Source organism: Neolamprologus multifasciatus, chromosome 10 (assembly GCF_963576455.1).
Source record: "Neolamprologus multifasciatus chromosome 10, fNeoMul1.2, whole genome shotgun sequence".
NCBI classification, from domain to species: domain Eukaryota; kingdom Metazoa; phylum Chordata; class Actinopteri; order Cichliformes; family Cichlidae; genus Neolamprologus; species Neolamprologus multifasciatus.
In genome coordinates, this window is record NC_140448.1 from 718,499 (window position 1) to 1,295,214 (window position 576,716).

Here is a 576,716-nt window from a genome sequence, read left to right on the forward strand (position 1 = left end):
TTCGCTGAGGTTGGGTTAGGCCAGCTCGAGCTCCGATGCAAGACAAACTGGCAGTGCATCAGACCCTGTCTGCTGAGGACATGTTGCTAATTGAATTCCCCCTGGTCATTTGGTCCTTGCAAGTGAGCAAGAAGAAAAACAAAAAACTGCTGTCTTATCTGCTCGGGCCATGTGGAGAAGTGGTGAAATGCCACTCCTATTGGTAGCAAGACAAGGAACAAGAGGGAAACAAAAGAAATTTAATCCACAGGGAAGACAGCAAGAAAAGAGGGGCTTAGGCCCGTTCGGCTGCTTCAGCTGCTTTCAAAGCAACACACCACCCACTGACTCTTACACTTCCTGTCTCTGGGAGGGTCGGCTCTAGGAGAGTAGAACTAAGGCAGTATTTGTGCTTCTGTAGCTGACTCTAGAATGCATCTCAGCCTCTGCTTTTTTTGTTTTGTTTTTAGAAGCGTTTCCAACAAGTGATGATGTAGCTTTTCTAAAAGATTTGTGTGAAACTTAAAAAAAAAAACCCCACAAAACCCCAAACAAACTGTAATTTGTTATTTGTTAAATTATGTTTTTATTTTAACACTATAACATTGAACAGAAATAACTGATGAATCATATACCAATATTGTTTTATTGGCTAGTTTTCTATTTTTGAAACATTACAGGATAAAATTAAAATTTACATCAGGTAATCACTGGCAATCAGACAGTCATTTGAAGTGACACAACAGGTATTAACCTAATTTTAAACTAACAATGGCCACACTGTAAAAACAATAAGTTAATCTAATGAGAAGTGTGGCAGTTACTGCAGTCATTTCAGCCTTTCTTGGGCTAATAGAGAGACTGTGAACAAGTAGGACATTGTTAGGGGGTCACCCCAGGGGATTGCATGAATAAGAGCACTCACCCAGTTGATCTGAATGTGTGTGATCTCACGCCTCTTTCACTCCCATCTTTGTTACTTTCAAAAGGGGTATGTCATAATGGGTCAGTGGACACACACACCCATCTACATGTGTGTGTGTTTGGAGGGTCTAGTTGGGGGGTGAGGGTAGGAACAAGCTTCTCCTTCTGTTTTTTAGTGATAGAATATACAAACCTGGACCCCAGGTGTGCAGGGTTTGTAGTTTTGAATAACCCCGGCTCTTCTCCACATGCACTCACACTCTTAAACAAGGGAGTAGTCCTCCTCTCTGATACTTTTACCCCTATAACCTCCGATAAGTCATTTCTCGTTCTGCAGCTTTTGTGAGTATTATTCAAATGACCAAAAACAAAAGACTTATGTATGTTTATATTGTTATTTACTTATTTACTATGACCTGCAGTCAGTGTTGGGACTAACGGGTTATTAAGTAACGCGTTACAGTAACTGCGTTATTATTGTGGTAACGCGCACGGTAACTAGTTATTATGCCAAAACCAGGAACGTGTTACTCGTTACTGGGATTTAGATAGGCTCGTTATTCGTTACTTCGTGTGGTGGCTATCGCGGAGCTTCCACAGATTCAATAACATTAGCAAGTGGTGGAAGCCAGCAGGTGGATGAAGGAAAAGGGAGGCAAGAGGAGAGACCCGAAGCGGCCGCTGGTCCGAGAGTGTCAGGTGAACTGAACTTCAGGTAAGAAGTTATAACCTGCAGTCCATCTGGGTCAGATATGAACCAAGTTTAGGTGGAGTTTAATTTCGTAATGCTGACTTTTTCGTACTGTGTGCTAGCTAGCATGACGGAGTTTCTATACAGCTGGGTGGGTGAGCTGAAAAGGAACACAGTTTGTCCTGGACTGAAGAGGAAACCAGCGGATGTCGCGGTAAACAACAGCAGCACTTTTAAGCTTGATCAGCTGTTGTTAGAATTTATTTAATATTAATTAAGTATCAGCTGATGTTTGCTGGAGCCACAGCTGTAAACCTGCTGGTCATGATATCGGTTTGAATATGTGGTGAGAGGGAAACATGAAGATGAAACCAGGAGATGACAGCTGGTAACTGTGCAGGGGCGGGTCTAGCAAAGTGTTGCCAGGGTTCCATGTAGGGCATTAAAAGGGAAAGGGGGGCACAAGAAAATACTTTTCTTATTCTCATTTAAAATGTCTCACTTTTAAAAAAATAATTATCTGAGTCTTACAACAAACGATTGATAGATTGATGCATATATACCATCAGAACAGTGTACATCACTGTCACAACAGTGTTTATTTTCATTCAAAGCCTTTATGATTTTTCCTATAATGGTGGGCCGGTCTCTAGTCAAAATGCCCAGGACGATTTTTTTTGTCAAAGTCCAGCTCTGTATGCAGCTCATCTGCAGTCTGGTGTTGCCTACATCTTCATATTCAGAAGGCAGAATTTCCGAGTTCTGAGTACAATCGAAAGCACCACGACTGCAATTTTCGTGCTGGATGTAAAAAGCGCACGTGGCGCTGTGACGTCGGCTAGAATCATGGCGGCAGGGGGTTTCTCTCGTGGAAATATGCACATTATTTTTTCCTTTCTGTTGGTAGGTGGCACAGTGCACTTGTGGCAGGATAGTGCTAACATGTAAGCAAGCTAGAAGACTGGCATCCTTGCTGGTATTGCAATTAGGGAAGCAACACATTAACAAGAGGAATTCTGAGTAAAACCAAAGTTGCTTTCCCTAGTAACTAGTTACTTTGAAAGTAACGAGTAACTTGAAGTAACTGAGTTACTTTTGATAGAAGTAACTAGTAATGTAACTAAGTTACTAATTTAAAGTAACTGCATATATATATATATATATATATATATATATATATATATATATATATATATATATATATATATTGTAATACAATGCATTATATTTGGATATTATATTGTAACATATTACATTATATTGTAATATTATTCGTAAGTAGGTTATATTTAGTATATTTACTAAATATAACCTACTTACGAATAATACTGCGATGTTATTATGTAACTAGGACTCGCCAGTTACTAGTTACTAGTAATTGTGGCTAGTAACTAGCGAGCCCTAGTGGCATATATATGTATGTATGTGTATGTATGTGTATATATATATATATATATATGGGTTTTCTCTCTTTCAGGGCCTTCACCTTCCAGTATAAAGCACCTAGAGGCACTGTACTTATTCGGTATTTTATAAATACAACAGAATTAAACTGAGAATTCACTCCCCAGCATTGCTAATGATTGGACTCACGTAGTCCAATACAATGTATGTACTCTATTTATTTTTATATATTCTTGGTTTTACTTGTTCATTTCATTAGCTGTGTCCATATCTTACTTCTGTCGTACTTCTGTTTAAAAAAAATCCTATTGTTCTCAGCAATGATGGTTTGCATTTCAAAATATATAATTATTGTACCCTTAGATATCTTGAATCTCTCCCCTGGTTGCCACCTTTGTCAGGCAGGGGTATAATGACAATAAGTGAACAAATGCAGCACTTGGAGAGACAATTGCAGAGGCCAGTAGTCAGTAATTAAGCAGTTCATAAGGCAATCCTATTAATTATCCCCTTCACTGGTTGCTGCATTCTCTGGATGTCCTGATTACATGCTTATTGACTCTGAATCCTATGAAGGTTCCTTGCGCCACTTCCTAATGGATTCTAAAAGAGGAGTCATTTACAAATGGCTTTATTAGGCAGAGGGCCCACACGGACCTTTAAAATGTTACTTGAAAATGCAATTTCACCTGACGTTTGCAGGAAGCTTTCATGCACTTAAACAGAGGTCATGCAAACAGCGATGTAATTAGTACTCTACCTTTTACAGAATTTGCTTCAGTTGAAAAGCCTTGCACACCTTTTCTCCACTATTCAGGGTTAATCATTCATTTTCTGGGGAAAATTGCCAGGCTTATGAAATACAAAATGTCATTCTGGCTGGCCATCGCATGAGGCTCCTTCTTAGAGTGGATTGGTTAGACATACATGGGGAAAGCAGAATGCTTTGTGTTAACCTACTGTAGAAGAGGGCAGGGTTTAGATTTTCCTCAGTGGGGAGAATTGAAGCGATCAAGCAACATTTTAAAGGTGACAGATTTCGTTTACCATATTTTCTGATTTATATACGAGGCTATGAAAACAATTCTGACATCGAAACAAATACAAATATAAATGTTAGAAACAAAGAAGTTGTTTTTAACGTTATAACGTTAATATATCCTCTTCATAATCCATAGGTTATCTATAAATTAATATTTTTATGGATTAAATGCTCCTAGGTCAAAATAGTACCACATCATCTGTGCCTCTAGCACAGCAAATGTAAACTTTTAGTAAATATCTAGTGACATGGAAGAACCTCTTAAATGTGAGAAAATCCTGAAATTTGTCAGCTTTTCAGCATGGGATCAAAGCCCATCCCAGCTCACATCGAGCCTCACAGCATGACTGTAAATGCAGATAAGGAAGAAATGGAAAATGGAGGCCAAATTGACCCTTTCACAGCATGTTAAGTCAGTTTGTATGGGTACCTGGAGTGGCTGCCCCCCCCCCCCCCCATCAATAAAATAATTTAAGAACACATTATACTCCTTTAAAAGGGCCCATTTGTCAGACCAGGTGACCCTTAAAAGACCCTGCGGATTAGAGACGCACTGCATCAGGTACTTTTAATTCAACCACAATCAATATGACTTTAGGCTGCTGTTGTGTTCAGAGTGAATATTAAAAAAGGGTATTTCAGTTAAAATGTCTCCTGTGCATAAAGTCAATAAAAATGGATGGGGGGCAGGCAGAGGTGTAAATCATACACGATGTGCTGCAGGTCTACATGTAATTTGCAGAATCTGCATGGGTTTTCTTAAAAAGAGAGGAAATGATCATAAAATGTAGTATGAATAATGTCAGCAAGGAACAAAATGACAGCTGTTTCCACGATAAAATGCCAGTCTGTTGGGAAATAACCCTCTCAACCCAACAACTTTCTTTACACTCCTACTAGTACATTCTTTTTTTAGACCATACAACATTTAACACATCAGCATCAGCTATAATTTTGCCCACTGCTTTTCTTTACATTACAGTATTGACTTAGTAAATATTAAATAAGGATCTATGCCGTCTCCTAGGAGTTTATATGTAAATATAAACCAATAATACTAGAAGTTATCTGTTTCTAATATCTCGTAAATATCCTATTAATAATAACTGCTCTATGTGCTATTTATTTTAGGAGTGAATAAAAGTATAGAAAACATATGAAAAAATTACCATAGTTATCTAGAAATTTACAGTTCTTATTGGAAATTATGACTAAAATATTTGAGAACTAATCTGATTGCCATGGAGACAATTACTCAAGTAATACACTTATTTTTTTAAAAAGAAGAGTGGGTGCATTGTGCAACTAGGCCTGAATAATTCTGACTACTATTATAATACAGTGTTTTCAATCCCAGAGTAAACAGACAGATTACATTACACCAGCAGTTATATTGGAATCTCACATTGAATATCAGGTGTTAACTTAAGAACAAAATGCTAGACAGGAATGCTTCCTGCTCTCTTTGTATTCTCAAAAACTTGTAATACTTGACCCTAATTGGACAAAACTTCCAATATCAGTACCCTTGACAATGGCACATGTGGACATACTGAATTATAATTTAAACATTTCCATCAAATAATGATACAAAATCATCTCAAACTATAAATGGCAAGTTATTTTACTTGTAAATATGCTGCAAAATATATTTGCATTTGTTCTGTTCCAGACTGTTTGTTTGGAATGAAACAACTTAATTTCGCTGTCTGAATTTAAGTGAAAAAAATTGTCATGAACACTGCTGCCTATCTGTCTTGAAGTCACCCTTTTCTCTGTCTGTTTGTCAGCAAGTGGAGGCTTGCGGTAGCTGAGTGAAAGCAGTGATTTGGCATGTTAGTGAGTGTGTTGGGGCTAATCAGATAGAGGGGCCACTGTAATGGACAGAATCTGGGCAGAATCACAGCTAGACCTGCTGCGGTAGGGAGCGGATAATGCAACTAATTTCTCCACTGTCTCAGGCACCGCACAGAAGGAAATGGGGTCAACAAAGGTGCGCTGCCACCAAATGAACAGCTGTTGCCTTTCTCAGTGTAGAGCTGCCGAAAAAGAGAATCTTAGCATCCCCCCACCCCCAGCTGGTTTTTCTCTAAATGCAGAAGAATGTATGTACAAATTAGGGGCAGGACCTGTGCATATTACTTTCATTCTTCATCTCAGAATCCTGCCTATCAAAGATGGTATACTGTGGGAACACTCAGTGCAGCTGTGTGATGAAATGTGCATAGGGTTACTCATAGATTCTTTTATTGGCTAGGACTTGTGAGTTTGTTGTGATGGAGAAACAATTGGCTATTATAAAGATGCCTCTTGTAGGGAACTAAGATGGCTGTGTGTACAACGAAAAGGCTTGTGGTAGCTGTATGGGTCTATCTATCTATCTATCTATCTATCTATCTATCTATCTATCTATCTATCTATCTATCTATCTATCTATCTATCTATCTATCTATCTTCCTTAATATATATATATATTAAGGAAGATATTAAGGTCCAATTGTTAGGTGCTCTGAGACTTTGTTGTCTCATTTCTCAGTGATTGAACTTTTCCAATTCAAACCACAAAGAACAGATGTAGGACTTCATTTCATCAGCAGCTTTCATTTCATCAGTGCCATATGCACTGAAAAATATGGACCTCAGTATTCATTGAGATCTGGACATATTCTGTCATGTAGTTCTAACTGTGCTTCAGTTACTAATAATAACTATTTATTTAAATGAGAAAATAATATGTAAAAATATTTGTTTTTGGAACCTCTTAACACTCAGCTACACAACTGCCATTTAAATAGGTCCTTAGGTTGAAAGGCAATTTTAAGTTAAAACCTAGGAAAAGTGGATATTTTGGAGGACTATATCGAGGGAAGAAACAGTGGGAGGGAGGGAGAAAGGGGAAATCAGGTGTTTAAAGGTGGAAAGGAAGCAAGGCTAGAAGCACTGGAGATAGAGTAGAAGTAAACTTGAAGGAAGGGAAAATGTGTAGTGTTGCGCAGGTGAAGAGAATGTCAGACATTATCATGAGTTTGAAGTTGGATATTAAAGGGATGGTGTTGAATGTTGTCAGTGTATTTGCTCCACTGGTTGCATTTCAGAAGAGAAAGAGGAATGCTGGAGTAAGTTTGATGGAGTGGTAGAGAGTGTCCTTTGAGTGAGCAGACTTCAGTGAGATGTTGGGTAGGTAGGGTGGTGGATTGTGTGAATAAGATGGGGATGGCAGTGGTAAACAAATAATTCAAGAAGAGGAAATAACGTAGGAAAACTATAAGAGTGGAGGAAAATTCATACAGGTGATTACATCTTAAGCTAAAGGTGAAAGCTAAAAGAAATCACAGAGTGCAAGGTGGTGTCACAGGAGAATGTAGCCTTAGCAGCATTAGACAGAAGTCAGTAGGATGACTTTTACTGTAGGGTCTTTATTTTACAATACAAAGTACCTTAAGGCAGTTGTTGTGATTGGGCACCAAATAAATAAAACTGAATTGAATTTAACTTGGGAAATAAAGAAGCAAGTGAAATTAGAGCCAAGGAGTAAATGATGGCAGTTGACGACAGAAGAATATTGCACAAAATTCAGGGAGAAATTAAGACACACCAAAAAGTTACCAGATGATTGGAAAATTACAGCTGTATTGTTGAGGGAAACTCCCAACAACAGCAAGGTGTTGGTTGTACTATCTGTATAAAGGAAAGAAGACAAGAAAACAAGTGACAACAATTAGGGCGTTCAAGAAAGTTTTCAAAGGAATAGGTTAGTAATGAAAAACTAGGATAGTCATGGAAATGAAGAAAGTAGACAAGAGTACTGGGAGGCTAGGTTTACAGCAGAGAGAGGTGCCATATGCAAATGAAAATGCTTAAAGTGAGTTATATGGGAGTCACTGCACCTAGTCCTCCGATTACCACAGCTTGCCATCACCACTGTGTGAATGTGTATGTGAATGGGTGAATGACTGAATGTAGTGTAAAGCGCTTTGGGGTCCTTAGGAACTAAGTAAAGCGCTATACAAATGCAGGCCATTTACGATTTACCACTGGGACCACTGTTACCTTCACCCTCCACATATTCTCTTATCTGAGCCCTTGGTACTTCTCTAGCTTCTCGTGTTCCTTCTTGCTGATGTTGCTGTCATTGGAACCACTACATCTATCTTCCTTTGCTTGTCTACCACCACTATATCCGGCTGGTTAGCCACCACCATTTAGTCAGTCTGTATCTGGAAGTCCCACAGGATCTTAGCTTGGTCATTCTCCACCACCCTTGGGGGCATGTCCCATTTTGGTCTTGGGGCTTCAAGGTCATATTTGACACAGATGTTCCTGTACACTATGCCGGCCACATGGTTATGGTGTTCCATGTATGCCCTGCCTGCTAGCATCTTGCACCCTGCTGTTATGTGCTGGATTGTCTCAGGGGCATCTTTACACAGCCTGCACTTGGGGTCTTGCCAGACCCCAGCCTCTATGGATCTTATGCTCAGAGCTTGTTCCTGTGCTGCCATGATTAGTCCTTCTGTGCTGTCTTTCAGTCCAGCCACTGGTAGTCTTCTGGATGTCAGCCATTTCCTCTATCTGCCGGTATTACATACCATGCAAGAGCTTGTCCTTCCATAATGATTCATCCTCTTGCTCCTCTTTCTTGGGTTTCTGCTGCCAGAGGTATTAATTGAGCACCCGGTTGGTCATGGCCATCTTCCTAATGTACTCATGGATGTACATTGTCTCATCCTGGATTATGGTGCTGACACTCACCAGTCCCCATCCTCCTTCCTTCCGCTTAGCATACAGCCTCAGGGTGCTGGACTTGGGGTGAAACCCTCCATGTATGGTCAGGAGCTTCCTTGTCTTGATGTCAGTGGCCTCTATCTCCTCCTTTGGCCAGCTTATTATCCCAGCAGGGTACCTGATCACGGGCAGGGCGTAGGTGTTATAAGATCTGATAGCCCAGATCTTGTTCTTACCATTCAGCTGACTCCTCAGGACCTGCCTGACCCTCTGCAGGTACTTGCACCTTCCCTCTCCGGTCTCTTCATGGTTCCAACTTGCCTGTGAGATCCCCAGGTACTTGTAACTGTCAATGTCTGCAGTGTTGCCTTCTGGTACTTTGATCCCCCAAGTTCAGACTCCCTTCCCTGTCTTTGTTACCATCTGACTACATTTCTCCAATCTGAATGACATTCCAATGTCGTTGCTGTATATCCTAGTGGTGTGGCTCAGTGAATTGATGTCTCATTCACTCTTACTATACAGCTTGATGTCATCCATGGCTCTCAGCCAGTCTTGTCAATGATCTCACTGAGTAGGTTCAGGCCTATGCAGAACATTAGTGGGGACAGAGAATCTCCTTGGTAGATCCCACACTTGTGCTATGGGCTTGAAGTTCTACAGAAGCTATATAAAGTGCTAGTGGTTGTGAGTGGTGGTTCAGTCCATGTTATTATTGTGTGTATGAAGGTACAGTTGTCCATTGTGTGTGTAGGTGGTTGTGTGTGTGTGTGTGTATGTTCAGTCCATGTGTTAACGTGAGTCAGATGTCAGGAGGCAGAGTTCAGGAGTCTGACAGCTGTGGGGAAGAAGCTGTTCCAGTACCTGGTGGTCTTAATCCGGAGGCTCTTGTAGCACCTCCCAGAGGGCAGGTGGGTGAAGAGTCCATGTGATGGGGGACTGGGGTCTTTGATGATTTTCCCAGCCCTTTTCAGACACCGCTTCCTGTAGATGTCCTTTATGGCAGGAAGTGGTGCTCCGGCGATGTGCTGGGCAGTTTTCACGACGCTCTGCAACGCCTTCCGGTCAGAGGCAGAGCAGTTCACTGTCGATCACTGTTGGCCTCTCTAGGTTTTTATTATCATTCATTTTAAAGCTCAATTTTTAAAACCTTACAATATAACGACAGCCCCGCCCATGCAGCAGTATATTAATGACTAACCTGGTATTGTGGATGGATTGTCTCAATTGTTCTCCTGACTGAAGTTTGGTGCGTTTACAGCATCCTGCCATGCGATTGCATTTGTCCATAACCATAGGGAACCCTCACGTTAACTTTTATCAAGTGAAAAAAAGTTAGCAATCATCCTTCAGCTTCACTGTGTTTATATTATGCTAACATAGCTGTGTCGCTAGTGATCACATAGCACGTTCATTATATACCAGCTAGCCAAACTTCAGTAACCCTACAAAAACATCACTGCTGTTTACTTTCCTGTCTTCATTTACAGTGGCTTGCAAAAGTATTCGGCCCCTTGAACTTTTCCACATTTTGTCACATTACAGCCACAAACATAAATCAGTTTTATTGGAATTCCACGTGAAAGACCAACACAAAGTGGTGTACACATGAGAGGTGGAACGAAAATCATACATGATTCCAAACATTTTTTACAAATAAATAACTGAAAAGTGGGGTGTGTGTAATTATTCAGCCCCCTGAGTCAATACTTTGTAGAACCACCTTTTGCTGCAATTACAGCTGCCAGTCTTTTAGGTTATGTCTCTACCAGCTTTGCACATCTAGAGACTGAAATACTTGCCCATTCTTCTTTGCAAAACAGCTCCAGCTCAGTCAGATTAGATGGACAGTGTTTGTGAACGGCAGTTTTCAGATCTTGCCACAGATTCTCGATTGGAAATAGATCTGGACTTTGACTGGGCCATTCTAACACATGGATATGTTTTGTTGTAAACCATTCCATTGTTGCCCTGGCTTTATGTTTAGGGTTGTTGTCCTGCTGGAAGGTGAACCTCCGCCCCAGTCTCAAGTCTTTTGCAGACTCCAAGAGGTTTTCTTCCAAGATTGCCCTGTATTTGGCTCCATCCATCTTCCCATCAACTCTGACCAGCTTCCCTGTCCCTGCTGAAGAGAAGCACCCCCAGAGCATGATGCTGCCACCACCATATTTGACAGTGGGGATGGTGTGTTCAGAGCGATGTGCAGTGTTAGTTTTCTGCCACACATAGTGTTTTGCATTTTGGCCAAAAAGTTCCATTTTGGTCTCATCTGACCAGAGCACCTTCTTCCACATGTTTGCTGTGTCCCCCACATGGCTTGTGGCAAACTGCAAACGGGACTTCTTATGGCTTTTTTCTTGCCACTCCTCCATAAAGGCCAACTTTGTGCAGTGCACGACTAATACCCTAAGACCCTCACCTGTCTGGTGTGTTCTTTGGACTTCATGGTGTTGTTGCTCCCAATATTCTCTTAGACAACCTCTGGGGCCGTCACAGAGCAGCTGTATTTGTACTGACATTAGATTACACACAGGTGCACTCTATTTAGTCATTAGCACTCATCAGGCAATGTCTATGGGCAACTGACTGCACTCAGACCAAAGAGGGCTGAATAATTACACACACCCCACTTTTCACTTATTTATTTGTAAAAAATGTTTGGAATCATGTATGATTTTCGAACACTATTAGAAGCCGGGAAATCACTAGAGCTGAGAATATACAGGAATGAACCGGGGCTGCACTGACGAGTGTCATACAATGATCCAGCGAAACACTAAGCCATCGCCTTAAGTCGTAGCTGGGGTTGTCAGGATAACAAGCAGCAGATGAAAGATTGCTTGCATGTGAGTGGGCCAGAGGTGGGAACCCACAATGAGTTCCACCCAGGTGGAGAGGAGTGGGGGAGTGAGAGAGAAAAAGCAAGACAAAAACTATAACAATGTGATCTCGAATTAGATTGCTAGGGAGACAAGGGGAAACATGACAAATACAGGTTCTCTGGGTAGGCAGTTTGGAGTGGACAGAGGAAGAGTATTTCACAACTCAATGTGACACTGGTAAGTAGGTCATTTGTCTGATATGAACTAGATGGAGTTAAAAATCACAATAATGTTATAACTCATGCTCCTAAATAGGAGTAGAGCTTTAAGTTGAGTTCAAAGTAACCTTTAGATTGGTGTTTTTAGGATTTGTTGATCTTTGAAAATGAAGTTTAACAGCTATAGTTAAACTGGCAAACTGTGCACCGCTGGATAAAACATGTTGTGGCAGGGGTGTGGTCTTTAGCACCATACGCCACAGTCACTGCATCTGGGTTGAAAACACATGTGTATGATCATGTGAGTGTTTACAGCCAATTTAATGATATTCCAGTATAGAACCTCAGAGATATACAGCAAGAGATGTTGCAACTGTTTAAAAACTTGAAACTTTGTAGAAAAATCTTTGCAAATCTTTGCAAAAAAACGCTTGGCAAAATCTTTGCTTCCTTTTTTAATTCTTCTCTTCCAATATCAACACTTACGTGGCAGTATTGTCTTCTATCCCATATGGAAAAGAAATAGAAAAAACTTATAAAAGACTTGCATAAGATGTGGCCTACTTCATAAAGTGAATATATAATATAATAATATATAATATATAATATAAGGATTTACTCATGAAAGTGGCCACTTCCTCTTTCTCTTTCTTTTATATATTGTTTTAGTAAGTATCCAAAACATACAAGTTTCATTTATATAACTTTTCAAGGGATCTTATATCTGTTTTCACTCTTGTATGCTTTTCATACAAGTTTCACACAAGACAGATACAAACTTTATAAGATTTATATATATCTTTTCCATATGGGATGCCTGGCAATCAGGAGAATACTGCAGCAGCTTCCTGTGCAATAATGGCAGCATAAACACAAGTAGCAAACACAACTGAACAGAATCTTAGCAGTGAGACAGTGGAAAAGCAAGATAGAACATAATGCACATGCAATGAGGGATTACCAAAATAAAACAGGAAGTAACAAACACTGAGACCAGGACTAAGACATATGAACTTGACAGGACTAACCAGGGACACAACTAGGGAGACCAAAACATAAGTAAACATGGAGATGAGATGAATTCCACAGGGGTAGCAAAGGACAAAACACAGGTACAGACTGGACACAGAAAGGAATGCCCATCTAACGAGGAACCAAGGATAAAAGGCAAAAATAGCAAACTCAGAAGCACTAGGAAATAATACCATACTAAGAACACTAAATATAAGGCTTAAATTTAAACCACATCTCAAAACCAAAAGAATACATTATGAGCTCACAGAAAACTCAAAACATCCGAAAAACTCTGGGTCAGTGACCCAGGGACCATGACACAACTACAGCACAAGCAAGAGTGGCCCACTGACTGATTGTACTACATACGCCATACATTGCCTTTTTCTGGCAACAGAGCTCATTGCAGGCAGACTGACGGTACCTGGAGTGGAGTGGACAGGGAACACGCTTTCTCTGCTCAACTATCAATTCTGCTTAGAACTGGCTGTCAGACAGGAGGATTGCACAGGAGCATGTCTGAACTCGGTGAAAACTACTTTCCACCCTCTATCTGACCGGGATCGTGTATGTAGATGAACACATTTATGGGTATATAAAACTGGCTTAAATATGCAGCAAAGCAGACACTCTCATGTGCATGATGGCTTCTTTGTGTGCTGGGCTGTTGAATTTATGCGCAAGGAATGTAATTGTGTGAGTGGCAATGAATATCTGCTCTTAAGGTAAGTGTAAATCTTTGGTCGTGATTATGTTTTGTCTCTCGTGCAACTTTTGACATGTACACTACTGGTCAAAAGTTTTGGAACAACCAAATTTTTCCTGTTTTTTTATTGGAAATTATGCAGTTTAAGAAGAATTGAAGTAAAAAAAAAATGGAATCAATTTATAGACCAAAATGTATTCTAAATGTTTGACTCAAAGTATACACCTTTGGCAGATTTAACAGCTGAAAACACCCATGGCATTCTTTCTACAATAGAATCAAATATTCTTTAGAGAGTTCTTCCCATATCTGTTGCAGAAGTTCCCATAAATGTGCAGAACTTGTAGGTTGCTTTTCTTTCACTCTTCTGTCTAGTTCTGGCATAGCTTGGACTTATGTAGGATAAAACCCTGAACAACTAGGTGCATACCAGAGGGTATTGCATGGCACTGCAGAATGCTGTGGTAGCGGTTTTAGTTCAGGGTGCCTTTGAACAATCACCCTCCCTGGATCCAGCAAAACAGCCCCAGACCATCACACTTCCTCCTCGATGTTTGAGAGTTGATGCCATGCGCTGTGGAACATCCTTTCACCTACTCGACAGCGTACAAAGATCCTGCATGATGAACCAAAGATTTTAAATTCTGATTCATCAGTTCATAATACCTTCTTCTAGTGTTCAGTAGTCCAATGGTGGTTCAAGGTTCAAGGTTCTTTATTTGTCACATGCATAGTTATACAAGTATAACACACAGTGAAATGTAACCTGACACGCTCCTCAACATGTGCAAAAATGGGGGGGGAGTGCAACATTGTCACCGATGTTTACAAGTGATCTGCTGTCGTATACTATAAGACGAGAGGATTTTGGGATGTAAACCAGAGCATAATAAGTAAAAAACAAGAAAAGTGGATAGTCGGAGTGGGGCGGTCAGGAAGGCGTCTGGACGTGGCCGCGCATCTTGAATGTTTCTTGAAACACCATCTTGGTGGTGTTTCATGGCCATCTTGGTGGTGTTTCATGGCCCAGGCAAGCCTCAGGAAAGCCTCTTTGTCTTATTCTGAAGTCTTAGCAATGGCTTTCTTGCTGCAACCCGTCCTGTCAGACCTGCAGGTCGGAGTCTTCTCTTCAAACTGAGACTTGATTATTATGACCACGATTAAGTTGTTGTCGTCCTGTGAGACGCCTATCACGCAAGCTGTTAACTCTCAGAAACTTGTCCTCTGATTCAGTTGTGGCTTTGGGTTTGCCAGACCTCTTCCTGTCAGAGTTTGCCTCAGTTTCTGAGTGCCTTTTGATGGTGAAGGAAGCTGTAGTTACTGACATCTTGACTTCCTTTGCAGTTTTTTTTTTTTGGGGGGGGGGGGGTTTAAAAAACCTTAGGTTCACATATGGTTTGTGGGTCCAATATAAAAAATTGATGTGAGCTAACGGATAAGCATATATGCTTTGAAATGCTAATTTAAAAAAAAAAAATCTAACAGCCACTTGTGTTTAGTAAGATGCAACACTTGATTCATTACAAGTAGTCTTATAGAACCTAGTTTTCCCGCTGCTATCCTGCAGAAGATCAATGCTCCTTTTATTGATATTGATTTGCATAAAGTCGCTGCAGTTGGAATGTTTGAATTCAGTTTACAGGTAAAGCAAAATTTGAAGGAATTTCATCCTGATCTATAAAATGCGTTATATGATGATTTCCCACAACACTGAAAGTATGATTACAAGTTTGCATTGTGACTTTCTTTTCAGTGAGTTGAATGAGCTAGTTTTTGTGCACTGATGGGTCCTGGTTCCCGCTTCTGGTTTCCACACACCTGCTGAGGACCTCGTCAGAGCCACTTCATAAGCAAGTGGCTGGGCTCGAGTCTTTACTGGAATGTTGTATTGTGTAGTATTGAGCCTATAAGGAGACTTGGACTGTCACAACTCTTTGGTCTTTTGGAAATTGTTTATTCACTGTAAATAAATGCAGTGTTCTCTAATTCTGAGTGAATGAATTAACAAATTTCCCAGAGGAACCTACCCGAGGGATTAACAAAGTTTTATCTAATCTATCTAATCTAATCGAATAGAGCTTGAAAAATGTTTTCCAGTACTGTGCATCTTAGACAGGTTCATCCAACCCTTTTGAAAATTTAAAAATCTCTCCACTAAGAAAAGCAAGTTAACATGGCAAGAATGAATTAATCATTTACCTGGATCTTCACACATCAAATCCCAGAACTCTCAGAGAAACTAGCAGCTCTGCCAGTGAAAGAAAGAGAGAGCAGAAGGAAAAAGTGAGATTGAAATGCACATGCCATCTACGGCTGAGATGCATTAAACCTTCCCCATCAGGAGAAGTAATGGATTAAAGGCCACTGTTGCTCTGCAGTTTGCCAGTCAATGTTCTTTTACTCTCCCCCAACCTGAGTCCCCTCCCTGCTCTGTTCCCTTCCCGCTGGAAGAAGTTGATTTGCCATCAATTGCCATCTTGGCTGGCGCCATTAATGCACGCCCACAAAAGGATGACACACTGCATTATCACCTCACTCCCTTTCAAATTAGAGCTGAGCGATGCATCGGCGCAGCTTGTGACTGGTTAACACTATCAGCTATTTGTAGGGATTGTTCCCTAATATGCAGCGTCTAAAGATTTCATCAGGCATTTGATGACGGAAATAAACCACTGCCCACAGGGAAATTGGTCTGATTAATTGAATTATGCGTTGGAGGGGAGTCGATACAGGCAGCAAACACATGGGAATGAGTAGAAAGCTGTCTGTCATGGGCCAGAAAGGAGTTGATCAGACAAGAAGCCTTGGCAAGTGGCAAGCTCACTTTGAGTAGGGCTCGAGTTATTTGTGTGTCCGCTGAAAAAGCCAGAGATTAAAACCTGTGCTGCTAACTGTGGTTGTACACAGCCTGCCTCCACTTTAAATGCCCGTGACCATATGGGTCCTGTTGGATACAGGTCATTTTATGTCATCCATCTCACAGAAAAAGCCCCAAGTCTTACCATGAAGGGGAAGAACAGCACTGAAATGCCATTTTTTCTGCTTTTGTGCTATTACTCTTAGACAGTTTTGTGCCTTCATATTTAGACTGGCCCCCCTCAGGACTGTTAAGTGCTCTCTTAGGCTGCCCTAATGTACCTCTAAACCACCACTGAAACCATAGATGACCATTACTACTCTTGTCTGTGCTTCATGGCACAACGACATTTTTTTGTTGTTGCATGAATTCAAGCTTTTAAGGAGGAGACAGACAGGATGCCATGGTTTGACAACTGGGCCTATTCAGGTTAATCACCTTCTAATCCTCCTTGGATATGTAAAAATACAGAAAATACTTTGAAATCAACATTATACATCTTTTTCACCAATCAGCTGCAAAAATATTTCCCAAACTCAAAAGTGCTGTGGCCATCTTAAAAGCCACAAATCCCATGGAACCAAGCCAGTCTTAAATCTGAACTTGAATCATAATACAAGAGCAAGCCTTTCCTTGAAAATGTTATTCCATAAGCATTAACAACACAGGGTGTTGGCTTTAAATTGCTAAAGTGTTAAGGTCAATGTGTGACCCACCTGCCACTGGGACAAACTTCAATTCAAGAGCAGTAAATGTAGGTCAGAGTAATGAGTAATAGCATAAACTAACCATCTTCTATTGTCGGTTTTAAATGACTTTTTATGTAAATAAATAATTTTAATAAATATGTAATTGTATACACTTGTGAGCAAAGGTGGCAAGTACTCGCTCAACTTCTTCATTCAAGTAAAAGTGAAAAAGTACAGGCTCTCGAATGTACTCAAGGAAAGAAAGTAAAAATTAGCTCACTGGAGGACGTTTCTACCAGCCATTTTTGTGCTAACTGAACCTTGTGCTATATTAGTGAAAATAAGTGAGAATACAAACTTCATTAAAATTAAAATGTAAACTGAAGTAAACACACTCAGCTTGAATCAGTTAACTAGAAAATGAGCAGAGAAAAAGAAGGAAAATAGCTCTGGAATCGTGTACGTAGATGAACACATTTATGGGACTGTAAAAGTAGCTTAAATATGCAGCAGATACCCTAAAATCCCTCTTAAGTACACCAATCAAGTACTTTGTTAATTTCTACCTCTGCTTGTGAGTAATTTCAAACTGTTATTACTGCACCAACCTGCAGTGCCTTTGTAACCTCATAGGGCCCACCAGCCTACAATTTGGAACCACTGTAATGGGGGGACTGGCACCATTGTCACTTTGCTTTACACCCCAAAGGCCTGTTTTTGCACACTGTAACTGAGCAGGCACATCTTCTGCTTTGCTGTAGCCTAGTATATCACTATAGGCCATCTGCTAGCTATAAGAAGAAGCTATCTTGGTATTATTATTAGCTATTAGTAGAGATATCATGTTAGAGGCAAAAATACCAAAGAGGACATTGAAAGAGAAAGCTAATAGAAATAAAGCCATGGAGCAAGCAACTGGTCAACAATATTTGCTGTGATTTGTCTTATGACTAATAGGAAAATAACAACAGAGTGTACTTGTCTGGCAATGTTTTTGTTGTTGTTGTTGTTGTTGTTGTTGTTTTAAAGAGTGTGACGTGGAATTTAATGTTAGTGTTTTAGAGTGTTAGCGTGTTTGTTTTTTTGGCTTTGCTAAATGCCTTATTTCTCTAGGTTGTGCTGAAGTTAATAATTCAACTAACTCATCATATGAGTAGTTTTTTTCTGTCGTTTACCTTTATTTGGTGATCCTTCTTAATATATTAGCATTTTTGTATTGAATTCCTATATTCACTGACTGCTATATGTGCACCTGCTATATGTAAGACTGGCAGTACCATTGTCCGCTCACTGTTAAATTTGTGTGAGTGTGTATACTCTTGGACTTCATAGTATGAGTGCTGATCTTGATGATAAAATGCAATTACAAAAACTTGGAATACATTTCACTAGTAGCCAGTATTTATTGCAAGATCAAAAAACGGGGTTTAAAGAATATACTGTATCAAGCTCAGGATAGTGCATCTTAGTGTATCTTCTATAAATATTTAGTGCCCTCTGGTGTATAAGCACTGAAACTGGAACAAGTCAAAAGTACATTTAGTGAAAACCTGTAATGATAAACAGAATATATTCATCATAATTTGATTTACCTCAAATGCATTCAAAAAACCCTGTCCGGCCATGTCCCTCTGAAATGAAAGTGTTATGTTTTTAAACCATTCCTTTTGAGGGTATGAACCTAACTAGAATGCACAATTAGGGTTTGTGATTCATATCTTCAAGCTCTCATAACATCATTAAGAGAGTGGATTTAGTTTAAAGACTGTTCCCCTGTATAGGTGCCAAGTACTAAAAAGACAGGATTATCCAACCTTTTTATTGATGGATTATCTTCGTTATTTCTGTGTTATTTGATGTGATGAAATAATGATTCTTTAAAAGAAATAGCAGAGACATTTCAAACCACATTGCAAACACATGTATTACACACATACAATACATGTTAAAAGAACAGACGGACCAATTAGGCAGCTAGTTTAAAAGCAGTGGGATAAGATACCTGTGCAATGTTTCTCCTTCAAATCCACTTAGTCAAGGCTTCTCTACAGTGATCTGATTTACTGCAGATCCGGCTGAAACCAGAGTCCAACGTTCATGTCTGGAAATAACCAGTTCTTTCACCCATTAACCCCTAACTATCCACAACACACAGACATTAAAGCAAATTTTCTCATCACAAAAATTATTTGCTGAGGTAAAAGTGTTTGCGCATGTTGTGTGGTTTCATATGCGTGATGTGAAATGAAGACTAAAATCCTCCAAGGAGCCCAGACCGCATTATTATGAGACTTGTTGTCAGATTCTTACAACCAATATAATAACATGACTGCAAGTTAATCATATTTCTTTTCTCAGATTTCATCTGCCATCCTATGATGACTTGGTGTTGCCTGCCAGAGAGTTATCGGACCTGAAAGAACAGCCTTAGTTTTTTGCTTGAAATTGTTTTTTTTAACCCACACATCAAATAAAAACAAAAACAAAATAAAAATCACAAACAGCAAACTCAACCCCCAGAGACACTACCTTTAAGCTTTTTGTAGTGTGTTCCTCAAACACATTGAATAAATCCCTTTTCCACTATCAGTTTAATAATGAGATTATATCACATGGAAAGTGGGCTGAGAAAAACAGCAGGGCTGAGTCAGGATGCGAGAGATTATAGAAGGATAGTGTAAATCAGGAAAGGGCAGGGTTCTGAAATCAAATGGCAAGTTGCTGCTCTGCTACAATAAAATAACACAATTTGGCTATTTGTTTGTTGTTGTTTCGAGGTTGTTTTCGTTAAAAAACAAACAAAAAACAAAACAAAAACGGGATGAAGTACAGATAGAAGGTTCTACAATCTACAAATTACTTCAAATTTTCACTTAAGGGTAGCAAGTGCACTACATTTCCCCACTCAAATAAACAACGTCTGACATTGTGAGCTGTTGTCCAGGCTGTAGACGTGTTGAACAGTCACAAAAATCAGCAGTTCATTAAGCTCTCTAAGATCAAGGTATTGTATGCGAGACCAGTAACCCATCAGAATTTTGGCCTTGATCAGTTCCCAGTGCCATTTTGTGCTAGGCGGCCGTAGCAGTCTCAGGTAACGCTGTGATCAGGGGTGCACTGTGACAAAAAAAAAAAGAAACAAAAGGTTTTTTAAAAAAAATAATTCGGCTCTAGCATTTTTGATCTGGGTGGCCCACTGTAATGGGTCAAAACAGCATAGACGGCCAGTTAAAAATGTGCACAATGCAAAAAAAAGAAATTGAGTAATTAGTCACGTAATCGCTTTTTTTCCTGTTTAAAAGATGCATTAATTGTTATTGTTGCTAGTTGTTGGTGCTTTGTTTGGGGTGGTACATGTTTGTGCTAACCTCCTGGAGCTGCCAGAGTTTGTTATTACTGATACTTCTGCTGATGGTGCAGCAGCCACCTGGACTGCTAATATGTCAGTTAATTTGACACATTTTGCTGCATCTGTTTCTAGTTTCCTTTTGTTTTTCTCTCTTAGCTTTTCAGCTACACCGTTTTGCTTTTGCTCGTCCGTCTTTTTCAACCACTTCTTCCACACTAAACTCTGTTCTACAAGGTGCATGAGTGCAAGGAGAAGGTAGGGAAGGGGCAGTAATGAAAATAAGCGAATGGGCTGCTATCAGTCCTTGCAGGGCAAGCGGCCCTTCAAGAGGGCCTGTATAATTATCAAGAAGGAAAAAAAATTATATTGGCCCACTGGTCCAGCCCAGGATGTGATGATTTTCTGCACATATCTATGAAAAACAAAACAAACAAACCAATTCTAGATACTTTTAATAAAGGCTCTGAGCCATTCAGCAATAAAGTTTTGCCTCACTGTTTAAATAGGTGGACATAGCACATATGCCTTAAGCACTGCCCATCTGGTTCAGTCAGCAGTCTTTTACATGAATTTAATAGATTTAACTTCTATGCTGAAATAATGTTTAGAGATTTCAGTCTGTAAACATTAGTAATATATTTTAACAAAGTAAACATTGCTTAAACATTAAAATATGCTCAAGTGCAACAAAACTAACGTAAAGAGACTACCAGCAGCTGAAGATCTAATGCCTTTTCTCACATTACTGAAATGAGTGTTTATACATAGGAACTTTAATATTTACATGTAAAACATGAAAACAAATTCCTCACATTCCCAATACACACCATAAACATTTCAATAAGCTCATTATCTACAACGTTTAACTGGAAAATGTGTGTTTTATAAGGTATAATAGTCATTTAAAAAATAAAATCACTGACAGTGCTTACTTTGCAAAGCAATCACAGTAAACATTGAGCTAAGACGGTGTGCTGTGAACAAGAAAATTGAACTACGGTGTGGTGTTGTGGATAGACTTACAAGTTCAATCTACAGGGCATATGTAGCTCAACAACGACACCCTGTGATGTATTCAAGTACTACCTCACATGCACCCTTCCTTTTGTTTAAAGACTGTAACACCATCAATTAAACAAAATAAAACCTACACCACCTATTGACCAGATGTGCTATGATTATTCATATGGTCACTGTTCAATAAATGAAGTGTACTTAAAGTAGTGTAATGAAATAAAGTGTACCTCCTGTTAAGGTAGCTGTGCTATGCTACATGCATCTTGCTGCCCCTCTTGGTTTGATCCTCTGCCACAGCTGCCAAGGACAATTTCTCTGCAAGTTCCTTCTTGGAGCACTGGGTCTGTGAGGTGAGTGGGTGCTCCTAGAAGTTTCATGCCCCATCTTTCACTCCCTTTCCCTATGTCCACTTTCTCAACACAGTACATTTGTCGTGTCAGGTAAAACTTGCCCCACATCTACATCATCCACTTCCCTGTCCTTGTTCATGTCCCATCACTGTGTGGCTGATTGTTGTGTGAGGTGTGTTCACACCGAACGCGATAGACGCGAGCGAAAACGCCCCAAACGCCCCTAATTTGACGCATGCACATTCGCACCTCGACGCGTGTCCAACACAAATCAATCGTGCCTCAAAATTGCATATTTTGCCACGCGTGAACCGGAAATGTGGGAGGGATGTGGGAGGAAGTTGTGCCAGGCGGTATCTTTGCTTGATGTCAGCTGTCGAGCTAGCGTTTGAAGAGAGAGTCTCCCTTCTCTATTTACTGTGGAGAGCAGAGCAGCGGCGTTAAGGACGTCCTCGCCGTACCTGGGTCCATCAGGTCCTCCAGACGCGTGAGCAGTTTGGTGAGTTTCACCACTTGCTCCAGGAGCTGCGCCTGGATGACGGCCGATTTCAGCGATATCACCGTCTTTCACTCGCCCAGTTTGAGGACCTGCTGTCCCGCATCGGTCCCAGCATTGCCTGCCTAGACACCAACTACAGGCGCTCAATCCCTTCTGCAGAGCGCCTGTCCGTCTGCCTGAGGTTAGTAAAAGTGTTTAATACGGTAGTCCTTTATTGATACCTGTGCTAATATATGCTAAACCATTAGTTTATACACTGCTAACATGGATGTGGTATGCTATCAATGAATGAAGTCGGTGTTTACTGATAGCAAACTGTGGTATGGAGACGACTGTTTATAATATTTCTAGTGATACTCGAAAGGTCTCATTAAGTCCCGATTTAATTCAATTTATGCTGTTATCAGCGTTTGCATTGATAGCATGGCTGTGGTGTCATATCAGTGTATGCTCTCGGTGTTTGCTGATATCAAACTGTGGTATGAGGACCACTGTGGGTTAATCTTTGTAGTGATACTCACTCCTTTTTTTATTTAGACCTGGCTTAATTCAGGTATAGTTAAATATATTTGTATATAATCCCTGCAGCTGTCAGACTCTATAACAGGGGTCACCAGCCTTTCTTAAAAATAAGAGCTAGATAAAACTGTGATCAGTTTGGTTCATCTTTAGTTATATGGTTCTATCTAGATAAGCTATGTCTTATCACAGATTCATTTTTCAAAAATATTAATGATTTAAGCAAGGAAAGGGCTACATGTCAGCATACAACTCTTTATTTGTATTAATGTCTTACTTCTTTCCTACCTGATTGACATGTCTAGGAATTATGAGTGATTGGCACACTATAGTTGTAAAAGTTGCTACCAATCAAAATATGATATGCTAAAGTTAAAACAAAACACAACTGACTGTTTTATATTATATCTAATATATATTATGTAATTATCCTTATAATTACAAAATGTTTTATGTACGATTTATGTTTCGTAATTTAAATCTGACATCACAAAAGTATTTTGGAATTTGAATCATGTATTTTGTAACTGCAGTACACATAATACTAATTTTGAACAATTTTGTCCAGGTTCCTTGCCACCGGGGACTCCTTTAGGACCATCGTGTTCAGTTTCAGAGTCGGTGTGTCAGATCACCCCCCAGGTAGCGACGGCCATCTGGGACTGTCTAGTGGACGACTTCATGGCTGTGCCTTCACCTGGAGACTGACAGTCCATCACAGAGGGATTCCAGGAGCGCTGGAACTTCCCTCCCTGCTGTGGAGCTCTGGATGGGAAGCACGTCCAGACAAAGGCACCCCATATATCATATAGGCAGTGTTGGGAAGGTTACTTTTAAAATGTATTCCATTACAGATTACAGAATACATGCCCCAAAATGTATTCTGTAACGTATTCCGTTACGTTACTCAATGAGAGTAACGTATTCTGAATACTTTGGATTACTTAATATATTATCATGCTGTTTACAACTACATGAATGTACTATTGCTGTGATTTATTACTGTTACTGAAGGTCCGCGGCTCCGAACCGTAGTAAAGGGACCTCTGGCTAATACGGTGGGTTCTGTGTCGGCTCGTAGCCGAAAACTAGCTTTACTTTGTTGTCTGGGTCAACTTTGCTAGCGAGAGAGAGAGAGAGGCGTTGAAAGGCTGCTCCAACAGAACTTATTGTTTCAGAGGAAAACACGAACACGGTGTACAGTCGAGTCTTAATAGCTTACTTACAGCTGGGCTCGTCTGGCTCTCTTCTTGGCTGCAGTGGTTATTATTATATTTACATGCTTCCAGCTCCCGTTTCTGCTCGATGACAGCTCGTACTTTTCCTTTTTCTCCCTCCCTCGCTCACAGACACATAATGTGTATGGCAGTCCATTCTCCCTGCAGCACGGACTACACTGCCCATGATGCTACATTCTTTAGAGCTATACCTGTAGCATTCTGCCTATTAGCTTAGCACAACAACAACAGGCGCTCTCTCACCCAGGAAACACGCAGAGAGCGAGCGTCACCCTGTAACCATGGCAACCGTAACGCTGCCACCTGGAACAACAGAACGTAGCTGTCAAACAAAACCCAAACAGTCCTGACCCGCCACAATATGAAACAGGGAAGTACCGCCGTGTAATCCATTTATTTCAACAAAGTAACTGTATTCTAAATACCACCTTTTTAAACGGTAACTGTAACGGAATACAGTTACTCATATTTTGTATTTTAAATGCGTAACGGCGGTACATGTATTCCGTTACTCCCCAACACTGCATATAGGAGACACACACATTGATAAGCACTAAATATTTATTCCATTTCTTTTTTTGTTGTGCCCAAATTTATGCACCTGCTTAATTTTGTTTAAACAATTATTGCACACTTTTTGTAAATCCAGTAAACTTCTTTTCACTTCTCAAGTATCACTGTGTGTGTCTCCTATATGATATATGTAACTGACATTTTTTTATTGTAACAACCAACAAGTTATACAGGAAAATAATGGCTATTAACAATGTTGCCCAAACTTTTGCATCCCACTGTATTAGTATATTTTGTCATTAGTATAATATGAAATAAATTCTACATGTGTCAAGTCGTGTGCCAACATTTGCTGTGTAGTAGAACTGAGACATTAGTCATTATAAAAAATTATTTGAAATAATATTAAAATTCTCAAACATAAAAACATTAAACATAAATATATAAAATATAAGTATTTACAGAGAGACCGGAATAAAAAGGACCCAGCTGCTCTCCAGAGCAGGAACAAGGCTGAGGAGGAAATGCTCCATTGGAGACTGGCGTGGCCTCTTCAGAGACTCCAGGATGGCCAGCTCCACCGCCGATGGACCGTCCTGGGACCCGTCCCTCATCTGCCTCAGAGCTGTCCTCCTCTCTGGGCCTGTAAAACAGCACAAAACACAAAGAAATGAGAAGGCTGCTACTAGATTTTAATTTCAACATTGAAAAAAAAGAAAAAAAAAGGGATATAATCAGATTGGTTGTAGATATTTAGTAAAGGCAATCACAAGGGTATCCCACCGAGTAAAAAGCTATCAGTACTTGCTGTACATACCTGTGGGTGCAGCAGGAGGAGCTCAGGGACTGGGCAGCCAGGAGAAGCAACAGGCGATGCTCTGCTGCAGAATCAGTTGGTTCTATCAAGACAGTATTAAATGTTAACAGGTTGAAAACAATAATCATAGAGAAAGTATATACAGTGGTCCCTCCTTTATTGCAGCAGGGGTTCTCAGAATAACTAGCCCCTCGCCACGCACTTTATACACTTTTTCCCCCACACACATGAACATTAGTCACAGTTCTCACAAGTTGATTCTCAAAGTACAAACCTTTGTAGATTGCAAAACGTAAAAGTATTATTATGGCGCGTTTTGTCTTCATCTTTCGTGCCACTGTCGTGCGCCTTTTTCCCTCGCGGTGCAGGTGTCTATTTCCGAATGAAGCTCATAGTTATGGGTGTTTTTGTGCTGTTTTTTCTATTGGACGTGATGGTTATCAAAACCAAACATGATAAATTTGGCAAGCGCAGGAGACACAGCACGGAGGAGATTTGTCAATCAGGCTGCAGAATGCAATGCTGTACTGTGCAATAAAAAAAATCTGCGAAAAAGCGAAGCAGTGACGGATGAACAGCGGGACCACTGTGTGCTGTTTATTAATAAACAAAATATATTCCTATATGACAACATGCATAAAAACAGAACGGTATTTGTACATCAGTGGGAAAATAGCGGTGGCTTGCTAGCTTTTGTGCTGCTTCCCCGGGTCAGTGAAAACTTTCAAAAGAGAAATGAATAAACTTACCAGGTTGCCCGATCTCTTCACATATCTTCCTCCAAGCTCGGTCCTTTATGTTCCTGTCTCGGTACAGAAAGCAGCTGGTGTGGTACAGCTTCAAGTTGTTTGCTACGGCGTTGATTAGCATTTCCTATGTGAGTGAAGTTGGCCCCCCCACCTTATTCAAATCCAACAAAACTGGTGTCAAACGTTTGTGCTACGTTTGTGCTGGTTTGTGCTGCTAAAATTGTCGTTTGTGCTGCCTCTGTTTTAAAGATATTAATGAAAATACAAACGTCAAAAGGTCAACCAGCCCCCCACATCACCCAAATCAAACAAAAGTTGATGTCACAGGTTTGTGCTATGTTTGTGCTGTTTTTTGCTGCAAAAAATTTTGTTTGTGGCACTATTTATTTTAAATAGATATTAAATAGCTATTTTAAAGATATTAATAATATTCCATCCATCCATCCATTTGCTTTCGCTTATCCTTTTAAGGGTTGCAGGGCATCTATTCCAGCTGTCATAGGGCAAGAGGCAGGGTACATCCTGGACAGGTTGCCAGTCTGTCACAGGGCCAACACACAGGGACAGACAACCATTCGCACTCACATTCACACCTATGGGCAATTCAGATTAACCAATTAACCTATCACCACAAGCTGCATGTCTTTGGAGAGAACCCGGAGAGAACCCACACAAACACAGGAAGACCCTGGCGTGGTGGTGGAATTGAACTCAGGACCTTCTTGCTGTACAGCAATAGTGCTAACCACCATGCTGCCGTAATAATAACATTAAATAACATTTATGAAGAAATTTAAAGGGGCATGCCAGTAGGTGCGTATCAGTTTATAATTAGATATGGTGTTTTGATCCAATAAGCTGGTTGTGGATCACTGACTACCATGTTTCTTAACATTACCTTACTCCATCTAGTGTGCTACCAGCAGGGTATATGCTAAAATACTAATGGTTGTTAAAACATTAACCTAATAATATGTGAACTGTAGCTTTTAGGTCAAATGCTAATATTAACAAAAGTGCTGTCATTTGTATGTGGGCTGTCATGAGCAAGTTGTATAAAATTAACATACACAGGAGTGCACTTCAGTGATTCAGCAAATCTGAGCTCAAAGGCTCCAAACAGCCTGCAGAACTGTGAATCTTTGGTAACTGTCAATGTTACCTGAAAGGGCTGACCTATATTTTTTGCAAGAGTCAAACTTCTGTAGCCATGGTCACAAAGGGCTAATAAATGAGTGTGCTATTAAACACGTGTGGGATTGACACAGACACAGATTTATCTCAACACAGCCTGGATTTATCTACAAGTATTTTGATGATGAGCTATGAACATTGACTACATTCATTTTTATACCGATCAAATGAATTTTGAACTAGATCTTGTTAAGGATAAACTGGTACAACTCTGCCAAAAAAAACAAACATAGTGACCTGTGTTTGGTTTGTGATCACCAGGGGGTGCTATCATACACATTCTTCTTCTGAGAGAAAAAAACAAGAGTTGAAGAAAACATGTGCTAGCTATCTTATTTGCATTTTTAAGCTAGATTCCATGAGCAACAGCAATCATCAACACTTCAATTCACTACGTCAAAACAGTGTATCAAAGTAAGTAATTTTATGTCCACTTAAAGATGTAGAATTAAAGTTATAACCAAATTATAGCAGTAATATATCACATTTTTAATTTTTGCTTGACAGATGCCAAAGAAATCAGTGGTGGACAAAATTGCAGTATTTGAAGTCCTCCGTGCTTCTAAAGAAGCAGTCATAAAAAATGGAAAAGTTTCAACTCCAAGTAATGACATATGGCAAAATCTATGCAAACAACTTGGTGAAAAGATGACACCAAAAGCTCTTTACACTTTTGTTAAATTAAACAGACACAATGTATGGGCTGCTCTGGATTACAGTGATGAAGAGAGACTGACTGACACAGACAGCAGTGACAATGATAATGATTTTGAACAAAGCAGCTCTCCTTTTCAAAACAAACACTGCAAGACTTTCAATGTGGAGCTCCCATTTCAACAGTGGATACAAATGATTCCACATAAAGTCACATACAAAAAGAATACACAATTTTGAAGCCAGGTACATGGACTCATGTTGTAAACCAGGGAATCTGGAAAGAGGTTAAAAGTTCATGCACCATTACTTTTAAAGAGCCAAGGTGTACCCCAGAACTGTATCTTGTTTTATTAAACTCAGAGGCTTTGCAAAGAGTGTAGTGGCCAGCTGTACCTTACATGTGAAAAGGAACGTGAAAATCACTGCCCAATGGTGCTGAAGTGTGTAATGGCAAACACGGATGAATCCATGCACAATGGCTTTTCTAATAGAGCCATGTCTGGAGGTCTGAGGGCACAAGTAACAAAAGAACTTTGTGAAGGCAGACTGCAGCCCCATGTGTGGAGAGCATCAGAGGCAGCAAAGCTGATGGACTTTGGTGATCCAGAGCCAAGCCATCTACCAAATTTGACAACTCTGCGCAAAGCCAAACACGAACAAAATCAACTAGAAGTTGCTCATAAAAACCCAATACTGTCTCTCCACTCATTAAAATACAGTTCCCCTCACAGTGGAAGCATTTGGGACATTGGATTAGACAAGTTCTTCTGTCACTACTGGAGTCAAACTCAAATGCTGATGTACAAGACTGAAAAGCACCCCATAGTCGCCTTTGATGCGACTGGCTCAGTTGTAAAAAAGCTTCTCAGGCCTAATGGTTTGTCTGGAAATAGCTTCCTGTATCAAGGTGTGTTAACAGGAAGGGACAACTCTCACGTCCCAGTGGTGCAAATGTTGTCAGAGAGACATGATGTCCAGGCAATCACAAGAGGGTTATCGGAATAGATTTATGCTGGAGCACCTATCCCAAAGGAGGCCATCTGTGATTTCTCCTTAGCTTTACTTGGTGCTTTAGTTAAGGCTTTAACACATCATTCAGATTTGAAGAGCTACATTAATGAATGCTTTGGTGTCTTGCTTCGGAAAAAATCCTACAAACTACCACCATGTTTCATCAGAGTGGATGTGACGCACTTCATCAAAATGATTTGCCAGTGGGACTGTTTGAGAAAAAAGCCGGGTGAGGGATTTCTACGTACGATCAATGGCACAACTTGTCAAGTCCCAATCCTTGGAAGAAGCAAAGGTCCTAATACGCAGCATTGCTATTGTGGCATTAAGTGAGACAGAAGGCTGTGACAGTTTTGGAAACCCCATTATGTCAGAAGTGTCCAAATCAAATCTGAAAAGAAAAATTGCAGATGAGACTATGTCTGTTTCTGATGACAAGGAAGAAGAAGACATTAGATTGGATCCATGCACAGAAATAAACACTGACTTAAGGCAGTGGGTGGCAGATATTTGTGAGGGGAGCAGGTGCCATGCTGAAGTTCATGGTGATCGAAACAATATGCACTATCTACCTGAGCTCGTCCCACACCTAATTAGATTGGGAGTTTACCTACCACTCTGGACTGGAGTAATGGTTCCCCTATTTCAGAGCGAAAAGATCACTGCAACTTCAGCTAATGTTTAAACAGAGTTCAAGAACATTAAACATGGTCTGTTCAATCTCCCTATAAGGATAGATAAATTCATTGCACATCATCTTGGTTTTATTGAAGGGAACATGCGGATCTGTTCTGCAAAACAAATACGAAAAAAGCAGAGGTTGCCAGACAGGATGGTACAGTGAAGCATCAGGATCCACACAAAGCCTCTGTGGAGCAGGAAGTGGATGATAACCCCTCTCAGGAGCCCAAAATTGACACAGACATGGACATTGAAGAAACAGCAGCTTTGGAAAACTGGAGAGGCCTTGCAGTTCCACCAAAGAAGAGGAAATTGACCTCATACCTCTCCCCTTGTCCTGAATGGCTCCACTCAGATCCAGCTGTGAAAAAGAAAAAAGTAAAGCTAGGGCTGTTAAAAAATGGAAATAATCAACAACCAGTAAAACTTGGCAAAGGACAATACTGTGTCATGAACACCTGTGCCTTTGATGCCTTCTGTCAAAGTCTGTGCTGCGCTTACTGTGACAGTCTTACTGCTCAAAACACGTTGAATAGTTCAGAGGAGAATAAAGTATTCCAGCTTGTGAAATCCCTTGCTTCAAAGGGTGTCACTCAACATGCCTGTTCACTGAGGGCAGAGGTGCTGAGCTCAATATTCTGCCCTGTTCAGTTGAAGACTGGTGTTCATCGTGTTGATGCACAGTGCCATGTGTCCACAGTAATTCAAAAAACAATGACGGAAAATCCAAGTGTTCACTTCACAAGACAGTGTTCCTCCCAGTACTGCAAACGTTACACACCAAACACAAGGCAAATACCTTTTGTTTCCATTGATCTGTCAGTCCTCTCAGCTTCTGGCACAGCTCACCTTCAGCCTGCTGTTGAACAAGGGCTCAACCTTCCAGCATCGCCATGTCTAAGACCAATCGAAAGTCCTGATGCATCTCCAACAGCATTTAAAACAGATTCATCAGGAAAGCAACTTTGCACAGGGACTGTTTGTCACAGTTTCACCCTGAGAGAGCTTGTATGGATTGACACAGACCTTGGAAAATGCTCTACAGAAACTCTGGAGCACAGTTTTCACAGTCCAAAAAGGTTTTTGCTTACTGAATTCCCATCCACTCTGCTACTTCAAGGAGAGAAATTCACACTGAAAGCAGTCATTACATTTCAGAAGGGCCCAACACCAGAAGCACTCGGGCATTATATGACATTCTGTAACAGGACGCCGTACATCTGGGAGATGTATGATGACCTAAGAAAGGATGTAACCATAGCATCTGAAAACACCAGCGTATGTCCGCACGCTGTGCTCTACACAAAGGAATGATGGCAAGATTTCATGAAAGAAAGTCCTTTTCTAGTTTGTGAGTTAGATGATGGAAAAAGCTGTTATTTTTCAGTTATTGTATTAGACTTGTGAGGCTCAGACAGTTTCATGTATTTACCTTTTCTAACAGGAAACGTATATACTACATTGTTCTCGTAGTTTTGTATTTTGTTACCAGCAAATAAAGTTTTTTCTCCAACAGAATGCATTAATTATTTTAAATGCTATATTTAACCTAGTTTTTAAATAAGTTATAGCAGTTTGATTACTAGGTTTAAGAGTGTGATCATAAGAAAAAAATATCCAATGCTGGTTAATATCTCTCAATTTTTTTACAGTAAAGAAAGTGGCTGGTTGAGCTTTAGAAACTTTTGGTAATATCTTTAAAATGAAAGCGGCACAAACGACAATTTTAGCAGCACAAACATAGCACAAACCTGTGACATCAACTTTTGTTTGATTTGGGTGATGTGGGGGGCTGGTTGACCTTTTGACGTTTGCATTTTCATTAATATCTTTAAAACAGAGGCAGCACAAACGACAATTTTAGCAGCACAAACCAGCACAAACGTAGCACAAACTTTTGACACCAGTTTTGTTCGATTCCATTAATGTGGGGGGGCTGATTGACCTCTGATGACCTCTAGAAATTTTTATTAATATCTTTAAAATGAAAGCGGCACAAACGAAAATTTTTGCAGCACAAACCAGCACAAACGTAGCACAAACGTTTGACATCAATTTTGTTCGATTCCATTAATGTGGGGGGGCTGGTTGACCTTTTGACCATTATATTTTCATTAATATCTTTAAAACAGAGGCAGCACAAACGACAATTTTAGCAGCACAAACCAGCACAAACGTAGCACAGTTGATGGACACCAGTTTTGTTTGATTCCATTAATGTGGGGGGGCTGGTTGACCTCTGATGACCTCTAGAAATTTTCTTGAATATCTTTTAAATGATAGTGGCACAAACGAAAATTTTTGCAACACAAACCAGCACAAACCAGCACAAACGTAGCACAAACGTTTGATACCACTTTTGTTGGATTTGAAGAAGGGGGGGGGGGGGGGGCAACTTCCCTCACATGCCTTTTCCTCCATATTGAATGAAGAATGAAGGGCTTTGGCTGGATCTGCCCCTTTGACCTAGGTCACAGCCACGTCACCAGGCTCCTTGTCGCGGCGCGATTTGACGCTGGAGTTCTGATTTTTCCAACTCGAGCGGTAGACGCAACACAAAAACTGACGCGCGTGGTTTTATTCGCATCGCGAGCCAAACACGCCAGACGTGGTACACTGACGCCAGTTTCACGTGTTTTCGCAAGGCAAATCTGCTTCCGAATTTTTGCGGGACCCGCAATCGCATGTCATCGCGGTTTTTCCATTGACTTTACATGTAAACATGACGCTCTGGCCGCCTCTATTGCATTCGGTGTGAACACACCAGAAACTTTTTCTGGTCAAACCTGCTTGTTTCATGAAGATGTTCTTGCTTTGAAGGAATGTTCCACAGTTTTGTTTTGTTTTTTTGTTTTTTTACAGTGCTGTTACTGCAGTGTTTATAGGTTTGTTTCCCCACAGGTGGTTTTCCTGATGCTTTGGTATGGTAACTACACATGTGTTTCCTATGACCAGGGCCATGGTTGTGGTAACAGCAGAGCGGGATGGTGATTATGGTAATTTTTGCACAATATGTCATTTTTGTTTAAAAGTCTTAACAGGTTACTATGTAACTTTTTCTGGTAGAGGGTCTGCCATATGCTTGTTTCATGAAGATGGTTCTTGCTTTGCGGGAATGTTCCACAGTTTTATAGCATTTTGATTGAATTATGTAATTGTTGTGCAAGTTGTTGTGTAAGTTGGAAAAATGCATCCAATTGTTGTCAATTGTTTTATTGATGATGGCTGCAAAATAAATTTCCCAAAAGTAATATTTTCCTCACTAGTCTTTTCTCAAGATGTATTTTTGCATGTTTAGGTGTAGGCATAGCAGTAAGAAGTTTGCAGGTTTATGATTTATACTTTTACATTAAAACATAAAAATACAGCATAGTAATAGATTTTATGTATAATATACAGAGCAGCTCCATTTAAAATGCAGTTTCACAGTTGTTTTACCAGTTCAAATTAGTTTTTTGTTTGATATTTCCCTGTTAATTTTACAGTTTATGGATGCACAATAAGCAATTATTACATGTAAAAAATACAGGAAATATTCTATGAATATACAACAATTGTTGTGTGAAATTGACTTGGTTTTTTTTGTAGAATTAACAGTTGTGAGTTTCATTCACTGTAAATCAGTTTACATATTTTGTATGTAAATATTTTGTATGTATTTTGTATGTAAAGCTATCTACTGTGCTGCTGTACTTTTTATAGGAAGTCCCTGGTAACCCCAGCTGCCAGCATTTTCCTGTAAAAACAGCACTTTTTTTTTTTACAGTGTGCATGTTCTACAGAATCTGTCAACATCTTTCTTCAGACCTAGCCAGAAAAAATGCTGAAGAAGGCGGTCATAGGTTTTACTGATTCTTAAATGACCTGACCACAGGTGTTCATGCGCAAGCTGCAATATGCCCCCATGGTATCCCTTACGAATAAGTACTTGGTGTACCATCCCTCAACCTTCATTGACACCCTCCTGCTGTAAAGCAGATCTCGAGACCCATTTCCTCAGCAGTAACCCATCCTCAAGATAAAACTTGTGTGACTTGCGACCTGGTAAGGACGTTAACAGAAAACACATCAGGGTGGGATTTCAACATCTCATCCTCCTCTGGAATGCAGCTAGGTTTATCCACCACTTCAGGAACAGGGAGCACCTTGTACCCAGCAATATCATTTCCCATTATGAACTTAACACCCTGAATATGAAATTAGTTTCTCAACGCAACATTGAAGAAACTAGAGGCTAACTTCGATTGTACGTGAACATGATATAATGGTGCTGGGATGTAATAGGCCATCCCAGTCCCTCACATTACAGGATGACTCAGCTGTGTTTCCTCATTATTTGTGTATTTAAGTCCTCTGTTTCCCTCTGTCCGTTGTTGCGATCTCCCTTATTCCTGGGTGTGTTTCCATCTGTTATTTTAGGTTTCAGTATTCCCAGTTTAGGTTACTTTTGAATTTCCTTGACATTCCAGCAATAAAGCTGTGCTCTTTTGTCCTGCCTGACGAGTCTGCATTTGGGTCCAATCCTTGCTGCCTCACACAATTTATGACATGAACACTTGGATTGGATTGCATTAGACTGTACCGGTGATGGATAGAAGACATGGAGCACATACTAGATCTGTTTGCTGTTGCAAAATAGTCTGCATTCGAAATATTTAAAATTTTAAATATCTTACCTTAATGTTTTAATACAACACTGTAGTTTTTGCTTGTCTTATTCTTATTAATACTCTTCTTCCTTTCCCCCCCTCTCTTTAGTCCTTTTTTCTTCCCTAGTTTATCCTAATATGATAAGCCGACTGATTACATAGCACTTAAGCACCCAAAGCACTTCATACAACATGTCTCATTCACACACTCATCCATACAAACACTTTTTTCTGACATTCATATGCCAATAAACAGGGAACTCAGGGTTCAGTATCTTGCCCAAGGACACTGTGGCAGGCAGACTGGAGAAACCAGTGTTTGAACCTGCACTTATTAGATAGCCTGCTCTACTGATATTGAGCCATCTCAATATCAGTTGGTGTTTTGTAAAAGAATATACCTGCAAGACAACAGTGGAAACTATATACAGTGGGGCAAAAAAGTATTTAGTCAGCCACCGATTGTGCAAGTTCCCCCACTTAAAATGATGACAGAGGTCAGTAATTTGCACCAGAGGTACACTTCAACTGTGAGAGACAGAATGTGAAAAAAAAATCCATGAATTCACATGGTAGGATTTGTAAAGAATTTATTCGTAAATCAGGGTGGAAAATAAGTATTTGGTCAATAACAAAAATACAACTCAATACTTTGTAACATAACCTTTGTTGGCAATAACAGAGGTCAAACGTTTACTATAGGTCTTTACCAGGTTTGCACACACAGTAGCTGGTATTTTGGCCCATTCCTCCATGCAGATCTTCTCAAGAGCAGTGATGTTTTGGGGCTGTCGCCGAGCAACACGGACTTTCAACTCCCGCCACAGATTTTCTATGGGGTTGAGGTCTGGAGACTGGCTAGGCCACTCCAGGACTTTCAAATGCTTCTTACGGAGCCACTCCTTTGTTGCCCGGGCGGTGTGTTTTGGATCATTGTCATGTTGGAAGACCCAGCCTCGTTTCATCTTCAAAGTTCTCACTGATGGAAGGAGGTTTTGGCTCAAAATCTCACGATACTTGGCCCCATTCATTCTGTCCTTAACACGGATCAGTCGTCCTGTCCCCTTGGCAGAAAAACAGCCCCATAGCATGATGTTTCCACCCCCATGCTTCACAGTAGGTATGGTGTTCTTGGGATGCAACTCAGTATTCTTCTTCCTCCAAACACGACGAGTTGAGTTTATACCAAAAAGTTCTACTTTGGTTTCATCTGACCACATGACATTCTCCCAATCCTCTGCTGTATCATCCATGTGCTCTCTGGCAAACTTCAGACGGGCCTGGACATGCACTGGCTTCAGCAGCGGAACACGTCTGGCACTGCGGGATTTGATTCCCTGCCGTTGTAGTGTGTTATTGATGGTGACCTTTGTTACTTTGGTCCCAGCTCTCTGCAGGTCATTCACCAGGTCCCCCCGTGTGGTTCTGGGATCTTTGCTCACCGTTCTCATGATCATTTTGACCCCACGGGATGAGATCTTGCGTGGAGCCCCAGATCGAGGGAGATTATCAGTGGTCTTGTATGTCTTCCATTTTCTGATGATTGCTCCCACAGTTGATTTTTTCACACCAAGCTGCTTGCCTATTGTAGATTCACTCTTCCCAGTCTGGTGCAGGTCTACAATTCTTTTCCTGGTGTCCTTCGAAAGCTCTTTGGTCTTGGCCATGGCGGAGTTTGGAGTCTGACTGGTTGAGGCTGTGGACAGGTGTCTTTTATACAGATGATGAGGTCAAACAGGTGCCATTCATACAGGTAACGAGTGGGGGACAGAAAAGCTTCTTACAGAAGACGTTACAGGTCTGTGAGAGCCAGGGATTTTCCTTGTTTGAGGTGACCAAATACTTATTTTCCACCCTGATTTACGAATAAATTCTTTACAAATCCTACCATGTGAATTCATGGATTTTTTTTTCACATTCTGTCTCTCACAGTTGAAGTGTACCTCTGGTGCAAATTACTGACCTCTGTCATCATTTTAAGTGGGGGAACTTGCACAATCGGTGGCTGACTAAATACTTTTTTGCCCCACTGTATATATATACATACATATATATATATCGTGAGAGAGAGATAGATCTACAGACAGGCCCTGGCCAGATGGTGGATTTGATCTCAGGCCCTTCTGGCTGTGAGGCAATAGTGCCAACCACTGTTCTTGCTGGCAGATGCTTTGTTTGATGCATCTTATTATGTTGTTATGTAATGCTGTTATTTTATTTCTGTCTTCTTTCATTTATGTATGGATGACTATTATTTACCTATTTTAGGTAGTTGAGTTATTACTTTAGGTAATCCAAGGCTTACAGACCAAAATAACTCCAAGTTGGCTCTAAAAAGGGTGGAAAAATGCTCTCAAGAGTCTTGGGCTGAATGTATTTCACCTCCACTATCACCAGATGATGTTAAATACTTTTGACACACAATTTGTAATTGAAAGAGTAAAGACAGTAAAATTTTGGAGGGCACAGAGGAAAGTAGAAAGTAGTAACAGGAAAAAAACATCATAAAGATCATGCATAGATTGTAAAACATGACAAAACCTTTCCTTAAGTGCACATATTGGCACAAAAGTCACACATACTGTCCTTTGACTGCTGATGTGTGCAGACGATCATATTATTTAGACAAACCCTGGTCAGAGGTGCTGTTCCATGATGAGGCAGCGGAGGGTGCACAACTCAAATATTTGACAATAGTGCTGTCCGTTATCTCATTCCTGTGAACTCAGTGACAGCAAATAATTTTCCCTGTAATGATATGCAGAAAATAATTTCTAAAGAACCTGAGTCATGAACCACTATATCAAATTTCTTTTCACTAAACTAGCTGACCTGTTTTCCCCTGTTATTAGTCCTAGCCACCAATTCCTATTAGCAGTGTTACAGCCAAAATTGATTGGTATTTGAAAATGTTCATAATTTACTCAATGTTTGCTAGAGTCAGACTTCTGGCTGAACTGAATTTTTATACTTAATTTAAAAAACAGTAGTCAAAGGAGTAACAATTTTCTACTTGTGGTTTTTAGCAATAGTTCTTCAAGCTTACTGGTGATCTTTGGGTGTGTGTGTGTGGGGGGGGGGGGGGGGGAGGTCCATTTGTTGAGCTGCTTAATGCTGACATATGTATCATTCACACATTACAAAAGGCCTCAATAACTCAAGGGTTTGCAAAAAACTGAAATGCTCTAAGCTATTGTGCCTGAATTGCATCTAGGTTATAAAATCTAAAACACATCTCCACAGTGACACCTAGTGGATACTTTTGCTTCTGTCACATCTTGAAAATGATGTTCTGTGAAATAATGAAACAGAGAACAATAACGAAAAGTGCAACACAATTTTAAGCAATGCTACATATTACAGCAAACTATCAATAATTACGATTCATTCAGCAAATACAGTTTTCCCACTGTTGTGTTACATAGCTGATAGTGTTTCAGCTACTTAGTTTTTGGATCTGAATGTCACTGTAATATGCAAGTTATTGTGGGTACCCAACATGCGTTATCTAACACAGAAATTGCAATTCAAACAGGCAATTTATTTTGGTTTGCACACTCTGGCTTGTAAAGCTTAGTATTTCATTTCTTTCTAGCAAGAGTTTATTTATGTATTTATTTTATTTTTTGGACCTCATAGAACCTGATGTCAATTTCTTTCTTCACATTATTTCCTTCCATTTACTTTAATGATATAGGTAAATATTAAACTATAAATAAATGCCTTGCTTATACAACTGTTTTATTAGAAGGCTCAGTCTGCTGGCACTTTGTGTTATACTTCGAAGACCGCAAAGGCCAGAAGAGAGCAGCTTTTAAATGGGATGGTCTAGCCTACAAAGCACTGTTTAGGCAACTGTTGCTTTGATTTGGCGCTATGCAAATAAAATTGAATCAAACTGAATTTAATTGAATTGACTCATCCTGGGAAAGTGGGAACTGTGATGTTTGGAATTTCCTATGCTGTGGCTGTCAGTAAAGCCAACTGAGGTGTGCTACATGACTCCAGGCCAGAAGAAGTTGTTGTTTGAGTGATAATGAAGTGTTCTGTAAAAGCCCTGTGTCATTCCTGGTATACACAATGTCAGATGCAACCCTGGTGAGGAGACGAGACCATGCCTGTTCACTAAGCAGTTTAAGAAGACATTTTTTTTTAAAATAAGAGTTAAAAGCAGAACAATGCATTGTATCAGATCAGTTTGGACTAAATGCCCGCTGTGCCCGCTGAGAGCACAAAATGGATTTGTCGAGAGTTCCTTTAGTTTATGCTGATGTTAAAGTAGGCTCACCACATCATACTCTGAGTTTTTAAGCTTGACACTGGAGCCATTGCTAACATTATCCTGTTATCAAGAAATGAAAAACAGTCTGTCCATCCTCTCCCTGGTCTTCCTCTCCCTGCTCTTCCACGTTCTGTCTTCTCTGATAAGGTCTAGCAGCTCATCATCCCTGTCTCTTTTCCTCTTTCTCTCTATTGTGGGTGGCTGACACTCTTCCTCATCGCTTCTGTTTTGGTCACCCACTGCTCTGCTTTGCCCTGGAGTGTCCTCAGGGAGAGAGGAAGTTAGGACAAAAGGAGGAAAAATAAATAAATAAATAATACTGCCACTATATGATGCCATACTTGGTTTCAACTAGAACTTCTAAAGAACGACTTTGACAATGTTGTGTTGTAGAAACATATATTAGGAAAATAGGAAAATAATCCCAAGCTGGAGAACTGAATGTGTGTTGCGTAACACACTGTTGATGATGTCTGTGTGCCATTATCTTTGTCCCAGTTGCCAGAATTCAGTTCAATTCAATTCAATTCAATTCAATTTTATTTATATAATGCCAAATCACAACAACAGTCACCTCAAGGTGCTTTATATTGTAAGGTAGACCCTACAATAATACATACATAAAGAGAGAGCCCAGAGTCAAGTGTTGCAGTGCTGTCCTTTCTACATGGGCATATCACACCACATGCGCCATAGACTCTCAGAACAGCAACAGTTACAATAAAACACATACATACTTTGTATTTCTTTTTAAGTTATCCCATTTCTTTCTGGCCTCCAAGGGAGCGACTTTCCCCTGCAGGCCCATCTTCTCCACAAATGTCCTCATCACACAAAAGAAATAAGAGAAGAGAGAAAACCATAGCCACTATGTTAATCCCTAAATCTCAGTTTTCACAGCAGAACACAAGAGGAATACTGTCTGGACATCACAGGTTCTGTAGAGCATGGGGGTTAATAAAACCGTACTCATATCAATATGTAAATATTGATTTATTCTTGTATCTTCATGCCACGTGGCAGAATTCTTCACCCCAGTGAAGAGGTGATAATTTTCTCCTGTCGTTTTAATAAACTGAGCTGTTTGGTCTTTGGTCCCTAAAACATATCACAAAAAGGTTAAATCGCAAAAATCAAAATTGGCTGTAAGTAAAGGAGCAATACATGAAAAACATGCAGGACCCACCATACAAGCTAGTTTACGATTATTTTAAGTAAAAAAAAGAAACATATCTATTGTGATACCCAAAGCTTAACAATGCAACCGCTATAAAAATTCTACTTTTGTACCACCAGATTTTCATATACTTACAACTGAAAGTGTTTTACTCTCCGGCATTGACCACCATCGTTATAAAAAAAACCCTCGGGTATGACCCGCAATGAATCTTGGGATATGGTAGGACACGAAGGATACACCTGACCCATCGTTCAAATTCGGGGGAAATGAAGGACGCATTTGTCGCCACATTTGGAGGACTCTTCAAATTTGGACAGCCTTTGTCGCGCCGCTGTGACGCCATTGCTTACAAATATGGCAAGTTCAACGACTATCTCATGCCAAGAAGAAACCTGATTCACAAGCGGGCATGCTTCTATAAGCGCAGTCAGTCGCCCTATGAGGGAGCAGAGGCATATATAAGGGCTCTGTCTGACTGCTGAGAACTGTGAGTTTCCAAAGGAGAATGACTGAAACACTAAGAGGACTTGAAGGAACTGAAGTGTACATGGATGACATCCTTGTTCATGGGGAAATGAGGAGATCCATCATCAGCGGCTTAAGAAAGTGCTCAAAGTGATCCAAGCTGCAGGCCTTGAACTGACTAAAGCTAAATGCAAACTCAGGCAGAGAAGGATTTGGTTCCTGTGAAACATGTTTGATGAGAACGGTATGCATGGGACACTGGAAACCTTTAGTATGTCGTTCCAGGAGGCTGGGAGATGCTGAAACAAGAGACACCAAAATAGAAAAAGAATGGTTAGCCACTGTTTGAGCATCTGAACATTTAAAAAAAATACTTGTTGGGACTTGGCAGCTTTAAGCTTATTACAGACCACAAACTCCTTGTACCTTTAATAAACTGTAAAGATTTAAATAATGTTATGGTGAGATGCCAGAGACTGCTTATGAGACTAATGCATTTCAATGCTGAAGCAGTGTATGCACCTGGTAAAATACTGCTTATAACTGATGCTTTTTCCAGAGTGAACAATACCATGCACCACAGATAACACATCAAGTGAAGATGTTGCTGTTCATGTTAAGTCTGTCTTGAGACAGGTTCCTGCTTCATCACAGTGGACTCAGACTAAGCTTCAGGTGGTGATACAGTACATCCGGGTGGCCAGGTTATGTAAAACAGGTCCCTGAGATGATTAGAAACTTCTATCTGAGATAGATGGACAGTCGTATTGTTATTCCCACTGGGTTAGGGAAGGAAATGATAGACAGGATCCATGAAGGTCACCAAGGACTTCTGAAGTCAAGGGAGAGAGCTAGTCATTCTCTATGGTAGCCACGAATATCACAGGATATTGGCTCAAAAGTAACCCAAAGTCAGTTTTGCAGAGAAAACAGGAAAGGAACCACTAATTCAATTCAATTTTATTTATATAGCGCCAAATCCCAACAGCAGTCGCCTCAAGGTGCTTTATATTGTACAGTAGATCGTACAATAATAGATACAGAGAAAAATCCAATAATCATATGGCCCCCTATGAGCAAGCACTTTGGCGACAGTGGGAAGGAAAAACTCCCTTTTAACAGGAAGAAACCTCCAGCAGAACCAGGCTCAGGGAGGGGCGGGGCCATCTGCTGCAACCGGTTGGGGTGAGAGAAGGAAGACAGGATAAAGACATGCTGTGGAAGAGAGACAGAGATTAATAACAGATACGATTCAATGCAGAGAGGTCTGTTAACTCATAGTGAGTGAGAAAGGTGACTGGAAAGGAAAAACTCAATCCATCATGGGAATCCCCCATAGACCACACCTCGGCCACAGCTATATAAAGACAAAAACAATTATTTATTCTATAAAAGATTCCACTGGGAACATTACTCATGACCCACAACAAATAAATAAATCTTTTAAAGACTTTTATGAAGCTTTATACTTATCACAGATTAATCCTTCTGACACTAACACAGAGGGGGACCAGACAGGGCTGCCCACTTGGCTAGCTGTAGCTCAGGTGATAAAGCAGGTCACCTACTAATCGGAAGGTCGATGATTCAATCCCTGTCTGCTCCAGTCTGCATGCCAAAAGTCCTTTAGCAAGATACTAACTCCAAGCTGCTCTCTGATGCATCCATCAGAGTGTGAATACATGTGAATGTTACATAGAAAGAACTTCTATAGAAAGAGCATAGAAAAAAGGGATTGTGTGAGTGACACAAGCTGTGTAAAGCGCTTTGTGTGCTCAGAGTAGAAAAGCTCTATGTAACAACCAGTCCTTTGCCATCTTCCCCCTCACTTTTTGTTAATTTTATAATAAAACTACTACAGTCAGGTAGCATTAGATATCTAGGTATAGATTTTTCTAGCTAAGTCTTTACTTATACCATGTTAACAAGCACCCATTTGGAACACCCAGATATTTTTCAGAAAAACAAAGATGGTACATTTTGCATCATGGAATGAGAAAGGGCTAAAGAAAATCTAGAACATGTTATCCAAGATAGAAAGTTTATTTCATTTGTAGAACTTCTATCAAAATATGGAATAAGCAACACATTTCTTGAATATCAGCAACTGAAATTCATCACACAGGAAAAGTTCAATCCCAATCAACTGAATCTGTTAATACCTACTTTTTCAGTTACCGTATGTTCATATTTCTTACAGGTGCAACAGTTGGCAATACATTTTTTTTCCTGACTGTCATGCCTTGTCATACTGTATATCGCATATAATGTAATAACTAAAATAATACAAATACAAATTAAGAAAGCATATAAATCCTAAACAAGAGGAGCCTATATTTATAGAGCTTATCTTGGAAAAGCAAAATGTGTTCATCTAAATGCAATCTAAATGCACAATAGTGCATATGATCTAAATCAGGGGTGGGCAATTCCAGGCCCCGAGGGCCGGTGTCCTGCAGGTTTTCGATCTCACCTTGGGTCAACACACCTGAATCACATGATTAGTTCATTACCAGGCCTCTGGAGAACTGCAGGAGCTAATTTAGCCATTTAAATCAGCTGTGTTGGTTCAAGGACACATCTAAAACCTGCAGGGACACCAGCCCTCGAGGCCTGGAGTTGCCCACCCCTGATCTAAATGCTCAATAGTGCATTTAGATCATAATTCCAACTGCCAGACAGATTAATTAAGATTAATAGTCACTAGTCTGTTGTTTCCTTCCTTGAATTCATAGTCAAAACTTTAAATTCTGGAATTACTGTGGTGTGACCTCTTTATCTCTCAGATATAGAAAAAACAGCTTGTGTTTGTACTGAGCCACTCCCTCTAAAATATTGTCCATTAAATCAAATGAAAATAATTCACTTGTATGGAAAGGTTTTAAGGAGTTTAACAGATAAGAACCTTTTACCTGAAATACATAATGAAGAGATGGATTACTTTCAGTTTCTGTAAAATGGCCATTGCACATGTCTTTCGTCCGCAGAATGATCTTTGGATTAGGATGTACACATCCTGGACAGGGAGGAATGCTGGTTGTTCATCAATGGTCATGGTAATTTGCCTATTTACAATCAAGAAACTCAAGCCCAGTGTTTGTCAGTGGTGTTAGTTTTAGTCACTGTGCAACAGTACTGTTTATAAGGTTGGGGAAACCTACAGTCAGCTGAAACTGATGAAGTCACTTAGATGAGTGACGAAACGTTTCTCCCACTGAAAATGCTACATCCAGATGAACAGAATCAACTTTTTGGGATCACAACGGCATTAGCTGAATAACTTTCCGTAAGTTTCCGGTAAAAAAATCTTACCTTACCTCCTTAGTTAAGGTTGAAAAACATCAGGGGAGTTCATGATGACAAAAAGCCCTCTCACATTACTATAACATTTGTTTCTTTTTATTTTTGTGACCTTAACATTTAAAAAGGTGATAATTACCTGAAAGAAATTTCTCTTTTTTATAAGTTTAATAAAAAATTTGATACCCAAGTTGTCTCACTCCTGATATATAGTGACATATATATGACATTATACTGACATATTGTGTTCTGCAACTACAACTAACCTGGGGTGGTTTGGATGCCACTGTTCTTTACGCCAAAGTGTTCTTTGACGTACTTCTCAGCAGCAAACATGTAGGCACTATATTACGGCTCACCCACACCTTTTCCTGAGCTTTGCTTCCTTATAAGGTGCCGTCCTGTGCCACATTCTCATCAACATTCACCTGAAGAACAAACATTTACAGTAATCCTGATTTTATCCTGCAAAAAGACTGAGGTCAGCAAAATTCATACAACACAAATACGCAAGGTCCAACAATCTTCATGAATAAAGAATACCAGGTAGATACAAGTATATTTTTTACTAGATATAACATTATTGTTTATTATTCATTTAAATATTTCCAAACAAATTTTGGAGATGCTGAACATATGGTCCTTTGTTAGTAGAGGCAATGTCTAAAAATTGGACTGATTCTTCCATCAAAGAACTGCAGAGTGCAGAGTGTACCTGTGCTATTATGCAGCAGCCATTGAAATACTAAGGTTTCAGAGAATTTTTTGCATAAAAGCCAGACTGGGAGTCTTTTTAGAGTATTTTGTAAACCAACTCTCAAATGGCCTCACAGTTGCGTGTTGAGGGTGAGGCCGTTTGTTGTATAAAGTGTTTGAGTGCTCAGAAAGTAGAAAAGCTGTAAAGAACAAGTCCATTTACTATTTACCATTTGCCACACAGGGTCCGCCAAAAACCCTCAACATAAATCTGGCACTCCAGTCACAGTCAAACTAAGTTTAGCAGGGAAATGGAAAAGGCTGTCTGGGACACTGGATGTATATGGTCTGAGCCCATATATTAACAGAGTGCTTCTTGCTCCCATTGATCCATCTAGAGAGTGAATGCTCAAAGCTGCCCTGGCAAGCATAAAAAAGCAAGTAAAGTAGACTAAAGTAATTAGAGAAAAATATATTTAAAATTAGTGCAAGTTTACTAACTCTATATGTATGACTATATCCCTCTGTTCTTACAGTCCACTTCACAGGAAGTTCCAGTGAAAATCTGAGCTCCTTTTAGACAGACCTGAAAAAACGGTGATGTGGTCAGTCCAGTAATCTGACTTAAGTAAGATACCTTGGGCACATATATAATTCAATCACATCTCCTGACCAGCTTCGTTTTAATGGTACTGAAGTGTGTGCTTTGAACTTTGTTCCCATGCCTGAATACAAATATTGGCATTTACGATAAAACAAAGTCACCTAATTATAAAAAAATGGTGCTGTTAAAGCATGGACACAACAAAGATAGGTGGGTAAATTCAATTCAAGCAGAAAAACAGACAGAAATTGAGTTTTGTTTTTCAGTTTTTTAAAACTGAGGAGAGGAAATGTTTAGTGTTAACCTCTACCTGGTGATTAGTATTAAGAGTATTAAGTCACTAATCAATTACAGTATTTCCCAGAGTCTGGCAGTCCTTGAATTATATAAATGTTACTGTAGGTTTCTATCCTACTCTCAGGTTTGAGAGCTGTGCCAAAAATTCAATTTTATTTATGCACCAAATCACAATAACAGTCGCCTCAAGGTGCTTTATATTGTAAGGTAGACCATACAATAATACATACAGACAAGAACCCAACAATCATATGTTAGGTTCAGCTTTAGTTAAGGTTACAAATGATCTTCTTATGGCCTCTGACAGTGGACTCATCTCTGTGCTTGTCCTGCTAGATCTTAGTACAGCGTTCGATACTGTTGACCATAATATTCTATTAGCGTGATTAGAGTGCGCTGTAGGTATTACAGGTACTGCGCTGCAGTGGTTTGTATCATATTATAATAGACTCCAATTTGTTTGTGCATGTAAATGGAGAGTAGTCTTCACACACTAAGGTCAATTATGGTGTTCCACAGGGTTCAGTGCTAGGACCAATTCTGTTTACATTATACATGCTTCCCTTAGGCAGTATCATTAGAAGACATAGTATTTTTACATTTTCACTGCTATGCTGATGACACCCAGCTCTATCTATCCATGAAGCCAGATAACACACACTAATTAGTTAAACTGCAGGAATGTCTTCTTTTTTTTTTACGTTATTTTTATTGAAAGTTTTATAATTTTGACAATCATCCACATAAAAAAACAAACAAACAAAAAAACACGAAAAACATAATACACACTGACAATAACATATTGGCACAGTGAAACCCTCAGATCTGCCCGGTCTGGGGGAGCTCCCCTCCACCTCTTTTCAGGTCCCATGTCTTCAGGTTTTGTGCTACTGTCAAAGTCCACGTAGCACTTTACAGTCCACCCCTGGTGATGTTTGGAAGGGTATTTCCAGTCTATTTTATGAGGTGCCTTCTAAAAGCAGTGGCCACGTCCTCAGCAGGCTTTTGGGATGGAAAGTCCACCACATTCCTTAGGCAGTTGCAATGTTATATATCTAACTGTCTGTTTTTGAGAAGTCCTGTCTGGTCTTCATCAATAATTTCTGGTATTATGTTTTTAAGCCTCTCTGCTATTATTGAGGTGAATAATCTATAATCCATATTCAAAATTGAAATTGGTCGATATGAACCATTCCCTTTTGTGCTTGCCCAACTTTGGGATTACTGAAATACTGTAATTGCCTGTCTCCAGGATGCTGGTGAGTCCCCTCCCTCCAACACATAGTCAAAACATTTTAATAATAGCGGTGATAATAAGTCTCTAAAGGTTTTATAATATTCTGATGTAAATCCGTCCATACCCGGCATCTTATTTGTTTTTGTTTTTGTTTTTGTTTTTGCGATGGCTTTATCCAGTTCTTGTTTAGTAATTTGTTGCATAAGTCTTTTGTTTTGTTCTTGTCCAATATTAGGTAGGTCCAGAGAATGCAAAAATTTCTGAATGTTTAGAAGGTCAGCCCCTTGTGTCTGTGAATATAATTTTTTATAATAGTTTTCAAATGTATTTTGTATTTCTTTAGCAGTATAACACATTTTTTGGGTCTCTTCATCTTTTATACTATAAATTCCTCTTTCTTCTTCCCGTTTTTTATTTCTCCAGGCCAATAATTTCTTTGGCCTAGGGCCATAATCATAGTACTTTTGCTTAACAAATTTAGCTTTTATTTCTTCTTGTCTGTCATATAATTTTAATTTTTAATCTCCGCTTTGTTAAATTTATCTCTTCCAGTGTTTGAGAGTCTTTAACAGTGGCGTGTTTAGTCTCTAAGTTCTTTAATGTGAGTAGTAACTCATTAATTTGCATTTGTTTCTCTTTCTTTTTATACGAGGACCACATGATCAATTTTCCTTTTATTACTGCTTTTGATGCATCCCATGTAACACTTGGGGACACCTCTTGATTATCATTTAGTTCACAGTAGTTTTTATACTCATCATAAAAACTACTGTATCATTTAACAAGTTCGTATTCAACTTCCAGCTAGTCTGCTTTATTTCAGTCTCCAGATGTATAGACAGGTAAACACCTGCATGGTCTGATTTATCTTTTACTCCTAGGTTACATCTGAGAATTCTATGTCTATCAGTGTTAAACAAAAAAATAATCTAACTTGGAGTATACTTTATGGGGGAATGAGAAAAACATATAGCTCCTTTCCTTGGGATGTAGCTCCCTCCAGACATCTATCATATTTCCTTCTACAAGAAGCTTTTTTACTGTTTTTTGTCTCCCGAGTTGTCCTTTTAGTTTTGTTGTTGGAATCTAAGTGGGGCTGTAGTTGTATATTCCATATATTTCCTTGGTGTGTTCCGCGATCAGATTAAATAATTTCTTAATAAATTCCTGATCATTGCCTGGTGGCCTGTAAACATTTAACAGAGTCACTGGTTTATGATCAATTTGACCCACTACCATAACATATCGTCCTTTTCTATCCCCTATTTGTTGAATTAGTTGGAAATTTATTTTATTTGCAATCAGTATTCCAACACTCTTGCACACTTCTGTCTATATGATGAGTAGTATATATGTTTCAACCCCAAGCGTTTTAAATGCTCATGTTCCACATTGTTTAAATGGGTCTCCTGCCAAAATACTATATCTTGCCTTTCCCTTCTCATTTTAGTTGCTATCTTTTTCCTCTTAATGGGGTTTTGAAGACCATTAACATTCAATGATATTATCCTGTATTCTCTTAAAATAACATCTATAAGATAAACTCTCCCCACCCCGAGCGATCAGCCCTGAAAAAAACGACCTGTGCCTTGAAAAACAACAATTGAACTTACAAACTGAACATGACTTCCAAATAAGAAGCGAAAAAACTAACTTCTAAATCAGCAAGGGGGATTCTCCATGCGGAGGGCCCCTCGAGGGAGTATGGTGTCCGCTCCGGTTCCATCACAGCTCCCAGTAGGTGGCGACAGTGCGCTTCACTCATCTCAGTTCGGTGGTCCTTTGCTAAAATTCTATCAAACCACAGCTGTCTACAGATAAATTAGCAGGATAACTATCTTACCATACTTGTTGAACTATATAGCAATAACATCTGTCTTTAATTCTTCATAAAGTTTTTCCTTGACCCTATTTAACACCCTTAAACGGAGTGTTTACTCACAGGTGCCTCTTAACTAGTTTAGTCTTTCAGATGAGATGAGTGATGAAATTTCTTGAGTCTTTCCCGCACCCATTTGACATCCACAGCTCTTCTCTGTCCATCCGCTGACCTTCCACGAGTTGCCCTCTAGCCTTGCTTGAGCCCTGTCCGTCCCCTGAGCTGGCTGGCGGCTGGGGGATTTCAGCAATCCTTTCTTCTGAAGATCTAGCTTTGCTGATGACACGCTCTCATAAATATTCGGACCGTCATTGTGGAAGACCCGGAGCCTCGCTGGAGCTGGTGTCTGAAATCGGATGCCTTTTTCTTTTAACATTTTCCCCTAGCGGGATGTATTCCTTTTGTTTCTGGATGATTTCTGCCGGGTAGTCGTGATCCACATAAATCCAATGTCCGTCTATGCGTATATCCTTCTTCATCCATGCTTTTTTCAACACTTGCTCTTTGATGCTATATTCGAGGAAGCAAACAATCATGGATCTAGGAGGTGCATGCGAGGGAGGCCTCTGACCGAGTGATCTGTGGCAGCCTTGTATCCCCAACTCCACGTTCTGCAAATCTAGTTCAGTTTTGAAGAGCTTCTCCACATATTCTGTCGGGTTATCAGGTTCCTGGCCCTCTGGTTTTCCAAATATGCAAAGGTTGTTCCTCCGAGACCGAGCTTCCAAGTTAGCTTAGCCAGCATGCGTTGTTGTTCCTCTACGATTTGAAGAAGTACCTCCCTAGCACTCACGCTCCACTCTTCCACCTCCCCCAATCTTCTACTCTCGTCTCCATGTTTTTAAGGTTGGCCCCTACCTCATCCAGCTTCTTATTCATCTCCTCTTTCAAGCTCCCAAATTCTTGCTTCATGTCGCCTCTCACTGTCTCCCAAGCATCGCTGAAGTGTCTTTTCATATCCGTGTGACTTGTCATGATTTCCTCTCAGATAGCCTCCATGCTAGCTTGGAGGGCAGTCATCGTGGTCTGGGTGTCTTCAGTCCCGTCTCCTGTCGCCATTTCCTCGCTCTCTTCATCAGTTTTCCTTTCTGTGGTTTTTGTCTTTTTAGTTTTATATTTCCCCATAAATATTTATCAAAACATGATGTTATCTGTGTTGGAAAAATGGGGAAATACTGGACCATTGTTAAGAGCACCCAACTACGCTTCCACTCACTCTGCCGCCATACCCGGAAGTACCAACTGCAGGAATGTCTTAAAGACATAAAGACCTAGATGGCCACTAACCTTCTGCTTCTTAATTCAGATCAAACTGAGGTTATTGTATTTGGCCCTGAAAATCTTAGAAATATGGCATCTAACCAGATTCTTACTCTGGATGGCATTACCTTGGCCTCCAGTAACACTGTGAGGAACCTTGGAGTCATTTTTGACCAGGATATGTCCTTCAATGTACATATTAAACAAATATGTAAGACTGCTTTCTTCCATTTGCGCAACATCTCTAAAATTAGAAATATCCTGTCTCAGAGTGATGCTGAAAAACTAGTTCATGCATTTATTACTTCCAGGCTGGGCTACTGCAATTCATTATTATCAGGATGTCCTAAAACCTCCCCAAAAAGCCTTCAGTTAATCCAAAATGCTGCAGCAAGAGTACTGACGGGGACTAGAAAGAGAGAGCATATTTCTCCTGTATTGGCTTCCCTTCATTGGCTTCCTGTTAAATCCAGAATTTAATTGAAAATCCTGCTCCTCACATACAAGGTTTTAAATAATCAGGCCCCATCTTATCTTAATGACCTTGTAATACCATATCACCCTATTAGAGCACTTCGCTCTCACACTGCAGGCTTACTTGTTGTTCCTAGAGTATTTAAAAGTAGAATGAGAGGGAGAGCCTTGTTTTCAGGCCCCTCTTCTGTGGAACCAGCTTCCAGTTTGGATTCAGGAGACAGACACTATCTCTACTTTCAAGATTAGGCTTAAAACTTTCCTTTTTGCTAAAGCATATAGTTAGGGCTGGACCAGGTGACCCTGAATCCTCCCTTAGTTATGCTGCAATAGACGTTGGCTGCCGGGGGATTCCCATGATGGATTGAGTTTTTCATTTCCAGTCACCTTTCTCACTCACTATGTATTAACAGACCTCTCTGCATTGAATCATATCTGTTATTAATCTCTGTCTCTCTTCCACAGCATGTCTTTTATCCTGTCTTCCTTCTCTCACCCCAACCGGTCGCAGCAGATGGCCGCCCCTCCCTGAGCCTGGTTCTGCCAGAGGTTTCTTCCTGTTAAAAGGGAGTTTTTCCTTCCCACTGTCGCCAAAGTGCTTGCTCATAGGGGGTCATATGATTGTTGGGTTTTTCTCTGTACAACTTCTTGGTTAAAGCCTGCAAATATTTGAGTTAATGTATTCATTTTGTATAGATGTATTTTTTCTCATTTCATATATTTTTTGAAGTGGGCTTGTCTGTTTTGAACATTGGTTTTGCAAGAAACAATGTTAATATAAAAGTGGAATTGCTATGTGCAGTTTATTGTAACTAAAGTAAAATATGTTTCTAATAATAAAATGTATGTACCAATGTACATTGTAAGTAGAATGAAGGTAAAATAAGAATTTAGAACAGCTTAAATTGAAATAAGTTGATCACTAAATATCACCTTAATCTTTTCATTAAAATCCATTTGTTTCATCTTAATTACGAATTCAGAGGAAAAAGTAAATCATGGTAGTTGAAGAGTGAAAGTTGAGTTGAAGAAAAACTGCCCACATAGCAAAATTGGTATGGCCCACACAATGTGCTTACACATGGTCTACATACCGCAAAGAATGACGGCCCTTTGGTGGCCCACACATGGCATCATTGCCAGACCTGGCCCATATCTAGTTGACATACACCCTGCTATGACATGACACCAGTCAGTCAGAAGTGACAGCTTGATGCCAGATCCGGGCCAGACCTGTTTTCTATGAGCCTGGGCCACATAACCCAAACCACAATTGAGCCAGATATGGCATGCCATCACATAGACAGTGCCATGTGCCAGGCCTGGCCCATATCTGGATGACATACGTGTTATCATGCCAGAAGTCAACCAGCAGTGCCAGCTTGATACCAGATCCGGGCCAGACCTGTTTGCTATGTGGGTGAGTTAGTTAACTAAAAACATCTCTGTGGATTTACTCAGTAGTGGGAATTACTTAAAAACATCAATGAAAATTGTTACCTTAATGTTTTAAAGTTGAGCCAGTGTTTGTTTTATTGGAGCGAATAGCTAATCAGGATATTTATGTGAAATCTGTGGTTACTATTAATCATTTTACTAGTAAGTTAGTTAACTACTAACTTAATTAGCCACGATAGAGTTTAATATTTCCACCATACTGTTTAAATAGTTAACCAGTTCAATTCAATTCAATTCAATTCAATTTTATTTATATAGCGCCAAATCACAACAAATGTCGCCTCAAGGCGCTTCATAGATACAGAGAAAAGCCCAACAATCATATGACCCCCTATGAGCAAGCACTTTGGCGACAGTGGGAAGGAAAAAACTCCCTTTTAACAGGAAGAAACCTCCGGCAGAACCAGGCTCAGGGAGGGGCGGCCATCTGCTGCGACCGGTTGGGGTGAGAGAAGGAAGACAGGATAAAAGACATGCTGTGGAAGAGAGACAGAGATTAATAACAGATATGATTCAATGCAGAGAGGTCTATTAACACATAGTGAGTGAGAAAGGTGACTGGAAAGGAAAAACTCAATGCATCATGGGAATCCCCCGGCAGCCTACATCTATTGCAGCATAACTAAGGGAGGATTCAGGGTCACCTGGTCCAGCCCTAACTATATGCTTTAGCAAAAAGGAAAGTTTTAAGCCTAATCTTAAAAGTAGAGATAGTGTCTGTCTCCTGAATCCAAACTGGAAGCTGGTTCCATAGAAGAGGGGCCTGAAAACTGAAGGCTCTCCCTCCCATTCTACTTTTAAATACTCTAGGAACAACAAGTAGGCCTGCAGAGCGAGAGCGAAGTGCTCTAATAGGGTAATATGGTACTACAAAGTCATTAAGATAAGATGGGGCCTGATTATTTAAGACCTTGTATGTGAGGAGCAGGATTTTGAATTCAATTCTGGATTTAACAGGAAGCCAATGAAGGGAAGCCAAAACAGGAGAAATATGCTCTCTCTTTCTAGTCCCTGTCAGTACTCTTGCTGCAGCATTTTGGATTAACTGAAGGCTTTTCAGTTTTTTTTTTTTTTTTTTTTTTTTTTTTTTTTTTTTTTTTTTTTCCGCCTGTCCCATTTGGTTCTTTAGCCGTCAGAATTGTTGTCTGAAGACCAACAAGGATACCCAATGGATTTATTTTGCCAAATGGATCATCATGGCATTGCCGTATTGGTCCATTTGATCGACCTTTGTTTTTATTATTTATTTTATTTTCAGTTGTTACAGACGGGACAGACATGAGTGAGGGATAGGAAAGGGAGAAAGAAAGAGGAAGGAAAAGAAAAACAGAAGGGGAGAGGGACAGTGAGAAAGGGGGGAAGAAAAAATATCTCCGGGATCACCTGTTGAGAGAAAAAGAATAGAAAACAAGCAAAAAAAAAAACAAAACAATGCAACATACTATACACAACACCATCGCATTAATCTAGCTAAGTGAAAACAGCAGTAAATACTAAATATTGAATGTTGTTGTGCAGCACGCAGGACAGACAGCGCACAATGTGCTTTGAAGTAGCAGCCAAGAAAGGTGTGATTTAAGTCTACGAATAGTGAACACCCATGTGCACACCTGTGTGGATCGGCGCGCTTGTATTCAAATGGTTTCCCCATGTAATGGTCTGCTAGAGGATGTAGAGAGCCATAGCCCCGTCCCCCAGGGCATGAAGCAGGCATGGAGGAGATCCAGGCCCCAGACATCCAGAGGCCCCAGAGTGCAAGAGCCCAAGGAGGACCACCGGAGGGGCATCCGTGCCACCTTCATGGGAAGGGCTGAGGATCCCCAGATGAGGGGTCACCCAGTAGCCACCGGGCAGAAGCTAGAGGGGGCTGCACCGGCGTGCCCGCCGGCTCTGCCGGCAGCCAGCTGTGCCAGAGTGAACCGAGCCACAGGCACAGAGGCCGGAGGCCCGAGGGCCCCCCGCGCCCCGGAAGAGGCCTGACCGAGCAGCAGGCGCCAGGCCCCGCCAAGTAGTCACCGGGAGTGAGCTGGTACATACCTGAGCGCCCAGCCCCGGACACCAAGAACCACCAACGCACCGACCCCTGAGGGCATCAGTCACCGGCAGGGAGTGTGGTGAGGGGAGATAGGCCTCCACACTTTGGAGGGCCTTGGAGTTCCCAGAGAGGTGAAGTCTAAGACCCGACCTGACATATAGACACAGACAAACAGGCACACACAGACACAGACATGCATTCCCACCCTCATGCACACATATACAAACACTCAGCACTCACCCAACGCAGGAATAAACGTAAATGGACATGTACACACAATCACACTCCCCAAACATACTCTATATCCCGGGTCCAGGTATCCTCACCCCCAGAGATGGAAACGGCACCCAGACCCAAGAGATGTTACCCTTCCCTCCAGGGTGGAGGCAAGCAGACCGCCCCAGGCTCCGCAGCAGCAGGGAGGCCAATCGGACAGCCAGCATCTCTTCCCAGCCCCCCCGCCCCGATGGCTAGCAGAGAACAGGGGTGTGTTAAGACCCCATACCTCCCTCCTCCCGCTCAAGTGTAGTGTTGCTGCGTGTTGCTCTAAAGTGTATTTAAAACAAGGGAGAGCATGGTGCTGCTGCCAGAGAGCAGCAGGTGTTAGCACGGCCCCTCCCGAGAACCCTCAATGTCTACATGGATTTAAAATTGAGAGGTGGGCACCGGCGCCAGAGGCAGGTTTGAATACACAGACCGTCTACTGGACGCCGTTAACGTGCCCACCCTCAAGGCCCTATATATATATATATGTGTGTGTTATGAGAGTGTAAGTAATGTGGATGTCTAAGTTGTGAGATAAAATTGAGGCACAGGTGGCCAGAAGAGGACAGAGGGGGGGGGAATGTCTCCCCTGCACCCTGGTGACACACCCGCACCCCAAAGCCCTACCTGTGTGGGTGGGTGTGGTGGAGCGTGAAGAGGGAGGCAGACGGGGATGGGGAGGAAAAGAAGGGAGGGGAGGGTGTCCCTCCCTAGGGCCAGCTCCCCCGCTGACCCCAATATGCACCCCCGTCCTCTGGTATCCACCAAGGCAAGGGAGCCCAGGCCCATCCAGACCGGGGCCTACGGCAGCAACACCGCCAAGCCCCACAGGACCCGGGGCAGCCCACTCTACCCCACCGCAGAGGAAACTGTACCCACCCCAACATTCAATCATCTCCCAGACTACACAAGACACAGACACCCAGGTTAAGTTTATTCTCCACCTCTCCTATGTCTCTCCCCCACCTGCAGAGTGGACTCCTGCAAAGATGGAACAACCTCCCTGCCAGTTCAAGAGCCCCCCGGTTAGGCCGATGCACAAGAGGCCCCCTGCGCCAGGGCTGAGCCCCCGTGCACCCACCCGCCCACAACCTCGGCGACACACCGACGAGGACCGAAGCCCCCAAGGCCCAGCCAGAGCCCCAGCACGGAGGCGAAGCACCCCCGAACCCCAAACCCCCACGCCCGCCCCGGATCCACTCAGGGGCAGCCAGGCCACCAGGCCAGTAACCTACGTCCGCCAGCACAGACCATCCTCCAGCCCCGCTGCACGCGGCCACGAGGAGAACAACCTCTGAGAGCGACCAGAGCCACTAACCAGGTTATGAACACAACCCCCGGGTTAAGCCCTCCAGGGATAACGTCTCTAGGGGTCCTCCAGGTGCCCTAAGCCCATCCCAACCTCCACATCAACCACAATAGCCAAGGCGGGACCAAACCACGACCCCCCACCCCCGCTAGGTGATGGAGCCGATCAAAGGAGCCCAGAGGGATTGATCTAATGTGGTGGCAGAGGCTATATCGAGACTAATGTGATCTATTAGATAGTTTCTGTATTGGCTAGAATTAAGATTATTTTTATTTTTCCAGTTCATGAGGACCATTTTCTTGGCGATGCATAGGGCAATAAAAACCATGTGGACTGTATTAATTTCTGTAGTGACATCATCCAAATTTCCCAACAAGCATACTAAAGGGGAGGTTGGAATTTTACATTTCAGACACTTTGATAAGTCCTCACATATCTCGTGCCAAAACTTCTGCACTGGTGGACAGAACCAAAGAGCGTGGATGTAACTGTCTGGTGTATTGCCTTGACAGTGTGAGCAGTTGTTGGCGGATGTAAAGCCCATCTTGAACATTCGATGACCTGTATAGTGCACTCTATGCAGTATTTTGTATTGTATTAATTGCAGATTGGGATTTTTAATAAATTTAAAGGTTTTTAAGCAAATCTGAGACCAGACGTTTTGGTCTAAGCTGACTGATAAATCTGCTTCCCACTTTGCAATAGGAAGGGATATTGATTCATCTATTTTAGAAAGTGTTCTGTATATTTTAGATAATAGTTTGGGGGATTTAAGAGTAAGAAATTGAACCACACTTGGTGGTGTTTGTAATTCAACTTGACTGAGGTTAAATTTCTTTTTTACTATGGATTTAATTTGTTGATATTCTAAAAATCTTTTCTTGTTGATCCCATATTGTGTAACTAGTCTGTCAAATGGAATAAATTCTGTTCCCTCTAATATATGTTCTAAGTATTTAATTCCTTTACAACTCCATTCTGGGAAATTAATCATATTTTTGTTTTGTAATATGTCAGGGTTATTCCAGATAGGTGTACGTTTGCATGGGATTAATGAAGACTCCGTTATTTTTAGAAACTCCCACCATGCTGACAGAGAAAAGCTGATGTTGATGCTTTTAAAGCATTCATGTCTTTTGATGTTTGAGCTAATAAATGGTAGGTCTGAAATCTCTAGATCATTGCATAGTGCCTGTTCAACATCTAGCCAGGGCTCATCTAAGAGGGTACATTTTAACCATTCTGAGATGAACTGAAGCCTGTTGGCTAAGAAGTATTGGTGAAAATTAGGCAGATCTAGTCCTCCTCTATCCTTGGTTCTTTGTAGCGTTTTTAAGCTGATGCGCGGGGGTTTATCTTTCCAAAGGAATTTAGAAATATGTGAATCCAGAGATCTGAACCAATCTTGTGATGGTTTGTTAGGGATCATTAAAAATAAGTAATTTATTTTTGGCAAGATCATCATTTTTATAGTGGCGACCCTTCCCATGAGTGATATGGGTAGAGATTTCCATCTAGTCAGATCGCCTTCTACTTTCTTTAGAAGTGGGATGTGGTTTAATTTAATTAAGTCTGAAAGCTTAGGAGAAACAATAATACCTAAATATTTAATATTTCCAGATTGTAGTGGGGCAGAAGATGAATTGTGGAAGGAGCAGTTAATGGGAAGAACTGTAGATTTTGGCCAGTTAATTGAATAGTCTGAAACTCTTGAAAACCAGTTTATTAGAGTAATTACCTCAGAGAGGTTGATTTGTGAGTTTTGCAGAAAAAGCAACACATCATCTGCATAGAGACTGATTTTATGTTCTACGTTATTACATTTTATGCCCTTAATTGTTGTAGCCTGTCTAAGTGCTGCTGCTAGAGGTTCGATAAAAATTGCAAAAAGTGAAGGGGAGAGTGGGCATCCCTGTCTGGTGCCCCTCAGGAGACAAAAGCTGGAGGATGTCTGGTCATTTGTTCTGATACGAGCTGTTGGGGAATTGTATAATATTCTTATCCAATTTATGAAAGAGTTTCCAAAACCAAATTTGTGTAAAGTTGCAAATAAAAATTTCCAGTTAACTCTGTCAAATGCTTTTTCTGCATCTAGAGATAATATTATGGTTTCAATGTTTTTATTGTATGAGTAGTCTATTAAATTAAGAAATCTACGAGTATTTGTTGAGGAGTGCCGACCTTTTATGAAACCAGTTTGGTCAGGATGAATTAAGAGGGGGGTTATTTTCTCTAATCTCTTTGAGAGAGCTTTGCAGATTATTTTAAGGTCTACATTTATAAGGGATATTGGACGATAACTTGAGGGAAATAAAGGGTCTTTTCCTGGTTTTAGCAGGAGACTAATGTTAGCAGAATTCATATTTGGTGGTAGTCTGCCATTTTTCTTGATTTCCTGCAACATTCCATGGAATACTGGTGCCAAAATTGTCCAGAATTCTTTGTAGAATTCTGCAGGAAAGCCGTCTGGACCTGGAGCTTTATTAATGGGCATACTTATCAGGGCTTCCTGGAGTTCACCTGGCGTCAGTGGCGAATCCAGTGCCATTGCTTGACTGTCTAGTAATTTTGGAAGAGTTACGTTGTCAAGAAACAAATCAATTTCATTTTTAGACGGGTTTATTTGTGGTGAATATAAAGTTTCATAGAAATCCCTAAAAATCTTGTTTATTCTTCCAGGGTCATATATTGTGTTCCCTGATAAATCTTTAGTGGCACATATAGTTGTTTTTTCTTTATTTATTTTTAACTGGTTTGCTAGAAATCGACCTGGTTTGTTACTGTGTTCAAAATTCTGCAAGCGAAGTCTTTGTACAAGGAATTGTGTTTTTCTATTAATAATTTCATTTAATTCTAGTTTTGTTTTGCATATTTTGTTCATTATTTCTTGATCTTGGTGGAACGCGTAGGCTTCTTCTAAGGATTTGATGGTTTTTTCTAATTCCTGAATATTTTTGTTTTCTTCTTTCTTTTTGTGTGATGAGAAAGAAATTATTTTACCTCTCATCACAGCTTTTCCTGCTTCCCATAGAACAGAAGCAGATGTTCCGGGAGTGTCATTAAAGTCTAAATATGAAGTCCATTCCTTTTTAAAATATTTAATAAAGTCTTCATCTTTAAGTAGTGATGTGTTAAATCTCCAGTTTTTACTTGGCGTAGTATTATTCTTGTGTATTAGTGTTAAAGATACAGGAGCATGATCGCTGACAGCTATAGGGTGAATCTCAGTGTCTGAAATGTCACTCAGCAGTGAGCTGCTGACCAAAAAATAATCCAGACGAGAGTAGGAGTGATGAACATGTGAGAAGAAAGTATATTCCTTACTGTTGGGGTGAAGGGAGCGCCATGCATCGCAAAGGCCATAGTCGCTCATATACTGTTTGATTATATTTGTGGATTGCCAATTGCGCTGAGTTCCTGTTGTGTTGAGCCTATCCATTTCTTCATTTAGTCCAAGGTTGAGGTCGCCTCCAAGAATGAGTGTGCAATCAAGGTGTTCAGAGAGTGCACTAAAAAATCCGTGGAAGAATGAGGGTTCATCAACATTTGGACCATATATACTTACAATACATAGTTTTTTGTTCAATATTGATAGTTTAATAATTAGAAATCTACCCTCTGGATCCATAACTGTATCAAGTACTGTAAAATTAACATTTTTATGTATTAAAATTGCTACTCCTCTTTGTCTAGAATTATAACAAGCTGCAAACACATTAGGAAACTCAGGTGTTTTAAGTTCGTTTAAACCTGTAACAGGTCTGTGAGTTTCTTGTAATAAAACAACATCTGCCTGTAGTTTTTTAAGCTGGTTAAATATCTTTAACCTCTTTCCTCTGGTGCCAGCCCCATTTACATTCCATGTGACAAACCTCAGCATGCCCATAATTGTGTGTGTATGTCTAATGATGTAAGCTGGGTGTTCCGTTTAGACGGGTGGAGAAAATGTGGAAACATCACTTGTTTGTAAATAGAAAGAGAAAAAAGTGTGGTGATAGGCTCCATAAGTCTGACTATGTGTGTGACTATTCACTAATATGAACAAGCGTGGCTTGCGTATGTGTCCTGTAAGTCTGTGCTTGCTGTGAGGCTGTTGTAAATGTGCTGCCGTTGAGCGTGTGTGTTTGCGTGATCGTGGTGCGAATATATGGAGAAATAGAGGGTGTTGTTTGTAGGTGAGTGGGGAAGTAGGTGATCACAGCAGTGAAAGACAAGAGAAAGAAAGAAACCACATAAAGTGTGAGCGACAACAAAAAAAAGAAAAGAAACGGAAACATTCCAATTAAAGTAATGACGGAGGGTGACGGTGTTATATCTGCTATGACATCATACTGATATTACTAGGTTCAACCCATGTTAAAGGAGAAAGTGTGAATGAATAAGAAAAGAGTGTAGCGGGTTCTTATCTGGAGTGCAGTCAATATAACCACGGTGTGGTGCCGGGGTCGCGGTAGAGCTGTCCGTCCACGTAGAGCCGGTCCACGGCGATGACAGCGCGGGAGCCTTTCTGCATGAAGCTACGTCGGACTGGGAACAGGACCTTGCGTCGTTCCAGGATCTCTTTGGGGAACTGGTCGTTCACGCTGAAGTCCGTTCCTTTCAGTTCCCTGCCGCGACTCTTCACCTGTTCCTTCTGTTTAAATTGACCAAATTTGGCCACAACAGGACGTGGTCTCCCGGTCCGCGACCTCACGCCCCCCAAGCGATGCACTCTGTCGAAGGCGATGTTCTTTACGGTGTCCTCCGGCAGCTTCAGGTGGATTTTAATGAAGCTTTTCACCGTTGCCTCCGCGTCCTCTCCGGTAGATTCTGGAATACCAGAAAAAACAAGATTGTCTCTCATGCTACGGGCTTGTAGATCGATAACGGACTCTTTTATTTTTTTATTTTCAGTGTTTAGCTGGGTCACGTTATCGGCGAGAGATTTGACCGACTCCCGTAGCGTGGCATTTTCAGCGGCAAGCGTTTCCACCTGCTGCTGGCTGAATTCCAGGGATTCTCTCAGAGATTTAAATTCCCGGTGTAGAATCTCCACCAGGGACAGCCTCGCATCGAAACTGGACAATCGCTTGTCGATTGACTCCAGGATATCTGCGATGTCTTTGCCGGCAGGCGATGTTGTGCCGGGGGAGTCTGCCGGACGACATCTCTTCGATGACGGCGTCTCGGTTTTGGCCGGGGAAGATGCACTCTGGGCCTTCTTCATTACTAAATCTTGGAAGCAGCGTTCGATGTATTCTTGGAGAGCGTCTAAACTCTCCCCGTTGTCCTCCAGGGTGTTAGAGATGATAAGACAGATGTTGTTAGTTATATGACAGTTGGTTAGTTTATTTGGCAGTACTGAAGCTTAAGGAAACTTTGTTAAACTCTACGCTACCATTCGCTTTGTTTTTTCCGCCAAATCTCCGGCGTCTGACGTCACCTACAACATGGGTCGCTTACCTTACCCGTCGCTTACCTTACCCGTCACTCTAGATGTCTTTTTGGGGAGGTTTTAGGACATCCTGATAATAATGAATTGCAGTAGCCCAGCCTGGAAGTAATAAATGCATGAACTAGTTTTTCAGCATCACTCTGAGACAGGATATTTCTAATTTTAGAGATGTTGCGCAAATGGAAGAACGCAGTCTTACATATTTGTTTAATATGTGTGTTGAAGGACATATCCTGGTCAAAAATGACTCCAAGGTTCCTCACAGTGTTACTGGAGGCCAAGGTAATGCCATCCAGAGTAAGAATCTGGTTAGATACCATATTTCTAAGCTTTTCAGCGCCGAGTACAATGACCTCAGTTTTATCTGAGTTAAGAAGCAGAAAGTTAGTGGCCATCCAAGTCTTTATGTCTTTAAGACATTCCTGCAGTTTAACTAATTGGTGTGTGTTATCTGGCTTCATGGACAGATAGAGCTGGGTGTCATCTGCATAGCAGTGAAAATGTATGCTATGTCTTCTAATGATGCTGCCTAGGGGAAGCGTGTATAATGTAAACAGAATTGGTCCTAGCACTGAACCCTGTGGAACTCCATAATTAACCTCAGTGTGAGAAGAGGACTCTCCATTTACATGCACAAATTGGAGTCTATTAGATAGATATGATACAAACCACTGCAGTGCAATACCTGTAATACCTACAGCATGTTCTAATCGCTCTAATAGGATATTATGGTCAACAGTATCGAATGCTGCACTAAGGTCAAGAAGGACAAGCACAGAGATGAGTCCACTGTCAGAGGCCATAAGAAGATCATTTGTAACCTTCACTAAAGCTGTTTCTGTGCTGTGATGAGCTCTGAAACCTGACTGAAACTCTTCAAATAAACCATTCCTCTGCAGATGATCTGTTAGCTGTTTGACAACTACTCTTTCAAGGATTTTTGATATGAAAGGAAGGTTGGAGATTGGCCTATAATTAGCTAAGACTGCTGGGTCTAGAGATGGCTTTTTGAGTTAAGGTTTAACGGCAGCCACCTTGAAGGCCTGTGGTACATAGCCGATTATTAGAGATAGGTTGATCATATATAAGATCGAAGAATTAATCAATGGCAGGACTTCTTTGAGCAGTTTTGTAGGAATGGGGTCTAAAAGACACGTTGATGGTTTGGAGGAAGTAATTATTGAAGTTAACTCAGAAAGATCGATTGGAGAAAAAGAGTCTAACTTAACATCAATGGTACTAAGAGTAGCTGTAGATAATATTACATCTGTGGGATGATTATTGGTAATTTTTTCTCTAATGATAAAAATTTTATTTGTGAAGAAGTTCATGAAGTCATCACTAGTTAACGTTAAAGGGATGGTTGGCTCAAAAGAGCTCTGACTTTTTGTCAGCCTGGCTACAGTGCTGAAGAGAAACCTGGGGTTGTTCTTATTTTCTTCAATCAGTGATGAGTAGTAAGCTGTTCTGGCTTTGCGGAGGGCTTTCTTATAAAGCAGCAAACTATTTCTCCAGGCTAAATGATGATCCTCTAAATTTGTGACACGCCATTTCCTCTCCAGATTACGAGTCATCTGCTTTAGGGTACGTGTTTGAGAATTATACCACGGGGTCAGGTACTTCTGATTAGAGACCTTAGTTTTCACTGGAGCTACAGTATCCAGAGTCGTACGTAGTGAGGAGGTGAAATTATTAACAAGATAATCGACATCTGTTGGGGTAGCGTTCAGATAGCTGCTCTGCTCTGTGTTGGTACAGGGCATTGACGATGATAACAGTGGCTGGATTATATTCTTAAACTTAGTTACAGCGCTTTCAGAAAGACATCTACTTTGATAAAGTCCACTCTCCACTGCTGCGTAATCAATTATTGTAAATGTAAATGTTATCAAGAAATGATCAGACAGGAGAGGGTTTTCAGGAAACACTGTTAAATGTTCAGTTTCTATGCCATATGTTAGAACAAGATCTAGAGTGTGATTAAAGTGGTGGGTGGGTTCTTTTACATTTTGAGAGAAACCAATTGAGTCTAACAACAGATTAAATGCCATGTTGAGGCTGTCATTTTTAGCATCTACATGGATGTTAAAATCACCCACAATAATTATTTTATCTGAGCTCAGAACTAAATCAGATATAAAGTCTGAGAAATCAGACAGAAACTCTGTGTAAGGCCCAGGTGGACGATAGATGATAACAAGTAAGACTGGTTTCTGAGTTTCACAGCTGGGGTGGACAATGTTAAGCATCAGGCTTTCAAATGAATTAAAAGTCTGTCTTGGTCTTTCATTAATTAATAGACTGGTGTGAAAAATTGCTGCCACACCGCCCCCTCGACCTGTGCTTCGAGATTTCTGGTAGTTAGAATGACTCGGGGGTGTTGATTCATTTAAACTAACATAATCATCCTGCTGCAACCAGGTTTCTGTAAGGCAGAGTAAATCAATTTGTTGATCAATTATTAAGTCATGTACTAACAGAGACTTGGAGGAGAGAGACCTAATATTTAATAATCCACATTTCACTGTTTTACTCTTTGGTTCAGATGTGGATACTGTATTATTCTTTCTTTGTAAATGTTTAAGTTGTTTGTTGCTGGTTTTTAGTTTGTTTTTTGTCTTTTTGGAAGCAGACACAGTCTCTATGGAGATGGGTTTTTGGGGGGGTAGCAGGAGGAGAGAAGCTGCAGAGAGGCGTGTAAGACTGCAACTCTGCTTCCTGGTCCCAACTCTGGATAGTCATATTTTGAGGGGTTTAATAAATTTGTCGATATTTCTAGAAATGAGAGCTGCTCCATCCAAAGTGGGATGGATGCCATCTCTCCTAACAAGACCACATCATTTCTGGGACACCACTCAGACAGCCAGCAATTTAAGGAGAACATGCGGCTAAACATGTCACTCCTGGTCTGATTGGGGAGGGGACCAGAGAAAACTACAGAGTCCGACATTGTTTTGGCAAAGTTGCACACCGATTCAATATTGATTTTAGTGACCTCCGATTGGCGTAACCGGGTGTCATTACTGCCGACGTGAATTATGATTTTACTAAATTTACATTTACCCTTAGCCAGCAGTTTTAAATTTCCTTCAATGTCGCCTGCTCTGGCCCCTGGAAGACAATTGACTATGGTTGCCGGTGTCTCTAGCTTCACATGTCTGAGAACAGAATCACCAATTACCAGAGTTTGACCCCCAGCGGGTGTGTCACCGAGTGGGGAAAACGGTTAGACAAATGAACGGGTTGGTGGTGTACCTGGGGCTTCTGTTTAGGACTACGCTTCTTCCTCACCGTTACCCAGCGTCTTTCCCCAGCTGCTTGGGATCTGCCGGGGAACAGCTAGTGGGGCCTACGCTATCTTCAGCTGCACCAGCTACAGGGGCCTGGCTAGCTAAGGGTGAGAGGAGGGTGCAAAGCCGAGTCTCCAGTTCAGTAATCCTGGCCTCCAGAGCTGCAAATATGCTACATTTGTTACAGATATCATTACTGCTAAAGGAGGCCGTGGAGTAACTAAACATCTGACACAATGAGCAAGAAAGTGCAGAAGGGACAGGTGAAGTAGCCATGGTGCTAACGGGTCGGCTACGAGCTAAGCTAGCGAAACAGTACAGAGACAGTGAGTGAATACTATAAATTAGGTAGTGAGTACACAGAAAGTGTGCTTCGGATGAAGCACATGAAGATTATACTGTGAAAAAAAAGAATGTATTTAAAAGTTGTTAATTAAACTGCTAAGCAAATAAGCTACTCAGAAACACCACTGTGTTTGAGCAGGAACAGGAAGCGATACTATACCACAGAGCGAGCGAGCGAACACCAAGTGACAGCGCCACTGTCACTTGGTGACAGGTTTCAGTGTTTAGATTAGGAACCAGTTTACTACAATATAATGTTTGCACCGTAACTTTAAGCTAGCGCCACAAAATCAAAGCACCTGACATCATCTAAGTACATTTCAAAGCTGTTATATAGCTAATTATATAAAAAAAAAAAAGTTGCCTGGGAACCACTTGCAGCCCACGTCACCCTACTAGTGACAGGAAGATGGTGCCTGTGCTCGGCTTGACTTCTACCTGTCTGCGTTGTATTGTAGCTATTTTATGCTATTATATCAGCCCATTTAATATATAGAGCTATGCTGCTGTGATTTATGACAGTTCTTCTCTGCTCCACATCAAAGAGTCTATGGAACACCTTTATGATGACTGGGACAGTTATAAGAAAACTTTCCCCCCACCATTTGTGTGCTCTTCTTCCTCACCGGATTACTTCTTGCTACTTATAAAACGTGCCTCCGGCAATCCGAAAAAGAAATCGAGGAAAAGAGGCTGTAGGGCAGACATCCAGGTACATTAGACGAGCCTCCAGATCAGAGATTTACCGACCGGTCTGGAGGTGTCCCCGGTTTTTGCTGCCAGTTACCCTTCCGGATTTAGTTGGAAACGCATACTCGCACCCACAACAACCTGGATCCTTCTCGTCCGATGCTCTGGAATCTGTTGATTACTTGATTACCGTGGCGCTGCTGGACACCACACAATCAGACAAGGTGTTTGCTTTCAGTTCCACTTCAACAAGCTGATGTGAAACCTGTGCTGCCAGCATTTAGTTGGATTGTGCTTTTGAACACCCGCTCCATCACCAACAAATCCTTCTCCCTGAATGAATCTACAGAGCTGCTGTCTGGAATTCCTCGGGGCTCTGTGCTGGGACCTATTCAGTTTTTAATATACCTTTCTCCTTTAGGCCAGATAGTTTGGCAGTTTCCTGATGTATCTTATCATCTTTTTGCTGATATTCAGCTATACTACTCATTTAAGACTTCTGAAGTTCATAGGCTTTCTGCTCTGATTGACTGTTTAACAAACATTAAACAATGGTTGAAAAACAATTGCTTACAGCTAAACCCAGACAAAACTGAAACTTTGATTATTGCACCAGACAGTGCAATGTGTGATATTAAACAGCAACTGGGTGATTTAGGTTCCTCACAGAACCATAACCTTAGAAATCTAGGTGTTATTTGTGATGAAGCTTTTTCTTCAGGAGGGAAATTTAAATCAAATAGTAAGAACATGCTTTTTTCACTTGAGGAACATTTCAAAACTTAGATCTATTGTGTCAACAAATGAACTTGAGATGATAATCCATGCTTTTGTCTCTACAAGACTTGACTACTGTAATAGTCTGTTTACTTGTCTAAACAAGAAAGGGATAGCTCATCTACAGGTTATTCAAAACTCTGCAACGAGGCTACTGACCCACTCAAAAAAGGTAGCTCATATGACTCCTGTTTTAAAGTCGCTACACAGGCTACCAGTTAGATTTAGGTTCTATTTTAAAATTCTAGTTTTAACCTTTAGAACACTCCAGGGACAGACCCCTCCCTATGTTCCTGATTAGATTCGTATACATACCTCTTCTCGTAACCTGAGGTCATCGAATCATACCTTTTACTGGTCCCCCACACTGGTTTCAGAATTCGAGGGGACCGATCTTTCCAAGCTGTTGCACCCAGACTGTGTAATGCACTTCCTCTATTTCTGAGGTGTTTGGACTTGGTGGAGACCTTCAAAAAGAAGCTAAATACATTTTTATTTCAAAAAGCTTTTAATTAGACCAGGGGTTTTATGATGTATTTATGACTGTATTGTATTTTGTTACCTTTCTCATGAAGCACTTTGTGACATATGTCTGTTAAAAGCATTAAACTTTACTTACTTATTTACTTGCGGCGCATATATCGACATAAAGAACTATAATGAAATTTGGCTTTTGAAGTTACTTTTTTGTTACGGAGGATTTGTTTGTTGTTGAGTGCAATGTTAAAATAAGTTATTTAAGAAGCTAAAGATGATTACATATGAAGGCAATATAAGCAGAGCATGCAAACATGCTGAGGGACTGGCTGTGTTAGTTCAGTGAGAGAGTCAAAAACTAATGTGTACGCTCATGTCTGCATTTTTATTTTGTTAAATACAAACAAAATGATAGCAGAAGTGCTGCCACGTGTCTGGCCAGAAAGAGAGTACCAATGTGTTTATTTGGTAGTTCAACAAAAGGCTTCCGATAGTTAAGAGTGAGAAAAAAAATGTGCTTATACAATATTTGGAAAAAAAAGAAAGAAAAAAAAAACCACAACAGATTTTTTTACACTGTAAACCTACAGTAATATTGTGCTTAACTAAAAATATTAAGTAGCCTAAACTCAGTTTTTATCAACTTGTTATTAACACTCAGTTTAGGTTCAGCTGAGTTCAACTCAATTTATTTGAGTTGGCTTAAATGAGAAAAGTAAGGTGGAAATTTTGCTTGTTGTCATTCAAAAAACGTTCATACCCACAATTCAGTAATCTGTGGCATCTGATTATGACTATAATAGTAGTCATAATAGTATTTCTCTTATTAAAAATTGTACTGAGATACAACTTTAGGTGAAAGTCAAAGCTAAATTTAAGATATGGAAAAACCAGATTAGTGGCCTGTTAAATGTTTATAATCTAGGTTGGCTGTATAGTTGAAATTAAAGTATTTTAGGTTGTCCTTCAAAAAAGGTTCATACCCACAATTCAATAATCAGAAACATTTTAGGTTAACCTAGGTTAAATATAAACATAACACATGTTTTATCTGGTCATTGTGCTTATTTAAGTATATTAAAATGTTATTTATTGGAAGTTTTTGAGAAGCATGTAATGATGTCATTTAATTTAGGTGGTCTTGTTTTTTAAACAGATATCTCAAATTGTTGTGCCCATTCTCTCTGAAGGTGGCAGTCTCACGCATTCAGACATACAGATATCATTACTGCTAAAGGAGGCCGTGGAGTAACTAAACATCTGACACAATGAGCAAGAAAGTGCAGAAGGGACAGGTGAAGTAGCCATGGTGCTAACGGGTCGGCTACGAGCTAAGCTAGCGAAACAGTACAGAGACAGTGAGTGAATACTATAAATTAGGTAGTGAGTACACAGAAAGTGTGCTTCGGATGAAGCACGTGAAGATTATACTGTGAAAAAAAGAATGTATTTAAAAGTTGTTAATTAAACTGCTAAGCAAATAAGCTACTCAGAAACACCACTGTGTTTGAGCAGGAACAGGAAGCGATACTATACCACAGAGCGAGCGAGCGAACACCAAGTGACAGCGCCACTGTCACTGAGGCTGTAGCTCAGGTGGCAGAGCGGATCAGCCACTAACCAGAAGGTCGGTGGTTCAATCCCAGGCTGCTCCAGTCTGCATGCCAAATATCCTTGGGCAAGATACTAACCCCATGTTGCTCTCCGATGCATCCATCGGAGTGTGAATGTGTATGAATGTTAGATACTTACTACTAGCACTTAAGCTTAGAAGTGCTTGTGTGAATGGGTGTGATTGGGTGAATGAATTAGCTGTATAAAGCGCTTTGAGTGCTCGGACAGAGTAGAAAAGCGCTATATAAGAACAAGTCCATTTACCATTTACCATACTAATAGATAGTGTTCTTAAATAAGTACTATATCAGCTAGTCTAATTTGGCTGAATGTGACGCACATTAACTTTCTGTGTCGTATGCAATAATGGTTGTACGGTAATCAGAATAAAATCAGCTTCTAAAACATTTGCTGGTTTTTCTTCCTCTCCCTCCTTTTTACTATTTCAGAGGTTTTCTGAGTTTATAAACTGTCATTAAGACCGCTAAAGGAGATTTCATTGAGGCTCTGGACTTCTCATTTCATTGTAAGTACAATTAAAAATGAATTTGTTAACATCTAAAGTCCAAAGAGAAGACATTTAGAATGAAAAGTTAGTGGCCACTTTTAAAAATGCATAGTCTTTTTAAAAATAGGCCTTTATGGCATTATTGTGTGTCAAGCAGCGTCCAGGGGCGGGACCCTGGTGGACCAATGCCCAGTTCAACATCACTTCTCTAGCAGGTAGGGAGCCTGATCTAGTGCATGACGTTGAGAAATACTTACTTCAATTCATAGCTTATGCTCTTAGCTTGCTGGCAGTACGTTGGGGTTTTCACCAAAGGATGGAAAATGGATGAGTCAATTGATAGATGGTTTTATCATTTGTTTGTCTCACATTTACAGTATTTTTTGGCAACAGTGTAACAATGTAGATTGATTGTCTATCTTGAGGTATACTCTACAGTGAATACAAAATACAATTCTTTAAGAAGAACAAATATAACTTAGTGTTCTAAAGAATATGATTGTTTCCTTGTTGGAGGGCTGAGCCCTCCTCATAGATTGTGTGCTGGTTATTGTACTTCCAGCCCACATCCACTGCCACTGTACTTAAGGGAAGGTGGAACAATATTAACCTCTTAAGCCCCAACGCCCCCTGATACGGGGGCAAAAAGCAGGAGATCAGGTAGGCTTGGGGCTTAAGAGGTTAAAGAGTTTCTTCAGGCAATTGCATTTGAATCACCTTGATAGGACACTGGACTGGTAAACAAACCTTACTTAAAATTTTACAACATGCAGCTTTTGTGCTTGAATGCAAAACAGATGTGTTGTTTGAGCTAGAAGCTGCACTTGTGGCTTAACAATAAATAAAATTTATATTGATCATAGCAGTTTACACCAGTGGATAAACATTTAATATTGCTCACTCCGAAAAAATCAGGTTATTCTTAGTACTGTGCATTCAAAATCAATACGTTGTCCTACGTAGTCATCTTAAGTAAGCTGTACCTAGTTATATATACATTGAAAGACATTACTCCAAGATTCCTTACTATTATGATTCTGGTCTTCTCAATTGTGTCCCCATCTTCTGTCTGGTCTCTTTGCATTTGCTGCATTTTATTCCTGATCCCTGTGTTTAGGATTTCCTGTTCATTACTATGCCCTTCTATTGTTTAGAATTGTTTGTAATAAAACAATAAAAAAAATTATTCATAATTTTATTATCATTGCCTTTTCTCCACCAAAACAAAGCATTCTGGGTCTACACTCTGTTCGCAAATACACCTGTTTTTCTGAAAGAAGGATGCGGCCACGGCAAGAACTCCACAGACTCGAGCGTTCTGTCTGAGGAAATCTACTCAGCTTAAGGATTACTCCCAGCGTATCATCCACACCAAAGATAATCAAAGGAGACTTCTGCAACTGGCATTTTCCTGTGAGTTTATTTCCTACATGCCCTGGCTGTACACATTCCCTAACACTGCTTTGCTAGCTAACTCCGCGGTTTCTTCTTAGAGAAAATCTGCAATATGAACTGTTCAACGTGGTCAGCCCAGTCAAAGAATGTTATTCATTCCCTCTCCTAAAATTCATTGCCATATCACCTCTCCTCCAGTCTGTCAGCTCACCAGCTTCACTGCCTCATGAATCAGCTCCCAACTCCTGATCACCGTCGTCACATCAAGCTCCTTGGAGGAGAAAATCAAGTACCTGGAGGTGGAACTGGCAGCTCCAGTCTGCCACTGACAGTGTTTCTCAGTCTGCCCTGACAGTCTTTGCCATCCAGCCCAATCTGCCAAGAGCTATATATGCCAGCCCAGTCTATGTTACTCCTCAGCCTCAGTCTGCTACAGAGCACCATCCCCACCCCTGAAAACTGTCAATCGATCTGGGACCACTCAGTGTATGCCCTGGTCATCAGAAGGTCCAGTCATCAGAGAAGATGGCTAAGTACCCTCCACTGCCCTGCTCGTCGGGGGAGATGGCTGAGCACCAATGTTCCCTCTAAGCTGCGCACGTGCGCAATTGCGCACTGCTGGCACGGTCTCTGCGCACAGAAAATCTGCGTTGCGCACAAAAAAAATCTAACCTGAATTGAAATTAAAATTAATACTTCAACAATCCTGTTTTGCAGTGTTAGTCAGTGAGTGACTGGCTGCTCCCATTTGGGATTAGAACGATGCCACATTATCCCACAGTTCAGCCAATAATGCGTATATACGCAGCCAATCAACGTCATTGACAGGCTATGACAGCGTCCTTATGTGCCAACACCGGTGTTTTAGCTGGCGTGGCTGATGTGGAGTGAAGCCACGTTAATGACAACGTGTACAACCATTGGAGATTTGAGCAGGACAGACGGAACAATTGACGGAAAAAGTGTGGACTTTATACCAGTTTTTAAATTGTGTTGATAGGCCACGTAAAACCAGAGTTGTACTAAAAAAAATATGCAATGTTTGGTTTTCTTCCTGAATACTATCGTTGTTTATATTTACTGCGGGAAGAAACGGTAAAAACGGCGTTTTATAAGAAAAAAGGCTCGAAAGTACTCTCCGCCTGAGAGCAGAAACAACCTCCACCCCCCTCTTCCTTTCCTATTCGTCCAAAAAAGTACCATGTCGACCAATCAAAAAACGATATGGCAACGTGGCATCTAGTTGTTAAGAAACAGGGTGAATTTTTAGGAGTGACAGCTGTGTTTTGAGATGTGAGAGATTTGAGACGTTTAGCGCAAATCTTGTGTGGTTAGTGTGTAGTGTAGTCAATAGTTTTGTTGTGTGTGTCAGAACAATGAGGCGACTACTGAATGTTACACATGTTACAGGAGTGATACATCTCCTGTTGTCTGGCCTGCAGGTATCAGGCTGTTGTTCTCCTTTATCTCATAGTGGACAGAAATCATTTTTGGAGTGGCACAAATAATTTGTGTGGCATCAAATTTGATGCAGAACACCTGATTGTTCTGTAAATAGTTTGAAATGTGTATTTAAAAATGCCTTAATGCATTTAAAAAAAGAAGCTGCAAAAAACTTTGTTGTTTGACAAACTCAGTTACTTTTTTTGAAGAAGTAACTATATAATTAATTGCCCAACATCATTATATGATCATTATATACTGTATTTTGCAGACAGAGAGTTACAGGACTATCTCCCAGACCACAGACTCATACTCATAATACAAGACAGAGCTTTATTTTAAAAAAAAGGGAAAAAAAGAAAGAAAGTTGTGTTTTCAAAATTGGAGTTCAAGTTATTTTTACTTCCAATAGTGTTAACACACTACACAGGTCAATGACTTTTTAAAAATTTTCATTGTAAGTGGGCTAAAGCAATTAATTAAAAGTAGTCTAACATAAATGTAAATGCTGTAATTTGATTATTTTAATAAACCATGTAACTTGGATGGATTAGATGCCGGCGTCACCACAGTGCACACGTCTGATGTCGCTCACAGTGGTCCAAGGGACCGCTCAGGGAGTTTGTGTGTTCGCTCAGACACGTGAAAAATTAGAGGGAACATTGCTGAGCACCCACCCGATCCAGAGGGTCCCATTTAGAGCTCATAGAGTGGTCTGACTCATCTCTGAGTCAGACCACTCCATGCTGCCTAAGCTTGAGCCCACAATGTCTGCATCTGCCACTGGTGTCTCTTTTGACAGTACAGACCTTCTGCCTGCCTTTCAGATGAAATCTATCACCATCATTGCCCATCTGCCCTTGTTGCTCTGTGTTTCGCCCAGGTTTATCCACTGCACTAATCTCCCCCTGTGAACGTATGGTCTGTATCTTCCTTTGTTCTTTGCTGTGTCCTCCTGTAGTAGACATTCCTATAGTATACGTAATTGTGTGTCATCTGGCTTCATGGAAGGATAGAGCTAGATATCATCTAGCATAGCAAAGTATGTTAAATGTATGGTATGCCTTCTGATAATACTCCCAAAGGAAAGCATCTATAATGTAAATAGAATTGGTACCAGCAGAGAACCCCATGGAAATCCATATTTACAGTGGCTTGCAAAAGTATTCGGCCCCCTAGAACTTTTCCACATTTTGTCACATTACAGCCACAAACATGAATCAATTTTATTGGAATTCCACGTGAAAGACCAATGAAAAGTGGTGTACACGTGAGAAGTGGAAGGAAAATCATACATGTTTCCAAACATTTTTTACAAATAAATAACTGCAAAGTGGGGTGTGCGTAATTATTCAGCCCCCTGAGTCAATACCACCTTTTGCTGCAATTACAGCTGCCAGTCTTTTAGGGTATGTCTCTACCAGCTTTGCACATCTAGAGACTGAAATCCTTGCCCATTCTTCTTTGTAAAACAGCTCCAGCTCAGTCAGATTAGATGGACAGCGTTTGTGAACGGCAGTTTTCAGATCTTGCCACAGTTTCTCGATTGGATTTAGATCTGGACTTTGACTGGGCCATTCTAACACATGGACAGAGGTGGGTAGTAACGAGTTACATTTACTCCGTTACATTTACTTGAGTACTTTTTTGAAAAAAATGTACTTTTAAAGTACCTTTTTTGCACGATACTTTTTACTTTTACTTGAGTACATTTGTGAAGAGGAAACGGTACTTTTACTCTGCTACATTTGCAAAATTTGACTTGTTACTTTTTGAAAAATAATTAGCTTAACACATTAGATAACACGCCGCCAGTGGAGTTTCCGGTAACTTTTTTACCAATCAGATGTGGCCATGCAGTCATATGACCAGTTTGAACCTGTGGCGAGCAGAGCGGCCCAAGCGTTTCAAAGTAGCGAACACACGGAAAGAAGAAAACATGGCAGAGCCAGTCGTTTCCGCTAGAGCTGAAGAGGATGAACACCCTTGGCCTCACATACGAAGAATGTTTCGCTTAAAAGCAGTACAAAAGAACAGCTATGTCTTCAGTGTCGGTGTCTTCAGTGAGAGCCAAAACAACAACTTTTCAGCGTGAAAAAACTCAGCTTGTGTAACCTGAGGAAATGGTAAGTTTTCTCTAAATATCTTTTTAGCTGTGGTTAGCTGGATGTCAGTCTTATGTTACAGCAGCGGTGTCCAGCTCGAGCTGCGAGTCATATTTTCAGCGCTACGTTGTAGTGAGATAAGTTTGTGGGTTTTTTGTGCAGCTTCAGCTGTCTTTTTAACTGCTCGCTGGTTAGATAGCGTGAGCTATAAGCTAACAGCTAGCATGGTTAATGACGCTGGAGTTCCACACACATGTAAACAGCTCGTCTCTACTGCATTAACTGTTAAAACAGAAGGCAATACTGCGGGTGACAGGGTTTATTATGTGAAACAGCAGCTTGTTTAGTTTAAACAGTCTGCATTAAGCTGGGCAAACACTGTGCAATTTTTTTCAGTTGCGTTACAATTGAATCTCAGGGGTTAGAAGTTCATAGGTCACGATGCAGGGTCTCACACTATACGGCCTGATGCTCTGATGCGACCTGAGTGCTCAAACTGTGCGTCCATAACATGAAGCATATCATACAAAATCTGTCTCTCCCTCTCTCTGTTTTTCACTCACTCACATAGACACACACACACCACCACCGTCAACTTTGCTAAATTACTAATGAAAAACATTGACCAGGCAGCTGTGATTGAGTAGCAATGTCCATCCAACTCTTTTCATGGTTGTTGTAGTTGTGATAATTTTGTGTGGCCACATTGAAAAGCCTCGGATACGTAAGCGTAGAGCTGCCACACAGGAAAAAGAAAAATAGAAAAGTGAACATAGAACATATTGTTCTAACAATATACCTTTCATGTTTGAACAATATAATAACAATATAATATCACGCTATTACAATATACAGAATTATCACGTTCGGACAATATAAATATTATATAGGCTACATCACAGCTCCAGTCACGCTTCCACCACCGTCTTTCTCGTCTTTTCCCAGAGTAACAGCCTAACAGGAGGATCTATTGGCTAGTACCGCTTAGCCTTGCATGCATTCTTATTTTAAACTTAATCTGTAATTCATTGCAAACTGTTTGTGCGGGATATGAATGACAAGATTTTGTTTTTCTACAAGAGTTAGTAAAAAACATCTCCAGTGTGATCAAATGTTCTTGCCAAACATCCACAGCTTTGCAGTGTATACAGCACTATAATGACCAGACCTAATTTTTTTGAAAACCATACATCTTTCCACAGGTCTCAACCTCATCAGACATCACCTAGACTCAGAGCTGGATGAGGCCAGCACAAACAGCAGCCTAACCGACTAAGGTGATGAAGCCAGAAGCAGGGGAGCTGGAGAGGTACCTTTTATGTCCATTCACTGGAGGTGTGGATATATTGCATGGCGTTCCTCACATCAAGAAGCTGTTGATCAAAATCAATACAGCTCTTCCTGCATCTGGAGCTTGTGAAGGACTTCTCAGTCATGCAGGACTCCTGTTCACTGCTAAACAGTTACAGCTTCACAGAAAGAACCTTGAGAGCAAACTGCTGCTGAAGCTTAACCATCACTTCACTGAGTCAAGAAATGGCACATTTTTGCTAAATATGCAGAAATAAATGCACACCCATACAATTTATGGTAAACTGAGCTGCCTTGTATGTACATACGTTGAAGATGCCTCGTTCTGTTTTCTCTGAGGCTGTTGTGCCATTTAGAGAAAAAATGAAATTAAAGTTTACAGCATATCTTGTCACTGGAAATTGTTTGCACTGTTTATATATTTATATTATTTACTGTAGGTATTGGTGAAAAAGCTTGTTTGAAAAATGTTGTGAAAATCTGAAATCTGCTGGAAGGTGAACCTCCGCCCCAGTCTCAAGTCTTTTGCAAGAGGTTTTCTTCCAAGATTGGTAAATGGTAAATGGACTGGTTCTTATATAGCTCTTTTCTACTCTGTCCGAGCACTCAAAGCGCTTTATACAGCTAATTCATTCACCCAATCACACCCATTCACACAAGCACTTCTAAGCTTAAGTGCTAAGTATCTAACATTCATACACATTCACACTCCGATGGATGCATCGGAGAGCAACATGGGGTTAGTATCTTGCCCAAGGATATTTGGCATGCAGACTGGAGCAGCCTGGGATTGAACCACCGACCTTCTGGTTAGTGGCTGATCCGCTCTGCCACCTGAGCTACAGCCACCCCAGATTGCCCTGTATTTGGCTCCATCCATCTTCCCATCAACTCTGACCAGCTTCCCTGTCCTGCTGAAGAGAAGCACCCCCAGAGCATGATGCTGCCACCACCATATTTGACAGTGGGGATGGTGTGTTCAGAGTGATGTGCAGTGTTAGTTTTCTGCCACACATAGCATTTTGCATTTTGGCCAAAAAGTTCCATTTTGGTCTCATCTGACCAGAGCACCTTCTTCCACATGTTTGCTGTGTCCCCCACATGGCTTGTGGCAAACTGCAAACGGGACTTCTTCTGATTTTCTGTTAACAATGGCTTTCTTCTTGCCACTCTTCCGTAAAGGCCAACTTTGTGCAGTGCACGACTAATAGTTGTCCTATGGACAGATTCCCCCACCTGTGTGTGAATGTGTGTGTGAATGGGTGGATGACTGGATGTGTAAAGTGCTTTGGGGTCCTTAGGGACTAGTAAAGCGCTATACAAATACAGGCCATTTACCATTTACCACCTGAGCTGTAGATCTCTGCAGCTCGTCCAGAGTCACCATGGGCCTCTTGGCTGCATTTCTGATCAGCGCTCTCCTTGTTCTGCTGTGAGTTTAGGTAGACGGCCTTGTCTTGGTAGGTTTACAGTTGTGCCATACTCCTTCCATTTCTGAATGATCGCTTGAACAGTGCTCCGTGAGATGTTCAAGGCTTGGGAAATCTTTTTGTAGCCTAAGCCTGCTTTAAATTTCTCAACAACTTTATCCCTGACCTGTCAGGTGTGTTCTTTGGACTTCATGGTGTTGTTGCTCCCAATATTCTCTTAGACAACCTCTGAGGCCGTCACAGAGCAGCTGTATTTGTACTGACATTAGATTACACACAGGTGCTCTCTATTTAGTCATTAGCACTCATCAGGCAATGTCTATGGGCAACTGACTGCACTCAGACCAAAGGGGGCTGAATAATTACGCACACCCCACTTTTCAGTTATTTATTTGTAAAAAAATGTTTGGAATCATGTATGATTTTCGTTCCACTTCTCACGTGTACATCACTTTGTATTGGTCTTTCACGTGGAATTCCAATAAAATTGGTTCATGTTTGTGGCTGTAATGTGACAAAATGCGGAAAGTTCAAGGGGACCGAATACTTTTGCAAGCCACTGTAACTTAATAGTACTAGAACATTCATAAAAACTTCTGTCATATTTGCTTAGGAGGACTCAATAAAAAGCAATTCACTCTGAATTTCTCCAGAGGGAGCCAGGTTCCAAATGAGAATAGAATGGAGGACAGCCAGGTGAGTATTCCAGGTGAGTCCTTGTACTTGAGTTTGCAGAAATCTTGGAATGGAACTGGAGGTAACACTGAACTCAGCAGCAGCAGACAGGAAAGTGAGCAGAAATTCAAGCTGTCGAAATGCACACACATTTAAAATCAGAGCAAAAATGTAAGATGACAGGAAATGGGGATGCAGATTACTAACTAGGAGAGCTGACTGAAGACTACCTAGATTGCAATGATTCAAAGCAGGTGCGAGAAGAACAGACCCACAGAGAGTACTCTGCCAGAGACGGAGCAACAAGTCAAAATGAAAAAAAAAATGAAAGAAAAAATTGACCAAAATGGTTGTGATTCATTTTGTTCCAGGTTCTCATCATTTTGTGAATATACAGCTACAAGAACCTTTTCTACATGCTGCTCCATAGACGAAACCTCCAAAGTCCCATAGGAAGTCAACTGCAAGACTAGAATCACAACTCTGTATTCCTTTGCATTCACTTAAATGAATGCTGCTATCAAGTTAAAAAAAATATTTATAACAAATAATTTTAGTAAAATGTCCCAAATTAATTCAACATTAGTCCTGTAGGCAGCACAGCATAAGATTCCCATTGTTTCTTCACAGCAAAAAGGGTTTGAATCCCTCAGCTGGGGCTGTTCCAGGTAAAGTTTGTACGTTCTGCAGTTACCTGCAGTGTTCTTCTTGGGTACTCTGGCTTCCTCCCCCATTTCAACCACGTGCAAAATTGAATCTAACTGTGGAGCATTGCTTGCTATAAAAATGTAAAGAACTGGACTTAAAAATGTTATATCTACATGATATATTTCACTTTGTCATATCTGATGTTGGGCTTAACTCGGTTATGCAGAATGGAGTGACCTTTGCTGCACTTTAGGCATTTTAGTAAGAAAACAAAATGCAAATTCAATACAGTGGTGGATTATGTAAGTCACAAAATAACTTTGAGTGTCCTAGTGAACTATTTCTCTTCGATATAAGGCAGAAAATCATTGAAAAGTACACAGTGGTCTCTGGCTCCTGAAGATAGCTTCAACTAACATTGATTGTATATGCGTTTTCAGTTACAACAGATTATGTAACAGTTAGGCTCTACAATATTGCCACAGTTATGTAATCTGTTAAGTGCTTAAATATAGAACAACTCAATTTTCTGAGTTGACAGGTGTAAGAGATGAGTATAACTAATATAAAACATATTTATAGGACTTAAATGCAACCCTTTGTGAAATAGCTACTAACAGTTTATGTTTAGTTTAGATCACTGTACCGTATGACCACTGTTGGTTTTTCCCTTCCACTATGAGCAATCATAAAGACTAATTTTCTTCAAAAAACAAAACCCAACCAAGCAAACAAACAAACAAACAAAAAAAAAACAGAATGCAAAACTATGTATTCTTAAATACAGCAATCTAAAGAGTACAGAAAAGGAGTTGGTTGTGAAAAGATAAAGGTTTTATACAGCAAGCATTCACTGTCAGAGATAAAAGGAGAAAGGGTCATGTTAGCATAAGATGATGAGGTGTGGTGTTACTCTAAGAAAACACCTTTAACTTTTGACTCACTCTATTTACAGGTGTCAAAGGAACTTGTCGTTTTGGTTTCAGTCATTTTTTAATTGAGACATAAACTTAATTTGGGCTTAAAGGTTTTAGATTAGTTACTGAGTAATGAAAGCAATGCTTATTTTCTGTGTAAGGAGACAAATGCATGATTCTGCATAACCTGTTAAAAAAACATTGTCCTTGAAAGCTGAGTTCAAAAATTTGCAAAAACAAAAGCACCCCCGTGAAAAAAAAAATTGTGCTTGTGCACTGACACTACTCTCCAATTTGCTTTTAATGTAATTTTTAAAACCTTTTTGGCATGCAGAGGTGCACAGGAAACTACATTGTTTAATTTATTTCTTTCATGTTCAGTCCTAAATGAAGTGCTTCGCTGCAGTAATATGCAGTAATAGCATACAGACTCTTGAACGCCGATTTTGAACATCTCTGAGGTCAAGAATCAGCTAGACCAGAACAGATAACCCTAAGTGTGCGATCCCTTCTCTGCATCATTTATTTTTGAGAAATGATCACAGAACTAACTAGACAAATTAAAGTTCTAGTCGACATGTTAGGGATCTAAAACCAAGTCTGATATGAATATTGCTCACGATTAAATGTTTGTTTAAGGGTGCATATATTACTCTACCTGTTGCAAATAATACAGATAATACATTTGATACTGGGCACCAATGAAAAAATATACACTGAAAAAACTAAAATGAAGACAGCGGGTATTTCACAGACGTTGTTGTTTCTCTTCGTTCTTTCATTTTCAGAAATATTGCGGGAAAAAACAGTAAATAAGTAATCAGTAAAATTTGGCTGTGGTAATGGCTACTTAAAACCAGAACCTTTAAATGACTTACTCAAGGGCCCAGCTTGAAGCTATCGACATACAACCTGACTACAACAGGAAGCATGTTGATGACTGCTTCAGTTTAAAAGCACCAGACCCGCCACCTCCCTATTTGTGCGCTTAAACACGTACACGCAATCGGATGTGGTTTCTGTTGTTACTGCTAGCTTCCCGTTAGCACCGCTGCCAATAACCAGTGGAAGGAGGAGGGACTCTGTGGACCGCTGCGTTGGCGGATGCTTTACAGTCAGACGGGGAGACTGAGGACTTGGAGACAAAACACTTTTCTGGATTTTGAAGGACTTGTTGGTTAATTACCTCAGACGACAGCACAAGCATAGAAAAAGATCGATAAATATGGTGAATCCTGTGTTCTGGGCTATGCTGGTCTGCATGACCGTCCTGCTGATTGAGCAAGGTAAGTGATAGATTTTTTTCATTCTTGACGCACTTGTTATCGCTATCTTGGAGTCCGTTTGTACCGGATAGTTTGTTAATGTATTAAGTGCCCTATTCATGGCGGTGTCTGCTCCTGCGTTTGACTCCTTAATGCTTGCAATCTCGGCTCAGCAGCTTAAATTAAGCGATTACTGAAGCGCCGTTGAGCTTTCTTGGTGGTAGTGACTAGACTCTGTAAGTGTTCCAGGGGTTACTCTGAACGTGTCTTTACAGCTGCATCCCCTTTTCTTGCGTAAAAGTTCGTCATGCCAAGGTAATTCTGAGCAGTAGTTGGGCTCTGTCTGTATGTATATATATATATGCACCTAACAGTAAAGGAAAAAAAAAATCATGATCTTTTCTGAAGGCTGGGTTTCAGTCACACAGCTCTTTATTTTTATGCATCCGCAAATCGCAATTTAGCGCTCGTGGCTCCTGGGGATGTGGATCATTTTGACGCATGTCAGATCATGGCAAAGGTGAGGTTCTGGCTGCAAAGTATTAATGGCCAGTGATTAGGTATTAGTTCTTAATCCACATTGACTGTGTTGTCCGGTCATGCAAGTTAAGCCATGTATTCTCTGCGCAGGCAAAGGGGCTTCGGTGTTGGAAGGTAGAGCAGTGAAGCAGCTCAGGCTTTCCCATCGTGTTTCCACCTGACATGAATGATTCAGACCAGTAACTGAATTGTACATAGACAGAGGTGTGTTTAAAAGATACAAATAAAAGGTACCTCAGTAAAATAAAGTCTGCTTTTATCAGTGCTCATTCCCAATAAACATGTTACGTCTTTCCTTTTGTTAGTGTTTGAGCTCCATTATCAGTTTAAATTGAGGATGGGACTGGGACACACATACAGTGGGGAAAAGTAAATATCCAACCACTTTGCTAAGTAAATAAAGATGCTATTCACATGAAATTTTCACCATATGTTGGTAACAACCATCCAATCCACACATGGAAATGGAAAAGGGCCTGGTTCTTTTCTGCTCTGATTACTCAAAGCACCTTATACAATTTGCCTAATTCGCCCATTCTTGCAAGCACTTTTTTCTATGCTTTTTCTATCTAACGTCCACACACATTTATACTCTGATGGATTTAAAAGCAACTTGGAGAAATCATCTTGCTCAATGATATTTGGTATGCAGACTGCAGCAGCCAGGGATCGAACCACCAACCTTACAATTAGTAGATGACCAAGAAATCAAACAATTGCTGTCCATAAATTAGGTAATGTGTAATAATGAGAACTGACACAGGGAAAAAGTACTGAACACGATTACTGAAATGTGTTTAATGCTTTGTACGAAAGCCTTTGTTGGTGATGGTAGCTTCAAGTTGCCTCTTGTATGGAAAAACTAGTGGCATGCATTGGTCAGTTGTGAATTTGACCCATTTTCCATGCAGTCTTCTAAACCTGAAGGTTCTGTGGGCCCCCTCGGTGAGCACTGATGTTTTGTTCTTTACATGGATTTTCAATTGGATTCAGGTCAAATGACTGGCTGGGCCATTTGATCAGCTTTATAATATTTCTTTGAAACACATTGAGAGTTTCCTTGGGACTGTGTTTGGGGTCATTCTTGTGCTGAAACATCTTCATCATCCTGGTAGATGGCAGCAGATTTTTATCAAGAATGTCTCAGTACATTTTTCCATTCATCCCCCCTTCAATTGTATGAAGCATGCCAGTGCTGTTTGCTGAAAAACAGACCCACACTCTGATTTTTCCACCCCCAAACTTCACTTATGTTTTTTTTCTTCTGCTTCATACTAAGGCACATTGAAAAATTAAAGAAACAAGTATAAAGTAAAGAAACAAAATTACGCAGAATAGTCCTCTTTAAAGTATTTATGTTATTGCTTGTGCTTGTGAATGTTAAGTGGACATTAAATAGTTAAAACTGTGTCGCTGAAGTGTAATTGTAGGTGTACAGTGCATTTCCATCTGTGAACATCATCACGACTGTTCATTTATGAGTGAAATAATGTTGGCCTGTATGCAAAGGAATACAAAAAGAACCATGCAGGCAAAGAGGAAAGAAGGTAGCTCCGCTCCTGTAGTCTTTCCTAGTCTGTAACTGATAGAGATGACGATGTAAGAAGCGCTTTGGCTGAGGCTGCAGCCTCTGTGGTGCAAAGCAGTGTACATATGGATGGCAGTCGACATGAATGAGTGCCTGAAGAGGTTCTCTATGCACCTGTAGGGGATGAGCTGCAGACCAAAATTGCTATGAGGCTGTGTCAGCTCTCTGTAGAGAGGGTGTCCACACTTTCCTTCAGTTTAGTCCCCTGTTGACATGTTTTGTGCTATAGTTCTTTAATCTTCTCTTTCCATTTTCTCTAGCAGTAATTTCCTGGAGACAGCTGACATCATGCACAGTACATCAGTCTCTTGTTGTCCTTTAGTTTTCTCATGTGCAGCAGGAAAATGTGGGAATATGTCAAGGTCAGCTTCACAGAACTCTCACATAAATGCAGTCTTACATAATTTTGTGTTGTTTAATATGGTTGCTACAAGCAGTTGGATGGACTCGACATGGTGAAATGGACTCGTGCTTGACAGTCAAATCACATAAAATAAATTTGAGTCACATGAAGTAAAGTACTCATATGAAGAATATAAAGGAATGGATGAATTGAACCATGCAGGTCTGTGCATTCTGTGAAGTGAGGCAGTAGTTCATCTGCTACTGAACCTTCTGTTTCTGTCAGTGGACTGAATTTATTATACTTTTAGAATATTTCCATAAAATGAGGGAGGATCTGAAGCCCAACAAACATTAGAAAGGTTGGTGGAAAGTAGTCAAATTCAAAGTTGCAAAAAAGAAAAGGCAAGCAATGAAAGTAAGAAAAAAACAAAACAAAACACAATATGTCATCTGAGTATCACACTGCTCCCAAAGAGGCAGCATGTTTTTTTCTTACACAGAAAATAAGACCATTGCTTTCTGGAGTAATAATCCAGCTTAAGATAAACACTAATGTTGCAGCCTTATTGTCTAAGTGGACTGCCTCCCTCCCTCCATCTCTGTATGTGGCTGGGAAAACACAGTGCTGTCTGTGTTGCCAGGATTCAACAGAAACTCTTGTGGAGTTTTTTTTTTCTTGCGGGGGGGTTGAGACACTTGTAGGCCTGTGTATTGTTTCTTTTTCCTTTCTCCATCAGGCCGTGTCAGCCAAAGGCGAGAATTGTGTCCTGTCAGATCAACAGTTGTTCTAGGATGACCAGCTGAGAAAGCGGAGATGGATAGGGGTGGTGGCACAGGGGTCACGGTGTGCCTGGTTTTTTTGGTGGATTTTTTTGTTTCTTTTTTTTGGGAGGAGGGGGGGTGCTTTTGTTAAAAACTTTAATAATTGTTGACAGGTAGAGTGAGGGTTTTTTTTTCCTCTTGCAGGGCTACAGCTACTCGGAATCTCAAGGCAAAAAAGACAGAGCTTTGCGGTGCACAGTGGACTTGTCCACATACAGCCTTGTAGCAGCATATATATGGACAGAACCGATGACTGACAAAGTCAGGTAGATGTCACCACCCGTTTACAGTGCTGTAATATCAAAATAAATGAATGGAATAGAATTGGCCATGAGATGTTGTTGAAGCCAGGGGGTTTCTCTCCCTTGGAAAACTAGACGATTAACATTGAAATCCAGAACATGAGATATTTTGATAATCCTTTAAACCACCTTTAAACCACGCTGCCTGAACCTGCATCTACTTTTACTAGTCCAAGACCTGCACTGGTATTAACCTGTTTGATATGATATGAGTATTTAAGAAATGTAGTTTGAATGAATGGCAAGTGAATGTCTTTAACTTCAACTCCAAAAATGCAGTTTGGTCATAACCTTGAACTGTGCTATTGAGTAAATAGTCCATTAATTCACAGGGCCTCATTTGTGCTAATGCGTGACCATTCAGATAAGTTGCTATTACCATGGCAACGAAGATGACTGGAAGATGATTGGAAAGTTTTGACATTGGTTATCTGTTTCACAGAATAAAGGAAATACAGATGCTTCTACTTGTATAGCTGTAGAAATTATACATTTTTACACTCCTGCACACTTGTTTCTGTCTTTTTTTTCCAGTTTAATTATGCCCAAAATGTATGTATGTATACCTCTCATGTAATTGTTTGAACAAATCCGAACAGAACAGATTTATAGTTTTGTTGATCGACAGTTTGGTGTTTTCTAAAAAAATAACATTGGCTAAAAGGTTACTGGACACCAACATACATCTGTTTACTTTGTTATTTTAATACAACTGATTAGGGAACACCTTATAATTGCACCATATTTGCAGGGGTGCACATAAGTGGTCCGCAGGTATGCATTCGCTGTCAAAATAGAAGACGCGCACCAGATAAGAAGTTGCAACGCGCGTTTGTGTACATATAAAAGGCACTGTTTTTGTCCGCTAGAGTGGGATTTTCCAATTTTCCCGGCATATTCTGCATCACATCTCTGTGCGTTCATCATTTGTTTGAAGCCAGCTCACCTCCTGCAACCACTTTTCCGAGAATACGTGCTTCTTCTGCGGTTCGGACTCCTTCTGACATTTCTTTGGAGGTGGAGGAACGCCAAAGTAATTGCTTAAAGGAGCTCCTTGACATCTTTAAGAGTTCTAAACAAATGTCTGTCCTCCTCCGGAAAATCTTACGTACGCAAACGCGCATTGCAACTTCTTATCTGGTGCGTGTCTTTTATTTTGACAGCAAATGCGCACCTGCGGACCACTTATGTGTACCCCTGCATATTTGGTTAATGACATTTTTTTAATTATAAAAATTGATGTTGGATATTTTTATATGACAGGATTGTGATGAGATGGTTAATACTCCCAAAGGCCCTTTAAGGAGTTCTCAGGCATATAGAGAGTTTTTAAGTTATTCCTTTCAACAGCTCTGTGGACCTCGGGAGCAGTGTGCTCATCACGAGAAGCACTGAGTTTGCCTGGTTTTCTGTCTCTGTATTAACCCTGTGTCAGAATGACGACCTATCCAGGGTGTGCCACACTTCTCAGCCTATGGTAGCTGGGATAGGCGCCAGCTCCCCACCCCAGACAGTGATAAGGATAAGCAGAAGATAATTGATGGATATATGATGGAAACATATTGACTACCAAAGAAAAATAAGAAAATAAGGAATGGACTAATTTCTTCTGAAACTTTGCTTTAGGAGGAATCTACACTATACTGTACTATGCTGTGTTTCTTACAGATGAACTTTACCTAAGTATGTAACCCAGGCTTATTAATGGCAAGTAATTTAAGTCTTTTGTTTTAGATGTTTCTATTTATTTGGGCACATATTCACTGTACTTGTGGGTAGTTGCTGCTAACCACTGGCTTGCTAGCCAGTTGGGCGAGTTCCTATTATCATGCATCTACCTCTCCAGAGTCTCTTGTCCTGTGGTTGGTCAGACATCGATTCCACTGTCTCCAGATGAAGGTCCTGGTCGTAGTTCTCCTGAAGGGGTCCAGTGGGTGCTAGAGGCACTCTAGCTCACAAGGGGGCAACAAGTACATTCTATGTATTTTTCTGAATATTTTCCTAATTTAAGCACTTTGAGTGCTCAGATAGAGCAGAGAAGCGCTATATAAGAACCAGTCCAGTCCATCGAATTTTCTATTTTGTCCTTATTTGTCTTCTCTGTCCCCTTCTATGTCCTCCTATTAATTTAGGTCATTGAACTAGGGATGTGTCCGAGTAGTTGATGACATGATTATTTTCACTAGTCGAACCAAATGCACAGTCATTTAATCTAATTGTTAGCATTTTAATTGACACCCAATACTGGTAAACTGTTGTGTCCTAGATGTTATGCAGCCATCTGCCACCAAATGGAACATAGTTACTGAGACCTCCAAAAGTTGATTCTGTTCATCTGGACGTAGCGTTTTGTGGGAGAAACAGTGACTTATAAACAGTACATTTGCATAATGACTGAAACCAGCCCACTGAAAGAACAATGGGCTTGGAGGTCAGTTCCTTAATCTTAATTATGCAAATTCTTATGACCATTGATCAACAACCACTGACCAAAACCCACTGATCAATGGCCAAGAGTACCATTCACAGAGAGTTGGGGAATGGCTGCAATCACAGCATTGTAAGATGGCGAAAGATGTACCCTTAGACCCCCTCCTTGATTCAGAGATGGTCTTTCCCTTTTCACGTAAATGGCCTCCTTGACTCTGCGCTCAAACCAGCGTTCCTCCCTGTCCAAGATGTGTACATCCTCATCATTGAAAGAGTGTCCACTGGCCTGTAGGTGTAAATAGACTGCAGAGTACACTATGTTACTCTGTTTGTGTCGGGGGACCCGATCCTTGGGGTGAAACAATTTTTGGCGCAGCGTGTTTTCGGGTTTAAAAGCCACAGAAACCTGGTGTTTAGAAAAAATGGTTCTCAACTGCTCCGATACTCCTGACACATATGGAATCACTACAGGTTTTCACTTAGGCAGCGGTTGTCCTTCTCTCCTGGATTGGCTGTAGCTTTCTTTTGGCACCTTCCCAGCTTGGACAAAATGGTACACGTCAGCTTTTAGATGTCCCCCAAACGTCCAGCTGGGATAACCACATTTACTCAGGGCCTTCTCGATGTGCTGTTCTTCTGCCTCCCTGGCTGCTGTGTCTGTGGGGGATGGTGTTCGCTCTGTGTTGTAGCGTCCTAATGACACCTAGTTTGTGCTCCAGTGGATGATGAGAGTCAAACCTTAAATACTGATCCGTATGCATAGGTTTATGGTACACGTTAGCTTTTAGATGTCCCCCATTACTGATGGAAATCTCACAGTCTAAAAAGGCTAACCTGCCGCTTTTCATATCCTCCCTGGTGAATTTGATGTGTTGGTCCACCGAGTAAATGTGATCCGTGAAATGTGGTACGTCCTGAGATTTGATTTTCACCCAGGTGTCATCCACATATCTGAACCAATGGCTTGGTGGTGTTCCAGGGTAGGATAGCAAAGCCCTCTTTTCCACTTCTTCCATGTACAAATTGGCCACGATGGGTGAAACTGTTGAGCCCATGGCACACCCATGTTTCTGCCTGTAGAACCGTCTCTTGTATGTGAAGTAGGTGGAATGAAAACACAGCTCCAAAAGCAAACGCACTTGGTCAATGCTGAGAGTGGTCCTGTTGCTGAGGTTGGGGTCATCATGTAATCTCTTACGGACTACCTCCAACGCTTCCGGGAGTGGGATGCATGCATTCTGAGTGCAGCTTGGTCCAGCCTCTGGTAGGACTTCTTAATGCCAGTCACTTCCCCTATCTGCTGGTGGTACATATCATACAGGGGCCTATCCTTCCATGATGGTTCCTCCTCTGTCTTGGGTTTCTGGTGCCTGAGGTATTCACTGAGCATGCGGTTGGTCGGGGCCATCTTCCTGATGTATTCGTGGATGTTTGTTGTCTAATCCTGGACTCTGGTACTGACACTTACCAGTCTATGGTAAATGGTAAATGAACTGATTCTTATATAGCGCTTTTCTACTCTCCCAGAGTACTCAAAACGATCTATACAACATGCCACATTCACCCAGTCGCACCCATTCTCACAAGCACTTTCCCTATACTTAGTGCTTTCTAAGTACATTCCCACACATTCACACTCTGATGGATGCATCGTAGAACAACTTGGAGTTAGTATCTTGCCCAAGGATACTTGATATGCAGACTGGAGGAGCTAGGGATCTAACCACCAACCTTCCAATCAGTAGGTGACCTGCTCTACCTCCTGAGCTACAGCCTCCTTCCTTCTGCTTAGCATACAGGCTAAGGATGCTGATGCTGATCCCTCGGTGCATGGTTGTAACTGTCCTCAATACCTGCAATGTTGTCCTCTGCAATTCGCTCAGTTCAGACTACCTTCCCCCTCTTTATTATCATCTGACTACACTTCTCCAATCCAAACGACATTCCAATGTCGTCGCTATATATCTTGTATATCAAATCTCAGATTAGGTTTTTTTTTTTGTTATCAAAAAAATAAAGAGTGTAAAATCAAAATAATATAAATAAAATAGAATGCATTGATAAATTATATACTTGACTGGACATGGTACAAGATAACATTAAATCTTGAAATTGCTTTTTTGGAAATTTGGTTATTAAAAAGTGTATCCTTATTTGATTTGGATGACAGCAAAAAGTTACATAGCCTCGCAACTTATTTATAAACAGGATTAAGTATGAATCTTCCTTTCTTCTGTAACAAGTATGTGACTGTTTCAGGACTTCTTTACAGGCTAATTTTCTGCAAAGCTCCTTGCATTATGTTAAACTTCACAAGCTTATTAAATTTTATTAAAGCTTATGTTCCCTGCCTTATAATTAATGCCTAACGCTTGAGTGGCAGTGTTAATAGTATTTTAAATGGTCAATACAAAATGAATGTTTCTCATTAATCAAAATCCCATTGCTCTGACTCCTGCTAAGTCATTTTCTTAGCTTCATAGCTTTCATTCTATTCAATTCAATTTACTTTTATTAATGCAGCGCCAAATTACACAAACAGTCAGTTTAAGGTGCTTTATATTATATATTGTACAATAATACAGACAGAGAAAAACCCAACAATCATATGACCCCCTATGAGCAAGCACTTTGGCAACAGTGGGAAGGAAAACTCCCTTTTAACAGGAAGAAACCTCCAGCAGAACCAGGCTCAGGAGGGGCTGCCATGTGCCGCGACCGTTTGGGGTGAGAAAAGGAGAGAGAAGACAGGATAAAAGACATCCTGTGGAAGAGAGCCAGATATTACAAGTATGATAACAAGTATGATTCAGTGCAGAGAGGTCTATTATTATATGTTCCTCCCAGGTCAGTTCCAAAACACGCCGTGCCAAAAATTGGTCAACCCCAAGGATTGGGTCCCCCGACACAAAAAGAGAAACATAGTGTACACTGTTAAGTGCCAGGAGGATTGACGGGATTTATACATCGGGGAAACCAAACAAACTCTGGCGAAGCAGATGGCACAACACAGAAGAGCTACCTCGTCAGGCCAGGACTCTGCATTTGTAACTCTTCAAATGGTTTGGAGGAAGTAATTATGGAAGTTAACTCAGAAAGATCAATTGGAGAAAAGACAAAATGAATATCAACGGTACTGAAAGTAGCTCTAGATAATGTTATATCTGTGAAATGATTATGGGTAATTTTTTCTCTAATGGTTAAAATTTTATTTGTGAAGAAGTTCATGAAGTCAGTTACTAGTTAATGTTAAAGGAATGGTTGGGTCAACAGTGCTCTGACTTTTTGTCAGCCTGGCTACAGTGCTGAAGAGAAACCTAGGGTTGTTCTTATTTTCTTAAATCAGTCCTGAATAGTAAGTTCTAGCTTTGCGGAGGGCTTTTTTATTAGCAGCAAACTATTACTCCAGGCTAAATGTTGATCTTCTAAATTTGTCATGCACCATTTCCTCTCCAGCTTACAAGTTATCTGCTTTAAGGTGCACGTTTGAGAGTTATACCAGGACGTCAAGTACTTCTGGTTTGAGGCCCTTTTTTCACAGGAGATTTGTTTTCCCGTTCTGAATAAGTAAAAGATGGATTATACTGCTGTCCTTATAACTCAGGGTGTTCTTCTAGAGAGAGAATGAGCTTCAATGTTCAATGCCATGCTAATAAAAAGGGTGCCTGGTCACGTTCTATATTTCCAGGGATCAATTAAAATAGTCATAAAAACTCCAACAGAATATAAGTGAATATAACATCTTTAATTGTGAATGTAATTAAAATTACATACTCTTTAAAGATGATTTTCTTCAATGCAAAAATAAATACATTTTCATAATACAGTAATATCATGTAAAATAAGCTATACAAGCAACCTAAACTAAGGCACAAAATAAAATGGCCTTTACAGTCTTATTTCAATGGGGTTTTTTTTGTTGTTGTTACCTCCTACTAATGTAAAAACCCACTCATTCACTAGCACACTTTAACATTCAAGCACATGCACACACATTCTGTCTCACATACACACACGCACAAAGTCTACCTCAGCTAGGACATAATACTGTCAGAACTCTTTTTTGGGATGTATGTGAGAGGGAATGTGTGTGCGTGTGCTTGCACGTTAAAGTGTGCTAGTGAATGAATGAGTGAGTGTGTCTTAAAGTAATGTGGTGGCTTGAATCTAGAAAATTGAGCATATCACCTTTCTCGCTACTGACTTTTGTTCAGTGCTTTGATGCAATGTTTCCTGCATCAGAAAACAAACATTCTGGTGGTGTGTGTGTGTATATATATATATATATATATATATATATATATATATATATATATATATATATATATATATATATATATATATATATATATATATACATATATATATATATTTAACATACACACACATATATGTATATACATACACACACATATATGTGTGTGTATGTATATATATATATATGTATATGTGTGTATATACACTACACTAAACAAAAGTGCTCCTGACACAAAATTCTTTGAAATGCATTCCTTACAAATTTGTGTTTACTTAAAATTTGTGTGAAAGAAAGAGATTCAACTCTCTTCCTTATTACCTCCTTGGCTGCCCTTTCACCCTCTGTTTGGATCACGCCCTGTTGCAGTGCTTTTGGATTGAAGTAGGAAAACAGTAGGAAAATGCCATTTATTCATCCATCCTCTTTTGCTTATCCTTAGCAGGGTGGCAGATCCCAGCAATAGAGTGAAAGGCAGGGAACACCCTGGACAACTCGCCAGTCTATCGCACGGCTAACACAGAGAGACAGGCAACCATTCACACTCACATGTATGAGCAATTTAAGCATGTGGAGAACATGCAAAATCCCCACCGAAAGACCCCTGTCAGATGTGGGAGTCTAACTTAGTTGGTGTGAGGCAACTATACCAACCACTGCACCACCGTGCTGATGCAAAATCTATTTTGAGCTTTCTCAGACTTCAACAGTATAGCCTTCAGCTGTTTATAAAGCCAAGTATTGGTAATGCCCTATGGAAAGGTGGACACCGCTCAGCATGTCCCTTTTTATTTTTTTTTACTGTTTCAGTGACCAATCTTGTTACTGTATAACTATATTGGTTAAAGCTTTGACTGTCTCATAATACCTTGTACTGTTTGTGCTAATGTTTTTCTATCAACAACTGTCAGCTGAAACCCATTCAGAAAGGCACATAGTCTGATCATAAATGGAGCAATGCTTTTTGTGCCACTTTTCCCCTGCTTATGTATGCAGGCCCCTGCAGAGCAGAAATGGTGGACAAGTTCATTGGTATGTACATGGTGTTCTAAAAAAGCATGGCAAGCCCACACTGGGATTATCAATAGGCTGAAATATCATCTTGGAACCAAAATGTTAAAATAACATCTAAATGGAGAAATTCTGGGAAGTGTGAAACTGAAATGAATCACTGCTGTCTCACAGAATTTTCTGTAGTGTCTCTTTGAAAATACTGACACATGGTATCTTTTCTTCCAGATGGTGGGCCTCTTATAAGTTGTTTTTTTTATCCACCACAAAGATTCTTTTCCCTTGAAAAAGACTAAGATAATTTTACATTGCAAAAATATCCTAATGCACTTTTTAAAAAAAATAAACCTCCAGTTTGTTTACTTGGACTCATTGTCAAATGACTGAAGCAGATAATTCAAATCAGGAAAAACAGCAATAAAGTCGGTGTTGTATAAAATCTGCAGTTATTCTGCCTTCAGCATTTGTATGTAGCCAGCTTCCCAGAAAATTTTTTATATTCAACTTTAGGGCTGCCACGATTAGTCGACTAGTCACGATTACGTCGACTATCAAAATTGTCGACGACTGATTTAATAGTCGACGCGTCGTTTGAAGCTTTGTAAGATCACAAAAGACGCAGGAATAAGTAGTAGGATTTAAGAGTGTAATAACGGACTGAAACAGAAGATGGCAGCACTGCATGTACAAGGATGCCAGCTGCCGTTAAACCCCGAAGAAGAAGTAGCTCTGTCCCAGAATTCATAGCGCAGCCCAGCTCAGTTTCCAACAATGACGGCACCTAGTTAGTTATTATTACTTATATTACTCCTATTATTCTTTCTGGGTCACAAAATAAACGTTTAACATATCATTTTCAGGCAAGAATGTAACTGTGTAAAGCTCAAATATCTGCTCAGTTTATCAAGATACCACATATTTTCAAAAGCGCTCTGACGTTTTCGGAGACATCTGTTACCCACTAGCTCGATAGCTAGCCAGGGGCAAGGCTCACTAGAGCCCGTGAGAACACCGGACTCCCGGCAAATCGTTTTCAAACCCACCACCGTCTTTCGCTACTCAGGTTAAACATATATAAGTCACTTTGATAACTTAAAAATGTTATTGTTTGGCTTTTTTTTAGTATTATATTTGTTCCTGAGTAAATCGGTTTGGCTGAGATTAAAGTTATAGTTTTTACACAGCTGAATAAACATCAAGCAGACAACTGATTATCAGAAGTGTGAGATGCTCGAGAATATACTCCGGTGTTTATTAAACTTCACCGAAACAATCTCCAAATTTCATTAAAATTTAATAAACTATCATCTTGTCTTTATTTTTAGTTAGCACATACCTTAAACACTTAAAGCTGTAAGCTAATGATAGTCATATAAGAGCAGACACATGCTGGTGCAATAAGCTGTACGTTTTACGTCCAATGGATGCATGATCTGATTAGTCGACTAATCGCAAAAATAATCGGTGACTAGTCGACTATCAAAATAATCGTTTGTGGCAGCCCTATTCAACTTGAAATATTCAGTGTATCACAGTGTGATCTGTAAAAAATTACTAGATTTAGAAGACAAGAGGTTGTGTTTGTGTGTGTGTGGTAGGTAGATGGAGAGATCGATGGGGCCAGTGTCTGTGACATTCAATAGTCAATATTGGTGTACACCAACTATACAACACTCCAAACACGCTAAATGTCACAAATCTCAAAACTCACTATCGATATCACTGTTTTTCATCACTGTCACCATTTCCCTCTTCCTAAGCAACCAAATGCTATGTCTTACCAAACAATTTTCTGACCGGGATAATAGAAAAGTGTTTTGTTTTTTTCGTCCTGCAACAAACATAATGACAGTATTCAAAAAACGGTAATCCCGCAAGGCTGCATCTTAAATCTTTTAAATTGGTCATGTGATTTTGAGATGCCTGCGACTTCTGTCAACTTAAAAAGATCTTTGGCTAAACACACAGTACATTTCTGCACTTCTTCTTACAATAAACAGTAATAGAAGCTTTTAGGTATGTATATGTGGCACTCCCAGTTTCTTCTATGTTTTGGACGGATGGTCTGATATCCTCGTGTCGGTGTTGTTCCCACATCATCATAATACATGTTGTTCCAGGTTCAACATTGCAAGTGACCAATCACATTGTTGTGACGTCATACTTTTGCAAGCCAAGCGATTTATTCATTTATGACATTCCAATGTTTTTTTCCAAAGTAGCAAAAGTATAACCATTTTAAAATATCACAAGAAATATTGGAAGCTAAAATAGAATAGAATAGAGGAGAATAGCTCTTTATTGTCATTGTTACAAAAACAATGAAAGGCAGTTTGGCATCTCTCCATGTGTGTGAAGTACACAATAGCATAAGTATTTACACAATAACACAGACAAATTTACATTTACACAAGTTATACATAAGCAGTTTAGTTTTGCTATATGAAGATACTATATTTCTTTATGATTACTGACATACTAAACTGTCTTTTTTTTTCTTTTGCACTGTCCATTCAATGAACACATTTTCTAGAATCCACAATCTTTACTCGTAGCAACAAGCACTAAGCCTTAGAATTAGGGATGCACCGATACCGATACTGGTATCGGGTATCGGGACCGATGCTGTAAAATGTGGTATCGGTTAACTCGTAAAAGTTAACCGATACCACGAACCGATACTAACTTATTTCATTAATCAGAGGGTGGATTGTCATTTTTGTTATAGTTTTTTAGATTGGCCACTAGGGGGACATCCCACGCTAAACAGGCACAGGGTTAGACGAGTGAGACTGGCGGCTCCAGATAAAAAAAGAAACTGGAGGCTGCTGTAGCTAGGCTAAACAAAATGTCAGCAGTGTGGACTGGAACAGCCAACTTTAACTCGGGTTTTGGAAAAGCGATGAAAAATGTCAAGAGAAAATCCACGGGCAGTTAAAATAACAGAGGCTCTGACTCATTTTATTGCTCTGGATGACCAGCCAATGCCGGTCGTGGAAAACATAGGATTGCACCGTCTTCTCAGCATACTCGAGCTGCGATATGAAATTTCCAGCCGCCCACACATCAGGGAGATAATGGTGCCAAAACTTTCTAAAGAGGTAAAGACAAGCAGTGTGTGCGATGACAGTCCTTGGTTTAACGGCACAGTGGACTGATGATCCACGGGCAGATGGGGAGTTCGTTCGTCAATGCCAAATACTTTCGTTATTTTGTTTGTTTGTTTATAATATGGACACTCTGCAATAATTTAAAAGTTTATTTTATTCTCAAACCTAATTTGTATTTATTTTATTCCAAACAGAAGTGATTATTTATTATTCTGAAAGCTCGAGACAGTGCCAATAGTTCAGTGATATTTTGTTAAATTACAATGTGGAGACTCCGCAATAATTTAACAGAAGTGCTTATTATTCACTTGAAATTTTTTTGTGGTCATTTTTATTAAGATATTATTTATTATCGGCAGAGAATAAAATAAAACCTGTCTTCCAATTCATTGCATTTGTGTGTGTGTGTGTGTGTGTGGTAGAAGTATCGGTTTTTGTACTCGGTATCGGCAAGTACTCAGAGCCAAGTATCGGTATCGTATCGGTTTGAAAAAATTGGTATCGTTGCATCCCTACTTAGAATATAATGGCCTGTTAAACAATCTTACATTTAATAGAATATCCTCAGGTATAATATGCTTGATTGTGAAAAGAACATCTTTTATTGTTTGAATTAAATAAAATTACACTATCTTCAATATACACACAACAATTATCTTCCAGCTTATCGAATTCAGGGGTCTGGAGCCTATCCTAGCTGCCATAGGATGGGAGGCAGGGTACACCCCAGACAGGTCACCAGTCAGTTCCAGGGTTATGGCAGAGAAATGGAAACCATTTACACCTGTGGGTGTAAATTTAAAGTTAGTATTTACTCTAACCCCACTTATGCTGGGTTTACACTGTGCAATTTTTTCAGTCGCGTTATTCAACTTCTGCTCAAACTGTACGATTGACTCGCAGGGGTTAGAAGTTTGTAGGTCACGATGCAGGGTCTCACACTATACGGCCCGATGCTCTGATGCGACCTGAGTGCTCACACTGTGCATCCATAAAATGAAGGTTATAACAGAAATTCTGTCGCTCGCTCTCCCTTTCTGTCTTTCACTCACACAGACACGCACTCCACCACCATCAACTTTGCTAAATTGCTAATGAAAAACATTGATCAGGCACATGTGATTGAGCAGCACTGTAAATGCACTGTTGTGGTTGTGATAATTTTGTGAGGCCACATCGAAAAGGCTTGGATGAGCTTGCTATAGTTCTACAAGTTGTGCGTCCATCGCTTGTGTCCAGATCACACGCTGCCGTGCTGCGCCGTCTTTTTCGCTGACATTTGTGTTTGCGCGTGCGCAGTGTGAGAAGCTGCGGTGACACCCTCACGACGGTCGCGAGGATTTCAAATAGGTTTGATTAACACCTCACGACTAGCTCCCGATCATCAATCGCTTGGTCGTGAGGTGTTAATCGCTTCTCGTTACCCCACGTATACTACACGATGCACGACGCACGATGAAGGCCAAAATCGGGCCGATCGCCAAAACGGTCGCACAACTCAAAAATCGGCTCAAAATGGGCCAAAAATCGCACAGTGTAAGCCCAGCATAACAGGATGTCTTTGGACTGTGGGAGGAAGCTGGAGTACCCGGAGACGAACCACACAGACATGGAAAGAACATGCAAACTCCACACAGAATGACTTCCTAGATTGTTAATGACCTCCTTTCTGCCTAGTTTCCTTTTAAATATAATTTACTTACCAAAGAACACACACAAATATGTGCTTCGCACATAGAGAAAGAGACCCCCTTCAGCTTGACAAAAGGCACAGAAGTCTCTTCTTCTATGTCTTTCTTTGTGAGTTGTGTTATCTTGCCTTTACAGTAGCTCCTGTAATGCTGCTTGTAAAAATTAATGGGGCATATATGAATGTATGGTTTTGTTAGGTTTCTGTGTAAGCAATGTGAGGTTGAGGTGTTTACATGTTTACATTATAAGCAAGTTAGTTAGAAGTTAAATTCCTCACAAACTCCCTAAACGAAACATGAAGGAGGCTTATGATAAGTGGCTCTCCTGCCTACATACTCATGTGCATCACTACATCATTTTGGCTTTCATGCAAAGTCCTACACAGAAGCTATGCAAGGGTAAATCTATATCACTAGAATCACATTTAAAGCTTGGTAAGTCATATTCTCAAGATGTGATGAGCCCCTCCAGCAAAGTCATTGAATGTTATTGCTGATGCTGGATGCTTTCATAGTGAATTTATGAATTTATGTCACAGGCTTCCATTAAGGGGATAAGGAGAAGTGGCTCTAGTGTGGTGCTTGGAAACCTCCTCTTTGTCTGTGTCTTGACTCAAGCTGGAGGTGGAGGCTTGGCTGTCGTATTTTCTCTCCTCCTCTGTGCCTCCTCCTCCTCCCAGACAGAAAATTGCTGTATTAGATAAGAAGCAGTGGACCCACCATATGTAAAGCTATTTAAAGTCTCACATTCCCACCTCTTTCATGTCAACTTGGTATCCATAGTTGTTTGTAAAATTTGTTTTATTTTTTTAACACCCCCTATATGACCCTATATTGCAATATGACTTTGTAGTGTTAGCAGCTTTATACTAGTCAAAGATATGTCTTTTAGCCTGAATGTAGTTTCTTCATACAGGTTTTTCACTCATACAGAGTGTTTAAGCTCTGTTTAAGCTGAATGTGTTAAAGAGAAATTGAACACTGAATGCTAATCTTTATTTCCACTTATTAGTGTTGTGATCATTGTAGTGAAATGGATAATTGATCGTTTTTATATACCTGCAGATATACACAAATATAAAAAAGACGCTGCAGACTGTTCAAACAGCAAAACCATTAAACATTTCAGAAAATGCCACACAGCGTCATACTATTATGCTAAAGCAACATAGTCAACAGCAAAGATTCTAACTAGAGCAAAGGTGGGAAATCAGACAAAGTCATTCAATAACATGGGAGACCTCTGTTTTTCTATAACAAAATAGAAAATTTGTTAATTGAAATAATGGCATTTCAAAAAATGTTTTCCTTAACCTTCAATAAGCAACTTTCCTTTCTACTGACCGCGCTAACAGTCGTGCTCAGTAGTTTCTAGTTTACATTACGAGACTAACATTAGTGTAGCTGTTTCACTAGTGGACAATGGACTCACCTGGTGTGTATATTATTGTGGGCAGTTTTAATCAGGCACACTTACAGTGTCTTCTTGCCTAGAGTCTACCAGCATGTAAACTGTACCAGAGGGGGAACACTTTGGATTGGGTTTATATAAACAAAAAACATCCAGAGCCATAGAATTCAATTTCAAATTTTGCTAAACTCTGATGTTCAAAGAAAATTAAAGGATTCGGATAAAAAAAAAAATAGCACTATATTTGTCCAGGGTTACACCTTAAACAAAGACACAGGTTTACTTTACAGCAATAAGGTGTCTCTGTAGGTTTTGTTTAGTAAGCAATTAATTTTTTTAATGACTATCATTCACATACAGTATAAAATTATTTTCCCAAAACATGAACCCATCTCTGAGCTTTTAAAACGAGACAGTCATGTCTTGTTTCCTTCATAATTTAGCTGAAGTTGCAAGCTGTTCTGCACAGTGTGCCTTTGCCTTGGTTGGTTTACCAAAGTGAAGAAGAATATTGACTGAAATCCCTTCCATCAAAAATACAATCTCTTTTTATTATCTTCAAAAGCCCCTTAATATAGTTCTTGCTCACAAGGTTGACAAGCAGCTCACTGCACAAGGGTGGATTAGGTGGACAAATGGAAAACTGAGTTGTGGAACTTTGGACTTGAAAAACAGAGAAAGAATGGAGGGGGAAAAACTGTCTACCATTGAGGTGTCAATGAACCTTTACTTGTTTACCCTAATGCTTACGGAGTTCAATCTGCATAGAGACGTGAAGAGCTGAAGGGGCACAGTTGCTACTTCCTCCTGATAGGCTTACTGAAATTGATTACTGGCATCTCTATGCAAAAGACACAGTCAACAGCAACAGTAGCTTTAGCAGTCCCTAAATTATCTCAAGTCACCCAACATACACAAACAAAAGCATATCCCCAAGCTCGATTAAGGTCATGGATCTGTGTGTGTTTGTTTAGGGAAAAAATAATTTAATTCTGAGAAAGCTTCAGTAGGATATTTATCATGTTATTTTCACAAATTCTACCTCTTCCCACCGATAGCTCCTTTGCAGATTCTTTTACAGTTGTAGGCAGACATTTTGGAACCATCAGCAAACTGGTTAACAGTTGTTAAAATTTAAATCATCCCTCACTATTGGCAGGCACCAGACAATAGATTTACCCTGATGGTGTACATGTTATTGCCAGTGATTTAATCATCCAAACTTAGTCTGTCCTGCCTAGATTCTACCAGCATGTAAGATGTGCAGGAGGGGGATCATGTTTAGACAAACAGAAAGCATGAATGCAGAGCCACACAACTTCCCACACCTAGCCCAATCTGGCCACTTTTCTCTACTCATCTCCTCTGCATACAGACCCCTCAGAAGAAGCACAGGTCTTCTGACCAAGACCATCACAACTCGGCCCGAGGGCAGTCATTAACTGCAGGACTGTTTCTCCCACACTTAGTGGTATGTCTTTGACAATGAAAAATTGACTGTTCACATAGAGGCTGCTCTGTCTTACATCAACTTCTGTGTGGGAAACGTAACAGTGGAAAAACACATTTGTGTGCTCCCCAACCAAGCCCTGGATGACTAGCCATGTCAAAACACTCCCCAGAGCCACCAATTCTGCCTTCAGGTCAGGCAATAAGGAACTATATAGTGCTGATAAAGCTGATTAGAAGAGTTGGACCAGGAAAGCAAAATGGGACCACAAAGAAAATGATAATAGCAGGTGTGGCACAGAATCCAGCATATCACCAATTTCAGGGGTTTGACCTGCTGCCACTCTCAGGGAGAGTCTACAAGCCCATCCAAACCAGGACTAACAGACTCAGGAATAGTTTCCTTCCAGGAAGGGACTCCCTTTTTAATAGTGCTGCTAACAGGGAGCTCCTTCTAATTTTGTTGAACATCAAATGTTCAACAAAAGGATTCTGATTCTATAGGTAAGCACATAAGTAATTTTACTCAGTTAACAGTTTAACAGTTGACTGAGCATTTAGTCAATCAAGTCTTATATGCTTGATGAGTCATATTTAAGTTGTACATGAACTATAGGACACGCAGTATCATCAAACAAAAAAAAAGAAGAAACAACAAAGGTAAAAAAAAGACACAAAAAGACTTATATTTTGAAGTAGTGAACCACTTCAGTATGGAGGGGATAATCTAACTGCTCCGCCAGAACCCCACTTAATTCAACCCTAAAACAACACTTAGGATTGTATATTCTTTGCATTTGGTCCATTTAGACTTAATCTTTAACCCAAGTTCATCAGTTACCTACATTCTCAGTATCTATTTTGGCAAAGGACATGTTTTATATGTCTGTGTAGGTTCCCAGTCATCCAGGTCATGGTATTCTAAGGATCTTGGAGAGAAAAGCATAACTGAATTCTGTGAAGAGAAGACAGTGGCTGTTTCTCCTTTGAGAACCAGAGATCTGGCATTATTGTATTCCAAGATCGACTCCGTGAAGCTCCAGCTCCTATTTAAAATTTTCTGTATGTTGGTGGGTATTTTTTCCTTCTGAGCCCCTGTATGCCATATATATAGACATTGTTATGCACAAGTAAGATTTCGGGTCTGTAAGTTTCATCTGCAAAATCTCCTGGGTCTGGAGTGACTGATTGAGTGTTTCTTTAAAGTCCAAACTTCTCTCTTTCATGTAAGCTATGTGGCGCTCAGCCTCCCCCACCCTGTCATTTGTCGTCTTCAGAACGGTTATTATGTGACCTAGCTTCTGTTGGAATTTCACTCTGATGTTGGCCGCTTCCTTTCTCAAATCGTCTTTGATATTGTCTTAAAAGTTACCCAGCTTACACTTTATCTCTGTAGCCATTTGCTTTATGCCTCCGTGTATGACAGCACTGCTATCTTCTATGACAGCAATTGCCAAGCTAGGCTCATGGCTACCATTGCAGACATCTTGCTTCGCAGCAACCGTCCCTTCGGTCAGTCTTTTTTCAGTTTTCTCTATTTTTTTCTAACAATTTTCCCATCCCAAGTTTCTTATACATCCATTAGCTTCAGTTCCTTCCCAGAAGTCCCATTTTCCCCTTATTACATAGCAAACCGTACAGTTAAATTAATTTGGATAATGACACAGTTTTTGTAATGCTTCCTCTGTATACTACCACAGTGAATTTTAAATCAAATGGTCAACAAGTGATTGACTTGGAGCTTTTAATTCAAGAGGTTTAACTAAAGACTTTCATTAACTGTATAGCCACTACAGCCATTTTTATTCTTAGCTACCCCACCCCCATGCTTTGTTCTTACCTTCATTCTACACTCAGTATACAGTAAATCTGGCACATGTTATGCCAGGGTTCTTGAGTTTTGAAGGGTTTTAACTAACCATGGAAATAATTCTGTGATCATCCGATTCACTTTTGTGTTATAATTTGTTGCACACTTTTTTGATACCTTGAGAAACAAACATTGTTGAGCCCAACACTGCATAACTGAAAAGTAATAACTAGGTTATATTTGATGAAATTTTCCTGCCAGATGGATAATAGTATTACTGTCACATCTGCTGTCCAACCCAAATGAATACATGACAGTCAATACAGTATACCAGTTGTATTCATAGAAAAACAATGGCTACTTTCAATGTCAGAACTAATGTGTTTATCACAGCAATAGCAATAAGAAATAAAGTGAAGCAAGTGAGGATTGCACATATGTTTTTCTCATAATTTCAGGACTCTGCATTTCTGTTTCATACTGCCTCTCACAGGGCGCCCAACCTGGTTATACTAAGAAAAATAAAGCTGCCTTTTTAATGCTGCCTTTAGAGGGGAAAAGGAGTTTGATGAGAAAAAAGTGATGCAGCAATGATAAAAGTGAAAATAGAATAGTGCAGGATGAGAGAGAGCTGAACTTACCTGCTGTTTTTTATTGGCTCTTCTTCCCAATACCATGAAGTGACCAAGGCTCAGATTTGGGCTGCCAACCAAAAGGTGGATATCAGCTTTCCTTTGAGCCTTCCCGCCTCTTTTCCCAAACCAGACTTCACACACACTGCTTTTATCAACTTAGTTTGAGTGTGCAGTCTATGTGAGATGCTTTCATGCAGTGCTAAATTCCTTTATGGAGGTTATGCCACTGGCATTAATTGTCTGTTAGTTCAAACCACAAAAAATTGGCCCACACAATATGAAAATCAAAAGTATTCACATAAACATTTGCATTAAAAAAAAGTTATATTATATTAAATTAAAATAAAAAGTTACCTAAATTCTGCAATTTTAGTCATTGTGATTTGAAAACGTATTGAAATTGCAGAAGAGACAAATATTTACAAGTGAATAACTAGATGCAGGTAGGATGAGTAACCAGATTTTTTTTATTTGCAACCTGACTTGGATTAAGTCTTTTCATACTTCATAATTCTATGATACAAACAGAGGTTTGTGCTTCCTACACACGTTTCACTCTCTGTATTTATATTTGAAGCTCATGTCCCCAGTGAATTCCACTGAAAAAAATTGCTCTTTACCATTAATTACTGTAGGCCAATGTTTTGCCGCGCTCTATAATTACAATTCAGAAAACAATTACATGTCAATCAGGCACCACGATTACCTATCGTCAATCCAGCCTTCCCTGTCATAATTTCATATTTTGCTTAATGAACACTCTGAGGATTCATAAAGACAAAAGAGGCTCTCTCTTATAGTGCATTTCCTAGCCATCAAAAACTCTGCTTGTTCCTTTGATAAATGCTGGGTAGAGGTAAACTTTCTAGTTTGACAGTGTGCCATTAAGCCATCCACAGACCACTATTGCAGATGCTGGATGATTAATGTCTTCTCTTTCTCCCCATTTAACCCTTTACTAATAAACCTATAAACCTGAATTAACAACCCTGTACTTCTATTAACGAGAGCTCCAAACACCGCCGCTTTCCATATGAACACAACACAACCCATACAACAGTTAAAGTATCTTTATTTAAACTAGTTGAACTTTGGATAATACTTTAAGATTTGAAGTATAACATATGTTGCCAACTCTGTGGTTTTAACATTAAACTACAAGACAGAATACCTCCATGGAATCCCCCAAACTCAAATGAGTCCACACAGAAAAAAAACTACATTGTAAATTGTTATGACAGAGAAATGAGTAGAATCAGTTGATAAGATAATATATAACTTTGTCCCCCAGTCCAGAGATATGCAGTTAGTGGGGTTAGGTTAACTGGTGAATCTAAATTGCCCATTGGTGTGAATGTTAGCGTGAATAGTTATTTCTCTCTGTGTTAGCCCTGCGTCAAGTTGGCAACCTGTTCAGGGTTAGGGATGGGTATTGATAAGATTTTCACGATTCTGATTCCATTTTCGATTCTGTTTAACGATTTGATTCTTTATCGATTCTCTTATCGATTCTTTTTTAAAAAAAAGGAGAACACTAAGAACTTTGTTTTATATCTTCTCTTTGAACAAGATAGAAATTTAGGAGTAACATGGCCTTACAAACCAAACAGTGAGATCTTAAGAGATCCACAGCCTACGGCTCTTCAATGGGGTGTCACAAGGTCCCCAGAAAAAAAAATGTAAATGTAAAATAATAAAATAAATATTCTTCTGTAGCAATAACAAAGTATAACATTGTAAACGACCACGGCAGACCCAGGTGCAAATTCATGCTCTGCAGCATACTTTATTGGCACTTTCACAGTTGCTGTTCACAATGCTCCCAGAGCTGCAGCTCTCCCGCTGCCCGCTCAACATTATCACCACAACAACCCCCAAACACAGCACCCATTACAATATTTAAGTCGGCGGGGCGTGATTGCAGGTGCGTCTGCCTTCCCTGCACGGCACCGCAGGCCACGCCCCACCACATACCCCCATCGCCCGACTGAGGCCGGGGAGCCATCCGGCCAAACCTACTCCCCCCACCGCGAGCGGGAGAGGGGATCAGCCCGGACCGTCGGCGCCCCTCAGACTTGCGCCCCGCCGCCCTCAGACTTGGCGGGGCCGTCACACAGCTCGCCCTCCGGCCGAGCAGGCTCCCTTGGTACGGGGACCTCGGGCTCCTCCTCCGCCGCCGCTCCCGGCTGAAGCAGCCCCTCACGCGGCACCTCCTCCGCCGCCACTCCCGGCTGGAGCAGCTCCTCCACCTTCTCATCCTCCTCACCGGGCAGGCGCGGACCTTCGCGCGCCTCCTCGAACTCCGGCTTGTGCGCTCTCCCGGCGCTGACCTCCGGCTCGCGCGCTCTCCCCGTGCTGACCTCCGGCTCGCGCGCTCTCCCCGCGCTGACCTCCGGCTCGGGCTGGGCAGGTGGGTGAGCTGGTGGTGGGCCCAGCTGTTGCTCCACGTCCCTCCTCCGGGGAGCAGGAATGGGCGCAGGCCCCTGCCGGGCACAAGCCTCTCCCACCCGCGGAGTGGGGATGGGTGCAGCAGCAGGCTGGTCCCTGGCTGGTTGCAACCTGGGGGCCGGCACGGGCGCCTGCACAGATCTCCTCCACCCCATCGCAGTTGGGTAGCGCCCCTGGGGGTGCCGGCGGTGTCGGGCAGGACCGGATCAGCGCCGCCAGGTACTCCATCCTCTGCAGGTGACGATCAGTCTGGTCCTGCAGCTCTTCCCGCTGGCGGCGCCACACCGCCGCCTGCTCCTGCTGCGTGGCCGCCAACTCGGCCACCATTTGCACCAGCTCCTCCCTCTGCTGGCCCAGTCCTGGGTCTGCCGTGCCTCCCTTCCTGGGTTTCGGCACCACTGTAAACGACCACGGCAGACCCAGGTGCAAATTCATGCTCTGCAGCATACTTTATTGGCACTTTCACAGTTGCTGTTCACAATGCTCCCAGAGCTGCAGCTCTCCCGCTGCCCGCTCAACATTATCACCACAACAACCCCCAAACACAGCACCCATTACAATATTTAAGTTGGCGGGGCGTGATTGCAGATGCCGTGCAGGTGCGTCCGCCTTCCCTGCACGGCACCGCAGGCCACGCCCCACCACAAACATAAATTATTCTGTAGCAATTACACAAGAATATCCAGTAATGTCCCTGCCTACAATTAAACACATTCACTTACCGAAATTCGGGGGCATCTGCTGTGGCAAATGGGTGCAAGCCTTTGACCACAAACTTAGTCACTGCTCGGTGACATTCGTCTATCCTGGCCTGAAAGGAGACGCTAACGGTAGACTGTAGCAAGAACTGCCAGCATCTGAGCCAGACTCTGTCTGTCTCTCTCATCATGGTCACCTAAATGCACAGTAATGGCAGGTTTTGTAATAAGGCAGATCGCGCTAACATAATATGCACTGTTAGTTGATTATTTACCTGCCACGTTAACAGGAGAGGACGTGCAAACGTTACCGCTGCTGCTGGGTTGAGATTCACGAGTCCGGAGCGGAATTAAAAACACGACATACATTTAATTAAGGTTCGCGTGTTTTGTGAGCAAATGCTTTTGCATATTCGTAGTGTTTCCTCCCTTAAATGAAATATCTACTTTGCAAGTATTGCAAGTTGCCCTGTTGTCATCCGTTCTCGTAAAGTATAACCAAACTTTTGAGCGTTTGAGCCGCCATGTTTCCTGCCAGGTAAATGACGCTCCGCAACGTGGTGACGTCATTCTGGGCGACTGGAATCAATAAGGGAATCGTTTGCAAAAATGCCAAACAATTCCAAGGAATTCTCAACAAGAACCGGGTTTCGATACCCATCCCTATTCAGGGTGTGCTCTGCCTCTCGCCCTATAGCTGGGTGCGCTTACTGTTAATGATAACCAGAAGAGAATTGATGAAAATCGTATATAGCATAGTATAGGTAACAGTTTGCATATACACAAAATTGCTTTCTTTTATAAGAAAATTGGGAACAAGGTGTTATCATGTTATATAGGGATACTGCATGTGTTGAATGTCGCGCCATGCATAAAATTGGTTTTCATTTCACAGAAGTAGGTTATATCTTTAAGTAACCCTGCTCAAAAAAGCACTCTATAAGGTCTCTTTTGCTTCATTGTGCTATCACAGCTCTTTGATCTCTGGTTTTAAGACCTGAGGTTTTTAAAGCATCCTACTCTGCTGTCACAACTAGTGCGATAAACACAGTTACAAAAATAAAGGCAAAGATCAAAACAGCATTGAGTTTTACCAAGTTGTTTTCAGTGCGGAACAGCAGCAAACCCTTAGTAGCAGAGGTTTTGTGTGGTATTGTGACATGCAGCATTTTATTATGGAAATATGTTAAGTCTGTATTACTAACTAATGATAAAGCTAATTTGATTCAGGCCAAGGTCAAGGCTAAGCTAGTTTCTTAATTGATCAGCTCATTGTTGGTATGCTGACTACAGGTAAATAATGCTGAGCTGCATGACCATTTAGTTATTTTCATTAGGAATGTGGTGATTTGAATATATCTAATTTCATTTTGTTTTGTTTTTCCATTTCTTGTCATTTGTATTCATAAGTTTGCTTATTCTACCATCAGATATGCATATTAGTATGTGCAAGCTGTCAAAATAAGAAAGTATTATTATAAAGAAAGGATCACTTTAGAGGGTAAAGGAGAAAGTCCTGATTTTAAAAGCAAAGTTTACCTGCCAGTCCACTAATTACAAAATACTGTAAACCATAAAAAACTGTTTTATTTGTTTGTTTTTTTTGGAAAACACCTTTAATAGACGTCCTTTGCAGATTTGTGCATCTTTTTGGCATGCTTGCTTCAAATATGTTTACATTCTTTTTATGTCTGGTAAAAGAAATTGTGTCCCTGACAACTGTGTTATGTGGCTTCCCCATACACCTTCCAGTTTATTTAGATTTTAGTGTAACAGAGGAAGCAGTCAGATTCTCCGCAGTCGCATTGGTTGGAAGAGCCTCTATATCGACTGCCAGCCAGAAAGATATAAAACCACTACAGACCAAACCAGTTGGCAGTTTGAACCACTGTAAATGTGAAAATCTGTCTACTGTAATGGCCAGTATTCAATCAAATATACTCTAACCAAAACCTCTAGGAGCTCCATTGTCATTGTACTGCCTGTGGTGTTTCATGTTCTTACTGTCCACAGTCATCTGTAGGTGTTGAGGACGGCTGGACTTTAAGGAATAGAGTAAGGAGGAGCTAATTTTCCAGTCTTGTCAATCTGTCCGAAGTATTGTCAAAAGGACTTTAATATACAGCACTTGGAGAAGCCTTCATCACTGTGCAATCAAACCTTTAGTGAAAGCCTGCTGGTTAGGCAGTAGTTAGGAGATACTGTCAGTTCTCTCTTTTGTTGCCAACAGCGAAAGAGGTAAACGAGCAAACTTGTGGAGGTATTGTAGTAGAACATACCTTTAAATGTGTGTAAAAACTGCACTTCAAAGGGTGTGATTTTTACGTGAATTTACTCATTTCGGCTTTAAACTGATCAAGTCATATGGAGAAAGCTGTTCAAATATTGTCCATTAATATTAAGTAATATAATATAATATTAATCCCTCCTGGAATTAAATAGAAAACATTTCCACTCCCTGCAGTAAATATAAACGGATAGAGTCCTATGGTCTCTCTCTCTCTCTGTACCCTTTATTGTTCATTATGTACTGCAATTTTAAACTATTAACACTGAGTATACACATCAGAGGGTATATTGCCTTAGAATGAAATAAGGATGTTAGCCCTCCTCCTAAAATAATTTTAAAAAAGAAACGATATATGTAATCATTTGTGTGTAGTTATTTTTTCCAACACAATTCAAGGTTGGTATGCTAACTTCATCTACAAGTTGTTTTAACTTTTACAGGATTGAGAGCAGGTTGTTTGGGGGGAAAAACTGCAACCATGGAAACTCGGAAACAGACTTCTCCAAGACAATATTCTGCCTCATGTCTGGTTGACATCATACTTTTATTAAGTAAAACATTAGATACTTAACAGTACTGTAGATACCTAATCATCAGCAAGCCTGTTTTTTCTTTCTGTTTGTTCAATCATCAGTTCTACCATCAATGGTTATGACCACAGCCCTTTTCTAAATAGCACCTACATTTTTAGAAATCATCTCTTAAGCATCCAGCTGCCAGCAGACATTCATCTTTGTTTGTCAAGCATCATTCCTTACTGTCACGCTCTTTGTCAAGTATTTCAGGCACTCTCCTGATTTTAGATGCCACCTTCTATTCTGGTTCTCTTGACAAAGTTAATGGTCTCATAAATGTCTGCGTCTCAGAAGTCCTGCGGGCAAATTGCCTCACTTGACAAATTTTCTGTTTAATTTGCTACTGACGGGTGAAGGAGTGCCCCCTGCTTTCATCTCAGCAGTTCATTTAACCAGATTCTGAACACATGACACAAGGGATATATTGTTATTACAATATACATAATTATCACGTTATAACAAAAAACCTTTCACGTTCGTACAATATAATTATTTTATTTTATGAACGTGATAATTATGTATATTGTAATAATGTGATATTATGTTGTTCAAACAAGAAAAGTCTATTGTACAAACATGAAAATTATATTGTTAGAACTAGGGATGCAACGATACCAATTTTTTCAAACCGATACGATACCGATACTTGGATCTGATTACTTGCCGATACAGAGTACAAAAAACGATACTTCTACCACACACACACACACACACACACACACACACACACACACACACACACACACAAATGCAATGAATTGGAAGACAGGTTTTATTTTATTCTCTGCTGATAATAAATAATATCTTAATAAAAATGACCACAAAAAAATTTCAAGTGAATAATAAGCACTTCTGTTAAATTATTGCAGAGTCTCCACATTGTAATTTAACAAAATATCACTGAACTATTGGCACTGTCTCGAGCTTTCAGAATAATAAATAATCACTTCTGTTTGGAATAAAATAAATACAAATTAGGTTTGAGAATAAAATAAACTTTTAAATTGTTGCAGAGTGTCCATATTGTAAACAAACAAACAAAATAACGAAAGTATTTGGCGTTGACGAATGAACTCCTCATCTGCTCGTGGATCATCAGTCCACTGTGCCGTTAAACCAAGGACTAACATCGCACACACTGCTTGTCTTTACCTCTTTAGAAAGTTTTGGCACCATTATCTTCCTGATGTGTGGGCGGCTGGGAATTTCATATCGCAGCTCGAGTATGCTGAGAAGACGGTTCAATCCTATGTTTTCCACGACTGGCATTGGCTGGTCATCCAGAGCGATAAAATGAGTCAGAGCCTCTGTTATTTTAACTGCCCGTGGATTTTCTCTTGACATTTTTCATCGCTTTTCCAAAACCTGAGTTAAAGTTGGCTGTTCCGGTCCACACTGCTGACATTTTGTTTAGCCTAGCTACAGCAGCCTCCAGTTTCTCTTTTTTTATCTGGAGCCACCAGTCTCACTCGTCTAACCCTGTGCCTGTTTAGCGCGGGATGCCCCCCTAGTGGCCAATCTAAAAAACTACAACAAAAATGACAAGCCACCCTCTGATTAATGAAATAAGTTAGTATCGGTTCATGGTATCGGTTAACTTTTACAAATATGAGTACACACACATTTTACAGTATCGGCCCCGATACCCGATACCAGTATCTGTATCGGTGCATCCCTAGTTAGAACGATAAACTTTTCACGTTATAACGTGATATAGCTCTATTTTTCTTTTGCCTGGGTGGCAGCTCTACACTTCTGTATTTTAACCCCTCTACCTCCTTTCTGTTTTATGTGGAAGGGTTGAGTTGTTATTTTCCTGGTTCTTCTAAAGTCCCCACTGATCTATTTTGTTCTAGTGATGTTGAAAGCAAAGCTGAAATCACCAAATGGTACCTAGACATACATGTTGGAATGCTCTTGATGGAACAGGGTTGTGTAAAGTGGAGTTGAGATTGTGTTCTCCTTTGGGTTGTTTCCACAGTAGAAATACTGGTGGCAATCCAGAGTCAGTGAAATAGAACAAGCCTCTGAAACCACTCTATATTAAATGTTAGGGCAGCTGGATGGTATTCACTGAGACACCTTACTTCTTGCTTTTTGGGTAGTGAAGGATTTGTTGCATGTGGGGATTACACCCTGCTACAGGGACAGGTTAATCATATGAACACCCATGTGAGCTGCTCAGGACATGATTCAGTGTGGAGCCTGGCACTCTATCTGGTCCTGTAGCCTTCCTCAGAGTAAATTTCATCTGAGAGTGCTCTACGTGCATGACAAGAACAGGCTCCTTCCTATATGGTGTTATTTCTTGAGCGCTTACTTTGTTGGTGTGAAGGTTGCTGTAAGCAAAGTACTGGTTTGGGGCATTAGGAAGTGTGACATCATTGCTGGCTAATGAATGCTGCTCTTGTGACTCTAATACCTTTTTACAGTTTTTACACTGACTAGGATAGTAGTCAGTGTACTGCAGGATAGTAATAGTGGGCACGCAGCCAGGGATCGAACCAACCTTCCGATCAGCAGATGACCTGCTCTACCTAACTTAGCATTAGACTTTGGTGAAATGCAAACAAGTTGGTAGTGAAGTTGGTTCCCACTCGTTCCCTCCCGTCAGCTGAGCAACTGCTGCTTTCAGTCCCTAAGTCACGGCTGAAACTCAGAGGAGACCGGGCGTTCTCTACTGTGGCCCCGTTGCTTTGGAACAGTCTTCCTCTTCATATTAGACAAGCTACAGCAGTACTGGTTTTTAAGTCCAGATTAAAAAACAATTTTTATTCTCTGGCTTTGAACTCTGTGGGTGACTGACATTTTTGCTCAGCTCTTATATTATTATTATTTATAGTTGTATTGTTCAGCACTTTGGTCTACCAGGTGTGTTTTTAAAGTGCTATATAAATAAACAATGATGATGATGATGATGATGATTGGTGAAGTCCGGGAACAGATATTCAATGTAACAAAAGTTACTGTGTATCAAAATCATTTTACGATTATGGGCTGAGTGTAATTTCTCTAATCTCATCATAGTTATGTTGATTATTATTATTTAACTATTGTTACATTTTTGTCTTCCCTATGCTGGTACAAACATGAGTTGAAATTAAATTTTTGTAATCCCATACATCCATACAGAACCTCTCTAAACATATGTCTCAAAACTTTCTGCTTTGGAATTAAACAGTCCGGGTCTTTTTAACCTGCTTCAACAAATTTTTAATACTGCTGTTTTTCTATAAAGCGTAATCTTTATTTTTCCATTTGATTCTTGACATGTCTTTTAGTTCTTCTACCTGTTTCTTCACAAGCCTATTTCAAACACGTCTCTGTAGAGGTCGTGGCATGCCCTTTCCTCCCTACTGTCATTTGTAATTGAAAAACCCACCGATAGAAAGACTACTTACTGTGAAACCAGTGGGAAAATGGCTTTGGGAAGACGGGACAAAAAGCAGCTTGAATACTCAGAATTCTGCTGGCTGTGTTGGTTGTCCTGTTTATTTCTTTAACTGCTGACCTTCTGGAACTTGGTGGTTGTTCCCTGGGGTCTTTGTGTGGTCACAGCAGACTGCATCTCATCTGCTGAAAGCATTCTGTATGGAGTAAGTGGTCTGTGGAGTTGCCATTACTACACAGATCACTTACTACATGGCACTAAGCTCAGTGAGTACTTCACAGGTCTAGGTATAATCTTATATGAATCGGACTAGGAAATTAAGCACTTTGGCACTTGCAAGTCACAGTAATTTGGCTACATTATAAGACTCATGTAAGGGAACCTCTGAGATGGCAGAGAAAGGCAATCTGCAGACAAGAGGCAAACAGAGGATTACATTTTATCAGTGGCTGTGTTATTATTGTCACATAATTATGCTCAAAAACAGAGGTACCATACTTTGATACATATTCAACCAGTACACAGGGTAGTTGAAAACAATTTTGAATAATTCATGCAGTTGGATCACAGATGTGCTGGTCAAATTGATGCTGGGTTATCTTTAACAGATACCTGCTAAATGGTTTGGTTGCCTCCATCAGCAGAAAAGAGCAGAATATGGATGTAACTTGCATTAAGAACACAGTGCTGCATCAGTGCTGCATGTGAATTTTGTCTCTATATTTAGGGAACTCATATAGCATTTGTTTGTGGACCTAACTGTCAGCTGAAAGTTCAGGTGTTGTTTTTATGTGGCACCATATAAATAAAATCAAACTGAATTGAATTTCATCTCATAGGTTTTTCAGCTTGTATTTGTGAAAGTTGGGAAACACTCCAGTGCGGATAGTAAATAATTGTTGCATCAGTGGCCTTCCGTCAGAACAAGCAAGACAAACAGTGCTTGCCATGTCAAATTTAAAATAGACACAAATTAAAATGTACCAAAGTAAAGCAATCTCTCTCCTTTGATCTTAGACAGTGCTTTTATAAAACCAATCGCTGTGAATTAATATGTTCCATCCTTTATATTACTGCCAACTTGTAGCCGCAGTCAGCTATTGCTGTTGAAAGCTGCGCTTATATCTGACAGAAAACATGCGAGCCAAGCTGCTGCTGGCTAGCTTTCACTACTCTGAGATCAGTTACAATCCTAACAAAAAGCAAAACTAACAAAACTAGCATTAGCAAGTAAATGAGCTTCAAGGACCTAGCATTGTGACACATGACTTTAGTCTCATTAAGCACCTTGACCAATGAATGTGATGCAGAGAAGATGAAATGTTGTTAAAGACAGTTTTAGTACATTAACAAGGAAATCTGTGATCAGTTTTGTCTTGTTAAACAGGTAAGTAGTTGAGATGATTTTGCTATTTTGTTTTTGTTTGTATTGAAATGGGGGTGGCCATTGCTGCATTACTGTTAAAGTCCCCACTTGCTACTGTGTGGCATACTTTGGGTTTGCATACTAACCGCTTATAAAAGTATTAAAGAAATTCTTCTCCAAAGAAATGACAGGCTCATCAATAGTCACTGCCTCTGGGCAACATTGTGCGAATTAAAACAATATCTCAATTATAACTTGCTGTAGATATTTTTCTGTTTGGGAATGAAAGATTTCTCAACTGTCCTGACAGATGTAATTGGAGAGTTTGTCACATAATAACTGTGTAGCAGCCAGATTGTGGAGCCAACTGCAGGACACAAGAAGTAGGGAGTAATTCAAAGGAGACACATAGCCATGAGGGAGAGTAAGACAATAGATATACACACATGATAGAACGGGAAGGAGTAACTGGTGGAAACAAAGCTGAGGTTAACTAATTACTCAAGAGAAAGTTGAATTTAACACAAGACACAGAGAACAACCATTATCAAACTAAAACAGGAAAAGAGACACAACTGAACAGGGAGACGAGATTAACTTGCAACAACTCAACAGTGGAAACAAGAAAGACAAAAATACAGAGACCAGACCAGACAACAGAATCGCAACACAAAAGTGGAGTAGCAAAATGAACCTAATGATCTCTGGAACTGAAGGCAGGAAAAAGCAACCCAATAAGGAACTTGGATAAAGCAACAAACAAGCCACGTAACACAAAGAAATGATGTTATAGAATAAACCTAAATTCCAAAATACAGAATCCTAATCCAAAGATACCTACATCTGCACCACTTGCTCCTGTTATCAGGAGAGAAGAGAGCTTTACCAAAGGTGAGCGTTATCTTATTACCCACAAGAAAAAAAAGGTAGTAAGTAAATGATTTACAGTGACAAGACCAAGTGATTATATATACAATGTGCTAGAGGAGGGTCCAGGGCTCCAGGGTCCGTGGGGGGAAAAGGAAGGGATCAAACACACTCCACTCTCCGAATCACACTCCACTCTCCTCATCTGGCTCTCACGCTTCCACACACTTGCTCGCAGGTTTTCAGGTAGGCAGGGACGGGTTCAGGAAAGATCTACACACAGAGCCCGTAATGAGCTCCAACCCGGCAGAGGACAGAGAGCGAGAGAGAGAGAGAGCAGAAAACAAAACAACACATGTTGCCTAACACGAGGCCATGACAGACACACATCCCCTCTCAACGGGAGCCTATCGGCAATCGACCAAGCTTACCAGGGTGCAGATGATCTGAACTCCGGTGAAAACATGCGCTTGTCCAGGATGGCAGCTCGTTTTTCCAAGCCTTAGCCTTCCCAATCCACCAGGTGTTGGTAGCCACGCTGCCACGCCGTGAGTCAATAATACAGGTGATGGAATAGGTGGACAGACCATCCACAAGCTGGGCGGGAGGAGGGTCCTGGAAGGAGGGCACAGAGAGCTGTGCCCTCCTTAAACCTGTACTGGACAGGTTGTGCGTTTGTTGTGGCACGGAGTGCTCTCCTTCGATGGAGGGAAATAGAGGAACCAGACCCGCCTCCTGGATCTGGTTCCAGCCTTTGAGTCTCCTGAATGGCTGACTCGATTTCTAAGGAAATAGCTCCCATGATGCAGGTAGCTGGGAGGATGGGTGCAGGCTCCGCCTTGTCCTCCGAGGTGTAGAACTGTTGGGAGAGGTCGTCAGGCTTGACGTTGCGGGACCCTGGCCTGTAAGTGATGGAAAAATGGAAACGTGTGAAAAACAGGGCCCACCTTGCTTGTCGGGCAAAGTTACCATACTGAAAACCAGAATGAACCTCCTATAAAAGTTTGCGAACCCGAGAAACCGCTGCAACTGGCACTGATTAGGAGGCTCTGGCCATTCCACCACAGCTTTGACTTTTGCCGGGTCCGGGCGGAGGTCCCCTTGTTCGATGATGTAGCCCGAGAAAGCGACTGTGGACACATGGAACTCACATTTCTTGCTATTAACAAACAACCCGTTCTCCAGAAGGCGTTGCAGGACATGTCTGACCTGGTTTCATGCTTGGACTGGGATTTGAAAAAGATTAAGATGTCATCGAGGTAGATGATAACAAACCGGTTAATGAAGTCCCTCAAAACATCATTCACCAGTGCCTGAAAAACTGCAGGAGCATCACCCTGTTTTTTATTCAATATAAATGAATCCCTTAATTTTACTTGGTTTTTTTATTGGGTGTTTTTTTTTTCTTCCAGTAACAGATTTTAAGTATTAATTTTTGAATGTGTTGTTTTATGTGTTTTCTTTAAAGAGCATTTACAATAATCTCAAATAAAAGAAGTATAATTAGCGTACAAGACAAGACAGTTGTATTAACCAATCATTTTAAATAGTAGGGAATTATGTTTAGGTTCTTTATAATGAATATTTTAAGTTAGACACTAAGAGAGAATTTTTTTTGTGTTTACTGGATCCAATTATAATTCTATGTAAATACAAATTAACAAATGTTATTTCAACTTGTGTAAAAAATTAAAGGGTTTAAGGCAGGGGTGTAAAACTCAATTGCACAGGGGGCCAAACCTCAAGGCACACTTTAGGTCATGGGCCAAACAAGATAAACATTTATTGAACACACTAAAATAATGTTTTTTTTAAACATAAATATGAATAAAAACAGACAGGAATATAATTCCAGATTAAATAAACTTTACTTTAATTTTAAATATTTGGTCTCCATTAAAATATATCCTGTCAAAATTATGCAAGTTAGAAATAGAAATATGAACATGCTGCCAAAAACCCCAGAAAAAATAAATGGAAACGTATACAAGGTTCGAGCTGCATGTAGACGGAGCTGGGGCATTACTTCAGGAATGGAACTAATAAACTCTACGGGGCATTCAGTGTCATACTTTCCCTTGAGTGTCCCATTAGAATGCAGCTCCATCTGAATCTGCACAGGTGCAGCTTCCACGTCAACTGTAAATGGGTTGTGAAGCAGCTCGAAATTCTCATTTTGTGCTTCAAAGTCACCAAGTCACCGTGTGAACTCAGCGCACTCAGTTTATCAGCAAAGTCCGCATTTGGGAACACTGTTGCGCTGACTTGGTTCAACATTACTTGGCAACAGGGAAAGTGTTGCAAGTTGCACTGGTGCATTTGTGACAGCTTCACTTGAAATGCCTTCACTGCATCATACATGCCATGTCCATGAACTGACAGATTTCCTTGCTGAGCTCAAAAACCCTATTGAGACATTTTCCCCAACTCAGCCAACAGACCTCTGTATGATGAGGATGTCAGCAAACTCTGAATCTATTTCCCACATAAAAGACTGAAATTGACAGTGATTTAATAATAATGGATTGCATTTATATAACGCTTTTCGGGGCCCTCAAAGCGCTGTACAATTCCACAGCTGTAGCCACAGCTGCCCTGGGGGAGACTGACAGAAGGACCAGACAGCCACAGTTTCTTGTGTATGATGCAGTGATATGCTGTTAACTCACCGGTACAGTTCTCCTGCATCTTTACTTGCATCCTGCTGACTAGTCCACTTTTTTCACCACACAACACTGGCGCTCCATCTGTTGTAAGTCCAACAAGTTTGTCCCAGGGCAGTTTCATGTCGATTACACTTTGACATACGTTTCTGCTCAGACTCACTTTTGCCAAAATCTGCATTTTGTCTGGACACAAGACGTTGCACACCTTCATCATGCAGCTCTTCAGAAACTCTCCTTCAGTAAATGGCAGGGCTGATTTGGCTTTCTCCTCTGCTACAATAAAACTTGCTTTCACAACAGCTTCACTTTGTGATTTTGCTCTGGTGAAAAACGTCTGCAAGGTTAGATTCTTCTTTAGCTCTTCTACTTTCTGTAGTTTATGCTCTGCATTTAGGTTTTTCAGCTAATCCTGATGTTTTGTCTCGTAGTGCCGTCTTAAATTAAATTATCTAATTACAGCCACATTAGTTCCAATAATAAGACACACGGGTTTACCGGCAATGTTTGTAAACATATATTCAGTCTCCCACCGGTGCTGAAAGGCTCTGTTTTCAGAATCAACTTTTCTCTTCGCCATTGTGAGGGGCTAGCTTTGCAATAACAGTAGTTTGACTTGATTGACGGGAATGTTCCCAGCTAGCCTAGCGTTCGGCAAGGAGGCTGCAGCGCTGTATTTTGGGATCTGTAGTTTGTGTGTTATTAGTGCCTCATATCGCCGGGCCATGCATAACAATAATAATAAATCTATATAAAATGATCTCCTGGGCCAGATATAAATGTCCGCCGGGCCAGATGTGGCCCGTGGGCCTTGAGTTTGACACATGTGGTTTAAGGCAATGGGGTTTCCAAGCAATTTAACCTCAGTGGCTGATAGCAAATGTTTAATTCAGATTTCCTTCCAGTTTTCATTTAAATATGACAAGATTTGTATTCTAAATGTAGCATATGTATGCCAGTGTACGTAAATCTCAGTTTGCTGAAGCTTTTTGTAGTCTATTTCTTTACCTGTTGGGCATATTTTTACAATAATAATAATAATAATAATAATAATAATAATAATAATAATAATAATAATAATAATAATAATAATGGATTGCATTTATATAGCGCCTTTCGAGACCCTCAAAGCGCTATATGGTATATGTTTTTGACAATATCGTTGAACCTTAGAGTAAAACTCTTTTTGTGCTGCAATGCTTTTTCCTCACATTCATGTCGATACTACTAATTTCAAGATTCAAGATTCTTTATTTGTCACGTCCATGGTTATACAGGTATAACATGCAGTGAAATGATACGACCTGATGACCTGATACGCTCCTCGACTGTGCAAAGAAAGAGAGAGACCGACAGAACTTTATATACAGTGAATGAGTATATACAAAGAGGACATTACGTGCAGCAAGTGGGTGAGTTATGTACATTATATAAATAGAAATAAAATAAAACAATCTGGAAATTTACAGCTTGTGTAAATTCATTATTATTATCATCAATGTTATTAATAATATTAAAAAGTGTGTGGCCTGTAGTGTAGTGTAATCTTAGTCCATCCCGTAGATATTAGACAGATTAGTGTTCTGACAGTGTTCTGTCTTTAAAATATGTAATTTTACATTACAAATAATTTCATTTCATTTATCTAGCCCACTAAAACATATTCCGTTTTCCTAATTAGCATTCACCACCAGACTCTTTGTTCAGAGGATAAGGTTAGAAGCATTATGGTGTAATATAGACATTAATCTCACAAGAAAATGATTTATTGATTTTTAGTGAAGTTGGATCATGAAATGACCTGTAATGCATAGTGTAGCAAACTCCATCAAGACCTTTGCTGTAGCTAAGGGGAAGGTAAGGCTTTACAGGTATTACACCAAAAGCAAATGATCATTCAAAGTGATATTTAAACTGCTACTAACCAAAATCTGTGGAATATAGATGATTATATCAGAAAATCTGCAGTCATTTCTAACTATAACATCAAGCATTAAGCATGTTTAAAGCTTTTTCTTCTAAAATTATTTATAATGCTATAAATATATATATATATATATATATATATATATATATATATATATATATATATATATATACAATATACAAAATAGCCCATTGTTTACTCAGTGGGCTAGGTTCAGTCATTGAGCAATGTACTGTTAATAAGACTGGGCCAAACTGCAGTAGGTCACTTGGGTGAGCAACAAAACGTTTCTCCCACTGAAAACATCCGGATGAACAGAATCAACCTTTTGGGATTTACTTACCTGGATGATTGATCATGCATCAAGACATTAATATTTGTAAATTCAAAAATATTAAATATATTAATCATGTAAATGTGGAACTACTTTGGATGTCATATAGATGTCCAGAATTGGTCAGTATAGACATGATCAGCAAGTCTATCCCGTGTCCAGTGTTTAGTGGGATAGTTGTCTTGATGCATGCATCATTCAGGTAACTAAATGCCCCAAAGTTGATTCTGTTCATTGGTGGGAGAAATGTTTCTCCCACTGAAAACGCTATATCCAGATGAACAGAATAAACTTGTGAGGAGTGTTATAGTAGGACTGGGCGATATGACCCAAAATTCATATCTCGATATTTTTTTAAAGCCATAAAGTAAGAACAAAAAGAGAGTTCTTAGTCAAAGCTGTGTCCCAGATGTCACACAGGCACTTTTATTAACATACAGCATAGATATACATGAAAAAAACTACTCAAAAATAAATTATGAGCATTTATTAAATAATAATGCTCCATAAATAAAAGAAAACTATGTTGTTTTTGTGCATAACAAAGAGCTCACAATTGTGCAGTCAAAATGTAAACTAAGAGACGCTGAGCATAGTAACATGGACAGATTTCACAGCTGCTCTATTCGCAACTTCTACTGCGTGACTGACAGCCTTGAAATCTACTTCGTAACCATGTCTCTTAACAGGTGCCATTTATGGTCCTTATACACACACAGTACGGTAATATTACGTTGAAGCACAGTACGTATTACTACGCGAGGCTCCTCGGTAGCCGCAGTGCTCCGACAATCCATCAAGCGGTGCAGCTCCGTAACTTACCAAAGTCGTACTAAAACATTTTTTGACAGATCGCTGAGCGCTGTGTGCCACATAAAATCGGTTCGTGGTCATCAAGCACAACCAGAATTCATAAATAAGGCACGCTGTGAACTTTTGAGAAAATGAAAGGATTTCAGGCCGTGCATGGCGTTAGCATGGTTAGCTCGTTAGCGTGTTTAGCTCGTTAACACGTTGACGCCGTCCAGCCCCACGCACGGGGCAATGGGCAGTAAGTCGTTAACGGAGATTTGCCGTGTCCATCTTGTCGCTGCCTGCAGGTGAAGTGATGGGGGAGGAGGGGGAGTTGTGTTCAGTGAAGGAGAGAGGCGAGGTCGAGTAACGTTGCGTAAAGACAAAAGTGGACAAAAGAGAGGCAAACTTGTGGCTCCACAACTATAATTATAACGTAACATAGACTATATTGATATAAAGGATATTGTCACATCTTATATCTCTATATATTGATATTTTTTTTTAAAAACTCGATATATCGCCCAACCCTATGTTATAGTTGAACTTATTGTAACTAGCACTGCTATAGCAGAATAAATAAATGCCACAGTGACCCCATGGGTCAGGTTTCAAAAGGGAAGTCTTTATGTCTTCATGCACAAAAAAATACAAAAAAGAAAATATCCATGACCTAGAAATGTAATTTAGTGGAGAATACCAGTGAGAATAAAGAAAAAAATGTATAATAGCAGATCTGTAAAATGTGCCTGCCACTTTCAAAAGACTGGCAAATTTAGACAGAAAAAATAAATGTAACATCAAGAAATATTGTAATCAAACAACCCTTTACGTTGGTAGCACAAACGGGTCCATCATTTAGTCTTTTATTTCTGCAGATATTAAAAGTTTTCAAAGGCACCTGCTTTGGGCCATGTTTACTATGATTATTTTTGGTGTCCAAAGACCTCTATAGCAGTGCTCCTTATGCTTAAACAGGCAATCATTATATCTGACTTATGCCTGCCTTCAAAGGAAAGCATGTGCATAAATCGCTTTGAAAAAGGTGTTGGGATATGAGAATTTTAGAAAAGGAAATCTAGAAACCTCTTCCATCTAAGAGTGGCTATTAGTTCACTTTAGGCAGGACTTAGTCAACAAAAAGAAGTCTTCCTTGGTAAAACCAAGGAACGAACTTTTAAATTTAGACTTTAAAATTTAGCTGAGCATTAGTATGAGGTTAATACAGGCAAAACAATTAAAAGGAAGAGTGTGAGATAAGATGCCTCCGTTGTGCAGTGTATATATTCAAGAGCTGTTTTTGACACCTGCTGCCTAAAAATTTACAGATTGAAGGATTTAAAAAATCTGTCTTCACTGAACAGAGATTTGAAACCCACAGTTTTTTTTATTCATGTAGTGATTAAAAACATGTTGCAATTTCAAGCCTGTATATTGGCAGTTAGGAGTGTGATCACATCCTCCTTTAAGCAATTAATTTGGTGTTCCTATACCTCCAAAGAAATGTCAGAAGGAGTCTGAAGTGTGCTTTCTCGGAAAAGTGGTTGCAGGAGGTGAGCTGGCTTCAAACAAATGGCAAACGGCACATTCTGCACCACATCTCTGTGCATTCATCATTTGTTTGAAGCCAGCTCACCTCCTACAACCACTTTTCCGAGAATACGTGCTTCTGACATTTCTTTGGAAGTGGAGGAACACCAAAGTAATTGCTTAAAGGAGCTTCTTCTACATCTTTAAGAGTTCTAAACAAATGTCTGTACTCCTCCAGAAAATCTTATGTACGCAAACACGCATTGCAACTTCTTATCTGGTGCGCGTCTTTTATTTTGACAGCGCATGCGCACCTGCGGGCCACTTATGTGCACCCCTGTATATATGTATATATATATAGAGCGATTTAAACTAGACTGTTTAAATGGCTTTTAATGAACCATAAAAACAAACAGAATTAAAATTTAATTACTATGGAACTTTTCATATGTACCTAAAAAGGGTCTCACATTGTGACACGGGACATTAAAGCTGATGGTGCCGGTAAACAAGACATTTGAAAGCACTCTTATTTTTGAAGTGAAATTTGCAACCTGCTATACAACATGCACACTTCAAGGCGTATAATATAACTTTTCAGGGTCATGACCAGAGATGGACAGTAACGCGTTACAAGTAACAGATTGAAGGATTTCAATCTCTTACAACAGGACTTAGTGCCGCTGAATCTTTAATCTTTGAAAAAATGTTTTATTATTTTTTACTGTGTTTTACTTGCATCTATTTGAAAGAGTGACTGTAAACACAATTTTGTTTTCTATTTTATATGCTGCCATATACAGAAAGTAGGTTTAAATGTTAAACGAATTTCTTCCAGTTAGAGAATTATGCAAATATTAAAATTTTTGCTTGAAATTGAAAAAAATTGAAATTCAAACTTAAGTAAAGTGTGTATTCTCTTTTATTAATATTATTTTATTATTATATTAATATAGCACAAAGTACAGCTAGTTTTGCACAAAAAAAGCTGGCAGAAACATCCTCCAAAGAGCTACTTTTCACTTTCTTACCTTGAGTACATTTCAGAGCCTGTACTTTTTCACTTTAATTCGGTGAAGAAATTGAATCAGTACTTCAACTTTTTAGCATTTGTCAGGAGAAGGGAAAAAAAAATTCTATAAGCAACAAGCTTACATCATTCACTGTGCTTTTCATAGCTTGTTGTTTGTTCATATTTTATTTTATTTTATTGCGAGACATTGATTTAACTGGCAGCTTACATACCCACAGCTTTGTTTTGTGGCTCATATGCACGTTCATGAAGGCCACTCCTCTAAAAGAAGTGGGCTGTTCTTTAACTGGCTCATGTCCATACACCCTCACTTCAGTATATGAAGCCTTAAAACAAAAAATTTGTGATTTATCACTTTGCAATCAGGTTCAAAATCTTTAAACTTTGGAGTGAAATAGTTGGGGTGAAATGTTTGTTACTGGCAACTAATTTTCCAAGGTTTTTCAAATACTTTGGAAAAAAATAAAAGTGAACAGTAGTCCTTGATATTTTGTCTTCCCATCACACAGGTAAATGAGAAGAACAAGTAATGGTATTATTATTCTCATCTACTCACTGCTGCTCAAGTGTGCACTTTGATGACAATTTATAGCAGAGTTTATGTGATACCATTACAGAAATTTTAGTTTGCAATTTTATCATAGTATTATTTTCTGAATTGCATTGAGTTATAATTACAATTGACACAGACCCACAGAGCCCTTGTGGCAGAAGTACAATTATTGTATCTACAAGTGCCTCTAATCACTGGTTTTTGAGAGCAAAGCTACAGATCTGTCACTCGTGCTGCCAACCGCTTCTAACAGCCTTCTATTTCTCCTGAGACTGAGACTTTGCAGTCAGCTGAAAGATCCCTTGAGCATTCCAGAAGAACACAGCTGTTACACCAATTGCAAAAGAGGAAAAAAAATGCCTGAAGCTGCCGAAGTGAGTCACTCTTTGAATTCAGCATCTCATCTTTTTTCTTTGTACTATGTTTTGCCCTGCTCTATTTTGGGTTTGGGGTCTTAATTAGGCTCAAGAGGTACCAAAAAGTACAGGAGTTGTAATACATGTTGAATTTTTTTTAATGTATTTATTTATTACATTGCAGGGTTTCCAAACTGCAACCAGGGAGAGTAAGAACTAAAAAAAAAATGATAGAGAAATATCATATTTGAAATTTCTTCTGGATGTCTCTGAAGTTCCCCAAAAAATCATGAACTTGTTTCTCTTTTACATTTTGGTATGAGGTTAGAAATAACTTCTGTCAACATAAAAGTGAAATGCAAAACTTTCAAGTCATCTATGTGTCACAAACTTTAGTTGAGAAATTGTCAAAGAAAGTCTTAAAAAGTTCAATCTGACAACCAAAATTAAGTTAGACAAAGATTCAACATGCAGCACAGTTTTTGCTTATTTAAAATATTGCATGGCACATCATTTTTACTCCATGTGTGATCACAGTGTCACATTTATTATTAATGTAGGACTGAATATCACCAGATGGATGCTTTGAAATCGGGTGATTCTAGGATCAGAGCTTTGGGGTGCTGAGCACACAGAGAGCTGACCAGCCAGGCAAGATAAGCTTTACTCGTCACGATGAGACTTCTTCCCTGTCTCTGTCAGTCCCTGCATTCCTAAACGTCTCCAGTTGTCCCGAGTTCTTTCTGACTGTCTCCTTGGTACATGTAAACCCCTGTTCCTCCCTGTCCTCGTTGTCTGTTGTCTTCGTTTCCGTTATCAGTCATCTTAATTTTACCATCTCTGTGCAAGTCTGCAAATTTCTTTATTAAATCATAAGATTCTTAAATTCATCCTCGTCACAAAACATGACATCACTGTTTTGTACATTTTAACACAATTTAATCCCCACATTTTTTGAAAAGTCTGTAACAAAACCATCAAATCTGATAAAGGTTATTTAAATGCTGCAAAAGAAGAATGGATGGAATAAAAAAATACATTTCCTAACCTAAATTGCTGGGGGAGAATAATGAATGATGCTCATAGTGAGTAAAAAGTAAACTGAATGCATTTATTGGAAAGAGATTCACTTTTAATGTGTATGTATAATAGAATACAGATACATAAAAAATATACTCCAAAAACAGAAGAGTCCTTGAAATGTAGAAATGTACAAAATATTAATAACAAAATTGTAAAAATGGAGGGGACTTTGCCTATGGTACAATGTATACAATGTATGAAAAAATCTTTACTGCATATACTAATTGTACTAATTTACTAATACTAATTTTGTGTTGCAAGATTTATGAGTTTCATGCTTTCATAGTGGTACTTGGGAGAGCTTGACATTTTCTCAGGTGGTACACACTGTAAAATGTTTGACAAACACTGATAAGCTGCTGTACAGAATCTTTGAAACCAGCTAGCTTAAAACATTTTTAGAATATAAACAGAGCACTCTGCTTCTCTTTACAGCTCCTCACTCCACCAAGGCACTGTTTGGCATTTTCTGATTTTTCTGCGCAAATGTGGTGCATGTACTGCAGCAGACATACAGACAACTAGATGGTCCTAAAGTTATCCTACCTATTACTGGCTGAGGTTTAAATAGAGTTGTGGCTCAACCACATTAAAATATATCATAAATTTTAATCTCCCCAATCAATGATAATGTTATGTTGGAATGTTGTTAAAGGGGTTCAAAAAATGTTTCAACCCAGTTTGTTTTGCAGATTCTGTATAGCAGCTTTACTATAGGGAGAACACAACTTCCAGATTGTGCGAGTAAAATTAGTTTTATTTTTCTTTGTCAGTTTAACAGTTTCTGTTTTGCCTGTCACTATTCCCTGTCTGTTTTCTTACCTGGTTCTTCCTGACCTTGTACTTTCTCCTCACGTTCCCCTCTTTCCCCCCTCCCTCTTTGGACTCAATCAATTTGGACACATTCATACACAAATAGATTGTATTCAATTAGGTGAAAAAATTACATTAATATAAAAAAATACTATTAAGATCACTAATGAAAAAGTACTCTCTCAGTGTACTTTCAACCAAAATCATCACTGCTATCTAATCACATAATGATGTTTAGCCAGGAACTCTTGACATCACATATTGACATGCTAGTCAAAGTCCTTTCTGTGGCTGTGTTTTAATTAAATTATTTTTTTATTTATTGGGCACAAAAGAGTGTTAAAAGCAAAAGTGTGTGAAAGTTATTACTATTCATATAAGACATGAATTAAAATAAAATTGAGTCTCAGCTGTCACAGATATATTCCTTTCAGTACATTTCTTCTTCTCATTATCCAGTTTTGATGTTTAATTTGATGATGTACACTAGCCACACATTCTTCTGCATTCTTAGATTAATAATAATAATAAAAAAAATAATAATAATACAGTTTATTTGAAAGCGCCTTTCAGAACACTCAAGGACACTGTACACAGTAGAATAAAAAAGCAACATAAAAGCAAGTAGATTCACAGGTACAGGGAAACAAAAGATGACCCTTTTATTAAGGATGTTTAAAAAGCTCAGAAAAATCCACAATAAAAGGCAATAGAAAAAAAACAGGCAACTCACAAAGAGAAACAGACGATCTTACAAAGAACACAGGAGAGACAGGGCTTAGATGCCGGGGACTAGGAATAGGGCTGAGGTAGACTACATGATGGAAATGAAAATTTTGTCCTCCAAATTATACCTGTTGCCTGAAAGTCATTAAGACACAATCTTGACACAAAAATTTGTGGACGGATACATGTGGGAGAAAATCACCAGACACACCGACAATACTGTTTCTAACTCCTCAGTGGATAAAGCAGAATCTGATGGGTCTATATTGGTCAGATTGTGCTCTTAAGGGCTGGCAAGAAAGACCCACAACTGAAACAGAAAAGAGTCTACGTTGAGACACAAAAGTGACTCAGTTGTGGAAAAAACAAACAAACAGAAAACAAGCAGCCTGACAACCCAGGAGACCCCCCCCCCCCCACCCACACACACAACTCATAGCAGAAAATGAATGAACACAAAACAGAATCTAAAAACTCAGAATGTGGAAATGATCATAGAAACAAAGTAGAAGTCAGCCTGCACTAACTAAAGCACTAGAATAATGTTAAAAACCAAACTAAGAACTGTCAATAACAAATAGATACCCCCCCCCCCCGCCCCCCAATGTGTATGTGTATAAAAAAGTCTCCGTATACATGAGATGTTATACAGAGATGTTCCGATCAATCATCACGATTTCGTGTACACGTACATTACATGTATAGTACATGTTCCTAATTCAACCTCTTGGACCTAATACTGATGTTCTGTAGCTTAGCCCTATCTATGTTTTGGAACATGTTGTAGGTTAGCTTTGATTTTTTGTCAAGGACACCTCAGCCCCATCAAAAAATGGAGACTGACAGTAAAGGGTAATGAACTTGCCTTGAGTAACATAACAGATTAAATTACAGGGTGTTTGCATTAAGTCACTTGAGTACCCTAACACCTACAATCTGGGGAAATCTCTGGAAAACATTGCTGGTAATGATCAAATGAATGAAGTGGCAGATTCTGACTAAATATACTTCTTCACTGGCTAAAGGCAGCATCTTATCAAAATGCCTCAGAACAATAATAGTAAAATAGTAATATGGTAATATATAATAATATACTATATAATAATAATATAATTTTGGACTACTGTCCTTTTGTTTGTATATAAATTTAGTAGTTCTTGCAATGTGGGATCTTATATCATAGCGTGACAGTGTAACACTTAGTTGACATTTGTTCATCCAATTCCAGCTGCCAACCATTTTCTTCCAATACACCTACAGTATATGTATACACCTACAGTATACACCTAAATGCACACTTCATAAAGAAGAGCTAAGATGGAAAGAGAATGTTTCTTTTCTGCTATTAAGGCACACAGGATAAAAGAACATTTTCCCTCCTTTTCACCCTCCTCAACTCTCCCACTCATTCCATATTATGCTCAGAGCAGGGACGCGGGATGACTCTGAGATTGGCCATGGATTTAAGTGCAGAATACAGATAAGCTGCAGGGAGAACTGGTGCCCAGACTCTTTAGCATACCTAATTGACCTCTAGCTTGAAAAACAAAAACAAAAAAAAAAAAACCAACAAACCTTGTGCTGTGACTAATGTAACCAGTATGTAACAAAATATATAAACAATGGGCAAATCAGAAGACTTCAGGAACGACAGGAGCCCAGAGGATGGGTAACCACAATGAAAACACAACTGCAAATGATGAAGCAATGGTTCAACTGTATTTGAAAGTTGTGCACTGTATTGCATTTACAATAACAACCAAAATTGTGTGTGCGCGCACAGATACCCAAAATAAAAAAAAGAAAAGAATGTTAGACCCGGGTCTTTTAAAAATGTCAATAGGATCCAGATCAGGCCTGTTTGGTGATCTGGTGAGTTATTGGTGTGAGTTCAGTCCACGATCGATGTATGGTTTGCACTGTTTTGTCCTACCACAGTTCACGCAACCAGACTTCAAGATTCAATTCCAAATGGGCTGTGGCTCGCCATCCATTGCAATGGAAAATTATTCCTCTTCTGTGGATTTCCACAAAGTCTGTAATCCAAAGTTCTCCGGGAGTCTCGGCTCCTTTCTCCAACTCAAAAAACCTGACCTAAGAGTGAGGTCAGAATTACTTCAAATGAACACTGTTCACACTTAACTAACAACACTTCTGTTTAAAGTATAAAGTATGAACAAAATGTGTTTCAATTTCTAATGTTGTACAACTAATCAAATTCTAAGCGTTTTCATTACATGGCAATGTAGCTATCACCAATCATTAAAGCAATTCACACTGCTCATTAAAAGTAGCAAACTCAATATACTCTGCTCACTGTCAAGTAACAACAGTGATGAATAAAAGTAACACAATAAAACATTTCAGTACAACAGATAGACATACTGTTTTTTTTCCTTAACCTAACAACAGCTAATAAGTTCTCAACTAACACTTAACAACGGGAGTGTGCGTTTAGCTAATACCCGCTAGCTACTTGCAAAGTACCGTCACCATTAGCGTTTGTTTTTTAAAGCAAACAACGTTAACATTTCAGGATGCCGATCAGTGGCTATAACAGTTTGGTTACTCACCAGTGCAAAGCACTTCGTACTCATAAAATTAGCTTCGGCTATCCAAATCTGGCGGCTAATCAAGCGGATACCAACAGCTTCGCTGTTTCAACAGCTACCACGTTTTCCCCACAGGTACAGCTATGGCGCGTGTGGTCTAAGCAGCCTTAGCAGCGCAACCAAACATGAAAACACAAGGCGGGACAAACAATCCCATTGGTTGGACTGCATTTGTATCCAGGTCAAAGAATAACCTTTGAGAAACAAAAATAAATAAATAACACAAATAATGCAATTCCATACAAAATAATTTGGATTTTTTCTTTAGAGTCTCTCTCCAATCATAAGTGTTTTTAACTGAACAGAATAAAACACCTTTAATAATAATTACAATAAACAGTCTCTAATTGCATCTGTTTGCCACTGGGCTACACTAACTCTACCACTTGCCCCTTGGAACCTGCATTCGGCCCAAAATTTTCTGACTCAGTGCTTAGCCATTTTTGGTGAGAACTAAACCATCAGTATAGTAACTCACTCTACATGGGAAGACTGAAATACATACACACAGAGGATAATGAGGGGATAGGCCACAGGTGGGAACGAGTACGACACTAAGCACAAACTAAAGAGACAGGGAAAACAAAAGTGAACATAACGCACATATTACAGGGGACTATGAAAATAAAAAAGGAAAAAACTAAAACTGAGCCCAGGATCCATGGACTTGACAGAAAGGAACAGTGCAGAAAGGTAAACAAACACAGGGATGAGACTGAGCCAGACACAGAAACACAAAGGAAGCAGGAAACACCAGGGATTAGTGAACCAGGCTGAAACCAACAAGACAGTATGAAACCACAACACAAAAAACTCCTGTGTTTAGTCTCTGTATGATTCCAAATGAACTCTAGAGTAGTTCGTTTAATGGTGTGAATCTGAACCACCTACCAGTTGCATTACAAGTTTGAGTTAAAAAAAAAAAAACATAGCCATGTGGGAAGATAATATAGATGTGCAAATGTGAAATGACTGTAAATTCTCTTTGTTCCACAATAGCCCAGGACGAAGCACCATCTTCCTGTATTTTCTTTGATAGAAAGAAAGCAGACTGAACATTCTGTTGTGGTTTGTAATACCGCATTTTGGTTCACTTGGAGTTCACTTGGATAGTCACCTTCTTTTAAGGCCTTTATGCAGTACTTGCTTTCAACTTCCTAAGTGAATCGAACAAAGAGAATCTGCTTTTGGCCAACATGTATATTTTGCGTACATAAGCACTATAATACAGCTCTGGTCACAAATTAGATGTTTTAGAATACGGACTATTCCCTTTGCCACTGTATCTGTGTTTGTGTGTGTGCATCTGTATTGTGGAAAATGTTAATACTGTCAGGTCATACTCTTTACTCCAAAGGTGGACCCTGTCAAAACGGATTCCATTATAATCAACTTGTGCAATAATTGCACACCCTTAATATTACATGCTCTTTAGAGAAAACTGCATTTAATATGATAAGAAGGGCACCTCAGTGTCAAACATTAATTTTGTGCAATATACTGGGATATTTATAATGAAAATTATTTGTATTTATTGGAGCTCTTTTGTTATATTTTGTAACTTTGTAATATATGGTATTATTTAATTTAGTTTAGTTAGTTTTCACCGTCTTGGAGCAACTGTGACATCATTTCCTCTGCGATTAATTAAGCATTCTGATTCTGAAGCTGATTGTGAAGATAAAAGATGACTTTGCACAGAGCAGACATGCAGAAAATAATAATGGCAATGATCAAACAGCTCTAAACATATTTCCCCCAAATCAAGATAAAGTAATGGATATACGTATATTCAGTTTGGCTGTAACTTGATTCAGTGGTAAACTGAGTGAGTCAGTCAGTCTTTTTAAGAAACACTGCAAGGCTGGGAAAATTCTTGCTGTCAGTACACCTTACCTTGTCCTGTCCTTCACTTTAATGTCCTCTTGGGGGATAATCTCAAGCCCTGATTGCCACAGTGTTCAGTGCTGATTGCAAACACATTTGTGCTGCTGCTAAAAAGTGAAGCAAATGTCTTAAACCTGCATTAGTTAAAAAAAGAAAAAAGAAAAAAAATAACCTGTGGTTTCTAATGGACTTCTGGCCATATAGAAGTCTATGTCAAAACAGTCCTTGAACTTATTTCATATGAAATAAAACATTGAATAGGAATAAATTGAACAGGTCACAGGATATGTCCTTCAATGAACATATTAAACAAATATGTAGGACTGCTTTCTTCTATTTGCACAATATCTCCAAAACTAGAAACATTCTGTCTCAGAGTGACACTGAAAAATGAGTTCATGAGTTTATTACTTCTATGCTGGACTACTATTCATTATTATCAGGATGTCCTAAGAACTCCCTTAAAAAAGCCTTCAAAATGCTGCAGCAAGAGTACTGACGGGGACTAGAAAGAGAGAGCATATTTCTCCTATATTGCTTCCCTTCATTGGCTCCCTGTTGAATCCAGGATCAAATTTAAAATCCTGCTCCTCACATACAAGTTCTTGAGTAATTTAGGCACTGTCTTTTCTCAATGACTATGTAGTACCATATCATCCCATTAGAGCACCTCGCTCTCGCACTGCAGGCTTACTTGTTGTTCCTAGAGTATTTAAAAGTAGAATGGGAGGCAGAGCCTTCAGTTTTCAGGCCCCTCTTCTGTGGAACCAGCTTCTAGTTTGGATTCAAGATATAGACACCCTCTCTAATTTTAAGATTAGGCTTAAACCTTTCTTTTTGATAAAGCATAGGGTTGGTTCAGGTGACCATGAATCGTCCCTTAGTAATTGATAATTATAGACCATTTTCTAATGTTTTTTTTTTCAGCAAAATATTTGAAAGAAAAAATGTTTAGCTCTTACTGAAATCATTAATGATCAACACTGATTAATAGAGTGTTTCAGTCTTAGTCCTGCCTGATCTCACTGTTGCCTTTGACACTGTTGATCATGAAACTCAGTCATAGAATCAGTTGTCGCTGTTTCTTCAAGATGCTTTTGGTGGGCCGCGTTCATCACTTTGAAAGGAGCAGTGTTGTGAATAATTTGAGAAACTGTATTAGAAAAGTACTCCTTTTGGACTATGTATGTAGTGTATGTAGTGACGTAGTCAGTAGAGGGTGTGGGCAAGCCTGATCCCACATGGTCCCACAACCAGTGAGAGACTGGGTCATTTGGGAATTCAAGCTGTGGATTTTAGAGGAGCTGAGGACCGGGATGTGCTTTACCTGTCATGCATCATATCAAGCAGTCAAGATCTTTCTTGTTTTATCCAGTGTAACACAGTTAACCTAACTAAATGTGCTTCAAGTTGTCTCCAAAAGTTCCCCGAAAGTCTTGTCCTAGTGCTGCTAAGGTGATCTTATGGAGCTTCTTGCAGCCTGTGATTTCTTGACATTGTAAACCTATTTCAGTTTATATGTTTTATCTTTTGTGTTATGCACATTGAATTTAAGTATAATGAAATGTGCTAATACTCTATTAAAAAAAAAATCCATTGCCTTTCTAATTTCAGATTTTCACAGGTCATACTTTCTGTCCTAAAAATGCTTTTTAACAATCTGGGACCTTTAAGGCATTCTGCATGTGGATAGCAATGTTGCATTAACTTGTAATTATTGATACTTTCTGTGCCACCAAATGTGAACGTTGTAAAATCTACACCTCCAGTTACAAATGGCAGGCTGATAGCCTTCACTAGTGAATAAGAAAACTTAAACCCCAAGGGACATGGCTGAGGAAGTAAAAAGAAATCACAAAAGGGAACTAACAAAAAAACACCCCAACTACAAATAAAAGCAAACCATGAAAAAACAAAACTCAGAAAAACAAATGAACAAATGATCACCAAGTGAAAGCTATAAAGGTAGAACATAAACTATAAAGAAAGATCATAGTTCTAAAATCAAAAACGAAACATGAACTAACAACTCAAAAAGACTGGGTTAAAGAACTTGAAGAATGACAATAATCCTACGGAGTTACATTTAGTAACATGTATAATACATTAAGACACAATTTGCCAGTCTTTCTTTAAACCGGCGTTTGTATCCTGCAGAAAGTTAATAGGTTTATGAGTCACATATATTTATACAAACACAGAAATGTAGTACAGCCTCATTTGGTTATTATTATAAAGCTGTGTTGCAGTTTTCCTAACTCTCCGCAATCTTGAGTTTTCTTTCTCATACCTTCTTCTGCTTTTCATTTGTGATAACCTAATGCATGAGTGTGAAGGAACCGCTGCAGGCTGCCTACTGATAACCCTGTCAAACAACCTGGCACTCCCAATTGTCAGCTCTCCCAGGAGGTCTGCTCATCTGCTAATGGAAACCAACTCCGGAGGTGTGTCAAAACACCCATTATCTTCATACAGAACACACTGGCCCCAAACAGAAACCTTTTAAAATCACAGCTTGAGTGGATTCAGGTTGCTACAGTAAAAAAAAAGAAAAAAAAAGTTTGTTTTTTTTTATGCAACAGAAAATGGAATGAACTTGCAACATATTCTTTCTGTAGTGCTATGTGATAAAATGAAAAAAACTACATACAACTACATAAAACTACATAAAAGAACAGAGTATAAATGAATGTGAAAGTCAATATGTATATCATTTTCGTGCTTTAACTACAAGTCCTTTATCAGTTTTTGGACTTGGATCTTTAGGGGTACAAGAAGCTTCTTAGCTTTACAGTGATGTTGCAATGATATGATAGATTCATTTAAATGATTCTTTAATCACAAGCTGCAGATTTACCTAAATGAAAACTATAAAACACATTTAATTAATGAATAATATTGAAATGTCTTTGTCAGGCTTCAGTGGTAGTCAGCACCAAGAAGCAGATTTCAAAGCTTAGCCAGTTCAATGGTACCATCACCTTGGCTTTCTCATCACGACTAATTGCTGCATATCTCGGTTCATTTCCATTGAGCCATGTGAATTAAAATACAACCTTGTAATACATCAGTTGATCTACGTAGTTTTCAGGTGTCTTGTGAATCCTGTACACTTCACCCACTCATACTTTTGATCTGCCCACCATGTTCAGGGAAGTTTAATTCACCCTAGAAAATATCCTTGAAAGTAAAATTCATAGCACTAATAATGTTACTAAAGTGTGACAAGAATGAAGTGGTCTTTAATATCTCTTAACACAAGCCTGAGTATACATTAACAGGGCTGCTTTCAATTACTTAAGGCACCAGTAATAGTGATTAATAAGTGCACGTAAACAAGAGTTTTAGATGTTTAGTATATTCTTTGGATATTACAGCAAATGATCACTTGAATAAAATAAGATGCTGATCAGCACTTTAAATTTTTACCACTCGTGTTTTGTCTCTTCTGTAACTTATCGTGCTTGCTATTCAAGGTGCATCATGTAGTCCCACCAAGCTAAAGTGGACTTCATGTTCTCTGCTGTGCCAGTAAGGCTTAGTGCTTCTTTACTTTCATCTGTCTCTTTTTTACTTGCAACTGTTCGAGTCAAATTGTTAAATGTTGCCATTATTGTACTTAAATTTGTAAGTCTTGGTTCAAACTATATGATCAAAGACATTCTCCTGTTTCTATTGCCCTCCCCAGCCTGTTTAATGGTGGGGGAGGCTGTAGTGTTTTATTATAGGCACGTCCTATGTGAAGGTTCTGTTTTCTTGTTTAGTAAACTTCCTGCCTTAAGACCCTTTTGGTGAGCAGGAAGTCACACAAACACACTCACGTGCACATGCATACACACACGCACATACATACACACACACACACACACATACCCAGTGCCCCAGTGCCTTATCTTTTATAACCGTGGGGGGGGGGGGGGGGGGGGGAGGCTGCAGGGGAAGCTGGTTCTTCGAAGTGGTCTGTTACCGAGAGCAGAAGGGCTGCTCTGAGATCCTTCCCTTGCTAGCATGTGAAAAACCAGTTGAGCTGTTCGTCTTGCTTCGTTAATGGGAATAAGTCTCTAAACCAGCAGGGCCTGTGGAAGCGCAGACCCAACAGCAACTTTCTCAAATGAGCCTTTGTTCATTTTGATTATTTGATTTGATAACTTGACTCAAAAGTTCTCAATTCCATTGAAGACTTATACCCCTTTTTAAGTCTGGATTTTGGCACTACACCACACCTGTTTAATAACTGTTATTCAATAGGTACACATGATACCAAGGCAGCTGGAAGATAAATAATTTAAAAGTTGAATTTTTCCACTAGGGGTGCTTTTAGATACCTAAGGCATGACAAGGAAATGAGAAATTAAGTAGGATGATAGAACAAGATGATGTGTATGCACTGCAGCATGTCTGGGTTTTTGCTTTTGTGTCTGACAGGGATCCGAGTGAGATGTACAAGGGAAACTGAAATGTTGCTATTCAACATTTTGACTCCAGAAAGAGAACAGGCCACGTGATCATTTTGTTTTTGGGATCTTAGTTATTGTACTTTTTACTTCACACAGGCACTCACAACTCGTTGATATAATTGCACAGTTTCACTCATGGTTTTAGATGTCTTACGTCAGTGGCATTAAAACTTTAAAAAACTTTTTATGAAATTGCTTTGGATGAAAGCCATAATAGCTGCATAATACCACAGTGTACAACTTTGGATTGACTGAGAAAGACTGCCAACAACAGACTCACTCAGCCATGAAATTATCAACATCTGTGAGCCAAATACATTTGCACTGCTTTTCATTAAATTGGCTTAAATATTTCTTTTAATAATAATAATAATGGATTGCATTTATATAGCGCTTTTTGGGACCCCTCAAAGCGCTTTACAATTCCACTATTCATTCACTCTCACATTCATACACTGAATGCTTTGTCTCTTGTTCTATTAAATCTGAACAAGCCCCTAAAAAAGTCAGTGATAATTTGATTAGGTTAGAAAAGAATCACTCTGAGGCTAACAAAGATTTGAATGAGTACATGAAGCTATCTGGGTCTATTTCGCCATCTTGCGAAATACACGCAAGATGGTGCCGAGTATGGCAGCATCATTGCGAGCTCCCCCAAGCAACAGCTGGTTTTTGTGTTTAATTTTACTTTTCCTTTATTTTTTCACAAGTAGCACGTCTCTTTGTGTACGACCGACAAACCTTACTGGACATAAGAGATGGACTTTCTCATCACTTTCCAGAGTTCAAGTTTTGCAACATGGACCCTCCGTTTGCTGACCCCCATTCATCTCAACTGAGACGCCTTTGTTCTGGGCCCCTTGAGGCCGCAAACGCTGATGCAGAGGGAGAAGATCTGGCGTTCTGGTTCGACCTGAGACGGCGCACTAACAGACCACCACTACCCAGTTTGGCTAATGTGCAGTCTCTGGAGAACAAGCTGTGCGAGCTTCTGGCAGTGAGAGATGCGGGACTGCTGCGTGATCTGCCTCACAGAAACCTGGCTATCGGACAAGGTACCGGAATTCGCAATACAACTACCGGGGTTCTCTGTGCACCGCGCGGACAGGTCACAGGAGCTTACTGGGAAAAGCAGAGGCGGTGGTGTGTGTTTCATGATCAACAACAGCTGGTGTGATTATGTGAACGTGCACCCGGTCAAATCCTTCTGCTCACCGGACCTGGAGTACCTGATGATTAAGTGCCGGCCATTCTGGCTACCGAGGGAATTTACAGCAGTGATTATTATGGCTGTTTACATTCCCCCACAAGCTGACACTGACCGAGCACTCAGGGAACTGTACAGCATTATCAGCAGTGAGGAAACCGCACACCCAGAGGCGTCGTTTATCACGACCGGGGACTTTAACAAGGGAAACCTGAAGAAAGTTTCACCAAAACTCAACCAACACATCCATTTCAACACTCGTGGAGACCGGCTACTTGACCATTGCTACACCTCCTTCTGGGATGCGTACAAAGCCCTCCCCCGTGCCCCATTCGGCCAATCAGATGAGCTGTGATCTGATTGGCCGAATGGGGCACGGGGGAGGGCTTTGTACGCATCCCAGAAGGAGGTGTAGCACACGCCTCTGGGTGTGCGGTTTCCTCACTGCTGATAATGCTGTACAGTTCCCTGAGTGCTCGGTCAGTGTCAGCTTGTGGGGGAATGTAAACAGCCATAATAATCACTGCTGTAAATTTCCTCGGTAGCCAGAATGGCCGGCACTTAATCATCAGGTACTCCAGGTCCGGTCTGCTCCTTCCGGCCTACAGGCAAAAGCTGAAACAGGAAGCTCCAACCCTGAGGGCGGTGCACCGTTGGTCGGACCAATTGGAGTCCACGCTGCAGGACTGTTTAGATCACGTGGACTGGGAAATGTTTCACCTGGCTGCTAATGACATCAATGAGTACACAGACTCAGTCTATGGATTTATCAGAAAATGTGTGGAAGATGTCGTCCCATCCAGAACAGTTAAATCCTTCCCAAATGAAAAACCGTGGATTAACAGATGTTCGCACGGCACTGTCGGCACGGAGCACCGCTTTTGCCTCCGCGAACACATCGGACTAAAAACACACACATTACCAACTCTGGAAGACGATCAAAGCAGCCAAATGTGAGTACAGGGACAGGGTGGAACAACAGTTTGACAACCCTTGGAGTATGTGGCAGGGACTAAACACAATCACAGACTTTAGAGGGAAAACCAGCACACCGCAGACCACGGCCTCTCCGTGTGAGGATCTAAACGTATTCTACGCTAGATTCGACATGAGACCGGACAGTGTGCGCACCACAGATGACATCAGTGCGCACACTGTGTCTGAGGAGGATGTGCACCATTAAAAAAGGCATCAGAGCAGCAAAACTGGACTATTCAAACAAGCTATCAGATCACCTCTCTGATAACAACTCCAGGAAAGTATGGGAGGGCCTGAAACACATCACATATTACAAAGCCAATAGGACAAATATAGATAATATGGACATCTCGTTAGCGGAGAAACGTAACCACTTTTTTGCCCACTTCGAGAAAACTGCAGTCACCCCCACCATGCACACCACCCTGCCCACAACGTCCTCTGAGCACAGCCCCCACACATTTAGCCTCCAACAACATCAGGTCCGTAATGTGTTCAGAGCAGTAAATCAGAGGAAAGCTGCTGGCCCTGACAGAATACCTGGTAGAGTGCTCAAAGCCTGTGCCGACCAGCTGGCTCCTGTGTTCACCAGACTATTCATCCTCTCCCTGACACATGCCTCTGTCCCTCACTGCCTGAAATCATCAACAATAGTCCCAGTCCCCAAGTCCACCACCATCAGTAGCCTCAGTGACTACAGACCCATTGCACTGACTCCAGTGGTTGCAAAGTGCTTTGAGAAGCTGGTCCTAAAACACATAAATGACTGCCTCCCACCCAGCTTCGACCCCCACCAGTTTGCCTACAAGGCAAATAGGTCCACAGAGGATGCAATTTCCACTGCTCTCCACTCCGCTCTGCTGGCTGGAGTGTTTGCACACATCTTCAACCTTTCCCTCTGTCTGTCTGTAGTCCCAGCCTGCTTCAAAATGGCCACCATCGTCCCTATACCCAAATCCTCCACCATCTCCTCATTGAACAACTGACAACATGTAGCCCTGACCCCCATCAGGAGCAAATGCTTTGAGAAGCTGGTCAGGGACTTCATCGGCTCTGCACTACCCGATTCACTGGACCCTCTACAATTCGCATACCGCCACAACAGGTCCACTGATGATGCCATAGCCCTGACACTACATACTGCCCTCTCGCACCTGGAGAAGAGAGACACGTATGTGAGAATGTTGTTTGTAGATTACAGCTCAGCATTCAATACCATCGTTCCCTTGAAGCTGGACAGAAAACTGCAGGATCTAGGACTGAGCAGCTCCCTCTGCAGCTGGATCCTTAACTTCCTGTTTGACAGATGCCAAGTGGGGTGGCTGTAGCTCAGGTGGTAGAGCAGGTCATCCACTGATCAGAAGGTTGGTGGTTCGATCCCTGGCTTCCCCAGTCTGCATGCCAAATATCCTTGGGCAAGATACTAACCCCAAATTGCTCTCCGATGCATCCATCGGAGTGTGAATGTGTGTGTGAATGTTACGTAGATAGCACTTAGAAAAATGTGCTTGTGCGAATGGGTGTGAATGGGTGAATGTACAAGTTGTGTGCAGCGCTTTGAGTGCTCAGAAAGAGTAGAAAAGCGCTATATAAGAACCAGTCCATTTACCATTTACCATTTACCAAGTGGTCAGGCTGGGCAGCATCACCTCATCCCCCGTCACAATGAACACTGGTGCTCCACAGGGGTGTGTACTGAGCCCTCTCCTGTACTCACTCTACACCTATGACTGCACGGCCACTAGCAACTCCAACATCATTGTGAAGTTTGCGGATGACACTACAGTGGTGGGTCTTATCACCAAAGGTGATGAGATGGCCTACAGGGTCAGTGCCCTGACCCACTGGTGTCAAGACAACCATCTTAACCTCAACGTCGCAAAGACAAAGGAGTTGATAGTGCACTTCCGGAGGTGCTGAGAAGTACACACCCCCATCACCATCAACGGTGCTGCTGTGGAGAGAGTGAGCAGCTTCCGGTTCCTTGGTGTACATCTGGCTGAGGATCTTACGTGGTCAGGACACATAAACAAAACAGTGAAGAAGGTGCAGCAGCGCCTCTTCTTTCTCAGGAGACTGAAAAGATTCGGCATGAGCCCCCGCATCCTTAGGACCTTCTATCGCTGTGCCATTGAGAGCATCCTCACTGGATGCATCACCACCTGGTACGGCAACAGGACCGCTTACAACCGCAAAGCTCTCCAGAGAGTAGTGCGGTGCTCTGAACGGATAATTGGAGGTGAGCTTCCTTCCCTCCAGGACATCTACAGGAAACAGTGCCTGAGGAAAGCAGAGAGGATCATCAAGGACCCAAGTCACCCCAGCCATAAACTGTTCAGACTGTTTCCATCAGGAAGGAGGTTTTCCAGTATCCAGTCCCGTACCAGCAGACTGAGAGACAGCTTTTTCCATCAGGCCATCAGACTGCTGAACACTTAATAGACACCTCACCTTCACTTACCAGAACTTCAACATTATGCACTCCATACTGTATACAAATGCCACTTGTTTTGCACAATATCCAACTGCCAACCTCTGTATATTTTGTTTTATTGTTTATTCTATTTAATTAAAAAAATAAATAAATAAATATATATATATATATATATATATATATATATATATATATATATATATACACACACACGTAGATATACATATTTAGTATACACATCCAGTAATGCGCATACACTCTTATATTGTACATATATTTATTCATATAATTCTCAGATTTAGCCATTGTTATATTTTGCTTGTTCTTATGTTATTGTATTTTTACACACCTCTGTTGCTTGTGAAGCTTGCACACAAGAATTTCACTCTCATGTACTGTACCAGTGTACCTGCACATGTGATGTGACAATAAAAGTGATTTGATTTGATTTGGAATTTTCCATGACGAGTTATAATGACAATGACAATTTTTTCTGTATTGTGGATGGATTATCTCAGTTTTTCTCCTGACTGAAGTATGGTCCATTTACAGCATCTTTTTCCTGCATTTGTCTATAACAATTGCAAACTGTCACGATACCAGTCAATCTGACCTGGGTATTGGAGAAAATTCTGATCCAGATGAAAACTAGCATGAGTAGTGGTCAGACGAAAGCAAAAAAGGTATACTGGGGACAAACCGGGCCAAGTCTGCTATGCCTGGTGTTCGGGAAAAATTATCAATATGCTTTTTGTGACATTTTTGTTTGGTGGTGTGCCATGTGATTTTTTTTCTGATGTGAAATATGTGCTGTGGCTCCAAGAGGTTGGGAAACACTGTGCTAATCATAGCTCTGTAGCTAGCCCCAACGGAGCACATCAATATAAACCAGCTAGCCCAACTTCAGTGACCCTACAAATGTCACTGCTGTTTAGTTTTCTCTCTTCATTTATGTTGGAAGTGATAGCAGAGCTGTACGTGTTAATTATTCAGAAATGCCTCAGTCAGAGCATGGTATAGATGAAAACTAGCAAGCTAACTCTCTGCTAACTTCTGTGTTAAACTTCATAATTCCGGTTTCTCATGGATGCCTGGGTGTTAAACTTTATTGTTACACCTGGTAGAGCACCAACACTGATCATTTTATTAAAAATGAATAAATTTAGACTGACAGTGATGCCACAGTGTTTGTTTGACTTTGGGGCCAGAAGCAGAGTTTGGACCTGGAAACGGCTAATGATGTCAGGTTTAATAGACAGATAACTCTAGCTGTCTAAACCATGACCCTTTGCAGTCAAGAAGCCAACAGGGCTGGGCCATATCATACCATTCACGGTAATACCGGTATAATGTTGGGCAACAATAAGAAAATGAAATATCGCGATAGAATATGGGTAAAATGCGCATGCGCAGTGCCTTTGTTTTCATACGCACATGGCAGAAAAAGCATGGCAGCGATGGAGAATGAGAAGGGCGAAAGCGTATCGTTGAATGAAATGATGAACCAGAATTGGTTTGTAAAAATGCTGCAACTTCAGTGGTGTGGAACTGGTTTTCGTTCGTCACATACACAACAAAGCACTATTTTTGGTTAAGCATGTTAGCGGGCCGTCGTTATTACCGTGTTTTTTGGAAAATACGGCACACTTAAAATCAATCCTTTGATTTTTCTGAAAATTGACAGTGCCCCTTATAATCCCATGTGCCTTAATTATGAATTCTGGTTGTATTTACTGACCTCGAAACGATTTTATGTGGTACACGGCGCTCGTGTACCACATAAAGCGCTCATGTGATGGATTGTCGGAGCATTACGGCTATCGTAGGCAGGAGCCTCGCGGAGTGATACATACTGTGCTTCAAAATAATATTACCATATTGTGTGTGTATAACCTCTTTTTTTTTTTTAAGTTTTTGAATAATATACATGATTATGCTGAGGATATGTAGGCCAATTTCCACTAGAAATGCCTTTTGGTTAAACTGTCAGCAAGGATTTGCATTTGCACTGTTAAATTTTTATATAACTTTAATGCACGTAAAAAACAGCTGCTTGTGAAAATACAGCATTGATGTTTTGTTTTTTTGCACTAATAAAGTTGTGGAGTTGTAAAGTATTTTGTCTAGTGTCAATTATATCGTCAGTTATATCGTTATTGCAAATTTTCAAATGTATATCGTGATAAATATTTCTGGTCATATCGCCTTGCTCTAGAAGCCAGTTTGATATGAACTTTGTGATATTATATGCTATTCTGTTCAAGGCAGCCATCAGAAAATGGGTATGTCAAAGTGATTGAAACAATGCTAGTGTTTAACTGGTACTAAGGGGCATAAAATGTGTGAAGAGAACATATCCCCACAAAATTACACTATTACACTACCAGCTGATACAAGGCAAGCTGGATCCATACTTTCATGTTGTTTACACCAAATTCTGACTCTATGATACAGCAACTCATCGAACCATGCAACAGTCTTCCAGCCTTTGCCAGTTTTCTGTTCTTAGCTTACAAGAGTGACACTTGGGATGGTCTGCTGCTGCACAGCTGATTCAAAGTTAAACATTTTGCAGTGCTGGAAGTACACATTAAACATTTTGTACATTCCTGCTCCTTGTATCACTGTGGTATCTGTTATTATGGGGAACGTAATAACAGATACCACGTGAGATCGCTCCCCAAAAAAGTGGATGAACTGGCGGCTCTAACCCGACATCAGAGGAGCTACAGGAAATGCAGCGTGATGTGCTTCACAGAGTTGTGGCTAACCGCGCTAACTCTGGACTCACACATAAACACACATCTGATCCGGGCAGACAGAACAATGGAGAGTGGTAAGAAGAGAAGAGGGGGTTTGGCTGTGTTTGTGAACGATAGATGGTGTAACTCTGGGTATTTATCTATCAAAGAGACGCTATGCTGTAAGGACATTGAGCTGCAAGTGGTTAGCATGAGACCGTACTATTTACCGCGAGAGTTTACACACGTCATTATGATAGCTGTGTATGTCCCGCCCTCTGCTAACGCTGCAGCAGCCTGTGAGGTCCTGCACACTGTAACCAGCAGACTCCAAACACAGCATCCTCAGGCCCTTTTCCTGATCTCTGGGGACTTCAATCACATCTCCCTGTCCTCCACTCTCCTCTCTCCCTCCACTCTTCACCCAGTATGTCACCTGCCACACCAGAGACAATAAAACATTGGACTTATTATATGCTAACACCAAATAGGCATACAACTCATCACCTCTGAGCCCCCCCAGGGGCTCAGATCACAACCTGGTTCATCCCCAGCCTCTGTATAAACCTTTAGTACACAGAGAACCAGTTGTGAAACACACAGTTAGGAAATGGTTGGCAGAGACTGAAGAGGCCCTGAGGAACTGTTTCCATTCTACTGTGTGGGACAACCTCTGCAGCCGTTTGGAGGATGACCTCAACAGCATCACAGACTGCATTACGGATTACATGAACTTCTGTGTGGACAACACTGTACCCATCATAAAGGTACGGTGTTTTTCTAACAGAGTCTTTAGATCTGGAGACAAACAGGAGCTGAGAGCTGTCCAGAAGAAGCTGAAGTGGAAGATAAGGCAAGGGAAGGAAAACTACAGGAGGAAGATGGAAGAGCAGCTGCAACAGGACAACATCAGAGGGGTTTGGAACAGCTTGAAGACAATCTCAGGACAAAAACCAACCCCCCAGGCTTTATTTGTATATGTGTCTTTCTTGCTGCCGTTACACCCAAATTTCCCCTTGTGGTACAAATAAAGGATTATTATTCTTCTATCATTGTATTTGAGTTTCTGTTGCCTTCTTCTCATCTCAAAGCAGTTTAGCCATTCTCTGCTGACCTCTGCCATCAGCAGTACATTTTCACTCTTGAGATGGCTTTGCAGAAAACCACAGTAGATCAGCAGTTTCTGAAATACTCAGACCAGCCTGTTTGCCACCAGCAACCATCCAGAAGGTACTTAAATCAGTTTTCCTCTCTATTCTAATGCTTGGTTTGTAGGACTATCATTAGGACTCATCACCTCAAACCAAAATGCTTGCAAACTTCTGGTCGTCTTAGGTCTTTACATATTCTTTATCAAATATTAAATATCTGCACCATATTCTGGGAATTGTTGTGTTCTCCCGCAGCTCATACACATAGGTTAATTTATTTTAAATTTGCAGACTAATCAGATAAAAGATCTGAAGTTGATTCAAAGTTTTGAACTGAAAACTCTGAACTTGAATTAGCAGCATGGATCATGCTACAATGATCTGTTGGTGGCCAAGCACACCATGTTTCACTGGTCTGGATAGGGTTGTACCATAGGGGAAATTCAAGCTGGTGTTCTGCAAAACCTTGTTGCAGCATTATTTGGAGTGAGCCATCGTACTATTTCCAAATTGATGGCCAAGTACCACAAAACAGTAGAGTAAGGTTTGCAGGAAGATATGGCCAACAGCTCTCTGCACAGACAACCCACAACGAACGACACAGCAGTCTTTAATGTCATAGGGGTCTTAGGAGGCCTGCCTTGATTGCCCTGCACTTTAAGGCCTTTTTTGCACTGGTGTTGGCAGCATGTGCACTGGAATCTGAACATCTAGAGAAGTCTAGAGATGTTCCCATCCATACTGACAGGACCCCACAAGTAGAGATACACAGACATGTTGGCTGAATAAATGACACCTTTGTCAAAAGCATTGGCATTGAAATAACCTATCAACCAAATTTTTATTTCAAACATCTATATTGCAATGAATTTCACAATTGTTGAATTCCTAATTCCATACAACACCATAGCCCCTTGGTACAATGTTTCAAAATGAAGAACAGTGCTCAAGATAAACATAAAATTATTCCAGTAGTGGAATGGATCTCTTGGATTTGACATGAAAACATTTGTAAAAGTCCAAAATTAAAACTTAAAGAGTATGATTTTGGGGGATTTTTTTAGATGCTGGTAGGTTGATGCATGAAAACTCCATAGTTAGGTTACGAAAAATACTCAATGTGTTGGCCTTTCAATGTGTTTACAACGTTACATATGACACTGGAACAGCATTTACCTTTATTTTCTCGATTACCACAATAATGAATCCTGCGACTTGCTAAGTCTGCTTTGAGTGGTGAATTTTAATACATAAAGAAATATCTAAATATTAGGAGTAGGGCTCTATTTAAAAAATAATCTCATTAATTAGAGGCTTTGTAATTAATCTTGATTAATCACTTTTAGTCACACAAGGAAGTTTGTCCCAAAGTGCAAATGTTTTTTTAATTTAAAGGGGTTTTAGTGGGTGACAGAATCAAATAATAGACATGGACATGAATATTGTAAGCTCTTTTAACTTCTGGGGAAAAAGTCATTTAACCTGCATTTCAATTCAAAACAGAGAAACAAAAATATTATCCTTGGCCAAAATTGGGCAGACTTAAAAATAAAGTGCTATTTTAAATAATAATAATACAAAGTAACCTTAGCCAAAACTATTTTGTATATTAGGCTAAAACAGTATGATCAGTGCAAAAAAACAACAAAAAAAACAACAAAAAAACAAACCCATTGGACTCACAATACCTCCATGCTTATTTACTGTCCATCTCTTTCAGCCAGTTACTTAGACAAACTAGCCTGTTCACATTTTCAGAGCTCAAAGCAGCTCTCTTTATTGTTACTATGTGACCTGCAAGTGAGAACAGACTCTCACAAGGGACAGAAGTGGCCTAATCAGATACTTGCGGGCCTGTACAGACAGCTGTGGGTGGGTCCCTGCTCGACTGGACCACCACTGCAGCGGGCAGTCTTTCTCGTTGATGGTGGATTCTGCTCTGTACAAACTCAGGGCCCTGTTACACAGGGCTTCCTCATCTGAATCAGAGTCTGAAGACAATGAAGAGAGGAGGAGGCTCTTTGTGTTTGCTGGCTCCTTTGTGGTGGCATTTTTACACTGTTAATTCAGCAGTGCCTCAAGGTTGATCTGAACCTTTACTCGCTCTCCCCTTGCAAGACACTTTAAATCCTTTAAGTGTGGGTCAAGCACAGTAGCTATCTTGAGCTACTGATTGTTGAGTGTAGCTACATGTTGGGTTAGGTCCTTTGTGAACACAGTCTTAAATTTAACCATGTAGTCTGAGTCATCATCGGAGACCTCCATGGTGTGATGAGGTGGCGGAAAGTAGGTAAAACCATTGAACTTGAGACATATTTCTCAACTTTAAGAAGCTCAGCCACAAATCTGTAGTAGATAGTCCAAGAAAGTAATTATTAATCTACACAATAATTGTCAACTGTAGAGTTTTTTAAAGAAACGGTAACAATAAGTTAAAAAATATTTTTATTTAACTGCAATGCTCAATGACAGTAGCCAGCTTTTGGAGTTTTACTAGCTTTGATGGAGTTAAAATGACTAGCTTGTGCTTTTGTTCATCTAAAACAGCCTCTTGATTCTTTAGAAGACGAGAAAACATATCCAGATCCTCCATATTAGCATGGCTGTCTGTAATACATATAATTTTTCTTGCTTTTCAGTGTCATAAAGCTGTTGAATTTCACTTGGAATAGTCTTTCGGCATGGGAGTTGAAAAGTTGGTTCACCTGACGCTAACTGTAGCACAATTTCTAACCCCCTATCTTCTACCAATGATAGTGAGCTACAGTCCAGAGCAATCCCTTTTGTGAGAGTATTTGTAAGTTTTTCCGATGTTGACTTAATAATTTTGGTCTTGAAACCAGTAATTTCATCAAGTTTGAGCTGCTAGACTGCCGGGACTGCTAGTGCTAACAGCTCCCATAGTTTCTGTGCTCACTGCAACATGTTTTGCATTTAGATGGTACTGTAAGGTTGAAGTGCTTCAGTGGTATGCAAACTCCTTTTTCCACAGTTTGCACAAAATCACACTTTTATCAAGGCTTCTGTTGGGTAGTCTTTTGAAATGAAATTTGCCTCCGATCAGTCTGAGCAATGCACTTTCTTCTGATTCTTTATAGCTCTGATATGTGCATCAAGGTATACCAATTACCTTGATGCATTGGCATTGGAGGTGCCGCCCTAGATTGGTTTAAGTCATACCTCTCTAATAGGTCCTTCTCGGTCAATTTTGGCCCCTATTTCTCCTCTGCTGCACCTGTCTCCTGCGGCGTGCCTCAAGGATCTGCCCTTGGCCCCCTGCTCTTCTCACTGTATATGCTCCCCTTAGGCGCAATCTTTGAGAAGTATAACATCGCACATCATTGTTATGCCGACGACATACAGATGTATTTCAAGTGAACTGATGATCCCTCTATGTCTTTGTACGGCTTTCGCGAGTACATGCGTGAGATCAAAAATTGGCTCGCAGGTAACTCTCTTATTCTAAACGACAGGAAAACAGAAATTATTGTGTTCTACAGTAGAGTCCCCCGTAGCCAACTCTGTGATGCCCTCGGTTCCTTTAACAGTTTCCTCACTGACACTGTTAGTGACCTGGGTGTATTTTTGGATAGCTCTTTTAAGTTCGATAAACAAGTGTCTTCTGTTGTTAAATCTTGTTTCCATCAATTGCGTCTTATTAGCAAGGCCAGACATTATGTTCCACATAGGGACCTTGGAAAGCTTATCCACGCCTTTGTGACATCTAGGTTGGATTATTGCAACTCACTTTACTTCGGTCTTAACTCTACTCTCCTCCATAGACTCCAAATTGTTCAGAACGCAGCTGCTCATCTCCTTACTGGCAGTGGGCGGCGTGTCTCTATTACCCCTGTCCTTGCTGATCTGCATTGGCTTCCCGTTAAGTACCGCATTCAATTCAAAATCCTGCTGCTCATCTTCCGAATTATTAACAATATAGCGCCAAGCTACCTCATTGAGCTACTTAGATCATACACCCCTACTAGAGCATTAAGATCATCTTCATCGATTTATGGAATAACCTCCCCATCGCTATACACGAGTCTGATGCCATCCATTCCTTCAAATCGCGGTTAAAAACCCACTTATTTAGCCTCGCCGTTTCTACCAGTTAATGCTTGCTTGATAGATAGCTTAACGCTTATTCTTATCCTCGGCTTTTAATTCATTTAAAAAAATTTTGACTGTTTTATCCTCTACACTTAGCCTTCTTTTTCAATTCAATTCAATTCAATTTTATTTATATAGCGCCAAATCACAACAAAAGTCGCCTCAAGGCGCTTCATAGATACAGAGAAAAGCCCAACAATCATATGACCCCCTATGAGCAGCACTTTGGCGACAGTGGGAAGGAAAAACTCCCTTTTAACAGGAAGAAACCTCCGGCAGAACCAGGCTCAGGGAGGGGCGGCCATCTGCTGCGACCGGTTGGGGTGAGAGAAGGAAGACAGGATAAAAGACATGCTGTGGAAGAGAGACAGAGATTAATAACAGATATGATTCAATACAGAGAGGTCTATTAATACATAGTGAGTGAGAAAGGTGACTGGAAAGGAAAAACTCAATGCATCATGGGAATCCCCCGGCAGCCTACATCTATTGCAGCATAACTAAGGGAGGATTCAGGGTCACCTGGTCCAGCCCTAACTATATGCTTTAGCAAAAAGGAAAGTTTTAAGCCTAATCTTAAAAGTAGAGATAGTGTCTGTCTCCCGAATCCAAACTGGAAGCTGGTTCCACAGAAGAGGGGCCTGAAAACTGAAGGCTCTCCCTCCCATTCTACTTTTAAATACTCTAGGAACAACAAGTAGGCCTGCAGAGCGGGAGCGAAGTGCTCTAATAGGGTGATATGGTACTACAAGGTCATTAAGATAAGATGGGGCCTGATTATTTAAGACCTTGTATGTGAGGAGCAGGATTTTGAATTCAATTCTGGATTTAACAGGAAGCCAATGAAGGGAAGCCAAAACAGGAGAAATATGCTCTCTCTTTCTAGTCCCTGTCAGTACTCTTGCTGCAGCATTTTGGATTAGCTGAAGGCTTTTCAGTGAGTGTTTTGGACATCCTGATAATAATGAATTGCAGTAGTCCAGCCTGGAAGTAATAAATGCATGAACTAGTTTTTCAGCGTCACTCTGAGACAGGATATTTCTAATTTTAGAGATGTTGCGCAAATGGAAGAACTCAGTCTTACATATTTGTTTAATATGTGCGTTGAAGGACATATCCTGGTCAAAAATGACTCCAAGGTTCCTCACAGTGTTACTGGAGGCCAAGGTAATGCCATCCAGAGTAAGAATCTGGTTAGATACCATATTTCTAAGCTTTTCAGCGCCGAGTACAATGACCTCAGTTTTATCTGAGTTAAGAAGCAGAAAGTTAGTGGCCATCCAAGTCTTTATGTCTTTAAGACATTCCTGCAGTTTAACTAATTGGTGTGTGTTATCTGGCTTCATGGACAGATAGAGCTGGGTGTCATCTGCATAGCAGTGAAAATGTATGCTATGTCTTCTAATGATGCTGCCTAGGCGAAGCATGTATAATGTAAACAGAATTGGTCCTAGCACTGAACCCTGTGGAACTCCATAATTAACCTCAGTGTGTGAAGAGGACTCTCCATTTACATGCACAAATTGGAGTCTATTAGATAGATATGATACAAACCACTGCAGTGCAATACCTGTAATACCGACACATGTTCTAATCGCTCTAATAGGATATTATGGTCAACAGTATCGAATGCTGCACTAAGGTCAAGAAGGACAAGCACAGAGATGAGTCCACTGTCAGAGGCCATAAGAAGATCATTTGTAACCTTCACTAAAGCTGTTTCTGTGCTGTGATGAACTCTGAAACCTGACTGAAACTCTTCAAATAAACCATTCCTCTGCAGATGATCTGTTAGCTGTTTGACAACTACTCTTTCAAGGATTTTTGATATGAAAGGAAGGTTGGAGATTGGCCTATAATTAGCTAAGACTGCTGGGTCTAGAGATGGCTTTTTGAGTAAAGGTTTAACTGCAGCCACCTTGAAGGCCTGTGGTACATAGCCTATTATTAGAGATAGGTTGATCATATATAAGATCGAAGAATTAATCAATGGCAGGACTTCTTTGAGCAGTTTTGTAGGAATGGGATCTAAAAGACACGTTGATGGTTTGGAGGAAGTAATTATTGAAGTTAACTCAGAAAGATCAATTGGAGAAAAAGAGTCTAACTTAATATCAATGGTATTAAGAGTAGCTGTAGATAATATTACATCTGTGGGATGATTATTGGTAATTTTTTCTCTAATGATAAAAATTTTATTTGTGAAGAAGTTCATGAAGTCATTACTAGTTAACGTTAAAGGGATGGTTGGCTCAACAGAGCTCTGACTTTTTGTCAGCCTGGCTACAGTGCTGAAGAGAAACCTGGGGTTGTTCTTATTTTCTTCAATCAGTGACGAATAGTAAGATGTTCTGGCTTTGCGGAGGGCTTTCTTATAAAGCAGCAAACTATTTCTCCAGGCTAAATGATGATCCTCTAAATTTGTGAGACGCCATTTCCTCTCCAGCTTACAACTCATCTGCTTTAGGGTACGTGTTTGAGAATTATACCACGGAGTCAGGTACTTCTGATTTGAGACCTTAGTTTTCACAGGAGCTACAGTATCCAGAGTCGTACGTAATGAGGAGGTAAAATTATTAACAAGATAATCAACCTCTATCTAGCCGATACCAAGTACAGTGGGGCAAAAAAGTATTTAGTCAGCCACCGATTGTGCAAGTTCCCCCACTTAAAATGATGACAGAGGTCAGTAATTTGCACCAGAGGTACACTTCAACTGTGAGAGACAGAATGTGAAAAAAAAATCCATGAATTCACATGGTAGGATTTGTAAAGAATTTATTCGTAAATCAGGGTGGAAAATAAGTATTTGGTCAATAACAAAAATACAACTCAATACTTTGTAACATAACCTTTGTTGGCAATAACAGAGGTCAAACGTTTACTATAGGTCTTTACCAGGTTTGCACACACAGTAGCTGGTATTTTGGCCCATTCCTCCATGCAGATCTTCTCAAGAGCAGTGATGTTTTGGGGCTGTCGCCGAGCAACACGGACTTTCAACTCCCGCCACAGATTTTCTATGGGGTTGAGGTCTGGAGACTGGCTAGGCCACTCCAGGACTTTCAAATGCTTCTTACGGAGCCACTCCTTTGTTGCCCGGGCGGTGTGTTTTGGATCATTGTCATGTTGGAAGACCCAGCCTCGTTTCATCTTCAAAGTTCTCACTGATGGAAGGAGGTTTTGGCTCAAAATCTCACGATACTTGGCCCCATTCATTCTGTCCTTAACACGGATCAGTCGTCCTGTCCCCTTGGCAGAAAAACAGCCCCATAGCATGATGTTTCCACCCCCATGCTTCACAGTAGGTATGGTGTTCTTGGGATGCAACTCAGTATTCTTCTTCCTCCAAACACGACGAGTTGAGTTTATACCAAAAAGTTCTACTTTGGTTTCATCTGACCCCATGACATTCTCCCAATCCTCTGCTGTATCATCCATGTGCTCTCTGGCAAACTTCAGACGGGCCTGGACATGCACTGGCTTCAGCAGCGGAACACGTCTGGCACTGCGGGATTTGATTCCCTGCCGTTGTAGTGTGTTACTGATGGTGACCTTTGTTACTTTGGTCCCAGCTCTCTGCAGGTCATTCACCAGGTCCCCCCGTGTGGTTCTGGGATCTTTGCTCACCGTTCTCATGATCATTTTGACCCCACGGGATGAGATCTTGCGTGGAGCCCCAGATCGAGGGAGATTATCAGTGGTCTTGTATGTCTTCCATTTTCTGATGATTGCTCCCACAGTTGATTTTTTCACACCAAGCTGCTTGCCTATTGTAGATTCACTCTTCCCAGTCTGGTGCAGGTCTACAATTCTTTTCCTGGTGTCCTTCGAAAGCTCTTTGGTCTTGGCCATGGTGGAGTTTGGAGTCTGACTGGTTGAGGCTGTGGACAGGTGTCTTTTATACAGATGATGAGGTCAAACAGGTGCCATTCATACAGGTAACGAGTGGGGGACAGAAAAGCTTCTTACAGAAGACGTTACAGGTCTGTGAGAGCCAGGGATTTTCCTTGTTTGAGGTGACCAAATACTTATTTTCCACCCTGATTTACGAATAAATTCTTTACAAATCCTACCATGTGAATTCATGGATTTTTTTTTCACATTCTGTCTCTCACAGTTGAAGTGTACCTCTGGTGCAAATTACTGACCTCTGTCATCATTTTAAGTGGGGGAACTTGCACAATCGGTGGCTGACTAAATACTTTTTTGCCCCACTGTAAATACGGGCCAGTATCGCCAATACCGATACAAATACTTTTCAATAAATAAGGTGGATGAGTCATTGAATTGCTAAATCTCAATTAATTAAAAGAGTCTAACTTAACATCAATGGTACTAAGAGTAGCTGTAGATAATATTACATCTGTGGGATGATTATTGGTAATTTTTTCTCTAATGATAAAAATTTTATTTGTGAAGAAGTTCATGAAGTCATCACTAGTTAACGTTAAAGGGATGGTTGGCTCAACAGAGCTCTGACTTTTTGTCAGCCTGGCTACAGTGCTGAAGAGAAACCTGGGGTTGTTCTTATTTTCTTCAATCAGTGACGAATAGTAAGATGTTCTGGCTTTGCGGAGGGCTTTCTTATAAAGCAGCAAACTATTTCTCCAGGCTAAATGATGATCCTCTAAATTTGTGAGACGCCATTTCCTCTCCAGCTTACAACTCATCTGCTTTAGGGTACGTGTTTGAGAATTATACCACGGAGTCAGGTACTTCTGATTTGAGACCTTAGTTTTCACAGGAGCTACAGTATCCAGAGTCGTACGTAATGAGGAGGTAAAATTATTAACAAGATAATCAACCTCTATCTAGCCGATACCAAGTAAATACGGGCCAGTATCGCCAATACCGATACAAATACTTTTCAATAAATAAGGTGGATGAGTCATTGAATTGCTAAATCTCAATTAATTAAAAGAGTCTAACTTAACATCAATGGTACTAAGAGTAGCTGTAGATAATATTACATCTGTGGGATGATTATTGGTAATTTTTTCTCTAATGATAAAAATTTTATTTGTGAAGAAGTTCATGAAGTCATCACTAGTTAACGTTAAAGGGATGCTAGCACCTTGCCATAGCTCTCATCCTTCCATGTTACTTCATCTTACCCTCTTGCATGTTAAGCACTTTGGTACACCACTGGTTTTTAAATGTGCTATATAAATAAAGTTTGTTGTTGTTGTTGTATACCAGGAAATTGTGCATTGACAGAAGTTCCCCTTTGCTTGGAATGCAAACTGCATTTAAATGTGTTTTTTAATGTGTTATTTTTAATTTTAAAGGTTGTGGCAAACTGTCATGGGATATCCCATGCGTTGATTGTGCCATGTGATTATTTGCTGTCAGGGCACCTCTCTGAAAAAAACAAACACTTTAAGGACATCTACTTTTATTTGATTACATTTTAAGATTTAAATGCACAACCACCCATGTTAACTTGTCCACTTTGTACCTAGCATTAGCCTGTTGATTTGAGCAACTTCTTTAAGTATCAGCTGTGAATGTAAGACTTTCTTACCCTCTCTTGTCCCTTTTATTCCATTTACTTGGCTTGAGACCAAAAGCAAAGTGTCCCCTGGATACCTTCAAAAACCTTTATTTGTTCATCCCAGCATGTTGCCAATATGTGTGTTTGAGTTTGTATGCGTGCATTTACTGTATGTGTAGACACTTGTCACGTTTGCAGTGTTTCCAGAAGTCTGGCATCAAAAATCAATATTAAGAGTGCTGCTGGAGAAACAACAGTAGAGGCTGAACGGTTGTACAGGGGAGGGAGACTTCTTTTCTCTTTCTTTCTGCTCATTGTGTTTTCAGGGTCTTGCAGTACAGCCATAACTTTCTATGTGCCCTGCCATCCACTCTCCACCAGGGAGTGGAATCAGAACTTGCCAAATGTTTACAAAATGTGTCTTAAGTGAGTTAAGCTGGTCCCATTGTTGATTCATCATCCAAGGAGTGATCACTCTTTTTTTTTTTTTGTATTCATGAAAGGGCCAAATGACAAACCTTTGAAGGTATATATAGAGATATCTAGAAGTCTAGGGTAGTGGACTTTTTAATTTTTAATCCTCAACACTGTCTCGAAAAGAAAAAACAAGTGTTACTGTGGATAACAAAAACAACTCAACCCAACACTTTTAGCAGATATTTTTTTCTATTCAAATTGTCACATTCAAATTAGATGATTTAATTATTGCTGAAATGCTTTCTTGACCTATAGTGTAGCCGTATTCGAACTGCAAATTATGTCCATAAAATTTTAATAAAATTCCCAGTGTTCTTGAAAAAAATCAATTTTGGCTGTGTGTCATTTGTTTTTGTTCAGTCAACACCTGTTCTTTTTCCTGTTCATAAAAATGCTGAAAATAAAAAGAAGAATTGTGAATTGTCATTTGACTGACTCACATTGCTAAGAGTTGTGTCACGGTGTGATTGGTGTGCTGAATGGCCACAAATGCTTGGCTGGATAAGCTCCCTAAGGGCGCCACACCACATCAGTGTCAGCATATCCTCCGGGAAGGGTTTCAGGGTTTCACCAGCATAGTTGTTTAACACAGTAGACTGTTATTTGCCCAGCTGGGATGCTCTCAAACACACATTACATTTTCCTGCTGCTTTCACCCACATACCTTTGCCCCAAATGCATTGTGAGTCATTGTGTGTTCATATCTCAGCCCAGAATGGATGATTGTTACATTTTCTCAGCATGCCATCAAAAGAAGTTGTTTGACTCTCAGTTGCAGTATAAAACATACTTATTTTGAGGTCTTGCTTTTTCATTAGCACCACCACTGTGTATCATATATCGAAGAATGTACACTTAAACAGACCTTACATGAAGTCCTTATTCAAACACACACACATAGTTAACAATTATAGCACAAAGTATCTGTGACGTGGGTACTGATGAGTTATGAAAGTAGGACTAAAAATTGCTAGATGCAACATCTTACATCTAGCTTAGCCTCTCAGTATAATTATGCAAATACTCCAAGTCCTTAAGGATTTAGGTGAGCAGAGCTTAGAAGGTGACAACAGTTTGGGAAAAGAAAGTGCTGAAAGTTTGCTGTGACAGTTATATAAAGGTTATATAACTGTCATATAAAAGACAAGCTCATCCAAACTAACATATGAAAAGGTAACCTAAGTCACCATGCTGAATATGTGCTGTTGAATTCCAACCAAGTTACCATGCCTGACTTGGAGTATTTTCAAAGATTTCATCCTTCAGAAAAGAAAAAAGATTATCCATATGAAACAACCTCTCTTGGATTGACTGATCTGCAGCTTTTCCATCAGGGAATTCCATCATCCTCTAAAACTCAGAGATCCTGCCTTCAAAAAGGGAACTGTTCTCAGAATTTCAGTCTAAAACATAATATACACCCAGGACCTTCTCTGTCCAAGTGGATCTAGCGCATTTTTTTGTATCATAACAGCTGCACTACCGAACTTATCAGTGCACAAATAATTTCATTTGAATTTACAAAGTAACCAAAGTATTATTTATAATTTGAACTGAATTTATTCTACAAGTACAAAATTCAAAGGGCTAGAAAGTTGATTAAAGCCATGTTTTGGGCATGCTGAGTTTGTGCAGTCATTTTCTATGAGAAAAGATGCTTAATCGCATAATGGTCAGTATATCATCCAACACTGGGCTGTAGCGCTAAGTTCAAAGCCATGTCCATATCGACGACTTTATATTATATTACTGCTGTTATTCATAAACAGACGCACACATTGTTGTAAACAGCCAAACAGCAACACATATCTGTGTGATCAACACATGGTGTCCCAGCTCATGACAGCTGTGTGTGTGAGCATGTTGTTAGCAGACCAAACTGTGAAGTGCTTTGCCTGCTATAGCAGAAAAGCACTGTGTGTTGTCCATTTATTATTTGATGTACTAAAAGAAAGGCCAGAGTGTTGTGTAAGAAAGGTAGTTGTACCTGGCTCATACTATTGTGCAAAATTTAACACTACTACTACTATTCTGATTGTAATGTTGCTGCTACTAATTAATTCTGTGCTTTTCAGTAGTGTTAGGAAAAAAACTTCAGATATATGAGTGGAAGCAGGTGACACGAATAGTACTAAAATAGTGAGTTGTATCCCAGTGTCAAAAGAGCTTTTACTGTAAAAAAAACTTCTATGCTAGGTTATTTAGAAGTTTAACAAGCAGATCACTTTTAGAATACTTTTAAGAGTCAGATGGCCAAAATACTTCTACTGTTTGTTATCTCGAATGCAAAGTTCTTCCAAGCAAATTCCTTGTTACGGTTTGGAGGAGGACTCAAGCGCAGGACTCCGGTTCTGATGCTCACAAGAAGGATTTACAATTCACCAGGTGTATATACAAGAAGGTGCGGGGGGGGGGGGGGGGGGGGGGGGGGGGGGTGCTATATACAGCTGAGTGAGGGAAGAAGGGGTCTCCAGGGAAGTCCAGGGGGAGAGCACGCGTTCTTCAGATTATCCACACACACGATCACAGGCTCACACTCCGACACTGCCACACGGGAATCACATGGGGGAAAATCCAGGAAGCTCTGTAGACAGGGAGACAGGGTTAAGTACAACACACAAAGGAGAATACTCTTAACTAGACTTGCTGTAGCTTGACTTCACTAACGCGTGGTAGACAACGATCCAGCGATGAACAGCACTCGCCTCCTGGTTTAAATGCTGATCGTCTTAATGAGACCCAGATGTCTCATCTGTCAAGGGGGTGGGCCGAGGGCGTGAACCCACAATACATGTTGTATTTATATGAAAATGACTATAAAAAAAATTAACATCCAAATTATAAAAATAAACACTAATCTTCATAAAGCAACATTTGGATTTATGGACTGTCTCTTTGCATTTATGCAAGTATTCTTCTGACTTTGCCTGTTGATGGCTGTGATGTTTGAGGTTGAGACAGTGACTGTCTCTGCAGCATTCGGGAATAAATGTGAATTATTAATGGGCAATACATTACTTGAGGATTATTCCCTGTGCATTGTGCTGTCAGCTGGATGTAGCTCTGATTGGCTTTTTAGTGCCCATTTGCCTTTGTAGGGATTATTATATTGGTTGGGAATCCAGGAAGTGAATACTCTGCTGGCAAACATGAAAATGTGTCATGTTATGTTTACTTTTGGCTTTTCATGCTTTTTTGCATGTGTAATATAAATTCTACTTAGTTATTCTGTGTACACTGAGAGTGTAAGGAAAATATGACCTGGCTTAATAGACATGTGACTTGCTAACCTTTCCTACATTGGGCCCAAGAAATGAAAGAAAGGTTGTGTGAACACTCTGAATCTAATAATGTCTGATACCAGATTTGTTTTTGGATACACATCTGTGATGCTTGAGCAAATGTCACGCGATTAAGATTGAATCACAGTATCCGTTATTCCTTACATGCTCCTAACCAAACATTCAAATACAGACTTCATGAAGGTAGCCATCCACTAGTTGTCCTGTGCTTACTGCCCAGCACAATAGACCCTATTGGCATTTACCATCCAATGCCACGTTTTGGCAGGTCCACCACTGGCACCCTATGGTTTTCAAAGATTAGAACAGGGTCATTCTGAGCACAAGTGAAAATGTGGAGAACATCATGCTGCATTCAACACCATTCACTGTTTCCAATGGTGTGTCAGTTATTCCCTTGGAAGGTATCCATGGAGGGACACACACACCTCTACAGCACCTCTATAGCACATCTATCTATCTATCTATCTATCTATCTATCTATCTATCTATCTATCTATCTATCTATCTATCTATCTATCTATCTATCTATCTATCTATCTATCTATCTATCTATCTATCTATCTATCTATCTATCTATCTATCTATCTATCCTTCTTTTCCGTCCCATCTTTACTTTCTACAAGGTTTCCCTCTCAATCTCGTTCACCTTTTTTTTGTTCTGCAATAGTACAGTGATGCAGTATTTTCACAAATGAATCAGAGGAGGGAGACAGTGGAAGAGCAGGGCTGATAAGGTGGAGGGCGAAGGGAGGGGCAGGTTGCTGGAAGGCTCTGCTCTGTGGCTGGCCTTGTCAAATTGATTGATGAGAAAGGCAAGCTTGTGTTCTTGACAGCCTGGGGATTCATCCTCTTGGCAGCACTGATACACTTATCTAGGTGTAAAATGGCAGCAGCAGCAGGGGAGGGAGGGGTTGCCATCACACTGGAAAGGTGTTAAGAAGGAGATTAGACTGCTGTACACCATGCCCAAAAGGATCGGTCTCCATGTACATGTGACAATTCTATGGGAACACATGCACATCTCTCCTAGTTCTGTTGAACACCCACTCGCTATAATGGCTGACTGATAGAACCTGGAGGAGGGATGTTGGAAATCCATGTTTTATATCTGTTTGACAATGCTGTATGAAAGGAACATGGCATCACTGGCAAAATCAAAAACAACAAATATGAAGGAGAAAAAGTACACCAAAGGCTTATTTTTTTGCCCTAGGTGCTTTTAGTACTCCAGGTCCAATTCAGGTTAATTTCTTTGCTAGTTTTTGCAGAATGACACAAGATCTCTGTATCAAGGAGTCAATCACAGAAAACAGAAATCTTTTTTTCTTGTGTGTGCAGTGAACAAATACAGCATGAAATCTGTGGGATTCATTACAAAATTTAATGTGAATGAATTTAAAGATACTGGAAATAAACCCTCTTGCTAAAGAGAACAAACGATTGACAGATATGATTTCACATAAAGAAATGTCTGATTCTTTATGTAATTGAAAGTGAAACTGTCTCAGTCATTTCTGTATTGCACAGTGGCTGCCCTTAGCTTTGCATTGCACTAAGGATGCTTTGATATGGTGCCTGCAAACAACAGAAATTTGGAAGTCCTTTGTGTACATGATCAAAGAAATCTGTTTCGAGCAGTGATGAAAGCACACAAGTACATAATGAGACACACACACAGACAGATAATTGCATAAATAAATGCTTAGTTAGGGCCCGAGCACTTGCAGTCCGAAAGCCCTGCTGTAAACACTCTATGTATTATTTCGGCAAATGAACTGAGTTTGACATTGTCAAAAACTTTAATTTTTTACATGCATCAGCTCATAAAACCGATAGATCCTCCACTTCTTTTAAGTGTCTCCCAGAGCTCCGGTAGATGATGTCACACAGGTTCGTCCCCCCCTAGGCGTCGCCATTTTGGCAGCAATTGGCTGACTGCCGTGGAGAAGGAGGCTAACCATGGAAAGTTACTGTTGTTTAGACTAGAATGAGAGAGCTTCTGTAATAAAACTGTTAGGGGCACACCACCATTTTGAGATCCGCGGCAACGTGTCATGCAGGACACATCTCCCTTCTAGAAGTAATGTGAAAGAGAAGTAAAGTGTTAAATGGTCTACTGAGCAGTCTTTTGACTTCCATCGGATACCTCTGAGGAATCAAAAGAACTCGGTGAAGTGTTGATATTTACAGTTGATAACTGTTGCGCCCCAGGTTGTACAAATAGACGACAAAAAAAGAAAGGTACGTCATTTTACCGCATTCCCAAAGGTGTGGAAAGGTGAGCTAAATTGATTAGCGCCATTAAAAGAGCCAGGAGTAAGCAAAACAAGATTGAAAGATGGGACCCTCCAGTCGTCGGATTCCGCTTGTGCAGCGATCATTTCATATCGGGTAAGTTACCGAATACAAGCTTTCTAACATAAGTATTTTCATTATTTACTAGACTATCATTGTGGTTTCTGATGAGTGCAAAACCACATAATTGCATGCATCATGTGCTTTCTGTCATGCTTTCTAAGTTAGCAAGCTCTAAAGTAAAAATACTGAAATGTTTATGTTTATTTTGTATGCAGAAAGAGTGATAATCCATTGAGTCCGGACTTTATTTCATCTATTTTCAACTACAGTCCATCTCCAGAGAAGAGGAGAAGAAAAATGAGACTGGGTGTGTTCAACAGAAGACAGAAAGCAAAGCTACAATGAATAGAGCAAATAAAGCTTTCTGCAGAAGGCATCCCCCCAAGGTGAATATATCAAAGTCTTTCTCTAACAAACTGTTGTAATATATGTTGGACCTACTTGTGTTTCTGTTGCATGTCGATTTGGTCTCTTACTCTGACTATCATACTTAAATTAATGTATGTAAAATATATCTTTTTAATCTGTTCAACTCCTCTTTATCCTACTTGGTAAAATTATAAACCAAAATGTTTCTGCACAATTGGTTCTAAGCTTAGTACAAGCTAGTAGTGGTATCATGTACTATAGTAGTATACTGCAGGAATAGAATGATTGACGAAAACGCGGTTTATATCTTAACGCCTCTCTTAATATACTTTTGTGTTTTCACCAGTCAATCAAGCGATTATCCCCAAGATAACAGCAAGAATCCTACTGCAGACGAAACTCCCATCTCACAGCATTTGAAGGACTCCACCAATGAAGAACCAGGAAATGATGTTCTCCATGAAGATGTTCTATTATGCAGCACTGAAACATGTGGTAAACGCCTCCAATCTCTTGAGCAAGAATGCCAAGCTCTGAGGACTGAAAATGTGTTGCTGAAAGAAAAAACGAATAACACTACAGTGAATCAAATGAGCTTGCATAATGATGATAAAAGGGTTGATATTCTTACTGGTTTACCAACATATACAATTCTCATGACAGTTTTTCATTTTGTGGCTCCTTTTCTCAAACTTAAATCTTGTTTAACATGTTTTCAGCAGTATGTGTTAATGTTAATGAAACTTTTTATTTTAAAATTGACTTAACCACAGTTTTAAAGCTTTTTATAAACACTGTATCAGTGTGATGTATTGTAGACTGGTGCCAAGTCTAGTGGCCTGACAGAGAATCCATAAGATAATCTCTGCCATATGCATTTCGGAACAACAGCTTTGAGAAGACTGTTTGCATCAAACAGATTGTTTAGAAATATTTCTAGAGAAACCGAGTAGATTGCTAGCAAGTGCTCAGTGTTAATCCTTGTACAAGTCACATCACACAGTAAAGTATTTAATTGCAATTTGACCTCAACGTTCTATTTGTTTCATCTCCTCTGGATGGGGAGGTCGCACAAGTGATTGGTTTATTACCGAACAAAGTAATTTTTTATCTCATTTGCTCCCAGATGTAGTTTTAGCAGACAGGGGTTTCCTGGTTAAAGAGTAATGGTAAATGGAATGGTTCTTACATAGCGCTTTTCTACTCTTCTGAGCACTCAAAGCGCTTTACACAACTTGTGCATTCACCCATTCTCACAAGCACATTTTCGAAGTGCTTTCTAACTAACATTCACACACACATTCATACTCCGATGGATGCATTGGAGAGCATATAGGAGTTCTCCATGAAAAGTACACGATCTTGCAAAGCACTGTCCCCATAACTTTCACAGAGATAGACAGAGAAAATGATGTGACCTATCTTGACAAGATTGTGGGTGTATGTTGTGCGCTTACAAATGTATCTGAATATGTGGTACCCTTCCAGTGATGTAAATGAAAATGATGTGACTGATGTGCTCAAACAACAAATACACATTATTAACTCTCACTTTTTGTTTGCTTATTGTGACTTGACTTTTGAAGGGAAAGCTTTCTTACTTGTCCTACAAATATCAGAATAAAAGAATGGCACATGTCACCTGGGCTCACTATTTTTTGATCTTCACATCCATCACATCAAATGATTTCCATTAACCATGTTTCATATTCCTGACTGACAGATACAGATCAGAATCAAAATCAGAAAAAGGGTTTTATTGCCTTTGTCAGTGAACAAAAATCTACAAACTAGCCACTTGCTTCAGCGGTAAGATGCAAAATAAAACACTGAATTATATTTATAACAAAAATAGCAATAATTTAGAATTTTAATTTAGGTTTGATGATCTTCCCCTCTTGTGTGTGGCATTGGGAGAGGTTGTGGTACAGTTGGTCTTGCTCAGCAGCAGTCAGAGCAGAGGTGGGAAAAGTTGGGAGGCCAGGATGATCTTTTGCAGATTTCTCTTTTTTTAAAATTTTGTTTAGAGTTGTTAAAAATGATGTCCTTGCATTGCTGATATTCCACTTTCTTTAAAGACTCCTCACTTGGGATGGCCCACTTGCACTTCTTAGATGTAACAGCTATCTCTTCTTGTTTTCCACTGGTATGCTGCCATGTACTGAACAACACAGCTGACACATGTGAGCAGCTCTCACCAAAGCCAGCTGTGCAGTTACAATGCGCTCCCAAGACAACCCTGTCTTTTCTCACTACTACCTATGGCTTTAACTGCGGGTCATTAAGCCTTTGGGAATGTAGAACCTATAAATACAATTACAAATGTTAACAATTTTGGTTAAGTACATCAAAAACACAAAATAGCTACTGACAACCAGACGCATTTTAGCCAAGCTAATGTAAACAAACGACAACGCAGACCACGCTAACAATGCTAACGTTACACCGCCTGGGATAATATGACACTTACCTTTCCAGTGATGATGCTGAATTTTTTTTGCTTGAAGATTCCACAGCTGAATGTTTGTTACAAAGCCAGATTGAGTCCATTTGTAACCCTCCAGGCTTTTGTAAGCTTTTAAAGATGGGAATATTATAAGGTAGTTATATATGTCCAGATAGCATAGATCTGGGACGTCTTCTTCCGCTGAAATACTTTTGAAAAGCACGCTGGGAGCATTTTACGGGTCGGTAATATTTAACCTATTTAACTTTTTGAAATACAGCTCGATGTCATGCGAATTAAAGTGAGATGAATACTCCGATGGCTTGAAAGTTTCTGCAGTGCCGCTGTTCATGTTGTTGCCAAAATGGCCACCTGACAACTGGTAGTCACATGGGGTCCAGAGCTCATTTTGGTTACTGCAACTGGTCCGTATTGTTTTTTCCTATTTGTGTTTCTTTTTTCCTATTTCCGTTGTCGTTTTTCCTATTTGTGTTTTCTTTTTTCCTATTTCCGTTGTGCTTTGTGTGCTTTTGCAGCATTTTTCTTATTGCTGGTGTTTTCTTAAGTTGCAGTCCGTTTGACATCTCAGGGCCACCGTATTATTGTACTCAGAAACGTTAGGAATGTGTTATCTAACGAAATGCTTACTTTGGATTAAATTACCTTGGCCTCCACTAACACTGTGAAGAATCTTAGTCATTTTGCCTTCAATGCGCATATTAAACAATATGTAGGACTGTCTCCAAAAGTTGATTCTGTTCATCTGGACGTAGCGTTTTGTGGGAGAAACGTTTCGTCACTCATCCAAGTGACTTCTTCAGTCTCAGCTGACTGCAGGTTTCCCCAATCTTATAAACAGGACATTTGCATAATGACTGAAACCAGCCCACTGAAGGAACAATGGGCTGGGAGGTCAGTTCCTTAATCTTAATTATGCAAATTCTCATGACCATTGATGAACAACCACTGACCAAAACCCACTGATCAAAGACCACTGATCAATGGCCATGAGTACCATTCACAGAGAGTTGGGGAATGGCTGCAATCACAGCATTGTAAGATGGCGAAAGATGTACCCTTAGGCCCCCTCCTCGATTCAGAGATGGTCTTTCCCTTTTCACGTAAATGGCCTCCTTGACTCCGTGCTCAAACCAGCGTTCCTCCCTGTCTAGGATGTGTACATCTTCATCCATGAAAGAGTGTCCACTGGCCTGTAGGTGTAGATAGACTGCAGAGTCCTGGCCTGACGAGGTAGCTCTTCTGTGTTGTGCCATCCGCTTCCCCAGAGGTTGTTTGGTTTCCCCGATGTATAAATCCTGGCAATCCTCCTGGCACTTAACAGCGTACACTATGTTACCCTGTTTGTGTCGGGGAACCCGATCCTTGGGGTGGACCAATTTTTGGCTCAGCGTGTTTCGGGGTTTAAGAGCCACAGAGACCCGGTGTTTAGAAAAAATGCGTCTCAACTGCTCCGATACTCCTGACACGTACGGGATCACTACAGGTTTTCGCTTGGGCAGCGGTTGTCCTTCTCTCCTGGATTGGTTGGAGCTTTCTTTAGGTGCTTTTCCAGCTTTGACAAAAGTCCAGCTGGGATAACCACATTTACTCAGGGCCTTCTTGATGTGATGTTCTTCTGCCTCCCTGGCCGCTGTGTCTGTGGGGGATGGTGTTCGCTCTGTGTTGTAGCGTCCTGATGACACCTAGTTTGTGCTCCAGTGGATGATGAGAGTCAAACCTTAAATACTGATCCGTATGCGTAGGTTTACGGTACGCGTTAGCTTTTAGATGTCCCCCATTACTGATGGAAATTTCACAGTCTAAAAAGGCTAACCTGCCACTTTTCATATCCTCCCTGGTGAATTTGATGTGTCGGTCCACCGAGTTAATGTGATCCGTGAATTGTGGTACGTCCTGAGATTTGATTTTCACCCAGGTGTCATCCACATATCTGAACCAATGGCTTGGTGGTGTTCCAGGGTAGGATAACAAAGCCCTCTTTGCCACTTCTTCCATGTACAAATTGGCCACGATGGGTGAAACCGGGGAGCCCATGGCACACCCATCTTTCTGCCTGTAGAACTGACCCTTGTATGTGAAGTAGGTGGAATGAACACACAGTTCCAAAAGCAAACACACTTGGTCGATGCTGAGAGTGGTCCTGTTGCTGAGGTTGGTGTCTTCCTGTAATCTCTTACGGACTACATCCAAAACTTCCGTGACTGGGATGCAAGTGAAGAGAGATGTAACGTCGTACGAGACCAGGGTTTCATTTGCCTCAATAATGACATCTCTCACCTTCTCAACAAAATCCAGGGTGTTCTGGATGTGGTGTTCAGAGCTGCCCACCAGCAAGGAAAATATTATGATAATATTATTATTATATCATATGATATTTTATCATGATGTGTTCAGGATCTCTGTTACAATGTTACTGTTTTGGTTGTGCTGCATGAAAGATGTTGAGTGTGTATTAGGGAAGGTTAGTTACCGGAGAGTAAATTATTCAGGAGAACTCTCCCCTTACATTAACTGCCCTGTTACTGTAACACCTTAATAAACCTCGGTGAAGCAAAATATCTTGTGCTTAAGACTCTACGTGAAAATTAAAATATATATGGTTAGTGCACATAGATATATAGTGTATATAGTTACATAGTTATACATATCATACAAAAATCCACCAGAACTGCTGGTTTACATGTAGTTCCTATGGTATTTAGGCACCAGAGCCTTCAGCGTTCAGGTCCGTCTTTTGTCACACCAGCTCCAGTTTTGGATTTGGGAGACAGAAACCCGCTTTTCTTTATAGATTAGGCTTAAAACTTGATCAGGTGATACTGAATAATCCCTTAGTTACACTGCAATAGGACTGGGCTGCTGGAAGATTCCCATGAAGCACTGAGTGTTCTTTTTTTTTCTTACTATGTGTTTACACACTACTCTGCATTTAATTATTATTAATCTCTGGCTCTCTTCCAAAGTATATCTTCATCCTGTCTTCTTCTCTTCACCCCCAACTGGTCCCAGTGGATAGCTACCCCTCCCTGAGCCTGGCTCTGCTGGAAGTTTCTTCCTGTTAAAAGGGAGCTTTTCCTTCCCGCTGTTGCTAAATTACTACCTCATATGGGGTCATCTCTGTTTTTCGCTCTCATATTGTGTCATCTTTACCTTACAATATAAAGTACCTTGAGGCAACTGTTTTTCTGTGATATTTAAATAAAATTGAATTGAATTGGTGGACTCTGTCTCTCACCCAGCTTGGTTAGGCTCCAGTCTCCCCTGCAACCCTTCATTGGGTAAGCAGAAGAAAATTCAATTCAGTTTTATTTATAGAACAACAAGGCCCTTTATATTGAAAGGCAGACCATGCAGTAATACATACAAACCCTCAATGGATGGATGGAAGCAAATAAACATACGGCATTTTTTTCCAGTCAATTAAGCATTTCGAAAGGATTCAAGTACACGTATGTACATGGGCGATCGTGGCTCAAGAGTTGGGTGTTCGTCTTGTAATCGGAAGGTTGCCGGTTCGAGCCCCGGCTCGGACAGTCTCGGTCGTTGTGTCCTTGGGCAAGACACTTCACCTACCGCCTACTGGTGATGGCCAGAGGGGCCGATGGCGCAATATGGCAGCCTTGCTTCTGTCAGTCTGCCCCAGGGCAGCTGTGGCTACAACTGTAGCTGCCTTCACCAGTGTATGAATGTGAGAGTGAATGAATAGTGGAATTGTAAAGCGCTTTGAGGGGTCCCGAAAAGCGCTATATAAATGCAATCCATTATGTGTCCAGTTTTAAATTCACGCTTTTGCTGCCTAAACACCAATTTTACGTGTTTGTGGACGTGCATACAGACACACACACACACTCCAAAAAAATGTTACTTTTGGTTTTATTTTAGTTTTTGTTTTCAAAATATTTTACGAAAAAAATTATACAATTTTACTGATAAATTTGCTGTACTTCGACATCACATTTTGGGTTATTTAATACTCAATACACAATTTTGCTCTGATATCCACTTTTGAGGACATTATACTGCTACTGTTCTATCGAAATTTTAAACAAATATCCTCATATGTGGCTCTCATTTTTTTCTTGGAAACAAAAATCAGATAAAAAAAAAAATCAGGTAATTCTTTGTTTTTACATTCATTGGGTCCCAATATGCCCAAATATCAAAGAGAAATTAAAAATGCATGCCGTGGAAGACTTTCGGGTCTTAGGAGGTTAAACAAGGAAAAAACATCAAAACTGATGTAAACTTTCTCTATTTCTCTTTCTCTATTTTCCAGTGACCCATTTTCTTCCATTTCTTACAATTTATCATTAATTTTAATTCATGACTGACATCATGTAATTGCATATTACTTAAGGACATATTTCTGAATATTCTCAAACCAACACTCACACAAATCTAATCAAAAGTATGGTAAAGATATGAATGGTGACTAGAGTTTTACTCATAAAACAAAGTCCATGTATGACATACCTACATGAATTCTTTAAGCTAAACTTGACCTTTTTCATCTGTTCTCCATTCCTTTGGTGTGGATTGTACTTTGTACAAGTGAAAGCAATGTGGTGTTGCTGAATTTCCATGGATTGTAACAGTTTTGTGCCTTTCCCTTACAAAAATGTGTCGCACAAAATCTTAATCTTTTTTTAACTTACGTTTAGAGCTTTAATCAGTGGCATTGCAGGGACTAGTGACGAAGTAATTAACATAATTATTCATTAATATGCAAAAAGGGCCCAGATGTTCAACAAGGAACAGATGTGCACCTCTTGTTTACAATATTAAAACTGTGCAGAGATGATGACACAAAATGGAGTATACTTAATATATAGTTGTAATTTACCAATGTTTTGAAAATGACCCATATAAAATTTTATTTCTTTTTCAGCAACAAACCAAAAGGTCAACAAAGGTAAAGTGAACAGACAGCTGAGAGTTACTTACAGTGTGGTTGGTAATACACAAATTCAATGTTTTCCCTGAGCTTAATGTATCGCTGTTGTATAAAGTGATTCTTGGTGACCTCAGTGATATATTATTCTCCTGATGCTATTCCTGGTGTTATAAAGAAGGAAAACTTGCCTTAGTAACTTTTTAAATCAATGTTTATTATAATTATAATCTATTTTTTTTAAGATTCATTGTATCCTGTCATTGTTCATTTTACATCATGTCTATACAGTCCTCTCAAGGTATCCAACTATCAAACAACAAAATCAATTAGAAGACTACAAACTATAACTATACACCCCAAACATGCCAAATTTCAAAACTCACTATTGATATATTTTTCTTTGTCTAACATTTCTTCCTGCACTGACAACACCACATGTGACAACAAAAAGCATGGAGCAAATTTCATATCAAACGACTGTTTTTACTCTGCCTATCATCTTGCTACTACATCTCAAATTGTTCATGTCATTTGGACATGTCAGTGCATCTATTGGCTCTAGGCGTAATAATAACTAATGAATAAATGCAAAGTGCTGTATAAACACACAAAGAGTGAAAAAACATGAGTGAAGAAGAAAAGCTGAGCACATCATTGGAAGCCTCCAGAATCCTAGGCCTATGGCAAATCAAGTAAGGAAGGATTCAAGGTCACCTGATCCAGCCCTAACTATAAGATTTTGCCAAAGGTGCTGTGCTGTGAGGTAAACTGGGGGTTGGTTCCATAGAAGAAGGGCCTCAAAGCTGAGGGCTCTTCCTCATGTTCTGATTTTCAGTACTTTAGGAACCATAAGTAAGCCTTTGCTCTTTGTCCATGTCATTGACACCACAGTTTAAAAACACAGTTCAAAAAGGTCTAAGCAATTGGAAGGTCCTGTCTCCACAAGGCCTCCTTTGAAATACAGACAATGTTTTGTTTCTCCCAGAATCAACACCAAAGCCAGCTCCTTCCTTTCCTTAAAACTGCACGCATAGAAAGCCTGGTGACCATGACGTCACAAAAAAGCTAAAAAACAACAACAGTAGAAGCAGCTCTTTACTAACTTTACAAGGCAATGATCCAGCAAACTGATCCACTGCTGCTTCCGTATGAAGCTGCCCAAACAACCTCATCAGAGCAGGTGTGTGATTGCCACCATGTATGCAAGCCTAAGGTGGAAACTCCTTCAGTCCCACACACACACACATACTAGAGATGGACCGATATGATATTACGTTTTGATATCGGTCCGATACTGACCTAAATTATTGGATTGGATATCGGAGAAAAATAAAAAATGTAATCCGATCCATTAAATATCACAAAAGCAGCTCACAAAACTTGCGACATGGCGTAACTCAGCTCATAACCTTAGCACGTCGGAGGAGTATGCGTCACGTGATAGAGCGGCTGTGGCATGCGAGACCTGTCGGTGGTCTGGTTGAGCATTTGGAGCCTCGCTACCAAACTGGCATTACATCTCCGAGAAAGTTATCCCAGAGAGAAGTAAAGCAAATGTGTAAGTTAATCTCTGAATGTTTGTAAAGCATTCCCATGTTAAGCTAAACAACCGATATATGGAACGACTGCCTCTCTCCCTCCCTCTCCTGTTGCTACTTCAATCATAAAACTGATCAGCTGATTGGCTTTTCTGTCGCGACTCCCGTCTCTCTTGTTTGTTTTTGGCCCCCTTTGAACCAGAAAGAGGAAACCAGTGGCTGAATAACAGCAGCACGTTTAAGCTTGATAGTTAAAAGTTGAAATGTAAATAGTTGGTTTTTGTATAATATGATTTATTTATTACATTTTATGTGGAGTGAATAAATAAAAGTATATTTATGCTGGCCCCTAGAGACAAAGTACAACCTCCAAAACACGTACGAACTCCAAAACACGTACAAACTCCAAAACACGTACGAACTCCAAAACACATACAAACTCCGAAGCACGTACAAACTCCGAAGCACGTACAAACTCCAAAACACGTACAAACCCCGAAGCACCTAAAAACTCCAAAACACGTACAAACTCCAAAAACACGTACAAAACACAACAGAAGTACTCCAGTGCTAGGGGCAGTGCTTTTGTTACCTAGTGGCTACACAAGCCAGGAAGTACCAACGACTGGATTTGGTGTGTGGCAGTAACAGGTAAATTAACTTTTTTTTTAAAATTATTTGAATATATATGAGTGCTTGTGTATAAATACACAAACAATACACATATGCTTTCAATTGTGTAATTTAAGAGATCTAGGTAGCTCTGTTTTGGAAGTTCAGTTAACGCTAGAAATGTGTTTTGGAGTTTGCACGAGCTTTGGAATTTGTACATGATTTTTGGAGTTTGTATGTGCTTTGTCTCTAGGGGCCACTGTATATATTTATGTATATGTAAGCATATATAAATAAAACCACATTTTTTTAACATCAGTAATTCCTTTTTTGCATAATTTTATATTGTTGTTAATAATAAATAAATTAAAGCAACAAAACAACCTGAAGCCAAAAGAGCCGGCTCTTTTTAGTGAGCCGAACCGAAAGAGCTGGTTCTCTAAAAAGAGCCAGAAATCCCATCACTAGTGTGGGCTGCTTTGCTTCTGTCTCTTTGCTGTGCTTAAGACTCTCTGCAGGTCCCTCCCCTAATGAAGAGTAGTGAACTGCCGATTGGACCGTGGAACACGTGACTGCATTCAAAAAGCCGCTCTGACAGCTGCCGAGGGAGGGAGAGAAGCGAGTGAGCAGTTTGACAGCAGATGCGGACCTGGCCCTGGTTTCCAACTTTTAGCGTGATTTTGTATCTGTGTAAGCGTGCTCTGTGAGAGCTGCCACTAGTGTATAAACTCAGTGCTTATGCATGCATAGTCTGTAGCTGAAGTGGTGAGCCACCTTTTCTTTTGAAAAATTTTCTCCTGTTTTCTGGGCTAGGAAGCGAGGGATAGTATTGTCATTTGTTGTTTTGTTTCTTTCTTAAGGTTTAGTTAGTTTCCTTTGGCAGGACTTAGTTGGTTTTGTTTATTATTTTGGCCTGGGTTCACCCTGGAGCTATGCTTCCTGACATTCAATAAAATCACCTTTTCTTTACTCATAACTGGTTTTGGATGTTTGGCTTGGGAACCAGGGCGGGTACTTGCCTCTCTCTCCTCCAACCTTATGTGCGTCTCTACACGCCTAGACTAGGGGCATAACACCAGGATCCTTTTCTACGTAGCTGATGGCTGGTAACTGTGCAGGGGCGGGTCTAGCAAAGTTTTGCCAGGGGGGCAGGTTAGGGCATTAACAGGGAAAAGGGGGGCACAAAGACATACTTTTCTTCCTCATTCTCATTTAAAATGTCTAGTTTTTTAATAAATAATTATCTGAATCTTACACCCAAAGTTTTAATCTGATGTAAAATGTATAGAAGTACATTACTGTATATAGTAACTGTTAAGTCTAATATACCCTAGTAAGCTGTAGTACTTTTTCTTTTGGGAACGTACCATCTGTGCAGTCTGCAATTCTGTTGAGGAAATATGTTGAATCTATTTAATTATTGTGGAAAAACAATTGATTTCTGCGCATTTGTTTTTTTTTTGTTGTTGTTGTTTTTTACATGTGCATTAAATTAAAGTTGATTAAGTCGATTAAGCATCACAAGGTGGAGGGTTGGGGGTGGTTCCCTATTTTTTTTTTTTTGCTGGGAGTTTGCAGCCCTATTAGTTAGGTTGCTTAATATTTCCGCTAAGTACTCTTTAAAATACCAGAATAGGGAGGATGGTGTAGGTTTAAGTTTATTAGATTGATCAGTATTGCTGAACTATGAAATATTTTGGGTGCAGCGTATTTTTTGCATACAGGTATAACAGAATAGCTTTAGTCTTTTTTTTTAAACTTGAGTATGAACTTTTACAAAATGCAGCAAAAACAGTTTTATTGATTAAAAAATACATCGGATTCATATCGGTATCGGCAGATATCCAAATTTATGATATCGGTATCGGACATAAAAAAGTGGTATCGTGCCATCTCTAACACATACACAGGGATAATGGTCTGTGGTACGTACCCTATTATTTGAGGAAGATTCATCATATTTAGGATTGACATATTTAGTAAATTCCCGAAGTTAAATCCAAAGGATCAGTTGGAAAGAAAGAGTCTAAATCAATATCAGTAGTATTTTATATAGCTGTACAAAATGATATGTCTGATCAGTTGCTGCTCTATGTTCAAACTTTTAGGGGAGCTCAGCTCCCAATCATAATCTCAGCAGTAATTAATATTACTGGAATATGCTGTTTGCAACTTGCAACTGGCGAACTTGATAAGATGAGAAACATACACAACATTATTTCAGTCTCTTAATCACAAAAAAACCCTGACAAGGCACACCTGTGAAGTGAAGAATATTTCACAACTACACCATGAACCTCACTGAAAGAAGACCAAGGGTTTGTGGTGCTGTCAACAAAGGAAAGGGTGGCTACTTTCAGGAATCTAAAATATAAGTCATATTTTGAGTTATTTATCATTTTTTTCTTTGTTACATAATTCCATATATCTTACTGAAGACATCAAATATATAAAGTATGTATCTACAATGTAGAAAGCAGTAAGAATAAAGAAAAACCATTAAACGAGAGCGTGTGTCCAAACATTTGACTGGTAGTTTATCTGAAATTATCATCAATGAATGTGGGTACAACAGAAGCTGCACCTTTATAACTTTTGGTGAATTTGACTACATGTCCAATCTTTGCTTCTTCACTCATTTTTGCTCTCTCTTTCTCTTTGCTGTCTTCATTCTGCTCTCTCCTTTTCTCTCCCTTTGTATCGTCTTTGTGCCATCACCCAACAGTTAAATGTTGATGTGAATAAAAGCCAGAAACTGATCCTGCTGGGCATCGACAAGTTAACATCATTTTTACTTGCTGTCTCCTGGATCTGGAACTCTTCTGTAAAAAGAACCTTTTATTCTGAAATTTTTTAACAGACTAAAATAATAAAGTGTATCAGCTCCATGGCAGGTAAAGCGCAATATAGTAGCAGACTAGTAGATCAGAAGGTCACAATTAGCTAGCAATTAGCTAATAGTGACTTAGGCTACGTTAGCGAACGTTTTTGACACTATTTCAAGAACAAATAAAAAAACAAATACTTTATAAGTCATAGCGATTTCCCTACATTATCAGACTTTTTATTGTCTGCCTTATTTATTTTCAGACTTTTTAGTCTAAATTTCTTTCTCAACTTTTTTTCATCACACCCCTTTTGGATATCGGCATGACTTTGGAGTCTTTAACTGTATATAGATAGATAGCCCTTATTTGTCACATGCATATGCAGTGAAATTGGACCCCTTCCGACCGTACAGGTCGGATAGAGGTACATATCTGTACACACTGACTTTTTTATTGTGACTTTTGGCAGATGCGTGCTTGCCAGTATCATGTATAATAAGCTGTAAATGTATTCATAAAAATAAATATGAATATAAAAATAAAAGCTTTGGCCATTTGGGGATCTGGTTTCTTTTACCAAAAGAGGAGATTTGTGTTTAGCTGCTAAATGTTTCATTATGACCACCAGCTAGTCTCTAAATGTGTTTGAGTGGTGCTGAGTAGCAGATAATGTTGTTTATATCATATGAGAAGCCCAGTTTTTAATAACCCAAGAATCCAAGGTTCTGATCAGCTGTGTTAGTGCAAGCTCCTACATATTACCTTTCATTTCCTTTTATTAACCTCAGCAGTTGAGGGTGAAAGCAATTTAGCTTTGAGCTATCAGTGAACTACTTTTTCGTTTTAAATATTTACCTGCTAAAACATCCTGATTTCTGTAAAAATATTTCAGCCTGTGTAGGCTATAGGTTTTCACTGGTGGGACAAATGCTTATTTGGATTTTGTTTTTTTGTTTTTTACCGAAGATACACGCATACATTTCTTGAGCCTCCAAATTCTATCACCAGGATACAAGTTTTCATTTAACAGATTGTGCATGTTACATTTGTATGGCTGCATTTATCTGTGGAGCTTTTGATAATCTTGTGAATGCAGAACTTGCCTGCAAGGCAAATTTGAGTGAACTAACCTGTAGAATAGAAATAATTTCTGCATGAGCTACAGTGGTTTCAGTGGATGTCTGCTGTATGAATGGTTTAGAGGTTTAAAGCACAGTGAGAAGGAATTCAATGAAAATCACAGTTCACCTCATTTTCTATTGTGCACAGCTGTGTAGGAAGACAGAGAAGGAGGAATAGCTGAAGCATGACCAGCAACTGATTTATCAAGACACTGTAAAATTAGTTTGACCTTGAATGATACACAAGCTCATGGACACAAACTGCGGGAACCTTCCTGAATATTACAAAGAGCATCACGGTATGGCAGATTTTGTCCTTTTTTCCCACTATAATCTAGTACATTTAGAATCAGACTGTTGTGTTTTCTCAAAGCAATTTCCTTTATGTCATGAAACTGTTCTTTGACAGCAGCAAGGCATACATATCACAGCATGTAGATCAATAAATTAATGAATTAGGGTAACCATACCAAACCAACCAAGCTTTCAGCTCCTGCTGATGAAACTGAAAGACAAGCTTGAAGAGACATTTTGGGAGTCATAAAAAACGCAAACAGTAACTGACATCTCTTCTTGCCTCTAGATCAGTGGTTCTCAACATCACGTGGGGACGTAACATCAAACTTTTCACAATGAGTACCACCTCATAGAATATATGGCTCTTGAAGTACCACCCTTATGACCAACATTAAAGTACAGGAGTATAGGCCTATTTAACACGACATACAGTTTACACTAGACAATTTTATTTCATATATGAATGTTATTTATTTTAACTCTCATAAACAGGATGTGACGAGTGATAATAATAACAACTGTATTGCATTAATATATTAGATGGTGGCTGGGATCGCGGCACTACGGAAAAGGGCTGTGTTTTTACCATCAGCGTGACAGCACCGTGCCTCCTTTGCCGTTTTAAGCTCCAGGGAAACAAGCCCCCCAAGCACTGGCAATAAGGAAAGGTTGCTCTTCATAGAAGACTCACGCTTGGGGAGATGTTTTCTGGTTGACTCCAGCTCCCAGAAGAGCCTCAGGAGCTCTCTTGTCGTCTTTGCATACCTCCATAATGGTATATTATTTAGTATATTATTTATTGTTATCTTTAAAAAAAAAAATGGAGATTTCACGTGTATGACCAGAGAGAGCCCAAGTACCACTATTGGTGCATGTACCACAGTTTGACAACTCTAGATTTGCTCTAGATTTTACACCAAATTTAATAAAAAAACATTTAAAAAAGTGTTTGAGTCACATAAAAGTCTCTTGTAGCTTTTAAGCACATAATGTGACTTTACAGGGCACCTCAAATACAATGTAGTCACCTACTCACTCCTGTGAGTAGGTGGTTCCCCCATCTACTCCATCTACTCCAGTCTACATGACACCAAGAAATAGCATAGAAAAAGGTGCTGGTGTGAATGGATGAATGAGGCAAGTTGTGTAAATGCTCAGATAGAGTAGGGTAGTGCTATACAAGAACCAGTCCCTTTACCATTTGCCATTAATATTACACGACTTCACTTCAAAAACTTAAGGACTTATGTGGGTTGCTGAAATATAGAATTTGGTGCCTAAAACTGACATGTAGAATACCAATATCATATATATATATATATATATATATATATATATATATATATATATATATATATATATATACAGTTTTTTCATAATTTAAGCTAGTAAATAGTAATAGTGGTGTGCGATACAGCATATTTTGGTATCGATTCAATTCAATTCAATTTTATTTATATAGCGCCAAATCACAACAAAAGTTATATAACCCCCTATGAGCAAGCACTTTGGCAACAGTGGGAAGGAAAAACTCCCTTTTAACAGGAAGAAACCTCCGGCAGAACCAGGCTCAGGGAGGGGCGGGTCCATCTGCTGCGACCGGTTGGGGTGAGAGAAGGAAGACAGGATAAAAGACATGCTGTGGAAGAGAGACAGAGGTTAATAACAGATATGATTCAATGCAGAGAGGTCTGTTAACACATAGTGAGTGAGAAAGGTGACTGGAAAGGAAAAACTCAATGGGAATCCCCAGCAGCCTACATCTATTGCAGCATAACTAAGGGAGGATTCAGGGTCACCTGGTCCAGCCCTAACTATATGCTTTAGCAAAAAGAAAAGTTTTAAGCCTAATCTTGAAAGCAGAAATAGTGTCTGTCTCCCGAATCCAAACTGGAAGCTGGTTCCACAGAAGAGGGGCCTGAAAACTGAAGGCTCTCCCTCCCATTCTACTTTTAAATGCATTTGGAACAACGAGTAGGCCTGCAGAGCGAGAGCGAAATGCTCTAATAGGGTGATATGGTACTACAAGGTCATTAAGATAAGATGGGGCCTGATTATTTAAGACCTTGTATGTGAGGAGCAGGATTTTGAATTCAATTCTGGATTTAACAGGAAGCCAATGAAGGGAAGCCAAAACAGGAGAAATATGCTCTCTCTTTCTAGTCCCTGTCAGTACTCTTGCTGCAGCATTTTGGATTAACTGAAGGCTTTTCAGTGAGTGTTTTGGACATCCTGATAATAATGAATTGCAGTAGCCCAGCCTGGAAGTAAAAAATGCATGAACTAGTTTTTCAGCATCACTCTGAGACAGGATATTTCTAACTTTAGAGATGTTGCGCAAATGGAAGAAAGCAGTCTTACATATTTGTTTAATATGTGCGTTGAAGGACATATCCTGGTCAGAAATGACACCAAGGTTCCTCACAGCGTTACTAGAGGCCAAGGTAATGCCATCCAGAGTAAGAATCAGGTTAGATACCATATTTCTAAGACTTTTAGGGCAGAGTACAATAACCTCAGTTTTATCTGAATTAAGAAGCAGAAAGTTAGCGGCCATCCAGGTCTTTATGTCTTTAAGACATTCCTGCAGTTTAACTAATTGGTGTGTGTTATCTGGCTTCATAGATAGATAGAGCTGGGTGTCATCTGCATAGCAGTGAAAATTTATGATGCTGCCTAAGGGAAGCATGTATAATGTAAACAGAATTGGTCCTAGCACTGAACCCTGTGGAACTCCATAATTGACCTTGGTGGGTGAAGAGGACTCTCCATTTACATGTACAAATTGGAGTCTATTAGATAGATATGATACAAACCACTGCAGTGCAATACCTGTAATACCTACAGCATGTTCTAATCGCTCTAATAGGATATTATGGTCAACAGTATCGAATGCTGCACTAAGGTCTAGCAGGACAAGCACAGAGACGAGTCCACTGTCAGAGGCCATAAGAAGATCATTTTGTAACCTTCACTAAAGCTGTTTCTGTGCTGTGATGAGCTCTGAAACCTGACTGAAACTCTTCAAATAAACCATTCCTCTGCAGATGATCTGTTAGCTGTTTGACAACTACTCTTTCAAGGATTTTTGATATGAAAGGAAGGTTGGAGATTGGCCTATAATTAGCTAAGACTGCTGGGTCTAGAGATGGCTTTTTGAGTAAAGTTTTAACTACAGCCACCTTGAAGGCCTGTGGTACATAGCCGATTATTAGAGATAGGTTGATCATATTTAAGATCGAAGAATTAATTAACGGCAGGACTTCTTTGAGCAGTTTTGTAGGAATGGGGTCTTGTTACGGATTCAAATATTGGGGATGGATACAAGAGGAAAACCAAAATAACCACACTGGTCCGGCCGGGTCAAGTGAAACGATGATTTAATGAACACACGCGTGGGAGATGGACACCATACAACAGACAGCATCAGATCTCAAAATGGTGGAGCCTTGATCAAACTCTTATAGCCTCTAGTGGCCCCCACCTAATCATCAGAGCCTAAACATTCTTTCTCACACAGCGCCTAAGCTACGACCTTGGCTCCCTGTTTATCTACTCCTGATGAAATGGGGCAGTATGCTCTGTTCTCTTCTAATCAGACAAATGAGACGATGACTTTCTGTGAACAATATTTCTTATAACTCAGCAGTATAATGCATCATAAAACAATATCATTCATTCACAATAAATCAACAGTCTAATGTAATGCAAATCAGTTTACCAAATGTAATAGTTATCACCTTCTTCTAGTTCAGGAGCATAATGCAAACTGAAACTACATAATAATTCACAATCTTTAATTAGGGGTCTAACATGGCATAAAATAATATCATAACCCCACAGTCTGAAAGACACGTTGATGGTATGGAGGAAGTAATTATTGAAGTTAACTCAGAAAGATCAATTGGAGAAAAAGAGTCTAACTTAATATCAATGGTACTAAGAGTAGCTGTAGATAATATTACATCTGTGGGATGATTATTGGTAATTTTTTCTCTAATGATAAAAATTTTATTTGTGAAGAAGTTCATGAAGTCATTACTAGTTAATGTTAAAGGGATGGTTGGCTCAACAGAGCTCTGACTTTTTGTCAGCCTGGCTACAGTGCTGAAGAGAAACCTGGGGTTGTTCTTATTTTCTTCAATCAGTGACAAATAGTAAGATGTTCTGGCTTTGTGGAGGGCTTTCTTATAAAGCAGCAAACTATTTCTCCAGGCTAAATGATGATCCTCTAAATTTGTGAGACGCCATTTCCTCTCCAGCTTACAACTCATCTGCTTTAGGGTACGTGTTTGAGAATTATACCACGGAGTCAGGTACTTCTGATTTGAGACCTTAGTTTTCACAGGAGCTACAGTATCCAGAGTCGTACGTAATGAGGAGGTAAAATTATTAACAAGATAATCAACCTCTATCTAGCCGATACCAAGTAAATACGGGCCAGTATCGCCAATACCGATACAAATACTTTTCAATAAATAAGGTGGATGAGTCATTGAATTGCTAAATCTCAATTAATTTTCATGACCCCAAGTGTTTTTTGTGATGTTTCCTTTTTTATTATTAAATAGTTAAAACCTAGGATATAATTAGGAAAAAGTTTATAATTAAATATAAAATGCTTATAGAAAATAAATATTATACATTTTTTGTTGGAAAAATCTTAAGTAAAAAGCACATGCAAACCAGTTAACAAATTAAAACAAACAAGCACTGTTGAGAAACTGTAATACAAAAATTACAATAAAAATTCTCAACACCAAAAACGACACCTGGTGAAAATATAAATAATATGTGAAAAACTTAACAACCCCCAAAATGTCTAAATGACGTCACGTGACTTCGCAAAATCTAAACACAAGAGGGGGGAGGGGGAGCAAAGAGTGCCTGCTCTGCACTGACACAGGAGCCACGAGTTCGGCAACCTGGCTGTTTTGTCTTTGCCGAAACCACAGCATTGCAAACAAGAGCGCATCTTAAAGTAAAGAATTGATCTCACCAGGCTTATTATTGTACGATCTACTGTACAATATAAAGCGCCTTGAGGCGACTGTTGTTGTGATTTGGTGCTATATAAATAAAATTGAATTGAATTGAACTGAACCAGGCTAGTATCAATCCGATACCGATGCCGATCGATATTTGGATCGCCCTCTATTACGCAACATCTGTGACGCTGATAAGGAAAAGCGTGAAGGATGAAGGGAGCTACTTGCAAGCATCCTGACTTAAGTTTCTTGAAGACGTTGTTTCACCTCTCATCCAAGAAGCTTCTTCAGTTCGTAGCGCAATTGGTGGAGAGTCTCATATTTTTAAGCCCTATTGGGAGAGCTCCTTAGACTGTTGGTAGTGGTGCCACGGATCCAAAATCTCACGGTTCGGATCGGATCACGGTTTTAAGTCACGGATCGGATCAACTTTCGGATCAGCAAAAAAAGACAAAATTTTACTTGCCATTTACTTATTTAGTTATTTTTTGCCTATTTAAAAACATTCAACTCAAGACACATTCCATGCAATTATATAAAAACAAATTAGGGTGCAATATAGGGCAGTACGGGGCTTTGTATCTACCACTCTGCTGTGATATAATGAGTGGTCACGGTCAGGAAGCTTTCCATTGCCCTGGAGGTCCACCCATTTGTAGTTAGGTCAACAGAAGATGCCTGGGACAGTTCAGGCATAACTTTAGACTTTTCCTGGTCATACATGCTTGGAATGATCTTGTCACTGAAGTGGATACGCAACGGGATATCATAGCGTGGCTCAAGCACGTTCATCATAGTTTAAACCCCTTGTTTTACACAATGGAATACGGCCTCACGTCTGCAGCTAAACACCCCAATAGCTTTTGTAATAGCTTTAGCCCAGACGGATTGGGCAGCAAATGGCTGCTTAAACGCCGCAAACTCCTCTGCTCCTTCACCTGGACCGATAGCGCTGACCACGCGCACCATACACATACTTTTTTTCTTCTTTTTCGAATCTTCAGATCACGTGCGTGCAAAACCATGGAGTGGGATCGGTTCGGATTACGGATCAAGAGTGATTCGTTGCACCACTAACTGCTGGTAACCATGATGATATGCACAAATGTGTTGAGAAAAGATTTTATGAACAATAATTTCTTAAACGCACACAGCAAGCAGAATATCCTTAGAAGAAGGTCTAGTCCAGTTACAGATATCCCCCAATACTGCAATATAAATAAATATATAAAATACAAAAGCAACTTTAACAGTAAAAATAGAAAAGTAAGCCTTTCCATAGCAATCTGCACTGTACATCAGTGTGGAATGGAAAAATCAATCTTCCACCAGCAGGGTACTGATAGCTGTTGCAGAAATACTAACTTATAGACCATCAGCACAAATGTAAGTGTTACCATCACCAGCTTCACAGACACATGAGCTCACATGATGTTTAATGGTGTCACAAAATATTACTACTGTCATTTTCATTAGTTATCACCTGAAGATGGGCCACCTTTCCGTAGTAATTCTCTATCTTAAATCTACAATTTCAATAGTGGATTAATAATTGAAAAACAAAACTGTATATTTACAGTCTAATCTTTGATTAAAAGTATAATGAAATGACAGATCAGGCCATGTATTTCGGTTTTATAGTAAATAGTGCCACTAACCATACGAATACAGTCATTTTCTGAGACAATCAATCAATTGTTTTACACTATGCAGCCTTCTATCCATTTTGGGGTTGGAGGCATGCACAATGTCACACTATCCCCGTGCTATGCAAACACTGCAGTACTGCAGTTTCTTAATATAGGACTTTGAGCTGACTCCAATCTGTCTGACGAGTAGTTTTTTGTTTTTGTTTTTTTGTAATTATTCCAAGCAAATCTACATCTCAGGTACTGGGTTCAGATTTATTTTTAGTGTGAGACTTTCAGAGAAAAGCTCTCACCACACAGCTGTCAGACTTTTCTCCATGATGAGTTCCTCTTAGCCAGGTCAAGCTCACATGCCTGCATAAACTTCATTTGAATATTAGGTTTAGGCAGACTTTTAGAATCTGTGATGATTTTTTTCTTCTTTTTACTTGCTTTGCTTGTAGTATCTTAATTGATTGACAGGAAAAAGTTGGGAATATCAGGGAAAGTAATTTTTCACAAGCTTTGCAAACAACAAGAATGTTGTTTGCAGAGCTGTGAGTGTAGGAGGATATATGCTCAACGCAATTTCAATCGTGTATTTTCCATCAGTTCCATCAAGGAGAATTTGGGCACATTTCAAGTGAGATCAAGGGTATAGAGCACTCTCTTTACATGCTTCAACAAGATTGTTCACACTGCTAAATACAATTTATTTGTAACTCTGCCAGCAACTATTTTATGCAGTGCTGCCAAGTCAGTTTTACTTCCCCTGTGCACCTACTCGCTCTCGCCTAATATCTTGAGTGTATTTAGCTTTTCTTTGACATGTACAAATCCATATACCTTCATTCCCAGCAGCCAAGATCCTGCTAACACTCAAGGAAGAGCAGTCAAGTTGGTTATAGGTGAAGCACTTGTTCCGTGTTCCATGACAGTGTCTTTCTCACCTGAAGGCTTTAATCCTCAGGTTTTGAAGATTACACAAATATAGCACAAATCCTAACCCTCCTACAGAGTCACAAGTGGAAAAACATGACATAAAACATTACATATAACACAGCAGGCTTTTTTTTTGCCTTGTAATAACTTCATTTTTATTTAATACATTCACATGCATAAATATACATGCACACACATATATACAAAACAGAAGGCGTTAAGATAAGCCAGAGCTGCTGCTTGGCTAACATGCTGCTCAAGCTATGCCTCCCGTTTTGTGGTTTTTCCTTCCTTTTAATTAACCTCTTGTATGTCATTTACAGGCAAAACAAAAGGTTCAGCTAAATGATTTCTGCATCTCTAGGTCTTAGCTTAAATCTTAAATCTAGGGCACCACTGCTATTACTTTTCAATTTTTATAGCAAGCCACATAAAACTCTAGTGTAGTGACTGCAGTGCCACAGATAGAGAAAAGCATAAGTGCTTATCAGCAGCAAGCTTCACCGTACACCCCTGTCAGTCCAGAGGCACACACATCACAAATAAACTATGAAAACACATCTTTTCCCACCTTCATAAGCAGCGGTCTGGGTGAAAGATGCCATAATTCAAATACAGAAAATACAGCATTGTAAGTTGTCCTTTTAAATGCAGTCCAGTGATTTCTTATTCTAATTGTTGTCATTCATTGTTCTTAAAAAAGTTTCTCAGAATTATGTAATCTCAATGAAGTACTGTGAGGAACAAAACAAAGTTTCCTGGCACAAGGCATGCATTGTTCCTGGGTCCACATGTAGAACCAACAGCACACAGTAATGGATTCAACGGCGAACAACGCATATGTATCATCTATTTCCTCTGGGGTATGCTGGCTCTGGCATTTGGACAAAAACACTTCTTACAGGGTCTGTATCAAAGGGTTTCAGTAGGTGTGGGGCAGTTTTCAAATGTAACCAATCATTCCAGCTTGACTGTATGAGACAGAAATTGCATTTGAGGAAATATTCATGGTCTTCTTTAGAAATCGTCAGGGAAGTGGGTCAGGGCCTCTGTAAAATCATAGACTCCTATGAAAGTTAAAATGATTATATGGCTGTGGTTTGGAATGGAATAGAATACCGTAAAGGGAATTTTCCCTTTCTTTATTTTCTATACATGTCAGGCTCAACGTCTCGTATCTGTTTTTATACCTGTGGCATGTGGTGACTTTTACAGAAATACAAGCACAGGTGAAAGGGTTGAATGCTGTATAACATTGTTAACTGTAAATATCTATAAGTGTAATAAAAATATGAATTAAAAATGAAGGTGATCAAAATAGCTCGTTCAACTTTGCACATTTGGTCAACCAACTGGTTTCTCAGTCTGTTTTATTAAAACCAGATTTGACATCTCCATTACTAGAAAGAGAGAGCATATTTCTCCTACACTGGCTTCCCTTCATTGGCTCCCTGTTAATTCCAGAATCAATTTTAAAATCATTCTTCTCCTACAAGGTCTTGAATAATCTACTTTTCTGTGACTCTCATAATGTGTGCAATAACATCGGTGACAGTTGCTGATATATTTTAGGCTGTGACTTTCTTTTCAGATAAGCATGTCACATTGTTATAAAAGTACAAAAAGTAATAATTGTATTAGTTATTCAAATTAGTATTTTGTCAATTCAAGCCAACTCAAATTAAGTTAGTTAATCAAGGACTGGACAGGATGGTGCTGATTGTAATGACACACTCACTCATTGCTACTTGCTGCCACTTTGGTCAGTCTGTCAGCACTTGATTTATGCTTCAGAAGAAAAAGATCTAACAAAGTATCTGTATTTTGTGATAGCAGAGCAGTACCACACATTAGGGTGGGTGTTATCACTATATCATTAGACTGGTAAATCCACCTATACTTATATAGCAACTCTCTACTGAAAGACGCACATATTGGGGTCTTCCTGTCAGGTAATCAACAATCCAGGAGACCAGAGAAGTATCCACCTGCATTGCTGTTAGCTTATCACCCAGGAGGGTCGGCCTGATGGTGTTGAATGCACTGGAAAAGTCAAAAAACATGACCCTCACAGTGCTCCCCGGCTGGTCCAGATGGGTGTAGACACAATTGAGCGGGTAAATGATGGCGTCCTCAGTTCCGAGACGGGCCTGGTAAGCAAATTGAAGATGATCCTGATGTGGTCTGACTATGGGTCAGAGCTGGTCCAGGATAAGTCATTCCAGGGTCTTTATGATATGGGAAGTCAGTGCCACAGGCCTGTAATCCTGGGAACCACTGAGACGTGGTGTCTTTGGTACAGGGAAAAGCCATGATGTCTTCCATAGCACTGGAACCCTCTGCAGACTCAGACTCCACATTAACAACTCATGAAAGAGTTCACAAAGTGGAAGGGCACAGGCCTTGAGGATGCAGGGACTCACTCTGTCTGGTCCAGCAGACTTGCCTGAGTGAAGTCTCCTCATCTACCTCTGAACCTGGTCTTGAGTGAAAGTAATGGGTTGGGGAGGGATGTCAGGACTCTCACCAGAGGCAAAAAAAGAGAGGGTGAGAGAAAGAAAAAAAACCCCGCACGGTTCCCAATAAGGAGCCAGCTCGCATGTTCACTTCAAAGATCTGGCTCTAAGAGCCGTTTTGTTCGCAACCGACACATCACTACTCTACAGCACAGAGTACTGATTTTTGATGAAAAATAAATCTGTTTTAATATCATAATAATTGTTGTTTAAAAAACAGTGTAGTTAGGTTTAAGCTGAATGGTGAAAAAAATACAATTTTGCATTACCATCATATACATGTTGTAAGTTATTACTAATAAATATAGAAATATATGATTACTGACAATCTTTTTAAAAGTAACAATTATAATTTCAAAGAAAAATATGAAAAACAGTGAAGAAATAGCAGTTTTCTTCTTATTGTATGGTAACATGTTTGAAAACGATACAGTACTGTTTTACCACCTCTGTCTGTCTGTCTATATAGGCCTTTTCTTGTGCATTAAATGATGCCCCTAATTCACTGTGAAGCTAGTGCATTTCAATGTGTGACTCATGCTGCATGTTACAGTCACACTGTGCATATTGATTAATTTAATGCAGGGCTTGTGCACATAGCTGAGAAGCATTTAAAGTGTTTAACAGTGTCCAATAAATGACAGTCACTTCCCTTTGCTTTGAAGTATATTCAGTCATATAGGATTTGTTTGTGTCACTTCTGCCCAGAGTTTATGACAGCTGCCTGTCCCAATCGCTCAGTGACGACTTTTACAAAAACAACTGCTACAAGATTATTCGAAGTCACGTTCTCACTGTCTCACACACACATAAATTATCTACTCTGTACAAGATAGTATGGACTTGATTATATGGATGACCATTTAGATGTAGTGACATTTAGTATCACTACTAAGAAGTTATGCCTGATCCAGTCATTAAGGACAGTATTATATTTATATCAAACTCAAACTTCATGTGTCTGTATTAGGGGTGGGCAGTATAAACGATATACGGTAGAAACAATATGAATTTGGCCAACGGTAGAGATATTAGCTGTGTCCAAATTCATGGGTTGCATCCTCCTGAGGACCCGGCCTTCGCGGTCTACGTGGGCCGGGTCCTCAGAAGGTCGGGTAGGCCGGAAGTAAACGGCTGGGGAAATTAGATGGTCTATTAGCGTCACTGCTGTCTCGGTGGAGTTTAATAAACTCGGCCGTCTGCTCCTTGCTATCTAAAATATAACAGGACACTGGCGTAAATTCTCGACCATCTCACACTTCTGTTTAATCAGTTTTCTGTTTGACGTTTATTCAGCTGTGTAAAATCCAAGGAAGAACCCACCCGTGCGATTAATAAAATTTTATTTTATCTAATCTAATAACTTTAATCTCAGCAAAACCGATTTACTCACGAACAAATAAAACACTGAAAAAAAGACAAACAATAACATTTTTAGGTTATCTAAGTGACTTATTACGTTTAACCTGAGTAGCAAAAGTCCGCAGTGATCTGAAAATGATGTGCCGGGAGTTGTGCCGGGAGTTGTGCCGGGAGTTGTGCCGTTCTCGGCGGCTTCAGTGACCCTCGAGCTCTTGGCTAGCTATTGAGCTGGTGGGTAACAGACGTCTCAGAAAACGTCTAAGCACTTTTGCAAATATGCAATATCTTGATAAACCGAGCAGATATTTGAAGTTTACACACCCACTATCTCGCCTGAAAATATGTTAAAGGTTTATTTTGTGACCCAGAAAGACTAGTAAGAGTAATTTTAAAACTTAGTAGCGGCCGCCATTGCCGGAAACTGGAGTTTGGCTGGGCCGCTCTATGAATTCTGGGATATGGTGGGCCACGAAGGACACACCCGACCCATCCTTCAAATTCGGGGAAAAGGAGGACGCATTTGTTGGTTGCATTCGGAGGAGTCTACGAATTTGGACAGCCTTCGGCGCGTTGCTGTGACATGATCGGTCTACAAATGCGTCCTCAGGAGGATGCAACCCATGAATTTGGACACAGCTTTTGACTATACCGCTCTGCCGCAATAGCGCATGTTGATGGTGTCATCAAGCTGCGCCTGTTTTGGTCGAAAGCATCACAGCGGCTGCAAGCAATATCATCTGCAAATTGGGTGACAGTAATAGCGAAGAGACAAAGCATGTTTTAGAAAACGAGGAAAGCCAAAAACTGCGCTTCCTCCACTTCCGTACTATTGATTCATTAATGTTGAATTCTCTCGCAGCTGCTCTGTTCCCATGTTGTTGCAGTATGCTAATGACTAACCTCGTATTGTGGATGGATTATCTCAGTTGTTGTCCTGACTGAAGTTTGGTCTGTTTACAGCATCCTGCCATGTGATTGCATTTGTCCCTAACCATCAGACCCTCACATTAAGTTTTATTGAGTGGAAAAAAGTTAGCGTTCATCCTCCAGCTAAAGATGAAAGAATTTAGACAGTTTTTAACGCTCAGTGATGCCCCAGTGTTTGTTTGAATTTGGGACCTGAACCGGACGGAGTTTTGGACCCAGATTACTCCGTTAGGCTCCTGACTACGGTAGGAGTAATCCATCCAATCCATGCAACAATTCATCAAGCGGTGTGGCTTTGTAGTTTACCAAAGTCGTACTAAAACATTATTTATACAATTATATAAATAATATAAATAATAATATAAATAATATAACACATGTGTCAAAGTATACCGCAATATATTTTAGGCCATATCGCCCAGCCCTAGTCTGTATGTGTATTTTGTTCTCTATTCCCATCCCACACCCCAACCCCAAAAGTTGGGTAAACCCTTATGGAAACTGATTCATTTTTAAGATCTGTTGGCCTCACAAAGATCTTAGAAAGAACTATAACAGAGAGAGCTCTGTTTGGAGATAAAATTAGTGAAGCAAGGCTGAGATGGTTTGGAAGTATGCCATGGAGGGATAATGGATATGTTGAACAAAGAGTGTTGAAAATATAACTACCTCAGGAGGAAAAGAGGAAGATGACAGAGAATATTCATGGATGTAGTAAAAAAAGACAAGCAGAGCATTGATGTGACAGAGGAGGATGCTATGGTGACTGCTAAAGGGAGCAACTGAACTGATCCCTGCACTGGTTATCTACTACAAGTTAAAGAAGCAAAGTGTTATGTGGTGAGCATTTGATTTGAGTTGATGCACTGATTGTATATTACTGTATATTAAGGGTGCGCGCGCACACACCCACACAATATTAATAGAGATGTGGTCGGGTTAACAGGGAACGACAGGGAAAAGGAATAAGGGAGGGATTAAGCAGGAGAGGCCAGATGGCACAGGGAGTTCAGATCAGGTCCTGAGCAGCCAGAGATGTGCAGGAGAGTTGAGCAGATGGCAGGATGAGAGACCCCATAAAACCATATTACCACTGGTATTACTGTTGTCATGATCACAGGAACCATACCAGCGATGAAGCTTATTATCTCAAATGTTACAGGCTGAAGGACCTAGGGCCGACTGATGGCAGAGTGGGTAGAGTGAAAAGAGAGGTCTAAAATGAGAATATTTATTTGTTTGATCTATTTGACAGGGAGTGCTGAGACAAGGATATCATCATTCTACAATCATTGGCTTGGACAGTGTAGTGTAGACTGCTTCAGAGAGCTTCAGACTGTCTTTCTGCTCTAAGAAGTGTGCAAATGAAAATGAAAGTGCCTTTGTGAGAAAGCCAGGGGTGGTATGTGAGTGGGATGTGAGAAACAGATTTGATCCATAAGTTTCACACTGATCAGAGACTTTGACATGACATGTGATGTTTTCAAAGTAAAACTGAATCTCAGCCTATTAATATAATACTCAATTCTTATTTCTTTTTCCCTGTTAGTCAATCTGGAATTATCTGGAATTAAAGCTATAAAGTTCCCTTCTCATAACATGTTAATCTTAAACCTGGGGCTTCTGGTGCTGTTTATATCACTGCAAGCATGTGGGGTGATGTGTGACAATTATTACTGTCATAGTTTGGGGTTGTTTTCTCTTTTTAAGTTTCTAGGAGCAGGTATATACAAATACAAGTATGAGCACACATCTTGCAGAATGTAAGTTGCACTTCCCCAAATAGGAATTTGTAGATCTGGATCTTTTCCGCCATGTTTTTCGGACTAAATTATTAATAGGGACAAAAATGCTTTGCAAGTGGTTTAGTATTAAGAAAAACGATCTTTGATATGATTCCATGGGGAACATTCCCAAAGGTAAATTGATATACTTACGGGACACTATACATAGCAAAACTTGTGCTTTTATGTGGACATGGCCTCATTGTATTTGCAGATTATCCAATTTGTCCCTTATCCATATAGCCCAAGCTTTTGCATTTTAGCTTCGAAGTGGTAGTGTCATGGTCCTTGGTCTGTTACCCAGTGTTTTTGGTTGTGTACTTTTACTTTTGATAGTTTTATGTATTATGACTGTTGTTTTGGGTTTCCCAGGGTTTTGTTGTGTTCCCTCTGTTTGGTGTCATCCCTGCTTGTGTATCCCCTTTAGTGTAGTAAGGTCTCTGTGTTTAGTCCGCGTCTCTGAGTCTGTGTCATTACGTGTATGTGTTTCCTGTTTTACTTTGAAGGTCTCTGTCTGATGTCTATGAGGGGCCGTACAAGCCAAAATTCATTCTTTCACTCTCACATACATACATTCTTCTTTCACACACATATACTTTCACTCTCACATACATATATTGTCACTCTCACATACATATATTCTTCTTTCAGGCACATGTATTGTCACTCTCACATATTGCAGGGCGATATGACCAAAAATATTTATCACGATATACATTTGAAAATTTGCGATAACGATATAACTGACGATATAATTGACACTAGACAAAATACTTTACAACTCCACAACTTTATTAGTGCAAAAAACCCCATCAATGTATTTTCACTTAAACAAGCAGCTGTTTTTTTTATGTGCATTAAAGTTATATAAAATGTAACAGTGCAAATTCCTTGCTGACAGTTTAACCAAAGGGCATTTCCAGTGGAAACTGGGCGACATATCCTCAGCATAACCATGTATAATATCCACAAAACTTAAAAAGAGGTTATACACACACAATACGGTAATATTATGTTGAAGCACAGTACGTATCACTCCGCGAGGTGATACGTACTGTCGGAGCCGCAATGCTCCAACAATCCATCAAGCGGTGCGGGTGCGTAGCTTACCAAAGTCGTTCTAAAACATCTGACAGATTTTCGAGCGCCGTGTACATAAAATAGTTTCGAGGTCAGTAAACACAACCAGAATTCATACATAAGGCACACAGGATTATAAGGGGCACTGTCAATTTTCAGAAAAATCAAAGGATTGATTTTAAGTGTGCCGTATTTTCCAAACAACACGGTAATAACGACGGCCCGCTAGCATGCTCTACCAAAAATAGTGCTTTGTTGTGTATCTGACAGACGAAAGCTAAACCAGTTCCACACCACTGAAGTTGCAGCATTTTTACAAACCAGTTCTGGTTCATCCGTTTCATTTAACGATCCGCTTTCGCGCTTCTCATTCTGCGTCGCCGCCATGTGCGTATGTAAACATAGGCAGTGCGCATGCGCGTTTTAACCATATTCTATCGCGATATTTCATTTTCCTATCGTTGCCCAAAATTACACCGGTATTACCGTGAATGGTATGATATAGCCCAGCCCTACTCTCACATACATCCATTAATCTTCCTTTCACACACATGTATTCTATTTTTCTTAATGCTACATATTTTTATGTGGACATATATTTATTCTCCTTGCAGGTGCAGCCCTTTCTAGTCATATATATATATATATATATATATATATACACACAATCCCAGTGTTTATCCTTTACCCTTGCATACATACACTCTGACATTCACATCTGCATTTCCTATAACAGGGAGTTCATCCTTCCAAGCAGGAAGTCATTCTTAAACCAGGAAATGTAATAGACTTGGAGAACTTACTTGCCATACCCAGACCTAAACCAGAAGAACCAAGCAATGAAGCTGTTCAAAGTCATCCTGCTTTCTTTGCTAGTATTGCAGTTAATTTGTCAAGTAAGTAGTAATGAAAATGACATTAGAACTTTTTAAAATAATGTGTTAGAATGTTTGGAACAAATTCAAAGAGAAGCTACAGATTCTTTTGTTTGTCAGAGGCTCCATAGAGAACTTGGTGATCACATTCAAACCTTATCTGGAATTTTGTCCGTCTCAAGATTTGTTGACAATGCAAGAAATAGAGAAGCAGTGAATACATTACAGTCTTTAAATGGATGGCAAAATTTTTTACTGACTGCTTATGAAACCAGACAAGGAACTACATCTGAGAACAGACTTGTCTTGCTACCTCCACCTCTCATGACTTGCTCTCAAGGTCTCTCACCCCAACCGGTCGCAGCAGATGGCCGCCCCTCCCTGAGCCTGGTTCTGCCGGAGGTTTTTTCCTGTTAAAAGGGAGTTTTTCCTTCCCACTGTCGCCAAAGTGCTTGCTCATAGGGGGTCATATGATTGTTGGGTTTTTCTCTGTATCTATGAAGCGCCTTGAGGCGACTTTTGTTGTGATTTGGCGCTATATAAATAAAATTGAATTGAATTGAATTGAAAAGGTCGACCGCGATACAGCATTTCAAGAGAGCAAATATCTCATTTAGTATCTCTTGGAATGAACTGGCAAAGCATTGCAACATGCTTAGGGGTTAGCTCCCGTACTCTGTACAGGCACAGAGAGGAGCTTGGCATTGAGCCACTGACTTATGCAACATTATCCAATGAAAACCTGAACAGGGTTGTTAGGGAAATTCTTCAGTATACCACAAATGCAGTTGAACGATATGTGCATGGCAGCTTGAGGTCACGTGGGTTATGCATTACGCAAGGTGGCGTAAAAGACAAAGTCTACAAGAAATTGACCCCTTTGGACGTTCCCTCAGAAGACGCAATGCAATACGTCGATGACTGTACAGTGTTCCTTTCCCCCAATCAGTTATGGTGAGAAAATTCTAACAGAAAAACAGTCTTGATTCTAATTCTATAGCGAAATGGAATATCTAAAGCAAAATAACTCATTGTTTTATTTACTCGTGTACTAACTTGTGCATATCCTTGACCATGTCATAGTTTCTCCATACATAACTTATACTTATTTCATTTTTCTATAGGCATATAGATGGAAACCACAAACTTGTGAGATGGAGGATGGTGTTCCATGGCTGTGTGGATGGTTTCAGTAGAACCATCATCTACCTTGCGTGTTTAGATAACAACAGGGCATCAAGTGTTTTGTCAGTGTTCATGGTTGGTGTTCAGAACTTTGGAATGCCATCCAGAGTGAGATGTGATCATGGACTAGAAAACACTGGTGTTGCCCGTTTCATGCTTTACAGGCAAGGACTGAACAGGCATAGTGTTATCACTGGCAGGTCTGTGCATAATCAAAGAATTGGGCGATTATGGGCAGAATTAAATCGAGTGGTTTCATATCATTTTGTTAATCTTTTCAAATTTATGGAGGAGCATGGTGTATTAGATTCACTTAATGAGGTCCATTTATTTTGTCTTCATTATATATATTTGCCACGTATTGAAAGAGCTGCCACAGAATTTCAGAACCAGTGGAATAACCATGGACTTTCAACACAAGGAGGGCAAACCCCACTTCAGTTGTGGCAAAGGGGCATTATCAACAATGCAGGAATACATAACCCAAATATGAATGGTATTTGTGAAAATGATTTTGGTATTGATGAATGCAGACCACTGCCAGAGCTGGAGACACACAATAATGTCGTTGTTCCATCAATTAACATTTCCATCAGTGACACCATGATGGTTACACTTCAACTTTGATCCATTCGACCTTTTATCCATTTGAAGATGATGGCAATAACGGTATAGATTTATTTTGCAACCTCGTTCGTTTTCTTGAGAGACAATCCTAAAATATCAATAAGGCCTCTGGAGAAATTTCATTTACTGTAATTGTGGTTGTGCAGCTTAAAAAGAATACAGTTCCAAGACTGTTGTTAGTTCAGTATTATTAGAAGTTTAGTCACAGCTTTAAATATCAAGAATGCTACTATCAACCTTTACATGCATGTTGACGGTTTGTATACAATTTTAAAGAATTTATGAGTTGTATTATGTGAGTGTGTTGAGATTTTACAACCATGTTTTGTTTTAAAACACCTTGTTAAAAGAAAAAATTAATTTGTGCAACCACATTCTATTGAGGTTTTTGGTAATCACAATCACCAGATGTATTGTCTTTGAACAAGATGACTCAAACTGATAACATTAACATTAATACAGTCAGTAAATACATCAAACATGGATCACTGATCAAATAGAATAGAAGTGTCAGATAAACAATATTAAAGAACACCAGAGAATAAAAGCAACAAAAAAGTACAAAGCTAGAAAACAAAAATAATCACAATGCACATAAATTAATGCAATGAAAAAAAAACTGAATTGAATTATGTTAGTCCTTATAACTATTGTATACTTGTAGAAAGGTACCCTGACAAGCAAAAAGACTTGAAGCAAATTAACATTTGTTAAAAGGTCAATGCAAAAACAGAGCCTCCAATCACAAAATAGGTGGGTGAAATATGAAATATGGCGATATAAAGTAAATTCAGCTTGGTCTCAAGTGTGTTAGTTGGTGTTTTAGGTGGAACATTTTTTGTTTGATGTCTGGGAAAAAAAATGCAATGATATTCAAACCAACACCCCCCCCCCCCCTCCATTAGAATTACTTAATGATTGACACTCATTAATTTAACTGAGTGCAAAGCTCAGTTTAGCATACTAACCTGACCAGGAATTAAGCTATTCCAAAACCATGTGTATTACCTAATGCAAAGTCCATATTCTCCTGAAAGTCTTTGTAAGAGGTACACTCAAAAAAAATCTGTTGTTGGATGAACACAATTTAATCATGGCACCCTTTTTGCACACAATTTAACCAAGTACAATAAACCATTTCCGATCATGTCAAACCAACACATTTAGCATTTGGTGGTTTAATGTAACCAGATTACGTTGGATCAACATAGTATACTTACATTGATTTGAAGTGATTTATTTAAGTATGTAGAGTGAAATTTGTTTTAATTCATTCTACACAAGTTAAAAAAGTGTAGGAAAACACAATTAAATCTTGTTGTTTCAACAACTACTTTGTTAATCAAGGCAATTACTGCAAGTCTTGCTTAATAAACCAATATGGGGGTTGATGAAAAAAAAGTCACAATCAGATTATGATAACATTAACTTTATTAACTGGATTTAGTGGACAATATAAAAGCTTACCATTTTTGTACACCTGCAAGCATTATGCCACTTCAAAAGGTAAAACGTTAGAATACTTATTTACATAGGTAATATGTTGGAACCAAAGCTTCCACAACTAAAAACAGATGCAAAATTTGCTCAATATATCAACTGTATTTTAAAATATTAAACTAAAAGATAATACATCTCCCAGTTGGCAAGTTAAAACATGTGACATGTTACTATTGTGTGAATTTGGGAAAAAAAAAAATATTAGAAATAATTTGGGGGGAATACAACAACAAAAAATCCATAGGTAAAAAAAATATATAGGGATTAAAAAAAAAATTAGGAAGTAAAACTAAAATAGAAACAGAAGGCTTAACATCAAATTAAATGACATGACAATTTTTTTTCAAACGCAATTACTTGAAATAAAAATCTATATTTGTTTGGTGTATCTCATTGTAATAATTATTAGTTTGACCAATTTTTATATTTCTGTATTTATCTTTTAATTTTGGTTGCAGTCTTCCACAGCTAGCAATATAGTTTTTCTGTGTTTTAAAACATGCTAGCAAGCAAAATGGACACAATAATACAGTGAACTTAACAGGTGGCAGTGGTCTTAAACTTTACAGGCCCTTGATACATAAACACAACATAGTAACAGTGCAGCTAAAAACAACAATGAACATTTCTTTGGGAAAACCCCTCAATGCAGTTTCTGTAAAATGGTAACCTTGTTCTACAAAGGAGGGGAAAAAAAGGAGGGGGGCACTAAAGCACTCCAATGATATCTTCATTCAACACATGACAGCATTATGGTATGTGTGAATTAGTACCTATACTATAAACTCAAAATTAAATGAAAAATAATTAACAGAACAGTACTTCTGTCAGTACTTCTGATCCATTTTGAGCCATCTATATAAGGACAAACAAAAATCATCTGCAGTGCTGTATAAAAGGTGAATTGCCCAACAGAGAGAATCCAAAAACTTAAAAAAAATATTTTTTAAATGAAAGAAAAAAATATAAACAACTCAAATATTAACATTATATATTGGAAATCACCATTGCACCAATGAACCATTCAAGACCTATCAGTCATTTTCAAGTGCTCTCACCCCATAAGCTTGTTTTTCAGAAACTATGCCTTTGAAGAGAGCTTTTGTCCATCAAAATTTAAAAGTATCTTCTGGAGGACTTCAAAGGTGCATTTAAGTTCTGGTGGGTAGCTCAGGTTCAAACAGTATATGAGTCCAAACAACAGAGCCCATGCTTGTGCAATGTTACCCAAATCAGTGAGAGCCTCCACACCCTCAATCAGGACACCAACGCCCTCTGGGTCATCTTCAGGTTCAGCACCCTCCTTCTGGATGACGTACACCCCCATCACAGTTTGCTCCATGCAGCTTTTTGCCTCGCTGTCCGTATCCTACATGAAAAAATATAAGACAACAAAGTAAAATTTAAGAGATTGTTTAAACAACTGTTTCTATGCTGTTCATAAAATCCAAGTAGTCAAAGTAATAAACAGAAAATTACACCACTAAAGTAGTTGTTAGTAATTACTCCAATACATAAATTATAAAATACACCTCTCATGTCAAAAGAGGTGGCATAATTGACCTCTCACCGGCCCCTCCCCCGAAAGGCCCATTGTCCAATTACACATTATAGCAACCGTTACTGTGTCTGACAAACATTAACCTCAAGCAAGATGGAGAAACGGTGTGCCCACCGATACCCCGAGAGATTGTGTCTGGAGGAGTTGTGTTCATTCCATTCACAAAGTCAAAAACAACGTGAATGGATTAAACAGTGTGGATGGTCCCACTCCCAGGTAAATGCACCGAACATTATGAAGCATGTCTGCTCGCACATTTGGGTACCCGTTGGTGCGCAGAGGAAACCATTTGTTTGCCGGACGTAGCAAGAGTAACTTAGGGGAACAGGACTCGAGAAAAGGCTAACTCAGCTGCTAAAATAAAACAGGTATAGAAGTGCTAGTACTAAACAGCTCAAAGTTCATAGACATTTCTATTTACAAATACTGATGACCATAGCAATGAAAAAACAACAGGACTTGTTTTAATCCAAGTACAGATTCAAAAGCAATATTGTCTTGATGCATGTTAAATGCATTGTATGTTTGGGTATCAAGTTTAACTACGGTATGCATAAATTTCTTTCCTTCCAATGCCAAATTCCAGAAATTCTTTATTACAACGCTTAATACTGTTTGGTATTCAAGACATCCTTTCCCCAATACCAGGTGTCTTGTTGCTAATCTCAAAATTTTAATTTTAACGATTTGCATTTGAGGCAACGTCACAATTTGTTTGAGAATGTTACAGTCCATATGCTGTCACAATGACTCACCAAGTACTCCTTTATTAACTTCTCATAGTCTTCGTTTAGGTAGATGCACAAAGACTTCAAGATGCATGCTCGTCTGGTATGGATGTTGTCATGCTGGAGAGGAGGAGGAGATAATATGAGCCAAAACCAGGCTGTTTTTCTTAAAGCTAGGGTAATCAGTTAACTTGCATAATTATTCTTTAGGTTAGAACCTGGTATGTACCATTTGTTAAGCCGAAACAAAATTGACAACTTCATCTCCAAATAAAAGTTATTTTTGCTGCCTATGACAAAGTCTACTCAATCCTAATACAAACCTTGGAGATGGCAAGCATGAGACCTCTTATTTTCTTTCCAGGTGTCCCTCCTTTGCTCAGAAAGATTTCCATTAAGCGTGGCACGTATTGGTCAAGCTCGGCAAAGAAAGCAGATAGCAGAGGCTTTGTGGTGATTCGCAGAAACTCCTTGTCAATCTGCAATAGAGAACAAATACATTGATTAAAAACTCAACTGTATATTTCACTCACTTCACATCTAAGCTGACTAAAGCTGCTTTTAGAAGACCATGCAGACATCAGTGCTGTCTGTGTAGAACATGAATCAGTCTGTGTCAGATCCTGAATTTGAAATTTCCACTGAAGTCACAAGTAAGAGGCAAGTGGAACCAAGATCTAGGCCATTTGCTTTTTGAAGTTTGCAACGACTGCTAAATTGTGCCAGTGGTAGTTCACTCTTTGCAACATAGTACACTGGTCTAAACAGATTTTTCAGGTTTATTTTTACTATGTTATTTGCAATTGGTGTTTGTTCTGGGAAAGATATTGCAGACTGAGCAATAATGCATTTCTAATGGGGGCCTTTCTTAACCCTGGAAAACCCATGGGGTCGGCTCTGACCCCATGGGTTCTCCAGGGTTAAAATTACTGGTCCCAGTAACGAAAGCGCTTGTCGACTCAGAAATCGAGGGAAAACGAACAACACAACCGGCAGAACATTATGTTATTTACACGGGTGCACATAAGTGGTCCGCATGTGCGCATTCACTGTCAAAATAAAAGACGCACACCAGATAAGAAGTTGCTGCACCACATCTGTGCGTTCATCATTTGTTTGAAGCCAGCTCACCTCCTGCAACCACTTTTCCGAGAATACGCGCTTCTTTTGTGGTTCGGACTCCTTCTGACATTTCTTTGGAGGTGGAGGAACACCAAAGTAATTGCTTAAAGGAGCTCCTTGACATCTTTAAGAGTTCTAAACAAATATCTGTCCTCCTCCAGAAAATCTTATGTACGCAAACACGCGTTGCAACTTCTTATCTTGTGCGCGTTTTTTTATTTTGACAGCGAATGCGCACCTGCGGACCACTTATGTGCAGCCCTGGTTATTTAGCTCGTCATATTGCAGCCACAGAAATTCTTTTGTCCATGAAACCATAAAGCTGCACTTTCTTTTTGCCTTATAGTCTGATTTGTCATAACTTTTCCGTTTTGTGGTAAGCTTTTCTTTGGCTGTCACTTCTTCACCCTGACCTGCCTTATTTGGCTCAGCAGAACTAAAATATATATCCTGCTGCTTTTACACACGCACTCACATAACGCTCAGCGATTCTCTACGCGATCAACCTCTCACATGTTTAAGCTTGCTGCGGGAGATTTCACTTGTCATGTTTGCATAGTAAGCTAACGATTGATAAGATGATGTCAGAGGAATTGGTGCGCAAATTATCATCACTCACCAATCAGTACTGTCGCTCTTTACACACAGTTCGTGCAATTGCAAAGTGAAAGCAAAAAACAAGCGCAAATTCAAACGCGATTTCAATATGTCACATATTGACAGTGGCTCACCGATGCCAATGACATAATTACCCAGCTACATTTCCGAAAGAATGCAAAAGCATTGACATATATTTTCCCTTCCTATGACAGCCCGACGGGCAGGGCAGAGATAGATTTTGGTAGCCCGACTGGAAAAATCGCTTGCATCGGGACGTCGGGCTAGCGATTTTGCGAGCCCTGTACAGTGTTTCAATAATTTGTACCTACTACTCTCCCTGATGGAACAACCCTTGCACTGCCACATAAAAGTCACTGAAAGAAAAAAAAGAGAAGCAGTTTTAGGGATGGTTTTATTGGCACCTTTTTTTCACTTTGATTAAATCATAAAACTATCAAAAAAAATATATGATGGTAAAAACTTACCATGTATTAAAGAGGAGGCACAAACAATCAGAAAAAGGGGTCAGCTTTCTTTGTGGTGTTACTATGGTAAAGAAAACAGACAAAATTATTTTATAAAAATTCCAAAGTGGATTTTTTTTTTACATTGTTCCAAATGTATATAAAAAAAATACAAATACATATAAATACCTCTTGCAATATAAAATTCACAGATAAATATCCAATCTGTTGCCAAATGTAATAGCAGTGTTTCACACTATGCAATAAAGATGCTGGTAGTTGCGGTATAGGTCCGACAGGCAATTTTCATAACTATCTGCCATTGCCTTTTCCTCTGACCTCGTGCTTATGCTCTTTTTCCCATGCACTAGCGTTCAAGTCAATTTGAGGGATGCAGCCCCTGAATTTGGACACAGCTAATATTTAGCAAGTCGCGCACGCTAGTTTAACTTGCATTACTGAGTGGCCAAATGCTTGAGAGAGAGAGAGAGAGAGAGAGAGAGAGAGAGAGAGAGAGAGAGAGAGAGAGAGAGAGAGAGAGAGAGAGAGAGATGCAAATGATAATTAAAAAAAAGTGAAGAAAGACCATGTCTTGCAATAACCGTCATTTAAAACCAAAGTGAATGCAAACAGAGCTAGGTAAAAGTTCAATAAGACAACCATACTAGCTTTAGCTAACTTCATTTACTTTGAAAGTGAATTACAAACGTGTTAAATATTGAATAAACATATCAATAACCGCTAAAAACACTATAAGACTAACTGCAAAAACGGGTAACAAAAAAAAAAAAAGAAAAACAATGAAATGGAAATGCTAATAATAATATAAATATAGCCAGAGCGGAGTAGAAATCAGGTATTAGACGGTACTGACTGGCACCATCTAATACCCGATTTTCACTGTATTTGCTCCACTCCCGCTGTCTAATGACAACTTACACATTTGGAATTAAAAAACATTGTTAAACTATTAACGGACGGAACAGCTTCGTTTGACTAAGATATTTTCAGTTATTTATTACTCACCTGTATTGTGGAAGATTCCGCAGAGGAAACTTTCTACGCGTTCCCGCCTCTTCACTTCTGGGAAGTTTGAGCATGCGCACTAGGCATCAGTTTTAGAGTTGTTGATTTAAAATAATTACATTTAATTGAACTGAAGAATGCAAATCTAGTTTATTAAACTTTTTGTTATTTTATGTTAAACCAACAACTGATAATGATTTAAAAACCTAAACTCAATATGTTCATGTTAAATAGACAAATGTCTATTGAATTAATCAAACAACTGCCTTAGTTGACTTTTTTGAGTGTATTCTCTCTAAAACAATCTACAGGGTTTCCCACTTGGAGCGGCCATACTCCAACCTGTAACCCTGTGTAAAAACATTAGTCAGCAGTTACATGTTAAGCTTGTTTAACTCCCAGCTCCGCCTGGAGCCTGTATCCTGTATCCTGCAAGACAAATCTGTTAAATCAAACTTCACATTTGCAACCAACTGTAGATCATAAGAGTAATAAAGTATTCAACATAAAAGACAAGTATCATGTGCAGGTTTTCTCCAATCATTAAATCACTATTATTGCCATAATTTGTCCCAAATTATGAATCATCCCAATTTATTCCACAATTTAATCAGTGACTTTCCTGAAGCAATTTCACTTCACTCATTTTATTACTATGAGCTCAATACTGGCCAGCTAGTGAGCTCTATATTAAACTTTTCCATAAACACTGCATCTCTTATTTGTTTTCTCGTGTCACTTGTCTGTTTTCTGCTGAATCCTCTACATGCACTCTTAGAAAAAACAAACATTAGGAGCTCACATGGACAATCCTGGTGGTCAGGCACAGGTCGACAGGTTCCAGAGGTGCCGTAAAAGGCCATAAAGTTAAGCCTGCTGTAAAAGGAGTGACACTGGTTTCAACACAGTATATGTCTCACACTATATTCACTTCTCCCCTATAGTATTCAACATTTTCCCAAGAGCACAGTGTAATAGCATCATCAATCCTGTAGTAGAGAAACAAACATCAACCAATTGTTCTGTTATAAATCACATCATCAAATCACATGAAGAACTGTAATGCTGTAGAAAAGAGAATGCAAATGTTAGCGCTGCGCAGGTGTGTACACACTTTCTCACAGTAACTTCTGTGAGCAACACAAGCCCATGAATAACACACCCCTGGTAGATTAACAAACACAGAAAGTGGCAAAGTTAAATTGGTACGGCCAAAGCTCACGCAACCTCAGATGTTGCTGTCATCTTTCTGCTCCTGTAAAAAGAAACACATAAATTCATCCACCCTTTTGTCCTGTCTAGGTGGAGGTTAACCTTGAGTCGTGGTCAAGTCTTGTCAGCTTTTACCAGTCAGTCAGTTTGTTTTTATTTCCATTCATTCATTCATCCTTTCTTTCTTTCTTTGCTGATAGTGGAAACTATCGTCGCATTTGATCTCCACCCTCAGCAAAATGACGTCATTTCAAAAAGAAAAAGAAGAACTTTAGATCGGATTACCTCGCTGAATCCTTTTTAGGCAGGGACTCTCATTTTCTAATTGTCCCAAATAAGTGGCTTTCTCCAGAGCCCATTTTAATGTGGAGAAACTCACTTGCAACAATTTTCTCGACGACGTGTAGCACTTTTAATTCCCGTCGTGCAGATCTGCTTAAAGAAAAGAAATTCACAAACAAAAATCAGTGCACTGTTCAAAAAATAAATATAAAATGAAAAATAACAGATAAAACTGAAAAACAAAAGTAAATAAAAAATACAGAAGCCCGGTCTTAGGACTTGTCACAGAATATTCTTTCTCTTATAGGTGAGAAAACACCAAATCTAAAACTTGGTGCCATGGTAAAACTTTCCCCATACTTCAGAAACAAAAACAAAACAAAACAAAAACAAAAAATCAAAAAATGAACTCTGGCTGCATGATTCTGTTCACCCCTGCTATCATGTTCCCCAAAATAATACTAATTCATTCTCAACCCACTCAATAAACCAGACTGGATGATAGTAACCGTATTGCCTACTTAAAATTGTGTTTGATTCTAATGAGCTTCATTACATGTGTGTGTGTGTGTGTATGTGTGTGTGTGTGTTAGTCAGGTTAATACATTTTCTATTTCTGTGTGTCCTTTTATGTACCTTCCCCCTTTTTTCTGAAACAAAACTCCGTTCACTCCAAATTTTGTTTCAGAAACATCTAAATGAAAAACTCTGTCATAGTCAGGCACAGCTAAACCCCAAATGCTTACAGGTTACCATCGGCAACCACGCTGTGTGTTGTTAACCCCTTCTACAAATACCCTGTTTGGATGTGTGCCACTTTATGTATTATTTTGTGCTTCCTCTAGTACATATCATGTGCATGTGTGGTATTGTCTTTCCATTTCCTCTAACAGTACACTTGCATACCTCAGTGCTTGTCTTCCTCCCCCTTTTGTGGTGGTCTGGACACTGTGTCAATCCTCCACTTCCAGGCAGCCGCTTGTCTCCCCGGATTCCTTAACCCAATTTGATTCCCCGCACTAAAACAACAGCATTCGTCTGTGTCCTAACCTGCTCCTTCTTTCACGTTGGTCTCCTCTCCCACTTTGCAGTCCAATGGCAGTCAGTTCTCTTCAGCTCTTGTCCCGTGTATCTCTTTGTCCCACTGTCTCTCTCATTGCCATCTTGCTCCAAACACGGCAAATGTCAAACTCAGACAGTCTTGTCAAAGGTCCTTCACACACAGTGAAGTTGGAGCTTGCTGGAAACGCATCTCCATCCATCCAATCTAGATGGTGGATCTTCTCTTTCTGATGCCGTTTGCCCACAGCGCTGCTGGACCTCTCTGCTCAGGACTCTGGTATTGTCTATTGGACTGCTGTCCACTGTTGATGTTCATGGCTGTGCTTCTGGAACTGCACTCTGTGTCTTCAGGGAGAGATTAGCTTCCTTGGAGCTTGCTTGTTCAGGATGAGGACGGGAAGCTGCAAAACAATTCAGCCAAAAAATTCTGGCTGGGTGTTTCTATTTTTTTTTTGTTTCTAATAATTTTAAGCTATAATTTTCTTCCGACTGCTGCCCATGGAGAATTGATCCAGGTCCGTTCCCCACCTGTAATCGACAGACTGAGAGACTTTCATTATTCACTGTGACTGCATATGTTTTCATCACTCCTAAAGCAACACATCTCTACTTATTTTGTTTTGAACTCTGCTGACTTTAAACCCCAAATATGAAATTTTTATTTGTTCTTAACCGCAAACACAAAAAATCTTCTTGATGTTGTTATTAATTATTTTTATCCACAACACTCCAAATTATGTTTTCGTTTTGTGTCCAGCAGGGGAAGAAGGTGACCTGTAGTGTCACTGCTTCCCCCAGTTGGAGACAATTTCCCACTCACACTTCCACACTTTTTATTTTCTTTGTTTTCATCATTTTCTTTCTCTCTTTTTTTTCTTTTATTACCCCATTGTTTTACACCCACACATTAACCTGTTAACTCACTCCTCCAACCTCATTTTCCTTTCACCCCAACAGCTCTCATACAGTCAGCAATCAAATTCTCCATTCATCCTTGAATACTTGATCACCTTTAAATGTCACTGTTAATTTTATCAATTTATTTATCATTACCTCATCACTAATCCACTGTTTTAGTTTTCTTTATTTATTTTAGTTCATTTTCTCCTATTTGATCACTATGATTTCTTGACTATTATTATTTCACAGAAAATCAACTAATCTACTTTGTCTCCCTTTTTTGTCATCAAGAAATTCACATACACTCACAGGCTGGTCACTCGCCCCCACCTTTCTTTCTCTCTCACATACACATGCACATTTTACTCCTCCTTTGTTTCACCTGCGAACCCGCCCCTCGAGGCTGGCTCACACACACCTCATGCTTCTCGCAGTCCCATTCAAACTTTCTGCGAGACACTTCCTCTGCTGATTCAGGACAACGCCTTAATCAGCACAAAGAGCGGGTTCCGTCCGCTCTTGTACACCTCAACCTAAATAGGACAATTAGGCTCACGATCTTCAGATCGTGCCACATTTGCCTCACGAATTATTCAAACTGCGCCACGGACTGGATACTGAGGTTTCTATAAAAAATAAATAAAAAATAAAACCAAATTAAACCCCCCAATTGACTTCACAGCTTGCAACAATTCGTGACACGGCCTCCTGCCGCGATTTCTACACACCACAAACACACTTTTAGACACAAATTCTTTTTGTTACTTTAATTGACTCCTGTACTTCAGACGAGAGTGAGTGCACATGAGTGAGTGTGCATGTGGATATGTGTGCGTAACAGTTAAAGCACTGTGGGTGTGTGTCTCTATGTACGTGACTCCCTAGAGGTCATAAAAACCCATCTCCCTTTCAGACCACAGTTATCCAGTTACAAATGTTGAGACCCCCACCCAGGTATCCTCTGGGGAATTTCCACTCAGCATTAACTCCTCTTTGTCTTACTTACACAGTTCAACTGGGGGAGGGTCTCCTAGAAATCTACTCCTAAGCTTATGACACACTCAGGCCTTTATTTACATCCAGGGCAGTGTCAGTGTCTTTACACTAATTCTATCCTTCTAACACATTCCTAAACTCTAAAATAAGCTAAACATTCCTACAATATATATAGTACAATGAAAGAAAATCTAAATGCTCCAGTTCAACTACAGTGCGGCCCCCTCAATCACAAAAGCTCAAAAAATAAACTGCATAAGGATTTTTTTTTTTTTTTACTGCTCTTTAAAATGAAATATGCCTACAAAGAGGCATACAAAGAAACATTTGCTATTACTTTTTACTTTGAGTAAAGAACAAAAAAGACACCAATCATATTTCTTTTTTCTTATTTCATACACACACTGTAGAAACTGGACTGAAGGCATGACTTGGCATCAATGTTTATCTACCTCTACAGTGGTACAGATATTGATCCACTCACAACACAGAGTTGGATTGATGTCTTCTAGCAAGATTAAAATTCTACCCCAAAAAATAAATAAATAAATACAAAACTAAACAAAAATAACAAGAAAATTAACCCAACCTTTTATTTAGCAGGCTAATGTAGCTACCACCTCCCACATTAATAAAGAAGATTTAGTATAAATTAATCTTAAAGTAAGCATCAACATACACTCGGGTCACAAGTACAAACAGCCACTAATATTGAAATAAATGCCCCGGTCTTTACTGTTTTTAATGTGGATGCTGCTGAATAAATTAGCTATGGCTAAAATTTTATAAGGGTAACAAAGTGCGTTGCTAAATCAGCATAGCACATTTCGTATTTTGTATTTCGCAGTTGTACAGTTAAGTGGCAATCTGTTTTGTTCTTACCTTTTCCTTGATCTGCAGTTCCAGTTGCCAAAGTGTTTCTGGGTCTGATATCGCAAAGACTGCCCCACTCCAGTCGAACTCCGTGTAGCTACTTGGCTTGTTGAAACAACCCGTGTGTTAGCTGGTCTAAAAACATCCCTCATCTCACTTTCCACCGTGCTATGGGTAACACTGGGTGCAGTTGAGCCCGTCCCATCTCGATCAAGTGACGAGGACAACGATTTGACCGTTTCAGGAGATGATAAAATATTTCTTAACACCCCGACAGCTTGCTGAAGAACTCGAGTTTCTTCTCCCCCCTCCATGCTGTCAGACACTTGAAAATGACCCGCACGTGCTTCTCAGCCAATCACAGCGGTACAGACACCCAGCCTTCCGTTTCCATTAAACTCCTTCAGTTTCCACTATACTCTTTCATTCACATACATTATTCTCTTGCATACATATATTTTCTTCAGACATGTATGCATTCTCTTCTTACATACATATATTATTTGTAAGATTAAATGCATATTGAATGCATGTAAATGAGAGCAAAATGTAGGAATGCATAAATGAAAATGCATGTTTGTTAGAGTGCAAATGTGTAAATATTTAGATTAAAATACATGTATAGGAGAGCACAATATTGCAATGTGTGTGTTAAATATGTGTAAACATGAGAATAAAAATATCTAAATATAAAAATTAAAATAAAACTACATGAGAGTGAAAGTATATGTATGTGAAAGAAGAATATATGTATGTGAGAGTGAAAATATATGTGTGTGAGAGTGAAAATATATGTGTGTGAAAGAAGAATATATGTGTGTGAGAGTGAAAGAATGAATTTTGGCTTGTACGGCCCCTCATACATGTCAGTGCGTTCTGTTTACGTTTCCCCTGTCTCGTCAGCTGTGATGTCTCCCAGGTGTGTATCCCTCCTGTTTCCCATCCCCTGATTACTGGTGTGTGTATTTATAGTGTGTGTTTCCTCGTCCTCATTGCTGGTTCGTCTGTGTTGTTCCCCTCCGTCATTCTGTGTATCTTCCGCCATCTTCCTGTGCATTCTCCCCGCATTTTTTTTCTCCTTGCATCGCTGTTTCATGTCTCAAGGTTTCAGGTTTGTTTTTGCTTAGCTTTTCCCAGTTTAGGTTACTCTTAGGTTTTGGTTTTGTCCACCACGTTCCTGTTTGTTTCACCTTCATGTTAATAAAGCTTGCTCACTTCCGAAACAGTCTGCATCTTGGGTCCTTTAACAATTCATACACGGCTTGCCCCAGCAACCCGTGACAGGTAGAGAGGTTATGAACTGAAGTTAGCTAGGCAAAAAGTGAATAATGGGAACTATTGTATGCTGGATAATAATAATGGATTGGATTTATATAGCGCTTTTCAAGGAACGCAAATCGCTTTACAATGCCACTATTCATTCACTCTCGCCATATCGCACCATCGGCCCCTCTGGCCAACACCAGTAGGGAAAAATGTCTTGCCCAAGGACACAACCAGGGGATTGAACCGGCAACCTTCCGGTTACAGATGCGCTTCCCAACCCCCTGAGCCACGGTCGCCCAACTGCATTTTGTAATTTTGACGCTCTCCCTTGGATATTTGTCGAACCTTGCTGATATAAGGAAATGTTCTAGCAACTATGATACACTGATGTAATAAAATAATTATTTTTACGGTATAACTACATAAAAAAAAACCCACATAAACATTCTTGTCAAAATACTTTTATCCTTGGTTTGACTAAACAGAAGTGACAAGCATATGTTTGCCTTTTTAATCACAATTTTTTGTGATTAAAATCTCTTGTTCAGTCGGCTTTCCACCTTGTGAATGCTGTCTTCTCGAGTTGGCCTCTGTTTTTATTGACTGGTGCAAAAGAAAAGAGTCTCTTCAGACTCCTTCCATCCATGTCATTTTGCGCGCTAGCCTTTCAATCATTTTCTTCAATTCCATAATAATCCCTGTCCTGTCTATGAAGTTCTCTTATGTAATAGCAGGAGTACCAGATTCTGCATTCCATTCTTCCAGTCTCCTGGCAATTCTCGCTGCTAGCATTCAGCCCAGTAATGTGTAATTGTAAAAGCTTCCTTTAGGCTTTTCACATTTGCAAGCCTTTACAATCTGTATGTAAGTTCAAAGTATTCTGTTTCATGCAGTCGTGTCCATGTAATTTAGCTTACTAGTGGCCTCTAAATCATTTCAATTTCATTTTTGTCAATCCCATTTTGATCCCAGTCCATGAAGTTCTACCGCGTAAGCAAGAGTCACAGATCTTGCATCACATTCTCCTAGGGCTACAGCCTGTCCTCCTCTTGCAAATTCTAGCTACCAGCATCAAGTCTGAAAGCTGCACAATCGCAAGAAATTGCTTCCGCTTTTTTACATCTGCAAGTCTTTACCATTCGTCTGCAAGCCTTTTCGAAAACGATGACACGTTTTAGTCATGTGATGCAGTCATGTGACCAATTAAACTAAGACAGCAGAGCGCATTATACAGCAGTTGCTTTGTTTGCTCTCAATTTTGACAGCCCTATTAAGATTAATAACGGTTTGTACATTCTCCAGATAGCTTTTCTTCAAATTCTTTATTTCTCACTTGCTTTTACAACTTTGTACTTTTGTACTTTTGTGTTACCCGCAGCAACAACTCCACCTCATTGTTAGACCATTTAAAAAACTCCTCAACATTTTGCCGTGACGTTTCAGAGAGCCGGAAAGTAAATAAACGGCAGACAGAAATGAGGTAGGTCGAATCATCTTGCGTTTCACGCATGTGCAGTACTGGAGCGTAAGCATTTTCGGCTGTTTCAATGTGGATGCACTAATCTGGCAACTGTGGCAAACAGAGTACAATTATGAATCGGATTTGGATTGTTTCTCTGTTGGGGAAAGTGTTTTCCAAACTGAAAATATGTAAACCAAAACCTTTGTAGAAGAAATTAACTCTTTCTTGGACGATATGTGAGATCAGTTTTGGTAGCAGACTTTTATGATGACAAGTTTATTCAGTCTGTGAAGACAATACAGAAAGTTGTTGGTGTGGATCTCCTGGATGAGAAGAAGGGTTATTGTTTAAGGAAACTTGTTACTAATTTAGGACGGAGGGAAAGAGCGGTTAAAAGTCATTTGAGGAAAATGTGGAATCTTTTTTTTCTTTTTTCTTTTTGCCTGTCCCGTTTGGCTCTTTTGCCATCAGAATTATTGTCTAAAGGCGAAGAAAGATGCCCAACGGATTTACTTTGCTTTGCCGTAATGGTCCATTTGATTCACCTTTTATTGTTTATTTTATTTTCACTTGCTAAATACGGGACAGACTTGACTGGGGGAAAGAAAAGGGAGAAAGAAAGAGGGAAAGAAAAACAGCTGAGAAGAGGGACGGGGGAGAAGGCAAAAAACAAAAACCAACAGAATAAGCAGAAGAAAAAATACATATATCGATCACCTGGATCACCTGTTGAGAAAGAAAACAAGCAGAAGAAAACGAGTGTAATAGAATAAACAACATCACAATGATATATGGGAATATGACAGTAAATACTAAATATTAAATATTATTGTGCTGTCGATCTTACGTGCTGTAAGATCGACAGCACACAGTGTGCTTTGAGGTAGGAGCCAAAAAGGGTGTAGTTTGTGTGTGTGATCACCCGTGTGTACACCTGCGAGCATGGACGCGCTTGTTTTTTAAAAGGTTCCTTCATGTAATGATCTGCTAGAGGGTGTGGGGAGCCACTGCCCCGTCCTCCAGGGCATGAAGCAGGTATGGAGGAGATCAAAACTCCAGACATCCAGAGGCCCCCAGAACACAAGAGACCAAGGAAGACCAACAGAGGGGCAGCCGCGCCACTGTCCCAGAAAGAGCTGAGGAGAGTCCCAGATGAGGGGTCACTCAGCAGCCGCGGAGCACAATCCAGGGGGGATTGCAGTGACGTGCCCGTGAGCTCCGCCGGCAGCCAGCTGTGCCTGAGTGACCGAGCCCCAGGCCAAGAGGCCGGGGGCACCCCACCTCCAAAGTGGAGGTGGGGTGCCCCCGGCTCCAGGCCCCGATAAGCAGCCGCCAAGGAGTGAGCCGGTGTGTACCTGGACGCCCTTCCCTGGACACAAAGAACCACCAACGCACCGATGTCTGAGGGAGTCTGCCCCCGGCAGGGGAAGTGGTGGGGGGAGATAGGCCTCCAAACCTTGGAGAGCCTGAGATGTCCCCAGAGAGGTGGCGTCTGATACCCAACCTGACATATAGACACATACATACAGGCACACACAGATACAAACATCCATTCCCACCCTCATGCTCTCATATGCACTTACTCCACACTCAACCAACGTGGAGACAGACATAAAGAGACGCTGTACACACAATCACACTCCCCAAGCGTACTCTACGAACCGGGTCTAGGTACCCTTGCCCCTGGAGGGGGGAACTGCACCCAGACCCAGGTGGTGTTACCCTTTTCCCTGCGGTGGGGAGAAGCAGACCGCCCCGACTCCGCAGCAGCAGGGAGGCCCCACATTCCGGACCGCAGTCGGACGGCCAACTCCTCCTCCTAGCCCCCCGCTCCAGCAGGCCGCAGAGAACGGGGGTGAGAGAAGACTCCAAACCTCCCTCCACCCGCTCATTGTAGTGTTGATGTATGTGTGTTCTAAGGTGCATTTAAAACCCAGGAGGGCATGGAGCTACCTGCCAGAGAGCAGCAGGTAAGCGCATAGCCCCTCCTGCTAGCCCTCAATGTCTACGTGTATTTAAAATTGAGAGGTGGGCAACGACGCCAGGGGTGAGGTGTACACCCTGATGGTAATTGGGATTCCGTGTAGCGTGCCCACCCCCAAGATCCTATATGTATGTGTAATGAGAGTGTGAGTAATGTGAATGTCTAAGTTGTGGGATAAAATTGAGGCAGAGGCAGCCAGAAAGGGACGGGGGGGGGGGGGGGGGGGGTTACCTCCTCTGCACCCTGGTGACACACCTTTACCCCAAGGCCCTGCATGTGTGGGTGGTTGTGGTGGAGCGGGAAGAGGGAGGCAGCTGGAGATGGGGAGGGAAGGAAGGGAGGGGCAAGTGACCCCTCCCTGGGGCCAGCTCCCCCGCTGACCCCAGTAGGCACCCCCATACTCCGCGACCCGCCAGGGAAAGGGGGCCCAGGCCCATCCGAACCGGGGCCCAGTGCAGCAGCGCCGCCCGGCCCCACAGAGCCCGGGACAGTCCACCCAACCCCACCACAGAGAAAACTGCACCCACCCCATCATCCACTCATCTTCCAGACTACATAAGACAATAGAAGCCCAGGCTGAGATCTTCCTCCACCTCTCCTGTATCTCCCCCTCCTGCAGAGAGAGTTCCTGTTTCTTATATACCTTTTCTTCTTCACTGCTTTTCTTCCTTCTTTCTTCCTTCTATCACTTTTATTTTCACCAACTCTGGACATCCAGATTTTGGCAAGTGCAGAATATATTAATGGAAGGATTTTACAAGTAAAGGCAGCAATTCATGGTGTTGTCATTCAATTTATTAATGTGTATTTATCAAGTTATGGTCCAGAACTGAAAAATCAATTTAAAATATTGGAAGACAATTTAAGTGTTATAGATTCCAGTGAATGCATTATTTGGGGTGGAGATTGGAACTGCTGTGTTGATTATACCCTGGACAGAACCGGCAAGGAAACACATTTCGAGTCCTCCAACGTCTTGTCTCATGTTTTAACTAAGATGGACCTAATTGATATGTGCAGAAGAAATAATCCCATGAGTAGACAGTAAGCCTGGGTCAGAATAGCTGAAGATAGATGCCATGCAGCTAGGTTAGACAGGTTTTATCTTTCCGGCTCTTATATCACTCGCGTTGTGAATTGCTGCATTGTTCCCGTTGGGTTTACAGACATACATGCCAACCCTCCCGATTTTTCCAGGATAATCCTGAATTTCTCTCAATTTTCCACCTGGACAACAAAATTGAAAAATCCCAGATTGGTCCAGCCAATTCCAGTTTCCAACAATGGCTACTACTACTGCAGCTACTTAGTTTTAATATTACTCTTATTACTCTTTCTGGTTCGCAAAATTAACTTTGAACATATTTTCAGGTGAGAATGTAGCTGTGTGAACTTCAAATATCTGAGCCGGGGAGAACAGCAAACTCCCGGCACATCGTTTTCAAACCCCCGCGGTCTTTCGCTACTCAGGTTAAAGATGATATATAAGTCACTTAAATAACTTAAACATGTTATTGTTTGGCCTTTTTCTGTGTTGTTTTTGTTCGTGAGTAAATCGGTTTAGCTGAGATTAAAGTTATTAGATTAGATTAGATTAAATAAAACTTTATTAATCCCTCGGGAGGGTTCCTCCGGGGTTTTCACACAGCTGAATAAACGTCAACCAGAAAACTGATTAAACAGAAGTGTGAGATGATCGAAAGTTTACGCCAACGTCCGGTTATATTTTAGATAGCTAGGAGCATTCGACAGAGTTTCACTCCACCGAGAAAGCTCGTGATGTAATTCTGAAGGCTAGACCGTCCAATTTCAGTCGCTCATTTCTGGTCCACCCGGCTTTTGGAGGACCCGGCCCACTTAGCCTGCGAAGTCCGGGTCCGGGTGGATGCAGCCTCTGAATTTGGACACCCCCACTATTTCCGGCCGGACAATAACGGTGACATTTAACTTATTTTATCCAATAAATAAACACTGTAAAATTCAATTTTTTTCTGAGGTCTCAAGATTGGCAAGTATGTTTACAGCTCATCACATGATTTTAATGGAATTGGTTCTTAATTCTACAGGAAAACAGAAAACCTTTTGGCATTTCAACACTAAACTGGTACACGATTTTACCTTTTATGAAAATTATTTTGGGGTCTCTGGAGATCAAAGAAACATGAGTTTCAACCTCTAATTAGAAGGTGGGAGGTAGGAAAGCTCAAATAAGGGTATTTCTGCCAGCAGTGTACTTATAGATCCACTGACAATATTAGGAGGGTAGTTCAGAAACTGTAACAGGAAATAACACACTTGGAGAGTGTTTCCATTGCTCAAAATAATCTGCAGGATTTATTGTATCATAAAATAATGGGCAGCATGGTGGCACAGTTGTTAGCACTGTTGCCGCAATTCAATTCCGCCATCAGGCTGGGGTCTTTCTGTCTGGAGTTTGCATGTTCTCCCCGTGTTTGCGTGGGTTCTCAGCGGGTACTCCGGCTTCCTCCCACCACTAAGTGCATGTCTTTAGTGGGATAGGTTAATTGATTAATCTAAATTGCCCATAGGTGTGAATTCGAGAGTGAATGTGAGTTAGCCCTGCGACAGACTGGTGACCTGTCCAGGGTGTACCCCACCTCTCGCCCTATGACAGCTGGGATGGGCTTCATTGCGCCCAGATGGATGGATGGATGGGTGGATTGATAAAAGAATGGAGTTAAGTACTCTTCTTCGGTAGAGAGCCTGAGGGGCTCTAATTCAAGCTCGGTTTACAAAACTCAAGGATATGGACGCATCCAACGACACTTGGAGAGGTCAGTCGCATGGAAGAGGCAGATAGTCTGCCTTCGTCTGCCAAACAACCATGTTACAACAAATCCAGCAGAGATGAGAGGGCTTGCAATGGAGTTTTATGCTAAGCTCTGCTACATGCGATGAAGCAGTGGTAGCAGAACTTCTTCAAGGGCTTCCTCAACTTACCTCCGAGGATCAGGAAACTTTAAACACAGACTTGACATTAGAGGAGCTTACGACAGCTGTGGCATCTGGGAGATCCCCAGGAATAAATGGTTTCCCTGCAGATTTTTAAAAAAATTTCTAGAACTCATTGGGGACAGACCTTTTGGGTGTCTTTAAGGGTTCTTTTGTTAGGGGTACACTTCCAGCTTCTTGCCTCTTTTATGTACAGACTATAAGATTTTTTCAAAGGTGTTATCCAAAACACTGAAAAATTTTATTGACCTCCTAGTTCCAGTGGATCAGTCGTATTGTGTTCCAGGCAGATCTATGTTAAACAATTTATTTACTATGAGAGATGTTTTTGCTATTTGTGAGACATATGACCTAAATGTGGGGATCATCTCTATTGATCAGGAGAAGGTGGTGGTGAAGGTGCCAGGTGGGTTGAGCAACCCTGTAGGCAGGGTTGTCCCATTTCAGGTCAGCTATATAGTTTAGCAATTGAACCTCTTTTATTTTCATTTAGTAGTTGTTTCTGCCTATGCTGATGGTAAATGGTAAATGGCCTGTATTTATATAGCGCTTTACTAGTCCCTAAGGACCCCAAAGCGCTTTACATATCCAGTCATCCACCCATTCACACACACATTCACACACTGGTGATGGCAAGTCACATTGTAGCCACAGCCACCCTGGGGCGCACTGACAGAGGCAAGGCTGCCGGACACTGGCGCCACCAGGCCCTCTGACCACCACCAGTGATGATGTTGACATTTCTGTTAGTAATCAGCATGATATGCATGAACTGAGAGCTTAGCTTTGTATGAAAAGGCTTCATCAGCCAAAGTTAGCTGGGACAAAAGTGAGGCCTTATTGGTGCATGAATGGTGTGCAGAGAATGTTCCTGCCCTGCCATGAAATTTGTGCTGGGGAAGGAATGGTATTAAGACAATGGGACTTTTTATTGGTAATGAACTCTGTGAGAAAAAGAACTGGGAAGGTATACGGGAAAAAGTTGAGTCCACATTGTCTAAATGGAAGTCTTTGCTACCCCAGCTGTCCTATAGGGGTAGAGCTCTGATTGCCAATAATCTGGCTGCCTCGTCCCTGTGGCACAAGCTACTAGTATTGGTTCCACCTGCTGGGCTGGTTAAAGATGTTCAGCTCTTATTGTAAACTTTTCTGGTCTGGGCAGCACTGGATTAAGGTATCTGTACTCTTTCTTTCTGTGTCAGAGGGGGTACAAGGACTTGTAGATATCATGGCCAAGACCACTGCCTTCAAATTACTGCTCAGAAGCTGCTTTATGGCTGCTTTTGGCTTTGCTGCTTTTCCAGAAAGCTGGAGATCTTGGACTGGACATGCATCTATTTTTGCTTAAAACAACTGAGCTCAATATAACAGGTTTAACACCATTTTATCATTTAGTGTTGGATGTTTGGAAAACATTGAGGATTTTCCATGATCCTGACCCTAGACCTAGGCTGTGGCTTTTTGAAGAACCATTGTTTCACAATGATTTAGTTGTACGGGACTGTTTGCTGTCGTCACCCACAATAAGGACCAAGTTCATTCAAGCTGGGATTGAGAAACTGGGTCACCTTACAAGACTATTGATAGAAAGGATATACAACATTGCTAACATCAAGTCCATCAGAATCTTAAAGAAGGTCCTGGAAGAGGTCTGGGCCACCTGTGACACAGTGTTTGCTGACAATCGTGATTTAGCTGACCAGTGGCATGATGGATATGAGTACATGTTTCCAGTGCTTTCAGCTGCTCCAGCTTTTGATAATTGACATGAAGAGAATGGAATGCTTCTTTCTCCGAGAACACCTGTGTTGGGTGTTCTCAGTTCATGTGGGAAGAAGCACCTGTATCAAAGTTGTGTTAAAGTGCTGAACTTGTGTGTTCTAGCTGGGGTCAGGGAGTCGAGGTTGACACAGGTTTTTGGTTCAGACTTTACCCCTAAGGGCAGATGGAAGATAAGTCCCTTGTTGAAAAGCGGGTTAGTGACCTCCAGTGGAGGATTATACATGGATTGATAGCTACAAAAAGGCACAGAGCTCACTTTGACCCAACTACTAGGGGCTGAGTCCAGGGACTCCTGTTGGTCGTTACCATCGGTTTGTCTTAGTTTGCCTATTTATGTTGTATATTTTTAGCATGTTTGTCATGTATAGCTAACAATCATGTTTTGTTATTCTATAGAGTTGAACTTCTCTGACTTGATAAGATTGCTCTTAAACCTTTGGTGGGTCCTGTCTTAAATCCTGTCACCGCTTGGATTATGTTCTGCCATGATGGGGCATTGGAGTATAATTGCCAAATACATTAATTTCTTTATTTCAGTAAATCATATTCAATTCCTTCAAGTGATCTCTCCTTATTTAATTTGTAGTTACTAGATTTTGCACTGTTGTTTCTAAAAATAGCACATATATTATAGTGTGTAGGGCTGGGCCATATTATACCGTTCAGGGTATAATAATATCGGTACAATGTTAGGCAACGATAAGAAAAAGAAATATCGCGATAGAATATGGGTAAAATGCACATGCACAGTGCCTTTGTTTTCATACGCACATGGTCGAAAAAGCATGGCGGCAACGGAGAATGAGAAGGGAGAAAGCGGATTGTTGAGTGAAACGGATGAACCAGAATTGGTTTGTAAAAATGGTGCCACTTCAGTGATGTGGAACTGGTTTGGTGTTTGTCCGTCAGATAACCATCAAAGCACTTTTTTTTTGTAGAACATGCAAGCGGGCCGTCGTTATTGCCGTATTTGTCAGACTAAGGTGCTCGTAAATCTGGGAGTAATCTGGGTCCGTCCGCTTCAGGTCCCAAATCAAACGAACACTGCAGCATCACTGAGAGTTAAAAATTGTCTAAATTCTTTCATCTTTAATAAAACGATCACTTCCAACATAAATGAAGACAGGAAACTAAACAGCAGTGACGTTTGTAAGGTTACTGAAGTTGGGCTAGGTGGTATATAATGATGTGCTACGTGATCGCTAGCGACACAGCTATGTTAGCATAACATAAACAGTGAAGCTGGAGGATAAACGCTAACACTTTTCCACTCGATAAAAGTTAACGTGAAGGTTCCTGATGGTAAGAGACAAATGCAATCACATGGCAGGATGCTGTAAACGGATCAAACTTCAGTCAGGACAACAACTGAGATAATCCATCCACAATAGAAGGTTAGTCATTAATAGACTGCAACAACATGGAAATAGAGCAGCTGTGATAGAATACAGCATTAATGAATCGATGGTACAGAAGTGGAGGAAGCAAGAAGAATGAGTTGAATAAAGTTTGATTTATCTGACTGCTTTGTTTCGCTTAATGTGTCTTATCCCGTGCACTTTATGGTCTGGAAAATACGTATTTGACTTTTTTATTTGGCACACTGCAGTTTAATGTTGCAAAGCACCTCTTTTTAACTTCAGTGGATATTATACATGGTTATGCTCAGGATATGTCAGCCCATTTCTACTGGAAATGCCTTTTGGTTAAACTTTCAGCAAAGAATTTGCATTTGCACTGTTAAATTTTTATATAGCTTTAATGCACATAAAAAACAGCTGCTTAAGTGAAAATAAATGGATGGGTTTTTTTGCAGTAGTAAAGTTGTGGAGTTGTATTTTGTCTCGCATCAATTATATCGTCAGTTATATCGTTATTGCAAATTTTCAAATAAATATCGTGATAAATATTTTTGGCCATATCGCCCTGCTCTAAGAGTGTGCCTATAGAAAGTGCACACATTGTTAAGTGCCAGGTGTGTTGCAAGTGTGATGCAAAAATCTTCTTAAAAACCATCTTAAAAGAAACAAGGATACTGTAACCTGTGATGTGACAGTGTAACTTTGTGTATTATGAAGAAATCTGCGTATGAATGCATTTCTGGAGTGTGCTCTTGCAGTTTTACAAGGGTTGTAAGTATAATATTTCTTTTTCCCTGAAGGCTTGCACAAAGCGTGGGTGCTTCAAACACCTATAGTTTTAGGTATTCATTTGATTGCATGTGTATTTGTGAATGTGTAGACATCTGGGCATGAAGTCTCAGCTATGCCAAACACATATTAAGATATTTGTCATGTAATTGCATTGGGGTTGCATTCAGCAGCATTATAATGTGCATCGTGCATCTGATGAATAATGCAACAAGTTCACAAAGGGGCTTCCAATGAGTAAAGCTACCTTGCAGAAAAAAGTAAGCTGCCGAAGAAAATGTCTGAGAGCAAAGTGTTATGAATATTTGAATAGGTTTTTGAAAAATTCTGCATAATCTCATGTGCTTGAAGGTCACATTTCTGTTGTGATGTTTGTGCTCTTTCAAAGAGGAAACTGAATTATTGTTCATTGCTTTGCTAAGACCTGTTTCAACTAAAAGCAGTTATTGCTTGTCAGGGGGGCTTGAACTAAATGTGAGCCAGTACTTGATGAACTTCAGCAAAACAGAGAACTTGGTTTAAACAAACTTCACTCAAAACATTTTGAACCTGTAACCATGCATCCAGAGGCATCAGCTTTTTAGGCAGCGTTAAACAGCAAAAATGGAATAACATGACTTTCAGTAGGGGGTGAACAACCTTCAATCATTATGCTAAAGTGGAGAAGCTTCACACATTATTTGATGAGCAGGGGTTTTTTTTGTGTGTCTTATTTCACGTTTGCTGTAAAGGAAGAAGTGTGATATTGTACAGGCAGGGACACTAGGGATGGCAAACTTGCAAACTTTCATTTATATAAAGTCTCTTTGGTTTATGTTGGAGCAGAATCTGAAGTGTGAAAATAAATTACGCTCCTAGTCTATGGATTTCTTTAAAGGATACTGCAAAATGTGAAGCATTTTAAAAGCCCTTCTTGCTCCACTAACTTTGATTGCTTTTCTTTGGCCAGCTGTTATGGCCCCTTAGTATCAGTTTTAATGATGTGGGACTCAAGGCTGACCGCACTGAGGACTTGATCAACAGAAAATGTGTTACACCACTGAACATCAAAATTGATTCTCAAAGGAATGTTTTCAAAGCTTTCAGTCCACAGCAAAATGTTCCTCAGCTTGCACAAGGGGAATTACTCACCATATCATGGTGCAAATATAAATAGTGCTCTTGTAAACTAGAAGCATAGCTAAGTTACCAAGAATGCTTTTTATGTTATTGTCATATGAGAATCTGTGCATTAATAATTTTGCGCCCGGGAAAAATACAACATAGCAGTTAAATTTTTGCATTTGAATATTGTATCAATACAGGGACAACAAGTATCGTTACGTTACTATTACATTCCAGAGAGAAATCAGTTTTTAGTGCTAGAATAGAAAAAAACGTTGCTCTTTCAGTCCACCAGGTAGTGCCATTAGGTTTTTTTTTCTAGTAAGATCAACTGATGTGATGGTGCTGAAGAAGTTAGCATTAGAAAGATGAAGTACTGGTGAAAGTCATCAGAAAAACACCTTCTGCATATAAATCTAACATATAGTCCTATTTTGGATTTAGCAACAAGAATGGGACAAAGACAATAGACATGAAACATGGGATTAACAAGGAGTGTTATAGAAAATTACTCTGGGAATACTAATTATATGAGGGTGCATCTCCACCATGCTGAGACAACATTAGACAAGGACAGTAAAGACCAAATTAAATCAGCTTAGCCTAAAAAACAGCTAACGCTGGACATCTTTACCTTGACAAAAATACTTTTGTGTAAGAACATGCATCCATACAACATCTTTTGTTACATCTCCAAAAGCTGATTCTGTTCATCTGGACATAGCGTTTTGTGGGAGAAACGTTTCGTCACACATCCAAGTGACTTCTTCAGTCTCAGCTGACTGCAGGTTTCCCCAATCTTATAAACAGTACCTTTGCATAATGACTGAAACCAGCCAACTGAAGGAACAATGGGCTGGGATGTCAGTTCCTTAATCTTAATTATGCAAATTCTCATGACCATTGATGAACAACCACTGACCAAAACCCACTAATCAAAGCCCACTGATCAATGGCCAAGAGTACCATTCACAGAGAGTTGGGGAATGCCTGCAATCACAGCATTGTAAGATGGCGAAAGACGTTACATCTCTCTTCACTTCTTTCACCATCTTACAATGCTTTGATTGCAGCCATTCCCCAACTCTCTGTGAATGGTACTCATGGCCACCCCTCCCCTGCAGCTGAGCCACAAACCAATAGGCCTTTTACCTTTACTGTTTCACACAAGATCAACAAGGGACTGTACACAATTTAGACTTTTTCAATGCAGGATATTTTATTAGTTTAACAGGAGGAAACTAATAGCAAAGTCAAACAATAATAAAAATCACAGAATCAAATCACTTGAATTATACTCTAATTAACCTACTCTGAGCAAAGGCTGATTTTGTTCTGATCTTTCAGAGGAGAGATGCTGAGGAGAGAACGGGTACATCCAGGACTGAAGATGTACTTATCTCTGTGTTCCATGCTGATAATAATAGTCCAAAAGTCAGATATGACTGCATAAGAGGAGCTGTTAACAGTACTGCCAATGAAAGAACACACATGAGGAGAGGAGATTTTTCAGTCTTTCAAAAACTTTATTGACAAAACCCAGCTCCCAGTACATAAGTTGGTGTCCATCACCGCAGATGGAGAGCCCGTGATGGTTATGCTCTCTATTTCTAAAGCTGAGCATAATAAAAAATCCTGCCAAACCTTTCCATTGCATTTTTAGATTTCACTTCACAACCTAGTTTGATTTGTTCAAACTGTATGTCTGTCCAGACAGAAACAAAACACATCACCAAAACGAGAGGAAGAGAAAAAAAAATCAAGGCTATCATATTGTCCTTGCATGCAGCCTGCAATATTTAATATTTTGTCCTGCTAGAATGATTCTCCAAGAATCTGGAGAAATATTTCTTATTAAAAAAGTAAGGGACTCACAGAGATCTTCATCCTCCTTTTTATTTGTTTAAAAAAATGTTTTAACCTTGGTGGAGCGGTTAAATTAAAAAAAAAAGAAAATCCATTTAGGATGTGGATCTGCCTTAAAAAGTCCACATTTCCTTTACTGCAATGACAGATCAGCACCGTGACCAGTTGAAACATTTAATATATTGAGACACAAATTGCATGCATGTTGTTACCCTCTTTGTGAAATGGCCTTTTAATTTGTAATATACAGTTGCATATTAAAATACTAATGGCTGTTAATGGCAGTTCATTTTGTTCTCCTTCGGACATTATATTCAACAGGATCCAGTGTTATGGTGGAACACAATTAAATGAATAATATCAAAGATTCTGTTGTAGCTGTTTGATATAATTTGCCAATGTGGCTGAGCCAATCTTTTGATTGAAAGGATTATGGGTAGCTATTGCTTCATTGTGAGACCAATTGTATGAGACTGAGATTGTATGAGGTCACATTTAGACTACTAGGGCAGAGATGAATTGCATTCAAAGTACCACAGTGATGTGTTTAATTAAAATACAGTAGATCAGGCATAAAATAATAATATTACAAGAAGGGAACATAGGCAATAGAAACATTTTAGCCATAATCTGAGTTGTCATCAGCATTTCTTAGCATTCGAACTTCTCTCAATGAGGGAAATAACTAAAATAGGAAAGGCGCATTTAATATTAACAAAGTCGGCTGCCCTCATGCACCAGTGTTTATGAAAAGAACAATTATTTATCAAGTCAAACAGAAGGCAACGTTAAAGCTGACCAGTAAATAACAAGGTCCTGAGTTAGATGATGCAGAAAATTTAACTGCAAAGTGAATTACTAAGGCCATGACCACAGGCACAGTTTGCCACTGGACAAAGCAGGAAACTGCTTGGGGCCACAAGCCAGTACAGTCTCCCAAGGGTTGACAAATTACAACTGTGGCAATATACAAAGTTTGAAGTAACAATGGGAAAGACTTGATCCCACTAAGCTGGCCCTACCTGACCCCACTCAGTCCAAGTGGCACCCATGCCTCTATTTAAACAAGCTAAAGACAACAATATATGTAACTCAGTGAAAATTTTTAATTCCTGAGTCACAAAAGAAAGAAGAAAGAAGAGCAAGAAGAAAAAAAAGCAAGACAGTGGTGAATGAAGCAGATAATGACTAAATATAATCCTAAATAGTCTTGTCTAGCCTTAACTGTGGTGGAGAGATACTTGCGATGCAGTGTAGTGTAAATTTTGCATTGAAAAGGAAAGCAACTGCTTACACATAAGGCAGTTAATATTTTTAGTTAGTTGGATGGCTCCTGCACAATCAATTATATGAAGCATTAGCTCAGTGGATTCATCTTTCATGTTTAACATTCATATAATTTCTTGACTGGCTAAAACGTTAGCTTTAGTTTGTGTATTAATCACCTTCAGTGGATGTTCTGTTCAAGCTAATCTTAGTTGTGAGGAGAACAGAGGTAACTCCTATGTGTTGTTCAATGACAGACAGAAGTAGGAAAGGGTCCTAACCCTAAGTGACCTGCATTTGGGATCTGTGAGTCTATTTTATAGATTGATATGCTAAAACCTTGAATTTTGTTCTTCTTTGATGCCTGTATTTAGGTTTTACATGAAGCACACAAAACGTTTATAAATACCACACAATGCTGTGGAGGTTATAAGGATATAATATTGCTGACAATGACAGCCTAGCTTAACAGTAGCCTAATTTAAGAATTAAATTCAATCTGAAATCACACAGACAACCTCTGTATTTATTCTGTTAAATAGAGCTTACTTGTCAGGTAGGGCATACTTGCCTTCATTTATCCTCAGTGTTGGGAAGGTTACTTTTAAAATGTATTCCACTACAGATTACAGAATACATGCCCCAAAATGTACTTTGTAACGTATTCCATTACGTTACTCAATGAGAGTAACGTATTCTGAATACTTTGGATTACTTTATATATTATCATGCTTTTTACAACTACATGAATGTACTGTTGCTGTGCGATTTCTTACTATTACTGAAGACTACTGGCCATACCAATACCAACTAGATTTTTAAATCTTAATATAAAATGAGTAACAGTAGGGTGGACATTAGGTAGGGCTGCACTTTTTGCAACAATCTCGTATAGAAAACTATTCCGCACGTTTATAAAACAGGTCCGCGGCTCCGAACCGTAGAGGGGTAAAACTGTAAAGGGACCTCTGGCTAATACGTCGGGTTCCGTGTCGGGCTTGTAGCCGAAAACTAGCTTTACTTTGTTGTCTGGGTCAACTTTGTTAGTGAGAGACAGATAGATGCGTTGAAAGGCTGCTCCAACGGAACTAATTGTTTCGGAGGAAAACACGAACAAAGTGTACAATCTACTCTTAATAGCTTACTTAGAACTGGGCTCGTCAGGCACTCTTCTTGGCTGGAGTGGTTAATATTATATTTACATGCTTCCATCTCCCGTTTCTGCTTGGTGAAAACTCATACTTTTCCACTCTCCCTTTTCTCCCTCCCTCGCGCTCACAGACACATAACCGGTATGGCAGTCCATTCTCTCTGCAGCACAGACTACACTGCCCATGAGGCTACATTCTTTAGGGCTATGCCTGTAACACTCTGCCTATTTCCTTCATATTAAATAACTTTTGTGAATTTAAATTAAAAAAAAAAATTTCTTCACGTCATTATGCGGGCTGCAAGTAGAGGTGACATGGGCCATGAGATTGAGACACGGGCATTAGAGCCTCTTAATGCGTGTTTTGTTTGGGTTTCCATCGGCGTGGAATTACCAAAAATAGAGAGGGCATAGCCTAACCTAACATATGAAACAAAAAAATACTGCTGTGTAATCCATTTACTTCAACAAAGTAACTGTATTCTGAATACCACCTTTTTAAACGGTAACTGTAACAGAATACAGTTACTCATATTTTGTATTTTAAATACGTAATGGTACATGTATTCCGTTACTCCCCAAAACTGTTTATCCTTTGCTGTAGTGATCTACTTGACTGACAACAAATGATGTGTGAAGCTTAACCAAAGTCTGACACAAATAGTTTCCTGTCCATGCCGTATGAGTGAGCTGTAGGGATGGGAATTGAGAATTGTTAGTCTGCCTTCTTATCGATCTTGCTTATCTGTTCTTGCACAGCTGCTACAATCAGCTTATTTCAGTTTGTGTGTTGGATGAGGAAAAACAGTGGTGAAGTCTACAGTGTGGATATGGACAATACTTTTAGTTGTTGTTGCACAAAAATGATGAAAGCATGATGGTTCTGTGTAAACTGAATCCAAGACAGAAACAACCGCATTATGCTCCTAACACAACTTCAGCTCATGCTAACATGCTAACGCTAAGCTAGCCAAGAACCCACAGTGACGTAAAAGGTGAATCAATGCTGACACCAGCCCAGCAGCCACAGCCTGAACTTCAACAGGTAGCAAACTGATGAGCAGTCAGGCTGCAGCATCCATTTCAATCTGTTCATGTTTCAACTGTACAGGGTGGACGATTTATATGGATGCACCGTAATAAAATGGGAATGGTTGGTGATATTAAAGTCCTGTTTGTGGCACATTAGTATATGTGAGGGGGCAAACTCCTCAAGATGGGTGATGACCATGGTGGCTATTTAGAAGTCGGCCATCTTGGATACAACTTTTGTTTTTTCAGTAGGAAGAGGGCCATGTGACACATCAAACTTATTGGTAATGTCACAAGAAAAACAATGGTGTGCTTGGTTTCACGTAACTTTATTCTTTCATGAGTTATTTACAAGTTTCTGACCACTTATAAAATGTGTTCAATGTGCTGCCCATTGTGTTGGATTGTCAATGCAACCCTCTTCTCCCACTCTTCACACACTGATAGCAACACCGCAGGAGAAATGCCAGCACAGGCATCCAGTATCCGTAGTTTCAGGTGCTGCACATCTCGTATCTTCACACCATAGACAATTGCCTTCAGATGACCCCAAAGATAAAAGTCTAAGGGGGTCAGATCGGGAGACCTTGGAGGCAATTCAACTGGCCCACGACGACCAATCTACTTTCCAGGAAACTGTTCATCTAGGAATGCTCGGACCTGGCACCCATAATGTGGTGGTGCACCATCTTGCTGGAAAAACTCAGGGAACGTGCCAGCTTCAGTGCATAAAGAGGGAAACACATCATCATGTAGCAATTTCAAATATCCAGTGGCCTTGAGGTTTCCATTGATGAAGAATGGACCCACTATCGTTGTACCCCATATACTACACCAAACCACCTTGTTCCAACAGTCTTGGAAGGATCCATCCAATGTGGGTTAGTGTCAGACCAATAGCGGTGGTTTTGTTTGTTAACTTCACCATTCACATAAAAGTTTACCTCATCACTGAATACCACTGATTTCCTTTCCGATCCCATACCAAGTAATATTCAGGGTGGTATTGACGATACCGATCCGATACCGATACTTTATGCAAAAACGTATTTTATTTATTGTATCTCAAATTATAGCGTCATAATGATTACAGGACATCAGATTACTTGTTCTTATCACTTAATAATGCAGAGTTCATCATATAGAAATAAAAAAAACTGAAGTTGTGCGCTATTTGAACACCTTGCCTGCCTGCATCACTAAAGGACTCCATGAGAGACGTCTGTCTCGCCCTAGCAACACCTGTCCCTCTCCTCCTCTTCAGTTTGTCTCAACATATGCTCGTCATATTCTGTGATATGATTTACTCTGAGGTGTTTGACAAGGTTAGTGATGTTGCCACAACCATACATGCCAACCCTCCCAATTTTTCCGGGAGAATCCCGGAGCACCATTCTCCCGAATTTCCACCTGGACAACAAAATTGAAAAACCATATCGCAGAATTCATAGCACGGCCCAGCCAATTCCAGTTTCCAACAATGGCGGCAGCTACTTAGTTTTAATATTACTCTTATTTCTCTTTCTGGGTCGCAAAAAAAATCTTTTAACACAATTTCAGGTGAGAATGTAGCTGTGTAAACTTCAAATATCTGAGCCGACCGACACATCGTTTTCAAACCCCCGCGGCCTTTCGCTACTCAGGTTAAACATGATATATAAGTCACTTTGATAACTTAAAAATGTTATTGTTTGGTTTTTTTCAGTGTTTTATTTGTTCATGAGTAAATTGGTTTGGCTTTCTCCAGCAGCCTTCTATTTTTTTCTTTTTTTAAACGTTTTTACTATGGTTAGGTTTAGAAAAAGATGGCATCAGATCTCTAGACTAACTTTTTGCCACGGTTGCACTGGTGCGCCTAACTTTTTTCTTAGGTGCACCAGCAGAAAAGTTAAGTGCATCCAATTTTTTTCAACCGTATCGATTAACACTGCAGTTTTACATGTGCACTTTTTTGGGTGGGAATTTGCTGTCCATACAGACAATATTGATTCGTTTGTAAATGATAAACTAACAATCTTGTCAACACAAAGGTCTTTATTTGGAGCACAGTTCTACAAGACGGATAAGTTACTGAAAAAGTGCTTGTGCTTAAAGTGCTTTGGCACTTTGACACTCTTTGGCAAAATTGTAGTTAATGTTGAACTAAATCATCTCTTCTAATGACCTGTTTACTGCTGCCTGCTGCTTAAAGGCAGTGGGGAGCAGAGATGGGCAGTAATATACTGTAATCTGATTACTTTTTTCAAGTAACAAGAAGGGATTACTATTACAAAAAAGGTAATTAGATTAATGTTACTTTCCCGTAAGCACGCTGCGTTACTGTGTTACTAAAACCGTGATTTTTTTGTGAGAGTATCTCATGACAATGATGTAAGCGAATGTGACGTTCGTGGCAACAGCTGTGTGCAGATCAACAATGGATAATATAACGAGTAGTACTGACCTTACTTTGAGTTTGATTCCGTAAAAAGTGACAAAAACATTAGCGTCCGCTGTTCACTGCGTGGGAAGAAAACTTCTTTTTACCGCAAAACCCCCCCCCCCCCCCTAAACTTCCAAGCAAGCACCGACAGTACGCTGCCACGGGAATGTGAAACTCCCAGATCCTTCCACTGATGCTACGACACACCTGCACCAGGGCAAACCTCCGCCTGCCCCACTCCTGCTATACAGGTGAAAATAGAGCAACAGGACCGCTGAGTCTTTGATTTTATTTATTTTCTGCTGTGTTTTACATGCATTTATTTGAAAGAGTGAGTGTAAACACAAAAAAACTATTTTTTTAATATGATGGATTATGCAGAAAATAGGTTTAAATGTTAAACAAATTTCTTCCAGTCAGAGAATGTTGCATATAATTTAATGTTTGCTTCATGCCTAAAGTTAAAAGATTAAAACTAATAAAACTAGTTTCAAAAAGAGACTTTTTCATTTGATTACATTTTATATGATGGATTATGCAGAAAAAATAGAATTAGGCTGAAAGATCTATTGCTTTATTACCTATTCAGGTTGTAAATCATTTTTTAAAAGTAACTAAGGAACTAAGTAACTAATTACTTTTAAAAATGAATAATCAGTAAAGTAACAGGATTACTTTTGAGGGAAGTAATCAGTAATTAGTTACTGATTACGTTTTTCAAGTAACTTGACCAACACTGGTGGGGAGAGGGAACACTCGGGCAGTGCATTTTTGAGAGGAGGATGAGGAGCCAGCACTTCAGAGTGCATGGTCATTTCCGATCATAGTATTCCATAGTTGTAAAATCTTGCCATCCCCAAAGTGACTGCTCCTCCACTGCTACTTCTACAGAGATGTAGTGAGTACAATTTGCACGGTGTGGTCTTGTAATAGAGAAGACTTAAAGTTGGAGATTACACCCACCATTATCCAACATCTCTAGTGACAGAAACTAGCAAAGCACCCTTTAAAAAAACACACAAGTGTAAAATTTTGCTGCACGCTTCAAACAGTAAATAGTAAAGCCACATAAGGGAATGCATTAATTGATGTTAACATAAATGTGGGACCAAAAATTTAATTATCAATGATTTTTAATGGGAAGTTTTTGCCTTAGCATCAAATGCCTTGGTTTTTACATAGCTTTGCCATGTTAGTTAGGATAATTTAAGGAACTGAGATTACATTTCTAAAACTTTTTCCAAATTTATATCCGCTAGCAAATGTGAGGAAATCCTCATTCAACGTAGCCAAAATGACATGGAAAAAAAACAAACAAACAAACAAACAAAAAAAAAAACGAACAGGACAAAATGTCCCTTTAAGTGTTAATACACAGCAATGCCATTACAAATATTTAAAATCATACTTTTAGCGGTTGTCCTGTTAGGACCACTTATCTCTGAGAAGTACTGATGTTAATGAGCTTTCAAAGCAAGCCTACGTTTTGATTTTTCAATATTATATTCAAATATATCCATTGCAAAAAAAAATCACAGCTGGGTTAAAAAGTTGAAGCACTGCGTGACCCAGTTATCCAACAATATCTACAGAAAGATTAAAATATTAATGAACACATTCATATTGTTGTTTTTGTTGAACAGCTAGTTGAACTTTGCACAGAGAACTTTTCTGAAAGTGCTGGCTCAGTCTCTACTTGTTCCATTTGACTGATTTATTAACCCAATTTTTCATCACCTCTCCATGATCAGGGATGTCCTTGCTAATAAGTTAAAGGAATAATTTTCACACTGCACTCTATCTTCTTCACATGCCAAGATAGTTAATAACTGAAAACTAAACTGATATGATGATAAGTCACAGAAGGCCATTTTTGTGGCTGTTTCCTTACACACCGAAGCTCATAATTATAATAATAATAACAATGGATTGCATTTATATAGCGCTTTTCAGGGCCCTCAAAGCGCTTTACAATTCCACTATTCATTCACTCTCACATTCACACACTGGTGGAGGCAGCTACAGTTGTAGCCACAGCTGCCCTGGGGCAGACTGACAGAAGCGAGGCTGCCATATCGCGCCATCGGCCCCTCTGGCCATCACCAGTAGGCGGTAGGTGAAGTGTCTTGCCCAAGGACACAGCGACTCAAACCGGCAACCTTCTGGTTACAAGACGAACTGCCAATTCTTTGAGCCACATTTGCCCAATTATCCAGAACCAGTACGAGCACAGCCTGTGTCAGCTCATCTAGCACACTAATTTCCCTTCAGTCTCCTGTCAAAGACCAGAAGTTTACATGTGCAAATAACCACAATAAGCTGCTGGCCTCTCAGCTTGACAAGTTCCAGCCATGTTATAAGCTCTCCCAATGGAGTCCAAGACAGCTAGCTAACTGCAGCCATAAAATTTTAATGATATGAAAGATGGATGCAAACAGGTGAGAAACTTTATGACAAAATGTTTAAGATTACTTGGATACATTTTAACACCTGTATTCAGATTTGATCAGGCATGAAGTTCTTCTGATCGCCATACATCCATACAGACTCGGATTCAAATCCAGGAACTTCTTCCTGTGAGGTATTAACTGTAACACCACTATTACAGCTTATATTAACATTCTAACATGTCTAAGAACAAGGTGAATCTCCTTAGCATGTGGGACTTCTGGGATTTTATAGCAATCTCAAATTAGAGTTTGAACTGCACTTTTGGATCTCAGACTATGAGTGCTGAACATGACAGTAGCGGCAGAAAGCTGTTGTTAACGATTAAAGAATGAAAAACAGAACAGTGGTTTCATTTCTTTTCATTTTTTCCCCAAAATAAGATGAGATTTTGTCAGTTTGCATTTTATCTATTGCTCTCATTGTTATCAGCAAAACTGAGATGCATCCATTCTACTTCATTGTCTAACAACAATTTCATTTTGTTAGCTTGATGCATATATTGACTCAAAATTTATTTACAAAACGTTTGGAACCAGGACCATCTCATTTAAGAAGAAAGCAAGATACAAGATCTGTCACTAAGATCTGAGGCTGCCATATTTGTGGAGAATGGCTTTGCTATTTCATGAGTAACAACCGAGAAAATTAATTTAAAAAATATGTACAATGTCATTAAAAAAAGCATTATGTTAATTTTGGTTCCTCAAAGAACTGACAAAATTATTCATAGAGTTTTTATCTTAAATGATTACATAAATACATGTTTGCCAGGATGACATTAATTTCACAGCTTCTTTTTTCACACCTGTAGAGGCCCATTTAGAACCTTGCAAATCTGCAGTAAAAATAAATAAAGAAATAAAAGAATAATATTCTGGCAAAGACAGAACTTTCACTTTCTTACTCAAGGATACTTTGACACACAGACTGGAGCATGCCAGGGATCAAACCACCAACATTCTGATTAGTAGATGACCTGCTCTATCATCTGAGCCATGGTATATATAATTTCATGGACATTTAATCCATATTTAATGTAATAAAAGTATAGTAGTGTAGACTAGAAGTGTAGACAAGGAAGGCAACAGAAACTCAAATAACCACTTTGTCATGGTCTGTGGGTTTGTTATAGAAATTGTTGTTATGAGGTTTCAGAGCTCAACACAGTACAAAAACAACTTTTGTGATGATTACAAATGATCTTATGGTCTGTGACAGTCTCTGTGCTTGTCCTTGTTTGACCTTAGTGCAGCATTCCATACTGTACCATACCACTGTACCATAATAATTAATTACAGCAATAAACGCATTCTGTATGTATTAACGACAGTATCATTAGAAGGCATAGCATACATTTTTCATTGCTATGCATATGCCACCGAACTTCCTCTATCCTTGAAGTCAGAAAACACAAACCAATTAATTAAACTTCAGGTGACCCTGAATCTTTCCTTATGTCATGGTCCTGGGTCTATGGACCCAGTGTTTCGTATTCTGGTTCAATTTCTATTCTTTGATTTAGTGTTATTCTTGGTTCAGTTTCCTTTCTCTTCCTAGTTCATTTGTGTTTCTAGTTCTCTCAGATAATTTATTTGTCTTTAGCTTTTTTTGTTTTGTTTGTTTGTGTTGAGTCTGCGCTTCCACAGGCCCCGCTAGTTTAGAGACTTATTCCTCATGAAGAACAAAAACAAGACAGAACATCTTCAACCGGTCTTTTACTTGCTAGCGAGGGAAGACTTGGTCGGAACCAGGCTCCTGGAACTCAACGCTCCTCACCTGTCTCCAACCAACTCCTTCAAAGAGCAGCCCTCCTCGTTGCCTTTTATTCCCATGACAGTTACAGTTTACACAACACAAGCACCTCCCCTCGTAAAACCCCCCGTAGGTTCTAAAAGACAAGGCACTATGTGTGTGTATGTGTAAGCACCTGTATGCATGTGTATGCATGTGCAACAACGTGTGTGTGTGTATGTGAGAATGTGTGTGTCATGGGGGTGCGTTTGTGTAACCTCCTGCTCACCAAAAGGATCATAAAAGCAGGAAGTTTACAACACAAGAAACAGATCTTTCAGATAGGATGTGCCTATAATGAAGCGTTTTCAGCCTCCCCCCAAAACCAGAGTAGCTGGAGAGGTGGACAGAGACAAAGGAATGTCTTTGTTCACACAGTTTGAAACAATGTAGAGATGGTAAGCATAAAAATGACAACATTTAACAATTCACTTTAACAGCTTGTCTCTCCCTCCATGTTCCTCTCTTGCTCTCTGTGTCCCTTGCTCCATGCCTTTGCCTTGTCTGTGTTTATCTCCCTTAATAGTTCGCATGTTTTCATTCTTTGTCAAGCGTACGTGTCCTTGTCTGAGTTTCAGTCTGTGTGCCATTCCCGTTTTATTTTGACAGTCCCTCGTCTCATGACCTTGGTGTTCAATTTGCTTCCACTGCTTCTCCCCCTTATGCTTAACTTGTTCCTGCTGTTCTCCCATGTGGTAATGCTTTCCTTATCACCCGTCTGTGTATATATTGTCTCCCTGTGTTTTCAGCTTTTCTGGTTTCTTAGTTCTTTCCCAGTTTAGGTTATATTTGCATTCTGTTTTTTCTTTTTCACTCATCTTTTCACTTACTATCTGTTTGTACCCCTCTCTGCATTTAATTATTACCTATTATTAATCTTTGGTCCTTTTGGTGTGCACAAACTGGCATGGAATCATCCTATTCTCTGTTCCATCAAAGGCCTTCTGCGTCATGCTACTCTGCCAACTAAAAGCCACTGTCGACCAATGCCTCCGTGAAGAACAGGCGGGTTTTCCACGAGGATGGTCATGCGCTGACCAAATATTGACCCTTAGGAATATTATTGAACAATCCATGAAGTACAAGCGATCACTCTCAATAAACTTCATCAGCATCAAAAAAAAAAAAAAAGAAAGAAAATTAATCTCAATCTCAATCTCCAAGTCACTGTACCACCACCCCAACTGCTGCATCAAGATGAACACGGGCCACACCGATCTTCTTGCCATCGAGACTGGTGTCAGGCAAGGATGAATCCTCTCGGCCTTCCTGTTCGTAATGGCCCTCGACTTCATCATGAACAAAGCCCTGATCGAGCCAGATGCAGGCATGATATAGCCCTGCTGGCGGAAGATGGAGACTGCTTCCAGGATCCAACATTGAATCTGGCCCGAGAAGTGGAAAAAGTCAGACTTTGCGTCAGTGCCGAAAAATCAAAAATAATGCACATTGGCGACCAGGCTCGTTTACTTAAGATTGGTGGGCAAGAACTCTGGTTGAGAGGTTCACATACCTGGGAAGCGTCATGAGCTGGGACGGAGATGAAGAAACTGATCTGGCCTGGGCAGGAACATTCTTTTTTTTTTGCCTGTCCCATTTGGTTCTTTAGCCACACCGTAAAAAAAAAATCCTAAAAAAACAATAATATTCCGGCAGCTGGGGCGCCAAAATAATACCATAAAATAACAGAAAATAGCATTCCCGTGAAAATACGGTTATTTTCAGTAATGACAATACAGTTTGTTGCCCTAATTTTACATGGGATTTTGCCTTTTTCAAGTGCTTTTAAACATTAAATTAGGAACAATTTAACGTGATTAAACAATGAAATTACCTATAAACAAGGTCAATGAATGCGGCAATATGAATAATAATACTTAAATGTACATAAATATACAGTTAACAGTTGGTTTAAATAATAAGGGATTGCATTCATATAGCGCCTTATTAGACCCTCAATGTGCTTTACAATTCCCCTCTGGCCATCACCAGTAGGTGGTAGGTGAAGTGTCTTGCCCAAGGACACAACGACCGAGAGTGTCCGAGCCGGGGCTCAAACCGGCAACCTTCTGATTACAAGGCGAACTGCCAATATTTGTGAAATTATGATGCATTTGTGAATGTATTCTAGCAATCTAAATATGCATATGTTCAGACAGATACATTTAAAAAACAAGAAAATTATGTTTTATTACATTTACAGTTATTGACGTTAATTTACATTTGAAATGTAAAATCACAGTCTATTTATGTGAATTTAATGATATTCTAGAAGAACAGTGCAAAACTGTAAACTACACAGTAAACTACTTTTATATTACAATTTTTTTTACAGTGCATCAGAATTGAAGGTCAAGAAAGATGCTCAATGAATTCACTTTAGCAAGTGGATCATGATGGCCTTGCCATATTGGTCCATTTGATTACCCTTATTATTATTATTATGCATTTATTTTATTTTATTTTATTTTCAGTTGTTACAGACGGGACAGACATAACTGGGGGATAGGAAAGCGAGAAAGAGAGGGAGAGAAAGAAAAATAGAGGGGAAGAGGGACAGTAAGAAAATCACCTGGATAGCCTGTTGAGAGAAGAAATTACAGAAGAGAAAACAACAAAAAAGCAACATAAAAAACACAAGTCCTTTGCAATAATCTAGCTAACAGTAAATACTAAATAGTGAATATTATTGTCCAGCACGCAAGGTTGACAGCGCACAATGTGCTTTGAGGTAGCAGCCAGGAAAGGTGTAGTTTGTGTCTGTGAACACCTGTGTGGATGAGCGCGCTTGTATTCAAAAGGTTTCTCCATGTAACGATCTGCTAGAGGGTGTGGGGAACCATAGCCCCGTCCCCCAGGGCATTAAGCAGGCATGGAGGAGATCTGGGCCCCAGACATCTAGAGGCCCCAGAGTGCGAGAGCCCAAAAAGGACCTTTGGAGGGGCAACTGTGCCACCCTCCTGGGAGGAGCCGAGGAGAGCCCAGACGAGGGGTCACCCAGCAGCCACGTAGTAGAAGCCAGAGGGGGCTGCAGTGACATGCCAGCGGGCTCTGCCAGCAGTCTGCTGTGCCAGAGTGGACTAAGCCTCAGGCCCAGAGGCCAGTGGCCCGAGGGCCCCTCAACCCCCCGGAAGGGGCCCGACTGAGCCATGGGCGCCAGGCCCCGCCAAGCAGCCACTGGGAGTGAGCCGGTATATACCTGAGCGCCCAGCCTTGGACACCAAGAACCACCAACACACCGACACCTGAGGGCATCATCCACCGGCAAGGAATGTGGTGGGGGGAGATAGGCCTCTATACCTTGGAGAGCCTAAGATGTTCCCAGAGAGGTGGAGTCTAAGACCCGACCTGACATATAGACGTACAGGCACACAGAGACACAAACGTGCACTCCCACGCTCATGCACACATATATAAATACTGGGCACTCACCTAACGTGGAGACAGACACAAAAAGACACACAAACACACTCCCCACAAACATACTCTATACCCCAGGTTCAGGCACCAACACCCCCAAAAGGGGAAATCACACCAGGAGATCTTGCCCCTCATCCCAGACCCCAATTGGACAGCTAACTCCTCCTCCCAGCCCCTCCGCCCTGATGGCTAACAGAGAATGGGGGAGAAGACCCAAAAAAATCCCTCTGCCCACTCATATGTAGTGTTGCTGCGTGCTGTTCTAAAGTACATTCAAAACACGGGAGGGCGTGGTGCTTCCTGCCAGGGAGCAGCAAGTGTAGCATGGCCCCTCCCGAGATCCCTCAATGTTTACATACATTTAAAATTGAGAAGTGGGCACCGGCTCCAGAGGTGAGGTTGAATACACAGACCGTCCTCTGGATGCCGTATGACGTGTCCACCCCTAAGGCCCTATATGTATGTGTAATGATAGTGGATGTCTAGGTTGCAGAATAAAATTGAGGCACAGGCAGCCAGGAGAGGGCAGAGGGGGAGTGCCCTGCACCCTATTCACACACCTGCACCCCAAGGCCCTGCATGTGTGGGTGGTTGTGGTGGAGTGGGAAAAGGGAGGGAACTTTCTTGATGACCTCAAAGCCTTGGCATCTCTTGGGATGAAGCTGAAGAGCTCACTGGAAAACACAATTGATGGAGAGACCTTGTCGCCCAATACACTTGAGCGTGGGTGGATAAGAAAAAGAAGACTCTCTTCCACAGTGTGCCTTTGCCCTGACTTCCTCCCCTCACTCCAACTGGTTACAGCAGATGGCTGATCCTCCCTAAGCCTGTTTTTTTAATAGAGCCGAGTTTTTCCTTATAACCCTGCCTCAGGTTAAGTTATATAGTTTTCTGATTTGAATCTGGCTTACTTTGATACTTTCCATAGTTATTCTAGTGTTATGAGTTTCTTGATATTTTTGTATTGTGTTTTCTGTTAGTACTTGGAGTTATTTTTTAATATTATTAATGTATTTTTGATTTATTAGGCTTGCCTTCTCTATGTCATCAAGTCTGTCTCTGTTAGTGTTTTCCTGTTTGGTTGCTTCCTGTTTTATCCTGATAGTCATTTATATCTAGTGTTTTGTATTTAATTCTACTTCTTCTCTTTGATTAGTCACGAGGGAACAAATGCACACAATAGCAGCTGACATACACAACATCATGTAAACAGCACCCACCTTCTGGCATTCACACACAGCAATAAACCAAAACCCACGAGATACTGGTGAGAGGACACAAGGAAAAAATGCTGGATATCAGCAGCTACGAAGGCAGACTAGCAGCACAGGCACAGAGTGGTGCATTCAAGGCGCGTCAGCATAGATATGGTGAGTTCAATGACGTAGGACATATCAAATTCCACAGCGCAAACACTATCTATACACAAACCACAACACTTCAACCAAGCAAATAACGTGTAAACAGTGGGCTTTCTAACACAGCCGCCCCCGACTATCTGCACAGACAGTCGAATCCAAGGTAGAAAGGCCACTCAGGTACGTGGGTCCTTATCATCTTCAAGCATAGGGAGTGAGACCAAGCGGGCTACTGGTCGAATATACGTTCGATCTTACGTCAACCCTAACCTGTCCACAGAAATATGATTTCTTCAGCTCACCATCCTCTGGCTCTGGATATGCTGGTGGGCTGGTCGGCCAATGCTCCTCGGATTGACGTAAAAACTCAGGGCCTTGGTGCCACCAGTGTGGTCGTGACAGCTCCTTCAAGGTCTTGCCCCGGGTAATGTCATCAGCAGGGTTATTCGCGCTATCCACATATCTCCAGGTGCTCCCATCTGTAAGACTCTGGATCTCTGCCACCCGCGTGCCCACAAAAACTTTATAGCTGCAAGATTCTGACTTGATCCAGTGGCGAACGGTAGTAGAGTCTGACCAGAGAATAACCTTTCGAATGGGCAGCGTGAGCTCAGCTTGAAGGAGACCAGCTAGTTGTGCACCGGTGAGAGCGGCACTTAGCTCCAACCGTGGCATGGACAACTGTTTCTTTGGAGCCACTCGGGATCTAGCCATTACAAAGGCAACATAGACTTCCTTCTGAGCAGTTTCTGTCCGCAGGTAAGCGACAGACCCATATGCTCTCTCGGAAGCATCGCAAAAGATGTGAAGGTCTCTTCTCGAAGCAGACGAATCAGCAGACGCTGGTGCATAACATCTGGGGATTTCCATTTGGATAAGATCAGGAATCTCCTTTTCCCAGGCAAGCCATCTGTCATGAAGGCTAGGTGGCTGGATCGGGTCGTCCCAGCCGAGCTGCTCCTTCCAAAGATCCTGTACCAGAATCTTGGCCCGTGTGGTGAACGGCACTATATAACCTAGAGGATCATACTGACACACAAGTGTTTTGTAGACGTTCCTCAGTGTGGGTTCAGTTCTCTCCCCCAGTCGATGTCTGTATTTGAAGGAGTCATGAAGGCAATCCCATGTCAATCCCAGAGTTGGCTCCCAAAGGTCCGTGCTAGACTGAGAGAGAAATAGGTCACTACTTTCAGATCTGACATTGGATGGAAGATGTTCAATGACAGCAGGAATGTTGCTGGCCCATTGACGTATCTCAAAGCCCCTGGTCTGGAGCAGCTGGCGCAGACTGTCGACTAGGGCCTTAGCTTCCTCTTGGGAGTGGGTGCTGCGGAGGCAGTTATCCACGTAGAATGACTGCTCTACACAATCGACGAGGTCATGATTGGACCTACAAGTGTCCCGGACGTGCTGCTGCAGTGCATAGATGGCACAGCAAGGACTGCATGTAGTGCCAAATGGTAGCACTTGCCATTCATAGATCTTCGGCTCTTCATTCCTCTTCATGTCCCGCCAGAGGAAGCGCAGCACTGGTTTGTCTGCTGGCAAAAGGCGTATCTGGTGGAACATACCTTTGATGTCACCACTCACAGCAGCTGGATACTGTCGAAACCGAAGAAGAACTCCTAGCAAAGATGGACCTAGGGCAGGTCCAGGGAGGAGAATAGAGTTGAGGGACTTCCCTTCATACTGGAAAGAGCAGTTAAAGATGATCCTGTCCTTGTTATTGTGTCGCACCATGTGGTGAGGTATGAACCACGATTCTGCAGTGGTTCTAGCTATCTCCTATGGCACCACAGCTACATAGCCCAACTTCTCTAGCTTCTGAATCTCCTGACAATACACTTCAGCGCGTTGTGGGTCTTTGACAAGTCTCCTCTCTGTACTGCGCAAACTTGGCAAAACTGCTTCCACAGGAGCTTGAAGCGTGACGGAGTTGGCGCGACGAAGCAGTGGTATGGCATACCTCTGTGTCCCATCAACAGTGACCCTGATGGTGGATGTCTGGAGTAGGTTCAGAGCTTGCTGATCTTGCTTCGATCGGGTTACCTGCTTCTCGCTCACATAAGGCAGCGTATCAATCTGCCAGAGACGCTCAACATTCCTGAAAAGCTCACTGGTTGGCACAACTGTTGTTATGAACAGGCACTGCTGCTCAGTTGCAGGAGTCTGGTCGATACTGATGGGACCTTGGAGCGACCAACCAAGCTTGGACAGCAATGGGTCCCTCTGTCGGGCCCAGATGAACTGGTTCTGTAGGTGCCAGGAGATGAGGCATGTCAGAGCCGATAAGCAGCAGAGGTTGAACATGGTAGAGGTAAGTCACGCAGGTGTTCATAGCGGCGTTGGAGAATCCTCACCGGATAGGAATGTTCTGAGAGACCAAGGGCATCGGCGGTGAATGCCTTTTGTATATGATACTTCTCCCCAGGTTTGTAGGGAGAAGACACTTGGAAGGAGACTGAGGCGCCACGAAGCTGCACTACCTCTTGGTGGAAAGTCCGCAGGGTAAGCGTCTCAGGCTCTGGGGTGAGGTTTAAGCGTCTAACAGCTTGTGGTAAAATGATGCTTCGTTCTGAGCCATCATCAAGTATTGCATGAGTCTCCAATGTTTGGTCCCTGTTGTACAGCAAGACCTTTACAACCTTCAGCATCACCTTGGGGGAACGGTTTGGCCTATCCAAGTACACTGTTGTAGTCGGAGCAGTCATCATTAACACACTCTTCTGGATCTGCTGGACAGCATCATGCAGTACAGTCAGGTGTTGCTCTCTGCAGGTATTACAAGGTCGTTTGAGGGTGCAAACCTCTGGCTGGTGAGTTCTTCCACATTTCCAGCACCGCTGTTCATCAGTTAACCACCTCACCATCTGGTCGGTGGTCAGTTTTTTAAATTCTACACAAGCGTTCAGGAAATGCTCCTTATTCTCGCAACGCGGACAGTATGGTTTTGGTCTGGATGAGGACTTTGGTCGGAAAGAACTCCCTTCTGCGCTGGGGTTTTCCCGGGAAGTCAGGAAGAAGGCTGTAGATTTCTCCTTTGGTGTATGGGGAAGACGCTGGTCTTTCTTTGTCGGCTTATAAGCTTCTCTACCTGTGATGCGCTTCGCTTGGGATTTCATCTGCAGCCAGGAACTCAGATCAGGCAGGGTATAGGTTTGGTCAGTGCCTGTCCGAAGAATGCCTTGGTTCAGGCAATGCTCTACAAACCCATCGCGATAACTGGGTGGCATCTTACTCAGTAGTCGGTCAACATGAGACCCACATCTTAGCTCAAAGCCGTTCTGGCCCTCCAGTGTCCTAAGCATCCCTACTAGAGATTGGATAGACAAGGCAAATGCATCAAAGGCTTCTGCATCGCCGAATTTGATAGCTGGAGCATTCAGAATTGTGCCCAATTCACTTTGGACGAGCTGACGGGGTTGCCCATACTTGTCCTGCAGGGCGTGCATGGCCATGGTGTACGGCGTTGGGTCGTGCATGTATGCCTTAGCTAGCTGGATTGCACTAGGTAGCCGTAGGTACCCAAGCAGCACTTGATATTTATACTGCTCATTCAGGTGTGGATGACTGTTCAACAGGTTGTCAAGGGCCATTTTCAATAAGGCAAAGTCACTTTCACGGCCACTCTCAAAGGAGGGAATTATAGGTTTGGGAATGCCATAACCTGTGGCGAGGAAAGGGTACGCATTAGCTGTCGGTAGTTGATGTAGCTCGGACTTAGTCTGGGTGGGAGTGCAAGATAACTCTGCTTTGGCAGGGTTAGTGCAGGCTGCACGAGCGTACTGCGATGGCTGAACTGCGAATGGAGTAGATGCCTGGTAAGAGGTATCAGGTGCAAAGGTAGTAGACCGAGGTCCAGCTGGAACAGTTGGGTGCAGCACGTGGGGCATGCATTGAGAATGCAATGGATGCCAGGCCATGGTTCCTGGAGGTGGAGCTACCACAGGCGCTGGAGGCTGAGTCACTGTAAGTGCTGAGGGTGGAGCGACTAGCGGTACAGGAGGCTGACCCACGGGACCGACTGAAGGTAGAGCTGCATGGGAGCTCGAATTACTATTCTCCGATGGGCATGGTGAGACTCTGGAACCACTGGGTTCTTGTGCTTTCTCTTTAAGGAGAGAAGTAACCATCTTGGCTATCTCCAACTCGTTTACCCTCTTCTTTAGCTGTCGTCGCCTCTCCAGCTGTCTGTTCAGCAATTCTTGGGTTCTAATGGCTTCTTCTTGTAGCTGCTGGGCCTCTCTGGCTTGAGCTTGAAGTCGTTGACATTCATATTCGACTTGTTGATCCTCTTCTAGGTGCTGTTGGAATTCCTCAAGTTCCATCTGCTTTACTCGCTCTTCGAGCTGGGCTGTTTCCAGGTCTGATAATGCGTGGGAAGGGAATCTGCCTATCGACGAGCGTGATGCCCTTGTGGACCTGGAGCTGGGGCCCTTCTGGGATGAGCGTGTTTTACCACTATATGAACACTGGGAAGCAGTAGCTGGTTGCGTGGTTTGGGTTTGTCCCTCAAGAGGGAGTGTTGAAACCTCATAATCGGTCAGGTAAGCAGGTGGCCGTCGCTCTCTCTGCAAAACACGTGGGGGTGCTGAGTCAGCCTGGACATCTGTCTGTTCCATACCTTAATCAGTACTCTAATCCGGCTCGAAGGACCATAAAATGGAGAGAATGTTGTCTCCGGGAGTTTAGCTGATTTGATTTAGAGCGGCAAGGTATGGTGGGTGTGTTTCGAAGAACACGGAGGCAGCTTCCAAGTTTAGGAGATTTATTCAGCTGTGGTCTGTTGTAACGATACATAAAGCAACCATCAGTATAGCACACATAAACATTCAACATGTCCAGACATTATTCTAGCACCCACCTTCTGGCATTCACACACAGCAATAAACCAAAACCCACGAGATACTGGTGAGAGGACACAAGGAAAAAATGCTGGCTATCAGCAGCTACGAAGGCAGACTAGCAGCACACGGCACAGAGTGGTGCATTCAAGGCACCGAAACAATAACGTGGCGCACATTGTGACATCAAAAAAGGCACACACCTATGATGCTGCGTTGTCTCCGTTTTCCTCGTCCACACGTAAATGCAAAAACTGAGTTTTTGAAATCTCCACCCTGGCAGGAGTTTTTAAAAATCTCCACTTTCAGTGACTGAAAACGCCGTTTACGTGTGGACAAAAGGTGCAAACGCACAGAAAAATCTGCGTTTTCAAAAATACCCGGGTACGTGTGGACGTAGCTTAAATACTATGTAATAATGATACCCCAAGCTCAGTTCAAACATTTCCTTTTCATACTTTCCATAAACACTTAGTAAACATGAAGTAGTTTACCAGATTGCCAAACCATCTTCTTTAGGAACCAGTCAGTGTCATATGTGACTTCTGAATCTGCACGTCAGGGTGATGTCCAAATTCCATCATCAGCAATGTAAGTTAATTTAATCTCAAAGATTAAAAAAGCAACCATGTTAAAACTACAACTGCCCTGAAATCGGTGGTGTTGGTTCACTTTTTCACCTGTAGCGCAAACCAGTCGGTGGATAAATAATTGGCTATATTGATGATTTGTGCTACAATCAAAAGCACTGCCATAATTTCTGAGTTAGGTTCATTCAATTGTCAAACATCATATTTCTTAACGATTTAAAGCCAGAACTATGAAATTCTTACCAGAATTATTTAAAAATCGAGTTTTAGTGAACCTTCTGATTAAACTTAAAAAAAAAAAAAAAAAAAAAAAAAATATATATATATATATATATATATAACATTTTTATTATTTATTTATTTGCATAAAAGAAGTTCATGTACTAAGTGTTAAAGGACAGAAATGAGCAAGCTATGATAGATTCCAACCATCTGTAAGGTTTTATTTTCATATGAGTGCTATCTGATCGAACAGAACATTATGCATGTGCTGACAGTCATAAGCACTCAAATTCAAATATCCAAATATATATGACAAATGTGCACTGCAGAGTTGTGAAAACTGTGTGTTAGTTGTATATGATTTATAGCTTCTGTCTGAGTGTAAAGATTCAAATAATTGGTGAGCTGGGAGAAAGAGATCAGAAATCATTTGTTTGTTTGTTTAAGGTAAAGGATTTTATTGGTGGAAGAAAATGTTCCTTATAATTTTGATTCTTTTTTGCATTTGACTACCTTAACTGTTGTAGATTATGTGTGAATACTTACTATTTATCCTCTGTACAAGTAAATATTTAAATATAAGGGATATTTTATCATTTCGTGACTAAATGCCTGAAAATTAAAACACCAGTTCATTACCAGAACTCAAGCAGCTCATGTTATGTCCAGCATTTGTTTTATTCAGGTTACATACAGTAAACCTTTTTTAAAAATGAAATAGTTAACTGCATCTATGATACTATGACAAATGAATTAATCTGTGACCTTGAAAAAAGGTGCTAGAGGATATCTGTGTTATTGCAGGTTTCCGTGTATTGTAAAACTGAGCTCTCATATGTTGTTTATTTAGACTCAGAATGCTGTGCATTGCATGCTATCCTACCATCAGTGACATTTTAACAAAATCAAATTCTGACTCCCCTTTAGCAAGTCAGTGCCAATACCCAGTGCAATGAATAAATAAGTGAGTCCACTCCTTGTGCTAATGTGACACGTTGAATGCATGATGTAATTTATTGGCCTTTTTTCTGTCTCTTTTCTCCCTTTTTCTCTAGGTAAGTGAAACAAGTTACTCTGGCTGGTTGAAAATGGACTGCAGTAGGGTATGGTGATGACGTTGCCCTTACTAAATGATGTGAGTGCCTTCAATAACACACCATGCTTGGGTACAGCACTTTACACTAAAATGACAGACCTTTTTGGCAAATTATAGTTACAAAAGTAAAACTGCACATTTATTTGGATACTTTTGACTATACTCTAAGATGGGCAATGAAGTTCATGGATTTTATCGTTTGTGGATGTGCCACTGTTGAAAATGTTACAAATGTCATATACCCAATGTATGAGGTATTTGTAGTGATTCATTACTAATGGAACTGTGGAAAAAAGGGTGAATATGCTGACTTAACCATTGCTTGTCTGGTTTAGAAAAACATGCACCTATACCCTTGTCTGCTGAACGGATGGTGATTATGTTGCCCTTACTAAGTGATGTGAGTGCCTTCTTCTCCTCCATGCTGCTATGGATGCTGGGGTCTTTGGATTTCTGAGACAGGTCAACACGTTTGTCTGCAGTTGCTTTGTTTCCACATCTGCAATTTTGTTGTATTGAATTGCTGATTCTGTGGCTGTGATCACTTCCAGTCACAGTGCTGGTGTTTTAGAAGCACACTGTGCTAGACAAGCTTTCTCAGTGAATTCAATCACCTTTTGAAGAGTCTTCTTATCTAAAAGCATTGTAAGTCTTTGTCAGATCCACTCCTCACATTGATGGTAAAATTTGTTCTTACTCATTTGTTGAGCAGCTGGCTTGCCCTTCTGAAGGATTTTTGTTGCTCGGAGGCCCTTAACTAAGATCTCAATTGGAGACTTTTAGGAGTAACCCTGCCCTGTTTGCATCCAAGGCTTGAGCTCAGGTGGTTCCATGCAGCTCAGGTGGTTCCTGATATCTTGCAGTTTGCATGGAAATTCTAGATTTAGGGAGTACTTGCAAAAGTGAGTAAAAATGTCTTGATGCTAAATCAATAAATAAACACTGCATATATACGTATGTATATATATACAAATGCTAATTATGTATTATAAGGCTAATAGCAACAACAACCATTTGTGACTGTAAGGGCTTCTTCCTACTTGTTCTTGGTACTAGTGTGTATAGTGTACCTGCTAACATGTTGGTTAATTTGACACATTTTGCAGCAGTTATTCCTAGATTTTCTTTCTTTTTCTCTCTCATATTTTCATATTTTCAGCTTCAACTTTTTACTTTTGTTTGGCCATTTTTATCAACGATTTCTTCCACACTAACCTCTGTCTTCCTCCCTTTACCCGACCAATCGCAGCAGATGGCCACCCCCTTTCTGAGCCTGCTTCTGCTCGAAGTTTCTTACTATTAAAAGAGATATTTTCCTTCCCGTTGTCACATTGTAGGGTCTTTACCTTACAATATAAAGCACCTTGAGGCAACTGTTGTTGTGATTTGGTGCTATATAAATAAAATTAAAATGAAATGAATTGCATTGAAGGTGCATAGGTGTACAGGGAAAATAGGGGAGGGCCGGCTGGATTAAGAGATTTGACTAAGCAATCCACTGTTAGTAAATAAAATAAGATTGGGCTGCTGTCAGTGTTTGTACGGCCAGCATGGAGTGTGCCTTCAAGCCAACCTGTAACCTGTAACATTGACGTAAAAAAACCCTTGTATTTACAAATCCACCCAGAAGTGTATTGACCCACCAGCAAATGCCAGATTATCAGTCCAGCCCTGGCTTCTGGCCCTGCAATGAGGGAGCTTTGTTTTGTTTATTTCAGCATTGCAATATGATTGAGGCATAAGACACCTCTGCCACACAGCAGCAAAGGTGACATGGTAACGTTTGTGTCTGGGGTCTTGCTCTGGTCTTTTCATGGGATGATTCAATGTGGATTTGAGAAAAATGAGAAAGAATTACATGAAAGAGGAAATGGAACAATAACAAGTAGATATTTCAGTTACATCAAGACAGCATTTCCTTTCTAACATGGTACGCTCCATTGCAAGTCCCATTATGCTAATGCACAAAGCAATGCGAAGTGGAAATGATTCATTAGCATAGTTGGAAGATGCTAAGTGAGTGAATCTATGCCAAATTGCCAGACATGGTTAATTGTCTGCCATAAACCTCAGTCAGACACAAACATATATACACAATATGAGCCCAGCAAGATCTATGCATCTTGCCGGGCTTGAGGCGACTTTTGTTGTGATTTGGCGCTATATAAATAAAATTGAATTGAATTGAATTGAAATTGAATTGAATTTGACTCCAGGATGACAAAACAAACAAAAAACAAACAAAAAGAACTAAAATTTTTGAACAAAAAAAAGAACACTGATTAGGTCTTTCTTTGATAAAACAGCAAAACAGGCTCATATGCCTTTCACTTTAAGCATTAACATACAGAAAGTAGTAGATCCTTTAGAAATTCCAATAACATTTTAAAAGATGCCACAAAGACAGATGATTTTCAAGAAGCTATGTAAATGTCAAGCAAATGCCTCTGCTGTTTCTAAAATCACTTACATGTTTGCTGCATTAAAGCACAGTTGATTAATCAGAAATAGCTGACTCAACAGTTCCTGGATATGTGTGAATGTTTATATGCTGGTGTGTAGATAACATCACAGGCAGCATAATGTTCTCCGTGGCTTCTTCAGCGAGTTTCACATCCGTCACATGTGCTCAGGGTGAACCTACGCTCATAGCACAGTTCTCATCCTGTTCATCATCCTTCTCGTCTGGGGAGAGATTGTGTTAAAAGTGTGAACTTTAATGTATATACCAGTTTTGAAATTGTGTTGAGAGGAAGACAGAGGAAGAAAGAGGTAGGACAGCACAAAAAAAAATCCGGAAAGTGGGGAAAACATGACTTAAAGGAACAAACCAAATATAACAAGAGTGGTGGAAGATGGAAAGGAAACACTAGCTAAAGTTTTTGGAATTTTGACCAGGCACCCCAAATACGGGAAGGTCAGGTTAGGTCAGGTCAGGTCAAGTCAGGTCGATCCTTCTTGCCAAGGTGGTGCTCTTCCTCTTCAGCCACACCCATTATCAGCAGCTCTCCTCTAAATCTGTATACTTGCCTATTAGGTACATTTAGTTTAGTGACCTGGGCATGTAGGTCCCAAGAATGTGTTTATTTATAGACTAGTGTAATGTGAAAGAGCCCTTTGTGTGATGTTGTAATGAAACACAGGTTTTTACCTTTACTGTTTTACAAAAGGTTTTTTGAATTTTTGAATGCAGGATATTTTTTTGAAGTAATTTAGCAGGAGCAAAGCAAAAGCCATGTCAATAATAGCCACCACAATAAGATCTGATGTGTTTTCTAAGTATTCCTGCTATTCTTTTTTTAGCACTAAAAATCTAATTGTATCCCTCCATAGATTCTGATGCACACAATGTGATCAAGTCCAACATCTATCTTAAAAAGACAAACACAATTTTAGACGTTGCCTGAGTCTTTGTGACTAATTTTTAGTATGAGTGAGTGAATTATGTAGCTTCAACAAAAAGATACATTTCGTGTTTTATTTCTTTTTGTGTCCCATAACAAGCTGCTCTCCAGCTTGAATGATGTTTTATGCTGGATGTTAAAGAATTTCATACATGGGTGCTGGTACAGTTCTCTATATGCTGAAACACTACTGCAGAGGCCTGAGTTCCAGTCCATTCAGGGCAGCTCCTGAGTGGCGTTCTTACAGCTTTCCTGTTAAAGATAAAGGCAAAAAAACCCAAAAACAACAACAACAACAACAAAAATGGAAAACAAATAACACCATACATCACCAACGAACAGTGTATTGCATTGTTCACTGGGAAGGTAATGTGCTGTTCAGTTTGGTCAGATGCACGTCACAGAATTTGATGCATAGCAGTTTCAACATTTATATGCTAGAGAAAATCCAACATGCCAGAATGAGTTTGTGTCTGCTTACAATGATTCTTTAGTTTGCTGCTTTTTCCACTTCTCAAAACAGTAAATGCTTCAAAACAAGTTTACTGCAAAAGTGCTGCCAATTTTACAGTTCATTGTAGTATTGTAGCATATAACAAGTAATGTATTTGAATGATTTGAGCAAATGTCACAGCTCTGTACTGTATGTGTTCATTTATGTGTGCTAGCAAGAATAGGATGAAGTATTGCCTTATTTTTGCTACAATCTAATGTTTGCTTTTAAGTCTGGAAAAAGCCTAATGCACCACAGTTTATGCTAATAAGGTCAGAGGTTTAATCCTTGTCTCCTTGTCTATATCATAGTGCCCTGGAGCAAAGTACTGAATGCAAAATTTCTTGATTCATCCATTATTATGGGTGCATGTGAAAAATTAAGTGCATAGAATTAAGCATTGTGTGAACACGGTGGATAGTGTAAAAACACTTTAAAATTACTATCTCAGATAAAACTGAGGTCATTGTACTCGGCGCTGAAAAGCTTAGAAATATGGTATCTAAGCAGATTCTTACTCTGGATGGCATTACCTTGGCCTCCAGTAACACTGTGAGGAACCTTGGAGTCATTTTTGACCAGGATATGTCCTTCAACGCACATATTAAACAAATATGTAAGACTGCGTTCTTCCATTTGCGCAACATCTCTAAAATTAGAAATATCCTGTCTCAGAGTGACGCTGAAAAACTAGTTCATGCATTTATTACTTCCAGGCTAGACTACTGTAATTCATTATTATCAGGATGTCCAAAAAACTCACTGAAAAGCCTTCAGTTAATCCAAAATGCTGCAGCAAGAGTACTGACAGGGACTAGAAAGAGAGAGCAGATTTCTCCTGTTTTGGCTTCCCTTCATTGGCTTCCTGTTAAATCCAGAATTGAATTCAAAATCCTGCTCCTCACATACAAGGTCTTAAATAATCAGGCCCCATCTTATCTTAATGACCTTGTAGTACCATATCACCCTATTAGAGCACTTCGCTCCCACTCTGCAGGCCTACTTGTTGTTCCTAGAGTATTTAAAAGTAGAATGGGAGGGAGAGCCTTCAGTTTTCAGGCCCCTCTTCTGTGGAACCAGCTTCCAGTTTGGATTCGGGAGACAGACACTATCTCTACTTTTAAGATTAGGCTTAAAACTTTCCTTTTTGCTAAAGCATATAGTTAGGGCTGGACCAGGTGACCCTGAATCCTCCCTTAGTTATGCTGCAATAGATGTAGGCTGCCGGGGGATTCCCATGATGCATTGAGTTTTTCCTTTCCAGTCACCTTTCTCGCTCACTATGTATTAACAGACCTCTCTGCATTGAATCATATCTGTTATTAATCTCTGTCTCTCTTCCACAGCATGTCTTTATCCTGTCTTCCTTCTCTAACCCCAACCAATCACAGCAGATGGCCCCGCCCCTCCCTGAGCCTGGTTCTGCCGGAGGTTTCTTCCTGTTAAAAGGGAGTTTTTCCTTCCCACTGTCGCCAAAGTGCTTGCTCATAGGGGGTCATATGATTGTTGGGCTTTTCTCTGTATCTATGAAGCGCCTTGAGGCGACATTTGTTGTGATTTGGCGCTATATAAATAAAATTGAATTGAATTGAATTGAATTGAATTGAATATATAAATGCCAGCCCATTAGAATTTACCAGGTGATAAATTACCATAGCAGACAGTCACCAGTTATACAAAAAAGCGAGGCAGGAGTAAAGTGATGTTCCATAAGTGTTCTGTGCATGTGCAATATAAGAATGAAATGCCTGTTTTACTCAAGCATACTGATTTAAACAAGCGTACGGGTCTCTATATAGTATAGAGTAGGGGTCGGCAACGCGGCTCTTTAGTCCTTATAGTGCAGCTCCGCATGGTTTGGGAAAATAAATTAGAAGTATTTAGCTGAAGTGTATTTTATTTATATTAGTTCTTTTTTAACTTGTGGTTCTACATTGGAAGATTATTGTAATATTGAAATATAAAAATAAAATTATATTCTATTATTTTTTCATCTCTTAACCTCTTAAGCCCCAACGCCCCCTGATACGGGGGCAAAAAGCAGGAGATCAGGTAGGCTTGGGGCTTAAGAGGTTAAAATAAGAGTCATACCTGCGGAAGCCGGTATACCCGCCGAAACGGCATGCATTTATCGAGACTTTCAACCCCAGGTCAGGCCAATTATGGATCTTCGGATCCACATTATGTCGGCAGCTATTCTCCACCATGAACTATGTTAAAAACAAACACCGCTTGCGCCTCACAGATGACAGCTTACAGGCCTGCGTAAAGATGAAAGTGACTGAAAGTGTCCGCGATATGCAGACGCGGACAGGTTCAGGAGCAGAAGTCCCATTGTAAACATATCACGGCAGACCCGACGATGTTTCCATAAACATGCTTTTCAGCATCTCTTTATTGATCACTTTTCACACACGGTTGCTGTATGCATACAGCCGGTTGTAGCTTTTCAGCTCACAGCCCGACACATAGCAACACAACAGCATAGATAGCACAGACGTTAAGGTGGCAAGGCATGATTGCGGGTGCCGCTCAAGTGCGTCCGCCTCCCCTGCAGCAGCGCTGCAGACCACGCCCCGCCACACACATCAACCAGGTAAAATACATATTTAGGCAGAATTTTGCAAATATCTATTTTTCATTTTTTAGCAGCATAGTGCTTTTTTTTCCAATTATTTTTTAAAAGTCAGGTCAAGGCTCCAAAAGCCCAAATGCGATACAAGGGGGGCGGCTCACAACAGTTTTTGTTTGCTACATGGATCATTTTAGTTCAGCTGGGTGTCTTTCCTTTTGTTATATTTCTTTAAGAGTTCAAAATGTGTTAATTACATAAATAAAATATGATTTTCTCTATAGCACTTCATGGATTTCATAAGCAACACACCTTAGTTGTTCACACAAAGGTAAAAAAAAAAGCTAAAAAACAATGTTGTGTACAGTGTTATCTTCATTTTAGATGTCAAAAAGTATTTGCGGCTCCCAGTGTTTTCTTTTGCGTGGAAACCGGGTCCAAATGGCTCTTTGGGTCTTAAAGGTTGCTAACCCCTCGTATAGATTATAAAGGCTATAAAAGTCTCTGGCATTTGCAAAAATTCTACCAAAGCTAACACTACTTAAAGCTGCTATCATTATAATACCAAATCACCAAAATGCAGGACAATCAAATAATTTTGGAAAATCAGACAAATAACTTAGTGACTCAGTGGTTCATATTATCAGACTGTCATGGATAAATCTCAGTGTAGTGCTGAGACTGAACGACTTCACGACTTCTGGTAAAGACTGAATCTGCACATGTCTATAATGCTGCATGTATGATGCTAAAATGATGACTCTAAATTTGGTATTGCCCAATTGCCAGTCCAGCTATGCGGTCAGCTGGTGGGTAACAGGCAAAATGTTAGCGCACTTTTGCAAATATGTGATGTCTTGGTAAATTGAGCAGCTATTTCAAGTTTACACAGCACCATTCTCGCCTGAAAATATCTTAAAAGTTTATTTTGTGACCCAGAAAGAGTAATATTTCAAACTCCGCCACTCTCCGTTCCTCTGCCACTGCCCCATTTAAGTTTTGGACGAAAGGCATTCTGGGATATTGCATTTTGTCATTTCGAGCTGATTGGACACCAAAACAACGAATCAGATTTTTTTGCATCCAAGTCTGTGATCGGCTGGTTTTGTGGCGCAAATATAATGGTGTACAGAAAGAATTGAACGCGCACGGGCAGAAATCTTGAGCGTGCAAGCAACACATTGCGAGCAAGCGGAAATGCAAAAACTGAGCGAGAGGAGCTGCTATTGTGTGTGTGTATGGATAATAGCAAACAGTGAAATACATTTTTTGCATGCAGCAATGAATTTTGTTCACTCAAATTTCGCTTTTCTTCACTCAAAATTAATTTCTCCTCAAAATGCAACACAATTTTTTTTTAGTGCGCTCAGAATAGTGGCACAAATAACACCATAACTCTCTGCTAACTAATATTCAACACTGTGAACCAAGACTTTATATTTTTCATTTAAGTGAGTTATTATCTGTTGTAGTTAAAATTGTTCAAAAGCATGCCCAGTGGATTGATAAATTGATAAATCTCAGGCAATCGATTAAATTTATTTTAATAGGACATCCAATCAACAGGGCAGGGGGGCATGTGCATGGTACCTAGCTGTAGCTAATGAAAATAGTATGCATCAGCCCAGACACGGTCTGCTGGAAAACAAAATAAATCTCAGCAATTGCATTTTTCTGGGGAAAAGAAAAGCCTTTAATGCCAGTTTTATTTGGCAGGACACAGTGACAGCAATAATCAGTGACAGTTAATTAAAAGGGGAGATGGAGGTAAACAGCATATTGAAGCAACTTTAATGTAAGACATTATAAGCTTCTCAAATGTAGCAACTTAATACTACTTAATACTAGTAGCCTTCTACTAGTTTCCCTAAAAATACACTTATCTAATAGACTTATTGAAATATCAGTATATTAAATTCAAAATCCCTGGTACTTATACAAGTCATCATCATCAAGAAATACTAGTGACATGGTTCCGTTGGCAGCCATACATGCACATGTTATGACATTGCTTCCACCATGTGATGACAATAGTTCTTTTATTTGGGAAAATGAAAAAAAGTTCACCAATGTGACCCCCCCAAACATTTTTTCTTCTTCTTGCACAGTGGAGCTACAGTTTCATTGTATGTGGGGGAGTAAAATGGTGGCGCATTCTGCAACACATACATTACTTTTATATTTATTTGACAAAAGGAGAATCCGGTCTTTAAGTCTGATGTCATTAGCCGTTTACGGGTCCAAACTCTGGTTCAGGTCCCAAAGTCAAACGAACACTGCGGCATCACTGAGAGTTGCAAACTGATTAAACTCCTTTATCTGTAATAAAATCATCAGTGTGGTTGCTCTACCAGGTGTAACAATTAAGTTTAAAATCTAGGCATCCAAGAAAACAGAATTTATTGAATTTAATGCCGTTAGAAGTTAGCAGAGAGTTAGCTCGCTAGTTTCCACCTAAACATAATATACCATGTTCTGACTGAGGGATTTCTGAAAAATTAAAACGTACAGCTCTGCTATCCTTCTGACGTCAATGAAGACAGGAAACTAAACAGTAATGATGTTTGTAGGGTTACTGAAGTTGGACTAGCTGGCATATAATGATGTGCTAAGTAATCACTAGCAACACAGCTATGTTAGCATAATATAAACACAGTGAATCTGGAGGATGAACGCTAACTTTTTTCCACTCGATAAAAGTTAACGTGAGGGTTCCCGATTGTTAGGGACAAATCCAATGGCATGGCAGGATGCTGTAAACGAATCAAACTTCAGTCAGGGGAACAACTGAGATAATCCATCTACAATACGAGGTTAGTCATTAATATACTGCAACAACATGGGAATAGAGCAGTTGCCAGAGAATTCAACATTAATGAATCAATAGTACGGAAGTGGAGGAAGCAAGAAGAATGAGTTGAGTTAAGTTTGACTTAGCTGACTGTTTTTTTCGCTTAATGCACCTTATAATCTGGTGCACCTTAAGTTACCGTATTTTTTAGACCATATCTGCTGTTTCTTTCCCTATTTTAACTTGGGATCTCAGATTATCTACCCGTCACTTTCTTATGTGCCTCTGCAACCTGGAGTCTATTTTAGCTGAGGTCAGTGGTTCCCAAACTTTTTTTGCTAGGCCCCCCTTTTGTTTCACAAGAAAATCTTTGCGCCCCCCGCACAAAGACATCCTAAACCACACACACCCACATTTTGTTTTCAAACTCCATTGCAGTTTATATCACACATCAAACCTTTTGTCTTTAGTCACTAATATACTGCTGCATGGGCTGGGCTATAGTTACATTGTAAGGTTTTAGAAACTGAGCTTTAAAATGAATAGTGGATGAAATGAAAACTGAGAGAGGCCGGCAGTGATCACTGACTGTTTTTAGGGTCTTGTTGAGATTAAATAGAACAAGATACAAAGCATTAAAACATGTTAAAAACACAACAGCCTTAATAAACGCAGAGTAGTTTGAACCCGGAAGCAGGATTCATACGTCACCACTTAAAGACCAGATAGTGTGGGAATCAGAGATGGCAAGTAACAGATAGCACAGATAGCATGCTAACACAAAGCTAGCCAAGGCCCTTAATAAAGCTGAGTGAATGGCTAGTAGACATAGTGTGAACTTAAACAGGTAACCCAACGCAGTGTTGAACAGTCAGTCTTCCCGCATCTGTTTCTACCTGTTCGTGTTTCTAAAGTAGAATCAATGGCAATCACTTTCAAGCCACTTTGGGCTGATTTTTATCTTTGTTTTTCATTGTAGCCTTTGTGTTCATACATAAATACTAAAAGAAAGATCGAATGCGTGTCCCGATTAGGATAGGAATGTGTTGTTATGTTAGACCGTAGTCTAACACAACAACACACCGATGTTTTTGCCGTGCCCTGGAGATCCTGCTTTGCCATTCAACATGTGGATGCGTATGTTCAACAATTATTTGCTTGTGATCAATGCAACAGGGAATGCTTGGCCTGAAGCACGAAGAAGAGCTACTTTACTTCACTGCTTGGGAACAGAGGGACAAAGGATTTTCTACTCACTGCCAAAGACAGGTGATACTTTCGCCTCTGCTGTCTGCCCTAGAGCAATACTTTTCACCCAAGGTAAATGTTGTTGTGGAAAGACATGCTTTCAGAAAGCGAACACAAGTTTCACATGAGACTGTTATCCATTATGTAGCCAGCTTGCGAGACCTTGCTTCTAAATGTGAGTTTGATGACAGGACAGAAGAAATGATCCATGATCAGCTAGTTGAACATGTGTCTAGCCCCAGCATAAGAGAAAGACTCTTGCTTGAACCTGATTTGACACTAGATAAAGCTGTTACACTGGCAACACAAATGGAATCTGCAGTTCAACAAGCTAAATCCATAGCTGCAGACAGCAGTACTCCAGTCCAAGCTGTGCAGTCTCACTCACACTTCATGCAGAGGCAACACAAATACAATGCTCACCCTGCAAAGCCATCTCATGCAACAAAACCATCTAAGAACTGTTTTAGATGTGGTTCCAACAGTCATTTAGCAAACTGTCGTCAGTGTCCTGCTGCCAAAGCTACTTGTAAACTGTGTCATAAAACTGGACATTTTGCTCATGTCTGCTGTTCATCCAAGACAAGAGATGTACGAGAAGTACATTTACCAAAACTCACAGTCCTTTACTTAACAGATCCTTCTCATGCATCAAACGGATTGCAATGCAGCATAAATGTGAGCACACCTACCTCATCAGCTAAGGACATTACACTGATTGCAGTTCCTATCCTGCCTATCCACATCTACGAAGAGCACTTCAGTGATACACCACTAAAACCATCTGACCTTCAACTAGTTACAAGTCACAGTGAGCAGAGGAAATGCATCCACCTCAGCTGTGTTCTTTGTTGTAAGGAAAGGAACTCCTCTTCTTGGAAGAGATCTGTGATGTCTACAAACCCATCACCTGCTTCTTGCATCCCTGCTGCCCCACATATATAGATTGGCTGTGTTCGTGCCTTTGTGCATAAAGTGAAAGTTGACCCAACAGTCAAACCTGTCCGTCAGAAGCTGCGACGTCTCCCGTACGCTGTGAGGGCTTCAGTTTCAGCAGAACTGGATCGTTTACTCAAAGCTTGTGTCATTGAATGGATTGATGCATCACCATGGGTATCCCCAATTGTTGTGACAGGATGGAAAACTGGTGGAATAAGGCTGTGTGCAGACCTCCGTGAACCAAACAAAGCTGTGATCACTGATTGCTACCCCTTACCACATGTAGATGAATTGTTTGCCAGCTTACAGGTGTCATTGTCTGGGTGAGTGCTGGGTTTTCCTGCGTGCCAGTAAATCCATCACTGGGCAGAGTCACCACACACCTTGTTTTTGGCACCTGTGTGTAATTTGCTGGGTGGCTCTTAAGACCAGCGTTCTCAAACATTCCTCGGCGGAACGTCAGCTAACCCACGTTAGACATAGCTCGGTAAACCCTGTTCTGCTGTTTTTGTCTCACTAACCCTGTCTACTTACCGCTGCAGCTTCACAGTGGATTGGATCTTGCTGCCTGTAACCACTCATTTCCCCGTCGCTGGTCTGCTACTATTCTCTATTCACCTGCCTGCCTCCTTGCCCTACACTTCACAGTGAGTGTACACGAACTGGTTTAGCCTCACTCGGACCACTAATCCCCTCCTAGCCTCGCCGTCAACCCAGACAAGTAAGACTATGTATTTTGTTGCCACCACTTCTTGGACTGCTGCGTGGGGCACGCATTGACTCTACACTCCTTTCATTACAGTGACTCAGAGAAACCCTGCGACCCTGTACCTTGTATGCCTGCTCCGGAAAATCCCAAATAACGTGCCCAGCCCGATAAAGAGACTATTTCCTTTTGGCTTTGCTGCTGCACATGCAGTGTGATTCTTATTTATTTGGTTAAACAATTATTTTGGAGATGGTCTAGCCAAGACTTGTTTACTTTCTCAGCATTCCTGGTAAAAGCTTATCTGTGTTTGTAGCTACAGATTCTTAGTACCATAATCAGAAACTTTATGTTAGTAGGTAGCCAATGTTCAGAGGTTTATGTTTTCCCTCTCGCCCTTAGTTCACGATTAACATTTTTGTTTCTTTTACCTCCTCCATGGTGTGCCATTTTTGAGTGCCAAATAAATTTTCGTTTGCACTATATCTCCGAGCCTCCATGTGGTATCTGCATTTGAGTCCACTTACCTGTGTCTGGCCACCCAGTCGTGACAACAGGGTGCAAAGATGTTTTCTACAATTGATCTTGCAAATGCATACTACCAGCTGCCCCTGCATGAAGATAGCAGAGATTTGACAGCATTCATTACTCATGATGGACTCTTCAGATTCTGCAGAGTACCTTATGGACTGGCCTCTGCCCCCTCAGCTTTTCAGAAAATGATGGCTGAAATCCTTAAAGACCTTCCAGGTGTCCAAAACTACCTGGATGACCTTATTGTCTACAGTAAAAGTGCAGCTGAGCATGACCAAAACCTTAGCACTGTCCTGCTCAAAGATGATATTGATGCTGTTTTGAGAGCCCCTCCCCCATCTGATGCTGTTGCTCTGAGAGCCTTCCTGGGCTTGGTGTCATGGTACTCCAAGTTCTTGCCAAACTTTGCAACTGTTGTAGCCCCTATGCGTGCCTGTGCTAACGACAAGAACACCTTCACATGGACTTCAGATGCACAAGCGAGCTTTGAAGAAGTAAAGAAAGTCCTGGTGAATACTCCTGCACTGGCACTGTTTGACCCTGCCTTGCGTGTGGTGATCTCTACTGATGCAAGTGACTATGGGCTTGGTGCTGTATTTGCTCAAGTGCAACCTGATGGCACAGACAAACCTATGGCGTTTGCTTCCCGCACACTGTCTGCAACAGAAAAAAAGTACTCAACTATTGAAAAAGAAGCTTATGCTTGTGTGTGGGCTGCAGAGAAATAGAGAACATATTTGTGGGGTCGACGTTTTACTCTGCGGACAGACCACCAAGCTCTGACAACACTGCTGAGCACCAAAGGGATTAATAGGGCTGGCATGCGCATCGCCCACTGGTCTGCCTGCCTCCTGTGTTTTGACTATGATGTTATTTACTGCCCAGGTTCTCAGAACTATACAGCTGACTGTCTCTCTCGCCTGCCCCTGCCTGTTTCTTCCCATCCCATATCAGATGCAGATCATGAAATGGTAGCCCAAGTTTCTGCTGCCATGTCCTTTCTTCCAGTTGCAGACATTGACTCTGCCTGTTCAACTTGCCCTGAACTGGTTGCTTTGCGTTCACAAATACAAAGTGGCTGGCCTGCCTCAATCAAAGCACTTGATGTCACCTTACTACAAAATCCGTAATGAACTCTCAACCCTAAGTGATTATGTTCTCAGAGGCTCAAGGCGCATTGCACCACTTTCAGTGAGACCTAAACTGATTGCACTGGCACATGAAAGTCACCAAGGGATTGTGCGCACAAAACAAAGATTAAGAGATCTCTACTGGTGGCCAAAAATGGACTCACAAGTTCAGTCTGCCATAACCTCATGCCTCCTTTGCCAGTCCAATGACAAAACTGCACATACTAATCCTGCTCCTCTCTAACCCGTCCCACTGCCTAATAGACTGTGGAAAAAACTTGGTCTTGACATTGTTGGGCCTTTTGATACTGCAATACCTGCTTGTAGATACGTCATAACATTGACTGACTACTACTCCAAATGGCCTGAGCTTGCCTTTTCACCTTCTGCTACTACTGATGATGTCATTTAGTTCCTCTCATCTGTCTTTAGTCGTCATGGCAACCCAGAGAACATCGTAACTGACAATGGTACACAGTTCACCTCATTCCTCGAGAATAGAGGCATCTCCCACAGCAGAACATCTGTCTACTACCCAGCTGCAAACGGAACAATCGAACGGTTTCATCGTGCCCTCCGCACCTGTATCCAGACAGCAATCCAGCAGTCAAAACCTTGGAAGGTTTGTGCTGGATTGGCTTCAAGTTTACTGTGCAACACCGCATGCAACTACTTCCCTCTCTCTCTATGAACTCCTGTATGGCAGGAAGATGCGTACTAAACTGGATGTCCTCCCTTTGCCTGCTGCTGTGTCTCCACTGGATGACGTTGCACGTCACTCAGTTGAGAAATATCAGTTGAAAATGCAACATTACACTGATGGTAGGCGTCACGCATGGAAACCTTCTTTTCTACCAGGAGAGAGTGTGAGGATAAGGAAACCCCACCATGTTCCCAAAGGACATCCCAGATTTACCCCTCCTGTAACAGTAACAAAAGCCAAAGGCTCGAATGCCTTCTTGCTGAGTGATGGAAAGATTTGGAATGCCACTCATCTAGCACGCTGTCGAACTGATTTTCTGCCACCAATGCACTAAGAAAAATTGTCATGGAAAAAACTGGAATAATAATTTCTTTTCATTTTACATAGGAGTACAATATAATTTCAGGCTTATTTAGATTTTCTAGTTGTAGTATTCTGATGTTATAACTATTGCGACATTTCTGTTCACAAGCGTATGTTTGATTTGCTAAACAGTGAATTACTTTATTTCTGTACTACGCTATTTGGTGAACTCTTTTTATAAAGAGAGAGGAGATGTTGTCCTGTAATGATCGTACCATATTGCACCACTAGAGGGTGGTGTCGCAAAATAAGAGTAAAGCAGAGTCGGTAAAGGTTTAGAGTTAGAATATAGTTAGATGGCTAACTGATAACTGATGTGTGTCACTGTTACCTCTACGATGTAAAGTCTGTGCTGAATTCATTAAAGAGCACTGTTCCTTTATGAGGACTGGTTTATTACCGGCCACTACTACAGTATGGCTCATTAATGTTATCCTTTTATGGTTACGAAAGCTGTGCACATCATCCTTTTTCTTAAAAATCAGTACCAGTAGACTTCTCTTCCATTATTCTCGCTCTCCGAAATTGTGTTAAACTATCTGGTTAAATCCACTGCCCTCTTGTATCTTCTCAATACTGTCGTCATTTGTTAGAACTCCATTTCTATCATTAACTACCCTAACCTGCTACCCATCCTCTCTAGCTCAATCTCTCCTTCCTGAAGCCCATATAAATTTCACTATAAGTCTTTGCCTTTTCCATCTTTCTCATTGCTATATACCTTGTCTTCCAGAACTGTTTACTTTCTTCATCGCTCTGACACTCCCACTTTTTCTTTGCTAACTGCTTACTTTGAATACCTTCCTGTACTTCTTCATTCCACCACTAAGTCTCATTATTCTTTCTCCAAGATCCACCACACACCTTCTTGGAAGTTTACCACATGAACGTGAGATGACTGCCCAAAATCAAGGAAATAGATGCAGGAAAGCACATAATGTCAAGATGAGTGTGTCACAGTGGGACTGAACGGACTCACGCGCAGGCTCTGAATTGAAAGCACTAGAGTCTTTATTACAGCAACACCAGGTGATCTATTTACAAAGTGGGGGAAGGACGGGCTCAGGGGATCCACACACGAATGGGGAAAAGATGCTGGAAGTCCACACACACTCCACACTCCATCCACGCTCCACGCTCCTCTTCACACTCCACAGAAAACACGATAGCTCACTCCAAACCTCGCACACTCGATCGCTCAGGTAACACAGGGGTTGGTGCAGGGAATCTGTTCACAGACGTACAAAGGGATTACTATAGGAAGATCGCGGGAAAACACAGGAGTAAACTGAGCTGGGGTTTACACTGACGAGAGTCGGCAACGGTCCAGCGACGAGAAACACAGTGCTGCCATCTTATAAAGGGACTGGAACACTGTCAGGTGATGAGCCACAGGTGTGTGATTGTGACCAGGTGCGTGGGCCAAGGGCAGGAGCCCACAGGTGAGCTCCGCCCAGGCAGAGGGAGGAGGGAAAGAGATGGAGGGAGAGAGCAGGAACAAAACAAAAACACATGAGCTGACTGACCAGTGTCAGGGCAGGGTGTATGTCAACGAGATGTGGGCCAGGTCTAGCAATGACGGCACTATTTTAGTTAGAAGACCCAAATGCCATGGTGCAACACTATACTGCTATGGTAGCCAAACCTGCATTTCAAATGCAGGTTTGACAGGTTTGTGAGTGTACATTTTATCTAAAACCTAGCAACGGTTTACTCATCTTTGTCAGCCGGTGGCTGTAGCTCAGGAGGTAGAGCAGCTTCCTGACAGGTTGGAAGGTTAGTGTTTCGATCCCTGGCTCGTCCAGTCTGCATGTCAAGAATGTGAATGTGTATGAATGTAGTTAGGAAGCACTCAGGTTAGAGAAAATGTGTGATGGGACAATGTGGCATGTTGTATAGAGCACTTTAATTAATCTGGGACAGTAGAAAAGTGCTATATGAAAATCAGTCCATTCATTGTCTGAACAGTTACTTTTGCACTATTATGTTCTGGCACATGTTGTTATTACTTGATTAAGGTACACATTAGGCTGACATCTGGGGCCAGAGCTGAAACTGTTCTGGGCCAGCACAGGACCACCAGGGTGTCTGCAACTGGCCCGTGGCTGCACACAACTTACACATGACCCACATACCACAAAGAATGACGCCCCTTTGGTGGCCCAGATTAGGTTTGGTAAAGGTAATCCACACATGGGCCAGCACAGGACCACCAGTGTGTCTGCAACTGGCCTTGTGCTGGCCCAATTTGTGGGCCAACTTTGGCAAACCAGATCTGGGTCATTCTTTGCAGTCTGTGGGCCATGTGTAAGCACATTGTGTGGGCCACATCTGGGCCATACCAATTTTGTTACGTGGAATGATGTGAAAAGTAGCAATGCAGTGGGAGGGGACTTAAGATATGAGTAATGAGCATGTGACAAAGCCTTTTAAGATTGATATCATGAATGATTTGTCAGTGCAGGTATTCATTTCAGTACTCTGAAAAAAGTCACTTAACATTTTTAATTCTGCTGTAATTTAAATCTTAGTGTCTTTGATGATGGCTACTGTAGAAAAGGCAAACAGACAATCATGTTGGGAAGATACATTAGTAGCATTTGACTGCTATTATTAGTATTATTCTCAGTGTTTGTTCTATCATACTCATTCTCTAAGTTTCTTTATTAATTTAACTCTTTTACTTTTTCTGGACTAGGATATTTCTGTTCTTTAAATCACCTAAATTAAAGCTGAATATTTCTATAAAAACGTAGTGATTTCAATCCAAAGGAACTTTCTTTGTTGGAAGTTATGACTGCTGTATTTTTCCTTCATTTTGGCTCCAAGTGTTTATCCAGTGAGGATTGCAGGAGAGTTTATTCTCATCAGGATGCTCCAGCAGATGCTCTGCTTTGATTCTTTCCCTCCAAGAGGACACCTCTGGCCTGAACATAACATGAACTGAGCTCTTCTAATAACAGTGTTAATGGGCTTCACACTTGCAGGTGAAATGCTGCAGAGTGCTAATGAAATGCCCACACAAGCATAAAGCAGACATTTTCAGATCATATACAGATGGCCCTTTAAACAACTTGCAAAGCTGCCACCATAACAATATCATAGCAGTGTAGTGGGTAACAGGTGCCACATGAGCCTCCTTTTCAATCACAGAAAACAAGGAAGCAGATTCTGCTGGGCACTATTCTTTACTTAAACAGTACATATAAGCATAATATCCAACAGAATTAATTACCAGACAATGTCTCTCTCACTCCCTCACTCTCTCACACACCTACACACACGTTCTCTTGTCTAAGCTTAAGATTTCTCAAGGTCAATGCTGAAGAGAAAGTGAGTGGGTGTATCTCACAGAGGCCATAGAGCAGCAGAGCAGATGAGGAAGTATGCCAGTTGTTCTGCATATCATCATCTGTCACATTTGCATACTGAGCTCATTGACTCTCACCCTTCAGTGTCTCTTTATGCATTGCACACTTATTTGAAAAGATTTTTGATACATTGCAGTTTTTGAGTTTTACAGAACAGGCAGAGCGTTTTCTTCATAAGAAGAAATAATTTCAAAGGGAGTTGCAAGCAGAATGTTTTTGTAGAAATAACTCCAGACTCTGTGATCATTCATGTTATTATAAACTGCAGATGTGAGAGTTACACTATTTGGTGTTGCTGTGAAAGGTAACATTTTAATCCTGCACAAATGAACCATTCTCAAAGTTTGCGGAGCTCACCTTTAGGAATTATGTGTACTGGATCTGGGCAGTAGTGTTAGGCAAATATAATGCTAAAATATTATACTGTATAATATATTGTACTTGGAACAATAAAAAGAAAGAATGAAGAATGTGTTCATGCCTGGTTCCAGACTTGCTTCCAATATTTCAGCATCATCCTAAAACTGGATTAGGGCAAATGAATGATGAATGGTGATTGATAATTTGATTACCAATAGTATGTGGTGACAGCAAGAGAAAGGAAAGAGATGACCAAATACACCCACAATAAGTAACAGCCCCAGAGGGTACATTGGAACTTTAAAGAACACATAAGTGTAGCCATTAGGGGAAGAGGGCCAGGTATCTGTCTTTCTCCAGCTATTGGAGCTGCAGAAAAGTATAACGAAGAAAAGGATGCCTAAGAAGTTGACCAAACTGTCCATACCTGAGGCCTTAGATAGAAGCCAGGAGAATAATCCAGCTGTACAGTCCACAGCAAGCTTTCTTGAACAAGCTCCAGTAAACATCAGTCTCAAGCATGAAGAGTTGGACAGCACCAGGCCCAGACATGATTCACACTTTCTGGTTAAAGAAGCTAATTGCAATCTATGAGCATCTGGCAGCACAAATGAACAAGCTGCTAGTGGATGAGATACACCTGGAATAGCTAAATAAAGGCTTGACAGTGCTGATCCCATAGGATCCCCAGAAGGAACTGGTCTCATCCAACTAATGGCTAATATTCTGGTTCAGTACCGCATGGAAGCTCCTCTCAGGCATCACAGTGGTTTAAGATGAACAGGCACGTGGCTTGGTACACATGCGGGGCCCAGAAATAAGCTGGCAGAAACACGACAGGGGCAAAACACCAGCTCCCGGTAGGCAGTTCCTTGACACTGCGAGACCAGACTGAACAACCTGTGCACTGCCTGGATTGACTACAAGACAGGCTGTGACTTAATGTCTCACACATGAATCCTGGAATGTCACTAGGGGTCAACTTCAAGTCAGCTGCACAAGTCACCATCAAGTGTAATATTTCCTTGCCCCCACTGCTGTTCTGCAAGACTGGCTACAGATACTGACTATAGAATGAAGCTATCATTAGCCATCTCTCTACATGGATGATACCAAACTACAGTGGTGTGAAAAAGCATTTGCCCCCTTCCTGATTTCTTATTTTTTGTATTTTTCACACTCAAATGTTTCAGATCATCAAACAGATTTAAATATTTGACAAAGATAACACAAGTAAACATAAAATCTAAATGTAGGGGTACAACTGCCATCAAGTGTTTGCAATCAGATTCAGTTCAAAACTTTATGTAGTCCACTCCAAAGTCTTCATTTTGTTTTTCTAAAGCCATTCAGAGGTGGACTTGCTGGTGTCTTTAGAATCATCGTCCTGCTGCAGAACCATCGAGCCCAGCTGTCACTTCAATTTGTTTCCTTTTCAACAGCCTTTTTCCTTTTTCACAAGTCGCCTTGCAACTACATCAATAATTAACTGCTCTCATGCAGACATAATTTGAGCAATGGTTTACCAAAATATTCCATTCCAATTTTCCTTCTGTTTAAATGTTGCTCAATCCAAAGAAAAACTCCTTAGCAATACATTGTTGATAAAGTAAATTAAGAACACTTTTTGCCAAAAGAAGGTTTCTCTGCATTTCAGCTGTGTACGGCTTCAGTTCATTACTCTTCAGTCAGATTTTAATAATACACATCATTAACAATCCACTCCAGCTTCTGCAGGGTATGACTTTGATGTTGTCACCGCCTTCGTCGTCTATTACCAATTAGTACTTTATATTTGTAGTGGAAGAGTCAATCCAGCATTGCAGCAGTCCTTTCATGCAAGCAATACAGCAGCATCCACACAAGGCGAGGATTGCTATTGTAACACCTATGGTTGCTAGGAGAGATCAGTGCATCCAATTTCCCAAGCCATTTCTGCATCCAATCTCCGAATGGATCTTCAATTCCAGAATTTTCAGCTTATTCTTCAGGGAGCAAAGTTATACATTCTAATGCCCTCGTAACGCTCTCAATAGGGCTTTATTATTTGGAATGAATGCAGTGAACATCTTGCACGCTCCTTACTGCTAAATGCACATTTGGCCCCAGTTGATTAGCAATGCTTTAATTGCATCCCTTGGATAATTCACAAATCTCTATTGATTGTAATAAAGATAGTTAATCCAATCTAGATTTGTTTATTGTTACCCATCAAAACAAGATGGCCTCAAAGCCTGCGGCAGTCTGATTTCTGGCTTTAAATTCATCAGGGACTCAATGGGGACTCCGATCACATCAACAGTCTACTATCAAATGTTATTGCTGTATTCCCTCTGCATTTCCAATAAAGCACACCTTGAGTTCCCTTTCACCAACTTGGTGAAGCGTAGATTCGAATCTAATATTTCATGTACTAATATTATTTTTTAAAATTGTTTTAATATAGCAGAACTTCAAGTGAGCTCTGATTTTTCATTGTGACTTAACTTGAAAACAGCTGAATTAATATTAAGTTTTTCCCCAATTTGATTCTGTACTTGATCCTGGGGCCCTTCCATCCCTACAGTTTGCCTGCCTAGTCAATCTCTACCTCACTCTCTTTCCCTGTCCTCTCTATCCTGCCTTGGTTTTAATCTACAGTTTCCGACCCAATGTCCTGGTCTACTCTTAGAGAGTGGAATTCAGAGAGAACCTTCCTTGTCCTTTTTTCTTGCCTGCTTCTTGAGTGTCACTCAAGTATGCTAGCGCTTCTTCTCAGATATATCTTCTTTTTGTGACTGTTTTTTTTTTTTAAATCCTATTTATTGTCAGTTTCTTTACCAATTGCTCACATTTGCTTACATCTAATTTCCTATCAGATCTTTGTCACAGAGCCATCTTGTCTACTTTTATTCTCACTCACTCTACAAGCTCACTTGTCAGTCGCCTTCAAGTGTAGTGATAAAGTGTTTAGAAAATTGTGCTCTCATTTTATCCAAAAAGTATGCTTCTCTCCCTCCTTGACAGTCACTTTATACGTTGCAGTACTGGAGTAGCCGGGCCAGATTTGCCCAATATAGGCATAGTGTTGAATGTAACAAATTCTCTGATTGGTTAGAGAGACACAGGCTGTCTGCCTGGATTTTCTACACTGCTGTGGCAATAGCTTTGCAATACTAAGAAGTATGTGTGTTGTACACATTCAACCTTGGCATTTAGACTCTCCCCCACATGGCTATATTAAGAATATGAAGGGATGCTGCAGTGAAATCTAAGTGTGTGTGCCTGTGGACAGCCTGACCACCTGTTGAAGGTAATGTGTTACTTGGCTAATGCTAGCATCACTGCATGTAGATCCCCACTCTTTCATGATCATCTATGAAAATATTATGTCCCAGCAGTACTAGATAGTTACCATTTTTAGTATGCTATTATGAGCTTCACAAATAAAGTTCAAAGCAGCTCCAAATTTAAGAACCACCACTGAGCCCTGTTATATTTGGACACCATGTTATAGCAATGACTCCAACCTACAGCCTTTAAATTAATAAATTTAAAGGTAATTAATAAAATGCTGTCTGTAAATACATCAGTACAGATATTACCATTTAAGGTTGAGCTAAAAGAACTGAAACAGAGTTATTGCAATGGTAGCTGTCACTTCAGTCATTCCTTATTTTACTGCCCTCTGCCAAGACAAAGAATAGAGATGACACTATTGATTTAAGTTAATTTGTTTAAATGGCACAAGCACAGACATTTCCAGTCCCTTCAAAATCTGAGCTAAGAATTAAATTAAGAATTAAATATAAACAATGAATCAATTTAAAGCAGAAACTGCACACCAGTCATCAGAAGTGTGGTAAAATAACATGAGTATTGTATAGTTTTGTAGGGTCTAGCATATATAGCCACATTTTATATGGGCTGGGTTTGAGGGTTGAAATCATAAGCCATATAACCCAGTTATTTTTACTTACCTGTAGTTTGTCACTAAATGAATGTGTCGCTGATAAAAGAGTGATGGATTTCATTGCAATTGTTTTTAACAAACTGTTTCTTCTTTTTGTAGAAGTCATTAGCATCTGTGGAGGAATGTATTTATGTATTTCAATACCTGCTATCACTGAACTGAACTCTGTCTCCCCACTGCCAATTTGGTGTAGTCCCGATCGAAAGTTTAAGACCACTTGAAAATTGGCAAAAAATCATATTTTACATGGTTGGATTTTAACAAGGTTAAGTGGTCTTAAAATTTTGATTTCTTTTTGCATTTCTTAAAGGAGCGACACTGTAATTCAGTTTCACGCAAATGACAATAAACACATTCAAATTCAAACATCTACTGGACAGTCTCTAGGGCACCTTTGCACAGCCTGCAACTTGGGTTCTATCAACTGTATTTGGCTTGAAGCTCTATGAACCTGGTGCTTATCACCCTAAAAAATCTTAGAAATATGGTACCAAATCAGATGCTTACTCTGGATGACATTACTTGGCCTCCAGTAAGGAATTTTGTGAGGAATTTTGGAGTAATTTCTGACCAGGATATGTCAATCAATGCACATATTAAACAAACATGTAGAACTGCTTTCTTCCATTTGCACAGAATCTCTAAAATTAGACACATCCTGTCTCAGAGTGACACTGGAAAACTAGTTCATGTATTTAATACTTCTATGCTATACTACTGCAATTCATTAATATCAGGATGCCCTAAAAATCCCCGAAAAGCTTTTAGATGATCCAAAATGCTGCAGCAAGAGTACTGACAGGGACTAGAAAGAGAGAGCATATTTGTCTTTTATTGGCTATTCTTTATTTGCTCCCTGTCAAATGCACAACCAAATCTTTCTTATCCCTTTCACCATCATGAATAATCAGGCTCAGACCTCATAGTACCATATGGCCCTAATAGTGGATTTTGCTGTTAAACTGAAAGCTCATTTTAGATTCCTAGTCTATTTAAAAGTAGAATGGGAGAAAGAGCCTTCAGTTTTCAGGCCCCTTCTCTGTGGAACTAGCTCCCAGTTTGGATTGGGGAGTTTTTGATAACTCATATAGTTAGGGATTAATAACGCCAGGCCCTCTTCCACAGCATGTCTTCCTCCTCCCTTGCTCCTCTCACCCCCAAATGCAGCAGCAGATGGCCGCCCCTCCCAGAGCCTGGCCAAAGTGCTTGTTCAAACAGGGTGATATAATTGTTGGGGTTTTATTGTAGTTTTTACATTACAATATTAAGCGCCTTCAGATGACTGGTGTTGTGATTTGGTGCTATATGAATAAAATAGAGTTGAATTATGTTCACTATGTTTGACCTACCATATACATATATATCTATGTAAACACAGTAACACAAGCATTACTTTAACTTCCAGTAAGTATTCTTACTTACCTTTTAGGTTCTTACTGTTAAACATACATAATTTGTGTGCAAAATCTACTTTTAAATTAAAGGAAACTGTAGTAAAATATTCTCTTGGGACAGACACCAGAGTGCGAACAGCAAAACAGCAAAACACTTCATGTTAAAGTGAGATCACTTTAACATAAAGAAATCAGACAAACATAATCTCTATATGGAGACATAAAACATAAACATAAAATCTATATGGAGGACAATGCTAAATGCACTTGGGTTGGCTGTGTAAGAGACAAGGGGCTGTCTGTTTAAATAAGCAGATTTTGATGACAATAACACAGAGAGCAACCAGGCCTCATTTTTACAAGCAGAGGATTTTAATGAATATGATCATTAGAAATAAAGGACCCTGATGCAAGATCCTTTGATTCTCTTCTCGTTGGATCCAGCACAAATTAAGCCCTTATGTCTATACTCTTCTGCTTTTAAGGCGGAAGAGTGGACATAACAATAATATCTGCGCTTAAGCTACGGCAGTCCTTACATCTAGACCTGTTTCCAATAATGAAATGTGGCTATTCCCCCTTTACACTCTAATAATCTTCCTGGACTTCTCAGGGTACACTAGATGTATCCTTTAGGGAAGAACATTGAAAATTGTAAATTCCTCTTGCTTGGCAGTGCCTTCTTGTCTTTCTCTACTGTCACAGAACAAATGTACCCTTTGAGCTTGCTCATTTTCTTGTACAAAACTGACTGTCAAAATGCCTTTTTTCCCCATATGACCTTCTATGTTGTTCCCTTTCAGTGGCTTGCTATTTGCTGAATCTATGCTGAGCCCACTGCAACCTTTGCATTAATCCTCTCAGATTGTAGAGTGAAGAAGCAGTAATGAATAGAAACCAACAATAGAAACACTCTCAAAGGCTGTTGTGAAAACTGGTCATTCTCCGTCTTCTTCTTTGCTTGTTTTGATGTTTAAGCATACTAGCATTACTCACAGTTTGAGCCAGTCAGGCAATCATGGATACTCCTGATCTCATCTTGTTATGTGTATAAGCACATCTCTCCACAGAATCAATTTCTTATACTTACACTAAAGAGCTGTCAAAGGAGACTGGGGATAAGACTATAGACCTGTACAATGCTGGAATGGTTTGTAAGATCATCAGCAAGAAACTTGGTGAGAAACTTTTGGCAAGATTATTCAGAAATGGTAGAGATGATCATTAATCATTGCCACTCAGGAGCTCCAGTGGTATTCTCGAAACATCCAAGGCATATTAATCTCCTAGTCAGATGCCCAAGCCACCTCATCTGAACTGCTCCCAAATACCTGAGCTCCTTACCCTTTCTCAAAGGGAGGGCCGTGTCACTATTTAAAGGATACCCCACTTGTATCCATGATCTCATTCTTTCGCAACTCAGTGCTCATAGCCATAGGTAAGGGTAGGAATATAGATCAACTGGTAAATCAATAGTTTTACTTTCAGACTCAGCTCTCTCTTCATCCCAACAGATCGGTCTACATTAATGCAGCCATAGCTCTACATGATCTTTGAAGAGCAGAGACACAATCCAAAGCAGAAACAGTCCACCTCTGGGTGTGGCTAGAAACTCTGTCCACAAAAGTTATGAACTGAATCAATGACAAAAGGGCAGCCTTGGTGGAGTCTAGCTGCCACCAGGAACCAGTCTGACAGTAGCTTGCAGTAGCTGGCTGTAGCTGGCAATACACATCAAGTTGGGGCGATCGTGGCTCAAGAGTTGGGAGTTCGCCTTGTAATCGGAAGGTTGCCGGTTCGAGCCCCGGCTCGGACAGTCTCGGTCGTTGTGTCCTTGGGCAAGACACTTCACCTACCGCCTACTGGTGTTGGCCAGAAGGGCCGATGGCGCGATATGGCAGCCTCGCTTCTGTCAGTCTGCCCCAGGGCAGCTGTGGCTACAACTGTAGCTGCCTCCACCAGTGTGTGAATGTGAGAGTGAATGGGTGGATGACTGGACGTGTAAAGCGCTTTGGGGTCCCTAGGCGGGACTAGTAAAAGCGCTATACAAATACAGGCCATTTACCATTTAAGTTGTAATTTGTGCTGTACAGGGGCTGAATGACTTATCACAGTGGACCGTTTATCCGATACTTCTAAAGCACCCCCACAGGATCCAAGATGCAGAGGAGCAGGGAATGAACCCAGATGTCTGTTAGAGATAAATCCAAAATACCAACACCAAGCTGGGGATATACAAGTATACCCACCCATGCTCGCTGCCTCTTATCCATGACAGAGTTGTGTAGAGTCTAGCCCCTCTCCAGAGTTCCAGAGCCCAAGATACATTTTTTAGCCAAGTGCCAGCCTCATGTACCAGCTCAGGCTCCAATTCGACCATTAGACATATTTAATGAATTACATATGAAAAATGTTTAGGATATAAATATGATATATTTTAGGCCCTAGTATATTTATATTATTGTTAATGAAATGAAACTAATCTCAAAAGCTAGATTCAACACAGACAATGAAAAATCTGAACTTTCTCCAGTAAGACAAATTATATAAAGATTTTTGCCTCCATCTCTGTCAAACAATGCAATCCAAAATCTCTCTCTTGTACTGTCTCAACTGTTAGGCAACAGGAGCTTTGCTTCATAGTTTAGACTGTCCTATTTGGCAGCCAGTTCTGGCCTTTGTGATCTTAGTGTCCTTCATAGGATGCTGAGTCAGGGTACGGCTCCTGGCTTAAAGCTCATGTTGAATACATATATTTCCACTGCCGATATTGACCATGCCACAGCTGTTGAAGCCTTTTTATTCAGCTATATTTTAACATACTTTTTTATTCTATGTTAAGGAGCATTTATTGCTGCAGTTTAAAGCAGCTACTGCTGCCTTAGTAAGTAACTGACTGCAGACAGCAGACATTTGAAAAAAAAACAAACCCTGAATTTATAAACTTATAAAACAAAAATCTAATTTTTTATAAAGAAAACTGTGCAAAAAATATTTGAGCAGTGACATCAGACAACAGATAGATGTGTGGTGTTGTCTAGGTCCAGGGTAGTAGACTGGAGGGATGGACCTACAACAGACATAACTAAAGTTAATCTGGTGGTTAGCTGTACAGAGATAACCAAAAAGCAGAAAAAAACTTTTTACCCCTAGCATGCAGCTGCTACAACAATGGTGTGTGTGATATAGTTACAAGACCCTTTATATTTACACAAAATAATAGCAACAAGCCAAACCATTTTCAAGATTCAAGATTTCAATTTTTATCAATTTTCAATAATTTTATCAAGCAGTAGTTCAGATCAGACAAGTGAGCGCCTTACCAAAGACAGCTTGTCACATCCTCATCTTCTGTCCAATCAACAGACTGCCTGTTCAGAGAATTTGTAATATTATCTGGTCGAACTATTACATTTACAGTGGAGCCTGAGGTCTGCAACCAGATGTGCATGGTTGTGTTTCACTGAGTGGCCATCTGGCAGCAACATAAGGATGTTTTATAGTTGGTCATATTTTGGAAAATTAAGCTTACTAAACTGACTGTGAAACTACTTTTATTTTTTCTTAGGAACAATACATGCTCATTGTTATGATAATTTTTTTAACCATAAAAGCTATGTAATACTGTACAACAGATTGATGGGACAACAATGCAGTGGACTCAGAACTAGCCTTAAACTCTTAAACCCCCAAAGCACCCCCATAGTATGGGGGTGCTTTGGGGGTTCTATGCTGTGGTGTGCTGGAGGAGCAGCACAGCAAAAAAGGACTCATCCAGGCTGGAAAAACTGATCAGGAAGGCTGGCTCTGTGGTCGGCATGAAGCTGGACACTCTGGTGTCAGTGGCAGAGAAAAGAACACTAAAGAAACTGCTGGACATTATGGACGATGCTGGGCATCCTCTGCACACGGCCATAAACAACCAGAAGAGTCTGTTCAGTGACAGGTTGCTTCTCCCAAAGACAAGAACCAACAGACTTAAAAACTCTTTTGTCCCACACGCCATCAAACTGTTTAACTCCTCTTTGGAGGGGAGAGGGAGGGGAAACAGGAGGACAAAGGAGGGGGGAACAACTAAGCTGTAGTGCCGCTCCACTTCACTGTGCAATTACCTTTTGTGCAATACTTTTTGTTAATAATCAGTGGTGCAATAGACTCCATACTTGAAATGTGCAATTCACTTGTATTTTTATTTTTATTTTTATTCCTATTTATTCTATTTATCCCCTTTGTATATTTTATCTATATATGTCTTTGTATTTATATATGTGTATATATATATATATATATATATATATATATATATATATATATATATATATATATATATATGTATGTATAATATTCTTAACTCTGTAACTTCTGTCGGTGCTGTGCTTTTTGGAAACCAAATTTCCCAGAGGAACCCACCCGAGGGATTAATAAAGTTTTATCTATCTATCTATCTATCTATCTATCTATCTATCTATCTATCTATCTATACTATCACACCTTCTCCTCCATGCTTCACGGTGGGAAGCATGCATGTAGAGACCATCAGTTCACCTATTGTGCGTCACACAAAGACAAAGCGGGAGGAACCAAAGATCTGAAATTTCGACTCATCAGACCAAAAAACAGATTTCCACTGGTCTAATGTCCATTCCTTGTATTCCTTGGCCCAAACTCTACTTGTTCCTTTCCATTAGTAGTGGTTTCTCAGCAGCTATTTAACCATGAAGGCCCAAACCCCAATAAGAAGGCAAAAAATTCCACAAACCCCCCCTGACAAGGCACACCTGAGAAGTGAAAGCATTTCAAGTGACTACATCATGAAGCTCATTGAGAGAAGGCCAAGGGTTTACAGCGCTGTCAACAAAGCAATGGGTGTCTACTTTCATAAATCTAAAATAAAAGACATATTTAGTTATTGAATTATTTAACTTTTTTTCTTTGCTACATAATTTCATTAATCTTATTTCATACATTTTTTGTCTTCAGTATGTATCTACAAAGTAGAAAGTAGTAAAATAAGGAAAAAACATTAAATGAGAAGGTGTGTCCAAACTTTTGACTGGTAGTGTAACTACCAGTATTGGGAATAACGGCGTTACAAGTAACGGCGTTACTAACGGTGTTACTTTTTTCAGTAACGAGAAATCTAACTAATCACTATTCCTATCGTTACAACGCCGTTACCGTTACTAACAAGAAAATGCGGTGCGGTCGCGTTACTATTTTTCAACAAACAGACGGTTGAAGCTTACCGCATCTTATATCAATTGCACGGAAGTAGGTGTATGTAATCTGGGCGCAACAGCTTTAAGCAGCTGCGCATGCTCCCGCAGACGGCAATCACGATCACTTTTTGGCACAACACCTGGAGCTAATGGGGCAAAACAATCGCATGAGTGCTGCTGTTTGACTGAGGAAGAATAAAGTAGTCGTGGTAAGCCAATCACATGAGCCCTTAAAGACAAAGCAACAAGGTGATATATACCAGTTTTTAAATTGTGTTGATAGGCCACGTAAAACCAGTCATGATAAGCAATATATACGTGTGTTTTTTCCTCAATAGTTTCGTCACGTTTAACGTCTAAGGACAGCGCTAGGAAGCATTCTCTGCTTATGACCAAAAAATGTAAAAAAATAAAACAACAAACAGCCCGTTTGTGTTGGTGGAAAACTGTACCATGTCGACCAATCAAAAAATGATATGGCAACATGAAATTTGGTTGTTTAGGAAGAAGTTTTAGGAGTGATGGTGAGAGAGAGAGAAAGAGAGAGAGAGAGAAAGAAAATTGAAAAATGTTTGTGGTTGTTACAGTTAAAAATATAACTTTTTCCACTCGGATTTTATGTTTTTTGTCTGATTTTAGATCAGTTGTGTTAATACAGTATGTCAAAATGAAAACATAACTGTAAATTCAGACATTTGAGGTTGTGCTGAATAGATACCAAACAAGGCAAATTACATAGTTTTTAAAAGTAAAATGTAGAGGTAAAATCAAAAGTAGTCAAAAAATGGCCAATTATAACCTGGACCCCAGACGGTTAAACATTTTTGTTAAAGTAACGCAATAGTTACTTTTCAAGTAATTAATTACTTTTATAATATTGTAACTCAGTTACTTTTTTGAAGAAGTAACTAGTAACTATAATTAATTACTTTTTCAAAGTAACTTGCCCAACACTGGTAACTACCAGTTTGTTAACCATGTCTCGGGTTCTGAAGATTGTCTAAACATTCCTTAGCATGAGTAAATGACATCCTCACTTACACCTTTTCCATTTTTACACTGCATTGTTTTAAACAAACAAAAGCACTTTGGAGACCTCAGGCAAAGGCTAAAAGCATGAAAATCAAGAGGAATTAGTATTGGCAACCCTGCGTTACTTCTTCAGAAAAGGTTTACATCCCTTCACACTTTTCCAAAGCAGTGCATGGTGATGACAGTAAGAAGTTGCAATCTACAACATCTTTATACCCACAATGAAACATTCTCCTTCTTCACGTGTTAAGTGATGGTGAAACAAGGGAGATTTGCAAGTTTTCTGCACAAATTCAACAGAGGAAAGACAGTTTCTGCTGCAGATATTTACAATTGTCAGAACTAGCACAGACTACATTAGTAGAAATGGCATTGTGGTCAGAGTGCTCTTTCAGTCACGATGTTACAGTGTGATGCATAAAGATTGATGGCTGAAAGACAGGTTTGGCTAGTTGGCATGCAGGGAATAACATGCCAGGGGCATCAATGGAAACACTTTTTTCTTTTAAAAGCCTTTTCCATCACTGGTTTTCACTAAGGTCAATGGTGCAGCAAAAGTATTTATATCCATTCAAATGAATCTGAACTATTAAAAAGGAAGAAGGCTGGGATACAGCCTTGTGGCTAAAATAAAGAAACTAAAGTTGGTTATGCAGTGGCTCCTTGAATTACTTTTTCCAGATTCAAAGTCAAGTTGGAGGTTTGTTTAATAGACACATATACACTGTTAAAGCTGTGAGCTTCATTGACACTGGAATGTGATAAATATTTAACATTTATTGGCATTCTCTTCAAATGTACTAATTACAATATTTCACCACTGATGACATTTCACTTCTAGGCAACCCCATCTTTTGCAACTTATGCAAGTTGGTACCAGATACAGTGGGGCAAAAAAGTATTTAGTCAGCCACCGATTGTGCAAGTTCCCCCACTTAAAATGATGACAGAGGTCAGTAATTTGCACCAGAGGTACACTTCAACTGTGAGAGACAGAATGTGAAAAAAAAATCCATGAATTCACATGGTAGGATTTGTAAAGAATTTATTCGTAAATCAGGGTGGAAAATAAGTATTTGGTCAATAACAAAAATACAACTCAATACTTTGTAACATAACCTTTGTTGGCAATAACAGAGGTCAAACGTTTACTATAGGTCTTTACCAGGTTTGCACACACAGTAGCTGGTATTTTGGCCCATTCCTCCATGCAGATCTTCTCAAGAGCAGTGATGTTTTGGGGCTGTCGCCGAGCAACACGGACTTTCAACTCCCGCCACAGATTTTCTATGGGGTTGAGGTCTGGAGACTGGCTAGGCCACTCCAGGACTTTCAAATGCTTCTTACGGAGCCACTCCTTTGTTGCCCGGGCGGTGTGTTTTGGATCATTGTCATGTTGGAAGACCCAGCCTCGTTTCATCTTCAAAGTTCTCACTGATGGAAGGAGGTTTTGGCTCAAAATCTCACGATACTTGGCCCCATTCATTCTGTCCTTAACGAGGATCAGTCGTCCTGTCCCCTTGGCAGAAAAACAGCCCCATAGCATGATGTTTCCACCCCCATGCTTCACAGTAGGTATGGTGTTCTTGGGATGCAACTCAGTATTCTTCTTCCTCCAAACACGACGAGTTGAGTTTATACCAAAAAGTTCTACTTTGGTTTCATCTGACCACATGACATTCTCCCAATCCTCTGCTGTATCATCCATGTGCTCTCTGGCAAACTTCAGACGGGCCTGGACATGCACTGGCTTCAGCAGCGGAACACGTCTGGCACTGCGGGATTTGATTCCCTGCCGTTGTAGTGTGTTACTGATGGTGACCTTTGTTACTTTGGTCCCAGCTCTCTGCAGGTCATTCACCAGGTCCCCCCGTGTGGTTCTGGGATCTTTGCTCACCGTTCTCATGATCATTTTGACCCCACGGGATGAGATCTTGCGTGGAGCCCCAGATCGAGGGAGATTATCAGTGGTCTTGTATGTCTTCCATTTTCAGATGATTGCTCCCACAGTTGATTTTTTCACACCAAGCTGCTTGCCTATTGTAGATTCACTCTTCCCAGTCTGGTGCAGGTCTACAATTCTTTTCCTGGTGTCCTTCGAAAGCTCTTTGGTCTTGGCCATGGCGGAGTTTGGAGTCTGATTGGTTGAGGCTGTGGACAGGTGTCTTTTATACAGATGATGAGGTCAAACAGGTGCCATTCATACAGGTAACGAGTGGGGGACAGAAAAGCTTCTTACAGAAGACATTACTGGTCTGTGAGAGCCAGGGATTTTCCTTGTTTGAGGTGACCAAATACTTATTTTCCACCCTGATTTACAAATAAATTCTTTACAAATCCTACCATGTGAATTCATGGATTTTTTTTTTACATTCTGTCTCTCACAGTTGAAGTGTACCTCTGGTGCAAATTACTGACCTCTGTCATCATTTTAAGTGGGGGAACTTGCACAATCGGTGGCTGACTAAATACTTTTTTGCCCCACTGTAAAATGCCACTATTTGCTGTGGCTTTGAATGAGATAATTCGCTTTCAGTTTCAAAATTACACAACAGTTGTCTTTGCATCCTGTGTATGGCATGAGTTCATTTTGGAAGCCTGTAAATTATTTAAATATTCAACATTTGAAACTATGTTTATCAATCAAATAGAATGTTGATGCTAATCGTGTTTGAAAGATTTGTAGGTAGGATATGAAAACTCACCCAAACAAAAAACTTTATCTATTGTTTATCACTAAATTGCTTACTTGCTTATACCATAAGATACTGTATTTTCATCCAGGTAGTTTGAACTACAACAGCTAAAACATCTCATACAATACCAAACATAATATTTTTCTGCATCAATGATACAGGCAAGAAGGCTTGATCTTAGAGGGGGCAAAGCAGTGCATTTAAATTTCATGTAAATGTAAAGGCATTGCTTTACCATCGTTCCTTTGGAACAAAGGTAAAGCAAGAAATAGTCCTGAATGTTGAATAATGAATGATTTGTGTAATCATTCTGGGGACAATGAAAATTGTATTATACTTAGAACATTTTGTAAGTTGGATTTTATGTTAATACATACTGTTCGTCTTGCCACCTCTGGCAAGAAGAAGCTGAGAGTGAGAACAAGAGTGCACAAACCTGTTCTTTTATTCATACAGTCTACATACAGAAGGAATGCTTGCTGTTTATTAGACAGCACTCTTCAGTCCCCTGCAGCTTTTTGACAATACTGAATAAATGTTGTTTTTCTTAGGCTACTTAACATACAGCAGGGAGAGCTGAACTTCATTAATAAAAAAAAAAACATAAAAATCAAACCTGAATTTTACCACTAGTTGCAGGATGTAGACAGTTATTGGCTGTCAGGATCTGACTTTGACTGGATGTTATTGGCAGTTACCAGAAACTTTGCAAAAGTTTTTGCGGTGTATTCGCAGGCTAATAGAATCATGCCTGACAAACCTGAGATTTTATATAGAACACCAGCCCCATCTTCTGTCTCTGCCAGGAAAAGGCAATGTTATATATGTTCATCACATCAATACCAACAAAACTGTCAGGGAATGTAGTAGAAAAAATGGGTGTTAGTTTGGTGTCAGGTTGGTTTCAATATTTATACAACTGAACAACAGCATATCAATTCATGAAGGCTGTAAATTGACTGAGAATAATATGTTTACATGCAACATTATCTGAACTGATAGAAAGCTGATTTGTTGATTTATTGCGTGGCAATGAAGACTGTGCCACACTTCCAAGCAATTTTAATGATCACTGAACAGCTAGGATAGATATGCATATAAGGACTTGATAACAACTGGTTGCAATTCCTGAAAATAGCAGTGCATGTGACTGCATTAGACTCAAGTCTATAATCAGAACTGTAACAAATATTAAAACTGTTATGAGATGAAATAACCAATCCTGGACAACAGAAGACTGGATGAACATTGCCTGATCTGATAAGTCTGTAATATTTAAATGATAGGGTCAGAATTTACTGTAAAAACATTAAAGGATGGATCCATTATATCTTGTGCTAAAGCTTCAGGCTGCTGCTGGTGGTATAATGACATTTTTATTGGCACTGTTTGGGCTCTGTGATGGCATGCCACACATGGTAAGCTCCACACCTCACCACCCGTTGATTCACTTTAGTTTAATTTACAGTCACTACTTTAAAATAGTCTAATCTATTGTTCAATATTGTTTCTTTATTAAATGTATTTATTTTTCTATCACACCTTCCAATGTTTATATGGGTGCACACATATTAACCTTGCAAGGTCAAAGTTCTGTTTTATGTTATATTAATACATCTTTCTTTGTTTGAGTTACCTGGGAGTTGGCTTCTCCGTCTGGCAAAAGGTGTGGCAAAGGGCTGGTAGACCTGAAGTACTAATGACGGCCTAATTGGATTGCACCACATGCTTCATTGTCTGGGGGGTGTTTCATGTTTGTTTAATTGTTTTGTATTAGTTGCTTATATGGCAGCCATTTTGTTTTCCCCCGTGTGTGTCATTTGGTTTAGCTAAACCGGTATTTAAGTTCCCCCGTGTGTCATTTCAGCAGGTCAGTTTATCTTATGTTTGTTTGAGGTTTTGTTAATTATTATCTTCAGTTTAGTCTATTGAGTTGACCTCTTTTATTGGTCTGCCTATTTAAGTTTTGGCTTTGTTAAATATATTTTCATATTTTTTGGGTCAATAAAACCCCCTTTTTTGAATTAAACACCTGTGTCCTTTATGCTTTACTGCTTGGTCCCTGACAATTGGTGGCAGCAGTGGGATCATCCAGTATTGGACACAGGTCCTTTTTCTTTTTTTTTCCCCTTTCTTCTGTTTTTCCCCATGAGGAAGAAAAATGCATCGTGGTGGCAAGAATGAAAAGAAAAAGGGATCTGCTCAGCAAACCTGCGAAGAGGAGGAAAATGGAGCCTCAGAAGTCACTGAAGTTGTGGAGAGAGTGGAAAAGGAGCCTACTTTGTCTGATCTAGTCAATATGCTACATGCTCACATGGGACAACAGGACGTCCGGGATGCAAAACAGAGTGAGTTAAATGCACGACAAGAACAGCGATTTAAAGCCCTTCAACATCAGTTTAGACTTCTGCAGTCAGAAATCCAAGTCAGAACATCACCATCAGATTCTGCAGAGGCTCGCTCTGAACCATTAGAGTCTGATATTCATCCTTCTTCCTCTGCTCAGCAGGCCCAGGCTGAACCAGTTATGACTAATTCCAATCCAGCCATTTCACCAGCATTTCAGTTTCCCCTACAAATAGAGGGCAGATTGGAAAGATTAACTGAAGCTGATGATATAGAACATTTCCTGATCACATTTGAACGTATGGCTACAGCTTATCGATGGCAGAAATCAGATTGGGTTTTTCGTTTGATACCCTTGCTCACTGGCAAAGCTAGAGGTGCCTATGTTCACATGGACATTGATGATTCATTAGACTATGATAAAGTGAAATCAGCTATTCTGTCAAAATATGACATTAACCCTGAAACATATAGGCAAAGATTCAGATCCCTGGACGTTCAACCAGATGAAAGCCCTCGTGAGCTATATGCGAGACTGAAGGAGCTTTATGGGAAATGGATCCAGCCAAAGCGTAAAACTATTCATGACATTGGTGAAACTATAATCTTGGAGCAGTTTCTCAGAATGCTATCTCCTGAGCTTCAGGTTTGGATCAGAGAACATAACCCTGGCTCAGCAATGGAAGCGGCTCGGTTAGCTGATGTTTTTGTTGCTGCCAGAAAGAAGGGGCAAGCATGGAGCCATAATGCATGGAAGGCATCGAGGGACACTCGGAAGATACCTCAGCAAAACCATCTGGATTCAGCAAATACAAGCACCAGTAAGACCCCTCAGTCTACCACTAGACCACCGAAGGCCTCCGGTAAGAAGCTCATTTGTTATCTTTGTGGAGTAGAGGGCCATACAAAACCTATGTGCCCAAGAAATTCTGCTAAAATGGTACAAATGTGCTTTGCCCCCCGTTCTAATGTTGATCCTGAGCAGGAGAGTGACAAATCCATCAAAATGAGTCTGATTGAAGTGAATGGGGTTCTACTCAATGCCCTTCTTGACTCTGGCAGTTCTCGGTCCCTTATTCACTCAGATTTTGCTCCACCTAATATTGTTCGCACCAGTGATACAATTTCAATCTGTTGTGTCCATGGAGATGAGAAAAGATATCCGACAGCTGACATCTACATTAAAGTTCAGGACCAGATGTATCTGCTGAATGTGGGTGTTGTGAGCAGTTTGCCTTACTCTGCCGTGTTAGGGCGTGACCTTCCTGTGCTTTTTGATTTGTTGGAGTCTGAGCAGACTGAGGAGTGCAATGTAGCCGTTACCAGAGCTCAGGCTAAGCAAGTCAGTACCTACTCTGAGACCCTGAGTGCCCTGCCTTTCTTTGATGAGGAGTTTGAACCAACTGTGGTGAAGCCACGGAAGACCCGCAGACAAAGAAGGCAGGAGAAATTCCAATTTTCACCTGTGCAGACACTAACAGACGCTGAGCCAACATCGTCACCCCTAGGGTTTACTATTCCAACTGAAATTGCTGAACTCCAAAAATCTGATCAATCTTTAATATCTCTTTTCCAGAAGGCCAAAGAAAAGGAACCTGGAGTGGAACAGGTTCTCAACAGTGAGTACATCGAGTACATCTTGCAAAATGACATTCTCTATCGTCAGCAGGGGTCGGTGCTGCAGCTGGTGGTTCCCCAGAAGGTGAGAAACGCCATTCTCACCTTGGGGCATTCTATTCCGTGGGCTGGCCATCTTGGTAAACACAAGACCACAGCTCGCATCAAACATCATTTCTACTGGCCCGGTCTTAGCAAAGATGTGGCTCAGTTTTGTAAAAGTTGCCCACAGTGTCAGATAACATCTACCAAAATCCCCCATAGAGCTCCACTCCAACCTCTCCCTGTCATCGGCACTCCTTTTGAGCGTCTTGGAATGGATATTGTAGGGCCTGTTGAGAGGAGCAAAGCAGGAAATCGTTACATGCTTGTTGTAACAGATTATGCCACAAAATATCCTGAGGTGTTCCCTTTAAAATCTATAAAGGCCAAGCCCATTGCATTTTGTTTAGTGCAGTTCTTTGCAAGAGTTGGGTTTCCACGAGAAATACTAACTGATCAAGGCACTAACTTCATGTCTACTTTGTTAAAGCAAGTTTATCAGTTGTTGGGTATCCGGAGTCTGAGAACTTCACCATACCACCCTCAAACTGATGGGCTGACAGAACGCTTTAACCAGACATTGAAACAGATGCTCAGAAAGTTTGTCAACAACAGTGGTAATGATTGGGATCAATGGCTGCCATATCTACTCTTTGCTTATAGAGAAGTCCCCCAAGCCTCCACAGGTTTTTCCCCTTTTGAGCTGTTGTATGGTTATGAGGTTCGTGGCCCTCTAACTCTGTTAAAGGAGATCTGGGAGGGAGACAAGGCGGAGGAGGGACCCAATAACATTTTGTCTTATGTCATTCAGATGAGAGAACGGTTAGAGAAAATGAGTGAACTTGCTCAATCACATATGGTGGAGGCCCAGCAGCAGCAGAAGTCTTGGTATGATAAATCTGCTCGTCAGCGTTCGTTTGAACCAGGACAAAAGGTGCTCGTGCTCCTCCCCAGTGACAACAACAAATTGCTGGCAAAGTGGCAGGGGCCATTTGAAGTTATGAGGAAGCTGGGACCCACCACATATGAGGTGTCCACCCCAGGGCAGTTGCGCCCCAGCAAGGTCTTGCATATAAACCTTCTGAAGGAGTGGGTGGTGCGTATTGAACACAAGGCGGATGCAATGCTCATACGGCGAGTGCCTGAAGAAGATGAAGCAGATGAGCAATATCTACCACCTGCTGGCTCTCTGGATTATGATCTCAGCCATCTCCCAGAGGACAAGCAGCAGCAGGTGAGAGAAATGTGTAAATCAGCAGTCTTTCAAGAGAATCCAGGGAGAACTGACATTGTCGAACATGATATTGTGGTACGAGAAGGTGCCTCTGTGAGACGATTGAGTTACAGGATCCCAGAACGTCTTCTGCCTTCATTGAAGAAGGAAATTGACTTGATGCTATCCCTAGGGATCATTGAAAGATCTAAAAGCGAATGGTGCAACCCTGTGGTCTTGGTACCCAAAAGGGATGAGAGTATGAGGTTCTGCATTGATTTCAGGTACCTGAACTCCGTATCCATGTTTGACTCCTACCCAACACCAAGAATTGATGATCTACTTGAACGTCTGGGAAAAGCAAGGTACCTGACCACAATAGATTTGTGTAAGGGTTACTGGCAGGTCCCACTCACTCAACGGTCCAGAGAGTTCACAGCATTTAGAACACCATGGGGGCTTTTCCAATTTACAGTCTTGCCATTTGGATTACATGGAGCTCCAGCAACTTTCCAACGGCTAATGGATCAGGTATTACATGACTGCTCTGACTTTGCTGCTGCTTACTTGGATGATATTGTTATCCACAGCAACACCTGGGAGGAGCATGTGGAACACCTGCGAACTGTTCTGGACCACTTGCACTCAGCTGGGTTGACGGTGAATACGTCAAAGTGTGTTTTCGCCGCTGCTGAGACAGAATACCTGGGCCATGTCATCGGCAAGGGGGTTATCAGGCCACAGGTCAGCAAAATCGAGGCCATGGAATCATCCCCCCTGCCCCAAACAAGGAAGCAGCTGAGATCCTTTTTGGGCATGGCAGGTTTCTACCGTCGTTTCATCCCTCAGTTCTCCAACAGGGCAGCTCTGCTCACAGACCTGACGGGATCACGTTCTCCCAATCACATCCAGTGGACAGAGGAGGCAGTGGCAGCGTTTCATGACATCCAACAGTCACTAAGTAAGCAACCGGTTTTGTACAGTCCCAACTTTGATGAACCGTTCATATTACAGACTGATGCTTCAGATCGGGGCCTGGGAGCTGTCCTCCTTCAGGAAACCAGGGAAGGCCGCCATCCAGTGGCTTACATCAGCCGGAAACTGTTTCCACGTGAAGTTCGGTATTCCACAGTAGAGAAAGAGACCTTAGCGATCAAGTGGGCCCTGGACTCCTTCCGCTACTATCTACTGGGAAGAGACTTCACCTTGGAAACTGATCACAAAGCACTCCAGTGGCTTGAGCAGATGAAGGACACAAATGGGCGAATTACCCGCTGGTACCTGGCCTTACAGCCATTCCGATTCACTGTCCACCATGTACCAGGCAAGGAGAACCTTACTGCTGACTATCTCTCTCGCTGTTCCAGCGAGAGCTCTGAAGAGGGGAGGTGTGTGATGGCATGCCACACATGGTAAGCTCCACACCTCACCACCCGTTGATTCACTTTAGTTTAATTTACAGTCACTACTTTAAAATAGTCTAATCTATTGTTCAATATTGTTTCTTTATTAAATGTATTTATTTTTCTATCACACCTTCCAATGTTTATATGGGTGCACACATATTAACCTTGCAAGGTCAAAGTTCTGTTTTATGTTATATTAATACATCTTTCTTTGTTTGAGTTACCTGGGAGTTGGCTTCTCCGTCTGGCAAAAGGTGTGGCAAAGGGCTGGTAGACCTGAAGTACTAATGACGGCCTAATTGGATTGCACCACATGCTTCATTGTCTGGGGGGTGTTTCATGTTTGTTTAATTGTTTTGTATTAGTTGCTTATATGGCAGCCATTTTGTTTTCCCCCGTGTGTGTCATTTGGTTTAGCTAAACCGGTATTTAAGTTCCCCCGTGTGTCATTTCAGCAGGTCAGTTTATCTTATGTTTGTTTGAGGTTTTGTTAATTATTATCTTCAGTTTAGTCTATTGAGTTGACCTCTTTTATTGGTCTGCCTATTTAAGTTTTGGCTTTGTTAAATATATTTTCATATTTTTTGGGTCAATAAAACCCCCTTTTTTGAATTAAACACCTGTGTCCTTTATGCTTTACTGCTTGGTCCCTGACAGGCTCTTTTGTACCAATTAAGTATTGTTTCAGCACCGCAGTCTACAGTGTTGTTATACACCATGTCCATCCCTTTATGACCATAGTGTAACCATCTTCTGATGAATGTTTCCAGCAGAATAATGTCACATAGCTCAAATAATCTCAAAATGCCCCCCGCAGTCGCCCGATCTCAGTTTAACAGAGCATCTTTGGTTTATGGTTGAAGGGGAAATGTGCAACATGCATGCATAGCTGACAAATGAGCTTCCAGGTAATGAGTTTCTTTATTTACTCGTAGATATGCGTCACTAATTACTCTTTTCTTTTATGTTACTGTAAGCACTGGTTGTGTACGCTGCCTCAATAAAACTAAGTAAAGTTTACTTAAGATAACTAAGTAAGAACAACTTATTCATTTCAAATACACAGTACTAAGAATAATCTGATGATTCTCGGGGCACAATATACATTTTTTACCCACAGACAAACATTTCAGTTTGAGTAAATTAAAAAACTATTTGTGGTAACTTACTTTTTAAAAAAATTACATTATGTTTTGTCATCCTTGACATTTCTAATACAACACCTATATTCATATAACACTGTATGCAAGTATAATTCAAAAAGAATAATTAACAGCACTTCTTGTAAAATTAAATCAGACCAACTTTTATTTTAAAATGCAAAAAAGTATATCAGCCAACATACTGGACACTGTTCTACTGAACAACAAACAATTATATTACCATCACTGTTATAATGTTATAATAAAACTAAGTCTCAGATTTAATTATTCTGAAACTAAGTTTTGGCTTCCTTTAACATTGCAAGTTACATTACGTATATAATCAAAATAAAATTACATTTCTTTTGCATTCAACCACAGAAGCTTGGTGTGTTGTAATAATTTAAGGATGGCTTGTTTCCAATCGTGGCACTACTGCCTGAATGACTGTCATGGATTTAGGTGATCTAAATGTGTAACAAACACCAAGTGCAGAAGAATGTTCCATAAGTACATTGGCAGTGGATGTGGGTTGAAGATGTAATGACCTTGAACCTGCAGGTGACTGACCAACTATCTGTGACGGAGGACTCATCTCTCTTGGTGACCTGCAAGGAAACAATCATATTTTTTTTATTTTGCTTTCATGAAACATTTTTTCTGCATTTGCTATAGAACAGACCCTAATTTAGACAATCACAGGCTCCCTCCCCCCCTGGAAAGATGACATTAAATGTCCCGTTTGTCAGTCTGGATAGCCCTGACCACCACCCGACACACATTAATGTCATGAAAGCATATTTTTAAAACGGACTATGCAAACAAGACCAATAACTTTTCATTCTGATAATCTGCAGAATAATTTGGGCACAAAACAAAATTCACTGTTCAAAAACTTCACTATATACTGTGCAGACAGGTGGACCCTCTAAACTAAGTTTGTGGGATATGATCTTTCAAGAAATGCAGACCAAACTATCATTGTTTGTATTTACTTACACAGCATGTCTTGTAGAATTAACTGGAGTCATCAGCAACAGCATAGAGCAGTCATATCTCAAGTCTAAAAACAGAAAACAAGAAAAGATCAGTAAAGAAATAACTTTCCCAAACCAAAGCACAAATGAAACAATAAGTAAAAACAGGTTGATCTAAAGCAGGGGTAGGCAATCTTTCTGATGGCGAGTGCCTTTTAAAATTTCCTCAGAAGTCAGTGTGCCATATTGCATTAGCAATAAATTTAATAACACTCTATATGAACAGTTACACAATATATAGAACCACTTTATAGAATTATATTTGTTTGCAGATGTTGGCAGCTATCAGCAAATAGTTATCAGCTATTTTGAAACAAAAAAGACATTTTTTATCCATAACAAGAACTCCATAACAGCAATTGAACTGTACAACGGAAAATACAAATGCTATTTATGGTCTCCTCACAACAATGATAAGAAAAATAAACTAAGCCAATATGGCATGTCTGTTAATACAGAGACACACATGTTAATGTGATCTTTGGTCTCCCACTCAGAGACACAGGTCTCCGAGTGTCCAGCATTCAGACGGCTACCTGAGGACTCATGTGAGAGAAAATCTGCTCACACAGATATGTAGAGCTAAGTACTGTCAATAAGGCCTCTGCAATATTCTGAAGACAGTTAAACTTGTCAGGTAGTGATGTCCAGCAGTTGAAAATGCAAGCTCCATGCATTAACTCAGCCCGTTAATGTGAGACAAATCTAGCTGCTCATTAAAGATTTCTGGTTTGTTCAGAAAATAAATCATTGGTCCATACACCTGAAAGTCCCAAAAACGCATTGTGTCTCGAGTCTACGGATGTATCCGTGTATTTCCGTGGTGCTGATGCTGTGCTGAGCGGAAAGCTCCTGAAGCTTTTGAAGTGTCAGGATGTGGAAAGCTAACAACGTCCCTCTCACCAGTAGGCTAAGTTATTTTTAGCCAATTACAATTTGAATCTGGTAGTTGGGGTTGTTAGCTAAGATACCATCATTAAGAAGAGGAACAATGTGTGTATGCAAGCTGATTTACGATGTGCACCGCTGGTGCGGCCATTTATTTTTTGATGCACCTTCTCAGATTAATTCACTGCGTGTCGTGCCCAGGGCTGGACTGGGATAAAAAATCGGCCCCGGGCATTTTGACTAAAGACCGGCCCAGCAGGTATTAAAGCCATAAAGCCTTTGAATGAAAACAAACGCTGTTGTGACAGTGATGTACAATCTTGTTGGTATATGTTTGATTTCTATACATTTTCTGTCAGATAAAAACTTTGGTTGTAAGCTTCAGATAATTATTTAATAACAGCCAGACATTTTAAATGAGAATAAGAAAGTATTTCTTTGTGCCCCCCTTTCCCTGTTAATGCCCCACCTGGCCCCCCTGGCAGAACTTTGCTAGATCCACCCCTGCACAGTTACCAGCCGTCAGCTAATCATTGATCATTGATCAGTTTCATGATTAAAGTAGCAACAGGAGAGGGAGGGGAGAGAATGAGAGGAGAAGAAGAGGCAGCTGTGCAGTGTAATGACAGAATAACTCCACATTTGTGTTTTTTTCCATCCTAGCTGAAGTCCGGGACTAACTGCGTCCCTTCTCAGCTCAACACGAAACGCGTAATAATTTCTCTGAATGCGGGACGATTCCGTCTTTTTACGGTACGGTTGGCAACTCTACTAACTAACCTTATGAATAAAATAAAGTTCACTATCACTAACATCAAAGCACCCACCCAGCAGTATAGAAACTCTGTCATGCTAGCTAGTACGCAATACGAGTTATTGTAACTGACTGTAAAAAGTTAGCGCAACGAAAATAAACTCCACCTAAACTTGGTTTATATCTGACCCAGATAGACTGCAGGTCATAACTTCTTGCCTGAAGTTCAGTTCACCTGACAGTCGGACCGTCTCTGATCCTCCTGCCTCCCCTTTCCCTGATCCACCTGCTGGCCTCTGTGGAAGCTCCGCCATAGCCACCACCAAACAACTGAGTTATTTTTACACACCGGCCAGCATCTGGCCAATCCACCACCTTTCGTTGTTTATACCGTTACAAAAAAAAAAAAAAAAAGAAAATTATCGGGCCACCGAGCATGCCCGATGGCTAGCCCAGCTATGGTCATGCCATCAGTTAACCCTTCGCGTGCCAACTGTGGCTTAGGCTTGAAGAGATATGTATTTAAAAAAAGACCACCTAATTTAAATGTGTTTGTTAAAGGCTAACGTCCCATATAAACAGTCTCTAATAAGCGCAATGACCAGATAAAGCATGTGGCAGTGTTTATATGTAACATAGGCTACTGCAAAATGTTGCAGATTATTTAATTTTAGAAAAATTTAATTTATTTGTTTAGAAGGATAAGCTAAATTACTTTATTTTCAACTACAAAGCCAACCTAGACTTTAACCACTGAACAGGCCACTAATCTAGTTCACAGCTTCGGACTTTCACAACAAAACTTGTGTCTAAACACAATTTTTAATAAAACAAATACTACTACTGGTGGTGGCTGTAGCTCAGGAGGTAGAGCAGGTCATCTACTGATCGGAGGGTTAGTGGTTCGTCCCTGACTCCTCCAGTCTGCATGCCAAGTATCCTTGGGCAAGATACTAACCTAAATTGCTAAATTGGAGTATGAATGTGTATGAATGGTAGTTAGGAAGCACTAAGAACCTTAGAAGACAGTGCTTGTGTGATTGGGTAGAGCGTGCTTTGAGTACATATAAGAATCAGTCCATTTACTAAGAGCACTATTATTATTAAAGTGTAATTAAACAGAAATATTGGTTAAATGTAAAAACTGTTTGGATGCTTATGTTACTAAAAAAGGCTAGATTTGACATTAACAGCTGCCACAGATTTTCAAAAGCTGCCAAAAAACATAAGAATAAATGCAGGGGTAGGGCTGCTCAATTAATCGAATTTTCATCTAAATTACGACCTGGGCTTTCAACGATCATTAAAAATGACTGAGCCGATTATTAGCACCTCCCTCGTGCTTTACTCTCACGCTGCTCCGTGTGGCAAATCGAGCGCACCTCTCTGCGTTTCGAACACGCCTCACAAAAATTAAGAGGACCCGAGGGAAGCTCGGAAAGCTAAGCAGAAGTTATTTGGGGAGGAGAGAATAATGGCTGCTGAAGAAAGAATGCCGTTGGTTGAAAAGAGAGGTAAAAGAGCTTCAGTGGTGTGGAAACATTATGGGTTTGCGGACTCAGACGTGGATCAAGTAGACATAATGTGTAAACTTTGCTACGGTGTCGTAGTTGCACCACAGAGCAACACTACAAATTTATTCAATCATTTGAAGACCGCTCACAAAGTGACATACAATCAAACAATGAAGGAGCATAGAGAAAAACTCTCGACAACACCTGCTTCTTCCTCACAGACCTCCATTCACGCACGCTACCCTTTCCAACGCGACTAAATATCCCACCAGCTCCCAGAGACACAAGGAGATAACAAACGCGGTAACGTTTTTCCTCGCCAAAGACCACTGCTCAATTTTATTTATTTTTTATATTGCAAACATTTGCACTGTTATCAATATTTGCACACTATTTTATATTATTTTTTGACAATCTTTAAAGCCATTATTCAATACATTGTTATTGTTAAATAAATATCATCAAATAATCGAGATCTCAATTTCAGTGAAAATAATCGTGATTATCATTTTTTCCATAATCGAGCAGCCCTATGCAGGGGTAACAAATATTCAGTTCATATGTTCTAAAAGTTCATATGCATTGAAAACATGCCCCCACCCCTAACAGCTGCATCAGAGGGTGTAGTGGCTGTAGCTCAGGTGGCAGAGCAGGTCAGCCACTAACCAGGAGGTCGGTGGTTTGATCCCAGGCTGCTCCAGTCTGCATGCCAAATATCCTTGGGCAAGATACTAACCCCGCGTTGCTCTCCGATGCATCCATCGGAGTGTGAATGTGTATGAATGGTAGACTACTTAGCACTTAGGTCAGAAAAAAGTGCTTGTGTGATTGGGTGAATGAATTAGTTGTATAAAGTGCTTTGAGTGCTCAGACAGAGTAGAAAAGCGCTATATAAGAACAAGTCCATTTACCATCAGGTTTCATGTAATAATTCTCTTTTCTATTTCAAACCAATAACAGTAAATTTCACTGAGAATATGCTGTGCGTTAATTTTTAAGTAACATGAGCTGAGGCAGCAGCATGCACACAGATATTCGGTGATATGAAAAGCTACTTAATATTTTTAATTAAGCACACTTTAACTAAAAACACGTATTTCTATTGCTGTAGATAAGATATTTCTTATACTTCTTACTTTTGGGAATAAAATTATATCAGTAGAATAGCAATGACAACAATGTGAACTAACACAGAAATATGTGCTGACAGTAAAAGGAATGGACAGATAATGTCTTATTTTGTTCATATTTTGAACATGTTAAGATGCAAGAAGAAAGAAAAATGCGAACAATTAAAAGGAAAGAAAAAGAATAATCATAGTGAATAATTTATCATGTGCTCTCTGTGTGTGTACCCTTACTCTGCTTCTTTCCCTAATACACCTGGGATAGGCTTCAGCCCTTCCTTTGACTGTGATAAGGATAAGTGGAAGAGAATGGATGGATGGAATAACTTACACTAACATGTCCAGGAGTAGCAAGAAGCACAAGGTTATTTAATCGGATCCCCTTCCAATTATTTAGCATCTAATAAGCATCACTTCTTCTTTTCATCATCAGTGTTTATGGCCTATCCTGTTCGAAATCCTTCATTATGATTTGTTGCTGTCATAGTATTGTGAGTGCTAAAGGCAAAAATAATTCAATTCAATTCAATTTTATTTATATAGCGCCAAATCACAACAAAAGTCGCCTCAAGGCGCTTCATAGATACAGAGAAAAGCCCAACAATCATATGACCCCCTATGAGCAAGCACTTTGGCGACAGTGGGAAGGAAAAGCTCACTTTTAACAGGAAGAAACCTCCGGCAGAACCAGGCTCAGGGAGGGGCGGCCATCTGCTGCGACCGCTTGGGGTGAGAGAAGGAAGACAGGATAAAAAAAATAAATAAATAATGGGCCCTAACGTAATAACTGATATCAAGACACAACCTGATATCATGGCAAAGCATGTAATAGACACGCCAGTCCACGGTGTAAATACTGTGTAATCCATATGTGAAATTATCTCCTGTGGGAGGAGATAATATACTTAAAGCCAAGAAGTCACTAGTTAGCAAGAAAGTTATGGAGTACATTTCAGGGTCTGTAATTGCCAGAAATGATTAAGCTAGCAGCTAATATGCATTTATATGTCAATGTGTGAATGTGTTTTTAAACACTTTCCTGTAATTATTTTCATGGTGGCTTGAAATAAAACATCTCCCTCTGCTGGTACCACTTCATGTTTTGGTGAGACAAAGCGTGAAATGGACACAGTCTACTACATGTTTTGCTGCAATACTGGGCTGCAAGACATCAGAAAATTTCACAGAAATAAAAGAAAACAAGACAAATATGCCATTAATTAGATCCTAGCAGCAGGAAGGTTGGCTCTCTAAATATTACATTCTGACTATCACACACCCAATGGCCTCCCTACCATGTCAGCCTGGAGGCAGAAGCTCTTCCACTACAGCTTGCCATTTTCCATACCTGAAATCACCCACACAAGGCATTTGTACACCCCCCATTGTTCACCATTATGGTTAAAGGAAGTGGAGTTAACTGAGGTTCAGCATTATCAGCCTACATGCCATAGGTGGCTGTGAGTCTATCAGCCTTGAAAGGAAAGGCTTAATAACAGTCTTATTAAGAGCATAGCCCATTACTGATAAGGGTCCACTTGAGATGCACTAATTAAAAGCAAAGGGGGGTGGCAGAGTGGGTAAATTGGACACAGTCAGTGAAACTTTAAGTTTCATGGTGAAAGTCTTTCTCTGTACCTTGACGCACCTCATCAAGGTGCTATAGACATACCTTACCACTGCTGCCAAATGATAATACATGTGTATCAAAAACGCTGTGGTATCTGTGGGAATGCATTTTTAAAACTGAACTTGAATGTAGTTGCCCACTTGATGGCAGAAGTGTTCTACTATATTTCACATATAGGTCTTTGCCACTGTCTGTCTGTGCAGGGAGAAGAAGAACTCAGGGAAGTAGGAAGACACAGGAAATCAGTCGTGGATGTCATGAGTATCACAGCGGTGTGCAGACTGATATATACTCTTGCCTGTTTTGTGTGTGTCAAATAAGTTGATTGCTTAGGAAGACAATGAAGTGTTTCTGCTGGGATTTCATGATAAGATGTTAGAAAACTGTAGATCCAGCGATCCAGTTTTGCCTTTTTTTTTTGAAAGAGAGAATCTCTCTAATGTATGTGCTGGTGTTTTAATGATATCAAATATTAGTCTTTGATTAAGGTTTAAGGTACCACTTTTAAAATGAATTTTGCAGCAAATACATTACAGACCTGATTGCAGGCAGCAGTGGTGCTTGGCAGAGCTAAAAGTATTCCTCCATTACCAGAAGCCTCAGGTAATCTGTGTCAACCGTTAAAAGCATTTTGATCACAGAGCAGTCCCCATTTAGACCTCTGTGAAAAGACAGGAGGAAATTATTAGCCTTATAGAAACTGTGTAGCCCACCAAATTCCTTTTCTGCTCCTGGCAGCATTTTGTTGAGACACTTCAAACTTCCTCTTTGTTGTTTCACAAACAAACAAACAAAAAACCCTACATCAGTGGATTTTATGCTAGGGATACAACGTTTCTGAAATTACTTTCATCCTTGAAAAGGGGGAGAATAAGTGACAGTCAGGAAATACTGCGCTTGGCAGCCCATGTGCACGTGGCGTGCCGTCCTACTTAGAAACAAACATGCATGCCTAATAGAATGGCTCGAGCAAGCAGAAAATAAATTTCCTGCTCTATACACTTCAGTTATCTTTGGTTTCATCCCTGTTCATTTCAGTGCTGATGCTAGTTCAGTCATCGATGGTAAGGGCAAGGACTGCTCATACACAAACCATTTCTCTTCTGTGAAGAATTGATTTAATGACAACATACAGTGGCCGCAATCAATGGAGCAAAGGAAAAGGTATATTATGAAGAAAGGAAGACGAATAATGGAGGATCACAGAGCCATTTCCATCATTTTAACTAGCATCCTTGAATACTCCTCCTTTTCCAACAGAACAAACCAGTTTCTAAACTCATCTTATTTTCTTTGCGAAGTATCTAATCATTGACCCACTCCCTTCCCACAACCCAGTAGACTCATATCTAGGATGATAGCATGCAGTACTAGATAATTTTACTTTAAATCCCATCTGTTTCTTCCTCTCCTATATGAGTTCACATCCACTTATCGTTCATTTGATTAGATGTCTCATCAAACTGAAAGAGCATATTTTTTTCTCAGTCACAGCAATCATGACATTGCTTTGGTGCTACAAAAGGTTTCAGAGGCTTTTATGATAATACGTATCACTATTCAGGGCTTTTTACACTTGTCCTACATATAATGACTTCTGTTCTTGTGCCTTGTACTGCGATGATTATTTTCACATAATATTGTTTGATTTAGCCCTTTTTATTCAGTATAAAAGAATCTTCCTGCATTATAAAGTTCCAGTGCAGTGCAATGGAAATCAAATGCTTGTGAATTTGTTCAGACACAAGAAATCAGCAGTAGATGTCATGAGTATCACCATGCTTCTTTGCTAAAGCAGCAACCAAGCCCCAGACAGTCACACCATCACCACCATGTTTGACTGTTGGTATAAAGTTTTTGCCTTAGAACTCTTCCATGGATGCCATTTTTGCCCAGTTTCCTTCTTCATTTTGTGATCTGTACCAGTACCACCTTTCTGCTCTCAGCTAACATCAGCTTTATTGATGCTAGCTGCATCATTAGTGATGCTTACTGAATAATAATGATTATTTCGTGAGCACTTTTTAAAAGCCCCCCTGCAAAGAGGATCACATGCAGCAAATCAAACCCCCTTCATAAAAACATCGGATCTGAAAGAAGTGTCATGGGTTGTGGTGCGTAGGAGACTCAAATGTAAACAAGTAAACTAATAAATACATCTTGTATTATGATGATGCAATGTCCAGTAAATACAGATTTCCACTAATGCTTGTACTAGAACCAGTGCAAGACAAACAAACAAGTTCAGACTCATGAAGATGTATTCATGTACAGCATGCGTAAAATTACAGTAACAGACCGGCTGTAAAAGAAAAACTGAATTAACAATGTACATATAGGTATAAATTGTAAGGCTTGTCTTGTTTAAAAGAAAATGTGGAGAATATGGATAAGGGTGTATGTAAGACATACATGCAGTCTCGCCATGATGTAGCAAACACAATGACATTTTTTAAAGTATAGATGCTTGTGTAGGTTTTGAAGAGACTGAACGATTCCTAACTATATCTCTAGGAAAATACATGGGAGGGCACTTAGCGGTTTAGATTTGCACAAACCATGAAGCCTCCAAAAAAATATTGTTGCCAGTGCACTTCATGAGCCAGCACACTTTTTAACCATAAAGTGATATTGTTATAAACCCCCTCACATATGGAAGATCACATTGTCAGAAGAACACAATGATACAACTTAACTTAAATCCCTAAGAATCACATTAATAAAGACAAAGGTTGATTCAATTCAATTCAATTCAATTTTATTTATATAGCGCCAAATCACAACAAATGTCGCCTCAAGGCGCTTCATAGATACAGAGAAAAGCCCAACAATCATATGACCCCCTATGAGCAAGCACTTTGGCGACAGTGGGAAGGAAAAACTCCCTTTTAACAGGAAGAAACCTCCGGCAGAACCAGGCTCAGGGAGGGGCGGCCATCTGCTGCGACCGGTTGGGGTGAGAGAAGGAAGACAGGATAAAAGACATGCTGTGGAAGAGAGACAGAGATTAATAACAGATACGATTCAATACAGAGAGGTCTATTAACACATAGTGAGTGAGAAAGGTGACTGGAAAGGAAAAACTCAATGCATCATGGGAATCCCCCGGCAGCCTACATCTATTGCAGCATAACTAAGGGAGGATTCAGGGTCACCTGGTCCAGCCCTAACTATATGCTTTAGCAAAAAGGAAAGTTTTAAGCCTAATCTTAAAAGTAGAGATAGTGTCTGTCTCCCGAATCCAAACTGGAAGCTGGTTCCACAGAAGAGGGGCCTGAAAACTGAAGGCTCTGCCTCCCATTCTACTTTTAAATACTCTAGGAACAACAAGTAGGCCTGCAGAGCGAGAGCGAAGTGCTCTAATAGGGTGATATGGTACTACAAGGTCATTAAGATAAGATGGGGCCTGATTATTTAAGACCTTGTATGTGAGGAGCAGGATTTTGAATTCAATTCTGGATTTAACAGGAAGCCAATGAAGGGAAGCCAAAACAGGAGAAATATGCTCTCTCTTTCTAGTCCCTGTCAGTACTCTTGCTGCAGCATTTTGGATTAGCTGAAGGCTTTTCAGTGAGTTTTTTGGACATCCTGATAATAATGAATTGCAGTAGTCCAGCCTGGAAGTAATAAATGCATGAACTAGTTTTTCAGCGTCACTCTGAGACAGGATATTTCTAATTTTAGAGATGTTGCGCAAATGGAAGAACGCAGTCTTACATATTTGTTTAATATGTGCGTTGAAGGACATATCCTGGTCAAAAATGACTCCAAGGTTCCTCACAGTGTTACTGGAGGCCAAGGTAATGCCATCCAGAGTAAGAATCTGGTTAGATACCATATTTCTAAGCTTTTCAGCGCCGAGTACAATGACCTCAGTTTTATCTGAGTTAAGAAGCAGAAAGTTAGTGGCCATCCAAGACTTTATGTCTTTAAGACATTCCTGCAGTTTAACTAATTGGTGTGTGTTATCTGGCTTCATGGACAGATAGAGCTGGGTGTCATCTGCATAGCAGTGAAAATGTATGCTATGTCTTCTAATGATGCTGCCTAAGGGAAGCATGTATAATGTAAACAGAATTGGTCCTAGCACTGAACCCTGTGGAACTCCATAATTAACCTCAGTGTGGGAAGAGGACTCTCCATTTACATGCACAAATTGGAGTCTATTAGATAGATATGATACAAACCACTGCAGTGCAATACCTGTAATACCTACAGCATGTTCTAATCGCTCTAATAGGATATTATGGTCAACAGTATCGAATGCTGCACTAAGGTCAAGAAGGACAAGCACAGAGATGAGTCCACTGTCAGAGGCCATAAGAAGATCATTTGTAACCTTCACTAAAGCTGTTTCTGTGCTGTGATGAACTCTGAAACCTGACTGAAACTCTTCAAATAAACCATTCCTCTGCAGATGATCTGTTAGCTGTTTGACAACTACTCTTTCAAGGATTTTTGATATGAAAGGAAGGTTGGAGATTGGCCTATAATTAGCTAAGACTGCTGGGTCTAGAGATGGCTTTTTGAGTAAAGGTTTAACTGCAGCCACCTTGAAGGCCTGTGGTACATAGCCGATTATTAGAGATAGGTTGATCATATATAAGATCGAAGAATTAATCAATGGCAGGACTTCTTTGAGCAGTTTTGTAGGAATGGGGTCTAAAAGACACGTTGATGGTTTGGAGGAAGTAATTATTGAAGTTAACTCAGAAAGATTAATTGGAGAAAAAGAGTCTAACTTAACATCAATGGTACTAAGAGTAGCTGTAGATAATATTACATCTGTGGGATGATTATTGGTAATTTTTTCTCTAATGATAAAAATTTTATTTGTGAAGAAGTTCATGAAGTCATCACTAGTTAACGTTAAAGGGATGGTTGGCTCAAAAGAGCTCTGACTTTTTGTCAGCCTGGCTACAGTGCTGAAGAGAAACCTGGGGTTGTTCTTATTTTCTTCAATCAGTGATGAGTAGTAAGCTGTTCTGGCTTTGCGGAGGGCTTTCTTATAAAGCAACAAACTATTTCTCCAGGCTAAATGATGATCCTCTAAATTTGTGACACGCCATTTCCTCTCCAGATTACGAGTCATCTGCTTTAGGGTACGTGTTTGAGAATTATACCACGGGGTCAGGTACTTCTGATTAGAGACCTTAGTTTTCACTGGAGCTACAGTATCCAGAGTCGTACGTAGTGAGGAGGTGAAATTATTAACAAGATAATCGACCTCTGTTGGGGTAGCGTTCAGATAGCTGCTCTGCTCTGTGTTGGTACAGGGCATTGACGATGATAACAGTGGCTGGATTATATTCTTAAACTTAGTTACAGCGCTTTCAGAAAGACATCTACTTTGATAAAGTCCACTCTCCACTGCTGCGTAATCAATTATTGTAAATGTAAATGTTATCAAGAAATGATCAGACAGGAGAGGGTTTTCAGGAAACACTGTTAAATGTTCAGTTTCTATGCCATATGTTAAAACAAGATCTAGAGTGTGATTAAAGTGGTGGGTGGGTTCTTTTACATTTTGAGAGAAACCAATTGAGTCTAACAACAGATTAAATGCCATGTTGAGGCTGTCATTTTTAGCATCAACATGGATGTTAAAATCACCCACAATAATTATTTTATCTGAGCTCAGAACTAAATTAGATATAAAGTCTGAGAAATCAGACAGAAACTCTGTGTAAGGCCCAGGTGGACGATAGATGATAACAAGTAAGACTGGTTTCTGAGTTTCACAGCTGGGGTGGACAATGTTAAGCATCAGGCTTTCAAATGAATTAAAAGTCTGTCTTGGTCTTTCATTAATTAATAGACTGGTGTGAAAAATTGCTGCCACACCGCCCCCTCGACCTGTGCTTCGAGATTTCTGGTAGTTAGAATGACTCGGGGGTGTTGATTCATTTAAACTAACATAATCATCCTGCTGCAACCAGGTTTCTGTAAGGCAGAGTAAATCAATTTGTTGATCAATTATTAAGTCATGTACTAACAGAGACTTGGAGGAGAGAGACCTAATATTTAATAATCCACATTTCACTGTTTTACTCTTTGGTTCAGATGTGGATACTGTATTGTTCTTTCTTTGTAAATGTTTATAAAGTTGTTTGTTGCTGGTTTTTAGTTTGTTTTTTGTCTTTTTGGAAGCAGACACAGTCTCTATGGAGATGGGTTTTTGGGGGGTAGCAGGAGGAGAGAAGCTGCAGAGAGGCGTGTAAGACTGCAACTCTGCTTCCTGGTCCCAACTCTGGATAGTCATATTTTGAGGGGTTTAATAAATTTGTCCATATTTCTAGAAATGAGAGCTGCTCCATCCAAAGTGGGATGGATGCCATCTCTCCTAACAAGACCAGGTTTCCTCCAGAAGGTTTGCCAATTATCTATGAAGCCCACATCGTTTCTGGGACACCACTCATTGATGCGTTTAAATGACTTGGTTTTGCAGTTCAGTGCAGTGGAGTTAACTAAATACATCAAATGGGGTGGCTGTAGCTCAGGCGGTAGAGCAGGGCATCTACTGATCGGAAGGTTGGTGGTTCGATTCCTGGCTTCCCCTAGTCAGCATGCCAAATATCCTTGGATACTAACCCCAAACTGCTCTCCGATGCATCTATCATAGTGTGTGTTTGTGAATGTTACTTAGAAAGCACAAGTTGTGTAAAGCGCTTTGAGTGCTCAGAAAAAGAAGAAAAGAAAGAACCAGTCCATTTACCAGCAAGGTCAGCTCCTTTTGCTGACTATTACAACTTGCACCCAGAGTGCAAATGTTTTAGAATAAATATTTGTTAGATTAAAACTGATCCCTGTTAAAAAATAAAAGAATAAATAAAAATTACTGCTATGAGCGGTGGACTAGCATAGCTATTGCGCAGTTTGTAGTGATGATGCGCTCCACTTGGAAATAACAGTCAGTAACCACAGGTATCGTAAAATCATCCTGAACCTGAAGATAGCATTATGAGATGCTATCTTGACTGTGTACTGGCTTTTACGTATGACATTTTTCCTTATTTCCAGTTTCCCTGTTTTCTTTTCTGTTCATTACTTTCAGTGAAAGATGTCACTTTTATTTTTTCTCTCTCTCTATTATAAAATCATAGCATCATGGATTATAGCATGAAGTATCAGTACAGGTTTAAGACTTATTACTGTGCTCGGGCGCTGGTTTAGCTCACTGGAATAAGCAGGCGACCATATGCCTCACGGCTGAGAACGCTCGAACCGCGGTCCTTTGCCACATGTCTTCCCCTCTCTCTTTCCACCACTTTCCTGTCAGTCTTCATTGTCCCTGTCAAAAGTAAAAAAAAAGCCATAAAAAGGCCCCCCAAAAAATACTTATTAGTGTTTGTGTTACATATGCTTCTCTGTGAATTTCCTCATATTTTTCAGTGGCGGAGCTAGTATGTGATTTATAGAAGGAAAACAGCAAAATTCAACTTTTCATATACAAATGAAAAGTCAAAACAATGTATTCTAGTGCTACTGTTTCTTTTTAAAGAGTGAGCATGGCTATGGAATCAGACTGACTGACTGCAGCGCCTCCTTGTCTGCCTCCTTGTCTGCCTCCTTGTCTGTTAACAAGTTGAAAATTAATGACTTCCGTTTGCCAATTGCTTACTATGTGTAATGAACCTTAATGTGAGCTCTCACACTTTCCTCTTAGTGAGATTGTGATGTATGAAAAATTGATAGTTGTATGATTATGAGTTTGCTGTGTCTGTTGAAACGGCTATGTATGTAAGCAGCCCACATAATTAGGATTTTGTTTTGTATTTTCTCCAAAAAACACAAAATGCATTTGAACACTTCCATTTTTTAAAAAAACAAAAGAAAAGGATATCTGGGACATTATAGCTTTTTTTCTAATATGTAATTACATCTGAGTGCTTGTCAGAAAGTACACAGTCCATCATCTGTCTCTGCTTTCAGCCTTAATAACCCCCTACAACAACCCGCTGCTTTATTCTGTGTCACTTAACAGTTGAACTTTAGCCGTGCTGTTAGGCAATGCAGAGCAATATTCCAAACTTTTCTCAGGTCCAATTGGCTTGTTAAAAGCTGCTATTGGCTGCTGTTGTTGTTTCCATTCCTTTTATTCCCTGAACACTGAGGAGCCCAGGTGTTGGCAGTGAGCAGCTTGCATGGCAGCAAAGTGATATTTTGATGAGGTGACAGTCAGCTAGCTTTGCAACTCCGCTGTGCAACACAGTGACTGGCCACTCCAATGGGACCAACAGATTCTTGGGTCCACACAGCTGGCAGTGGCTCTTGCCAACTGTGGCAGCTCCCAATCACAGATGTTCAGGCAGCTACCATTGGCAACATATAACCCTTTTTGTTGACCTTATTCACAAAAATAGTGAGATACATATTAAGAGTAAAATGCTGCAGGCCTTACTAAACCTATTAATGGAATATATTGAGCATATGGGAGATTAGCTTGTTGGTTAAGCATAAGCAGAAAACATAAACAACAACATAAAGACAACATAAAGAAAATGTCCTCACTAACAGATTAGCATGAAGCAGTATCTCTGAATACTGATAGGTAATTTAATATTTTTCTTGTTGTAGTAGACAACTTTTTTAGACTGCTTTTTTATTCACAATAGAAAATAAAAACATATCAAATGCTTATATTGATATATTTCATGATATTGTGAAAATATTATCTAATTTTGAATTTTTTGGCAGCACCGTGTCCGTAATAGCAGAGCAACAGAGCAATTAACTCTAAATTGTACTCAAAAGAAATAGCTGGATGAACATTTTGCAACCAATTAGGCTAAGTGACAATAGGGCAGTAACATGATTGGGTATAAAAAGGACATCTTAGAGAGGCGGAGTTCTTCAAAGGATGGAGGTTTAAAAATATTGTCTCTAGATAAGGTAAAGTAATACCTCATCATCTACAGTACATGATAGTACATATTAGTCATACTATCATGTACAACTAGTTTTGCATGGAATGTTTTTAGTTTCACAAAGTTGCCTTTTAGTTTGTAAAGCACTTTGTGCAGCATGAGCTGTTGGAAAGGTGTTATATTAAAAAACCTGACCTTGACCTTGACAAGCTAAAAGAGCGTTACTGTTTTATGTTGAGGAAACTGTGACATTATGAATATAATTGCTTTTTAAAAAAAATAATTCTCACAATGACAACACTGAGTGATCCTGTTGGTGAGCTTGGAATAGATCTGTAAACGAAGAATTTGTCAGCATGGTGACTGAAGGGAGTATATCATGTGCAGATGATATTCTCACCCCAACCGGTCACAGCAGATGGCCGCCCCTCCCTGAGCCTGGTTCTGCCGGAGGTTTCTTCCTGTTAAAAGGGAGTTTTTCCTTCCCACTGTCGCCAAAGTGCTTGCTCATAGGGGGTCATATGATTGTTGGGCTTTTCTCTGTATCTATGAAGCGCCTTGAGGCGACATTTGTTGTGATTTGGCGCTATATAAATAAAATTGAATTGAATTGAATTGAATTATTGTCTTCCATGATATATGTTGGCCTAACTTAGGCAAATTTTATCCTCCATGGTCACCAGTAAGTCAATGGGTACAAGAGTATCGGGAAACTCCATTGAGAAAAATAAACTGCCTGACTGGAGCTTCATCCAGGAGACACCCTGAGAGAAAACTGAAATAACTCTGTATCAGGGCATCCAGTAGTTCCTGTAGTCCGACTGGAGGCGGGGAAATTTGTGGTACCCTGCTAGGTATGGTGGCGGTGATCAAGGCATTTTGTTTTGGTCACTTTGTGAATGGGGATGAATCATCCCTGTTTCCCGGTTTCTTAAAGGTGCCCAGAGGCTTACCATTTGACAGGCCTTTGGTTTAACTTAGGATCACCCCTTTTGAGCTCTTTGAGGATACTATTCCTCAAAACTTCATTCCTGATAATCATAACATCTGCCAGGAGGATGAGCAAGTTCCATGCTCTGTCAGTCCACAAGAATTAATGCAGATTTTTACTGGAAAATATGGGGTTGTTCTCCGGCCGGTCTGTCAAACTATGGTTAGTTCCTACCACTGGCATGGAGAAGGTTTTTCAGACCAGATCTTTTTCTTTTTTGATAAAAACCTGAATGATCTTTATTTGGCCAGATTTGTGCACACAAACACATTTTGGTTTTCTTTGCTCTCTGCATGCAAAAAACAAACACACTAATGTTTTGTTAAATATATACAATAAAAAATTCCCATTCGCACCTGTGGACGATTTGTCCTTCAAACTTGATGAGTTTGATGGTCCTGTGCAGTAAAGGAAAAACAAGTTAGACAAAGTCTCAAGAAACTATAAAAACAAGTACCAAATTGAGTAGTGCAATGTGCATATGTGCATATGACCTAAGTGATATAACAATAGGTTATTTTATAGTTCAGAAACAAGGAAGAAACTTTCTATCTGGCAGCTGGCTTTAGTAAACAGCGCTCTTTAGTGCTTGTCTAAAAGCAGCAGTTTGACCAGTTTATGTCGAGGATCTTCTTAACCCTGGACCTGTACAGGTCCTGGATGAGGGAAGATCAGTGCTGATGATTGGCTCTGCAGACCTGATTGTCTGTTGCAATCCTGCACTGTCCTTCTTTGTGGCTGAGCAGAACCAGACAGTGATGTGATGTGCAGACATATGTGCACATGACAGACTGGATAATGGCATTGTAGAAAATAACCAGCAGCTCCTGTGGCTGGTTGAACTTCCTGAGTTGATACAGGAAGTATGATATTATTACTAAGAAACGCCCATCTTCCAGACAGAGTCAAAATGTGAGGACCACTTCAGATCATGTGATAAGGTGGATACTAGGAATCTGAATTGATTCCCAGTAGAGACACTATTGTGTAGGAAGGTTATTGGGGGGGGGGGGGGGGGGGGGGGGGGTTCTGAGAAGGTTCACCAACATCTCCACTTTTTTGACCGGGAGCAGCTCCAGGTGGTTTTGACTGCACCAATGAACGAGCTGGTCCACCTCCTGTCTGACTGTCATTGTTCTGGATCAGACCAATAATGGTGGTGTCATCTGAGCAGGAAGCTAGTGATCCACTGACAGGTGGAGGCGCATAAAGCTTGGTTAGCTTCCAGTGGAAGATGTCTGAGATTACGGTATTGAAGGCTGAGCAGAGGTCAACAAAGAGTATCCTGGCGCATATCCTAGGTTGGTTGAGGTGATGTGTACAGTCCCTTACTGACTGTATCCTAGGCCAACCTGTTTGGCCTACTGCAGGGAGTCCAGCAGAGTCTCTGCAATGTTCTTCCGGTTGGTTCAAAACCTGTCTTTGAAAAGATTTCATGACAACAGATGTCAGAGCAACAGGCCTGCTGTCATTTAATCCAGTGCTGGTGGACTTTTTTGGGACTGGGATGATGGTCGAGCGTTTGAAGCAGGAAGGCACATCACACAGCTCCAGAGAGCTGTTAAAGATCCAGGTGAAAATAGGGGCCAGTTGGCTGGCACACACTTTCAGGCATGACGGAAATAGACTGTCAGGTGGCATAGCTTTCCCAGGCAAGCTCTGGAAGAGCAGAGACATATGCTTCTCACAGATCTTTAGTACAGGTACCCACATAGCAGACAAGTCTGGCCTAGATCTGGTCTGAAGCTGGCACCACTGGCTGACTTCTGGCATGATAACGCGTATGTCATCCAGATATGGGGCAGGCCTGGCAATGATGGCACTGTTTATGTGATGGCATGCCACATCTGGCCCAATTATGGTTTGGTTTATGTGGCCCAGGTTCATAGAAAACAGGCCTGGCCCGGAACCGGCATCAAGCTGGCACTTCTGACTGACTGGTGTCATGGCAGGGTGTATGTCAACCGGATGTGGGCCGGGACTGGCAATGATGGCACTATTTATGTTCCTATTTTAGTTAGAAGACCCAAATGCCATGTTGCAATACTATACTGCTATGGTAGCCAATTTTTCAATTGCAAGTTTGACAGGTTTCTGAGTGTACACTTTATCCAAAACCTAGTGAGGGTTTACTCATATTTAGCACTGGGTGGCTGTAGCAAAGGAGGTAGAGCAGGTCTCCTACTGATTGGAAGGTTAGTGGTTCAATCCCTGGCTCCTCCAGTTTGCATGTCAAGAGTGTGAATGTGTATGAATGTAGTTAGGAAGGATTGGGTGAATGTGGCATGTAGTATAGAGCGCTTTGAGTAATCAGGGAGAGTAGAAACGCGCTATATAAGAATCAGTCCATTCACAGTCTGAACAGAGTTTTGTCATGTTACTTTTGCACTTTTATGTTCTGGCACATGTTGTTATTACATGACTTGATTAAGTTACACATTAGGCTGACATCTGGGGCCAGAGCTGAAATAGTTCTGGGCCAGCACAGGGCCAGCAGTGTGTCTGCAACTCACCCACGGCTGCACACAACTTACACATGTCCCAGATACCACAAGAATGGTGGCCCTTTGCCAGAGGTAATCCACACATGGGCCAGCACAGGACCACCATTATGTCTGCAACTGGCCTTGTGCTGCCCCAATTTGTGGGCCACCTCTGGCAAACCAGATCTGGGCCACCAAAGGGCTGTCATTCTTTGTGGCATGTGGACCATGTGTAAGCACATTGTGTGGGCCACATCTGGCCATACCAATTTTGCTATGTGGGTAAAGGATCAGTGTGAATGGGGGTGAGAACTGCAGTTAGTCTTTTTTTGTTGGTGTGAGATGAGGGTGAACAGATGAGAGATTTTTGTGGTTGTCTTTCAAATTTGCAGTAGATGTTATTAAGGTCATCAGCCATCATGGATTCTCCTCAGAGTGAGGGATGGACTCCATAGCCTCCCCGAACTGATGCAGGTGTTAATACTGGTGGCCAAAGAAGCTGTTTTTTAGCTTCTCACTGTAGCTCCTTTTAGCTTTCCTGATCTCCTTGCTCAGCTTGTTTCTGGAATGCTTGTACAGGGCCTCGTTCCAGCTTCTTTAGGCCTTTTCCTTGGTTTGGCACAGCTTCCTCATATTTTGAGTTAACCATGGTTTGTTATTATTTTATTATTATTATTATTATTATTATTATTATTATTATTATTATTATTATTATTATTATTATTATTATATACAAAAGGTCTATATACAAACATGTCTCTGAGTTCATTTAGGTCAGTGGTTGCAGCTTCAATAACACTCTAATCTGTGCAGTCTAAGCAGGCTTGTAAGTCCTCCTTCAATTCCTTTTTTCAACTTTTTCACAGTTTTAACCTCAGGCTTGGAATTTTTAAATTTCGGTGTCTAGGTAGGTATGAGGTGAAGCAGTGATCAAAGAGTCCAATACAATAGGCATCTTTTAAAGCAGTGTAACAGTGGTCGAGTATGTTAGCATTCCTTAATGGGACACTTGATGTGCTGTCTGTATTTTGAAAGTTCATGAATGAGGTTTGTGATGTGATTGGACATGGTTACTATCTTCGATACCCAGCATCCACATTGATAGTGAAACAACTAGTAGCTTAGTGTTCCAACATTCAGAAGAAGGGACTGGTCTCACAGTTAGAGATTAATGAGGTACAACACACATGCTATTCAATTCAATTCAATTTTATTTATATAGCGCCAAATCACAACAAAAGTCGCCTCAAGGCGCTTCATAGATACAGAGAAAAACCCAACAATCATATGACCCCCTATGAGCAAGCACTTTGGCGACAGTGGGAAGGAAAAACTCCCTTTTAACAGGAAGAAACCTCCGGCAGAACCAGGCTCAGGGAGAGGCGGCCATCTGCTGCGACCGGTTGGGGTGAGAGAAGGAAGACAGGATGAAAGACATGCTGTGGAAGAGAGACAGAGATTAATAACAGATACGATTCAATACAGAGAGGTCTATTAACACATAGTGAGTGAGAAAGGTGACTAGAAAGGAAAAACTCAATGCATCATGGGAATCCCCCGGCAGCCTACGTCTATTGCAGCATAACTAGGGGAGGATTCAGGGTCACCTGGTCCAGCCCTAACTATATGCTTTAGCAAAAAGGAAAGTTTTAAGCCTAATCTTAAAAGTAGAGATAGTGTCTGTCTCCCGAATCCAAACTGGAAGCTGGTTCCACAGAAGAGGGGCCTGAAAACCCAGGACAACAGGTCAGAGGGGAGATATCATCACCCCCACCCGAGATTGGGTACCAAGCCCCAAGTAAAATAGTCGAAGGATCGTTGAGTGTGAGAGATCCTGAAAGATAGGTGTGACATGAATGACGGACCCTACCCACATAGCTCATACGTTTACACGCTTTTCTTTACTCGGTTGCTGTTTTCTCTAACACTCAGCTGCAGCTTTTCAGCCAACAGCCACACACATACACAACAACAACAACAACAACATCAGGTCCCAGCACATTTTATACAGGAGAGGCATGATCAGCCTCTCCTTCAGCCACGCTGCAAACCACAATGAGAGACACCTGGAATGGCTAAAAGAAGGCCCGACAGTCCTGATCCCCAAGGACCCCAAGAAGACCGGTCCTATCCAGCTACCGGCCAATAATCTGCCTCAATACCACATGGAAGCTCCTGTCAGGTATCATAGTAGCTAAGATGAACAGGCACATGGCTCAATACTTGAGCGAAAGGAATTGGCAAGAATACCAGAGGTGCAAAACACCACCTACTGGTGGACTGAGTAGTCAGCCGAGACTGCAAGACTAGGCTGACCAACCTGTGCACTGCCTTGATTGATTACAAGAAGGCCTATGACTTGATGCCCCACACCTGGATCCAGGAATGTCTAGAACTATACAAGGTCAACAGGACCCTAAGAGCCTTTATCAGGAACTCAAGCCAATAGCACAAGTCACTATCAAGTGTGGGATCTACCAAGGAGATGCTCTTTCCCCACTGCTGTTCTGGATTGGCCTAAACCCCCTCAGTGAGATCATTAACAGGACTGGCTATGGATACCAACTATGGAATGGAGCAGTTGTCAGCCACCTCTACATCGATGACATATAGCTGTATGCCAATAGTGAACGAGACATCGATACACTGATCCACACCACCAGGATATACAGCAATGACATCGGAATGTCGTTCAGACTGGAGAAGTGTAGTCAGATGATAACAACGAGATGGACGGTAGTCAGAACTGAGGAACCACTAGAAGGCAAGATTGCAGACATTGATGACAGCTCCAAGTACCTGGGGATCCCTCAGGCAAATGTGAACCATGAAGCTGCCAGGAAAGCTGCAACCACCAAGTACCTGAAGAGGGTAAGGCAAGTCCTGAGGAGTCAGCTGAATGGTAAGAACAAGATAAGAACAAGATAGTTGTTGTAGCTGTTCACAGTTAACAGTAAATACCCTTAACACAAGTCACAGTGACCAAATGCTTCACAGAGATGTCTTCATTCATCCTCATTCATCCAGGAAAGTAAATCCCAAAAAGTTGATTCTGTTAATCTGAATGTAGCATTTTCAGTGGGAGAAACGTTTCGTCACTCATCCAAGTGACTTCTTCAGTCTCAGCACGTTAACCCCAACCTTATAAAAAGTACCTTTGCACAGTGACTGAAACTAGCCCACTGAATGAACAATGGGCTGTGAGGTCAGTTTCTTGATCATTAACATGCAAATTGTCATGACCATTGATCAGCAACCACTCAAAGACCATTGAGTCATACAAGCCATCTTCAGATACCCCACCAAAACCATTCAGTTTAGGTGGTTAGCTCACAGTGGAAGCGCAATGTTGTGCTCGCATTTGTGCTAGCAGTTATTTTGCAAAACTTTCTTTTTCCAACCATGTGTCCAAAGAAAGTGAGTGCAAAGGACAATGCTGAAAAGAAGTAATGCATCATCTGCATTGAACTAAAGAAATAAATCATCAAAAAACATGACCAAGATATGCTTGTAGTTGTCTTGGCAAAGCAGTACAAGTGTAGTACTTATATATGTACCTATCTGTCACCTGTAGCTGTCACAGAACGAATTAAACTTTTAAGTCAAGGCACCACTGTATTTGGTAGATACAGAGAAGCAGAGAATGGAACATCAAGGACATACAAGCCAGAGTGGGGAGGGTTACAATAAGACATGCACAAGATGTAACCAGAAACATGAGAAAAATTACCTTTGCTCTGACACAAATGCAATAAAATGCGACATTTTGAGACTCTGTGTAGAAGTAAACTGCTGAATAAAGTTGTAGTTGTAGATAGAAAAGAGAATAAATATCCATCAATCTTAAGAGTTGTGACGGACTCTGAAAACACAACAGCAGACCACATTGGAACTGATGATGAGCGGCATGTGACATTACCAATGAACAGCAGTCCAGTCGAGTTCAAGATAGACACTGGGGCTGGCATCACTGACTTGCAAAGACAAGGCAAAAAGCTTCCATCCCAGGGGAGATGTAAAATGTATGGGAAAATTTCTTTCACTACAATAGCAGGGACTAGCTCAAGCATCAGAAGACGCCCTTACACCCTCGTTCCTTCAGATCACCAGCCTGTCAAAATCAAGTTCATCACTCCTCACAGTGGCCTCCAGCTAAACATTTCATGTGTTCCTGGAAGCAAAATCCCAGTTCCAGTCTCAGTCAATACTCAATTTTAGTCCTCCTCTGTGCTTGGGGTGCCAGCTTTGCTGTCTTCTGTCCCTCCTTTGCAACCTTCATCAACAAATCAGTATTGGTACATATATAGACTTGGCAGAGTTCATTCTTTCACAACACAACCAGCCTGTACCAACTAGAGTGACTGACAGCCACGGCAGTCTTATTACCATGCATGGTTAAGCTCCATCTAAAGCATAACCATGCATCTAAAGAGCTCACACCTCTCGAGTTTGCTTATGCATTTTCACTGTATAGAGATGTCTTCTGCACCGCTTTCCCCTCCTGAAGACAGGAGCTCGATACCTGCATGGCTATCATACTTGATCTTGTTCTACTATTCGGTGGGACCGGCTTTTACCATTACCACATGCAGTTTGCTTCTGAAGCAGCTACGCCTACAACAGTTCAACCAGGAACAGAACTACTGTCACGTCTTTGCTGCCCATTCTTTTCTTTCCTGCAAGGTATGTGGCGTCACTTCTGTTTGTATCATTCCATCACAAAATAACTCACAACCCATAAGCCGCACATGGATGTGCTCCAGCCACAAAACCAAAAATTTCAGAACCCACAGCATTCCTTGCATTTGCCACAAGGTACAGATAGGAAGGGCAGAAGGCATCTCCACTCCTGCTCTTTTTGGGACAGAGGTCATTCTCGCCCAGCATGCCTCCATAACCCCACAAAGCAATAACTAGGTATATCCATTTCAACAATAATCAATATTCCGACATTAAAGGAACCATTAAAAAACATTCTAACCCAGATTTCACCTACAATTTAGTAAAAGGTTTTTCATCAGGCTTCCACCCAGGGATTGTCGCTCAGCCATCAGTCTCTTGTACATGTAAAAAACACCAATCAGCCCTCAAGGACCCAGACAATGTTGACAGCCTGCTCGCCAAAGAGGTTAGGGAGGGGTTCATGATTGGACCTATTCCTCACCCACCATTCCCCTTTTTTGCATCAGCCCACTGGGCATCACAACCAGAAAACACTGAGGGAAAAAAAAGCATTATCATAGATTTGTCCATGCCTCATGGTAGCTATATACCGAGCATAAATGGCCTCATTCCCAGTGGACCATGCCATTTCTCTCTTTCCAAGTCCTGCCAATTCACCCTGACATCTGGTACTTGTTTGGAGTCAAGTGAAAAGATGCCTATTATTTAACAGTCAGGCTAACTTTTGGTTGCAACAGCAGCCCCAAACTGTTTGACCCACTCCACAAAGCCCTATGTTGGATTCTCTCTCTTCTTGAAATGTCCTGGTTTTATCCCCTTCCACGTCACCTGAAGGGGATACAACTGTTTCTTCTCTTCAGCAGCGAGTTTTGCCAAAATATGCAGGAGCCGTTCCTGCCTTCTTCAGCCATTTTTGAAATCAACCCAGTGGTCATTGCAGCCTTACTATGGGGCCATGAAAGGTAAAAACTGTCTATCCTCATCCACTCACACAACCGTGCTATAGTAGACATAATTAACAAAGGCCAAAGCAATTCCCCTTCCATCATACCCTTCATGCAAGTACAGTGACTACTTCCTGGGACACATGCTCAAATGTGTTCCTGCATGCTTTCTTTGGATTCCTACGCTGTTCAGAATTTACCTCTACATCAATGAAATTCCATCTAGATCTTCATCCCTGCATGAGCAACCTTCATCGTGAGACAGTCATATATCTAAGACTGAAGGGAGCAAATATTTTTTTCACAGCACTACAATATGTACAGCCCTGTACTGATCTGTTTAAATATCACTCAATGCCTCAAAGGCACAAAAAATTAACAGTAAATCCTTGTAAAGTCTTAGTGTAACTTAATGAAATATTGTTGGTCGTATTATTGTTTTCAGTTAAATCAGACTTAAGTCTAACTGTGTTCCATGTCTCTATACGCAAAATCAACTTGGCAACTTAGCACTTTCCTTCTAGCAGATGTAGCTAGTGTAGCCTCCCAGAGAAACTGTAACATGTACTTGAGGTTATAACGGGAAGACAGAGAGAAAAAAATCGGTGGAAACTGTATGTTTTGCAGATTACAGTAACTCTATTTTTCTTACATTGCCCAATCTAAGTACATCTTGATGATGATTTAACATGATGATTTCCTTCTTCTTTTTTGAAAGAAGGAAGTTATAATTTAAGGGGGTTTTGTAACTTCAAAACAGGGAAGGTACGTACTACAAGAAAAGGCTTTTGTGTTTCTGCTCATGGAGTGAAACTATGGAGCAGTCTGAATATGGAATTAAAGCAATGTTCAAACATAAAACTGTTCAAAAAGAGTTATAAAAATATGATCTTCTCGAACTATAAAGAAAGGGAAAATATTGAAATTAAGTGAATGTCTCTATTTAAAAAAAATAAAATAATAATAATTCATGATGTGATATTATAGTATATAGTATATCAGAAATCTGTTCACTATTTTTATTACAAATTATATCAGTAAGGAAGCTGACTAAATATTAACTGATAATTTATGGCAAAGGGGTGGGATTAAATAAGTGTTTACTTCTTCCTACTCCCTTTCAACATGTAAATTAATCAGAAGGTTTTTTTTTGTATGTATTTCGTATAGTATTTTTTCTCTCTTATTTTCTTTTCTAAACGTACCTGTATATTGTTCACATGTTGAAATAAATTACCAATCGAATCAAATCAAATCAATCAAACATAATAGTATGAGAAATATATCTAATGTAAACAAATTTAGGGCAGGAATAGGTACTCTTGTTCACATAAACATTTTTCATATTTCCAAACTTTATAAGCCAAACTTTATTAATATTCATTACGGTTTGGTTAAAAGGTTATGTGAAAGAAAAACAAAACAAAGGCTGATTATTTCCTTGTCTACAGCGTGCTGTGATAGGTGAGTGTGTCTGCATGTGTGTGCCCTCTAGCTTGACCATGACTCATCATTGGAGCTTTTAAACTCCGGCTAACCCTCTGGGGTATTACATGTTCTCATCCTTGTCTCTAGACGGCTTGAGTGAAGATGATCCTCATTAAAGTGTCCAGATAGAGGGCATGTGTCTTTGTGGCTTCTCCTGTTCTCACACTAAGAAACTCAATCTGACAAATCCTCTTATAAAAATATCATTCTCTCACCTTCCCATCCCAGACCCCGTTCTCATCAGACATCAATGCCTCATTTGTCCTTCTTTATTTGCACACAGCATTGATCAGGTGAAAGCAGAACTGAATCTGGTTCAGGCCATGTGGAGGACTTGTCTTTCACTGAGTATTTTTGCTGGTACATGACATGTGAGGTATGTCGATTACTGTTAATATCGTCTCACCAGCATGCAGATGAAGAGTGAGGTTGCCGTCTCATCAACTACAATAATTGAACTGTCATCCAAATTGCCATATTGTCCAGGTCTCTTCTTGTATTCCCTTTTTATACATTTCATGAAATTTTCATCACCTCAGAGGGGGAGTTATTTCCTGTCTTCATTTATTCATCTAACTTGAATGGTGTTCAGGACAGGCTGACAGTGAACATGATCTACAGCTGTGTTATAGCAGATGAAAGCTGCATATTTATTAAGGAACACTCAAGACACCTAACAACACAATAAAGCCATACTTTCTTTGACTAGCAATTGGTGTATGGCTCAACACAGACCATTCTACCAGCAAAGAAACAAAGAAAAAATATTGCTCCCTTCACATGCCCTTCCTTCACAAGTGCAAAAAGCTTTCTCATACTCAGAACCAGTGAGACAACTATCCCCAACTGACCTTTTGAACACCATGTTACCCAAACTGATTCAAATCAAACAACTGCTTTAAGCTTTTTGTTAAGTGTGTTTTTGGTTGTTTATAAAAAGACTAATATTGTGGGATCTTTTAATAAAAAACAACAACCTGAAAAAAATAGTCTGAAAGAATAGTCTGTGCATTTCCCACATACTGACCACTACAAATTGGAAAAAGTCAGTTCAAACGTGTGACCAAATACCACAGTGCTCTCTGTGGTAGAACAAGGTTGACAACCAACCTGTATGATAACCAACCCTGGTCTACCCTACTTATTTGTTCATTTAAACATTTTCACATCGTTAAGATCTTTTCATGCAGAATGACTGCTAAATATTCCAGAACAAACATGAGGAGAACTGAATTTAATGTTTTAAAAGGACCATAGAAGACATTCAATCATAACTGTCAAAACAGAGTGTGAGAAAACAAAAATCAAGGTGAAGTTTGAAACATCTTCCCTGACGTTCTATGATGAGAATAAACACATTCAAATGTGTCAAAGGTAGGCTGTTTGAGTTCTCTTATTCATTCTATTAATGTTTTAGTTATTACTCTTTTCTCAGCTTTTCTTGGAGGATGTGTTCATTATCACATTCAGCCGCTTGCAAATGAGAGAAATTAGCAATGCTCTAAGAATATTATGTCTGTAGGGTGAGAGTAGGCCAAACTTAAATGCTAGATGTGAAAAACTTGTGAACAGTCATTAGAATAGCATAAATGACCAAACATGCAACGCAATATTACAGTCCACCATGTCCATTTCACACTTTGCATCTCCAAAGTGTGAAGTGGACAAAGAAGTCTCTTCCAGTAAAATCTTCCGGTACCAGCAGGGAGAGTAAATATATTTAAAGTGGAGACGTCGTTAATGGCCAAGGAAGGTATGAAGTACATTTCAGGGCTAACATGTATTTACACCTAATTGTGTTAGTAATGTCTGTTTAAACATTCTCCCATGATGTTTAAATGTAGTGTTGGGTTGACATAAAAACATCCCTCTGCTCTTACTGCAACTTCTGTATATATGTCAATTTCACACTTTGCCTCTCCAAAGCTTTGCCGTGATACTGGGTTGAAACATGACAATGAGTAGTTTAACAATGAAAAAAGAGAAAAGGGTTAAAAAAGAAGTGTGTTATTTTTTGACATCTTCCATCTTTCTGCTTCATTCCATTCCAGGAGGTTAAGCTGCCATCTGCTCATATTGGTTAATAACACCATCAAGTCTTGATTTTGACTGTAATTATTGCTGTAGATAGCCCTCATGTAAACTTATTTCCATCACTCTCTCTCAAACCTTTTTATTTTATTAAATATTATTTTATGGCTCTTGTCATCTCTTTGGCCACCATTTAAAATATAATGGTGAGCAAGCCAAAAATATTGGTCTTATACAATCTGTTCAAACATGAAAAACTTTAAGGAGAGATGTGGGGGTTAAAATATTCATTTTAGAACTTCTGTGAGAATCATGACATTCTCTGGTTTCTTCTTACAATCACAGTTATTCAGTAGTGCTTGTCCATACAACCACAAGAAAATTAAAACAGGGATATAACACAAACTAACACAGAGCCCTCTGAGAGCACCTGTAACTATACCTATAGCTGAATTTACAATAGCACATTAACAAACTGTAAGTGTAGCTTAAATACTTTGTGCTTGAATTTCTTGCCACTGGCATCTATTTTTCCCTCAACCCAACAAGTTGGGTCAGATGGATGTCACTCTCAGTGGCGGTCCTAGCCTGTTAGGCGCCCTGGGCGAACACCCCCTCTGGCGCCCCCCCGCCCCCCCCACACACACACACACATATGAAGAGGGAGAGAGTATGCATAGTATGCAAACGGCTACTAAACAGACATCATACTTCGTCATACAATGAGAACAGGACAAATCAACAATTGACACTGACTAATTAATATTATATTATTGTATATATTGTTTGGAGGTTAGTCTGTTACTGTTACTATTTTTACCATTTCTTCTTGGAGGAACTGTAACCCACATAATTTCCTTAGGGATTAAGAAAGTATTCTGATTCTTAATGTTTTAGGATACATGACCTGCCATTATCCAATGACACATCTGCTTACCTGTGTCTTTTGCTCGTTTCTCCTTGTAGGAGCCATAATTAAATGTATTGAATTTTAAGGATCACTGGGTTTTTATTTGTTTGGTTGCTATGGTGATGTGTAACGGGAGTCACGTGGGTGCTAGCAGTGACATTAAGACGGCGTTGTCAGTCTGTCATTCACTGGTTTGATTTTGACAGAGAGCAGGGCTGGGTAGCCGTAGTTTTTGTTGACCGCAGCACAACGAGTTTCCCCTTGTTGCATTAGAGCCTGTGATGTTTTAAGAGTTTGAATCGCGAGCCGATCACATTGCTCTGTAAACTTTTCAAGCACTTTAATAAACAAGCAAGCAATTCCACCTCTCGCATTATTGCGTAAAGTTGACAGCGAGTCAGGCAACTAGGCAGGCTCCATCCCCGGCCTCTTGCGACTGTGGAAGTCGCTACACTCCTCTTCTTTTCTCTTTTTTTAAACTTTAAAAACGGGTTGTGTGTGAGACTTTAAATAAACAAAATATAAAATATATATTTTAAATTGTTATTGATCCCTTTACCCCGAATCCTAAAGTGTATATTTATTTTTTTTACTCTTAAATATTTATTGTTTGTTTACTTTCACTGCTGTAACTGGAGCCTCGTCGTCTCGTCTCTCTATATAGTGGACTGTATGTAGCGGAGATGACAATAAAGTTTACTTTGACTTCAGCAGCAAGCAGGCGCACCGAGGGCTCTCGCGCTCACTTTTCGTGTATAGAATTTTGAAAAAACATCGGTGCAAATTATAAGTCTGTATCATGATGTCTGGTGTTTTCGTGTTTGTTGTTTGTTTTTATTTTTGTTTTATTTTGAGAGTTGGTAATTTTTGCTGCTCCAGCCAGCCAGAGAATCCCCCGTCGCCCCGCCCTCTCCTCCCTGTGCCGCGAGCAGCAGGCGCACCTCGCAAACGGAGGGCGCCCTTACTCCCATGGGCGATAGAAAATCGATCGGTGCCTGTACCATTCCCAATATGGGCTCGCATGATGTCGGGGCAGCATGAGTACAAGCAATTTTTTTTTTTTTTTACCGATGCCCGTGATGCCGCCCCCCACCACGATGCCGCCCTGGGCAACCGCCCGTGTCGCCCGTATCTAAAACCGCTACTGGTCACTCTCTAAGCCCCGTTCCAGTCTCTTCCTGTAATGAGATTGTTTTTGTTCTCTCTGATATCGTTTTTGACTTTACCATACAATATAGAGGGCCCCAGGATGAAAATAGATTTCAACTGACTTAAAGTAAGTTGATACTAATATTTTTAACTTGACCTATTTGAAATTTCTTCTATCTAAAATTTTCTTTTAATATCATACATTAAAAAGAAGCACTTCCTATGAACCGGAAAAAAGAAAAAAAAAAAGCTGCAGCTGGAGGCAGAATTTAAATTGCAGGAGCACTAGACACTCTTTGAAAAAACAGGAGGTCACTTCAGGTACCAGTGAGGGAAATGATTTATATACTTATTTATATCACTTAGTAGATCTGGTAATAATACCATTACCCTCCAAAAATGAGAAATAAATATCATTTGAATGGGGATCAAGACTGCAAGAAAATCAATTATTGGTAGCATTTAATTAATTGTTAATAAGCAATGATAATAGAAGTGCTGTGTTGTCAGTTTAAAAAAAACCCAATCATGTTCTTATCTATGTAGTGCTACGTAACTGTCAGCATGCTACTGCTTGAAGTACAGAGGTTCAGCCTAATTGTACAGAAATTAGGGGTTTTACTGTATAATTACATATTAACTATAATATATAATTTTTTCTAGGCCTATACCATACTCAGTGACAAAATATCTTAAGTTTATTTTGTTTTTCAGAAGCCAGTTGATAATTACTTTGCAATTTGTGGATTATTTTGTTAATATTAAAACTTGTTGTAATGGTACCATAAAAACTACTTATTTATGACTTAGTACAAATTTGTTCTGTGATACCTAACCATTTAAATTTGCCTGATGTGAGTGCTGATGTGGAGTAGATAATTTGATCCCCTCAGAGGGGAATTCACATGAAATGTCAGCGTGATAGATACCCACAGACCCTCATCAAAAAAACTTGGCCGGGTCCCAAGGCTGGGCCCACTGAGTCCATGGCATCCTGCTAAACCACCCATGTTATCCAGGCAACAAATCAGGGAGGAAGTGTTTTGGTTTCTCTGTCATAGACAGCATACTGGTTAACTGAGGAAGATGGTGCAGGGTGCATGCTGAGGAGTGGGGGGTCACTCTTGGTCTGGGCTGCCCACAGCTTTTGTATGTCTGTCTCATTTCACAATCCATCAACCGAGCGTGACTGTCAGGCGAGCCTTCAGCTCCAGCAATCCATCAGGGCCTGTCACCCAGCCATCACAACAGAGAGATGAGGCCCCAACATTCGAATTCCATTAGCCCCAGTTATAACGCCAGGCAGCCTAGCCAGCCAGCCAGCACCTTGTCTAGGACCCAAAGAGATAATAAAATGACGAATCAAAAACAGACTCCACTGCTGACTTCCCTTGGGATATGCTGAAGTATCAACACTACATTGATACACAACATGGTTGATGTTACTGTTCATTTTTTGTCTTTTCATGTTTTCTCCAAAAATAGAGTTTTGCTTTTGCTTCTTTCCCTCTTCCTTGCAAAAAGGACTCAAGCTTTAAATTTAAATCATGGCTTTGACTGGCATCTCTGGTTTTAATGGTGAGATATACTTAGAGCTCCAGAAAGTGACAAACACGATTTCTCAAATTATGAACACACATGAGTTTTTTTGAGTCACATTCAAGAAAAGGACAAGTTGATATTATTCTCTATAGGGAGATATGTATGATTCTGTACCAAAGCTACCACAAGCAGATGTTACAGCAGGTGTGTAAATATTAGTTTTTGAATAAATAGAATTTGCAAATGGGACAAGTTTCACCTTAATTAAAACACACACACAAAAATATAATATCTACGAAAATGTCATTATAGCTTTCACAGCAATCTTATCATAATTAAAAGCATAATGAAATTTAATTTTTAATTATCAGAATCACCATGACAACCCCTAATCACATTAATAAAATCATTTCTTCATCAATATATATGCATATATATGCAGAACATAGGCAAAATTTCTGTTTCATAAAGCTAATTACAAATGTTTTATTTATATTCAGAGGTAGACAGGAAGTCAGTCATTTGGGGTTTGCTTAGATAATAGATTATCTTAAATCTGAGAGTTGTTTCTGCTATTAACAAAGACAAAGACAGTAAATAAGATAGTACTGATCTACATAAACATGTATTTTCTAGAGTGCTGAATGACCTCTTGCTCCATGTAACATGTATTATGAAGATTACACTCTATTCCCTATAGAGACTGCTTATATATGAAAGACAACAAAAAAATGTGTAAGTGTCAACCAGCAAGTGCCAAATGAGCAAGGGATAAGATAAAGATTGTAGAGGCGTCCATTCCAGACAGAAGTACAAAGAATTACTATTAGCCAACATTTTATTGGAGACCATTTCATTTAAGACAATTAAATATCAATAAATTTGTGACTCTAGTATGTGACTTTTGACCTACTTCATGCACTGCTCTACTTTCCATTGGAAATTGTAGGAGATGTCCTGCAATGCTGCCTCCACTTTGTTCAGCTAAGCTCCAGTATTAGTACCCTGGGTTTTTAGAGAAGATGAGCAATGTTGTCTCATCTTGCCATTGTTGCCTTTCTTCTTAATCCTTCAGGCAGTCAATTTGAAGGCAGCGAAGTGTGAAGCCCTATAATGATGGGTTATTGACCCGTTTGCTGTTTGGCAAGGAGGAGAGAGACAAAAAGGATAGGTTCTGTTTCCTGTGATATTTAGGTAGCTCTCTGGCACTGAGTGTAATATGACTGAAACTGATATTCCTTATGTCTAGTGGCTATACAAATATTAGCAACTGTTTGAGTGCAGTTCAATGTAATCCGTTTCATCTGTTTTCGTGTGTCTGTGTGTTGTGGGGGGCTCTTTGTTTACTATTTTTAGATAGCTAAATTTAGCAAAATACACCAGAAGGTATGGATTAAAAACTTGTATGTCAGTGACACAGAGACATTTATGGTGGTATCACAATTTGGTATTGGACACAAAGAACTGTGTATGTTCAGGCTCTCTCTGCATACCAACCTGTAGTATTGGGTTGCATTAAGCAATAAATCACAAACACACAACCTGACATTCCAGGATCATTTTTTTTTAACTTCTACTACTTATTGTAGGGTCTATCACACAATATAAAGTGCCTTGAGGTGACTGTTGTTGTGATTTGGTTTTTTATACATAAAATTGAGCTGAATTAAAATTTAATGTAAAAGTTAAAATGACACTTTTTGTCACGGCTGGCGGGGTGAGCCGTGTGGTGTGGAGGAAACGGAGGACCCAAAATGCAGACAGCCGATAAGATGATGAGTGTGAGGGTTTATTTACAGTATACAAATAACAGAACTGAAAGCAGGACAGAACATAACCTAAACTGGGTGAGCTAAATAACAAACCGGATCATACAAATGGGGTGGGAGGCAGAGAGACACAGACGAGGAACAGACACCATGAAACACAGACGAGCCGACAACGAACACAGACCGACACCCACTATAAATACACACATCAGGTAATCAGGAAATGGCACACAGGAGGGGACACAGCTGGAACTAATGGACATAATGAGACACAACCCTACAAAGTAAAACAGGAAACACACAGACTGTTTTACATAACAACACGAGGACATGAACAGAGCACCGAGGGAGACGCAGGTAGGGAAGATAAACACTACAAACCCCAACCACCAATACAAAAACAGAATAAACTAGAAAATACTAATAACAAACTCAAAACGCTGGGTCACCGACCCAGGACCATGACAGTACCCCCCCCCTCAAGGGCTGGCTCCAGACAGCCCAACAGAAACACAAAACCCCCCCCCCAAAAACCAAAAACGACCCGACCAGGGCGGGTGGCGGGGGTCCAGGACGGAGGGACAGAGTCCAAAAAGGCCCAGACGGACAAGTTCAGGGGGCCGATCCGGAGGCCGACAGCGCCGGAGGCCAAAACAGTGCAGTTCCGGGGGCCGACCGTGCGGAAGGCGGCAACGACGGGGAAACAGTTCAGGCGGCCGACCGTGCACACGGCAGCGGCGGCGAAGCGGAAACAGGTCAGGAGGCCGACCGTGCACGCGGCAGCGGCGGCGAAGTGGAAACAGGTCAGGAGGCCGACCGTGCACGCGGCAGCGGCGGTGACGTGGAAACAGTTCAGGGGGCCGACCGTGCGGACGGCGACGGCGGGACTGCAAGTCCGGGGGCCGGCCACGGTGACAAAGATGCCGATCATGCGGCCTGGCAGATGACCGACGGTGTTGAGGCGGCAGTTGGGGACCTGAAGGCTGCGTGGCCTTCGCTGGACCAGACGAGGCAGGAGCTGAGGCTGGACCAGGCGAAGCGGGCGAAGCTGAGGCAGAGGCTGGACCAGACGAAGCGGAGGCAGAGGCTGGACCAGGCGAAGCGGAGGCAGAGGCTGGACCAGGCGAAGCAGAGGCTGGATCAGGCGAAGCGGAGGCAGAGGCTGGACCGGGCGAGGCGGATGCAGAGGCTGGACCGGGCGAGGCGGATGAAGCCGGAGCTGGACCGGGCGAGGCGGATGAAGCCGGAGCTGGACCAGGCGAGGCGGATGAAGCCGGAGCTGGACCAGGCGACGGCGTGGGTGAAGCCGGAGCTGGACCAGGCGACGGCGTGGGTGAAGCCGGAGCTGGACCAGGCGACGACGAAGCCGGAGCTGGACCAGGCGACGACGAAGCCGGAGCTGGACCAGGCGACAGTGAGGATGAAGACACGGAGGCTGCAGCTGGCGAGGATGAAGACACGGAGGCCGCAGCTGGCGAGGATGAAGACACGGAGGCTGCAGCTGGCGAGGATGAAGACACGGAGGCCGCAGCTGGCGAGGATGAAGACACGGAGGCCGCAGCTGGCGAGGATGAAGACACGGAGGCCGCAGCTGGCGAGGATGAAGCCGCTGCTGCTGCCGGCGGTGTAGATGAAGCCGCTGTTGCTGCCGGCGGCATGGATGGAGCGGCAGCCGGCGAGGATGATGATGAGGCTGCAGCTGGCGGCTGGACGGGCTCCTCGGGCCCTCCAGCTGACGAGGCAGGCAGCTGGACGGGCTCCTCGGGCCCTCCAAAGGACGAGTCTTGAGGCTGGACGGGCTCCTCGGGCCCTCCAGCGGACGGGTCTTGAGGCTGGACGGGCTCCTCGGGCCCTCCAGCTGACGAGTCTTGGGGCTGGACGGGCTCCTCGGGCCCTCCAGCGGACGAGGCAGGCAGCTGGACGGGCTCCTCGGGCCCTCCAGCGGACGAGTCTTGAGGCTGGACGGGCTCCTCGGGCCCTCCAGCTGACAGGACAGGAGGCTGGACGGGCTCTCCGGGCCCTCCAGCTGACAGGACAGGAGGCTGGACAGGCTCCCCGGGCCCTCCAGCGGACGAGACAGGAGGCTGGACGGGCTCCTCGGGCCCTCCAGCGGACGGAACAGGCGGCTGGACGGGCTCCTCGGGCCCTCCAGCTGACGAGACAGGCGGCTGGACGGGCTCCTCGGGCCCTCCAGCGGACGGAACAGGCGGCTGGACGGGCTCCCCGGGCCCTCCAGCTGACGAGACAGGCGGCTGGACGGGCTCCCCGGGCCCTCCAGCGGACGAGACAGGAGGCTGGACGGGCTCCTCGGGCCCTCCAGCGGACGGAACAGGCGGCTGGACGGGCTCCTCGGGCCCTCCAGCTGACGGGACAGGAGGCTGGACGGGCTCCTCGGGCCCTCCAGCTGACAGGACAGGAGGCTGGACGGGCTCCCCGGGCCCTCCAGCTGACGGGACAGGAGGCTGGACGGGCTCCCCGGGCCCTCCAGCTGACGGGACAGGGGGCTGGACGGGCTCCTCGGGCCCTCCAGCGGACGGAACAGGCGGCTGGACGGGCTCCTCGGGCCCTCCAGCGGACGGGACAGGAGGCTGGACGGGCTCCTCGGGCCCTCCAGCTGACGGGACAGGAGGCTGGACGGGCTCCCCGGGCCCTCCAGCTGACGGGACAGGAGGCTGGACGGGCTCCTCGGGCCCTCCAGGAACAAATCAGAACCAGCAGGCGCACGGGCCTCTGGCAGGAACGAATCAGAACCAGCAGGCGCACGGGCCTCTGGCAGGAACGAATCAGAACCAGCAGGCGCACGGGCCTCTGGCAGGAACAGATCAGAACCAGCAGGCGCACGGGCCTCTGGCAGGAACAGATCAGAACCAGCAGGCGCACGGGCCTCTGGCAAACACAAGGCTGCCTGCAGCTGCACCGAGCATTGACTCAGCTCAGGCAGCGACAGCCGGGTGCAGTCCTCAGCTGGCTTCTTTACCTCCAGGGGTCCAGAGTCTGCTGGGGGCTGAAACCCAGCCTCTGGGGAGGCCCTGGAGTGCATCTCAGTCTCACAACTGGCCAGCTCTTGAGGAAAGTGTGCAGGATTGTGTGATGTTGTCTCTCTGCAAAAAACACTTAGAAAAAGAGTCCAAAACGGGAGGCAGAGACGCAGCCTGCTGTACAGAGGGAGTCGGTGAAGATGGCATAGATGACTGGGCTAGTGGGGATACCGGGGGCCGAGCTGAATGCTGCTGTGCAGCTAAACGAGCTTGCGGCTGTGCAGCAGGCTCAAAAAACACAGCCCCGGTATAAACTGTCACAAGTTCTGGTGAAACCAAAAGAGTGTCTTGTCCACTCACCATAGCCGGCCGCTCAGAAATCCCCAGGTCCGACTGTGGCGAGGAGCGTCGGCGGCGTGAGCGCCTTTTCCCCCTTGAAGGCTGGGTTGACGGGCCGGGCAGAACATCCCCTGTCGAAAGTGAAGCATGAGTTGCAGGGTGGGTGGTAGCAGCCGGGGGGTGAAGACGGAGCTCGTTCAGAATGAAGTTCTGTGCGAGCGGGTGAAGTGAGTCCAGTAGCCAGGAGTGAGCAAGGATTAGCTGCTGTAGCCTGGCTTCTACAGCGCGGTGAAATGCCTCCCCCTCATGCTCAAGCCACAGGTTAACTAACCTTGAAACAGAGTCAACCAATTCCTCCCGAAACTCCTGGGAGGGTGCGGATGCTGCTGGGTCCATGTTTGGTCGGCTCGTACTGTCACGGCTGGCGGGGTGAGCCGTGTGGTGTGGAGGAAACGGAGGACCCAAAATGCAGACAGCCGATAAGATGATGAGAGTGAAGGTTTATTTACAGTATACAAATAACAGAACTGAAAGCAGGACAGAACATAACCTAAACTGGGTGAGCTAAATAACAAACCGGATCATACAAATGGGGTGGGAGGCAGAGAGACACAGACGAGGAACAGACACCATGAAACACAGACGAGCCGACAACGAACACAGACCGACACCCACTATAAATACACACATCAGGTAATCAGGAAATGGCACACAGGAGGGGACACAGCTGGAACTAATGGACATAATGAGACACAACCCTACAAAGTAAAACAGGAAACACACAGACTGTTTTACATAACAACACGAGGACATGAACAGAGCACCGAGGGAGACGCAGGTAGGGAAGATAAACACTACAAACCCCAACCACCAATACAAAAACAGAATAAACTAGAAAATACTAATAACAAACTCAAAACGCTGGGTCACCGACCCAGGACCATGACACTTTTGACAAAATAAAACAAGTAAATCTGACAAGTATGAAAAATTATTAATATATTCCAGTGCCATGAAAATATACTTACTTTTACTCACTTTACTTACCATTATTGGAGAGTTTTTCAGTCAAATCAAATGTAAAAGCTGACTGTGGCAGAACATGCAACTATGTAAATGTAAGCAAACTGAAAATTAGGAAAAGCAAAAAAAATTTTTTTCTTATTTTGCCAAGAAAAACTGACGCTTGCTACCTCATCCAGAAAAAAATAATCCCAGCTTCTTAGAAACACAGTTGTGCGCCCTTTTTTGTCCGGGTCTGTTCGCTCGCTCGCTCTCTCTCTCTACCTGTCTCTGTCTTCCTTTCTCTTTCTCTGCTCTCCATGAGGTTCTGGTGGTTATCTATCTTGACATGAAGGAGGGAAAGCCTCAGGGTAACACTTGACAGGGATTCCTTTCCATGATTCTTGGCAGCTCTCTCCATTCCCTTGCTGTCACTGTAGGGGAATATAAGGGAGTCATAAAAGACTGCTGTCATGTCACTGTCACAAACACTGTATGGAACCAAGACGTCCCACACCAGTGCAGACTGTGAGCTACAAAAATGTGTTTTGTGTGTTCTGACTAGGGTAAAGAAAAGATGTACTTCTGTCTTTGGCTGCCAGTATATGTTTTCATATAAAGTCACTTTTTGGTCAAAAATTTCCTACATAATAAATACCAACACTGATGTCTCCTAGTATATATCTGGCATATATCTTCACCAAGCATATCTTTTTAAGGACACTTATTAATTTTGAATGTGATACAATGGGTTTGCATAAAATTAGAACAGTACTTTAGGCAAATCCAGTATGTACTTTTCATGCAAAGATTAGGGTTAAGGCTAGGGCACCGTTAAAAATGGACAACATTTATCAACAACATCAAAATGATTAGATCCTTTATTGATATGTAATTTATGATACCAGCCTGTCATATTTAAAACAACTTCAAAAACAATCTGTCATGTTTCGGCTGTGTGGCAGGCAGGAATGGACCCAAACGCAAACTCACGGGAACGGAACTTAAACTCAAAAACACAGCTTTATTGCTGGGAAACAGATCATACAAACAATACAAGACTAAACTGGGAAAAACTAATTATAATGTGCACAAGAAGACACAAGGAGAATCACACACAGCTATGAGGGACGACGCGACACAGAACAGAGGGGGACTCTGACATAAATACACAGAAGGTAACGAGGAAAGTGGAAGCAAATGGGGAACACAGCTGAGGATAATTACACGTGACAGGACAGGAAAGATACAGAAACTGAAAATGCTGACACCAGACACAAACCTTCAATGCAACACAGGATGTATACAGAGGCAACCTGGAGGAAGAGAGAGAGAACAAGGAGCAGCACATGATGGGGTGAGGAAAACACGGAACACAAGGCACCAGAACTAACATCACAATATAAACACAATTACACAAAGGGAGACACAGGGGCCAACTACATGAGGGAACGCTATTAAATACACAAGAAACTCAAACTAGGACACTAGACTCTGAATAAACTAGGGCAACAAAGAAAACTTGGAACATAAATTTATAATACAAAAACAATGAGGCACAAGAAACTCAAAACACTGGGTCTAGAGACCCAGGTCCCTGACACAATCAGTTTATTTTTTTTAACACAGCTGCACAATTGCACTATTACTGGATAATTATTCAAAACCCTGCATTATACACAGTGGCACAACTCTTTTCATTGACTGGTTATTCGAAATAGCACCAGGGACAACTGATCCCATTTTCAATAATAGGATGCTGGTTCCTGTCTCCGAATACAATCTTGTAAGCCTGTCTGTCACACCACCACCAGTGTTACCTCACACCTTGTTACTAAGAGTCCAGTGAACAGGGAATATAAACAGAAAAAAAACCCCAGAAAAAATACGTGAGACTCAAAACGAACAATTTTGTACTCTAGATAACCGACACAATAAAAATATAGGTGTATTTTGTCTTATTATCAGTCTTTCGTAACAAATAACTATACTGGAAAACTTGGACTCAAGGAAAGAATTGTTAATCTGAAGCAGACAGTAACAGGACTGATGATGGACAGGATCTCAAAATACCAATGAAACAGAGAGACAGCTTTTTGGATTCGGTGTGAAGTTGATAGAGCGAGGCGCATATGTGTCACAAGCTAATCAGGTTATATCCTAATGCACTTGGCCACAGAGAACAGCTGAATGGACTCCATTTGAGTTCATACAAAGTAAACTGCACACTTTAGTTCTGAAGCGACAATGGTGACATCACATCGGAGTAATAAGTGCAGGGTGAATAATAATGAAGGCAGTCTTGTGAACACCATCGGTGTGGTGACCTATATTTAACTGCCATTTTTTCAGTCACCTCGTGCATGGGAATATCACCAGGTAACCTGAGAAAGTTTTTAATTTTTTATTGAGCAATAACAATGAAGGACTGTGTTTAAATTAACCTCACAAATGTCACAGATGAAATATTCATTGTTTATTTCCTGTTTGTCGGTAGCAGCTCCTGAAAAGCAAGTCTACCACACATCTGTTTGACTGTCACTGGTTCATTTGCAACACCAGTTATTCTTGAACACCTGCCTTTCAAGGAAAAGTTGTTGGTCTGGTGATTCAAACAGGCTCTCCTTCACATAGTCCTAGAGTTTATAAAGTGCTTTACAAGCCAGAACATTCTGGCTAACAGTGTCAATGTAGTCAGCCAAACAACAAAGAACCACTGACAGCTTAAGCAATAGAGAGTGGTAGTAGACAGTATATCCTCGGTTTTCACATAAAACAGTACAAAAGTGACCCCCATTAAAGTGATTATTAGTTTTACTGTCTCCCTATGTTATGGCAGTTTTTTAAAAACAGGGCTCAATGGCGTAAATTAGCTTTTATACATTTAGCGTTTCATTTCCAGTTTAAAGCACAACTTACAGTCATTGCTCGCCTCGATCCAAATGATATGGTTGGTGTTCCTGAGGTCAAGCTTGGAAAAGATGGAGGCTTCCTGCAATAGCTTGACATGAAGGACAAGAAAGACAATGTGCATTCGTTCTAGACAGTTATTTGGTTTAGCCCTCTGCATTTGATGCAGGGTCAGAGAGCGTTATCTTTTCAAACAAAGAAACATCCAGTTGCTAAAGGTGAGGAAGAAAGATTGAGACAAAATCATGAATTGACCTAATAACCATGTGTTTGGAGAGTGAAAGATCACACACAGAACATGCACATCCACACAGAAAAGTCACAACTGGTCTGACACAGTCACATAGCTAGAGATGTGTCTGCCAAATTGGATGTTAGATGTTCACAACCTAAAGCCATCAAATAGGTTAAAAATGTTTATGAATCTCAAACTTGAGTGTTTATTAGTAAATCCAATTATCACTTCTAAGCTGTATTTGCTTGTCAAGAACCACTTGAAAGCAAAGCAGTTAAGCCATCAGTCACTGTTATAATAAGCAAGGCTGAACCTGAATTAAACAGCAAATCTCCATTGTTTTAAAGCAGTAGTAACACAGGGAAGATACTTCACTATGACATATAGTGTGTCTCAGATCATAGCTGAATATTTCTTTAAAATCAAAACACAAATAAACTACTGTGTCACAACAGTCAGGTTACTGAATGGCTCTGCAATGCTATAGTCTGTGTAGATGCAAGGAATAGCTGATATACAGGTGAAACTCGAAAAATTATATCGTGCAAAAGTTCATTTATTTCAGTAATTCAACTTAAAAGGTGAAACAAATATATCATATAGACTCTTTACATGCAAAGCGAGATATGTCAAGTCTTTATTTATTATAATTTTGTTGATCATGGCTTACAGCTTATGAAAACCCCAAAAGCTCAGAAAATTAGAATATTGTAAATTGTAGGCTCAAAGTATCACACTATAATCAGCTAATTAATCCAAAACACCTACAAAAGTTCCTGAGCCTTTAAATGATCTCTCAGTCTGGTTCAGTAGGAATCACAATCATGGGGAAGACTGCTGACCTGACAGTTCTGCAGAAAACCATCACTGACACCCTCAATAAAGAGGAAACGCCTTAAACGTTAATTGCAAAAGAAGTTGGATGTTCCCAAAGCACATTAATAGTTACGAGGGAAAAGCTTGGAAGAAAAAGGTGCAAAAGCAGCAGGGATGACCGCATCCTGGAGAGGATTGTCAGGAAAAGGCCATTCAAAAGTATGGGGAACCTTCACAAGGAGTGGAGTGGAGGCCGCTCCTGAACAACAAACAACGTAAGAAGTGTCTTACCTGCGCTAAAGAAAAAAAAAAGAACTGGTCTGTTGCTGGTCCAAAGTACTCTTTTCTGATGACAGCAAATTTTGGAATTTGGAAACCAAGGTCCCAGAGTCTAGAGGAAGAAGACACACAATCCAAGGTGCTTGAAGTCCAGTGTGAAGTTTCCACAGTCTGTGTTGAGTTGTCATCTGCAGGTGTTGGTACACTGTGCTTTATTAAGTCCAGAGTGAACACAGCCTTCTACCAGGACATTTTGGAACACAGACGAGCTTTATGGAGATGCTGACTTCATTTTCCAGTAGGACTTGGCACCTGCCCACACTGCCAAAAGTACCAAAACCTGGTTCAATGATCATGGAATTACTGTGCTTGATTGGCCAGCAAACTCACCTAACCTGACTCACCTGGACTAGAGAATCTTTGGGGCATTTCCAAGAGAAAGATAAGATACCCAAGACCGGCCAATATAGAAGAGCTGAAGGCTGCTCACATAACACCTCAGCAGTGCCACAAGCTGATTGCATCCATGCCATGTCACACTGAGGCAGTATTCATGCAAAGAGGGCCCAAACCAAGTACTGAGTACATATGCATGATTATACTTTTCAGAAGTCTGACATTTCTCTATTTAAAATCATTGTTTTATTGATTTAGTGTAATATTCAAATTTTCTTTTGAATTTGGGGTTTTCATAACCGGTAAGCCATGATCAACAAATTTATAACAAATAAAGGCTTGAAATATCTCACTTCACATGTAATGAGTCTATAGTTTAGTTTCACCTTGTAAGTTGAATTACTGAAATAAATGAACTTTAGCACTATGTTCAAATTTTTCGAGTTTCACCTATACAGTTGGAGTTGTAATGAGGTGCTGTCTTGTAAATGTTGAACAAAGGCATTTTACCTCTGGGCTTTTTCATTTTGGTTTACTATTGGCAAAATAGATAAAAGAGCAAGTGCCATGGGGTATTAATAGGTTTGGTTCCTAAGGCAAAAGTGAGGTCTTAATATCTTCAGTTAGGAATTCATTGTAGCATTGTAGCATACGCACCAGCAACTGCTCCTAATGACTTTCTGACATATAAGAAGTTCTTCATCTATGAATGGCTGCTGTGTTGCTGTGCTCCTTGAATCTGCAATTCTCACTCTGCCACTTTGACTCACCGATCTACATTCTGCTGTCTAAAAACAACATACAAGGAGAACTCTTTCATGTAAATGTTCTTTCTCTTTGCCTAGATGAGGAAGAAACTGGACTGGCTTCTCTTTCTATGGCAGGAAACCTAATCAATGGACAGTAAATTCTTTTTTTTAAATTCAGTTTTAAGACAGCTACTGCTGCCACTACTAGCTAGCACTTTTCCCACCTAACACATTGCACCAATTGATTTAGACCTAGAGACTTAGAGCTTTTTATTGTCATTGTGTCGTTTCTTGCACAGCGAAATTGGGTAGCTGGACCACAAAGTTGCAAAAGTAAAGAAAAGAAAACAATATACAACGAGGAGGGGGGGAAAGCAATATATAATATAAATACATGTCAGGGCTCTAGACTAACTTTTAGGCGCACCCCAATTTTTCAACCGCATTGATTAACACTGCAATTTACATGTGCACTTTTCTGGGGGGAAATTTGCTGTCCATACAGACAATATTGATTTGTAAATGATTAACTAACAATCTTGTCAACACAAAGTTCTTTAATTGGAGCACATTTCTACAAGTAAGATAAGTTACTGAAAAAGTGCTTGTGGTTAAAGTGCGTTGGCATTCTTTGGCAATATTGTAGACAATGTTAAACTTAATCATCTGACGACCTGTTTGCTGCTGCCTGCTGCTGAAAGGCAGTGGGGAGAGGGGACACTTGAGCAGTGCATTTATTGCAGCATATAATGTGTTTTCGGTGCTTTTTCAGCGTTCAGAGATTGATAGCTCTGTGTCAGAGCACTGGCCATGAATTTCAGACGGATCAGGCCTTAACTTATCAAAAAAGTTATCAATCATTCTTTTCATCCTTTCGTATTACCCACAGCTACATCCACTTCTGTCGGGCCTAGGCTACTCACTATGAAGAATATTTTTCTGGCCTGGCTTTTTATAGCAGATAACCTTAAAAATATTCTGCAATATTGCATAATTTTAAAAAGTATAAATTTCTTCAGTAGTGAAGAGCAGAAATTAGGCTTTCTTGTCCAAGGACATTTAATTTAAACAGAAAACAGAGATTTGAGATGGGAAACTGTTCTTGAAGCACACAGAGAGAGAGTGAGAGCTGTGCATGAAGTGTAATTTTATCGTGGTGGAAGCAAAACAGCAAAAGTAAGAGGGAATTATTGACGATATTTATCAAATGTGAATCGTAGTTTGGATCTTGTTTTGCTGCTGGTTCAGTGAATTTTGGTTGGAGAGAGACAAAACCTGCAGCTCAGAATCTAGCACAAAAAAGACGTAAACCCAAAGCGCAGGACCCGCCAACGCATCAGAATCAGTGAGCTGTCGGCTTTTAGCCCCGACAGCATGTCCGTGTACGGGCCGTCGGGAGAAAAAGCGAGAAAGAGAAAGCTGATTCTGATGCGTCGGGTCCATGCTCTGTGTTTACGTCTTTGTGCTCTCATTTGCTGTTTTAGCTGTTTGGTGGTTGTTGAAATATTTTTTGAGAGCTTTAACCTGAGAGTCGGGTGTTTCTGGCAAAATACATTTATATTTAAGGTTTATTCAAGCTAGACTAGCATGATTATAAAACACAACTGCAGGGTATTAGACGTCACCTTGAGCTGACTTTGTTTTTGGATCGATTGCAGAGAGATTGCATGTAACTTCATATTTTTAATTGAGCACCAGCATGATCTCTCACCCAAATGGAAATGCCAGAAGGTATCAAAGTAGGGAGAAAGAAAGAAATTGGGCCAAGGTTACTGAAAAAGCAATATGTATTTAGCAATATTGAGATGTTGAAAGTGAGGAAAAAAACTGTCTTTTTCTCTTTGTCTGCAAGTAATAAAAGATAGATGTTATGTGAGTGTTGTCATTGAGCTTTGACAGCCCAAGCTGGTTTCTTGTCAAACAAAAAGTGTACTGTATTTTTTTCCACTAAAGCTAAAAATAGGCAGCCCAGTGCCAGTTATCAGTTGCATTACTCAGATATAGATGCTTTGTGGTTATGCATTACTACTGCTGGGGACACTGAGGAGAGCTTGTTATCTCTGCAACATGTGTGACCTCCCTCATGGAATTCCCTCTTTAATGACTACTGATGTGTACATTCAGGGTGTTGAAATGTATGCTTAACAGTTTACTACATAATATATATGTATATGCAATATATGTTTAAATATATAATTTAAACATATATTGCACTCTCAGAATTTAATTTATGTGTTTTGTTCATTTGTTTTATTGAAAGTTTTACTCCAAAGTAAAGAGTAATAAAATCCATTTTCATTTTAAATAACAATTTGTCGTAATGAGGCTTTGATTATTGCTTTGGTTACCACATGTATTAGCACAACTATATTTACATGTTATTTATACTCCTTCAAACATGGCAGCAATTCCATTAACTTATTGCAATGTCCTTTTAATTTCACTGCCCTTGAACTATAATTAGTGCTTATTAGGCAAATGATTTCAGCATGGTTACATCCACTTTGCAGTACTCTGAACTCTAGATGATAACTTTTTATCTACTGAGATGAAGCCGCTATCCCAGCCAGTAAAATATATATTACTAGTCTAGTAAAGAAACATGGAATAGTATTTTCCATATTATGTGAATCATCATGATGATAGGTTTAGAATTAAATATGGAATTAGTTCTTCCTCCTGGTCCCATGTGCATTAAGCCTATTGTAATGAGGCAGAAGCTCCCTTTTAATATTACACGCACAAATAGATAATTTCTGTAGAAAATTTTCAACGGTGCTCTCATTCATGCTTGATGTCATCCATGCAGAATGACGATTGCCCTATTACACCCATATGTGTATGTATGGGACCATAAATTATTCTTTATTCTGATGTTTCACCACTTTGTCAAGGTATGGAAGACGGTAAATGGACTTGTTCTTATAAAGCACTTTTCTACTCTATTTGAGCACTCAAAGTGCTTTATATAACTTGTTCATTCACCCAATCACACAAACACTTTTCAATGCTATCTGACTAACATAGATACACATTCACACTCCAATGGATGCATAGGAGAGCAACCTGGGTTAGTAACTTCCACCAGGATATTTGGCATGCAGACTGGCGCCGACGGGGATTGAACCACCGACCTTCCGGTTAGTAGGTGACTGTGGTACTGACATTCACCATTCCCCGGCCTCTACCACCTGAGCTACAGCCACCCCCCTCCGGCGCTGATAATTGCCGTCTGTCTTGTGTCAGTGACGTAAAAGACGGATTTAATGTGACATGACCGTTCAAACAGCAGTCGCTTTCTAAAACATCGGATATGTGTGAACGTAGCCTTAGTCTCACTCACTACTGGCGTACAGCTTCATCTCATTCATATAGAGCTGACTAAAGGTCACTTCACTCCTGAATTTGTTTTCTTATTAGCTCTTAGTGATGAACTTGTTGATTCAGTTGGTTTGAATCATTGACTGTAGAAAACATGGACAACGCAACAGCTCCCCAAAAATGAAGCCAAAACGTCTTTATCGCCCCCTGGTGTCTGGCTGCAGTATAGGTCATAAACCCTGCCGCCTCCATGTTAGCGGATGGGACTGGGGTCAGACTAAAATAAATTAATTCTCCTCAGATAATTTTTTTCCAAAGATTCTTTCTTTTGTTTTTAATAGTTCTCATCACGCTAATTGATGTCCAAGGGGTCTCCTCTCCATCATTATAACAGCTTTGACTGGCAGCTGCAGTCACAGAGAAACTGCTTATCTCTGTTCGGGAATAGCAGATAGAGCGTAGGCTCTGAGAGGACGCCCAGCGTTAACGTTGCAAAAACACGACCGACTGTTTTAACCTGACAGCCTGAGGTGTTCTTCAGTAAACTGGACTACCTGACAGAAGGACCCGAGGCTCCGCTGCACTCGGTAAGTTAAACGTGTTTGTAAGCTAATCCGTAACTACCGTCCTTAGCTAGGTCCTGAGACCTAGCTAGCTAAAATGAGCACTCAGCTGTCGGGGAAACTTGTTTTGTAAAGTTCATTTAGCTAACCCGTGCAGGTGAATGGATTTACCCTGACTAAAGAAATCAAGAAATCAAGAGAAACGTCCCGGGCTGCTCAGTCAGTAATTACTGTTACTGTACTTATATTGTGTTGTATTGTACTGTAAATGCAACAGGCTGCACTCTGCTTCAGCTCCTGTGCAGAGCTGATTATTAAATATGTGCAAACAACAGCATGTTTTCAGTCTCTTGCCACATCTGTAAAGACAGTAACACCATTTTTTTTTAAAAAAAGCTTGTACTTCAGTAACTCCTCGTTAAGCAGTAACGATGGATTAAAGTACTGTACTGTACTGTAATACTGAAAAAAAAAAATGCAAGAGAAGAACTTCAGATCCTGAGTGTGTGAGAACAGAGAAGGATCAGCTTTATTTCAATTTTGAGGGATAAAATTTATATTTGAGTTTGTGATGATTCTATTCTCTTTGTGATTACAGGAGCTGCCCTCAGATTCGGACCTCAGCACCACCCAATGACAGCAGACAGATGCAAAATGAACTGATGAAAATAGTACAAAGGTTAAAGTACCACATGTGCTGTCAGTGAAAGCTGCAGCTGTTTTATTGATGAAGTTAAAGACAAAAAGTCAAAAGGATTAATCACCCATGTAACTGTGTCACTATACATCAGCATTAACAGGACCTCAGTTTGGTGTTTCAGAGAGCTGCTGATCTCAGACCTGCACAGCTTCCGTTTTAAACACTTGATGTACTCAGCTGTATGAAGAGCACATGAGATTTTCTCTGACACAATTAAATAAAACCTGATGAAGGTCAAAGGTCATCACTTGTATGTTGAACTACAAACAGTTTTTTGCAGATAGTGTGTTATTTACATAATGTAATTCAGAGTTATTCATACCAGAGTAACCAGAGAGGATCATATATTTTTAAATATATAACTTTCTACAGGACTGAATATAATGTCTTTATGTAAAAGTCCAGAGCTTCTGGGGAGTATCTGAGTATTTATAACATTACACAAAGCAAAGGTCTCCATCACAGTGTTAATGAAATGCTGGGTTTATCCATCTTCTGGCGCAGGCCTACAGAGGAGTGCTGGTGATTTCCCTGTGAGGGAGCTGCTGGTGAAGATCATGAGTCCTGCTTGATCAATGCGATGAGCTTCGGCATACCTGGTGTTTCTTAAATGACGCCTCTTACAGTGGGTCAACAGAACTTATGGCACAGGACAGCTGTGTTGAAAGAATAGGAAGAAGTTTCTCCAAACCTCTGGACCCAGAAAACCCAGCTTAGTCCTCATGGTCTCCCTCAGTAGTTTCTCCCCATGGTGAATGTAGCTGCTGATATATTGGGGTGGCTGTAGCTCAGGTGGCAGAGCAGGTCAGCCACTAACCAGAAGGTCGGTGGTTCGATCCCAGGCTGCTCCAGTCTGCATGCCAAATATCCTTGGGCAAGATACTAACCCCGCGTTGCTCTCCGATGCATCCATTGGAGTGTGAATGTGTATGAATGGTAGATTACTTAGCACTTAGGTCAGAAAAAAGTGCTTGTGTGAATGGGTGTGATTGGGTGAATGAATTAGTTGTATAAAGCGCTTTGAGTGCTCAGACAGAGTAGAAAAGCGCTATATAAGAACCAGTCCATTTACCATATAATATGGACTCTATTATTAAATAAAAAGAACAAATTACACTACACTACTGAAACCTCATGCTGGTGTTTTTAAAGTTTCCATGTTACCAGGCTGTAGAGGGCTTTGAAGATTTAAACAGTTTTAGATCCATTACACTCACAGTCTTATGTTAAAATTTCAAAGGACAGCATTACATTTTTGATATTAACAGTAACTCTGGGCCTCTGTGGAGTGTGCAGCTGATCTCAACGCTGTCTAAAAATGGATAAAAAAAAAGACTATTAGAGTAACAGGTGTGTAGCATCGCTAACTAGCTAGCAACAAGCCTCCAACACAGTGTGTATGCTAGCAGCTAATCTAGCAAACAAATTAACAAAAGAGTGATATTAGAACTATAAGATGATGAGCTGTGTGTCTTTTTTTATAATAGTGACATGGTTGTATTTACCTTAATTAAACGAGTCGTCAATCGCGGTAAGCCAGCAAAAAACTCGAGCAGCCAGGCTACATAAAAAGTGTAGGTGGGCGTGTTTGAGGTCACGTCCAGCGGGTGTGTGGGCGGGAGCATTAAACAGTCGCTCCACGTCAAGTCACTACTGCGCAGACTCTGGCTCCAAAAATGCAAGATAGCAGCCTCCACAAGCGGGGTGTTTTGGCTTAATTTTTGCACAATGAGAGGAGGCGCTGTTGCATCGTCCATGTTTTCTACAGTCATTGGTTTGAATCCCAGCCAGGGCGTGCTTACAGTAAGGATTCCCAGGCTAGATCTGAGCAAGAGAAACATTACTATAACCATACCATCTTAGACACAGACAACATCCATGTATGTGTTAAGGAACCTGGACATACTGTTGAGACATGAATATATGCCAGGGTGGGGTGGCTTTGGGAGATTGGTAGCTTGATCCCTGGCTGTTCCAGTATGAATGCAAAAATTATCCTTGGGCAAGATACTGAACCTCAAATTGCTCCTGATGCATTCCTGATGCAGTGTGAATGTTAGAGATAAACTTGTTGCATGTGTTATGAATGCATGTGGGTGAGGCTTGTGTTTGGCTACGTCTACACTAGCCCGGATAAATTTGCAAACGGCGTTTTCGTCTGAAAACCCTCCGCGTCCACACTATCGTTTTCAGTCGTTTTTAGAGAGTTGTGTGTCCACGTTGAAACGGCCGAAAACGCTTATGTTGCAGTACTGCGCATGCGTGAAATGCAAGACAATTCGACCGGTGTAATTTCTGTCTGAGGTTTATTTACTTTCTGGCTCTTTGAAACGTCGCGGCAAAATGTTAAGGAAAAGCACCAAGTTTTTTAAATGGACTAACAATGAGGTGGAGTTGTTGCTGCGAGTAACACAAAAGTACAAAGTTTCAAAAGCGAGTGAGAATTACAGAGTTTGAGGAAAGCTATCTGGAGCATGTACAAACTGATATTAATCTTTAATAGGGCTGTCAAAATTGAGAGCAAATAAAACAACTGCTGTGTAATGCGCTCTGCTGTCTTAGTTTAATTGGTCACATGACTGCATCACATCACAAAAATGTGTCATCGTTTTCGAAAACAGCGTTTTCAAATGTATCCGCTTTGGAGAGCATTTGCAAAACCCTGCGTTTTCCTTGACCGAAAATGCTGTCTCATTGTGGACAGAAGGCCAAAACAGAGAGAAAAAGATGAGTTTTCAAACAAAAACGTATTAGTGTGGACATGGCCTTTGTAAAGCACTTTTATTGCTCAAACAGAATAGAATGCTGTTGCTGGCTGATTTAGGAAATTGTGCTTAGTTTGCATGCATGGGGCCCAGCCATGGGTCTGGCGGACTTGGTTTCACCCCCTCCCCAGTTTCTCCATTGCTCCACCTGTTCCCAGTTACTTTCTTCTGCCTTGCCTCCGGAACTGGAGCTATTGTGAGAGATTTACGTGCTGGACACACCACTGGTCACAACTCACCGACTGCTTTCTGCGCCTGTGGATATTCGCTGTGTAGATTCTCTGGGCCTGCCTCTTTCTCCTCCTGGCTGCGGTGGGCCAGAGACTCCTTTAAGTGCCTTGTCTGTACGGTGGGACTGTGGAGGTCGAGGGTTGGGTGGGGATGGGTAATTGATGGTTCTGCTTCTGCTTTTGTGTATCCTGCTGGGTTGGTTTGGATTTCACCTGTCTTGCTTCTTTTAATGCACAGCACTTTTAAAGAAAATAGAGCATTTGTTCTGTAACTAATACTGTTACAAATCATTTTGTTGTGGATTTGGAAGCAGTTCATTGAGAAAAAACATTAAATCCTTCAAATTTTAATCGGTAGTATTCATTTGATGTAAAGAAAGATGTACTCATTTCCAATGTTCTTGGTAAGTCATAGTGTTTATAGTGGCTGCTGGTTTGAGTTTCGAAGTCCTGAATGTTCTTTGTATTTAGCTTGAAGTCATTTTGTTTTTGGGAAAATGCTCAGCTCAGTCCAGGGATGTTATAAGCATCAGTAAAATTTGGTACGTCAGCATTTTCGTTCTCTTAAATAAAGCCAAGGTTAGGAATCTCATTGGGAACCCGCATTATTTATCAGAACATCCAGTGGGATCTATGTAGAGATCCATTATTTCAACAGTAAAAAGAGAGCTATTTTGTAAGTTGCATGTGTTCTCTTTGAAGTTGCCTTTTAAAAAACATTTTAAATGAAGACTGAGTTTGAAGAGTGATTATCTATCACTTTTGCTTCACTTTGTAAAGCTCAATCTCTGCAAGTTACTTGTCCCAGTTATTTGTCAATTAATTAAGATGTCTGTTTGTCTAGTCATCTCCTGTTTGCCAAGTTAATTAATGTGAAGGCATTTGGTAATACTGAATGAATACATAGCACATGCACAAATATATGGCACTCCCTGAGTGCAATAAACTTAACAAGGACTTATTATCAGGACTTGTGATCTTCAGGCTTACCTACCTAACTAAATACTACAGAAAATGTGTTTTTTTTAAGAGCCTTGAGGTGACTTTTGAAATTCGTCGCTATATAGATATAACTAAACTGAATTCAATATAGTTAAACATGATGATGTTTTAATTAATTTATTAATAAGAATGTTATGACCTACGGTGGCCCCTAGAGACAAAGCACGTACAAACTCCAAAACACTTACAAATTCCAAATAGCACGTACAAACTCCAAAACACTTACAAACTCCAAAACACTTACAAACTCCAAAACACTTACAAACTCCAAAACACATGCAAACCCCAAAACACATGCAAACCCCAAAAACACATGCAAACTGCAAAACACAACAGAAGTGCTCCAGGACGCTAGGGGCAGTGTTGAGCATTTGTTACCTAGTAACTACACAACCCAGGAAGTACATATCCCAGACTTCATAGCGCGGCGGTGGGTGTGGATAATTTTGCCAAAAAAAATGGCGGAAGCGGGGCAGCCGAAGAGTAAACTTTCAAAAGTAAGTACTGAATATTATGTCATTTATTTATGCGCAAATGTTTAATAATGAAGAACATTAAAACATTACTGTTGACCACATGCCGGGAAAGTTATGTGACATTAGCGATGTTTGTACTAACTTGGTTTTAAAGCCTTTAATTCAAAATATGCGCCGTTCAATAGTCGGCCTTAATCTTGCAGAGAATGTGATGATTTTATGGATAATTAAAGTCAGTCATATATCCACAAACATAACAAGCTGAAAGTCAGTGAATGCTGTTCGGTTTGCAGTCCTGAATATCACGGCACAAGCACGATTCACTGCACTGTTTGTCATGGTCCTGGGTCGGTGACCCAGCGCTTTGAGTTTGTGATTATTATTTTCTAGTTTATTCTGATTTTGTATTGGTTCTTGGGGTTTGGTTGTCGTGTTTATTTTCTCTACCTGTGTCTCCCTCTGTGCTCTGTACGGGTCCCCAAGTTTTGTGTTGTAAAACAGTCTGGGTGTTTCCTGTTTTACTTTGTAGGTCTGTGTCTCGTTATGTCCATTAGTTCCAGCTGTGTCCCCTCCTGTGTGCCATTTCCTGATTACCTGGTGTGTGTAGTTTATGTCTGCCTGTGCTTCTCGTCGCGTCGTCTGTGTTTCTCTGTGTATCTGCCCTGTATTTAATGTTATTCCGTGTTTCTCCGCGTCTCTCTGCTCCTCGCTCCATGTCCTCCTTTTGTATTAGCTTTTCCAGTTTAGGTTTATGTTCAGTTCTGCCCACACCTTGGTTATTGTGCACTGTAAATAAAACCCACTTGCACCTAAGCCACTGTCTGCTTTTGGATCCTCCCTCCTCACCTCCACACGACTGCCGCCCCCAGCCGTGACACTGTTAATGTTAGCTATGTTATACTGCTGCCTCTGTTCGGTGGTGTCAAGCCAAACGGACTTTAATGTTTGTTTGAACGAGCTGACAGTTCACTCGTTAAGCTGAAAGAAAGATGCTTTAATCACAGGAGTCACACATGTGTCCACTGTACCATCTGGGAACTCTTCTTGTTTAGCACTCGTAATAACACAAACACTAAATCCTCCTTCTCTTGTGCTGTTTTGTAGCAGTGTATACACCCGAGACTGTCACCTGTCTGTCCTGCACTCTCTCTCTGTTTCTTTCTCTCTGATTGTGTAATAAAAGTATGAACATGTATTTATAAGTTACATTTGTGTTTGAATCCTGCAGCTTATCACACATTTGATTTCCATGTGTGACGACTGCAAGTGTCCAGAGTGAGGACAGACTGAGGAACCCACTGCTGCACATCATCTGTGAGGCTTTGCAAACTTTGACAAACTCAGCAGGGTGTGAGGAAGAGGAGGAGGAAGAGCCAGCAACAGCTGACAGATGGAGAAAATAGACTGTTCCCTGTTTGTGAAGGACTGCTAGGAAAGTTATAACTAATTGTCTGTCCTGAATCAGTCTTATTAAGTAATGTTCAAAGTTATATCATTCCAGTGTTTTCAGTGTGGGAGAAAGTACTCAGGGCCTTCAAGTTACACACTATGAAAGGCAGAAACAAGTTTAATATTCAGAAACCTAAAGTATGTATCAGCAGCAGAATGGAGCTAAAAATAAATGTTTGTTTCAGTTCTATGAAGCTTTGAGTATTTTGGATTAGTAGTTCTGCTGTGTTTGTTGCATCATATTGCTGTAATTGTTTATATGCTTTATATATTTTGAGGTAAGTTGATCTATAGTGTTAGATCATATTCTATAAGGATGTTATGTGTTTGTATACTTTCTGCACAGTTTGACCCATTTAGCAGAAGTCAGCCTGTTTAAGACTCTGATATCTATTCTGTATGACTTAAAGCAGTTATTACATGGTATGATTTTCTCACCCAATAAAGAAATATTTAATATATTAGTCTACTCTTCATTTTATCAGAAACAGTTATCACAGCTCGTACATTTTCTTTTTATACATATATGTAAGCTGTCACGGCGAGTGAGAAGAGCCGTGTGGAAAAGGAAAAAGAGGATCCAAACGCAGGCAGTCGTGAAGGTGTGAAGGTGATTTATTGAACACGAAATGTAGAGAGGCAAACGGCAAAACGGAAAACTAAACTATACTGGGACAACTAAACTACAGAGCATGAACAAGAACACGAACCTGAACATAAAGGAAGGAAGACGATGGTACATGATGGTGACGGCAGGGAACACACAGATGAAACATGGTGGGAACACAGACGGACCAGCAACTACAATGACATAGGACACGACTTAAATACAAACAGAGAAACACGGGAATTATACACAGGTGGTGGACACAGCTGGGAATAATCAACAAGACGAGACAGAGGGAAAACTGAACACACTCACATGAGACGCAAACCTTCACAATAAAACAGGAAATGAGAACACTACACCAAGACGCAGACCTGACACTGAGAGACAGACAGACAGAGAATGACACATGGAACCTGAACTAAACTAAACGTGAGATACAACCGAGAACAAATCCTTAACATGAATAAACAGAAACATAGAATTCTAATAATCATCATTATAATAATAATAGTCATAGCGCCCAAAACCACGACAATTATTCAAAAATAAACTAACAATCAAAACTCAAAATACTGGGTCGAAACTGACCCAGAACCGTGACATAAGCATTGAGACAAATTTAGTAATGCCAACATACTGAAGGAACAACATTTGTCTCTTATATATAATACACCTATATATGCACTGTCAAAGATACTTGTCTTTGAGTGAAGATTTAAGGTGATAAGACATATAAATAACTGCAACTTGAATCTGTACTGAAGCTCAGTATTTGACACAGAGTTCATGTTCACTGCTGTAATAACTAATAATGATTAATATAATAACTATAATATTGGCCATATTATATTTACATTACCAAAGTGAGATGACTTTAGTCTCATGAACAACATTAGCTAATTGTTATTTACTAGCTAATCTTAAAATGACTGTTCAGTACAGAAATGAAGCCCAACAATCATGTTTTACAGTTCTCCTCAGCCTCAGATACTTATCAAATCACACAAAGCTCATGTAGAAACAAACAAACAAATGAACAAAATATGTTCTCCTTCATTTCTGTCAAACAAAGCTGTATGACACGTTTCCAGCGGTTAGTATCATGGTTGCTAGGCAACCTGGGCAGCGCAATGGAGACTAGACCATCCCATTTCAGAAGCCTACAAGCCTCGCACTTCCGGCCTTAGCGGTCTTTGAATACGCGGCCCTTGTGGACCGTTAAGGCTGCGTACTTTAAGGCTGAAGACCCTGATTGGGATACAGCCCATGTGTTTGCAACAAACTTGCCATTTATTTTGCAAATCGAGCTCAACACTGCCCCTAGCGTCCTGGAGCACTTCCGTTGTGTTTTGGAGTTTGCATATGTTTTGGAGTTTGCATGTGTTTTGTATTTTGTAAGTGTTTTGGATTTTGTAAGTGCTTTGGAATTTGTAAGTGTTTTGGAGTTTGTACGTGCTATTTGGAATTTGTAAGTGTTTGTACATGCTTTGTCTCTAGGGGCCACTGTAATTACCACGCTCAAAAGCTGCAACAAAACTTTTAAAATTGATACCAGAGAGTCGGAAATAATAGATTTTATTTTAAATTACGTATTAAGTTAGCTAGCCAGAGATCACATTTAGGGTTAACTCCCCTAGAAGCTGCAGTTCTAAGAGCAAATGTGGAGATTCTGTAATTTTAAACCCTATGGGAGTGTCCCCCAAGGGGGACATGGACCCCCTATTGATCCTCTAACTAATAATACGAGCCAAGGTGTGAAAACGGGTGTGGGTCACAATCAGCCAAGGTTTTGGGTGAACCCACTGTGAAACCTAGTCCCACTCTATCATGTGATTTCTATCATGTGTCAAATGGCCCCTGGATGTGAGTGGGCGTTAAGGTGTCTGGGAACGGATCTCAGAACTGGATTATCGATGGCAGATATTTGGTGTCCTAAGCCACTGCCTCTGTTCAAAGACGGTCATTCACAGTGGACATAGAGTGGCTTCTTTCACTCCTCTTTCAAACCATCTGTCTTCTCTGTCCAAAATGTAAACATTGGTCACCTCGTAAGAGTGACCTTTTTCCTTTAGATGCAGATGGACAGCGGAGTCTTGTCCCGTCAAAGTGGCTCTTTTATGTTGTGCTATGCGTTTATGAAGTGGCTGTTTGGTCTCTCCAATGTAGAGGTCTGAGCATTCCTCACTACACTGTACTGCATACACTACGTTGTAAGGTTTGTGTTTAGTTTTGTCTTTGAGATGAAACATTTTTTGTTTGAGTGTGTGGCTGGGTCTGAAGTACACTGCGATGTCGTGCTTGGAGAAGAATCTCCTGAGTTTTTCTGATAAACTGGCTACATAGGGCATGACAATACTGTTGCATTTCTGATCCTCCCTAGTTGGTGTCTGAACTTCTTTTCTGTCCCTCTTTGATGACTTGATGACAGCCCAATTAATAGACCAAAATGTATTCTAAACTTTAGACTCATCAAAGTAGCCTCCTTTGGCACATATAACAGCTGAACACACCCATGGCATTCTTTGTACAATAGAAATCAAATATTCTACATTAAGTTCTTCCCATATTTTTTCTTAAGGTAGTTCTGGCATAACTTGGACTTATGTTTTGGGTCATTGTCTTGCTTTAGGATGAACCCCTGACCGAAGAATAGGTGCACACCAGAGGGTAGTGCATGGTGCTGCAGAAAGCTGTGGTAGCCGTTTTGGTTCAGGATGCCTCTCACTCTGTACAAGTCACCGACCCTGAATCCAGGAAAACAACCCCGGACCATCACACTTCCTCATCCATGTTTGACAGTTGATTCCACATACTGTAGAACTATCCTTTCACCTTTTTGATGGCGTACAAAGATCCTGCATGATGAACTTCAAACTTTGATTAATCTTCCAGTTTTCAGTAGTCCAGTGGCAGTGTTTCATTGCCCAGACAAGCCTCTCTCAACTTATTCTTGCTTGCTGCAACTCATTCTGTCAAAACTGCAGCTCAAAGTCTTCTCTTCAAAGTTAACAGTGAGACTTGCTTACTATAACTCGTTCAGTTGTGGCTGAACAAGTTAGCAGCTCGTTCACAACTGATTCAGTTGTGGCTTTGGGTCTGCCAGACCTCTTCCTGTCAGTTTACCCCAGTTTCTGAGGGCCTTTTGATGATGAAGGAAACTGTATTCACTGACATCCTGACTTTCCTTGCAATTTCTCTGTAGGAAAGACCTACATTTTTAAGTGTTATGATGGTCGGTCTCTCTTCCATGCCCAGCACATGCTCCCGATGCAGGGGAAACTAATTCTGTCAGGGATACCTACCTTGGCACCACCATTGTGTAGGTGAAGCCAAAGACAAGATATGCTTCATCATATTTTCTGGTATTTAGCTTGGAAGTAATTTGGTTTGGAAGCCTATCTGACAATGCTTCATCCTCTGCTTTGCATTTGTGTGGGAGCCCCATCAAAAACCTGTCCATTATGCTAGCAGTGTCCAACCATTCTTTTTTGTTCATACTGTGCCCCCACCTACAATGGCTCTGCATCCCCCCTAGGGGGTGCACCCCCACTTTGGGAGCTACTGCATTAAGTATTTCTGGATTTATTGTTTTTTCTACATAATTTAGACTTAATTAGTTGTTCCCTTTTTGTGTCCATTCTTTCCCTGTCTCATCTGTGCATATGTGTGTCCCCTGTATGCTGCCATGCTAGTCTTCATGCCGTGTCTTTCCTTTTTTGTTCATGTTTTATTTTGTTTGTCTCCATTTTGTCTGCATTATGTTCAGTTTTGCTTCCATTGTCTCATCAAGCCTAATCTGTTCCTGCTGTGTTCCATAAATGACTTTAAGTTTAGTCTTAGTCCAAGACTTTAAAGGTTTGCACGAAACATAAATCTTTGGATTAATAAGTTATTCATTTTACCTGGGGTTTAGTACTGACCAGTAGGTGTAATTCCTCTGTGTGAAGTAGATTCAGAATATATCTTCTCCTTATATCCTAAGTAACTAAGTAACACAAATTTGTTGCTATAAAACAGCTTTATTTTTTATGACCTGTACTTGCTGGTTTGTGGATATTCATGTCTGTAGAACTCATTGCTTAAACAGAAGTGGCACTGGAAATTTTCAATTCTGCCACACCTGGATGCAGACTGGATTTTAAATGCAGTGCATTCTTCACTCTACAAATATATTAGATGGTACAGAACCCCCAAGAGAAGCAAAGACACTTTTATCGTTGAATTGACTGTGCAGCAATATTTGACCTCCACACATTATTGCTCAGGGAACAAGGGCTGCCAGCAGTCTTAGATGCTCATATTTAGATTTCATGTGTTGGCCAAGAAGAGAAATGTGGGTTGATGAGCCTTGTGATGAATGGTTATTAATATTGTTTCTATTGTAAGCCAATAGACAAACATAGATCAAGAGCCAAAGACTGCTTCATAAAGACATTTTGCCTACTGAATTACAATCCTAAATTACAAAACAATGCCCATCGACATACCCCTATGGATGATAATGGTGGTGGGTGGGTGTGTGATGGGTGCGGGTGCAAGTAAATCAAAAAAGGGTGGTTGTATTTTCCCAACTCAAGCCAGTTGTTCCACGTTGTGTGTAATTCAACGCACAGATGATGGCTTTTACAGCCTTTTTGCTGGTATTCGATCCAGCAGGATCTATAAATCTGTCAAGAAAAGAGTCAATTCCCTCCCCCCTACGTTAATCTCATTTGCCTTTAGTGCCAGTGTTGCATCAAATCTCTGCACTAGGTGCTGTGGTTGGGTGCAGTGTCTGTCTGTTTGTGAGTCAAGCTAGGGAGTAAATCCCACCTGTCCCACATGAAGCGCTCCATCAACCACAAAAAATCCATTATCCCAGGATGTTCTAGGGGGCTAGTGGAATCTTTATCTTTCTTTTTTAACTAGAAGAATTTAATTACATGATGTTGTGAAAAACGTTCCTGCAGTTTATCATATGCATGTCCTTTTTTAGACATAGTGTTTTGTAAGGATGTTCTCGGGCTAATGTCTGTGTTTTAAGGTAATGATGCTTATGTGTAAGTTTAATAAGGACAATCTCTATTCACTCATCTGCCTGATTTCTAAGGTGTTCGGACTGCTAGTCTATTCTTTACATAACTTTTTTGCACTTATGTTCTGCTGCCCTCAGGTGAATGTATGGCTATTCACTCAATGCAGTGAGCTTAACATAAGAGGAGATGGTTCCAGGAACGACAGGACACATCGCTTTGTCTTTGTGTCTTTAACTGAATTTTAATTTGTAAGACTGTGAACATACAGTAAAATAATACGTAAGCATCAGTATCAACTTATTTTGTAACCAAAAACAGAAGTTAGCAACATAGCTTTTCTTATGCTTTACATTCACCATAAACATCTTTCCATATAAGCTCGAATAACCTCTTAAGTAACAGGAAAGTAACAAATCTTACAGAAAATAAAGCTACACATTGATTACTTACAGATTATGGCTCAACAAACTCCCCAACAATGTAAACTGGGCTTAAAGCTGTGCAGCTTGTTTTCTCCTCCAGGCATTTTCTCACACTGCCTGCGTGAACTTTGCCTGCTGCTTACAACACATCACCAAAGGGGGCAGTGTAGTGTACACAAAATAACTAAAGAAGAAGCCACAAACTCAAGGGGTAATTCTGCCCACTAGTGGGAAAACTGAGAAATGCCCCAGCGAAAGAAACCCAATAAAGCAACAACAGGGGGGCATAATATATGTCTTCATTTGCTTTCTTGCCATTTCCAAGCCAGTCAGTCTGTGTTGTGTGTGGTTTGAATATCAGTTCTCTTCTGCTATTCTTGACTCTCACTCGTGTGGCACACCTTCTCTCCATTTCCACCTTATCCCGGTTAATTATGCATCGTCATGCAAGTCTCCAGTATTTAGACTGTGGGAACTCATCCCCTACTTCCTACCATAGTCTGACTCTGTTATGATTTGTAGCTTCAGCCTAATCACCAAATAATTCATGACTCAAACTCTGTACTTCAACAAATTATTTGGTAATTTTTAATTGATCTCTTCTTATAGAACTAACTTTAGGTCTAGTTAAAACGTCTTGATGCATTCTCAATCATCCAGGGAAGTAAATCTCCAAAAAGTTGATTCTGTTCATCTGGACGTAGCGTTTTGTGGGAGAAACATTGATCAACAATGATGGTCAGTGGTTGTTGATCAATGGTCATGAGAATTTGCATAATTAAGATTAAGGAAGTGACCTCCCAGCCCACTGTTCCTTCAGTGGGCTGGTTTCAGTCATTATGCAAATGTACTGTTTATAAGATTGGGGAAACCTGCAGTCAGCTGAGACTGAAGAAGTCACTTGGATGAGTGACGAAACGTTTCTCCCACAAAACGCTACGTCCAGATGAACAGAATCAACTTTTTGGAGATTTAGGTCTAGTTGGGATCTTTATCCTTATTGATTTGATCATGAGAATTACAGACGTAAGCAGCAAGAAAGTACACAAAGTGGAGGCCAACTGGCTTGAAGACAAGCAAGAAGATGACTGGCTAAAACAATATGAGCACTAGGTTCAGCTGAGGTTCTTGCTGGAAAATGACATACCCATATTGAATTGACTATTTCTCTACAATTACAAAGTCAGTGTAAACTATTTAGGTATAAAAACAAAGCTGACACTTGTGATACTTCATCAGGTGCAAGCATCGCAGCATATCCCTTTGTGTCAAAGTAACTGAGGATAAAACACAGAAAAACATGGAGATTTTCCTGGCCTGGGCTTTTATAGATCACAACCCTCTTTAAAATGCTGCAGTACATCAAAAACTGAAGAAATCTACATATGAATGTTACCAGTACAAAGACTGATGCTGCTGAAGTGGAGCAGAGCAAAGTTAGAGGTTGTATTAAAGAAACAGCAAAGCGTTTTGCAATTTGGCATAATTCATAAACGTTGAAACGTTGAATTAGACTTTCTTGTCCGGCCAACAACACTGTACACAATGGTAGACTGGTGCTTAATAACCAAGTGAATAAGGCCAGAAATAGAGATTTTTGATGGGAAACTGGTCTGGAAGTACACTGACAGAGAGAGCTGTGCAGGAAGTGTGGTTTTATCATGATAGACGCAAAGTAAAATTCATAACGATGTTTTTCAAATGTAGAGTGTAGTTTTCCTCTTCTTTTGAATTTTGATTGGAGTGACGAAACATTCAGTTTCGGAATCTGTGAGATGTCTGCTTTCAGCACCCGACAACATGTCCGTGTATGTGCTATCGGGTGAAGGATCTGCACTTTGTGTTTACATCCTTTTGCAGAATCCGTTCACTTACTCTTTGATCGTTGCTGTTTTAGCTGTTTGGTGGTTTTGTGAGCATTTAGCTGAGATTCTGAGGATTCTGACAAAATGCAATTATTTTTAAAATTTGATTTCAGGATTTAATGAATCTACAGTGGGGCAAAAAAGTATTTAGTCAACCACCGATTGTGCAAGTTCCCCCACTTAAAATGATGACAGAGGTCAGTAATTTGCACCAGAGGTACACTTCAACTGTGAGAGACAGAATGTGAAAAAAAAATCCATGAATTCACATGGTAGGATTTGTAAAGAATTTATTCGTAAATCAGGGTGGAAAATAAGTATTTGGTCAATAACAAAAATACAACTCAGTACTTTGTAACATAACCTTTGTTGGCAATAACAGAGGTCAAACGTTTACTATAGGTCTTTACCAGGTTTGCACACACAGTAGCTGGTATTTTGGCCCATTCCTCCATGCAGATCTTCTCAAGAGCAGTGATGTTTTGGGGCTGTCGCCGAGCAACACGGACTTTCAACTCCCGCCACAGATTTTCTATGGGGTTGAGGTCTGGAGACTGGCTAGGCCACTCCAGGACTTTCAAATGCTTCTTACGGAGCCACTCCTTTGTTGCCCGGGCGGTGTGTTTTGGATCATTGTCATGTTGGAAGACCCAGCCTCGTTTCATCTTCAAAGTTCTCACTGATGGAAGGAGGTTTTGGCTCAAAATCTCACGATACTTGGCCCCATTCATTCTGTCCTTAACACGGATCAGTCGTCCTGTCCCCTTGGCAGAAAAACAGCCCCATAGCATGATGTTTCCACCCCCATGCTTCACAGTAGGTATGGTGTTCTTGGGATGCAACTCAGTATTCTTCTTCCTCCAAACACGACGAGTTGAGTTTATACCAAAAAGTTCTACTTTGGTTTCATCTGACCACATGACATTCTCCCAATCCTCTGCTGTATCATCCATGTGCTCTCTGGCAAACTTCAGACGGGCCTGGACATGCACTGGCTTCAGCAGCGGAACACGTCTGGCACTGCGGGATTTGATTCCCTGCCGTTGTAGTGTGTTACTGATGGTGACCTTTGTTACTTTGGTCCCAGCTCTCTGCAGGTCATTCACCAGGTCCCCCCGTGTGGTTCTGGGATCTTTGCTCACCGTTCTCATGATCATTTTGACCCCACGGGATGAGATCTTGCGTGGAGCCCCAGATCGAGGGAGATTATCAGTGGTCTTGTATGTCTTCCATTTTCTGATGATTGCTCCCACAGTTGATTTTTTCACACCAAGCTGCTTGCCTATTGTAGATTCACTCTTCCCAGTCTGGTGCAGGTCTACAATTCTTTTCCTGGTGTCCTTCGAAAGCTCTTTGGTCTTGGCCATGGCGGAGTTTGGAGTCTGATTGGTTGAGGCTGTGGACAGGTGTCTTTTATACAGATGATGAGGTCAAACAGGTGCCATTCATACAGGTAACGAGTGGGGGACAGAAAAGCTTCTTACAGAAGACGTTACAGGTCTGTGAGAGCCAGGGATTTTCCTTGTTTGAGGTGACCAAATACTTATTTTCCACCCTGATTTACGAATAAATTCTTTACAAATCCTACCATGTGAATTCATGGATTTTTTTTTCACATTCTGTCTCTCACAGTTGAAGTGTACCTCTGGTGCAAATTACTGACCTCTGTCATCATTTTAAGTGGGGGAACTTGCACAATCGGTGGCTGACTAAATACATTTTTGCCCCACTGTATATCGAACTATTCAAATTAAAATAGATTTGTATTTTTTTAAACCCAGCCCAGCCTGTATTGAGCTGAGTTTGAAAGTGAGGGAAAGTGGAAGTTATAGGTGCACTATGTCTGCAGTCTCGCCTTCTGGTAGTTCGATCCCCTCAGTTCTACTGCCTTCCCTCTGTTCATTATTATCCAACTACACTTTTTCAGTCCGAATGACATTTTCATGGCTGTATATCCTGGTGGTGTGGATCAGTAAATCGTTGTACTGTTCACTCTTGGCATACAGATTGATGTCATCCATGTAGAGGGGGTGGCTGACAACTGTTCCATTCCGTAGTCGGTATCCGTAGCCCTTCCTGTTAATGATCTCACTGTGGGGGTTCAGACCTATGCAGAACAGCAGTGGGGACAGAGCATATCCTTGGTAGACACTTGATGGTGACTTGTGCTATTGGCTTGAAGTTGGCCTCTAGTGTTGTGCGCCACATCCTATTCAAGTTCCTGATGAAGGCTCTTAGGGTCCTGTTGATGTTGTACAGTTCTAGGTATTTCAGGATCTGGGTGTGGGGCATTGAGTCATAGGCCTTCTTGTAATCAATCCAGGCAGTGCACAAGTTGGTCAGCCTAGTCTTGCGGTACCTCACCTGACTGCTCACTCTAACAGTAGCTGTTGTTTTGTGCCTCTGGTATTCTAGCCAATTCATTTTTGTGCCCCACTCAAGTATTCAGTCATGTGCCTCTTTATCTTAGCTACTATGATGTCTGACAGAAGCTTCCATGTGGTACTGAGGCAGGTTACTGGCCAGTAGTTGGAAGGGACCGGTCCCTTCTGGTGATTCTTGGGGATCAGGACTGTCCGGCCTTCGGTTAGCCATTCCGGATGTCTCTCATCGACTAGCAGCTGGTTCATTTGTGCTACCAAATTTTCATGGAGTGTAGTCAGGTTCTTCAGCCAGTAGGCGTGAACCATATCGGGGCATGTTGCTGTCCAATTCGTCATACTGGAGACCATTTCTTGGATGTTTGCCACTGTGATGGTTACTGAACCCTGTTCAGGGAGGTTGCTGTGATCTGTTCTTAGTTCCACTATCCACTGAGAATTGCTGTTATAGGTTGTGTCCTTCTCCCAGATGCTCTTCCATTATTGCGCCGTCTCCAGCCTTGGTGGTGCTGTTCTCATGTTGTTCCCCTACCGCTGAGAGTGCACCTTGGATGGAGAACAGCTGGTTTATTCTCCTGCCTTCTGTCTCTCTGGTATACCTCTTTAAGCGGCTGGCCAAGGCTGTGAGTCTTTGATTGGCAGTTTCCTAGGCCTCTGTTATGGACAGCTTGCTGTACTTCTTAGGCACCTTCTTCATTGCACCGTTCTGCAGCTCTGACAGTTGGCTAACCTCCCTCTGTGTACCTTGATCTTGGCTTCTCATCTCCTTCTCCATCGAGGTATTGCTCCATGTGGCTGTTCAACTTGTAGCCAAGCATCTCACTGATCACTGCTGCTGTGGTGTAGGTCAGCTGTTTAGTCTTGGTAATGGTTGCGGTAGGTATCGTCCATAGTGCTGCATTCACATCATCTAGTAGATCTTCTGAGAAGACCCAGGTTTCAAGCTTTGCAATGATCCTATCTTTCAGGTCAGTTCCTCTTGCACTCAACCATCCTTCTTCCATCGTACTTCCATCGGGGCTTGGTACCCAATCTCGTGTGGGGATGATATCTCTCCCCTGACCTGTCGTCCTGGCTCCCCTTGCCGTAGCATATGTGTTGTACCTCGTTAATCTCTATCCACGAGAGCAGTCCCTTCTTCTGAATGTTGGAACACCGAGCTACTAGTTGTTTCAGTGTCAATGTCCTTGATTGGACCTTGTTGATCTGGGCAACGTCCGAGCTGGTATGACTTCATATTTATCTCTCTCACTCATGAAATATATGCCTATAGGCTTGGAGGAGGTGTCAGGGTGTGGGGGTGCTTTTCTAGTGACACTGTTGGGGATTTATTCAAAATTGAAGGCATACTGAACCATCGTGGCTACCACTATCCCGCAGCGACACCACATCCGGTTTGCATTTAGTTGGACCATTATTTATTTTTCAACAGGATAATGACCCCAAACACACCTCCAGGTTGTGGAAGGGCTATTTGACCAAGATAAATGGACTGATTCTTATACAGTGCTTTTCTATTCTCCCAGAGTACTCTAAGCACTACATACAACATGCCACATTCACCCAATCTCACAAGCACTTTCTCTATATATAGAGAACTACATTCACACACATTCATACTCCGATGGATGCATCGGAGAGCAACTTGGGGTTAGTATCTTGCCCAAGGATACTTGACATGCAGACTGGAGGAGGCAGGGATCGAACCACCAACCTTCCGATCAGTAGGTGACCTGCTCTACCTCCTGAGCTACAGCCACCCCTGGAGTGATGGAATGCTGCACCAGATGGCCTGGCCTCCACAGTCACCTGACATAAACCCTATCGAGATGGTTTGGGATGAGATAGACCGCAGCGTGAAGGCACAAGGGCCAGTGTAGGTACTGTACAATCTTGAAAGCGAACCATTTTCTTAAGCCAGAACACCAAAGTTGAGTCATGACTGGATCTTACTGCATGACCATGACCAATCCCCAGTCCTCAGTCCTATAGAAAATCTGTGGAGGAAGTTGAAGCTTTAAATCGAACAGCAGAAGATAAGATACATAACAGTTTTAGCATTGATGTAAAGAGGAGCAGGCCTGTCCTGAGGTTTGTGCAAGCCCTTTGACCAACTAAAACAAATGTGTTACCACTGTGCTTGGCGGCTGGGCTGCTGGTCGTGGACGTGGCAGTCCCTCTGGCTCACCGAAGTCTCCCTCCGATGACGATGTGGGCTCCTCCGGCTCACTGCGTTCCTCCGGCTTGCTGAGCCAAATCATTTCCAGTCAGTTGAATTTACCACAGGTGGATTCCAATAAAGTTGTAGAAGCCTCTACTAGATGTGAACAAAGAATGCACCCGAGCTCCATTTTTGAGTGTCATGTCCAAGGTTATGAATACTTATGTACATGTTATATTATTGTTTTTTATTTTTAATAAATGTGCAATAATTTTAAATAACTTTTGTCATTTGTCATTATGAGGTATTGTATATAGAGTTTTCAGGTGAAAAATGAATTTAATCCATATTAGAATAAGGCTGTAGCTAGTGCTGTCACCGTTAATCTCGTTAAAATTCTGTTAATGCCATAACCACATTAACGGGGCAAATCTATGTTAGCGAGTTCATGCGGATAGCTCCGTGTGTGGGACTGCACGGCCCTAAAGCATTAAGAAGCTAACCGTGCTAACGCTAGACGCTGTGCAGTCCCATGCACGGGGCGATCCGTGTTAACTTGCTAACAGAGATTTGCTGCGTTAATGCGGTTATGGCATTAACATAATTTTATCGAGATTAACGCTGACAGCACTAGCTGTAACATGAGTAAATAATAAAGCTAGCCATCTGGAAGTCATCAAGACAGATCACAGTGCAGAGCAGCAGAGGTGACCATTTGGCTTTCTGTCGAGAGCACCAGCATGATCCATTTCTTGTACATTTGGCACATCTAATCCTAACAATAAATATACAGTAAATGGTGTTGCAGACTCAAGATGATCTTAGATTGCAGTTTGTTGCAAAGACGTGCTATATTTAGTTCCAACAACTTCATTTTGCATTCATTTGTTGTCTAGACAACCAAAGCCAATGTCATCTATGAGCAAGTTTAATTCTCTGTGGTAACATAGTGCTTCAAAAAAAGATTGCATGGCACCTGTTCTATAAATACAGTGACCCTGGCTATGAATCACTATTATGATACCAGACAGTGGTAGTAAAAACAAAGAGGACATTTGTTATGTCAAAAGATAATTGATTATTTTGCAGAAAGAAAAGGTTAGAAGATTAGACATTGCTTGAATAATCATTCTCTAATTAAGCCAGAAATTATCTTCAAACATCCATATTTTTAAAAGAGAAAACACTTCTGATATGACCAAGTTATAAAAAACAACTCTATTAATTATTAAGTTGCCATTAATCAAAGCAGTCTCTTGATGCTTTTGTATCCAGTGTTGTTTTCTGAGTGAACCCCTGGTATTACTCACTGAAAAAAATATGTTGTTGGATTTACTTAATTCAATAGTGGACATTTGTTGCACACAGATGTTTTGGTTTGGCAGCAACTTAAACAATTGAGTTAAATTAACACAATTTATTCATGTTCAATAAACCTGTGCAATTTGTGTTGATAAAATGTGACTTAAACATGTTTTGATGAAGTAATTTGAGCTCATGGAATATTTTAATCCTTCACAATTTTTTCACTTTATCCCAACACGATTCAGTAACTTTTACCCAATACTACTTGGTCACTTAAATACTACATGTTATCTTCAAATTACATTTTGCTATTATATTCTAGTATCAAATACACAATTTTCAAATGGAGGCCTTATAACAGATTGTATTGTTGTCTTCCAAGATGGTTGCTGGCATCCACCAGTAACCTTTCAAAACAAAATGTCTAATTTCACTGCATTGACAGTAGGTAAAGAATTAAACTGACATTACTCCTCTACTGAATCTATATAAATCAACAGTTAAATAATGTCAGTTCTTCCATTCTTCAATTATAACTAAACAATTTGAGGTAATGTTAGTTTCCTTTAACATTAAATTAGGTTACTGAATTGGCAAACACCTTCCTATTAACACTACCCATTTTACCCCAATAACTAAAGAAATTAGCACTTGCAGGTCAAAACCTTTATTCAAGAGACGCAAAAATAACATTGATACAGTGACATCTTGGTTCAAAACAGCACACTTAGAAATATTCAACGTTCTTTACTTCAACTGAATGAAACTGAAAATACCATTTCACACGACCCATATGGGATATTTAGACTGTATAACTGTTCACGCTACATCTCTTCACTAGTAAAAGAAAGAAAAATTACAAAGAGAAATTGAAAAATGCTGCCAAACAGACAAACAGAGAACTTGTACAGAGCAAAAGGAAAAACAAACAACAACAACAAAAAAAAAAAAACAGCCCTGTCCTCATGGCAGTTGCAGAGTATATAAAAATCTGTTCCTGGAATTGAGCTTCAAAAATGCAGCAGAACAAGTGTGAGATTTAAATGTCCTCTCACCTAGAGCTGATCACCTCGCATGCAAAAACGTGAGCTTTCCTTGCAGGAGCAGTTTTGTCTTAGTTGTGAGCTTTTCTTGAGAGCTGAGTTGCATCCAACTCCATTACCACCCTTTGAATCACCTCAAAAGTGTAGCAGAGTTGTGATGGGTAACTCAAATTGAAGGAATAAAAAAGGTCCAAACAGCATGGCTACTGCAAAGGTCACGTTATCCAGATCTTGAAGAACTACTATACCCTCGATGATGATGCCAACATCAGAAAAGTCATTGCCTGGCGCATCTCTGGAGACAGATGTTCATTGTGGTTTTCTCAATCTGTGCAGTGGCCTCAGTCAAGTCCTGGTTAAACACAAAACATTTTTTTAAGATTCCTTTTTAAACTCATCTCTTTTGAATCTACCAGTTCTAATGTTAGAGTAATTTAAACCATTGCAAGCAACATAGTAAATAGCTATAGCCAAAGAGTGGCCTGCCATGCTGCCACTCATGGTCTAACAGGGTTTCTAAGAGGGTGAAAAACATAATAATTTCAAATGCTTTACATTAGTTTTTGTTAGAAAGACACCAGCCCATCAGAAATCCAGGTTATGTCACTCAGAAGATGTTAGAATTTAGACTTTCAGCCCCACAATTTGGTTAGCTGTTGGTCAGTTGGTCATTTTTTTTTTCAAACAAAAGCTAATGTAAATATCGGTGGGATTTTCCTTTGTTCACTAGAATGACAAATTTAAAGTTTTTTCACACTGATGTGAGCCCTAATACAGGGGTGGGGGTGGGGCCTCAAGGGCCCGCGGCCGAGTTCACTACCAGGCCTCATGTGAACTTCAAGACATGTTGACGAGGTAATTTAGCCATTTAAATCAGCTGTGTTCGATTCAGGATACAGCTAAAACATGCAGGACACCGGCCCCTGAGGCCTGGAGTTCCCCACAATATGTTTTTCACTTTGTGGCAGAGTCATCAAAATGGATGGTTTTACCACTTTCATAATAGGGGGTTATGGAGAAAAAGTGGAGTGTTTGGACCCTTGTGTGACAAAATTAACCTTGTGTTTTAATTTCAGTACTGGAATCACTTAGCCAAATTATTAAAGAGGACTACTGGTCCTAACCAGTCCAATGAGGATCAAGTGGATAACTAAATGCATTTTTAAATGTTGCAAAGCCACAATCTACTCATAAAACACTCACCATGAACTCCTGCACCAAGATGTTGCAATTGTCTTTCACACAGATGCGGAGCACTTTGATGAGGGACTCCCTTCGAGCATTAATGTCATCCTAAAGTATTATAACAAAGAAAACAGAGATTTGTGAACTCAAAATTTTCAGTAGCACAGAAGAAAATGATACCAGACAAAAACTCTTGACTTTTTAAACCAGTCAACATGCAACACCAGCATCTACAAAGCAATACCAAAAGTTCCTGTTTGACATCAACTTTATGGATATATAGTTTCCAGAACATATATTTTAAAAAAAAGATAAAATTTTTCTCAGTGGGCCAGTAAATGCATGATGAAAATTATGGCATCCTTTCAGTGGAATCAGTACTCACAGGTAATAGTTGACTGTTTCAATGGATGCAGCATGAAAATCTTTTACTGACCTAATGCAATACATATACACTTTGTAGTTAAAGAATTTTAAAGTTCTTACTGTCATCATGGCAGCTACATCCTTTAGCTTTGTGCCCTGTTCCCCCGATCACTTTGCAAACACTTTCAGCAGACTGTCAGAGAGAAACTCAGCTCCGTCAGAAACCTTGACTGTAAAGGCATGGTTGGGATGCACTGGGATGCTGCATTTTATCTGAAACAACATAAAATTATTTTGAAATAACAGCAGGCACTGTGCTTGGTTAATCAGTAATGTTTTGTTGAATAAAACCTGTGTTTCCAGATCTCATGGGATTAAAAAAAATCCAAAGATGTTTGTTTCTGATTTGCAACCCAACAACCCACAAGTTACAACCTCATTTTAGTTCAAGTGTGCATTAATGTGAGCCCAGTAATCACCTTTCTGACAATAGATACAGGTATAAGTTAAACCTATGGCAGATTTAGGATTTCTCAGTTGTATTAATAGGGTGGTCTATTGGTGTATGCATGCACCTAATAACTATACAAAACCTATTATAATTAAGTTACAGAAACCTTAAGCAAAAATAGAATATACTTTCTCACCATAACACCTTGAACCCACAATCCATCAGCTGACTCCTGGTGAAATGCAGAATAGAGGTCGTCTCTCAATCTGCAGCAAAAAACCCTAAAAACAAACAAAAACAAAAGGACAGCAGGTGAGGGCAGGAGGGGTAGGGATGTAAGCTAGCATAATGCTGCTGATGATATTAGCTAAAGCTGTTCAATGTCCAAAATCTCACTAACACCACGGTGCAGTAAATACACAATGTAACTGAAGAGTCAGTTGACAAATCTATTCACACAGAAAACCAAATTATGTTATGTTATGAGTTATGTGCCAAAGACAAATTCAAATGAAAAAGCGCCAATTCTTTGACAACAGATAAAACAGCAAATAAGCTAACAGCTCTTTTTTTTAGCATGTTACATGGCGACACTCTAGACGTTTAACTACATTTGGCTGAAATATGGTAAATATTAATTCAAAAAATCAAGACATACCAAAAAACGTAGAGTTGACTGCTCGACTTGACTGAGATGGATGCCTTTTTTAAACCACGATCCAAAGCCCGCGAGATGAAATCACGCGTGGTTTCTCGAGATTTAACGTTGCTATATTATTGACTTACTTCACCTGAACATGATATGAACAATTTAATACACCCTTTCTGCATATCATGTAGTTTTTACACTATATATGTCATGGTCCTGGGTCGGTGACCCAGCGCTTTGAGTTTGTTATTAGTGTTTTCTAGTTTATTCTGTTTTGTATTGGTGGTTGGGGTTTGGTTGTGTTTATTTTCCCTACCTGCGTCTCCCTCGGTGCTCTGTTCATGTCCCCGTGTTGTTATGTAAAACAGTCTGTGTGTTTCCTGTTTTACTTTGTAGGGTTGTGTCTCGTTATGTCCATTAGTTCCAGCTGTGTCCCCGCCTGTCTGCCATTACCCGATTACCCTGTGTGTGTGTGTATATATAGTGGGTGTCGGTCTGTGTTCGTTGTCGGCTCGTCTGTGTTTCATGGTGTCCGTTCCTCGTCTGTGTCTCTCTGCTTGTATGATCTCAGGTTTGTTACTTAGCTCACCCAGTTTAGGTTTATGTTCTGTCCTGCCCTCGGTTCTGTTATTTGTGTACTGTAAATACTCTCCCCTCATTGCCTGTTTTGCCACTCCACCACTTGTAAATAAACCTCACTCGAATCACCAGTCGCTGTCTGCATTTTGGGTCCTCCTTTCCTCCACACCACACGGCTCACCCCGCCAGCCGTGACAATATAGTTACATTTAACTTTAAAACATGAGGCAATTGTGTTAAATACATGCAAGATGCTTACATAAATCCAAGAGATGGCCAGTCCCTTTTTTTCAGTGCTGAACAACACCAAACACCTTTAGACAATGTGAAACCATGTTTATTGATAATAAAGATGGAAATAATAAAGTCTAAACATCAATCTTGACATGAGATATGGTTTCAAAAAGGGAAGGTATGGAAAGTAAAAAACAATGGTTTATATGACAGGCACGGTATATGGGCTGCAGTATTGAGAAAACATGCAAACTCCACAAATTCATGAATCTGCCCCAGATATCTTAGGTAAATTGATGAATTAGCCATGAACAAGAAATGGTGTCTAAAGTTTATATAACAAAATACTGTAGGAATGCATGGTGAAATGTGAGTTGTGAATTATTAGTAATACATTTCCTTCTTTCTTTTCTTTTTTTGCTTTGTACCAACTTTTTATTAATAAAATATTAAATTCCATTGTGGAATAGCAGAGATTTTGAACCAAAAACTGCAAATCTTAAAGCTGCAAATGGAAACAGAACTTTTGAGTGTGTCCTCTGTGTGAGGTGCCATTGCCATCAGAAGTGCTGAAATGTTTAGGTCGGTGTGCAATACATTAAAATAAAATCCAGTTAATGTGAGTAGGCAGTGTTTCCCAAGTTGAAAGGGGTGTGAAGGCAGACAAGTGAATATTTTTGGCAATGTAATCATTCAAATATTTATTTGTCTTAATTTATACACGTGCACAATTGCTTATAATAAATAGAAGTGGTATCACTAAAGAATAATCATAACACCTCCGTAATTACAGAACCCAGCTATATAAGATGAAGGAAACAAAACTAGGTAACCTTTAGAAATGAAATATTAAGACGAACATTACAACATAATGAATAGCAAATTGAATAAAACAATAACATGACAACAACGACAAAAACAACAATAACAACAAAATATGTAAACTTCTAATGACTACTTAACATCTGTCAAATATGTTATTAAAGCCTTTATTGGCTGAGTGCAGGAATTTATTATACATGTGTTGATAAGAATGTTTAAGGTTTAGTGTAAAGATTTAGCTACAAACTGACGAACATGCAGGGATTTCACTGATGAGCACAATGGCAACAGGAAGAACCAAATAACCACTTGGTTCAAATGACACAACTACTGTAAAGGGATGTTGATTGCCAGTCAATATGTTTATGTATAAGCTTTTACCAAATGTAGTGGTATTTTCTCATTTCTCAATTTTGTGCCTGCTCTCTTCTCTAGTTTGAGACTCAGACAATATGTCAGTTTGACATCGTACAGAATGTCTCAATTCCTAAAATGCATTTGGAGGAGAGAGGAGGCACAGGTGGCTGTTTTTTTTAAAAAAAAAGAGTTTACCGGTACTGTGGCACTTCTTTTCAAAAGGAAATATTCAAGATCTAAGAGTAATGCTCTGATTAGAAAAAAAAATGCTAAACTTGTGTTCCAATTTCCCGTCAAAATATAAAGAAATGAAGGGTGGCTCAAATCTTTTGCACTGTATATGTTTCAAAAATGTGTATACTGAAGTTCTTTTTTCTTGATTCTGATTCTGATTTTTCTACGCAGTGGTATAAAGTATAAAAACGATCATCATAAAATATTTTAACAGGAAGGAGCTTTTCCATAATGAAGAGCACAGCCGTGTTTTTTTTTCCTTTTCATTGAACACTATCTGCAGACACTACGCAACAACACAGAAAGCGCACTTATTACAGATCACCAAATCACTTGCTACCCATGCAGTTCGCAAACTTAGCATCTTCCTCCCTTTAAATACGATTCCAAGTCCTCTGTTCTTAATTATGTACTTTTTCGATTCTCTCTACCGAGGATGAAGCGTTCAATACATTCCTGAAGGGATCTTTACGTCTTATTTCTTGTGTTTTAAAAAAGACAAACAAAACCCAAAGAAAAAAACAAACAAACAATCAAACAGAGGGATAATGAGAATAATCCCCACCCCCCGTTTAAAACAAAGGGCAGTGATAATCCATAGTGCAGCCAGACAGCGTCCTCTGTCTTCCTTGCTCTTCACACCACAAATACCTGGCGAGAAGATTTGGATTAAGACTAATGAACTGGGAGTACAATAATCTCCGTTCACGGCGGAGGACCGCCTCATTGTCTCGCTGTATGATTTTTGTTTGTGCGCCTTCGAAGGCTAAAGACGATGTCTATCCGGGGATATTTTGTCGCTTTTTACAAATGCACATTTTTTCTCTCCCTGAGGATTTTGTTTCTTGTACCTGCAGGGTTGCAGGTCCGCAGCCAAGGGGATTCTCAGTCCTACAACAAAGTGATGGACAATATCACAGTCCGACAAGGAGAGACGGTCTTTCTCAGGTGAGTCTCCCCTCACACAAGTGTCTCCCTTCTGCTACTGCTGTTTATGAATTCCACCGCCAAAGTTAAGCACTGCCTGTAGGCTGCCCTAAATGAAATATTTGGTATGGGATCGAGTAGCAGAAGGACTGACGTGCTGTCTGTTTTATCATGCAACCGATGTTAAAAACGGGCGGGGGGTTGAGCGGATTAGTCTGTGGAAAACACTCCATTCAGAAACGACACTGCTAATCTTCTGCAGCTGTTAACTAGAGACACTGGTTGTTTTAATTGTTGTGTGACGATGCAGAACTAAAGGTGAGGGGGAAAGCGTGTTTCTGGAAGGAGGGCACGAGCAAAAACTGTTGTAAAGTGTTTGTTGATGGCTGTAGATGAACAGAAACATAGTTGTGGTTACAGAAAAAAAAGAATTGAGTGGCAAGTCCGTAAGATTTACACACGTTTTGTTTCTTCAGCGGTCCCCAAACCTTAGTTGGACACAGGGATTTGTGTTACTTTTACGTAATGCAATGTTGAGAGCAACAGAACCAATAAAAACAACAACCAAAGCAATTAATTGTATCACTGTTATAGGAATAGTGTTACTACTTGATGTTTAAAGCAGGGCTGCTCAAAGTTAAGAAGGGGCAAATAGAACCAGGCTGAAAAACAACAACCCACATTCATCAAGTAGGCTTCTGCTGACAGTGACTTCCCATATGGAAAACTGACAGCTGCATAAGTATCAATGAAATCTTAATAGCCAAACAAAGTTGAAAAAGCTCACTGGTAATATCCAAACCAACTATAATTTTATATTTAAGTGATTTAGTTGGTGGAATTCTTTCTTCAACTCACTTCATCCATTTGCTAAGTCTGCCAAACTAATGGCCACAGGTCTTTAACCACTCACAGTCATATGTCACTATGCTGCGAAAATAAAAGGATTACCATATGACATGTGTAATTAACAGATCGAGTCATGAGACAATTTCTAAATTATCCCAAGCTTATTGTTTCTTGCCTATTTTTGCGTGAAAAATATCAGCACATCAGAGAAACCCATTCACTGATATTATCTTCAAGAGCCCAATGCAGACTGGCTGACAAATATACTGCTTGCTTTTTCTACAAAATGCTCTTCATAATCCATTGTTTGGACATCACAGAGGCCTCTTCTAAAAGGTCATCAGTATGGTAAATAATGAACATAACTTGGCTGTTCCTTCGTTAGGTGTATGCTGACACAATAGGGAGTAAGGCTGGGATAAAGTGCTGATTAAACAACAATACAGCAACACAAACTTAATCACAGCGTGCTCATTTTGCATTTATGGAATTAATAGAAAAACAAAATAAGCAAACAGGAGTAAAGTTGTTTCACAGACTTGGAACATTTTTTCTCCTTTTAGGATTTGTAAAGCAAGTCCTTAAAATGGCAACTGTTGCAAAAGAGCAGTTAAAATTTATTTCAGTTTTACATGTGTGTTATTGTATAATAGTAAATCAGATTTTTCTGACTATTTTGCACAATTTTTAACCACAGTACTAGACTCTTGCTGAAATACTTTATAGTCCCAATCAAGCACTGTACTGACTGACCTACCACTATTTCAGCACCACCGATAGCAATCTATCATGCCCTAATATTGTTTAGGAACAATGTCAAGTCCCAACAGCATGTAACAGAGTCAAAGTTGCTCTAGATCAGTCTAAACAGCAGAGCTTGTAGGGCAAAAACAACAACAACACAAAAATACATAGCATTATTGCTCCTATCCATATTGAAACTGTCATGGAATGTCAACCCATCGCTAACCCTGAAACAAGGTCAGTGGGATTGGCAAGTCTAAACCTACTATGATGCATATCAGTCCTTCAGGCTGAGCAGTAATGATTGTTTTGGTCTGATTCATACATTCTGTGGCTGTGCTGTGCTTTGATCTTGTTAGTGAGTGCTTGCTCATGAAGTCACATCAGTTGAAAAGACATCTGAATCTAAAGCACATGCATTTATGGTGCTCTATACACAAGACTGCCCAGCTTTATAGAGTCGATGCTTCTGAACAAATATATTTTTCTGTAACTCCTGATTTGCTCATGAAATCAGGATCTTTTATGTTTATGGACGGGAGGGATCTATACTATATCAGCTGTAGTTTTAAAATAAGCAGGGATGCCTGCATCAAGTAAACCCTCACATTAATATCATTAATTGTTAAGATATTTTACAGATGATATGCAGTGGGTTTTAGATGTGATGATTTGTTTGCATGTTTTCCTTCATTATTTACATTCTGGGGATTCTTGACATGAGGGCAATTTTTATAAACAGGACAGAGGATTGTTTGTGTGATCAGGCAGCCTGCCAGCTGAGTCCAGAGTCTTTCTTTTTGTTCCATCCAGAACAGCTTCTGTTTTAGGTTTAATGGCAATAAGAACTGTGGATGTGTACACAAAAACAGCATGTAAGTTAAAATCCATGGTCTTACAACCTTAAACATTTCCAACATAAAATAACTTAACCTTCTACATTAAATTGATTAAATTGATCTACAATGACCTTTACTTTTAGTTGTACAACACTGAAAACACAAAACTGTGACACAATTCAACAAAAATATTTTAGAGGCAGTCAGTTTATAGTACAGCAACAAAAGAATATAAAAAAAGAGGACAGAGAATGAACATTTAGCAACATGTTTGAGTCACACTGGAACCTGAGCAGGATAAAAGGCCATCATAGTATTAGTAATCAGGTAATTAGGTAATTATAACTAAATTACCAAAGTAATAACCAGGTAATATCAAAGTAATATAATTGTAGCAACAGTGGTTCCAGCTGAGTAACATTGTACTGAAATTAATTTAATTGGAAAACAAGAGTAAACCAATTAGTAATAGTAGCATAATAAGAATTTGATAACCTGCTAGCACTATGAAGGTTATGTCTGTGCATTTGAATTTACACCCATTATTAGAATGGCTTTAAATGGTAATAACCTCATAATAATAAGGTTGTACTGACTGATGTTTTAGAATAATAGGAATAATAGGAAAGTATTATAATATTATAATGCCTCAGTTAATCCTGGTTCCCCAGCATCCTACTTTGCTTAAAAGCAATAATGTAAATGTTGTGTTTATATTTCTGACTTATTAAATGGAAACATTGATGGTACGTGTGGTTTCTGTGTAATAAGCAGGAATTAGGGTTGCAAAATGCAAAACTGCCTATTTCTAGTTGGTAAAAAAATTAACCTATTGAAGGACATGTTAGCTGGAAATATCTCTGGTGTTTTTTTGGTTATATAAGTAGGAATTAGGACTGCAAAATGCAAAACTGCCTGTTTGTCATTAGTACCACATTAATAACTTATTAAAGGAAACGTCAAGAAATGTGATAATTACCTAGGAATACCTGTTGTAGTTTAGGTGTAATAAAAGGAATCTGGGCTGCACTATGTAGTGATTAACATGGTATTAAGTAGAAACAGGCAGTTTTGCATTTTGCAACCCAGATTCCTTTGTATTACACAGAAAGTACCACTGATATTCCGAGGTAATTATTGCAATTCTTAAGGTGCCCTTATTATTTTTTAAAAAGAATTAGAATTGAAGCATTATAATATGGTAATACTTTCCTATTATTGTAAAACATCAGTCAAAACAGTCTTATTATTATTAAAGGTTATTACCATTTAAAGCCTTTCTAACAGATGATAATTCAAATGCACAGACACATCCTTTGTATTGCTAGCAGGTTATCATATTGTTACCAAGGTATTACACTAGTGCCTCTAATTGGTGTTGCTTCATGGGTATAGCTTTGTTTCCACTTTATTACTCCATGTTTTGTCCCTTTGTTATTCAGTAAATGAATTTTAGTATAATATTACTCACCTGTAACCATTGTTGCTACGATTATGTTACTTGGATATTACTTGGTTATTAGGTGGTAACAATGTGCAAATTTCCATATTATTACCTTTTTGCTCCCAACTTATTACCCAACTATTACCTCATTATTACTAATCAGTAGTCGAAAGCACTACATTAAGACTAATTATCATTTTATCTTGATGTGAACGGACTCACTAGTTTATCCCTGCTAAGGCCTCCTGTGGCGAGAGTATAGAAAGTTGCTGCATAGCAACTAGCAGCATAGGCACATAACCGAAAACAATAGGAATACAAAAATATGATGATTCATTTTTCTCTATTGACTTAATAGAAAATAGTTTAAATAAAAAAAAAAATCACTTCATCAGCACTATTAATAATAGTCCATTATGGATGTGGATCTGAACATCTAAAGTGCTCAAGCATTACAATAAACTGAAACATGAAAATGCACAGATAAGTTGATTTTGCTTTTTACCTTGCTGTGGCTTTTACCTATGCTGAAAGCCACTGCTGACCCAAAGGCTTGTGTCACATTTGCCAAAAAAACATTATAATGATCCCCTAGACCTTTGGGAAAATATTCAGTGGACTGACAAGATAATAATAATAATAATAATAATAATAATGGATTGCATTTATATAGCGTTTTCTAGGCACCCAAAGTGCTTTACAATTCCACTATTCATTTACTCTCACATTCACACACACTGGTGGAGGCAAGCTACAGTTTTAGCCACAGCTGCCCTGGGACAGACTGACAGAAGTGAGGCTGCCATATCGAACCGTGGGCCCCTCTGGCCAACACCAGTAGGCGGTTGGGTAAAGTGTCTTGCCCAAGGACACAACGACCAGGACAGAGAGAGCAGGGGGATCGAACGGGCAACCTTCCGGTTACAGATGAGCTTCCCAACCCCCTGAGCCACGGTTGCCCCATAAAACAAGATAAAAGTTTAAGATTTTGCAAGGTTTGCATCTCGTACAGCTGGTATAAAACTAACTCAGCATTTAATAAATAGAACATCATATCAACAGTCAAACATGTAGTTTGTGTTGGGGCCTCCTTTGCTCCTTCAGAAACTCGAACAACTTGTCGTTGTTGCTGTTGGAACCATAAATTCTGCTCTCTACCAGAATATCCTGACTATGGAGCATACCCTTATGTCCTGCTACATAACCCTTGGGACACAGTAGGACAATGATCCAAAACACACCAACAAGTCCACCTCTAAATGGCTAAAACCCCCCAAAATGTTTTGTTGTGGCCTCGTTTGTATTTAAGATGAACAACTTTAATAATTGACCGACGCGTTTCGGCTTGTGGCCTTCATCAGGGTCATCCTGATGAAGGCCACAAGCCGAAACGCGTCGGTCAATTATTAAAGTTGTTCATCTTCCCTCAAGTGTTGATGGAGTTCCTGCTTTGTGAATTCTCACCCCAACCGGTCGCAGCAGATGGCCGCCCCTCCCTGAGCCTGGTTCTGCCGGAGGTTTCTTCCTGTTAAAAGGGAGTTTTTCCTTCCCACTGTCGCCAAAGTGCTTGCTCATAGGAGGTCATATGATTGTTGGGCTTTTCTCTGTATCTATGAAGCGCCTTGAGGCGACATTTGTTGTGATTTGGCGCTATATAAATAAAATTGAATTGAATTGAATTGAATTCTTTCATCCTCTCCATGCACCTTGGAAGAAGGTGAAGTTGTGCCAGAAAATTTTTGCTGCTAGTTTGTATTTAATCCAATAGAGATGGTTTGGCATGATCTTGACAGGCTGTTCAGGCTCAAAATCCCTCCAGTATGACTGAATTAAAACAATTCTGAAAAAAAAGAGAGCGCCAAAATTCCTCCACAGCAACGTGAAAAACTCATTGCCAGTTTGCCTGTACATCCTGCTGCCAAGGGTTGAACAACCAGTTTTTAGGTTTGGTGGATAATTACTTTTTTCATCTATTAACAATTTGTGTCCATGACCACGCGAAAAAATAGATGTGTTTTGTGACTATTTCATAAACTGGTGTGATATCATGCTGGAAACTTAGATTTATTTTAAGGATTAATGTATTACTATTTACTGTTTACTTTTTGTATTATTCCATATTTCTTCACTTATATTGTACTCCACCAGCAAGGTGTTTGAGAACCACTGTTCTCAGCCAAATAAATTACTTTTATTTGAGGGCGAGAGTAGGACTTTGGATAGGATATTGTTATTGGATATGGTTTATATGGCCTTCATTAAAGTTAAGAAAGTTAATGCATTCTGAAAGGACTCATTGGGGCAAAAATGACAAAGATAAAAAAACCTCTTTACTTGTAGAGGAGTGTCATTTACTTGTTAAAACAATGCAAAATGATTAAACAAAGCAAGTACTGTAAGTTTAGTCATGTTATTTAATTGCTTTGCTCTTCTGAAAATGTAATTTACACCAGTAATTTTTGCCACAGTAGTAGAAGGACATCATGGTAATTAAGTGGGACAATTTTCAGTTGCAAAATTTTAGACATGGCCCAAATAAATAGTCACAATGCATTATTTAGTTAAATGTATGATGATTTAAAACCATAACCAGAGACTGTGCAGATATTTATTTAGTTACAATTTAACTCAAACAAGAGGCAAAGTATTTGAGGTAGGTTCTTGAGACCATACATTAAAATACCTCCCTCAAAATCAATGTCAGTAGATCCTAGATCAAAGTAGGGAGGATGGGTATAGGGCACATTGGAGAGAGTGTAAATTTTTAAATTTACATGGCTGCTATTTGTTTGGTTGTTAGTGCACTGTATTTGATTTCACGTGCGTACATGCTAAGCACTGTGTAATTTTATAATTACATGATGGGACAGTTGAAATCTATTTTAAAGAAGCGAGAGAACTGCTGTTTTGGTCCGTGTAAGTATTTTTAATGTCTGTCTTTGTGTATGAGTCACATGTTTGTGTCCCGTTGTCTGTACTGACTATTGTTGTGAGGTGTATTCAATTCAATTCAATTCAATTCAATTTTATTTATATAGCGCCAAATCACAACAAAAGTTGCCTCAAGGCGCTTCGTAGATACAGAGAAAAACCCAACAATCATATGACCCCCTATGAGCAGCACTTTGGCGACAGTGGGAAGGAAAAACTACCTTTTAACAGGAAGAAACCTCCGGCAGAACCAGGCTCAGGGAGGGGCGGGGCCATCTGCTTCGACCGGTTGGGGTGAGAGAAGGAAGACAGGATAAAAGACATGCTGTGGAAGAGAGACAGAGGTTAATAACAGATACGATTCAATGCAGAGAGGTCTGTTAATACATAGTGAGTGAGAAAGGTGACTGGAAAGGAAAAACTCAATGCATCATGGGAATCCCCCGGCAGCCTACATCTATTGCAGCATAACTAAGGGAGGATTCAGGGTCACCTGGTCCAGCCCTAACTATATGCTTTAGCAAAAAGGAAAGTTTGAAGCCTAATCTTGAAAGTAGAGATAGTGTCTGTCTCCCGAATCCAAACTGGAAGCTGGTTCCACAGAAGAGGGGCCTGAAAACTGAAGGCTCTCCCTCCCATTCTACTTTTAAATACTCTAGGAACAACAAGTAGGCCTGCAGAGCGAGAGCGAAGTGCTCTAATAGGGTGATATGGTACTACAAGGTCATTAAGATAAGATGGGGCCTGATTATTTAAGACCTTGTATGTGAGGAGCAGGATTTTGAATTCAATTCTGGATTTAACAGGAAGCCAATGAAGGGAAGCCAAAACAGGAGAAATATGCTCTCTCTTTCTAGTCCCTGTCAGTACTCTTGCTGCAGCATTTTGGATTAACTGAAGGCTTTTCAGTGAGTTTTTTGGACATCCTGATAATAATGAATTACAGTAGTCCAGCCTGGAAGTAATAAATGCATGAACTAGTTTTTCAGCGTCACTCTGAGACAGGATATTTCTAATTTTAGAGATGTTGCGCAAATGGAAGAACGCAGTCTTACATATTTGTTTAATATGTGCGTTGAAGGACATATCCTGGTCAAAAATGACTCCAAGGTTCCTCACAGTGTTACTGGAGGCCAAGGTAATGCCATCCAGAGTAAGAATCTGGTTAGATACCATATGTGTAGGTGTATGTTGTAACTTACTTAGAGTTTACGCATATGCAAATGCTTCACAATGTTAGTTAGTTCACCCTGACTCAATGCTTAGATAAAGTGGAAAAACACATTTCATTGGCTGGCTTTGTTGTAGTGCTTTGTAGTAGTAGTAAATGCAGGACTAGACCTTTATTGGTAATACTGAAGAACACAGAAAGAGAAAATACTCAGGCATAGCTCTATGAAACTATGAAACACACAAGACGAGCGAACACACAGCATGAGGAAATATGATGCTGACATGTACTTAGCACTTAGTTCCTCTTATGCTGAGGGGCGCATCAGGCAGCTAACGATCTCCATCAATGTTGGTCAGCGGCGACTGCTTCGACTTTTACCAGGCGATGTTGACGGTTTATCATCCATAAACCATAAACATTAATACAGCCATACTGGAGGGTTTTTGAGCATGAACAACATGCCAAATCATCTCTATTGGATTAAATATGAACTTTGACAAAACCTTTATTTGTTTATTTTTTTAGCCATTCAGTGGACATGCTGGTGTGTTTTGGATCATTGTCCTGCTGAGTCCCAAGGGTTATGAAGCAAGACATAAGGGTTATGGACATTCTTCATAATTCAGGATTTTCTGGTAGAGATCAGGATTTATGGTTCCAACTAGGGCTGGGTATCGTCACTGATTTCTAGAATCGATTCGATTCCGATTCACAAGGTCCCGAATCGATTCGATCCACGATTCGATTCAATTCGATTTGAATCTGGGAAATTTTGCCTCAGACAGTCAGAAATATTATAATTCAGATCAGTACATTTACATATTTTTGTATCTATAAAAAGGAAGCTGACACTCGACAGACTTTATCAAAGGTGTGAGCATCACAGCAGATGCCTTTGTGTCAAAGTAGCTGAAGATAAAACACAGAAAAACATGAAAGTGATTTTCCTGGCCTGGGATTTTAGAAAAAATACTCTGCAGTAGATCAAAAACGAAAGAAAACCATTAATCAACATATGAACATTACCTCTGAAGTTACAGCGGTTTTATTAGAGACACAGCTAAGCGTTTTGCAATTTTGCATAATTTTAAAAAGTTTACATTTGTTCAGTATTGAACGGCAGAAATTAGGTTTTCTTTTCGGAAGTAAGTAAAAGGAAAAAAAAAAAAAACAGCGGCCGGGTTAGGGTTTTATATATATATATATATATATATATATATATATATGGTGTGTGTGTGTGTGTAAACATTGTGTGCCATATGTGTTGCTTTCAGCTTCTAATCAACAGAATACCTCCAGAAGCATGGAGGCCAAATATCTCCGCCAGAGTTAAACCTGCAATGTGCCTGGTATATCCTTACTACAGCACTTTAAAGGAACTCTCCTTGAGTGTTTTCAGTAATTAGTCCCTTTCATAATTACTATAATTCTTTCTGTTTTGCGGGAAATACAACTACTTTCAATGAATATTAAGTTGATGACAATGACCTTTCACCTCTTGGGTAAAAAGAAGAGTGTGACTGTGTGGTCTAGGAACCCTATTTACTAATATCCAGAAATATTAATTACATAGTTGTTTCTTGTTTTCATAAGTTGGTTGACTCCAAATGGCAAGCAACTTGTATATTTTCTGGCATTTACAATATCCCAGGTGCCTTCTTATATTTTGGGTAGTTCTTAAGTCAATGATTTGTTTCCAAGCAGTAAGTCAGTACATTCCATCTCTCCTGGTTGTTACGTCCCATGGCTAGTCTAGGGGATAGGACGGACTAACATTAAAAGTTAAAATAGTAAAATAGGAGTAAACATGTCATTTTTAATGTTTTATTTTCTGCTAGTTTAAATCTCTGTTGGGTTCAGACTGACATTTAACTTCAGGAAACGCTAAGGCCAACATAACAGATAAAACATCCCTAATAGAAAATAAAAAGGAACTTACTTAACTCCAAAGTATACAACCTACAAAGATAACCTACTTAACCAGCACAGTCAGACTGAACACAGTCACATAAGGTTAAAAATACAATTCAAAGGCATTTAAGCCTGCACAACCCAAAGAGTAAGTATGACTGGTGACACAAAACTGAAGGCTAGACATTCCAATTTCACAGCTGCTCACTTCCGGCTTACCCAGCCTTCGGGGGACCCAGCCCACGTAGACCGCGAAGGGTGGCTCCTCGGGAGAATGTAGTCTATGAATTTCGACACCCCAATTATATAGGGCTTTACTAATTGATGATTTACTTTATTAATAGCCTCCTTAGGGATGTAACACTGGTCATTGCTGTGCTGTTACCCAAACAGTGAAGCAATTAGGGCTGGGCCATATCATACCGTTCACGTTAATACCGGTATAATGTCTGGCAATGATAAGAAAATGAAATATTGCGATAGAATATGGGTAAAACGCGCACCTTTGTTTTCATATGCACATGGCGGAAAAAGCATGGCGGCGACAGAGAACGAGAAGGGCGAAAGCAGATTGTTGAATGAAACGGATGAACCAGAATTGGTTTGTCAAAATGCTGCAGCTTCAGTGGTGTGGAACTGGTTTAGCTTTCGTCCGTCAGATACACAACAAAGCACTATTTTTGGTAGCGCATGCTAGCGGGCCGTCGTTATTACTGTGTTTTTTGGAAAATACGGCACACTTAAAATCAATCCTTTGATTTGTCTGAAAATCGACAGTGCCCCTTATAATCCCGTGTGCCTTATGTATGAATTCTGGTTGTGTTTACTGACCTTGAAACGATTTTATGTGCTACACGGCACTGGAAAATCTGTCAAATGTTTTAGTACGACTTTGCTAAGCTACGAATCCACACCGCTTGATGGAGTGTCAGAGCATTATGGCTATCGTAGGCAGGAGCCTCGCGGAGTGATACATATTGTGCTTCAACATAATATTACCATATTGTGTGTGTGTATAACCTCTTTTTAAGTTTTGTGGATATTATACATGGTTATGCTGAGGAAATGTTGGCCAGTTTCCACTTGAAATTCCTTTTGGTTAAACTGTCAGCAAGGATTTTGCATTTCCACTTTTAAATTTTTATATAACTTTAATGCACATAAAAAACAGCTGCTTGTTTAAGTGAAAATACGTTGATTTTTTCTTTTTGCACGAATAAAGTTGTGGAGTTTTTTGTCTAGTGTCAATTATATCGTCAGTTTTATCGTTATCGCAAATTTTCAAATATATATCGTGATAAATATTTTTGGTCATATCGCCCTGCTCTGGAAGCAATATTATATTTCTTTGAATACCACCTGATTTCAGTTTATACAAAGGAGATACCACCCGGGCAGTAGTTTACCCCAATGACCTAAACCTGTTAGATGTGTGATTCTGTAGTGGAAGCAAAGATCCACTGTATTTAGCAGAGTGTAGCAAAGTTCACTTAACAGAAGAGCCTCACCTAGTTACACTAGTATAATCTCACTGATCTTTAAAGATCAACAGTGCTTTCTTTTCCATGTTAAAGAGAAAGAACTTGCATTGTTACTACACATTCTCTCCCTTTAAGAGAACTAGAACCCATCAGTTTTCAGTACCCCGTTCATGTGATGAAGAATCCTTGGGCAGGACAATGAATCCTACATTGCTTCGGACGCTTAGAACCTGCATTGTATCTTTCTGTCATTATTGCATTAAAAAATCAAACTGCACAATACATTGGATAATGCGCTATTTAAATGCAGACATTTACCTTTTTAATATATTATTATGGGGTTAAAACAGTTGTTAAACTTCAAACTTCAATTCAATTCAAATACTATCTTATATCATATTATCTTAAACTGTATTTTTAATTTAATATACTAGTGTAATATTCTAGCAGAACAAAAAGACATGGTAAGCAGTGTGCAGGTTGTTCTAATATAATCATCCAAAAAAGCACTGTGAAACACAGGTCTTCATATTTATAATTGTTTTGGTAATGCATGGGAGATGATGCAGCTGCTTGGTGTCTGTCTTTGTTGAGTGTTGTTATGCATTTACCAGTTTTGCATCCTGGGATGACTGCAAAGTGTGTCGTCAAGTCTGATCTGCAGTTTTATGAGCTGTCAATGTCTGTGGAGTCGAAGCATACCTCTGATGGCTGTACCTGTTTGTCAGTGTGGACATGTCTGTGTAAGAGAAAGCGACTTAGGAAGATTTCAAAGGAAGCTCCTTTGTTCCGTATGCTTTGATGAGAGCTTTTCTTAAATGCCATTTGTGATTGCTCTCAATCTGTCTGAGAAGCCACGATTTGTAATTTTTCCTAAAGACGGATTTGACATTTCTCTGGTACATTTTATGTCGACAGAAAGTTATTTTTTCTGGTACAGTTTATTCTCATACTATACTTATCGTTTATAGTTATCAGAACCACTTACCATTGACATAATTTTAGATTAATTTAAATCATACAGAAGCTATCTTGATACTTCATCCATTCATCCATTTTCTCCCGCTTATCCAGGCTGGGTTGCTGGGGCAGCAGCCTAAGCACAGAAGCCCAGATCTCCCTCTCCCTAGCCTCCTCCAGCTTGTCTGGGGGGAACACCAAATGCCCAGACCACCTCAACTCGCTCCCTTCAATGTGGAGGCGTGGCGGCTCTACTCTAGCCTCTCTCGAAAGGAGGTCCTCGAAGTATTCCTTCCACTGCCTGACAATGTCCTCAGTCGAAGTCACCAGCGCTCCACCTGTACTATACACAGTGAAGGCACAGCACTGCTTTCCCCTCCTGAGTCGCCCGACGATTTGCCAGAATCTCTTTGAGGCAGTCCAAAAGCCTTTTTCCATGGCCTCTCCAAATTCCTAACACATCCCAGTTTTTGTTTCAGCCACTGCCCAAGCCACATTCCGCTTGGTTTGTTGGTACCTACAACACGTTCTCACTCCCAAAGCGGAACATCTTACGCTAGGTGACAAATCGTCGGCATATTATGCTTCCGGGTACACTACATTACGAGATTGGAAAATTGAGGAAACATGAGAACCGTTTGGAATGAATATACACATGTACATTCGTTTTCCTCAAATCACTTTGGAAAATGACTATCTAATGTCATTAAAATGCTAGTTAAGGTTAGAAATAAGTCTAGGGTTAGGGCTGGAATACATGGCTAGAACTTGTATTACTGCGGGAGCATCATTCTACTGGATTTCATCCATGACCCAGGCACTACAGCTCAGTGCAGCGGCTTTGACAATGGAGCTGCTGAACATGGTCCATTCGGACTTAATGTCCCTATTCTCCCTCGGAATGGCGTTGAAGGTCTCCTGGAAGTGTGCGTTGAAGATTTAATGGACCGGGGCCTTTGTCAGGCATTCCAGCGCACTTTCCTATCACCTCATCCAACTCAGCAGGTCTTTGGTTCTGCACCAGGTGGTGATCAGTTGACAGCTCAGCCCCTCTCATTACCTGAGTGCCCAGAACATATGGCTGCAGGTCTGGTTATACGATTACAAAATCGATCATTGACCTGCAACCTATTGCGTCCTGGTACCACATGCACTTATGGACCCTCATGGTATTTGTTATGGACATACTGTGATTTGTACAGAAGTTCAACATAAATAGTTTTTAAAATATGTTCAAACGCTCGGGCCTGAAAATGAGTCATTAGAAAATATTTTCCTGTCAGAAAATATCTGAAATTCTGGAAATTATTAAAATATAATTTAAGTTATTTAATTTAATAAATTCAAATGCAGTTTTCATTCTTTGTAGTATGTTTATATAACATTATGTGGAAAAATTTGCTGATGACAGGCTGAAGTATTTTTATATTCAAGGTAAAATTATTTCCACATCATCGTCACTTCATTGTACTTGAATTCTTTTTTACTTTATGATTATTATAACACTGTGACCTATTAAGCAATGTCCCTTAAATATACTTTGCTTAAAAATATTTAACTTTTTCAGGAGTTAATGCAACATTCAGTGAGGTAAAAGTTATTTTCAAAGGGTTTATCTATTCAGAGAAGTTGGCTTTCCTAACAAGGCTTGCTGCTTTAACAGACAAGCACAAGTTAAAAGAATTTCCTAAACACACTTTTCCGGATATTGATTTGATTGACAGCTAGAGTTGGGTAGCTGTAGCCTCAGCAGGTAGAGCTGGTTATGTGCTAATTGGGAGGTTGGTGGTTTGATCCCTGCCTGTTCCAGTCTGCATGTCAAATATCCTTGCGCAAGATATTAATTCTTGATCGATTTGCATTGATGCTCCATTGGAGCATCATTTTTAAGTGCTCCATTGGAGCATCAATGTACATGGATATTAGATAGCAAGCATTTCAATGTAGAATGTAGACATGCTTGAAGACACGTCGTATAAAAGTGCTATACAGTATAAGAATCGGGCCATTTATAGTAGGTAATCACACAGCGAGCAGGTGAGCTCTCTTTTGTACCAGCACCCCAACCGTATTTCGAATAATGTCCACTTTTAAGTGCACTATTAATTTTTTCCTCATTCGTAATGGATTCGATGAATTCTGTAGTCTAGAAGCACTGTCATTTGTTTTAACTTGCAGGATTCTAAATGGTGCTGTTTGACAGTAGCTTTTCTGTTTTCTTTTCACTGGGTTGCATTTTAGAGACTGACAATGTCATCAAGGTATACTCAGCAAAACACCAATTAAATATATTGTTATTGTTATTGAAAATTGTCATTGAGTTAAGTTTAAATGACTCTTGACTCACAATTATTTTAAAGCAATATCATTAGTTTCACATTAGTTTTGTACCATGTCTCTGAAACCCAGTCTGTTCTGCTTTAGTGAGTTTGTAAAACCCCAGCGGTACATAACACTGAAACAGCCAGGGAGATAATCAAATAATTATAAATGAGAAATGTTACACTTCATTATGCTTCTCTTTGATAAATGCTCTGCTTGAGTTTATCCATGACAAATTACTTTATATCAGAGACTACACGTTGTTTCATGTATGCTTAGCTTTGATTAACACTGTGAAGGGAATAGTACATGAGTTTACAGTTTAAGTTCCTGCACAGTCACGACTCAATATTTTGATTTGTACTTAGAAACCTGCACTTGGTAAAAAAGGTCTTTTCTTAATAGTTTGTCCATATTTGACACCGCTGACACAAAAAAGAACAACAAGGATAATTGTTTGTAAATGAAGTTTGGCCAACAAGAACACATTTAAGTTATACTGTTTTGATAAAAATGCTACCTTAAATATTCAGAATCAACTCAGAAAAGCTGAAATGATCATCTCACATTATACTTGATTATATATATTTGATGAAGAATAAAGTGTTTAGCATTGTAGTTTACTAATGCACGTGCATGACTGTTAGTCAACATTCAATTTAACATTTTTTAACATTAAACACCAACAGTGCAAACATACATAAAAGTACTTTATGTATGTTATGCATAAGGATACTGTGAAATATAAACAAATAGTTCCTGTAATGAATTAATAAGAAAGTTCAAACAGACTTAAGTTTCTCTGGATAAGACAGTGGGGAGAATTTTAATATACAGTATTTTTATTCATCTTTAGGCATGAAAAGATGACTAAACATACTTCAGAAAAAAATCATGATTGATGTTGTCGTAATTCATGCATGACAGGGTTAAAGAACAATAATTACAATGAAACACATCATACATCTATAGTAACATCAGTGTCCAATGAAGTGGTTTATGTGCAAGTATACCATCCACACTGACACAAATACAAGAAAACAGCCTTTGAATAGCTATCCACTGTAGTGACCACCATGCGTGAAATGGTTAATGTTCAAGACTGGCATCATTGCAACTAATCTGATTTAATCCCAGGAAGTTTCAGTTGTTAGTAATTCTGTGTATCCTGTTTATCAGGCATCGTGTTTCAAACATCATGTAGCAAGAATTTTGATTCTTTTGGCTTAATTGATTTTCAATATCAAATCATTCTTTAAAGCCTGCTCTAGAAATTCTGGAATAGCCTTCCATATCAGGTAGAGGTCATCTGGCAACAAGTATTCACCAGTTTAAAAAGCACATGTTATCTCTATTCGTAAGCTTGAATGGCTTGAATGTGCATATAGAGGGTAAACTAAATGTAATCTTTAATGCCAAAAAAGCTTGTTTTTTTCCTCTCATTGCTGATGTTCTTGAGTTTTTCCTTATCCAAGAGAGTCAAGAAAGAAAGACATACTGAGGGGTACACTTTAAAGTTAGTTCAACATAGCCAGGCTTTCTTTCTGTTTGCTGACTAGGCAAATGCTAAAACTCCTGTCAGATATAACAGGTATCACAACACTTATCAACATTTTCTGTTAAGCCAGGCTTTCTGCTTCAGACTCTGGGCACAGTAACATGTCATGAAGCAGACGTCAAAATTCCTTTAGTTTGTTGGCAATGTGAATTTTTTATTGATAGGCATTCTTGTTGTGTGTTCTATGAAATAGTAGCTCCAATTCCATCAATGTAAAAGAGACATACCAGCAGATTAGAATTTTAAAAAAGTGTATAAATGAAAACATTCATTCATACATGCAAAAACAAATAACAATGTGAATCATAGTTTGGAAGCATTAGCAGCTGGGATTTATATGTGTGTTTTTCTCTGCTAACTATTTTTAGCAGAGAATCTCATTTCACAAAACATGAGCTAAATCAGGGGTGTCTAATATGCACAGCAATGAAAAAAATGTATCATTTTTTTTATAGATTTATCTTAAATCAAGTATTTACTGGTTTTTTTTTTCTGTTTTATATTTACAGGGCAGTCAATGGGCTAATGGAGCTTTTTCTGTAATGCTACACGTTTATTTCTTGCAATTAAAGCACCAAGAGTTGTGATGGCCGAATTCTTTCATTTGCTACAGCACCATTTTTTTTAATCATGTAGAGATGTCCTGTTAAAATTGGATTGTTTCTTATATTAAGATATATCAAGGATTAAATGTGTAGTTAAACTTTTTTACACTAACTGAAAGTGGAGTTTGACTGGTCCAGCCCACCTAGCATAAAAGTATCTGGTCCATGATGTAAAATTAGTTTGATGTCCCTAAATAAACAAATTAGTTTATTAGTTTAGTTTATTATTTTTAAGTGCTTTAGTTAGTTTAGTATTTATAAAATGTAGCACTTTAAGATAATTTTAAATCAAAATCACTGAATTCTTGTTTTGAATCCATCAGCTGGCTGGGATATTTTGTTTGTAGTCTTAAATCCATGTAAAGAACATTGTTATGTCAAGGTATATTAACTTTATGGTCTATATTTATGAAGAAGTTCTTGTAAAATGATTGCATACATAAAGAATAGTATTGTTTTGCTCTCTTTGTTTATCAGAGTTCAGTATTCTGCTTTAGCGTTTTGCCAGTTAGTATCATGGTTAATGGAAGTTGTTGATTTTTGCACTTTAAAATAAGAAATTCCTTCTGAAGGACAAAACTTGATGCACTTGATGTGAGTGCAAGTCTGATTAGTTGGACCATTCTTAGAAGGGTAGCCCCTCAAGATTAAACACTGAAGACAATATTGGAATATGAAGGACATACAAATTTGATTAACATTTTAATTTCATTGAAGTTCATAACAGTAATACACTGTGCAGCCCTGACTTGGTCACATAATTCACAGGCAGCAAGAAGTATCACCTGAGAGAAATTCTAATAACAATACAGGGATGAGCTGCTCTTTCTGGTGCACAAATGTTGTAACCTTAGCCACAGTGATGATAAAAGTAAGAAGGTCATCTGGGCCTCAGTTCCATGTCTGGTTCTCATTACCATACTTTATTGAATGTAATACCTTCCGTTCTTTCAATTATACAGGGAAAAGATAGGATTTTTTCATTAACCTCCAGTCTCTCTTATATTGAGAAGATGCATTGGAGCAGTCACAAACAATTACTAAATTATCCCTGATAGCCATCCGGAACAATTTACACTAGCAGCTGCAAATGCTGTTTCTGTCAAGGCTCAGAGGCCCGTGGAGTGGAATGGACATGCGCAGAACCAAAGACCGGAGGCTTGAGGTGATTTGCAAAAACAAAAACTTTTATTTACAAGAATTCCTAACTTAGATACTCAAGACAAAAACAAGATTAAGCTTTGTGCAAAAGTGTGGTGTCTGTGAAGTGCGGGGCTTAGGCTAAGCATGGAACTGTCAGTTCACTAAACTGCTGAGGGCTGGAGTGGGGCAGGTGGAAACTGTGGCAGACCAGGGGCAGTGTTCGCAGGCGGGGATAAGCTGGAGGTGGAGGTGAGGCGAGGTCCGGGCGAGTACTGAGTCCTATACGGGTGCGCAGGAGGCAGGCAGGTGAGAATGTCAGTTTGCCCAAAAAGGATTAAGCAGCAGCTGACCAGAATCCAGAAGCGTGGCTATAGCAGGGTTTGGATGACGAGTCCTGGTACCAACTAGGAGACAGGAAGAGAGAGGTAAGTAATGCACACTGAGAGATACACAGAAACATGAGGTTGTGAACTAACTGAGGTTAGCAGACAATCTGGCGAGGACTCGTTGTGTGCGCTGCTCCTAAATACTGCCAGAATAATTGCAGCTGAGGAACGGGGAGGGGCAAGAAGGGCTCCACCCAGAAGAGGAGAGGTGATGCTGTGGAAACTTACTCAGACTCGCCCAGACCATGACAGTACTCCTCCACCTCCCAGGCGATGGCGATGCTTGCCGGTAAGATGGTGGGAGTGTCAGGTGGATCATTTGCCAGGTCAAACTGGCGGGACAGGGCATCCGGTTTACTGTTGCGGGATCCTGGTCGATAGGAAATAGAAAAGTCAAACCGATTGAAAAACAATGACCAGCGGGCCTGGTGTGAGTTAAGTCTTTTAGCAGTGCGGAGGTAAGTTAGGTTCTTGTGATCAGTCCAATCAATAAAGGGATGCTCAGCGCCCTCAAGAAAATGCCGCCACTCCTCTAGCACTAGTTTGACCGCGAGCAACTCCCTATCCCCAACGTCATAATTTTTCTCCGCTGGGGAGAGGCAGCGCGAAAAAAGGCGCAAGGTTGAAGCTTTTCGGCCGAGCCAGAGCACTGGGACAACACCGCCCCCACCCCAACATCTAATGCATCCACCTCAACTACAAATTGTTTACTGAGATCGGGACGGATCAACACAACGTGTTGTCCCCAGACGTGAATAGTTCTTTCAACTTAGAAAAGGCAGCATCAGCCTCCTGACTCCAGATGAAGGGAAGTTTAGAAGATATAAGGCGGGTAAGGGGAGCGGCTTTTTGACTGTAATTTCTTATGAAGCGGCGATAGAAATTGGATGTTGTAAGAGTTGTAAGAGTTGTTGTAAGAGTTTCCACGATGTTGGAACAGGCCACTCAACGACTGCTTTAACCTTAGTTGGGTCAGTCTTCACCTGCCCCCCTGTGAGGATGTAACCCAGGAACGACACCGAAGGAGAGTGGAACTCACATTTCTCAGCTTTGATGAATAATTTGTTCTCCAGCAGCCGCTGGAGCACAGTCCGGACATGTACTCTGTGTTCCTCAAGATTCTTAGAGAAAATCAGGATGTCATCGAGATATACAAAGACAAAGCAATCCAAAAAATCCCGAAGCACATCCTTAACCAAGTTTTGAAAAACTGCAGGTGCATTTGTGAGACCAAATGGCATAACCAAATACTCAAAATGACCTAAGCGAGTGTTAAATGCCGTTTTCCACTCCCCGGATCTACCAGCGGGCGGCTCCTTTTCCCTTCTTAGGGCAGGAGGAAATAAGATGTTCAGGACAGCCACAATAGAAACATGAGTGCGACCGGCGGCGTCTCTCTCTTTCCTCCGGCGTCAGCTGGTACCGCCCGATCTGCATGGGTTCCAGCTCCGACTCCACATTCTCCGAGCGGACTGTGGGAGCGGATAGCAGAGCCGGAAGCGGCGCTGGGGCAGAAACGACCAGAGACGACCACACTGTAGACGACGATTTCCGCATCGCCGCTGCCGAAGCGGAAATCGATCAGAAAATCAGCTATGCTTTGCCGGCCCTGACGGAGATTCAGCAATTTCTGTCCCGAGCTGCACACCGAGGTCGGGTGAGCAAATGTCATTCAAATGCCAAATGCCAACTCACATTGGAGGAGAAAGCCGCTGTAGCCCTCCAGATTGCTGGAAAAAGGCTCTGGCTCCGGAGAAGCAGCATCGTGGAACACTGGCATAAGTGGCGATTCAGAAACTGCGACAGGCTGAGGCGGCGGAGGTGTAGCGGAGGCCTTCGCGGACGTACCTGGAGTGGGCTCATTAGTGGAGGCTTGAACAGCCTGAATCGCGGACTGCATTTTCGCCTGTTCGTCAGAGAGGTTACTAACAGTTGCTAAGAGATAACCAAGTGTCTGCTCGTGACTGCCAATAATGGTGCCTTGCTTAGCAATAGCGGTCCGGGTTGGATCTGCTGAGTCCATAAGAGTGGCCAGATTGTACTGTCAAGGCTCAGAGTCCCGTGGAGTGGAATGGACATGCACAGAACCAAAGACCGGAGGCTTGAAGTGATTTGCAAAAACATAAACTTTTATTTACAAGAATAAAGAATTCCTCAAGACAAAACCAAGATTAAGCTTTGTGCAAAAGCGTGGTGTCTGTGAAGTGCGGGGCTTAGGCAAAGCATGGAACTGTCAGTTCACTAAACTGCTGAGGGCTGGAGTGGGGCAGGTGGAAACTGTGGCAGACCAGGGGCAGTGTTCACAGGCGGGGATAAGCTGGAGGTGGAGGTGAGGCGAGGTCCGGGCGAGTACTGAGTCCTATACGGGTGCGCAGGGAGGCAGGCAGGTGAGAATGTCAGTTTGCCCGAAAAGGATTAAGCAGCAGCTGACCAGAATCCAGAAGCGTGGCTATGGCAGGGTTTGGATGACGAGTCCAGGTACCGACTAGGAGACAGGAAGAGAGAGGTAAGTAATGCACACTGAGAGATACACAGAAACATGAGGCTGTGAACTAACTGAGGTTAACAGACAATCTGGCGAGGACTCGTGTGTGCTGCTCCTATATACTGCCAGAATAATTGCCTGCAGCTGAGGAATGGGGAGGGGCAAGAAGGGCTCCATCCAGAGGAGGAGAGGTGATGCTGTGGAAAGTTACTGAGACTCGCCCAGACCATGAAAGTTTTGAGCTGCTGGTTATTACATTGCTTGATTGCTCCTGCCAGTTATTGCACCCTGACCATTTCTTTAGGATGTCTGATTTAGAACCAAACACTCATGTAATATGGCCTGTGTGTCTTATTGTTGGTGATTAACAAATGAACATTTGTGATGCTTGCTCATAGGGTTTCTTCTGATTTTTGGGGTTTTCTCTGTTTTCTTTGTATTATTGTAGAGACTTTACCTCCAAAAGTTGATTCTGTTCATCTGGACATAGCGTTTTCAGTGGGAGAAACGTTTCGTCACTCATCCAAGTGACAGTTCACTGCAGGTTTCCCCAATCTTCTAAACAGTACATTTGCATAATGACTGAAACTAGCAACACTGAAGCAACAATGGGCTGGGAGGTCAGTTCCTTCATCATAATCATGCAAATTCTCATGACCATTGATCAACAACCACTGACCAATGGCCGTAAGTACCATTCGCAGAGAGTTGGGGACTGGCTGCAATCACAGCATTTTAAGATGGCGAAAGATGTACCCTTAGGCCCCCTCCTTGATTGGTCTTTCCCTTTTCACGTAAATGGCCTCCTTGACTCCATGCTCAAACCAGCATTCCTCCCTGGCCAGGATGAAAACTGAAAACGCTACGTCCAGGTGAACCGAATCTACTTTTGGAGATTTACTTACCTGGATGATTGAGCATGCATCAAGATATAGAGTTTTTGTTGTTTTGTTGTTGTGATTTGGTGCCATATAAATAAAAATAAGCTAAATACATTTTAATTTTGGTGTAATGAGTAGGTATAACATATAACAATGCTATAAAAAAGTGTCTGTGAAGGTTCTCAATTATCCAGGTCATCGTAGCCTAAGGAGGTTGGAAAGAAAAGCGTCTGGACTTCTTTAAGTCTCCTTGAAGACGTTTCACCTCTCATCTGAGAAGCTTCATCAGTTCTAAGAGCAATTGGTATAAGTTCCAGAGTAAATCACATAATAGAGTGTGGGCTACCTTTCACAGTGGGTTCACCCGAAACCTTAGCCGATTGTTACCTAGACCCGTTTTCAGACCTTGGCTGAAATCTGGGACTCTCCTCCAATTGCTCTTAAAACTGAAGAGGCTTCTCTGATGAGAGGTGAAATGCCTCAAGGAAACTTAAAGAACTCAAGACGTTTGTTTTTCAAGCTCCTTAGAATATAGGAAAAAAATATTTGCCGCCTTCCTCGTTTCTTATTTTTTTGCATATTTGTCACTATCAGATTAAGCCAAAAGATGGACCCAAGGAGCTGAAAAAATATAAAGGACAAGACTTGATTTTGGTCGATTTTCAGGACAAAATCTGAAATAGGAAGGAGACCAGAGTTAACTACACAAAATGACTGGAACTGAATGGAAAAAATAACTACAAAACTAATGTACACACTGTACCGAAACAAAGCGGTAAGTTGAGGAGGGAGGTAAGTTGGAATGCGTGATGGCAGTGAAAAGCGAGCTGTTTAGACAGTTCTTCTGAGAGTATCAGCACAAATCCAGGAACAGGAAAAATCAGATGACTGAAAGAATCAAAAGGGAAAAAAAACTCAGTTAGGAAAAGGAGCTTGGATGCAAAACAATACACCAGGGAGACCAAACATTGCATCAGAAGCTGAAGTAATGATCTGGTGAAGAACTACCACATCGACTGCCTTATTAGTATGCTGCCTTAATGAAGAGGATCCAACACAGCTGACTGAACACCTCACCCGCAGTGGCTCCACCCCAAGTGTACCTACCGATAGAGAAAAGGAAAAAAACAAAAGGGCACACACCAAAAAAACACAGAGCCAGTTCCTGTCTCGTGTTTCAGATTATCAAGAAAAAATTGATAACTTGAGTCATTACAAAATAAATTATTTCATTGAGAAAAAAGCTAACCACACCTGTGAAAAAGCTGCTGTTTTCCAAAAAAAAAAAAGTACTGAATGAAGTACAAATAGCCTGAGAAAACAAGGCTATCACATTGCTCTCTTTCACACAGCATGTAAGTGAGACAGACTTATCTGTAACGGAACAATTTCAGCTTTTTTTTTTTTTTTTAAATCTCAAGCCACAGAACATAAATATAAAGGGGAAACAAATTAGCTGCGGTTTGCTGTTATTCCAAACACCATCTTATCTAACTCCTACTCTTTGAAGTTATGTAATCCTTATTTCAGAGCTTTGTTATGTCCATACTAATGCAGTGATACAGCCTTGCATGATAGACATAGTAATTTTTTTTATTTAGCTGTCTTGACTGAGCATCCAGTTTTAAACATTGCAATATTGTCAGCATAGACTTCTAGCGACACACAAGTATATCTAGCTTTGTTCACAAAGCTAAAATTCCTAAATTTTCATGAACTTAAATACTCCATACAGCACCTCAGCTTGGCGACTTAATCTGTGCAAAACGATCAACCAGAAAAGAAAGTAAACCTTCAATTCCTCTTTCTTTTTAATGTTACATTCATATGAAAAGCACATGTGCCCCTGTTTGTTCAGAAACATCATAAAACTTTGCCTTGGTTGTAATTTTATACTTAATGCTTAACCCATAAATCCACACACAGATGTTTAGCTGCTAAACCAAGCCAATCTAATCAAGACTTGAACAAATTCATTTGTTGTATAGATTTAAATAGTCAGCTTCCAATTTTCAGATTTCAAAAAGGAAAACCTGAAGTTGGATGATATACTTTATTCATCCTAAATGTTTGGGAATTCCTTTCCTACAACAGTTAAAAAATTAAGTTAAACCTAACAACTAAGTGTAATGGCTTGTGGCTTATCCAATACAGTATGACACAACAAATATCGTAATGTTATAAAGATTAATTTGAAATGAAAAATATACTACAGTAAAATAAAATAGCTATAAATTTACTTCTTACGCACTGGTTTAGTAATTCGTTCTGAAAGCTATGATTGATTGTTTTATTAGGATCACAGATAAAGTTAGCTTTAGCTATTCTTTCTGGGGTTTATACATGAACATAAAATCAACATTCACAAAAACAAACCCTAAACAAGGGTCACACACATTTTATTAAAATTCATAGAAGAGAACATGAAAAACAAGCTATAACAGGATATTTGTATACAGTAAGTAGTTATCTCAATATTTTTTTCTGTAATGTTATTTTCTTCCATCCATCCATCTATCCAGTCCAGATCTCATTCCCCATCTACATCCTCCAGCTCATCCCAGGAAATGCCAAGGCATTCCTAGGCTAGCTGATGATATAATCTGGTAAGACATGCCCAGGAGGCATTCAATCCACCTCACCAGGCTTCTTTCTTTCTATGTGAAGGAATAACAATTCTACTGTTACTCTGGCTATGCTGAGATGGGTGCCCTCTGGCGAGGTCGGCTGTCCATTGCCTCTGGTTCTCTGGGGCTCTTGTCCTTTTGCTGTGAGGGCTCTTTCTAGGCCCTCCCTCTTCCCTATAATGGACACACCATGTGTTTACAATCAGGATGTGACTCTTGGGTGTCTGTGGACAGCCTGTGTCTTCTAGGCTTTGCTCAGTCTCCCCTGGAGGGAGCATTGTTGTGGTCTAGCACAAGTATGTTTCTTGACAAAGACACATACAGAGTCACTTAAGATTGCACACAGGACACAGCAAGATATGTACGTTTATGTGTCTGCTTTTTTTCTCCAGTATGTGTTTTCTTACAGATGCAGCAGTTGGTGACTCATTGTGCTTTTTAGGCCTTTTTCAGCTTTGTTTTGATAGATTCAGTGATGAAACGACAACGAAAGCTGGGACAGAGAGAGAAGGGGGAAGACATGCGGCCGCGGGTTTGACTCAAACCCGGGCCGGCCACTTTCAGCCATAAGGAATGGGCACCTGCTCAATGGGCTGAGCTAAACCGGTGCCCATCTGCCACCCTTTTCTACTATCTTTTTGTCTCTTTATCTTTTATGCCTCTCTTAACCTTTAAGGCTGGCATAAACCACACATCTACAGTACTGTGAATAACAATGAAAAAATAGAGTAGCCTACAGAGAGTTTAAAGAGCTCTTCTTAGCAAAGCAATGTGTTTTGAATAACAGTATATTCAGAGCATGATTCTGCTCACTAATGTTGCTGTAAAGGACAGTTTAAAAAAAAGGTAAAAGAAAAAAATCAACAACTTCGCTTTTGCGCTTAGCTTTCTCTTCACCACAATCTCACAGTAATCTCACTCCACCTGGATTCTGCTGACTTCATGGTAAACTGGAGTCAGCAGAATCCATGTCGTAGACTTTCTTTTTGAGTCATAGTCATCTCAGACGGTGCTCAGACTGGTCTGCCTGGGTGGGCTTAGAATTCTAGTCTATTTCTCTCTCAACCACGAGCTGGTGCTTTGGCCCTTTGGTTTGATCCCAATGCCCTTCGAAGCTATGCTCATGCATCGACTCATGCGCCTACTCAGCTTGGTTGGTACAATGCCTGAGAGGAACTTCCATTTTGTGAAGATGCAGCTGATTGGCTGGAAATTTGAAGTTGTTGTACCCTTGTGGGGATCTTTCATGATTGTTCTGCTGGCTTCTTAGCTTCCCCAAATCGAGTCATTGCTAATGGGAGACGGACACACCCTCAAAACATAGGTAGCTGCAGTTTTCTTTGAGACTGAAAGAAGCACAGCTTTGAGCCACAGTATCTGACAGTGGCCACAAGATGGCAGTAATAGAAAGCATGGATGCATATTTTAATTGACAAGTAATGAGGTTTATGGCAGTGGTGCTGCTGAGATCCATTACTTTGGTATATTTTAATATATGTCTACTTTAGTGTGTGTATGTGTGTGTATTTAGTTATTTATATAGATATTGTCTTTTGCATCATCCTAATCTTAAAAAATATTTATTTCTATATTTGAATTCAACTAATACTAATGTAAACAAGAAAAAGAAATAATTCTTTGCTTATTTTACTTATTTGCTAATTATTTATAAAGCTTGCACTTATGCATGCTTATACTCTACTTGTTCACAGGGTGGAACAAAATATACAGAAAGAGTTATTTAGAACAAGAAGAGGTGGAATCGGCGTCTAGTTAACCTCTGGTTCAGTCTCACACCCACAGAAAGTGACTTTAAACCTTCTGCTTTGATTTGGCTGTTGTTTGATGTAACCCCCTGACTCGCTTTCCTTCTCATTGTTGGGTCTTATCATTTCCCTTGTAAAATTGGCCAGCATGTGCTGCTGCTTTAATTTCAAGCTTATTAAACAGAGGGATGAAACTGAGGCTGAAATATTAAAGGGTAGAATTAGCATGTGGAGACAATCTTCTGTGAAATTATTGCAGAGGGCAGCTGAAGTTACCTTTGAATGTTCACTGTGTCAAGCAGATTCACTGTTTACCTGTTTCCCCAGAGTCTTAATTAACCCATCACACACTTCTGAACCTCCTGCAATTATTGGAAAAATCAGACAAACTATCATTTCTTGTCATTAATTGTGAAAAATAATTTAATTTAGTCAAACATAAGACAACGTAAGCACTAAATCTGCCATATAATGTTTTTAAAATAAAGTTGTTTGTATAATTTACCAACAGAGATAAATCTATTCCCTGATCCAAGCTCACAGCTGGCTGTACTTGCCAATCCACTTCAACAACAACAAAACTGCTTTCAGACGAGTACCACTGTAGCACATGGTGTCTAGTTTCAGTCCTTAGGCATGAGCCTGAGGCCATGTTGGGCATTCATGTTTTTTTTTTCTTTTATGGTTTGCACTTGTTTGATGCTTTAATTACTTTTTGAATCTTGCTTTGTTCATGTGACTCGTGATGTATTGTGCACAATACTGCTTGCCAGATTTTTTATTTATTTTTTTGCTCTATTGTAGCTGAGATTAGGACCGGGTATCGCCACTGATTCCTAGAATCGATACGATTGCGATTCACAGGGTCCCTTCAAAGCACTCAAAGCGCTTGATACAACTAATTCATTCACCCAATCACATCCATTCACACAAGTTGTTAAGTGCTTATTATCTAACATTCATACACATTCACACTACGATGGATGCATCGGAGAGCAACATGGGGTCAGTATCTTGTCCAAGGATATTTGGCATGCAGACTTGGAGGAGCCTGGGATCGAACCACCAACCTTCTGGTTAGTCGCTGACCTGCCCCCACCACATCTCAGTGATTTTGTTTACGTCTTTGTGGAGAATCCGTTTACCTGCTTTCATTGTTGTATAGAGCGCTTTGAGTACTCCGGGAGAGTAGAAAAGCGCTATATAAGAATCAGTCCATTTACCATTCAGTCCATTTACTGTTTTAGCTGTTTGGTGGTTGTCGAAATTTTGTGAGGTTTAACCTGAGATTCGGACATTTCGGGCAAAATAAATGAATATTTAAAAATCGATTCAGGATTTTAATGAATTGATATCATGTAATTCAAGCTACAATCGATTTTAATTGGAAAATCAATAATCAAAACCCACCCCTAGCTGAGATGTTAGCTAATTTCTTCTCAACTCACCCTAACCTCAAGCAAGAAAATCTGCAATATTTTTTTATGTTAAACAAAACATGTCATGGCCTGGTTGTCTTTCTGAATAGAGAGATCTGCCTGTCTGTTCTTGCACACTTGGTAATGAGTCATCTTGAATTAAATTACTGATGATAATTTGACAGAATATATCATCACCCTTTTGCTAACTTGTGTTGTGAAAAAAAATGTCTATACCATCTGCAACTTGTGTTCTTATTTAGAAAGACTAACATGTCTTCTGAGTTTCAGATATAAGCTTAGGCTACGTCCACACGGGTATTTTTGAAAACACAGATTTTTCTATGTGTTTTTGCCTTTCGTCTACATGTAAACAGCGTTTTGGGTCACTGAACACGGGGATTTTAAATTACTCCTGCCAGGGTGGAGATTTTCGAAAACTCAGTTTTTGTGTTTGGGTGTGGACGAGTAAAACAGATATTTGCTCACGCAACGTCAAAGGTGCGCACCATTTTTGACGTCACGCTGTGTGCCACGTTATTGTTTACACGAGATTAATTTCTACAATGGGAGATAGAGACAAAATACTGTTGCTGTTAATCTAACTATCTGCAGTTTTTCAACGCTTGCATTAACACACAGTTACTTACATTTACAAAGACAGAGGCTGTCAGAGTGAATTTCTACATTCAACACAGACACTCTGACAACTCAAATCCCAACCTTGGTTTTGAATAAATTTCCTTAAAAAAAATAAATAAAAAATTAAATTTATGTATGCTGTATGCGTTTTTTAAATTTTTTTTTTTTTTCTCGCAGCTGCTCTATTCCCATGTTGTTGCAGTGTTTTAATGACTAAGGTCATATTGTGAATGAATTATCTTATTTGTTCGCCTGACTGAAGTTTGGTCCATTCACAGCGTCCTGCCATGTGATTGTATTTGTCCCTAACCATCGGAAAACCTCACGTTAACTTTTATTGAGTGGAAAAAAGTTAGCGTTCATCCTCTAGCTTCACTGTGTTTATGTTATGCTAACATAGCTGTGTTGCAAGAGATCATGTAGCACATCATTATATAACAGGTAGTCCAACTTCAGTAACCCTACAAACATCACTGCTGTTTATTTTTCTTGTTTTCATTTATGTTGGAAGTGATAGCAGATTTTTTCCGAAATCTCTCAGTCAGAACATGGTATGTCATGTTTAGGTGGAAACTAGTGAGGGAATTTCCCGCTAACTTCTAATGCCATTAAATGGAATCAATTCTGTTTTCATGAATGCCTGGATGTTAAACTTAATCGTTACACCTGGTAAAGCAGCAACACTCGTCATTTTATTAAAGATGAAAGAATTTAGAGAGTTTTTAACTCTCAGTGATGCCGCAGTGTTCGTTTGACTTTGGGAACTGCAGCAGGGTTTGGACCTGGATTACTCTGCGAGGCTCTTGACTACAGTAATCGTAAAGATCAAGCAGTGTGGCTTCGTAACTTACCAAAGTCGTACTAAAATATTTTTTGACACATTTTTGAGTGCCATATACCACGTAAAATGGGTTCAAGGTCAGTAGCACAACGAGAATTCATACATAAGACGCACTGTCGATTTTTGAGAAAATTAAAGGATTTTAAGTATGCCTTATAGTACGAGAAAATACGTTATAATTGCAAAACATTCCTTCAGCTCATCATTTTTATTACCACTTACATTTCAACCTTTTGTTGCCCTCATGCCAACTTGGCATGTGTTGTTGCTATCATATTTGGAATGACCATGTCTTTTCTTAAAATTATATATTTTCTCAGTTTAAACACTTCTAATGTGACTAAAACATCTGCCAATCTCTCTTTTTATTTACATTTTACATCGCTATCTCAAATCCTAATTTTAAACATTAATCCATCAACCCAGATGATCTGTTAGGGTTAGGACTGCAGGTTTATTTTCGTTTTTAACTACATCTGAAGAATGACTGTTTTACTGAATGTGATATTAATCTTTTGAAATTCTTTACAGTATGCCTCAGGGGCAATGGGTAAACTGCTCTGTATTCATCCTTTGTGCCAGAGAAGATTGCTGAATGAAATTTGTGTGCAGTCATCAGACCTTGGTCTTACTATTATTCTGCATTCAAAGTCATGCTATTGAGGGAGAACATAAAACTTGCTGTATTGAAAACTGAAGTTGCATTTAAGTGCTTTAAGGTGGTTGCATTGATTATAACTATAGATGCAAACTTAAAAAAGGGTTGAAACATGCAACATTCAAATGTCTTGTGAGAAAACATTCCCTTTCATTTATTTTCACATACCTTTAAAGCCCTTAAGTGACTTTCTCCTTTGATCTTTCCAAACTTGTATACAGTTGAAAAAAAAATACACGAAAGAGTAGGGCAAATGCTGAAATGAAAATAGGTCATTACAAGGAAAAAACAAAAAATCAACAGCTTGCATACCGCAGGACTGCAGTTGTACCTATTTATTACAAATTACAAATGGCATTGCCATAGGCATACTCTTAATCTTCTTTTGTCACATAAAACACGTTGAAATTGTGCAAACGTTTTTCTGACCATAAATCTTTACTTTATAACTGATATGTACCCTTTTAAGTTGTGGTCTCTAGAGCTGCAGTATGTTTCTGTAAAACATATGGCACTTCTACAGCTACTAGTTTTGTACTTGGCAACGGGGGTTTGTCCTTGCAACTTCTGATTGGTTGAAGTGATGTGAACGTGGCATTGTTACTGTAATCCTATTGGTTCAAACAATTAAAAACAGGTGTCAATCATGAAAATTGGCTAAAAGAAACCAAAGTGACAGATTTTAAAGAGGTGCAGTCTTACACGCCGCTCTGCAGCTTCCCTCCTGGCTGCAGTTAAACCTTTACTTAAAAAGCCATCCCAAGACCCGGCTGTCTTAGCTAATTATAGGCCAGTCTCCAACTTTCCTTTCATTTCAAAAATCCTTGAAAGAGTAGTTGTCAAACAACTAACTGACCATCTGCAGAGGAGTGGCTTATTTGAAGAGTTTCAGTCAGGTTTCAGAGTTCATCACAGCACAGAAACAGCTTTAGTGAAGGTTACAAATGATCTTCTTATGGCCTCTGACAGTGGACTCATCTCTGTGCTTGTCCTGCTAGACCTCAGTGCAGCGTTCGATACTGTTGACCATAATATTCTATTAGCCCGATTAGAGCATGCTGTAGGTATTACAGGTAGTGCACTGCAGTGGTTTGAATCATATCTATCTAATAGACTCCAATTTGTGCATGTAAATGGAGAGTCCTCTTCAGACACTAAGGTCAGTGTTGGGTATTCCATTACAGAATACAGAATACATGCCCCAAAATGTATTCTGTAACGTATTACGTTACGTTACTCAATGACAGTAACGTATGTTGAATACTTTGGATTACTTAATATATTATCATGCTGTTTACAGCTACATGAATGTACTATTGCTGTGATTTATTACTGTTACTAAAGGTCCGCAGCTCCGAACCGTAGTAAAGGACCTCTGGCTAATACGGTGGGTTCTGTGTCGGGCTCGTAGCCGAAAACTAGCTTTACTTTGTTGTCTGGGTCAACTTTGCTAGCGAGAGACAGAGAGAGGCGTTGAAAGGCTGCTCCAACGGAACTTATTGTTTTTGGAGGAAAACACGAACACGGTGTACAGTCGAGTCTTAATAGCTTACTTACAACTGGGCTCGTCAGACACTCTTCTTGGCTGCAGTGGTTATTATTATATTTACATGCTTCCAGCTCCCGTTTTTGCTCATGACAGCTCGTACTTTTCCTTTTTCTCCCTCCCTCGCTCACAGACACATAACGTGTATGGCAGTCCATTCTCCCTGCAGCACGGACTACACTGCCTATGATGCTACATTCTTTAGAGCTATACCTGTAGCATTCTGCCTATTAGCTTAGCACAACAACAACAACAGGCGCTCTCTCACCCAGGAAACACGCAGAGAGAGAGCGTCACCCTGTAACCATGGCAACCGCAATGCTGCCGCCTGGAACAACAGAACGTAGCTGTCAAACAAAACCCAAACAGTCCTGACCCGCCACAATATGAAACAGGGAAGTACCGCCATGTAATCCATTTATTTCAACAAAGTAACTGTATTCTAAATACCACCTTTTTAAACGGTAACTGTAACAGAATACAGTTACTCATATTTTGTATTTTAAATACGTAACAGCGGTACATGTATTCCGTTACTCCCCAACACTGACTAAGGTCAACTATGGAGTTCCACAGGGTTCAATGCTAGAACCAATTCTGTTTACATTATACATGCTTCCCTTAGGCAGTATCAAGTTCAAGTTCAAATTTTATTTGCCACATGCAGTAGCAGGTTGCCCTGCAGTGGAATGAACCCGCCCCCCGACCATACACACACAACACAGACATCACATGGGGATACAAGTCAGAGAACGGTTGCATTATAGAAAAAAACACTGAAATGTACATTACAATGGGAAAGTACAAGAGGAAAAAAAGAGACCTCTGCTCATGCTGGGCTATAGAGGACAGCATGAGAACAGGAAACAAAAAAACTCCTCTGCACAAAAAGCACATAAATGTCCACAGTACAACATTATAGAGCACGTGACCAGCAACAGGGTTGGGTAGGGGATAAGGAGTAATCCCAGGCAACACAGCAGCCATCCTTCCACTGCGCCGACTCTCCAGCGTGGGCCCAGACCCAGGCATTGGAAGGGGAGGGGGAATGTGTGAGTGCTTATCAGTGTAAATGTATGTGTGTGCGTGTCCATAATTCAGCTGAGACAGTGTCCTCCGCCCTATCAGGCTAAGTAAACAGTCTACCAGCCAACCCAGGTGGCCTTGCATGGAATGGGAAGGAACAGACTCAACACAGTCATTATCAGGGAGTTTTTGTTCAACTCCAGCCTTGAGCCCACAGCTGGGGCCAAAGGGGTAGCCTCATTATAATGGTGATTTTTCTTTTACAAACAACTCATGAGAATCTCAAGCTGTTTTTAACACTCCGACACCGACACTGGTCTCTCAATCTCCTGTTGGATAGCTGCGAGTTTCTCCATGATGTAATTTACCTTCAATTCCGTGGTTTTTCACTCTTTTGCTCACAGAGCAGATTCTGAGACCTCACAACCGCAGCCAACTGATCAACGATGTAATCCAGCTTCCGCCCAGAGGTGTTGTTCTGAGTGGATTCTTCCCTGATGTAATCCAATATACGCTCAGAGGTGTTATTCTGAGTATTCACTGCGGCCGTAAGTGCCTCCAAGTTCTTAACCATGAACTCAGTGAGCCCTTTCTGAGAAGCCGCACCTCGTCCCATCGTTTCAATCCGAGCGGGCAGCCTTGTGGGGGTTTGAACAGCCGGTTCCACTTTCTTAATTCTCCGATAAGCCAGGGCCAAGCCAGCTCCGATCAGCAAGAACCCTGTTATCAAGGGCTTGCTCATAGGGGGTCATATGATTGTTGGGTTTTTCTCTGTATCTATTATTGTACGATCTACTGTACAATATAAATCGCCTAAAGGTGAGTGTTGTTTTGATTTTGGTGATAAATAAAATAAAATTGAATTAAATTAAAGGGCCAGAGGCCAATTAAACGCTCCATGCACACAGCAGAAAAGGCCCATTGCAATGTGAATGTGTGGTTAACTCTTCAAAAATATTAAAAAACAAGCATTTTTAGGCTTGTTAATAAAATTAAATAATTTCTGCTCTTTAATAACTAACAAATTCAACCGACATGGTGTCCAATATGTGCCAAAATTGGACATTTTTGTACAATGTCTGGGTATTTATGCATTGACAGTGCTCTAATTTTTCTTTGCACAAATGATGTTTATATGTTGGTTACTGAATTTCTGGAATAAAATGTGAACTGAAGCATATTTTTTAAAGGTTAATATGCTAAAAAACGAATAAATAAATTAGGCAAGGAAAAAATCTCCTCCGTGAATCGCTACCTTATCGTGGTGAAGGGGTTTTTGTGTCCCAGGGATCCCAGGGGCTATGTTGTCCAGGGGCTACCAGGGGGTTGTCCCTATCCCCTGGTAGGGTCGCCCAGGACAAATTGGTCCTGGGTGAGGGACCAGACAAAGAGTGATTCCGAAAACCCTTATGAGGAAAACATCGAGGGAACAGTTTACCCTGCCTGGGATAGGGTTACCGGGGCGAGCGTCTGGTGACCGGGCCATAGTCCATGGGACCCGGCCGGGCACAGCCCGAAAAGTGGACATGGGCCCATCCTCCCACAGGCCCACCACCTGCAGGAGGTGCCGTAGGGATCAGGTGCATTGTGTGCCGGGCGGCGGCCAGGAGCGGAGGCCCTGGCGGACTGATCCTCGGCTACCAAGACTGGTAATCGGGACATGGAATGTCACCTCTCTGGTGGGGAAGGAGCCTGAGTTAGTGCGTGAGGTTGAGAAGTACCGGCTAGATATAGTCGGGCTCAACTCTACGCATGGCTTGGGCTCTGGAACCAGTCTCCTGGAGAGGTGCTGGACTCTGTCTCAGTCTGAAGTTGCCCCTGGTGAGAGGTTTTGTAATCGTATCACCAGACCTGCGACCATATGTTCTGGACACTCGGATAACTGAGTGTCCAGGGGCTGAGCTGTCAACTGATCACCACCTGGTGAATCAGGTGGCGGGGGAGGACGCTGGACAGACCTGGTGCACCTAAACACGTAGTGAGGGTGTGCTGGGAATGGCTAGCAGAGCCCCCAGTCCGTGAGATCTTCAATGCACACCTCCGGCAGAGCTTCAACAGCATTCTGAGGGAGACTGGGGACATTGAGTCTGAATGGACCATTTTCAGCATCTCCATTGCTGAAGCTGCTGCATTGAGCTGCGGCCGCAAGGTGGTTGGTGCCTCTCATGGTGGTAACCCCGGAACCAAATGGTGGACACCAGAGGTGAAGGGAGCCACCAGAATGAAGGAGTCCTATCGTCAGCTGCCTCGGAAGTCCCACAGGCTAACCAAGCCTGTGGGACTTCCGAGGTACCAACAGGCCAAGCGGAATGTGGCTTGGGCAGTGGCTGAAGCAAAAATTCGGGTGTGGGAGGAGTTTGGAGAGGCCATGGAAAAAGACTTTCGGACTGCCTCAAAGAGATTCTGGAAAACGGTCAGCCGTCTCAGGAGGGTGCCTGCGCTACCTGCACTGTGTATAGTGCTGGTGGAGCGCTGCTGACTTCGACTGAGAAAATTGTTGGGCGGTGGAAGGAATACTTTGAAGACCTCCTTAATCCCACTGACACGTCTTCCGAGGAGGAAGCAGAATCTGGGGATGAGGGGAATGACCCGGCAATTTCTGAGGGCGAGGTCACTGAGGCAGTTAAACAACTCCTTGGTGGCAGAGCCCCTGGTGTGGATGAGATCCGCCCCGAGTTCCTGAAGGCTCTGGACGTTGTAGGGCTGTCCTGGTTGACCCGCCTCTACAATGTCGTGTGGAAATCAGGGGCAGTACCCCTGGAGTGGCAGACCGGGGTGGTGGTCCCCATTTTTAAGAAGGGGGACCGGAGGGTGTGTTTCAACTACAGGGGAATCACACTCCTCAGCCTCCCTGGGAAAGTCTATGCCAGGGTGCTGGAAAGGAGAGTTCGTCCACTAGTCGAACCTCAGATACAGGAGGAACAATGTGGTTTTCGTCCTGGTCACGGAACACTGGACCAGCTCTTTATCCTCTCAAGGATACTTGAGCACGCATGGGAGTTTGCCCAACTAGTCTTCCCTTGGAGAAGGCATTCGACCGTGTCACTTTATTTGTCTTCTCATTGAGAACAAGGTCGCTTGATGAGACTGAGATCTGGGAATTTTGGTGGCTGAATTGACAGTATGTGATCTTTATCATGTTCTTCAAGCATTTCATGGGCATTTTTTGTGGTGTGGCTAAGATCTGCACTTCATGGTGGAAGCAGTTGCTTCCATCATGAAGTGCAGATGCCAGTGATTGTGCTTACATCAATGTTTAGCCATGTGTACATGTCAAAAGTATTTTACATATAAATTCCAGTATCTATGGTAACCCTGAGGATATATTTGTATTTTAGTAGGATGATTTGCATTACCTACTTTACCTGTGAGTGGTTTAATGATGCTACTATTCTTTTCTTTAGGTTAACAGTATCATGATCAGGGAAAAGTGCACTGATTATTCTCGGTGTGCTTGTGTAGCATGCTGGCTAGACCCAAACGTGGCAAAGGCTAGTGATGGGTTGGAGGAGGCACGCAGTTACTTTAGAAACATCCGGTGCGCAGATTGCAGCTTTGGAACCAGTGTTACAAGGAATCTGCGGGTGGAACCGGGATGAGAAAGTGTACAAAGTGAAGCAACACTTACGACCCTTGAGGCAAGCGGAGGCTGATGCAGGCAAGGGTTTTGGTGCTCTTTACATGAGAGGAACGATGTCTGAGAGGACAACAGGTGGATGGGTCTCCCTTTTCAACCCCAGCCCCGTGGTTATCAATTATATCAGAAAGCTGCCAAGATAGACAGCATGGCGGCATGGTGGCAGTCTTGCTTCACAGCAGGAAGGCCCTGAGTTGGACTCCACCAATGTGGCAGGGGCCTTCCTATGTGGCATGCATGTTGTCCCTCTGTTTGCTTTGGTCCAAAGACAATTTGTGGGTTTATGGTAATTGATGATTCTAAATTGCCCATTGCTGTGAATAGTTTTCTGTCTGTCTTAGCCCTGTGACAGACTGGGCCATATAAACACTTCCAAACAACAGTGTTTAAGCTAGGTGTTAGATACCAGTGCAATCATAAGAAGCTGAGACCAGTATATATTTTTGATATATCAAATTGGGATCAAAAACAACCCTTCTTAGTTTGACTGCAAAATAAAAACAGTTGGCACTTATACTGTAGCTGTACATTTCATTACCTCATGTAAGCAAGAGAAAATCCTTAAAATTGAGCAGTGCCTACATCATACTTTCTAGGAATTCACAAGTTGTGCCTTATACACAAACAAACATTCCAACTCTTTGCAACTCTACATAGCCTATAGGTCAGTGCTTAACTACGTGTTTTTTTTTGGCACTATGGAATTCAGCTACACTCTACATGCACAGGGGAACAATAGTAGATATATTATTGATGGTTCAGAGATAAATACATGGTTGGCAGTGCTAGGTCAAAAACGGAAATGTTAACAGACAGTGCAGTTAAGACACACAGCCTCAAAACTCTGTTATAGGAGCATGGAAGACATAGAGTTGCATATCAATAAGGGCATCAGTAATGCAATATTTTAAGCACGGATTGTAAAATGTTTGGCTGTCTCTTTCTACAAGTCTACCTCTACCTCACTTTATCTTATTTTACAGCTGCTGTCAGCTGTCTTGATGTAGGTACGCAACCACCTCGTGAAAAAATAAAGCAGACACTTCTTGTAATGAGACAGAATAGAAAGCATCAACCAAGCTCACCTTGGCACCCAAACTTCAAGCTTTATTTTATCCACTATAGACACAGTAGTGCACCTGACATCCAGCTAAATCCGTTTATGTCTGTGTTTCATGCCTTTAAATTTTTATGAATCTCACTGAGACTGTTCGATGGCAACAACAAGTTAGTTTGTAAAGTTGAACATACTAAATATTTGTGTGGAACTTACTGTACTGTGTACTGTGCCCATTATTGATTATCTTATCTATCATGGTTTACTCTTAACCTGCCCCATCTCAAAGCTAAAGGAGGCCAACTGGAACATCTGTTCAAGAAAACAGGACTTACCATACATAAAGAAATATATAATGATCAGATTTTTTTTTAATAAGGACTGCATTGTTTCAGCCAAATCCACATACTATTCTGGTTTAATCAGTTCTAGTGAAGATAACTCAAGGTCTCTTTTTTCTTTGTTTAGTAAAATTACAAAACCTCCGGACTTATTCCCCTCTCATATGTACTCTGCTGACTTACATATGTACTCTCTTATATCTTTTTTCACTCATACAATCTGATATCGTACTTTCTGTTTTCCTCACTGTCACCACTGTTCTTTTCTCACACCACTTTTGATAGATACTCACTAGACTGCAGACTTGGAGCACCCCAATAGAGCTGCAATTTTGGAGATGCTCTGTCCCAGTTGTCTATCCATCATAATTTGGCCCTTATCAAAGTAACCCAAATCCTTATGTTTGGCCATTTTACCTGCTTCTAACACAACAAAAAAATGGAAAAAATGTTCACTTGCTTCCCAATATATCCCATCCACTAGCAGGTGACATGGTGAAGAGATAACCAGTTTAATTCACTTCACCTGTCTTTGGTCATAATGTCATTGCTTGTCTGTTAATGTTTAAACCGTTAATTGGTTGTTTGTAAGACTGAGAATAAAAAATTCAACACAATAATTTTTGTATTATAAACACAGATTCCCAAATATTCATTTCTGTCTCCTCCACAGATAACTTGCTAATTAAAAGCAACATTGCAAGATTTTATTATATTGCCATCTGGAGACCATATGTCTGCATGTAATACCAAAACCATCCGCAAATTGTTTATTTTTAATCAAATAAATATTTTCACTTCTGTAAACACTGCCAATCAGGAGTGTCACATCCTCATTCTCACTTTTGAAAAGGTCCATTACACATTGGTGTCCAAATATATTATTGTTAAACCATCATATCCCATTCCTAAAGGATTAACTGATTGTGAAATTATCTTTCAGACCAGTGAAAAAAAAGTGATGAGAACATATATATTTCGGACAAGTCCAGGTACTTAAATGTTTGCATTAGCAGGTGGAAACCTGCCTGACTATTTTTAGGATGAATATGTAATATGGCAGTGGATTGGGAGGGGGGAGATTATTTTGCAGTGGATTTCGGATATCAGCCATGTGTATTGTCATGTAGTTCTAGATATCATGAGAAATGTTACATCTGGAAAACAAAAGGGGGAATGGCTTGATAGTGTATGCTTGCAGACCTGTGAAAAAACTGCCCCTAGAGAAATGTGTCAGAGCCGTATCTCTAAGAAACGTAAACCAGCTGTCAAAACAGCTGTCAAAACAAGAAGAAATGTAGACAGAGGCAACCAGCTAAAGGGAGAGGGCATCAGTAACACGTTTCAACAAAACACATATTCTGAGGCTAAACAATTATACCACTCATCCATAGTGACTCGGGAGAATGCTTAAAAAAAAGAATTTGACGTGTTCACCTTACCATACAGCCAAACATCCACTGAAAAATTTACATTTATCAAAATCTTCCCTAGTATCTGCAATAACAGGAAGCAGGAAGGCCTGTGGAATTACTTACATCATCAAGTGGGACAAATTTCCATCTGAGATTTCAGGAAAAAAAGTATCCTGGTGAAAAACTGCACCATTATACAGTATTATTAAAAAATGACTTCAAAAAGCCCTCTTGGTGTCACGGTCTGCGGAGGGCAGACCGTGTGTGGGAGTGTGAGGATCCAGGTGCAGACACAGACGAGGAGACAGTACTGAACTTGAAACGAAAAGCAAGCCTTTATTTGGGCTGATTAAAGTGGCAAACAACTGAAAGCACTGAGGCAAGACTAAACTAGAAGCTGAACTGGGAAAACTAAGAACTGACACTTAACTCAGACAACAGGGAAGGCTAAGACAAGATGACAATGATGCATATGACTGAGACAACTATGAACAGGACTCTGTGCTGGAACAACAAAGAACTATGAAACATATACACGCAAGCAACATGGCCATGACCAGCACAGAGTCCTGAAACCTGGCATAACATGGGGGAAGTTGAACAGACGACGCGACAACGAACAAAGGAAGACTGAGGACTTAAATACACACATGAGGTGATCAGGGGAAGTGGAGACACATGAGAACACAGCTGGCTAGTGTTGTGGAAATTTCAATTACCAAGTCCTGCAGACACGATGAGTTGTAACAACACCTTTATTTCAGCTATCTCATGCATAAGGAGGGACGTCAGTCAGGGGGCACTGAAAGTCGTCTCTGACAATGAACAGTTCAGGTCCTTTTTATACAGTCACAGAACAAAAGGCTTTTACAGTTTCAGTTCACACCTTGGCTCTAACCAGACAGACTCTCTACCATCTGTGTGAATCTCCCCCACTCTGGGGTCAAGCCTTCCTGTGTGAGCTTCCCCATCCTGGGAGACATTCACCAGTTTCTCACTGTCTGTTTCCCAGCGTGAATAAGGTGTGAACCAGACATACTAAACTAAGTGACATGAAAGCATTTCATCAGGACAATACATTAAAGAGAAATCCCACCACCCATACTAGACTAGGTAACATGAAAGCAAGACAATACATTAAAGGACAATACACTAAAGAGAAATCCCACAACAGTTCCCACCCTCTTGATTGTATCTCAATCACTAGTACCAAGGATTTCTCTTCCTAACATTCTGTTAATTACATCAGCCATATTGCACACTCAAAAGGTTTCACAATATGCATCATTCTTACAGTGTCAGGAAAATAATTTCACTCATCACAATCATCCTCGCTTTCGCTATCCTCAGTGTAATCTTCAGCCTGCAATAGGGGAAGCTGCAACTTGGGAGACTCGCTTTCTCTTGTCAGTGCCACTGTGATTAATCTTTATTATGCCCATTGTGTCTGCACCGGCCTGGTCCACTCCTATGATTAAATAAAAGGAGTCTTCTTTGGAGTCGTGGCATTGTCCTGGGAAGTTTGGTCTCCTGGAAAATGGGTTCCAATTTAGGTTCTTAATCGTTAGCAGTAATGGGTTCAGGCCGGTACCAGTCGCCAATTGGGCTCTAACAAAGGAAAAAACTGTTCTTACTTTTCATCTTACCCTCTGTTGATTTTGCCTGTTCTCCCCAGTACCCCGGCCTGGAGTGCCACCACACAAAACTCCAACTTGGACACCACTTCTGGTATCCCGGAACGCCATGTCCAAATATGCACAAATAAACATCATAACCTCTCCAGCTTTCATTATAGCCTTTACAGTCTATCACATTGCACAGATCAAAACTGAAAGTCTGGGTAGTTGCATACGTATAGTGTAGCTCAATGTACCCGCCATACTCAGTAAGGCATTTGTCTCTCATCTCGTGGTTTGCTCCTTCTGTTGCACGAACCTCCTTGGATGTTGGCATGGTGCTTGGCTGCTGCTCTCTCCAGAGGCTCCACCAGAGGGCAACCATCAGCCCACTGAAGAGCATCAGAGCTACCCCAGTGATGAGGTGCTTCCTGGCTTGTCGCATTGTTGCAGGTAGAGGGTAGACTGCCCACTACCTGAATGAGGTGCGGGGATTATTCTGCCCCGTTTGTCTTTTCTAGTTGCTCCTCCGTTCTGGGTGGTTCTCCTCCAAACAGCTTACAGTGGCTGGCGTGGATCCAAGTAACTCGTTCTCCAACCTTTACCGCTGTTTGTGTGGTCAGTAGGACTTGGAATGGGCCCAGCCACCGCTTCGCCTTCCAGTGTCTCCTCCTGAAGTCCTTCACTAACACCCAGTTCCCTGGTTTGAACGGGTGCAGGGGTCCTTCTGCTGGCCTGGGCAGGGCTGCTTTCACTGCTCGGTGTACCTGCGAGAGAGTCAGTAGCCTTGACACAACCGAGTGAATGTGTAAGCCTTTCCCTGGAACTCAAAAGCAAACCAGAACTGGCTATCTGGGTGAACTGGAACAGAGAAGAATGCATTAGTCAGGTCAGCAACAGTAAACCACATAGCGTCAGATGGGATTTGGGCCAAAATGGTGTGGGGGTTCGGAACCACAGGGGCTCTGGGGATTACAGCCTTGTTCACAGCTTGTAAGTCCTGCACAAACCGCCACTCAACAGGTTCATTAGGTCCTCTGATTTTCTTCACAGGGAATAATGGAGTGCGAACCGGAGAGGTGGGGCATGGGATAATTACTCCGGCCTTTAACAGGGATTCAAACACAGGAGTAATCCCCTCTATGGCTTCCCGTTTCAGAGGATATTGTCTTTGGCATGGTCTAAACGAGGACTTTGGAGTGATTACCACTGGCTCACAATCTGTAATCAGGCCTACATCATACTTAGATGAGGCCCACAGGCCGTCAGGCACCTCTGTCAGCAGGGGGTGTGAGGAGTTTAGAGGAGGTGTCGTTTGAAACAGACAGTGTGCGACAGCTATGTTCACTAGCTCAACTGAGCGGACACACTGGACTGTGCGTGTCATGGTCTTTTTGTAGGCTTTCATTTCTCGAGAAAACAGTACTGTGGGATTCTCTGTAGTCTCCCAATCGCAAGCGCGGTAGCACCGGTGCATAAATTCTCCCATGTCTTCCCACTGGCAGCTGTGAGCTTTTGCCAGGGGGACATGTGGGACGGATGCATCCATAGTAAACATGTTTCTTTGCTCATCGGTGAGAGAAATCGCAAGCGCAGCAAATGTGGAGCTCCAAAACATACATTTCACAGTTAGCAAATCATTCTCGGTTCTGTACCATTCTACCTCATAACTGTCATCAGGCCCATGCAGAGAAAAGTGAGACATGCAACTCAACTCTCCAGGAGCCATAAAACAGACATCTGGAGGCATGCAGTTGCGAGTCGCTTGCATGAATTCTGTAACAAGCGGCCCCTCCTCCAGCTTCCACCCGTAAGCGAAAGCTGGAGTCACGGGGTCATATTTCACCATCATATAATCATAGTCAGATTGCGTGATTGTGATGCCATTATAGCAGGAGATTAAACTTATTTTCAGTTTGCACATCAAATCTCTTGCAAGCAAATTGACCGGGCACAGGTCTGAACACAAAAACTCGTGTGTGAATTTTCTACCCTGTCCGTCTACACAATACAGGGGTACGGTGAAAGTTTCTCTCTGTATAGTTCCTGATGCTGATACAGAATGAGTGAACCTCTCACCCAGCACGGGCTGGGGTGAGAGAGAATCTGAGCGTAGTACAGAGTGGGTGGCCCCGGAATCTACAAGAAATTCTACTTCCTGATTACAAACTAACATTTTATACAAGGGCAGTAGTTTATAAGGCGCAGTATTTAAATGTACATATGTACCAACTGGTGACAAAGAAATCTGCTCTACATGCTCAAAAGTGTGCTGTCTTAAAGTGTGTGTGTCTGTGTGTAAAACACTTTCTACATCAGTGGGTGTGTGTATGTGTGTGTGATTTTCACTTCCCTGCTCTGATGAGGTGGGCAAACCACAGCCTGAAGCGTACTCTGGCGTCCTTTCCCCCCGGCCTCAATCCGCCTGCACCCACTGCTGGCCCTGGTCACTTTGCCGTTGATGCTGGTCACCCCCAGGGTGGCTGTATCTAGGGCAGTTTCGCCTCCAATGTCCATGTTCACCACAGAGAAAACAGGTATCTGGATCTCCTCCAAACTGTCGTCGTTGTCGATCGCGTCCTCGATCACGTCTTCCTCCCCGGGCTCGGTCGCGCCAGCTGCCTTTACCATGGAAGTCACTCCGCGGGTTCGTTGCAGTCTTGTACAGCGTTAAGGCCGCGTTGTGGAGGTCGGCGCTCTGTTTTTCCTCTTTCTTGCGTTTTCTTTCGTCAAGGTGGTTCTGAGCATGGCGTGCATGGCGTCGCAGTTCCGTTAGCCGAGGTTCATCTTCTCCTCCCACATATGAACTCCTCACCTCGGCTGCCACATCTGGTCTCAGTCCCCGGAAAATATGGCCGCAGAGATGGTGCTCATATGTGGAGGCGGAGGCGCCCGTCATGTCATCTTTGGGTATTCCACCATTAACTTCAAACACAGTTGTCATGCGATGTATGAAATCATCCACAGATTCCTCCTTTCTTTGTTTGCAAGCTTGAATCTTTAACATGTCCACCTTATCCGGGAAAACCTCCTTTAGCTTATCCATCAGGTGGGTTACTGCAGTACAATATTCACGGTTTTCGCCATGCTCATAGGTCAGGTGTCGTATCCTCAGCGTAGGATCAGGCAAGTGAGGTGATATTCTCCTCAGGTCGCATGGTTTCAGCTTGCCTGCCACTGCGCGTCTAATTTCTTGACCTGTGGGACGATATTCTTGGCAGAAAATTAGGAGCTGCTCACCGAACCTTGCCCCCGACATGAGAGGGTCAGGTAGATGACTTGTGGCGTCAGCAATGTCCGATTGTGTCCAGGGTCTGTGAACTAAAATGGGTCCCTCGGGCCCTGCCACTTCCACCATCGGGAGCTGCAGGTCTTCTCCTCCTGCCTGTCGCCACTTCCGCATTCTCCGCACAGTCTGGAGGTTTTCGACTTCCTCGCTGCTGTCTGCACTCTCCGTATCGTCCCGGTCGTCATCAGTGGGACAATATTCAGGCTGATCCGCGGCAAAAGGCAGGACGTAATATCCATGGCGGCTGTCCTTACTTCTCCACTTTCCTCTCTCTTTCCTCCATCCCTGTGTTTTCTCTTTCATCTCTCCAGCTCGCGACGCGCTCCGTGTGTGACTGTGCGCTTGGAGGGCCTCTCTCGGCCCTCTGTTGGGTCTGAGTGTCATTTTTTCCGCTTCCTCCTGGCGGGCTTGCCGCTCCTCAGTCGCTGAACTGGCGCTGGCATCTTCTGGCGGTGAGTCGTGTGGTGCAGAGCGGGATATGGGGGGAAAGGAGTCCAGGTCCGCATCGGCTTTCAGGCTCTGCAAAACAGCCTGTACTGGGGAAGCACAGACAGTGCGTGAACAGGGAAATGATGTTTTGTTCTCCGTGTTATACGGAGGTGGAAGAGGCGCTGAGGCAGATTCTGCATCAGCCTCCCTTCCACGCACTTCTCTAGGTAATTCTTTCAGAGCTGCTTTATTTTCTCTCCTTTCTGCTTCCCTCATCCACATTTTCAAACATTCCTTCTCATCGCTTACCCTACGCAGATCTACAGTCCTAACTTTCCCTTTCTTCAATAATTTTGCTTCTTCCTCCCGCAACTGTTCCTCTATTTTCTTTAACTGGTTAACACTCAGCGATCCCTTTTCAGGAAACCCGTTTACTTTTTTCCACTTAACAACATATTTCATACACCCAATTCCCCATTTTTTAACCATACAGTCAAATATTGAGTTTTGTCCCTGGCCGCCTGGTGGAACGTCTGCCGATCTACTGGATCTAGATCCCATTTTACTACACGAGGCGTCCCCCGTGAGGCCCTTGCCTTCTACGGACCAAGGAGCGAACACCGCCACTCCGTGCACTGTAGTACACGGAAATGGATTTCGACAGTGTACCCGAGTTGCTGTCCCTGTGACGTACTTGGACCGAACACAGGTCTGGGCCGGCTTCTCCCCAACAGCGCGCTCGAGCCAATGTCCTTGTGATGGGCCGTACCCAACACAAGCCTGGGGCCTCACACCACCAGGTTTTTCTCCCGGAGACTCGAACTCCGGGGTCGGCAGGCGTTCTCCCCCTTTTTTGCCAGACAAAAAACTCTCGTGACTTGTATAAATGGTAGATACAGCTCACCGTTCTGCAGGAGTTTCCCCTCGATTCGTCAAGGTGATCTCGGTGGTCGCTGAAACACAGGCTCCGCAACTCTGCCTTTCTCTTTGCTTTAAACAGCTGGCAGGACCGAAGCGTCTTGTTACCTCGGGGTGATCAGCCGTCACAGAGCCGTCCTTCAGCGAGAACACTGGATCATCCTGCTCACAGCGCCAACTGTTGTGGAAATTTCAATTACCAAGTCCTGCAGACACGATGAGTTGTAACAACACCTTTATTTCAGCTATCTCATGCATAAGGAGGGACGTCAGTCAGGGGGCACTGAAAGTCGTCTCTGACAATGAACAGTTCAGGTCCTTTTTATACAGTCACAGAACAAAAGGCTTTTACAGTTTCAGTTCACACCTTGGCTCTAACCAGACAGACTCTCTACCATCTGTGTGAATCTCCCCCACTCTGGGGTCAAGCCTTCCTGTGTGAGCTTCCCCATCCTGGGAGACATTCACCAGTTTCTCACTGTCTGTTTCCCAGCGTGAATAAGGTGTGAACCAGACATACTAAACTAAGTGACATGAAAGCATTTCATCAGGACAATACATTAAAGAGAAATCCCACCACCCATACTAGACTAGGTAACATGAAAGCAAGACAATACATTAAAGGACAATACACTAAAGAGAAATCCCACAACACTAGAATGAAACATAATGACAATACAGGGGAGAGTAACACTAACTACGATGAACAAAGAACACCAGACTCTTCCAAAATAAAACAGGAAACACAGAGATATAGACATGGCACGAACTTGACAACAAGAGCCACACAGACATGAAACATGACAGGTAGACGCACGGACCAGGGAGAGATGACAAAAGGGATTAAGAAACCAACGACTAAACTGCAAACTAGAGATCAACTAGATGCGTTAAACTACAGCATGTGAATACAAAAATATGCATTAGAACTCAAACACTGGGCCTCATGACCCAATACCGTGACACTTGGCCTTCTATTGTTAAAGAAGATGCCCTTATAAGTAGCATCATTAAAAGATTATAAGAAGTGTTTTGTGTTACTTGGAAACATTTGTCTTCCTAAAAGTAAGATTTCATATTTATTTTTTGGGTCATTAAACAAACCAGGTAGTGTTTGAGGAAATGCTTCTAATGGATTGTCCTTGTAATTGATTGCATTTTGCTAGAAAAGGCACTATTTTTTTGTAATGAACATATATGGTGAACCAATTTTACCCTTCAACATTATTAGCTGCATCACTGATTTAATCGGCTATAATAAGCCAGTTATTGTTATCTGGGATTTATCATCATTGCATCAACAAGAATGTCATTGCTTGGAGATTCTGGTATACCATTCACAAAGCTGATATATTTTATCTGAAGAAGTTAAATGTGGGCCTTTCGATCTTGAATGGGCCAAAAGTTTGAACAAGCTGTCAAAGGCTGGCTTCTTATGGGAAATACCTTTCAAGATGTAATTTTTTAAAGAATTGGTCTTTCATTGAAATTTGTGGCAATGTTTGAGCATGAATAATTCAAAAACTGAAGATGAACGCCTGAAAGTTTTACTGTTCTTTCCCACCATGATCATAAGGATTAGAAATGAAGGGCAAATACATCACAAATGTCAGATAATTGGCTTGATGAAAAAAGTCCCATATTTATTTTCTTAAATATGTCACTCCATTTTCAAATCATTAAAGTTTTGAACATGAACATCTTGCAAACTTTGAAAGATAAACGCTATAATTTGGGACAGATATATCAAAAATTTCTGAATACTGGCTGGTTAAGAAACAAACAAATAAAAAAACAAACTTCACATTACAAAAGAGAACTGATGACAATTTTTGAATGGCATATAATGATATTTCACTATTTACCATTTGCTATAGAAAATGCAAATTTATTCAACTTTAAAGCTGGACATGATATGACAAGCTGTACTACAAAACAAAAATATTAGTAGATAGTCTGCTAGTTCAGGTTTTTATGTTTGATAGTTCTTGAGCAAGTCATTTTTAAAGATTCTTTCAGTTCAACTTAGTTTTATTTTTAAAGAACCAGATCACAACAAGTTGCTTAATTTTTCAAGGTAAAGCTCCTACAGTATTAGAGAGAAAACAAAGGAAGAATTCTCTTTAAACTGGAAGAGACATCCAGCAGAACTAGACTGAGTCTAGGGCAGTCATCTGCTGCCAACAGTTGGGGGGTCAGAAAATGAGACTGCACATATGTGAACCAGAAATGAAGCACAACAATACTGCGTGTGAGTTGTTTTATAAAAGATTTTACTATTGTTAATATTAAAAGAAAATATATTTAATTCAATTCAAAACCTGCTGTCATTAAAAAGTAGCTTACTATCTCATTCTCATATTTCAGTGATATTGTCTCGAGGGCATACTCTGCATCTATCTTTAAATGTATAGTATACTGTATAATCAGCAACAAGCTGTACTTCTAGATCTAATTTGAGTGGTACAGAGTCACTGTGGACGTTTATACAGTGTTTTAGTTGTAGAACTATGTTTTCTGGGAATAACGTATAGATGAAAATGCATCAAACGAAACATACCATGCCAAGCATGTTACAGTATACACTTTGGTAAATGGTAAATGGACTGGTTCTTATATAGCGCTTTTCTACTCTGTCCGAGCACTCAAAGCGCTTTATACAGCTAATTCATTCACCCAATCACACAAGCACTTCTAAGCTTAAGTGCTAAGTATCTAACATTCATACACATTCACACTCCGATGGATGCATCGGAGAGCAACATGGGGTTAGTATCTTGCCCAAGGATATTTGGCATGCAGACTGGAGCAGCCTGGGATTGAACCACTGACCTTCTGGTTAGTGGCTGATCCGCTCTGCCACCTGAGCTACAGCCACCCCCAAAAGTGTGGACAAAGCCACACTTTGTCCTCAGCAAACACAGCATGGCCAAAAAATGTATAGAAGTAGTGATGAACAATGAAAAGTGTTGTGCGTTTACAAGTATGCAGATGAAGTAATGCTACAGAACAGAATTGGGTAACCAGCAACCAGTAAGACATTAATAATGCTCTTGGTTGTAACAAAATCTCAAGAAGTGTTATAGGGCTTTGTTTCTTTCTTGAGATACGTTAGTGAAGGGCATTACTAAATGACACAGTTTTAGCTGCAAACTCGTCCACAAATCAGTAGTAGTGTTCCTAGTGCAGAAACGGAAACAATAAACAACATGCTGTAAAGGTAGCTGGCTATTACGAAAACTATTCTTGCACTGCTTCAGCTCTTAAAGAGGGGTGTAAAACTTGTTTTAGTTCATGGGCCACATAGTGTCACAGGTGGCACGGAAATGGACTCAAAAGCGTAAAAGGCTAGAATGGACTGGTTTGACTTGGGAGATGTGGAAGGTAGGATGCATGTGAAGAATGGAAGGCAGCATAAGTATCAATGCTTTGGGGCTGAGAACCAAGTCAACCTCATGTGCTCTAACATAACGGAGGGACAGTTTGCTGTTGAGGGCAGCCAGCCATATCTTCTGTCCCAAGATATTTGAATAGCACTTCTGTCTGTAAGTGCTATTCATAAATGAGCTGAATTTATAAAACCACTAAACAAAGGCATGCACTAGTTTTATGCATATACTATTTATTGCTGCCTGCTGCCCAACCCTGCAGCTGTCTGGATTTTTTTTATTGTCACAATAAAGGAGCATCCTGGTATAGGACAGGTAAATACCTTTTCTTCCATTTCGTCCTGTGTTTATTCTCTGCAGGTTTTGTTTACTCACCTCAGATAACATTGCTCTTCTCCTTAGACTTTTAGGTCCACTTAATTCTGAATCAATGTCCATCAGCAGGGACCAGAGGTGACTGTAAAGGCTTGACAATTGTGCACTATTGATTACAGTACCATCCACCCCCACTAATTTAAACTGCGTGTGACATTATCAATACTGGATACTGACCCAGTTTCACAATAACTGTTCAGGGAGTGTTTGTTGAGGCAGTGGATAGGTAGAGCTGTGTGTGAGAGGCTGCTGAATGCTGGGTAATTACAACAGAGAGTTGGGAATCCCTGATGATAAGATATGCCAGCAGCCCTTTTGTTTCTGGTTTTGCTTGTTTATTTGAGCTCTTCCTGCATAATGGACTGCTCGGTAACAAGGTCACAATGCACAAAATTACACCAGACACCAGAAGCATTTCTTTTTTGTGTGTTTCCATGTCGTCAAACACTAGCTTCTTGTGGTAGTGGAGTTGTTAGTATAAGAAAAGGTTTGAAAATTATTCTCTCTTTTCCTTCTTCATTTTTGTTAAACTTGAAACAGTTTGGCATTAAGGCGCACTAAAAATCCTTTAATTTTTCTCCAAAGTTGACAGTGTGCCTTATAATCCAGTGCGTCCTATGTATGAAGACAGACCCATTCATTGACAGTGCGCCTTATGGTCCGAAAAATACAGTATACACCACAATTGTAAGTTATGGGTCTTTTTTGTCAATTTTTTGAGAATTTGTATATACTTGAATACTTGACAGTATTGGCTGCGTAGAGTACATGTCAGTTTAGGAAAGTGATCATTACAGGTTCAGTTGCTAAAAAAAAGGATCTTGATGTAAGATAAAATTTGGATGGCTTTTTTTCATGTCTGAGGACATAATGATTTCTGAGTGAGTTAAGTTAGTAGCTTTTACCAAGTTATTATCAGATGCGAGTCGCATCTGTTTGAGGACAGTAGTTCGATAGTTTATTGCTGATGCAGTCACAAAATATAGAAACGCAGAGAACTGATAGTTTTTAAATTTTTGTTAGCAGAAAATTGAGCCATTTATCAGAAGAAAAAAAAAACAATAGAAAAACGGGTTTGAGCTACAGCACTTAATACATTAGGAAGATACGTTTTTGGGCAGAAACCAAATATTTGTAATTTTGCCTTTGTACGGTACACAGTAAAAATGGCAGTACTGACCCTATAGGTTTGAATGGTTACATTCAGAGCTTTATTGTCTTAGCACTTAATGTTAATTATGAAAATGGATTGACCACATTGTTGATTTTTAATTCAAGACCAGTATTTAGTACAATTTACTTCCCTATTATGTATATACAGTTTTTTGTTTCTTAACACAAAGCTTTAACTGTTTAAGGTTTAATTTAGATGTGGTCTTTAGATTTTGACAACTTTGACAACATCTCTTAGTACATTAATTTTCCACTCTATTAAATGTTGACAAAAAGTTGAAGATATGAAAAAAGCGAATTAAAAAAAAAGAGAGAGAGATGCTGTTTTTGAAGACATGGTTAACTTCTTAAATTTGTTCAAAGAAATCTTCATCAGCCTTGATTGAAAAGTGGATTATTGGAATCAGCCGTGATTCCAATAATACACTTTTATGTTTTTGTTGGAATGGAAAACTCCATAAAAGCTTAGAGAAAACACAAACAGGTATTCATTTCATAAGAAGTGTTTAAGATCAACAGACACTGTCCAGCCAACATGGTTAAAACCCAGAAATCACTTTCACAGTACGACATCTAAAATTTAAATCCGCTCAGTAACCTATCCACTTCTTTTAAGAGTCATGAACTTTCAAAGCTGTAGTTCCTAGATACTAATAGTATCTGGGAACTAAAAGTATGGCACTAAAAGGCACTTTGCAAAATATGCAACAAAGCACTTCCAGAAGGTGAAATCAGCAAACTTGTTTTGCCACTAGAGCCATAAGCATTCTATCCATTACAAACAGGCTAAGAAATAGAAAACACTGGTAAGTAATAAATCTGGTTCTTGTCATTCTTTTACTGAATAGAGAGAACATGACTCAGTTAGTCAAAATATTTATAATTATTTTATTCAATCATCTTCCGGAAGAGAGAGACATGCACAGCCCAAAGCCAGTTGCAGATCTCTAGCATTAGAAGCCAAAAATGTGTATCATATAGGTGTTATTTTGGTCCTTTACACGTCACACATAGTTTTGATAAAAACAACTTCTTCTGGCCTGAGTTGATGTTGTATACAGTAAATATTATTAGTAGACTGCTAATTTCTTTGCTTTATTTCTATTTTCTTTTTTAATTGCTTTAGTTTTACCTTTTACAAAAATATGTAACTTCTCCTGGAGAGCTTTGCACAAGAATTCCAATGTGCTGGTCCTGTGCGCAAAGGGCAAATAAAAATCTTGAATCTTGAATCTTGAAGCAGTGATCGTAGGCTATCGGCCTGGTAGTCGTGCTACTCCTGGATGGGTTCGGGGACTTGGGCCCAGCCCTGGCGTAGGGGGCCTCTCCTATTGTACACTCTTGGCCACCTGAGCCTCAATTTTATTCCAGAACGTAGACACTCGCATTACTTACACTCTCATGACACATACATATTGGGCCTTGGGAGTGGTCACACTGAACAGCGTCCAGAGGATAGTCTGTTTGTTCATCTTCACCTCTTTTGCCAGTGCCCACCTCTCAATTTTAAATACATGTAGACATTGAGGGTTCTTAGGAGGGGCTGCGTTGACACTGGCTGTTGTCTGACAGAAGGTATGGGATTTTCACCCCCCCCACCCCCACCCCCCCATTCTCTGTTCACCAAGGGGCCGGGAGAAGGAGCTGGCTGTCTGGTCGCCCTCTGGGCTGGTGGGCTTCCTTGCTGCAGCAGGACCAGGGCCAGTCTGCTTGTCTCCACCCCAGAGTAAAGGGAATCATCTCCTGGGTCTGAGGGCGGATTCCCCCTCTGGGAGTGATGGTGCCTGAACCTGGGAGTATAGAGTATATTTGGGGAGTGTAAGTGTGTACTGCGTTCATTTCCGTGCGTTTCCATGTTGGGCGGGTGCTGAATATTTGTATATGTGTGCATGAAGGTGGGAATGCATGTTTGTGTCTGTGTGTGCCTGTTTGTCTATGTGTCAGGTCGGGTCTTAGATTTCACCTCTCTTGGAACATCTCAGCCCCCCCAGGTTTTGGGGCCTATCTCCCCCACCACACTCCCTGCCAGTGGCTGGTGCCCCCACCTGCCGGTGTATTGGTGGCTCTTGGTGCTCGGGTGTATGCTGGCCCCTCCGGGGAGCTCTTTTCTCTATGGCTAGCGTGATTGCTCGGGCAGTGGTCCTCCTTGGGCTCTCGTAATCTGGAGGGCGTCTGGATGTTTGGTGCTCTGATCTTCTCCATACCGGCTTTATGTCCTGGGGGGTAGGGCTATGACTCCCCACACCCATTATTAGACACTTACATGGAGAAACCTTAAGAATGCAAGCACACTCACACACATTGGTGCACAAACAGGTACTCACAGACACACACTTTCTTGGTTGGCTGCTGCCTCTAAAGATATCATCCATTATTAGTACTTTATGCTTACTGATGTAGTTACATAGTGGAAAAAGCTGAGCTTTAAGCAGCTGGTTTAAAAATCTCAACCCAGCATACATGATGCTATGTAGAAAGCATTTTCTCACCTTTATAATTTGACAATGTTGTGCAGGCTTTTTAAGAGTTCTATGCAGTTAATTCTGTGTCCGTCAGCTTCTCACTCTTTCGTATCAGAAGACTCACTGAATAATTGTGAAAAAGACTTCCATCAAATTTTCCAGTGATTCAAAATCTTCTTTTTTTTCCATGCTCAGTAATGTGTGACACAGATAAGGAGACAGTTCACATTTGCATTCCTCTTTCTTTCACTGTTAAGTCTTTCCTGTAGTCATGCCCTGCTGCGCTCACCCCACTGTCAAAGACACACACTGTGGTACTTATGATGACTATATGGCCTTTGCCCTTCTGTCTTCTCAGCCCCAGGTAGTTCTAAATGAAAATCAGCAGATCTTGGATAGATTCGTGTGAGCACCTTTGACCCTGCCACCTAAACTTTGTGAACAAATTACAGTGTCACATCTGCAAAAAATTAAAGCTACCTTTGATGAGCAAGTTATTCTAAAGATACAGTCAGTAAAGGCAAGGAAAGATTTCCCTCCAAATATACTCTCATCAGTCCTCATTCTGAGATGAAAAGTGTGAACAATTCACATTTTTGTGAACCCAAGAAACTTTTCAAGGCTAGATATTTAGTAGAGGAGTTCGTTAACCTTGTCAAGACTCAGTTCTTTCTCCCATTCCATGCTATCTTAAATGATGTGCCTCTCTTAGCACCCAATTAGGCTGTGTCATTTCTGAAGTTGTACAGGCCCTCAGTTTGATTGGACATGCACCAAAAGTATATGAAGGAAAGGGCAGCCAAGTATGCTCTTTGGTCAGCTCACTCCAACATACACCAGCTCCCACTATGAGTCAGCCAAGGCTATGTGATCAATGGGGGGGAAACTGTGTAGCTATTATTTATAGGATCACCAGCCCATTAGAACCAACTATCCTTCTAGCCTTTGCCACAGACTGTTTATGTGTGTCAGACTGAAGAGAAGTGGAGACCGAAGATGGCTAGCAAACCCATATTGTAGGAGTCATTCTTTTCATTTATCTCCATCCACACTTACTTAGTTTATTCAGCGTTGCAATGCTCAAAATATAGCTACACCACCTGGATTTTGAAAAAGACAATGACTCACTAAGTAGGATGTAGAATTCCTCATATAATGCATATTTCACAGCCAAATAAGATGCATAGTTGTCAATAAAATGATAAAGATAATAACTACACACTAATTTTCCTTGATAGAAAAATGTAAGTTGACCAGTATAAAGTCAATAGAATTAATTCCTTTCTGGTTTGAAAACATGAAAGCATGATTCCACAAAGCAGTGATGTGTGGTCACTTTTATAAAAAGGCAGGCATAAATCTCCACCCCTTACCCGCCCTCGAACATGCACACAAGAAATATTTCCCTCCAGTATTTAACAATTTAACGAGATAAATTGGAAAACATTAAAACATACAAGTTGTGCTTCCTGTCTGCTCTCTACATGGCCATGGTCACCTTTCTGTAATCCTACCTGGATAAAGAATTGTAAAATATTATTACATGTAAATCTAGATAACCTGTATCTACTGTATTACAAAAATAATTTGCTATTAGCTGATAATGGCAAGTGGTGGATGATTTCTTTTTTCAAATCATTAATTTACTAAAAGAAGTAATAAAACATTTGGAAAATTAAAATTTGAAAAATTACATGAAAATTGTAATTGTAATTTTTACAGTGCATATTGCCCACCAATAAGTACAGTATCGTGTTAACTAGCAACTAAACTGATTTCACTACAGCTTTGAAGTATGCCATCTTGAAAGGGGTTTGAAAAGTACACAATATAATAATAATGACAATAAAAGTAATACTGTTTTTCACCTCAGAGTGGAAACAATGTGAAGTGTTTCTGGTTTTGTTAGATTGGCAAAGAAAGAGCAGGATAGTCAGGTGATATCAGATAAAGAAACTGGAGTACTGGGAGACAGGCTGTATGTCAATGACAAAGGTGGCAAAACCAAAAGAAAAAGCTTATCGAACATTATGCGACTTACACCAAGTCCGTTTCTTGGGCTGGAAAAGATCAGGAGATTCACTATGTTTATTATAACACCTCAACCAATGAATTACCCCCCCCCCCCCCAAAAAAAAAAAAAAAATCCTTTACAGTGGGAGGAGGACCAAAAGGGAGCAAGGAATGTAGAAAACCATTCAAAACAAGCAATGGAGCAACAAGAAAAAACAAAAACAAAACAGTCCAAAAACATAGCTCTGGGGGCCAACCCAGGGGTCTGCAGCACAGGAGCCCAGGACCAAACAGTTCAGGAGGTCGACCGCATGGAAAGCGGCAGTGTCCCAACAGTTCAGGAGGCCGGCCGCGTGGAAAGTGGCACAGCAGACACAGGTCCGGGGCCGGCCGCATGGAAAGCAGCAGCAGCGCAGGCGAAGGCTTGGCAGGTGGCTGGAGCGCAGGATCAGACAAGGCAAGACAAGACGGGATGGCAGCCACAGGCAGTGATCAGTTGATTGTACCGCTGGGGGCGTGGCAGCTGCAGATGGTTGATCAGTTGGTTGATCTGGTGGCTGAACGAACTCTCCAGAGCAACCAGAAGACACAAGGGAGTGCTGGAGCAGCACTCCTGAGTCCTTTGCGGAAACAGACGGTGTGGGAACAAGATCCTTGCAGGCTGGATGAGCTCACCTGAGCTCTTAGCGGAGGCTGCTGCGGACGGCTGAGTGGGCTCGCCCGAGCTCCCAAAAAATCTATAAAATAAATAATTTTAAAGGGAAAGGATCTAAAGATTGTTAGGGTGATTAAGGATAGAGATGAAACTTTCCTAAATGTTCTAAGGAATGAACACAGTTTTGAGAAGATGGAAGAAACATTTTGAGAAGCTTATAAATGAAGAAAATAACAGTGAGAGCAGGACAAACAAAGGAAAGAGATTTGGGAAATGCTGTGGATTAGTAAGGGGAAGTGTGGAAAGCTATGTAGAGGATGAAGAGTGGAAAGGTAGTTGGTCCAGGTGAGATAACTGGGTGAGATAGCTCAGGGGCAGATCTAGAGACTTTTTCTTAGGGTGGCATGAGGGTGGCATGGAAAAAGATGGGGTGGCAAAATCAAAGCCATTTTTTTTACACATATGAAGGTGTTACATTCTGTAATATGTATAATATATGGTTAAAACGCATCAATGTAGCAAGTACACACGTTTCACATATACCTTTTCCCAGTCACTTCTGATGTACCCCAAAGTTCAGTCTTTGCTAATAATGTATCGATACAGGGACAGCAGAAATCTATATTTTGTTACAAAAAGGTTTTTGTGCTCTGACTTCAGAGCATGTTGATCCTTTTTCTGAGCGAGAATCCTGACATTCCTTCACTGTCCAAATGTGTTTAACTTTTTTTTGGCAGCAATAAACATGACTTTTACTTATTTTAATTTAAGACATGTTTTATTTTAATTAAGTTTAAAACTTTTTTATCTAATGTAAAATTATATTTTGTTTTAATTTACTTTCAAATTCTTCAGTTGCTGAAGGGGCTGCATAATTTTCACAAATTGCATAGTTCAGAATAGCTATAATTGTACCAGATGGTTGCATTCAGTTAAGTTGGACTAGACTGTAATACAAACCGTTCAGTTTGTCAACAATAAAACTGACTGAAATGAGAGAAAGACTGAGTGCGAGACTTTGATATTAGATAAAATGAATATTGATAAAGTTTACCTTTATGTACAGAATCTGAATATCGCAAAATATTTTAAAAAATTGCAATAATATCGCGTTAAGTATTGTGATGTGATAATATCGTATCGTGGGATGTATGGTGATTCCCACCTCTACTACAAAGACAGGGAGGCAGCCGGTAAGGAAATGGTTGCTGACTAAGGAAAACAAAAGAACTGCCTGGTCATTGAGTGAAATCCAGTTAAACACATGTGGTAGATGCATCAATCCCTTTCAAGCGGGGAAGCTGCACAAACTTAAAGAGCTTGACAGTGAAAAACCGGGAAATCAAAATCTGGGAGCAATGACCTGGAGTCCTGGGAAAAGGGAATAATTGGTGCAAAGAGAGAATTCGGAGAATCCCTCAAGTTGCATGTGCCATTCCCATTAGTAAATAAACCCCAGTTCAAGCCTGAGCGTACAAAAATGGCAGACCAAGCTGCTGGGAAGTCAGTTGAACAACTCAGAGGAGTGAGGACAACAGCAAAGAGATCGTTCTCCCGTCTTGTTAATAGCATTTTGAGGACGCATGAGGATATGACCGAGGAAGAACTCAAAGACAGTTTCAGTAGACTGACAATGGAAGCAGAGAAACTCATGGAGGCCAATGATGATCTGGAGGCTGGTTTCATTGCAGAACTAGAGGCAAAGCTTGACACAAGTGAAGCAGTTGTGCTGACAAAACAGCAGAAAGTCGACTTAACAAGGACTGCAAGTGAATGTGAGTTAAAACTGAAGGCAATAAAAACCCTAGTCAGAGAGACTCTCTGGGCCAACTTTGGAAGTGCAGAATTGTCCACAGCACTACATGCAGCAAAGGCTGAGTGTGAATATGTCGCTGCCATTAAGCCTGACGGTAATTATGAAGTGTATGATTTCGTACTTGGCCACCTGAAAGAACTGGTGGGAGTGGCAAAGGAGAGGTATAGCAAGTGGAAGCATTGGATCCCATCGAGTGTTTGGAGGGATCTCCAAAGCAATCTACAGAAGCTGGAACTCTGCATCCCCAGTCTGGTTTCCAGAAAAGCTGACTTTCTGGAGATGAGAATAAAGGAGGATGCTAATCACCTGACGTCATTGCCAGCTACCTCCAGCTGCCCCATGCCAATCATCAAGCTAAAACCAACAGCCCTTCCCAAGTTTAAAATAAACAAGACTTCCACAGATGGAAGAAGGAATGGGAGGCTCTTCAGGGGCAGACGGAGCCATCTGGTTTGAAAGAGATCAAAAAGTTTCAACTACTTGATAGTGTGGATGAGAAAATAACGAGAGAACTTCGACTCACCACTTACAACACTGCAGATGACATCTTTCGTGTTTTGGAGAATTGGTTCGGCAATCAAACATCAATTGCTATTGAAATAGTGGAGGAGTTACAGAGAATGCCAGCTGTTAAGAGTCACCAGCCAAGGAAAATAGTGGAATTAATTCAAGCTGTGGAGAAGGCGCTTCAAGACCTGGTTGACCTTGGTGACACGGGGGCTATAAAAAACCCATTGGTGACAAAGTCAATCGAAAGTAAACTTCCAGAAACACTCAAAAAGGAGTGGCTTATTTATGTTGCTGACAGTAGAAACATGGTCACCCCAGAAAAACGATTTGATAGTCTTCTGAAATTCCTCAAAGAGCAAGAAACCATATATGAACAGCTTGATCATCTGAGAGAGGAAGAGCCAAGTAAGCGAGAAAGAGTGGAGAACATTCCAGAACCAAATTCACCAAATTAGGTAGTGATGAAGGGTGTGTGGTCTGCGGTGATGGAAAGCATAAAAAGAAACTCTACTTCTGCAGGCAGTTTAAAACATTAAAGCTTGCAGAAAAGAAGGCTGCAATTAAGAAACTAGAGGCATGCTGGAGTTGTCTCGAGGTTCATGACAACGGGTCGTACTGCAAACCCACTTATCTGTGCAAAAACCCAGGCTGCAAAGAAGCGCACGCTGCAGAGCACCATTACTACCTATGCCCTAATGCTCAGGTGAGGAAGGGAAGTGCAGCAGGGAGGGAAAACACATCTGATCCAGAGGGAGGAAAGGTCAGCAGGAAATGTACGGAGGATCAGGAGGAGTTCCTCAGAAAACTATCACCTGAACTGGCAAGAGAATGCAGGGATGCATTTTCAAACACTGCATCCAGGGCATGCAGCACCACCAAGGAGCAGCCAAGTCTCCTATTTGAAGGTGGGCTTTGAGAGCTGCCAGTAATCATGATGCTCCTTGAGGTCACAGCTAATGCTGGGCAAAAGATTGGGACATTAATTGACCTGGCTTCTGACACCAACTATATAACCCACAGGGCTGCAAGCAGTCTTAATCTGAGAAGTGAAGAAATCAATCTGGTTGTTCATGGAGTAGGGGCAATGAAAACGCATGTGAGAACAAGGCAATATCTTTTAAAGATCCGAGTCAGAACGCCTAGAGGCACCCTTAGGTCACACCAACTGGTCTGCTATGGACTCGACAGCATAGCAGAAGTCCACAAACATGTCACACCGAGTCAGCTACAAAGGTTCTTTCTGGATATACCACTCAACTATACCATACCACTGATGGGAGAGGCGTGAGTTTCTCAAAATGGGCTCATTGAGTGCAGCACGGATAAGATCTTGGAGAGGCTACGGCTGCTGTGAATACTCAGAATAAGATCTCTGACTGCAGACTGGATACATCTCGGAAGGGCTAGCTCGGAATAACATCTCTGGGCGCAAATTGGATGACATCTCGGGGAGGCACACTGCCGTGAGTTCCTAGAAATCGGCTCCTTGAGCACAAGAAATGACAACATCACAGAACGCAAGTATGGCAAAGCTCGCGGCTCTCCAACGGGAGATTGAGAGACCAGTGTTGGACTGTAGAACTGCTTTGAAATTCATATGAGCTGTTCGCACTAAAGTAAAAGCCACCATCACTTATGCGGATATCCCTTTGGCACCAGCTGCGGTCTCAAGGCTGGAGCTGAACAACAACATCCTGATAACGACTGTGTTTAGTCTGTTCCTTTCCATTCCATGCAAGGCCACCTGGGTTGGCTGGAAGACTGTTTACTTAGCCTAGCAGGGCGAAGGACACTGTCTCAGCTGAACTCTGGACACGCACACACATACATATACACTGATATGCACACACACATCCCCCCTCCCTTTCCAAACGCCTTCGACGCTTATTCCCTTCCGATGCTGGCGGGGATCAAGGAGACCAGCGCACGCAGGCCCGGATGTACTTTCTAATTTGGCTGTCTCTCACCCTTTACCCACCCCTGTTGCTTGTCATGTGTTTCTTTGGTGTATTAAAAGTTTTTTTCATGTGCTATGTGGAGAGGTGTTTTTTTCTGTTCTCAAACTGATCTCCCTGTTGGAGCTCAGTCTGGGAATTATTTTTTTCTCCTCATCTTTCCTCATGTGGTGCATTTCCATTGTTATATCTCTCTGACCTGTCTTCCCCATGTGATGTTTTGTGTAATGTATGTATGGTCGGAGGGTAAGATGGCGCCGCCATTGCGTGCAATAGGTCGGCAGCCCTTGTGGGACTAATAAAGGTATATCAATCAACGATCTTGTAAGACCGAAAGACATTCATCTGCTTATAAGTCATAAAGAAGGTCGGCTAGCGCCTCAGAGGAGCAGAGTCATCGATGACCTTGTGTTATGGGATGGGCCACTTGGAAAGACAGTTGGGGGAACTCACCCTGAGCTCTTCGAGGAGGTTACTGTTTCTGCCCACATGTCCAAGACACACTTTGCCAGGTCAATGAGAGCAGCAGCTGTCAAGTATGAGTAGCTCATTGGCGAGGCCTCAGACCAGTCTTCAACAAGGAAGCATGTTCCTGCTAAGCTTCAGAGGTCAAGCACCTCAACCACCAGTCGAGAATTCTTAGAGTGGTGGAAGTGGGATAGTATTGGTGCTGCATGTGAGCCAAAGTGTGGGGGTTGCCGTTGGGGAAATTGCCAGCCAGGTGGGAAAGAAATGACACTGGCCGAGGAGAGAGAGCTTGAAATAATAAGAGAAGGGCTCACCTATGTCACAGGTGATGGCCACAGCAAAGAACCACACTGGCATGCCAAGTACCCCTGGGTTGAAGATCCATGATGTACAATTCAGTTTAGTTGGAAGATGGAGAGATGCACCTGCATATGGCTGGATGACGAGCTGGAGGAATATGCAATCACAAGGTTGAATATTGGAGATAAACCGGCAGGATGCATTGCACAGCTGGCAATGCGTGAAACTGCCAGTCTTTCTACCTTTTCCCACCTCAAGGAGGAACGTCAGGTACTCCAGCAAGATAGCTATGTCGATGACAACCTTACCTCTCACAGTGACATGAACCAACTAGAAGTCATTACAGAGAACATTGGGCGAATTCTAAAGGCTGGAGGATTTGAGCTGAAGCCTTGGGTCTTATCTGGGCAAAGTGGGAGGAGGAAGCACGATGACAAGGGTGAGAAGACAAGAGTGAAAACCATAGTCCTACCAAACCAAATGCATGACGAAGAAAACAAAGCTCTTGGTCTGGGTTATATAGTGGAAAAGGACAAGCTTCATGTCAAGGTAGCAATCAACTTCTCCAAGAGGAAAAAAAAGATGCGAGTTGGCCAAGACCTTGTCCAGGAGCAGATTAAGACCCACATGCCAAACCCGCTGACACAAAGAGAGCTTCTCAGTCAAGTGTCAGGGTTGTATGATCCAGTCGGTTTGGTCACTCCTGCAAAGCAAAAAGGAGCAATCTTAGTTTGCAGGGCATTCCAAGACACAAAAGTAGAAAGCTGTTTGGTCAAGGACACTTGGGACATGGCGCTCTCAGATGCCCTGAGGGAGGACGCCATTAGGCTTTTTGAGGAGTATGCCGAGCTCAGCAAAGTTACATTCGCCAGGGCGCTAACTCCCCCATGCTTCACCGAAGAACCCTGGGCAATTACTTTCTCCGATGGAGGCCCAGGGAGAGCAGCGAAGACCACCTGCAGGGTCAGTCATCAAGAACCTTGTAGATGTCAAGCGGTTCAGTGACCTAACTCGATTGGTTAGATCAGTTGCTTGGACTTGGTGAGCAGCTAGAAAGTTTCTTGGGGGAAATCCAGCTGCTAATGACCCAAAGTAGGAGGCAGTCCCGTTGGCAGGAGTAATTTCAGTGAAGGAACGTGAAGATGCCCTAAGAGACATCTTCCTTGCAGCACAAAACAGCGCAGTCTTCCCAAGCACTACTACAGATAGACTGGTAGTATACAAAGACCCAGGCTCTGGGCTCTTTGTTTGTGGTGGCCGAGTGCAAGCTTTTAAGAAAGACCAGATTAGTGTTCCCATCTTGGCTTATGATGCTTGGGTGTCTACACTGTTAGCCCGGGAGGCCCACAATGAGAGTCACGAGGGAGTTGCTGGGACCCTGCTCAGAATGAAGAAGAAAGCGTGGGTCATAAGAGGGAGAAGGATTGCCCAAAAGGTTGTTGATGGTTGTGTGGTTTGCCGGAAAGCAAAAGCACAGAGCTACCGGCAAATAATGGGTGACTTACCTCCGGAAAGAACTCAACCTGCTTTACCTTTTGAGTTCACAACAGTGGATCTGTTTGGACCCTACCAAGTGAAGGATGACGTCAAGAAAAGAGTTATGATAAAGGTTTGGGGGGTTGTATTCTGTTGTATGGCCAGCACGGTGATTTAAATGGAGTTAGTAAACTCCTTGTCGACTGAAGGGTTTGAAGCGAGTTACTAAATAATCGCGCCTGCCGCTAGCTTACGTAGCATTAGCATTGTGCCGCGAGTTGGTCGCCTGTTTACGAGCGGCACCATTGTTTATTGTTGGTCTGCATATGGAAGACTGTTAATGCTTGCATATGGTTAAGAGAAGCTGGTTATAAATACTACTGTTACTGCTTAAGTTCTAATGCAGATTGATCATTTCTCTCTCTTCGATCTTCTTCTTCTATCCAACATGCTGCGCCTTCTTTCTGTCTCACCACCATGGGAAGCAGAGCTTTCAGCTGCTCTGCTGTGGAACTCTCTACCCCCAGATATAAGAAACTGTCACGGGTTACTCTCAGGATCCACACGCAGGACTCCGGAGTTGTGTTTTAACAGAGAAGGTTTTATTTACAAGCACTTCACCAAGTGTATTTACAGGCAGTGCAAGGATTGTGTTATTTACAAAGCGTGAAGGGGAGAGAACCAGGAGCAGGGATATTATCAGCGCATGATCAGCGCCTTGCTGATCCTGCAGGTCTTGATAGAAACATTGGTTCTCTCCCTTAGTTTAAATCTCAACTCAAAACCCATCTGTTCTAATCTGGATAATGTTCAGATGATTAATGTTCTATAATGTGCTTTATTCTATTGTCAAATGTCCTTGGGTGTCTTGAAAGGCGCTTTAAAAATAGAATCTATTGTTATTGTTATTATTATTATTATTAGTAGTAGTAGCAGTAGTAGTAGTAGTATTATAAACATAGTCCATAACTTTCTTATTGGTTTAGCCCAAATAATTGAAAATTTCAGTTACAAAAAATTTGAATTTTCATTTTATGTGCTGTATACAAGTATACACCACAAGTATAAAATCTAGAAAGCTACATGACATGAGCTCAGTCATTTAAAAATACAAGTCTAACTTAAGTTTTTAGACTTTTTTGTTTTAGAAATAATCAAACAATTTCAAACAATCAAATGCTCTTTTACATGTGTCAAAAATATGCACTATCATCAACAAATGGATATATTTTTCACCAGAAATTTAAAACTAATTTTTCTTGATTTACTGGTTAATAACACTCACCATCATTGTATTTCCAGAGTGTAACAATCAACCACCTATGTTGAAATCTAAAATGCTATTGTGACCAATACCATAATGCCAGTGAAAACAAGAAATAAAGTAGTTTTGGATGCTATGGACTGAACCATCTTCTTCCATCCATCTATCCATCCATCTTCTTCTGCTTATCTGGGCTGGGTCGTGGCAGCAGCCTAAGCAGAGAAGCCCAGACCTCCCTCTCCCCGGTCACCTCCTCTAGCTTGTCCAGGGGAACACCAAGGCGTTCCCAGGCCAGCAGAGAGATATAATCCCTCCAGGTTGTCCTGGGTCTACCCGAGGCCTCCTCCCAATTTTCTTTAATTAAGTAATATATGCTGTTTTTGAATTTATATTCAATGTTAGTTATAGCTAGGCTTAAAGGTTTAACCTCTTAAGCCCCAACGCCCCCTGATACGGGGGCAAAAAGCAGGAGATCAGGTAGGCTTGGGGCTTAAGAGGTTAATGCTAACTCACTTTAATAAACAACACTGTCATATGCAAAACTAGGGGGGCACTAGGGTGGCACATGCCAACCCATGCCACCACAGTAGATCAGGTCCTTGTGGAGATTTTTATAAGCTAGGGCAGTGGACTTTTTAAACTATATTTTTCAACAAAATCCTGGAGAGTGAGGGGATGCCTGAGGAATGGCAAAGAAGTTTACTTGTGCTTATTTTCAATAACAAAGGGGATGTGTAGAGCTGTTAGTAACTACAGAGGCATAAAGTTGTTGAGGCATGCCATGAAGCTACGGGAAATCTATGAAAGATAGGAGTCTATTTTGCCTGTTGCAAACAACACTGTGATCTGTAGGAGTAGGGACCATTGGAATAGAGCCTGGAGACATGGAGGTATGCTCTGGAGAGAAGAGTGATGATAGTCAGAAGAACCAAAACGCAGATTATTCAAGTGTGTTAAGAGGAGGGAGACAGGTGTACACTAACGATGCAGGGAGGCATGTTCGTGAAGTTTAAATGCCTACGGGCACCAATCCAAAGCCAATGACAAATACAGATATGACACAATATAGTAAATTCTCCAGAGTTTGTCTTACAAACCTGCTATATAAAGGATGGAAATGTTATTCTGAAGTGCACTGGGATGCCATGCTTAAAGAAAGTTCTCCTGAGTTTCTCTTACAAACCTACTACAATGTTATTCTGTTTATTATTCTGTTCTCTGCAGAGAACATTCCCCTCGCAGGCAGAAAGGGAAAAAAAAGAATACCCTAATTTTAAGAAAGCTGAACAACACAGAGCAAAGAATATCATACATAGAAAAATTGAATGACAAATGGAAAACAGATGATTGGTGATATTTTGGCAGACACCGGCTCATCACCAACCAATCTTATAAAGCACTTTGAATGCTACAGTACAATAGAAAAGCACTATATAAGAACCAGCCCATTACCCTTTACTGTTATGTCACTTTTGCAGCCCCTGATTCAGAGATCACTGTCACCCCATTAGGACATGGGGTGACACCATGAGGCAACTGTTCCTGTGATATAGTGCTTGATAAATAAAGCTGAATTGAACTGATTTGAATAGTCTCTCCAATACTAATACTAACTAAATAAAAATGGTTCAATATTGGCATGTTTTGAATGTCTATTAATTGCAATTTCATTTTTTTTTTAATCTTTATCTTTTTAATCTATACACCGTGTACCACATTAGCACATGACCATAGCAACTACTATCATGTGGCTTTCTTTTTTCTCCAGTTGCCAATGATTATTTTCAGAAACATGGCAGACAAGATCAAACAGCTTTGTGAGGTACATCACAAGAGATGTGACGGTATTTTTCTATGGCTTCATTAACAGATCTATATAAAAATTAAATCGAGTATGATCTAATGTGTGAGGGGTCATTATACTGTAGCAAAATGGCCATAAGTCCCATGACATTATGTGTCTGCGATACGAATGCCATAACCATGGAATACGTTGAGGCGAAGGTATACTTGCTGCTCAGTATAAGACTTTTTTTTTCTGGCAAAAACGGTTTGTCTGTAGCTATTTCCCTTGGTGCCAGGCTTCAAAAATAGCGATTTTGATTTTTGCGAAGGAGACGCTCTCATGACTCATCAAGTGACACCTATGACTACCCAATCGGTGGCACCCAGTCTGATTAAGTAACATTTTCAGATCTCAGATGCTAGATCTGGTTTAGTCTAAAAACTGAGTCAAACCATGCCCATCCAACCTGAGAAAATTTAAATGTTATTAGGAAAGATTAGAAAAAACTGGGATTTCATAAATACTGTTACAGGTTCAGTTTTTAAAACCATACTTCAGAACAAGATCTAGAGGGTGATTAAAGTGGTGGATGGGTTCTTTTGCATTTTGGAAGAATGCCAATTGAGCTTAATGACAGATTAAATGTCACAGTTATATTGAATGTTAGAATCACCCACAATAATTATTTTATCTGAGCTGAGCAGCAAATCATATAAAAACTCTGAATAAGGCCCAGGTCGATGATACATAACAACAAATAAAACTTGTTTTTGAGTTTCCAGCTAGTGTGGACAATAGTAGGTGTCAGGCTTTTATATGAATTAAAATTCTGTCTGGGTCTTTAGATTAATAAGCTGGAGTTCACTCCATGAGCGTTTGGCAGCACAAATGAACCAGCTGCTAGTTGATGAGAGACACCCAGAATGGCTAACCGAAGGCCGGACAGTCCTGATCCTCAAGGACCCCCAGAAGGGACCGATCCCCTCTAACTACCGACCAATAACCTGCCTCAGCACCACATGGAAGCTCATGTCAGGCATCATAGCAGCTAAGATGAAGAGGGGCACATGGGTCAATACACTAGTGGGGCACAGAAAGATATAGACAAGAATACCAGAGGTGCAAAACACCAGCTACTGGTAAACCGAGCAATCGGCCGAGACTGCAAGACCAGACTGACCAACCTGTGCACTGCCTGGATTGATTACAAGAAGGCCTATGACTCAGTGCCCCACACCTGGATCCTGGAATGCCTAGAACTATATAAGATCAACAGGACCCTGAGAGCCTTCATCAGGAACTCAAAGGGGATGTGGTGGACAACACTAGAGGCCAACCTCAAGCCCATAGCACAAGTCACCATCAAGTGCGGGATCTACCAAGGAGATGCTCTGTCCCCACTGCTGTTCTGCATAGGCCTTAACCCCCTCAGTGAGATCATTGACAAGACTGGCTATGGATACTGACTACGAAATGGAGCAGTTGTCAGCTACCTCTTGTACACGGATGACATCAAGCTGTATGCCAAGAGTGAATGAGACATCGATTCACAGATCCACACCACCAGGATATACAGCAATGATATCGGAATGTCATTCGGACTGGAGAAGTGTAGTCGGATGGTAACAAAGAGAGGGAAGGTAGTCAGAACTGAGGGGATCGAACTACCAGAAGGCAACATTGCAGACATAGAGCACAGTTACAAGTACCTGGGGATCCCACAGGTGAATGGGAATCATGGAGAGGTCGTTAGAAAAGCTGCAACCACCAAGTACCTGCAGAGGGTCAGGTAAGTCCTGAGGAGTCAGCTGAACGGTAAGAACAAGATCCGGGCTATCAACACCTACGCCCTGCCCGTGATCAGGTACCTGGCTGGGATAATAAGGTTGCCAAAGGAGGAGATGAAAGCCACTGACATCAAGACAAGGAAGCTCCTGACCATGCATGGAGGGTTTCACCCCAAGTCCAGCACCCTGAGGCTGTATGCTAAGCGGAAGGAAGGAGGCCGGGAACTGGTGAGTGTCAGCACCATGGTCCAGAATGAGACAACAAACATCCACGAATATATCACGAAGATGGCCCCAATTGACAGCGTGCTCAGTGAATACCTCAGGCAGCAGAAAGAGGAGGAAGTCGAGGAACCATCATGGAAGGACAGGCCCTTGCATGGTATGTACCAACGGCAGATAGAGGAGGTGGCTGATATCCAGAAATCCTATCAGTGGCTGGACAAAGCTGGACTGAAAGACAGTACAGAGGCACTAATCATGGCAGCACAGGAACACGCTCTGAGCACAAGATCCATAGAGGCTGGGGTCTATCACACCAGGCAAGACCCCAGGTGCAGGCTGTGTAAAGATGCCCCTGAGACAATCCAGCACATAACAGCAGGGTGCAAGATGCTAGCAGGCAAGGCATACATGGAACGTCATAACCAAGTGGCCGGCATAGTACAGTGGCTTGCAAAAGTATTCGGCCCCCTTGAACTTTTCCACATTTTCTCACATTACAGCCACAAACATGAATCAATTTTATTGGAATTCCACGTGAAAGACCAATACAAAGTGGTGTACACGTGAGAAGTGGAACAAAAATCATACATGATTCCAAACATTTGTTACAAATAAATAAATGAAAAGTGGGGTGTGCGTAATTATTCAGCCCCCTGAGTCAATACTTTGGAGAACCACCTTTTGCTGCAATTACAGCTGCCAGTCTTTTAGGGTACGTTTCTACCAGCTTTGCACATCTAGAGACTGAAATCCTTGCCCATTCTTCTTTGCAAAACAACTCCAGCTCAGTCAGACGTGCGTTTGCGTACATATAAAAGGCACTGTTTTTGTCCGCTAGAGTGGGGTTTTCACGGCATATTCTGCACCATATCTCTGTACGTTCATCATTTGTTTGAAGCCAGCTCACCTCCTGCAACCACTTTTCCGAGAATACGCGCTTTTTTTGCGGTTTGGACTCCTTCTGACATTTCTTTGGAGGTGGAAGTACACCAAAGTAATTGCTTAGAGCTTGCTTATTCGACATCTTTAAGAGTTCTAAACAAATGTCTGTCTTCCTCCAGAAACTCTTATGTACGCAAACGCGCATTGCAACTTCTTATCTGGTGTGCGTCTTTTATTTTGACAGTGAATGCGCACCTGCGGACCACTTATGTGCACCCCTGTGTATATGTATACGTTGTATGTATGTATGTCTATATATATATGTCCTTTTTACTTGTAGAAAGCAGAGTCCAGTGGAGCATTGACTAATTGAAACTGTATCAACACAGACAGATATTATTCAATAATTTTCTGCTAATGCAATGTTGCTTTGCTTTGATTGAGCAATCTTGTGTAATTAAAGAAGAACTACAAAACAGTTGAAAAAAATACTACACACAGCTGTTATCATGGTGTTCTCTGCTGAGTGGATACCATTAGTTATCATATTATCAATATTTAGTGCAGTAAAAGTATTAGTAACTACCTAAAAAGAATTATGTCCGTGGAACGCACATATGGCACATATGCACTATCATCACTGTAGCTAAATCTATTTATTTATTCATTGCTAAAAAGAATGGCAAATTATTGCTGCTTTGTCTTTTGACAAATTTACATTTTTATGTTTTTGCTTGTTTCTTCACTTTTTTCTGACACACTTGCATTGTGTACCTGACCTGTACTACTGCACTTGCTGTCTTGAAACATCTTCGCCCCTTTCTTCTTTCATACAAATGTGTGTCTGTCTTTGCATATGACTGGCCACATGGTGCTCCCATTAAAATAAAGTCCTATCCCTACCTGCATGGATTTTTTGCAGGGCTGGAGATTTGCCCATTAATAACTGATATATGTATGTTTGAGCCCCTTGCCCTAGATGTTTTTGGGGAATGTAGCACTTAAAACAATATGCTAACCTAATTTCATTTTTGGAGGTACACGCGTGCATGAAATATCCATGGTCATAGAGGCCAGTTAAAAAAAAAAAATAAAACAACTTCTCTAGGGAGTTTAAGAAGGGCAGCAAGTAGCAGAAGAAGCAGAGTGAACTGGAGCAGTTTTTGTGTCATAAATGACACAAAAACTGCACATAATACAGTTATGTGCTGTAGATAGTATCAGGCTTTATGAATCCATAAAACCCAACATTATCTACTGCCTATTTTTGAACCTGTGGAATATCCAGGCATAAAATAAGGTATTTTGGTGTGCACTTTATGAATAATCTCCCCGCTATCTCTCTCCTTTCACACTTCCCATTTCCAAAAGAAGCAAGAAATAAACATCTACATCTACTATCTACACCTGGTATTACAGCATGAGAGGAGAATACATCATCATATTGTTAGTTACTGAGTTCATAAATTAAGACTTTAGCTTCTGTGTGTATGTTGACTCGCATACTCACATTCTAAAATAAGTTATTGTGCATGAAGACTAAATATCTCATGTGGAGTAGTTTGCATTAAAACCATGCAAACTTTTTCATGGCTATAATATTGAGTTAAATGTGATTAGGCATTTTCCTACTCCTCTTTGAGTAGGAAATTGGAAAAATCCTCCTCAGTATCTCACTCTTTTCTTTCCACTAGGTGGAAACTCTGTTTTTAGAAAATAAAAGAGGACTAAAAGTTAGAACACAATCACTTTCCACCTTTGACTTGAACTCCTGTATACAATCACAATTAATGTCTTTTAATAAGACTCATATTTCTGACTTCCTTTCTACTTTGTCCTTTGTTCCTTTCATTGTACTCAAAGCCGCAGCACTCCCACTGGTAAAATATGAGTGCACAGTTTCTCATGGGTTTGAATTTGGGAGGCAGTGTAAGCAGAGCTTGTTGACTGCTAAGCAAAGAGAATGAATACTAAGTTGTTTAAAATTCAGATGGTGAGGATTTTTGCTAAATGCTGTAAACCACTGAAAAAAAGTCAAATCAAAGTCCTTGTGTGTTTTTTGTGTGCCAGAATCAGTGTCAGAACCTGCCTTCAGGTTAGATTAGGAAACAGACAATTTTCAACTGTGAATATGATTAATTTTTCTTTCTTTTTTTTTTTTTTTTACATTGAAATAGTGTTAGCAGATCATTAATGACTTGTTTAGCCAGCAGTTCTGTACTTTCGTTAAAACCTTTTCAAGACAAATTAGGTTAGAGATGCAGGGGCAAAAAGTGAAAAGAAGATAAACAATGTTATTAATTTATAATACTAGTACATCAATGTATGCTATTGTTCAGCCTATTCCTGCTATTGGCTGGGTGACATGATGATATGATAATATGTGATACAGATGACCTTCCAAAGCTTAAGCTGTCTGCCCTTTGTGGTTGCTTGACTTGTGGTCTTATAGTAGTAGTTGGCAGACAATGAAACAAATACAGGTACAGAATTTTGTATGTTATATTAAAGTAATATTTATTTGTCCAAGTGACAACATTTTAAAGAATCAGCCTCATACAAACTGTCTTTTGTACAAGACTGTAAACAATAGTTGCTGTAAATATGGATATTTTAAAATAGAAATCTGTAGGGATTGATTCTTGTAGCCAGTTTGAAGCGACAGCCTAACAGATGTGAGTGTGACTGGTTGTCTGTTTCTCCCTATGGGAGAGCCTCTTGATCTCCATTATATGCTAGGATTAAGATAGGTTAAAAGCAAAAAAAAAAATACATGTGTTGAAAAGTGTGTTAAACACAACCGTTTTTTTTTCCCGTTTGGCCTAATGCATGTAAATGTACTCATATTAATTTAGTACTTTTATAGTTTGAGTCCTCTAAGTAGATAATACTACCCACTCACGCATGTATTCATAAAATTCTTGGCTGTAAATTACTTTAATTGCTTGAGGGGAAGCTACAGTGGAAGCGTGTCTTTCATGCTGTTTTTGAGGATTCTTTAGAAAAGTTTAGTCATATGTCTGCACTAGAATCTGGTTGAGGAAGTTTACTTTCTGTGGCCATTATTGATTAAACCCATACTTTAAAATTAGTGCATCATATTAAATCAATGCTACAAGGGTTTTTATTGTATGTTTTCTGTGTACATTGCATAAAAAATGTGCATTTTATTTGATTATACACTGTGCCATATATGCGCCAACACTGAAGAACATGCACCCCCATGCTTTTCTATTGCTCTTTTCCTCTATAGTGCCATAAATGCCCCAAGGATGCCATTGACCCTACTGCTGCCACTGAAGTGGAAGTGACTGATGGTGCAACAAAAACTGTGACAGCGTAAATGGAGCTGATTCATTCAGTTGCAAAGCAGTGAGCTCCTGTTACACTGCCACCATTCAAAACAGTTAAAATGTTGAATTTCCATCTCTAGTGTGCAGAACTGAGGCTACTGAAAGTTAAAACTCCCAACTCACATGATGGACAATTGGCAGCCCAAAGCAGTTTGCACATTTTCTTTTTTTAACCATTAAGACACTTACGTCATATGGCTCTGGCCTTTGTACATTCTCAGCAGGATTGAAACACCTATTATGAAAATACAGCAGATGTGTCATTCCGTGGAAACATTCAAACATCAGTCATCAGCTCCTGTATCAAAGCAGTATTCTTTGACTGCGGAAAGCATTTGGTTGTAATTGCAACCGACCACAACGATCCAGTTTCAGCCCATTATTTCAATCAGTTTTGAATATCACAAAGTGTGTGGGTAGATCAACAAAAGAAACCTGACGCTGCTCAGTAAGTGCATTTGCATATTGAAAATAAGTCTTGTTCTAAGCTTACATAATTTCTGAGAACATAATTGCTATTCCAATTTCAGCATGTCACATCAGAATATTACTGCACAATTACATGATGAAATGGACATTAGAAATTGTGTTTCTAGTTTTTTTTCTATGTTTCTATGTTATGACTGGTTGCCTGTCTCTCTGTATGGGAGACCTCTCTACTACTTTTTAAAAGTAATACAGTGATTCTTAAAAAATTAATAAAAAAAACACCACATATTGTGTCTATTGAACTTGCTTACTATTATTAGTGTATAATCTAAAAGTAATCCTATTAAATTAAGCTGCACAATCCCCTCTCTCTACACTGAGTCATACCAGAAGTTCAGCTTTTATGAGCATCAGCACATTTTTGAATCATAAATGTAGCATGCAATAGAGTACACGCTTTTAGTTCAAAGAAACAGGGAAAAAATGAATTAATAAATACAAATTTGTCATTTAAAAAAAATAAGTCTATACATAGTGGGGAGGGGTTGATCATATAAATTATGTTTTTGTGATTTCCATGAGTACCCCCTCATGGAAATCACTGAATCTTAAAAATAACCCTACTTTCAGTGTTGTTTTTGTTCTTTCACAGGTGTGCACTGGGGGATGTTGTCACACACACAGCATGGCTTAATCGGTCAAGTATACTGTATGCTGGAGAAGACAAGTGGTCGATTGATCCCAGAGTGAGTTTGGTGACTCTTAATCAAGAGGAGTTCACAATCAAGATTGAAAATGTAGACATGACAGATGAAGGACAGTATGTGTGTGCAATCCAGACAAGCAGTCGACCAAGAACCACCTCAGTTCACATCCTCGTCCAAGGTAATGACGCCAAGATAAAGACAGCTACAGCTGCTGATATGATACTAAATTTAACAATGAGTCCTATGTGAAGTAAATTGTTGTTTTTTTCCGAATGTGCTACAAGCAATGAGTCTCTGGTAATCATAAAAAAAAATTCCTGAACTTATACAGACACCATAACTTATGCCTGCTGCAAATTAGTTTTTTTGTTCATGACTATTGCAATTTTAAGCCATTCTTCCTTGAATGTGACTTCAAGCTAAGATATTTTTAGAACCTCTTGCACACATCCATTTTTTTTTTGTTTTCTTCTTGTTTTGCTAGTATACTTTCTATGACTTCTATCTAAAGCACCAGCATAGCAGAGCTGAAGTGGGAAAAAAACATATAGAGTCAAAACAGGCCTTCAGTGCCTCTCTTAAATCTCATTTTCTCATTCATCGCTCCACTGGAGCATTGAGATGCCAAATGCCTTGCTCAAGGAATGAGAGAGGAGTGTGTTTCTCATCCGCTATATTAGGTAAGGTTAATGGGGAATACCAGGTGTTAAGATGCTTAGGTTATAATGATGTGTGGAGTTGTGATAGTCTCCTAATGGAATTCAGAACACATTGAGGTGCATTGGATTGTATACACACAGTGCAATGGGGCAGTTTAGAGCTATTTGATATGCAGATACGTAGCATGCACACACACACACACACATACATATATATATATATATATACACACACACACACACACACACACACATACACACACACACACACACACACAGAGAGAGATAGACAGTGAGTTTATGTCATATACTGTATAACAGTGTCTCTGTCACAGGGATTGCAATATAATTTTTTTTTCCATGAGTGGCATTGGTGCTGTCAGTACTGAATTTTAAATATTCTACCACCACTGATAGTACCATACTTGATAGTGAAGTTTTCTCATAACAAGCTCAAATTACTATGTTCTGTGTTTTCATACAAATAAATAATTTTTATCTAAAAATGCAACGGCTAAAACCTGTTAAGCACATTATGTAAAAACATTCTTGATTCTCTTCTCGATGCATACTCAATCATCTGGACGTAGTGCTCATTACTCATCAAGGTGACTTCTTCATTCTCAGCTGACTGCAGGTTTTCCCAATCTCATAAACAGTACTGCTAGCACTACTAGCTAACAATAGGTCGTGAAGTGAACTTCATGATCATTAATATACACATTGTCATGACCATTGGCAAATAGCCACTGAGTACCATTCATCAAGAGTTTGTGAATGACTGCAATCACAGCATTGATGAAAGATGTAGCCCCCTCCTCGTTTCAGTGATGGTTTTTCATTTATCACGTAAATGGCCTCTTTGACTCCCCACTCAAACCAACGTTGAGGATGTGTGCATCCTCATCTTTGACAGAGTGGCTACTGGCCTGTATGTTTAAACAGACTGCATAGTCCTGGACTTACAAGTTAGCTCTTCTGTGTTGTGCCATTGTTGATTCTTGTCATTAAATAACAGGCTATAGAAGTTATAGAAGCAATAATACAAGTCAATGATAAAAACTATATCCTCAGCATTCTTAATGTGAACGTATATAGATAAGTATTTGCTGAGTACATTAAAAACTCAGAAGATTATTCAAATGATTTACTTTCCGATGTTAATCTGCTGTACAGCATTAATTTCAAGTTATCACATTAAAGCATGTCATATTCTTATGTAACCTGAAATTAAATGAGTATTTTGACCACACACTCAGACAAGCAAGGACACATAATTAACTAAACTAAAAACTCCAACAAAAGCAAAGAATATCTGTCTTACTGTGACAATGATCAACACATGATTTGAAACAAGGATTACTGGATGCAATAACAAGACATGGTAGCATGTTAGCATTTTAAAGTGAATGAAAATTTCAGTGGGTTAGAGATTAGTCACAGTAAGAGAAGGATCTATATAATGAGATAAACAGAAGACAGAACAATGTCACAAAAAATCAAAGCATTTTGGTCCCATGTAACTCTCTACTGCAAGGCAGTCCACAAATCTGGATACTTATCATCCTTAGATACACAGGCTGAAGAATCAAATTTATCTCTTAAGGTTAGACCACAAACCAAAAACTGGCCCAATAAGAAGCAGAAGCTCTGGAGCAGAGGATGCCTCAGGACAGCAGGTGACACAGGGAGTTCAATATATATAAACTGAATAATCATTACCTTCCCTTATTACATGATTACTTAAACAGTATTTGAATGATCTCCCCTAAACAACATCTCTGTCATGTCCAATGAGAAAGCAAAGTGAGGCAATGAATAATGACATAATAATTATATCTCACGTCCACTATAATTTCTTACATTTTTTGTTGGCCTTTTGGATAGGGAAAGTGAAGACAGGAAAGCAGGAAGAGAAAGACATGCAGCAAAGGGGCACGCGTCAGACCTGAACCTGGACCTACTGCTCTCCAGCCATACACCATATGGTCGCCTGCTGCTTGAGCTAAACTGACACCCTTAATAATTGTAATTAATAACTATGTGTGTTGTTTCTTACTAATGCACAGTCAATGTAGCAAGCAGGTCAGGTCAAAGGGGCAAGAATGACATGATACACATGCTTGGAAGCTTTGGGTATCTTGTCTTAGAGCACTTGGACTTGTGGGAGTGTGCAGTTGACTACAGAGGTCAAAACAATGAAAAAAACAAATAGAATTCTAACAATTATAACTGGCTCTCCTTTTCTCTTTATGAATATTATATCATTGGAAGCACTTCCTATTACAGCGCTGTACACTGATAATTTTCATTTCCATCAAATGACGTGGCATCCTTGTGTTCCTAACACACAGTCCATATCAGTATAGATGGATATGACTATTTTGATGTGATCTGATCTTTTCTGAGTGTTCCCTGAATTTCTTTGTGCAGTGTACATACAGGTTTAAATACACACATACATCCTCACTAGTATCTGGTTAAATGTCCCTAAGCTAAGATTTTTGGTAGCCTCTGCTTCTGGCATAGTGGCAGTTCAAGTTCATATAAATTAGTTGTTTCCTATTGTGGACCTTTCTTTTCCTCGTAGACCACAAATTTCAGTGGGGCTGAAGTTGGCTTTGCAAAGGTCATTTCAGAAAGATAACCTTCTTTATCCCGCCCAAAACCAGTTTTGATGTGTGTTCAGGATCATTGTAATGTTTGAATACCCAGTTGCATCCAAGTTTCAACCATCTAGGTGTTGATTTGAGGTAAAATTTGGAAGAAGTCCTCCTTCATTGGTCTTGTCCATGTGGGCAGGTGGAAAATTCAGTTGAACTCTAAGGTGCTGATTTTGTCAGCATCAATTATTAAGATTTACCTGAATATGAGTTTAAATTTGACACTTTTTCAATTAGAAAAAATCCAAAATAAATGTAAAATGAACCCAGTTTCAATACAGATGTATCCCGTACAGTCATTCGATTATGGAAAAAGAACAGTTCAAAGAAACAAATAAAAACCAAAAATTCAATTTTCAAATGGTCAACCGTATTGAACGCTGCACTAAGGTATACCAGAACAAGCACAGAGTCCACTGTTAGAGCTCAGAAGAAGATCATTTATAACCTTCACTAAAGCTTCTTAATGCATTCTCAATCATCCAGGTAAGTAAATCTCCAAAGGTTGATTCTTTTCATCTGGATGTAGCGTTTTCAGTGGGAGAAAAGTTTCGTCACTCATCCAAGTGACTTCTTTAGTCTCAGCTGACTGCAGGTTTCCCCAATCTTATAAACAGTACATTTGCAAAATGACTGAAACCAGACCACTGAAGGAACAATGGGCTTGGAGGTTACCTTCATCATAATTATGCAAATTCTCATGACCATTGATCAACGACCACCGATCATAGATATGGTAAATGGACTGGTTCTTATATAGCACTTATAGGTTGGCTCAACAGAGCTCTGACTTTCTGTAAGCCTGGCTACAGTGCTGAAGAGAAAACTAGGGCTGTCCTTATTTTCTTCAATGAGCTACAGTATCCAGAGTTTTAAGCAGTGAAGAAGTAGTGCTTTTTGTCTTGGATCTCTCCCATGCAGACCATTTTGCCCAGTCTTTTTCTTATGGTGAAGTCATGAACACTGACCTTAACTGAGACAATTGAGGCCTAGAAGTCTTTGGATGTTGTTCTGGGGTCTTTTGTGACCTCTTGGATGAGTTGTTGCTGTGCTCTTGGGCTAATAAAGCAACAATCACTTTTTTTCCCCACACATGGCTATGTAGGCCCTCATTGAAGCCCCTTTTCCATTAATATCTACTTGAATCAACTCGCCACGGATCACCACGACTCTACTCGGATTCACTGTCAAAGCAAGAACATACCTGCTGACATGCAGTCTGGCAATGTCACATTTTTGCACCTGTTTGGGTCACTTGGAACCCTGGGTGAACAGATACTAAAAAAATACCTGGTACCAGGTATTTGGTGGCAAACTGTGCCGAGTCGATCCAAGTAGGGACTAATGGAAAAGGGGCTTTAGAAACTGCATTTTCTGTTTACTTGGGTTATCTTTGTCTAATATTTACATTTGACCATCTGAAATGTTTAAGTATGACAAAAATACAAATAAATAGAAAATCAGTAAGAGGTAAACAGTTTTTCATACCATTAGAAATTTCTGACCACAACTGTATATTTATTTTCTCATTTCCTCATAAATCAGCTTTAAGCTTTTAACTTTGGGAAAAACCAAAACTTGGATATATTCTTAACTCACTGTTGTCTTGGCAACAGCAAAAGCAGGAGAAATTTTTCATTGTGGCAGCTGAGAAAAACATTAACAGTAAAGGTCAGTCCCACTACAGTGTGTGGAGTTATTGTAGCTGTTGCTTCTGCTGTCACTCCCTAAAGTAACAACATAGGGAAGGAAAGTAATAACTCCCTGAATGCAGGCCATCTTCAAGTTCTCATGTTTTGTAACCTTTAGTATAGAAAAAATAAGTAGTGAATAAGTGAGTAGGTACAGAAAGAGATCATTTTTAAAATAAATTGTCACGGCTGTCAAGGCGAGCCGTGTGGAATTATTTAAGGACCCAAAACGCAGGCACTTCTGAAGTGAGGAGACTTTATTAAGGGAGGTGGAACAAATACACAAGGCAGGGGAGGCGAGATACAGAACGGAGTAACCTAAACTGGGAAAACTAAAAAGCAAACCTGAAGTGATAACCGAATGTGGAGAGGAACAGAGAGACGCAGACAGATGCAGGGAAATTACTCAGGGAGCCGGAGGACATGAACGTAGATGAACCGGCAACAGGCAGAGAACACACAGGGCTTAAATACACACAGCAGTAATCAAGGACATGAGAGACAGGAGGGCAACACACCTGGGAGAAATCAGAGCTGACGGTACAGGGGAAACGTAAACTGAACACACTCACATGAGACAGAGACTTTCAGAATAAAACAGGAAACTCGCAGACACAGAGAACTTGACAAGACACTGAGCTAAACAGACAGATTCACAAGCAGACCGTGTGGCACCATAGACAGACAGAGGGAACACAGAGAAGTGGGAGAAGGCAGGCACAGAACAAAACCCTAACAAATGGCAAACCTTAACAAAGGATAAAACAGAATAAACAAGCACATAGAAAAATATAAGGAAACACAAAACACTGACTCGTCAGACTCAGGACCATGACATAAATGGAAACAAGAAGCACTCTGACAGCTCAGTTTTGGGGCAGCTTTTATTCATAAGAAAATAGTATTGTATTTTGCATATATGCATTTTGTTTTCTTTGTTCTTTAAAAAAGTGCTAAGAAGCTTTTAGTGCTATAAAAATCAGATCAAGGTTGCAATGCAAATATCTACATTGATTATACAAACATATGAGAGTAGGTAAGGGATAATAGGTATTCATTTGTAATAATAACCAGTTACATAACTACACATTAATGAATTCAGCTTACATAGCTTATTATAATACAGTATATTTTTCTGACTACCTTGACAGATCTTATTTGATTTCAAAGAAGTCAGATGTCCAAAGTGATGTAATATTTAAAATCCCCATAAATCATTCTCTAGTTTAATATGTTGCCAGTACAAATAATGGCAAAGTTTTAGATAGCTCCATATAGCATTATTATTACTTTGACCATCAGACCAGTGTATTGGGCTTGTCAGAGGTCAAATGTGGCCTGGCATTTTAAATCTATATGCAGTAATTTCTGTACTTTGACAATACACACTTATAAGGGTTACAGTTTCGAAGTTTTAGGGCTTTAGTCAGTTTTCAACCAGTGAATCATTAAGGAAATCATCTAAAATACTGCACATGGATGTGATGGATGCATCAGAGAACCTTGTGCCTTGCCCAAGGATATTTGGCGTGCAGACTGGAGCAGTCAGGCACTGAACCACCAACCTTCCAATTAGTAGATGACCTCCTGAGCTCTGGCCAACCCTTTGACCTTGAAGACCTTTATGGATGTAAGACAAATTTTAATGAATTGTTAAAACTACCCCACAAAGTTGAATTAGAATTCATTCTAAACTGAAACGTTTAGAATGAATTCTAATTACCTAGTTTATACACAGAATGACACGTTAACAAAAGCATTATCTTCTTGGCAGAGGTAGAAAGGAATAACATTTCAAAGTTGTCTTATAGAAATTGAATATAACATGTTAAATTTGATACCTTTTGATACCACACATTAAATTACTTCGTTTGTATAGTCTCTTAAGGTCCAGTTAAAAGTGATTCTATGTTTGTTAAAGAAAGATTAAATTATAATATAAATTAAATTTAAGCAAAGTCCAAAACACTTGAAAAGGCATTAAAAAGGTACAGAGCATCCCCTTGACAGTAAAATACAGTTCTTTTTAGAGTTGTTACTTTTACGGCATCATCATTATCATCATCATGTCATCCATAATTGCATAGCTGCAAAAATAATGACATTATCAATATCATCGTCTGTGTTTTACATCCACCCTGACAAGAATAAGGGCAGGAAAAACTGAATAAAAATGCTGACGTAGAATATAGTAAATAAGTGAACAAACTTACCCTTGGATTATGTTTCAGTAGATAAACTTGCACTACCCCTCTGCACATAAGAACATAACTAACTTAATAATATTTCCCCTTAATCATATGTGTTAATTTAATAAAAATCATCACCACAATTTATAGCCAAATCTGATTGTTTTTGCATCTTTGGACAAGATTATTGTGATGTTTTTTTTTTTCTGGCCACGTTACGGTAATTGCAGGTCATCATGCCAACCACCCAACTTCCTTTCAAAGCAAAAATCTTGAGATTCCTGGAATTGTTTTTGTAAAATTGTTGTTCTATTTAGTGACATAAATGACATAGTCACCCTTCCAATGTATGATTAGTACTATGATTAGTAATAGGCAGCGTTGGGTAAGTTGCTTTAAATTAGTAACTTAGTTACATTGCTAGTTACTTCTATCAAAAGTAACTCAGTTACTTCAAGTTACTCGTTACTTTCAAAGTAACTAGTTAATAGGTAAAGTAACTTTGGTTTTACTCAGAATTCTCTTGTTAATGTGTTGCTTCCGTAACTGGATACCCGGCAAGACTGCCAGTCTTCTAGCTTGCTTACTTGCCACAAGTGCACTGTGCCACCTACCAATAGAAAGGAAAAGATAATCTGCATATTTCCACGAGAGAAATCCCACGCCTGGACCGTCGTTGACCGCCGCCATGATTCTAGCCTACGTCACAGCGTCACGTGCACTTTTTACATCCAACATGAAAACTGCAGTTGTGGTGCTTTCGATTTTACTCACAACTTGGAAATTCTGCCTTCCGAGTAGGAAGATAACTCCAGACTGCAGACGAGCTGAATACAGGGCTGGCCTGGGACAAAAAATCGGCCCGGGCATTTTAACTAGAGACCGGTGTTGTATTGCTTATAATGTTTGCACTCCGTGCGTTTTGTCCCTTGGGGTTTGCCGTAGATGCAGTGGGGCGGGTATGATTACGGAAGTGGAGGTGTGTTAGGTTGTACCAAACAAGTGGCAATAAATAAGATGGTGGCTCACAAAGCAGTTTGAGAATATGTTCCTTATAAGTTTACGAACAGAATATTACATGGTGTCAGAGTAGTTCGGACTAAACGCCCACTGACAGTGCAAAATGGATCTTCCCGATGCCTGGCGGAGGTTTGTGCAACATGTGAAACTGATGTTTAGCGGCCCGCTAAGCGGCAAGCCCAAGGAGACCCAGTGCATCTATCTTCTTCTGTGGGTAGGAGAAAGAGGCAGAGACATTTATAACACATGGCAGCTGTCTGATGAAGAAGTTAAAAAGCTGACCACCTATCTCGACAGGTTTGAACAGTACCTCATGCCGAAAACGAACACCGTTTATGCCAGATACAAGTTTAATGAAAGACTCCAAGGCGAAGGAGAGTCATTTGAACACTTTGTGACAGGGTTAAAGCTACTCGTCAAGCAGTGTGGCTATGTCAACAGTGATGAAATGGTCCGAGACAGGATTGTCTTTGCAACCAGTTTCCCACAAGTCAGAGAAAAGCTGCTGAGCTAAGGGTCAGATTTGACTCTGGAAAAAGCCATAGACATTGCACGCAAAATAGGAGGGCACCCCACCATAATAAGGTGGGAAAATTGTGTGGAAGATGTGCACGAGCACACAGCCAGAAGGAGCAGTGCCCTGCAAAAGGGAAGAGGTGCAAAAAGTGCAATAAAATGAACCACTTTTCCAAAGCATGCGGTTCAGAAGTACCACATCAACCCAACCCAGTGTACTCTATTAATCCTGACACTCCAAGCGATGAAGTGGAGCTATTCATAGATTCCATAACAAAGTGCAATGAAGGGTAGGCTGATGAGCAGGCTTATGCTGATGTAGAAGTAGGCTCACTGCATCACACTGTGAGTTTTAAGCTTGACACAGGAGCCACTGCTAACGTTATCCCTGCCCGATTGTTCAAGAAGTTTTTCAAGCAGGTCAGCTTGTACCGCCCACACACACACTATCTGGCTATGGAGGAGAAAAACTCAACATCAAAGGCACATGCCAGTTGAAGTGCAGGTGGAAAGGCATTCACAAGATGCTGACTTTTGACATAGTAGAAACTGCAGCACCCCCCATCCTAGGGTTGAGAGCATGCCTAGATCTAAACCTAGTCAAACTGGTCATGTCAGTACAGATCACAAGCATCATGGAGGAGTTTGCTGATGTGTTCAAGGGCATAGGGAAATTCCCAGGAGAATGCGACTTACACATTGACCCAAACGCCATGCCCGCCGTGTGCCCCTACGGAGGATCCCTTTCACACTGTGGGAACGACTGAAATCAAAGTTGGATGACATGGAGAAAAACAGCATAATCGTCAAAGTAAAAGAACCCACAGAATGGGTAAATGGACTGGTGGTCGCAGAGAAACGTAATGGGAAACTCAGAGTGTGCCTTGATCCTCGCAATTTAAACAAAGCCATCAAAAGACCCCATTATCCGCTTCCAACATTGGATGACATCACACCAAAGCTGGCAGGAGCACAGTACTTCAGTGTCATTGATGCTCACTCAGGCTATCCAATTAACCACCAAGTCATCTCTCCTCACCACCTTCAACACGACCTTTGGCAGGTACCGCTTTCTGCGCCTTCTCTTTGGGATAATATCAGCACAGGACATTTTCCAAAGGAAAATCAATGAGACATACGAAGAGCTCAATGGAGTGGCAGCCATCGTGGACGACATCCTCGTGTTTGGCAGGACAAAGGAGGAACATGACGAGAACCTCTGTGCCATCCTTGAGTGCACAAGGGAGCGAGGAGTGCATCTCAATCCAGAGAAATGTGTCATAGGCACCGCAGAAGTGAGTGACTTTGGACACAAACTCACCCGGGAGGGCATCCAGCCAGACCCAAAGAAACTACAGGCCATCAAGGACATGCCACCTCCTGAGAATAAGAATGAACTCGAGACAATTCTTGAAATGGCGAACTACCTGTCCAGATTCACACTACGACTATCAGAAGTGAACGCACCACTGCGTCAGCTGCTCAAGCAAGACTCGGAGTTCGTCTGGGATCAGAATCACGACAGAGTCTTCCAGCAAATGAAGGATCTCATAACCAGAGAACCAGGCCCCATACTGGCATACTGCGACATGACCAAGGAGCTACGCCTACAGGTAGATGCATCAAAGCATGGTTTGGGAGCTGTGTTGATGCAGGACAGACACCCAATAGCATATGCTTCAAAGACACTGACCCCGACAGAGGTTAACTATGCACAGATTGAAAAAGAACTCTTTGCAGTGCTGTTTGGATGCAAGCGTTTCCACACGTACATATACGGCAGAAGAGTCATCGTCGAGTCGGACCACAAGCCGTTGGAGCACATATTAAAGAAGCCAATCTCCATAGCCCCTGCTTGTCTGAAGCGTATGCTGTTACAGCTGCAGAGATACGACATAGAGATTGTGCACCGGCCCGGAAAAGACATACCTGTGGCCAAGACACTGTCCAGGAAACCATTGCTCGACCAGACAGCACGCTAAGCGAAGGCATGGAGGACCAGGTCCACTCAGTGATAAACAGCCTCCCAGTAAGTGACAAAAAGCTCTCAGAGATCCAGGCTGCAACAGGATGCAACCTGCAGCTCACCCTGCTGAAGCAAACCGTGCATGATGGCTGGCCTGAGGACAGGAAAAAATGCTCCAAAACCCTTTTGGACTTCTGGAACTTCAGAGATGAAATTTCACAGTTCCATGGCATCATCTTCAAAGGTGACAAAATCATAGTGCCAACAGCCCTAAGAAACAATATGCTGGAGAGAATCCACACTGGGCACATGGGGATTGAGAGGAGGGCAGAGAGCGAGGGACACCCTCTTCTGGCCAGGCATGGGCAAGGACATTGCTGCCACGGTGGAAAACTGTTCCATATGTCAGGAGAGGCGTGCAGTGAACCCTAAAGAACCTCTCATTCCACACCAGATTCCTGACAGACCATGGCAGGCCGTGGCCTCAGACCTCTTCACATGGCGTGGACGAGACTACTTATGTGGACTATTATAGCCGCTACTTTGAAGTCGAAAGGCTATTCTCCACCACCGCAGGGTCCGTCATCAAAAAGCTCAAGGCCATATTCGCCAGTCAGAGAAGCTTATTTCAGATAACGGCCCATAGTACAGCTCTCGAGAGTTCAAGGACTTTGCAGTCACATGGGACTTTGTCCACACAATCTCAAGCCCTTTGTACCCACAAAGCAACGGCCTTGCCGAAAGAACAGTCAAAGCTGCCAAATCAGTTCTGGATACAGCTCACGCTCAGGGAGTAGATCCCTACCTGTCTCTGTTGGAGCAAAAGAACACACCAGTCGACGGCTTCAGATCACAAAAAACATATGTCAAATGTCGTGTGTACTAATGAGTACATATCCTGTGTTGCATTATTGTTGTTGTTCTCATGCAGCAGTAATTTTACACATGATAGTGTGGAAAAAACTGTTTCTAATCCTCATGTCAGGATGTTCTATTTTGAAATGTATACCGGCTGTGCCACTGGCGGACATTTAACAACAAAACAAGACAAAAAAAGGCAGATTTTGTATTGTTTATAACGTTTGCACTCCGTGCGTATTGTCCCTTGGGGTTTGCCGTAGTGGCAGTGGGGCGGGTATGATTATGGAAGTGGAGGTGTGTTAGGTTGTACCGAACAAGTGGCAATAAAGAAGATGGTGGCTCACGAAGCACGAATATGTTCCTTAGAAGTTTAAGAACAGAATATTACAACCGGCCCGCCATTATAGGAAAAATCATAAAGCCTTTGAATGGAAACAAATGCTGTTGTGAGAATGACGTACACTGTTTTGATGGTATATATGCATCAATCTATCAATCGTTTGTTGTAAGATTCAGATAATTATTTTTTAAAAGCTAGATATTTTAAATGAGAATAAGAAAGAAAAGTACTTCTTTGTGCCCCCCCTTTCCCTGTTAATGCCCTACCTGGGCCCCCTGGCAAAACTTTGCTAGACCCGCCCCTGCACAGTTACCAGCTGTCAGCTGTAAAAAAAAAAAAAAAGGATTCTGGTGGTATTTGTCTCTCAGAAACAGTTCATAACTTTAACTCATTCATGTCACCTCAAGGTAAACCTGTTTCTCCATCACCTGTTCAGCTCTGATGATTCAGTAAGGACATCTGCTGGTTTCACCTTCATGTTTCCCTCTCACCACATATCCAAACCGATATCATGACCAGCAGCTTTTACGGCTGTGGCTCCAGCAAACATTGGCTGATACTAGAAGGTAATATTAAATAAATTCTAACAACAGCTGATCAAGCTTAAACGTGCTGCTGTTGTTTAACGCAACCTCCGCTGGTTTCTTCTTTCTGGTGCAAAGTGGGCGATAAGACGGATAGACAAGATACAGATACAAGATACAAGATAGACGGGACTTGTGACAGAAAGGCCGATCAGCTGATCATTGATCAGTTTCATGATTGAAGTAGCAACAGGAGAGGGAGGGGGAGAGAATGAGAGAAGAAGAGGCAGCTGTGCAGCATGAAGACAGAATAACTCCAGCTTTCTGTCTTCTTTTTCATTGTATCTGAAGTACGGGACAAACTGTGCTCCTTTTCACCTCAATACGAAACGCGTAATATTTTCTCTGAATACGAGACGATTCCGTTTTTTAGGGGACGATTGGCAACTCTAATAACTAACCTTATGAACAAAATAAAGTTCAACATCAGTAACATCATAGCACCCACCCAGCTGTATAGAAACTTTGTCATGCTAGCTAATACTCAGTACGAAAAAGTCAGCATAACGAAAATAAACTATACCTAAACTTGGTTTATATCTGACCCAGATAGACTGCAGGTCATAACTTCTTACCTGAAGTTCAGTTCACCTGACACCGGTGGCCGCCTCAGGTCTCTCCCCCTCCTGCCCCCCTTTCCCTCATCCACCTGCTGGCGTCCACCACTTGCTAATGTTATTGAAACTGTGGAAGCTCCGCGATAGCCACCACATGAAGTAACGAATAATGACGTGTTCCTGATTTTGGCATAATAACTAGTTACCGTGCTCGTGACCACAATAATAACGTAGTTACTGTAACGCGTTACTTAACAACGCGTTAGTCCCTACACTGGTAATAGGTGAGCACCTGCTGGTGATATCTATGGGAGTTCTTAAAACTAAAAATGTCAATTTAATTGGCTGATAACATTCAAAGTCCTTTGGGAAAAAATAATGAACATTTTAAATTTTCAATCATTATTTTTTTCATGGCTGATTAATCTGACAATCCATATTCACTTGTGTTACGTTTAGGTGCTTGGAAAAACCCTAGAGCAAAAACAAAGAGAGCAAAAGAATGAACTAAAATTGATGGATCAGAGGTTAAGATTTAATTTTTTTTGTTTTTTAGTCTAACACAGTTCTGCATCATACAGTACTTATAATGCAGCTTCATTGTGTCTCTTTGCAAGATTTTCCCTGTCTAAATCCATGTCTTTGGCAAGCGACAGATTCCATTCTAATATACAGGCCCTTTTTTAGTGTCAAACTTCAAACTGAAATATGTCAAATATTATTATGCAAAATAATAATAATAATAATGATAATGACATATGTCATAGTGATATCCTTTTTCAGAAGTGCCTCTTGAGATTAGTAACATCACAGCTTGAATTTATATATTTGATTTTCCTTCACAGTGGCACCAAAAATCACCAACCTGTCAAGAGATGTTGTGGTAAATGAAGGCTCTAACATCACCCTGATGTGCCAAGCAAGTGGTAAACCAGAGCCTTCCATCAGCTGGAAGCTCATCTCCTCTTCAGGTAAATTTTTGATATATTGGTGTTTTTTTTTTCTTAATGATGTCATTTTTTTTTTTTTTTGCATTTTACTTTATTTTCTTAATACTGATTTTTTAGAACACATGGATGTAGTGTTTGAGTTAATGGAAAAGTGCATTAAACTAATGGTCAGCAGAGAACAGCTCCTCTGTGATTACTTAGAAGTCTATGAGACTTAATCTATGACCTCATTAAGACATCTTTACTGAATTTATGGCCTTGTTTGCTAATTTCAGGACATATGGAGTACAGAATAATTAAAATGTTTTAAATAAAGAGTCTAAATAAAAGTAAGAGCAAAATAAGATAATATATATGTTTTTGCTGTCATGGTCTGGTCGAAGCAAAATAGAGTACTCAAATGCAACAGAATTCCAAAGATTTATTTACAATAATGTTTTGCAACAAGTAGAATTCACAAGGGCGACAAAGACAGAGTAATGGATCCGAAGGAGGAAGTGACACTATGGAAGAGGAAAGGGACATTAATCCAGTGATTCCAGATAGGGCAGTTCCAAAAGATAACTAGCGAGAACCAATGGCTTACTTGGTAGTGTGGGTGAGTCAGTCCTTGGAAGATGTTGCCTGTCCAATGATTAGCAGGGGGAGGGAATCCAGTGAGTCTCTCCCAAATGAATGGCCATGAGGTAAGCACATCCAGGAGGGTAGGGAGGTTAACTGGGGACTGAAATCTTCACAAGGGTGCATGTAGACAGATGGAGTGAGCCAGTTCCAAAGAGTCAGGTGAGTTGGGCAGGTAAGTGGTGGGTTCTCGACCCAGGCTGGGGTTGACTGGAGGCAAAAAAGCACAGAGATCAACACAATAGAAAACAAGCGAAGACAATAACATTTGGGGGCTGATTTACCACTGAACAGTAGCAGACTGGTCCTTGAATACAGCAGAGGACTGTAGTTTGATGAGGAGCGCCTTGAGGCAACTGTTGTTATGATTTGGTGCTATATTAATAAGATTCTATTGAATGTGCTTGGTTGAAGAGCAGGAAGCAGACTCCACCACATAGGGAGGAAAAATCCTGGCCAACTTAGACTCAAAGAGAAAACAGACTCCAAACATTAAGACTACCATAGACTATGACATCTACAGTGTCTTTTCTTGTCCCTCTTTGTTTTCCACCCAATCCCGACTATAACTGACTCTGTTTGACCCATAGTGGATTTCACTTTTTTTTATTAATTAAAGTTTCACTCAAAGGTAATTAAATTAAATGAAAGGTAATAATCGGATGTAAATGTTCTGGAGGCTGAATGATAGCATCAATGATGAGAATACACAGTGTATAGCATTAGGGAGAAGATTAGAATTTTCAGTACTGAATGTCCCAATGTTCCATTGTATGTGCTGAGTGGCATTTTTCTATAATTACTTGCTTGCTAGACCAAAGAAAGCAAAGTATTGAAGTATTGGCCACCATTGGTCTATGACTCTATGTTTTAGCAACCTGCTGTTTAATTGTATATACTTTTGGTTTCACTTCTGTCAATAGGATTCAGAAGGTTTTCCATTTCATATTACTTAACTTTAAAATTCAACCAATGGTAAAAGGAATGTGTCTGTTTTGCCCAGGTAAGCTCAAGATACAATTGGTCATGCACTACAATAGAATGTGCCTTTAACGGAATATTTATTGGAGAGCATCATGCTTTTGAAAAGGAAAGAATTGTTGGTTAAAATGGTAAAAATGAAGTACAATGCCTTATTAGACCTTTCTCTTGACTGGTAAATCAATAACTAATGAAACGAAGAGAAGATTTTCTTTTCCACTGCATTGTGGTCATATACTGATAGTGGACAACTGGACCTAAAATAGGTTTTGCAGAAGAGTGGGTGCTTTTGTAATATTTATTCATAATAAGGGAAACTTGCAAATTAATCTGACTGGAGAGTTAAATGTACTTGTGAGACATGGGTCTGAAGCACTGTCATTGCTGGGAACTAATACTATGAAATCTGATTTAGTGGATCCAATGCTTTATTTCATTGCTGCTTAACTTTCTGCTCAATATCAGAAGGTTTTCACCTCTTAAAGGTACAGTCTATTAGTCAGTTAAAATACAGATGTGGCTAGGGATTTAAGAAGATTGGCCAAAAATCTTTTCAGGTATGCTGGGTTGAAAAGTACACACACATACATCTACATATAGTATAGATTGTTTATATTGGTTATAGATTATTTATATTGGTGACTTAACACTTTGTGGTGTGGACCATGCATTCGTCACATCTTTGGTTTATGCCAGGTGTCTTTTTGTTTATTTTGTTTTTGTCTTCACATCAAGTTTTCCAATCATGGAAAGATATATTTTTTTATAGACACAGCTCAGATAACAACTCAGATATCTGTTGAAAAGACTGTTTGTGTTTTGTGGCTAAACCTTCACTATGCCTGCTATCTCTTTGTAAAACACTGCTTTGACTGAGAATCTGTATGTAAAACAAACAATTTTTCAGAGACAGCCCCATTCAAAAGCATTTTTTATTCTGTTCTTATCTCAGCACTCTTCATCATAAAAATGGATGCAATGACTGGTTGCTTATATTTATCTATTCAAAATCAGTTTCTGAGAAGGTTCATTGAAATGCAAAATGAAGATCCTCTTTGCATTAATTAATAAAACTAGAATTTAGTGAAGAATACTGAATGAATGTATGGAATGTGTATCGGAGGAAAATATAAATAAACAAGCATCAGCTTGAGAAGCTGTTATTTTGATTTTTTTCAAGTAAGATAAAAGACAATCCGTCTAGTTTCACGTAGTTTTCTCTGAAATTGTTCGAACTAAATTTTTTGGATTCTAGTTGGTATTTTTTTATATACCATTTTGATATCCATTTTGGTTCCAGTATTTGACTGATAAAGGTGTTTACGATTAAGAATTGATAGAGTCGCAGTGCACAGTTGCTCGGACTAAAAGAGGCTTTGAGTAGAGAACAAAATGTCCCAGTCTATGCAGTTTGGACGATGCATTCCAAACTGATACTGTTCCAGTATCTCCCACCTGCAATGAAACTTTTCTCCAGCCTTGGGCCTTTCAGTGTGAGGCCAGCTATGGCAAGCACTCTGGGGTATAAATGAGTGAATATATAAAGATTCTCTCTCTCGGTATCTATCTGTGTGTGTGTGTGTGTGTGTGTGTGTGTGTGTGTGCATGCGTGTGCGTGTGTTTGTCTGTGAGTGCGTAAAGATTGATGATTTCAGACTTGGACCAAGGCTCTCTTCGAGCCATAACCCAGCTCCCTCTCACCTTTGATAGATGGCTTTAGGGGCTTGTGGCAGATCAGAAGTGATCCTTGCTATCTTCCACAGACCACACAATCTGACTGCTAAATTTTTCTGCCTAGGCAGTACCCAGAATGAACGGGAAAATTAATGAATTTAACCAAGGTGCAATAAAGGTTTCCCAGATTTGCACAGCACTGGTTTGCCTAGAAAGATTAATTTAAAATTAAAGGAGAGTAGTCATAGTTTTTGACCTTTGTGAAACTGAAAGAAAAAACTTAACCACTTTAATATTTAAACACTACTATGAGCAGCTGAAATTGTTGTGTTTGTCACCTGCTTAGGATTTGATGAAAGGATATACTGTAAGAAGTGCAAGAAGTAAAGACCCTTTATGATTTGTTGGAGCTGGAGCATATTTCAGGTAGCATTGGGTGAGAGATGGAATACACCCTGGAAAGGTCACCAGTTTGACAGAACTAACGTAGAGACAGACAACCATTTATACTCACGTTCACGCCTACAGCCAAATTAGCCTGTTCACCGGTTAAACCACAGCCTGGTGTTTGGACTAGAACCAAACACATCTTCATTTAGCATCCATGTAGATGATAAAAAATGACAGCTTTAATACTGCATTTAAATTTTTAATAGACTTAATTGATTTCATTCTTAACACTTTATGATAATTGGTTAGACACTGGACAATAAATTTCATTACAATAGAAGTCCTTCTGAACACACTTTAACTATATTTAAGGAGGTGATTCCTGCACTGTTATCTTTTCTTTAAGTTAAATTCAATTTTTATTTATAAAGCACCAAATCATAACAGTTACCTCAAGGTGCTTTACATTGCAAGGTAAAGAACCTACAATAATACAGAGAAAACAGGAAACCCAACAATCAGATGACCTTTTAACAGGGAGAAACCTCCATCAGAATGATGCTTAGGGAGAGGCGGCTATCTGCTGCAACCATTTGGGTGTGAAGCGAGGAAGACAGCACATTACAATCCATGTGCCAACACAGTACCAAGCAGCTACTGAAATCTTTGCTCTCACCGAGGTGGAATAGTTTCTTAATCGTGTTAGATCCTCTTTAGGTATGACTGTAGATGCTGTCTTCCCTTAAAAAGAAAGCAAGAAATCAGATGTTTGACTCCCTGGTATAACTCACAAATGTGCACAATTTAGAAAATCTTCATTTGGACTCACAAATATATATAAATATATAATATAAATAACCCCTCTGAGAAAAACAGGAACACCCCAGGTTTCTTTTCAGCACTTCAGCCAGGCTGATAAAATGGAGCTCTGCTGAGCCAAGAAATTTTCTCACAAACTAAATTTACCCATTAGGGGAAAATTACTCACAACTCCCTCACAGATGTTTCATTAAGTATAGCAACTTTTTAACAGCTGATATTTACTTAGACTCCTTCTATCCTATTAATCTTTCTGAGTTAACTTCAATAATTTCTTTTTCTAAAAGATCAGTGTGCCTCCTAGACCCTATTTCAATCAGACTGTTGAAAGAAGTCTCACCATTAATTAGTGCTTCAATTTTAAATCTGATCCATCTATCGTTATTAACAGAAGACACACTAGAGTCTCTTAAGAGGGGAGTAATTAAGCCATTACTTGAAAAGACCTTACTTGATCTGTATTAGATAACTAGAGTGATTTCTGACCTTTGTTTTATTTTAAAAAATGTTGAACGAGAAGTTATTAGTTTATTTTAAGTTTCATTCAAGTTTCACTCATCTTATGGTGTTGAACAGTGTGCTCATGCCCGTGTTTGTTCTTAGTGCAGCATTCAAAACTGATGACCAATATCTTACTACAGTGTGTTTTGAATCATATCTGTCTGTTAGATTCCAGTTTGTGTCTTCTTCATGCAGAAAAGTCAGTAATCGAGTTCTACAGAGTTCTGTGCTGGAACCAATTCTATTTATATTATACATGCTTCCATAGCATAATGTTATTAGAAAACACTGCATACATTTTCTTTGAAATCCAGATGATACCCATCTTAAATTTCCTAGTCCTTAATTCAGGCAAAACATATTAAGTCCAAACATCCTGGACATTGAACATGAAACATGGTGTCTAACCAGATATGTAGTTTAGAGGGCATTACCTTCGCATCCAGTAACACTGATGAATCTTGGAATAATTTCTGGTCAAATATGTCCTTTAGCATGCACATATTGCATCATTCAATTTCAGCATCACTCTAAGACAAAATATTTGTCTTTTTTTAGCAATAGTGTGCAAAAACTGGTAAATGCATTTATAACTTCCAGCATGGACAATTGTAATTTATTTTTGTCAGGGCACTCAAAAAGCTCCCTGAAAAGTCTTCACTTGATCATCTTGATTAACTCACCTCAGTGGGATTTGCAAAGTGGCTTTAACTGACACTGTAGTCTCTATTGGCAAATTCTATTATCCTCTTTTGAGAGAAAGCAGAAAGGGAACAAGAGGAGCATAAATGGAACAGAGTGGAACCTATGTGAGCTCTCTTGATACTCCACATCAGGTGAGTGTGTCACTGTGTGTCAGTGAGGCATTCTATCCTTAACAGCTTTCCCAGGTGCAATTCAATAATGTCCCCAAACTCAGCAAAGTGAATCCATGCACAGTTTATTACTGTCGCCTTCCAGCATCTTGGGAGGAAGCTTGAAGTCAATTATGTCTTTTGTTCTTTATGTTGAGTGCTGTATTAAGTGTCTCTGTCAAGCATGTCAAATTGATACAATGAAAAAAAGTGTGGCTGGGATTTTGCACTCTTCTTATTCTCAGATCTCAGTAGTAGTCCCAGTGTGCTTGTACTCTTGAGAGGCACACACAAAAGTACAGAACATGAAAATTCTGACAGACGAGTGATAAAGAGTAGGCACCGAACAAAGCATTAACCACCAAATTCTGTAGCATCCTATGAAAAATGTTAAATCAAGAACTGGTCTTGGTCAAGAATTGGTGCTACAGAGTGCTACAAGAAACATGAGAATAAGACAGACTTGCCATATTTACAAGTGCAGGTTTTGGCACATTGTGTTAGAATTTGGCCTGTCACGCCCGATCAGGATCTGTCTTCATTCCTGCTGTTGCCAAAATCCACCCTTTCATTTTTGTCTACATATCCAATTTAAGGTCACAGGGTGGATATAGCCTATCCTAGCAATGAAAGATGGAGAGGTGGGATACATCCTGGAAAGGTTGCAAGTTTGCTGCAGACAACTATTCACAACTATTCACACTCATATTCACTCCAATAGTTGGAAATGAGCTTCTCTTTTTTTTTTAGCAAAACAAATAGATTTTTTTCTTTACAATTTTTGTTGCTGTGTATCGCATTTAAATGAAGTACAAATCAGTAGACTTAGGTGAATTATAGTTATAGTATACAGCTGCAATGATCCATCAGCCCTTGTAATCAATATATTCCTTCTTCCCTTTTAAGGTGTCCTGCAGGCACACAGTTGGTGAAAATACTGAACATGGACACAGCTGTTGACTTGTCACATTATCTCCAAATGACCCTCTTCAATCTCTCTCTCTATGTGTGTGATCTTTCACAGGGGATCTGGTGTCAGATGATGAATACTTGGAAATCCCATCTATATCCAGACAGAAAGCAGGAACGTATGAATGCACAGCTGTCAATGATATTGACACAGACGTGCAGACTGTAGACATCACCGTCAACTGTGAGTCGGCTGCTAAATGTTTCAAAAATTCACACAAACGGTACTAAATTGTGCCACTTTTAATGGGACAATGTTGGATGGGTGATCATAGAAAAAATACAGTCTATTCTTGTGAACTGTGTGGATTTTTGTTTCACTATTTCAGTACCTATCAGACTGACATTGATCAAAGTTCTGTAATGTCTAATATATCCATCTTCTTCCATTTTTGATTCAGGGTTGAGCTGTCATAAATCAAGGGGCAGGGTACACCCTAGACAGTTCACAAATATGTTGTAAGGCTAGAATGTCTGTCTGTCTCTATGAACGCATAGAGACAGACAGACATTCTAGCAACTTACAATCCAGTTTCCTCAGAACATTCCTTTTCTGTCCAATTTTAGTTTTTGGTGACATTGATTCTTTATGATAATGTTTTGTTTTGTTTTGTGATGTCATGTGCACGTCGCTTCTACTTCTCCCCCCCACAATACCTGTATTCTGATGTGTTGTTGGGTCCAGCAGTCATCAAGGACGAATATAGAATAATTTGGATCACTTTCCTGCTTATTTGGATGGAGGAAGATAAAAAAAAAAAAGATTTATCCGATACAGCAGCATTAGATAAATAGTAGTATCAGTAATAATCTATTTGAATTTTTCAAATTACCAGTATTTGTTTGAAACTATATTTGACCATTTAACATTTTTACATTTATATTTTCCTTTTCTCGTTCTAGTTTTTTTTCTCTCACCTCCTCGATTTCTACTCTCCTCCTCATCTCCATTTCATCTTCTTCCTCCTCACCTGAAGCCTCACTCCTAAACGGAAGAATATGAAATTGTTTATTTATTTTTGATATTTTCCCAGTTGGTTTATCATGAGCGTATCAGGCATGTGACCCTCCTGTCTCCATACAGCTGACAAACAACATGTTATAAGCTAACATTACCCCAGATAATTTTAGAAACTAGTATCTTAAATCTCTTTAAGTACTTTCTCTTTGATAAAAAGTTTTAATACATTCTCACATCACATTTATTTTTTAAGTATGAGGATACGCTCATTAGATCCACTTAAAACACATTTTCAGTAACAGAGGCAAAAACAGAAAAATATGAATATCATTAACAATTCACCTGTATGACAGAGTATTAGCAACACAATAAAAAAAATACACAATAAGTTTCATTAAGTCATCTCCACAAGGCATTTTATAGTGGATACAGACGGCATCCGTGGTAGTTTGCCTTCTTGAAACATCAACTGTAATCTCCATATTTTGATTTTTTTTTTCTTGAAATAGTATTTCAGCTTTTTTGCTTGTTACCCATCTTGACCCAGATACTCAGACACATACCCAGATACTTGGATCATAAAATTACAGGCCCCTGGGCAGAAATGTTTTCTGGGCCCTAGCCGACTTGTTTTGAGGATAAGATTTGTTTCTGCAATAATCAGACATATTGATAGTACACAGAATAGTTTGAAATGCAAAGGCTGTACCTTTGAGAAAAAAGGGTTACATATATACAAGATGTGAGAGGCAGAGTTCCAGGGCTCCAGGGAAAACAGGGAAATCACACACGTGCTCACTCCAACCTCTCTCTCCGCTAGTGACCAGTCACTCCTTCCACACTCCACACAGGGAAACACAGGGACGGGTCTGGGGAATCTAGAACACAGAGACACATGTTAACCTTCTGAGACGGAGGCACGGGAAACTTGGGCTCGACATGTACTGACTAGAGTCTTCACAACAATCCAGCGTTGAACCGCTGACCTCCTCCCTCTAAAATACCAGCTGGTCTGATGAGGCCCAGGTGTTCCCAATCCAGGAAGGTGTGGGCCGAGGGCGTGAACCCACCATGAGTTCCGCCCCGGCAAAACAAGAGAGAGAGGGAGAGAGGGGGAGAGAGATAGAAAAGGAGAGCCAGGAGTGGGGAGATTATGATCAGCGCCTTGCCGATCCCGCAAGTCGTGACAGTTAAATCCTCTAAAGTAACTTACATTAAATTAAAAAGGATGAAAATACTGTTTAATTAAAGTTTTTGCATGCACACCTGTTATTATCGTCCTCCCTCATTCTCTCTCTCTGTCTGTCTGTTTTCCTTATGATCTTCTCATCTGTTACTTCCTTTCAACAATTCTTGCCATTGCCACAGTCCTGCTCCCAGATGAATGTTGAATAAATAACGGAAATATTTCCTGTAATCTTGCTTTTTGGGTTATGAGGAAAGCCTGGCTTCTTCATTTAGAGCCATTCAAACCTTTGGGTCATAGATTTACCTTGATTGTGAGCTGCTAACCACAAGATTAGCTTGCATGGCAGTGGCACTGGCATCTACTAGCTAGTTGACTTAGGGAGAGACCACTAGCAATGTAGATGAAAAAGGGAGAGATAGAATATAGACTACTGTATTTAAATAAAGACTACTGTATTTGGCCAATTTTTATAATAAAAAAATATCATATCTACTTTTTGATAATTTATGGTTTAAGATTGCATGCCCATAATGCCCACCGGACAATCTGGCCCAGAAAATACTGATAAGCATCCAAACTTTTGTAGGGCTTCAGATCTCGTATAATTGATTTGCTGGTGATAACATAATTATATAAATCATGTAGAGTGAAGTCAGGGACAGTGCCAGATTTGCACAGCATCAGTAAACACACTGAAGGAGTTCAGTAAACATCCATCTTTAGCCCCAATTTGCCTAATTTATGCACATTATGAGCAATATGCTCCCCATGAATGTGTTTTATTTCCTCTTAGACAGTATATATACTTTTGTTTACTATACTATAGTTGCCATAGTTTACTTCAGCTACATAATGTATAATGTTACTTCACGTGTCATGATAAATTACATCTCTGCACACCTCAAACCTTCTGAGTTCTCTAATCATAAAAGCTTTTCCATCTGCAGAACAACTACCCAGAACTACTGATTTGGTTGGAGTTTTTTTATGATCACATTCTGATTTCTGACTCTGTTATTAGTTGTGCCTGTGACCTTTATCTACAGGATTTTATTTATTATTACTACTACCACATGATTGGCTGACTGGGGTTAGGGTTAGAAGTATGTGCTCTGGAAGTATGCGCTATTTTAAATGAAAGATACGTTCAAATTAGAACTACTTTGTTATTAAATTAACCTATATCTAATAATAGTCTAATGCATGTAGCATGGTTAATTTACCTTTTTCTGTTTAATTGTGGGTAAATTAGCTGATTTTCAGGAAATTAATCTACAACCTTAATCATTGGTTCATTTGTCAAACCTAAATGCCAAATGCTATATAAATCATTAGCACTTTGTAATAATGATTGAGGTTGCTTTTTGGCCTATTTGACAAAAAAAATAATTTTGTGGCATTGAATTATACTTTATTATCACAAGTGGCATTTTCATTGTTTTCCTTTATTTTTGCAGTACAAGTTATTATTCATATTGTCGTGTGTAGTTATCATTTTTTAGTTACCACAGAGAGCCCTGAAATCAAAGCAAGTTTGAAAGGCCCATGAGCAGTAGCTGACTACTTGGGCACATTTGCCTATATTTTGGACATACAGCTAACAACTATTATTTATATTATAATATCTCTATGATACAGAGGTAAGAAAATTGATCATTAAAACCTGAACAGTTATTTTCTTCACATCATACTCTAACACTATGTAGTTTCAACACTGTACTAAGTATTATGTATAATTTGAATGATATTATCTGTTCACTTTGTTGTGGCATAGAGTCAAGACAGGAAAATGCCATGACCTCTGTCTCCTGCTTATCAATGCTTGTGCTGCTGCTTACTCCCACACACAACATCCCTGTGTGTTTCTGTCTGGTTGTAGATGCTCCAGCTGTGTCAGAGGGCAGAGATGTTGGAGTGACACTGGGCCAGAGAGGAGTGCTGGAGTGTGAGGCTGATGCAGTGCCTGAGGCAGATTTTGAATGGTACAAAGATAACAGAAGGTAATTGGTCTTACATTTGCATTTTAAATAGGCAAATTAAAGGTATGTGAATATGTGCGTGTGCCTTTGTGTGTGTGTGTGCACACAAGTTACTGATGGTTAATGATCTGCTGTGAAATTTATAGTCCCAATACTATCTAAACTGATTTTTTTTTTAAAAAGTGTGGAAAAAAAGTCAAAAAGAAAACATGAATGATATGATTTGATATTTTTCACTCATTTAGGATCTTTAATGACTTTGATGGTATCGAGATTGTCAGTACTGGATTAGGATCAAAGCTGACCTTCTTTAATGTGTCTGATGGAGATTATGGCAACTACACCTGTGTTGCCATCAACACACTTGGGAGTTCAAATACAAGCTTCCTTCTGTTTGGTAAGTACATTTATGATACTTGACAACAGGAACTATAACTAAGATTGTGCAATATGTCAGATTTGTACAAACGTTGTTGTATGCGGTCATTTTATTTTGATGTTTAGTTGCTGCATTCGACCGTGTCCCTCGGGGTGTCCTGTGGGAGGTGCTACAGGAGTATGGGGTGTCTAGTCCATTGCTACGGGCCATTCGATCCCTATACAACCGTTGCAAAAGCTTGGTTCACATTGCCGGCAATAAGTCAGATTCATTCCCGGTGGGTAATGGGCTCTGCCAGGGCTGCCCTTTGTCACCGATTCTGTTCATAATTTTTATGGACAGGATTTCTAGGCGCAGCCAAGTGGCGGAGGGCTTTCACTTAGGTGGCCTCAGAATCTCATCTCTGCTTTTCGCAGATGATGTGGTTCTGTTGGCTTCATCGGGTGGCCTCCAGCTCGCACTGGAATGAGGATCAGCACCTCCAAATCTGAGGCCATGGTTCTCAGCTGGAAAAGGGTGGAGTGCCCACTCCGGGTCGGGGATTAGTTCCTGCCCCAAGTGGAGGAGTTCAAGTATCTCGGGGTCTTGTTCGCGATTGATGGGAGAAGGGAGCCAGAGATCGACAGGCGGATTACTGATGCGGATGCTGCACTGGTCCGTCGTGGTGAAAAGAGAGCTGAGTGTAAAAACGAAGTTCTCAATTTACTGGTCGATCTACATCCTTACCCTCACCTATGGCCACAAGCTGTGGGTACTGACCGAAAGAACAAATGAGCTTCCTCCGAAGGGTGGCTGGCCTCTCCTTTAGAGATAAGGTGAGAAGTTCAGCCATCCGGGAGGGGCTCAGAGTAGAGCCGCTGCTCCTCCACATCGAAAGGAGCCAGCTGAGGTGGTTCGGGCATCTGACAAGGATGCCTCCTGGGCGCCTCCTGGGTGAGGTGTTCCGGGCATGTCCCACCGGGAGGAGGCCCCGGGGCAGACCCAGGACACGCTGGAGAGATTATTTCTCTCGGCTGGCCTGGGAACGTCTTGGCGTTCCCCCAGATAAGCTAGAGGAGGTGGCTGGGGAGAGGGAGGTCTGGGCTTCTCTGCTTAGGCTGCTGCCCCTGCGACCCAGCCCCGGATAAAGCGGAAGAAGATGGATGGATGGATGGATAGTTGCTGCTAATCAGGTCACTCTTGCAGTGGTCCTCATTATCACTAAGCTGGGTCTTTGATCACTGTCACATGTAGTGACCAGAGTTGCACTCTACAGCCCAAGATGGTACTTGTTATGCTGCTGTGGAGCCTCTCAAACCAGAACCTGCAGCCAGTGGAGAATTTTTTTGTGTACTGTACACTGAGCTCACCAAGGCTGCAAAGCAGAATAAGTCACCGAATACAGTCCAAGACGGTTTCATTAACCAAGTACTACCCTGGGTTCATGTCTTTAACTTTAACACTATCTCCACTGTTCTGTCCTCTGTGAAGTTATAAATCTCACCAGAAAAAAATGAGAAGTGGAGAGTTGCATCTTATTTTGAAAATGTATTGGATTCACTGTGCTGTTCCTGTGTCTGACATCATGTCCTCTTCATCTGCTCCTGCTTATTTAATATGGCTTCCATCAAAAATAAGGCCAAAATATAGTCAGTGAGTGAATAGCCACTTCTGGGACTAGACTGATAAACGTTTTGTTGGCATGTTTAAGTCTATGTTTTGGCTAAAGTTCTAATTTGTATAATTTGTTAGATCCCAGGTTAGGCTTTGTTTGTTTGTTTTGTCATGATAATATATGTGTAATATTATACAGCAAATTAAGGGGACTGCTGAGCATACACCCTCGTGTGCACAATCATGGCTTATTTGTGTGTGTGGCTCCTGAGTTCTCTGCTCACACACAAGGAAAATAATTAGAATAGAATAGAATAGAATAATCCTTTAATTGTCCCACAAGGGGAAATTTGGTTGTAACACCAGCCAAAAAGACACATATACAAACAAACAGTACACAGGACACGGAACAGAAACATACACAATTTTTCTTACGTATTTACATTAAGGACAGTGGTTACTAAATACAGAGAGTACTGTACAGTTATTAAATTAAATAAAAATAACTACAGGTAAGAGGCAAACCAGGTTGAAGTGCGAATTGTGTGGTAATAAATACCTGTGCTATACATATAAGTCTATAGAACTCTTGGAAATCAGTTATCAAGCCTGTGTGAGCTTTAAATACACTGTTCTCATGTAAACATTAAAATTCTTTCTGAAATCATACTGCAATGTCTGAATAAAGCCTTAAAAATTATTTATATGACAGACGGCCATTCAAATAATAATAAAAAAAATTCTTTACACATCTGATGGAAGGTCCTTGTTACACGTTGCATTGTTAAAGGGTCTTTATTTGGAGAGTTTGCTGTTCTTAAAATTTTGCTTACTTTATTTGTGGTACTTAAAACACAGTGTTTTGCCTTTAGGGCCCCACCTTTGCTTTTATAAATGGGCGTTGCTGCTGTTTTGTCAGTTGAACTGTCTGAAACTGATATCATTATGTTGCTTTTCTGTTTCTGACACGTTGCTCTGTTCAATTTGTTTCCCTGGTATAGTGGTAATTGAACCCACTAGCTCAACACTTTTGCAAGGTTAGTATTCAACACCAGCATGAGCGTCAGCTGTCGAGAATCAATAGTATTAATTGCATGCTGGAGCCTGTGGAACATTGCCATTTTCACAATTGTAAGTTAGGCTGCATTAGAATTTCAGAGACGATGAGTCTCTGCTACATTTGAAAAAAAGTGAAATCATTTGTCTTGGCTTTTTGAACCAGTCAAAATTGCACTTTAACCTTCTGTGGTTTTATTGAATTGACATGTTAGAGTTCTTGTGTGGTATGCAGGATCTCTGAGGACGGTGAGCAGCAAAGGAAACTGACATATGCAAATCTGTGAAAATGGTCAATGAAGTCTGTTTCATTAACTGTGTTTCATCTTTTTCTTCTCAAACCTAACTGCCTCTCTGTGTGACATCGGCTTCATTTTGATTCTTTGCATGTGCTTTTCCTAATGTAAGTATTTATTATGTTTGTTTGTTCTTCTGTGATCCATTGTACCAATATTTGCTGCATTTTAACTGTACATGCTACAGAAGAAAACCAAACAAAATTGCAAATTTCTTGTGTGAATCTGTGCACATTTTGAGGTCCAGCACGTTAACGTGTGAAACTGCAGAGATAAACACCACACCTACTTTGCCATTTGATTTGTCCTTGTGACTGCGACCAGCAGTCCATTCACATAACAGAATTGTATTAATGACTTTGATTTGGACTATGACTATGAGTGATTTTCATTATTCTAATTAGCAGTAGAGAGGATTAGGAATAATCCACTGTGGAAGGATAATTGGATACATGCCCCCAAAGGAAACTTGTGGAAAGCCAAGGGAAATGAGTAGTCATTGTTTTACCAATTTCAATGTAAAAATGATCCAAAATCCTTTTATAATACACTCATTTAGAACTTGCCTCATCCCCAAAAAGGGCATGATGAAAATATTACATACTTTTATTCATAAAATGCATCATGCAATACTTTGGTAATTTTAGCAATGTGTAAAAATATCAGTGCTGGAATACTGCATTTCAATTTGAATAAGTGTTTTAAATCACTTCTCAATCCTAAGAATGTCCTTGAAAAAACAACCTTGCTGAGCACGGTTCATTTTTATCTTACTAAACCTTTGAGCAGTTCATGTCATCTTGAAGAGTTTTCCTTTAAATATAGTTTTTTGACAGTGTTGTTACTTCCTCACTGAGATTACTTCCTCACTCTGCTTCTCTTTGTTCATCTTTCATTATCATCCAAACTTCATAACACTATTCACTGTTATGTGCTAAATAAATCAGATCCAAAGATGAATGATGATGATTAATTTACAGTTGCTACTTACAACAAATTCAGGAAAAGAATGCATCGTAAGTGATGTTCAAAAACAAATTACAAACACAGTTTAACAAAAAAATAAACTGTAATAGAATCCTGAGGGACTTTAAAGTAGGATCAATGGCATTTATCACTTGCTTTAACTTAAAACTTCAGCCAGCACGACTTTTTAACACCAGTTTGATGGACATTTTGACCCTCTGGCATTTTCAAAATCCCGTAACTCTATTAAAATAAAACCTGATCGTCTCAAATTTCATAACTTTTTTTTTTTTTTTTTTAAAGGGATTATTTATCAAATTTGGAATTTTGGAATGTTTGGGATCAAAAGAAAAACAAAATGTCCACTTTTACCTAGAACCCACCTTTGACTGTTATAACATCAGCCAAAAGCTAGTTATATGTGACTGATAAATAAATATATAGGGGACTGTAGTTAGATTTAAAAAAAAGAAAAAGAAAGATTACTACAGGCTGAGTATGGGATTTTGAGCAGAAGCAGGGGGAGTGCGTAACCGAAAGTATGGAGAAGTGGCAGGTTGCTTTCTCTTCTGAGCAGCATAGGAATTCATACCTAAAGTGAACAGAGAGTCTAGACTGTGGAGAACTAATCCAAACAAATGAATAGTGAAATCCAGAGCACATTAGTAAAACAGGTTTTAGGCCTGACCCGGACAGCTGGGGAGGTGAAGCTGCAGATTGAGAATTGGGGAGCAGTGTGAACACTGAATCGGAGGCTGCACTTTGGTGATTTTGAGGCAGATGTAAAAATGGACGAGATGATCAACTTGGACATTACTACTTTTACAATAATAATTTAAAATGCTTTTTTTCCCCCTTTTGTGTAGCCTGCGTTGAGATCAATTTTAAAATGTAAACAATCAGCTGAGGGGTCAAAATCACTCCTCCTGGCAGTTACAGTGTTAATTACTGTGTTCCCAGATTCTCGCTATGCAAATATCCTGCATTTCTTTTTCCTAACTCTAAACCTTAAAAAATCTTATGTTTTGTGGAGAAACAAAATAAGGTATAGATAATACAGTTAGTCACTTTTTCAGGCTCTTGGTTTAAGTCATTGTTAACTTTATCAGTATTAACACATAATTGTTGCCATACAGTCTGTGGGTGTGCATTGTCAAACAACTTTTTAAAGCACATTCTCAATTTCCGTCAGCTGAATGTGTACTGAATTTTTGCTGATATTACATTACATTTTGTAGCTATGTAATATTTCTTGTTATGAATGCAAAACTGTTTGCAAGATAACCCTAAACCTTTCTATGGCCATTTGCTGGAACATACCATCAAAGACACAACCAGGTGTCCCTAAAATTGAACTCTAATATATTGTAGCAAAAACTTCTGCATCAAAATTGCAGTACTGTCTTCATGCCATCTTATTAAGATGACATACAAACCATAACAACTGTTACAGCTCTTATTACTCTTTAAGTTGTTGTTTAAAAAAACACAATTATGTTTGTAATGCTGGATTGTTCACAGACGGGAGGTTTATTAACTTACTTCAAGTACTGACACACCAAAAGAAGAAAACTCCTTAGTGGTGAAACTTACCCAGATGTTTTTCCTCATTCTATCTCCTGTTAGGACCGAGAGCAGTTCAGGATGGCAGCGGCGGTGCAATGAGTGTGCACTCACACAACTGTCTCCTCTTCATTATGATTCTGTCCTTCCTGCTTAGATTTTGAAGATAAATTGAGTTGAACTCCAGTGTTTTGTGTGTGTGTGTGTGTGCCTGCGTGTGTGTATGCGTGTGAGTGTGTGTATGTGTGTGTGTGTGTGTATGTGTGTGTGTATGCGTGGGAGTGTGTGTGTGTGTTTTTTTGTTTTTTCCAACTGAAACCATAAACTGATGCACATTAAGTGCATGATTTAATCTGCACTGCATTGATGTTGACCCGCTAAACAAGTATGTCATTGAGGGTCTTTTTTTTTTTGAGATTTCAAGGATGTAACAAATGTTTCACCTTTTAATTGAATTTTGTTGGATATTTTTCTCTTTGAATCATATTATTCTGGATTGTGTCTTTTTACCTGTGATTCTAAAAAAAAGATTTTTAAAATGGTGTCTCTTATTTTTAAAAAGTGTCTCTTAATCAAATGGATTTGTCTTGAATTTAACCACACTGAATATTCATGTCTATTCCAGGAAACAGCAAATTTACAGCAAATATAAGAAGTGAATTCTAAATACCTCAAAATTAACCTGAAAGAGTCAAACACAAGGTTGCCCTGAGGCTGAAAACCTGGTGTTATCATATTTTAATGTGTAATAATTATCCTTTCGTCTGGTTGTTGAAAGCAAAATTGTAGTATTTTTGTTCCCACCATTATAGTGATATATTTGCACTTGTGCTATGCTAATCTTTTTAATTATATTTTTTCAATTATGTGTAGTTTTAAATATTTTTAAAACGGGAAATATGAACTTGTAATTATTTGGGACGAACCTCTTACTTTCATCTCTTTGTCATTTTTTGTTCTTTACTCGTACTGGTTGTATACAAAAATGTTTTCAAGATTATTATAATTATAATTATGTTAGACTTTAATATTTACAGATGGAGGGAATGCTAGCTACACTTGTATGGAGTGGACATCTGACTTAAGTAATGTAGACCTATTAATGCTATTGATATTTGTTTAATATCATACCATGTATACATGCTCTAGAAATTGTTCCTGTTTATGTTCTAAACTAGCACTGGAGGATTACAGAACAGTTGTTTTGAGTAGATTAACACAAAATAAACTCTTTCTGCATGTATTTAGACACAAATAACCCAAAGACTATATTTCATATACTTCCTGTTTTTCAAATCACCAAACAAAGACCCTAATTTTTAAGTATTGTCTTCTCATTAACTTCAGAGTAAACTAGAGGTCTTCATGGGTACAGAAATGTCTGTCTGTGCAAAAATGTACCACAGTGAATTAAAGTGGAATGGCCTATTTTTTTAATATTGACCCAGAAATAATATAGAAATAACACCTGGGTTAAAAAAAAAGGTCAGAAAAAATAGGTCAGAAATAAAGACTATATGTAAAACGTGGCATAACTGCAAATGAGCATTTATGCCACTGTGACATAATTGCTCATTTGCAGTCTTAAGAGTTCCTTTTTCATTGACAACCTGAGGAAATTATTCACTACCATACAATAGTAACTTGAAGCATACATTGTTTCATCATTATCTGTAAATTAAACTATAATGCACAAAGTGAAGATCATATTAGACTGAAGATGTATTGAAAGTAGGAACTGAGACCATAAACTTATAAGAAAAAGGTTGAATTAGCAAACATTTTGCAGTAAAGACTTTCAGACTTCTGTTGATTTGGACTTTATAAATTAAGCAATTATTCTTAGCCTATTAGAATGAAAGCAGATTTAAGGTACTTTTGCTGCCACTTCACGATTTAGACTTATAGGCTAAGACCCATCTTTAGTATTTTGTCCATTATCCAGTCCTATACAGATCTACTGACATGGGTAGACTCGTGAAGACCTTTAGAGTAAATGTGTTGTCTTTTGACACGAGTAAAATACAAAATCATTGATACTCTTAAACCAAAATGTACAGTATAGGAGTCAGATTGTGAGATATTGGTCAGAAGATTTAATAATTTTAGACTTTACTGTAGAGTATGCAAGCCAACTGCAATAACTGAGACTGATTAAAGGTCTCAGCAAATAGGCCACAACAGTTCTTATCACCTGATATATAACTTGCATTAACAGAAAAGACAGAATATATGAGAAAACCTGAAAATCATATGTTTCACTATGGACAAACATCAGTGCAGGCAGAGTGTCACAGGCAGCAAACAATCAGCAGACCTCCTTTACCATATTTTATTGTGAGCATGAGAATTTTATGCAACAATCTGTAACCTCTCACAAAATGACAGGAAGAATTAAAGCTGGTAATTTCTCTCTTTCATATCTCTCAATTTGAAAAGAGATTTGTACCAACTGGCAGACTGTACTTAACATGGGTATGCTTTTTTGTTATTTAGTGACAATAACAAAAAATGTACATCTGGTATTGAACTACTGGCTTTTGTAATGAGAAGGATTGTTTGAAGACATTGTGCATCCCTTGCAAAATGCTGTTTGTTTTTACTGTCAGTTTCTATCAGAGTTTTGCAGTTGAAGGTTTCCATTAACACTGCAACAAACAAAAACAGTGAATTAAAACAAATTACTATGTCTGTTTAATGATGGAAGATGTTGCCTTTCTTATCTTCTGAAAGTTCATCACACCTAAAAGGAGGAAAGGGTACACAAAAGCAATGACCTCTGTTCTTTTAATATACATTTTTTGCCCCCTTTCTCAGTCTTTTCCCTCTTGCTTGTGTCAGCACCACTGAGGCCCTAGTCCATCATCCACATTCCCCTACCTCTATCTTTCTTTTCTTTCCATGGTTTTTGGGGATAACAACCTTTTTACTTCTTGATGTGAAAAGAAGAGCCAACATCCAAATCAGAGAGGCATGAAACGGGTCGTTTTAGAAACTGATCAGGATAATCATGACCTGAATCTGACAGGCTAATCATTGTTTGTTTTCACATATCAGAGAGAGGGAGGGACAGAGCGAGACTGCAGAACATTATTTATCTCTAGCACTCCAATGTTTGGAAATGACATGGTAATTATTCCATCCTGGGTTGAAAGAAGGCACTACCAATCACACGTCTATCCTGCACAGTCATTTTATGACAAAATTCACCACATTTAAGATGGACTCACATCAGATCACCTCCTAGGGAAGTTTTTGCAGTGATCCATTCAATACTACCTATAAGCAAATGTTTATCATCTAGCCAGATTATTTAATAGCGCAGCAATAAACACCTGAAAGTCTTATTTAGATTTTCCAGTATATTTGCTGCTGAGTACTTGCTCACACTTAGTAGCACATGTACAGTTTGAACACTATCTCACAAGGTAACCGAAACTGTGAGAATTAAAAATATGACTTTAGAACTCTACAAATTTTTTATATCAAATATACCTGTTTATGAACTTGCAGTAAAATCTCTCACCATGGATAAAATTTTGCAAATTGCTTAACACTGAGCTAAGAATGTGATAAAAATCTTGATGCATTCTTAATCATCCAGGTAAGAAAATCCCCAAACGCTGATTCTGTTCATGTGGACATAACGCTTTCAGTGGGAGAAATGTTTCGTCACTCATCCAAGTGACTTCTTCAGTCTCAGCTGACCCCACCTTCTTCAAATCAAACAAAATTGATTGCAAACATTTGTGCTGGTTTGTGCTTATAAAATGTTAGTTTGTAATGCTTTTGTAAGAACATTAATGAAGGTTTCAAGGTCAAAAGCCCGTATTTACCTTTTCTAACAAAAAACATCCCTATGTTGTTCTGATTAATTTGTATTTTGTTAATGCTTAGTCTATTTTAACTATTACTGTTAACCTTTTTTTTTTTTTTTTTACTTTTGAGACTGTGATCATGATAAAAATATCATGGTTTATGTTTCACAATGTTTTCACAATAAAGAAAGGTGCTGGGTGACCTTGGATGACCTCTAGGAACTTTTATTAATATATTTGAAATTATTAAATTATTATCTATTAACAACCAGAGACCAAAGACTATTCTTCAATGGCAACTGATCAGTGGCCATCAGTACCATTCATAGAGAGTTGGGGAATGGCTGCCATCACAGCATTGTAAGATAGCGAAAGATGTACCCTTAGGCTCCTTCCTCGATTCAGAGATGGTCTTTCCCTTTTCAGGTAAATGGCCTCCTTTACTCCCCACTCAAACCAGCACTCCTCTCTGTCCAGGATGTGTACCGGTACAGCTTCATCCTACAGGTTAGTGGAAAGAGTATGCACCAGCCTGTAGGATTATATAGACTGCAAAGTTTTGGCCTGATGAGTTACCTCTTGTTGTGCCATCTACTTTGCCAGAGGTTGTTTGGTTTCCCCGATGTATAAATCATGGCAATTCTTCTGGCACTTAGCAGTGTACACTACATTACTCTGTTTGTATCTGGTGATTTGATCCTTGGGGTAGACCAATTTTTGGCGCATTTACTCAAGGCCATCTTGATAGGATGTTTTTCTGCTTCCTTGGCTGCTGTATCTGTGGGGATGGTGTTCGCTCTATGTTGTACCATCCTGATGACAACCAGTTTTTGCTTTAGTGGATGATGAGAGTTAAACCTTGAATACTGATCCATATGTGTAGGTAGACGGTACACATCAACTTTTAAATGACCCCCATTACTGATGAAAATCTTACAGTGTAAGAAGGCTAGTCTGTCATTTTTCATATCCTCCCTGGTGAACTTGATGTGTTTGTCTACCGAGTTAATGTGATCAGTGAATTGTGGTACATCCTGAGATTGTCATCCACATACCTGAGCCAATGACTTGGTGGTTTTCCTTACCTGGATGCATCAAGACATTTTAACCCACTTTGGCAAAGACTGCCTAAAGCTACTACATGAGTACGAGCAAACAGCAAGTAAGATAGCTGACTCCAGGAACCACCTGACATTCAGCCTCAGATGCAGACAAAACAGGATTACTCCTAAAATTCTGCCAATGAGATCATAAGTTCAAGGCCTCCAAGAAACAAAAATCCCCCAGAAGGCACAGAACACAACTTTTTGGGAACGATAAGTATCATCCATGATCAGAGGATGACATAGAGAAGAGTCAATGCCTGTCAGATCATTGTTGGAAATCCGACTGGATTATATTTTCTTAAGCTTTCGTGTTGGTCTGAGATGTACAAAGCTAAGAGTAAAAGGTAATTTTAATTTCATTGTTCTCAAATCCCTGTTGTTCCAAACACAGAAAAGGGAAAAGCATGTGGAGAAAACCTATGCATGCTGCCTCTTTACAGGCTTATTTTGGATTTTTTTTAAAGCCTTTTGTATTACCTAGTGCCAGTGTTCTTGATGCATTATGGACATTGTCATCCTCAAGGTTAGACAAGCTGGCTTGCAGAGCAGTTAAATAAAGACAGTCACATTGTTTGTTGCAAGGCAGTGTAATGATTTGTGCCACACAACACAGCTAATTTCCCATTTAATACACATTTAGTTGAAAAACCAAAACAAAAATCTTTCTTTGTCCTCATGTTGTCCAGTTGTTCTTATCTAGGTTCGCTTTAATTCAAATTCAAAACTTTTAATGATCCCTTTAATGTGACTACTATGGTTCAAGGGTTTGTGCTAAAATAGAAATGGCATGTGTTTTGGACAACCTTCCAGCTAAACTTAATGCAGACGTATTTATATTCATCTTTGCAGACTATTTTGATTGTTCAAGTCTTTGAACAGCTTCATGATGTCTGCAGGTTTCTGTTTTGGAATAACATTTTGATTGTTTCCTGTAAGACAGCCACAGGCAGCACTGGCTAACAGTGAAGAATCATAGCTACATTAGCTTGATACTTAATTAATTTTCAATTCTTGGACATTCAAAGGAACTACACTAGTTTGAAATACATCTGAATTATCCTTTAAGTAAGAAGTCTGACCTTGTGTGATGATTACAGTGTTTTGCTAAATGTCATTTTTTTTATAAATAAAATAGAATTAAATTGAAATTTAATTTAATTATTCATTCCCTTTAGTAATTAAAAGTCAAAAACTGATTGTGAAAGACTGCACTATTACATTTAGTTTTTAGAAAATAATTGAAATATTTTTTTTGTCTTGTCACTCTTTTCCCTTTATCTTTTCTTTCCCCTCACCCCAAACCAGCCTTTGCAGATGGCCACTCTTCCCTAGGCCTGGTTCTGTCAGAGGTTTCTTTCGTTAAAAGGGAGTTTTTCCATCCCACTTTCAAGAAGTGCTTGCACTTAGGGGGTTGGCAGATTATTGAGATTTTCCCTTTAATGTTGTAGGATCTTTACTCTACAATATACAGTATAAAGCACCTTGAGATGATTGTGGTTGTTTTTGTGCTTTGGCGCTATGTAAATGGAACTAAACTGAAACGAGTTGGATTAAAATTGATTCTTTTTCCACATGCTATGCACTTTCAGCAACTGCACATAATATGCATCTCTTTCAGGCAAACTCAACACAGCAGGAGCTGACATACCTATTTAAATTGGAAATAAGCAACCACAGTAACAATTAATCTCTCAGACAAATTGAAGGCAGGCATATTGCATTTTTTGTGTCTGCACTATGTTAGAGCAATAGCTACCAATTCCCACCAAGCATGACTTTAAAAAAAATTATATGCAAGTCCTAATCAAGCCAAACCTATGACAAAATCCAGGCGAATGAGCAGAGGATCTTAGAAATACCTATTTCTGATCCTGAACCAGCATTCATTTATGAAAACGCACTGAGAAGTGCTGGATACACATATTTTTTTTTGTTTCTGTGAGCCAATTTTGAATCACAGCCCACTAAGATTTGTAATTTGGAAGCATTGCATGTTCATGTTTATATGACCAATTACAAACATCTGTCTCAGCTGCCCGGAGATTATCTTAGCAGATTCATGACATTGTCTCACAATATGTTGGGATTCATTTTTGGATTATTTACATGACTAAAATTCTACCCTACACTGAAAAAAAGGCCATGTTTGATTTACTTGATTCAATAGTGGACATTGGCTGCACACAAATGTTTTGCTTTGGTAGAAACTTAAACAACTGAGTTAAATCAACACAACTTTTTCATATTCAATAAAACTGTGCATTTTGTGTTCATAAAACGCGATTGAAACATGTTTAGATTAAGTAAATTGAGCTCTTGGAATATTTTAATCCTTCACAATTTTGTCATTTTATTTCAACACTATTCAATAACTTTTACCCCAATACTACTTGGTCACTTAAATACTACTTGAAGGTAGTTGTATAGAGTTGTTGGTCATATGTATTTTATTGATGAAAAGTGTGTGCTCATATTTAAGGCTGACAGTAATAAAATGTTGTCTCTTAATATCTTGTGATTTCTTGTCTTTATTTAGTGTTAATGGGTTGTTCAGAGTAAATAGTGATAGGAAGAAATCAAATTGCTGGCATGCTGCACCGCCAATAGACTAGTGATGGGATTTCCGGCTCTTTCGGTTCGGCTCACTAAAAAGAACCGGCTCTTCAGGTTGTTTTGTTGCTTTAATTAATTAATTTATTATTAACAATAATATAAAATTATGCACAAAAGGAATTACTAATGTAAAAAACATTGGTTTTATTTATATATGTTTATATATAAATATTTACGGTGGCCCCTAGAGACAAAGCATGTACAAACTCCAAAGCACGTACAAACTCCAAAACACTTTTCTAGCATGAACTGAACTTCCAAAACAGAGCTACCTAGATCACTTAAATTACACAATTGACAGCATATGTGTATTGTTTGTGTATTTATTAGAGATGGACCGATCCGATATTACGTATCGGTATCAGTCCGATACTGACCTAAATTACTGGATCGGATATCGGAGAGAAATAAAAAATGTAATCCGATCCATTAAATATAAAAAAAAACACCTCACAAAATTTGCGACATGGCATAACTCGGCTCATAACCGTAGCACGTTGGAGCAGTGTGGTCACGTGATAGAGCTGCTGTGTGTATTTGTAGCCTGCTAGCAAACATTTCATCTCCGAGGAAGTTATCTCAGAGAGAAGTAAAGCAAGTGCGTAAGTTCATCTCTGAATGTTTGTAAAGCATTCCCGCGTTAAGCTTAACAACCGATATATAGAGCAACTGCCTCTCTCTCTCTCTCTCTCTCTCCTGCTGCTACTTCAATCATGAAACTGCTTAATCATCAGCTGATCGGCTTTTCTGTCGCGACTCCGTCTCTCTTCTTTGTTTTTGGCCCACTTTGCACCAGAAAGAGGAAACCAGCTGAACAACAGCAGCACTATTAAGCTTGATAAGCTGTTGTTATAATTTATTTAATATTACTTTCTAGACCAGGATCTTTTTCTACGTAGCTGACGGCTGGTAACTGTGCAGGGGCGGATCTAGCAAAGTTTAGCCAGGGGGGCCGATAGGGCACAAAGACATACTTTTCTTTCTTATTCTTATTTAAAATATCTAGCTTTTAATTATTTTATAATTATCTGAATCTTACACCCAAAGTTTTAATCTGATGTAAAATGTATAGAAGTCCATTACTGTATATAGTAACTGTTAAGTCTAATATACCCTAGTAAGCTGTAGTACGTTTTCCTTTGGGAAAGTACCATCTGTGAATTCTGCAATTCTGTTGAAGAAAGTTGTTGAATCTATTTAATTATTCTTGAAAAATAATTTATTTCTGTGAATTTTTTTCAACCTGCATCAAATTAAAGTTGATTACATTGATCATCATGAGGAAGAGGGTGGTTCCCTATATTCTTTTGCTGGGAGTTTGCAACCCTATTAGTTAGGTTGCTTAATATTTCTGCTAAGTACTCTTTAAAATACCAGAATAGGGAGGATGGAGTAGGTTTAACTTTATTAGATTGATCAGTGTTGCTGATCTATGAAATATTTTGGGTGCAGTGTATTTTTTACATACAGGTATAACAGAATAGCTTTAGTGTTGTTGTTTATTTAAACTTGAGTATGAACTTGTACAAAATGCAGCAAGATATTAAAAAAACAGTTTTATTGATTAAAAAACACACTATATCGGATTCATATCGGTATCGGCAGATATCCAAATTTATGATATCGGTATCGGTATCGGACATAAAAAAGTGGTATCGTGCCATCTCTAGTATTTATACACAAGCACTCATATATATTCAAATAATTAAAAAAAAACCTTTAACATTTACCTGTTATTAACACACACCAAATCCGGTTGTTGGTACTTGCTGGCTTGTGTAGCCACTAGGTAACAAAAGGTCAACACTGCGCCTAGCATCCTGGAGCACTTCTGTTGTCTTTTGCATTTGTTTTGAGTTTTTATGTGCTTCTGGAGTTTTTACGTGTTTTGGAGTTTTCACGTGCTTCGGAGTTTGTACGTGCTTCAGGGTTTGTACGTGCGTGTTTTGAAGTTTGTACGTGCTTTGTCTGTAGGGGCCACCCTAAATATACTTTTATTTATTCACTCCACATAAAATGTAATAAATAAATCATATAATACAAAAACCAACATTTCAACTTTTAACTATTTAAATTTTCAGCTTTTTCCTTTAAAAATTTTAAAGTGAAACAACACAAAACACTGCAAACCACAACACAATTAAATATAAATTAAAATATGAAAACAAAAAGAAGATGCATATTCTCTGTCATATGGACCTGCATGAATAAACTTTCTGAATCCTTTATCATCTGCAACTGAAAATAGTTGTGGATGATTACTATACCTTTCTAATGTGACGTTGTTGTCCCTGGCTCTCTCTCTCTCTCTCTCCCTCCCGCTCTGTTGTTCCTGTGCTACTGAGTGTAACTACCGCCCCTCCCCCCTCATCCCAGCGTAAAGCACAAGGCTTGCATGCTGAGTGAAGCAGAAAAAAAGTGTGAGAGAGAGGGTGAGAGAAAGAAAAGAAAAAAACCCCACGGTTCGCGTCGTTCATGTCTAAGAGCCATTTTGTTTGCGACCGACACATCACTACATTAGACTTTACCATGAAAAAAACTGCAAGATCCTCTACAATTGGATCAAGTCAAGTAAGGAACAAGTCAAACTTATTGATTTTCTTATCCCTCAGAGGTCCTGACCTTGGACTGAGCTCATTGTCGTATGCCTGCTACATTACCAACAACCACTAACTGTAGTTTTTTAAATCACATAAATATGTCTTACAGCCTGCACACAGTATTGTCTAAGTGTACTGGTACATCAATAGGGGTGGGTTTTTATAATCGATTTATCGATTAAAATCGATTCTGGCTTGGATTACGTAAAATCGATTCATTAAAATCCTGAATCGATTTTTTTAATATAAATTTATTTTGCCCGAAATGCCAGAATCTCTGGTGAAATCTCACAAAATTTCAACAACCACCAAACAGCTAAAACAGTAAATGAGAGCAGGAACACGGATTCTGCACATAGACTTAAACACACAGCGCAGCCCGAGGATCAGAATCAGTTAGATGTCGAATTTCTCACAGTCGGGGCTGAAAGCCGACAGCGCGCTGATTCTGATCTGTCGGGGGTCTGCTCTTTGTGTTCACCTCCTTTATGCGCTGATTCTAAAGCTGTTAGTTTGATGTCTCTCCAAACAATATTGACCGAACCAGCAGCAAAAGAGGATCCAAACTACGCTTCACATAAACATCGTCATGTATTCACTCTTACTTTTACTGTTTTGCTTCGACCACGATGCACAGCTCTCTCTCTCTCTCTCTCCCTCTCTCTCTCTGTCTGTTTTCTGCATTATTCGCTTGCTTGTTACGCACAAGTCTACCGTTGTTTACAGCGCTATCGGCCGACTTTTTTTTTTTTCTGTTTTATATACTTCCGAAAAGAAAACCTAATTTCTGCCGTTCAATGCTGAACAAATTTAAAATTTTTAAAATTATGCAAAATGAAAAACGCTTAGCCATGTCTCTAATAAAACCGCTGTAACTTCAGAGGTAATGTTCATATGTTGATTAATGGTTTTCTTTCGTTTTTGATGTACTGCAGAATATTTTTATAAAATCCCAGGCCAGGAAAAATCACCTTCATGTGTTTCTGTGTTTTATCTTCAGCTACTTTGACACAAAGGCATCTGCTGTGATACCTTTGATAAAGTCTTGCGTGTGTCAGCTTCCTTTTTATAGATACAAAAATATGTAAATGTACTAATCTGAATTATAATATTTCTGACTGTCAAAATTTCCCATATTCAAATCGAAGTGAATCGAATCGAATCGAATTAAATCGAATCGTGGATCGAATCGATTCTGGACCTTGTGAATCGGAATTGAATCGATTCTAAAAATCAGTGACGATACCCAGCCCTATACATCAATAATGTATAACCACAGCTGGACATCACCCATAACATTCTGAATGTGTCTTTCTTCCTCAGCTATGAAATCTACTATAACTGCAAGGAGAAGCATTTTTCTATTCTCCTTCATTCATATTGAAAATAAATGTACTGGAATCTTTGTTACTAGGAGAGATGCTTGTGACCTGAAGAAATACTTCTACACAACTGGGTAATAAATAATGTAAACCCGTGTCTATTATGAGCTCAGCATTGTAGGTTTTGTGCTTTTTTGTAAGCAGCGACAGAAACCCCCAACTAAAGAAATGCTTAGCGGTTAATACCCCACAGCTCTACTTCAGTCTCAACAAATATTTAATTCATGCAAACATCTGTTCTCTGCTGCTGAGGGCTGCTCATTACATTAGAGACTCAACACAGTAAGGCTACTTAAAAGATGAAAGTGTTTTCTTAGCCTTTTGTTAAAGGTCAGTGTTCCTTAAATCAAAGTTAAATGTGTAATTTAACAACTGTGAAAATGAGTGAACGAATACTATTAAGCTTAAGTCACCTAAACTATCATATTAAGTAAAAGCTGTTAAGTAGTGAAGATGCTTTATTCACTCCAAATATGTTTAAATCTGGGTTATATGAGCAGTGACTTTTACGAAAAGGTAAACAGAGCTACTTATAAGTGCTTTATCCATCCATCCATCCATTCACTTCCACTTGTCCTTTTCAGGGTTGCGGGGGGTGCTGGAGCCTATCCCAGCTGTGCTTTATATTTAGTTTAATGTCCTGCATGTGGTGGCTATTCTGTGAGGACCACATATCTCCCAAAAAAACAAACAAACCTGTTGTTCATGAACTAAAACAAAGGCCTATACCTTGATGTTTTTAAACTATATTGACTATATTAATAACAAAAAAAATCAGCTGCATTAAAAAGCTTAACCACTGTGTTTGTTGGCCTCAGAACTCACCTTTGAACTGTCACTGGCTACAACAATGAGATTACGTAAAAACATCCCATTGGTACTATAAATATAAAGCCTGGAAGAAACTGGACATTCAAAACTGTGTTTACCTTTATGAACTGTTATTATTATCCACTATAAATAAATGCACTGTCGTCATTTGGAACCTTGCGTGTGAGCCCTGCTTCTACCTTGACAAAGACAGGATGTTTTTTATTTTAGAGATTTTGGGCAAATGGAAGAAAACAGAAGAAAACACAGCTCCTCCGTGAATCGCAACCTTATCGTGGTGGAGGGGTTTGTGTGTCCAAGGGATCCCAGGGGCTATGTTGTCTGGGGGCTTTTGCCCCCTGGTAGGGCCTCCCATGGCAAATTGGTCCTGGGTAAGGGACCAGACAAAGAGCGATTCAGAAGACCCTTATGAAAAAAACACAGAGGGAACAGTTTACCCTGCCCGGGATAGGGTTACCGGGGCCCCGCCCTGGAGCCAGGCCCGGGGAGGGTGCCCGAGGGCGAGTGTCTGGTGGCCGGGCCTTAGTCCATGGGGCCCGGCCGGGCACAGCCCAAAGAGGAGACATGGGCCCATCCTCCCGCAGGCCCACCACCCGCAGGAGGCGCCATAGGGGTCGGGTGCATTGTGTGCCGGGTGGCGGCCAGGAGCGGAGGCCCTGGCGGACTGACCCCTGGCTGCCAAGACTGGCAATAGGGACATGGAATGTCACCTCTCTGGTGGGGAAGGAGCCTGAGTTAGTGCGTGAGGTTGAGAGGTACCGGCTAGATATAGTCGGGCTCACCTCTACGCATGGCTTGGGCTCTGGAACCAGTCTCCTGGAGAGGGGCTGGACTCTGTCTCAGTCTGGAGTTGCCCCTGGTGAGAGGCGGCGGGCTGGGGTGGGTATTCTAATATCCCCTCGGCTTGCTGCCAGTACGTTGGGGTTTTTCCCGGTGGATGAGAGGGTTTGGTCCCTGCGCCTTAGGGTCGGGGAACGGGTCCTGACTGTCATCTGCGCTTATGTGCCGAGTGGCAATTCGGAGTACCCAGCCTTCTTAGAGTCCCTGGGGGGGGGGGGGGGGGGGGGGGGGTGCTGGAAGGTGCCCCACCTGGAGACTCTGTTGTCCTGCTGGGAGACTTCAATGCTCACATGGGTAACGACAGCGAGACCTGGAGGGGCGTGATTGGGAGGAACGGCCTCCCTGATCTGAACCCGAGCGGTGCTTTGTTATTGGACTTCTGTGCTAATCACAGTTTGGCCATAACGAACACCTTGTTCGAACATAAGAGTGTCCATAAGTGCACGTGGCACCAGGACGCTCTAGGCCGTAGGTCGATGATCGATTTTGTAATCGTATCACCAGACCTGCGACCATATGTTCTGGACACTCGGGTAAAGAGAGGGGCTGAGCTGTCAACTGATCACCACCTGGTGGTGAGTTGGATCAGGTGGCGGGGGAGGACGCTGGACAGACCTGGTGCACCTAAACGCGCAGTGAGGGTGTGCTGGGAACAACTAGCAGAGGCCCCAGTCCGCGAGATCTTCAACGCACACCTCCGGCAGAGCTTCAACAGCATTCCGAGGGAGGCGGGGGACATTGAGTCCGAATGGACCATGTTCAGCGCCTCCATTGCCGAAGCTGCTGCATTGAGCTGCGGCCGCAAGGTGGTTGGTGCCTGCCGTGGTGGTAATCCCCGAACCAAATGGTGGACACCAGAGGTGAAGGGAGCCACCAGGCTGAAGAAGGAGTCCTATCGGGCTTGGTTAGCCTGTGGGACTCCGGAGGCAGCCGACAGGTATTGACAGGCCAAGCAGAATGCGGCTCGGGCAGTGGCTGAAGCAAAAACTCGGGTGTGGGAGGAGTTCGGAGAGGCCATGGAAAAAGACTTTCGGACTGCCTCGAAGAGGTTCTGGCAAACCGTCAGGCGTCTCAGGAGGGGAAAGCGGTGCTCTACCTGCATTGTGTATAGTGCTGGCGGAGCGCTGCTGACGTCGACTGAGAAAATTGTCAGGCGGTGGAAGGAATACTTCGAGGACCTCCTTAATCCCACTGACGCGTCTTCCGAGGAGGAAGCAGAGTCTGGGGATGAGGGGAATGACCCGGCAATTTCCGGGGGCGAGGTCACTGAGGCAGTTAAACAACTCCTTGGTGGCAGAGCCCCTGGTGTTGATCAGGTCCGCCCCGAGTTCCTGAAGGCTCTGGACGTTGTAGGGCTGTCCTGGTTGACACGCCTCTGCAATGTTGCGTGGAGATCAGGGGCAGTACCCGTGGATTGGCAGACCGGGGTGGTGGTCCCCATCTTTAAGAAGGGGGACCGGAGGGTGTGTTCCAACTACAGGGGGATCACACTCCTCAGCCTCCCCGGGAAAGTCTATGCCAGGGTGCTGGAAAGGAGAGTTCGTCCGCTAGTCGAACCTCGGATGCAGGAGGAACAATGCGGTTTTCGTCCTGGTCACGGAACACTGGACCAGCTCTTTATCCTCTCGAGGATACTTGAGGGTGCATGGGAGTTTGCCCAACCAGTCTACATGTGTTTTGTGGACTTGGAGAAGGCATTCGACTGTGTCCCTCGGGGTGTCCTGTGGGAGGTGTTGCGGGAGTATGGGGTGTCTGGCCCATTGCTACGGTCCATTCGATCCCTATACAACCGTTGCAAGAGCTTGGTTCGCATTGCCGGCAATAAGTCGGACTCGTTCCCGGTGGGTGACGGGCTCCGCCAGGGCTGCCCTTTGTCACCGGTTCTGTTCATAATTTTTATGGACAGGATTTCTAGGCGCAGCCAAGTGGCGGAGGGCTTTCGCTTTGGTGGCCTCAGAATCTCATCTCTGATTTTTGCGGATGATGTTGTTCTGTTGGCTTCATCGGGTGAGGGCCTCCAGATCGCACTGGAGCGGTTCGCAGCCGAGTGTGAAGCAGCGGGAATGAGGATCAGCACCTCCAAATCTGAGGCCATGGTTCTCAGCCGGAAAATGGTGGAGTGCCCACTCCGGGTCGGGGATGAGTTCCTGCCCCAAGTGGAGGAGTTCAAGTATATCGGGGTCTTGTTTGCGAGTGATGGGAGAAGGGAGCCGGAGAGCAACAGACGGATTGGGGCTGCAGCTGCAGTAATGCAGACGCTGCACCGGTCCGTCGTGGTGAAGAGGGAGCTGAGTGTAAAAGCGAAGCTCTCAATTTACCGGTCGATCTACGTCCCTACCGTCACCTATGGCCACGAGCTGTGGGTAGTGACCGAAAGGACGAGATCGCGGATACAAGCGGCGGAAATGAGCTTCCTCCGAAGGGTGGCTGGCCTCTCCCTTAGAGATAGGGTGAGAAGTTCGGCCATCCGGGAGGGGCTCAGAGTAGAGCCGCTGCTGCTCCACATCGAAAGGAGCCAGCTGAGGTGGTTTGGGCATCTGACAAGGATGCCCCCTGGGCGCCTCCTGGGTGAGGTGTTCCAGGCATGTCCCACCGGGAGGAGGCCCCGGGGCAGACCCAGGACACGCTGGAGAGATTATATCTCTCGGCTGGCCTGGGAACGCCTTGGTGTTCCCCCGGACGAGCTGGAGGAGGTGGCTGGGGAGAGGGAGGTCTGGGCCTCTTTGCTTAGGCTGCTGCCCCCGCGACCCGGCCCCGGATAAAGCGGATGAAGATGGATGGATGGAAGAAAACAGTCCAAAATATTTATTCAGTATTTGGATCAAAGGACATATCCTGGTCAAAAATGATGCCATGATTCTTCAGTGTTACATGAAGCCAGGTCAATGCCAGAGTAAGCATCTGTTAAAATACCATGTTTCTAAGATTGGATCTCAGTTCTCAGTTGTCTCAAAATCTCAGTTGTATCTGAATTTAGAAGCAGAAAATTAGAGGTCAGGTCTTGAGACATTCCTGCAGCTTAACTAGTTGGTATGTGGTATCATCTGCATAACAGTGAAAATATATGCTATACTTTCTTATGATACTGCCTAAGGGAAGCAAATATAATGTAAACAGAATTGGCACTAGCATGGAACCCTGTGGAACTCCAATCTTAAATATGATCAACCTATCTCTAATAATCAGCTATGTACCACAGGCCTTCAAACGGCCAGTAGTTAAATCTTTACTTAAAGGCCATCTCTTGATCCAGTGGTCTTAGCTAATTATAGGCCAATCTCCAACCTTCCTTTCATATCTAAAATTCTTAAAAATTCTTGAGTAGTTGTCAAACAGCTAACAGATCATCTGCAGAGGCATGGCTTATTTGAATTCAATTCAATTTTATTTATATATAAATGGTAAATGGCCTGTATTTGTATAGCGCTTTTACTAGTCCCCCCTAGGGACCCCAAAGCGCTTTACACACCCAGTCATCCACCCGTTCAGACACACATTCACACACTGGTGGAGGCAAGCTACAGTTGTAGCCACAGCTGCCCTGGGGCAGACTGACAGAAGCGAGGCTGCCATACTGCGCCATCGGCCCTTCTGGCCAACACCAGTAGGCGGTAGGTGAAGTGTCTTGCCCAAGGACACAACGACCGAGACTGTCCGAGCCGGGGCTCGAACCGGCAACCTTCCAATTACAGGGCGAACTCCTAACTCTTGAGCCCCACGATCGCCCCAAATATAGCGCCAAATCACAACAAAAGTCGCCTCAAGGCGCTTCATAGATACAGAGAAAAACCTAACAATCATATAGCCCCCTATGAGCAAGCACTTTGGCAACAGTGGGAAGGAAAAACTCCCTTTTAACAGGAAGAAACCTCCGGCAGAACCAGGCTCAGGGAGGGGCGGCCATCTGCTGCGACCGGTTGGGGTGAGAGAAGGAAGACAGTCTTACATATTTGTTTAATATGTGCGTTGAAGGACATATCCTGGTCAAAAATGACTCCAAGGTTCCTCACAGCATTACTGGAGGCCAAGGTAATGCCATCCAGAGTAAGAATCTGGTTAGATACCATATTTCTAAGATTTTCAGGGCTGAGTACAATAACCTCAGTTTTATCTGAATTAAGAAGCAGAAAGTTAGCGGCCATCCAGGTCTTTATGTCTTTAAGGCATTCTTGCAGTTTAACTAATTGGTGTGTGTTATTTGGCTTCATCGATAGATAGAGCTGGGTGTCATCTGCATAGCAGTGAAAATTTATGCTGTCTTCTAATGATGCTGCCTAGGGGAAGCATGTATAATGTAAACAGAATTGGTCATAGCACTGAACCCTGTGGAACTCCATAATTAACCTCAGTGTGTGAAGGGGACTCTCCATTTACATGTACAAATTGGAGTCTATTAGATAGATATGATACAAACCACTGTAGCACAGTACCTGTAATACCTACAGCATGTTCTAATCGCTCTAATAGGATATTATGGTCAGCAGTATCGAATGCTGCACTAAGGTCTAGCAGGACAAGCACAGAGATGAGTCCACTGTCAGAGGCCATAAGAAGATCATTTGTAACCTTCACTAAAGCTGTTTCTGTGCTGTGATGAGCTCTGAAACCTGACTGAAACTCTTCAAATAAGCCACTCCTCTGCAGATAATCAGTTAGCTGTTTGACAACTACTCTTTCAAGGATTTTTGATATGAAAGGAAGGTTGGAGATTGGCCTATAATTAGCTAAGACTGCTGGGTCTAGAGATGGCTTTTTGAGTAAAGGTTTAACTACAGCCAGCTTGGAGGCCTGTGGTACATAGCCGATTATTAGAGATAGGTTGATCATATTTAAGATCGAATAATTAATTAATGGCAGGACTTCTTTGAGCAGTTTTGTAGGAATGGGGTCTAAAAGACATGGTGATGGTTTGGAGGAAGTAATTATTGAAGTTAACTCAGAAAGATCAAGATTTGAAGAGTTTCAGTCCGGATTCAGAGCTCAACAAAGCACAGAAACAGCTTTAGTGAAGGTTACAAATGATCTTCTTGTGGGCTTTGACAGTGAACTCATCTCTGTGCTTGTCCTGCTAGACCTCAGTACAGCGTTCAGTACTGTCGACCATAATATCCTATTAGAGCAATTACAGAGCATGCTGTAGGTATTACAGGTGCAGTGGTTTGTATTATATCTATCTAAAAGATTCCAATTTGTTCACATAAATGGTGAGTCCTCTTCACACACTAAGGTTAATTATGGAGTTCCACAGTTCCACTGCTATGTATATGCCACTGAACTTTATCTATCCCTGAAGAAAGATAACACAAACCAATTAGTTAAACTGCAGGAATGTCTTAATGACATAAAGACCTGGATGACTTCAAATTTTGTACTTTTAAATTCAGAGAAAACTGAAGGTATTGTACTCGGCCCTGAAAAAGAAATATGATTTCTAACCAGATTCTTACTTTGGATGGCATTACCTTGTTTGCAGTGTAGGGACTAACGCGTTATTAAGTAACGTGTTACAGTAACTACGTTATTATTGTGGTAATGAGCACGGTAACTAGTTATTGTGCCAAAATCAGGAACGCGTTAATCGTTACTGGGATTTAGATAGGGTCGTTATTCGTTACTTTGTGTGTTGTGTTCGACTTACCTTGGAAATCGGAACACGGACCTGGGAATAATGTCACACTCGAGTAAACGGCTTTCTGGTTAGCTTCGTCAGAGAAGTCAGGATTCCAATATGGCAATGACCTCGAAAACGGTTGTTTTGCTAGCCCCCTACAAAAACAAATTACTACTAAACACATATGCAGCCATAGCTGGACTCAGTGAGTCGATGGTGATTTTTCGTTTTTTCTTTTCTTTTTTTTTGTAACAGTATAAACAATGAAAGGTGGTGGATTGGCCAGATGCTGGCAGATGTGTAAAAATAACTCAAATGATTAGTGGCGGCTATCGCGGAGCTTCCACAGATTCAGTAACATTAGCAAGCGGTGGAGGCCAGCAGGTGGATGAGGAAAAGGTGAGGCAGGAGGAGAAGAGACGTGAGGCGCACAGCGGTCGGAGTGTCAGGTGAACTTCAGGTGAGAAGTTATGACCTGCAGTCTATGTGGGTCAGATATAAACCAAGTTTACATGTAATTTATTTCCATTGTGCTAACTTTTTACAGTCAGTTATAATAACTCATACTGCGTACAAGCTAGCATGACAGAGTTTATATACTGCTGGGGGGGGGGGGGGTGCTATGATGTTACTGATGTTGAACTTTATTTTATCCATAAGGTTAGTTATTAGAGTTGCCAACTGTCCCCTAAAACACAGAATCGTCCCGTATTCAGAAAAAATATTATGCGTTTACAGTTTGTCCCATACTTCGCTACAATGAAAAAAAAAAACCTTTCTTATTCTCATGTGTTGTAGATAGGTCAGGAGGTTAACTCGAGCAAGCACTGTTGGGGTTTTGGCTAATTACTGTTTAGAATAACAGAATAAGGAGGGTGGTGTAGGTTTAAGTTTATTAGATAGATACAACAAGACAGTGTACATCACTGTCACAACCTTTGTTTTCCGTTTTGTTCTCCGTTTTGCGTAACTATTTTCAAATCCCGGTAGAACTGCAACCACGTAAGCTAGCGCAATAATTTTTTTTGCATATGAAACTGGAGGAGTTGTACTTACATCTTATGCCATCAGCTTGATTTAGGTCACGGTTTCCTTCCACGTATAGCTTTGCAAAAACTGCATAAAAAGCACTTGCAGCAACAAAAACATAATATTCCAGAAACACGCTTTGCCGATCCTATCAGCTGTTTGTAACACTTCCTACGTCCATCAGCGTGAACTATCGCATGTCCGTCATGACCTGCCCGAACCGGAAGTTGCGGAAATGTAGTTTCTTGTACCATCAGGGCCTTATGAGCCTATAGTTGTGTTTTTAAAAGTTATGTTTGACTTTATGACTTTCTGTGTCGTTTCTGGGATGCTTAGAACTCATATTGCACTGCTGGAAATAGTTTATTTTGATGCATATGCTGTTTTTTTGCAAATTTGCATTATAATACTTATTTTTGTTTTTTCTGCAGTATATAAAAATTGGTGTATTTCAAAAATAAAACTATGAAGACACTTAAAATAAATTTCCTGTGGTGGGAAACTATTTTGTGCAACCTTTTTGTATTTACAGTTTTGAGGGATAAGCCTCTTAAAGTTCTCCAACTAGAAATATATGTTAAAAAAAACAAAAACCATTTTACATTTTTTTGTAGTTTATTGCACTTTTCTTCAATTTATGTAGTTACTATGCACTTAATGCAGACATATTATTAATATTTGGGCTATAATGGTTGTATTGATGTATATCAACTTGAAATGCTCCCAAAAATGGCACTACAGCATGTAAAAATATAATATAAGCTCTGGCGGACTTGGTTTTATGGTAGGTCTTAAAGGGTTAAAGTAACGTACCCAACACTGCTTATTTGTGATCACACAAACCTGGCTTCATTGATGCATACAGGACTCGGCTGTTGAGCTAAAAGGCTACATGTCTTAGCGCTATGACAGGACCATAAACTCTGGCAAGAGCACAGGAGTGGGTGTGTGTGTGTACATCAACGGCAAAAGAGGTGTTAAAGTAAGGTACAGCGGCTGCTAAAGGAGAGGAACACCACCTTCAGGTCTGGTAACAAGGCCCTCTACAGTATGGCAGAAACCAAACTGAAGAGTGGCATCAAGGAAAGGAAAGGAAAGGAAAAAATGATTGAGGAGCATTTAGACAGTAACAACAGCAGGCAGGTTTGGCAAGGAATCTAACACATTACCCATTATAAGACCAGTCATTTTTCTGCTCCAGGTGATACCTCAACGGCAGAGGAGCCGAACCACTTTTTGCTCCTTTGGAAGTGGAGCTACCTGAGGCAGATGCTCCACACATAGTTTCAGTTCACAATAACTCCTATGATTAGGGTGGAAGAACATAAGGATGACACACTTCATCCCTCCCACCTTTAATGCACACCAATTTGCTTACAGGAAAAGTTCTACCGAGGACCCTGCTACTGCTGCTCTCCATGCTACTCTGTCCTGCCTGGAGCGCAGGGGGAACTGTGCACACCTCGTCTTTATTGACTTTAGCTCTGCCTTTATGTATATATATATCCCATATTCCACCACTCTATAGATTAAGGGCATACACAAGTCTGGGGGGGCTGTTGGCACCCTGGCAACACAGAACACCTGCCCAACCTAAATGAGAGGGCATTCCCAGTGAAAATGTCCCAGCAGCCTGCATCGCCAATACTCTTGCTCTGACGTCTCCACAACCCCCGTGAGCTTGGTACATTGTCCGTTGCTGCTAGGTAACTGGCGAGAGAGAGCATAGAGGAAAGGCTTTTTGGCGGGTGGCCAGCAGTCCTGGAAGGGGCGAGATCAGTTGGTCCTGGCCCAGGGGAGAAAGGTTTGTGACGCTGGCGCGGGCCTGGAAACCTTTCTCCTCTGTGCCAAAACCAGCTGATCTCGCCCCTTCCATGGTAGGAATCATACGGGGGGGATTGGACTTCTGTTTTCTGGGAGTTCACATCACGAAGGACCTGCCCTTGGGTGTGAACACAGCAGAGCTGGCAAAGAAGGCTGAGCAGAGACTTTTTTTCCTGTGGGAAAAATATCATCACTCAAAAGCTGCTGGTGTCCTTCTACTGATGTTCTATAGAGAGCATCTTGTTCTACTGCACTACTCTCACTGTCTCAGGAAAGCAGGAAATATCATAAAAGACTCCACACAACACACTCATAACCTGTTCCAACTGCTGCCATCAGGCAAAAGATATAGGAGAAATATATCAGAAAGATATCAGAAACAAAGACAAATAGACTAAATACCAGTTTAAACCCTGTAGCTGTCAGGGCATTGAATTACACGTCTTCACCTGGGCAAAGTATAGAAATGAGGTGCCCCATCAAATAGCCCCATAAGACTGTGTCACAAACAAACAAAAAACTAATTAAAAATCAGCAAAAAACAAAACAAAACAACGTATTTAAAAATCCCCACAAAGACATAATAATTGAATGTCCTCAAATACACCAAAGACTAAATCAGTTAAATGTTGATTATCAAACAGTGTTTAAATATTCTCTCTTCTATGTCACTGTTAGCTAATGATTTGATCATTTATCACACCTTAGAGAATGATTACAATAGGATTAATGTTAATTTAAAATACTCAAAACGTCTGAGTCATACTCCGTCAAAAAAACCTGAATCCAGAGCAAGGAGGAGGAGTGGCAGGGATTTTTCATTATAGCTTATCAGTAAATTTACATTTTCAAATTTAATTTAAAGTTTTTATTTTTTAACAGATGATATATTTTAAGAATTGAATTGAATTTTATTTATATAGAGGTTTTGCAGACATATGACCACCACACGTAACATTAACTTGCCAATCATTTTGAACATGTAATAATCCTGACACATCAAGTGAAAAACCTGCTACACATTATGTAGATGAGACAAACTATTCAATTTCACAGAGAACAGGGTGTACTGATTCTGGGCTGGGGGAACACAGTGTTTATCACAGCCAAAGAGATTAAAAGCAGGGCTTCTATTTATTATATTTAAAAGAAATGACAGGACAATGTGACACTATCATCATCCATAGATAAAGTCAATTAGCCATAACAAAACAAACAGTTGACAAAACTAACTTCATCACATAAGATAAAGACAACATGTAGGTGTACCATTTGATTAATATTTGTTACAATTCTGATTCACACATTTTTCTGCTTTAATTAATTAGGTAATGCTCACCCAGGTTATACTTTCTGAAGAAATAGAAACAAATCCCCTCACTTTCTCAAAGAAATTTTCTTTTTGTTTACAAAGTTGTGTGTATAAAAGTTTAATATTACCAGCTTTTGAAATAAATCATGTGTGGCTAAGTAAGAAGGGATAATTAATGTCACTGATTAGGCTAAGTGACACATTCTACAAAGAAATTACCAGTAAGTGAGTTGTAGCAGTCTGAAACAGTATTTTCGAACTCATAATTAGGTGAAATTATTTTATGTGTACCGCTGCCTGCAAGGAGTTTTTGTAACTTTAATAAATTATGAAGACAATTAATTTGCTGCTGTAAGCTGTTTTTATACATACTTTATTATGTATAGTACACAGTCTTCTATATTTCATCATCAAATAGTGGCTTTTATGCAATACATAAAAATTCCCCTCTCACCCTTGCTGGTGGTTTTTATCCTTCAAGCTCAGGTCCTCTACCAGAGGCCTGGGAGCTTGAGGGTCCTGAGCAGTATCTTACTTGTTCCTAGCACTGTGCTCTTCTTGGATGTTGTTCCTGAGATCTGCTGGAGCCACTCGCCTAACATGGGACTCACTGCACTTAGTGCTCTGATTACCACTGGGAACACCTTCATCCTCCACATCTTCTCGAGCTCTTCTCTGAGCCCTTGGTACTTCTGCGGCTCCTTGTGTTCCTTCTTCCTGATGTTGCTATCATTCAGTATCGCTCAGTATCACTATAGCTGTCTTTCTCTGCTTGTCCACCACAATTATGTCCCATTGGTTAGACATCATCATTTTGTCCGTCTGTATTTGGAAGTCCCACAGGATCTTAGCTTGGCCATTCTCCACCACCCTAGGGGGTGTCTGCCATTTTGACCTCGGGACTTCCAGGCTATACTCAGCACAGATGTTTCTGTATACTATGACGGCTGCTTGGTTATGGTGCTCCATGTATGCCCTGCCTGCTAGCATCTTGCACCCTGCTGTTATGTGCTGGGTTGTCTCTGGGGCATCTTTACACAGCCTGGGGTCTTGCCTGGTGTGACAAACCCCAGCCTCGGTGGATCTTATACTCTCTGTCTATGTATATAAATGTGAGCCATGTTAGAGAAAAGGAAAGTGGTCAAATGCCTTCCTTAGTCAGGAAGCTAACTGCCTTCTCCAACTTCAAGCTGGCCCTACTGTGGAGTTTCTTGCAAAATGTTACAAGACAGTAGAGCACTAATAGGATTAGTGAATGCCATGCTATCATTAAAGCTACTTTTGGCTGCTCCTTGGTCACAAGCAGTTGCCACAATTGGTAGCTCTGCATGTTTGATTTGACAGAGTATAACACAGAATATTGTTCCTGACAGAAACCCAAACGGGATTTGTGTTTCCAACTGGAACTGAACCAATAACCTTTCGCTTGTCAAGGAAATATGCAAACGTTGTTTTACGTTACATATAATGGACAAATATATCCCACTATAAAAGCTGTCAGTCAAGAATAACATAGTGCAGTGGCCAAAATTGCTTGGTTGTACCTTGCTGAGCAGAGGTATCTGAAGTAACTTTCATAGTCTCAATATGCCAGGGAAATAGAGAAAAAACATCCAAATCTATTTACTTAGACTGGTCTGTAATGTATGTGCAAAATTTTAGGCAGTGTATTTGCTTTGTGGGGAGAAATAGCAGAACAGTGTGAAATCTTCTAAGCAGATTCTTCCCCTGAAAATATGATTAATGAGCTGACACCCATCAACCGTCACACCCCTCACTGCTTTAATCCAAGGCCACTGAATGTGTTTTGTGCAAAATAAAAAAGTTCCAAAAATACAATGTCTAAGTCTAAGAAATGGTGGCACTTCACAGTGTGAATCTGAATAGAAATGCTAATACCCTCTGAGCCAAATATGCTACAGTGACACAATTACAAAGCTAAGCACATGCATACAGAAATACAGTAAATAAAGCTGTTTGATTGCTTTTATTTCGGTTTAATTTTCTTTTGGTGAAATATCTAAAATACTCTATATTGCCAAAAGCATTTGTTCATCTGCCATCACACACATATGAACTTAAATGACATCCCCTTCTTAATCCGTAGGTGTCACAGTTTGCAAGGGCAGACCGTGTGGAGATGAGAGGTGAGGACCCATGTGCAAACAAATAGAGGAACAGGCGAAGGTTGAAACTGAAAGCGAGCCTTTTGTTGGTGGCTGCATGAAAACACTACAAAACAACTAGCAAAGGAGAAATGAAGAAAACACTAACAAAACCCTAAACTAGGAGACGCTAAACATGACACCTGAAACATAGAGGGTGGTGAGATCAGCACAGCGCATCTGGACTGAACTGCCAGCCATGCAAGATCTCTACAGACAGAGCTGCATGAGGAAAACGCAGTAGATCCTCTCTGATCCCAGCCACCCCAGCCACAGACTCCTCACACTCCTGTTATCCGGCAGGCAGTTCAGGAGCATTCAGACCTGCACTAGCAGACACAGAGACAGTTTCAAGCCATCAGATTTTTGAACTGTTGACAATCTTTACACACCATTACACACTCCCTACAATTACAGGACTCTACAAACTGACACTTCAACAAATGTCACTTAAATGCTCATTCCACAAGTTTTGCACAACCTGTAAATACCAACTTGTCTTAAATTCTCTAAGAATTTAATACTATTTGATATATTTTTTAAATTATTATTATTATTATTATTACTGCTATTTTCTGTTATTTTCTTCTTAATATAACTGCACATTTTCTATATGCTCATGTAAAGCTGAGGAGCATGAGCCAAAGAATTTCATTATGGTTAAATGTGGCTACACTGTTTATCTGTACATGACAATAAAACTTGAAACTGAATCTGAAACTTAAACTGGGAAAACCTGAAACACAGGAGGTGATACACAGTAGAAATGCTGAGGGTGAGACGCAGCCAAACCGACAAGGAACAGAGGAAAACACATACTATGGCTGTGTCCAAATTCAGGGGTAGCATGCTTTGAAGGACCCGGCTTACCTGGGTCTATGTAGGGCGGGTCCTTCGAAGCCTGCACGGAAAAAAAAAATTGTAATATAAAAGTATTTTACTGTGTATTTCACAGTTTTGTACTGTTCTTCTTGAATATCATTAAATTCACATAAATAGACTGTGATTTTACATTTCAAATGTAAATTAACGTAAAATCACTATAAATGTAATAAAACATATTTTTCTTGTTTTTTAAATGTATCTGTCTGTACATATGCATATTTAGATTGTTAAAATACATTCACAAATGCATCATAATTTCACAAATATTTGTCTGTTATTTGAAAGATTGAACTGTTAAATTCAAATGTAATGCTATGGAAAAATATATAACATGACTCGTATAAACTTCTTTTACATCAAATAATAATTATTATTGTTATTTAGGGCGACCGTGGCTCAAGAGTTGGCAGTTCACCTTGTAATCAGAAGGTTGCCGGTTCAAGCCCTGGCTCAGACACTCTCGGTCGTTGTGTCCTTGGGCAAGACACTTCACCTACCACCTACTGGTTATTGCCAGAGGAGAATTATAAAGAGGAATTGTAAAGGGCTATATGAATGCAATCCATTATTATTTAAACCGACTGTTAACTGTACATTTCTGTACATTTAAGTATTATTATTCATATTGCCGCATTCATTGACCTTGTTTATAGGTAATTTCATTGTTTAATCACATTAAATTGTTCCTAATTTAATGTTTAAAAGCACCTGAAAAAGGCAAAATCCCATGTAAAATTAGGGCAACAAACTGTATTGTCATTACTGAAAATAACTGTATTTTCATGGGAAAGTTATTTTCTGGTATTTTCTGGTATTATTTTGGCGCCCCAGCTGCCGGAACATTACTGTTTTTTTAGGATTTTTAAAAAAAAAAAAAATCCTAAAACTACTTTTAAAGGTGTGGGTAGGCCAGAAGTGAGCCTCTATGAAACTGGACAGCCTTCTAGCCTTGTTCAAGCCCACTCTTACTTCCACATTTTTTTGATGTGTACCAGTATCTTATTGTTATTTACTTTATTCTCATTAAATAAATATCCATTTAAAGTTATTCAAATACAATACAATACAATACAAATGTATTTGTATAGCACATTTAAAACCAAGGGTATACAAAGTGCTTCACAATAGCACAATAAACAGTAAATGATAACAAAACCAGTAAGTCATTAAAACAACTTAGAATAAAGGAACGACAGAAGTATTAAAATATAGGAGTAGGGAGAATTCATAAATCATCCAGAAAATGTCAAAATGAATAATGATACAGCGATTAGTGAGAGGTAACAGCAGTGGTGTCCACTTCTGTTCTGCATAGGCCTGAACCCCCTCAGTGCGATCATTAACAAGACTGGCTATTGATACTGACTAGTGAAGGTAAATTTGATTCTTTTTACTGAATCGAGTTTTAATGAGTCACTCACCAAAGTGAATCGATTTTTTTTGAGTCATTTGATTCACTGAGTCAGTTGACCAGAAAGTGCAAAAAATGTACATTTTCACTCAAACTTAATTTGTTTCTCTTTTCATGTAAATCCTACTGCTAAGATGAATGATTAAAAAAAAAAAAACAACTATTTTATAGAGCAAAAATAGAGCAAAAACATTTCTAAAATTAAGCAATTTCCTATCAAAATTGCTTAATAAACATTTATTTTGTTTATTTTTTATTTTATTAATATTTTCCTTAAATGTGTTAAATATATATTTTCTCATCTAAATGTCCACTGAAATGTGAGCCAGGGGGCGGCAATGCGCCTTAACATTGGTTGCCAACCAAGAAGAAGAAGAAGCTGTGAGCCAGGAGGGAGGGGGTGAGTGAGTGAGTGATTCGTTCGCTCTATGATTCAGCACAGGAAGGAGGGGGTTAGTGAGTCCTGAGTGATTTGTTCGCTCTATGATTCAGCACAGGAGGGAGGGGGTGAGCGAGTCCTGAGTGATTCGCTTACGCTTACGATTCAGCACAGGAAGGGAGGGGGTGAGTAGCTCAAATGTGCTGTTAGCATGTTAGCAGAGCGATGCTACTGTGAACCGAGGAGCTATTTTCTTGATGTGAGCTTCTACTCAGGGTTTTTCTTCCAGTTCAGAGCAGAAATTTTTTTGTTAAGATACTGGGTGTTGTGTTTTTCTCCACAATTTTAATTATAAGCTAGATACATTGCTGCTAACAGCAACATGGGTGAGTCAGTGAATCAGTTGGGCTTGTGAATCATGATTCATGAGTCAGTAAAGTGATTCTCGAGTATTGAACGATTCGTTCATGATTCGCGCATCACTAATACTGACTACCGTATGGAGCAGTTGTCAGCCGCCTCTTGTACACTGTAAAATGTAATATTATGCTTAATTAAAAATATTAAATAGGCTGAACTCAATTTTTATTAATTTGTTATTAGAACTCGATTTAAATAAGTTAGCAGTACTTTTTATGCAAATACGCTGATAAACTCAATTTATGGCAAAATGGCCTGTATTTGTATAGCGCTTTACTAGTCCCTAAGGACTAGACAGAGGCGAGGCTGTTATTTGAGTTGTCTTGCTGTGAATCTTTACGTGATACACTGACTTGGTGAGTAAATGTTTACTCTTATTCAAACTGATTTTGTGGCTTCTCTTAGTTTAGCACCAGGTTTATAATCTTGCTATAGTTAGTGTAGCCTAGCATTGCTGCTGCCGCTGGGCTCATGTTATTTAAAAATTAACACCACAGCCTTAAAAACCTTATATAAAACTATGTCTGTGAAATTTTCTGTTGACTGTTTGAAATAAAAAAAGTGAGATAAGAGCCCAGACAAAATTCTTCGGGAGGTGCAGCCGTTAGGAGTGGGGTGTGGGGGGGTATTTTCAATCCATAGCCATAACTAACTAACTATATACATCATGTTTAACCTGAATAGCAAAAGACCGTAGGGGGGTTGAAAACTATACGCCAGGAGTTACCTGTGCTCGCGGACTCTATCAAGCCTTGACCTCCCGGTCAGCTATCGCGCTGGTGGATAACGGACCTCTCCGAAAACATGGAAGCACTTTTGCAAATATGTGATATTTTGATAAATTAAGTAGATATTTGAGCATTACACAGCTACATTCTCGCCTGAAAATGTCTTAAAAGGTTATTTTGTGACCCAGAAATCCGCACGGTCGAACGTGCGGATTTCAAGCTATGTACCAGGTTTTAAATTGTGTTGATAGGCCACGTAAAACTGATGTTCTTTGTTTTTTTTCTGAATAAAACAGTGGCGTTTACTCCAGGAACAAACGGTAAAAACAGCGTTTTCTAAGGAGAGCACTTACAAACATGCTTTGATTGTGAGTGAAAAAAGAAAAAGAAAAAACACCCTATTGGTGGAAAAATGTACCGTACCAATCAAAAAATGATATGGCAACATGTGGCATCTGGTTGTTTGGGAAGAGGGGGAAGTTTTGGGAGTGAGAGAGAGCGAGTGAGCAAAAGAGAGAGAGAGAGAGAGTTTTGATACGTGAGTGTTAGGAGAAAATCTCAGGAAAGCAAAGAATCACGGGCCCAGAGTTAATTCATGTACATGGGCAATTCCTGAGCACGATCTGTCAACTACAGAGTCATGCAGGAATGCGCGCCAGGCATCTGCTTAAACTTTATTATATACTCTCTTACTCATGGGTGGAGTACAAGTTAAGGAAAAAACAACTTCTTATCTGGTGATTGCATACGAGGCTGCACAGGATTCAGCTTTGCAAGACAAGGAGGAACAAGTTGATTAACGATCTTGCAATGGGTTGAAACAATACATGTGGGTGTTGTCTAAACTTGAGCAACTTCCTCATGTGGTCACTTTGTTCCAGTTAAAGAAATGCTGACACGCTATGTACAGGCATTACTGCAAAATTCAAATAACGCTAAACATAAGCACAGTTGAATAAAGATGGTAAGGTAATAAAATTCAAAATCTTTTAACAGTGAGAGATTTGTGACGTTTACCGTGTTTGGAGTCTCAAGTTAGTGTGTTGTCTTGTGTAGTTAGTGTGTGGTGTAGTCGTTGTTTTGTTTTGTGTGTCAGTTCTACTAGTGAATGTCACATTTGCTGCAAAAAAGCCACCAAAGGCAGATTGCAGCGTAAATGGTGAGTGACACACCTGCTGTCAGACTTGCAGGTTTATCCCTGTGCTGTTCTCATCTGTGTTATAGTGAACACAAACTATTTTTTGGAGTTGCATAAATAATGTGTGTGCCTTCTTCTTTAATGCTGAGCACTTGATTGTTCTGTAAATAGTTTGAAATGGTTATATAAAAAACGTCTGAGCCTTGGCTGCATTTTTAGGTAAATAGTACCATATAACTTTGTTGTTTGTAAAACTTGTGCATATTTTTTTAAATGTACAATTTCTATTTGCATTTCAAGTTATGAAAATAATTAGTTAAACATGCTTGTGGTTTTTACAGTCAAAAATATCACTTTCTACTTTTCTAAATTTTGTCTGAATTTAGATAAAGTATGCTGATACAGTATGTCAAAATGAGAAAATAACAGATTGGCAAGATAAACAGTTTTTAAAGGTGAAATATAGAGGCCAAATCAAAAGTAGTCAGAAACGGCCAATTATACCCTGGACCCCAGAGGGTAGCGATGGGATTTCTGGCTTTTTTGAGAGAACCGGATCTTTCGGCTCGGCTCACTAAAAAGAGCCGGCTCTTTCGGCTCCGAACCGGCTCTTCAAGTTGTTTTGTTGCTTTAATTAATTTATTATTAACAATAATATAAAATTATGCACAAAAGGAATTACTGATGTAAAAAAAAAGTGGTTTTATTTATATATGTTTATATATAAATATATACGGTGGCCCCTAGAGACAAACCACGTACAAACTCCAAAACACATTTCTAGCTTTAACTGAACTTCCAAAGCAGAGCTACCTAGATCACTTAAATTACACAATTGAAAGCATGTGTGTATTGTTTGTGTATTTATACACAAGCACTCACATATATTCAAATAATTTTAAAAAAAAATGTTCATTTACCTGTTACTACCACACACCAAATCCGGTCGCTGGTACTTGCTGGCTTGTGTAGCCACTAGGTAACAAAAGCTCAACACTGCACCTAGCATCCTGGAGCACTTCTGTTGTGTTTTGTACGTGTTTTGAGTTTTTTCATGTGCTTCTGAGTTTGTACGTGTTTTGGAGTTTATATGTGTTTTGGAGTTTGTACGTGTTTTGAAGTTTGTATGTGCTTTGTCTCTAGCGGCCACCGTAAATATACTTTTATTTATTCACTCCACATAAAATGTATTAAATAAATCATATAATACAAAAACCAACTATTCACATTTCAACTTTTAACTATTTAAATTTTCAGCTTTTTCCTTTTAAACAAATTTAAAGTGAAACAGCACAAGACACTGCAAACCACAACACAATTAAATATAAATTAAAATATGAAAACGAAAAGAAGATGCATATTCTCTGTCATATGGACCTGCATGAATAAACTTTCTGAATCCTTTATCATCTGCAACTGAAAATAGTTGTGGATGATTACTATACCTTTCTAATGTGACGTTGTTGTCCCTGGCTCTCTCTCTCTCTCCCTCCCGCTCTGTTCCTGTGCTACTGAGTGTAACTACTGTCCCTCCCCCCTCTTCCCAGCGCAAAACACAAGGCTTGCGTGCGGAGTGAAGCGGGAAAAGTGCGAGAGAGAGGGTGAGAGAAAGGGAAAAAAAAACACGCTCGCGATAAGGAGCCGGCTTGCGTTGTTCACGTCAAAGATCCAAAACATGTACAAGTTTCGTTCGTGACCGACACATCACTACCAGAGGGTTAAAGGCTAAAAGCAAAGTTGTCACCAAGTACTGTTTATATTTGTTTGTATTGCTGCAGCTTTTTTGAGTATTAACTTGGTGCCTCTGGGTGAAATAATGGTAATATGAGGGAGCGATCCATATGGTCACAAAGAATAGCCACTTGTTTCTGTGCTACCAAAGTTTCATTCAAACTGTGTTTATCGTCAGCACCGACACATTAAACTACTTAAACATTATAAATGTCTTCAAGTTCACACTGAGTGTGACCTGTGGGGCACTATCAGCCACTGAGACAGTACACACATTTATGTGTGTTTGTATATGAATATTTCATACTTTAAGGCTGCCTGTTTATTTAAGTGAGATGAACAAAGTACATTGGAATTGTACATAATAATATCACAGATGATAAATAAATAGATTTTAAGTAGATGCTTGTGCATTCTTAAAGTCGTATATGTTGAATTGAACTATGTGATCTGTTCAAAGCCTCCCAGTCAGTGCTGTTGTCCATGCCTGCCTGACTGTACATGATGTTATTAGCACAAACACTTTAAAGGTGATCAATTAGGACTTCAGCAATAATACAGACAGCAATGTAGTTAGCAATAAACCAGTTTTATTGGGGAACTAACTTAAAAAACAAACAAACATCTGTTTCCTATTTTCTGTCACACAGGAAAGAAGAATCCATATCTGATGAGAAGACTTATTTCTTTTTGGGGGGTTTTTTCAACAGGAGAAGAATAAGGCGACCGTCCTTTTGCAGTATTTTTGTGTGGTGCGTTTTTCTGTCTTAACAAAAGGGGAACAAAGGTGTTTAAGTTCACCTAGGATGATTTTAATTTTCACATGGTCTCACTAAGGTGATGCGAATTGAATTGAATTCAATTGAATTCAATTCAATTTTATTTATATAGCGCCAAATCACAACAAATGTCGCCTCAAGGCGCTTCATAGATACAGAGAAAAGCCCAACAATCATATGACCCCCTATGAGCAAGCACTTTGGCGACAGTGGGAAGGAAAAACTCCCTTTTAACAGGAAGAAACCTCCGGCAGAACCAGGCTCAGGGAGGGGCGGCCATCTGCTGCGACCGGTTGGGGTGAGAGAAGGAAGACAGGATAAAGACATGCTGTGGAAGAGAGACAGAGATTAATAACAGGTATGATTCAATACAGAGAGGTCTATTAACACATAGTGAGTGAGAAAGGTGACTGGAAAGGAAAAACTCAATGCATCATGGGAATCCCCCGGCAGCCTACATCTATTGCAGCATAACTAAGGGAGGATTCAGGGTCACCTGGTCCAGCCCTAACTATATGCTTTAGCAAAAAGGAAAGTTTTAAGCCTAATCTTAAAAGTAGAGATAGTGTCTGTCTCCCGAATCCAAACTGGAAGCTGGTTCCACAGAAGAGGGGCCTGAAAACTGAAGGCTCTCCCTCCCATTCTACTTTTAAATACTCTAGGAACAACAAGTAGGCCTGCAGAGCGGGAGCGAAGTGCTCTAATAGGGTAATATGGTACTACAAGGTCATTAAGATAAGATGGGGCCTGATTATTTAAGACCTTGTATGTGAGGAGCAGGATTTTGAATTCAATTCTGGATTTAACAGGAAGCCAATGAAGGGAAGCCAAAACAGGAGAAATATGCTCTCTCTTTCTAGTCCCTGTCAGTACTCTTGCTGCAGCATTTTGGATTAGCTGAAGGCTTTTCAGTGAGTTTTTTGGACATCCTGATAATAATGAATTGCAGTAGTCCAGCCTGGAAGTAATAAATGCATGAACTAGTTTTTCAGCGTCACTCTGAGACAGGATATTTCTAATTTTAGAGATGTTGCGCAAATGGAAGAACGCAGTCTTACATATTTGTTTAATATGTGCGTTGAAGGACATATCCTGGTCAAAAATGACTCCAAGGTTCCTCACAGTGTTACTGGAGGCCAAGGTAATGCCATCCAGAGTAAGAATCTGGTTAGATACCATATTTCTAAGCTTTTCAGCGCCGAGTACAATGTTGGACAATGTTAAGCATCAGGCTTTCAAATGAATTAAAAGTCTGTCTTGGTCTTTCATTAATTAATAGACTGGTGTGAAAAATTGCTGCCACACCGCCCCCTCGACCTGTGCTTCGAGATTTCTGGTAGTTAGAATGACTCGGGGGTGTTGATTCATTTAAACTAACATAATCATCCTGCTGCAACCAGGTTTCTGTAAGGCAGAGTAAATCAATTTGTTGATCAATTATTAAGTCATGTACTAACAGAGACTTGGAGGAGAGAGACCTAATATTTAATAATCCACATTTCACTGTTTTACTCTTTGGTTCAGATGTGGATACTGTATTATTCTTTCTTTGTAAATGTTTAAGTTGTTTGTTGCTGGTTTTTAGTTTGTTTTTTGTCTTTTTGGAAGCAGACACAGTCTCTATGGAGATGGGTTTTTGGGGGGGTAGCAGGAGGAGAGAAGCTGCAGAGAGGCGTGTAAGACTGCAACTCTGCTTCCTGGTCCCAACTCTTTATAGTCATGTTTTGAGGGGTTTAATAAATTTGTCGATATTTCTAGAAATGAGAGCTGCTCCATCCAAAGTGGGATGGATGCCGTCTCTCCTAACAAGACCAGGTTTCCTCCAGAAGGTTTGCCAATTATCTATGAAGCCCACATCGTTTCTGGGACACCACTCAGACAGCCAGCAATTTAAGGAGAACATGCGGCTAAACATGTCACTCCTGGTCTGATTGGGGAGGGGACCAGAGAAAACTACAGAGTCCGACATTGTTATGCAAATGCTAAACATTGTATAGCTGATAAGATAGAAATGTGCCAACAACACTTCATTGCCCACTTGCACACAGATTGAAGTTTATCTTTGACAAATTATTTAGTGTAATTCCATCCAGCTATCAAGCCATCCTCTTCCACTTATCTTTACTATTGCTCTAACTAGACCACTAACACAGTCTAATTACAGACTGAAATTGGACCGACACCAAAGACTTCTCTAATTCATCCTCAAAAGTAATTAGCAAGTCAAAGCAGCGGAATCAAATTGTTTACGCCACTCTAATAAATTTTGCTTTCTTCCTTTGATGTTAACTCTGATTTTAACTCTGTTGTTACCTGAACCACAGGTCCTGAGGGTTGGACTACATGGCAAGTTCCGCCTAGCCAGGCTTTTTGAGTGTTACATAAAAAACCCTAGCTGGAGATGATTGATTGATTGTCTCGTTAAATGGGCGTCTGATGTGCCATTCGGCTCAAAATAGATCAGCTGGGCACTGCAATATTAGAGGAATGTGTGATAAATGTGTGATATAAATATAACAGTAAAATACATGACTGAAAATAAGATGAGAGTAAATAGGTGATTGATGAGTGGTAAAATAAATAAATTAATAACTTTCTATTACCAGTGGGTCCATAGTTTAGTGGTTTGCTCACAACCTAATAAGCGAGACCTTCCGAGTTCAATGATGTAAGGAGCCTGGAAAGACATCTGCCATTAAAAAAATAAACAAATATGTAGCGCTACCTGCTGTGGTGACCCCTTGTGAATAAGGGTTCAGCTGAACAATTTATTTTGTACTACTGTTAATTTTAAATGTGATAGAATTAGAGCCCTGAAAGATTAAACTGCATTTAATAAAACAATAATGGTTACTCAGTGTTTAGGAGAGAGTGTCAAGTAAAGGAATCTCTTTAGTTTGCTGCCAGATCAAAGCAAAATTAATTTATTAACCCTTTAAGACCTACCATAGAACCAAGTCCGCCAGAGCTTATATTATATTTTTACATGCTGTAGTGCCATTTTTAGGAGCATTTCAAGTTGCTATACATCAATACAACCATTATAGCCCAGATTTTAATAATATGTCTGCATTAAGTGCATAGTAATTACATAAATTGCAAAAAAGTGCAATAAACTACAAAAAAATTGAAAATCGTTTTTGTTTTTTTAACATATATTTCTAGTTAGAGAAATTTAAGAGGCTTATCCCTCAAAACTTTAAATACAAAAAAGTTGCACAAAATAGTTTCCCACCACAGGAAATTTCTTTTAAGTGTCTTCATAGTTTTATTTTTGAAATACACCAATTTTTATATACTGCAGGAAAAACGAAAATAAATATTATAATGCAAATTTGTAAAAAAGCAGCATATGCATCAAAACAAACTATTTCCAGCAGTGCAATATGAGTCCTTAGCATCCCAGAAACCACACAGAAAGTCATAAAGTCAAACATAACTTTTAAAAACACCAGTATAGGCTCATGAGGCCCTGGTGGTAAAAAAAACTACATTTCCGCGAAAATGACGTCACTTCCGGTTTCGGGCAGGTCATGGCGGACATGCGATAGTTCGCGCTGATGGACGTAGGAAGTGTTATGAACAGCTGATCGGATCGGCAAAGCTTGTTTCTGGAATATTATGTTTTTGTTGCTGCAAGTGCTTTTTATGCAGTTTTTGCAAAGCTATATGTGGAAGGAAACTGTGACTGAGGACAAGCTGATGGCATAAGATGTAAGTACAACTCCTCCGGTTTCATATGCAAAAAAAGTTATTGTGCTAGCTCACGTGGTTGCAGTGCTACAGGGATTTAAAAATAGTTACGCAAAACGGAGCGTGCCCGCTCCGACCGGCTTTAAAGGGTTAACAGAGCAGATTTTCTTGGTGATAAATAGCCTACAAATGTAACTGATCAGTTTTCTGAACTTTATTAAAAATATATATAAAAAAAAACTTTAAAAAAATTAAATAAAAAAAACAAACAACAGATGAAGACGAAACAAGAAAATGCCTATCTAAAACTTAACCATGGAACAACTTCCTAATTACTGTTTGTAAAGTTTTAAGCTGTGAAAGGCCAATTTGGCGGACTATCACCACTTCATAAGATATAGTTAGGACTTAGGTAGAGTTTCCATGGATGGTTCTGGAGAGGAAGCGTAAACAAAGGAAACAAAAGCGAAGCTGTAGGGCTGATCTGCCAGCACGGCTAAAGAAAAAACCATTTAAACCAACATTTCCATTCAATGCCAGACTCATAAAAAACAAAATCAAAACATCATACAATGTAAGCACCTTGAGGAAACTGTTGTTGTGAATTGTTGCTATATAAATAAAATTGAATTGAACTTACAGGTTGTAGCCAACAAATATTTCCATAATTGCTGCATTGTGTTAATCACAGAGACTTAGCTGAGGCCCACAATGCCACCATAAAGTTAGCAGGCTGCACAGCGCACAGCCAACGGCTTTAGACAGCCAGACTTGGAATAACTGACTGTTAGATGCAGACTCATCTGCATACCTTGTGAGTTGTGATGGTAATGCGATATACAACTTAGCCATGGAACTGCACAAAGCAATTACTAGCCAGTAGAACTTCTACTGTGAATAATAGCTGGGGACTTCATCTGCATCACTCTCCCAGTCTTTCTTCCCATCATGCTTGAAACTGGCCACAATTGTCCAGCTTCCCAAAAAGACCACCATCAGTAGCCTCAAAAACTAACAATGAGTTGCTCTGACCTGTTTCAAGAAACTGGTCCAACACCACATCATGTCCTGCCTGAACAACACTGATATCAACCCAGAAAGTTACTCTAGTGGAGAGAAACATCTGTGAAGCCCTTGGGCAAACCCAGCTGAAAGTTCCCATAGAAATTGTGGTGATCAATTCACCTGGAACTATTTGTTCAGATACTTGCCTGGCCTGTATACAGACTAGACTGGAAAACTCCTGGCAGCTATGTGGTCAGAGGATCAGGAGGAGGTCTCCATTTCTCCACCGCTTCCTGTTCCCTCATCCAGAAGGAAACAACGACACCGTTACTCGTCTCCTCAATCATCTTTTCTACCACCTGTTGTCCCCGCTGGGGGTCCGAGGGACCGCTTCAGCCGCCTCTTCCCGCTGGAGGGTCCGAGGGACCGCTTCAACCGCCTGTTCCCGCTGGAGGGTCCGACGGGCCCCACGAGGGTTCTGGAGAACCGCACCAGCCTTTGTGCGTCTCCGCTGGAGGGTCCGAGGGGCCCGTCCAGCCTTCTGCCTCCGCTGGAGGGTCCGAGGGGCCCATCCAGCAACCTGCCTGTGTTTCAGTTTGTCCATGTCACGATCTACGGTTTTCTATGCTGTGTGTTCTGTCTGCTTGCCTGAGTTTATTTGGAGTCTCAGTTTTGTTACCTTTTTTGAGTTCAGCATTAAAGCTGTTTCGAGTTTACATTGTGCCTCCGAGCGTCTGCACTTTGGGTCCACCATTCCTGCCTGCACACAGTCTTCACATAACAGAAGATCGCGACCAGAACATGAACCCCGCAGATATTTTCACCTCGGAGTACAACGCTGAGATGGAGCGGATGGTGAGCCTGCTCGACCGCATCGCCCAGTTCCCAGATTTAAGGACCATGGCAGTTGGGCTGAGTGAAGTGAATGCCATCATTCGATATAACCCCCGGCTTAGCCAGTTCGATAAGGACACAAAGCTTGGCAGCACCATAGCTGCGTGGAGAGAGCAAGTCAGGGCTAGTGAGCTCGCTCTCTCTTTCACTAACTCTTCTTCATCACGGCCCCAGTGTGACACACACTCCCCACCTGCCTCTACACTGCCACGGACTTCCTCGCCTTCCACACACCAGCTGGGACCTTGTTTACCTGTCTGTTCGCCTGCCTTTTTCCTGGCAGCTATGTGGTCAGAGGATCAGGAGGAGGTCTCCATTTCTCCACCGCTTCCTGTTCCCTCATCCAGAAGGAAACAACGCCACTGTCACTCGTCTCCTCAATCATCTTTTCTACCACCTGTTGTCCCCGCTGGAGGGTCCAAGGGACCGCTTCAGCCGCCTGTTCCCGCTGGTGGGTCCGAGGGACCGCTTCAACCGCCTGTTCCCGCTGGAGGGTCCGACGGGCCCCACGGGGGTTCTGGAGAACCGCGCCAGCCTTTGCTCGTCTCTGCTGGAGGGTCCGAGGGGCCCGTCCAGCAACCTGCCTGTGTTTCAGTTTGTCCGTGTCGCGATCTACCGTTTTCTATGCTGTGTGTTCTGTGTGCTTGCCTGAGTTTATTTGGAGTTTCAGTTTTGTTACCTTTTTTGAGTTCAGAATTAAAGCTGTTTTGAGTTTACATTGTGCCTCCGAGCGTCTGCACTTTGGGTCCACCACTCCTGCCTGCACACAGCCTTCACATAACACTATCACCAGTTTATCACAAGACTGATAAACCAAATGGCCTTAAAGGCGTTTTGGATAAAGGCGTTTTTCTCCTCTCAACCCCACTATGTATTGCAGCTAAATACAGAAGTAGTATTTAGCACATCGGGGAACCCTAATATGCATGCTCAATCATCCAGGTAAGTAAATCCCAAAAGGTTGATTTTGTTCACCTGGATGTAGTGATGTAGTGTTTTCAGTGGGAGAAACGTTTCGTCACTCATCCAAGGGACTTTTTCAGTTTCAGCTGACTACAGGTTTCCCCAACCTTATAAACAGTACATTTGCACCACTGAATGAACAAATGGGCTTTGAGGTCAGTTCCTTGATCACTAATAAGCAAATTGTCATATTCCTAAACTTAGTTACAGCACTTTCAGAAAGTCATCTACTGTGATGAAGTCTACTCCCCTCTGCTGTGTAATCAAATTTCAATGTTATCAGGAAATGATCAGACAAGAGAGGGTTTTCAGGAAACACTGTTAAATGATCAGTTTCTATGCTAAAACAAGATCCAGAGTGCGATTAAAGTGATGGGTGTTTTTAATTTTGAGAGAAGTCTAATAACAGATTAAATATCGCACTGAGGCTGTCATTTTAGGCATCTACATGGATGTTAAAATCACCCACAATAATTATTTTATCTTAGCTGAGCACCAATGTTCCCTCTAATTTTTCATGTGTCTGAGCAAACACACAAACTCCCTGAGCAGTCCTTTGGACCACTGTGAGCAACAGCAGACGTGTGCACTGTGGTCATGCCAGCATCGAATCCATCCAAGTTACATGGTTTATTAAAATAATCAAATTACAGCATTTATGTTAGACTACTTTTAATTAACTGCTTTTTCCCACTTACAATGAAAATTTAAAAAGATCTTTTCATGACCTGTGTAGTATGTTAACACTAGTGGAAGTAAAAATAACTTGAACTCCAATTTGGAAAACACAACTTTCTTTCTTTTCTTTTCTTTCTTTTTTTTATTTTATAAAGCTCCGACTTGTATTATCAGTATGAGTCTGTGGTCTGGGAAAGAGTCCTGTAACTCTCTGTCTGCAAAATACAGTAAATAATGACCAATGTTGGGCAATTAATTATATAGTTACTTCTTCAAAAAAGTAACTGAGTTATGCAAACAACAATGTTTTTTGCAACTGTTTACCTAAAAATGCAGCCAAGATGTTTTTTTAAATAAACATTTCAAACTATTTACAGAACAATCAGCTGTTCTGCATCAAATCTGATGCCACACAAATTATTTGTGCCACTCCAAAAAATAATTTCTGTCCACTATGAGATAAAGGAGAACAACAGCCTGATACCTGCAGGCCTGAGAACAGGAGATGTATCACTGTTGTAACATGTGTAACATTCGGTAGTCGCCTCATTGTTCTGACAGACACAACAAAACTATTGACTACACTACACACTAACCACACAAGATTTGCGCTAAGCGTCTCAAATCTCTCACATCTCAAAACACCGCCGCAACTCCTAAAACTTCCCCCTTTCCTAAACAACTAAATGCCATGTTTCCATATCATTTTTGATTGGTCGACATGGTACATTTTTCGACCAATAGGAAAGGGTGTTTTTTCTTTTTTCTTTTTGTTTTTGCTCGGAGAGTGCTTTCAAGCGCTTTCCTTATAAAACGCCATTTTTTACCATTTCTTCCCGCAGTAAAAATAAACAATGATAGTATTCAGGAAGAAAACCAAACATTGCATATATTTTTATCATAACTCTGGTTTTACGTGGCCTATCAACACAATTTAAAAACTGGTATAAAGTCCACACTTTTTCCATCAATTGTTCCGTCTGTCCTGCTCACATCTGCTCACACCATGTTAATGACAACACATTGTCATTAACATGGCTTCACTCTACATCAGCCACGCCGCTTTGTTAGCTAAAACAAACATGTGTCGGCACATACGGACACTGTCATAGCCTGTCAACGACGTTGATTAGCTGCATATATACGAATGTGAATCGCATTATTGGCTGGACTATGGGATAAGGTGGATGATAGATGAAAACATATACGACTGGTTTTTGAGTTTTGCAGCTAGGGTGTTAAGCATCAGGCTTCCAAATGAATTAAAAGTCTGTCTTGGTCTTTTGTTGATTAATAGGCTGGTGTGGACAATTGCTCCATTTTTTTTTGATCAATTATTAATTCCAGAATAAACAGAGACTTGGAAGGGAGAGACCTAATGTTTTATAATCCACTTTTCACTCTTTGGTTTAAATGTGGATGCTGTATTGTTTTTCTTTGTGATTTTTTTTTAGGTTCAAGTAATTTTTTTTACTGGTTTTTAGTTTGTTTTTTGTCTGTTTAGGAGCTGACACATTCTCTTTGTGAACAGAACAATAAAAAAAGGAATTTTGATGAAAAAGTTGGAAACAAAGTTTTGACTCTTATTCTCACTCCTAGATGTGCCCATAAGGAAAAATTTTGCCTACCTCTGCTACAATGAAAAAACTAAACAAAACTGATTATGCTGTAGGTACCACAGACTATGGGATATATTCCCATGTGTGTCACATTAATATGATGGACCCCTATTTTATGTTAGTTACTCTTGGTTTCTCATTGCGTAAGGCGGTGCAGCCATGTTTGAAGTCTTGCCGGCACCTCCATTTCATTAAAGTCCAATAAGTGATGGTTTGCATTTCAACTGTGCTAAGCCTTATTCTCACCTCTAAAACTCTGTGTAGACTCTGTATGTACACATATTTTTTCTTCAATTGTTTCACATGGAAAGCAAAATCTCTATTTGCAGTAATTGCTTAGTGTCAGTAATGTGATGAAAAGCCAAATTGTAGTGTAAATTTTCTTTACACTACAAAATGAAATGTCCACAATGCCAAATGGGCAAAGGAGTATAAAAGAGGCTCTTATGAACATTTGGGATTACATTGGTCCCTTGCTATAACGCGGTTCACCTTCTTTTTCTTTTTTTTTACAGCGCATTTTGTTCTCCATCCTGGTCGGCTGTAGATCATTGTTAATCAATCTCCTCCATTCTGTCACCTGTATAGAATGCGTTCAGCTTGTCAAATTTACATAAATCTTCAATTGCTAGCAGTGTGACTCTGAAGGGCTGTACTGTATGATTGTAAGTTTTCTCCCCAACAAACACAACAATGTCAATGACACGTTTTGGACGATCAAAGGCACCTTCAGTAGCACCCAAGAGGCAGTGGAAGATGCTAACCATCACACAAAAAGTTGGACTTCTGAACATGCTAAAGAAAAGTAGAAGTTACCATATTTTTCGGACCAATAAGGCACATATGGATTGTAAGGCGCATTAAGCAAAGCAAAACAGTCAGATTAGTCAAACTTTATTTAACTCATTTGTCTTTGCTTCCTTTACTTATGTACCATTAAATCATTAATGTTAAATTCTCTCGCAGCTGCTCTATTCCCATGTTCTGGGCCTGAGAACAAGGTTGGATCTTTTGTTTCATTCTATAATACTGGACTTATTTTTCTACGAAGATTTGAACTTTGAGAGTGTTTGAACAAGAGAGAAAAGTGTGAAAAAAAAAGTGTTCATGCCTGTCTGCGAAAAGTGTAAAGTGAGGGGCCTTAAAAATATATAATATAGAATATAGAATATATAAAACATTTTTAATATATAAAAAATAAAGCTGGCTATTTTGCGGATTTCACCATATCGCGGGTTATTTTTAGAATGTAATTCCCATGATAAACGAGGGACCACTGTATTCTTCCTCTAGTTTCCTTGCGATTAATATGAGGCATCATCTCAAGATCCAGCCCTGGAAGCCCACAGTTAGAAATTACAGCAAGAAACACCAGAGGAGCAACCATCACCCAAATACTTTGGATTAGTTTTTATATTATTTTATTTTTACCATGTTGGATTACAACTTTGAAGAATTCGGAGCTTGTCATGTCTATGGCATGCTCATTCTCTCTTCAACCTCTCTCCCTCTACTTTTTCAGGCAAATTAATATTAGCCCAGTTTGTTAACAAGTGCATGGATTTAGAGGAGAGCTGCTAATAAAGAAGAGGTTTGAGCAGAGGGCCACCCTGGCAACCACAGCTTCTGAGATAGCAAGATCACATCAAGAAGACTGAGAAGCAGGCAGAACCGGGCGAGTCTCCTCCCCACCTCCTTCCAAGCTCTGTTTGCCTACTGGGTAATACTCATAGGATCAGAGACTCTGACTTTTCAAACAGAAAGCCGGTTCCAGACCTTTCTGTGTTTTGTATGTATTATTGTAGGTTCTACTGTACAATATAAAGCGCCTTAAGGCGACGGTTGTTGTGCTTTGGTGCTATATAAATTGAATTGAATTGAATTGAATTGAATTTTGGGTACCTGGTTGAGATCCAACAATTGCTGTGTGTATAAAAATGGCTGTATGAAGTAGTTTTGGATGACTGTCAAATGTCATAACTTTAATATACTCTTGCAAACACTTAATTAAAACATACTAATGCAATCAGTGGCTCAGTCATAAAATTTTCACTTTTACTATGATTCTTTATAAACATAGCCATTTTTATTAACAATAACATTGTGTGGACACACAATACTTTGTCCTACTTGATATTTGTCTCTAGCCTCATGTGTATCCACTAATAGTCCTTCTTTTATTGTGGGCATGCACAGAGATAAACCTCTTCATAGTGTTTCACAACACTATGAAGACTTTTAAAAAGATGTTGAAAGAATAATATCCTTTTGTTTGATCAGAAGGAGCAGCTTATATTTCTTTGTTCAAAGCATGGTTCCATTTACAGAAACATTAATTTTAGCATCACAAAAGACTTTTCATTTAAGCTTGACAGAAACAAAATTTAAAAAAAAATGTCTTGGCTTGCCTTTACACTGTTTAATCATCAACTCTGGTTTAGTTCAAATGAACTTTTAATTCACAACAACAGATGAAAATATCTAGCAAGGAACAAAAAGAAGGGCAGTAGAGAAGCAATGAGGAGAAACATGATGTAGAGTCAGAGTTAGTTTTGTGAGACATTTATAATAGCAGCCTGTCAGCAACAAAAACAAGAACTTTTAGTGGGTGGACTTTAATGGCTAATAGTTGCCAATAATGAATAAATAGGAGACTTTTTCACCACTGACAACTGGTCAAATGAACTGGTTCTTATATAACACTTTTTTACTCTGACCACTCAAAGGGCTTTACACAACTTGTCTTATTCACCCATTCATACAAGCACTTTCTATCTAGTATTCATTCTCTGAATGAATACACCATAGAGCAGCTTGGGATTTGTAACTTGCCCAAGAATATTTGGCATGCAGATAGGAGCAGCTAGGGATTGATTCCAATTAGTAAATGACCCACTCTACCTCCTTAGCTATAGCCAGGCAATATTAGTCTCACAGGACTAATTTCAAAAACGTATTTGTCACTTTGAGTCAAAAACATGAAATGAAAATTGAAAAATGCCCTTACCTTCCAATTAATTAGACACAATATTAGTAACGCTTTTCAACATTTTGCACTCCAGTAGACCACCATTTGCAAATATAGCCCCACTAATAAATACCTACACAAAAGCATCATGATTTTGACAATGTCAGTAAAACCTGAAACTGATACAAGCTTCCTGTAACTAGAATGTATGGTTCACTTTTGGTAACAGATTGCACTAGACTGTGAGGTGAGGTGTTTCTACTAAGATATGGAAAAGGGTGTAAATATTAAGATTCCCCAAAACATTTAAACAAAGGGTTTTTATGCATATGATAACAAAATCACAAGATTAGTTCAATATTTGGTTTATTACAGATAAAAACAACAATACAATTACCAACCAGGAATTCTTTGTAGTGTATGCTTTGGTCTTTAATCAGGTAGAGAGGCAGGGCCCACTGTAGGACAGTGTAGCACACACTGCCTTCTCTTTTCAACCGTTTAATTCTAGGGAGAGTAACTGAGAGAAAATACACGCATTCACATTCTACAACTCAGATTTCCATGGGCATGTGAACTGAAAGACACAGTAGAGACAGACAAGTAAAAAAAAAATTGGTGAATTGTATCATTTTGTCAAAGAATGCACTTTACTCACAACAACAGATATCAAAATACCCTGTATTAGTGGCTGTAGCACATACGGCAGTTCAGGTCATCTGTGCAGTACCAGTTTGCCAAATCTTGTTGGGCAAGATACTAACTCAGAGTTGTTTGCCAGTGTATCTATGAGAGTGTTAATTCTCGGTTAAAGTGCTATATAAGAACCACTATATATACAATTTTCACACAAAAAAGAGGACAGGTAGAAGGCTCAACAGTGGTGTCACAGTGACTTTGGCCTTGGACATTTTGGATACAAAATGTCACCACTTAGTGTTATTTACCTTCAGACGAAGAAGCAGAATTCCAATTTTCTCTTTGAATTGCACAAATCTCTTATAAGATAACACAAAGTGATTCTCAAGAAAGGCTAACATTGCTGTGTTGCACCAGTAAAATAACCTCAAAACCCTTTCGCTAAGCTCTGTTAAAAAATAAATAAATAAAAATGTAGCTTTTTCACTCCACTCCAATTTCTCTTTTTTCCCTTTTCTTTTTCTATTTCTCAGCTTTTTCATGTTTTCTTTCTTTTCAGTCTGGCCTTTACCATCTGTCTGCTCCAGCATAACATCCACAAGACAATATGAATAATAAAATAAAGTAAATAAATAAAACACAAAGAAAACAAATAAGTCTGGCACAACAAAGCATTCAGGCCATAATTCTCCTTGCTACAACTGCTGGACAAGACAGATTTAATAAATAAATAAATGAATAAATAAATAAATAAATGCCTTACACATTCCAGAAAATAAGTATATTGATGGATTTGCACTTAATAAATGGCTAAGATAGATTGGAACAGTAAATTTCATAATTTGTAGCATTTTAGTTTATTTAATCTAAATAGTTTGGACTAAATTTCTTATCTTACCCAGCTAACACTAATATGCTTTAAGCTTATTCATTCAAGATCATAAACACTATAAAATAAAATAAAATATTAATAAATAAATACTGTCCAAATACAATAAAGAAACGTAAGCTAATTGTGAAGTAATAAATTTCAAGTAACTTCAAAGTAATAGACATGTAAGTAGTAATACAGATGCGGCAGTCCAGTATGGCGGCCAACCAAACCAGTTTGTAGTGATGTGCGGATCGATGCTGAAAGATCGATTCCTCCTACCAGTGATTTATGTTTTAGAATCAATTCGCACATTAAAATATCGATATTTTAGTAATTTAGGGTAAATTTGTAGTTTATCATTAACAGGAACACAGTGGAAAGAAACTATATTATTTGGATTGTCTACATTGGAAGGAACTACTTCCTCTTCCGCCTTTCATAGTCATGTGCGAAATACGGCTGTATAAATGTGTAGCAGCCCCTTGGCTTGCGCACTTACAACAATGGCTGAGCGCAATTGGAGTTATGTGTGGATGTATTTTACATCCAAAAACCGCCGCCAGTAATCTGGTTTGCGATACATGTGGCAAGAAAGTGAGGTGTTGTGGCAACAGTAAATTTCATAATTTGTAGCATTTTAGTTTATTTAATCTAAATAGTTTGGACTAAATTTCTTATCTTACCCAGCTAACACTAATATGCTTTAAGCTTATTCATTCAAGATCATAAACACTATAAAATAAAATAAAATATTGTCAAACACCTCAGAGTAAATCATATCACAGAATATGATGATCGTATGTTGAGGCGAACTGAGGAGGAGGATTGGACAGGGACAGGTGCTGCTAGGGCAAGACAGACGTCTCTGACAGAGTTGGTGAGGTGTTCAAATAGCACAAAACTTCAGTTTTTTAATTTCTATATGATGAATCCTGCATTATTAAGTGATAAGAACAAGTAATCTAATGTCCTGTAATAATTATGACGCTATAATTTGAGATACAATAAATAAAATACGTTTTTCTACAAAGTATCAGTATCGGATCAGTATTGTCGATACCACCCTGAATTTTACTTGGTATCGGATCAGAAAGGAAACCAGTGGTATCGTACATCACTACTGGTTTGACAACCTGTTTGACAGGTTTCATGCGTGTACGCATGCGCGTTCAGGTGTGCTCGGGGTTATATGTGTTCATGTGTTGAAACACCCAGGGTGGCTGCGGGGTGATATGTGTTTATGTGTTTTTAACTGTGTTTTAATTTAATCAAACCATAGGGTTTTTTTTAACTATTTTTATGGATTTGGCGGGTCTCAACATTCAGTTATGTAGACATATGTGTTCTTAAAAGCAATTCTTTTGCGTGGCGGAGTGGAAGCCATTTGTTTCACAGTGCACCTTAACAAACCTGGAATGGGTACTTGCTTTTTATTTACATCTAGTCAAAAGTGTTACTAATTGTGTTTTAATCACACTAATTTTGTGATTCTGACAATGTCTCAGCATGCAGTAATGCAAATGGGAATTTCTTCTGTATGGGAAATTTCAGACTACGGAAACCCACCTGAATCTGCTGGAGGACACCGTAAAGAACATCGCCTTTGATAGAGTGCATCACATCGGCCGCATGCGGGCAGCAGCTGGGCTATTGTGGCCAAATTCGGCCACTTCAAACAAAAGGAACAGGTGAAAAGTCGCGGCAGGGAATTGAAAGGAATGGACTTCAGCGTAAACGACCAGTTCCCAAAAGAGATCCTGGAACGATGCAGGGTCCTCTTCCCAATCCGACTCTGGCTTCATCCAGAAGGGCTCCCGCGCTGTCATCGCTGTGGACCGGCTCTACGTGGCTGGACAGCTTTACCGTGACCCCGGCATCACTCCGTGTCTGTATTAACTTCACAGCAGATAAGAATCTGCTACACCCTTTCCCTATCCACTTATACTAACTTGCATTAACATCTGTTTAACTTACCAATATCAAATCGCAACTTAAGTATGGAACGCCAGGACTGCCATAATGAATTAATTAAATACACCATTAAATAATTAATTAAATGTGTCAAAAAAAAAAAAAATTAATTATTTCCGATTTTAATTAATTATTATCACATTTAATGAATTATTTAATGGTGTATTTAATTAATTCATTATAGCAGTCCTGGCTACACACACTTAAGTCCAGCGTACTCATATTAGTAAATATGTACACACATAGTCAGACTCATGGAGCATCTCGCCACACTTTTTTTTCTCTCTCTCCCTCTCTTTATTTACGAACAAGTGATGTATTCTCTCCACTTGTCTAAGCGACACACACAGCGTACACCCCTAGTTATACACACACATCTATGGGCGCACTAAGGTTTGTTACATGGAATGTAAATGGAGCTGGCTCCAGAGAAAAGAGGTTAAAAAATTTTAACCAACTCAAATAACTACAGGCAGATGTTGACCCACAGACCTAGAGGTTTAAAATAACTTAAAACACCTGAGTTTCCTAATGTGTTCTCAGCTTGTTATAATTCTAGACAAAGGGGAGTAGCAATTTTAATACATAAAAATATTAATTTCACAGAGTTATAGATCCAGAGGGCAGATTCTTAATCATTAAACTATCTATACTTGATCAAAAGCTATGTATTGTAAATGTATATGGTCCAAATGTTGACGATCCCTCATTCTTTCATGGGTTTTTCAGTGCACTCTCTGAACACTTAGATGGCACACTTGTTCTTGGAGGCGACCTCAACCTTGGACTAAATGAAGAAATGGATAGGCTCAATACAGCAGGAACTCAGCGTAATTTGCAGTCCACAAATATAATCAAAGAGTATATGAGCGACTTTGGTCTTTGAGATGCATGGCGCTCCCTTCACCCCAACAGTAAGGAATATACTTTTTTCTCACATGTTCATCACTCCTACTCTCGTCTGGATTATTTTTTGGTCAGCAGCTCACTGCTGAGTGATATTTCAGACACTGAGATTCACCCTATAGCTGTCAGCGATCATGCTCCTGTATCTTTAACACTAATACACAAGAATAACACAGGTAAAAACTGGAGATTTAATACATCATTGCTTAAAGATGACGACTTTATTAAATATTTTAGAAAAGAATGGACTCTATATTTAGACTTTAATGACACTCATGGAACATCAGTATCTGTTCTATGGGAAGCAGGGAAAAGCTGTGATGAGAGGTAAAATAATTTCTTTCTCATCACATAAAAAGAAAGAAGAAAACAAAAATATTCAGGAATTAGAAAAAACCATCAAATCCCTAGAAGAAGCCTACGTGTCACACCCAATCAGGAAACGTTGAACAAAATACGCAAAACAAAACTAGAATTAAATGAGATAATTAATTTTTTAAAAAAATAATTCTTAGTACAAAGACTACACTTACAAAATTATGAACATGGTTATAAATGCAGTCAATTTCTAACGAACCAGCTAAAAGTAAATAAAGAAAAAACAACTATATGTGCTGTTAAAGATTTATCTGGGAACACAATTTATGAGCCGAAACAAATAAACAACATTTTCAGGGATTTCTATAAAACGTTGTATTCACCACAAATAAACCCATCTAAAAATGAAATTGATCAATGTTTGGACAACATAACACTTCCAAAATTATTAGACACTCAAGCAATGGCACTGGATTGGCCACTGATGCCAGGTGAACTCCAGGAAGCCCTGATAAGTATGCCCAATAATAAGGCTTCAGGTCCAGACGGCTTTCCTGCAGAATTCTACAAAGAATTCTGGACGATTCTAGCACTAGTTTTTTAGAGAACGTTGTTGGAAATCAAAGAAAAGGGAAGACTTCCATCAAATATGAATTCTGCAAACATTAATCTCCTGCTAAAACCAGGTAAAGACCCTGTATATCCCTCAAGCTGTCGTCCAATATCCCTTATAAATGTAGACCTTAAAATAATCTGCAAAGCTCTCTCAAAGAGATTAGAGAAAATAACCCCCCTCTTAATTCATCCTGACCAAACTAGTTTCATAAAAGGTGGGCACTCATCAACAAATACACGTAGATTACTTAATTTGATAGACTACTCATACAGTAAAAACCTTGAAACTACAATATTTTCTTTAGATGCAGAAAAAGCATTTGACAGAGTTAACTGGAAATTTCTATCTGCAACTTTACACAAATTTGGTTTTGGAACCTGTTTCATTAACTGGTTAAAAATATTATACAAATTCCCCCCTTGTGTCAAAACAAATGACCAAACATCCTCCAGCTTCTTTCTCCTGACGGGCACCAGGCAGGGATGCCCACTCTCCCCTTCACTGTTTGCAATTTTTATTGAACCACTAGCAGCAGCAATTAGAAAAAATACAGTAATTAAGGGCATAAAATGCAAGAACGTGGAACATAAAATCAGCCTTTATGCGGATGATGTGTTACTTTTTCTCCAAAACTCACAAACCAATCTCTCTGGGGTAATTGCATTGATAAACTCTTTTGCAAGAATATCAGATTACTCAATTAACTGGTCAAAATCTACAGTCCTTCCGATTAATTGCTCCTTCCATAATTCCTCTTCTACACCACTGCAATTGGGAAATATAAAATATATAGGTATTAATGTTTCTCCCAAGCGTGCAGATCTAACTAAATGAAACCATATCCCACTTTTAAAGAAAGTAGAAAGCGATCTGGCTAGGTGGAAATGTCTACCCATATCACTCATGGGAAGGGTTGCCGCTATAAAAATGATGGTCTTACCAAAAATAAATTATTTATTCTCAATGATCCCAACTAAACCACCACAAGATTGGTTCAGATCTCTAGATTCATATATTTCGAAATTCCTTTGGAAAGATAAACCCCCACGTATAGGCTTAAAAACACTACAAAAGACCAAAGATAAAGGAGGATTAGAACTACCTAACTTTCAGCACTACTTCTTGGCCAACAGGTTTCAATTTATCTCAGGATGGCTAAAACATACCTTCTTAGATGAACTTTGGCTAGATGTAGAACAAGCACTTTGCAATAATCTAGAGATTTCAGATCTACCATTTATCAGCTCAAACATCCAACGACATGAATGTTTCAAAAGCGTCAACATCAGCTCTTCTCTGACAGCATGGTGGGAGTTTCTAAAATTGACGGAGTCTTCATTAATCCCATGCAAACGTACACCTATCTGGAACAACCCTGACATATTACAAAACAATAATATGATAAACTTTCCAGATTGGAGTGGTAAAGGAATCAAATACTCAGAACATATATTAGAAGGAACAGAATTTATTCCATTTGACAGACTAGTTACACATTATGGGATCAACAAGAAAAGATTTTTAGAATATCAACAAATTAAATCCATAGTAAAAAAGAAATTTAAACCCGGTCAAGTTGAACTACAAACACCATCAAGTGTGGTACAATTTCTTACTCTTAAAACCCCCAAATTAGTTTCCAAAATATACAGAATGCTTTCTAAAACAGATGAATCAATATCACTTCCTATTGCAAAATGGGAAGCGGATTTATCAGTTAATTTAGACCAAAAGTTCTGGTCTCAGATATGCTTAAAAAGCTTTAATTTAATTAGAAATCCCAGTCTTCAATTAACTGGCTGGGCCTTGGGGCCTTGGGTCCGGGTTGGTGTGTCGCTGGGGTTGTGAGCAGGTGGGTGTATGGGGGCTCAGCCCTGGCGCAGGGTGCCGCCAGTGCATCGAGCCACCTGGGGGGCTCTTCAACTGGTGGGGGAGGCTGTTACATCTTGCAGGAGGTCTACTCTCTCCAGGAACTCACTCTGCAGGTGGGGGAGATATAGGAGAGGTGGAGGAAGAACTCAGCCTGGGTGTCTATTGTCTTGTGTGGGCTGGAAGATGAGTGGATGACGGGGTGGGTGCAGTTTTCTCTGTGGTGGTGTCGGGTGGGCTGTCCCGGGCTTTGTGGGGCCGGGCGGTGGTGCTGAACTGGGCCCCGGTCCGGATGGGCCAGGGCCCCCTTGCCATGGTGGGTTGCAGAGTATGGGGGTGCCTACTGGGGTCAGCGGGGGAGCTGGCCTCAGGGAGGGGCCACTTGCAACTGAGTAAAAATACAACTTTGTCAGAAAAAGAGTATTGCACTTAGTGTTATTGCACATGTGTGGATGTGTGTGTATGATCAGTTGGAGTCTTTGTTGTGGAGTCTGACAGCAGTGGGGAGGAAAGACCTGAAAAATCTCTCCGTCCCATACCGTGGGTGCCACAGCCTGCCACTGAAGTAACTGCTCAGTGCTGTCACAGTCTCCTGCATGGGGTAGGAGATATTGTCCATCAGGGATGACAGCTTAGCCACCATTCTCCTGTCACTCACCACCTCCACTGGGTTCAGAGGGCATCCTAGAACAGAGCTGGCTCTTCTGATCAGCCTGTTTAGTCTCTTCCTGTCCCCGGCAGAGATGTTGCCACCTCAGCAGACCACACCGTAAATGATAGCTGAGACCACCACAGAGTCATAGAAGGTCTTCAGGAGTGAGCCTTCTACTCCAAACGACCTGAGTCTCCGCAGCAGGTACAATCTGCTCTGCCCTTTCCTGTAGAGGGCTTCTGAATTATGAGTCCAGTCCAGTTTGTTGTTTAGATGAACACCAAGGTACCTGTAGCTGTCCACAGCCTCAATGTCCATACCTTGGATGTTCAGTGGTTGCAGTGGAGGATGTTTGTGCCTGCGGAAGTCTACCACACGGTAGACTTCCACGGAAATACTAGATGGTAACACGGCTCATGTTACCATCTAGTATTTCTAAAACACAGCTTAGCCGGATGCCCTGTAGACTCTCAAATGGAAACACCAACAACCTAGATATTTACAAATATACGTCAGGCCATCTTTAACGTCTATTATGTATGCCGATATTATGTATGTAATGCACACAGACAACATATGATATATATATATAAAAAAAAATAGGTGAGCTTAACAGGTAAGGTACGGTCCCCCATACAGTCCATACATACATTGTCATAGATGTAAGAGCACAGAAAAAGGGGTAATAATAATAAATACAGCAGTAAATGTTAATTGAGTCATTTTATTTTTTCTAAATTCAAAATTACTTTCTGTCCACCATCTGTGTGACTAACAGTCTCACTAGCAGGTGACTGTTGTTGTAATTTGGTGTGTGTGTATAGATAAAAGTGAATTGAAACTTCTGCTGTACAGTTTAATATGAGGGCCTGTGATGGGACCCTGTGCAATCACACAAGAGAACAACTTAAAATTCTGTATAACCCTCCCTGGAACAAATCCAGCAAAAGCTGCTTCTAACATGCTTTTATATTTCAGATCAGTGTCTGAAAAAGAAAATAGTTTGAATATCCTATAATATCCAATGATATCCTATTTAAAAATACAATAATAATAGCCTTGTTTTACTTACTTACTTACTTACTTATGCTGTCCATGTTATAAACAAAATGGTCTGCTCCGCCGCAGGTTCCTGAGGCGAAAATGGCGAAGGGTTTCAGGCTCTGAGGAATGCTTTATATAGGACCTAGTGTTTCCAAAACAATAGAGGGTTTCGATGTATCTGGGGTCGATACACCTGCAGGGCATCACCTTGCTGTGCAAGTTTAAAACAATGAGGGTGCTTGAACTATGCTGGGGTGGGGCACGCAGTTGCTGAGCACCGGTGTAACTGGCCATCCTAAGGAATCACAACAATTAAATGATACCCCCGGAGGGCTTTTGCATTCCTGAACAATTTCAAACAATTAACTGTTGAAAGACAGAGGGTGAATGTTATTTGTGATCACCTATTGCGTTAAAAACTAGTATACTCTGAAACCTGCACAGAAGAAGTACCCATTTGTGTTGTTTTTAAAATAAAATGTTTGTGCCACTGCATGCTGAGACATAGTCAGAACCACCAAATTAGTGTGATTAAGACACAATTAGTTTGAAAGAGTGATATTGGCTGCTTCGGGCAAAAGACAAGATCCTGTGCAATGTGTTTTAGAACTACCACAATAGCGTTTATTTTCTAAAGGGGCTGAATGTTATTTGTGACCACCTATTGTATTAAAACTAGTAGATTCTGATACCCGTACAAAAGAAATACCCATTTGATCCGTTTTTTAAATAAAATGCTTGCATCGCCACATGCTGAGACATCAGAATGACAAAATTAGTGTGATTAAAACACAATTCGTTTGAAAGAGTGATACTTGCTGATCCTGTGCAATGTGTTTTAGAGCTACCACAAAAGCGTTTATTTTCTAAAGGGGCTGAATGTTATTTGCGACCATCTACTGTGTTAAAAAACTAGCTGGCTCTGTCTCCCTCTTGGTTCAACATTCCGAAATCCCGATTTTTAAATAAAATGATCACATCACCCCATGAAAGTAACCTCAGTAGATACATAAAAACTAGTTAAATTAAAACTAGTGGTTTGATTAAAAGAAATACTTGTGAACAGTCCTGAAGGCTGAAATTTCCCATACAGAAGAAATTCCCATTTGTGGCGTTTTATTAGTGTGATTAAAACACAATTAGTAACACTTTTCACTAGATGCAAATAAAAAGCAAGTACCCATTCCAGGTTTGTTAAGGTGCACTGTGAAACAAAACGGCTTCCACTCCGCCACACAAAGCAAAGAATTGCTTTTAAGAACACATATGTCTGCATAACTAAATGTTGAGACCCGCGATAAAAATAGTTTAATTAAAAAACCCTATGGTTTGATTAAATTAAAACACAGTCCTGGGTGTTTCTACACATGAACACACATAACCCAGAACACACCTGAACGCGCATGCATACACGCATGAAACCTGTTAAACAGGTTGTCAAACCGGTTTGGTTGACTGCCATATTGGACTGCCGCATCTGTATTACTACTCATGTACCACTGTGTTCTGTAAGAATATGTAGTTACACTTACACTAACAGAACAGCCCAAAGTATCTGGTTTTATGCAGCTTCTTTTACCAAACACTCAACATTTCCTGGATGCTTGCTTTACAATCCTGGGTTTGTATAGGAAGTATCTTAAGGGGCTCTGGATCTGCAGACAAAGATCAGTGAGTAGGGGAACACAAAATAGAAATGCAATCTCCCTTTAGACTAGGCAGAAAATTGTATATAAATGGATTTGTTGTAGTAACATGTAATGCAGTAACATGTCCCCTGTGACAAAAGCAGACATGTCTGATTTGTCCAAAATCCACTATTGTGTGTGAAAAATATGCAAATGTCATATTCCACAATCACAAAATACAACTATGCTCAATATGAAGATATTACAAAAAAACAATCACGCTCTTTGTCTGGTGAGGGACCAGACAAAGAGCGATTCAGAAGACCCTTATGAAAAGAACACCGAGGGAACAGTTTACGCTGCCCGGGATAGGGTTACCGGGGCCCCGCCCTGGAGCCAGGCCCGGGGAGGGTGCCCGAGCATCTACTGCTCCTTCCCCACCTCTCTGGTGGGGAAGGAGCCTGAGTTAGTGCGTGAGGTTGAGAGGTACCGGCTAGATATAGTCGGGCTCACCTCTACGCATGGCTTGGGCTCTGGAACCAGTCTCCTGGAGAGGGGCTGGACTCTGTCTCAGTCTGGAGTTGCCTCTGGCGAGAGGCGGCGGGCTGGGGTGGGTATTCTAATATCCCCTTGGCTTGCTGCCGGTACGTTGGGGTTTTTCCCGGTTCCCGGTGGACGAGAGGGTTTGTTCCCTGCGCCTTAGGGTTGGGGAACGGGTCCTGACTGTCATCTGCGCTTATGCGCCGAGTGTCAGTTCGGAGTACCCAGCCTTCTTAGAGTCCCTGGGGGGGGGGGGGGGGGGGGGGGTGCTGGAAGGTGCCCCACCTGGAGACTCTGTTGTCCTGCTGGGAGACTTCAATGCTCACGTGGGTAATGACAGCGAGACCTGGAGGGGCGTGATTGGGAGGAACGGCCTCCCTGATCTGAACCCGAGCGGTGCTTTGTTATTGGACTTCTGTGCTAATCACAGTTTGGCCATAACGAACACCTTGTTCGAACATAAGAGTGTCCATAAGTGCACGTGGCACCAGGACGCTCTAGGCCGTAGGTCGATGATCGATTTTGTAATCGTATCACCAGACCTGCGACCATATGTTCTGGACACTCGGGTAAAGAGAGGGGCTGAACTGTCAACTGATCACCACCTGGTGGTGAGTTGGATCAGGTGGCGGGGGAGGACGCTGGACAGACCTGGTGCACCTAAACGCGTAGTGAGGATGTGCTGGGAACGACTAGCAGAGGCCCCAGTCCGCGAGATCTTCAACGCACACCTCCGGCAGAGCTTCAACAGCATTCCGAGGGAGGCGGGGGACATTGAGTCCGAATGGACCATGTTCAGCGTCTCCATTGCCGAAGCTGCTGCATTGAGCTGCGGCCGCAAGGTGGTTGGTGCCTGCCGTGGTGGTAATCCCCGAACCAAATGGTGGACACCAGAGTTGAAGGGAGCCACCCGGCTGAAGAAGGAGTCCTATCGGGCTTGGTTAGCCTGTGGGATTCCGGAGGCAGCCGACGGGTATCGACAGGCCAAGCGGAATGCGGCTCAGGCAGTGGCTGAAGCAAAAACTCGGGTGTGGGAGGAGTTCGGAGACGCCATGGAGAAAGACTTTCGGACTGCCTCGAAGAGGTTCTGGCAAACCGTAAGGCGTCTCAGGAGGGGAAAGCGGTGCTCTACCTGCACTGTGTATAGTGCTGGCGGAGCGCTGCTGACATCGACTGAGAAAATTGTCAGGCGGTGGAAGGAATACTTCGAGGACCTCCTTAATCCCACTGATGCGTCTTCCGAGGAGGAAGCAGAGTCTGGGGATGAGGGGAATGACCCGCCAATTTCCGGGGGCGAGGTCACTGAGGCAGTTAAACAACTCCTTGGTGGCAGAGCCCCTGGTGTTGATGAGGTCCGCCCCGAGTTCCTGAAGGCTCTGGACATTGTAGGGCTGTCCTGGTTGACACGCCTCTGCAATGTTGCGTGGAGATCAGGGGCAGTACACGTGGACTGGCAGACCGGGGTGGTGGTCCACCTGCAGTAGTTGGTGTGTTCCAACTGAGGATCACACTCCTCAGCCTCCCCGGGAAAGTCTATGCCAGAGTGCTGGAAAGGAGAGTTCGTCCGCTAGTCGAACCTCGGATGCAGGAGGAACAATGCGGTTTTCGTCCTGGTCGCGGAACACTGGACCAGCTCTTCATCCTCTCGAGGATACTTGAGGGTGCATGGGAGTTTGCCCAACCAGTCTACATGTGTTTTGTGGACTTGGAGAAGGCATTCGACCGTGTCCCTCGGGGTGTCCTGTGGGAGGTGTTGCGGGAGTATGGGGTGTCTGGTCCATTGCTACGGGCCATTCGATCCCTATACAACCGTTGCAAGAGCTTGGTTCGCATTGCCGGCAATAAGTCGGACTCGTTCCTGGTGGGGGATGGGCTCCGCCAGGGCTGCCCTTTGTCACCGGTTCTGTTCATAATTTTTATGGACAGGATTTCTAGGCGCAGCCAAGTGGCGGAGGGCTTTCGCTTTGGTGGCCTCAGAATCTCATCTCTGATCTTTGCGGATGATGTGGTTCTGTTGGCTTCATCGGGTGAGGGCCTCCAGCTCGCACTGGAGCGGTTCGCAGCCGAGTGTGAAGCAGCGGGAATGAGGATCAGCACCTCCAAATCTGAGGCCATGGTTCTCAGCCGGAAAAGGGTGGAGTGCCCACCCCGGGTTGGGGATGAGTTCCTGCCTCAAGTGGAGGAGTTCAAGTATCTCGGGGTCTTGTTCGCGAGTGATGGGAGAAGGGAGCCGGAGATCGACAGACGGATTGGGGCTGCAGCTGCAGTAATGCAGACGCTGCACCGGTCTGTCGTGGTGAAGAGGGAGCTGAGTGTAAAAGCGAAGCTCTCAATTTACCGGTCGATCTACGTCCCTACCCTCACCTATGGCCACGAGCTGTGGGTAGTGACCGAAAGAACAAGATCGCGGATACAAGCGGCGGAAATGAGCTTCCTCCGAAGGGTGGCTGGCCTCTCCCTTAGAGATAGGGTGAGAAGTTCGGCCATCCGGGAGGGGCTCAGAGTAGAGCCACTGCTGCTCCACATCGAAAGGAGCCAGCTGAGGTGGTTTGGGCATCTGACAAGGACGCCCCCTGGGCGCCTCCTGGGTGAGGTGTTCCAGGCATGTCCCACCTGCGAGGAGGCCCCGGGGCAGACCCAGGACACGCTGGAGAGATTATATCTCTCGGCTGGCCTGGGAACGCCTTGGTGTTCCCCCGGACGAGCTGGAGGAGGTGGCTGGGGAGAGGGAGGTCTGGGCCTCTTTGCTTAGGCTGCTGCCCCCGCGACCCGGCCTCGGATAAAGCGGATGAAGATGGATGGATGGATGGACAATCACAAAAAAAGAAAAATCTCTTACCTAACTCAAAAATATGAAGATCAGCAGGTTTCGGCAAACCATAAAGGTTGAAGGTTTGAGCATATGTATTATGAATCATTTTAACCTTTTTTTTCTTTAGGTTTTTATGGTAAATGGTAAATGGACTGGTTCTTATATAGCGCTTTTCTACTCATCTGAGCACTCAAAGCGCTTTACACAACTTGTGCATTCACCCATTCAGACCCATTCGCACAAGCACATCTTTCTAAGTGCTTTTATAGCTAACATTCACACACATTCATACTCCGATGGATGCATCGGAGAGCAATTTGGGGTTAATATCTTGCCCAAGGATATTTGGCATGCAGACTGGGGAAGCCAGGAATCGAACCACCAACCTTCCAATCAGTAGATGACCTGCTCTACCACCTGAGTACAGCCGTTTATGACAACCGTTGTTGCATTACTGTCACCTTGTGGATTTAAGAAGTATGCCAATCCTAAATGTTATCCTAATGTTAACTTAAAGATTAAGTGACAGAAGTAAGTAACACATTAGTATTCTGTACAGATAATACCAGACACAATCAAGTAGACTTTATTGGAAAAAATATCTTTTAGGCTGAAGATAAATAATAATTATAAAACTGAACAATTTACCTCATTCATTTTTTTGAATGAAGAAACAGATAAAACAATGGAACTTCTTCCGTATTGGGTCTCCATTCTTTGTTCTGGTCAGTAGTGGCAAACACATATGTAGCTATGGTGTAGAGTTCCTGAAACATAAATCATAAAAATCATTAATAAATAAAATGTAAAGAGTGAATGTGGATTTGGAGGGTATCAAAGGTAGCCTCTAAAGACAATTTTTATTTTTGCAAAAGGTGTAGTTGAGATGAAGATCACTTTGAGATGTCCTGATGCTAAACATTAGAAAGTTATGTGTGTGTGTTTAATCATGGAGGTTAGAGAGCACCTGGTTATGAAATCCTAAAAGAAATGTATTCAGATGATTCAAAAAAGGGAAATATGAGAATGAGCCTCTGTCTGAAAGATCATAGTTGTTCTGTATTGGTATTTTTGTATTAAATGAGATAATCTGCCCTGACGAGAATATTTGTAAAACCTATATTCAACCCAAAGCTAAGTGATGTATTTTTTAATGGACTGAATATGAGTGTTATCCATAAAACTTCCATCTCTTTTTCCCTGACTTGGGTCTAATTATAAGACAAAGAAGGCAAAACAGGGTTGATTCTTTTCAGATAATAAAGTTATACTGTTGTAATTGGTGCAGTGCTGGTCTTCATCATACTGGGAGGCCACCGGCAGGCTCTTCATACTGGTGTGTCTTTAAAACACACACCAGTAACACAAACAGTTAACCCCCCCCCCCCCCCCCCCCCCCATTACCTTGCCTGTTAAAAGTTTTAAGCTCGGCCAAGAATTATTATTTCCTATCTGCAACATCAGTTCTAGACAGGTACAGCAAGTCACGATAATGCAGATCACTTCCCCCGATTAAAATCCCATAAAGATAGATAGCCCCCCCTCAAGAAAAAAAAAGTTGCACAGCCACTCTTTCATCTTCTTTAGTCATTCTTTTTAAAATTTGAGAAAGTCATGAACTAAGGTGTGTCAAAACTGAATATAAAACCTGCTCTTTGATAATCTGGAAACCTTTATCCACTATTTCAGAAGATCTTCTAGTCAGTCTTCTAGTGTAGCGGGATGAATATAACAACAGTAGGAGATAAATGAGGTGGCTGTGGGTCAGGTTGTAGTGCAGGTTGTCTACCGGCCAAAATGCGTGTAGTTCACTTCCTCCATTTACTGGAGTTTTATCCCCTTTGGATAGAATTTTGGATAGAAAAGAAATACACTACATCTTTCCGTTGTCACCTACAGTGATTTTAAAAGAATGAGCCTTGCAAGACTGGCCTGTGTAACAGGAACTACCTTTGGTCAATACTGGTGAACATTAAATTTGTACGCATATTAGCTATTTACATATCAGTAACCTTTTAACTTTGTCTTGGGCTTCACCTAGAGAAAACTCAACTCAACTCTAGAATTGAAATGCTTACTATGCTTAAAAGAAAGATTTTGCATAAATGACCAGTAATCCCCCCAAAAGAGAAAAAGAGATCTTCCCAAAGCACTTTAACACTACAAGCTACATACACACAGAATGCCTAGTATCAGTTACCTACACACTCATATTAGGGGCAATTTCAGATACATCGATTTACTCCAAGATGTGGCACCGATGACCTTCTGCACAAAATTTATATTATGCAACAAATAAGGCAACTTGTAAATATCTGAAACTGGCACACAACCATATGGATTTTGGCAAATACCAATATTCAGTCTCCAGAAAAGACAAACAATAAACAAATGACAGTAGTGCATAGCATAAAAGTCAGAACAAATGATTGGTACCTTGGAATTCTCATTTAACCTGTTTATGAACAATTGTGCAATCTCTTAACGAAATGATATGATAAATATATACCACAACAGTAAGAACTGTATGCTCAACCTCCAGTAAGATCAGAAAATCATCAACTAGGTAAACAATGCAATCATCAATGTGATCGTATAATGTGAAAAACGTAGTAAATAATTACAATTTTTAAACTGCAACCTTAAATTGCTCAGAGAATTATGCACTAAGTACAGATACAGCCACTCAAAATTGCCGCTTTCAGCCAGAGGTCAGCCAGCTGTCAGCTGGTATTTTTTCACCTAGCCTATTGTTTACTGAGTTGTACTTACGTGTGAATTATAAGCTTGTCCGTTGTTTTTTTTCTGTTAGGTTCCAACTTAATATTTTGATTTTTTGTTTCTTAGATTTCTTTAAAGTTTTATATTGTGTGTGTTTTATATTGTCTTGAGTGACCCATAATTTCTTTATATTTTGCATAAGAGATGTCAGACTTTTTACCTACTTTTTCTTTTTTTTAAGTGCTCTTCAGGCTTCATGAAGGTATTTCAAAGCTGTTCTTTGGACATTGGCTGCTTTTTAAACCATTTTGAGTCCTGTTGTGTGTGACTGTGTAACTCTTATCAGCTGGTTTTATTGGGAGTGGGCTGGGTTTTTGGAAATGTCAGCAAACAAACAAATCAACTTCATGGTGCTTTCATGAAAACTGGACATTAGAAGACTGCATTTTTTGGTAATGTTAATATCTAAAATCTAAAAAATCTTTTGGGATTAATTTGATTAAAGGACAAAACACATCAATAGCATTCACTAAGATAGTTTTACAGACAGATAGAGAAGGGGGGGGGTAGCTGCTTGTCTGTAGAAGGCTCTTATTTATCATTAAAAGGTGACGATATGCACGGCAGCTGAACAACAAGCACTAAGACGAAAAGCAAAAATCTCTCATTTTACCTTGTTATGGTCCCCTAAAGAGGTCCAGGGGAGAGAAAGTAACGAAAAGTGTCCGGGTTGAAAAAGGAGAGAAAGAGCACACCTACACCAGGGGAATTCCAGGACAGGCCCTGCTAGAGTCATAAGGTAACTGTGTCATTACGTTTGAATACTTTTAATAAAATTGTTCCGTAAATACTGAACAACTGCTAATGATTCCTGGAATACATTAAGACCAGGTTGAACACTAAAAACTGTTAATTCTCTCCTACATGTAAGCATGTGGAGTGTTTTCACCTATAACTAAATAAATAAATACTGCAGATTGGACACTGATTTGCGGGACATGTACCAGATGTTGGATTTAGAGTGTCCCTTCCCCAGAGTAAAGTTTTTGAACCACAGTATTTAATTATTTGCAAACATGATATACTAAGATTAGCAGCAGACAACTTGAGTAAGCAGGCATGACTGTGACCGTTACCGCTATAACTGTTAGTTTATTTGTAAATGCTAAGAATTACCAATAGTTTTAAGCATGGTCCCAGAGTGTTGTGATTCATCATTAGAAATATTTAGAACAAAGTGCCACATATATCTGGCAGAAACACAAGTTAGTAATAATCAGAGAATGCAAGCATCACTTTCTGTCTGGCTTGTTTGGCGTGCACAACCTGTATTTTATTTGCTGCAAACATATGTCTCTATAAATCTTTGACAGAAAGGCTGAATTCCTGAACAAACTGAAGAGGTTTTAAATATATGGTGTAGCAAGTCTGTAAACGAATGCACCTCCACACTGCTACCCTGGTGGATACTCAAGACATTACCACTGTTTTTCATAGATGTCGCTTACGGCTCAGGGTTGCACCATCCAAGTCACAGATGGGGGATATCATTACGGCCACCCATCAGCCGGCAATCGGTCAGGATTCCACTATGGATCCATCAAAGTGCTGTCACTGATCAGGTGGCCGTTTTAAGTGGCTGTTTCTGTAAGTGTATTGATAATGTGGTGCACAAACAAAACAAATCTGTGCTGTTTTCATTGTGTCATGCAAAAATACATCTTAAATAGACTCCTGTTTTAGTTATCTTTTAATAACGATTTTAAACAAACTGGTTCAAGCTTACTGACATCAATATTTATCATGGTCATGTTCTAACTAGGTTAGAAATTGTGACAGCAACCCCTAAACTGTAATTTTGCAGGCATCTGTATCTCACTTGTCCGTGTTTTTTTTTTTTTTTTTTTTTTTTGTTGTTGTTTTGTTTTGGTTTTTTTTTGCAAACCCCTAAAAAGGGAAAATCACATCATGTGAGAGCTGACTGTTTCACCATCATCACAAGCACAGAACATGTGACAAAAAAAGAGCATTCCCACATACAGAATCTCTTCTCCTTGTCATCAACACATTTGTTACTCATAGGTTATCACAGGAGTGAACTTGATCATTAAAAAAAAAGTCACATTAGCAGTCACTTGTGCTCTAAGTATACTTTCTGTCAGAAATTGACAGAAAACTCTTTTTATACACCAATCACAGATCACATCATTACTCCTGCAGTCTTGAGATCAGCATCTGCCATTAATCTCAGGGCAAACCAGGTTAAAAGCACACATTCACAACACCTGAAGAAAGCTTCATAGCAGCTACACAGACCATTCATTCAAGCTGACTTTTTGTGTTACATGTTCAGTGGGCTGATAAGCACAAAAAAGTTCTTTCAATTTTTAAAAAGAATTTTATCCAGCTTTTCAATATTTCACAATAAATATGAGAAACAGTGTAATGTAAATATTTAAATAACACTGTATGTATGTAACTTTGATATAGAACAGGGGAGGACAATTCATTTTCCCAACCGGCCACATGAGAATTTATGACTGCCGTGGTGGGCTGCGCACCAATGAACTGAACCCAAATGTAAAACTATTCAACATTATCAAAAGCAATTTGGAACAAAATGTGCATTTTTTAAACAAGGTTCTATTGCTAATTTGTTTGTTGTTGTTTTTTGCAGTTATTTAGGTCTTTTTTCTTGTTCTATGAGACAAATTTAGTTTATTATTGGCTTTAACGGGTGCACTGGTGTCAGCTTTGAAAAGAGATGGAAATGCAAAGGATAGCAGACAGATTATCCATGTCTAGTTTTGTTAAACTTTATCACAAATAATGTTTGTTCACATGCAAAAGAAAACCAGCATTATGTGAGAATATCTTTGTATGTGTGGAAAGTTCTCATTTTTGTGAGCAGAATAAAAAAAACAGCAGTGATACTGACTTGAAGTCTGTGATTCATTGCTTTTCACCCTGATAAAGTTAACTATTTTAGTTACATCAACAACATGGTTAATTTTTTTTAGCATTGACTCGCACAACACCTCTTGGCGAATGATACAGTGCACAAATACCAGTTTCAGTTCTGGGTTCATGTCAGTCCGTTGTCAAAAGTCATTTCTTCCTGTCAGATTTGGACGGCCATCAGTTTTCAGCAGGAGCATTGCTGCCAGCTGCTCTGCAATCTGACACAGTTTTGTTATTCTGTGTATAAAGAAGAGGAACTTGGTTGTCTTGTGGACATCACAGTTGTTGGCCAGAGTCTTGTTCAATATCTGCTTTGTTTTTCAGATGAAGATCCTGATTTTCCTATAATGTGGTTAATCTATCTTTTGGGATTCACTGGGAGACGGGCACATTCTCAAATGCTTCATTTTTCTCAGGGCATATCAGCAAAAACTATGATAAACTCCCCATCAGAGAATGATTTTCTGTATTTTGCGATTTTGTGGAAGATGACAAACCTGGCCTTGACTGCTCCATCCCTCTGAAACTTGAGGCTTTCACAGCAGTGTCCATTCCTGTGTTGCATCAGTCAGGTTGTTGTATTCCTGAATTCAAATAAATACTTTCTGTCCATGTTTTGTTAAAACGCTACATTCTATGTAGAGTGGATTTACAGCAAATCTGTACCAATGCAGAGCAGGGATGGACACTGGAAACCTTTCTAGCAAAGCTGCAAAAGCAAAAACAATTTTTACCAAGCTGGATAGTGCAGTAGAGTCCAGTTTTGTGATTTCCCACAAAATTCACAAAAGCATGATGTCTCCTTCTTTACGTTTGAATGCTAATTTTGCATTAGCCTCATGTGGGGAGGTCAGAGACAACCAATGGACTGAATAAGCAGCCCAAGAGCCGTGCAAGAGCCAGCCAGGTCTGATATAAAAAGTTATTACCTTGTCAGTAAAGACATGTAATACAATATTTGCTAGCACTAGCAGCACTGCAATGAATGCTGCCAATGTTTTCTCACACTCACTATCTTGTTTTTCTGAACGTGATTAGATTATGCATAGCTAAAAGTGACAAACATTGCAGAAGCATTTAAAAGGCGGTTTAATTATTTAAAATGGCTCTTAAATACATGTATTTTTTGTAGAGTATTATTTTGAATCGAAAGCCAGATTGAACCTCTTGTTGGTGTAGTGAGAAAACACAAGGTCTCAGTGACATTTTTATTTGATTCTTGCGACTAAAAAAAAATAAGGGGGACTAAAATGGTATAATGGCTACCTGCATCTTTTAAATATCTCACTATTAAATTATTATATATAATCTGAAGCTTTTAATACAGTGGCCCTGAGAGGCTAAATGGACTGCAACTTCAGAAAACACTTGCAAAAAGAAAAATGCTGCAAAAAGAAAATGCTGCAAAAAGAAAAATGCTGTAAAAAGAAAAACATCTGCAAAAAGAAAAACACTTGCAAAAAGAAAAATGCTGCAAAAAGAAAAACGCTGCAAAAAGAAAAACGCTGCAAAAGCACACAACACAACGGAAATGTTTCTGGGGAGACAATAACCGGACGGACCAGTTGCACGAACCAAAACATGCTAACAAGTGCACTGGGACTGGGAGACACTTCAAAGAAGTGGAAGCGGAGCGGCCAAAGAGTAAACTTTCAAAAGTAAGTTCTGAATATTATGTTACTTATTTATGTGCAAATGTTTAATAACGAAGAACATCAAAACATTACTGTTGGCCACATGCCAGCAAAGTTATGTGACATTAGTGAAGTTTGTACTTTGCGCGTTTACTTTGTTTTAAAGTCTTTACTTTATACGCGGTTCGATAGTTGACCTTAATCTTACAGAGAATCTGATGATTTTGTGGATAATTAAAGTCAGTCATATATCCACAAACACAACAAGCTGAAAGTCAGTGATGCTGCTCGGTTTGCAGTCCTGAATATCACGGCACAAGCAGGATTCACTGCACTGTTAATGTTAGCTATGTCATATTGCTGCCTCTGTTCGGGGTGTCCAGCCAAACGGACGTTAACGTGTGTTTGAACGAGCTGACGGTTCACTCCTTACGCTGAAAGAAAGATGATTTAATCACAGGAGTCACACATGTGTCCACTGTACCATCTGGGAACTCTTCTTGTTTAGCACTCGTAATAACACAAACACTAAATCCTCCTTCTCTTGTGCTGTTTCGTAGCAGTGTATACACCTGAGACTGTCACTTGTCTGTCTGTCCTGCACTCTCTCTCTTTTTCTTTCTATCTGATTGTGGAATAAAAGTATTAACATGTATTTATAAGTTACACTTGTGTTTGAATCCTGCAGCTTATCACACATTTGATTTCCATGTGTGACGACTGCAAGTGTCCAGAGTGAGGACAGACTGAGGGACCCACTGCTGCACATAATCTGTGAGGCTTTGCACCCCTGATGATCCCCTTGTTGCATCATATTGCTGTAATTGTTTATTTGCTTTATATATTCTGAGCTAAGTTGATCTATAGTGTTACATCATATTCTATAAGGATGTTATGTGTTTGTATACTTTCTGCCCAGTTTGACCCATTTAGCAGAAGTCAGCCTGTTTAAGGCGCTGATATCTATTCTGTATGAGCAGTTATGACATGGTATGATTTTCTCTCCCAGTAAAGGAATATTTCATATATCAGTCTACTCTTCATTTTATCAGAAACAGTTATCACAGCTCGTACATTTGCTTTTTCCACACATATATAAGCATTGAGCCAAATTTAGTAATGCCAACATATTAAAAGAACAATATTTGTCTCTGATATATAATACATCTATATATACACTGTCACAGATACTTGTCTTTAAGTGAAGATTTAAGGTGATAGGAAATATAAATAAATGCAACTTGAATCTTTACTGAAGCTCAGTGTTTGGCACAGAGTTCATGTTCACTGCTGTAATAACTAATAATGATTCATATAATATTGGCCATATTATATTTACATTTATGTACATATATTTAATTGTTATTTACTAGCTAATCTTAAATGACTGTTCAGTACAGAAATGAAGCCCAAAAATCATGTTTTACAGTCCTGTGGTCTCAGCCTCAGAAACTTATCAAATCACACAAAGCTCATGTAGAAACAAATGTACAAAATATGTTCTCCTTCATTTCTGTCAAACAAAGCTGTATGAAACATTTCCAACTGTTAGTAGCAACCTGGGCAGCGTGACGGAGGCTAGACCGTCCCATTTCACGAGCCTACAAGCCTCGCACTTCTGGCCTCAGCGGTCTTTGAGTACGCGGCCCTTGAGGATCGTTAAGGCTGCAGACCCTGAATTGGGCCGCAGACCCTGAATTGGGATACAGCCATACATACATGTTTTGGTTCATGCAACTGGTCCGTCCGGTTATTGTCTCCCCAGAAACATTTCCGTTGTGTTGTGTGTGCTTTTGCAGCGTTTTTCTTTTTGCAGCGTTTTTCTTTTGCAGCATTTTTCTTTTTGCAAGTGTTTTTCATTTTGCAGGTGTTTTTCTTTTTTAGCAGCATTTTTCTTTTTGCAAGTGTTTTCTGAAGTTGCAGTCTGTTTGGCCTCTCAGGGCCACCGTATTTTAACCATAACTTTAGAAAATTAAATAATAATGATCATAAAACCAGTGTGGACGGTGGGTTAATATCCTGTAACGAGTGCAGCTTTTCAAATTAGCCACAGCACTTTGTGAATCAGGTTGGACACTCATCAGCACACTGAACTCTGGGTTTTTCTGTTTCTGTCTGCAGAGAACAAAGCAGCACAACAACCAGTTTCTCAATTCTAAATCATACTTCACTAAAGTGAGTCTGAAAATCAGCTTTCAGTGTGTCAGTATGAATATGTCATGAAGCTGCTACGGCACTCTTATTGGGTAGTTCAAAAATGCCATTTGATAAGCATATGCATTTTGATAAACAACAGTGCAGGTATTGTCTGTACACATTTGTACAATTTTTACACACACTACAATGAAAATATAAATTTGGATGCACTATGTGTAGGACTTTGCCTGAGAAATCATGGTGTATAATTTATTGTTCTGAACTGTTTATAATGAAGTATCAGTTATTCTGTTTTGCATACAACTGTAAAAATACAGTAAAATTCAACAATCACATTGCATTTTTCCCTTTTTATCATTTACCTAAAAAAGCTTAATGTTATTGTACAGATATTGAACAGGACATGACACGATAATAATAATAATAATAATCTGAATGTACACTTCAGAATTGGGCAATAAACAGTCAACTATCAACAGTTACATGTATTTTTTTCTTTTTCCATGTTCACATATAAAAAGCTTGGGGGAGACACGAACTCAAAAGTTCTACCATCATCAAATTAGTGCATTATTTAAAATCTTTGCTTCTGCAGGTTGATGCTTCTCACTCTTGACAAGCCAACAGAGAACAGACTCTGATACAAAGCCAGAAAAAGGAAAGAAAAACAACAGAGAAAAAGAAAAAAAAATAGGGTGGACCACTGGCAATCTTGGGTTTCCATTCTTCTTACTGGACTAAAAGTCTGTTCTTGGTTTTCAATTCTGAGAGAAGCTCCAAGGTGGTAGCATTTCACATTAGAACTTGAGAAGGTAGACTGAGGTTACAGTAAGCAGGAGGCATACAAAGCAATTTGATAGCGCAGTAGCCCCGTTCACGTCATGCATTGCACCAGGACCTGCAAGAGAATAATGCAAAATGTGATTCATCATAAGGGTTATTCAGATCAGTGCTCTAGTATTGACTATCATTAGTTAGAATTTAAATGTTCATGCGGTTTGATGCTGGAATTGCCATGGAAACTGGCAATCGGTGGAAATAAAAGGTAATTCAATGAATAACATACAGTGGGTGACTTTCAGAATGGCTTTTTTATGTGTAGCTGCTAATATGGAAGAAGTGGTCGCTGACAAAAACAAAACTTTTTTCTTCTTTCTTTAATTCACTGAAGTGAACAACATAACAGCAACATATTTTTCTTACCATAGAGTATTATACTGGCATTAGTGATTCCCATGGTGTTCATAGCAACACAAGTGTAGTTCCCATAGTCTTCTTCTGAGACATTGAAAAAGATAAGCATAGACTGTTTCCCTTGATTCTCTATCTTTACCCCGTTTAGTCCATTGAGGAGCCTATAAGAAAGAGAAAAGCAGTTTTGAAATCTCTGGGAGAATGTGTTTATTTGAAACTTTTGCAAATGCACTCATAAAATATGCTTGATTAAAACTTAGGGAAATGTTTTTTAGATACAAAGCAAAACGCTCTGAATGTTCCTGTTCTCATGCTCTCCTGAATACCTGCAGTAACTGTGGATGTGCCACGGTCCGTGTTTTGAGTTTGTACTATTGTTTGATCTTTGTTTGAACAAAGGAAGCAAAATCTACCATGGTTAAACGGTGAAATACATAAACTTATGAAAAGAAAAACAGCCTTAACCACTAAAGGTAATACGGATTATATGATCTATAAAGGCCTATAAAGGAAATAAAGTAGTCATGGAATTGCGTAAAGCTTATATTATAGAAAAAGCTAAAGGTCATAATGTCTCCCTTGGGAAGCATTTAAACAATTTAATTAACAGATCATCTAGCAGGAAGGAAATTGAGCAAGTCAATATAAATGGCACAATTATTATAGACAAGGGTTCCATGGCATATGAATTTAACAAATATTTTATACAATCTGCAGAAGAATTAATGCAAAATTTCAGCTCCCCAGTTGTAACTATTAAAAATAGCCCTATCGATTCATCAGACTCATTTTTTATTGAAGAGGTTAATGAAGCAGAGGTCACAGAGGTTATTAAGAAATTATCAGATTCTAGGGCAAATGATATTTATGGCTTGGATGCTTGTTTTATTAAAAAATATAGAGATTTCTTGACAAAACCATTAACACATCTTATAAATTTATCAATAAGAAATAGGACATTCCCAACTGACTGGAAAAGGGCTGTAGTTACTCCAGTCTTTAAAGGAGGCGAGCGTGATTTGATATGTAATTATCGTCCAATTTCCATACTCCCTGTTCTTTCGAAGGTGCTTGAGAAGGTTGTGGCAGCACAGTTAATTGATTATTTAGAGACTAATCAACTGCTTCATCCAATGCAGTTTGGTTTTAGACCAAAATTTTCCACAGAAATGGTGAATTGCTATTTTGTTGAAAATATTAAGTGTAATCTGGATAATGGTAGTGTTGTGGCTGCAGTGTTCCTTGAACTAAAAAAGGCTTTTGACACTGTCAACCATGACATACTTCTTTCTGTTGATAAAGTTGATAAAATTTGACTTTTAAAAGCAAGCAGTTGACTGGTTTGAATATTATCTCCCCAAAAGAGAACAGTGTGTGAGGGTTGATAAAGAAAAGTCATCCATGTTGGAAAACAGAATCGGTATTCCCCAAGGATCTGTTCTTGGCCCATTGTTATTTAGTTTGTTTATAAATGATTTGCCTACCAGCTGCCCAAAAGCCAACTGCCAACTTTATCCTGATGATGCAGTTATACACGTACCAGCTAAGTCACCTGGTGAAGCAGCAGACACCTTAACGGTACATCTAAATGGTGTCCAAAAATGGCTGGAACAAAATCATCTTGTACTGAATTTTAAAAAAACTGTTTCAACGATCGAACCACTAACCTTCCGATCAGTAGGTGACCTGCTCTACAGCCACTCTGAAACATATATATATATATATATATATATATATTTTAGGGGTGCAACGATACACAAAATTCACGGTTCGGTTCGGTTCGATACTTTGGTGTCACGGTTCGATATTTTTTCGATACAAAAAAAATGTTCATGCCTTTTTATTAATTTGTCATTTATTACATTTTCACGGCACATTCTACACCACATCTCTGTGCGTTCATCATTTGTTTGAAGCCAGCTCACCTCCTGCAACCACTTTTCCGAGAATACACGCTTCTTTTGTGGTTCGGACTCCTGACATTTCTTTGGAGGTGGAGGAACACCAAAGTAATTGCTTAAAGGAGCTTCTTCGACATCTTTATGAGTTCTAAACAAATGTCTGTCCTCCTCCTGAAAATCTTATGTATGCAAACACGCGTTGCAACTTCTTATCTTGTGCGCGTTTTTTATTTTGACAGCGAATGCGCACCTGCGGACCACTTATGTGCAGCCCTGGTTATTTAGCTCGTCATATTGCAGCCACAGAAATGCTTTTGTCCATGAAACCATGAAGCTGCACTTTCTTTTTGCCTTATAGTCTGATTTGTCATAACTTTTCAGTTTTGTGGTAAGCTTTTCTTTGGCTGTCACTTCTTCACGCTGACCTGTCTTATTTGGCTCAGCAGAACTAAAATATATATCCTGCTGCTTTTACAGACGCATTCACATAACGCTCAGCGATTCTCTACGCGATCAACCTCTCACATGTTTAAGCTGCGGGAGATTTCACTTGTCATGTTTGCATAGTAAGCTAACGATTGATAAGACGATGGCAGAGGAATTGGTGCGCAAATTATCATCACTCACCAATCAGTGCTGTCGCTCTCTATACACAGTTCGCGCGATTGCAAAGTGAAAGCAAAAAACAAGCACAAATTCAAACGTGATTTCAATATGTCACATATTGACAGTGGCTCATAGATGCCAATGACATAATTACCCAGCTACATTTCCGAAAGAATGCAAAAGCATTGAGATATATTTTTCCTTCCTACGATAGGCCGACGAGCAGAGCAGGGCAGCCCGACTGGAAAAATCGCTAGCCCCGGGACGTCGGGCTAGCGATTTTGCGAGCCCTGTATCTGATTGAGGAATCACTCATCTTTGGAAAAGAGAGTTTATTACAGAGAAATGTCTCTTTCCAAAATAAAAGCTATACTATACGCTTCTTCTGAGCTATATTCTCAGCAGCATATTAAACATATCAGGTCCCCATAAGGAGAATCATGTGCTAACGGCTGTCTAAATGACTCGGTAAAGTTTGTATGCGTGCTTGTTGTTTTTGTCTGCTTCCACTTGTCTTTGCACTAGGATGCTATCGGGTAAATGTGCAGTCATATTCGTTGTGTTCCCACTAGTGCTGTCAGCCTTAATCTGAAATGAGGTTAACGCCACAACACGGCAAATCTCCGTTAACGAGCTACCGCGGATTGCCCCGTGTGTGGGGCTGGACAGCGTCAACACATTAACGAGCTAACTGCGCTAACACACCAGTTCCCACTCATGTAATTGAGCATTGCTTGGCACATCTGACATACTGTTTTTACTTTAGTCCATGACTGCTTACCTTCAGGGTCATACGTCACATGAGACCAAAATAGTTTCCAGACGCCAGATCTGAATGAGGGTGCGGGGAGGTTCAATTTGCCATGTTGCAACGAGCTTAACTTCTGTCTAGCTAGCTTGCCCTGCGCTCAGTGAATCTGTGTTCGACTACTCCGCCTAGGCTGCACTGTCGAGCGCAGATCCACTGAGCGCTCAACACAGACAGCACCGTCAGAAGGAAAGTTGATAAAATAAATTAAAAATGTTGTATTGTTCGATACATATGCGTACCGAACCGAAAGTACTGTATCGAACGGTTCAATATCGATACGAGTATCGTTGCACCCCTAATATATATATATATATATATATATATATATATATATATATATGGCCCTGTCTGCTCCAGGAGAAACTGAACAGGATGGAGGTGGACCCCTGCCTGGTGGCTTGGATCTCCGACTACCTCACCGACAGGCCACAGTACGTCAGGCTGAAGGACATCACGTCTGACACTGTGGTCAGCAGCACAGGAGCACCACAGGGAACTGTGCTGTCCCCTCTTCTCTTCACCCTGTACACCTCTGACTTCTGCTACAACTCTGAATTATGCCACATTCAGAAGTTTGCAGACGACACAAGCCATCATGGGTGTATCTGGGATGACCAGGAAGAGGAGTACAGAAGTCTGGTGAGGAACTTTGTCGCATGGAGTCACACAAACCACCTGCAACTCAACACCTCAAAGACTAAGGAACTGTTTGTGGACTTGGGAGGTCCCAGAGCAGGTCACTGCCGGTTCAGGATGGAGGGGGAGGAGGTGGAGGTGGTCAACAAGTACAAGTACCTCCGGCTGTGGGGTGGACAATAAACTGGACTGGTCATGCAACACAGAGCACCTGTACAAAAAAGCCAAAGCCGACTGTACTTCCTCAGGAGGCTGAGGTCTTTTAACATCTGCAGGAAGCTCCTGAGGATGTTTTACCAGTCGGTGGTTGCTGGAGTACTTTTCTATGCTGTGGTGTGCTGGAGGAGCAGCACAGCAAAGAAGGACTCATCCAGGCTGGAAAAACTGATCAGGAAGGCTGGCTCTGTGGTCGCATGAAGCTGGACACTCTGGTGTCAGTGGCAGAGAAAAGGACACTAAAGAAACTGCTGGACATTATGGACAATGCTGGGCATCCTCTGCACACAGGCCATAAACAACCAGAGGAGTCTGTTCAGTGACAGGTTGCTTCTCCCAAAGACAAGAACCAACAGACTTAAAAAACTCCTTTGTCCCACGACGCCATCAACTGTTTAACTCCTCTCTGGAGGGGAGAGGGAGGGGAAACAGGAGGACAAAGGAGGGGGGAACAACTAAGCTGTAGTGCCTCTCCACTTCACTGTGTAATTACCTTTTGTGCAATACTTTTTGTTAATAATCAGCAGTGCAATAGACTCCATACTTGAAATGTGCAATTCACTTGTATTTTTATTTTTATTCCTATTTATTCTATTTATCCCCTTCCCCTATATGTGTGTGTATATATATATATATAATATTCTTAACTCTGTAACTTCTGTCGGTGCTGTATATATATATATATATATATATATATATACATGTATATACACACACACACATATAAAAGTGGAGGAAGGCGAGGAACCATCATGGAAGGACAGGCCCCTGCACGGTATGTACCACCAGCAGATAGAGGAGGTGGCTGATATCCAGAAATCCTACCAGTGGCTGGACAAAGCTGGACTGAAAGACAGCACGGAAGCACTAATCATGGCAGCACAGGAACAGGCACTAAGCACAAGATCCACCAAGGCTGGGGTCTATCACACCATCGCTCCAAAGACAATCCAGCACATAACAGCAGGGTGTAAGATGCTAGCAGGCAAGGCATACATGGAACGTCATAATCAAATGGTGTACAGGAACATCTGTGCCGAGTATAACCTGGAAGTCCCGAGGTCAAAATGGGAGATGCCCCCAAGGGTGGTGGAGAATGACCGAGCTAAGATCCTGCGGGACTTCCAGATACAGATGGACAAAATGGCGGTGGCTAACCAACCGGACATAGTGGTGGTAGACAAACATGAGAAGACGGCCGCAGTGATCGATGTAGCGGTTCCGAATGACAGCAAAATCAGGAAGAAGGAACACGAGAAGCTGGAGGAATACCAAGGGCTCAGAGAAGAGCTAGAGAAGATGTGGAGGGTGAAGGTGACGGTGGTCCCAGTGGTAATCGGAGCACTAGGTGCAGTGACTCCCAAGCTAGGCGAGTGGCTCCAGCAGATCGCGGGAACAACAGCGGAGATCTCTGTCCAGAAGAGCGCAGTCCTAGGAACAGCTATGATACTGCGCAGGACCCTCAAGGTCCCAGGCCTCTGGTAGAGGACCCGAGCTTGAAGGATTCACCGCCCACAGGGGCGAGTGGGGAATTTTTTTTTTTAATTTTTAAAAAAAATATATATATAAGCATTCAGACAGATTTAGTAATACCAACATATTAAAAGAACAATATTTGTCTCTTATATATAATACATCTATATATATACTGTCAAAGATACTTTGAAATATAAATAACTGAAACTTGAATCTTGAATGAAGCTCAGTATTTGACACACAGTTCAAGTTCACTGCTGTAATAACTAATAATGATTATTATAAAAATAACTTTAATATTGGCTATATTCAATGTTCCCTCTAAGCTGCGCGCGTGCGCAATTGCGCACTGCTGGCACGGTCTCTGCGCACAGAAAATCTGTGTTGCGCACAAAAAAATCTAACATGAATTGAAATCAATACTTTAACAATTCTGTTTTGCAGTGTTAGTCAGTAAGTGACTGGCTGCTCCCGTATGGGATTAGAACGATGTCCCACAGTTCAGCGGCGTGGCTGATGTGGAGTGAAGCCACATTAATGACAACGTGTACAACCATTGGAGATGTGAGCAGGACAGACGGAACAATTCACGGAAAAAGTGTGGACTTTATACCAGTTTTTAAATTGTGTTGATAGGCCACGTAAAACCAGAGTTATGATAAAAACGAATATATGCAATGTTTGGTTTTCTTCCTGAATACTATCGTTGTTTATATTTACTGCGGGAAGAAACGGTAAAAACTGCGTTTTATAAGGAAAATGCTCGAAAGCGAAAGTTTTAGGAGTTGCGGTGGTGTTTTGAGATGTGAGAGATTTGAGACACTTAGCGCAAATCTTGTGTAGTTAGTGTGTAGTGTAGTCAATAGTTTTGTTGTGTGTGTCAGAACAATGAGGCGACTACCGAATGTTACACATGTTACAGGAGTGATACGTCTCCTGTTCTCAGGCCTGCAGGTATGAGACTGGTGTTCTCCTTTATCTCATAGTGGACAGAATTTTTTTTTTGGAGTGGCACAAATAATTTGTGTGGCATCAGATTTGATGCAGAACACCTGATTGTTCTGTAAATAGTTTGAAATGTTTATTTTAAAAAATACCTTGGCTGCCTTTTTAGGTAAACGGCTGCAAAAAATTTTGTTGTTTGCATAATTCAGTTAATTATATAGTTACTTGTTCAAAAAAGTAACTATATAATTAATTGCTCAACATAGGTCATTATGTACTGTATTTTGCAGACAGAGTTACAGGACTCTCTCCCAGACCACAGACTCATACTCATAATACAAGTCAGAGCTTTATTTAAAGAAAAAAAAGTTCAAGTTATTTTTTACTTCCAATAGTGTTAACATACTACACAGGTCACGAACAAGATTTTTTTTTAACTTTCATTGTAAGTGGGCTAGAGCAGTTAATTAAAAGCAGTCTAACATACATGTAAATGCTGTAATTTGATTATTTTAATAAACCATGTAACTTGGATGGATTCGATGCTGGCGTGACCACATCAAATCCAAAGGTGATAAAGGGCACAGTGTGCTTTGAGGTAGGAGCCAATAAGGGTGTCGTTTGTGTGTGTGAGCACCCGTGTGTACACCTGTGAGCATGAGCGCGCTTGTATTTAAAAGGTTCCTTCATGTAATGATCTTCTAGAGGGTGTGGGGAGCCATAGCCCCGTCCTCCTGAAGCAGGTATGGAGGAGATCCGGGCTCCAGACATCCAGAGACCCTCAGAACACAAGAGACCAAGGAAGACCAACAGGGGGGCAGCCGCGCCACTATCCCAGAAAAGAGCTGAGGAGAGCCCCAGATGAGGAGTCACTCAGCAGCCACGGAGCAGAAGCCAAGGGGGTTGCAGTGAGATCCGCCGGCGGCCAGCTGTGCCAGAGTGAGCCGAGGGCACCCCACACCCGAAGTGGCCCGAGCGAGCCCCAAGCTCCAGGCCCGACAAGCAGCCACCAGGAGTGAGCCAGTGTGTACCTGGACGCCCATCCCTGGACACAAAGAGCCACCAATGCACCGATGTATGAGGGCGTCCGCCACTGGCAGGGGAAGTGGTGGGGGGAGATAGGCCTCCATACCTTGGAGGGCCTGAGATGTCCCTAGAGAGGTGGTGTCTGATACCCGACCTGACATATAGACACAGACAAACAGGCACACACAGATACAAACATCCATTCCCACCCTCATGCTCTCATATGCAATTACTCAACACTCACCCAATGTGGAGAGAGACATAAAGAGACACTGTACACTAGGGATGGGTACCGGTATCCGGTGCCATGATGGTTCTGACATAAACGGTAATAACCAGACCGAAAAGCAGCGCACATTTCGGTGCTTTATTTCGGTGCTTTTTTTTTTCCTGAGCTGTGATACGCTTTAGATTCTAGCCAATCATTTTACGTTTCCGAGGATAGTAGGCGGGCCCAGGTACGTACGTTCTTTTAGAGCAGAGCTACAGATTAAAAATGCCCAAGGCGAAGTGGTCAAAAGTCTGGCTGTACTTCACAGCAAAATATGCAAACTCAGCAGCCTGCAACAAGTGCTTTAAGCTGATACTGTGATACTGTCAAAGGAGGTAACACCTCAAATCCGATGAAACACATGGCAACGCATAGCGTTTTTTTTAAAAGCCGAGAAATGCGCCGTATTTGATAGCTTGCTGCGAGACCTCACACCGTGCACATCTACTGCGGGTGTGGTGCCTGTTATGGAGGCTACTCTGCATGAGTAGCTTAATGTTGTTCGTGTGTAATTTACGTTGAGTAGGCTAACCACGTTATTACATGCACGTAAGGTGAACTAGCAAACATCATCATAGCTACATGCGGCTGTCTTCTTGTTTGATGGCAGATACTCCCTTCACCCTGGCCAAAAAGGCTAAAATGACCAAAGAAAAAGTGGAAAACAGTTAAACATGACAGGTTTTTGGACAAAGTTTGTGTTTTTTCCATTGTTTAAGCACTGCTTCCAGCCAAGAGTGATACCATATATGCCCCATAGCTGCAGAAAAGGCTAACATTATTATCTTTTTACAAAAAAACAGCTGAACATGAGAGGTTTTTGTGTTCTCCATTCTTTAAGCACCGGTTTGAGCACCGTTTAAGCACCGGCACCGTTTCAAAAGTACCGGTTTGGCACCGGTATCGGATAAAACCTAAACGATACCCATCCCTACTGTACACACAATCACACTCCCCAAGCGTACTCTAAGCCCCAGGTCTAGGTACCCTTGCCCCTGGAGGGGGAAACTGCACCCAGACCCAGGTAGTGTTACCCTTTTCCCTGGGGTAGAGAGAAGCTGACTGCCCCGACTCGGCAGCAGCAGGGAGGCCCCACATTCCAGACCCCAATCGGACAGCCAACTCCTCCTCCTAGCCCGGAGGAGGAGTTGGCTCCTCCTCCGGGCAAATCTCTCACATCTCAAAACACAGCCGTCACCCCTAAAACTTCCCCCTTTCCTAAACATCTAAATGCCATGTTGCCATATCATTTTTTGATTGGTCAACATGGTACATTTTTTGACCAATAGGAAAGGGTGGAGGGTTTTTGGTGTTGTTTTTGGTCACAGGCGGAGAGTGCTTTTGAGCATTTTCCTGATAAAACACAGTTTTTACCATTTCTTCCCGCAGTAAAAATATAAACAACAATAGTATTCAGGAAGAAAACCAGACATTGCATATAATTTTATCATAACTCCGATTTTACGTGGCCTATCAACACAATTTAAAAACTGGTATAAAGTCCACACTTTTTCCGTCAATTGTTCCGTCTGTCCTGCTCACATCTCCAATGGTTGTACACGTTGTCATTAATGTGGCTTCACTCCACATCAGCCACGGCGCTGGACTGTGGGATAAGGGGGCATCGTTCTAATCCCATACGGGAGCAGCCAGTCACTTACTGACTAACACTGCAAAACAGAATTGTTAAAGTATTCATTTTAATTTCAATTCAGGTTTGATGGGTTTTTTTGTGCGCAACGCAGATTTTCTGTGTGCAGAGACCGTGCCAGTAGTGCGCAATTGCGCACGTGCGTAGCTTAGAGGGAACATTGCTGGTCAGTACAGAAAAGAAGCACAACATTCATATTGTTACAGTTCCGTGGTCTCAGCCTCAAATACTTATTCAAATCAAACAAACGTCATGTAAAAACAAACAAACAAATGAACTCTCTATTTCTTTTCTTCATTTCTGTGAAACAATGCTGTATGAAATGTTTGCAATGGTTAGTATCATGACAGAGGATAGACCTTTTGATTTCACAAGCCTCATATTTCCGGCCTTCTTGGCCTTCAAGGACGCAGCCCATGTAGACAGCGAACGCTGCGTCCTCCAAGGCTGCAGACCCTGAATTGGGATACAGCCATAGTGCGTGCTCACCTTTGCTCGTTGTCGTCCATCTGTGTATCATTCTGTGTGTCATCCCCCATGTTCTAGCAACGTTTCATGGTTTCAGGTTTATTTAGTTAGTTTTCCTGGTTTAGGTCTTTCTTATTTTCTTTCCTTGCCATGTCTGCTTCTGTTTGTATTATCACCGTTTGAAAATAAAGCTCACTCACAGTAATGCCAGTGCCTGCACTTGGGTCCATCTCTTATAACTTCACTCATCTGCCACTGCAGCCGTGACAGGATGTATTTGTTTAAAAGCCCGCCTTCCATTTCCCACATTTCATTTCCTGTTTCTTTTCTACAGTTTCACTGTTTTTTTACATTTATTTTATCAATCCTCTCTATCACTACTTATTTCATCTTATAGGGACAGGAAATGCTGCTGTCACTCTCAGGGACCATTTAACAGTCACCATAGCCATTGTTTGTATTTACTCTTCTCATAAATGTATTTCCAGTTTCAAGTCATCAGTTAGAAAAAGCTACTTTATATTAGATTATCTAAACATTTGAGCCCAGCACCCTACTGACATAAACCAATCATAGAGAAACCAATAAATGGTAAATGGCCTGCATTTGTATAGCGCTTTACTTAGTACCTAAGGACCCTCATCCACCCATTCACACACTGGTGATGGCAAGCTACATTGTAGCCACAGCTGCCCTGGGGCTCACTGACAGAGGCGAGGCTGCTGGACACTGGCGCCACCAGGCCCTCTGACCACCAGTATTTAGTATCTTGCCCAAGGATATTTGGCATGCAGCCAGGAGGCAGCCTGGGATTGAACCACAGACCTTCTGATTAGTGCCTGACCTGCTCTGCCACCTGAGCTACAGCCACCCCAAATAGTTTTCTTTTGGTAACCATGACTTTGTGCAAATTATCTAACTAACTGTTTTTTCTAATAGTGTGATTAAATTTTGATGTAGTCCACTGATAGAAGAATGCAGGGCACAAGTTATCTTATCTCAAAAACATGATTTTAAACAGTGATATGAGTGAACATCATTACTTTCAGCAAAGATCATGTCGAATGAATTAAGACCACAGCGTACAGCAGAACACATGTGTTTGTAAGCCTGTAATACTGAGGTCAAAATATTCAGAGCATGTCAAAATCATAAAGCTCAGGGAAGAAACATGCCTGCGGTCTTCTTTGTACCACTCAAAATCTGCCCTTGGGACAGCAGAAGCTTCACATTGCAGAATTCCTTTTTGTCCAACTGAAGTGCCTGTACTCCTTGCTTTAGAAATGAAGGGAGGATCTGGAAAACAAAAAAATACCAGTCATATGTTTTCATATGACTGTTTCTTCAAATTGAAATTGTGCCCTCAACTGTCCTCACTCAGTGTTAGTTTCACTCTGCACCCTCCCACCCTTCCTATATAGCCTGAGAGTGTGATAGCCTGGCCCTTACAGTTGACGGTGACTTGCACTGTCCTGACATCCGGGCTTGAGTTGTCATTAGATGCAATGCATTCATAAGATCCCGACTGTTCTTTTGTGATGGCTGTGAGCATCAGGTGCTCCCCCTCTGTCACAAATTTATGGGTGCCTGTAGAGAAAGAAACAAAGCAAAAGAAAAAAAACAGTGCATGAGTTAATGTTTCAATTCAATTCGATTAGCTCTATGACATATGATGCTGTACTCATTTCAGAAGAAAAAAAAACAGTCTGCCGCTGTGGACCTGGCCAAAAAAGTTAAACAGCTTTGGTAGGCAGCAGCCGAGGGCAAGTTGTTTAAGCTCCTGGTTGTTTTTTCAAGAATGTTAAATGCTTTTTTCTGAAGAAGTAAAGTATGGAGACCAGACAAACCTGGGAAATCCAGCTGTGTTTGTACAGCTTATAGGTATGCATATGTTTTTCTCTAAATATGTAAACAAGATGACTGACCCAATGCAGCACAGCCAAGATTACCAGCTCAGATAATCAGTTAATAATGCAAATATGACATAGTAATATGGTAATCCAGTTGCAGAAACTAATGTTTGGATCATGTTTTGAAAAGATATTATAGGATAATGGTAAATTTTCAAATGGTCTGTTGCAACTTAACAGATTGAACAAACTTGTGATTCTCCTTGTTAAAAAACTTAATTAAAGAAAAACGAACCCAGAAACAGGAAAGCCCTATTTTTCTCTCAAACATCTCCAGACGGCAGACAGCTCAGGGCATGCACTCAATACACAAAGAAAATACACTAATTGCACTGAAACAAGCCCACTTGAGGAACACCATAAATTACCCCTGACACCAACAATGTTAAAAGCATGTTTTCATGGCAGAGAGAGAGACTTTAAGCCACTGCTGTGTGGGTGGGAAAATGGATAGGAGCACTAATCCCAATCAGTAGAAATGTCAATCTAGCAATATCACAACATTAGCATAATGCCATTATGTTTTTTTTTAATCCTCAGCTGCAGACACTGCTGCAGCTGGCAGGGGATTCAGTGAAAAGGTTGTGGGCTAGGGATAATCAGCTTCTTGCATGAAACCAGGGAACTGTGAACTCAGGTAATTAACATTTTCATCAACTGTAACTATGTAGATTAGTGACAAAATGCTGTTGAGTTACTAGTTAGAACTATCTGAGATCTCAATGATGGAAAGATGGAAAACAAGTGCCACCCATTGGTGGGTAACTACAAATGTGAACTCAGTTCTTAATTTGTGTAATTTATTATGTAATCTATGTTTTCCATTTTCATGTAAACTATAAATTCAAGGAAATATGACTCTAATTAACATAAATGGTTAAAATTGCTTAAATGCTGATGATTTTCCTGTGACTCTTGCTAAGGAAATTCCAGCACTGTTTGCATAGAATAAAATGTTTGTGCACTGTAGTGTAGAGTTCTTTGGGAATTCAAGGAGACTAAAAAAAAGCTCTGCATAAATACCAGTCCTTATCCCCTTTTGCGTCGCATATTTCTCTATGCGGGAAAAAGCTTAGGTATTCTATGTGATCACTAAATCTAAGTTAATAATAAGGTGGACAATATATATATATTTTTAAAAATGTTACTAAACTACTTTGGGGATTCAACATTTTTGTTCATACTAAAGTGGTTAAATTTAAATCAGTCTGACAAGTTGTATCCAAATTTCCAAATGTAAATAATATTTGTGGCCAAATCAGCAAAATAGTATCACCACACTGTACTTTATTATTGTTAAAAGCCTAAATTTTGCTTAAAGCATCTAATAAAAAAACATAGATGCATGTTTCTTCTTTTTTGTTGTGTTTTTGTTTTTTTTTTTGTGTTAGGTTTTATAGAACGATTCGTATTTCGTGTTTAAGACTTTTCAGAACTGTGTGTGAATGAGTGTCTCTGTGTGTATGTGCATGTTTATTCTTACAGCACTGTAAGCAGCCACATGTCTCCACAGCACATAATTCATACACATTTGAGAAACAATTTAGCCTCTGATACCATCACAATACACTGAGATTAAAGGTAAGTTATTTTTTCATTATTACAGAGTCAAAAAACAATACTATACTGAAAGTGCAAGATGACAAGCCACGGCTCCAGTTCAAGTGTTAGAATTTGAATGTCAGTTTAAATCACACAGCTGAATGAAAATAAAAGAGTCATAATCATTATGTATTAATCAGATTATATAAATATAAAAACAATCACCATTAACACCAACATCACCCACATCACTGGTCACATTTCCAGCACAGCATCAGTGTCAGTGTACCATGACTGGATCACTAATAAGAGTCATTAAAGTACGAGACGGAAGCTGAGTATCTGAAAGCACTCAGTGGAGCACTGTTGTAATATTAGCTATTAGCTTAAGGAGCTCTGCTGTCTAGACACCACTCTGTGCAGTTTTAGTAAAAAGATTACAGTAGACCAGTTAGTTAAGATGGTATGGTACCCAGTGTTGGGGAGTAAAGAAATACATGTACCGTTGTTACGTATTTAAAATACAAAATATGAGTAACTGTATTCTGTTACAGTTACCGTTTGAAAGGGTGGTATTCAGAATACAGTTACTTTGTTGAAATAAATGGATTACACAGCGGTCTTTTCCTGTTTCATATATTAGGCTATGCCTCTATTTCTGGTTATTCCATGCCGGTGGAAACCCAAACAAAACACGCATTAAGAGGCTCTAATGTCTGGGTCTGAATCTTGCGGCCCATAACACCCCTAGTTGCATAATGACATGAAGAAATATTTTTAAAAATTATTCAAACAATTATTTAATATGAAGGCAATAGACAGAGTGTTACAGGCATAGCCCTAAAGAATGTAGCCTCATGGGCAGTGTAGTCCGTGCTTCAGGGAGAATGGACTGCCATAACCTGTGTGGCTGTGGTTAAGGAGCTATTGATTGGAAGATTGGTGGTTCGATCCTTGGCTTCCACAGTCTGCATGCCAAATATCCTTGGGCAAGATACTAACCCCAAGTTGTTGTCCGATGTGTGAATGTTGGTTAGTTTGCACTTGAGTTTAGAAGTGTGTGGAGGTGAATGAGGCATGTTGTATACACTGCTTGGAGTACTCTGAGAGAGTAGGAAAGCGCTACATAAGAATCAGTCCATTTACCATGTGCCTGTGAGCGTGAGGGAGGGAGAAAAAGTACGAGTTGTCACCAACCAGAAACGGGAGATGGAAGCATGTAACCCCTGAAGCCTGCCTGATGAGCCCAGTTGTAAGTAAGCTATTAAGACTTGACAGTCTTAATAGCTTACTTACAGTCTTAATAAGCTATTAAGACTGCGTTTTCCTTGGAAACAATAAGTTCCGTTGGAGCAGCCTTTAAACGCCTCTCTCTGTCTCTCGCTAACAGAGGTGGGTAGTAACAAGTTACATTTACTCCGTTACATTTACTTGAGTAAGTTTTTGAAAAAAAATGTACTTTTAAAGTGGATTTTTTGCACAATACTTTTTACTTTTACTTGAGTACATTTGTGATTCGACTCGTTACTTTTTAAAAAATAATTAGTTTAACACATTAGATAACATGCCGCCAGTGGAGTTTCCGGTAACTTTTTTACCAATCAGATGTGGCCATGCAGTCACATGAACAGTTTGAAACTGTGGCGGGCAGAGCAGCCCAAGCGTTTCAAAGTAGCAGACACACGGAAAGAAGAAACCCATGAAAACATGGCAGAGCCAGTCGTCTACACTAGAGCTGAAGAGGATGAACACCCTTGGCCTCATATACAAAGAATGTTTCGCATAAAAGCAGTACAAAAGAACAGCTATGTCTTCAGTGTCGGTGTCTTCAGTGAGAGCCAAAACAACAACTTTTCAGCGTGAAACAACTCGGCTCGTGTAACCTTAGGAAACGGTAAGTTTTCTCTAAATATCTTTTTAGCTGTGGTTAGCTGGATGTCAGTCTTATGTTACAGCAGCTGTGTCGACCTCGAGCTGCGAGTCATATTTTCGGCGCTACGTTGTAGTGAGATAAGTTTGTGGGTGTTTTGTGCAGCTTCAGCTGTCTTTTTAACTGCTCGCTAGTTAGCTAGCGTGAGCTATAAGCTAACAGCTAGCCTGGTTAATGACGCTAGAGTTCAATGCGCATGCAAACAAGTTGTCTCTACTGTTTTAACTGTTAAAGCAGAAGGCAATACTGCGGCTGACAGGATTTATTCTGTGAAAAAGCAGCTTTTTTAGTTTAAACAGTCTGCATTAAGCTAAGCAAACACTACGATTTTTTTCAGTTGCGTTTTCAGCTCCTGCTCAAACTGTACAATTGAATCGCAGGGGTTAGAAGTTCATAGGTCACGATGCAGGGTCTCGGCCTGATATTGTTCTAACAATATACTTTTCATGTTAGTACAATATACCTTTCACGTTTGAACAATATAATATCACGTTATTACAATACACATAATTATCACGTTCGTACAATATAACTCTTATATAGGCTACATTGCAGCTCTAGTCACGGCTTCCATCACTGTCTTTCTCGTCTTTTCCCAGAGTAACAGCCAAACAGGACGATCCATTGGCTAGCACTGCTTAGCCTTCACAAATTCTTATTTTAAACTTAATCTGGAATTCATTGCAAACTGTTTGTGCGGGATATGAATGACATGATTTAGTTTTTCTATAAGAGTTAGTAAAAATCATCTCCAGTGTGATCAAATCTTCTTGCCAAACATCTGCAGCTTGGCAGTGTATACATGGTAAATGGACTGATTCTTATATAGCGCTTCTCTACTCTCTCGGAGTACTCAAAGCGCTGTATACAACATGCCACATTCACCCAATCACAACCATTCTCACAAGCACTTTATCTATACTTAGTGCTATCTAACTACATTCACACACATTCATACTCCGATGGACGCATCGGAGAGCAACTTGGGGTTAGTATCTTGCCCAAGGATACTTGACATGTAGACTGGAGGAGCCAAGGATCGAACCACTAACCTTCCGATCAGTAGGTGACCTGCTCTACCTCCTGAGCTACAGCCACTCTGAAACATATATATATGTGTTTTATATTGTTTTATATATATATGTGTTTTATATATATATATATATATAAAAACACCCAGCACGCCCCTGCGGGCGGTTTATCCTTCAAGCTCGGGTCCTCTACCAGAGGCCTGGGAGCTTGAGGGTCCTGCACAGTATCTTAGCTGTTCCCAGGACTGCGCTCTTCTGGACAGAGATCTCCGATGTTATTCCCGGGATCTGCTGGAGCCACTCGCCTAGCTTGGGAGTCACCGCACCTAGTGCTCCGATTACCACGGGGACCACCGATACCTTCACCCTCCACATCCTCTCGAGCTCTTCTCTGAGCCCTTGGTATTTCTCCAGCTTCTCGTGTTCCTTCTTCCTGATATTGCTGTCATTCGGAACCGCTACATCGATCACTACGGCCTTCTTCTTCTGTTTGTCTACTACCACTATGTCCGGTTGGTTAGCCACCACCATTTTGTCCGTCTGTATCTGGAAGTCCCACAGGATCTTAGCTCGGTCATTCTCCATCACCCTTGGGGGCATTTCCCATTTTGACCTCGGGACTTCCAGGTTATACTCGGCACAGATGTTCCTGTACACTATGCCGGCCACTTGGTTATGGCGTTCCATGTATGCCTTGCCTGCTAGCATCTTGCACCCTGCTGTTATGTGCTGGATTGTCTCTGGGGCATCTTTACAAAGCCTGCACCTGGGGTCTTGCCTGGTGTGATAGACCCCAGCCTCTATGGATCTTGTACTCAGAGCTTGTTCTTGTGCTGCCATGATTAGTGCCTCTGTGCTGTCTTTCAGTCCAGCTTTGTCCAGCCACTGGTAGGATTTCTGGATATCAGCCACCTCCTCTATCTGCCTGTGGTACATACCGTGCAGGGGCCTGTCCTTCCATGATGGTTCCTCGTCTCCCTCCTCTTTCTTGGGTTTCTGCTGCCTGAGGTATTCACTGAGCACACTGTCAGTTGGGGCCATCTTCGTGATGTATTCTTGGATGTTCGTTGTCTCATCCTGGACTGTGGTGCTGACACTCACCAGTCCCCGACCCCCTTCCTTCCGCTTAGCGTACAGCCTCAGGGTGCTGGACTTGGGGTGAAACCCTCCATGCATATATATATATATATATATATATATATATATATATATATATACAGCACTATAATGACCAGACCTAATTCTTTTGAAAACCATACATCTTTCCACAGGTCTCAACTTCATCAGACATCACCTAGACTCAGAGCTGGATGAGACCAGCACAAACAGCAGCCTAACCGACTAAGATCCATGGGGTCAGGAAAGCCAGAATCAGGGAAACTGGAGAGGTACCTTTCATGTCCATTCACTGGAGGTGTGGATATATTGCATGGTGTTCCTCACATCAAGAAGCTGTCGATCAAAATCAATACAGCTCTCCATGCATCTGGAGCTTGTGAAGGACGTCTTAGTCATCCAGGACTCCTGTTCACTGCTAAACAGTTACAGCTTCACAGAAAGAACCTTGATAACAAACTGCTGCTTAAGCTTAACCATCACTTCACTGAGTGAAGAAATGGCACATTTTTGCTAAATATGCAGAAATAAATGCACATCCATACAATTTATGTTAGCTGCCTTGTATGTACATATATTGAAGTTGCCTCGTTCTAATGTTTTCTTTGAGGCTGCTGTGCCATTTGGAGCAAAAATGAATATAAAGTTTACAGCATATCTTGTCACTGGAAATTGTTTGCACTGTTTATATATTTATATTATTTACTGTTGGTATTGATGAAAAAAGCTTTATGTTGTGAAAAACTGAAATCTGGAAATTTTTGTTTTGTTGATCTTTTTACATATATTCCTGTTGAAAATACTAAATACTATTATTTATTTTTGTTTGTCTGATTTATTTAAAAAATAAATCAGACATTTCAAACAGTTACTCACTACTTGAGTAGTGAGTAGTTTTTTACTCTTTCTTGAGTAACATTTTCACTTTTACTTGAGTAATAATATTTTAAAGTAATGCTACTCTTACTTGAGTACAATGTTTGGATACTCTACCCACCTCTGCTCGCTAACAAAGTTGACCCAGACAACAAAGTAAAGCTAGTTTTCGGCTATGAGCCCAACACGGAACCCAACGTATTAGCCAGAGGTCCCTTTACGGTTTTTCCGCCTTTGCGGTTTGGAGCCGCGACCTGTTTCATATATGCGTGGAATAGTTTTCTATACAAGATTGCTGCAAAAAGTGCAGCCTTACCAGCTGTGAAACTCAGAAACCAGTCTTGTTTCTGTCTGATTTCTCAGACTTTATATCTAATTTAGTTCTCAGCTCAGATAAAATAATTATTGTGGGTGATTTTAACATCCATGTAGATGCTAAAAATGAAAGCCTCAACATGGCATTTAATCTGTTATTAGACTCAATTGGTTTCTCTCAAAATGTAAAAGAACCCACCCACCACTTTAATCACACTCTAGATCTTGTTTTAACATATGGCATAGAAACTGAACATTTAACAGTGTTTCCTGAAACCCTCTCCTGTCTGATCATTTCCTGATAACATTTACATTTACAATAATTGATTACGCAGCAGTGGAGAGTAGACTTTATCAAAGTAGATGTCTTTCTGAAAGCGCTGTAACTAAGTTTAAGAATATAATCCACCCACTGTTATCATCGTCATTGCCCTGTACCAACACAGAGCAGAGCAGCTATCTGAACGCTACCCCAACAGAGGTCGATTATCTTGTTAATAATTTCACCTCCTCACTACGTACGACTCTGGATACTGTAGCTCCAGTGAAAACTAAGGTCTCTAATCAGAAGTACCTGACTCCGTGGTATAATCCTCAAACACGTACCCTAAAGCAGATGACTCGTAATCTGGAGAGGAAATGGCGTGTCACAAATTTAGAGGATCATCATTTAGCCTGGAGAAATAGTTTGTTGCTTTATAAGAAAGCCCTCCGCAAAGCCAGAACATTTTACTATTCGTCACTGATTGAAGAAAGTAAGAACAACCCCAGGTTTCTCTTCAGCACTGTAGCCAGGCTGACAAAAAGTCAGAGCTCTTTTGAGCCAACCATCCCTTTATCGTAATGACTTCATGAACTTCTTCACAAATAAAATTTTTATCATTAGAGAAAAAATTACCAATAATCATCCAACAGATGTAATATTATCTACAGCTACTCTTAGTACCATTAATGTTAAGTTAGACTCTTTTTCTCCAATTGATCTTTCTGAGTTAACTTCAATAATTACTTCCTCCAAACCATCAACGTGTCGTTTAGACCCCATTCCTACAAAACTGCTCAAAGAAGTCCTGCCATTAATTAATTCTTCGATCTTAAATATGATCAACCTATCTCTAATAATCGGCTATGTACCACAGGCCTTCAAGCTGGCTGTAGTTAAATCTTTACTCAAAAAGCCATCTCTAGACCCAGCAGTCTTAGCTAATTATAGGCCGATATCCAACCTTCCTTTCATATCAAAAATCCTTGAAAGAGTAGTTGTCAAACAGCTAACAGATCATCTGCAGAGGAATGGTTTATTTGAAGAGTTTCAGTCAGGTTTCAGAGTTCATCACAGCACAGAAACAGCTTTAGTGAAGGTTACAAATGATCTTCTTATGGCCTCTGACAGTGGACTCATCTCTGTGCTTGTCCTGCTAGACCTTAGTGCAGCGTTCGATAGTGTTGACCATAATATCCTATTAGAGCGATTAGAACATGCTGTAGGTATTACAGGTACTGCACTGCAGTGGTTTGTATCATATCTATCTAATAGACTCCAATTTGTGCATGTAAATGGAGAGTCCTCTTCATACACTGAGGTTAATTATGGAGTTCCACAGGGTTCGGTGCTAGGACCAATTCTGTTTACATTATACATGCTTCCCTTAGGCAGCATCATTAGAAGACATAGCATACATTTTCATTGCTATGCAGATGACACCCAGCTCTATCTGTCCATGAAGCCAGATAACACACACCAATTAGTTAAACTGCAGGAATGTCTTAAAGACATAAAGACCTGGATGGCCGCTAACTTTCTGCTTCTTAATTCAGATAAAACTGAGGTTATTGTACTCGGCGCTGAAAAGCTTAGGAATATGGTGTCTAACCAGATTCCAACTCTGGATGGCATTACCTTGGCCTCCAGTAACACTGTGAGGAACCTTGGAGTCATTTTTGACCAGGATATGTCCTTCAACGCACATATTAAACAAATATGTAAGACTGCGTTCTTCCATTTGCGCAACATCTCTAAAATTAGAAATATCCTGTCTCAGAGTGACGCTGAAAAACTAGTTCATGCATTTATTACTTCCAGGCTGGACTACTGCAATTCATTATTAGCAGGATGTCCAAAAAACTCACTGAAAAGCCTTCAGCTAATCCAAAATGCTGCAGCAAGAGTACTGACAGGGACTAGAAAGAGAGAGCATATTTCTCCTGTTTTGGCTTCCCTTCATTGGCTTCCTGTTAAATCCAGAATTGAATTCAAAATCCTGCTCCTCACATACAAGGTCTTAAATAATCAGGCCCCATCTTATCTTAATGACCTTCTAGTACCATATCACCCTATTAGAGCACTTCGCTCTCGCTCTGCAGGCCTACTTGTTGTTCCTAGAGTATTTAAAAGTAGAATGGGAGGGAGAGCCTTCAGTTTTCAGGCCCCTCTTCTGTGGAACCAGCTTCCAGTTTAGATTCGGGAGACAGACACTATCTCTACTTTTAAGATTAGGCTTAAAACTTTCCTTTTTGCTAAAGCATATAGTTAGGGCTGGACCAGGTGACCCTGAATCCTCCCTTAGTTATGCTGCAGTAGACGTAGGCTGCCGGGGGATACCCATGATGCATTGAGTTTTTCCTTTCCAGTCACCTTTCTCACTCACTATGAATTAATAGACCTCTCTGCATTGAATCATATCTGTTATTAACCTCTGTCTCTCTTCCACAGCATGTCTTTTATCCTGTCTTCCTTCTCTCACCCCAACCGGTCGCAGCAGATGGCCGCCCCTCCCTGAGCCTGGTTCTGCCGGAGGTTTCTTCCTGTTAAAAGGGAGTTTTTCCTTCCCACTGTCGCCAAAGTGCTTGCTCATAGGGGGTCATATGATTGTTGGGTTTTTCTCTGTATCTATGAAGCGCCTTGAGGCGACTTTTGTTGTGATTTGGCGCCATATAAATAAAATTGAATTGAATTGAAATTGAATTACCTAATTTCCATCCTACTGTTACTCTTTTTATATTAAGATTTAAAAATCTAGTTCGTACTGGTATGGCGAGTAACCGTCAGTGATAGTAATAAATCACACAGCAATAGTACATTCATGTAGTTGTAAAAAGCATGATAATACATTGAGTAATCCAAAGTATTCAGAATACGTTACTCTCATTGAATAACTTAATGGAATACATTACAAAATACATTTTGGGGCATATATTCTGTAATCTGTAGTGGAATACATTTTAAAAGTAACCTTCCCAACACTGATGGTAACAAAAAAATAAATAAACAATGGACTAAATTACTTAAAAAAAATCTGTAAGTTCACTCCTCACTAATAAAGGGTGATAGTTTCAGAGGTCTTTAACTTTGAATAGAAACAAAAAATAATCTTTATAGATGACACAATTTTGTATGGCCAAAACACATTTTGTCAGTGTTTTAGTTGGGTACAACAGCACACATCTTGAAAGAGAAGGAAGAAGAAAAAACGCGTCTCCCAATAGGACACAAACATTTCATTATTTTTCACAACATACAGCGAACAGCTTTAGCTTATATTTGATAAAGTAGCCTCATAAAATGGGAACTGGCCTAAAAAATTCTGGAAGAAATCAATAACAATTCCTGGTAAAGTAACTGACTTTCTTCTTAAATGAATACTGCACAGTTTGAAATATTATCTGTTATAGTACAGAGTACAGAGTATTCAGTAAGAAGAGTACAGAGTATTCAGTAAGAAGCGTAACCTGCCACAGCTTTTAATACACTGTTCATAAAAACTTAAGGAACACTTTTAAAAGAGAGGTTTTTTTTGTTTTTGTTTTTGTTTTATTTATTTATTTATTTTTTTACAAATTTTGGATTTGGCTAGGGTCAGTCTCACTTGCTGGTAGTATGAGTTAATGTCTTCAGAAGTTGCACACGTAGTCCAAGTTCCCCAGGATGGCACATCAATGTGTACCATTGCCAGAAGGTTTGCTGTGCCTTCCAGAACACTCTCAAGAACATTGAGAAGATTGCAGGAGACAGGCAATAAACTATGAGAGCTGGTCTCGGATCTTTTGTGCAAAGAGGAACAGGATGTGGTACTGTTCTTTCAAATTCAATTTCAATTTATTCAATTTTATTTATATAGCACCAAATCACAACAAATGTCGCCTCAAGGCGCTTCATAGAACAAACAAGCCATCTGCTGACTTGAGATGAATTGCATCTGTGGATAGATTCAAAAACAGACTCAAAACCTTTCTTTTCACAAAGGCCTACATGTTTTGCTTTATGTCTTCATTTTCTGTGTTAAGCACACTGATTTTCATGTATTGAAAGATGCTATATAAATAAAATTGTCATTCTCTTTGGCCCTCTCAAAATGACCTCCAGCAGGCCACTGGTATGTGTGTCTTTGACCAAACAAACAGAAAAAGAGTTCATGAGGGTGGCCTGAGGGCCCAGCATCCTATAGTGAGCTCTGTGCTCACTATTTGACACTGTGAAGTCACATTTTACCTGAATGGTGCCCAGTGCTTTTCAGAGATGACAGCAGATTTTGATGTGATAGACGTAAAAGGGTCTGGAGAAGCCATGGGGAATTTTATAAATGATGTGACATCATTCAGCGTGACTGGTTTGGTGGTGGGTCAGTGTTTGTCTAAGTAAGTAATGGTCTAAGTAAGCATATCCATGGAGGGATGCAGAGACCTCTATAGGCTACACAATCACTCCCTGACTGCTGTTAGGGTTCCAGATGAATTCCTTGGACCCATTGCCAGATTCTACTTTGGTGGAGTGGGTCCTAGGTCCCTCCTGGTGTACAATCATAGGCTTATGTGGTAAAAGTACGCAGGCAATTTTTGGAGGATGGAATTGATATGACTGTTTTTATTCCGCTGAGATGTGATGTGTTTTCAGCATCTCGTTTAATTTTTGAGCAGTATACATCATTTAGATTGTTCTTAGATTGATCAAATAATAGGTACTATTGTCATTATTGAAAATTTTTTCAGACAACGTTCCACTTGACAAGAAAGGAATTAAAGCTTTGTAAAACTGCTAATGTAAAGTCCATTAATCATAATTCACTCACTGGGCCCACGTCCTCATTTGAGGTTTGACAGCGTTTTAGTAGATAAAGGTGAATGGCTTGGACAAGAATTGAGCTGTGGTTTAGGGAAGGCTTCGAAGGGGACTGGCAGTGGCTCCCAGGCCTGGCAGATCCCCATGTACTAAATAGAAGAGAAGTAGTTAAAGAATTGAAAAGGGGAGGGAGGTTGTAGCACATAAATGAGAACAAACAGCTTGCAGAACTGGGTGAACCTATATACATGATAACCGGAAGGAGCGTGTTTGAAGGCGTGGTCCCGCTCCTGAAATTAGATACTTTATCTCCAATAAACATAATTTAATGTGTAAAAATCACACAGCAGCATCTAAACTGTCCTTTTCACATCCATAATAGCTGATGTATTTCAGAATACACAGTTTGTGTATGTGTCTGCTGTGGTAGATTGGTTTGGTGATTCTTTAGAGACCAGGGTTGTTGGACAGGAAGTTACTTGCCTGAAAAAAGTATGAATACCTGGTGTCTGTATTGATAGCAGGCAATTCAAAAGTTTAATGGTTTCTAACGGAGTCAAACTATCACAGAGTCAGGTGGTCAAAGCTGAATTCTATACTCAGCAGAGAGTACTTGAAAGGTTCTATGGTCCATTTGACAGCTAGACTCTCGAGCTGCCCCACTGAGAATGGTGTCTCCCTCAGGACCACTTTCCTGTTGATACCAGTCAATAGCCTTTCTCTTTCCTCTCACCTCGCCATCACATTCCACCAGTACCTCTGCCTGAGGCATTAGTCTAAGTGTTAAAGGGTGCACTAAAGTTTTGTTGTATCTGCCATTGTTTTTATCTGTTTTGATGGCCACCTTCACTTTTCTCTCATTGTTTCCTCTGCTCACTGCTAAAATATGTAGCAGGACCAGACTATCCACTGGTTATGTAATTAGCTTTTTTTTTTCAATAGAAATGTGGCAGCTGCAATATGTCTGACACCAAATGAAGAGATAAATAGGCTTTTGGGATGCCTGGTACTCAGGTGGTAAAGCAGGTCACCTACTAACCGAAAGATTGGTGGTTTGATCCCAGTCTGCATGCCGAATATCCTTGGGCATGATACTAACCCCATGTTGCTCTCTGATGCATCTACTGAACTATGAATGTGTGTCAGTGTTAGACAGGAGGCATATAGAAACAGCATAGAAAAAATACTTGTGTTAATGGATGAATGAAGCAAGTTGTTTAAAGTGCTTTAAAAGCAAATTAAGTTGAAGTGTGTGTGTGTAAAAGCTATTTGTGCAGAAGAACTGGGCATGATCTGTTCAAATGGTGGTTTGTTACCCTCCAATCCATGCTATACTGTTATGTCCATGGAATAATGGATTGCTTCACATGCCCCTTGAGTCTCTAACAATTATCACACTCCTGAAGAGTTGCTGTGGTGGCACTAGTCTCATGTATAGTGGATGGAGTGTATTACTGCTGCAGTTTTCTGTTGTTTAATTATTTTATTTTAAGTCTTGTGGGAATGAACTCTAAGTTAGACTTAAGTGAATCTACTTTTTCATATTGCTCATTGTGCTGTTTTGGGGACTTAAAACCTGGAGGTTTGAGGAAAATTAGAAAACTGGAAAATTTGTTGAGATTAGCCATTGCTGTGATTATTGCAAATGTTGCATTTGCAGATGATGTGACTGTCATTTGCATTTCCACTTCAGACACTGAATGGAGTTGTTCAAGCCCAAAACAGAAGGCTTTCAATAAAAAGGAATAAAACAACTAAAAAAAAATCCATCCATTCCATCCATCCATTCTATTGTGCTTATCCTTCAGTGTCATGGGGGGGCTGGAGCTTATCCCAGCTACCATAGGGCAAGAGGAAGGGTAGACCCTGAACAGGTCACCAGTCCACTGGGCTAACATATATAAAAACAATAAACAGATGAAGTAATTCAATTACAAGCAAAATAGCAAAAACAAGTCTTTAAAATGTTGCAGTAGTGATAAATAGTGATAGTGATAATAGTGTTGCTGTTTTCACTATGCCTATTTCACATTTGCATTGCCTAACTGTAACAAAGACATAGGAGGGAAAGGCAAAGGAAAAGGCTTATAGTGAGTAGTACATGAGGCTGGACAGTAAGGAAGGACAAAAGGACTATTATTAATTAGGTAGGCAGGACTGACTAGGAGCTGGGAAGGAGGTGCAGTAAAAAAAAGGTAGTTGGTCTTGATGACATAGCTATGGAGTTATAGAGATTTAACCATTCCCACTAGAGACCCATGTCCAAAGTGCTTGATGATAGCAGGTGATATGATTGTTGGGTTTTTCTCTGTATGTATTATTGTAGGGTCTACCTTACGATATACAGCGCCTTGAGGTGACTGTTGCTGTGATTTGGTGCAATATAAATAAAACAAAATTGAATTGAACTGAATTGAAGTAAAAACAACTTGGTTAGTCATTAAAAAACCCAGGGTTAGGTAAAAAAAAAAAAAAAAATCTCATGGTTTGTGTTGCCACTTCTTTTAACCTTGTCTGTACAAAATATGTGCAAACCAAAGAAAATATAGTTCCTACTGAAACACTTTACATTCATAATTCAGAATCAGATTCAGAAATACTTTATTAATCCCGAAGGAAATTATGCTAATTGACATGAAAAAAACTTGAAAATCTTCATGCATTAACATTTTTTTGCAAAGACATGTTTGAGAAACATCTTGTTATTCTGAAAGTGGACCAGTTTATTCCTATGCACAGATGTGTACTATTATTGCACATTGCATATTGTAATAAATTTATGATAATTGTCCTGTCATGCATACCTTGCACCCACAGATTCTACTGGTATAGAAGTAACCAATTAGAAATTACAGTCTAAAACACTGCACTGAGGAAAATCACCATCACACACCAAAGTCATGTATTGTGCCTTGTTCTTTATCACGTGCTCCTCACTCTCAGTGCAGATCACAATGTCGTCTGAGAACGATATTCCATGAAGACTCCTGCCAGATTTCATCTGGCAGCCTGGCTTGCATGCAAGAAGGGGCTCAGAGTTGATCCCTGATGTAATCCCAATCTGACATGTACCCATCTGTCACTCTTATTGCACACCTCACCATTGTCTCACGTGTCACTGTTGCAATACAACAATACAACACTAGCCTCAGATACATTGCAGTCTATATACTCTATATACAATACCTCATGATGACAAAGTGAAAACAGTCATCATATATATATATATATATATATATATATATATATATATATATATACATATGATAACCACCACACCACCACGCTACTATATACATATTGTTTATTGGGCAGTACATAATGTTGATTAGAATTATCTGCATCATTATACCATTTCTGGCATTTCTAAGCCTAACTTCCCACACAGAACAGTTAGCCTGTCATGCACCTGAGCTCTGGACTGTTTTTTGTTATTTTAACTTTAAATTAATTTTTATGGAACTTCTCTACCTAAACGAAGATGTTTTCTTTTTTCTTTTTTTTTTTAGATCTGCCTTGAGAGTTCTGCATTTGATTCCTGCCACACACACATTTAGGCCTAAAACACACATTTATCCAAATATTCAAATCAATTTTAATTTTAATAAAAGCAGTCATATTTGATTTGCACCTTAATGGTTGACCATATTATGATGAAAAAGTATAAAAACCTAAACCACAAAAAGGGGTCGGAAGAACGATTTGCAAAGACACATTTTATGAAACACAGCTTTTTGTGAATATAACTCTAAAATGTTAACATTTGAAGCTTTGTTTATATAGACAGGATTAGGAATCCTACACCTATTATATATTCACTGAAATGAACAGCTAGTCTTTTTTATGGAAAAAATGTTTTTATTTATTGCAGAGTGGCTATATATAGTCATGCATATATGCATGACAATGGATGTGTCAGGGGCCTTGTAGTAAAAAACTAAACTTGTATGTCCAGCACAATAATAGTAAATCTTAAATTTAGGAGCATCCTCTCTGAAAAAGAGAGCTAAAAAGCTAAAAAAACAAAATCTCCGTTGCTATATTATTTTACCAATGCTATAACTAAGGTAACAGAGTATATACCTCCCATAGCGTGAACAACTGGAATAGTGCAAATAAGACACCTTTTTAAAAAAGAAAGAAAGAAAGTCCTGTTGCTGCTCCCCCTGCAGCTGTTCTGCTGAGCCAATTATCCCGCCCTTCAAAGAGTAAGAAGTAGTAGTCGATTTAGGAGTTGTGTTGGCTGGCTGATGCTAAGCAGGCAATGCTGATGGATATTCCTCCCTTGAGCACTCCAGACAGTCACCCATAGAAAAATATATGTAGACTTCTATTTCAGATATTTCTTCATTTAAAAAAGGAGACGTTTGCTATGTTCCATACATGGATTTAAATCCCCTCAATTTTGTATTTTATTAGGAAATACAATTTCAGAATTCTGACCCAATTTATTTCACAGTTCACAATGATAGATTGACATGATGCTTACTTGCAAATTAGTATTTAACCACCAGATACCTAGAAATTTCTTATGTTGGTTTTTCAAGGTATAGCCAATAAATATTAGACCCTTCTGTTTTGGGCAAGCACTCACCCTGAGAGTTTTCATCCCAATATGCCAACACTGAGCCCTACCACCTGTGGGGGTTGGTGTGCTGCTTTGACACAATATGCAGTAATACCAGAAAAGAAGTGGAGGAAAACACTCCAGAATGATTACACAGTCCATCTGGCTTGGGTATCAGCATCAATTGTAATACACAGTTTCTTTTCAGGCTTACAAGGAGAAATTTTTCCAGCACCTCACTTGTTTCGCAGGGGAAACATAGTCTCATTATAACAGCCTGTTGAGCTTCATAGTGCTGATTTTCTGCTTTTTCACAAAGCCTACTGAGGAGGCAGGAGTTCAGCCCCTAGGTGTCCTTTCTGTAAGATGTCCTCTCAGCTGTATGGTAAGGATTTACCCAGAATCTGTCACTGGAGATGGCCCTTTAAGTATAGTACTCTGATACACTCATAGTGGATGTCTCATTTGAGAAGAAAGTCCACGAATGGTAACTGGTCCCCAAGGCTTTAGTGTACACATAAATTACGTGAAGCTGTTGGCAGTTTTCTGCCTTTGAGGATGTCCAACGCTGGTGGAATAGATGAACCATCAGTAAGGTACTTGGTCCGTGATGTTACACAGAGTAGCTTACATGTGGAGCAGCATGCACCTCCTGTCATTTGTGATGCATGTTTCTGGTGCGCTGCACACCGGTAAAGAATCCATTCTCAATCCTAACTCAATCCTAAAATAATTCATGATCTGTGGAAAAATTTTGGTTATGCATCTGTAGAGCTTTTCACATTGATACTGATACATTGATACTGATTTTGATAGGACCAGAGGCAACATTAACTAGTAAAGACTTCATAAATTTCTTTACAAAAAAATTTTAACCATTAGGAAAAAAATTACAGATGTACCAATACATAACATTACAACTACTTTTCCGTACCATTTATATTTATTTCAAGTCTTTTTCACCAACTGATCTTTCTGAGTTAACTTCAGTGATTACCTCCTTGAAACCATCAACATGTCCTTTAGACCCCATTCCTACAAGACTGCTAAAAAAGTCATACCATTAATTAATGTTTCAACCTTAAAACATATGATCAATTCTCTCTGTTAATTGGCTATTTACTGATGGGCTTCAGGCTGGCAGTAGTTAAACTGTTTCTTAAAAAGCCATCACATGACCCAGCTGTCTTAAGTAATTATAAAAATCTTAAAAAAAGGAGTTGTAAAACAGCTAACTGATCATTTGAAGAGTCCTCTTTACACACTAGGGCTAGTTATTGAGTTCTACTGGGTTCCATGCTAGGACCAATTCTGTTATTTGCATGCTCACCTCAAGCAGTATCATTAAAAGGCAAAGCCTACATTTTTACTGCCATGCAGATGATGGTGACCCTTATTTATCAATGAAGCTAGATAACATACACTAATTAGTTAAATTAGAAAAATGTCTCATATTTAGACCTGGATGACCTCAAATTTTCTGCTTCTAAATGAACCGTTTGTGCAAACTTATAATTGGAACATATTTGTCTCCTCTCTCATAAAGAAACCCCACACTACTGAAATTTGTTATTATCAGGATATCCTAAAACCACCCTGAAAAATATTCAGTTTATCCAAAATGCAAGAGAAAGACAGAGAGCACATATTTCTCCTCCATTGGCTTCTCTTCATTGCCTGCCTGTTAAATCCAGAGTTGAATTTTAAATCCTGCTCTTCACATACCATGTCTTGAATAATAAGGCCCCATCTTATCTTAATGGCCATATAGTACCGTATCACCCCATTAGAGATCTTCCCTATCAGACTGTGGGCTTGTGGGTCCTAGAGTATTTAAAAGAATGGGAGGCAGAGCCTTCAGCTTTCAGGCCCCTCTTCTGTGGAATCAGCTTCTGGTTTAGATTTGGAGTCCTCCCTTAGTTATGATGCAATAAGTGTAGGCTGCTGGGTGATTCCCATAATGCACTGAGTGTTTCTTCTCCACTCACCTTTTTTACTCAGTATCTGTTTATACACTCTGGCTCGTTTCCACAGTGTGTCTTTGTAATGTCACGGCAGATGACTGCCCCTCCCTAAACCTGGTTCTGGTGGAGTTTTTCCTTCCCAAAACTTAAAAATAAAAATAATAGTGTGGTACATTTAAAAAAAAAAATAGAAAAAAATGTTAAACTTGGCAAAGAATGTGCAAAGTACAAATAACCAGAAAAAGCTCCTGGTTTCTCAGTTCAACACACATGGTTTTTAATGGCATAGGAATATGCCCATGCAAATGACCAGAGCTCTGAATTCCACTGACTCATATGGAAGCAAAAACAATGATCAATTTTTGTTACATGATGACAGTTATTTATAGGATGGATCCACACAGACAAAAGGAGGTGCTTTGTGGAAGTGCTTTTTGAAATGTAAGGAGAGAGATGACGTTCTCTTTGGCAGATTTTATTTGAAGTCTATTTTCAGATTTCACTGGAGAGCAGAGAGTCTGCATGCCCGCTACTGGTTAATAAAGAGATGAGCTAGACCCTAAATAAGCAGGCCAACTTGAGCACCACCTAGAAGGGCTACAAGAAAGCCTATGACTCAGTACTGAAGTGTTTCGCACTATATAAGGCTAATAGTACAGTGATTGAGAATATCTACCTTCATCAGGAACTCAATGCTACTATTTAAGACAACACTGAAGGCCAACTCCAAGGTGTGGCACAAGGCACCATGAAGTGCAGAATATACCAATAGGATGCACTGCCCTGCTGCTGCTTTAGATAAACTTCAACTCCCTTTGCCAGCTCATCACAATAACCAAACACAGATTCAGTAGAGCAACCATCAGTCACCTCCTGTACATAGATGATACCAAGCTGTACACCAGGCTGCCATCAAACAAATCTTACAAGTGGCTAGAAAATGCTGGCCTAAATAACAGCACAGAGGTTCTGATCACCCAGTTGAATTAAATTCAGTGTTATTTATATAGTGTCAAATCACAACAGCAATTGCCTCAAGGTGCTGTATATTTTAAGGTAAAACCCCAAACAATCAGATGACCCCCTTGGAGCAAGCACTTGGCAACAGCGGGAAGACAAAACTCACTTTTAACAGGAAGAAACCCCTGCAGAACCAGCATCAGGGAGGGGCAGCCATCTGCCGCGACCAGTTGGGGGTGAGGGGAGGAAGACAGGACAAAAAACACACTGTGGAAAAGAGCCATAGATTAATAATAACTAATGATTAATTGCTTGCAGTGTGATGTGTATGGCACACAGAGAGATAAAAAGATGAGTGAACAAGAGGAACTCATCCGAAAACTGCATCATGACAGCACAAGCGCAGGCTCTAAGCACCGGTTACTTGAAAGCACGAGTCCACCACAACAAAATGTGCATCTTGAACTTCTTAACTCAAAGCCAATGATTATTTTATTCAGACACAGAGATGACACCGTCTATTATGCCTCAGCCAACAGAAACTGAAATATGCATATTTTGGACATATGTTTACAAATAAAACATCCACATATAAAGTAAAATCACTGAACATCATATTCCAGTCAATCTACAATAAGTATTATTATTTTTTAATTTTATATCATTTTTGGGAAAATACACAGTCAAATTTAAAGTTATATTTAGCACATTGTATGGCAGTCCTTGTTTATGCAGAACAAGATCACTTCTAGATGCGAAAGAACTACATTTCTTGAAAAAAAAAACGCAAACAGGAATGCTTTTAGAGGTGGAATCATTTTTTTCCATCCTCATCTTTTCTGACCATTTTTTTTTTCAATTTTTTTTCCATTTAACTGAGGTCAGTGTCTCTACTGGCAGAATGAGGTGATACATGCATCCTAAAGCACAAATGCTACAATTCCTCCATGATGCCACATCCATTTATTGCCAGAAGGTTTGCTGCGTTTCCCAGCTTAGTCTCAAGAGTATGGAGGAAATTTCAGGAGACAGGGATTTACTCTATAGTGCTAGATTGGGCCATAGAAAATCCTTAACCCCTCAGGAGGACTCCTTCTTTGCGCTAAGAGGAAAAGAATGAGCATTGTCAGAGCCGTTCACAATAAACCCCATCAGGCCACCTGTTTCTCTGACCAAACAATCAGAAATGTCAAGAGGGTGGTCTGAAGGCCCAACATTCTCTAGCGAGTCCTGTGATCCCTGACTAGCACCATTGAGCCTGATTGGCATTTTCCATAGAATACCACAATTGGCAGGTCCACCACTGGTACCATGTGCTTTTCAAATATGACAGCAGGTTCATATGTGATAGAGGTGAAAGGGTCATGGAGAATGTTATGCTGCTTTTAACATCATTCAGCATGATTAGTTTCATGGTGGGTCAGTAATGGTCTGGGGAGGTGCATCACGATGCTCCCCCTCATGTGGTGAGAGGAAGGAAGGAGTTAATACCTCTCCACGAGCCCCCATGCTCGCCTGATCTCAATCTAATGGAGCACCTCTGGAACATTATGTTTCCATGTATCCAATGCTGCCAAGTTGCACCTTAAGACTGTCCAGAAACTCAGTGATGCCCTGGTCCAGATCTGAGAGGAAATCCCTCTCTCTGTAATATTTTTGAGCAGTGTACATTATTATTATTATTTCAAGGTGGTTGTGCTAACAGATATATATTTTTTGATGAGTAAAAGTTTATTCTTTACATATTTAATTTTGATTACTTGCAGACTAAGTAACTAGTAGTTGGTAGTTAAAGTTCGTGAGACTTACCATACAAATACAAACCTAGCTTCAATAGCCAAAGTAGTGGGAAAGTATTAAAAAATAAAGGTTTCTGGATTTTGCAAGGTCTCATGAACCTAATAGAAGTTTTCTAATTTTTTTAAAGGAATTAATGAAAGTAACTTAGAAATAATTTTTTGCATGGCTCCAAAGTCTTCTGTATGATATGATATGTTACAGAGAGGCATTTAACTAATTACAGCAAAGGGCTGTAGTCCAGCAGTTTAATAATAATAATAATAATAATGGATTGCATTTATATAGCGCTTTTCAGGGCCCTCAAAGCGCTTTACAATTCCATGCTTATTCATTCACTCTCATATTCACACACTGGTGGAGGCAAGCTACAGTTGTAGCCACAGCTGCCCTGGGGCGCACTGACAGAAGCGAGGCTGCCATATCGCGCCATCGGCCCCTCTGGCCATCACCAGTAGGCAGCAGGTGAAGTGTCTTGCCCAACGACACAACGGCCGAGACTGTCCGAGCCGGGGCTCAAACCGGCAACCTTCCGGTTACAAGACGAACTGCCAACTCTTTGAGCTACAATTGCCCCGTTTGGGCATATGACTTCCAAACTAGGTCCACAATTTTGACCAACTATCCAAATTGGATATCAATATTATGATTAACATTTTAACTTTGGACTGGGTAATTTTTTTGAACATAATGTGGATGTATATGACAGGTGGAGGGAATTCCCATGATTAATAAATATAGTAGGTTTTTATTTACAAATATCAACATTGTTGTTATCAACATGATACATATAAATATACAATCAAACACGATTTATTATTTGTTAGCCTACTGATTTATTCATGTGGCGTTTTTATTTGTTATTTCACAAATAAAAAGTTATTGTTATTTATTTTCCTGTTTTTCCGTTTATTTATTTCAATTAATCAACTTATTTGTTTGCAACCAGGCTAAAATGGTCTTTTATTAAAATATGTTGCAATATTAAAAACATTAAAAATCCACGTTCAAATATAAAATAATATTGGTTAGTATTTAGGAAAAGTTTAGACTTCCTTTTAAAAGCATTAAAATATCTTTAATATGTTTAAAAGAGCATTTGCATTATGTATAGTATGTATGGTTCATTTTTACAAGTATCCTGTTTTATTGTGAACACCTCATGAGTGTAAGAGGAAGTGAATGTGGTTGTGATCGGTATCTAGACTGAACGCAGTTGCAACAAAAAGTATTGCAAGAAAGTTTTGCAAGTGTGTATGTATGTACAGGACTGCTTGACAGCCTTTGTCGATAAGCACATTTTGCAAACTGCCTGTGAGAAGCTTAGAATATTTCCGCTCGAAATATGTGCACCTGCTCAATTTAGTTTTAGCATCAAAAAACCGCCAAGATGACCACCAACTACCACCAGCATTTCTTCACACATAACTGTTATGATCTAGTCCCATTTCAGAAGGTTGACATGCTGTTCCAGATCATTTTCCAATAACTTCATTCAGTTGTCTCAGCTGCAGATTACTGGAGATGTATACAGACATTTTTCTTTCTTATGCTTTAATTCATCACAATTTATCACTAGTCATTTTGTGAAACAGTTATATAAAAGAAATGTATTATTCATGTTTACACATATGCAATAAAGCAAAAAACCCCCCCCAAAAAAACAAACAACTTTGCGGTGCATTTGTATTATATTTTTCTTACTGACCAAAGTCTTTCAATGCGACAAAACATATAATTTCTTTCTTATTACCACAACCAATGACTTTTTAATCACAGCATACCAGCCTGAAGAATATTTTGTGTGCAGTCATCACATTGTCATTTCTCTTTTGGAAGAAAAACTCCTGCCATGAAAATTGCAATGAGTTTTTGAGCATAGAGTAGAGCACTTTTGATTTTAACTACAATATTTAAGGTCATACAATATAACTTTAACACATGCTGCAGTTTTGAAAACAAAAATCTCTGCTCTCATGAACTGCTAGCTCTGTTAAATCTTAAGAAATTCTGTGTGACAGAGGAAGGCGCAATTCCCAAGCCTGTGTTGCATCAGGCTGCTAATTGTACCTGATGGTAATTAAGAACATTCCACCAGTAAAGCATTCATGCACACCAACTCAGCTGCGCAACTCTGACATTTGACAAAGCCAGTGTGGCAATAGTAGTTACATGCACAAAATGAAAGAAACATGAGGTGAACTGGGAATACACATTGCATTCAAGCTTCATCAGCTGTGCGACTGTCTTTGTAATCTGTGAAGAAAAAATGAATGCAGCTAAGGATAATTTGGTAAGGATCTGATGTAAGGGTTTTAGTTGAAAAGATTTTAGGCAGCTCCTGTGAGAGATCACAAGCCATTAAACCGTTGCTTTAGGGACCACAGGGCCTGAATCTATTGAAAAGTTCATTAATGTTTTTGTTCCTTTGAAACCAACAGGAAAAGTTGTTGAAATATGCCCAGGGACATTACTATGCATATGGGCTGGACGAGAACAAAGAACTTTCAGGCTAAATTTGAGCAAGACATGTGAGAAGGCCACCGGATGGAAAGCGTGCATCCATGACTTCATGGATGCTTGATAAGTATTTACGCAAGCCACAGCACACAGATGATAAACAAGCCTCAGGACCATTATATCCACTCATAATGGCCCACAGAGGAATATCATTGCTTAATCACAACTTAGCCTCTGAGCTGAGCCTTTGACAGTGATGTCCTACCTGGATAAGTGACTGTCATCTGTTCTTCTGCAACCCATTCTGTGACAGCCACTTAGCATGCAGCATTTTTCATCTTTCTACAGATGTCCTGTCATCCATGTTGGGTTATAACACCCATACCTGTCAGACAGTCTGTCATAAATGCTTCACATAAGCAATGACAAGAGTCCTGCAATACGACTCTGAATTAAGTGTCTTATCAAGAAATAGCTGACCCATTGACAGAGCCCTGGCACACAGTTGGGGTTTAAAAAATGAAAGAGGTATCTGTGAAAAAATGCTAATGGAACATAAAACACTTTCTCCCCCTAAATTCCACCCGGGCAAGCACATAGCTCGACTGTGACAGAATGTAAACCTGACCCCATTTTTACAACCGACACAAAGTAAACCGTTTGTTTTTCTGTGAGTATTATTTCTTATGATTTCCAATATATGTCTGTTAAAAATTCATCCATCCATTTTAAAATATTGTAGAAACATTATAGAAATCAAAACATTTCTAAAATATATCTGCAGTTATGAGGAAGCGTTATTTCTATCACCCTTATGTTCATATTCATCCCTGACAGAAGAGCCACACTTTCAAGTTGTGGAAATGGTTTTTGTAAATTTGGGGTTTAGGAGTTTACATGAAAGAATCTCACAAAGCTTTAGGTTGAGAAAACTAAACCATTTATCTTTTATTCTTAAAGATTATGGAAACGCTTGGCTGATCTCCACAAAACATGGCAAGAAGGTGGCCCTTCTTTTCTTTGTGTTAATGAAAATGAGAATCAGCCACATATACACATCCACATGAAAAAATGCAAACTAAATGGGGATTTTCTCACCAAACCACAGACAGTTTCTAGAGAAGATGGTGTAGATACTGTATTCACAGGAGGAAAAACAGCGAGATCAGACAAGGCACACAGGCAGATAGATAAATAATTTGTTGATCAACTAAATTCGGACCTATATAGCATATTAAAGGCACTTAACTCAGCGTATGAACTTGAGTAATGTCTACACATAAAGAGCTAAGAAGGCAAAGAACCCATTCTAAATTGTAACTTTCAACACTGTGTTAGTGGCAGGCTATCCCAAAAATATGTAATCTCTTGCCATTTCTTTAGTTGAATTTATGAAAAATACCAAAGACAGTGTGTTTGCTAACAGCATAAAATAGTATGGTTTTTTTTTTTGTTTGTTTTGTTTTACCAGTAAGGTGTTTCCCAATGAACTGTTAGCTTAAAACTTGGCATATCTTGGCATACAGACCCTTTCCAAAATTAGAATATCATCATAATTCCATTCAAAATGTTAAACTTTCATAGATTATAGATTTAGGGCCCACAACTTAAATTATTTTAGCTGTTTATTTGTACACAATTTGGGCTTCCAGCTCATAAAACCCACGAAAACAGAAATTCAAAAATTTAGAATATTGTAAAGACATCAACATTTACTTATCAGTTTTTGCAGAAAAAAAAGAAAGAAATTAGGATCACATCAAATCAATCAAAATTCGGTACTTTCAAAATACCCAACCAAGGAATACTTGGTTGGGTATTCCTTTGCCTTAATCACTGCCTCAATGCGCCGTGGCATTGCCTGGCAGTTATGGAAGCCAAGATTTTCCCAGCCCTTGCATATAATAAATGCAACATTTCTTTGTTTCCGGTGTGGCATTTCATTCACTGGGTGGAAGTGCGGAGGACAAAGGACATGGAAGTATGACTGAAGTTCCCATAAATGAGAAGGGACTGTGGGTGGCGAGTCTGTAATTGAAAGACCACACCGTGTAAGAGCTTGCACGCAGCTGTTCTTTTCACAGACGGGGAAATATAAACAGTTATTGAAATAGTCTGTGAAAGATATATGGCTTCATCCATCCTCTTCTGTGGAACCAGCTTTCAGTTTGGATTCAGGAGACAGACACCCTCTCTTCTTTTAACGGCAATCTTAAAAGTAAAGATGGTTTTTGTTTCCTGTCTCTTTTGTTACCTTTTTCACGAAGCATAAAGTTAGGGCTGGATCAAGTGATCTGAATCTTCCCTTACTTACCCAGCAATAGCTCTAGGCTGCTTGGGATTCCCATGATGGATTTGAATGTTTATTCTTCAGTCACGTTTTTCACTCATAGGTGTTAATACACTTCTCTGAAATTATTAATTATTATTAATCTCTGACTCTCTTCCACAGCATTTCTTTGTCCTGTCTTTCTCCCCTAACCTCAGCACCAGATGGCTGCCCCACCCTGAGTCTGGTTTTGCTGGTGGGTTCTTCCTGTCACTAAAGCATGTTTTCTTTTTATTATTGTAGGGTCTTTACCTTAGAATATAAAGCCCCCTGAGGCAACTATTGTTTGGTGCTATATGAATAAAATTTAATTGAAATTAAATTAAATTTGTGTGTCCAGGGTTGCAGCACCTGTCATTTATAAACATTGAAAGATGCCAAAGAATAAGATATTAAATAGGTACAAAGAGAAACATTTAAAAAATCTAAAAAAGAACAGAAAAGAAACTGAGTTGCTACCTGCCACTCATACAGCGTTTATGGTGCTAACTACTGGGTGCAAGATGCTAGCAGGCAGAGCATACATGGACACACGAATATCTATGCCAAGTATGAGTATGAATGTGTTCTAAATGGGTTGTTTTATATGTTTGCTAAATATGGAATGGAGAAACAACAATGTCATTGAGAGCACTCCATTAAAATATTGTTATTGAAAATATGGGGAAATACTTTGCATATAAGTCAGCAACTCACAAAACAGTACTAATATGGATGAAAATTAACTTTCTACTTTTACTTTGTCTCATTAAGACTATTTATGCAGCTCAGGACATGTGGAAATATGTGGGAGTCAAGCAGGTGCTATCGTTATTATCTTTATGACTGACCAAAAAGGGCAACCTTGTCACAGCGTCTTAATTTCATATTGAAACAAAGTACTTTTGGTCTGCAACTTTCATTGCTATGCATTCTTCTCATGTTTGACTTTGCTGAAACATTCAATAAATAGCTTGAAAAACAGAAGTTATCTCTCTGGTGTGAACAGCAGTGTGCTGTGCACAAATTGTAAAAAGCAGTAAACTCCGTGTGCTCTCATTTGTGCTGGTTTTTGTTGCATTTATGGCGCTGCATATGTATGTTATCTCTATATGTGCTAGTAAGCGAGGTAAAACAGCAGCTTTAAGTCATTCTTCTCCATATTCCTCCTTCCACATCACACTGGTGCCAGCAACAGCAGGATCATTTTTCTATCTATCCCATGCACCTTTGATGGGCCACATTAACTAGCCTTCAGGTGCTGTTTACTTCACTTGAAGCCTCCCCAGCACCACCTTCCTCAGTATGTTGTTTAATTCCTGGGCATTCTCCTATCCACTCTGTGTTTGTTCATTTCAAATGCATGACCTTTCCTGAGAACAATGATTAATCAATAGGTGTTTTCCCTCATCAAGGGCTTTCAAATTAAAGCAGCTGAGTAAATTAAAAGCCTTTCAAACCTGAAGTTATGGAGTGCAAGTGCTGTAAGTCAGACTTGGAAAAACAATCATCAGAGGCCTTTATAGTAAATTCTTCTGCAAGGAACATCTAAATAGGTTCCAAATGATTTATTAGCATTCATGGCATATTCTGGGAGAGCTGCTGTATGTACGACAGTCAATCACAGCTTTCATGGCTGGGTTATATCAGAAAAAAATAGTTAATTTGACAACCAGGAAATGAAAAGTCTTTATAATTGTTCTAAATGGCCAAATGACAACGCTAAGTACTTGCTGTCACAGCGATGAAAACAGACTATATTTTTGTTTCAGTATAAGAATACCAGTACATAAAAGGTTAACAGAATTTCGAGAAATTCTGAATGCTTTATTTTTTATAATTTGTTTTTAATTTGCAGATAAATAGAAAAAATAACAAAGAAAGATGACAAACAAAAATAATTGCAGCAAACGTGTCAAATTCAGGGCACGTTATTACTGACCTAAGTAAAGCAGATAATAGATTATCAGCCTTAACAAGAAAATGATCAAAACATAAAAATCAATCAAAATATTTAAAAGATCCATGTGAGGTTTGTGTGATGATCATAGATAAAATAAAAGGTTTGAGTGGGCCACAGGAGAAATAAATGTTGTTAGCTCCTTATATACCCTTAACCTTTAAATTATTGGTGGCAGAAAATGAGAAAATGTTCTCTTTTGAAGAATATCTGCAAAGACAGTCCATACAGCAATTTAAGGTCAAAAGCTGCTTTCTGATGACTGTGTTTAATATCACCACTCCATATTTCAATTTGAGAACAACATACAGCTGGAGGTCATCCTTCATGGAGTTAAAGTCTTTTACGATTCAAAACTAACAAAACAAATGCTCTTTAATTCTAGGGTGTTTTGCTATTTTGTCTATACAAAATTCAAAATTAAATGTATACATCTAATTTTTTTCTTTTATTGCATAGATTTTTAAAAAACGACACATAGATATTTCTTTTATTAGCTTGTTGTTGGTTTCTCAGTCGATTTCACATTTCTGTCATCATATCTAGTTTCCCTTAGTGCAAGAGTAAAACTGCAACGGTTGCATCCATTTTTATTGTGCATTTTTATTGTGGTATACATATGTGCCTAATCAAAATACAAACGGTACTACTAAGTATTACCAAACACAGAGCTAGGACTACTCAGACTAAATATTATACAGACTGAGACAGAGAGAGAAACACTGAAAGAACAACCACAAAAAAAAACAAAACACATGAACCAAAACACATGATTACTAACTGAAATATATTAATTATATTAATATTATATATCAAACTGAAACTGCATGTCATTATGGTAAATGGTAAATGGCCTGTATTTATATAGCGCTTTACTAGTCCCTAAGGACCCCAAAGTGCTTTACATATCCAATCATCCACCCTTTCACACACTGGTGAGGGCAAGCTACATTGTAGCCACAGCCGCCCTGGGGCGCACTGACAGAGGCGAGGCTGCCGGACACTGGCGCCACCGGGCCCTCTGACCACCACCAGTAGGCAACGGGTGAAGTGTCTTGCCCAAGGACACAACGACTGAGACTGTCGGAGCCGGGGCTCGAACCGGCAACCTTCCGATTACAAGACGAACTCCCAACTCTTGAGCCACGATCGCCCCCAGAGCCACAATCGCCCCCAGACTACAATATTACTACAATATTCAAAACTGCAGCTTATTTTTCCATCAGCTGTACTTCTTGAAAATAATCAGAAAGTCTGCCTGGACACACACACACGCACACCACAAAAAAAAAACAAGAGCTGTGGTCCGGTAGAGGTGTGAGACCTGTAATTTTAACGTGTATCAAATTGTTACTTGTGAAAGCACACTTCTTTAGTACATAATGCAAACTATACATTTGGACTTGTTTATGCGTCACAACAAAATGACAAGGCAGTAGTAAACAGAAAGACGCTATAAAAGGCACAACATAGCAAAACAGGAACAGAAGGGCATTCTCCGAGTTCTAAAGCTGAAAGAGTATGCAGAGAGCTGGTTAAAAACATTCATCAGACACTATGACTAGTTTTCATAAAGAACCTTGTATTCTTCTTTTCTTAATGACATGCATTCCCTGGCAGGTCTAAGGAGCTTAGACTTAGACTACGATGACCTGGATGACTGAGAACCTTCAAAGATATCCTTGGTTGGGTTTTCATGGTTTGCAGCTGCCCCAGTTCAGTGAGCAGAAGAAGAAAACCTCAAGTTATTTTGGTTGCCTATTCTTTGGTTGCAGGAAGGTTCCTATTGGAGAACTAAAATACCCATGGGTTACTCCAGTGAGACAAATTTTGAAGAAGCTGTATCATAAGCAACCCGTTTTCCCATGCCATGGAGCTCCCAGTACAGTTTTTGTGCTGATGGTAATATCAGAAGAGGTTTGGAACTCTGCAGTTATACTTTTATACACCAAATGTACCCTGCTCTGGAACTTTACAGTTTATCACACTATGGCTGAGTTGCTGTGGTTCATAAATGCTTCCACTTTATAGTAACACTACTAAAATGAATGGTGGTGGAACACCTGCTTAATGTAGTAAGGCTAGTCCTTTAGACTGGATAAGAGAAGAGTAAAATAAGTTTGAGGGAATTGAGTTTTTAACAGCCGGCAGGTTTATTACAATGTTACAATGGTGCAATAAACCAATGTAAAGAACAAGAAAATTATACCGAAGATCGACAGAGAAGAGCTCTCTTTTGAAAATAACAACAAAATAAAATAAAATGAGTAGTCTCTTTAGACCTGACTGCTGATGAGAAGGATATTGGGAGTTCAATAGTTTGCAGAGAAACGATCCGTATGGAGGAAGCAGGTTTTGCTCTTGCTTATCTGAAATCCTGCGATTTGAAGTAATTCAGACTGTAGCTCTACTCCTGCATCCAGAACAGTTGGCCACACTGCTTTTGGATTCGTCAAGAGTTTTCACAGGGTCTGGCTCGCCATCCATATCCAGAACCACTTCAGAATCAGATCCAGGATCACAAAAAACAGTCTGCACATACAGTACAAAGCAATGAGCGAAATAGTTCTTAACAGTTTTTCTAAATAAAATGAGATCTCATAAAGTTTTCAAAATCAACTACACTGTTGTTTTAACATTGTTCTGTCTCCATGAATTCAATCTGTACTGCTTTACAGCATTTCAATCAATTGTATTTATATACCCCTTTTTAAGGCATATGTAATCACATCATGAACTGTTTGTAACGTAACTAGTTTTAAATAACGTATTTACAAGAATCAACCCATAACTGAAATGACAAAGTGCAGAAAAAGCACTGAACAACATTTATGGCTAAAAGAAAAGTGTATCCTGCATTAGTTTTGCGCATTTGTGAAGATGCCCAATCAAATAGACAATAAAATAAAATACGACACTCCATTTCACACACAATTCAAGTACTCCGACTGGCTTTAGCTTTTTTTTAGACAATACAGAATTTTCACTGTTGCAGTAGTTACCACATAAAAAATGAGCATAGGTTTTCCTACTAACTTATCATTTTTAGTAACTCACCGGAGTTCTCAAGAACAAACACGCGCTCTGCCTGGTTTTGGTCGAGCGTAAAACACATAAAGGCCTCTGAAAAGTACATAACTCTAAGTTAGAGACTGTTAAAGGTACTTTTTAACACTTATTTTATATCAAAAGACCCACTGTGTAGCTCGTTCATTGCTCTCAGTGTCTTACTCCGTTTTGTCTAGCTTAATGCAGCAGCGTGCTTATGTTGCATTCACTAAACTACGGAAAATCAAAGTGTGTTCAAGGGGAGTCGGAAATAATAATACAAAGGCAAAAAATAATAGTAACCATGTCTATAGGGGTTTCACCCTCCCCCTTTGAATAAACATATAGTGGTTACAGTGGAATATATAGGAGGGAAAGAAATAAAAAAAGGACTTGTTGCAATAGAGGCAACCTATTAGAGTACAGTGCTTGAATTTAAAAAGCTTCTAAGAATGAGCCATTCTTTAACAAATGTTTAATATACCTGTGGCAATGGGACTGAAACACCTGAATAACAGCCCAGTTGTAGAAACTTTTGAAATAACAATTGAAATAATAAGATATCTTGAAGTATATTGGGTGTGTGAGTAGAAAGAGATTATTTTATCATAACAAAAATCTTTTATATTAAGAGGTCTGTTACAGATGGCTCTATTTGACGATCAAAGAGAAAAGGGCCACTTCAGTCACACTCATGAGCATCAGTGCCTTCATATACTAAATGTTTTTAAGATTTTGTTGCATCACTACAAGTATATCTCTTTCACAGATTAAATACAAATAAAAAATTTGAGCATATTTAATCATATGCAGCAGAGCTTTTTACACAAATGCATAAATATACTAATAAATCTGTTAAATAAGCTTTTGTAAGTAAACTGTAAAGCTGTTTTTGTTTCTCAGTGAAAGGTCTTTAAAATCTAAGCAGCTCCTTCAAATGAATTAAAGTACCCCCCCCCCCCCCCCCCCCCGTGCATTTAAAAATCTTCTATAACACAGTTATTTCAACAATTAATTATGTTAATATGTGGCAATTAATTAAGAGACATGATTCCTCTTAACCTTCAGTCACAATATTAGATGAGGTGAACTAAGCCCTCCTTTTTACACTAGAAAGGGAAACAGGTGTGTGTGCAAATGTCTACTTACGATGTGTTATTAATGTTATTTAGTTTCAAGGACGGATTTACTCACACTGCTTTCATGATTAATGGAGTACAGAAGTGCAAAAGCCATTCACTCAGAAGAGTCTGCACCTGTCTGATGCTTTCGCAAGGCTTTTATGTACGAAATGCTTTGGATAACACATAGCTAACAGAAAACTCACAGCTCCTTGGTGAACTAATTTTTCTGTTAGCCCCCTATGCCCTCCGATCCCTTTTCAGCACTTTCCCCCCCTCTGTCTCACTGATGGACTCACTGTAGACCTTTTCCATTTTTACTAACCCTTGCCCATTTTTGAATACATTGCACTTCTTTCTCACAGCCTTTTACGCCTTGTGTGGGTGGCTGGGTGAAACTGAACATTTGAGTGAGCCCTCCAGGTCCTCAGCAAAGCACACACATACACAAACACCTACATCAGCACGCTGTACTCACACTACTTTTGCCACCTCTAATAGCCAAACAACACTTCATACTCCCACACTGTGATTTTTAGAAGTGCTTTTGCCCAATAAATTTGAAAAGAAAGCTTTCCTGGAGACTTCCCAGAAGTGTACAGGCCACAGAACAGGTTACTAGGAAGTGCTTCTTTTAATATTATATACTTTATTTGCACAAGACAGTGCTGTGCCTGTGCCTGAATGGCTGGCTAATAATCAGCAGCTCCAGACACATTCCCAAAGCTCGTCTGATTCATTCTAATTGGCTGATAGCACCAATGATCCCTACATAGACGTGGAATCCTTCTGTATAACAAATACTTATTATTACTGTGGAGTAATAAAACTTGTAAGCCTGGAACTGGCTTAACAAGTAAGTGAATAGTATTCAGTGTTATTGCAAATAGTTCTCAGGAAGGTATTAAGGGGAAATTCAATTTCTTGGTCTCACGTTATATACATATTAATGCTTGGGATGCTGTCTGCCTCAAAGCCTGAGTTGTCTCACAAAAAGCTTAGTTTAAAAGGAAAACATAATAATCTAGCAACACTTAAAATTGATTGCAAACTTTCATTGTTTTTAGACATTTTATCCTTGGTGCTGAGGGGTAAAGACACACTGTGATCCTATACATAAAGGTGAACAAAAAGCTTCCACTGGTCGCATATTTTGTCCTGAGATAGAAAGTGGCCCTCAAATGTGTTATACATTAAGCCTTTCTTCTTGTGTGCATCTTTTATGCTGGTAATTTGTAGAGGAAACACAGCTTCAAATGAAATACTTGATTTTATTAAGTCCTTGTCCTCTATCTGAAGCCTGTGCAGTATGATAAAAATGAGAAGTTACCAAGCAAATAATAATTTAAATGTCTTATTTGTAATAGCAGCAGTGCCATGGGAGATATGTTTGGACATATTAGGGCTGTCTGTCATAGAAAATCTCCAAAAAATTAATGTCAGGATGTCTGAATGTGAGTAGTTGTTGGGTTTTTACTTCTGGTTGTATTTTCTGACTAACAGAACACATATCTGGTGTGAGAATTATGGGACAGCGTTACTCTTTTTTTTTTCTCTGCTCACCAACCAGTTGCAGTAGATGGCTGCTCATACCTTAGCCTGATTCTCTCAGAGGTTTCTTCCTTTTAAAAGGGAGTTTTTCCTTTCCACTATTGGCAAATTCTTGCTCACAGGGAGTCATGTGATTATTGGGGTTTCTTTAGAATATTGAAGAGCTGTTATCTTACAATACTGAGGTGACTGTTGTTGTGAAATGATGCTATATAAATAAAACTGAATTAACTTAACTTAAATTGAATTAAATCAAATTTATGCAGTGCCTCCGAGCAAGAATGTCCGTGTACTGAATGTACTTGTTGGCCGGTGCCTTTCTGCATAGGTTTATGTTCTGTTGTTTAGTGTCGCGGGGTCCACTCCTAAACTTCTCCCGAACAAATGCAGGCGTAGTCAGGAAGCGTTCAGTGTGTGTACTTTATTCTGCTGGTCTCTCATGTGTACAAAAGATTATTTACAAAGAAAATAAACAACTAACTTAATTCAAAACAAAACCAAAAAATGTGTACAGAATGTATGAGCCAGCTTACATGTTACCCTCACTGTAGCATCTCACAGACTGCCCTCGGTAGGCCCCAGTGGCCTTCCTCTATATCCTATTGCCCCTCCCACTAGGCAAAATAGTTATCCCTCCATCATTTCTTTCACAAAACACTCTTTTTTTCCTTTTTTTATTTCTACAATAATTCACAAATACATTAATGGCCACTTTCAGGCAGCCTACAGTGTTTCATAATAAAAGAAAACCCAAACAAAAAATAATGCAGTTCATGTGACCCTCCAAGCGTGCATGAATCCACTATTTAACCACGAAACACCATACCATCGGCTTGCCCAACTGCTCGTGTAATCACCGATCACGTGGAGTCTACGCAACCGGCATTTTATTCAAGGTAAGGGACAAAATATGTTGGCTGCTACTGCTCAAAATATAGCTCTCACCCCTTCCCGTTTATCTGCCCAGTCAACTAAAAGAAGCGTAGCCACAGTAACCCAGGGTGACAGTAACCCAGTGACAAAGTTACACCATCCCAGGCCGCAGACAACTGACCTGGGCGCACACACGCACAACCACCATTAGATTCTACACTTGTCACGCCACACAGGCAGAGGAAGAACATGCAAAGGATACGCTCCCACTCTCCTTTATGATTTGAGAGGAGATAATGCCATCCTACAACCTACAGCAACAGACCATTCAACTATTCATCCAACTATACTGTTGTTCCTAGGATCTGCTGGAGCCACTCGCCTACCATGGGGGTTACTGCACCGAGTGCTCCAATTACCACTGGGATCACTATTACCTTCACCCTCCACATCTTCTCAAGCTCTTCTCTGAACTCTTGGTACTTCTCCAGCTTCTCGTGTCCCTTCTTCCTAATTGTTACAGCCCTAGCAAGGCCTGAAACTGCCCTTGTGTGGGTGTGGTGTTCTCTCTCCACCTCCTCCTCTCTTGCTACACCCCTCTGTCCCTTTCTCACTCTTCTCTCTCCCCAGGACTCAGCTGCTGTTCATTGGCCTTGTTTAACACCTGGGCCCAGTCAGCAATCACCTCTCTGAGGTCATATAAGCTGGGGATGAACTGGATGTGGGAGGGTGATTTCTCTGGTGTTTCTTGATTGTGTTTTAGGTGTCAAAAGAGGTCCTGTGGCGTGGAGTTGTAGGCGCAGTGGGGAGAGTAGCTGCTTCATGTGAGTAGTGTGGGCTTGTGGGCCTCAACAGCAGCAGCAGTGGAACTTGCTGCGGCTAGTGACAGGGAGGGGCCCCCGGAGGTGCCTCCTCGTGTGTAGTTTATTTTGTTTGGTTGTTGTGTTCTTTGTTGTTGAGACCTTTAATAATAATAAAAACTATTTTATAAACACCTCTGTCTGTTTTCCTTTCATTCCGTTCTGGACCCATTTGTTACCAGTCCCCACACACGGCCCTAGACCTTCATCATGGGGGTTCATCCGGGATATGAATGGAAGGAACAGTGATTAAGTTTTGGTGTGTTGCTTGCCGGTCGCTTGTTTAGTTGTATTGTATCTGCTTCACTCTCTCCAGTTAGCACAGGGGAGTGCCTAGCTCAGCGTAAGCTCCTCTTACAGACACTCATTTTTTATTTTGCTTTTTATATTTCTGGAGTAATCCCGGGTGGGAATTAGTTCCCTGTCGGGGGTAGGCTTGCCAGTGCTTTGTGCACCTGATGCTTAGCCTTTAAAGCTGCCTCGAGCCTGGTACACTCCAGAAACTAAGTAGGATAACATTTTAGTAGGTAGGTCTGGGGAGAGGGTTGGTGGCATGTTCCCTCTCCCTCTAAGCTGCGTGTGTATCTGCATTGCGCACAAAAAAAAATGTAACCTGAATTGAAATTTTAATTAATTCTGTTTTGCAGTGTTAGTCAGTAAGTGACTGGCTGCTCTCGTATGGGATTAGAACGATGCCACCTTATCCCATAGTCTAGCCATTAATGCGATTCACATTCGTATATACGCAGCTAATCAACGTCGTTGACAGGCTATGACAGTGCCTTATGTGCCGACACCAGTGTTTTAGCTAGCAAAGCGGCGTGGCTGCTGTGGAGTGAAGCCACGTTAATGACGACATGTACAACTATTGGAGATGTGAGCAGGACAGACGGAAGAAGTGTGGACTTTATACCAGTTTTTAAATTGTGTTGATAGGCCACGTAAAACCAGAGTTATGATAAAAATATACTATATACTATACTATATCGTTGTTTATATTTACTGCGGGAAGAAATGGTAAAAACAGCGTTTTATAAGGAAAACGCTCGAAAGCGCTCTCCGCCTGTGAGCAAAACCAAAACCAAAAAAACCCCACCCTTTCTTATTGGTTGAAAAATGTACCATGTCGACCAATCACAAAATGATATGGCAACATGGCATTTAGTTGTTTAGGAAGGGAGGAAGTTTTAGGAGTGACGGCGGTGTTTTGAGATGTGAGAGATTTGCGACATTTAGCGCATGTGAGAGATTTGCAACGTTGTGTTGTTAGTGTGTAGTGTGGTCAATAGTTTTGTTGTGTGTGTCAGAAGAATAAGGCGACTACTGAATGTTACTGGTGTTACAGGAGTGATACATCTCCTGTTGTCAGGCCTGCAGGTATCAGGCTGTTGTTGGACAGAAATTATTTTTGGAGTGGCACAAATAATTTGTGTGGCATCAAATTTGATGCAGAACAGCTGATTGTTCTGTGTATTGTTCTCTGCGTAAAGCTCAGATAAAGCCGCTCTTTAGTCTGGCTTGGTGGAGAAAGGAATAGTGGCCTCGCCAGTGTCTGCCAGTCCACCTGAGCATGGTGTATTGTCCCAGCGTGTTCCTCGGGTGCCAGATCAAGCTGTAGCTCCATCAGTGTCTACACCTGTTGCTCAAGGGCTGCCTGAGGACAGGCCTCACTTTGAACCATTCTCCATAGAGTCATCAGTAGGTTCAAAGCAGGATGCTAGGTTCCGTGTATGCCTGGCTCATCTCCAGCTTGAAAGGGAGGATCGGGAGAGGGAGTTCCAGCTAAAGAAGGAGTTGGAGCTTAGGCGTTTAGAGGCAGAGCTTGCCAGGGCCATGGAGGTTGAATTGAAAAAGGTAAAGGCGGAGACAATTATCAAGTTGCGACAGGCTTCCCTTCCTGCGACTGCCTCCATTCGGCAGGCAGAGGCACCGTTTGATGTAGGGAAAAACAGTCGTCTGGTTTCAGTGTTCCGCGACACTGAGGTTGACAGTTGCTTCGAGTCATTTGAGCGAATAGCCACAGCCTTGCACTGGCCACAGGATGCATGGGCCATCCTGCTGCAATGAACTGTCTGATGTGTTTGCCCTCATCCATAAAACCAGTGTCATTAAGCATGACCAATGTGCCAGCTGTGCAGTACCCAAAGAGTGAGGCACTTGTGTCCTGTCCCAAGGTGAAAAGAAAGTGTTTCTTCTGTTTCAGGTGTGGCCATTTGATAGCAAATTGTGAGGCCTACAAGAGAGAGTAGCTGCTTCATGTGAGCAGTGTGGGCTTGTGGGCCTCAACAGCAGCAGCAGTGGAACTTGCTGGGCCCAGTCACAAGGAGGGCTTGTGGGCCCCCGGAAGTGCCTCCTCGTGGTGTGTAGTTTTTTTTTTTTGGTTGGTTGTTGTGTTCTTTGTTGTTGCGACCTTTTTCTTTTTCTAGTGTTATTGGAAAAACGACATTGCCGGCTCTTTATGTTAAGATTATCTATAATAAAGACTATTTTATTTACCAAACACCTCTGCCTGTTTTCCTTTCATTCCGTTCTGGACCCATTTGTTACCAGTCCCCACACACACCCCTAGACCTTCATCGTGGGGCTGTAACACTAATGTTGCTGTCATTTGGTATTGCAACGTCTATCACTACGACAGTAGTGATACTAGTGAGTCCTGGAGAGTCCTCTTCCCACACTAAGGTTAATTATTGAGTTCCACAGGGTTCAGTGCTACAACAAATTCTGTTTACATTACAAAAGCTTCCTTCAAGGAAGTGTGTTAATAGACCTCTCTGTATTGAATCATATCTGTTATTAATCTCTGGCTCTCTTCCACAGCATGTCTTTGATCCTGTCTTCCTTCTCGCACCCCAACCAGCAGCAGATGGCCTGTTAAAATGGAGTTTTTCCTTTCCACTGTTGCCAGATTGCCCACTCATAACAGGGTCATATGATTGTTGGGTTTTTCTCTGTATGTAATATTGTAGGTTCTACCTTACAATGTAAAGCGCTTTGATGCAACTGTTGTTGTGATTTGGTGCTGTATAAATAAAAGTGAATTGAATTGTATGTTTTTAGGCTAAAAAGAATAAACTGACAGAGTAAAAAAGAGAGAGTATGTTTATTATTATTATTTATTTTTTCTTCTTCTTATTATCTTCTTATTATTAGCATCAACAACAACAACAACAACAACAATAATAATAATAATTATTATTATTATTATTTATTTTATTTTTTTTGTTAAAAAAATTATTATAATAATATTAAGATGGAAAAGCAGAGGAAGAAGAAGAAATAATGCCGCACTGCCAAAGAGGATTTTACATTACCATGATGACCTACTATCTTTTGAAAACCTTTACAAGGTCAGGGTTTTTGTCTGTCATGGCAAAAGCTAAGAAAATAAATATTCATATGTCCGTTTGAATGGAATCACTACAGAAATGATGTTCCCTGCTATTTCAAATGTTTATTGGACTTATAAAGGATGAAAAACTTGCTGGTATTTTTATCCATACCAAAATGAAAACATTGCCTCTAAATATATTTTCTGTGATGACTTCTATAAGTAGTAAAATTGGGATGGCTGAGCTTCTGAGACTAGAATCATGATCTACAATGAGAATCACAATTATCCTTACAAATGATAGATTATGAGTAGTGCATGTAATGTTGCATAGACAGAAAACCTTGTTTTGTTGACAAAAAAAGTTCTACCTCAAGGCTGCATTGCCATAATTATGTCATATTCACACTTTTGTCAAGTTTATGTTTTAAAATGTATTTATTTACTAAGAACTTTAAAATGCAGATAATATGCAAAGTTGAGATCACCCAATTAAAAAAAAAAACTTGGTAGCTGGTTTTAGACCATTCATATGTTTCATTTATGTACACAAAATCCACAAATCCTTAAAGTACACCACTAAAGTACACTAATACTGAAGGATTATTGTTTCAAAACTTCATACATTTTCATATCATACATATAAATATTTTTAAAAATTTATATATTATTTTAAATGTGAGATAAGACATTTAACACACTGTGTGATAGGCAGATATAGTTCATTCAATAAACTTCACATTTGTGTCTGTGTCTGTTAGTACTGATGCAGATTTAATTTAATTAAGCTGTGAATAATGAATTACGGGAGGGATGTCAAGAACACAGCAGTGTGTTTGTCTGCTGATTTCTGTCAGATTTGCTCTGTTTTTCAGTCAGAATTTAAGCTGCTTATTCTCTCAGACAATCATCCGTTGCCTGTACTGGACACGTGCTTTTTTTTACATGTAATTCAGCACCTATATATGGTTTTGTTATGTTCCATGACTGCTTGTTACTATAATCAGTTAGAGCCCTTTTTGGAGTTCGTCAGAGTATTTATCTAAACGTCATTAGTGAAATTGTTCCATTTGCTTGAATTCTCTGTTTACTTCATT

The 576,716-nt window shown here is 40.3% G+C and overlaps 7 protein-coding genes, 12 long non-coding RNA genes and 1 pseudogene across 30 annotated transcripts in view; 10 read left to right on the plus strand and 10 right to left on the minus strand.

The window, feature by feature from the left end:
- Positions 1-21,690: 21,690 nt before the first annotated feature.
- LOC146509288 (uncharacterized) lies at positions 21,691-25,849 on the plus strand. The gene is made up of 3 exons (XR_014876594.1): positions 21,691-22,467; positions 23,374-23,620; positions 24,578-25,849. It is a non-coding gene; the product is annotated as an uncharacterized LOC146509288 (long non-coding RNA).
- Positions 25,850-75,292: 49,443 nt separating this feature from the next.
- On the minus strand, positions 75,293-79,145 carry LOC146509289 (uncharacterized). Its single transcript, XR_014876339.1, has 2 exons — positions 75,792-79,145; positions 75,293-75,679 (listed from the first exon to the last, which is right to left on the minus strand). It is a non-coding gene; the product is annotated as an uncharacterized LOC146509289 (long non-coding RNA).
- Positions 79,146-79,196: 51 nt separating this feature from the next.
- On the plus strand, positions 79,197-463,510 carry ntm (neurotrimin). 10 transcript variants are annotated; one of them, XM_085173854.1, is made up of 9 exons: positions 79,198-79,399; positions 237,991-238,070; positions 353,258-353,348; positions 425,237-425,469; positions 439,183-439,308; positions 446,152-446,280; positions 450,126-450,246; positions 450,471-450,622; positions 450,730-453,018. In XM_085173854.1, exons 3-9 carry the CDS (start codon positions 353,305-353,307, stop codon positions 451,071-451,073), a joined length of 1,149 nt encoding a protein of 382 aa, XP_085029980.1. In that variant the 5' UTR covers positions 79,198-79,399; positions 237,991-238,070; positions 353,258-353,304; the 3' UTR covers positions 451,074-453,018. The 10 variants fall into 10 exon arrangements, 9 of the variants coding, with proteins under 9 accessions (XP_085029986.1, XP_085029980.1, XP_085029979.1 ...); XM_085173853.1 differs by lacking the exon at positions 237,991-238,070; XR_014876329.1 differs by lacking the exons at positions 79,198-79,399; positions 237,991-238,070; positions 450,730-453,018 and adding exons at positions 453,199-453,656; positions 456,142-456,232 and having other exon boundaries at positions 351,056-353,348.
- Positions 89,826-99,105, plus strand: LOC146509291 (uncharacterized). Its single transcript, XR_014876338.1, has 2 exons — positions 89,826-97,160; positions 97,208-99,105. It is a non-coding gene; the product is annotated as an uncharacterized LOC146509291 (long non-coding RNA).
- LOC146509292 (uncharacterized) lies at positions 102,863-103,860 on the minus strand. The gene is made up of 2 exons (XM_085173868.1): positions 102,988-103,860; positions 102,863-102,942 (listed from the first exon to the last, which is right to left on the minus strand). Exon 1 carries the CDS (start codon positions 103,670-103,672, stop codon positions 103,040-103,042), a length of 633 nt encoding a protein of 210 aa, XP_085029994.1. The 5' UTR covers positions 103,673-103,860; the 3' UTR covers positions 102,863-102,942; positions 102,988-103,039.
- Positions 123,901-126,900, minus strand: LOC146509293 (uncharacterized). The gene is made up of 2 exons (XR_014876341.1): positions 126,796-126,900; positions 123,901-126,316 (listed from the first exon to the last, which is right to left on the minus strand). It is a non-coding gene; the product is annotated as an uncharacterized LOC146509293 (long non-coding RNA).
- LOC146509294 (uncharacterized) lies at positions 130,248-144,237 on the plus strand. The gene is made up of 3 exons (XM_085173866.1): positions 130,248-134,736; positions 134,967-136,676; positions 136,998-144,237. Exons 1-2 carry the CDS (start codon positions 134,183-134,185, stop codon positions 135,340-135,342), a joined length of 930 nt encoding a protein of 309 aa, XP_085029992.1. The 5' UTR covers positions 130,248-134,182; the 3' UTR covers positions 135,343-136,676; positions 136,998-144,237.
- On the plus strand, positions 157,829-172,361 carry LOC146509295 (uncharacterized; annotated as a pseudogene).
- On the plus strand, positions 187,455-191,663 carry LOC146509296 (uncharacterized). The gene is made up of 2 exons (XR_014876335.1): positions 187,455-188,004; positions 188,237-191,663. It is a non-coding gene; the product is annotated as an uncharacterized LOC146509296 (long non-coding RNA).
- LOC146509297 (uncharacterized) lies at positions 191,166-195,490 on the minus strand. Its single transcript, XM_085173872.1, has 4 exons — positions 195,473-195,490; positions 193,589-193,744; positions 193,293-193,385; positions 191,166-192,345 (listed from the first exon to the last, which is right to left on the minus strand). Exons 1-4 carry the CDS (start codon positions 195,473-195,475, stop codon positions 192,058-192,060), a joined length of 540 nt encoding a protein of 179 aa, XP_085029998.1. The 5' UTR covers positions 195,476-195,490; the 3' UTR covers positions 191,166-192,057.
- On the plus strand, positions 205,853-250,390 carry LOC146509298 (uncharacterized). Its single transcript, XR_014876334.1, has 2 exons — positions 205,853-212,294; positions 246,757-250,390. It is a non-coding gene; the product is annotated as an uncharacterized LOC146509298 (long non-coding RNA).
- On the minus strand, positions 231,481-235,177 carry LOC146509299 (uncharacterized). Its single transcript, XM_085175447.1, has 2 exons — positions 234,908-235,177; positions 231,481-233,508 (listed from the first exon to the last, which is right to left on the minus strand). Exon 2 carries the CDS (start codon positions 233,017-233,019, stop codon positions 231,481-231,483), a length of 1,539 nt encoding a protein of 512 aa, XP_085031573.1. The 5' UTR covers positions 233,020-233,508; positions 234,908-235,177.
- LOC146509300 (uncharacterized) lies at positions 239,121-241,267 on the minus strand. The gene is made up of 2 exons (XR_014876342.1): positions 240,243-241,267; positions 239,121-240,162 (listed from the first exon to the last, which is right to left on the minus strand). It is a non-coding gene; the product is annotated as an uncharacterized LOC146509300 (long non-coding RNA).
- LOC146509301 (uncharacterized) lies at positions 270,902-301,721 on the plus strand. Its single transcript, XR_014876333.1, has 2 exons — positions 270,902-272,331; positions 278,220-301,721. It is a non-coding gene; the product is annotated as an uncharacterized LOC146509301 (long non-coding RNA).
- On the plus strand, positions 272,340-278,212 carry LOC146509302 (uncharacterized). Its single transcript, XM_085173826.1, has 2 exons — positions 272,340-273,286; positions 273,931-278,212. Exons 1-2 carry the CDS (start codon positions 273,245-273,247, stop codon positions 277,570-277,572), a joined length of 3,684 nt encoding a protein of 1,227 aa, XP_085029952.1. The 5' UTR covers positions 272,340-273,244; the 3' UTR covers positions 277,573-278,212.
- LOC146509303 (uncharacterized) lies at positions 346,522-350,374 on the minus strand. 2 transcript variants are annotated; one of them, XR_014876331.1, is made up of 5 exons: positions 350,184-350,374; positions 349,722-349,806; positions 349,195-349,347; positions 348,727-348,816; positions 346,522-347,875 (listed from the first exon to the last, which is right to left on the minus strand). It is a non-coding gene; the product is annotated as an uncharacterized LOC146509303 (long non-coding RNA). The 2 variants fall into 2 exon arrangements; XR_014876330.1 differs by lacking the exon at positions 350,184-350,374 and having other exon boundaries at positions 346,523-347,875; positions 349,722-350,174.
- Positions 463,511-496,242: 32,732 nt separating the features above from the next.
- Positions 496,243-511,811, minus strand: LOC146509304 (uncharacterized). Its single transcript, XR_014876344.1, has 2 exons — positions 507,185-511,811; positions 496,243-506,576 (listed from the first exon to the last, which is right to left on the minus strand). It is a non-coding gene; the product is annotated as an uncharacterized LOC146509304 (long non-coding RNA).
- An 11,214-nt stretch (positions 511,812-523,025) lies between these two features.
- LOC146509305 (uncharacterized) lies at positions 523,026-524,363 on the plus strand. Its single transcript, XR_014876343.1, has 2 exons — positions 523,026-523,502; positions 523,591-524,363. It is a non-coding gene; the product is annotated as an uncharacterized LOC146509305 (long non-coding RNA).
- opcml (opioid binding protein/cell adhesion molecule-like) overlaps positions 524,059-576,716 on the minus strand; it is a 401,362-nt gene continuing 348,704 nt past the window's right edge. For both annotated transcript variants that reach the window (XM_085173864.1, XM_085173863.1), the window contains 4 exons: positions 536,493-536,630; positions 536,219-536,339; positions 525,046-525,197; positions 524,059-524,740 (listed from right to left, as the gene is read on the minus strand). In XM_085173864.1, the coding sequence (XP_085029990.1) occupies positions 524,640-524,740; positions 525,046-525,197; positions 536,219-536,339; positions 536,493-536,630 (512 nt within the window). In that variant the 3' untranslated portion in view covers positions 524,059-524,639. The remainder of the gene's footprint in view (positions 524,741-525,045; positions 525,198-536,218; positions 536,340-536,492; positions 536,631-576,716) is intronic.
- Positions 563,223-576,716, minus strand: part of LOC146509307 (uncharacterized) — a 14,023-nt gene continuing 529 nt past the window's right edge. The window contains exons 1-2 of the long non-coding RNA XR_014876336.1: positions 567,893-576,716; positions 563,223-567,367 (exon numbers count right to left, since the gene is read on the minus strand). The exon at positions 567,893-576,716 is cut by the window's right edge and continues 529 nt beyond it. This is a non-coding gene — a long non-coding RNA (uncharacterized LOC146509307). The remainder of the gene's footprint in view (positions 567,368-567,892) is intronic.

Coding starts and splice junctions, on each gene's coding strand:
- LOC146509297 (XM_085173872.1), bottom strand. Junction 193,386..193,588: donor TCATGCTTGCCATCTCCAAG/GTTTGTATTAGG, acceptor CCTCCTCTCCAG/CATGACAACATCCATACCAG. Junction 192,346..193,292: donor AGTTAATAAAGGAGTACTTG/GTGAGTCATTGT, acceptor TTTTTCATGTAG/GATACGGACAGCGAGGCAAA.
- LOC146509294 (XM_085173866.1), top strand. CDS start 134,183: ATGCGGGACTGCTGCGTGATCTGCCTCACAGAAACCTGGCTATCGGAC. Junction 134,737..134,966: donor TTCGGCCAATCAGATGAGCT/GTGATCTGATTG, acceptor CAGGTACTCCAG/GTCCGGTCTGCTCCTTCCGG.
- LOC146509299 (XM_085175447.1), bottom strand. CDS start 233,019: ATGGTGCGACACAATAACAAGGACAGGATCATCTTTAACTGCTCTTTC.
- LOC146509292 (XM_085173868.1), bottom strand. CDS start 103,672: ATGCTGCAGAGCATGAATTTGCACCTGGGTCTGCCGTGGTCGTTTACA.
- ntm (XM_085173852.1), top strand. CDS start 353,176: ATGTCTATCCGGGGATATTTTGTCGCTTTTTACAAATGCACATTTTTT. Junction 353,349..425,236: donor GGAGAGACGGTCTTTCTCAG/GTGAGTCTCCCC, acceptor GTTCTTTCACAG/GTGTGCACTGGGGGATGTTG. Junction 425,470..439,182: donor AGTTCACATCCTCGTCCAAG/GTAATGACGCCA, acceptor TTTCCTTCACAG/TGGCACCAAAAATCACCAAC.
- LOC146509302 (XM_085173826.1), top strand. CDS start 273,245: ATGCTCACATGGGACAACAGGACGTCCGGGATGCAAAACAGA. Junction 273,287..273,930: donor CGTCCGGGATGCAAAACAGA/GTGAGTTAAATG, acceptor CCTGAGCTTCAG/GTTTGGATCAGAGAACATAA.